The sequence below is a fragment of the Chiloscyllium punctatum genome, chromosome 41 (genome assembly GCF_047496795.1).
Source record: "Chiloscyllium punctatum isolate Juve2018m chromosome 41, sChiPun1.3, whole genome shotgun sequence".
NCBI classification, from domain to species: Eukaryota; Metazoa; Chordata; class Chondrichthyes; order Orectolobiformes; family Hemiscylliidae; genus Chiloscyllium; species Chiloscyllium punctatum.
Genome location: NC_092779.1, coordinates 48,861,891 through 49,433,514, shown reverse-complemented (window position 1 = coordinate 49,433,514; position 571,624 = coordinate 48,861,891). Strand labels below are relative to the sequence as shown.

The 571,624-nt window shown below is 40.2% G+C and overlaps 5 protein-coding genes across 12 annotated transcripts; 4 read left to right on the top strand and 1 right to left on the bottom strand.

The window, feature by feature from the left end:
• The first annotated feature begins 10,869 nt into the window (after positions 1-10,869).
• Positions 10,870-52,215, top strand: LOC140465060 (probable thiopurine S-methyltransferase). The gene is made up of 9 exons (XM_072560903.1): positions 10,870-10,992; positions 25,922-26,060; positions 28,717-28,809; positions 31,336-31,468; positions 32,543-32,595; positions 39,919-39,993; positions 41,289-41,374; positions 42,100-42,144; positions 50,432-52,215. Exons 2-9 carry the CDS (start codon positions 25,924-25,926, stop codon positions 50,548-50,550), a joined length of 741 nt encoding a protein of 246 aa, XP_072417004.1. The 5' UTR covers positions 10,870-10,992; positions 25,922-25,923; the 3' UTR covers positions 50,551-52,215.
• Positions 52,216-53,529: 1,314 nt separating this feature from the next.
• On the top strand, positions 53,530-55,414 carry LOC140465057 (E3 ubiquitin-protein ligase NHLRC1-like). Its single transcript, XM_072560897.1, has one exon. The coding sequence runs from the start codon at positions 53,797-53,799 to the stop codon at positions 55,108-55,110; it is 1,314 nt and encodes a 437-aa protein (XP_072416998.1). The 5' UTR covers positions 53,530-53,796; the 3' UTR covers positions 55,111-55,414.
• A 48,820-nt stretch (positions 55,415-104,234) lies between these two features.
• On the top strand, positions 104,235-423,311 carry kif13a (kinesin family member 13A). 7 transcript variants are annotated; one of them, XM_072560887.1, is made up of 40 exons: positions 104,235-104,635; positions 104,814-104,910; positions 195,772-195,784; positions 200,510-200,570; positions 258,670-258,762; positions 261,839-262,019; positions 284,325-284,412; positions 287,293-287,427; positions 287,559-287,671; positions 289,455-289,566; positions 299,423-299,635; positions 301,338-301,448; positions 303,897-304,031; positions 307,708-307,838; positions 317,239-317,325; positions 319,629-319,804; positions 321,700-321,910; positions 330,600-330,762; positions 334,506-334,652; positions 335,349-335,498; positions 335,849-336,007; positions 337,498-337,671; positions 337,813-337,964; positions 339,219-339,351; positions 339,814-339,960; positions 352,526-352,558; positions 357,221-357,320; positions 357,505-357,631; positions 360,934-360,989; positions 368,001-368,125; positions 380,358-380,534; positions 381,805-381,897; positions 385,503-385,655; positions 391,175-391,252; positions 401,957-402,007; positions 404,402-404,513; positions 405,645-405,790; positions 407,659-407,778; positions 413,057-414,233; positions 421,805-423,311. In XM_072560887.1, the coding sequence occupies exons 1-40, from the start codon at positions 104,581-104,583 to the stop codon at positions 422,086-422,088; spliced, it is 6,069 nt and encodes a 2,022-aa protein (XP_072416988.1). In that variant the 5' UTR covers positions 104,235-104,580; the 3' UTR covers positions 422,089-423,311. The 7 variants fall into 7 exon arrangements, with proteins under 7 accessions (XP_072416988.1, XP_072416987.1, XP_072416990.1 ...); XM_072560886.1 differs by having other exon boundaries at positions 321,700-321,931; XM_072560889.1 differs by lacking the exon at positions 352,526-352,558.
• Positions 423,312-448,803: 25,492 nt separating this feature from the next.
• On the top strand, positions 448,804-525,601 carry nup153 (nucleoporin 153). The gene is made up of 22 exons (XM_072560885.1): positions 448,804-449,116; positions 460,825-461,029; positions 463,371-463,625; positions 466,253-466,389; positions 466,487-466,618; positions 468,562-468,678; positions 469,895-469,939; positions 470,690-470,743; positions 473,318-473,464; positions 480,075-480,127; positions 480,230-480,347; positions 483,402-483,539; positions 484,153-484,245; positions 484,476-484,554; positions 484,642-484,770; positions 488,487-489,113; positions 496,833-497,021; positions 502,133-502,924; positions 515,981-516,349; positions 517,608-517,886; positions 519,495-519,657; positions 524,505-525,601. The coding sequence occupies exons 1-22, from the start codon at positions 449,030-449,032 to the stop codon at positions 524,596-524,598; spliced, it is 4,302 nt and encodes a 1,433-aa protein (XP_072416986.1). The 5' UTR covers positions 448,804-449,029; the 3' UTR covers positions 524,599-525,601.
• An 8,045-nt stretch (positions 525,602-533,646) lies between these two features.
• Positions 533,647-558,396, bottom strand: fam8a1b (family with sequence similarity 8 member A1b). Of its 2 annotated transcripts, none has more exons than XM_072560882.1 (5): positions 557,780-558,396; positions 544,667-544,787; positions 541,078-541,201; positions 538,915-539,054; positions 533,647-536,111 (listed from the first exon to the last, which is right to left on the bottom strand). In XM_072560882.1, the coding sequence occupies exons 1-5, from the start codon at positions 558,219-558,221 to the stop codon at positions 535,931-535,933; spliced, it is 1,008 nt and encodes a 335-aa protein (XP_072416983.1). In that variant the 5' UTR covers positions 558,222-558,396; the 3' UTR covers positions 533,647-535,930. The 2 variants fall into 2 exon arrangements, with proteins under 2 accessions (XP_072416983.1, XP_072416984.1); XM_072560883.1 differs by having other exon boundaries at positions 533,647-536,203; positions 557,780-558,387.
• Between the last annotated feature and the right edge of the window lie 13,228 nt (positions 558,397-571,624).

Sequence of the window (571,624 nt, the reverse complement as noted above, 5' to 3'; positions counted from 1 at the left end):
AGTCTTTGGGTGGATATCCACTGATTGCTAAGTTGTTTTTAGTAATAATGTGTAAGATGGAGCAGAAATCAGACGTGATACAACAGTGTGGAGCAGGATAAGGTAGTCAATGTTTGTTAAGATAGAGCAATAAAATTCTTCTACCTCATAGTGGTAAACCTTCCAAAACTCTTGATATGACTCAGACTTTGCCAAAAACAATGTAAGATTTAATTATATGTATGTAACTCAGATTCATCATGATTTGCATTGCATAATAATTTGCTGGAATATTAACAAAATTCTACTAAACTGCCCTAAAATTAACAAAAAAAATTGCTGTCATCACTGAGCCTGTCACTAGATTGCCATTTTCCTGGATTATGCCATTTTCCATCAGAAACAAAGATGTGCGGCAATCTCAATAGTTGCAATAAATCTGCCTCCTGGTCATGCTTCAATCTGAGTAAGGGTATTTTTTTTTATGTAGGGTTAAGTGATTAATTAGCAAGATAAGCCATTAGCTAGTTATCTGTAAAGTTTCTGACTCATCATTAACATATGTCATGAACAGTTCAAAATTCATGTGATAGTGCAAAATAAACATGGAACTAAATTTACAGCATTGACTATATAACTGTTCCAGCAAATTTGGAATCCTTATATGTAACATCAATCATTCTAAAGAGTTGATAAAATTAATGCAACTTGTCGCTAGTGTGGTCACTGCTACTCTCTCAACTTTGTATCCCAGTATTATCAGATTACAGAATATTTCTACCTCAGCAATTGCAGTTGCACTATTGTGAAAGAAAAAGATAGTTCCATTATGCATTTGAAATGTTAACAGGGAATATGAACAAATGTTATGTTCTTACAAAAGCAGGGGCTGGATTTTTTGCTTCACCGCTGATGAGTTTGAAGAGCGAAAGTGTGGAAGAATAAATTCCAGCTGGTGAACTTCCTGCCACCTATTCATATGCCACAATCCTCTGAAATTTTATGGAAGCAGGGGAAGTATTTAGTACCTGGCCTGTGGGGCTATTGATGATACAAATATGTTAGCAAGGAGCTGAGCGATCACTTTCCTAGCCTGGGGTACACCTGATCAAGTCCTGGGGATTTATCTACCTTTATGCGTTTTAAGACAGCAGCACCTTCTCTGTAATATGGACGTTTCAAAATATCGCTACTTATTTCCACAAGTTTGTTATATTCCAATTCTTCACAGTAAACACTGATGCAAAATACTCATTTAATATCATCCTCCTCTCCTGTGGTTCCACACCAAGGTGGCCTTGTTGATCTTGAAAGGTTCCTGTTCTCTTTCTTGTTATTCTTTTGACCTCCTGATTTCACTCTTAATGTCTACTTCTATGCCTTTATACTCTTCTAGCGATTCACACTATACCTGCTGTCTATATCTGACATATGCTTCCTCCTTTTTCTTGACCAAAACCTAAATTTCTCTAGTCATCCAGCATTCCTTACACCTACCAACCTTGCTCTTCACCCTAACAGGAGCATACTGTCTCTGGACTGTTGTCTCATTTTTGAAGGCTTCCCATTTTCTAGCTGTCCCTTTACCTGCGGATTTCCACCTCCAATCAACCTTTGAAACTTCTTGCCTAATACCATCAAAATTGGCCTTCCTCCATTTTAAAACTTTAATTTTTAGATCTGGCCTATCCTTTTCCATGAATATTTTAAAACTAATAGAATTATGGTCACATTTCCTGTGGCCCACTGGTCCACAGTGCTCCCACACTGACACCTCAGTCACCTGCCTTGCCTTATTTCCCAAGAGTAGGTCAAGTTTTGCTCCTTCTCTGGTAGATACGTCCATATACAGAAGCAAAAAATGTTTTTACCCACAATTAAATTCCTCTCCATCCAAGCCCTTAACATTATGGCAATTCTAGTCTATGCTTGAAAAGTTAAAATCTCCTACCATTACCACCCTATTACCCTTACTGAGATCTCCTTACAAATTTGTTTCTCAATTTCCTGCTGACTACTGGGGGATCTATAGTAGAATCGCAATAAAGTGATCATCCCTTATTTATTTCTCAGTTCCACCCAAATAACTTCACCGGATATACTGCCTGGAATGTCCTTCCTAAGTACCCAGTAATGATATCCCGAATCAAAAACGCTACTCCTCCTCTTCTCACCATCCCCCCCCCCCCCCCCCCCCCCAAACAGTGTCATTCCTTATAGCATCTATACTTTGGAACATTAAGCTGCCAGTCCTGTCCATCCCTGAGCCACATCTCTGTAATAGCTATAATATCATCATTCATGTTCCCAATCATGCTTTGAATTCATCTACCTGAAATGTTAAGCTTCTTGCATTTAATTTACTAGTTCTGTACCTCATTCTCTGCTTTGTTCCTGTTGACTATTTCCCAATGGTCCTTTTTCTCCTTTTCCCAACTGCATCTGCCTCAGACTGATCCCTCTTCTCACCCACACCCCTGACTAATTTAAATCTTCCTGTGTGGCTCTCGCAATTCTCCCCAGCAGTATATTAGTCCCTTTCCAATACAAGTGTAACCTATCCTTCTTTTACAGTTCACTTCAATCCCAGAAGAGCTTCTAATGATCTAAACATGTGTATCCTTCTCCCCTGCACCAGTTCCTCAGCCATGCATTCATCTACTCTATCCTCCTATTCCTACTTTCACGAGCACGTGGCACTGGAAGGAATCTAGGTATTACTACCCTCAAGGACCTACTTTTTAATGTCCTGTCTAATTTTCTACATTCTCTCCTCCGAACCTCATCCTTTTCTCTTTCTATTGATCACAATTTTGAAGATACTCAATGAACACAACAATAACAAATTGTTGTGAAAACAATAAATGTTGGAGATCACAGCGGGTCAGGCAGTATCCATGGAGAGAGAGCAAGCTAAGGTTTTGAGTGGACCCTGACCCACTGTGATGTCCAGCATTTTTATTTTCGGTACAGGTTTTGCAGTACTTTGTTCATACATAGTCAATTGAGGGACAGGATTCCAAAGAATCACAGCCATCTGAAGAAAGAAATTAAGTATGTATGTTTAAATTATATAATCATGAGAAAACAAATGTTAATTCCAAAATCATACCTAACTGTGTACAATCACATTTTTGCTATTTTCTGAATCGTTTCCTGTTAGAACATGTTCAGATGTTATACATAAGTGTAAGTGAATGTTGTATAAGTATGTTTTATCAAAAATGTAAAAATGATCATTTGTAATTTGATAGAAAAATAACATTTTCTATTTGAGTAGGATAATAAGAAATATATTTTTCAAAGAAGTATGGTTTGTGTGTGCTTAGCAGATCTTGCATTTTTTTAAAACTATAAATGTATCAGTAAGGACAGCTTTAAAACGAACCTTTTAGTGCAAGATGCATGCAATTAAGACAATTCTTTCTGTTACTGATGTTTGTAATCAAAAATTGCTACAATAGTGCATTCAGAATATTAAAACAATAATTGTTACAATTATTACCTGTTCCTCGAACAAAAGGCATTATCTACAAACATGGCGTAATTATACAACTGATAAGGTTTATATCAGGCACAATAAGCTTTTGATTAGATATCCCTTTGAAACAATGAAATGCAACACAGTGATTAATCTTTTATCCCCACACTAAAAACATGGGTTTACTTCCTCAGCTAATGATAAAATTTCTATTTTTTGCTTGTCTTCTTTACATAATTTAGTAAATTCTAGTGTAAACAATTAATTCTTTAATGTTATGATCAACAGAGAAATCATAACTTGCACAGGTTATACCCAGTGAACAAATTAAACTAATCGCAAAATAAAATTTTGTTTTAGGACTGATACTGCAACAAACTAAAATCAAAATTGACTAAACATTTCTAAACTATTAGTCTAAGCTGCAAAAATTGTAACTAATTAATATCTTTAAAATTACAATCCACAGAACATACATCTACATTATAGTATACTTTGTACAGAATTGCGGTCTTTATAAGAAACAAGCCACAGTCATTCCAAGCTTCCAATGTGTTTGCTTCTCCTAATTTTGGATAAATTGTAACATCGAATGACAATCAAAAGGCATTTCAGTTTTCAAAAACAATCCCAAATTGACTACAAGTAGTAAGGCCCACTCCAGCATTTTCCTCTCCCAGCCTTGAAAGGCAAATTGCCCAGAGATTTTTAAAAGTTCTGTGGATACTGTGTTCAGCAATTAACCATTTTCCTTTATAAACACTGCCTCATAACCTGAAGAGTATTCAGTACTTTCTCCTCAGTAGTTCCTAATACAAGCCATTCCCCACTTCCAACACCCCCCCATAAAGGAAAAGTAAGCAAGCTAATAGGAAACAGGATGAAAATAAGAGCTCCACAAAAAAAAGACTTTCTCCAACTATATTTCCATTTTTCCTTTTGAATTTTTTTGGTTTGCAGAGATTTTTTGTAATTCTCATTAACTCCTTTATTAGGTGATGTGGGAACAAGGTAACATTATCTTCTTTGAGCTGGCTGAGTTTCATTCTTTTGATAAAAAAAGGTAATCAAATATCAAAGACCGTATGTATTTAAATCTTTTAATGTTTAATTTATAAGTAAGTTTTTAAAACCTAATTCTAGTATTTGGCACATGGCAACGTATTAGAAATGAGTCAAACATCTGCAGCCCCTTTAAAAGGTTAATTGCAAACAATTAGCGCTGTCCAGCAGTATTTGATTTGTTCTGCCAGTTTCGAGTTTCTTTCCCCTTGATGCTTGTGTTTAAAGTGTGTGCCAATAAACACATAAAGCTGCTGACTTCCAAAGATCAAACTGTGCAATGAGAGAATACACGCAAATTAATTATACAGCACCAGATTAAAAATCATATTGCAATTATGGGTGGCACAGTGGTTAGCACTGCTGCCTCACAGCGCCAGAGATTCAGGTTCAATTCCTGCCTCAGGCGACTGACTGGAGTTAGCACATTCTCCCCGTGTCTGCGTGGGTTTCCTCCAGGTGCTCTGGTTTCCTCCCACAGTCCAAAAATGTCTGGGTTAGGTGAATTGGCCGTGCTAAATTGCCTGTTGTGCTAGGTGAAGGGGTAAATGTAGGGGAATGGGTCTGGGTGGGTCAGTGTGGACTTGTTGGGCCAAAGGGCCTGTTTCTACACTCTAAGTAATCTAATCTAAAAAAATTTTTTTATTTGCATATACTTTTTTCCAAGCCATTGAACCTTATTGTATAACGAGATATACTGTAGTTTGAAACTCATCACCATAGGAGCACCATAATTATATGAAAGACCGCATTGCACCTCACAGTGGGATTTAACTCACTTATTGTAAACCCCATAGGCATACCTTTTGCAACAGACATTGAAAAGTCTGTAATGAGTCTTGAAATAGAATATTGCACGTTCAAAGTAACTTTAATAAATTTCCCAAATTTTGCCAGCCATCTGGAGGTATAATCTGATTACTACACAAACAACTTTAAATTGAATAAAGAACTTCAGTTTTCAATCAAAGGCACAGCTCCAGTAAGAAATTTCGTCCGGCCTATGCAAATATTTACATGCCAGAGTGAAAAACATACATTTAGAAAGTGCTCCAGGCTACTTTTGTGTTGTGATGAAATATTTGGAAGACTTATGGGGTATTTGGACTTGCACAGATACAGAATTAGAAAAAGTCATTAATATTCTCAATAATCATTAGTGTTCTGTTAAACTTAAAGCTAGCATACACAAGAGAAGTATTCTGGATTAGTGACGCTGGAAGAGCACAGCAGTTCAGACAGCATCCAAGTAGCTTCGAAATCGATGTTTTGGGCAAAAGCCCTTCATCAGGAATAAAGCAGAAGTATTACCTTCCTGGATACCACAATATTTAAATTAGCACAAGAAACAAAAGATTCCTTCAAAATAATTGCATACTTCTATACATAATAAGGACTGTTTTTCAAGGATACATCCCACTGACTGGTGAGGCCACAGGTAATGCGTTTTCCTCACACTTGTATTACAATCTTACTGCATTCATGAAAAATTCAGCAAATGGAATTCAAATATTAATTGCTAAAGGAATAGAGTATAAAAGTCAGGAAGTATTGTTGCAAGCTGAAAGACATTAGTGAGGCGACACTTGGAGTAGTGTAAACAGTTCCGGTCCTCTTACTTGAAGAATGTGGATGCATTGGAAGCAGCTTAGAGAAAGTTCACAAAACTGATTCTAGAAATGAGAGGTTTGTCTTATGAATAGAGATTGAGTAGTTTAGACCAATACTTGTTATTTCGAGGAATGAGAGGAGATATAATTGAGGTATGTATATAAGATACTAAAGGGTGTTGATAAGTATAGTTGGTTCTGATATAACACAATAGTTCCGTTCTCGTGTGATCTCATGTTATAAGAAAATCACACAATAGCAACGCCTTTTAAACTAATGGGATCAGAAACACATTATAGCTAATACAGGTAAAGAAAGTTTGCATTTTACAAATAACGGTCTAAAATTTTCAATCACATTAAACCCAATTTACTTTGAAGAAACACTCGTTACAACAGAACCGACCAAACATAGGTTGATTCCTCGTGGGGCACTCTACATTGAGAGGCCACAGTTTTAGGGTATAAGATAGCAGATTTAAAATAGGTGAAAAATTATTCCTCTCAATAGATTGTAAATCCATGGAATTCACTACCACAGAATGTGGAGGATACTGGGACATTGAGAAAATTTAAGGAGGGCAGGGATTTTTCATTACTAACAGGTTGAAGGGTTGTGGAGAAGTGGACAAGAAAGTGGAGTTGAGGCCAAGAGTTGAGCCATGATCATGCTGAATAGCGGAACAGACTTGAGCTAAATTTTCTACTTTTGCTCCTCGTTCTTATGCTCATAAGAGAGGATACAAAAATAAAAATTCCTCAGGCATAGAAATTTTTTTTCCAGAGGTAGACAACCCATCATTGTAAAATGGGTAAATACCAAGAGCGCTGTTCCATTGTTAATTACAATAACGGATGATCCAACAAATAAATAATAATGATTTTTAGGAATTAAAACAGGATGTCAATTCACCAAGACAATTTAAGAGAATTTATGCTTTAAAAGGTTTAGTTGTCAGGCGCATTCTTCACTTCCCAATCTACTAGCCCCCATTGCTGAACAGCTCCACTTTTCAATTCCTGCAGTTTCACTCTCCCTCAATGACCCCTGCAGGATTTCCTTCAGTGACTCCCACAGTTGCTTGCTTCTGAAATGATCGCCATTGTTTCTCTCTCCCTGGCTGCCTGCTGCAGTCGCTTTCACTCCCTCAGAGGCGCTATTTTCCCCAAAATCTCCCCACCTCTTGGTGACTCTTGCAGTTTTCCTCTCTTTCTTCCCCTCTCATTCCATTCTCTTCCCTCCCTTGCTGAATTTAGGTTCTTGGTGATAAGTTCTTGCACTCCAGCCAGAGGGGGTGTTTTACAAGTGCAGTGTGAATCTCTATTACATTGTTCATGTATTTTAGTTTTTAGTAATTAATGTCTTACAGTAAAAAAAAGTGACAAAAGGGTCTCATGCATCTTGGAGCCTAGTGTATTTAAAATTTTGGAGCCACATTGCTTTAAGACATAATACCTGGAAAGGTTAGAATAAAAACAACAGTTGGGTTTGCTGAGCTGACATGTAGGATTAAAAGCTTTCACTGAATTCTGAAAGGCTGTAAACCCATTTGCTTCATCAGATCAAAGTCAAAATTGCAATTGAGGGATACTTAGCCACAAGATCATATAAGGATAGCTCAGGGCAGTCCATGCTGTCATGGAGTTGAATATATTTGTATTCACTAAGAGAGAAGTTAGATGCAGTTCAGAGCTCAGAGTTATAGTTTGAAGATCAGAGTGCTGAAGCAGAAAAGTGGTTTCAGGAATCACAAGTGCTGTTGTTAGCACAGTAGGCAATCAGGGCATGAAAAGCCCATGGGCGCTATTGATAGCTCAGTGCAGCTCAGAGTAGAGTGCAGGGAGTCCACAAGTAAACTTTTCTTGATACAGCTAGGAAAGATTGGCGTTCAGAGAAATTCAGCTCACTGTTAGATAAAAGTTGAAATTGTGCCACTAATAAGCAGCATCAGGAATGCTGGGAATTTATTCTCAGGAGGATAGATAGAAAAACAGCAAGATGCAAGGAGTTAGAAGAACATAGAACAGTACAGCACAGAACAGGCCCTTCAGCTCACGATGTTGTGCTGACCACTGATCCTCATGTATGCACTCTCAAATTTATGTGACCATATGCATGTCCAGTAGTCTCTTAAATGTCCCCAATGACCTCGCTTCCACAACTGCTGCTGGCAACACATTCCATGCTCTCACAACCCTCTGTGTAAAGAACCTGCCTCTGACATCCCCTCTATACTTTCCTCCAACCAGCTTAAAACTATGACCCACATTGTTGAAGCAATGTGAGTTAGAGAGATTTTGAGTGGACTCTAAACAAAATCTTCAAAAGTAGATCTTTTGAATCCTTGAAAGGAAATAGATTTTTAATGCAGTTTGTTTATCTACAATATCACTCATGTCTGAGTAGAATCTGTCTTGTCTGTATTAACTATTTAAAGTGCAGTTTGTGGAGTGTTTGACCACCATATATCTGTTAAATCAGATTTACCTTGTTACTTCTAAGTGTTAGAGTACAGCTTAGATATATATACGTCATAGTTTGTTCTTGCTTTTCTAATCTTGTATAGTAAAGATTCATTTATTTGTTCAAGACAGTAGACTATTGTGATTGTATTCTCTCAGTATCTGGGATATCAACGTCTACTTTAAACAAAAAGGTTACTTGTGCCTGATTTGACTGTAATTTCTGGCATGAAAACAAATGCACTAACTTTAGTAACATAGGGAATTAAAACTGGACACAAACAGCAATGAGGAAATGACTAGACATTTTGCTTTAGTGATGTTAGCTGAGAGAAAAATATTAGGTCAGATTTTCCAAGTTTGGCAATCACAGTCAGATGGCCTCTCAGTGCTTCTTTTTCTCTCTAAAGAAATAGTTGCACACTTCTGACAGATGATTCCAGTCATGAGGAACATACTTTAAATCCAACTGTGTCCTTGTACTGCAGGATAGTCAACAGACGGCAAGCCACACTCACATTTTCATGACAGTCATAATTTGGAGATGCTGGTGTTGGACTGGGGTGTAAAGTAAAAAATCGTACAACACCATGTTATAGTCCAACACTCTGAAAGCGGGTGCTTCCAAATAAACCTATCGGACTAGAACCTGGTGTTGTGCGATTTTTAACTTTCATGACAGTAGTAGCTCTATCTTATGTTTTAAATGCCCAGCAGCACCGGCAGCCACTTTGGCAGCTCCTGTGAAATGTGTAAGTGTGAAGTTAGAAATCCAGATGGGAAGGGTGTCATGTGGGTTAGCTGGAGGGTTGAGAAGTGGCAGATGGAGTTTAATTTAGATAAATGCGAGGTGCTGCATTTTCGAAAAGCAAATCTTAGCAGGACTTATACACTTAATGATAAGGTCCTACGGAGTGTTGCTGAACAAAGAGACCTTGGAGTGCAGGTTCATTGCTCCTTGAAAGTGGAGTCGCAGGTAGATAGGATAGTGAAGAAGGCGTTTGGTATGCTTTCCTTTATTGGTCAGAGTATTGAGTACAGGAGTTGGGAGGTCATGTTGCGGCTGGACAGGACATTGGTTAGGCCACTGTTGGAATATTGCATGCAATTCTGGTCTCCTTCCTATCGGAAAGATGTTGTGAAACTTGAAAGGATTCAGAAAAGATTTACAAGGATGTTGCCAGGGTTGGTGAATTTGAGCTATAGGGAAAGGCTGAACAGGCTGGGGCTGTTTTCCCTGGAGCATCGGAGGTTGAGGTTTATAGAGATTTACAAAATTATGAGGGGCATTTGTAGGATAAATAGACAAAGTCTTTTCTCTGGGATCGGGGAGCCCAGAACTAGAGGGCATAGGTTTAGGGTGAGAGGGGAAAGATATAAAAGAGACCTAAGGGGCAACTTTTTTTCACGCAGAGGGTGGTACATGTATGGAATGAGCTGCCAGAGGATGTGGTGGAGGCTGGTACAATTGCAACATTTAAGAGGCATTTGGATGGATATATGAATAGGAAGGGTTTGGAGGGATATGGGCTGGGTGCTGGCAGGTGGGACTAGATTGAGTTGGGATGTCTGGTCGGCATGGACAGGTTGGACCGAAGGGTCTGTTTCCATGCTGTACATCTCTATGACTCTAACTATTAACCTGAGCCCCAATTTACCCAACTAACCCCCAAATACACCTTCCCCGACTCCTTACACTTCCACAAACTCCGATCCCTCCCAGACCTGATAAGACCCCCGTTCTCAACAAAGTAACCCTTCTCTCCTACCCCAGACTCAATAATGCCTCCCTCCTAGAACCCAGTAAGTCCCCTCTCCTGGACCCTGCAGCCCTGTCCTGAGGTCCTGACACCAGTTCTCCAGCTTGCACCTTCTCCCTCGGCGGAATGTCGGCGGATGATTTGGTGTATGCGAAGGTTGATTCGGAGGTGCCTGCGTTGGACTGGGGTATACAAAGTTAAAAATTACACAACACCAGGTTATAGACCAACAGGTTCAACTGGAAGCACTAGCTGTTGGCAACCACATGGTGAAGGGGCGACGCTTCGAAAGCTAGTGTGACCATCGACAGAAGACTATTCATGTCCTTTCCCAACGTAGACTCTGAATAACCAGCAGCAGCATCCCTGCCTCCTGCGAGCGGACCTCTGCTCACAAAAAAAAAGCAGGGTCGATTTCTGGGGTTTTCATTGGACAGTTAAGTTTGCAACATCTTGATGGGACTGGACTCCTCCAATCTAGAGGGTGCTCACGGCACTTCGAAAGTATCGGTTATCGGAAGCCGGAAATGTGAGACGTGGTGTGTTTTACTACTGATGTTGTTGAGTTCAAATTACATAAATCTTTGGACTTGGCAGAATTAAATAGCACGTAACTGACAGCCTTCCAGGAGACCAGGTAGTTAATTCTTTCTAAAATATCGGTGTTGGAGAAAATATATGGACAGCCGTTTGTTGTATTTAGAAAGGAATATTTTATTAATAATTTAAATTAGTAATTTTAGAAAAAACTAATGTTGCCACTTGCTGACAGGTTGCAAGCTTCCACTTTGCACTGGACTGGGCAGCGAGTGACCGGTGCCTGCCTAAGTTTTGAACGTTCGCGACTGGACTTATCATTTCTGGTCCAACGACGCGTATTCGGGTGTCTGGTTAACTTTCCTGTTATCCACTGATTTGGCGATCTAGCTTTTTATTTTGTTCTTCGGGGAAATGCAGCCCTTGAGCCATCGTCGTCCTCGCGTAGAAATTGGTGTAACATTGGTTTTAAACGGTACGATCGCTTCGCCTCACTCGCTTGGCGACGTTCCGTTCAATTGACTAGCTCGTTTTCCACAGAAGGCAAAGTGAATCGCCCATTGCGACAGGGTTGAGGCACAAGAAAGTATTGAAAATAGAAACATCAATGCTCCGCCACGTTATAGGCTGTTGACCTTCTTTTTCAAGGAATGGGGGCAATCACAGTCTCATGTTGGGTTGCGCTAAACTAGTTGGAGAGAGGTTGGGACTTTTTTCTCTCGACTGTTCCAAGGGAACGGTTAAGAATTAAAACCCTACACCGCTGTTTTGAAGGGGCTGTCCAATTAAGTCCACAAATAACTGTGTAAATATTTTTTTCCTAAACTGGAAAAATAATGGAAAATAAGGAGATGGCATATCATTTGAACTGGTACTTTGCATCGGTCTTCACTATAAAGGGTATAAATAAAGTCCCACAAATAGCTGTAAATTTTTTTTAAAATGGAAGAGGAAGGAGTTCAGGAAAGTCGCTCTCACCACAGTGGTATTGAATAAATTGTTGGGGCTGCAGCTGCCAAGCCCTGAGTTCTGTTAGACTTTACCCCAGGATCTTAAAGGCGCTGGCTATTCAGATACTGTTGTACTGTTTTTTTTAATTTTCCAAAATTCCCTAGATTCTGGTACGGTTCAGTTTGGTTGGATGATACAAAACGTAATTCCTTTATTTGAAGAGGGAAGGAGACAGCTGGTAGGAAACAACGGGCCAGTTAGCTTAACGTAGGAAAGATGTGAGAAATTATTATTAAAGATATTGTGGCAAAGCACTTAAAGTTCAAGATAATCAAACAGAATCAACATGGTTTTGTGAACGCGAAATTATATTCAACCAATCTATTGGAGTTCTTTTGGAGTACGATGTGCTGCAGACAAATGTGAACTGGTGTACTGTACTTAGGTTTCCAGAGGCATTTGATCTAGTGCCACATCAAAGGGTATGACAGAAAATAAAAGCTCATGGTATAGGGGGTAGCATATTGGCATGGATAGAAGAATCACTAGATAACAGGAAGCAGAGTAGATATCAATTGGTAATTTTCTGGTCAGCATGATGTACTCAGTGGTGTGCCACAGGGAATATGTAAATGACTTGAATAAAGGCACAAAGATACTAAGTTTCCTGATGATACAAACATTAAATTAGTAAGTTTGATAACAACTTGAGACTACTGTTATGAAGATGTGCGTGTACCTTTTTTAGGAGAGTTAAAAGCAGCAGAACTACCGGACACAGCACCAAGTGTTCTCAATAAGGCAACAATGTAACACTGAGTCAAACAACTCAATTAGATTGTTGTCTGGAGACACAAACCAATTCAAATTCGGCCAATCAGTTTAAATTATACCCTGAAAAAATACCAATTTCCAATCAAGTTTGAATTGAGTATATTGACGATCTTAAAAGCCAGTGAGACAATCTGATGCCCTGGGGTATAAGACCAGGGGGAAGTTGAATAGTTAAGAGGAGAACTGCCAAGTTCCAGCATGTAACAGACTGCTTGAAAAAAACTCTTAGAACAATACAGCACAGAACAGGCCCTTCGGCCCACGATGTTGTGCCAAACGTTTGTCCTAGCTTAAGCACCTATCCATGTACCTATCCAATTGCCGCTTAAAGGTCACCAATGATTCTGACTCTGCCACTCCCATAGGCAGTGCATTCCATGCCCCCACCACTCTCTGGGTAAAGAACCTACCCCTGACATCCCCCCTATACCTTCTACCTTTCACCTTAAATTTATGTCCCCTTGTAACACTCTGTACCCGGGGAAAAAGTCTCTGACTGTCTACTCTATCTATTCCCCTGATCATCTTATAAACCTCTATCAAGTCACCCCTCATCCTTCGCCGTTCCAATGAGAAAAGGCCTAGCACTCTCAACCTGTCCTCGTGCGACCTATTCTCCATTCCAGGCAACATCCTGGTAAATGTCCTCTGCACCCTCTCCAAAGCTTCCACATCTTTCCTAAAGTGAGGTGACCAGAACTGCACACAGTACTCCAAATGTGGCCTTACCAAGTTCCTGTACAGCTGCAACATCACCTCACGACTCTTGAATTCAATCCCTCTGCTAATGAATGCTAATACACCATAGGCCTTCTTACAAGCTCTATCTACCTGAGTGGCAACTTTCAAATCTTAATTGGGAGTTTTATTGAACTCTTATTTATAGAAGGGAAGGTAAAAGATAGGTTAGCGGAAGGAGTTGTATATAGTGGTTAGTTAATTATTCTGTTATAAAGTTGCTAATTTTTACTTAGTTCTTGGCCTATGTAAAGAATATTTACAGATTACTGCACAGGATACATCTTTTGTGTTGCTGGTTTTAAATTAAGCAGAAGGGTTTACCCAGTGTTGTAACAGTTTGGGGTTTGGGTCTGTGATTTGAACTGGGATAGATAGATAGATAGATTTGGGGGTATGAAAAATCCCAGTTGATTTAAACACTTGCAGGTTAGTGTCCTAGATCTTTAAATGAAATGCAAGTGAAACAGTTGTTTAATTTTGGTGGCGTGGGGTTGATTAAATTAAAAGTGAGAGAAATGGCTCTTAAAATTGCAAAAGAGGTTCTGGGATTTGAACTTGATTCTCAATTTGCCAAGAAAGTTTAGAAGGAAAGGAAGAGGCCATACTTTTAGAATTAGCAAATAACCAAGGACAAAAATAAACCTGAAATTGTAAAGGGATTACTCAAACACTTGGATGTGTCAGAGAAACAGATAAGTGCAGTAGAGGAAGTAAAACTTAAATTACAATTGAGGAAAATGGAGTTAGAAGAAAGTAAAAGAGAGAGAAGGTTCTTGGCTGAGCAAAGAGAGAAGAAAGGGAGAAAGAGCGAGCGAGAATTTGAACTTGGAAAGTTGCAAGTTAGTCAGCAAAATCAAGTTAACAGGATGGGGATTTAAAGAGAAGGTAGTAATATATACAAATATGTCAAAACTCTGCCACATTTTGATGAGCTTTGTAGCTTTCCTTTGAAAAATTGGCTAGGCAAATGGAGTGGTCTGAGGATGTATGGGCAATGCTAGTTTAGACTAAATTGGTAAGCAGAGCTAGTGAAGTATTTGCCGCATTGTCAGCTGAGGTGTCGAGAGATTATGAAGAGGTTAAGGAGCTATTTTAAATGCTTCTGAATTGGTATCAGAAGCATATAAACACAAAGAAGGAACCAGGTCAGACTTGTTGAGTTCGAAAGAATTAAACATAGTCACTTTGATTGATGGGTGCAGGCCTTAGAGATAGACAATGACCTAATGAGACTCTGAGATTATTCTGCTAGAGGAGTTTAAAAACCCAGTTTCAGAGATAAGAATTTACATGGAAGAACAGAAGGTTCCGGAAGTGAGAAGGGCTACAGAATTAGCAGATGAGTTCATGCTGGTGCATGAGAAAGAACAATACTGGCCAAGGGACTCAACTATAATCACAGGGACGCCAAGACAGCAGACTTCCTAGCAGCACTAGAATGCACACTCAGGAACAATGGACTGACAGAAGAGACACAACAAACAGTGAGACAAAGTATCGTACCGCTGATAACAAGAAAAAAACAAACACATAACCTCAACACCAAGGAGAGGGAAGCACTAAAATCACTAAGAAACGATAAGAACATCATTATACTACCAGCAGACAAAGGCAGAATGACGGTCATCCTGGACAAAGCAGAGTACATGCAAAAAGCACAACAACTACTTGCAGATACCAACACCTACCAAAAGAGGGAGTTTGACCCCACCCCACAGCTCACCAACAGGATAAACAACACACTGAGGAATCTACAAAAAAACGGACAGATAACCAGGTCTAACCTACAAAGAATGAAACCTGAAAGCAACAACACCCCCAGATTCTATGGACTACCCAAAGTGCACAAACCAGACATCCCACTCAGACCCATAGTATCACTACCAGGGACACCATCACACAAACTGGCCAAAGAACTACAGCAGAAACTGAAACACCTGATCAGCGGATCCAGACAATCTATACAATCGACACAGGAATTCTTGGACATCATCAGAAATATACACATAGACAAGGAAGAAACTATGGTCTCATTCGATGTTGCGGCACTGTTCACCTCCATCGACAAAACAATAGCCAACCTGCTGGACAGACATAACAGACAACAGGACTTTGAACCTATCAACAAAGACGGCATACTTAAACTACTGGACTTGTGCCTCACAACACACTTCACATTCAATAACCAATTATACGAACAAATCAACGGAACACCCATGGGCTCACCGATCTCTGGACTCATAGCAGAAGCAGTAATGCAAAGGTTAGAACAAACAGTCTTACCACAACTTCAACCCAAACTCTGGGTCATATACGTAGATGACACCTTTTGTCATAATTAAAAACACAGAAATAGAGAACGCACACCAGATCATCAACGCCACACTCACAGGAATCCGATTCACTAGAGAGGAAGAAAAGGCCAACCAACTCCCATTCCTAGACGTGATGGTACAGAGAACACCGAACGGAGAATTCACCACAAAGGTTTACAGGAAAGCCACACACACAAACCAAGTCCTAAACTATGAAATCAACCACCCCAACACACACAAACAAAGTTGCATCAGGACACTATTCAAAAGGGCCACAACACACTGCAGCACACCAGAACTACAAAAAGAGGAAGAGGAACACCTATACAAAGTATTCGCCAAAAACGGATACCCTCGCAATTTCATCAACAGATGCCTAAGGGAGAGACAACGGAACGAGGACATGCCGCAACCCAAAGGACTAGCCACACTACCGTACATCAGGAACATTTCTGAACTGACAGCGAGACTACTGCGACCACTCGGACTCATAACAGCACACAAACCAACAGCCACGCTCAGACAACAACTCACCAGAACAAAGGACCCGATACCCAACGTGAGCAAAACCAATGTAGTGTACAAAATCCCATGCAAGGACTGCACAAAACACTACATCGGACAAACAGGAAGACAGCTAACGATCTGCATCCATGAACACCAACGAGCCACAAAACAACACGACCAGCTCTCCTTAGTAGCCACACACACCGACGACAAGCAACATGAATTTGACTGGGACAACACTACCATTATAGGGCAAGCCAAACAGAGAACAGCCAGGGAATTCCTAGAGGCATGGCACTCATCCACAGACTCTATCAACAAACACATCGACCTGGACCCAATATACCGGCCACTACAGCGGACAGCTCGAACTGACAACCGGAAGCGACAGAGACAGGCCACTATAAATGCCAGAGGAAACAGCACAGAAGCGCTTCACAGGAGGCTCCAAAGCACTGAGGATGTCACCTAGACAGGGGACGAAACGTTTGCAAGACAAATTCCCAGCTCGGCGAACAGAACCACAACAACAAGCTTCCGGCCAGAATTTCAACCTGTGAGGGATAGAAGTTGGGAGAAGGGGAGCTCCTACACTACTAAACCAAGAGTAGAGAGCACTGGTAAGAATTTACAACAGGATAAAAACAAGGCCAAGAGAGTGGAAAGGAGGTGAAAGGCATGAGGTGTTTCTACTGTGGTAAAGTGGGACGTGTAAAGACACAGCGCTGGTCGTTAAAGAAAGGCACTACGGGAAAGAATGTGGTAAAAGAAGCTAAGCCAGTGCCATTAGTGAAGGTAGTAAAGGAGACCCCAAAAAGAGCTCAGGAGCTGCAGGAGAGCCCAGGCAGGGGCTGAGTATGGAGTTAGTACCTGATCTCTACAAAGAATTGTCCTCAGTGGGTAAAGTTTACTCAGAAAGAACAGAGGGAGAAGGACAAGAAGTTATAATTTTTGAGAGATACAGCATCTGACAAGTCACTGATAGTAAGGGATGAGCGAATATGCACTCTTTCTGATCTGTTACCCGAGTGTGGTTATTTGTGGGATAGATGGACAGAAATTTAGCGTTCCCCTATGGTTGCCTGAGGCAGGTTGCCAACTTTAGGACTGGGGAAGTAACAGTGGGAGTGGTTAAGAGTGTCAGTTCCAGGAATTCAGTTTCTTGGGAATGATTTGACAGCATCCCAGGTGGGAGTGACATCTCCTGTTGTGGAGAAGACCAAGCAACTGAGGAGTTAAAACAGAAATACCCTGGTATTTTCCCGGACTGTGTGGTAACCAGATCCCACTCTCATAGGTCACAGCATGAAGTGAAAAGTAAAGAGAAAGATGAAGGTGTTGAGATTCAGTTAGCAGATACCCTGTTTGATGCAATGGTGCAGGAAAAACATGAACTGGTAATGGATCAGACAGAAGCGTTTGGTCCTGAAAGGCTAAGAGACTTGCAACAGCAAGACAAGGCGATTAAACGAGATATATGTGGATGCATACTCTGAGAAAGAGGCAGAGAATATTCCAGAGTGTTATTATCTGAAAGATAGAATACTCAGATGGGAATGGAGACCACGACAGGTTAGTGCAGAGGAGAATGGATTGAAGTGCACCAGATTGTGTTGCCAGTAGCATACACAGGAAGTGTTATGGATAGCATGTGAACTACCTGTAGGAGGTCACCGAGGGTTACAAAAGACTCAGGCTGAAGTATAGAAACATTTTTGTTGAGCTGGAATACACAATGATGTGGTTAATGTTTGCCGTAAGTGACGTACATGCCAAATGGTAGGTAAGCCACAGATGGTAATAAGATCTGCATCTTTGTTGCCAATTCCCACATTTGAAGAACCTTTTCATATTATTGGGTAGGTCCCCTCCGAGAACTAAAGGTGGGAACTAGTGCTTGTTAACCATAATGGATGTGTCTTCCAGATTTCCACAAGCAATTCCATTACAGAGCATCAAGGCAAAAAGGGTAGTAGAGGAGTCAATAGCTTTCTTAACACGGTTCAGTTGGACCAAGGGTCAAATTTTACTGCTAGGCTGTTTGAGGTTATGGATAGCTTAGGTATGCAGCACTTTAAGTCGAGTGTGCATCATCCTGAATCCAGGGAGCTTTAGAAAGGGGGCATCAGACCTTGAAGACCATGTTGAAAACATACTGTCAGGGTTACCCGAATGATTGAGATAAAGGTATCCCATTCATATTGTTTGGCATTAAAGATGCCTCAAACAAATCTACTTAGTTCACTCCCTTTTTGAGTTAATATTTGATCATGAAGTGAGAGGTCCTTTGAAATTAATTAAAGAAAAGTTGATAGGACTAAAGTCTGAGATCTCACAAGTAGATCATCTATCGGAGGTGACTGAGAGATTAAACCAAGTAGGTAAACTAGCTAAGCAGTACCCAAAGAGGGCACAGTGTAGAATGAAGCAGGTGACAGATTAAAAACGCTAAGACTTGGACATTTTTCCCAATAACGTGTTAGTACTGTTTCCAGTGAAAGGGGATCATTTCAAAGCAGGTTTCGTGATCCCTATCAAATTGAGGAAAAAGTTGAGTCAGATGAACTATCTAGTAAAGATGTCAGATGGGGGAGAAAAAATAGGGTAATGGGGATGTCATGTGAACCTGTTGAAACCGTATTACACTAGAGAAAAAGAACTGGAGAAACAGGTGTTTGTTATTGCCCCACAGAGTAAGGAATCAAATCCCAGATGATATTTTGAGGTGCTTCAAAATAGATTTAAAAATGAAGTCGTCCTCTAGGAGTAGGATACACTAGTAAGATATCTGTCTCAGGAGCATAGTACAGAGTTGAAAGATTTGTTACTATAGTATAAGGACATATGCAAGAATCAGATGGGGAGGACTAATGCTATTGTACATGAAGTAGACATAGGGAATACTGCTCCGATTAAAACAACACCCCTTTCGGCTTAATCCTCTCAAAGCCAAACAGGTCCAGATGGAGGTGGAGGCCATGCTCGACAAGAACGCCATCAAACCAAGCCAGAGCGAGTGGAGTTCGCAATAGTCTTAGTTCCCAAACCGGACAATTCTGCATGGATTATCGGAAGGTCAATGCTGTTACAAAATCTGACTCTTATTCAATTCCTAGATTGGAAGACTCTATCGAGAAAGTTGGACAAACCAGTTACGTCACCAAGTTGGACTTAATGCGTGGTCACTGGCTGGTACCGTTTATCAGAGATGGCAAAAACAAATTCTGGTTTATAACCCCAAATAGGCTATATCAGTTTAAGGTGATGCCCTTTGAGTGAAGAATGCACCCGCCACATTCCAGAGACTCGTGAACGGAGTTGTGGCTGGGTTAACAAACTGTGCAGTCTATTTGGACGATGTAGTGATCTTTAAGTCCTGGAAAGATCACGTGGTACAGTTGGCAGAACTCTTTGAACGACAACTAGAAGCAAAACTGGTGATAAAACTGAATTCGTGAAAGCAGAGGTGACGTCCTTGGGACATAACATCAGTCGTGGAAGGTTGACCCCACAGAATGCAAAGACGAAGACTATCGAAGAATTTCCATGATCAGCCTCGAAGTGCTTTGATTCTTGGGACTTAACAGATTCTATCGGACGTTTGTTCCAAACCTCAGCAGTATAGTGGCACAGTTAACCCCGATTTGCTGAAGAAGAACACAAAGTTTCCTTGAACAGAACCATGCCAGGAGGCATTCGACCATTTAAAATTGATATTAATCACCAAGCCAGTTTTAGCTCCACCAAGTCTTTCAAAACCTTTTAAAGTTGCCATTAATACTCGTGACATTGGAGTTGGGATTGTACTCCTACAGGAAAATGAGGATGGGATTGAACTGCCGATTGGTTACTTTTTGAGGAATATCAACATCTACCAGAGGAACTACTTCACAATCAAAAATGAACTATTAAATTTGGTACTGGCCTTACAACATTGTACAACAGGCACATTAAAATGTATCCGAGAGGGTTGTGTACCCTGATCAGAATCCACTTGCATTCTTAGAATGTTTTTTAAGGATAAGACTCCAACGAAATAGTCTGTCTCATTCTTATGTTACAGACTTCTAATTTAAAAATCATAAGTGTTGCTGGTTGGAAAAATGTAATCACAGCTGTGTTATCGTAGATTTAACTGTGTTTAGATGAGATTTGTCTTTATTTAATGTCTTGTGTGTGTGTGTACATATAGGAAGAAGTAAAGTTGAACTTATCTGTTGAAAGTTATCTGAAAGTTATGGGACAAAAGGCCATCCTTTCATTATAATGGTTCATTTTTTCTTAAGGGGGGGGTGGAAATGTTATGAAGATGTGGGTGTACCTTTTTTAAGAGTTAAAAGCAGCAGAACTACCAGACACAGTACCAAATCTTCTCAATAAGACAATAATGTAACATTGGGTCAAACAACTCTAGTTTATTGCCTGGAGACAAAAACTAATTCAAATTCAGCCAATAAATTTAAATTTATACCCTGAAAAAAAATACCAACTTCCAACCAAGTTTGAATTGAGTATATTGACAATCTTAAAAGCCAGTGACACATGATCCGATGCTCTGAGGTATAAGACGAGGGAGGTGGAAATTGAACAGTTAAGAGGAGAGCTGCCAGGTCCTAGCATGTAACAGTGTGCTTGGGGGGGAAAAAAACTCTTAAAATTCCCTTTTCAATGAGTAATCTGTGACACAAAAATTCTGAACAAGAAGAAAAGAAGATACAGGAAGATCCAAAGACACGAACCTACAGCTGCTTGGTTTTGAGATAAGAAGTGTTGTTTTGTAAATCTTAATCGGGAGTTTTATTGAATTAATATTATAGAAGAGAAGGTAAAAGATAGGTTAGAGAAAGAAATTGTTCATAGTGGTTAGTTAATTATTCTCTGTTATACTTTAAGAAATAAAGTTGTTAATTTTTACTTAGTTCTTGGCCACTTGAATTTTTACAGATAACTGCATAAGATAAATCTTTTCTCTGTTGCTAGTTTTTAAATTAGGGCTCTATTATGGGAAAATGCAAAACTAAATCTTGATTACAAATTTCTGAGATGCAGAGGAATCTGGATGTGCAACTGCATGAACTACAAAACACTAGCATATATGTACTGCAAGTAATTAAGGAAGCTAATATATTACTGTTCAGAAGAATTGAATGCAAAAGTAGGAATGGTATACTTCATTTCTACAGGGTATTGGTGAGACACGAACATTCAAATTAAGAGCAGACTGGACTTGTTTACATTGGAGATTAAATTCGGCCCTACAAATCTGTTCCATTGTTCAATAACATCATGGTTGATCTGATCGTTTTTTTTTATTTCACTTTCTAATTACCAACCTTGGCTCCCATTGGCAAATGGGAATCTATCTACCTCTGCCTTTAAAAATATTCAGTGAACTGCCCCCACCTCTGACACAGAGTTCTAAAGTCACACAGTTTTCTTAGAGAAAGAAATTCCCTTAAAGGGGCGATGCCTAATTTTTAAACAGTGCCTTTGATTCTACTACATGAAGAAAGACCTTTTCCACAGCCTGCCTTGTCAAAACCATCCAGGATCTTGCATAACTCAGTTGAGTCATCCCTCACTCTTCTAAACTCCAGCGGAAACGAACCCCATCTGTCCAACCTTTCTTCATAAGGCAACCCATTCATTCCAAATATAAAACTCCCCCCCCCCCCCCCAACCCCCCAATCCTCCTCCAATGTATCTGCAATCTTCCTTAAATAAGGAGACCATAACTGTACATAGCACAAAAGATGTGGTCACACCAGTGTCCTATATAACTCAAGCATTGCATCCCAATTTTTATATTTAATTCTTATAATATAATTTTCCATAGCTTTCTTAATTACCTACTGTACCAGCATACTAACCTGGAACCCAGATCTAGAGTGCTGTGTGCAGTATTGCCTCTTTATTTAAGGAAGCAGTTTAAAAAAGATTAGGCTAATCCCTATATTGGGCAGGTTGTCCTATGAAAAAAGAATGAGATGCCCACTTTAGCAGAAAGAGTAGAAGAGTAGAATATTATTTCATTGGAGGCGGCACAGAGGGATCTTGGTGGCCCTGTTGATGAAACACACAAAGCCAGCATTCAGACATCACAAATGATCAGGAAGGCAACCAGATGGTTGGCCTTTTTAATGCAGGGGATGTAATATAAAACTAGAGACATATTACAGCAACTGCACAGGGCATTTTTCAGGCCACATTTGGTTTACAATGTGCAGTTGAATGAAAGCAAAATACTGCAGTTGCTAGAAATCTGAAACAGTGTGTCTGGCAGCTTCTGTGGAGAGACAAACAGTTAATGTTTTGAATCTGGTATCAGGGTTCAGGCATACACGTACTTCTATATCTTAAATTCTTATGTTAATCAAAACTGGACTGGGTTTACATATGCCCTGGAATACTTTACAGACCTATGAACATCCTGAAATAGAATTGGAAGGAAGCAAACTTCTGTATTTGTAAGAAGGCATTTCTTGAATTATAATAATAAACATCAAAGTGGTTGAGGTTGCTGTTCTATAAAAGCAAAATACTGCAGATGCTGGCAACCTTTAAAAACAGAAGATTCTGGAAGTACTCTGTAGGTCTTGTGATGTCTGAGGAGAGAATCAGAGTTTCATATCTGTGACCATTTTGATCAGAACAGAAACTGATGTTCTGTGCTTTATATGGTTATTGCAAAACTTTCTCTCTGTTTATATTGTACACCTCCAGTTGTAAAAATGACATCCCATTGGTATTGGTGATTTTTCTTTTGTACTTGACTTTCTACATTTCAGTGCTGTCTATCCATAGATACCTAAATCTCTTGGAGTTTCCATAGATCTTAAGTTTCCCATATTAAAAAAAAATCCGGTCTATCCTGTTTTGATCTAAAAATGGTTGGCTTTTACTTAATTGCATTGAAATTCATCTTCTATAGTTTTGCCCACTCAATCTATAAGTGTGCCTTTGAACTTTTAAGCTCCTAATTAAATTAGATGTATACTATGTCAACAAATTTTCTGTCATCAGCACACTTGGATAAATTATCTTTGATTGTACTAAGTAAGGCATCAATAAATGTGATGAAAAGTTAAAGCCCCAACACACTGTTGTGAGGTGCCTCTTAACCAGGTCCATAATTTGCTTACAATTCCATAAATTTATTAACCTTAACTCATCTAATGAAAGTCCATATATGCTACATTCAAGAGGACATTCCCTGTGTACTGTTTATATTGCTCAGAAAATGAAATTAAGCTAATTAGTCATAAAACCTACATTTATATATAGTTTTCATGACTTTTGGGCACACATTTAGGATGATTGTCCAAAGAAGTAATGGAGACATGAAGAGAAAAGTCTCACCCAATGAACATTTAACATCAGGAATGTGCTTCCTGAGAATCTGATGGACGCAGCTTCAATTAAAGGAGAAAATCAGATTACTATCTGAAAAGGAAGAATGTGCTGGGGAACTGCACAAGGTACATTGTTCATCTTGGCAGGATAAGATGGACCAAATAGCTACATGCTATAATAATTCTGTGATCCTATGAAATCCTGGAGGAGAGCCTGACTGCATATGTTTTGTGTTAGAGGTAGTAATGCTGTGGTAGAATCTGTGATTGACACATTAAATGTTTATGTTTGTCCCAATCACTAGTAGAGTGGTGCTGGAAAAGCACAGCAGTTCAGGCAACATCCAAGGAGCAGGAAAAATCGACGTTTCGGGCAAAAGCCCTTCATCAGGATTATTCCTGATGAAGGGCTCCTGCCCGAAACGTCGATTTTCCTGGTTGGATGCTGACTGAACTGCTGTGCTTTTCCAGCACCACTCTAATCTAGAATCTGGTTTCTAGCATCTGCAGTCCTTCTTTTTACCAATCGCTAGTAGAATTTGTCATCCTGCTTATACAAAGATCAAGAGCTGAAAACAGGTCACTCATCCCAAAAAGACCACATTAATAGTTTTCCTCCATATAATTTGTAGTTCTGTTTTTTTTAATTTGTTTACAGGATGTGGGAACCACAGGCTTAGCCAGCATGTGTTGTCCATCCCCAATTTCCGTTGGTGAGTTGCCTTCTTAAATTGCAATAGTTCATGGGGTTCCAGAAATGTGACCCACTGAAAGTGAAGGAATGGTGATATGTTTACAAGCCAGGATAGTGAGTGGCTTGGAGAAACACCCAAAGATGGCAGTGTCCCCATGTATCTGCTGCCATGGTTTTTCAAGATGGTAGAGGTCATGAGTTTGAAAAGTGCTGTTGAAGGAGTTGTGGTAAATAGTTCAGGTGCATCTTTTAAAAGTTATACACAGCTGCTACTGGTGTCAGGAGCACCAGACAGAATGTTGGACAAGCTTCTGCATGGTCAACTGTCAAGGTTTGCTATCTTGAAGAACAATCCTCTTCACCTATAAAGTGATCATCTGAGAAGATAGAGGCGGCAACCAACAAAACTCCTTTGTGGCAAAGTTGTTGATAATTGACCCATCCAACTGTACCTGTGATTAGTCACAATTCTCCCATTCACCAATCTCATACCTAATCATCCATTTGTTACTAATCATTGCAGCCATCTCCTTGACCACAATGCTAAATAAAAAGCCACCATCAGTTTCTGAATGAAATTAATAAATTGACCTGTCCATGACTGCATGCAAATGTAATCATCCTTTTGCATTCCCTTGATGTTTGTTTTTAATGTTGCCTTTGCCTGCTGTTGGTGCTGTTCTGCAGCAATGTGCTCGGGGCTGCAGCATAATTGGTGGAATGCTGCTAACTTTCAATGAGGTAGACCTGAGATGGGCTCACAGGCTGACCTTGATAGCTCTGGCACCAGCGGGTTGGGTGCCAGCCTAGTAGCATGCATTTTCCCTGGAAGGTGTTGAGTTTCTTGAATGCTGTTGGAGTTGCACTCATTCGCATGGATCCGAGGACTGTCTTGATATCTTCATATTCACATAAACACTGCTTATGGACTTTCTTTTAAAGAAAAGCATGATATGGGGATAATTTCCACTGGATCTTTGACAATACGTTCCAAGTAGTGTATTCTGCATTTTCTGTGCTGGCGGAGTCTCCGATAAGATCCGAACCAGGTCATTTAGGAGAGAAATTATGAAACACCATTTAATTCAAGTACGGTAGTTGTAGGATTGTGAAACTCCCATGAAAAGCTGTATATTGCAAGCTCAATTAATAATCTTAGTTTTAAATCTTGAGTCAATAGATTTTTGCTGGATAAATTGAGTGCAGAAGCTACACTGTTAACAAGTTAGAACTGGCCTTGGATGAAGCACAGACTATGTCTGGAAACCACAAGAGTTAGTTTTATAGTTCACAGGTGATAAAACTAGGTCTCCTTGCATACCAATGAAAATAAACAATCAATCTGATTACTGATTCCTCATATCAATTTCTGTTATCAGACAACAGATACCATAGTACTGTACATTACTGCATTGTGTTTGTGTGTTGTATATTTGCTCTTCAATCCATTATCTTGATTACATATTTTCTCCCGTAGGAGTTCGAGTTTAAATTTAGATGTTTGAAATTCTGAACAAATTTCCCCCCAAAAATTACATGTTGAGAATTACATTTGGCTTGAAGCAGTTAAAGCTGTCTTTTTTTTTGATATTTTGCTTTTTGTGTGAACATCTAATGTCCACTTTTTCAACCTAGCCATGTCTACAGAAGCAGATGCTGTTGGACAGACATTCAACATTTTGGAAAGAAAGAAGCCATCTGACCTGACTCTGGAACACTGGATTGCAAGTTGGGAGAAGCAACAAATTGGATTTCACCTTAATGAAGTCCATGAGTAAGTGCTATATTCATATTTTATTCCAAGCCTTAAACAATCTTGTGGTTCAGTTACCTTGTGGTATTATATTGTCGATCAAGTCTCCTTGCGTAATGAAAGACCATTGGAGCAGTCCTTTCCTGTCACGTTACCAAATAAACCCTTTCCTAATCAAATCGTTCACCATCAGCTCCAAACATATAAAAGCAGAGTATAACAATAAAGTTGTAACACAAATCTTTGCAATACAATACAAATAATTTACAAAGTTTTCAAAACTATGCTAATCAGACAAAGTGGTTGTTTGCTGGAGATTATTTTCAGCAGCCCATTGTCCATTTCTCATGTTTAAAACATGCAGTTGACCAATGAAAATTTGGCACAGGCGGTACCCCTCCCCAATAGTGTCCTGCCAGCCTGTATCACACCAGTGCCAACTAATTTATCACTGACCCACAATCAGCAAGCTATTGTTTGATGTCTGCAGATCACACACAGTAATCAAACAAGACCCATGTTTGGAAATTGTTTGGGCTGTCTGCAGCCAACATGAAACTTCAACAAAGCAGTGTGGATCACTGATTTGTCATCAGCACGGCCACTCTGGGTATATGGGCTCTAGATATTTTTATCCCTAAACCACAGTCAGAGCACTGAGCACATACTCGCCACCTCACCCCAACCACTTCCCCAATACAATTTAAAGATCTCACTTTTAAGTTACTTACTGATTGTCTACTTGCTGAGTTTGGAGAAATATTTAATGGCATGTACATTTAAAGTTGAAGACTATAGGGAGTGCTATGGCATGCAATGAAGAACTTGGTCCTGATTGCAAAGATTCTATAGAAAATACCTGCTCCTAGACACTGTAGTCATTTGTATCCCCTTTTTGAGGAACTTGGGCACAAGCAACACAGACAGACAGGGATTTGGGATGCTTTAACAACACTGCTGCTTGGATTGTTCTGGAGGAACCCTGGAACACCAGGCAGAATGTGGGAGAAGGTTATTCATGGTCTGCTGTTTTAAAAAAAAATTGCCCTAATGAAGGAACAGTCTTTGCCACCATAGTGTACAGTCATCATCTGAGAAGATTTGAGGAGGCAACCAATACATCTCCTTTTGTGGCAAGGTTGTTGTTAATTGACTCATCCATCTGTATGAGTGATTACAGCCACAATTGCTGGTCACTATAACAGTCTCATACCTCATCTGTTAGTACATTATTTGTTACAAACCATTGCAGCATTCTCTTGACCACAATACTAAAATAAAAGAAATTCTGAATGAAATTAATAAATTCAACTACCCATGATTGCATAAAAAAAGTCAAGAAATCATCTTGTGTATTTCCTTAATGTTTGTTTTGTTGCCTTCGCTTGCTGTGATGCTTCTAAGCAGCGCTCTGCCAGGGCTGCAGCATAATTGGTGAAAAATTGCTAGCTTTCAATGGGGAAGAACTCAGATGGCCTTATAAGATAACCTTGATTGGTTCTGGCACTAGAAGGTGCCAGCATAGCATGACAAGCCACAATTTGAGGTGGCCAGCTCATAGCAAACTGTAAGGGCATTGGGCAGAGTGATGCTGTTGAGAAAGTGATTTGCTGTCAGTCTTACAAAGGCCCATAGTGCTACACTGAGCCACTGCCACTCTCCTGAGACATCACCTCAACAAATCTAGTAATGTTTTGAAAGACAGAATGCTGGAATGCCTTGATGACCTGCACATCTATCTGAACACTTTAGACAGCAGTGGACTGAACTAGTGAGACAGCAAATAGACCCAGTGCTGCATCATGGATGGGCGGGTGTTCTTATGAAATTGGCAAGGGGCTCCATACTCAAATGAAAGCTGCGTGATATATCAGAACCTTCAGCACTCCTGACACTGAGCACAGGTTTCTGACAGGCACGCCAATGCATCAAGCATTTCAGTATGTAACCACTAACCTTCTATTAACCACTTCATCAAAGTCCTCTTCTGGAACCTGTATCTGATCTTGCCCTCTAGCAAGTGAACTGCTGTAAACATAAGAAGCAGGAGTTGGAGTGGGCATTTCATGCCCTCCAGACTGCTCCACCATTCATAGCTGATCTCATCTCCATCTCAATTCCATTCTTCTGCCCACTTCCCATAACCGTTCAACCAGTTACTAATTAAATATCTGTCTATCTTCTCTTTAAATTTATTCAATGTACTAGCATCTACTATACTCTGATAGTTAATTCTGTGCTTCACTTGTTTTCTGTCCTGACTACGTATTGCTTGCTCTTCATGTCTCATCACATGCAGATTCTGCTTCTAAGCTTCCCCATAAAGTATGCACGATACTAGTGTCTGAGGTTCTGGCTGCAAATGTGAAAGTGAGTGGTGTTTCCTTCACTTCACTTGCTGTTGCATCTCTCTCTTCCACACTGCCTGGCCAGGTGGCTGTCTTTGAATGTTTTAATCGAGAAATGCAGAAGGACAAGGTTGCAATAAAGGTGTGAGACTAAAATTTAAGACTAAGATTTAAAACTTAGATTTAAAACTATTAGGCTAAAAAGAAATATGAGTAAAGTAGAAAACCTTTAAATTATATTGACGACTGCTAAGCTAGTTGTAACCTCCACATTTAATTGTTTTTAACTGTCAGATAATGCTTGTCTTTTAACTGCTCTTAATCTGCAGAATGTTGAAAAGACACCTGGATGTTATGCTAAATGGGAGAAAGCAAATCCGTATCTTTTTTCCACTTTGTGGAAAGGCAGTGGACATGAAGTGGTAAGCAAATGCCTGGCACATGTTAAACATTTGAATGATTCAGAATGGAGGGTGCACTTTTTTTATTCCGCTAACATTTCATTATTCCAACATTCTTCACAGGGTTTTGGAACGGCAATCCAGCTATTAGAACCCTTTCTCAAAGGTTTAACTTGCCAGCACCATTTATGGTTTTGACTGAAATTTGTAATTTGCTACATACTGATATAAAATAAATATTGTTTTTTAAAATTGGAGCATAGGAACAGGAGTAGGTCTTCAGCCCCTTATCCTATTCTGCTGGTCAATGAGATCAGAGGCCATACTCCACACACCTCTTTTTAGCCTACATTCCTTTATACCTTTGCTTAACAAAAAAAGAAAACTAACTTAGATTTAAAACTAATAACTGATCCAGCATCCACTGCCATTTATTGAAGGGAGTTCTAGACATCTGCCACCCTTTGTGTATAGACGTGCTTCTGAACAGTCTGGCCCTAATGCTCAAACAATGCCTCCAAATTCTGGAATCCCCAACCAGTAGAAATAATTTATTTTTGTCTACCCTGTCTTTTCCTGTTAAAGGTTCAATCAGATCACCTCTTAACCTTCTAAGTCCTGCAGAAAATAGGCCTAACTTGTATAGTCTCTCCTCATATCTGGACTTCAGAGGTGAAGTTATCATTCTTGTAAACTTATGTTGTACTCACTCCAAGGTCAAAATATTGTTCCTAAAGTGTGGTCTCCAGATCTGCTAATAGTGCTAAGTGGAGTCTAACCAGGGTTTTATATAACTGCAGCATTACTTCTATATCCTTGTACTCCAGTCTTTTGGTTACAAAGGTCACCATTTCATCAGCTTTCTTGATTTATTTGTTGAACTTCGCCTGGTTTTTGAGCATTTTCAATTTGCAGTAATGCTCATGATACATTAAAGTGACTCTTTTCATTTTGTAAATGCTTAATTCTAAGATTTAACTATAAATTGGTGGTGTTTGGTCATAATTCATTAACCTGATTGAAATACTCATTTTTTTAAAAACCGTTTTATTGCAGCATAAATGTTCTACTTGAGTCTCAATTGCTAGTTGCTAATATTTAGCGCGCATTCTGCATTCAAAGATGATTGCAGGAGGGCATACCAGGAACAGGAGTAGTCCCAGCAGCTGAAATGAGTTGTCAATCTGGTGAAGCTACAACATGGGACCTGCACGCCAAGCAGGGTAAACAGCATGCAATAATACAGAACTGAGCCATCCCACAACCAACAGATCAGAACGAAGTTCTGAGGTTATGCCACATCCAGTCACAAATGGTGCTGGACAATTGTCCAATCAGCAGGATATGGAGGCTCCATAAATATTGTCATCCTCAATGACAGTAGAGACAAGCCCATCAGTATAAAAGATCAAACTGTAACAATTGCATCCATCTTCAGCCAGAATTGCCGAGTGCTTAATCCATCTTGGCCTCCTTCAGAGGTCCTCTAGTAACATTGCAACAGGAACTCGCCAAAGGTTCTCGGACAACACTGTCCAAACCTCGACCATTTCCACCTAGGAGGACACAGACTGCAGATACGTGAGAGCTTTGCCACCAGTAAGTTCTTCTCCAAGCAACTCGCAATCCTGATTTTGAAACGGTCACTGTCCTTTCACTATACCTTAATGAAAAGTCTTGAACTCCCTTCTTAACAGCACTGTGGGTATATGTCTGTGGATTGCGGTGGTTCAAGAAGGCAGGTCACTACCTTGGATTACAAGGTAATTAGAGATGGCAATATGTACTGGTCCAGCAATGAATCCCCACATCGTGGGGGGGGGGGGGGGTCAGCTTGCTCATTTTAGCTGGCTCATTTTAGCTGGCTGGCTTGTTTTGCGATAGTCATGCCAACAATTGGGTTTAATCCCCTCAACAGCTGAGATTACCACGAAGGACTTCTCCTGTTTCAACATCTATCTTGGTTTGAGGTATGGTGACCCTCCGGTTAAATCATCAGATGCCTCTCTGTAATGAGAGAGTCATCCTATGGTCCTGTAGGACTATAGTACTTTGCCCTTTATTCATACCTTTTGAACTTTTGAGAACTCTTGAACTTTACTGAATAGGCACAAAGTTTGAAAGCTTTTAGATTGGATTTCCATCTTGACTGCTTGAGTAGTAATCTGACTGAGTAAACTATCTGTCCTTCAATTTTTTTTTGTGAACCCGTACTGATTTCAATATATGTTCTTGACCAGGGCAGTGCTGTGAACTCTGTTCACTCGGTTTAGGTTTGGCGATTTATTTGATATTACGATACACTTCAAGCAGCCAGGACTGATTCTTTTACTGTGAAACATTTAATTCAATTAAAAATAAAGGCTGCATTAGTTATTTTATAGTTGCATTGACGAGGCATAAAGATACAACTGAGAAACTAGTTGAGTTTTGTTTCAAATTTTGTATTTATATGTATACTTTGAAACGTGAATGACTGACTGAGTTCTAAGATTCTCTTGCCTATGAATGATAACAGAGCCTCTTCACTTCATCTCTTGACTGTAGGCTTGCTGATCAGGGGCACACTATTGTTGGTGTAGAAATATCTGAAATTGCAATAAAGCAATTTTTCACCGAACAGAATCTGTCCTACATTCAAGAACCTGTTCCAGGGATACCAGATGCAGAAATCTATAAGGTAATGATAACTGTTCATCAACAATTTATGTTCCTGTGGTTTTACACTGAAAATTACTAATACAGTATGGCTAGAAATTTACTTGATACATTATTGTGGGCAAGTAATTTTCCCTATGGGTTAATTATAAATAAGGCTATTACAAAACAATGTTTCCTGAATTAATGGGGACCTCTGCCAATTCAAAGAACCATAAGTAATTGGCCTCCCAGTTTCTTAAGAGCTCATGAGAATTAGCCCATGACAGTGGAAGATCTGAAGCTTTCCACTGCCTTTGGCATAATGTCTGACTGGGAGCACTGCACTTCTTTTCCTCCTCACCCTCCTCCTCCTCACCCTCCTCCTCCTCCTCACCATCCCTTCCCCTGCATGTGACCTGCCACCCATACCACCACCACCCCATTCTCCTGCCCCGGACTCACTCCCACATTTCCCCCATTTCCCCCATGTCACCCTTCCCTTGCACCAGACCTGCTACCATCACTCTTTCCCCCATTGTAGACCTTATTCCCACCGATCCACACTCAAGGTCCTAACACTTACCCTAAACTCTGTACCACTTAACTGGCCCCTTGCATTCTGACAACGTATGTCTTACCAACTTGGCATCCTAACTACCTGGTACCCTACCCACCAACTTACTTCCTACTCGTATGGCACCCTATCCCACCTGCTTATCCTATTTGCCTGGCACCCTACCCTTCCAGTATCCTAAGCTTACACTTACCTTCTGTACTTACAGTTTGATTGTAGCTGTCAAAGTGGCAATCTGTGATTCTGGGTCTCCAAATGTCAGAATATGGCAGCCACCTCCTGTGAAAAGGGAGGCATGGTCTGCGCTATACGAGTACTGTCAAAATGGATATACAGTTATACATTTCTGAAAGAGCCCTGATTGGAATCTCCTGTCAGAAATATGGAGCTTCCCTTTAGTAAACAAGAAGGGGCAGAGACACAAACCAGCCAGCCCTTCTCTCTAAGAAAAGCCAGAGCAGGGGCAAGAATCAGCAGAAGTGGGGCAATTTTAAAAAGTCTAATTTTGATACTTAATTGCTTTACACTGTTTAATTTCAGACTCCTGAAGGGCACATTACTCTGTTTCGGGGTAATATTTTTGATTTCTCAAGGTAAGAACAAATGTTCCCATCGCCATTTAAACATATTCTTTATTCTCAATTTTCTCTGTAGGAGTTCATGGATTATTTCTGTATTTAGGGTCACTTGCTAAGCCTTCTCCCTTTTCACTTGTCACCTTTTGCACAATACCTTAATCCCTTCCCCCAAATCCAGTCAGCTCCATAACCTTCTAATTTCTGTTTGACCAAATGTCAAGATAAAGTCGCTGTAGTGCTGCTTTCTCATAAGACAGATGACTAGTAATGGCTTAACCAGAGGGTGATCATGTCTGATCATGAATCCATGCTGTTGGCATTACTGTACACTGCATTGTAAACCAGGCAAATGAACTAAGTGATTTCCCCCACCAACTTCTACTGTGCACCTAATCCCTTAGCATTCTAGTTTTCACGTACTCACCTCCTGAGCCTTTAAGCACTTTTCCAACCCAAATCTTGACTAAACAACTTGCTTTTCTTGCCATAGCATTTGCTGTCAGTACTAATGGTGTCCTTTACACATGTGTCCCTCTGTTCTTAACAGGTGTAGTTATCGTCCTGTCCTTAAAAAGTCCATACCTAAACCTTAAGCCTGTAAAACTCTTGTCTTATCTCTAAATTATCTTTCATCTCTCAGAACTCTGAAGGCATCTTCACACCAGTTCCATATTCATCTTTCAAATTTTGCCCTCTTCAAATGTCTTCTGTGCAGCTTCCACCCTACTTACTGTATTTGGACGACACTGATCAAGCCGACCGTTTGTTTATAACTACAGCCATGGCATTTTTTTTTGTCCTTCTCAGTTTTTCCACTCTATTAAACAGCCAACCATGCCATTTTTGTCCACCATCCTTTATTGGTGTGCCAGCTACATTGCTCTGCGTATTGATGCCCATCTACATTTTTGATTTCTATTTCTTGTAGTCTTAACATAAATTGCCAGCCAGGGTTCGTCACCCTCCTTCCTGTCCTTGAAACTCCGGGAGTATCCCCTCTCTTTCTTGCAATTTCTTCAATGACGTTAAGCGTTGGCTTGGGATCAGAATCCAAATATACGCTGTTAAACTTCCAGCCTTTGATTATTGTCTTTTGCAAAAATACTTCTGAATCAATAGAGTTAATGAAATACACATTTCAATGTAAATAAATATATTATAAAATAAAACCTGCATGTAGTGAAATGATGTTTATTAGCAAAATCTGAAAAGGAAATTGAAAGAAGAAATTATTTGCATTTTTAAGTACTCAGAATAACATGCAACAGGAGGTGGTGATAGTCTAGTGGTATTATCATTAGATTGTTAATTGTTTGAATCCAGCCATGGCAGAAGATGGAATTTAAATTCAGTGAAAAAATATCTGGAATTCAGAATCTACTGATCACCATGAAACCATAGTCTCAATTGTCAGGAATGCCCATATGGTTCACTGATGTCCTTCTGGGAAGGGATTCTGCCATCCTCACCTGGTCTGGCCTACTTGAGACTCCAGGGCCACAGCAATGTGTTTGACTCTCAACTGCCCTCCAAAATAGCTAGCAAGCCATTCAGTTGTATAAATTGCTATGAAATCTCAATTAAGAAATGAAACCAGACATACGACCCGGCATTGACCTAGGTACCTGAAAAGACAAGGGCAGAAAAAGCCTTGTCAGCCGTGCAAAGTTCTCATTATTAACATCGGGGTCAGATGCCAGAATTGGGCGAGCTATCTATCAGACACATTATAGGATTCTGGGAGTATGACTATCTGACAATATCCCAGAAGCCACCATCACCAACCCTCTATGTCCAGTCCCACCAGCAGGACTGACCTATCCGAGGTAGTGACACAGTGGTATGCTGTTGGGACGGAGATGCTCTGGGAGTCCTCGACATTGACACTGGACCCCATGAAATATCATGGCTTCACGTCAAACATGAGCAAGAAAAAATCTTGCTGATTACCACAGACGATCCTCCCTTGGTGACGAATCATTACTCCTCTGTGGTTGAACAACATCAGTAACTGGGTGCAAAATGTCCTCTGGGTAGGGGACTCCACTATCCACTGCAAAGAGTGGCTCAGCATCTGTACTACTGATTGAGCCAGTCTGGTCCTAAAGACTGTACCTACAGCTAGTGGTGAGGGAATCATCAAGGGAAAAACATGGTGGCTCTGGGGGTGGCATGGTGGCTCAGTAGTTAGCACTGCTGCCTCATAGCACCAGGGACCTGGGTTCAATTCCTGCCTTGGGCGATTGTACAAACTCCACAGAGACATTCTCCCCAAGTCTGTGTGGGTTTCCTCCAGGTGCTCCAGTTTCCTCCCACAATCCAAAGATGTGCACGTTCAGTGAATTGGCCATCCTAAAAATTGCTCATAGTTTTCAGGGATAGTGCATTAGTCAGAAGAAATGTATAGGGTAGGGGAATGGGTCAGGGTGGGTTACTCTTTGGAAGGTCAATGTGGACTTGATGGGCCAAATGGCCTGTTTCCACACTGTAAGGATTCTATGATACAGGTACTTCTCCTGTAATGCCCTAGTTGCTTTCCAGCAAAACCTCCCTTAATAGAAAATCACTTAATAGAAATAATGGGGTCTATGGGAAAAGTGGGGTTAGGGGCAAACCAGAATAAAATATCATTCATGATCACTCAAAAATCACAAAAAAGTCTAATTCAATGTATAGCACAGCCTGAATGAAGGTTGAAATCATTTATTAACGAAACAAAAGTAAATTTATCACCATACATTCAGAAAATGTAAGGAAGCTGCTCTCTGTACAGTACCTCGATCAGAAAGCTGTTCTGGCCGCAGCTGACAGCAGCACATGTGCAGAATGCGCAAAGACTTTGTGGCTGTCAGTGCATGCATGGACTGGCATGGACATTGGCGCATGCACGCAGCGACATGGAGATTTGGGTATGCATGTTGGCACATGCACAGAATGAAGCGTGCAAACCAATAGTGCTGAAATCGTGCTATTGCCAATGGAGGCAAGCATTCTCAAAAATACCATTTCCTAATTCTTCAGTAACATAATAGCTAAATCACACTGCCAAAATGTGCATTATCCCAGAATTCCCTGTACTAGGCCTCATCCTGCTCAAACTGCCATCTGCAGATGCATCTCTTCATGACACAGCATCAGCAAGAGTGACAACAACGTAGTCCTTGTGAAGACAAAGTTCTGCTTTCACATTAAAAATACCCTCCATTGTGCTATGTGAAACTATCACAATGCTAATTTGAACAAATCTAGCAGCTCAACACTGGGCACCCGGGAGGTTCTGTGGGTTATCAATAGCAGCAGATTTGTGCTCCAGCAGCCTGCATATCCCCCATTCAATCATTACCATAAAGTCAGGGAATCAACCCGGTTTCAATGGAGAGTACAGGAAGGCACACCAGGAGCAGCACCAGGCATACTTTAAAATGAGATGCTGATCTGGTGAAGATACCAAACAGGGCTGCTGACATGCCAACCGGCATTAGTAGCAAGTGATCGAGCTAAGCGATGCCACAGTCAATTGATCAGATCTAAGATATCACTCCTGCCACATCCAGTTGTCAATGGTAGTAGACAATTAAAGCACTCACTGAAGGGGCGGCTGCACAAAAATCCCCATCCTCAATGATGGATGAGCCCAATACATCAATGCAAAAGATAAGGCTGAAGCATTCACAGCAATCTACTGCCAGAAGTGCCAATCCATCTCGGTGGCCTCCAGTGGTTCCTAGCATTACAATTACCATTCTTCAGTCAAGTCAATTCACTCCATGTGAAACAGTTGGAGGCATTGTAAAGTGCAAAGGCAATGGGCCCTGACAACATTCTGGCAATAGTATTAAATACTTGTGCTCCAGACCGTTGTGGTTGCCTTAGCCAAGCTGTTCCAGTATAGGGCATTTGCCCAGGTATGTCCTGCACCTAAAAAGTGGGACAAATCCAACCTGGCAATCACTGTCCTATTAGTCTACCCTTGATCATCAGTAAAGTGACAGAAGTTGTCATCAACAGTGCTATCAAGCAGCATCTGCTCAGCAATAATCTACTCATTAATAGACAGTTTGGGTTCCTTCAGGCCTACATTACAGCCTTGGTTCAAGCATGAACAAAAGACTGAATTCCAGAAATAATGTGAGAGTGACAGCCCATCGCATCAAGAAAGCATTTGAGTGAGGCATCAAAGAGCCTTAGCAAAACTGGAATCAATGGGAATCCGGGAACAAATTCTGCTTTGGTTCAGGTCATAACTGGCACATAGGAAGATGATAGCAGTAGTTGTTGATCAGTCCTCTCCCTTCCAGGACATCTCTGCAGAAGTTCCCAATGATAGTGTTCTAGGTGCTATCATCTTCAGCTGCTTCTTCAATGACTTTCCTCCATCATAAGGTCAGAAGGTTGGGTATGTTCACAGATGATTGCATAATGTTCAACACCATTTGCAACTCCTCGGATACTGAAGCAGTCCCTGTTTGAATGCAACAAGATCCAGATGATTTCCAGGCTGATAGGTGGCAAATAACATTCATGCCACATGTGTGCCAGGCAAAAACTATCTCCGATAAAACAATCTAACCACTGCCGCTTGACATTGGATGGTGTTACTATCACTGAATTCCCCACCATCATCGTCCTTGGGGTTACTAGTGACCAGAAACTCAATTCGTCTCACCACAATGAAGTGGCTACAGGTGCATCTCTGTGGTGAGTAGGTTACCTCAGGAATCCACAAAGCCTGTCCTCCTCCTACAAAGCATTGGTCAGAAGTGTGATGGAATGCTCCCCAACTCAGAACTCAATAAGCTTTCATCCAGGACAAAGCAGTCTGCTTGATTGGCACCACATCCAAAAGCATCCACTCCCTCCACTGTCATTGCTCAGTAGCAGCAGTATGCACTATCTGTAAGATGTACTGCAGAAATTCACCATGGAAGGTTTCGTCCCACAGTCCAAAGATGTGCAGGCCAGGTGAATTGGCCATGCTAAATTGCCCATAGTGTTAGGTAAGGGGTAAATGTAGATGTAGGGGTATGGGTGGGTTACGCTTCGGCGGGGCGGTGTGGACTTGTTGGGCCGAAGGGCCTGTTTCCACACTGTAAGTAATCTAATCTAATCTAATCCTTTGACACCAATTTCCAAACTGATGACTGCTTCCATCTAGATGGACAACGGAGCAGATAAATGGGAACACCACCCCCTGCAAGTTTCCCTCCAAGCCACTCACTATCCTGACTTGGAAATATATTGCCATTCCTTGACTGTCACTGGGTCAAAAGCCTGAATTCCCTCTTTTATGGTATTGTGGGCCAACCCCACAGCGTATGGACTGCAGCGGTTCAAGAAGACAACTCACTACCACCCCCCTCAAGGGCAACTAGGGAGGGGCAATAAATAGTCAGCAATGCCCATGTTGTACAAATGAGTTTTTTTAAAAATGTTTCATTGAATTAACTGACAATTTATGTAAAATTGAGACATCAACGTAGAACAGTACAGCACAGGAACAGGCCCTTCAGCCCACAATGTTGTGCCAAACATGACGCCAAATGAAACTAATCCCTTCCGACTGCCTTTGGTCTATATCTCTCCATTCTTGCGTATTCATTTGCTTATCTAAAAGTCCTGTTAAATGTCCTTATCGTATCTGCTCCATCACCACCCCCTGGCAGTGTATTCCGAACTCCTACCACTCTGTGTTTTTAAAAAAAACTTGCCCCTCCTATCTCCTTTGAACTTTTCTCCATCCCACCTTAAATGCTTGCTCCCTAGTATTAGACATTTTCAACTCTTGGGCGATAAAAAGATTCTGACTGTCAAACCTATCTGTGCATCTCGTAAGTTTATAGATTTCTATCAAGTTTCCCATCGGCCTCTGCTGCTCAAGGGAAAAAACAAAATTTTCTAGCCTCTCCTTTATAGCTCATACCCTCTAATCCAGACTGGTAAATCTCTTCTGCACCCTCTCCAAAACCTCCACATCCTTCCTGTAATGTTGCAACCAGAATTGAATGCAAGACTCTAGGTGTGGCCTAGCCAAAGTCTTATAAAGCTGCAACATGACATCCTCAATTCCCTGACCAATAAAGGCAAGCATGCCATATGCCGCTTTTACCACCCTATCTACTTGCATAGCCACTTTCAGGGAGCTATGGACTTGAACCCCAAGCTCCTTCTGTATATCAATGCTTTTCAGAGTCCTACTATTAACTCTGTGCTTTTCCTTGACATGAGCAGCACCTCCTACTTATCTGCCATTTCTCTGCCCTGCAACTGATCCATATCCCACTGTATCCTTTGACAACCTTCTACATTATTCACAGCTCCACCAATCTTTGTATCGTCTGCAAACTTACTATCCCATCCATCTACATTCTCACCTAAGTCATATATATCACAAACAGAAGTCCCAGTGCAGGTACCTATGGAACACCACTAGTCACAGACCTCTAACCTGACAAACACCCTTCCACCACTACCTTCTGTCTTCTATAGGCAAGCCAGTTCTGAATCCGCATGGCCCAATCACCATGGATCCCATGCATCTTCATCTTCTGGATGAGCCTACCATGAGCGACCTAGTCAAAAGCCTTACTAAAATCCATATAAACAACATCCACTGCTCTACCCTCCTTGATCACCTTCATCACCACCTCAAAACATTTAATCAAGTTAGTAAGACATGACCTGCCCTTTACAAAGCCACGCTGACTCTCCCTAATTAGGCCATGCTTTTCCAAATATGCGTAAATCTAATCCCTAGGAATTCTCAAAGAGCTTCCCAACCACCGATGTGAGACTCGCAGGTCTATAGTTTCCTGGATTATCCCTATCTCCCTTGTTGAACAGAGGAGCAACATTAGCTACTCGCCAGTGCTCCAGTCCCCCTCCATTGGCTACTGAGGATATAAAGATCATGGTCTGAGCCCCAGCAATCTCCTATCTTGTCACTCTTCATATTCTGGGGTTGATACCATTGGGCCCTGGGGACTTCTGCACCCCATTGCTGTTAAAGAGATCCAATACCACTTATTTCTTGATCCCAAAATGCCCTCGCATGTTAGTGTGTTCCACAGAAATCTCACTATCCTCCATCTCCTTCTCCTTCTCCTGGGGTGAATACCAATGCAAAGCCCTCCTTAGGAACTCCTCCACATCCTCTGCCTTCCAGCACAAGTTCCTTTCTCTATACTTATGTGGTCCTACCTTCCTTTGAATTATCTTGTTTTTAATATATTTATAGATATGTATCTATATGTTTATGATTATATGATAGCTGAAATGGCTAATTAATATCTGACATCAAGGTGGCTTGTAATTATTCCATTCTGTTTTTCCCATGAGTAGTTCAGTTGCTGGGCAGTTTGATGGGATCTGGGACCGAGGTTCCCTCCAACCTCTCAACACCTCTGACAGACAGCGGTGAGCACATCACTTTCTGATTTCACAGACACAAATTAACTTCTGGTATATATCTCCAATCATGTAGGATATGATGCTCAGTGTGGAGTATTTTCATGCTTATCTTTTTTATTTTGAAAATCAAAATCTGGATAGAATAGCAAATTCGTTGTTGTACTTCTCCTTTTCGGAGTATGCTTTATTTTGTACTTTTGAAATGGAAGAGCAGCATTTGATATCCTCAAATTTCACTACTGTTTATGAGGTCCATTCTGTCCGTCTATAAGCGGCCTTTGTACCCAAGAAATTGGAAGTGATTACCTGGAGAGTTTTTCATTGCAATCGTTAGTTGTTACGCTGTCCATAGAATTCAGCAACACCACATTGTGTTTGTGCGATATCTTTAATGTAGTAAAATGTCAAAAACGTTTCAGACTAATGTTATCAAATAAAAATTGGCACAAACCATGTAAGGGGATAATAGTACAAGTAACCAAAAGGTTAATTGAAACAGTAGATTGTAAGTATACTTTAGAAGAGAAGAGAAATTAGGAGAGATACTGGGCAGTTTAGGGTGAGAATTCCAGAGTTTTGGAACAAGCTAAAGGTACAATTGGCACTTGTGGGAGTAACCAAAATCAAGGTTGTGTAAGTAGCTAGAATTTGAGGATTACAGAATTCGTGGCTGATTATTGCTGTTAAGTACCATACATCTGGAACCAACATTAACACTATTTTATATATTTGCAGAGCTACAGATTATACTCGTCCAACTTTCACCTTAAGGCTACCATTGCCTCCTAACATGGGGTATATAATTTAATAATAGGGACTGCAGGGAGAAGTGAGGTCACAGCATAACTTGGAAACAAGCCCCAACAACCAATTTCATATTAATAGTTGCAGTGAAACCTCTGAAATAAATTGAAACAAAGATTGTTAAAAACCTAACAAGCATCTAAAAATCTAAAAAAGTTAAAGTATATTGTTGAAAAGAAAAATACTGTTTTTAATTTTAATTTGATTTTTTAAAAATTGGTTTTCTATTGCAAGTGCATACAATCAGGATGTATCATCAGCAGATAGTTCATAATTAGTCAAAATCAAAGTTTCAAATTTGCTTAACTTTGGGATTAATTTTTATACAGGAAAAGTATTTGTGTTACAGAGGGTGCCACAACATAAGAGAAAGTGATCGCAGAAGCAAAAAAGCCAAGAAACTCAGTCAAAATTAATTTTATAAAAGAATCTTGAGTAATATCACAGAATTTTAATGTGTTTAAAGATTATTTTAAGTCTTTCTTGTCCTCTTTCAGTTATAGCAAACTAATGATAACCCTAATGGCCAAAGGGTGTCGATATCTTCTGGACACTTACGTCTGTACGAAAACTGATTTTGATGGTAATGATAACTGTGTTTTCTATTATATCCCAAATGTATTTCGATAAACTACAATGATTGAAATGTTGGAACCAAGCAGCAGGCTAGGTGCATCTGTGGAGAGAGAAACAGTTACTATTTTAGATATAAATATACATATATAATGTTTATTGTTTTGAGTGTAATTAGCATGCAGTGCACAACTGAAGATGGTGTAAACAAGAACACACAAATGGCAAATTGCATGACAGTTCAGTGGGAAGGAGGTGTTGCTTTTTGCCTGCAGTGACTCGAAGTTTGAAACAGAAACTAAAAGTTTTCATTCCCTGTTTTGGTGCTGAGTCCACGTTAGCATGCAAATAAACATAATCTCATAGTATATAAAACAGCATAAAGAATAAAGACTTGAGGTTAGGAAGAGCAGGATGTGCCCAGATTGTGGCATTTAGGAACTTGCAGACTGTCCAAAGCGAACACAGCTACAGTCAATCTCTTCCATTTTAAAATTGTCCAACTGAAAGTCGTTGAACTAGAGTTCAAGCTGGAGTTAAGGTCCTTATGATTTTACTAAGGAAGTGAACACTTCTTTTAGAGAAAGAAAATAGTTCAAAGCCTGTGGGATGAAGAATGATTTGTGTGAGGAATATAGATTCTTCATCAATGTATAAGTCATTAATCTAGACTTGTATTTATTTTAAAACTGGTGAAGCATTTGGAACCTGTTCTTGTGTTTTACCTTTTTATAGGCTTACCACCCAAGATCTCAGAAAGTGAAACTCGGGATTTGTTTGGTGAGTTGGCTTTACTTATCTTTTTATATTTTAGTGTGTGTTCATCTTCAAATTTTCAAGAGTCTCATTTAAAACTCCACTACTTCATATTGCTGTTTCAGCAATAAAGGAAATTACTTTTCTTATTTGTCATTTTTGTTTATTTTCTTTGTAAAATGGTGTTTTTTTTTAATCCTTTTCATGATAGATAACCATGATGTTATTTACAATTTTTGACTGCCCTTTCTAATGACTTGTCCCCTCTGACCAACGCCCTAACTGCAATCAATGGAGAAGACAATTTCTGTTTAGTCCACTCAACAACTGATGCAGATGGACTCTCACTCAGCATCTGCTGCTGCTGATAGTCTACCTGATATTGGAAAGTTCCAAAAGGATTGTAAGTGTGGAGCATGTTCTTACTAATGTTCCATACTAAAAAGCAGCACTTAAAATGCTGACTATGAATCAATCTAGAAGTGACATGAACTGGCTGATGGACACCCAATGTCATTTGGAATTTGAGAAGCTAGTCTTTCTCGCAATTGTGCAAATGAAAAGTTGATGATTTCAGTGATAAAATGATCATTGAAAACTAATGATTCCAACACACACTCAGAATTAGCTTGTAGTAATGTAACAAAACAAATCTGATATGAGTTAATGGTGTCCATAAATTTTACAAACTTGTATCTTCTACTGTCTTGCCACTGAAACAGAACACTACCTGCAACCCCCTCCACCCCGCCCCCCAACCCCACCCCAGCAAAGGTTGATAGCCACAAAGGTTCTGGATCAAATAAGCTCTGAATAATGTTTACTGGTTTCTTGTGTCCCAGAATAGCAGAAATTCCTGCTGCTTATCTTTCCAGCTGGTTTTCAGTTGCAGTCAGAATTAGAATATACCAGTGGTTTGAAAACTAGGGAGTCTGATAGTTTACCATTTCTTTGGCATTTGCTCCTTGCCAATACTGTTCCGATCCCAATAGTTCCAAAATAAAGGTGGCCCTTTATATCTGTAACTCAGGACAATCTGTGATGTGAATAAGGATGGTAGAGGGTAGAAAGTGTTTTTTATTGGCCAATGTCTGAGTAACAAGGAAAGGGAGTCTTCTCATTGTTTCATGTCTCTTTACCAAAATACTTTTAATTCACTAAATATCTAAGTCCGGCAATTGGGACTGAATTTGAAAATCAAGAATATTGAAGTGTTTAATATCGTACCATTTGCCCTTTGTAAACTTGTTTATTGCACTGAAAATAGTGAGCTGCCTTACTGCTAAAAGGAAATTCTTAAGACCTGAAAAGACAGCTTTTGGAGACATTATCAGCAAAACAAAAAAAAAATTACTGAGCGTCATCCCAGTGTTGTATACTGGGAATAACTGCCACAGTACACTGGGTAAACTTCCAGGAATTAGACTCTGGACACCAGCTGTCTTTTCTGACACTGATTTCCTGAAACCATTGTTCTCATGATATCATGTTGTAAATGAGACTGATCTATAAGACCATAAGACACAGGAGCGGAAGTAAGGCCATTCGGCCCATCGAGTCCACTCCACCATTCAATCATGGTTGATGGGCATTTCAACTCCACTTACCCGCATTCTCCCCGTAGCCCTTAATTCCTCGTGACATCAAGAATTTATCAATTTCTGCCTTGAAGACATTTAGCGTCCCGGCCTCCACTGCACTCTGCAGCAATGAATTCCACAGGCCCACCACTCTCTGGCTGAAGAAATGTCTCCGCATTTCTGTTCTGAATTTACCCCCTCTAATTCTAAAGCTGTGTCCACGGGTCCTAGTCTCCTCACCTAACGGAAACAATTTCCTAGCGTCCACCCTCTCCAAGCCATGTATTATCTTGTAAGTTTCTATTAGATCTCCCCTTAATCTTCTAAACTCCAATGAATACAATCCCAGGATCCTCAGCCGTTCCTCATATGTTAGACCTAACATTCCAGGGATCATCCATGTGAATCTCCGCTGGACACGTTCCAGTGCCAGTATGTCCTTCCTGAGGTGTGGGGACCAAAACTGGACACAGTACTCCAAATGGGGCCTAACCAGGGCTTTATATATCTTTAATTGTCACAGTTCCTTCAAATGATCTGTGACTTTGAATTTGTGTTTTACTGTTCCCTTTGTTTTTTTGCAGAGAGCTGTTGAAATTTCATATCATATTTTAAGCTTGATTCTAAGGGACCACTGGGGTTGTGGAAATGAAATTTTCTCCAGCCGGTGAAATCCCATTGCTGACATTTTGCAGCAAAGCAGAAAGTATCTATGAGAATGTGAAACACAATATAAATGAATCACCCTGAGAATTAGTTTAATAATTTATTTGTTTACTGGGGCAGTCATAAAGGCCAGCAACTAAAAGAGCAACATCTATGTTTTGTCAATTTCCCTGGATAGTTTAACACTGGCTCTGAGATCTTTTCACACTCACTGCAGTTCTTGTGAGTGCCACTTGGTGGGAGTAGAAATCCAGGTCTGATCATTGACATGAAGCAACATTTTGGATCATGTTAAACCTATTTTGATAGATGTTTTGAAGTGCATATCCATTTAGGAACTTCTGCTCTGGCAATGTTGATAACTCACTTGTTGGTCCAGCTCTTTAACAGCACGTTAAGGAATTCTCTTGGTACATATGGTTTTGATCCTTACATCTGAGTTCCAGATAACCATGTGTGACAGTATCTTAACATCTTTTGTCAGTTAGGCAAGACCAATAGCAAGAAGCTTTAAGCAGATAAGCTTCATTATTTTAATCAGTTACATTCCAGTTATGTTTTACATGGACCTAAACATCTTGAAGCCCTAGTTGTGGGCATCTGCACTTCGTCTATCAAAACTTGGTTAAGCAGGTGTGTCCATTGAAAAATTACATCACTGAGGTCATTCAGCCCATCATGTCTGTGCTAGCTGAATAAACTAGCCAAACATGAATAACGATTTGTGCACTTTGTGTCTTTCACTGTGTCTCATACCTGCACACACACACCATGGGTGCTGGGACAAATATAAGCACTACCGCAGTTAGGTGGTAGTGTGGGGGGGTTTTAAAAAAAATAAATAAACAGGAGATTGCTCTCCCCTAAAGAAAAAAATAAACTAGCCAACCATTCTAATCCCTCCCACCTAGTCTGTAGCCTTGTAGGTTCCAGTGCTTCAGGCGCAGACCCAGGATCCTTTTCAATGAGTTGATGATTTTCTCCCTCAGTCACCAAACTGGGCAGAAAATGTCAGACACTGACCACCCTTTAAGTGAAAATGTTTTTCTTCATGGCCCTTTTAATCCTTCCACCAGTCACCTTAAATCTGTGTCCCTGGACAATTAACCTCTGGACTAGGGGAAAATTATCTCCACTGCTCGCTGTATCTGACACCGCCCCCCCCCCCCCCCCCCCCATTATTTTGTATACCTTATTGAAGTAGGAGAAAGTGAGGACTGCAGATGCTGGAGACCAGAGTTGAAAAATGTGGTGCTGGAAAAACACAGCAGGCCAGGCAGCATCCGAGGAGCAGGAGAATCGACGTTTCGGGCATAAGTCCCTCTTCAGGAATGAGGCTGGTGTGCCAAGCGGGCTGAGATAAAAGGAAGGGGGAGGGATGCTGGGAATACAATAGGTGGAAGGACATGAGGGTGAGGGTGATAGGCCGGAGAGGGGGTGGGAGCGGAGAGGTTGGGAAGAAGATTGCAGGTCAAGAGGTGCTGAATCCGAGGGTTGGGACTGAGATAAGATGGGGGAGGGGAAATGAGAAAGCTGAGAAATCTACATTCATCCTGTGTGGTTGGAGGTTTCCTAGGCAGAAGATGAGGCGCTCTTCCTCCAGGTGTCATGGACCAACCAACCCAACGCACCAACCAACCCAACCGCCCGGTGGCTGAACACTTTATCTCCCCCTCCCACTCCGCCAAGGACATGCAGGTCCTTGGCCTCCTCCATCGCCAGACCCTGGTCTCACAACGCCTGGAGGAAGAGTGCCTCATCTTCCACCTACAAACCCTCCAACCACACAGGATGAAACTAGATTTCTCCAGCTTCCTCATTTCCCCTTCCCACCTTATCTCAGTCCCAACTCCCGGATTCGGCACCACCCGCTTGACCTGCAATCTTCTTCCTGACCTCTTTTCCCCCCGCCCCACCCCCTCTCTGGCCAATCACCCTCACCCTCTTCCACCTATTGTATTCCCAGCGCCCTCCCCCCTACCTTTTTATCTCAGCCCACTTGGCACACCAGCCTCATTCCTGAAGAAGGGCTTATGCCCGAAACGTCGATTCTCCTGCTCCTCGGATGCTGCCTGGCCTGCTGTGTTTTTCCAGCACCACACTTTTCACCTCTACACCTTATTTAAGTCAATCTTCAGCCAACTCCAAGGGAAACAGCATGAGACTGTCATGTGTTACTTAATCCATTGCTTTGTTTGTCCTCCCCAAATGCATAATCTCACACACCTCTGGACTGAGTTTTGTCCCCCATTTTTTTGCCACTCAACCAAACCACTGATAACTTCTCTGTCAGGAGAAAACATGCACTGAATAATGAGCCGAACCAAGCCAACCAGAAAGTTTGAATTTAAAGTAACTTCGTTTATAGTTTCTGCAGAACAGTAATGATGCCAGGTACTCAGCTGACCAAAAGAAACATACCGAGCAATCACATGCAGCATTTTTTTAGAATGTGTAGAAGCCAAATGTGCAACAATTATTCTCCCCTTCATCCACCTTGCACTTTTGATTCTCTGACCTCAACTGTGGTTCTTTCTGGTGTCCTATGATTTTGTTTTCTTCAATAATTGCTTGGCAGTTAAAAAAAAACTGCAAAAGGGATGAGCAAGTTGGCTACAGCACCATGTACAGTAAACCATTCAAGTGGAGTAAGTAATAGGAATGCATAATTACTATTCTCCACAGTTTTGAGCATGTATCCCAAAGGCTATGTTCCCTCCCTTCTGCTAGGGTTAAGGAGATTTCTTCAGAGAGGAGCTTGGTGGAAGGAGAAGGATCCAGTGCTCATTGACCACTTATGTGCAAAGGCATTGCTAGATGTAAAAGCACAATTCTGTTAAACAGTTTTGAACATCTAGGATCTGAAATGAAAAGCAGAACCTCCAAGGATTCTGTGGATTACTGCCAGAGCTATGGGCAAGCTGGCATAGGATAAGTAAAGTCAGAGTTAATGTGTGGCTGAAAGATTTGGTGTGAGAGGATGGGGTTCACTTAATGGCCAATGCCATCAGGACACGGATAGAAAGAGTGGGTGAGATGGGCTTCACATGAACAATGCTGGAACCAGTGTCCTTGCAAATTGAATACTTAAAACTATAGAGAGGGCTTTAAACTAAATAGGTTCGGTCAGTTCTGGAGAAAGGATAATGTAAACCTTCAAAACAAAAGGATATGGCAGTATTAGAGGGCAGCTATTTAGATAATGGGACAGAGTGTACAAACTTTTTTTTATGCAGCAAGTAAGGTCCAAGATGATTAAAATGGTAAAAGAGCAAAAAAGAATGGCTTCCATGTCATATGCAGAACAAAACAAAAACAAAGTAATAGCACAAATAGAAATGTATGGGTATAGCTAAATGGAGATATGATTACAAGGAGAACGAAGTTGGGAACCAAATATTCAGCCTCTGTGACTTTTCGCAAGGGTAGACTAAAGGAAAGTTCGGTGGGGTAGCTTCATTAGTATGGGATGGAATAAATACGATAGGAAGAACTGATCTTGTATTGGAAGATGTACTATACATACATATGTTTGGATGGAGGTAGGAAATAACAATGGGAATAAAACGTTTCTACAGGCCTCGTAACAGTAGCTATATTGTAGGACAGACAATAAATGTTGAGATAATGAGGCCATGATCTCTTGGGGAAACAGGGTCCATTACATGGTAGAATTTAGCTTTCAGTTTGATAGTGAGAAATGTGGGTCAGAAACAAATATGCTAAACTTTTTTTTTAAATGTAATTACAATGGAAAGAAGCCTTAGTTGCCTAGAGGTGGACTGGGAAGAGAATTTAGCAGAAAAGATGGTTGATTAGCAGTGGCAGACATTCAAGAAAATAGTTCATGGCTCACAACAAAGATGTATTCTGGTGAGGGCATGGTTAACCAAGGAAGGTACAGATAGTATCAAATTAAAAGTATAAAACATAGAATATGTCAAATCTGCTGGTAAATCAGAGGAGTAGGAAAGCAACAAAAGGTGACCAAAAATATAATGGAAAGGGAAATAAATGATCATGATAAATTTGCGAATGATATAAAAATGGACAGTAAGGGCTACTGTAGACACTTTAACAAAGAAACACCAGATCCAAGGGAATTTAAGCCCATAGGAAAATGATGCTGGTGAAATAATTGAGAACCAGGAAACAGCAGTGGAGTTGAATAATTACTTTACATCAGTTTTCACGGTAGAGGACATTAATAGCACTCCAAAAATATGAAATAACCAAGGTGCCCAAAGGGAAGGCATATGAAATAAGCACGATGGCTGTCACAAGACGAAAATGTAGTAGAGAAACCAATGGGTCTAAAGGCTGGTACATGCCCTGAACCTGATTGATTTCATCCGAGGATATCAAAGCAAATAGCTACGTGGATAGTGGATGCACTGTTACAATTTTCCAACAATTTATAGATTCTGGAAATGGCCCAGATTATTAGAAAACTGCCAATGTTACACATTTCTTCAAACAGGGATGGAGTCAAAAAAAAATGTAATGTAGCCCAGTCAGCTTAATATTGGTCATTGCGATAATGTTAATTACAAAGGATGTTAAAACAGAGTATTTAAAATGCATAGGGGCGGCACGGTGGCTCAGTGGTTCTCACAGCACCAGGGTCCCTGGTTTGATTCCAGGCTAGGGTGACTGTCTGTGTGGAGTTTGCACGTTCTCTACATGTCTGCGTGAGTTTCTTCCAGGTGCTCTGGTTTCCTCTCACAGTCCAAAGATGTGCAGGTCAGGTGAATTGGCCATGCTAAATTGCCCATAGTGTGAGATGCATTAGTCAGAGGGAAATGGGTCTGGGTGGGTTACTCTTCAGAGGGTTGGTGTGGACTGGTTGGGCTGAAGGGCCTATTTCCACACTGTAGGGAATCTAGTCTAATAGTCGAGCAGAGTCAACATGGTTTCATGAAGGGGAAATTATATCTGTTAAATTTATTAGAATTGTTTTGAAGAGGTAACAAACAAAACAGATAACAAACAAAATCAAAGACTCCTCCCACCCCAGTTATATTCTCTTACATCTTCTTCCATCAGGCAGAAGATACAAAGATTTGAAAACACATACCGACAAACTCATGAACAGTTTCTTCCCCACTATTATCAGATTTATGCATGGATCTCTCCTATATGAGAGTTGATCTTTCTCCACATCTTCACTGTAGCATTAACACTATATTCTGCATTCTATTCAATTAGCCTGATGTACTTAAGTAAGGATTTATTTGTCTGGATAGCACACAATGAAACTTTCACATTATATGTGAAAAAAATAAATCAAATCAAAAGATTTGAAGGGGAACCAGTGGATGTAATGTATTTGGATTTCAAAAGGTATTAGATAACACATATACAACTACTTAATGGTGTTGTAGGTGGTATCATAACATGAATAGAGGACTGGTTAACTAACAGTTGGGATAAAGGAGGCGTTTTTCATGTTGACAACCTATACATAGTGGAGTGCCACAGAAATCATGCTAGGTCCACAATTAATTATTTGAATGACTATTATCACCAAGTCTGTAGATGAAATAAAAAAAGGAGGAAATGCAAGTGGTGCAGATGACACAAAAATAGGTAGGCAAAAAGTGGCGAGTTTATCTCAGAGTCAACAGAGAGATGCGAATAGGTAACTGAGTGTGGAAAAATCTGACAGAATATGATATGGAAAAATGTGACGCTATGCACTTTGGCAAGAAGACTTTAGTATTGTTTAAATGGAGAAAGGCTATAGAAAGCTGCAGCACAGAAGGATTTGAGGGTTAGTGGCACACCTCCAAACACAAGGTATTTTCAAGTTGCTCTTCTAAACAGAACCTGTCTGCCTCATATCTGCTGATCATCTAATGCTTTGTGAAAGCATAACCAATAATGAGAATATCCTTAATAGAACTTTAAAAAGGAAGCTACTGTGTGTTGGTGAGTATTTGGTTTGCAGTTTCAGTCACAGTTCTGTTCAAATAGACAGTTATCTAATGTGAATCTTCATAAGCAGTTAGGAATACCCATCAGTATTAAAACTTGTAATCACTGGTATCATCTTTCTTTTATAGGCCATGCCTGCAACATTCATTTGCTGGACTCAACTGACAAATTGACTGGGAAGCAAAAGTTGTTCGGTCTAGAAGGCTTCATTGAGGAAGTTCATCTCATTACATTGAAGTCAGATTGAATATTTATGTAATAACATTGTATTTTTGCTAATTTGAATTCTTCCAATGTTCAAAATAGCTACAGTTTCATGAGTTTCTTCATAGAATGAGGTAATTCACTCTGTGGCACTGTTATTGGTAAGCTCCTCAACCGTATGATTTTTAAATCAAAGGAATTCCTGCACTTGATTTTTTTCTTTCTAGTGGGAGAACCCTGATTTTCATTTTTGCTAAAGCAGGGATTGTCCTTAAATATTCTGTAAACACATTTCATAAATTTAAAAAGCATCTTAAATTTCTCTTGATAACTTAAGGATGTGTTTCACTGCAGCTGACTGATTGATTAATTAACCAGAGCTAGACTGATCTTCACCTATATTTCATAATTCAAAGCCAAGCCTTTGTACACATACTTAACTATCATTTCCATATCCTAGAAATAATAGCAATTTCCAATATCGTGAAGGATTTCTCTGTGACACGCACATCTATGTCAAATGATGTATACGAGGGGTAACTGAACTTGAAACATTAACTCTGCTTAGTTGCTAGACATGATAGGTTTCTCCAGCACTTCCTGTTTTTGTTTCAGATCTCCAGTGTCCATAGTTCTTCATTTTATTTAAATGATAGCATATGCCTGTCAACTTTTTCAAAATGATGTTGTCCGTTTCTCTCCGTTGAATGACATAAAAACTGTTCGGAGATGCATCACAATCATTCATGGTTACATATGCCATGCAGCCACCAAAATATTTTTTTAAACACAGAAAATAATTCCTTGCCAGTGTTTTGATGAGTACATTAAAATATTTCAGCCTCTGCAACAATTTCAGAAACGTCAAACCATTTTGTAGACAGCCTTGTAATATACATCAAACAAATGGTGCAATTTTAGTTTTTTTTTATTTAATATCTAAATTGGATGTTTTTTTAAAAGTCAGCAATTACTTATCTGTTAAACAACTTTTTGTGCAAAGTAATTTTAATCAAAAGAACAAAATAATCATGCATTTTACCATGACAAATTTTGAACTACAATAAATGTATAGATAAGAAAAGTGGAGTCATTAGGTGTCAAAACATTTGTTTGACAGTTGACAGAAGACCTGTAAGCCAGAAGCTAGTCAGAGTTTGCACCCATGACAGGGAGAAAATGTTTAAATATTACAGTGCAAAAATCACCATGTTGAGTTTTCAGAGAGTGCAGCATGCAGACACTTCCCTGGTGGGAATTTCAATGGACTGCACTTCCTGGATTCTAATCTTGGAGTCTGAGGTTCTCGTGTGGTATACCACTTAAATGCAAAATGTGGTCTCTCTATGCCGATGTTGACTCATTTGTGCCAAGCACTCTTCTAATTCTTATGGTGGAGTTAGCAGTGAAGTTTTTTTTAAACACAAGGATTTTGTCTTTGTTAAATATAACACTGAACAGTGTTTGGTAACAAACCATTTCGTTTAGAGTAGACTTGTGAATGTGGCCAATGTTAGAAATTAAATGTGTAAACTTTAGCACCTAACATTTTTAGAATTTTATATTAATACTTGATAATTTCACCTGAAGCAAAGGAGCGATTTATTCCCGAGGAAATCTTAACAGATTTTAATACATTTTTTCAAAAGCTTCATTTTAAAAATGTTGTCATAATCAGTATTATAAATATAAACTTTTTTCACTTTCAGGATTGTTCAGGTGAATCATTATTTTGGCACAAATTAATGAAGCAAGCAATTCCATGGAACATTTCCTCTCTCTGGACAGAAATTCAAGCTGTTCCCTGTGGCACATTTGACTGGTGGGGAGCATTTAATCAATGGGGAGGGTGGCAGGTATAGACACCACCCCAATTAGGTCTATTAGAGGTAGGCCAGCACATCCATTAAATATCACCTTTTCTCTCTGAATCAAAATCTCACAGTACCAGAAATCTCTTACATCCAACTATTTCCAATAATTCCTGATGAAGGGCTTATGCCTAAAACATAGATTCTCTTGCTTCTCGGATGCTGCCTGACCTGCTATGCTTTTCCAGCATCTCTCACATGCTATTTCCAACAAGAACAGCAGACTTATTACTGGTGTCCTGATCAATATTTACCATTCAATCAGTGTCAAATAAACAGCCTAGCTCAAGTCTTCCATAGTCTGGAATAGCAACAGCCCACCTATACAACATTACAAATCAGGACTCCACAGAGATCCCAACACAATGACCCTGCAGGAATTGCCCAGGAAGTTTCAACTTGTAATGGGCAACTCCCCAGCACCTTGGAACCCGAAAACTTAAATCCTCAGAGTTTGATATTTTTGAGGTTCCAACTTACTTGGATAGTTATCTTGACAGAAAGATCCTAACTTAACACCTTTCTCCCTCCCCGCCCCACCCCAATCAATTCATCCTTGACCCACCACAACCTATATCCTCCACAATCTGCACCTTTCCCCTCCAAACCTATTAACCCTCAAACTCTATCTAACCAGAACCTGTACCAATCTCACCATCCAACTACTCCCTTGACTAATGCATGACTCTGACTACACTCAACTCTTCCCTGCCATCCTCTGATACACTCCAAAACCCATTACCTAACCCACCTGCCTTCCACCACAACCATCACCTTATTGCACTACCACCCTTCCCGCTGACCACCTTGGCCATTTACATTCCTACATATTCAGACAAATGTTCTGGGATGTGGAATTGTTGCTTAATAGAACACCGTAACTATTGCCTTAGAAAGGGTTATAGCTTCTGCACACATTTTCAACACTGCTCCCACTGAGGTTTCCTGTGCTTAATGAGTTTGGGAGTATCCAATTTGTCTGGTCAGTGTCGCAAAACAGGAATTCAGACACTGGCCAGAAGATGTGGGCCATCATCTAGTCATTGTATTGTTGCTTGTGAAGTGTGCAGTTTGGTAGCTGCAGCTCCTGTCTTACTAGAATGTCATTTCTTAAAGTACTTGTTCTAGGCCACTGGTTATAATGTGCTTTGGAACAAACTATGGTAAGGTGACAGCACAGAAAACGGCTACCTGGACCTTTGACTCCGCTCACTTTTTGAAGGAGTCATTCACCCGCACCACTGCCCTGCACCTTTTCATTTTTAGATGAAATCTAAATGAGAGGGAGGTCAGTTTTCACACAGGGAGCTGGAGACTGATTCAGAAGGGAATGTTAATGTCATCTGAGAAGGGCAATGCCTGGGGAAGGTGTCCAACAAGGCAGGCTGCAGCTAATTCCGGGCTAAGCCAGTGACCAGATGGCGCTGGCCCCTCGCCCCCGTTGTGGGGGGAGGTCGAGTCTCCTCCACCCGGGAGGTGGACCGGAGGCTGTGCCGGGGAGAGGAGCCCAGCCTCCCCCACCCCCACCCCGGGAGAAGGGGGCGATGAGTAGCGCCGGCTCCGAGAGGCAGCAGCCCCGAGGCCTGATCAGGGACATCGAGCTGCATGTGCTCGAGTGTAAGGTGTGCTTCGAGAGGTTCGGCAGCAACCCGGGCCGCCGGCCTTGCGGCCTTCCGTGCGGCCACGCCGTGTGCTGGCCGTGCGCCTGGGCCTTGTCCCGCACCGGGACCGGGACCGGGACCGCGCCCGGGGGGCAGCTCGAGTGCCCGTTCTGCCGCTGGAGCGGGCCCGTGTCCCGGGCCGCTGACTGCCTCCCCCTGCTGCAGCTGGCCGAGCTGGTGTCCGCGGCGGCGGCGGGGGCCGAGCCCCTCAGGCCCCGGGAGGGCCCGGCGGAGCTCAGCTCCGTCTTCGGGGGCTGGGGTGAGCTGCTCAACCCCCGGGGCCTGGCGGTCTGCTCTCACTCCGGGGCCCTGGCTGTGGTCCAGGACGGAGAGCAGTGGCTGCGGCTCCTGGAGCGGGGCGGGGGCCCGCTGCCGGGTGCAGGCCCCGGCCTCAGTGCGGACCAGCCGCCCGTCTACCCGCTGGACGTGGCGGTGGCCGGTGGCGGGCGGCTCCTGGCGGTGACGGACGCCGGGGACAGGTCGGTGAAGGTGTTCGCCCGCGGGCCGGGCGGCCGCCTCCAGCTGCTGTTGACTGAAGGCGGGTTCGGCCTCCCCTGGGGCCTGGACAGCGGCTCGGACCCCGAGCGCTTGGCGCTGACCGACTGGGCCCAGGGCTCGCTGCTGCTGCTCGAGCTGCAGCCGCCCGGCGGGAGAGTGTCCCTCCGCCGGGAGAGGGTCTGTCACGGGCTCTGCCACCCCCGGGAGGTGGCGGTCAGCCGGCAGGACGGCTGTATCCACGTCGTGGAGCATCCCGGGCCCAGGGGTGGGGGCCGGCGCCTCAAGACCTTCAACAGCCGGGGGCAGCTGCTCCGTCAGGTGGACGGCCTGGGCCGGAGCCCCGGTGCCGGCCTCGGCATCTCCGGTATCGCCGTGGACGCTCAAGGGAACGTGCTGCTCGCCGACGGGGACAGCGGCACCGTGCTGCGGATGGGCGGCCCGGACAAGCGGCAAGGCCGGAGCCTCATCGAGCGGGGCCTAGTCCGGCCTGTGGCCTTGGCCTGGGCTGATGGTCACACCCTGATGGTGCTGGACGCTGGAGATCACACCTTGAAAGTGTACACGGTCCATTAAAGACACCGCAATAAACATCTCCTCACTATCACTGCAAAACCTCCCAAACACAAAGCACTTTGCAACCACGAGAAACACTGGGAATGAAATTCAACTTGGAACTTTTATTAGGGACTGACCCAGGAGCTGCTATTGGAAATACTATGATTCTGCATACTTTATAAAAAGAACAAACTTTGCTGGAATTCTAGCAACAAAAGTGAATTAAATTATGTCGTTTTAAATATTATTATATTATAACTTATGCCCTTCAAAGATTATTATAAATTATGTCGTTTAAAGAGAAGACTGACAACTGTTAAGTGTAAGCTAATTTTTTTCCTGATTAAACATGAAATATCCTTTACTCTGTTTGAATTTTTCTCGTTTTCAACTACTTAAAATATTTCTGTGTTTTTTTTTCTCATTTCTCAAAAGAACCAGACTTTGGTGGTGTTATTGTATCAATTAACACAAAACAACCTCATCACATCCTAAAGTCCTTCAAAGACAATCAGACTACTTTGGAACCACAGTGACTGTTATAGAGGCAAACATTGCAGTCCATTTGTCCAGATGAAAATTCCAAAAATAACACTGAATAAACAGCATACAGTTTTCTTCTTATGTTATTTGAAAAATATATTTAGTATTGAGTACAGGAGTTGAGAGGTCATGTTGTGGCTGTGCAGGACATTGGTTGAGCAACTGTTGGAATATTGTGTGAAATTCTGGTCTCTTTCCTATCGGAAAGATGTTGTGAAACTTGAAAGGGTTCAGAAAAGATTTACAAGGATGTTGCCAGAGTTGGAGGATTTGAGCTACAGGGAGAGGCTGAACAGGCTGGGGCTGTATTCCCTGGAGCTTCGGAGGCTGACGGGTGACCTTACAGAGGTTTACAAAATTATAAAGGGCATGGATAGGGTAAATAGACAAAGTCTTTTCCCTGGGGTCGGGGAGTCCAGAACTAGAGGGGAAAGATATAAAAGAGACTTACAGGGCAACTTTTTCACACAGAGAATGGTACGTGTATGGAATGAGCTGCCAGAGGAAGTGATGGAGGCTGGTACAATTGCAATATTTAAGAGGCATTTGGATGGGTATATGAATAGGAAGGGTTTGGAGGGATATGGGCCAGGTGCTGGCAGGTGGGACTAGATTGGGTTGGGATATCTGGTCGGCATGGACGGGTTGGACCGAAGGGTCTGTTTCCATGCTGTACATCTCTGGCAGAAAATTGACAGCTTACCAGCTTTGAATAATTCCACAGAAACGCGTACATTGTCAGGAACATGGGGCATATGTTCAATGTCTCATAATTCAGCAGTACAACTCTCACATTGAAGTCTACATAATGTATTCAGGTTCACAATGGAGACTTCAAACCACAACCATCTGGCTTCAAGACAAGAAGACTACCAACTGAACCAAGCTGGCATGAGTGCAGTTAGCCTTTAATTGATTAAAAGTATTGCCCATTCTTTATCGTCAGTGGCAACAGACTATTCCACTGAGGAATATCACAGCTAAGGTCCGCTACATTTGACCATTCCATCTCCTGCAATACCACTGCTTGTCGTTCAGCTGAGTGAGACTTGCTTTATCTGGATCTATACTTAATTATCTAACCACATGCAATGATTTCTCATCTATTACCAGACCATTACCTCAGATGATCTACAATTGCTTAGGTCAGAAGCTCTGCGATATCCTCCTGCACATTTCAGCCTCTCTAACTTAGAGTCATAGAGATGTATAGCATGGAAACAGACTCTTTGGTCCAATTCGTCCACGCCGACCAAACATTCCAACCCAATCTAGTCTCACCTGCCAGCACCCGGCCCATATCCATCTAAACCCTTCCTATTCATATACCCATCGAGATGCCTTTTAAATGTTGCAATTGTACTAGCCTCCATCACTTCGTCTGGCAGCTCATTCCATACATGCACCACCCCTGAGTGAAAAGGTTGCCCTTTAGGTCTCATATCTTTCCCCCTCACCCTAAACCTATGTCCTCTAGTTCTGGACTCCCCCACCCTAGGGAAGAGACTTTTTATATTTATCCTATCCATGCCCCTCATGATTTTATAAACCTCTGTAAGGTCACCCCTCAGCCTCCGAAACTTCAGGGAAAACAGCCCCAGCCGATTCAACCTCTCCCTTGCTTTCCTCCCTTAGGGTACTTCTAGAGACCTATACTTTTGGTCGTCTATGTATTGGGTCAGATTTTCTGAGGAATGGCAATCACACTTAGATTATCACTCCACTCCTTTTTTACATTAAGAAGGTACTCTGCATTTCTGACAGGAGATTCTGATTTGCACTCTATCACAAATGTGTAGTGTACTTTAAATCGAACAAGTCATTTGTAGTGCATGATAGGAAAAATCAAACTGCACCTCCTTATTCACAGCAATAGTTGCCATACTGTGTGACTTAAAGCTGCTGGAGAAAGTGAGGACTGCAGATGCTAGCGATCAGAGTCGAGAGTGTGGCGCTGGAAAAGCACATAAGGTCAGGCAGCATCCGAGGCGCAGGAGAATTGACATTTTTGGGCATAAGCCCTTCATCATTATGCTCGAAATGTCAATCCTCCTGCTCCTCAGATGCTGCCTGATCTGCTGTGCTTTTTCAGTGCCAGACTTTCAACTTAAAGCTACAGCATTCAGGCAGCACTTTGATAGCTCCCGTGAAAGGGTATGTACGTAAGGCAAGTGTGAGAGTAGAGTGCCACGTGGGTAAGGTTCTGGTGGGAGAGATGAGGTTTTGGTCCCCTGGGGGCATGTGATTAGTTGTTAAATAGTTGTTAAAGATCTGTGGGTGCTGGAAATCTGAAGCCAAAAAAACATTGTTGGAGGAACACAGCAGGTCTGGCAGCACCTGTAAAGTGAAGAACAGTTATTGTTTGAGTCCAATGACTCTTCATCAGACCTCAACAGTGTTAACTTGGATTGGTTGGCTGGATGACGAAGAGTGATGCCACTAGCATGGGTTCAAACCCATACTGGCTGAGATTACTGTGAAGAACTCTCCTTACAGCCTCTCCTTTCAATGAGGTGTGGTGACCCTTAGATTAAATCACCACCAGCTATCTCTCTCTAATGAGAGAGCAGCCCTATGGTCCAGTAGGACTATGGCAAGTTTACTTTTTATTTTGAAGCTTCTGACACCTTAAGAAATGTATCTACTATTTCTGAAAGGACTCAGGCAGAACTCAGTTCTATGAACTTTTACAACAGATTTGCAAGATATAATGGACACAAAAACTACCCTTACAGGGTTAATGTTAAAAAGTGAGAGCACCGAATGAAAAGAGAGTAAAATGTAGAAAACAAACAAAGACAGAAAGGGAATCACAGAGATAATAATGGAGGAGAAAAGTTTTTAAAAGAAAGATATATTTTATGGATAATTACGAGTTTTTAGGTTATTCCCTTTTTCAATATTTCATAGTTTAGGTCTTATGATTATTCATCCAAGAGTGTTCATTTTATATGGAACACTTCTTTAAATCACATTATTCCATTCCACCTCAGGACAACATAAGCAGAACAGAACCTTACACTATCACATAGATCAATTAGACTGGGAAAGTGGGAGTGCATTGAAACCTAGCTGAAATTAAGCACATAGGTGCAGCAGGCAGGACAAGAAAGCAAATGGTACGTTGAGCTTCACAGTGAGAGGATTTGTGCATAGTGTCTTCCTGCAACTGATGAGGACCTTAGTAAGACCACACCTGAAGTATTGTGTGCAATTTTGGTCTTCTGATCTGAGGAAAAATGTTCTATTGAGGGAGTGCAATGAAGATTTACCAGATTCCTGGAAAGGCAGGGTAGATGTATAAGAGAGACTGTATTGGTTTGGATTATATCCCCCAGAGTTTAGAAGAATGAGGGGGATCTCAGAGATATCTATAAAATTCTAACAGAACTAGACAGGGTAAATGCAGAAAGGATGTTCTGGATGACTGGGTAGACCAGAACTAGGGGTCACAGTGTAAGGATACAGGGTAGGCCATTTAGAACTGAGATGAAGAAGAATTTCTTCACCCAAACAGTAGTGAGCTTGTGGAATTCTTTAGCACAGAAAATGGTTGAGGCCAAAACATTAGATGTTTTCAAGAAGGAGATAAATAATGGTTCTTGGGGCTATAGGGATCAAAGAGTAAGGGGACGAAGCATGAACAGGGTATTGAGTTGATTAGCCAAGATCATATTGAGTGATCGACCAGACTTGAAGGGCCAAATGGCCTACTCCTGTTACAATTTTCTATTGCTTTATACTTGTATAGTAATATCCGATCAGCAATGATTTGCTTGAATCAGGTAGGGCAGGTTCAACGTGTTGTATGACCTTCTGCTCCAATTCCTTACGCAGGTCATTATATACATTTTAAATTATCAAATCCCAAATGATTTTTAACTAGCAATTCACCAGGAATGAGTGTATCACTAAGATTTCTTCTAATGCCTCTCAAAGTCAGACACCACCTTGACTTGGAACTGTATTGCAGTTCCTTCACTGTAGCTTCATGTGTCTAATTTCTGGAACTTCCTCACTAACAGCACTGTGAGTGAACATATACCCCATGCATTCACATGCATTTACATATGCATTATTCAAGAAGGCAGCTCACAAGCACTTTCTGAACGGCTATTAGGGATTGACATTAAATGCCGACCCAGCCAAGGATATCCACATCACATAGATGAATTTTTATATATATAAAATTGCTTTAGTTCAGTTAAATTACTTTTTTTTTGAGAATTCTTCAATTAAACCAAATCACTTCAATTTTCTGCAGCATCTTTATTGTTGTGCCAGAATTAAATGGAGCAAATAATGACTAAGTATTTCTGTTTACTTCTTCAGTATTGAGTTTAATTGCAGATGATTAAGATAAACAAAATTATACTCGTGGTATGTTTAGGAGTATCCATTTTATAAGGCTCAGAGGGACCTATAATGACCCAAGAACAACATTTGTTGCACACTCTTCAAGAAAAGGAAAATATAAAAAATGCCATTTTCCTGTTGCCTTTTGTGTCCTTTCTGTAACCACTCAGAATTCTAACTAACAAAGGCTACTCAACCGTATCATTTAGTGTTAAATGCATTATTAAAACAAAATGTTCAGAGTACAGGTTCATTCTATGATGAGTGCCCTTACAGATTTCATTCAGCACAACTGGATGATTGCAACAACTCAATTTGGATTCAGAGATGAGGGACTTTCCTTAAATTGTAAAAATAACTATGCTGAAAGGCTAAGGTCCATTGTACAGCAACCGTTCAATGAAAAAAAGAGAAAATAATCAAGAAGTTAATATTACCATCGAATCATAGATGTTTACATTAGTATACAATAAAAACCTACAGCTAGAATTCTAAAGGTCTTCTGTAAAAGGTGGACAATTGGAAGAGCAGCGAAAGATTGAAAGAGGTTACCAGTTTCACAGTTTAGTGGTGAGACAGCTGACTGATCAACACAAGATTGTATATTGAATTTGAACACAGGAAGGAGAAAGATCATATGAGACAGTTAATTTCTAGCCAAGAAAAAAATTAAAGAATTGTAAAGAGAAACTATTCATAGTGGTATCAACAAAATGAACACAGGAATGGATATGAGAAGGAAAGCGTTTGAGGCCGGCAGTTAAAGATGTACTCAATCTCAGATTACAAGTTTATTGTATCTAGTCTATAAATGCAAGGGAAATGCTAGAAGAAGTTGCTCAGCATCTCTATGACTCCAATTTAGACATTATGACTCTGATTTTAACTGAATACAGAGATGTACGGCACAGAAACAGATCCTTCAGTCCAACTCATCCATGCCGATCAGATATCCTAACCTAATAGATAGGTAGATTACTTACAGTGTGGAAACAGACCCTTCGGCCCAACAAGTCCTTACACTGACCCTCCAAAGAGCAACCCACCCAGACCCATTCCCCTACATTTAACCCTGCACCTAACGGTGCAATTTAGCATGGCCAATTCACCTAACCTTTTTTTGGACTATGGGAGGAAACTGGAGCACCCGGAGGAAACACACAGGGAGAATGTGCAGACAGTTGCCTGAGGCAGGAATTGAACCCGGGTCTCTGACACTGTAAGGCAGCAGTGGTAACCACTGTGCAACCATGCCGCCCATGAATCTAGTCCCACTTGCCAGATATCCAGCCCTCCAAACCCTTCCTCATCATATACCCATCCAGATGCATTTTAAATGTTGCAATTGTACTAACCTCCACCACTTCCTCTGGCAGCTCATTCTATACATGCACCACACTCTCACCCTAAACCTATGCCCTCTCATTCTGGACTCCCTAACCCCAAGGAAAAGACCTAGTCTATTTATCCTATCCATGTCCCTCATAATTTTATAAACCTCTATAAGGTCACCCCTCAGCCTCCAATGCTCCAGGGAAAACAGCCCCAGCCTGTTCAACCTCTCCCTACAGCTCAAATCCTCCAACCCTGGCAACATCCTTGTAAATCTTTTCTGAATTCTTTCAAGCTTCACAACATCCTTCCAATAGAAAGGAGACCAGAATTGCATGCAATATTCCAACAGTGGCCTAACCAATGTCCTGTACAGCTGCAATATGACTTCCCAATTCTGTACTCAATACTCTGACCAATAAAGGAAAGCATACCAAAAGCTTTCTTCACTATCCTATCTACCTACGACTCTACTTTCAAGGAGCTATGAACCTGCACTGCAAGGTCTCTTTGTTCAGCAATACTCCCTAGGACCTTACCATTCAGTGTATAAGTCCTGCTAAGATTTGCTTTTCCAAAATGCAGCACCTCACACTTATCTAAATTAAACTCCATCTGTCACTCCTCAGCCCATTGGCCCATCTGGTCAAGACCCCATTGTAATCTGAGGTAACCTTCTTCGCTGTCCACTACACCTCCAGTTTTGGTGTCTTCTGCAAACTTACTAACTATATTTCTAATGCTCACGTCCAAATCATTTATATAATTGATGAAAAGTAGTGCACCCAGCACCGATGCTTGTGGCACTCCACTGGTCACAGACCTCCAGTTTGAAAAACAACCCTCCATTTAGCCCGTCTCTAGCTTCAAGCCAGTTCTATATCCAAATGGCTAGTTCTCCCTGTATTCCATGAGATCTAACCTTGCAAACCAGCCTCCCATGAGGAATCTTGTCGTACACCTTACTGAAGTCCATTTGATCACATCTACTGCTCTGCCCTCATCAATCCTCTTTGTTAGTTCTTTAGAAAACTCGATCAAGGTCATGAGACATGATTGCCCACGCACAAAGCCATGTTGACTATCCCTAATCAGTCCTTGCCTTTCCACATATATGTACAACCTGTCCCTTAGGATACCCTGTAACAACTTGCCCACCAGGGCATCAGGCTCGCCAGTCTATAGTCCCTGGCGAATCCTTACCACCTTTCTTAAATAGTGGCACCATGTTAGCCAATCTTCTGGTACTTCACCTATGACTATCGATGATACAAATATCTCAGCAAGGGGCCCAGCGATCACTTCCCTCGCTTTCCACAGAGTTTTAGGATACACCTAATCAGGTCCTGGGGATTTATCCACTTTTATGCATTTCAAGACATCCAACACTCTGTAATATGGACGTTTTTCAAGATGTCACCATCTATTTTCGCACATTCTATATCTTCCATGTCCTTCTCCACAGTAAACACTGATGCAAAATACTTGTTTCATATCTCCTCCATCTCCTGAGGCTCCACACAAAAGACTGTCTTGCTGATCTTTGAGGGGTCCTATTCTCCCCCTAGTTACCCTTTTGTCCTTAATGTATTTGTAAAAACCCTTTGGATTCTCCTTAACCCTATTTGCCAAAGCTATGTCATGTCCTCTTTTTGCCCCCTGATTTCCCTCTTAAGTATACTCCTACTGCCTTTATACTCTTCTAAGGATTCACTCGATCTTTCCTGTCTATGTCTGACATATGCTTCCTTTTTCTTAACCAAACACTCAATTTCCCTCATCATCCAGCATTCCCTACACCTACCAGCCTTTCCTTTCACCCGAACAGGATTATACTGTCTCTGGACTCTCGTTATCTCATTTCTGAAGGCTGTCTCATTTTCCAGCTGTCCCTTTACCCTTGAAAAATCTACCCCCAATCAGCTTTTGAAAGTTCTTGCCTAATACCATCAAAATTAGCCTTTCTCTAATTTAGAACTTCAACTTTTAGATCTGGTCTATCCTTTTCCATCACTACTTTAAATCTAATAGAATTACGGTTGCTAGCCCCAAAATGCTCCCCCACTGACATTTCATTCACCTGTCCTGCCTTATTTCCCAAGAGTAGGTCATGTTTTGCACCTTCTCTAGTAGATACATCCACATACTGAATCAGAAACTTTTCTTGTACACACTTAACAAATTCCTCTTAACACTATGGCAGTCCCTGTCTATGTTTGGAAAGTTAAAATTCCCTACCATCACCACCTTATTATTCTTACAGATAACTGAGATCTCCTTACAAATCTGTTTCTCAATTTCCTTCTGACTATTGGGGGCCTATAATATAATCCCAATAAGGTGATCATCCCTTTCTTATTTCTCAGTTCCACCCAAATAACTTCCCTGGATGCATTTCCGTGAATATCCTCTCTCATTACAGCTGTAATTCTATCCCTTATCAAAAATGCCACTCCCCTCCTCTCTTGCTTCCCTTTCTATCCTTCCTGTAGCATTGTATCCTGGAACATTAAGCTACCAGTCCTGTCCATCCCTGAGCCAAGTTTCTGTAATTGCTATGATATCCCAGTTCCATGTTCCTAACCATGCCCTGAGTTCATCTGCCTTCCCTGTTCGGCCTCTTGCATTGAAATAAATGCAGTTTAATTTATCAGTCCGACCTTGTTCTCTGCTTTGTCCCTGCCTGCTCTGACTGTTTGACTCACTTATTTTCTCAACTGTATCAGTCTCGGATTAACTCTTTCCTCACTATTTCCCTGGGTTCCACATTCCCTATCCTACTGGTTTAAATCCTCCCAAGCAGCTCTAGCAAATCTCCCTGCCAGTATATTAGTCCCCTTCCAATTCAGGTGCAATCTATCCTTGTACAGGTCATTTCTACCCCAGAAGAGATTCCAATGATCCAACGATGTGAATCCTTCTCCCATACACCAGCTCCTCAGCCATGCATTCACCTGCTCTATCCTCCCGTTTCTACCCTCACTAGCTTGTAGCACCAGGGATAATCAGATTTTACTACTCTCAAGGACCTCCGTTTTATATTCCTGCCTAACTCTCAATATTCTCCCTTCAGAATTGGCAGCACGGTGGCTTAGTGGTTAGCACTGCTGCCTCACAGCGCTAGGGACCCAGGTTCAATTTCCACCTCGGGCAACTGTCTGTGTAGAGTTTGCACATTCTCCCCGTGTCTGTATGGGTTTCCTCGGGTGCTCAGGTTTCCTCCCACAGTCCAAATATGCAGGTCAGGTGAATTGGCCTTGCTAAATTGCCCATAGTGTTCGGTGCACTCGTCAGGGCTAAATATAGGGGATGGGTCTGGGTGGGTTGCTGTTTGGAGGGTTGATGTGGACTCGTTCGGCCGAAGGGCCTATTGCCACACTGTAGGGAATCTAATCTAATCTTTTCCCTTCCTATGTCATTGGTTCCAGTGTGTACAATGACTTCCTGTTTGCCCTCTCCCCTTTGAGAACATTTTGCACCCTCTCTGACACATCCTTGATCCTGGCACCGAGGAGGCAACACATCATTCTGATCTTTTGCTGCTGGCCACAGACATGTCTGTCTGTGCCTTGGACTAGAGAGTCCCCTAACACAATCGACTCTTGAAACCTGACGTACCCCTTATTGCAGTAGAGCCAGTTTAGATACCAGAAACTTGGCTGTTCATGCTACATTACTCTGAGAATCCATCACTCCCTATATTTTCCAAAACAGCGTACATGTTTAAAATGGGGATAACCACAGAAGACTCCTACCTCTCTTACTTTTCCTGGAGTTAACCCACCAATGTTACTGTCTCTGTGACTTGTCTCCCTTCCTATAACTGCCATCCATCACACCCACTTGCCGCTGTAAATTCCTCATAGCCTGTAACTGTCACTCTGACCAATCCATTCAATATGTTAGGAGTTGCAACCAATGACATTTATTGCAGATATAATCCTCAGTAACACGTAAACTCTCCATAAACTCCCACATCTGACAAGAAAAGCATATCACTCTATTCAAGGCCATTTTTGCTTCTTTCAATCTCCAGACCCAGAAAATAGCACTGTCTTATTCCTCTACAAAACAATTCTCCAGGCTAACTTAATACTTATATTTTTAAGTTTAATCAAGAGACATATCTCAAATAAAACATATATTCAAGAAAGAATCCACTCTACTCACTATTGTAGATTTACAGCAAGGCTATATTTTAAAATATTTACTTATCTATTTCTGTGCTGTGACCTCTCCCAAACAGGTTCCTCCATGATCAGTTGTGAATTTTACTGTTTGTTAATTTTTCTCGATCCACTCTGATACCCAGCGATAAACGAATTCAACAGCAAAGGCAGTAACTGCACAGGTTCACTGATTTGTCAGTTAGCAGTGTGGGTTTAGTTGATAAATAGTTGCAAGAAAAGACCAAATGCCTTGGTAGGAGGTGGTTTGTTTAAAATGGCACTAAACATAAGTGTTTAGAGTTATCCAAGGCAAACGCAAATAGCACACTATTATATTGAAGAACAGAATTAAAAGGTGTGACATTGCTAATAAAAAAGAACTGCAGATGCTGGTGAAAGAATCATACAGCACAGAAGCAGACCCATCAGTCCAACTTGCCCATACTGACCAGAAATCCCAGTCTGACCTAGTCTCATTTGTCAGCATTTGGCCTATGTCCATTTAAACTCTTCCTAATCATATACCCATGTATATGCCTTTTAAATGTTATAATTGTACTCATCTCCACCAATTCCTCTGGCAGTTTGTTCCATATATGCAACACCCTCTGCATGAAACAATTACCCCTCAGGTCCTTTTTAAACCTATGCCCTCTGGTTTTGGACTCCCCTACCCTAGGAAAAAAGCCTTGGCTATTCACCCTATCCATGCCCCTCATGATTTTATAAACTTCTATGAGTTCACCCCTCAGCCTCCGACACGCCAGGGAAAGAAGCCTCAGCCTATTCAGTCTCTCCTCAAACCTCAAACCCTCCAGTCCCAACAAAATTCTTGTAAATCTTTTCTACATCCTTTCAAGTTTAACAACATCCTTCCAATAGCAGGAGGACCAGAACTGTATGCAGTGTTGTAAAAGTGGCCTCACCAATGTCCATTACAGCTGCGACATGAGGTCACAACTCCTATACTCAAGTGTTCTGACCAATGAAGGCAAGCATGTCAAACACCTTCTTCACCACCCAGTCCACTTTCAACTCCACGGTTAAGGATCTATGCACCAGTACCCCGAGGTTTCTTTGTTCAAATGAAAAGAGAAAGTCATCATAACCAAGTCCTATTTTATTCTCAATCAAAAACATAAATTGCTGGCAAAATTCAGCAGATTTGGCATCAGAGCTGAAGAGTCAGCAAATTCATAACATTAACTCTGCTTCTCACAAAAATCAGCAGGTCTGGCAGCACCTGTGAGGAGAAGCAGAGTTAATGTTATGAATTTGCTGACTCTTCAGCTCTGATGCCAAATCTGCTGAATTTTGCCAGCAATTTATGTTTTTGATTGAGAATAAAATAGGACTTGATTATGATGACTTTTAATTTGAGTGGTATTTTCATTCAAGAAGAAATACTATTTTGTTGAGATTTGCTGAAAGACTGTTGATGTTCAACTGAATATACTTCTGACTGAATTCAGATTTCCCTACAAATAAACCTGGAAAATACTGTTTCTAATAATATTTTGCCTCAGTTGACCATGCACTAAAGAAACTGATATCGGGACAAGCAGCAGTAGACTAGGTTTACTAGTTGCCAACATTGAACTGACATTCCAACACATATTCTCTTCATCATGAAAATTACCTACAATACTTCTCCACCTCTATAATTCTGATTGCCTCCATCTCTTCTTTAACTCATTTCATGCTGAATCCTTCATCCATACTTTTGTTATCTCCAAACTAATCTTTTCCTTGTTGGTGTCAAACCTTTCACTCTCTGTATGCAGATGATTATCCAAATTCAGCTGTCTGTATTCTAATTTGCATCAAGTCCAGTTCATCCATCACCATTGTGCTCCTAATCAAGCAGCACCTCAACTTATACAATTCTCATCCTTAAGTTCAGATCCCTTCCCTCCCTATCAAACTCCTCTAGTTCTGCAACCTTCCAAGAAATCTACATTTCTAGAACTCTTGCTTCTTAGGCAATCTCCAGTTCAATTTATTCTCCATTGATCATAGAATATTCAATCAATTAGGCCAAAAAATTGCAGTTTCCTCTAAGTCTCTCTACACTACTCTGTTGTCCTTTAATATGCTTCTGAAAACATATTTGTTTGACAAAGTTTTTGGTTACTTGTCCGAACATTTGTTTCTTTAGCCCAGGCTCAGTTTTTGTCTGATTTCACTCCATTCAGGCCCTTTACTACATTAAACCATGATATGAGTGGAAACACTTTTAAAATAATAAGTCCAAAGGTTCGACATTTCTTCCTGACTTGATTATATAAAATCACGCATGGCATATTACAAAATGGAAAAGGCACTACTTGCTCTTACTATAGAATTGAAGTAATTTATTTTGCAAAGGATCTCAAGAATTGAATGATTCAATGAGGAAAATGTTTTCTTTTGGTCCCAGATATGGTATTGAATCCAGTTCAGATAGTTAAGCTTATCTACTTAGTATTAAATTAGATGAACTTCAAATAAGTGCAAATCCATAGTACAAGACTGCTCACAGTTCGTCAATAAATTAGAAGCTTATTGAGTGAAAATATTCCTTAGTTCATCTGCTTCATCAACATACAAAATAATGTACCCATTATGATGTTGCCTGAGAGGGAAATGTAATGGGCAGAACAGTTTTCCAGAGGCCAATAGGATGTAGGAATTCTGAGAATGGTGCTTTCAAAGTTCAGTCACATTACTGAACAGGGTAACAATTTCAACCTGTATTTGGTTGGCATTGTATCTTGTAATGAGTGACAAAATCTGTATTTCATTCAACAGAACTAGTAATTTTGATTTTAATAAAGACAAAAACATTGAACAAGTAATGTTCATAATACAAATATGAAATTAATTTTAAAGTATTAGTGAGAGGATGCAAGGTCAAGGGTCTGGTTGAGTTAATCTTGTTTATGTCAGGAGTAAACAATGAGAGAAAATATGTAAATTTCACAACACATTAAAGTCATTAAATTAAGGGTGGACCCCAATGTTCCAAACCTTCAGCAAATATTTATCCTTGCTTTGAGATCCAGATATATTTTTCAAGGAACAAACTGCAAAATCTATCCAATAATATCTTTCATTGTAATTCTTGATGCTGATTGAAAATCTGCATTTGCTTGTGCAACAACAATAATGATGTGTGCGTGTGTTTTGGGGGTCACTACAATATAACTATATGTTCAAGCTCTCTCTTTGCCAATACCGTTTTGAAAATTTATCTGACCATGTGTTTAATGACATCATCACTTACATGCAGAAACGAGAAGGATGGATGAGAAAACCACCATGTACAAATTCCCCTCCAAGCCATAACCCAACCTGACTCGGAACTGTATTAACAATCTTTCATGGTTGCAAGGGTCAAGATGATAGAACTCATTTCCTAACTGCACTGCATGTGTCCTCCAACAGATGGATTTCAGGTCTGCTAGTCACTACCTTCTTAAGGGCAATTCAGGATGGGCAACAAGTTCTAGCTTTGCCAGTGATGCTAACATTCTAGGAAGAAATAAAGAAAAACATCATTTTAAGTTAAAAATATCAAACAAATTTATTGTTTAAAAATACAAGAAACCACCTAAATAACAGTTATACAAGTATAAAGTCAAAGTTGGATGCATTCTATTTAAGCTGAAAATGTGTTGCTGGAAAAGCGCAGCAGGTCAGGCAGCATCCAAGAAGCAGGAGAATCGACGTTTCGGGCATCAGCCCTTCTTCAGGAACGGGCTGATGCCCGAAACGTCGATTTTCCTGCTTCTTGGATGCTGCCTGACCTGTTGCGCTTTTCCAGCAACACATTTTCAGCTCTGATCTCCAGCATCTGCAGTCCTCACTTTCTCCTCTTGCATTCTATTTAACTCTTAATTAGTTAAAATAATATAAAGGTCTCAAATCAAAGAGTTAAGCTGAACTTTTATACATATTCCTTGCAATGTGTTGTAGTTTCACTTCAAAGAATGTCAAAGAACGGTTGCTTCTCTGAGATTTTAAAGTTTCTCCTCTCATGGCTTTTGCCAAATTCATTTTATTTAAACAACTTGAATTTATATGGTACCATGAAGAAACTAACCTCCCAAGGTACCTCACATGATGTTATCAAACAAAATTTGACATCAAGCTGCATAAGGAGATATTGGAAATTGTGACCAAAGCTCAATGAAAGTTGCAGGTTTGAAGGAATTACTGGAGAGAAGATAGAGACCTGAAAGCATTTAGGGAGGAAGTTCCAGAGCTCAGCTCTAGGCAACAGAAAGTGTGGCTACCAAATTATAGCGGGATGACAAGAGCCTAGAACTGGAGGAGTATAACAATCTCAGAGATTTTCAGTACCGGAAGATATTTCAGAGCTAGGAATGAGAAGATCATGGAGAGATTTGCAAACAAGTGTGAGAATTTTAATTCCAAGACCTCCAATGCAGACCAGTCAGCACAAATGAGTGGGAAGTGGCACTTCATGCAAGTTAGAATGTGGTCAGCAAAGTTTGGACTATTGAAAGATTTATGAATGTTTAAAGGTGAAATGTTGGATAGAAGATCACTGAAATAGTTGCGACTGGAGATAACAAAAGTACAAATCAACGTTTCATCAGCAGATGAACTGAACTGGGATGGAGACAGGTGAGGATACAGAAGTGGAAATAAATAATCTTGGTACTGGAACAAATATGCAGCTAGAAGCCTACCTCTGTTTAAGATAAATGACCTGTTTCAGCCTCAAGACAGTGGTCAGAGAGAGAAAGTGAACTGATCACTAGGAAGTGGAAAAGGATGGGAAAGGAACAGGTGGTAGATATGCTCTCTCAACAATATTAAGGATAAATTCTAACATAAAGATGCATAAAATACACTCAATCCACATGTATGCAGTTGGAACAGGATAACTTATGTTCCTTACTTTGCTCATTGCTTTGTGGTTAGCTTTCTCAACCTGTTTATAAACATAAATACGTTACTACAAGAGCAGGTCAGAGGATATGCAGGAGCTGCTCGGACTTTGATTAGGCTCTGTGCACTGGTCACTGCACTGTGGTAAGGATGTGATTACACTGAGGGAGTGAAGAGGTGATGTTGTCTAGGATGGAATATTTCAACTCCGAAGAGAGGCTGGATAAGCTTGGTTGCTTTCTTTGGAGCACAGAAGGTGGTGAGGAGACCTGACAGAGGTCTATAAGATCAGGAGTTGCATGGACAGAGTGAAAAGCAGCTGTTCCCCTTAGTTGAAGGGGCATTAAAAAGGGGACATAATTTTAAGATGACAGGCTAAAGGTTTAGAAAGGATTTGAGCTGTGGTGGGGGTCTGGAATGCACTGTCTGGGAGGATAGTTGAGGCAGGTAACATTACAACCTTTATAAAGTACTTTGATGAGCATTGGAAATGTCATGACATTCAAGACTATGGGCCAAGTGGGACCTGTGTAGATTTAGTATAGCTTTGGCAGACAGACTGGATGGGCTGAGGGCCTATTCTGTATTGGATGATTCTGACACAACTTAATGCGAAGGTACAATGCTCTTATGTGGATTCACGATCAAGAAGAGTAAAAGTGCCTCTGAACTCTATAAATCTGTCACGCAAGAGCTCAAGAGATTCTCTTTCTTGCAGCAAATGTCTGATTGTAAAGAGAGGGAGAATCAGTGGGTATCATCCTGTTTCTCCCAATAATTCTGCTTTTGTGCTACGCTCTATTAAGAAACAGTTACTGAGTCCCACATACTTATTAATTGCAAAGTCATCTTCCTACATTGCTGAAATTGAAAGTGAAGAAAGCAAAATAAACCACAACTCACTGGCCTGATGCCAGCATGATTCCTTTATGTAGTTAGGAAAGTAAATAAATATACTTCACCTTGTCAGTACGTACATGACACAAACCAAATGTTAGTATCCTGTCCTCCAGAGTTTATAGTTAGGGATCTTGATTTGCAATTTTTACATTCTACTGACTTCTGCATCCTTTTCAAAAATATCAGTCAGTTTTATTTCAGATGGGTTTGTCCCTTTTGTATTTCTGTCAAATGTCTTGGGATCTTTTACTTTACAGGGGCTTACGGAAATGCAAGTTGTTGTTTTTGTTCTATATGCACTTCTCACTTCATCAGGCTGAGTTGAGATTGGATATTTACTGTGCAAACAATTAGGTTAAATAGCTGCACCATTGTTAAAATCTTAGATCATCTCATTCAAGTGAATAGCACTTCAAAAATCCCCATTTCTCACCACATCTGTGTTTAGTAGCTCACCTCTTCTAGTCCATACTCTATCTCATCCTCTCTCTGGAAATTTTAGCCTTGATTTACAGATAGCACTTGCCTCTGAATCAGAAGATCATGTATTCCAGCCTCACTCTAGTAATTTTTTTAACCTATTCACACATGTTCACGGATGTGAATAATGCAGGCGAGTCAGCACTTTTTGCCCATCCCTAACTGTCTTGGAGAAGGTGTTGGGGCCTTCTTGAACTGTCGCACTCCATGGGATGTTGACTCATCTACAAATGCTGTTAGGGAGGGGGTTCTAGAACATTGACCCAATGACACTGAAGGAACACTGATATAGTTCCAAGTCAGGATGCTGTGCAACTTGAAGGAGAATTTGCAGTAGAAGGTTGGGATCTAGATTTCACTTCCTGAGAGAATGGTGGTGGTAAATTCATAGATGGCCTTCAAAAGGGTATTGAATAATCACCCGAGGGGAAGAAGTTTACTGGGCTATAGGATAGATCTGAAGAGTGGGACTAGTTGAATTCCTCTTGCAAAGACCTAATTTGAACAGTATTGGCTCAATGGTCACCTCTTTATAAATTTCCTATGATTTTGATACTGTTAAACAGAACATAATCTGTAGTTTATCATCATTACAAGCAGTTTGCAAGCCCTTTGTCAATTTGTTGTTTGAAGTTCTCTATCCAATTATTATCAAAGACCTAAAAATCCAGTTTAAAATGATAATAAAATCTTATATGGTTTTATGTCTAATACATTTTACATTGTTTGTGGGAAAGACATTATTACATAGCAGAAAATTAATGGGTTGATGAGAGAGAACCTTTCAGCTCCTGCTAAATTCTTCTTTACAGCCAGTTAGCTGTGGCATTTAGTGAGCCTGCAATTTTCATAATGAAGAAAACTACTTTATCATTTTGTTCTCTTATTGCTGAAATTCAAGTAAAATGCTGCATTGCTCACACGGCTCAAAGTCTTTAAATAAGAATGCTATTCAATATGCAATACACATTCAATACACCCAGAAGGTAATCTTTCGCATTAAAGTTTTGGCAGAAACTCATTTTCAATAATTTCTGATCTGTCATTCAGTTCAGTAGATATGACCTTCAGTTATCTTTTACACAATGTTTTTCTTTAATCCCACATACACAATTAGTTACTTCAGGCACAATTCTTTTATTTCCCACTATAGTCTGTGATAACTGGAAATCACTCCATTGTGTTTTCTCTGTAAGAAGCCTTTGGCGCTCAGTTGATTACTGCTGATAATGGTAATGTTTGAATTATTTTCTTGCTGGTTATGCATCACTGTCTGTACATTAATCTACAATTGTTGGCGCATCTAAATGGTTTCACATTATTGGATGTTACATAAACCTGTTCTCACCTCACTTCCTTTCTCTAGTACCATGTTAAAGTACTCATTCTTCTCTGTGTGTCATAACAGGGAATGTCAGCAGGTTATTTGATTAAAGCATTCAACATAAATGATCATAACTGTTTTTCCCAATGCCCACACATGCACCTCCAATAGAGTCATAGAGATGTACAGCATGGAAACAGACCCTTTGGTCCAACCCATCCATGCTGACCAGATATCCCAACCCAATCTAGTCCCACCTGCCAGCATCTGTCCCACATCCCTCTAAACCCTTCCTATTCATAAACCCATCCAGATGTCTTTTAAATGTTGCAATTGTACCAGCCTCCACCACTTTCTCTGGCAGCTCATTCCATATACATACCACCCTCTGAGTGAAAAAGTTGCCTCTTAGGTCTCTTTTATATCTTTCCCCTCTCACCATAAACCTATGCCCTCTAGTTCTGGACTCCCCGACCCCAGGGAAAAGATTTGTCTATTTACCCTATCCATGCCCCTCATGATTTTATAAACTTCTATAAGGTCACCCCCCAGCCTCTAATGCTCCAGGGAAAACAGCCCCAGCCTATTCAGCCTCTCCCTATAGCTCAAATCTTCCAACCCTGGTAACATCCTTGTAAATCTTTTCTGACCCTTTCAAGTTTCACAACATCTTTCCGATAGGAAGGAGACCAGAATTGCATGCAATATTCCAACAGCAGCCTAACCAATGTCCTGTACAGCTGTAATATGACCTCCCAACTCCTGTACTCAATGCTCTGACCACTAAAGGAAAGCACACCAAACACCTTCTTCACTATCCTATCTACCTGCGACTCCATTTTCAAGGAGTATGAAGCTGCACTCCAAGGTCTCTTTGTTCAGCAACACTCCCTAGTAATGTGAATGCAAAAATGAATCAAAGTTATGTCCCAGGTGGACTCAGGCTACGTGATAAAAAAAATCTCATAAAATGTGATGCACTGATTGACCAGTTATAGAGTCCTACAGCATGAAGACAGGCCCTTTGGCCCAAACTGCTGCATGCTGACCAAAATGTCCAACCACTCTAACCACATTTCCCTGCACTTGTCCCATAACCTTCTAAACCTTTTCTAAGCGATGTATTTATCCAAATGCCTTTTAAATGTTATTCATGTACCTGCCTCAACCACGTCTGCTGACAACTCATTCCATATGCATACCACCCTGAGTGTAAAAACGTTACCCCTCAGGTTCCCTTTTATTCTTTCCCCTCTAACATTAAGTTGATGCCCTCTTATCCTCAGTTCCCCAACCTTAGGAAAAAGACTGAGTACATTCACTCTATCCATGCCTCTCATGACCTTATACACTTCTATAAGAACCACCCTCCCCCAAGTCTCCTACGCTCTAAAGAAAAATGTCCTAGCTTGTCCAACCTCCCCCTATAACTCAGGCCATTGAGTCCTGGGAACATCCTTGTAAATTTTTCTGCACTTTTTTCCAGTTTAATAACACCCTTCCTATAGTAAGGTGACCAAAACTGAACACAATACTCCAAATGCAGCCTCACCAAGGTCCTGTACAACTGCAACATAACCTCCCAAATTCTATACTCAGTGCCCTGACCGATGAAGGTCAGTGTGCCAAAAGCCTTCTCCACTGTCCCATCTGTCTGTGACTCCACTCTCAGAGAACAGTGCATCTGAACTCCAAAGTCCCTCTGTTCCATTACACTCCTTAAGGCCCTACCATTCACCATAAAACTTCTATCTTGATTTGACTTTCCAAAATGCAAAAACTCACACTTATCTATATTCAACTCCATTTGCCATTTCTCGGCCTACTTCCCCAGCTGATCAAGGTCCTGCTGCAATTTCTGATAACCTTCCTCACTGTCCGTGATACCTCCTATTTTAGTGTCACCTGCAAACTTACTAATCATCATTTGGACATTCTCATCCAAATCATTGATATAGAAAACAAACAGCAATGGGCCCAGCACTGACCCCTGAGGCACTCTACTAGTCACAGGCCTCCAGTCCAACAAGCATCCTTCTACTGTTACCCTGTTTCCTACCATCAAGCCAATTGTGTATCCAATTTGCACCAGTTGTATAATACCCATTTTGAATAACTTTACCGTAATGTAATTATGTTAATTATCTATTTAAAAATATTCTTCTTAAGAATCAACTTTCTCTTTTTTAAAATTTCAATCTCTCCCATGAACAATTTTTCAGCCCAAAGGTAAGTAATGACTTGGTCCCAATCATACACCAATTACAGTCAGTAACTGGCCACTTACAAATGGACATTATTATAAATGCCCAAAGTCATGATTAGACCATGGGAATGCATATTGGGGTTCTGGGCATCCCAGATTGGAATGGATATACTGACCTTGAAAAGAATTCAGTGCAGAGTTGCCAAACTATTACTTCAAAAGTTAAATTATGGCAAGAGGTTCCATAACTAGGTTTATATTTCCTGGAATTTGGAAGTTTAAGGGGTGATTTCATTAAGGTTCAGGATTGTGAAAAGAATTGATAGCATCAGGGCAGCGAAACATTTTACACTGATGGGACAGTTTAGGTCAAGGGGATGGGAACAACATTTAGAGAAGATTAGATTGAAAATAACTGTTTCACTCTCCACAAATATTGCCAGAATTGCTGATTTTCTCCAGTGATTTCTGTTTTGAATTAGGGTACTTCCCCCTGTCTGGACCTAGATTCTCCCAAAAATGGAAAAGGTTTCCCTGTTTTTGTTCCATATCTCTTGCATTCTCAGAACTTTTACTTTACCTTAAGTCAAAACCAAACCATTCGGGAGGGACGTTTGGAAACATTTCTTCACACAAGAAATTGTAGAAGTGTGGAATTCTTTTAAAGAAAATGTAGCAGATAATTAATTCAATTCATAATATTAAATTTGAAGTCAATAGATTTTTGCTGAAAATGCGTTGCTGGAAAAGCGCAGCAGGTCAGGCAGCATCCAAGGAGCAGGAGAATCGACATTTCGGGCATGAACCCTTACTCAGAAATAGATTTTTGACAATCAGGAATGTTAAAGGATATCAGGAATTCATGCTGGCCATTCTCTGGTACACTCTCATCTCTACTTCCCTCGGTCCAAAGGACACAGACTTGAAAGGATATGGAGGAGAACTGGTTTTGCAATTCAGCTCTAGTTCTGGCTTCATCACTTAAGCAAGTCTAGCTTTTGTCTGGCCACACCCACATTGTTTTACAAGCACCATATCATCACCCGAGGAGCTTGTCAACAGAGATAGCTTGCATTTCATCAGTATTCAAATTATACGTAACCCTTGACTTAGATTTTGGAGATACCCTGAGATCTGCCATGAGTCTTACATACTAGAACATTCTCAGGTCCTTACATCCTTCCAAGGTTCAGAGCCTATACAGGGGTGACTGATGATTTCTTTACAAAACTCTCAAACTTATGCAGAACAGAGATTTAATGCTATTCAAGCTTTTGATGGACTGTAGCGGAACAGACTATAGAGCACAGGTTTTGATGGCCACGCCCCTCCAGTAGGGCCTTGCAGTGTATAGCCCAACATTTTGACATGCTGCTCCCTTCACAATTGAAACCAACAAAGGGGTGGATATCCTCAACTGAGAGGAAATAAGGAATTGACAGCAATCGTCTGAGGATGAAGATGATAATAGGGGTTGGGACATTGACCGGGTGAGACACCTAAGAGGGCATGATAGAGCAGTGCAGCACAAGAAGCCAGGGAGAACCTCATTTAAAGTCACCTCTTGGCTGAATGAGCTGGTTTTGGACATGGTTCAGCTGTTAACATTCTGTTGCTTATATGGCAAACAGCCCATGCTAAGTGAGCTGAATTAGAAAAAGATGCGTTTTTTCCTGTTTACTGTTAGGAAAAAGCAGCAGTCAAACATCAAATGGTGATAAAGTTGGCAGCTTTTCAATTCGGGTGCTCGTTTGACATCCAAGTACCGTGCAGCAAAGTCTCTCATGATAAAAAGCAGGTTGAGAAAATTCCTGAGCAAACTCCTTTTGACTCTTGCATCATCAATTAGCTTCCAACATTTCAGAATGCACGTGGGCTGCTATATTGTCCTTAAATGGTTCAGCATCCTATAGGGCAGCACTGAACATGCCAGAGACAGCATTGTGAGCAGCTTTTCTCAGCAGGTCAATGTGCTGAGCGACAATGGAAATGTAAGCTGACTATTAAACATATCCTAACCTTGTATGACAGGGATATAAAGGAAATTTGACTGGAGAGATGTGGGAAATCAGTGCTTCTGTCATCTCACTCATAGGTAAAAACAATGACTGCAGATGCTGAAAATCAAATACTGGATTAGTGGTGCTGGAAGAGCACAGCAGTTCAGGGCTTTTGCCCGAAACGTTGATTTCGCTGCTCGTTGGATGCTGCCTGAACTGCTGTGCTCTTCCAGCACCACTAATCCAACATCTCACTCATAGGTTGGGTCTAACAGTGAAGGTTACTTCAGAGTACAGCAGGGTCTTGATCAGATGGGCCGATGAGCTGAAGATTGGCAGGCAGAGTTTAATTTAGATAAATGTGAGGTGCTGCATTTTGGAAAGGCAAATTACAGCAGGACTTATACACGTAATGGTCAAGTCCTAGGGAGTGTTGCTGAACAAAGGGACCTTGGAGTGCAGCTTCATAGCTCCTTGAAAGGGGAGTCGCAAGTAGATAGGATAGTGAAGAACGTATTTGGTATGCTTTCCTTTATTAGCCAATGCATTGAGTATAGGAGTTGGGAGGTCATGTTGCGGCTGCACAGCACATTGGTTAAGCCACTTTTGGAATACTATGTACATTTCTGGTCCCCTTACAATAGGGAGTATGTTGTGAAACTTGAAACAGTTCAGAAAAGATTTACAAGGATGTTGCGAGGGTTGGAGGATTTGAGCTATAGGGAGAGAGACTGACCAGGCTGGGGTTGCTTTCTCTGGAGCATCGGAGGCTGAGGGGTGACCCTATAGAGGTTTATAAATCATGAGGGATATGGATAAGGTGAATAGCCAAGGCCTTAATCCAAAACTAGCAACCACAGGTTTAAGGTGAGAGGGTAAAAATTTAAAAGGGATCTAAGGGGCAACAGTTTCACACAGAGGGTGCTGTTTGTATGGAATGAGCTGTCAGAGGAAGTGGTGGAGGCTGGTAAAATTACAATATTTTAAAGGCATCTGGATGAGTATATGAATAGGAAGGGTTTAGAGGGATATGGACCAAATGCTGGGAAATGGTTCTAGATTAATTTAGGATTTCTGGTTGGTATGGACAAGTTAGATCTGTTTCCATGCTGTACAGCTCTATGACTCTAATGATGTGTGCTGGACCCTAACAAAATCCTTGCACATTGCGTTTACCCTGAGTATATTCCACACTAAAGTGCAATGCTTCGATTGCAGTCATTACTATCTTGGTTCTGTGACGTCTGCGGCTATCTCCAGTCAACGAGGTTCTCACACGTAAGAGATGAGCAATTCTTAGCCATTGCTAATTGAGTAGAAGGGGCACTTTCAGTGAGATCAAGGTCCCTCATTCTCCCTCGTTTACCACTGATGTTAGGTCGTAGTGATGGAATTCAGATCTGTGCGCATATCTAGGAGACACTCATCTGCTTGACATGGTTCTCCACAGCAGTAGGCAACCTGTCCATGAAAATAGACAGATTCACAGTTGCTAGACCCAAAACAGTACTAATGACGTGGGAGAGACCTTTCCGTCCCTATAAAGTTTACCAATTGCCTCTGATAAATCATTTTGCTATTCCCATACCAATCTGTGCATTTTCATAAAACCTTTGATGGCTGAGAAAATGGGATCATCTTTTTCCTGGGGCTGACTGAAGGGAGGCAATGGGCTAGTCGTATTATCACTGGACTATTAACCCAAAGACCAAGATAATGTTCTGGGGATCCAGGTTCAAATTCTACCTTGGCAGATGGTGGAATGCGAATTTGACAAAAATCTGGAATCAAGAATCTAATGATAACAATAATTGTTGGGAAAAAAGTTAGCTGCTTTCCTCGTCTGCAGCTAACTCCAGGATTTTCACATCACAAGGGGTGAGGAGCCTAAAGTCCACCACACCCTGACAGCCTTGGTCCAGTTGTGGGCCAGTTTTCCCTCTAATGAGACAAAGGGCAGGATTGAGTATGATGGAAGTCAGTGGAAGAATAGTTAATCATGAGGTAGGAACAAGAGGCATGGTGAGGTGTCCCCTGTGAGTGAGTGGGAAGCACAGAGGTCAAGAAGCATTTGTAGTTTGGGAGGATAAGGTGGATGTGAGGCATTGAGTGGACATGGTGCATGCAATACAGCTTTTGTGAGAGGTATATGCAGTTGTAAAATTAGAATGAGCGGTACCCAATGAGTGTGAGGTAGCAGAGAGAAGATGGTAGCACTTACTCTTGCAGAGTGCTAACAATCACTGATCTATCTCCTGCACTACTTTGTGTTTCTTTTCACCTGCAACACTGCGCCGATTCTGGTGATTATCTCTGTCCAAAACCAACAGTGCCGCCTTTGGCAGTCAGCAGGATAAAGTAGTGCATTCCTCTCTGCCATCCCTTCCATCAGCACATCCGATTTCCTGTTGTGAAGTGGATTGCCAGCTTCCCCTTCTGTGTCACGTCTTCAGTTATAATTCTTGAGTAACATAGTTCCTGGCTTGCAGCGTCTGAAGTGGTGCACAACTCAGCTTTAGATATGGTGCTAATAGCTTGAATGCTGTAAGGTTCTGCCAGAGGCAATCACTTCTCTGTCTCCTGCTGTTGATTCCATGAGAGGGCTCTGTAGTGCCCAGATGCATAATTCATGAGGTGAATAATGTAAAATTACATGAGGAAATTGCTCCAAACCATGGTGGGCTTTTTAGTTGCATCATAAGGTTTAGAACTTGTCTATACACACAGTGGGGGTCAGGATTTAACACTCTACACTCGACAGAAGAATCATATTGGTCAAAACATCTCATTTTTTAAAAATGCTGGCATTCTTTATGAGTCTTTTCTAAAATGGGTGATAATAATAATAAAAATAATAGAAGCATGCAGTATCCAACTCTATTTCAAACAAAAACATAATTTTTAATGTAATAGTCCATTCTCCTAGTTGCAGTACAGGCAGCACTAATCGAATTTAAGTCAGAGAGAAGAAAGTAATCTCATTAACACTACCTGTTTTCTTGCCACTGTTTAAAGCCATGATATAAATGCTGTTTATTGGTCAAATCATTTTTTTTCAATTAACAGTGGATGTAAAGTCACTGAAACAATTATCTTACATCTAGGAGACTAAAAACATCACTTGAAAGCAATAGAAAATAAAAGTATGAAACTGCCCGATATATAACAGCCATTAATTAGTGTATAATCTAATTATACCACTTCTGACTGTTGTTTTGGAAGTCCAAATCAGTGTTTTCACTTGTTGTTTCTGCTCTCTTAACTGTCTATTTGTGCAATACTGCTGTGTGCAAACTTGGTGCTCTATTTCTGGATAATTACAATCACGAGTACATATCAAAATTAATGAACTGATTATAGGAAACTGTATTTCATAGGTTTGAAAGATTCTATATTAATGTAATGCCTTTCTGTCTGATCTGTTTTGTTTACCATCGCACTATGCTCTATCATTGCCTACTTCACCAAAGTGGTAGCCAAATCAAAATGTAAAAATATTATTTTATCTTATTGTGGTATGTTGTTAAATGTTTAAAAACTTCCTTAAAACAGGAAAGCAAAGGATGTTTTATGTCGATAAAATAAGACAAAGAACTGTGGATGAATACAAAATAAAAACAGAAATTGTTGGAGGAACTCAGCAGGTCTGGCAGCAATGTGTTACACAGAAACTTCCATGATTTTAGTGTATTTTAAAACAGTTTACAGTCAACTAAACATTCTTGATGTGCCATCACTGCTGTAATGTAGAAAATGTGACAAACAATTTGTGCACACAACTATCCACAAATGTATTCTGGTAATGTTGAATGAAGGATAATAATTATCCACACCACGAGCAGAACTCCCCTGTTCTTGAAAATACTGGCATGGGAGCTTTTACATCCCCTTAGAGAGGGCTCATTTCAGATCTACATTTTAGACAAACCATTGCTCATAGAAACTGGATATGACAAGCAATTATGTGTGTATATATTATGGGGTGATTTAATCTAGTGTGTTGGAATGCAATCTGATATCTCATGATTAAAGCAATGTTAGGAAACATGTCTCACTTTCTCTTTGCACTTAATGATGTTGTATCTATCCCTTAATGCATTATTGTTGCAATATGTTAAAGTACAATTTTGCAAAGCTTTCAGCACAATTTTCAAACAGGTGTGTGGATCAGGGAATCAGATACAGAATCCATTAATTAAAGCAACTGCCAAAAAAAGCTGACAGCACCATGGTAATGCAAGTTGCAATTGTCTCCATTCATTGCTGTGAAAACTTTGCAGGCTCCAATAAAATTTTAAACTGCAGTTAATTAATTTTGTAGTCCTTTGAAGTCAATGGCAGCTGTGAAATCCATGGTATGTAAGTATGTGGGCGTGGCAATAGATATTGAAAGGACAGAGATGGCCAACTTGGAAGATGAATAGCAGAACACAGAAAGAGAGCTGGAATGAGAGGATAGTAATCAAAAAGGGACAGCAGAGTGGAGGGAAGGGATGGGGGGGTTGAAGAATCTGCGAATGGGATGAGTGCAGAGATGTGAGGAGGATAAAGAGCAGGAATGGGTTCAGCCAGAAAACAGGGAAATTGAGGGGTGAAGAAGTTGATCAGGAGGGAGGAAAATGAGGAGGGTTTAAACAGTGGAATGGACATTGATGGAAGAAGTTGAAGGTAAAAATTAATGGATTGAGCAGAGTGAGGACTTGTTTTGACTTGGAATTTTCCATGACAGTGGTTCCCCTTTTGTGTTGGGCTTCTGGTGTTTAATGAATATCAAGGGTTTTCAGAATTGTGACATTATAGCTTTCTGTTCAGGATAATTCTTAATTTGTGCATGTCATGCTGTCTTTTCCTGCATGGCCTGTCTGAATTTTTTGTGAATCAGAGATTGCATTTCTGCACATTCATGCAGGCCATTCACTGCTACTTGACACAAGGATCTATCCCCACCCCCAAAATGCTGAAAGACTTTGATACAGAGTGCAGCATTGTGTACAAGAACGATGTGAATGCAGTTAATGACAATCTGGATTCTAAGAAAGCTTGCAGTGTTTATAACTGTGTTGCCCTCTCAAGTTGCTGTCCTTGGTTACTGCTGATAGTGGTGTGCTGATTGGAGCCAGTACCTCTGGGACCTCTTTGATAGATCTGTGTGCCACAAATTGGCTGACATTGCAAGACTGGATAGAAGTTGGTGGATAAAAATGAGATTCATACTTACTTTGACAACACAACACGCGCACAGCAGATCAAAAGGCTCGATTGGTGCTTAAAACTTCAGCCTCTAAGTGATTTGTCCATTGCATTGCAACTGACTGCTAAATTGTTCAAAGAGGCATTCAGTGTGGAGCTGGATTGATGTTATTGATTTGTCTAAGCAGCTAATATCATCAGACTTTTCACTGACCTCCCCCACATCCACAGCACTGTCCAAACAGGAAACTAAAAGCACTAAAATAAAACCAAGTCGACTAATTAACCATTTAATAGCACTCCACATTTAAAACATTGGGCTGGTTATTCCCAGACCCTGAACAACATGGACTATGGTGAGAAGTTTGAGAGAATTGTGTGAGAAGTTGAGCTAGGCCTTCCTTGGTGTCTGGATCAACAATTCACAGTTTCCAGCTAAGCTTCAGAAGTAAAGACAAGATTCTTGCACGTGAGCACCCAAATGCCTACTATCCATCTGCTGGATTGAAATAAGAGGCGGCAAGAACTCCCAGCATGAAATTCAGAGCTGGTACCCAGTGGCTCCAACTTACCACTTGCTCTCCAGATCTCCATCTTGGAGATCTGGCATCAATGTCTCCGGGCATGCTCCACTAGAAGTGGCCACAACCAGCCAACATTTACTAAATGTCTACAATATCATGACACACCTCTGATGTACTTGCAATATGCTTCTGCACTTTACTGCTGCACTTTGAAGTACACTGGCAACTTTCACTGCAATGCTGCTGCAAAAATGCCATCAGATACAAATCTCCAGCTCATGCATGGAATCAGGCTGCATCTCAGGGCTGCTTGCTCGCTTCCTTAGCACTCAGTCACTTGGTGTCTACCTGGATGTTCACAGCATCCTTTGCCTAACTTTTAGGGCTTTGCCTGTTCAGATAGAACTAACAGACTGACAGTCTGTCTTGACTTGCCTTTTTGCACAAATGCAAAGCCAGGAAAGCTTGAGAAGCTTGTCAGCAGTCAACAGTCAAGGGGGTGAACATGTTACTGTATTGCACAGTGCTATGTTAATCTCACACCTGTACCATGTTTCAGCAGCATGTGTGGCAATACTATGTCTCAAAGTCTAGGAGGAATAGTCCTCAGTGAGGTAAACAGACACACCTTTCAGTCAGGGAGTCGCAGTGTGAGGCGCACCATTCAAGTCCAGAAACCCAGATACCTACGATCATAGGAACATTGAAAATATGAAGAATAAGTCATACTGCCATTGAGGCAAAAGTGAGGACTGCAGATGCTGGAGATCAGAGTCAAGATTAGTGTGGTGCTGGAAAAGCACAGCAGGTCAGGCAGCATCCGAGGAGCAGGAAAATTGACATTTCGGGCAAACGCCCTTCATTGGAAATTGACTGTCCTGCTTTTCTCTCTCTCTCTCTGTCTAGACAGTCAGTCAATGTGACATTTTATAAATTCCTATTTTGGAAATAAAACTAGTCTGGATTGGATATAGACTCTAACCTCACACCTGTAATGCATTGTCTAAGCTAAGATGTCACCTCTTTTAATACACTGATAAAACCTTAAGTTACCTTGGGGCTGTGACTTGAAAGAAATTCTGGGATTTACATATTAATCAATTGAAACCTGCATTTCCATTCTGAGTGATTAAAGACTTAACAGCCATCTAGGTTTGCCTAATACATTGCATCAGTTGTATGATATTTTGATCTTTTACTTATAAATTCTGTGTCCTACATACTTGCCCCACTAGCTACCTGATGCAGTGCTCTGAAAGATTATATTTTCAAATAAACCTGTTGGACTATAACCTGGTGTTGTATGATTTTTTTAATCAATAAGGGCACTGAGCGATACTGGAACAAGTCAGTCACTGATGCTAGCTGATGGTATTCTTCAAGAGAGGTTAACAAGTTCTCCCAGAGGGGCAGCACGGTAGCTCAGTGGTCAGCACCGCTACCTCACAGCACCAGGGACCCAGGTTCAATTCAACTGTCTGTGTGGAGTTTGCACATTCTCCCTGTGTCTGTGTGGGTTTCTTCCCACAGTCTAAATTGCCCATAATGTTAGGTTATTATTCAGGGGTAAATATAAGATAGGGGAATGGGTCTGGGTGGGTTACTCTTCAGAGGGTGGACTTGTTGGGCTAAATGGCCTGTTTCCATACTGTGGGGAATCTAATCTAAAAAAAGAGGAGAAAATATCAATTGGAGTAAACATAGAGATTACAAACTAGTCCCATTATGTCAAGTTGGACAAATTGGTGACTTGTGAATGGACAATTTGTAGGTGAATAGTGAAACAATTCCTCCAGTAGAAATTGACTTTATTTTGGGAAATGACCTGGTAGATTAACGATTATTGCTTTCAACAAGGTTGGTAAAAGAACCATTGGAAGTTAAAAAAAATGTGGAATATTACAAGAGGAACTCTTGAATTTTTTTCTTGACTATGTTGTGACTAGACCTCAAGCCAATCCAATTAAATTGGAAGAAAATCAATCTATGAAGCAGTCACTCTGAGCTTCATGCCAAGCATCTTACTGAAACCTTGGATAAGTGTGACAGCTTGTTTCACAATCAAATCTTCACATTTTTCTATGAGGTCTCTGGAGCCATTCCTAAGCAGAGACAGAGAGCCCCTCCTCAATGGCCCATCTCCCCCAGTCCCTCACAGCATATCTGAGAAGGAACAGTTACAAGCCTTAAAGGATGTACCATCAAGGCCTTCCTCCCGACCTCCACTCATATACATTCATTTACCTCAGCAGCTAATCAATCTGGACTAGGCTTAAAGTTGCATTCTGGTGAGCACTGCACTAACAGGGCCTGCATCCAGAAGAGGTCTCTGATACTCAGAGAACTGCTCGGAGAAAGTGAGGACTGCAGATGCTGGAGAGTCAGAATCAAAACGTGTGGCGCTGGAAAAGAACAGCACGTCAGGCAGCATCTGAGGATTTGAATAGAATTCAAATGTACTCTAACAAAAAACAGAAAGCTTCCACAGGTACATAAAAGGGAAACCTTGGCTAGGATGAATGTGAGACCATTAAAATCAGAGTCAGGAGAATTTATAATGGAAAATAGAGAAATATTGGAAAAGCTAAATGATTACTTTGTGCCTGTTTTCGATGAGGAAGATATAAAATTATAGAACCAAATGACTAGAGGGAATGAGGAGTTTATGGAGATTAGTTTTTAAGATTTTCCTACAGTATGGAAACAGGCCTTTTGGTCCAACAAGTCTACAGCGATCCTCCGAAGAGTAACCATCCAGACCCATTTCACCACTCTATAATTACCCCTGACTAACGCACCTAACACTATGGGCAATTTAGCATGGCCAATTACTATTAATAAGAAGGTTGTACTGGAGAAATTAATGGGCTGATAAATCCCCAGCTCTCATAGTCTATGCCCCAAACTGTTGAAATATTTGGCTACAGAGATAGTTAATGCATTAGTAATCATCATCCAAACTTTCATAGATATTAGAATGATTCCTGCAGATTGGAAGCTTGCAAATGTCACTTCAATATTTAGAAAGGAGAAACAGAGAGAAAACTGAGAATTAACGACCTGTTAGCCTTGTATCAGGGGTAAGGAAATTGCTAGAATGATAAATGGACACTTGATTGAAATGATCTGATTGGGTATATTCAGCATGGATTTGTGAATGATGTTTGACCAACTTGTTCAAACGTTAGGTGGACACGACAAACAAAATTGATAAAGGGATCCTGGGAGGTTGAGGATGACCTTATAGAGGTTTATAAAATCAGGAAGGTTGTAGATTAGGTCAATAGCAAATTTTTCCTATGGTGGGGAATTCAAAACTCAAGGGCACAGGTTTATAGTGAGAGGAGAAAGATTTTAAACGATCCTGAAAAGCAACATTTTTGTACAGTGGATGGTTCATATGTAGAATTAACTGCCAGAGGAAGTGGTAGATGTCAGTACAGTTATAACATTTAAAACCACTTAGAAATGTACATGAATTGGTAGGAGGTTAGAAGGATATGGGCCAAATGCAGACAAACTGGACTAGTTTAGTTTAAGAAACTTGGCCAGCATAGACAAGTTGAACCGATAGGCCTGTTTCCGTGCTGTATGACTTTATGACTCTAAGATGGATGTAATATATTTGGATTATCAGAATACTTTTGACAAGGTTCCCCAGAACATGGTAAACAAAATTAAAGTGTGTGGAATAGGAGGTAATGCACTGGCATGGATTAATGATTGGCTAATAGACAGAAGACAGAGAGTAGGGGTAAATATGTTATTCTTATACTGGCAGATTGTAACTAGTGGGGTAACACAGTTATCAATGATTTGGATGTGGAGGCCAAATGCAATATTTCCCAATTTGCAGATGATACAAAGCTAAGTAGGAATGTGCATTGTAAAAATGATGCAAAACATCTTCAGGAGTATGAGGGCAGGCTTAGTTGGCTGAATGACTGATTTGCAATTGACAATAACTGACAGCATGGGTTCAATCCCCACAGTGGTTGATGTTACCATGAAGGACTCTCCCTCTCGACCTCTCCCCTTGTCTGAGGCATGGTGACCCTCAGGTTAAACCACCCCCAGCCATGTCTCTCTGATCAGAGCAGCCCTATAGTCCACTAAGAGTATGGTAACTAGCTTTAGTGATTGAGTAAAAATATGGTGGATGGAAAATGTGACATTATCCACTTTGGTTGAAAGAACAGATGTGCAGAATATTTATAAAATGGCAAGATGCTGTAAAGTATAGGTGTGCAAAGGAGTTTGGGTCGATAAGTCACCCAAAGCTAATGTGCAGGTGAAACAAGCTATTAGGAAGATGAATGGAATGTTGCTCTACATCACAGGAGGATTTGATTAAAGGAGGAGTGAAGTCTTGCCACAATTATATGAGGAACTTGGTTAGACCCCAACTGGATACTTCTGTGCAGTTTTGGTCTCTTTATCTCAGGAAAGATTTTATTAGCATAGAGGGAGTGCAACAAAAGTTCACCAGACTTGTTCATGATTTGGCAGGACAGACCTAAGAAGAGATATTTGACTAACGGGCCTGTACCCTCTAGAGTTTCAAAGCTTGAGAGGTCATCTCTTTGAAAACTACTAAATATATAAAAGGAGAGACAGGGCAGATGTAGGTAAGATGATTCCCACAGTTGGGGAGTCTAGAACCAGGGGTACAATTTAAAATACAATGAGAAGTTCTTTTTATGCAGAGGGCAGTGAATCTTTGGCATTCTCTACCCCAGAGGCCAGTGGACATCTAGTATATTTGAAGTAGAGATTGATAAAGTTTTGATTCAATGGTGTAAAGGATTATGCAAATAGTGTGGGTAAAAGGCATTGAAGTGTTTGATGAGCCACGATCACATTAATGGCAGAACAGGCTAAATGTGTTGAATAGGCGAAAGTGCTGGAGATAGAGTCAAGATTAGAGTGGTGCTGGAAAAGCACAGCAGGTCATGCAGTATCTGGGGAGTGGGAAAATGGATGTTTCGGGCAGGAGCCCTTCATCAGGAATGAGGCTGGAAGGCTCAGGGGTGGAGAGTGCTCTACGTCCATGCTGCTGGTACTATATTTAAACCCAGCATCTGAGATGCTACAAGCCAGGAACTGGCCATCACACTCTGCTGTTCCATCATTGAAACTCAGCAAATAGTTCAGAAAGGGTAGCTGGTATCCTGATCTCCAACATGGACTTGGATTTACTTGTGAACAAGATGGTCAAAAGAATTCTTCCTCATTTTCCCTTTGCTTCAGAAGGGTAAGGATGACCATTGTCTCACACTTGTAGAGCCACCGCTGCTCATTCTAGCTTCACCACTGCACATGCCTCAAACCAAGGCCTATGGACTATAACTACATCACAGTGTGACTTCATAGTTGTGAACAGTGGTTTCAATAACTTCATGAACACAAGCGGTCCTGAGCTCAGTCAATTTGGTACTATCCTAAAAGTGTCACAGTGTCCTTTCTACTATTTTCTGTGTTGCTTTACAATTTGGCATTCAGAACTGTACAATTTTTTGAAAGAAGGCAAATCTGTCTGTAAAAAATGGACTTAGAATCCCAGGGAGTAGCTCATAGAAATTACATGACTGTCCTTGTTGATGGACTACAGCCAAAAGAACACAGACTGAGCTGTTGTATCTGCATCAGCCATTTAGTTTGTGATAAACACTCTGTGAGCCACCATTTTATTACAGTTCTAAGAACTGTATTAAGAGAGAGAAGGGAGAGTTCTCAACAGGGAGACAGAAAAGGACAATTCAGCTAAATGAATGTTGTACTGAACTAGGCTTCCCATGGATACAGCCTGCAGTGCCATGAAAGCAAATTAAAGGAATCTTTACTCCCTCCCATAACCTGTTCTACTCAGTCTAGCTGTGGGATAAATCTTCAGCTATTTAACTACAGAGGGCGCCACAGCAGTTGAATTCATTTCAGAAAGAGTATCTTCAATTAAACCAGAGGCTTGATACCAGATGAATCTCACTTCAAACTTTTTAGATCTCTTAAACAAGATTATTGTTAATTTATCACTCAACCATTGTGCAAGTTCCTAGGCAAAAGTGATACAGTTGTCAGCTAAAATGCATTATAAAAAGTAAGCCCAAATATGGTTTAAAGGTTTTCCAATGGTTAACTGTAAATTGCAATACTTGATAACCTAAAGGAGGTTAAAACAAGCTGTACGAATTTTCAGTTCACTGACAACTATGCAAACAGACATAGTGTGTTCCTGGCAGTATAATGTGCAACTTTACAGTCTATTAAGGCCATTAAGCAGTCCTTGGTTGAAAGTCATATAGCTAGGTCTGAAGTATCCATTTTAAAATGAAGGCGTATTTTTGTTCAGATTTGACAGATGTAGAATCATATCCATCATTTGTTTAGCGTTGAGGAAAAATATTTGCGATAAAGGCCTAGATTTTCAGTTGGTTGGATTGTCTCAGGCCCTGTTAAATATGACAGGTGAGACGTGATTCTGGCTTTATGATCAGGAGTGCAATTTTTAAGCTGCAGGTTAATTTGGGTCACAAGATTGCAGCTTGCATTCCTGACCTGGCTAGCTCCATTGTGGAAATAAGTATGGTCTACTCCTTTGCAATTTTCATGTAATCAGGCCAGGCCTTTACAGTCTCCATGCTCAGATATTTTTTTCAATCATGCCTTTACGATGAAGTCTAAAGCTTTCCACATAACAGCTTGACTTGTACACTGTTCACCACGAGGTATAAAAACTTTTTTTGACGGGGTTATTAATTTCAATTTCCAACTCATATTCAGAAACTTCTGTTCAAAACAGCTTCAACCAATGCCATAGCTTCCCAAGCATTTTTATGGCTGCTCAATCAATCTCTCCAGTATACTCACTGAACAAAATAAAGCAAACAACTGTGGATGCTAGAAATCAGAAACAAAAACAGAAATTGCTGGAAAACATCAGCAGATCTGGCGGTTAAAGTTAACTCTGATTTCTCTCCACAGATGCTGCCAGACCTGCTGACGTTTTTCAGCAATTTCTGTTTTTGTTTTTGATTTCTAGCATCTGTGGAGAGAAGAATTAACTTTAACTACCAGGCCTGCTTAATTTTTCCAACTATTTCTGTTTTTGTTTCCAGTATACTCACTTTCAATTGTAACATGAAATTAGGCTCTACAGTTTCTTTTATTTGAGATAGATTTGTACAGGCCAACCCTAGCTCAGCTGACGTCTGACTGACAACTTATGAATGGTGGACAGCTTCCCACACCTGTGACCTGGGGTTTGTTGTCCTTGCTCATACCTGGTCTGTAGAAACTGTGGGAACCTGAAATGATGCTTGCTCCTACAAGAGGCTGAGTTAATTTCACTTAGATAGCACCTATCCAGCATTCGTTTATTTCTGACAATGAAATGACCTGCTTCTACTATCTGCCATAGCACTGTGGTACAGGTTGTAGTGTGCTCTAAATTGACTGCAGCTTCTCATGATACCCACTGCTGCCTTTTTCTCGTCATCCATTTCTTTCACAGTTTTATGGTGAGCAATAATCTGTGTTGTCACAGCCTTTAAACTGCGTTTGCACATTGTGTGTGTATTGAATTGAGCTCTGGATTTATTGGCTATTTTCTGAGCTGACTCAGCTTGAAGTTGCATTGCTGAACAGAGCAATGTGAGCTTCACTATGGGTAATGTCATTTGTATGTTTCAAGAAAGCTTTGATCCACCTCTCAATGGGCCTCTCTCACTTAAGAAGTTTCATGTCTCAACTGAGGACCAAGTAATTCAAACATTCCCAAATCTAGCACTTCACTTTGATGCTATCAAATTACAGTTCTGAAGACAGGTCACCAGATGTTAACTCTGTTTTCTTTCTACAGATGCTGCCAGACCTGTTGAGGTTTTTCAGTAATTTCGGTTTTTCTATCAAATTACGGTTGCCTGGCTTGAGATACCTCTGGCATGTTTCTGGTACGTACTTCTCCTCAAAGGGACTTGAAGAAGAAAACTCACATTCTCTGTTTGCTTATCACCCAGTTGTCTCCCTTATCAGTGGGGAAATGCAAATCCCAATGCAATACCAGTCAATTGTTTTCCATGCTGTTTTGTAATTTTGCCATCAACTACATTGATCCATCTTTGATTAGATTAGATTACTTACAGTGTGGAAACAGGTCCTTTGGACCAACAAGTCCACACCAACCCACCGAAGCACAACCCACCCAGACCCATTTATCCCTTCACCTAACACTACGGGCAATTTAGCGTGGCAAATTCACGTAACCTGCACATTTTTGGCTCTGGGAGGAAACCAGAGCACCCGGAGGAAACCCACGCAGACACAGGGAGAATGTGCAAACTCCACACAGTCAGTCGCCTGAGGCGGGAATTGAACCCGGGTCTCTGGCGCTGTGAGGCAGCAGTGCTAACCACTGTGCCACCTACAGAAAAGCACTCCTGTATCAGATGACTTATCAGAATTTGAATTCGGAACGACTGCTCCAGTGACTGCTTCACTGAGAGTATGATATAATCATCCTCATCATACTGTCAGTCAGTGCTAACATGTTTTCGTTCCACAAAAACATAATAGGCCATTGAGACAGAGTATTGTTCATCAGCAGCCAAGTCTTTATAAAGAACCAAACCTTCTCCCATGGTCTTACCCAACCCCCCCACACCAAGCCATATCATCATATGGGCTGCTACCACAATCATCCCATCAGCTACTATTGTCCCCAAATAGCCGCTACTCATTCCCCGAGTTGACCTCTACTCATTTCATTGTATGTCCAAATGATGTTCTCTCTCTCTCTGGGCTTCATCTCCACTGATCGCTTACTCCTCTTCCCCCCGTCCCCCCACCCCATGTTCAGCAATCTTTTTCTAGCTACAATCAGTTCTGAAGAAGGGTCACTGGAGCCAAAATGTTAACTCTGATTTCTCTTTACAGATGCAGCCAAACCTGCTACGTTTTCCCAGCAATTTCTGTCTTTATTTCTGATTCCCAGCTTCCACAATTCTCTGATTTTTTTTGTTTAGTCTTTATAAAGGCCTGTTTGAGTGTGGTAACTACCTCTTGTGTGATATGACAGACTAACACTACTGGTGTTCCCAATTGATATGGGCACACAGAGACTCAACTACAGTGACCAGTTGCTTCTTTTACTCTTACAGTCATAGAAATGTACAGTTTGGAAACAGACCCTTTGGTCCAATCCATCCATGCTGACCAGATATCCCAACCCAATTTAGACCCACCTGCCAGCACCTAGCCCACATCCCTCTAAACCCTTCCTATTCATAGACCAATCCAGATGCCTTTTAAATGTTGCAATTGTACCAGCCTCCACCACTTTCTCTGGCAGCTCTTTCCATATACGTATCACCCTAAGTGTGAAAAAAGTTGCCCCTTAGGTCTCTTTTATATCTTTCCCCTCTCACCCTAAACCTATGCCCTCTCCTTCTGGAGTCACCCCAGCCCAGGGAAAAGACTTTGTCTATTTATCCTATCCATGCCCCTCATGATTTTATAAACTTCTGTAAGGTCACCCCTCAGTCTCCGACGCTCCAGGGAAAACAGCCCTAGCCTATTTAAACTCTCCTTATAGCTCAAATCCTCCAACCCTGGCAACATCCTTGTAAATCTTTTCTGAACCCTTTCAAGTTTCATAACATCTTTCCGACAGGAAGGAGACCAGAATTGCATGCAATATTCCAACAGTGGTCTAACCAAAGTCCTGTACAGCCGCGACATGACCTCCCAACTCCTGTACTCAATACTCTGACCACTAAAGGAAAGCATACTATACACCACCTTCACTATCCTATCTACCTACGACTCCATTTTCAAGGAGCTATGAACCTGCACTCCAAGGTCTCTTTGTTCAGCAATACTCCCGAGGACCTTACCATTACGTGTATAAGTCCTGCTAAGATTTGCTTTCCCAAAATGCAGCACCTCACGTTTGTCTAACTTAAACTCCATGTGCCACTTCTGTACTGAGGGGGGATATTCCCAGAAATACATTCAGGGAAGTTATTTGGGTGGAACGGAGAAATAAGAAAGGAATGATCACCTTATTAGGAATGTATTGTAGACCCCCTAATAGTCAGAGGGAAATCGAGAAACAAATTTGTAAGTTCTCAGTTATCCGTAAGTATAATAGGGTGGTTATGGTAGGGGATTTTAACTTTCCAAACATAGACTGGGACTGCCATAGTGTTCAGGGTTTAGATGGAGAGGAATTTGTTAAGTGTATACAAGAACATTTTCTGATTCAGTATGTGGATGTACCTACTGGAGAAGATGCAAAACTTGACCTACTCTTGGGAAATAAGGCAGAGCAGGTGACTGAGGTGTCAGTGGGGGATGACTTTGGGGCCAGTGTCCATAATTCTATTAGATTTAAAATAGTGATGGAAAAGGATAGACCAAATCTAAAAGTTGAAGTTCTAAATTGGAGGAAGACTAATTTTGATAGTATTAGGCAAGAACTTTCAAAAGCTGACTGGGGCAGATGTTTGCAGTAAAGGGACGGCTGGAAAATGGGAAACCTTCAGAAATGAGATAACCAGAGTCCAGTATTTACAGGGGGTCCACGGTTACAGGGAGAAGGCAAGAGAATGGGGTTGAGAAATATATCAGCCATGCTTGAATTGCGGAGTGAACCTGATGGGCTGAATGGTCTAATTTTGGTTACTTGTTTTACTCTTAATGAATTCAGCAACATCATTTCCAAATGTTTGACATGAGAGTTAAGTCTCACAGATATCTTGGGTCTGGCAGCTTTGACTTTAATTGTCTCACCTGATTCCATGGAGCAGCTGCTTCAATATCCTTTAAGGGCTTTGTGCTTTGCGCTGCCAACTGAGTAATTACCTGGCCTTATGGACTCAGACTTACTCTAATTCCGAGTTCTGAAATCATCACTACAACCCTGTGTTTCTTTCATTATCTTCCCTCAAAAAAATCTTGAAAAATATTATAGAGTTTCCCTCCAACATCCAGCCAAACTGGTTGTGCGTATATATATATGGGTTCTCATATTAATCAAACAATGTTACAAAATAAAATACAACATTCCAATGCTTATATTGTACCAAAATACAAGTTTAAAGGGATCCTTCTGTAAGAATGATGAGATCACACAATGAGCATGGTGGCCTAATTTGGTATGCACACTTCCTTAAGAATTTGGAAGATATGAAAATTATTTCAAGATCTTCAATACAAAGTTTTTAGGTTTTGGATCATTTCATTGGAGCATTTAGTTTGGCCTCTTTGCATGCTGAATCTCTTCTCCCTTTCAAAGCAGATTGAAGAAATGCAAGGAAATATATAAGTTGAAGTAAAGGGTGGTTTTACTATAAAAAGAGCAAACTGGTAGCCATAAGTCGAAAATATTTGCCGCTACCATCTAAATAAAGAACTAATGTTTTTCTACCTATTTGTCTCTGAACAGTTTGTTACTTAGTGCTGTGAACGTTTACATAGTTGAAGTGTTGCAAAAGAAATAAATTTTTGCTTTAGTGAGGAGTTAAGTAAATATGAACTTGGCCCTGAGACAGGTAGGAAAGTAAAGTAGTAATGACTAAGCAGATCGGAAAAGCAGTGTGGCCTCTATATTATTTTAGATTTATGCTGTGTGTTTGTTTTTCATGTGGTCAATAATAGGAGTGAATTTGCAATTTATTTTGACAAGTATTATGTAGGTAATAGGTACAAAAAGCTCGAGCTAAAGGTCATCAACCTGAAATGTTAACGATCTCTCCACAGAAGCTGCTGGACATTACTGAGCATTTCCAGTATTTTCTGTTTTTATTTAAAATTTCCAATATTGGCAGCATTTGCTTTTAATACGATATGAGTGTTTGAAAGTAAAAGTTGCCACAGTGCTAGAGTTCTCCCTGTAACCCTGGACCCCCTGTAAATTATACAGAGACAACTGGTGAGCTTAAACTGAAGGTCACAATACCATGTTTCACGAACTAGTAACTGCTTAAATTTGAACAGATATTTATGTTTGTTTTCCATGGATTTGAAGCCAGTTATTGCCAAATACATTCTGGAAATTAATGGAGTTTTTCCAAGTAAGTTGAGGTTTCTGTAGATTTGCAATAGTTGGAGCCATATCTGTGCAAGTGAGTCCACAACTTCACCCAGGTCCTTTTGGTTGTTTACATGAGGTCAAAGCAAAACCCACTTGAAATGCTTTTTTCTAAAACAAAACTAAGCAGCTTCTTAACATAACTTTCATTTGCTGTTAGCTAATAGGCCAATGTTTGATCATGTCAGTTCAAAAATGTTGACATATTTTGAAGATTTTCCCATTTAATAAAGTTCTATATTGTTATTGCAGTGGAGCGGAGATCTTTCTCATATTCTTGTTTTCCTGAAAGTGGTCACAGCTCCAAAATTCTTGCATTTCAATGATAATAAAGATCAGATCTATTTCCAGTAGCAAAAATAAATATAAAGAAAGAAGGAATAGAAGTAATGAAATAAAAACAAAACAGAGTATGTTCGTTGAGCACTGGAAAACGTTTCCTTGACTGGTGAAACTATAATGAACAGTAGATTTTGAAAATAATACTATAATTTAATTTGTTCAACTTGCTTCCCTTTAAATGACTTGTGTTTCAAAGAAAGGGACAACTTGTTAGATTTATTTAGTTGAGTACTTATGGACCCATGAAAATAATCAACTTTCAAAGAGTTACTGTGACTAGTGGACACCAGAGATTTCAGTACCTACTCAACGTAGGTGATAATATTTAATTTACTAAGTTTGCTTCATTACTTCTGCCACTGAAAATTGGTGCAGGTAATGTTTTTCCTCCTCCTTGAACTATTTTCTGTGATGCCCAAGATGGCAGAATACAGGGAATTATGTCAGAGGGTACACATCAGACTCCAGGTGGCAGGAAAAGATTAAGTCAGCAGTGGGAAGGTAACAAAACGAAAACCATGATTAGTAGCAGGAAGCACTGATATATTTAATTATCCATTTAGATTCAATTTAATTGCAATTCAATATGATTTAATCCAATTGCCTCAATTTAATCAAAGTTATATGTGTCTCTCATGCTTTTAGCAGCATGCCCAATGGAATCTGGTGACATATCTGGATTCAATGATTCACTGTGAGAGTATTTCTCGGGTTTATGAGAGGATTTGTAGGGGGTTAAGGCACAGGATTGATCTTGAAGATGCTTATTGTGTGTAAAACTTATTGAGCTGACATTCTGACAGGCAAAGCCTTAAGTAGAAATATGAGAACCAAGAAGTACTGGATCCAAACTTTAAAGGGGCAGTGCATAATTGTGCAATGGGGCCATCCTTTAAAGTAATATCATGGATATCAGTTCCTAAGGGCATGACATTTAGGAGGCTATCTGCAAGGAAAGGAAGAGGAAATGGCAGCATTAGAATCATCCACCCTGTCCTTCTTCATCTTAGAGCACTGCAGCAGTTCTGCTGGCCGGGCAATGACATCTCAGACCTTAGGCGTAAGTGAGGACTGCAGATACTGGAGATTAGAGTTGAGAGTGTGGTGCCGGAAAAGCACAGCAGGACAGGCAGCATCCAAGGAGCAGGAGAGTCAATGTTTCAGGCAAAAGCCCTTCGTCAGGATCTCAGACCTCAGTTGAACCCATGGATGCTATTGAATGGCTAGGCATCTTCTCCCTGACTCTTGGGAGATCTTTAGTGCTGCAGCATTAGAAATTCAGATGCTAGAGATTTCAAGTGCAGAGCTTTCTTAAAAAGGCTGCAAGATTATCTCCAACTTGAAGGCTGGTTGCTCTATAAACATGGGACTATCTCCTGGATGGTCATAAAGTCAGGTAGGCTTCACTATGTCAGTGTTACTCACTGCCACGTGATCTGGCATTCACAGGTTTGCTGCCATATAATTGGATTCAGTCAATCACCTTGAAGTTATGCTGGATCACCAATGACTTCTGGGCCTGGAGGCAGTGCAACAATGATAGGATTAAATCCAGCTCTTTGTCTGTAAACAATCTATTTCAAAACCTAATTAATGGGCTTCAGTGAAACTTGGTGCTTTAATACAGTATGACCAAAGGAAGAACTGTTAAGACTTCGGTGAAGATCCGAAATCTGGAAATTTTTTCAAGGATCCAACAGCATTGGGGGAGTGGGATGAATTAATTTTTTTAAAAAAAGAAACATTATGGCTTGTGTTATTTAGAATTTTCAGGATGTTGCGAGCTCTCTCAGTTGCTAGTTTTCAGAACACGTTGTTGGATGTGGATTGGCCTGGAGCCTCCACTGCATGATGACAACTCTTAATAAGAAAAGTTTTCTCTTCAGGTACATAGTTATAGAGTATCAACCTGACAAGATAAAATCTCCAGAAAGAGTTGTGTAATTGGAATAATGTTGAATTCACACAATGTGGCAAAAGTATAAGCTCTACTGGGAGTCCTCTTTCCTTGTTATTTATGACATTTAAGTTTCCTGTTGGTAATACCTCTTAAAAAGGAGACATTTCCATTTGGTTTTCAATATGTTTCACTCATTCAAGGATGTAGGTAACTGTTGCTCATCCCTAATTATCCTTAAGAAACTGGCAGAGAGCTGCCTGCATGAATAACTATGGTTTGTGCAGCATTGGTATACCAACAGTGCTGTTAGATGGACAGTTCTAAGTTTTTGGACCAATGACAATGAAGAAACATCTACATATTTCCAAGTCAGGATGGTATGTAACTTGGATAGAATTCCACAGGGGGTGATGTTGAAAGTGCACCTCCTGGTCCTTATTCTTTGGGTGAAAGGAGTCACAATTTTGGAAGTACTCTTGAAGGAGAATTGGTGAGTTGTCACAGAGCCATTGTGCACTGGTGAATGTAACAGTGAATGGATTGGATGGCGGTCACACTGGCTGCTTTTTTGTTTTGGACAGTGTCAAATCTCTTGCATTTGGCCATGTTTCAAAGTCTGAGGGAAGTCATCAGTCAAGCCAAAGGACACTGATATCAGTTAAGGGGTACTGGCATTGTAATTCAAGAACAGCCTCTCGTATTAGTCCAGGGCTTGGCCATGGTCAGTATTGGTTGTCTGGCCACTTAAAACTCAAAGGGACATTTATCAGGGGGCCCTGATGCTGGTATGAAGCTGGGGAACTTGACTGTGAGTACTAAAGTCAGCATGCTGGGATGCAGAGGAGGTAACAATTGTGATGGTGCAGTAGGCAACTTATTAGCTAAGGGGACAGACAATACAACATGGAAAGGGATAAATGTGGAGGGGTGGGGGTTAGTCATTAATGATCAGCAGCAGCCCGAGTTTGATGGGGTATCTGTGGATTACTATACCTCACATGTTGACTTGAAATGCCTGGGTCTGGTGGAAGAAAAGTAGGGAGGTGAAGATTTAAATCAGACAGGTTGAGTGGGAATGTAGGGAAGTTCAAAGATAATGGGGTTGACAGGAACATAACAGTGAATGGATGGGATGGCAGTACGGGTTGCCAAATAGTGAATGTGCACATTTTGGGTGTTCACCAGGGTAACAGGCTGATCCTCACTGCATGAGGAGGAACTGCTGTTTCTTTCCATCATACTGTAAATAATAAGTGCACAAAGGAAATAAAATTGGCTGCAACACCACACAATGTGGTCATCTATGTGTTGCGTTCTGTGAGGGAACAGCCTTCATTTTCAACCAATGTGGGCCCTTCAAACAGCAATAGCGTTACACAGACAACTCATACAGTACAGATGAAAGACACAGGCTAGCACTTCATGCTATGTGAACCTTAGGTGTCAGCAACTGTGTGGATTATAAATCCTGACCCAAAGCACAAAGATCACATCTTGCAGACTCAGGAATCAGTCTCAGTAATGGCTGTGATGCAAAAGCAACATTTTGTGGTCTATAAACATTCACCCTCAATAGCTAAGTACCAAGTATCTCCCAAGTTCCCATACTTTCATGTCGTGTAGCAGCTGCACACTATACGTTGAACCATAAAACATATAGTGCTAAGGACGTCTAGGCCCAATAGCTTCAATCTTGTAATTGCAGCTGGACATATATTCACTTACAAAGCTGATCGTAAAAAGTGAATATTTATCTATAAATGTGATAGCGTTTTTACAATTAAGTGGCTCTTGTGCTATTGATGTGTCCTCCGAAAGCTCCCTTTTCCCTTCCCCTCCTCTACACCTTGGTGTAGTTCCAGGGTCCACAGCTAAGATGGAGTAATCCTTCCCTACAGTGGAGCCTGTTAGCCATCGATTTTGGTCAGGTAGCCCCATGGGTACTTGTGGATTGAGGCCCTAGGTATGCTGCGTGTGTCCTGCTCAGGAGCTCGTTCACTTTCCTCAATTTAAAATTCCCACAAGTCTGTAGGTGGAAACAGGATGGCAATGGAAGGTCTGGCCACTTGTGGGGTGTCCTGAAGAGACACTTCTGGGGTGCTTATGTCTGGCTCCTCCTCCTTCTGTGCCTTCTAGCTTTGCCCTGCCTCCTTGACAGGAAGGGATAGATGGAGTGAGGTTGAAGTCCCTAAATTCCTGTTGCCTTATTATTGGTGTTGAGGACCACTGAGTGGGGCAATGGAGCATGGATCTGTGTGGATCTCCTGCAGAGTCTGGGACTGCTGGACCAGGCTTTCTTTCGCAGCCACCAACCTATACATGGAGGCAGCCAGATGTTCAAAAGCCAGAGACAGCAAGGTGGCAATACTGTTGGTGTCGTGCTGAAACCTTTGTTCCAGTTGGTCCTCCGTCCCAGATAAACCATCCTAGTTTCCAGTGTCTGGTTGTGCATTTGATTTTAAGTTGTTAAGGGAACCTGTCCTTGCAGGGCTTGAACAGATAGTCTTCCAAGTGCCATTGATCTGAGGCATTGTTTCCTGACTGCTGACACTATGCATATCCCAATGATACTTGCAGGAGTCAAAAGAGAGAATGGGTTGCGAAGAAAGGGGAGATGTTTGGGCAGGTTAAAAATACAATCATAATGAAAATAATGTAGCACAACAATAGATAAGTCTTACTTGGTTTCTGGGACATGGAAGCCTCAGAATCTCCACAGCAGTAGTCCTGGTCTTCAACTGAAAGGGCAAGTATCCTCTCTCCGAAGGTGGTGAAGAGTCGAATGTCATACAGCTCATCTCCTGTCTTGGCCTTCTCTGCCCTATTATGGATTAATTTCTCCTGGAAAAAGATAAAGCAAGGGACTGAATGAAATGAAAGTGGCTGGCACAGTTGTTGGTGTTGGTGTAGAAGGGAAAAAGAAGGTGAGATGTCTGAAACAGAGAGTAGACAGTGCAGATGCCACGCAAGTTTAGTAATCTGAGGGTGTTGGTTTGGGTCAGAGTGAGTGAGTGAAGAAAGGTGTTGCCTGCAATAGTGAGAGAGATAGACTATGATCCTTCATTAGAGGTAGCAGAGAGAAGATAGTTAACGGACAGGAGAACATCTTCATTCGTCTTCCTACACTGCTGGGCATTTTTCCGGATCATGGAAGGCCACACTGATCTGAGTGATAACTTCAGAACAGACAGACAAGGCCACTTGATGTTGTAGACTCCTCTACTGCCCTGGGAGAGGAAACCACCCTTCCCTGCACTTCCCATTCACCAGGACCTCCAGGTTCCTGTCCACAAAGTATAGCACCACTTTCCATTTATCTGACATGTCCAGGGCAAGTGAATGGAAATATGCAGGCAGGTCCTGACTACCGGGAGTTAATGCATGCACAATTGCCTTTTAGATATGGTGCTGATGTCAATAATCCCAGGAAGTAATGACAGTGGCATGTACTTCTGCCTCATGTGAGTGGGAGAACTTGACAAGTGGGATGACATAGGGACGTGGTTATTAGTTAATGAGGTGAAGCGGGACAATAGTCCAAGAAAAACCACTAGGCCTCATGGAGAGAAACTCTCCATGAAACTCACCGAAAATTACACTTAGTCAATTTCCAGTAAGATTCAACCCAGTGTTTCTTCAGCGCTAAATCCATGTAGTTCAGCCTCCCTCTTTCCAGATGTTTTCCCATATCTATTTCTTTTTCCAATAGTCCCTAATGGGCCATATTCTTCCCCTGGTTATTCTTTTCTCCTTGGTGTACTTACAGAATATTTTGGAATTCTCCCTAATCTTACCTGCTAATGTTTCTTAATGTACCCTCTTTGCTTTGCTAATTGCTTTCTTAAGCTTCCTCTCTGTACTCTGTGCTCCACATGTGACATGGTACATTATAAAAGAAAAGAGCAGAAAAGTGGTTCTGGCAAGGTTTTGGGTAATGATGGAAAAACAGTCATTTTAGAGCATTGAATTGCTAAGGTGCATTATTTGAGGTTAACTGGCACTGACCATACATTTGTAGAAATGCAACAAGTAATAAAGTGAAATGAGCGATCCAGGTAATGCACACATCTTGGATAAACATGAGCAGAATATTGCAGATGAAAGGCTGGCTGATATGGAAAAATCAGTACTAATGCTCATGATAAGGCTATTGATCTCCACAGGCTGAAACTGAAAGTCAGCACTAAAGCTACTTATATACCAGAGCAGACTAGTGATTGGAGGGATGCCACCATTCTAGGGATGGCAGGAAAAGCCACCAGCAAATACAAACATTAGCTAAATATGCAGGATGAGGGAGACAAGGTGCGGTCTGGAGATTGGCAAAAGGAGATTAAGATGTGAAAGTCCAGAAAATGTAGTGGACCTGAATGTGAAAGCATTACTAAGAAAAGATCATGGACTGCAAAAAGGATTTCTGACCAAAGGAAGGTGAGATATTGTAGTTGTTCGACAGAATGAGATAGGAGGCTAAGTAGTGGATGTAAATTGACATGTGCAAAGATGGTACAGGCTAGAAATGCCATGAGAAATACAAGTTCTTATGACTGACAAGTTTTAGTGTCGACTAACAAATTGGAAAAGTTGATAAAGGTCATTGAGTGAAAGAGTTGGAAGGCTTGAAAGAAGTTGGTGTATGCACTGAGGTGCTAGGAAGGAGACAGCCAACTTTATCACACAGATGGATGTGTATCATAGCAGTGCTTCTTGACAGTAATAAAGAAAAGATTGAAGACAGTCAAGTGGCTCTGAGGTTTGAAAAGAGAGTTGGTGATCAAAATATTAGAGTCGACTCCCCCACAGAAGTAAATATGAAGATTTTGTTAGCTCTCCTAACATGAAATTCTTTGAAATGTAAACTGATTGATAACATTTTCACGAGAGGAAAAAATTCAAAAGGAATTCTCTTTGGTGCCAGCAATGAAGGCTGTCAATTTGAAGAAACTGTGGAATTGGGTTGCATGCTTCATCGATGATATTTCTCAGTTAGGGCCATCCTGCTGAAAGTGTATTCAGTTTAAAGTAGACTTAGCACTATTTTACTTGTTTCACTTAAAAAAAGAGCAAACATCTTTATGATGCATGTTGATGATTTTTGGTGGAGCAGTTTTGCAGAATTCAAGTAATGTGTGATAGATAACATTAAAAAAAGTATTTGTCTGTAGGGAGCAGATTTCAAGCCTTTAGATATATAGGATTAAATATCAAGCAGATTAGGTCAAGAATGACCTGAGATCAACAATCATACTTAGAACATATCACTTTCGATTAGATTCCCTACAGTATGGAAACAGGCCATTTGGCCCAACAAGTTCCACACTGACCCTCTGAAGAGTAACCCACCCAAATGCATTCCTCTTCCCTATATTTACCCCTGACTAATGCACCTAACACTATGGGCAATTTAGCACAGCCAATTAACCTGACCTGCACATCTTTAGATTGTGGGAGGAAACCCACGCAGACACGTGGAGAATGTGCAAACTCCAAACTGGCAGTCACCCGAGGGTGGAATCGAACTCGGGTCCCTGGCGCTGTGAGGCAGCAGTGCTAACCACAAAGCCACCGCGCGACCCTTCAGACCAATAAATAGAATCAGGTCATCGTAGAGAGGATCTTACATCCAACATAGAAATAAACATGTTAAGGAGTTTGATTGGGCACTTAAACTGGTTCTGTACTCAAATTCTATACAAGGGGCAATCTGAATGTTATCTGGACAATTCTTCTCCTTGGGACAGATGAGCTATCCAATGAGTATTTACTGGAATGAAGCAAGTAACAAACTTAGGAACAGTGGAGAACCGACAGACCTCTGAGCACAGAGACAGTCCAAGTCAACCACATTCTACCATTCTTGCAAGTCTGAAGAGTACAGATTCAAGGAAGATAGTGAAATGTCCAGATTATTTATGGATAATGGTAAACACAATGTATAAATAAATCCATAACAACAATAACATGAGGGTAAAAGACTTGTATGGAGATGTTATATAAACAGGCTAATATTTGGTTGAGTGCAGTGGAGGAATGTAATTAGGACATGGGCGGACTAAAGGAGTTGATAGGAGACACACCTACCAATGTGAAATGTGGGTCATACTCGTGAACTCGTGCATAGCTCTTGTAATGCAAAAGCCCTCTGTTTACTCAACAGGACTCTTCCAATTGGACCAAAGAAGTGACAGTCGGCATGTGCACAATACCACTTCGGACTACACACATAAAACAAGGTTACGCGTCACGGTCAATGGTAAAACAAATTAAGTTTCTGTGATGATGGTAGAAGAGCTAGAAATTTTAGGGGCATAAAGAGGTGCACCCTAAGTACAATTCCTTTGAAGTACACGCGCGACAAACTCGTTCTCATCTCATCATATTGCTTGTGGAAACTGAAAATTGAGATTCCTAACAATAACTGAAAAAAAACTCAAGACTGGAAGGCGGGAAGAGATGATCCCAGGACCGGACCTGGAGCAGATGATGAATACAGCAAACATTCGGATGTGGAGTCTTCTTTGGTTCTGAATGAAACACCCCCACCCTTCCCTCTATTCTCCTCTATACTTAACATGCCTTGCATCAATTTCTAGAACGGTTCTATTGAAATTAAAATTACCCGCAGTGCTATGCAAAAGACCAGTGTTTATACGGATAGTATAATCACATTTGAAAATAAATGCGAAAAAAAAACCTTGTCTTGCCAGTGGGCTGTGGCAGCAATCTTTGGGTCAGGGTTGGGTTTTCTATCAACCCTCATTGTGTTGGACCTGAGGCCATTCGGGCATTTCCGTGCGGACCTGTTGCCTGTGTATTTTTTTCTCTCTCAGCAAACGAGTGCCTGATCCTCGGGTGTTTCCGTGCAACAGCCTGAAGGTCGGCGGATCGGAGCCGAGCTGAGCTCAACTCAAGTGGTTGAGCGAGTGGAGGTTTCGGGAATCTCCGCGGGGCCCTGACTTGACTGATTGAACGTACGCTCGTAACATGGCGGCGGTGGAGGTGCTGCTGAAGGGAGAGGAGGAGTGGAACATCTTTGGCTAAAATAAAAGAGAGAGAGAGAGAGAAAGGGAAAGAAACGCGAATTCCGCTGTTCTAATTTCTGCCGAGTAATGGACCCGTGGCTTTCTGCAACACGTGCGCACGAAGAACGTAAGAAAGATTTGCAACAGCAGGAGCAACCAAAGGAATAAGTTTATAGGACCGCCGGGGAGGGAAAGAGGAATAAAAGTCTGAAAATGTCGGATTCTAAGGTGAAAGTTGCAGTCAGGGTCCGGCCAATGAACCGGCGAGGTAAGGAGGAATTAAAATCAAGTTCAAGAAGCGGCGCGGTTCCCGGGAATGTTTTAAGAAATGGCCCGCACTCTTGTGCTTTTTTGTTGTTGTTGAAGTAACATTGTTAACAGTTGGGGAGATGGATAGACGGGAGTTGTGAGCTGTTTGGTAACATTGTGACTGATGTTCTACACAGAGCTGGAGCTCAATACCAAGTGCGTGGTGGAGATGGAAGAAAATCAGACTGTCCTTCATCCACCGCCTTGTCCCAACACGTCCAAGGCAGACAACAGGTAATAGCCACGGCTTTGCCAGATCAGTCTATTCCCACCGCAACCTTCCTCCTTATTCTCCCCCCCCCCCCCCCCCAGTGCCCAGTGAAAACAAAAACCTCAGTGCAAATAGTTTATTTCCCCCGATTTCTCTTTCATTATGCCGCCATGAGAATTAACGCCTTGAGCATGGTTTAAAATTGGAAACTGTGCACAACAAAAATCTGCTGTTCGCATTAAAAGAAAAGGGAGGGAGGAGGGGAGAGTGTCTCTGACGATCAGACTACAAACGGCGCCAGTAGCGACTTCTACTTGGTACGGTGCTGAGATTAGAGTCCGAGTCGGACAATCGGAATTTTATAAACAAGTTTAAATTAAAATTTGTTCAAAAGGCAGTCGTAACAAATATATATTAACTTGTTTCGATGGTTTCCCATCTTCTTGTTAAAAGAAGGAAAGATAATGTTGGCACGCACCCAATTTCTATGGTCTGTTGCGTTGGAATTTATTTTGGAAGAGAAATGGAAGATTGGGGGCGGGGAGAAGAGACTTTAGTGAGACGCTGCAAAGATTTCACGAGATGTGGCATTGCTGTTAAACAAACAATTGTAGAGAATGAATGGTGACTAGGACCGAAGCCTCATTTAAGTTTTAAAGTGGACATTAGATTATAGCAAATATAAAAAATATAAATATGCGGTTCGGGTTGTGCTTTGACTATTGAAAGACAATAGTATTCAATTTTTGGAAACTCAGGTGACAGTACAGACTGCCGTGCTGCTGGATCCGCTCTGTAGCCTCTCCCTATACGAAATTCCCGGTTTACCCACTCCTGTGTCAGATTTGCTGTAAACTGTTGGAGTAGCGTTTCCCCTTTTAGTCGCAGCTTTGGCTGGTCTGTTTTCAGAATCGGTATTTCTTTTTTTGGAGGGTAAAGATTAGTTATTGATTTATGTAAACCACCAAATTGAGTCACTTTTTTTCAATTGGCCTGTACGGGGAAGATGCGGAACTAACCTCCAACCAACCGCAGCGCAACCTTTCCTCCGATCAAACGAATCCCAGTCACTGAGATATAACTGTTTGAAAAGCAGGTGTGGTTTTCTGCTTCCAGTTTACTGATCGCTTTTCGCGGCGATTTCGTGCTACCCTGATTTACTTGATTTCTTTGTACATGATTGAGTGTTCGGGCGTTATTTGGCTGCTAAATGAACACTCAGTCGGAATGGTTTTAATCCGAGTTATTACATAGTTTCCATCGAAAGGGCTCTCGCATTGCAGGCGTGTTTGCAACATGTAGAATGCATTTGACTCTTGCAATCTGAGCATCTGTACTTGGAGTTATTTACAATATACGGGAGATCACACATTGCGTGGCTTTAATTAAGGGTTTGGATCGAGAATCTTGAGTACCAACCCGACTGTGAAAGTCTAATGTTTGTTTGTGTCTAACCCGCGTCACTCGCTGCTTTAACTATTTGCAGTACTCGCTATATTTCCATGGTTTTTAAATTTCAAATTCACATTGATGGAAAATTATCACCATTTTATATCTAATCATCTTTTAACACACTGCGGAATCCATGTGTAGCATTTAAATTTCAGCTGCTAATTGGAATTGAGTTGATGTAGTCAAAGAAATTGCTTTTTGTATTCAATTTGCAGCATTGTAGGTCAAACAATTCCTGCTTTCTTCCCTTTCCTCCCCCCCCCCCCCCCCAATGGTTGGACCAAATGGCACTGATGTGGTAAGTTGTGTCCAGTTTACGTTTTTGAGGTAGTACACAATCGATAGAAATGAAATTGAATTCCAAAGACGCTTTGAATAGCAGACAATGTCATGGCTCAGTAGTAGATGGCCACCCACAGAATCGTGGAGTAGTTTATGTGCCTACTCTAGCTTATTGTTTTTGATTCTTGAATTTCTTTGCAGTAAGCTCACAGGCAGTAGAAGCAACAGCAACTCAATCCATTTGGTATCTTAATGCTTTTGCTGTGGCAGTCATTTCTTTTGAGTATAACACAATTTTTGGATCTCTTGTATTGATTAATGGATTATTAATCATGCACTCTGGAACAAGGGATGTTTTCCTAATATCAGTTCCATGTTGACTTTTTCATTAATGCTCACTTGCATTCTTTCATTGTGTTTTGGGCTTTGCTTCTGTCTCTTCTCCCATCTCCCTAACTCCCTGAACTACTAAACTTGTGTTATTTTCTTTTACGTAGTGCTCTAAATTTCCAGCGTTTTCTGTTTTTATTGGTTCAGGGTGAGATTTATTACAAGCTTTTACATTTGTTATAGATAGTTATGTAATTTAGTTGGCTCACCCTTTGCTGTCTTTAGAGTCTGGACTGCATAATTTGAATTTCTGTAATCTCTTTCCATAGCTTATCCCATTACATTTGGATCCTGCTTGGTTGCATTTACACTGTTTCTAATACAAATGTTCAAAGGGGAACATTGATCTGCACAGAATGCAATAAAGTGTGTAAATCTCAGTCATTGCTTTCTGTGTTTTAAATTATTTTACCATTTTGCCCATTGTCTGGACATTGCAAATATGTCTGCTATTAGCTCCTGTACCTTTTATATAAGTCTCTTTTTAAATTAGATTTAATTATACCCTGTTTCCACCTTTTATATATCCTGTAGGCACTTTGTGTATTGCATTTTTTTGGTGTTAAATCTAATCATGTCTGCCTAATATGTATGTGAATTCTAGTACTTCTGCAAGTTATTAAGTGGATTTTGTATTTCTGTCATTTTGTCATCTCCAAATTCAACTAATTCATAGTTTTGGCATTTGGATCACTTATGTTCATTAGAAGTTCTAGCGATTCAAGCACTGTTACTTGTGTGATATTTAGTATTAGCACTAATGCAAAGATTTGGTTATGTTTTTGAAGCCAATGATTTAAAGTTTGACCCTGTATTTTTCGTGGGCTTTAGTTGTTTGCTTGATCTTTTGCAAGATCTCAGTATCATGCAAATGTTTGATCTCCCATCAACATGTATTATCTTTGTACTTGCCACTTAAAATGGCCACTTATTCCAACTGTATGGAATAAAAATAGTCATCTTTTCCCTGGCCCTCCTTTTTATAATATGCTCACTTCACAAAGATGAGCACATACCTTGCTACCAATTTACTAGCCACAAACATTGTCAGTAGAAGTTACTGAGTTTATCTTTGTGGGATTCAGAAGTGCTTGTAACAAGTTTGAGTAAGGCAGTTATTAATCTGTATCCCAGGAGGCTCAGTTCAAGTCCCACCTGTTCCAGGGGTGTATGATAACTCTTCTGATCAGGTTGACTGGGGGCGAAGACAAGGATATCCAGGCATGTATAATGCTTATCCTTATGGAACATTAAAAGTAGCAGCATTAATCAGAGATGCTATCCACTTTGCTTAGTCCAGTGAGTGAATGAAACATTTTTTTGATAGGTTATTCACTAGTCATTAAAACACTAAGAAAATATTGTGGCAAGGAAGGCCAATTACCAGTTTAGGACTTGGAACTCTGCCAATCTTCTAAATGTTGTGCTGTGAAATAACTTGTTTGCAAGAGAAAATATTGGAGCACACCTTAGCACAATTTAAAAAAAAATAATTTTTGTGTCCATGGAACATCCTTTCTTCACACCATGTAAATTCCACAGCTCAGTATCCAACTCCACTTGTTATGACTTCACAGGAGGTTATGATGAGTGCATTGTATAGTAGATTGCTACATTTGAAGACCTTGAGATTTCTGTCACACTTTGGCCAGCGACTGGGCACTAAGAAATGTGAGGACATGTTAACATAGTCCGAACTTGAATGTCGAATGGAACCTATGTATATTTTTCTCAGTGTTTCACCAAACATGTCAAGTTCCATGCATGTACGCTAAACCCATTCCTTTCTCACCAGCATCTCTCCTGACCATGACGTGACTTCTGATTTGTCACACTTTGTCCGATGTCCATTATCATTGAGCGGAAATCCTATTTGTAAATATTGGGAAGATCAAAGCCATTGTATTTGGACCACAGTAATGATACCATATCAATGAATAACTTCATTTCAATCTTAGCTAAGGGTAAGTCTGAACCAGACTGTTGGTAAACTTCGTATCCTGTTTGACCATGAGATAAACTGCCAGACTCTGATTCTTGGTATCTCGGAGACTTCCTGTATCTCCCATAGGAATATATTTAGCTTAATTGTTTATTTCATGTTCTCGCTGAAGCTCCTTTTACACCTTTTGATACCTCTAGATTTGACTAGTCATATCTTCTTTTGACTGATCTTTTATCTTGACCATCCTTAAACTTGAACTCACGTAAAATCCTGTAAATCTACTTGAATACTCATCCAAATCTCTGGACTTTGTCAGGGCCCTACAGCTGTTGGCCTCATAACAACCTTGCTCTAAATGTGGCCAAAAGACTGGCTTCCAGAGGTGAGAATGCACTGATTGTCCTTGACAGCAAAACAACATTTGGCCAAGGATGGCATCAAGGATTCTCAGCAAAAACTTGAAGTTGGTGGAAAATAGGGGAACAAACTCTAATGGTTGGAGTCATAAATAATACTATCTACAGAGATAGGTAGTTGGGTTTCTTGTGTCCGACCATCTTCAGCAACCTTAATGAATTGTCTTTACATACACCTGTAAGGTGTGAAGTTGGGATGTTCACTGCGCAGTACTCATGACAATTTACGACGTGTGTGCTAAGTAGTCTCCGCAGAGCACAGTTTTCTTCCATTGAGAGTTTTCTAGAGTTTTTTCATGTAGTGTAAGGACTACAAATGTTTTATTTGAAATGTTAACAGGAAAATGGAAGTTTGCACTTGTGTTGCAGAGAAAAATGACTTTTGCAACTTGAAGCAAAAGTAGAACTGTAATGTTCGCTCATTGGTTGCATGCGTTCGTAAATTTTGGAGTAGCTGAATTTAATAATTTTGAGACTAGCTGACACTAGGTGCTTTCTGGTTGGAAAAAATCCTGCTGATCAACAGCCTTTGGATTGATTATGAGCAATAGTTCATCGCAGAGTTGAGTGAAAGGAGCACTGGCACTCAGGTCTGCAAAAGCATGCAACCAAGACATGACTCTGACTCTTGCTTTGTGAGAATAGAAGAAAACTGGCACTAAAAGACTCTAAATAGAAGAACATTGATTCTAAGCACAATCCAACTGACCAGCAACCAAACTGAGGATCAATGTTGTTTTCAAAAACGTCAACAGCAAAAACCAATAGAACTGTGAACTGTCAACTGTCACTTTTGTTTTATCTGTTTGTGGTTCGGATTCTTGACCTACAGGCTTTTGTACTTTTTGCCCATATTTTCCATCCACAATATCTCTGCAAAGCTATCTTTCTTGTACAACCTATTTGTGGATGAACATGTACTTGTTTTGGGTATAAAGGGGGCACAGTTTGAGTTTACATGTTTGTAATTAATTCTGTTTTGCCACATGCTAAAGGACGGGTTTGTTATAATTTTTTTGTTTATTTAAGAAAACTGATGTGAGTTTCTTTTTTCTTAGTGGTCACAGTCAGGCAAATTTAATTATCTTTATGATTATAAAATTTATTCTTTCACACTTGTGATGAGCTTGATTTGCTTTGACTCTTCCTACTGCGATCATAACAGCAGGCTACTATTTTGCTTTTCAGTGGCTCCTTGTTTTCTCACTATCTCATTTGTTATATATTGCAGTCATGTTATGGGATGTTTAGACTCAGGTGGCACCAGAAGAAGTTATTAACATCCTAAATTTAGTGGAAGATGAATAATTATTCAGCCACCACACTCGTAGAAAGCATAGATTTCTTTAGATACCTGGTATTTAAATTGGCACAAAACTATATGCATATGTAAGCAACAAAAATTTCTTTCAAACCAACTGACGCACTTCTACATGCAAAGGGTAAACATCCTCTCCTGATTGGTAAGTTTGTAACTAAGGCATGTTCACAAAGGTGGAGTATTTCACATGGGTAGTTGGTGCCCTTTTTTTTTTGCATCTCCAGTGTAAATTGAACTGTTACATTGTTCATTTCAATAGCACCCTCCATTACTTTTCCCATGTAGTAGCTGTTGACCATATGACATCGCTGAGCAGGTTATGCCCTACTTCAAGAAACAGAAAATCGATAGCTAAGAAGTGGGCCACTTAACTTACTGTTCCTTCGCCAGCTGTTTGAAAGATCTTTCTTCTAGACACACTGCTTTTACTCTGTAGCTCTGCAAATTTATTTTGTATGCCCTTGAAATTTAAAAAATTACTTTTGAGTATGCTTCCAGCTTTCTTCAGGCTGTGATTTCCCAATCACGATGAGGCAATCTAATAGAAGTTCATAAAATGATGAGAGAGATGGATAGAGATAATGGTAGCTTTCTTCTCCCTAGGATGGGGGATTTCAAGATTAGGGGGCACATTTTTAAGATGAGAGGTGAGCGATTTTTAAAAAAAGACACGGGGGCAAATTTTTTAGAGGGTGGTTCACATGTGGAATGAACTTCCTGAGAAAGTGCTGGATGCAGGTACAATTACAACATTTAAAAGATATTTGGGTAGATGCATGATTGTAAAAGGTTTGGAGGGATATGGGCCAGGAGCAAGCAGATAGAACTCGTTTAGTTTGGGGTTCTGTTTGGCATGGACTGGTTGGACCGAAAGGTCTCTTTCCATGCTATATGACTCTGACTCCATGACTATGCCTCACTCCATCTTCAAAGAAAAACCCTTTACAGGCTGATAGATGTTTCTTTTTACAGATTGTCTTCAACTGTGTCCTTTGGATACCAAGTCTCTTAGCAATAGAAATACATTGCTCAAGGTAGTACTAGTCTGAGAATGCCCAATCTTGTCTTGGAACCTTATCAGACTTTGGTATGGTTAGTACTTGGTTGGGAGACTATTTGGGAACTCCAGGTGCAGTAGCTTCAAAAGGGGGAGATGGTGGTTTAGGACCAATGTCAATGGGCTGGTACGCTAGAAGCTATGAATGATGTTGTTTTAATGGGAATGTGTTCAAATATCATCCGGACAACTGGTGAAATTTAGTGTCGGTGTTGTGGTGCCATTGTTGTCATTTTATCCCTCCCAAACATACAGTGAAGAGTTTTTCTGGGACATCAAGCATAACTGAGCCTCCTGCTTAAGGGGCCCTCAACACCTAATGCGTTCCTCTTCAGATGCTGCAGAGATGTCTTTTTGTGTTGAGCATCAATGACTAATTCCACCTGTCCAGTGCACAGCTGTTATGATGAACAGTTTCTGTTTATGGCTTGGATGATCTTTCAGAAATTGCTGCCTTTTGTCTGGACTTGATCAGAGTTGCAACATGGTTGCCTTGCCCTGGAGTTGTGCCTGCATAAAAGTGGTTGCTTTCAGTGTGGTTTTAAACAGCTGTTGAAGGACAGGGCTTGAGATGTAGAGGTGATCTGACTTTGGATTTGTTGAATGGCAAATGAGTGAGTGAGATGATGCTAGAATAACTAGCCAAGAGGTTTGTCTGTCTGTGTTCAATTTATAGCCAGGCCCACCTGCAGCCTTGTGACTATGGTACACAGCCCTAAGAACACAGTAAGAGACAATTCAAGTGTACAGTGGACTTCTGCCAAAACTGTGTGCTGTCCATATGGAATTTGGCATTGGCCCTGCTGAACAAATCCTCTGTTGGGATTTGGCGTCCCACAATTTGAGCCATTTTGAGAAAATTCCATTCCTGCAGTTTAAAACATGATGAAATTTCCTGTATGGGCTATTGCTGCACACTGTCCACTTCCTTGCCCTTGTCCTCTCTCTGAATATGCTTTTGGCTTGATGTTCTACTTTCTAGCAGCAGAGATCCTCAGTAGGATGTTCGGTGTAAGGGAGTCCTTCCTCTTTCCATTGGGGATTTGAGGTGAAGGTTGTTGCATGTAACAATCCCAAGCGACCATAGTTTAGGTGGATTGCCAAGTCTTGTGTACTTTTCTTTTGCGAAAGGAAATGTTATTTAATTTTAAAATTGCAGCCCCTATTTACTTAAAGGGGCTACTTTAAAAAGTTTTGGTTGCTCTTCAGCCCCTTGGTCCTCGTCTATGGGCACTCCATATGTAAGGGGTGTGGCAGATCTCAGGACCTCCTTGGGCCTGTCCCTGTACCTCACTAAAGTGATCAGTATTTTCAGGCAGTGGATTATGGAGGGGACTGTGGCACTCGTTTGCCTGTTCTCTTTCCCAGATGGTACCATCTATCTTTGGGAATCTACAAGAGGGAGTATGTTGAAGACACTGTCACAGTGCATGATGTTTGTGATCAGTGGGCACCACAGGAGTTGGGGTATATCATCATCCTAAGCAATGACATTTGTTTTCATGTTGTCATCCTTTTCCTGCCTCAGTCGAAGTAAAATGCTCGGGCACAGTATAATTTTATCCCCTTCATCTTTATTCCGGGCCCTGGAGGGAGAGAGAGTGATCACCCATGTGCACAGGGACAGGAGTTCTCAGTCGTCTTTCTGGAGCAGCAGTTTCTTAATGAGTTATGTAGTCATTTTTCAGGGAGGAGCATCCAGAAAAGACAACATATTGATTGGGTGACCATTACAATCAGCGAGTGTCAACAGTAAAGATTTAAGCCTTCTGCTGTTACACAATGAATGTTCTTAACCTTAACTGGCTTCACGTAATGAATACTTATCACCTTGTTAAACTGACCTTATGTACTGAATGTCTCCAATATTGTTAAGTGGCTCGGCATAATGAATGCTTTCCACCTTGTTACCTATTACCCTTGTCTCAGCACCCCATTATTAACTGTAAGTTCTTAACTGATCTGAGCCATACTCAGCTGAACCTCTTGAATTGAATTTATCATCACGTATACCAAGGCACAGTGAAAAGTTTTGTCTTGCGAGCAATGCAGGCAGATAACATAGTTAAGTAGCATATATAAGTAAGTAATAGGTAAACAGCAGCAAAAACAAAAACACAGGTACAGGCAAATGTTAAAAATTTGAGTCCATTCAGTATTCCAATAACTGTAGGGTACAAGCTGTTTCAAAACCAGCTGATGCATGTGTTCAGGTTTCTGTACCTTCTTCCCGATGGTTGAGGTTGTAGAAAAACATTGCCAGGTTGGGATGGATCTTTGAGAATGCTGGTGGCCTTTCATTGACAGCTGGAGTGGTAGATGGGAGATTGGCCTTTGTGATTGTCTGGGCTGAGTTCACCACTCTGTTTAACAGTCTCCAATCTTGAATGGTACAGTTGCCATACCAGGTAGTGATACATTCAAACAGAATGCTCTCAATGGTGCACCTATAAAAGTTGGCAAGGATATTCGCCATTGTGCCAAATTTCCTCAGCTGCCTGAGGAAGAGGAGACGTTGTTGGGCCTTTTGTAACCAGTGCATCCACATGGAGAGTTGAAGAAAGCTTGTTGTGAATGACCACTCCCAGGAGCTTGACATTCTCCACTTGTTCAACCTCTGTGCTGTTAGTTTGCAGGGGGACGTGAGTAACATCCCGCCGGAAGTCAATAATGAGTTCCTTGGTTTTGCTGGCATTGAGAGCTAGGTTGTTCTCAGTGGGCCATTTTTTCAGGTCTTCCACCTCCAGTTGGTAATCTGTTTCATCTCCATCTGAGATTTGACTGACTATTATGGTGTCATCAGCGAGCTTGTAAATGGCATTAGTCTGGTATTTGATGATGCAGTCATGGGTGTACAGTAAGTACAGTAGGGGGCTGAGTATGCCCCCCTGGGGACAGCTCCAGTGTTGAGTGTTAGTGAGGATGAAATATTGTCACTAATCTTCACTGATTGTGGCCTGTGGGTCAGGAAACTGAGGATCCAGTTGCAGAGAGTATGGCTTAGTCCGAGATCACTAAGTTTAGTAATCAGTCTCAAGGGGAAAATAGTGTTGAAGGCTGGACTGTAGTCAATGAGTAGGATTCTTACGTAGCTGTTCTTGGTGTCAAGATGTTCTAGGGTGGAGTAAAGGGGATGTGGTATGGCATTTGATGTGGATCTGTTGGTCCGATAGGCAAATTGGAGTGGGTTAAGAGTAGTGGGGAGCCTGGAGTTGATTAATGCCATGACCAGCATTTCAAAGCACTTTATGGCCACTGGGCGGTAGTCATTGTGACATGCTGCATGAACTGTCTTAGGCGCAGGGATGACGTTGGCCCTGTTGACTCAGGCAGAGACAGTGGCCTGCTGCAAGAAGAGGTTGAAGATCTCTTGTTTCACAAAACTCAACTTAGCTCTTTTCCCTACTTGCTTGTACCCAGTACACGTTCTCAGTTTGATAAGTACTTGTCATTGTTTAGTAAGCTTGTGCAGATGTTTTGATCATTTGTTACTGTGGCCCACCAGAGTTTGAAATGTGTGTTCATCTCGCAGAAAGGAGGCTCATTTATTGATTTAATTTGAGTAAAATATCTTTCTTGAAAGCACCACAATTTTGGACAATAATTTCTATTATTTCACCTTCTAAGTGAAGTACATGAAATATATAATTCCAAAACCAATAATCTTAATACTGAGTATTTTAGGAACATAGGGCTCAGGACCAGGAATTGACCCTTTAGGCATGGTCCATCACTTAATAACATTGTGGCTGATCTGATTGTGTTTTCAACTCTGGTTTCCTGTCTGTTCCCTCTTCCCTTAAAATAATAGCTAACTCCGCCTTGAATAAATGAAATGATCCTACCTGCATTGCTTTCTGAAGAAGAGGTCCACTGAATAAAAATTATCACCACCTTAAGCGAGACTTTTTTTATTCTTAAACTGTGTCGTCTGCTTTTATATTCACCCGACAATAAATCCACATGTCATTTGCATTCTTTTTCGCTTGCTGTACCTGCATCCTAATGTTTGTAATGTATTAGAATATTGCTTTTCTATTATCTACCAAAATAGTCAACTTTCCATTTTTACACACAACCCTCAATCTACCAAATGTTTGCCCACTCATTTCACCTACTTATATCCACTTGGTGACTCGACTCCTCTCGGCAACTTAATTTCCTACCTATCATAGTGTCATTGGAAAATTTAGCTGCCATACTTTTAGTCCCTCGATCCAAGTCATTGATGTAGAACTTAGATAGTTGATGTCCCACACTTATTGCAATGGTACTGTTCAAGTTTATTGCTTGCCAAGCAGCTAACTATTCCTTTGTCTAAGTAAATGTGTTACCCCATGTCATGTGTTCTTATCTTGTAGAATAACGTTTTGAGGCAACTTATCAAATGCATTTGGAAAATCAAGTGCACTATGCCTAACTTTTTTTTTGCTTTTATATACTTGCTTGTTACTTCCTCTAAATCTCAAATACATTGGTTAAACTTAGTTTCCCATCCAGAAACATTGTTGATCATGACTGATCCCATTATGATTTTGCGTATCCTGCCCAGAGCTTCCTTACTAAATGGTTCCAGCAGTTTCTCCATGACAGCTGTTAGGCTGAAATTTTCCTGTTTTCTGCTTCCATTTTGAGTAAAGGTGTTACATTTGCTGTTCTCTGATCTGCCAGGTCCCTCCCAGAATCAAAGGAATTTTGGAACATTCCTTCCTGCTCTGAGGTACTTGCATTGTCTGTTCAGATGGTGGTTTTCAAAAGGTTTTGAAGTGAAGAACTCTTTTCAGATAGCGGTGATCAAACACCCCTCCCATGCAAAATGTTCTTAATGCCAATAGTAAAGAAGTCCTGCGTGTAAGGAGTATTTTAATAATGGTTTTAAGAAAACAGTTAGTTATTTACCCACATTTGTGAAGTGGGTGTGTCTGTTTCTCATGGTAGAGTCCCTCATTGTGCATTTTCCTTTTGTGTAGTGGCTATACCTTCTGGCTTCTATTTAATGTTATTTAGCTGACCACCTAATATTGATCTGTTTTATACAAGAATTTCATTTTTTTTGAATAGAACTATTACTGTTGAGTATTTCAAACATTGAATATAAAAAAATCACTGACTCAGCCCCTATCATCTGATGTGCTTAGCTGCTTCTAAGTGTCAGAAACTACTGTGCAATACCCTGTTTACATTCCCGGAGATTTGAGCAAAAATCTAATTGAATAAATATGGGGTCAAGATTGTTAACTCTAAGCTGGTTAATTGAAGAGGGGGAAGAGAGATTGAGCAGCTGATCAGAAAATTACTAAAAAGTTTTTCACCTACTCAGTAGTGCCGTTCAGCACTTCAGTAGAGTGGATCCCTCAACACGTGAATCGGTTGGTATGAATGGCTTGAATGGAAGCTAATTCGATTACAAATGGGATTTTGAAGTACAGTAAGGAAATCTATCGCATGTTTCTTTTGAGCTTCTCTGTCGAAAGATGTTGGGCCTTGTGATTTAAAAAAAAATTGGATTTACTCAAAAAAAAAAATCAAGTGTTAACTGCGAGTAGAGTTTTGTTTGAGAACAATATTCATTTTAGAAAACTGGATAGTTGACAATACTGGTGATGAAGGGCTTTTGCCCGAAACGTCGATTTTGCTGCTCGTTGGATGCTGCCTGAACTGCTGTGCTCTTCCAGCACCACTAATCCAATACTGGTGAGCTCATACTTAATGAAAAATTCCACAAAATCTGTTCAAAAGATACTCAAGGAGTTAATGTATTTCCATTCAGTACAAACTTTGCATCAACTCTCTCGTGGAATTTTATATCAGCTGCCTGTACCTGTTGTGTTCTGTTATATTTGAATTTCACCTTTATGTTACCCAGTTTCATGGAGGGAAGATTATTTTTAGTATTTACCAACAAGGAAGAACATTAATATAGACTGCATAGGAATAGCACTATTTTGGACTTGGAAATTTTTGTACTTCATCAAATTTTAACCTCCCTTTCAAAATCATTTTGGGGATGGGAAGTAGCATCAAAAGCAGAGGACTTAAAGCAGGGTATTTCCTGATCATCTTTAACTATTGTTTGAGGTGCAGCTTTGGACATGTAACTATTGTGGTATTGTTTGGTTAATATAAGCCATTGGCATTTTTCCATTGGTGTTTGTTTAATTTGTTTCATAGATGAGCAACACTAGAGCAGATTTTTGTTGTTTCTTTGCCCTTGTGTTTGTGAAGCTAGCTTTTTATACTCATGGATGAGTCACAATTATAAAAATATTCCCTACATGTCAGGCTAAGTGAGCCTGAGTGTATATTTGGATTGGCAATAAATGGATGTCAATTGCCTGCAGTAGATCATTTTAAAAATGACTGTGAAAACTAAGTTTATGTAAATTAAAACTACAATATTCCTAATTTGAAATATAACATTTTCTTGGCAATTAAATATGAGCTATTAGTTGCATGTTGTATTAAGTGGAGAAAATGCCACTTAGAAAAAAATGGAGTCTTGCTATTGTACTTTGTGACAACATAATTGTATGTGACATTGTAAAAGTATTTGTTTATTTATTTAGTTTAATCATTTTATTCCTCTGTTTATTAACACACCCAAAATTTTCTGATAATGAATATTGTTTTATTCAAAAAAAAGTTTTTGTATTTTTTTGATTTTGTTCACTTGACCCCCATGGTGTTTGCATTTCTTGCACTGGTTGTTTCCTGTGACTGTATGTTTCAGTATATTTCCACCAATCAATTGAAGTAAATTACAAAATCAAGTTGTTTTATCCCTTTTGTGTATTAATATACCAGTGAGTGGTCATGCTGTACATGGATTTGTGAAAATTAACATAACCTGTCACACAGTGTTTATGTTGAACTGGATTTCATCAAAATGAGAGAAACTTTGGACATTCTGAAGGAAAATATTATGAGCTTTGCTCACCAGTTCCCACAACAGCTGCATTAGTTTTGACCATATCACTATTTCCATAACTTCAAAAAAAAACCCAGAGACAGTTTGCATAACCTATCACTTATTGTATATTATGGATTTTTACATTAGTCGGGCACCTAGAAAGCATGTAGAGAGAGAATTGTTGTTTGTCCTATTTATGGTATAGACTGTATGGTTTATTTTGTTTTATTTCATCTATGTTTAAGTTTGAAATAGTACCATGCAAGTTTTTCTGTGTCTGAAATCTATTTAGTTAATAAATTTATTATATTCACTTGTGGAGTGTGGGTGTCGCTGGTTGGGCCAGCCTTTGTTGCCTTTGAGAAGGTAGTGGTGAGTAGTTGTCTTGAATTGCTGTAGAGCGTGGTATAGAAAGACTAACTTTGCCATTTAGGGAGGGCTTTGCAGGACTTTGATTCAACAATAACAAAGTCATTGATGTATTTTCAAGTTAGGTTGGTGAGTAGCTTGGAGGGGAATTTGCAGGTGTTGGTGTTCCTATCCGCTGCAGTTCTCCTTCTCAATTGTAATGGTTGTGGGTTTGTAAAGTGCTGTCTAAGGATCTTTCACTTTCTGCAGTGCATCTTATAGGTGCTACATTCTGGTGCTGCCATGCGTCTGTGGTGGAGGGAGGGATGTTTGTGAATGTGTCAATCAAGAGGTCTGCTTTGTCCTGGATGGTATCCAGATGCTTAAGAGTTGTTGAAGCTGCACCCATCAGGCAATTGGGAAGTATTCCATCATACTCCTGACTTGTGCCTTGCAAATAGTGGAGGACAAGCTTTGGGAGTCAGGAGGTGAGTGACTTTGTACAATATGTGAAGTTGCTCCTGAGAAAAGGGAGAAGCCAGTTAAATTTATTCACAGTAGATTATCTATGAGTGAGGAATTAAGTGATAGTCTTCAACCATTAAGGTTTGAAGCTGAAAACATTTAAACATAGCTTCTTCCCAGAGAGATCCTACAGCTATCACATTTTCCAGACTGGGAATTCCAGCCCAATTTAAATGCACCAAGGTGTTAAAGGAAGGGATTTTCTGGTGAGTACTGTTTAAGAGGTGCCCTTGAGTAGCATACCAAGGTGATGTTGTTTGGAAAGGTGTGTTTTTGGAACTCATGAGAATATTTGACCAGTTATTTCAAAATCTTTTACATTTGCGTTTGATGTAGTCTAGTTTATTCTCTTTTTATCTTCATTCCTTCTGCTTTAATAAAATTGTGGTTTAATGTTAAAACAAAATCTGCGACATTGCATGCTTGAGTTTGTGAGAGATCTCACGCTAAAATCAAAATAAAAAGAAAATGATCTACCAAGCCTGATTTCAGACTGATTTACTTCTCAAATAATAACTCCTTGTATTCTGGGTGTTCACTGTGTCAATTTTGCAACTACTTTACTTTGAGTAATCCGTTGTAGTTGCAGTGGAGGAGATGACCATTCAAATAGTTTTAAGATTTTTCTGGCATGAGCTTTGAAAGCATGCAGTTGGTTTTGGTATTGATCTTTATATGCTCAATGTTTGAAACTGTGTTAATACCTAATCTCGACGTAAATGTTCTTTACGAATACAACATTGACAATGGAAGAAAGAGTTTTTATTATTGTTTCATAATTTGGTTGAAATTGTAACATGTTTCATTTTGTTCTCCTGATCAACCCACCCTGATTCTTCACGCTCTGACCATTACATTTCAAGTTAGAGTAGGGATCATCCTGAAATGATCCAATACGTTTCAATACCAGTCACTTTTCTCCCATCACTTTAGTTTCCTTCAATCAGATTGCTGCTCTGCTGATAGATTGGATGGCTATCACTAAGTTTGATCATAGTTCATTGCCCCTCTTTATTGCCTTTGAAAAAGTATGGGACTTCAAATTCTGAATGTCAAATTTTCTTCCAGCTCTCACTGACAAAATTTAAGGCATCTTATGTATTTTTGCCAGCACCAATTCCATCAGTGTTTCTGTTAGCCTGCTCAGGCATTTGCACAGTCTTTCTTGAAGTGACCTGAGTATCTAATATCTGGTCAGTCACTGAGACTACTCCTATGCATGTGGTAGTTAGAGACTCTTTAAGATTTTTTTCATCGATCAAAATAGTTTGTATTGATTACTTTGCCCTTCAGTTGCCAGATTGGTCTGTATTCACTTTTTAAACTATAAATTTACACTAGTTCTTTTCATCCCTGCAACAGTTAAGAATCTTGATCATTCTGGATTATCCCATTACTTGTAAGTTTCAAGTTCAATGAAATCTGTAATTTTATGAATGATCCAAACCAGATAATTTATTTAATGAAAGCTAACAATCACATCTGCAACATTTCAAGCTACTCAACCTTCCATTTTAATAAAGTGTCCTGCAAAGTATGTTTAGATTCATGGCTAGGTCGTCATCGTCGTCGTCGTCGTCGTCATCATCATCAAAAAAATAACCTGCAGATAGTGTTTTTGAGTAGTGAAGACCCATAATTATTTTCAGAATTGAAGAGAGCTTATTAAAGGAAGGAATGTTGGGGAAATGTCACTAACCCATGACTTTGCTCGTGTTTCAGACTGTCCAGACCCCCTCGAGGGAAAATTTGAAATGTTTGTCAAGCTGCTTTCACTTGTGTTTGCAAACCCCATAGGTTGAGATGCTGAGTAGTAAAATGATAAATAGAAGTCATAAGTTCTGATTCAGGATGCAGGAGCAAATTACTGCAGATGTTGGAATCTGTACTGAAAACAAAAAATGCTGGAATTCGCAGTGGATCAGGCAATACCTGACTCTGATGAAGAGTCCTTTAGACTCAGCACCAACTTGCTGTCTCACCACAGATGCTGTCTGACCCACTGCGATTTCCAGTGTTTTGTTTTCAGTGAAGTTCTGATTCAGCCTTGTTCCAAGGATATTAATGAGTTTATAGGATAGGCCAGTAGAGATGCAGTGGGGAACATTTAAGGGGATAGTCCAGAAAGTGTAAAATAGATAAACCTCAACAAGTTTAAAAACATTTCGAAGAGTGGGACCCTCCCTTTTGTGATCAAATTTTAAAAAAAGACAAATAATTGTGCAAAGGTGAGTTTTAATTCAGAAGTTTGGCTAGAATATAAAAAGGAAATAATTACTATAAGATTAATAAAGACGGAAAAATTAGAGTAAGAAATAAAGTTAACCAAAATTAATAAACAGAGGAAAAGTTTCTTCAAATATTTTTAAAGAAAAGTGAACAAAGTAAGTGCTGGTCTTATAGAAAATGAGTCTAAGGAGTTAGTTATGGAGGTTAAAGTGATAGGAGGATGAATTGAACAGATATTATGTTGGTCTCACTAAACAGGAATCCAGTATCAAACTGGAAATAGCTCTAAATCAGGAATTGAAAGCAAGGGAGGAATTCAAAATCTCAGTTACCAGAGGAGAAAGTACCGAGTACATTTGTGCAACTGAGAGTTGCTAAGTTCCTAGTCCTGATGGATTTCATCTTAGGGACTTAAAAGAAGTACCTCGTGAGAGAGTTGATTAATTGATTTTAATTTCCACAACTGACTAGATTCAGGCAAAGTGCCTTTTATATTAGAAAATTACATACCTAATATACCTTTTCATTCGAAAATGGAGAGTGTCAGAAAACCGGAAAACATGGGCCAGTTAGCAGAACATCTGTCATAGGGGAAATATTGGAAGTTTTTATTAAAGACATTACAACATGGCACTCTGGGAAGTTCAGGATAATCGCGCAGAGGCAATATGGTTTTGTCAAAGGGAAATTGTGTTTAAATTATTGGAGTTCATTGAACAAGTAATTTATGCTGTGGATAAAGGTGACCAGTAGACGTATTGTACTTGATAAGGTGCCACATCAAACTTAATTGTGGAAAATAAAAGCTCATGATTTAGGGGGTAACATATTGGCACGGGCAAAAATTTTAGCCAGTTAACAGGAAGCAGGGAGTAGGAATACGTGGGTCTTTTTCAGGCTGGCAGAATGTCATGAGTGGTGTGCCACAGGGGTTGGTGCAGGGTCTTTTTTTTTCAATGTATATAAATGATCTGGATGAAGGGACCGAAGGCATGGTAGCTACATTTGCAAATGACCCAAATATGGGGAGGAAAATGAGTTGAGAACAAGACAGAAGCTACAAAGGGTTATAGATTATGTGAGTTGACAAAAGATCTGGCAAATCGATTACAATGTAGGAAAATATGAAATTGTTCATTTTTTGGCACAAAGAATTAAAAAAAATATCTAAATGGTAATAACTCTGAAGCATAGAGATTTGCATGTCCTAGAGCAAGAATTGCAGAAGGTTAGTATGCAGGTACAACCAGCAATCACAAAACTAATAATATTATGGCTTGCTGCGTGAGGAATTGAATGCAAGAATAGGAAGGTTCTGCTTCAATTATACATTGATTGCTTCAGAAATACTGTGTACATCATATGTATAGAAAGATGTAAATGTGTTGAAAGCATCTCTCAGTTGGTTTGCTTGACTAATACCCGGAATGAGTGGACTAGTTTAAGAGGAATGCTCAGACAATCTAGCACTGACACGCTGGAGTTTAGAAGTGTAAAAGGTGACTTAATTGAAACATCTGGGCCTGAGGGGTCTTGACTAGGTGTATGCCGAAAGGATGTCTTCTCTTGTGGGAGAATCTTCAGTTACAGATTATAGTATTAACAATGATTTGGAGACTCCGGTGTTGGACAGGGGTGTACAAAATTAAAAATCACACATCAGGTTACAGTCGAACAGGTTTATTTGGAATCACTAGCTTTCGGAGCACTGCTCCTTCATTCTCCACAACCAGCTGATGAAGAAGCAGCACTCTGAAAGTTAGTGCTTCCAAGTAAACCTGTTGGATTATAACCTGGTGTTGTGAGATTTTTAGCCTTAACAATAGAGTTGCTCATTACACAGATGAAGAAATGTTGAGGTTTGAGTCTTTAAGAAGCAGTGGATGCTGAATCCTTAATGATTCTTGATTACAAAGGGGGGTGAAGTTTACTGGAGGTTTGCGGAAATGTCGAGTTAAGATTAAAACCAAATCTGCCATGGTCGTATTAAATGGTAAGAGCACGTTTGAAGGACTGAGTGACGTACCCTTGCTTTTTTTTTTGTACGACCATTCATACTCTTGCTTGTAAGAGCCGCCTTTACATTAACAATGGATGCTACCTCAATCCTCTTTTAAACAGTCCATCATAGTACTGTTTCCCCGTGTCTCTGCTACTATCTCCATTCTTTTCTGTAACATCTGGAAGAGCTTGTCACCTAGGCTATTCACCTAATTGTGCTACTGAGGTTTTGGGGAGCAGTCATTATCAACTTTAAAATAGGCCGCCAGATGTTTGTGCCTGCACAAATGTTTCATCCTTCCTTTATCGCTGTTTTGGTCATGTGGGAATTCTTGCTCATTTATATTGTCTTTCTGTCTCCTGGTAGGCAAAACTCTGCCTGGAGTGCATGAATTTCAATACTATATCCTGTCATGTATGCTGGTGTTTCTAAATCTATAGCTCAATCTTAGCCAGAGGGGAATAACATTTTTTTTCACACTAGAATCTCTTAAAACGAAGTGCATTTGCAGTGTGGAAACACCTTGCTACGATCATCTCTCAAATTCAGTACAGTTACGAGGTTTCCCTCAATTTTTTTTAAAGTAATGGATGATCATTTTGAGAAACATTGGCACCACTGAGAGGAAATTAAATTTCCTAAACATAAATTGCTTTAGTTACAGCATGGAGAGAAGCCAAGTCCTGAACACAAAACAGCTAGGAAGTTTAGTTGACTATTTGGATGCCTGTTGGGACTGACCAAATTATTTTTAAACCTCCTGTTTGTTCTTCAAAATAAATTGCAGCTAGACGACATTATGTCGATGTGACTGCCGATTTTTAACTGTTGTTTTTTTTTGTTAATTTGTATTGACAGCTGCATTTATTTATTTATCCATCCATCCATATTTCTCACTAAATAATAATTCACCTCTTCTCACTTTTGTGTTATGACATTTGGCAAGAAAGTAATACATGGTAATGTTTAAGTTAACAAGGAGTAGAATAGAAACAGATTTGGTTTTCATAATTGAGGGATTTAGAATAAAAGAACAAAGCTTTGATTAAATGGAAGAATTAGGATAAAAAGGGAAGGTAATAATTTCTTCTATATCAAGGATTAGGAGACCACAAAGTGTACTTCCAGAGTACCTGATTGAAGCTATATCACAAATTTAAGAATAGGATAATTAGGTAGATAGTTGAAGGAAAGAGGAATAAAAAATGTGATGGAGACAAAGCAATCATATCGATTATAGAATTGATGAATAGCACCAAGATGATCATTTCTGTGGATCATTGAAATCATCACTGACTAAATTGTGTACTGAGTTTCTTTTGTATATGCCCTATAAGATTGTTTACTTTCCACCGTGCCTTGTTAGCTGAAAATAATTCTCTCCTTTTGTTTGTCTGACGTCCAGTACTAGAAATTTTATCCCATTTGAATACTGGGAGAACTAAAGGTATTGATTTTGTTCTGTACCTGCCGAGCACTGTTCACTCGCTACTGACTCTGTTCCTTCCCCTAGCACTGTCTGAAGTTGAACATAGTAGTTCATCCTGATACCACTTCTGGCCACCATGAAAGCCATTTATTTCCACTTCTGTTAAATTGCCTGAGCCAGCCCCTGTTTTAGCTCTGTTGCTGAAGCCCTCAGTCATACCTCTTCCATCTCCAGACTTGGCAATTTCAATGCACTGTTGGTCATCCACCCATTTTCCACCTTCCAACAATTCAGATTCATCCAAAATTTGTTGAGCATGTTTTAAGTCCTACTCATGTATCACTTGCTTTCTGACTTCCAGTGACCACTGGTCGAGTATTTCCTGGATTTTAAAATTCTCGTTTTTGTTGTCTAATATCCCCACATCACCACATCTCTCCCTATCTCTGTGTAACCTTCCACAACCATTAGGATATCATGATGCATTTGTACAGGATATTGGTGAGGCCACTTTTTGGAGTACTGTGTACAGTTCGGGTTGCCCTGCTATTAGCAAAGTTATTAAATTGGGCAGGATTCAGAAAAGGTTAACCAGAATGTTGCCCAAACTGAAGGTTTTGAGTTATAAGGATATGCTGGATAGGCTGGGACTTCTTTCATTGGAGTGTCAGAGGTTGAACGGTAATCTTTTATCGAGGTTTATAAAATGATGAGGGGGCACAGATAAGTTGAGTAGCAGAGGTCTTTTCCCTGGCGTAGGGGAGTTCAAACCAAGAGAGCATATTTTTAAAGTGAAAGAAGAAAGCTTTAAAAAGGACCCGAGGGGCAACTATTTTTCTCTCAGTGGTTTGTCTGTGGAATGAACTGTCAGAGGAAGTGGATTGAATTGAATGATTTATTGTCACTTGTATTTAGCAAATAAATAGTGAAAAGTGTAATATGTCGCCATGTTCCAGCATTTTGAATTACAGAAGATTTTAAGATGTAACTAAAAACAGATTTCTTTCTCTATTCTTGGCTCTGTGGAATCCTGGTGCATGCCAGGAGTTTTGCTCCGGGACTATTGGCCTGCTACCGGAAGCACCACACAATGCCTACGACATAGCCACTCCTGTTGATCCACCAGGTGTACCAATTCGGACCGACTGTATTGTTGCAGCTGAAACGCAATGTCCCAATTCCAGTGCCGATGGAAAGGCTGCCCTGCCATCACCACCATCTTGAAGGCTGGTGCGAACGCCTTATGTCTGGTGCTGATAGCCCACTGGCGTCAAAGTTGTCATGCTCTGGTGCCATCTCTTGCTGCTGGGCCCACATTCACTCCTATTGCAAGCCCTCTGAGAGCTTGCTGTCCTCTCAGTGAGCTCTTTATTCCCAAGGAGCTGACTCCTGTCACAGCTGCACCTGCTCGGGAGGCCGGGCTGGCTCTCACCTTGCCGAATATGCCAAAAAGCCCTTTTAAAGAGGGGGGAAGAAAGGAAAAGTAAGTAGCAAAAGTAGGAGTGAAAAGGAAAAATTACCAGTCAATGCTGATGGAAGCGGACAAGCCCAAGGGTCATGATCTTGGATGCAGCGTTGCTACTGTGCCATCTTGATAAGCGTCCACCGTGTGCAAATAATTGCAACATTTTAAGAGACATTCGGACATATAATGAATAGGAAAGGGGGCCAAATACAGGGAGGTGGGACCAGTTTAATTTGGGAATCTTGGTCAGCATGGATGAGTTGGGCGGGTTTGTTTCGCTGTATAATTTTGAATCTGTAACCTCGTTGTGACTTGGATGATGTGCTAAAGTTCAATAACTAAAGTGTGACAGAAAAACTATAATGAATAGATGGTGTATGTACTTTATGCAGGACTTCAGGAACAAAGTTCTGTGATCCATTGGGTATGGAATGGGAGGTGAGGATGTAAATATGATGTTTCATTTACCATTTACCTGTTCCCACCAAATGGGGAAGTACCAGGTGCCTCTTGAGGTCCTTAAGAGGCCAGTTAGTGACCTCTTTGTGCCATTGCTTGGACTTCAGTCTAAAGTGTCACCTGGCAGACTGGTGGTCAGGCAAAGGAAGTGTCTGTTTTCAGCTCCACCTGCCCATTGCAGGCCTGTCTCCTATAATGATACTAGCTTATCTTTATCCTCCCTTTCCTTGCTTTAGCCTACCAGCCATTTGTTGTGTGGTACCTCTAGAGGCTGGACATCCTCTGTAATGGGGGCAGAAGCCTGGTCTCCACCCAATTAAAGGTGACCACCTGCTTGTAGAGTGAGTTGATGAAACAAAGGCAGGCTGACCGCATCCATTATACTGATGATGATGGCCCTAGGATAAAGGTCTGCTCCATGTTTCTGTATGCAATTTATTTTGATTAAAAACCACAAGATGCGAATGCTGTAAATCAGAAACAAAAACAGAAGTTGCTGGAAAAGCTCAGCAGGTATGGCAGTTTGTGAAGGGAAATCTGTTAATGTTTCTGGCCTTGAGGCAGCTCAGACCTGCTGAGCTTTTCCAGCAACTTGTTTTTGTTTGTTTTACTTTTAACTTGCCTGCACTTGAGAATGCTGGGAGCATATAAATTCTATCTGTGCATGAAACAGCATTCAGGTGTATGAGTTGCACAGATCTCAAAATGCAGATACACATTTTGCAGTAGCCATCAATAGAACACTTCTACAACAACAGCTATTGTCCTATTACTATTAAAGCCAGTTTTAAATTGCACTTGGTATCCCAGCCTCCCACTGTGCTGGGTTCTAGCAAGGTTAGATTTGTCAATGTGCTTTCATGGGATTTGGTGGTTGCTGTCTAGTTGTTGTTAAAAGTCAACCACGTTTGAATTGATCTGCAGTTGCATATTGGCCAAACCAGATGAGGAGAGCAGATTTCTTTCCCTCTGGCCTTGGTGATTTTACATCAAGCAGCAGTGGCCCATGTGGTCGTTATCAGGCTAGCTGTTTTCATTCCAGATTTTTAATTGAATACAAATTTCATAATCTGCCATGGGATGTGAAACCATGTTTCCAGAACATTAGTCAGGGGTTCTGGGTCACAAATTCAGAGAAATTGCCAACATATTGCCATTTCTGCTGCAGAATCAGTGGTTGAGAAGCATCTTTGAACCATAAACCTACAGCAAGAGAAAGGTCACATGGCCCATCATGTCTGTATCAGTTGAAAAACAAACCATCCAGTCGAATCCTACTTGGAGCAGTTCCATCGTAACCTGCACATTAAGGCCTTGAGCTACATATTTAGATACCAGTGCCATTTTCAGATGGTGACTTCGAGACCCTTACCACCACCAGGTGACAAAACTATTCCTCAGCTCCTCTGATCTTTTCTACCAATCATTTTGAGATGTTATTAGAAGTAGAAGTTTTTAAACTGGAAATGTACTATATTTTGTTGAGAAGTTCTCAAGTAGGTTTAGGGCTCAATTACATCCATCACAAAGTGAAGATGGAAACTTGTTTTTCATCATTTGTATTGAAATTAAGGGAATCTTGTTGAGCTGTCACTACAAGCTAATGTCAAAATGGCTATTTACCATTTGATACATCTAAATGTAAGTAACATTTATCAAATGCATTTGGCATTCTGCAATTTCGTATTTTACTTTGTCATTCTCACTTGAAAACTGGCATAGACATCTTATTTAAAAACTAATTGCTTTCAGTTTCTGTCACAATTACGAAGTAAATCAACAGGTTAGGTGTTAGAATACAACCAGTTGGATTGTTCACCTTTTTATTTGTGATTTTATAATTAGTAGTTTTGTTATTTACAGAATATATTTGCTGTTGACAGATCCCTGTCTGTCATACAATCTGTTTAGCCTGTTGCAATGAGAGATACTGAAGGTTTCAAAAACTAGCTTCCCTATGTACTCTAATTCCACTTATGGATTTCATGCAAAGGCTTCTATTTCCTATACAAAGGCCAAGAGTAGGGCTGATTAGAGATCAAAAAGTTGGCTTTTATTTGTGGAGCTGAAGGTGTGGGTCTGGCTCTTAATGAATACTTCACAAAAGCTGTGGTTGATGCATAGTTTATAGTTAAGAATGAAAAATGTGAAATACTGGATAGTATTGATGGTAGGAGTGAATGTAATCCTGCTGCTAAGGAAACAGTGTATCTGACCATAGCATTCCAATCCTTTCTGACTATTGGCATGAGCTGGAGGGCAAGAAAACTGCTAACCCCGTACCGTTGTTTAAATAAGTGAGATAAGGATGAACAAAATAATTTATAGACCAGTCAGTCTAACCCTGTTGGTGGAAAAATGTTTGAAAAAAAATTCTAAGGGACTGCAAATTATTGTTTAGAAAGATAAGATTATTCATGGATAGAATAAATTTGTTGAGAAGATTATTTGTGACTAACTTGCATTTATTTTAAAGTGGAAAGAAGGGTCAATGAAGATAGCAGTGTGTTTGACATGGCTTAGGTGAATTTTAGCAAGGCTTTGCCTGACAAACTTGGCCAGGTAAGAGCCCATCAGATGGAAGGGCAAGCTGGATCCAAAATTGGCTCAGTTGCTGGAACCCATGGGCAATATCAATGGTCTGGTGGACAGAAAAGTGGCAAGTTTTATTTTTCAATCCAGAGAAGTCTGAGGCAAGTAACTTGGAGTAAACTAAGCAAGAAAATAGACAAGAGTAAACATGTGGTCACTGGGAAATGTAGAGGTATTGTGGAGTGTATGTGCGCCAATCACTGAAGGTAACACAATAGTTTGATAGGCTAGGTGATGTATGCAGTTTACAATTCTACAGATTTACACAGGTGTTTCCACTATTGGAGAATCTTAGCTAGGAGGTAAGATTGGGTATACTGTAGTCTTTGGAACACAGGAAGCAGAGGGGAGATTTAATTGAGATTTAAAATTGTGGGGAATGATAAGCTCATTACAAACAACCTATTCTCATCAGTGAGCTCAGGAATTAAGAGGCAAGGACAGAAAGAGTAAGGCAGTTGAGAATTTTCTTTTACCCAAGGATTTGGGGTGGGGTGGAACTAATTCCTGAAAGGATGAAAGATGCAGAAACTCTCAGCATTTGAAAGGAAAATTCATGAATTGGCATTTGAAGTGTCCTTGTCTACAGGGCTACAGACCAAGAGCTAGAATGTGGGGTTAGGCTAGTGGTACTACTTTAAGTTGGCACAGACGCGTAATTTTAGTTTGTGAGCTGACTGAGAACTGTCTTGAAAAATACTTGGCTCTGAACAATTTAATTGTGTATGAAGGAACAATGACACTATCAAACAAACACAACTACCCGATGAAGAAGCAGTGTTTCAAAAGCTAGTGCTTCCAAATAAACCTGTTGGACTATAACCTGCTTTTGTGTGATTTTTTTTTTAAGTTTGTCCATCCCAGTTCAACACCAGCACCTCCAAATAAAAACAAACTTTTAGGTTATTTGCTTGCATGATGTAGGTGGTGTGAAAACACACTGGACTAGTCAGAAGGTAGACTGGAGAGCCAACTTGCAATACATTTGGACGTAGGGCAGAGAAAGAATAAAGAGTAGGTTAATGGTTTTGAGAAATGTTATTAATGAAAAGATTAGTGTATAATATGGTCTAATGCAAATATGTTTCTGCTTTCCAACAATTCCCTGATTAAATTAAACATTTCATGTAGGATGGAGTTTGCTACATTTAAGATAACAAAGTGCTCAAATGGGTGGAAGTAATTTTCCCAGAGCATTTACAAAATGTAAAGAGACAGTTTGCCCAATTATGTCCATGTGTGAATTCAGTTTGATTGATTCATGAAGTATTTGTAGACTTTCAAACTGTGTGAAATGGCACCAATGTTTCTTCTGCAGCTTTTTATTTCCTCTCAACTAGGAAACAAAATGTTTCAAGCAGTGATTCTATTGATCATTGTTTTACTTGCCATAAATGTGCATTTATGCCTTTTGTGATTTTCTTCTTTATCCTGTTTTTAGAAATAGTTTGATGCAGTCACACAATAGGAGGCACACAAGAGTCGGCCTTGTATGAGTTAGCCTTTTCTTTCTCCCTCCTTCCTTCTCTCAAAAACTTTTGCGAATAGATATTTTTGGACATATATCAACACTCCCATTCTAAAATGAGTCGACTATTTTAATCTAACAATCATAGCTATGTAATTGAACACTCATCTCTGAAAAACAATCCGATTTAAGCTATAAATGGTTATTTACTGCATTCAGCAACATTTTGGACTAAGTTGAGCAAGCACCAAATGTTGAAACATTCTGTTTGTAAAAAGGAACACTTCAGTTTCACATATTTCCATAACAATGTAAAAAATGAGGGGGAGAAACTGATTCATGTCTTTGAATTGAATCATATGTTTAGAGCAAAAAATCTGAACTACATTGACAAGAAAACAAAATCCATGAGAGAGCTTGTCAGTAGTTAAACACTGTAAATCATCATTTTTTTGAAACTTTAGATAAAGTCCTGCTGACTATTATTTTGTCAAAAGATAACAAAAATAAAGCAGCTGCATTAAAAATCCGCAATATTTATTCCTGTACTGTTTACAGAATCCATCCAGGAAATTCGACAGCAAAGTTGTGGGCACTTGAGGTCTCCTAACATACAGCAATGATCCACTTCGTTGTCTTTGACATCTAAAACTACTGTATTTTTCCCATCGCCATAACATTGCCTGCTTTTTGCCCAGTCCCAGCCCTTCTGCAGAAGTCTTCAGCCATGTCTTATAACCTTTTGACTGTGAGTTTTCTAGTACACACTTTTGGCTTGTCTATAGTCTACCCTCAGTAAAGTTAAGGTCTACTTATCTCAGCAAATTCCATCCAGAAACATTGTTTATTGCTTTGTCAAGTTTCATGGTAACAAAAGGTGAAAGGAGGGTGACCAGACACACTAATTTAGTCAGATTTATCAAGGTTCTAACATTCATATCTGTAGACCGTGCTGTAGCTTTGTAGGGAACTGTGGCCACCAGAGAGCCAGTTGCAGAGCTATGTTTTCTATTGTAAGGCAAACAAAAATGAAAGTTTGGATTACTATCGTACTTTCATGACCTAAAGTCATTCCGTGAGAGTTGATGTTGCACATGTGGATATTGTTGCAATGTAAGAAACAAATTACCTGTGTGATAATTTGGTCTGTTTTTGAGACTTTGGTTGAAGAATAAATATTGTCTAAAACACTGAGACATCACTGCAGTTTAAAGCCCACCCGTTAGGGAAGATTCAGATTTGTATGTGATCCAGAACCGCTTTGGAATGTTGGCTCAGAATATGTGCTCGATTCCCTGTACTGGAATTACACATCTTAGCTTTCTGAATGTTGAGTTTAAAGTGTGGAACCACAGTTAACAATGTTGTTTCATTATCTTGCAGGCAAGTTACTATGTTGACCTGTTATTGCATTGCTATTTCCTGCAGCACCAGCCTTTTCTTCAGCCATTCCATTAGAGATGGGTGCTGGGCTGCAATGTTATTTGACTGCAGACATCTTCTGTACCTTGAATTTCCATTCCTATTAATTGTATTTGTCATTTCTTAATCCTGGCGTGTTCAACTTTTGCAAAGATTGCCCATGGGCTGACAGGTCATCTGAACTTTTCAAAGGATTTCAGAATTTTTTACCCTTCTGACACTTTCCATCCCATAAATTTGGTTTCCATATTATTTTCTGTTTCTACTACGAGACTGTTGGTTGCATGTGTAAAAGGAGCTGACTTTGGAAAATCACATTCTTATTGTACACTATCGATTTTCTTTTAATAAAAAAATTTGGGTGCTAATCATTTGGATGCCAACTACATCCATACTGGAAAAGATCTGTCATTCAGCTTTCATCGAATTAAACTCAATGGCTCCCAGATAATTTTCCTGACATAAAAGACTGCTCATCTAATGTGGTGGCTGAAATCCACCGACGGTAACTGGTGGGAAATCGTTGAAGTTGAAAGAAATTTTTTTTTTTCACTTTTCGACTGTTGGTGCTCAGAAATAGATTGAACTATGACAGCAAGCCCAGAGGATTTTTTTTTCTCTTTTGTCTTCTAGGTGCAATAAGGTGGAATTTGTTGCATACCACATCAAAAAGGGTTTTCAGTCAACATGCAGGAAGCATGTGACATACTTGACAATGATAGGCAAAGAAGCAGCAACTGCAAGAAAGCAGAGATGAGTCTGCTCAAAATTAATTGCCATCTTATTCATTGTTTGTCGAATGAAGAGTATGCAGGAGTCTTTAGAACCTTTGCCACCTGTACTTGAAAAGTAGCAGTTTCTCATTTGAGATTCTGTTTCCTCAGGAAAGCAATGGAAAAATTGAAAGAAGGTTGATTGAACACAGATGCTATCCAGTTGTTTCATCCTTTGCCCAAGCTAAAAATTGAGCTTTTAGATGAGGGAACAAATGTGAAAACTGCACAGTTTAAAAGGGCAACAGCATGCAAACTTTTGGTTATTATTTCTTAGGCTTGTGATCAATGTACCCACTTTTTAAAAAAAGTCCGGTCCAATCCCAGACTCTTCAGATAGGATCTTTCTGTCTCAGTAATCTAATGACTGTCAGAAAGAGATTATTGAAGTTGTTTGATTTTCTTGTGATTGCAATGATGTGTATTTTTGGCAAGTCTTTTATTTAGATGTTAAGCTTCAGTGTGAAGACATTTGATAAGCTTGCTAAAAATACCTAAAGCTACATGGACCCATTAAGAAATCAATAGCCTTTAACTTCTATTCGCTATGGCACAATATTTATGTTCAGACAATGGAAAATTTGTCGAAGTACAGATTTGGACCATAAATCTGAGAAATCAAGATCCGTGCTTGAGTATCCAAAAGATGTGCAAGTGACATCAATTATCCTATTAAGTCTTGTAAATTAAAACTAAATTGCTGTTTCAGCATGTGATGGGTGGTAGCTCTTTAAATTAGAGTCATAGCCATTGAGATCTACAACATAGAAAAATGCCCTTCGGCCCTCCTGAGTCTGCGCTGGTCAAAAACCAGCAACTAGCTATTCTAATCCCATTTTTCAGTAATAGTCCAGAGCCTCCTCTGCTTTGCTGTCACAACTGCACATCTAAATATTCAGTTCTTGAATGTTTCTTCAAGTTTCTGTTTCTGCCACCCTTGCAGGCAGCGAGTTCCAAATTCCCACCACACTCTGGGTGAAAATATCCCCTCTGAACCTCCCTGTCCCTTACCCTAAATCTACACGCCCAGTCTTTGATACCTTCACCCAATCAAATCATTAGCAGCAAAATGTCTCTTTATCTCCTCCTCTATAATAAACTTTAGCATATTACCTACTACTGATGTGAAACTCATGATTCTGCAGTTCTGTGTTTTCACACTGGTTTGCTCCCTTCTTAGGCTGGGGTGACATATACTGCAGGAGTAATTGCAGGCGGCATGGTGGCTCAGTGGTTAGCATTCCTGCCTCAGTGCCAGGGACCTGGATTCAATTCCGGCCTCTGACTGTGTAGAGTTTGCACATTCTCCTCGTGGTCTGTGTGGGTTTCCTCTGGTTTAGTCCCACAGTCCAAAAATGTGCAAATTCGGTGAATTGACCATTCTTAATTGCCCATTGTGTTCAGGGATGTGTAGTTTAGGTGCATTAGTCAGGGGAAGTGTAAAGTAATAGAGTAGGGCAATGGTTCTGGATGGGTTACTCTTCGAAGGGTCAGTATGGACTTAGTGGGCCAAATGGTCTGTTTTTCCAAACTGTTAGGATTCAATGATTCTAATTCTAGACTCCATACACTTGTGAAAGATAATCATATTCTACTGGATTCATTTCGCTATCACCAGAAGTCAGTCAGTTGAAATTTTGCTTATTGTTTTGTGCTGCTTACTTCTGTATAGTTGTACTTGGAGAAATTGCACATTATTCAGGCAGAATTATGTAGTCTCTGCGCTTTATGGACAGATGTCTACCCTATCCAAGTCAGCAGCAAGTATGTGGATGGAAAATCTCAGGTATTTTTATCCTTCTTCAAAAAACAGTTTTCAGATGAGGTGGCAATGAACAATACTGATCAATTCTAACAGTGCTGACTTTGGAGCAGTGGTTCCCAGTGTTAATATTGGTGGTTTGGTGTAATTCTCATTGGAATAACTTCTGTTTTTAATTACTTATTTGAAAGTGGTAAATTTTTATTTGGGTTAGACAGGATGACTCCAAGTGATTACACAGTTGATGATGGATGATCATTCTAAAATAACTATTTTGTTCATGGCAGATTGCTATCTAATAGCTGAACAAGGTAGGTTTATTGTACTTGTACATTTGAAGTAGTGATTGACTAAATAATGTGGTCCATTAATTGAATCTACATGAGTAGATCTGTCGATGGAGAAAATGATTCTTAGTACTTGGCACAAATCACCTGTAAACTAATGCTCTAACAAATGATGGGTGTACCTAATTTGTTGGTGTGTGGCTTCACGGTGTTCTTGACTTGGATAGCCTTTTGAAGAGGGATGCACAGCATTACTCCCTTTGCAGGGCAACCAGAACTCTCCATTCCTTTGATTCTGGCCTGTCGTGCATTACTTTTCTCCCTCTGTCACAACATTTGGCAGCTATTTTGGTTCTTTACTAAAAGTCCTTGCCTCATGTCTTTCAAAAACCAGATCCTTTGCCGGATTTTTGGTCACCTCTTTCGGGTTGATGTTCCCTTTTCATTCTTTCAACTCCGCAAAATGCCCAGAGACTATTTACTGCCTTTAAATTGTCTCACAAATGCAAGTTGTTTTGGATTGGAGTAAAACAGTCTGTTTGTTTGGCTGGTATTATTTGTAATAAACAGGAGACATCTATGAAATTGTTTATGTGAAAATTGTTTTTTTTTCTGTTACCATTTGAATTTTTGATTGTTACATTAAATTAATTTCTCAGTTTTGTTTTGTGGTGCGTTCATATTTTAGTGCAAAGCACGAAAAAAACCTTTAATTTCCAAAGTGCTGTTCACATCGTCTGGATGTTCTAACATGCTTTACATCTCTTTTTTTTTGTGTGTGTGAGGGTCAATCATCTGCAGGGAGATGTAGCAGCCAATTTGTGCACTAAACCTCAAACAAGAATGAAGTAAATAATTGGTCTTTGTTGAATGAAAAATGTTGACTAAGACAATGGAAGAATTCTGTCCTTTGAATAATATCAGTGGATATTTTGACAGATGTCTGTGGTTTAACATCCCATCTAAAATGGCACTTTTGTCAGTGCTGCATAGCACACCCTTAGTGTACTGAAGGAAAAATGAGGGTTAGGTGCTGAAATCTTGAGTGGGGCTTGAATTCATTACCATCTGACTTAATGACTGTAGGATTATGGTCTGCCCCTCATAAGGAATAAGTAGTGTCAATATTCTGTTCAACGATTTTACTAAATGGCAACACCTTCATGAGTATGTAAAATCTTTAATGAGTTAAATCTTTAATGTCTGAATTTCTTAGGATACAATATATACATCATATCTCTGATCATCAAAATGTTTTTCAGTCAATGCGTCCTAATTTTAATTGGGATTTGAAAAGATTTTGAAATTGTATTTTGGGATCAGTGGGGGAAAAATGCAAAGCATATGTACAAAATGTACTTTAAAATATGGAAACACTTTTTCCATTTTCCCCAGAGTTGGATCCTTTTCATTGTCTTGAGCTATTTCTAGTCTGTGGACAAATTTCTTTTTATCTTATTGGTGTGGCACTGGGGTGAAACACCTTGCGTTAGCTGTGGTTGGACTTCTTTGTGTTTCTGGATTTCTTCCCTGTGGTGCTAATCTTTTTGTAGGCTGAATACAGTGCGATTTTCAAGGTAATGACCCATTGTCTTAATGTAGCTGTGTACTGTTGTAACAAACTAAAATCGAGCCAGTTCTGCACAACGTCTGGGCATTTAGGGACCTAAATCAAGAGCTATTTAAACAGATGGCAGGTTGTAAGATCTGCAAAAATGCAGGTCCCTTATGTAGCTCAGAACTCCAGAAATAGCTGCCTTTTATCTTCATTTGCTGTCAAAGGTACTTTGGTCAGTGTAAGATTGACTCGAGCTGTTTGCATGTAAATTTGTAACCTGCAGGGTGATTAACCTTAGTCTTTGCCTACTAAAGACAACAGTTACAGCTTATTAAATGCTAGGAGAAAATTGTAAATCATTTTTGATGAAAGGCTTTAGTTCCATTATTGCTTCAGCTTTGACCGACCCTGTTAAATGTGGTGTCTTTTTAATGGAGGAGGTGGAGACTGTTGAATAATGACTATGGATTGATTCTACTCTTGAGTGATTGTGTTGCTCATTTAAGTAAGAACAGCTGTGCTCATTCCATTTGCCAAATTTCATTCTTTTTAAGGCTGTTTTTAAAAAATATGTATGTCAGTTTTTTTATTCACATTTTGAGATAAGCTTTAAAAATACAGCAAAACTTAATGAGAAGTGAGCAATGCACTCCCTAAGAATTCAACTTTTATATATTGTATAAAGTAAAGTAGGGCAGAACGCATTGGTTAAAAGTATGTATTTTGGGTGGAAATTATATCCATAAATACAGCTGAATCTTTATCGGGCGACCTACTTTAACTCGTATGTAATACATGCCTTTATTCTCTTTTTCATAATTAACTGACTACCCCTAAAGCATGCATTCTGTCCAGTAAGTCATGGATTCTCCTATATGGATGTTGTGCTTCAATGTCATTCACTGTTTATTTTTAATGGTATGCCTTGTATTGGCTGTACTTATAAAATTTTAAGCAGCAGTCCTTTTATGATCGATTTGAAATAACATTTCATAATTTCTTGATTTACATGACTACCAAAATATGTCCAGATATGTCCAAAATATGTCGGGTCTTTGCTGAACCCGACTGAGATTGCTTATTGTCATTACTCGTACTTCCTCTGCATCTCTGTTACAATGAAATAATACACCATTCTTTGCCTGGAGGTTTTCTCGTGACACACCAGCTCAGACGCATCACTTTTTGTTTCCATCTCTGGTGGAATGACAGGTGCTTTGAGTTCTCTGTTCTGTCAGTGCATGGGCAAGTTACAGTTTGGAAAAATTTGGTCAGACCACAGCAGGATAAGAATATGGGACAAATTGTTACGCCAATCAATGCAATTTCCAAGTGGCAGACCGAAGAGAGCTGCAGGAGTGTTTCTGTTTTTTTTAAGGAATATTTCCCGGAAGGCAAAAATTCTTGCTAAACCATAGTTAGAGTCATAGAGATGTACAGCATGGAAACAGACCCTTCGGTCCAACCCGTCCATGCTGACCAGAAATCCCAACCCAATCTAGTCCCACCTGCCAGCACCCGGCCCATGTCCCTCCAAACCCTTCCTATTCATATACCCATCCAAATGCCTCTTAAATGTTGCAATTGTGCCAGCCTCCACTACATCCTCTGGCAGCTCATTCCATACACGTACCACCCTCTGCGTGAAAAAGTTGCCCCTTAGGTCTCTTTTTATATCTTCCCCCTCTCACCCTAAACCTATGCCCTCTAGTTCTGGACTCCCTGACCCCAGGAAAAAGACTTTGCCTATTTACCCTATCCATGTCCCTCATAATTTTGTAAACCTCTATAAGGTCACCCCTCAGCCTCCGATGCTCCAGGGAAAACAGCCCCAGCCTGTTTAACCTCTCCCTGTAGCTCAGATCCTCCAACCCTGGCAACATCCTTGTAAATCTTTTCTGAACCCTTTCAAGTTTCACTACATCTTTCCGATAGGAAGGAGACCAGAATTGCACGCAATATTCCAACAGTGGCCTAACCAATGACCTGTACAGCAGCAACATGACCACCCAACTCCTGTACTCAGTACTCTGACCAATAAAGGAAAGCGCACCAAACACCACCTTCACTATCCTATCTTCCTGCGACTCCACTTTCAAGGAGCTATGATCCTGCACTCCAAGGTCTCTTTGTTCAGCAACACTTCCTAGTACCTTACCATTAAGTGTACAAGTCCTGCTAAGATTTGCTTTCCCAAAATGCAGCACCTCGCATTTATGTGAATTAAACTCCATCTGGCACTTCCCAGCCCATTGGCCCATCTGGTCCAGATCCTGTTGTAATCGAAGGTAACCCTCTTCGCTGTCCACTACACCTCCAATTTTGGTGTCCTCTGCAAACCTACTAACTGTCCCTCTTCTGCTCGCATCCAAATCATTTATGTAAATGACAAAAAGTAGAGGGCCCAGCACCGATACTTGTGACACTCCACTGGTCACAGGCCTCCAGTCTGAAAAACAACCCTCCACCACCACCCTCTGTCTTCTACCTTTGAGCCAGGTCTGAATCCAAATGGCTAGTTCTCCCTGTATTCCAGGAGATATAACCTTGCTAATCAGTCCCCCATGGGGAACCTTGTGAATGCATTACTGAAGTCCATATAGATCACATCTACTGCTCTGCCCTCATCAATCATCTTTGTTACTTCTTCCAAAAACTCAATCAAGTTTGTGAGAAATGATTTCCCACGCACATAGCCATGTTGACTATCCCAAATCAGTCCTTGCCTTTCCAAATACATGTACATCCTGTCCGTCAGGATTCCCTCCACCAACTTGCCCACCACCAAGGTCAGGCTCACTGGTCTATAGTTCCCTGGCTTGTCTTTAACGCCCTTCTTAAACAGTGGCATCACGTTTGCCAACCTCCAGTCTTCCGGCACCTCACCTGTGACTATCGATGATACAAATATCTCAGCAAGAGGCCCAGCAATCACTTCTCTAGCTTCCCACAGTTCCCGGGTGCACCTAATCAGGTCCTGGGGCTTTATCCTCCTTTAACTGTTTCAATGCATCCAGCACTTCCTCCTCTGTAATCTGGGCATTTTGCAAGATGTCACCATCTATTTCCCTACAGTCTGTATCTTCCATATCCTTTTCCACAGTAAATACTGATGCAAAATGTTCATTTAGTATCTTCCCCATTTTTTTTTTGTGGCTCCACACAAAGGCCACCTTGCTGACCTTTGAAGGGCCCTATTCTCTCCCTAGTTACCCTTTTGTCCTTAATATATTTGTAAAAGCCCTTGACTACTTAGGGAAAAAAAACCAAGATGATCCATCCTTAAACTTTAAAGTAAAATGTAACTTTGCCAAGGTTGGCCAATAAACAAATTGTGACCATTTTAATCTCTTTGCCGAGACAGTGAGTCAGTAAGTACTGCAATCAGCTCCCTGTAACAAGCGCTACTTTTGTTTCTCTCAAACACTGTTTCAGACTCTGACCTCATCTAGAAATGGCCATGCTAAGCAGATGTTCATTAAATCATGGGAACTGTAGGGAGTGAGAGTTAAAGAGCGCTTGTACTCAAGGACACTAAGTGGCATACAATTACTTTGTATTTATATGATTGAAGATGTTATTTTCCAATGTGCCCTTGAGTACCATAATGTAATAAGAAGAGGTAACACAGTGCCTTAAAATATAGCAAACCATCTCCAATTCCAGATTTGTTTCTGCAATGTTGCTGGGACAACGAATTGCAGCTGTGCAGACTTCCCAATGTAGCTAACTAACGACAGGAATTCTGCTGGAAATTGAAAATTATGATGGGCAATTCCTGTGCATCTGGAACCCTCTCAAAGTGCTGCAAGGCCAAGGAATTGGGAGCTTCTGATTTGCACAAGCTTAAAAGTCATCCGGGGAATTTTACAGGATGAAAATTCCACTCTAACTTCTGGACAACTAGCATTTCTGACCTTGATTGTAATTTCAGCACTATTATTTTGCAGCCAATGAAGAAAATTACACCTTCAGTTTCTGCCTGCAATGTTAATTAATGTGGATATTCTATTTTGGTGGTGGCATTAATTAGATTTATTGGAGGTCATGTATATCAGATTATGGAGTTAGGTAACTAGACATGCTTGTGTCTTAATATATTAAAGGGAAACACTAGACAGACCCATTAAGTGAGCAGGCTAAGGCTAGTGAATTTCTTATTCATTTCAAATAAAGATGATTGTGGTTTTCAGAAGAATTGGTCCATTTCCCCTAATGGTTGCTTCATTCATAAGACAGTGAATAATAGGCTCTTGATGTCTCTGTTTTATTCACTAATGAGTTATGGACATGGTTGGCTGGGTCAGCATTTACTGCACATTCCTAGTTGCCCATGAGAAGGTGTTTTGTGAACTTCCATGTGGTATATGTAGATACAGAATACCATTAGGGAGAGAATTCCAGAATTTTGATGCAGTGATGTAAAGGAATGGCAATATATTTCCAAGTCGGGATGGTGAATGTCTTGGAGTGGAATTTGCAGGTACAGGTGTTGATATGTATCTGCTGACCTTGTCTTTCTAGATGGTAGTGGTCGTGGATTTGGAAGGTGATGTCTGATGATCTTTGATTTTGTATGGTACATACAGCTATTATTGAGCTTAAGTGACAGAAAGAATGGATATCTGTGGATGTGGTGCTGATCAAATGGACTACTTTATCCTGGATGGTCAAGATTAAAGTGGTTCTGCAAAGCACAGCAGGTCAGGCAGCATTTGAGGAGGAGGCTTGATGTTTTGGGCAGAAGCCCTTCATCAGGGATGAGGTTGGGAGCCTGAGGTGAAGAGATAAATAGGGTAGTGGGGCTGGGGGGAAGGTAGCTGAGAGTACAATAGGTGGATGGAGGTGGGGAGAAAGGTTCTATGTCGGAGTGCAGGGTGGAGCGGATAGGTGGGAATGAAGATTGGCAGGTCGGACAGGACATTAGGATGGTGCTGAGCTGGCAGGTTGGAACTTGGGTAAGGTGCGGGGAGGGGACATGAGGAAACTGGTGAAGTCCACATTGATGCCCTAGGGTTGAGGTGTTCCAAGGTGGAAGATGAGGCGTTCATCCTCCAGGCATCAGGCAGTGAAGGAGTAACAGTGGAGGAGGCCCAAGACCTGCATGTCCTCAGCAGAGTGGGAGGGGGAGTTGAAATGTTTGGTCACGGGACGGTGGGGTTGATTGGTGCGGGTGTGCCAGAGATGTTCCCTAAAGTGCTCTGCGAGAAGTGGATGGTGTTGAACTTCTTTAATGTTGATGCAGCTGCTCTCATCCAGGCAAGTGGGAAGTATTCTGTCTCACTTCTGATTTTGGGGTCCTTGTAGATAGTGGGCAGGCTTTGGGGAGCCAGGAGAAGAGTTACCTGCCACAGTATTCCTCTGACCTGCTCTTGTAGCCACTGTATTAATCTGGCTAGTCCAATTCAGTTTCTGGTCAGTGGTATCTTGGTAATGGCAGATTAAGTGATGGCAACACAATTGAATATCAAGATGTGGTTAGGTCTCTTATTGGAGATGGTCATTACCTAGTATTTGTGTGGTACGAATGTTACTTGCCACTTGTCAGCTCATTCTGTATATTGTCCAGATCATGCTGCATTTGGACATGGATCACGAATCGTGATGAACATTGTGCAATTGTTGGGAGCATCTCCATTTCTCCTATTATGAAGAGAAGCTCATTGATGAAGCAGCTGAAGATGGTTGGACCTCGGATGCTACTCTGAGGAACTCTGGGCTCTTGTGTCACAATGGCAGTGTCCCTAGTGATAGTGGGTTCAAGTCCCACCTGCTTCAGAGATGTGGAATAACATTCCTTAACAGGTTGATTAGAAAATATCTATGTGAAGAACTCCTGCAAGGAGGTTTCAGAGCTGAGATGACTGAACTCCCAAGAACCACAGTCATCTTCATTTGTGCCAGGTATGGCTCCAAGCTGCTGAGAGTTTCACCCCAATTCTCATTGAATCTAGTTTTCCTAAGACTCCTTGATGTCATACCTTGATCAGTTGTGGCCTTGATATCAAGGGCTGTCACTTCTGCCTCACCTCTGAAATTGACCTCTTTTTGAACACGTTTGAACCAAATCTGTATTGAGATCAGGAGCAGAGCAGTCCTAGCAGATGTCAAACTTCGTGTCAGTGGATAGGTTATTGTTGAGCAGGTGCTGATGGTCTTGGGTTATGATTGCTCTGAATTGGGTTGTTTCCAGTTGGAATAGTGTGTGTACTATCCTTGGGCCATGGAGGGAATAAAAGGAAACTAGTTCTTGTTTCTGATCCCTTTTTTGAGGTTGGCTCTGGTGTGACATGTGTAAACTTGTGGAAGTTTGAGGACAGGAGTGGGTTTGTCTTTGAGCCTATTCTTTCTCATATTCCCTAATCAATTTCGCTGGAAATACTGATAATCTGGTAGAATTATCTGCTTCTGCCTGAGAGATAATGTGGAAAGATTGGGCATGTTGAGGGAGAGTGATCGGGAATATGTATTCAGCCCTTCAGTTGGAAATTTCTGATCTCACCCCCAGCCCCCACCCTCCACCCCCCTCTTAATTTATGCTAGATGTGGTAAAATTTCTTGCTTTCCATAGATTAATGACGCATATAGATTAGTTTACAATGATAAAGATTTTGCTGCGAACTTAAAAAGCTAAAGATTTAAAAATTCAAAGTTTTAAATTTAAAATTTAAGTTACAGTACTAGCAAATCAAGTGGTTGCTGCTTTATTTAAAAGTTTACTTGACTTTAATAGTCACATCAGAGTGGATGGGTGGCGGTTGAGTTCAAGCCTCCCTTATGAGTATCGTTCATAAAGTGTAATTAGGTAACCATCAAGGGCAACATAGTGAAAATTTCCAATCCTTTCTTCTTCTCATCCTCCTCTTGACAGCCTGAGGACACAGTGATTGTTCATGCCTTCACTGTTACTATAATGGGTCTTGCAAACTCACCACAAGAAATGCATCCTAAAAACTTTGGCTTGCCATAAAGGCATATAAAAATGGTAATTTAGCAAAATAGCAAAAGAAATCTTTTTGCTCATTTGTCTATGCTTTTTAAAATAAATTTTATGAGTAGGTTATGTGAGTGATCTCATTTTTCAAGAGTTAAAAGTTGCAACAGTTTAAACTTGTTAATTTAATTTTCATGTTCTTGTCACTTTGATATGCCCATGATGGTGGGCAAATAACTTGCACTCATCATTTGCCATTTGCTTTTGGTTGGGTTTGACATGCAGGGGAAATACTTGTCCTCGCTCAATGTGTGGTCTATCAGGAGGCTGAAATTAGGTCTATCATTTATGCCTATAATTACAGTTTATGGTTAAGTGTCTTAGCATGGTGAATGTCCCTGTAATGCCAAAAATCAGTTTGAAGGATGCTTGCTTTTCCAGTCAAATGATTATATGCTGCATTTTTAAAATTACTAGTGGTGATAATTTAAAGAAAAACTGAAATTAAAATGGCAAAATGCTGATGAGTAAATATGATGTGTTAAATCTTAATTCATGTGTCTATTGTTGAAGTACTGAATTGTAATTGAATTGATGAGTCAATGTTTATAAGTTCTTTGTAGTTAGCAAATCTTGAGTAACTTTTGTAATTAAATGGGGTGTGCCATTGGCTGTATTCAGTTTGTACTTGCAGCAATATATTATTTAGAGGTTGTTTTTTGAAACTTAAAACTATCTTTTTAACTGTGTGAATTCTGGTTCCTTTGCCCAAGAAACCAAACATCAATATTTTGTCTAACTTTGGAGCTCAAATAGGCCAAGCTCAACAGACTTCTCAAAGTTTCTGTAGTTTAAATTATCTCCCCAGAAGCAGTTTATTCTTTGTACAAATCTGAAGCCCACCAAATGTTTGAATATAATTTGTACATCTATTGCTCTGGGCATGAGGAATGAAACATTTGTGCAAATTGCTCCCTTTCTCACCTCCAGTCTTCTGTCTTTTGTCTCATCTTGAGGCTGTTCTTCTCTCAGAACTTATTCTCTTCTACTCCTCTCACCTATACTCTCTCTTCTGCTTTCAAAAATACCTTTTTGTAAACATAATTCTTTGTTTTACTGTTGCAATGTAGAGAGCAAGCTTCATCAAATTGTGTCCTGTTTGTCCATGCCTCAAAACTGTGCCATGTTTTCCTTGTTTCTTTTCAACTAAAAGGCTATCTCTTTTTAAAAACCAAAGCTGAAGCAAGAATTAATGATTTTATGTACTTTATATGTATTCCAATCAAATTTGGTGATCTGAACTTCTGGTTGTTAGTCTTTGACCAAGAGACCTCAGTGGTGGTAGGTAGTTGAAGGATGAAATTAAATTTTTGCCCATATCTGTTGAATATGCAGACATTAATAGTTCAGCTAATTTTGAATCTATTATGAATGACTATATAAATATGAAGCTTGTAAGGATATTCTATTTTTGGGAACTTGTTTTTAATTTGATCTTTGTTAACTTCTCCGTTTTACCCAATGTGACTTGTTTTGAATTCTGTTCAATGACAAGAGACATATCAGGCCAGGAGTTATAACTTAATGGTAAGATCCTAGGGAGATCCTTTGCTGAATAAAGAGACTTTGGAGTGCAGGTTAATCGTTCCTTCAACATGGTGTTGCAGGTAGATGGGATAGTGAGGAACGCGTTTGGTATGCTTTCCTTTATTCGTCAGAACATTGAGCAAAGCCATTGTGGCTGTGCTTACAGACGCTGGTTAGGCCACTTTTGGACTGTTGTGTGCAGTTTTGGTGTCTCTCCTATAGGAAGGATGTTGCCAGGGTTGGAGGTTATGAGTTATAGGTAGAGGCTTAATTGACTGGTCTGGTTTCCCTGGAGGGTTGTAGGCTGAGGGGTGACCTTTGGAGAGGTTTTATAAAATCTTGAGGGGCATGGATAGGGTAAATAGACAAGGGTAGGGAGTTCGAAAACTAGAGGGCATAGGTTTAAGGTGAGAGGGGCAAGACTTAAAAGGGACTTAAGGAGCAATTTTTTTTCAATGCAGAGGGTGGTGTGTATGTAGAATGAGCTGCCAGAGGAACTGGTGGAGGTTGGTACAATTACAACATTTTAAAAAGTCATCTGGATGGGTATATGAATAGGAAGGGCAAGTTGAACCGAAGGGACTGTTTCTGTGCTGGTATATTTCTATAACAAACTTGAATGAGTTTCTTATTGGGAAGTAATGTGTGATATTCCTACCTGTTTTTTTTAAAAAAAGACACTGCTGATGGGGGTAGACCATTATCTCCAGATGCCACAGGGAAATAGGGAATGTCAGCTTTTGTAAATAATTATACTATTTAATCCCAAAGTGGAATGGAGTTTGGGGTTTTGAGAATGGCGAATTAGCCTTTCCATATGGATATAAGGCTCAAACAATTCAGGCAGGCCATCATGGATATCAGCTTTGAGAGGGCAAGAGTTTGAAGCAACCATTGTGCTACTGGTAGACAGGTTTCGTAAGATACCCTTCAATATTTTGGAAAGGCCAGTCTGCAAGAGTCTGTATGAAAGAGCACAGAGATTGAGGCAGCCAGTCTTTGCATTCACTACGTGGAATGCAATTGGCAGCTGGGCTCAGAATGAAGAAACCAGTTTTGTGAGGATTTAAATGAGGCTGCAAGATTTGCCTAAATTGGTAGAGTAAGAAATCTCCGGGGTATTCTTAACTGTAGCTGTCAGTTTGGGCATGAGAATTTGTCTCACTGGTGAGGAACCCAGCCATTCTGAGCTCCGACTAGCTTTGAACTCCATTGATGCGAATGTAAGATTAATGTAAAGGACAGCGTGAAATATTACTGCAGACAAGGATTTTCAGTCAAGTTCCAAGTTAAATATGGGACGGTTATTGTAGTTGAAACTAAATATTGCTGACAGTGTTTAGCCAAAGTTGCTTTGAATTTCTGAAACTGTAACAGTCTTGAGACTTTAAATCTTGTGCGATTATTCAATCAGTGGAAGTTCAAATTTCTTGTTGAAAGTTATTGGTCTCTAAAAGAGTGGCATAAATGCTTTCTTTGTCACTGAAGATAAATATGTAATGGATATGCTTTAAACTTGTAAAGCTAACAGCCTGGCATGGTAATCTTGTAATGGTGCTGTTTTTTCCTGAGCCCAGGAGCTGTGAATTGATGTAAGATGGAATTTGTCTTAACTGTTTTTAATCTTATTTTTGCCTTCTGTTATTAATATGGGCACTGTGGTGACTTAGCACTTTTTTCACTTCTTTTGTTTAAAAAAAAGACAAGTGACAATAAATGACTATTCTATTAAAAAAATTCAATGGATTACCAGGCAATAAAACAGTAGGTAGAAATTATTTTTGATTAATTCTGATTTGCTGGCAAAGTTGGTTTCTGAGTTGCATGCACAATGATATGATGAAAGGAAGGCCAATGAACAGTTGCTGGCTGAGAGAGGAAGTACTGCATTAAACCATGCAGATCAGAAGGTCCTGGTTTGATTCTGGCGTTGATTTAACTAATGTTGGACAGGGATTTAACTAACATCAGTTGCTATAGAAGTTGACTTGACTGCAGTGCTTCAGTCAGATTCCCAGGATTGTGTTTGTTCATGCTACTGAATATGAAGGCTCACAAAAAGGAAAGCAACTACTGTCCATGGAACTGCAGGAGAACCTTTTTTGGCAGGAATATAAACGCTGGAGAGAATAAACTAATATATATGCAATAGAACAATCTGATTTATTGACAATTGAAAGAGATATCCTTTAGTTTAGAAGTATTTTGTGATGAGAAGGAAGAACAGTCTCTTCTTAAATGCAGGTAGTCCATGTTTAAAAGTCCTGTTTAGCAATGTTTCACTTTGTTTGGTAAGTTATTAAGACTGGCATTCTCATTTGAGCATTGAGATTTAAAAAAATAATGTTGCCCACAGCAGTATGTAATGCACATTACTTGACCTGACTTGACATCCTTTTCTACTCGCTGACTTAGAGTTACTCCTCCTTTCTTCCCCACCTTCAGGACTGCATTTGTGGTATCTCCAGTCAAACATAAGATTTGTAACAATACTTGGAATTGTGAACTAGTCAGGAGATAACAAATGGAGAAAAGTCTTTGCGTTGTTTTAATAAAGTTATTTATCATTGTACTGGAAAGAATAAGAATGTTTTGGAGATTGAGAAGGACTGGGGATGGTTTTAGATTAAATTTTAAAAATCAGACACCAGGTTATAGTCAAACAGGTTTATTTGGAAGTACAGATATTCAAAGCACTGCTGCTTCATCAAGTAATTTGTGGGACAGGATCATATGAAACTGAAATCTCGAAACGTTGATTTCGCTGCTCGTTGGATGCTGCCTGAACTGCTGTGCTCTTCCAGCACCACTAATCCAGTATTTGGTTTTCAGCATCTGCAGTCATTGTTTTTACCTCATATGAAACTGAACTTACTGTAAATTTATAGTAAATTCTGTGTCCTATAATCCTGCCCCACTAGCTACCAGGTGAAGGAGCAATGCTCTGAAAGCGTATACTTTCAAATAAACCTGTTCAGACTATAATCTGGTGTTATGTACAAAGTTAAAAATCATTCAACACCAGGTTATAGTCCAACAGGATAATTGGAAGCACTAGCTTTCGGAGCACCACACCATCAGGTGATTGTGTCGGCACTCCGAAAGCTAGTGCTTCCAATTAAACCTGTTGGACTATAACCTGGTGTTGTGTGATTTTTAACTTTGTACACCCCAGTCCAACACCGGCATCTCCAAATCATGGTGTTGTGTGATTGTTAACTTTTTGTCGAACCTGGTCCAACACTGGTATCTCCACATTTGGATTTAATGAGTGAACAAATAAGTCTCTGAAGGTTGTCTGCATTTTTAAACTTGGTTTATTGGTGCTCTTTTCTGCAACTGCTACTTTTTTGGGGTCTAACTTCATGGCAATTGGGATGATATGTGATTGTGACCTCAGTGCAAATCTTTTCAGTGGTGCTGTGGTGAAGCCATATACATGGAAGTGCTTTGTCCTGTAAAATTCGAACAAGAGACCTGACTAAGCAAGTAGAATTTCAGGAGGTGAGTATTTAAATGTTAGGAGAAAAGAGACATCCAATGATATTTGTATTTCATTTAGGCTAATTTCCTTTTTAGAATTTAGGAATTCACACTGAGAAGGCTTGTCTTATTAATCCTTTTTCTGATCTCCATCTGTTCTCCCCTCCAGCACAGATTGTTCCAATACATAAAGTACTGTCCTTGTTAGATTTTGTTGTACATTTGTGGAACTGTGCTAGCAGTTCATGTTTCTGGTAGCCTGCAGCATTAAGTCACTGATTATCTCTGTTGGGTCGAGGGACCTGTTCATTTTAACAGTGCTGGAGATGAACCCATCATGAATCGTTAACATAAAGAAACACCTGCCTAAGAATGTGATAAGTTTATTGCATGATAGCAATGAGTATGTTGCATTGACTAGTTGGGCAAAATTATCAGAAATATCTGGAGCTTGAGGGGGTTTGACTTATTCCATTGGAATTTGGTGCTGGACTCCATGATCAGCTGCCTAAGACTCTGCCAAACTCTGTCTCCAACGTTAATGCTTTCAGACCTTTAAAAACATGTTTGGATCCTAATATTCAGTGGGATGGTGATAAATGATACAAAAGAAATGTTATGAATGGTATTGAGTTTTGGTATTGTTAGCTATTTAGGTGATCGATGGTGTTGACTAATGAGTGGAATCAAGCTCCACCTGATCAAATTCTAAATAACTTTACATTGTTTCATAGATCCAGAATCATATCAGACTGGTTATTCTAAATATATTGCACAGTATCTGTTTTGAAGGCATTTCTTATTTTGGTCCATCACTTAGATGATGTTTTAAAAAGTTTTCCATGGATCTTAAACCTTTTTGACCTCAAATGTTTGGCAACCGTCAAACACACAAAATAGTTTGCCTAGTATTCGAGATGACTACTTCTGCTTGAAGCTGAATCTTAATACTGAGAGAATGTAAAATGCTTGGATTAGGCTGGTAGTTGTGGGGATAGATTTAGCAGGAAGGAAGTAGCTTGATAATCCAAAGCTCTACAGCAAGGTTTGAGATTGATGGCCATCCAGCTTATTTCTCAAACCACATCTTCAATTTGAGCAAGAACCTCCATTAAAATTTGTAGAATACGGAGAGGCCTGGATCGAGTGGAAATGGAGAAGATGTTTCCAGTCGGTGAGACCAGGACCCAAGGTGAATCTGTGGACCTCATTAGTCTTTGAGTGTATTTAAGAGCGATTATAGAGGTTCTTTATTACAAGGGGATTGTATGTTGTAGGGAGAAGGCAAGAGAATGTGATTGAGAAATAAATCAGCCATGATCGAATGGTAAAACAGCCTTGATAGGCCAAATGACCTAATTCTGCTCTTTATATCTTAAGATCGTATTGTCTTATGGTCAATGTTCTCTGGACTGTTGTATAGTAATGAATGCTCAATATTGTAATTGTAACTGCATTGTGCAGTATCTTGTACATTTAGATTTTCAGTACTCTTTTGAATCTTGTTATGGATGTCTGCTCATTGACTTGGATGAGATTTCCAGTCTTTAAATTCTATCTCTTGCTGATCCAATATGAAGCAGGATTCTCCAAAGCACAGTAATAATCAGAAGTGAATATAATAATGCAGTTGTCTATCTCATCAGAATTAATGGTTTTAAGAACACAGCCATGCTAGGAGCAGTCATAATGCAGAATGTATGGAACGGATGAGTTCTCTGAAAAGGGAATTAAGCATCAGTAATGCTTAGCTAGCTTTCTAGTTCAGCTCTTATTCAGCAAAGGAGTTTAATTTTTTTCAAAAAGCAATCTGTTTGGACTTAATAGGAACTTTAATTGTGGTGTTAACGATAATAGGAACTGTGTGCCAGTGAAACAGATATAATTGAAGACCAGAACTGTTGCAAGATTGTCACAAGTGTAGACTTTCAATCAATTGCCCAATGATTTAAAGAACATATTTAATTTTGAAAATGCATGATTATAGTTTTCTTTGGTGTATGACTCACTGTCCTAATCATGCTATCTTCCTGTGGTGCCATGCTTTGGGATGTTGGTGGTCATAGCTCTCCAAGTTTCATGCTTCTTGATTGCGGTCAAAAGCTTATCTAAAATTTTTGTTTAGTAACTGAGGTGAATAACTTCACCTGAAAACCAAAAACCCTGATGTTACCAAACATTACATAGGGCAAACTGAAAGAAAAGTAGCCATCAGGATACGCAAACATCAATTAGCTGCCAAGAGATGTGATCAACTATCACTTTTGTCCATACACACAGATAAAGGACACCAATTAAACTGAGACAAAGTTCCACCCTAGGACAAGCCAAACAGACACATGCATGGGAATTCCTGGGGGTCTGGCACTTAACCCAGAATGCCATTAACAAACATATAGAGTTAGACCCCGTGTAAAGCTAGCATTGAGATTTGTGGTGAGGACCACCCATGAAGAAGCAAAATGATACCAACCACCTCAGCAATGTAGGACGGAACACCAATGTTTCTCCGAAGGCGCACTGATGACATTACCCAGTATGGAGACGAAATGCCTGTTAACAAGCTTCTTAGCTCAGCAAGCAAGTCAACAACCTGAGCTGCAAACCTTCTTAAGAACTTCAACTAGTGGAATCATTTTTAAGCTTGAGAGAATCTTTGGCACTTTTAAAATGCCTTGTGGTTTGAAGTTTACTAGAGAATAGGAGATTTTCATAGGACTTTGTGTTTTAGCATTCACTGAGATAAAAATGTGTTAAAGTAACACTTCAATGATTGAAGAATTTACGATATTTCTAAAGTTACACAAATGGATGGAAACTGTCGTGTTCAAGAGGGAAATCTGTGTGGTGGTCTCACAGAAATAAATTGCCATTATTTGTGGGGACGAGTGAAACCAATTTAAAATTGGAATAAAAAATACCAAAGGTCTCTGAAGAGTGGGTCACTGGACCTGAAATGTTAATTCAGCTTTCTCTCCTCGGATGCTGCTGGACCTACTGAGTTTTCCCAGCAATTTTTTTTTTGGAAACTGAAATGGAACCTAGTTTGATAGCTTAATCTGAAAACTTTGAATGATGAGGTGCCAAAATGTTTTATCCAGAACCCAAATGACAGTTCTAAACTGCAGGCTGTACAGTCCTGTTTTAGTGGGAAGCAGTTTGGCAACCAAGTTGTACTTTATGGCTGAAGCTTTCTGGAAAATCTGAGTGTCTTGGTTCTGGATTTCAAATCTTTTAGGTGGTATCTCCTTATTGTAAGAATGGCTGACTGTAAACATTTAATTTAACTTGGAAAAGTATCTGCACTATTACTTAATATAACCTTTTTTTGGTGTTTGATATTGAGTGAAATGGAGGTTGATAATGCAAAAAAATTCTTGGATTGCCTTGTCTTTTGTACTAAACAGAAAATGATTAACAGCCCTTGACTTCCTGTTCATTGTGGGTCTGGTTGATGGTAACATTGAAGGTAAAATGAGCTGCTATTGGAGACTCTTTTGAAACTGCAGTGTGCTGACATGGCTTATTGATGTGGTTGGAATTTTCTGATCTGTTAAGCAAACCTCACAAAGTAGTTAGAGTAAACATAATACTTGTATCATATACCGGAATACCCTAAAGATCAATTTTAATGTTGTTATTACATTGGCAACTCTGAAATATTAGATGATTCCCTACAGTGTGGAAACAGGCCCTTCTGCCTAACCAGTCCACACTGACCCTCCGAAAAGTAATCCACCCAGACCCATTTCCATCTGACCTAACACTATGGGACAATTTAGCATGACCAATTCACCTGACCCGCACACCTTTGAACTGTGGGAGGAAACCGGAGCACCCGGAGGAAACCCGCGCAGACACTGGGAGAATGTGCAAACTCCACACAGTCAGTCGCCTGAGGCTGGAATTGAACCTGGGACTCTGGTGCTGTGAGGCAGCATGCTAACTACTGGGCCACTGTGCCGCTAGCATTGAGATTTGTGGTGAGGACAGAAGTTAGCGTGAGCTTGAGGATCTCTTTCTCCTCCTCACCTGACCTCTAAGTTCTTGATTTATACATGTAACTTAAATAATACCGATCTGGGGTGGGAATGGTGAGTTGGAAACTCTGGGCTCTAATGCTCCCAAGAATACTGTGAAGATTTTGCAGAGAAAACTAGTGGCTCAATAACAAATTATGAACAACAGCAAAATACGAAGCACATGCACGCCATGAGTGGGGAAAGCTTAAGAGCCTTGTGAACTGTGTGTATTTTAGCAATGAATGAATGACATGCTGATGTATATTGCTGATCACAAGAACAGGAGTAAACCACTTAGTTGTTATAGAGTCATAGACATATACAGCACAGATACAGACCTTTTTCGGTTCAATTTGTTCATGCTGACCAGATCTCCTCCTCCATAAATCTAGTCCAATTTGCCAATATTTGGCCCATATCACTCTAAGCCTTTGGCAGTCATGTATCCTTCCAGATTCTTTTAAATTATTGTAATTGTACCAGCCTCCACCACTTCCTCTGGCGGCTCATTCCATACATGCACCACGCTCTGCATGGAAAAAGTTGTTCCTTGGGTCCCTTTTTAAACCTTTTCCCCACTCCTCTTAAACCTATGTCTCCCCCCCCTCCCCCCAACTGCCTCTTTACCTTTTATCCATGCCCCTCATGATGTCATAAACCTCCTAAGTTCACCCCTCAGCCTCTGACGCTCCAGGGAAAATAATCCCATCATATTCAGCCTCTCCCTATAGCTCAAACCTTCCAACCCTGGCTACATCCTTGTGAACCTTTTCTGAACCCTTTCAAGTTTCACGACATCCTTCCGATAGGAAGGAGACCAGAATTGCATGCACTTCTCTAAAAGTGGCCAAACCAATGTCCTGTGCAGCTGTAACATGACCTCCCAACTCCTGTACTCAACACACTGGCCAATAAAGGCAAGGATAGTAAACACCTTCACTATCCTGTCTACCTGCAACTCCATTTTCAAGGAACTATGTATCTGCACTTCAAAGTCTCTTTGTTTAGCAACACCACCTAGGACCTTACCATTAAGTGTACAAGTCCTGCCCCGCTTTGCCTTTCCAAAATGCATCACCTCGCATTTATTTAAATTAAACTCCCATCTGCAGTTCATGTCGATCATGTCCACCACTTTACCCTCAGCAATCTTTGTCATTACTACTTCAAAAAACTCAATCAAGTTTGAGTGTAAGAAATCATGTCTCCCTAAGTCATGTTGACTATCCCTAATCAGTCCTTGCCTTTCCAAATGTGTGTCACTCAGGATTCCTTCCACCAACTTGCCTACCACTGCTGTCAGGCTCACTGGTCAATACTTCCCTGGCCTTTCATTGCTACCTTTTTCTCAAATAGTGGCATAACATTAGCCAACCTCCAGTTGGGAGCTCACCTGTGGCTATCGATAATGCAATTATCTCAGCAAGGGGCCCAGCCAACTCTTCTCTCGCTTCCCACAGAATTCTAGGTTACACCTGACCAGCTTCTGGGGATTTTAAGACATCCAGTACCACCACCTCTGTAATACGGATATTTTTCAAGGTGTCACTATTTATTTCCCCACGTTCTCTACCTTCCCTATCCTTCTCCGCAGTGAACACTGATGCAAAATACTTATTCAGCATCTTGCTCCTCTCCCACAATTCCACTTATAGGTGACCTTCTGATCGTTAAAAGGGCCTTGTTCTCCTCAGTTCTGGACAATTTCACCAATTGTTTCAATTACATTTGGCATGTACCTCAACTCTTTATTATTCTCTACTTGATATGCTTTCATAACTTCAATGCATTAATCTTGGTCCTGAACATTTTAACCGATGCCCAGGATCCACAGCCGTTTCGGAGAGCAGAGTTTCCGATTTCAGCTGCCTTTAAATTGTGAAGGATTATGTTTACTCATGAATGGTGTAGCTGTAATTTTATGCTAATACTCCTTGTTCTGATTTGTCCCAACAATAAAAAACAAAGTTTCTCTGCCTCAACTATCTGAACTCCCTTTTGTTTTTATTCGAAATTTCTTCTGTGGACCTTCTGGTTTAACTGACAAGAAACCTGACCCTATGCAGAAGGCATTCATTCTGCGTAAGATAAAAACTGAAGGCCACAGAAGAATTGATACAGGCATAGTTTCTGATTATGTATTTCTTTCCAGTAAGTTAATTCCACGAACCTCAGTTTAAAAAGATTAAATTGTAGGTGAGCATAGCAGAAAGTAGACAAGTCTTTGACAGGCTTAAATTAATGTAAGATGCTGTTGTAGATTAAGTAACACCTTAATACGGCAGTGATTTTCTAATATAGCTGTTTGATCAATTAGGACCAAATTGCTAGTTGGGGCATAGACTTGCAGGTGTGCCTAAAGTTCATTGATATATGCAGACTTTTGACTGTTGTGTGACTCACTTTTATTAATGAATAATTGGTCTGGTTATTGATTCAGTAGAATTCTGAAGTGTTGCAGACGTGTCTTGCTCGGATATCTGGAAAAAATGACGTTGAACGTTGATTTGTTCCGGTGCTCCATCACTTTCCCACTGATTCCAATGTGCAGTACTCTAGTCGAGCCCCACCTAGAACGCTGCACACCTAAGCAACTGCAGAAAACAGCAAGATCAATTCTTGATGTAAGAGCAATGAGAAATAAATAAGGTCTGGATTATTTTACTTTACAATAAACAACTCTTGATCTGGGACTTCTCTCAAGATGTAGAGAACAAATAAGGAGCAAATATTTTCAGATAAAGTGAAACAGTGATTAACATGTGGCAATGATGGTTCAAATTAAGATGTTGGATTTGTTGTTATCAAGTTTCACATACAATGATGCTGTTTTGGTCTGGGTTCCAGGAAACTGGAGTTAGTGAGCTATGTTTACAGTGTTAAATCAGGCTCCCCTCTCCTAGAGGCAGCTTCATAGTCTCATGAGCTTCTGAGTATATGACTGTTTAAATAAAGTAGCCTGATCTAATGATTTGATTTTCTTACCCATCAAAATATGATGTTGGTAAAAGTATTGCAATAGGATTCAAATTAACAAATCAAATGGGTGAATGGATACCTTAATCAAAATCAATCTTGTAGTAATGTTTGTTAGATTTGATTAGATTAGATTACTTAAAATGTGGAAACGGGCCCTTTGGCCCAACAAGTCTACACCGACTTGCCAAAGCGCACCCACCCAGACCCATTCCCCTATGTTTACCCCTGCACCTAACACTACGGGCAATTTAGCATGGCCAATACAACTAACTGCACATTTTTGGACTATGGGAGGAAACTGGAGCACCCGGAGAAAACGCACACAGACACTGGGAGAATGTGCAAACTCCACACAGTCAGTCGTCTGAGGTGGGAATCGAACCCGGGTCTCTGGCGCTGTGAGGCAGCAATGCTAACCAGTGTGCCACCGTGCCGCCCAGCAACATTGTAAAACAGGAAACTGAATGATTGGCTGGTGATTCAGTTTTGGAAATCTGAAGCTTGAAGTGAAATTCTTGCAATCAAAACAAAGGAAAGAAAGAAATGTTTTGTGAACGCAATATTTTTTTTTCCTTAAAAATTAAAGTGAAAATGTGCCAAAAGAACATACTTTTCATTTACCAGCACCTGTAGGACCAGAAGTAGTTGATCAAATATTCCAGATAATGAAGAGGTCCACATAATGTACGAACACACTCAGTCATAGAAATGTATTGCAGCAGATATACACATCACTGTTATACTTTATTTATAGTACAGATCACGTAAATAATAAAGTTGCTTTACTTTAGATAAAATTTAATGGCAACGAGACTTCTCACTTACCCCCTCAGCTGACTATTGGGACAGCGCAGTGTTTGAGCAAAATTAACTCCAAATTGAATCAACTGTTGATATTTCATGTGGCCATTTGATTGAACAGCAAGTATATTTACAGTGAGGTAAATTTAAAGCTTTAATAACTGGACAGAATTATATTGTAAACTTTGTGGTATTTGAGGTGTGTAATTTTTGCCAGTTTATTGAGAATGCCTGTACATAAATGCTGGTTAAAACAGAGTTTGTTGTATTTCAAGTTGATATGGAACTTTTTGGCAATCTCTTTGACCATGGCAAAATACAAAACTGCATAAAGTAATATATTTTAAGACCTAAGAACTAAAGGAGCAGGAGTAAGCCATTCAGCCCCTCATGCTGACCAGATTATTCAATAAGGTCATGGCTGATTGTGGCTTTTATCTTCAAAGTGGCGTTGTGTGTGGGGAAGGCATCTCGTGCAGTATTTCAGTCTGTTATTGATGATTTAAATGAGCAGATTGAGGATCCTTTCTCCCAGTATAAACTTTTTTCCAATGTTTTGATAGTAGATTCAATCACTGATCACCACCATGATTGATCATCTCTTGTTTCTGGCGTAGATCTACCCTGATGTCATTTCAGTTTCCTGTCAATGATCCATGTTGGAGGGGAAGAATTTTTTCTCTGTTTCTTCTTTTTGTTCCCATCTTAAGTCCCCAATTTAAAGACTTCGGCAACATGATTGACACTGTTGATCTGTTACTGGCATCCAAATTTGATTCCTTTATCCCACACAGGTATGCAATCCCTGTCAACAATATATTTTTTTCCTTCCACCTTTAGGTTCTCCTAGTTATTGGCTGTCATAACTGAAGTGTTCATTCTCCTTTTTATCCTAGCCAAATCCTCCCTGATTTTAGGGTATTTTTGTGTGTGAAATGGTTATAATTAAGAAGGATGGAATTGGCAACGAAAGAATGGAATTTGGAGCAGAAGCCAAAGATGCCTTCAGTCTATTCAACAACTAAATTTGGAAATGTCTGCTTACCCAATGCTGGATGGTGAATAAGCAGTTTTTTTTTGTAATTTAGGAACTCTGGAGCAGTTGAACATAGAGCATAGAACATTGAAAAGTATAACACAGAACAGGCCCTTTGGCCCACGATGTTGTGACAAGGGTTAATCCTAATGTAAAATAAAATAACTTAACCTATGCATCCCTCCATTCACTGCTATCCATGTGCATGTCCAGCAGTCACTTAAATGTCCCTAATGACTCTGCTTCCACCACCACAGCCAGCAACGCATTCCATGTATTCACAACTCTGCGTAAAGAACCTTCCTTTGACATCCCCTCTCTACCTTTCTCCTAATATCTTAAAGCTATGACTCCTTGTGCCAGTCAATCCTACCCTGGGGAAAGGTCTCTGGCCATTGACTCTATCCGTGCCCCTCATTATCTTTTGTATAGAACAATCAGGTCGGTCTCCCTCCCTCCCTCCCTCCCAAGAGAGAAAAGTCTGACTTAGTCAACCTCACTTCATAAGGCAAGCCCTCCAGTCCAATCAGCATCCTGGTAAACCTTCTTTGCACCCTCTCCAAAGGCTCTGTATTTTTCCTATAGTAAGGCGACCAGAACTGGACACAATTTTCCAAGTGTGGTCTCACCAGGGACTTGTACAGTTCTAGCAAAACCTCATGGCTCTGAAACTCGATCCCCTGTTAAAGAAAGCCAAAACACCATGTGCTTTCTTAGCAACCCTATCCACATAGGCGGCAACTTTGAGGGATCTATGCACTTGAACACCAAGGTCCCTCGGTTCCTCCACACTGCCAAGAATCTTGTCTTTATTCCTGTATTCAGCATTTGAATTTGACCTTCCAAAATGCATCACTTCACATTTGTCCAGGTTGAACTCCATTTGCCATTTCTCAGCCCAGCTCTGCAACCTGTCAATATTGTGATGCAGCCTGCATTAGTCCTCAATACTATCAATGGCACCCCCACCCTTTTCTGTCTTCTGCAAATTTACTAACCCCCAACACCCCCCCCCCACCCCCCCCCACCCCCACAACTACCCCATCCAAGTCATTTATAAAAATTACAAAGAGCAGAGGCACAAGAACAGAGCCCTGCGGGACCTGACTTCCAGGCAGAATACTTTCTATCCACAACCACTCTCTGCCTTCTGTCAACCAACAAATTCTGAATCCTGATAGCCAAGTCGCACTGTATCCCGTACTTCCAGACTTTATGAATGAGCCTAGCATGGGGAACCTAGTCAAATGCCTTGCAGAAGTCCATTGCCAATTCACCTGACTTGCGCATCTTTGGACTGTGGGAGGAAACCGGAGCACCCGGAGGAAACCCACGCAGACACAGAGAATGTGCAAACTCCACACAGACAGTTGCCCAAGGCTGGAATCGAACCTGGGTCCCTGGTACTGTGAGGCAGCCGTGCTAACCACTGAGCCACCGTGCCACTTTTGTGCATCCCTTGCTGAAAGTGAGTATGTAGGTGTAGTAGGTGGTGAAGAATCAAATGATATGTTGGCCTTCAAAGACTGAGTCTCCATCATGTGGAAGCAAACCCAGTGAGTGCACGTAGATCCTCCGAAGAGGATCTCACCCAGGCACACTCCCCAACTCACTCCCTCGAGCCCTGCATTTCTTTTGTTTAGTCCACCTAGCCTGCACATCCCTGGACACTACAGGGCAATTCAGCATGGCCAATCCACCTAACTTGCACGTCCTTGGACTCCGGGAGAAAACTGGAGCACCTGGCAGAAACCCACACAATATAGGAAAAACATGCAAAGTCCACATAGACAGTCGCCAGAAAGTGGAATCGAACCTGGGTCTCTGGCACTGAGGCAGCAGTCCTAACGACTGAGCCATTGTGCTGCCCTTCATAATGAAAAGATTTGAGTACAGGAGTAGGGATGTCTCACTCCAATTGTACAGGGCCTTGGTGAGATCGCGTTTTGACTATGGTTTAGATCTCCTCATCTGAGGAAGGATGTCCTAACAATGCAAGGAGTGCAGAGGGGTTTACCAGACTGATCTTTCAGCTGTTATGAAGAGGGATTGGTTAGGATTATATTCATTGGAGTTTAGAAGAATGAGGGGGTTCTCAGAAACATACAAAGTTCTAACAGGACTAGACAGAGGGTAAACACTAGAAGGAACCCGGAACCAAAGGTCACAGTTTAAGGATAGGCTATTTAAGACTGAGGTGAGGAGAAATTTCTTTGCCCAGGGATGGTGAACCAGTGGAATGCTCATCCCTAGAAATCAGTTGATCCCAAAATGTTGAAGGAGTTAGGGTAGATATAATATTGAGGGCAAAAAGGTTCGAAGAATATGGGAGAAAGCAAGAGCAGATTAACGAATAGGAAGATCAGCTGTGAGCACATTTGAATGGCGTCTTAGGCTCAAGAGGCCAGATGACCTACTTCGGCTCCGCTTTTCTACATTTCTTCATTTTTTTCCAAAACTACGGCACACGTGGAAAATTCTGAAGTGAGGTGTGCTCCAGCACTTTTTATTTTGGAAAATGGCTTTGAAGAGGTTCTGTGGTATTGACTTTATCCAGACACTTGAACGTCTTACCTATCAGAAGTTTGGTACCTTTCCAAAGCTGATTAAGTTTATCAGCCTCACACCCTGTACTATAAAACAGATTGTTTCCTATCCAGCGAAAACAGTCACCAGTCTCAACACATTGCCATCCTAAACTTAGAGTGGCATCTTCAATGTCCGAAGATTTCTGTGTCAAGGCAGTGATGGATACAGGTGTGTGTTTTATTTGAAAGCAGATCTTCTTTCTTCTGTGGACTATAAATATGTGCCCTGTAGGACTAATTTCAGGCGCCATGGGTGGAATTTTTAATCTGTCTGAAAGCATTGGTCCACGTTGGTTACAGGAGTAGTTCAGAGGTTGGGAATTCTCTGGAAAGCGACTTACTTCCTGGTTCCCCTAAGTCAGTCTATCATCTGAAAAGCACAAGTCTGGTGTTTGTTGGAAGCTGTCCACTTGCCTGGATCAATACAGCTCCCTTAACACCCGGGAATCTCCATGCAATCGAGGATGATGCTGCACACTTGACTGATTACCCCGTCCACCATCTTAAACATTTATTCCGTCCACCAATTATGCGCTGAAGTATCGGTGTGCACCATTAACAAAGTGCACTGAGGCAAATTCCTTCAACGATGCCTTTCGAACCTGTGACCGTTTTCAGCTAAAAGAACAAGGCCAGCAGTTATATGGGAGGACCACTACCTGCAAATTTCCCTCTAACCACACTCTCTTCTGACGTGGAACTTTGTTGTTGTTGTTGTTGTTCTATCACCTGTCACTGGTTCAAAATCTTGGGAGTCCCTTCATAACAGCTTGTGGAGGATTTCAAGTTATAGGGCAGCACAAATGTTTTAACTTGCTAAATTAATTTTAACTTGTACAGCAATGAATCATTAATCAAAGCTTTTTGCAGTATTAATAAAATCCACTGTTCACAATTCATAGTCGTAATTTAGATTTTTGAATTCAAAATTTAATTTGTAAATTTGCATCGCACTAAGAAGAAATAGTCACTCTATTATTGGTAAATGTTGATTGTTTTGCAAGTTTTAGTATTTTGTGATTGTGGAGGATTTCAAGTTATAGGGCAGCACGAATAAACTTGCAGAATGTTTTAACTTGCTAAATTAATTTTAACATAGAAGATTATACTTCATACTTCTCCCAGAAAAAAATGATTGTGTATTACGTGGAAAAGGAAAATCTGAAAGTACTATATATATCTTTTAAAAGTTGCAACTTGAGTCACTAAGGCTAAGGCAAATGCAAACAGTTATTTCTAGAAAAAGAAAATTTAAAATTAGGAAGTTCTGCTGAACTTTCACAGACTCTTATAGAAACCACATTTTGGAGTACTGTGTACAGTTTTAGTTGCCAAATCATAAGGATGTAAATTTAGTTACTAGCTAAGAAATATATGAATTGAGAATTTCCTTCACCCCTTTTTAGAGTTAATGCTTTTTTTTTTTACAGCGTTTGTTCAATAAATGCAGTGCTAAGAGGAGCATATAATTGCACATGGTCTGCAATTACTCTGAACCAATACTACCCTCAATAATACAAAGTGTAAAATCAGTCCTTCTGCATCATCTGTTTCCAAAAAAAACTCTGCAAGTATATTATTCTGTAAGAAAATTTAAAATCCAGCCTATGATTTGAGATGCCTTTTTTAAATGTTAGTGCTGATTAATGTTTTATTTTAATTTTGACATTTTTGTCATTGAATTTCTCTGGATCCTGCGGTATGTTCAGCCCTGATATGTTGATAAAGTCTGGATGTAGATCTGACTCAGCCTCTGCAAATCTCACTGTGAAATTATCATTTAATTCTTAAGTTGCAAGTCTTTTTTGGTGGACTGTTATTGATCCAGAGGTTCTGATCAACTGATTCAGCTTAATTTATATAGAATCACACAGCACGGAAGAGGCCCAATGGCCCACTATGTTTACACCGACCTATCTACAGCAGCCTACTTCCCAGCACTTGGCTGAGACCTTGAATATTATTACATTTCAAGATTTCATCCATGCTCTTTTCACATCTGTCTTGGATATGGTACTCTTAACCTTAAAGTAGAGGCCATCCAGCCTTCCCTTACTCCCGTGAAACATCACATTCCTTGGTTCCTTTACAAAAGTATGTCCCTACAGTGCTAATACTTTGTTACCTCTCTCTACCAAGTGAATTTAAACTCTTCCCAACAGCACTAGTAAACCCACCTGCAAGGATGGGTTCATGGGTTCATTCTGGTTCATGTGCAGGCTCTCCTGATTGTCATGCTTTATCCAGAAAATCAAACACGAGAAGTGGTCCACATCAGGATCGACTGCCCTGAATTGTGGTGGAGGCAGGTTTGATTTGAGGCATTCAAGACGGTTTTGAGTGGTTATTTGAATATGAACAATGTGTAGATGACAAGGAAGTTGCATCCTTCTCAGTTCTGTGATTGCAAGTATCTGTTACCTTTGCAATTTGTAATTCAAACAGTATTAACCAGACCCAGAGTGATCCTGACTTCATTATTTTCAATCTGACAGACTCCTTAAAATGATATCCGTTATCTTCAACCTTCAGCTGCTTTAATTGCCCAATTTTTTTTATCCTACTTGAGCACAGCTTTGAATCTGGCTATTAGCTTTAACAAGAAGCTTTTCAAATTCCTTTTGAAAGTCTGAGTTCCCACAGTAGTACTTATTTGAGTTGTTCTAATCTCAAAATCAAAGTGGTGAGGATTTTCACTGATGTGAGCCCTTGTTGACTACTGTTCTTGTACAGATATTCTTCCAGTTGATTCCTCATACAAAATTTCATTATTGTGCACCATTTGACCTTTAAACATTGATAAAGCTTCCTAGAAAACCCAAGCCAGTTCATGTTGGATATTAAAACAGCTGAAACTTTAAAAAAATCCTGATTTTAAGCATTATGTCAGATTGAGAAGAATTAAGTACTGGATCACTAGGTTCCTGTTAGGGCCACTGTTGTTATAAGTTAGACCAGTGACAGGTGCACTCAATCTCAAAATTGTTATGGTGCAAAAGGAGGGCATTCAGCTCATTGTGTCTGCATCAGCCGAGTATTTTTACTTTATGCCGACAGGATGTTCTGCTGTAATTCAAGTTTTGTTAACGCAAATTATCTGTAACATGATTGACAAATTGGGGACACTCATTTTAAATGAGAATGTATATAGGGTATAAGCATGTAGGGAAAGAGTTGAGTTTTGTGAAACAAGAGGTTCAGCTGAGCATGACTCAGATCAGATAAGAACTAATAGTTAACGATGGGGTGCAAGAGGCAAGGGTAATGGGTTAACAAAGTAGAAAAGTATTTATTATATAGAGCCATTTAATAAGATGAGATAGCATTCCGTATATGAGAGCAGTTTAACAAGGTGAAAAGCGTGAGGTGAAGCCAGTTATTCATTGCGTAATAGCAGATGGCTTAATCTTTACTATTGACACTCGCTGATTGTAATGGTCACCCAATCAATTCATCTGTCTTATCTAGATGCTCCTTCCTGTAAAGTGACTCAATAATTTATTGGGAAACTTGTTTGAGAGAAGACTGTGAACTCATGTCTCTGTGTACATGGGTGATTGTTCTCTCTCCCTCCCTCCAGGGCCTGGAATAAAGATGAAGGAGGTAAAACTACAAGGTCTCTGAGCATTTTGTTTCGACTGGAGGGGGGAGGTGATGGGGGTGGGGGGAATGCAACGAGAGTATTGGCGTAGTCGGCAGGATCCAAATGAGTAGTTACAATCGGACGATATCGGTGGCTGCCTGGGAAACTGTCTCGAGATGGACGGGCCCATAAGGTAAGATTTTAAACCTTGGTCCCTCTCGATATTCCTGTGTGCTGGAGGTGGTCCCCTCACTCGATCGCTTTGTATTCCTCGAATGGTAATTAGTTCAGTCGAGAGACATAATTTTGCAAGCAAACAGAAGTTGAGTCCTCTATGAGGTACTGGGGTTAGAGTCTCCTGGGTGGGTGTAATTGAGGTTTAAGTTCATTGTGCTGAGCTTTGAGTTCTGTGTTTAAGGGAGCTTTGAGCTCCGTGTTAAGTGAGCTTTGGGCTTTCTTTAAGTGGAATTTGAGTTCTGTGTTTAATTGGGTTTGGAGCCCCCGTGAGGAGCAAAGGGAGAAAGGGGTTCAAGTCTTCAAGTGGTGGAATTTGAGGCTCTGAGTCTCAATTCAGGGGGAAGAGAGTGGCTTGGATTGCGGCACTATGTGGCCTGCGGCAAGGGCTTTCTCCTTTTATAAGGTGTAATTTCAGAGAGGATACAAAAAAAATGCTGAAATTAAGGCTGTACTAATACTTGGGTTGAAAAGGGAAAGTTTCAATGTAAATTGTGCCATGTTGTGAGTGTTTGATGTTTAAAATTTTTGGTTTGTTAAAATACTGGTTCGGAAAATCCTTTGAAGTAATTGTTTTGCCTTATTTGAATCAGGATCTCAATTTAGTATGTTTTGTAGGCTGTATAATGTTTTAACATTGAAATCGTACAACATTATGTCCTTTTTAAAATGATCAAACTTGTAACCTTAAAACAAATTGAGTGCTTGAGCCCCTGATTTGTTTCAAATTCTATATTGCCTGTTTAAAAAAAACTGTTGGGTTAGTGGTCATGCTTTATCAAGATGAGGGTATTGTATTATAATGTCTTTGCTGTCTTTTTTAATTGAGTGTTCACAAAAAGAAGAGTGTATTTTAATTTTGGTGTTTTGTTAAGATTTTAGAGAATATTGGAAATTGAGGCTCAGCTGCTTAAATTCTGTTAATTATTGTTAAGACTTCTTTGGCCCCCTTTATATTGCAAGTACAATATGCAATATGAAGTATAAAGAATGTTCATCGCTACCAAAGTTGCCACTGTCATTCCAACTTTTATTTGGGAAGTTTCATTTGGAGAACAAATTTTAAAATATTCAACATTTGTTTCCCATGAATATTTGAAATTTAAATCCGTACTGAAGCTGTCTCTTCAATTGTTAAAGCACAGGAAACATTTTGTTGTTTTCTTGCTGTTCTAGATTTTGGAAATGCATTTCCTGACAGCTTTCACGTTAGCCAAGTATCAATTTGTTAAAGGAAAACCAGGTTTTGAATGGAGGTACCAAAAGGTTTAATTTTAGGACCATTGATTGTTATCTATGATTGACTGAATTGTTTAGGCAGTACAATTTAGAGGTTTATGGATTGTATAAAAGTTGATAATATCATAAATGGTGAACAGAGTAATAGACTTCAACAATTCAAAGAATGTTGAAATAGGCAGACACTATTTAGTTAAATGTGTGACTGTCTTCATACTGATAACCACCTTGGCAAGGAAGGAATGAGAGGGGAAATGCAAAGATACTTTCAGCAGATAATATCTTCTCTAGAGTTTTTCCATTCATAGGTGATGTACGCCTTCGGATCATCACCCACCCCTCTACAACCTGATCCAATGGATTCCATCACCTCCCCAGTCATGAGCATGAAAAGTGAAGAAATTAACAACAGTGAAGAGGAGGTTGGTACGCTTTTGTTAGTGGCCTTCCTACGGACATTAAACTACGTGAGCATTACCTTGTCTTTCGATCATTTAAGTGATAGGGGAGGATTCACTGATCAAGGTAACATCAAAACAACCAGTTGGTTTTGTTACATTTTAACAGCAGAGTGGGAACAGAAACAGTGAAGAATGCTGCACTCAACTAGCCTGCAGCTGCTTCACTGCATGTTCAGATACACTGGTGTCCTCCATCTGAAGCATCTCTACAAGGACTGAAGTCTCATCAGTTTTGTGAAGCATTTAACTGCCCTTATCCAAGAAATCAGATTTCTCCATGGAGTGATGCACAAGGACAGACCTGAATTTTGTTTTCACGTTCGAGTTTACTGAAGGAGAATTTGGAGAGCTGGTTCATTTCCACTCGACTTGGAGGGGATGGAGTGGTCACTAAGGACTGTGGATTTAAGAACTTTACTGGTGAACTTTTTTTCCACTTTGGAGAATTCTTCACACTCAAATTACTAGGCTATTACAGTAATTATTGTTGTTATAATCATTGCATGCTGTGTGTCAATAACTTAAATACTGGCTGAGAGAGTCTTTTGAAAGCTGGTAGTGCCATCTCTGTGGTTATCATGATAAAAGGAGGGAATGAGAATGTGTATAGGGTATAAGCATGTAGGGAAAGAGTTGAGTTTTGTGAAACGATGTTCAGCAGAGCATGACTCAGATCAGATAAGAACTAATAGTTAACAATGGGCTGTAAGAGGCAAGGGTAATGGGTTAACAAGTTGAAAAAGCAGTCATTATGTAGAGCCATTAAACAAGATGAGGCATCATTCAGTATGTGAGGTCAGTTTAACAAGGTGAAAAGTATTCATGATGTGAAGCCAGTTATTCATTGTATAACAGCAGACAGCTTTATCTTTACTATTGACACTCACTGATTGTAATGGTCACCCAGTCAATATGTATGTTGCCTTATCTGGGTGCTCCTTCCTGTAAAATAATTATATAATTCATTGAGCAACTCCTGTTCGAGAGAAGACCATGAACTCCTGTCTCTGTGCACATGGGTGATCAGTTCTCCCTCTTCCTCTCCCCCTCGGGCCTGGAATAAAGATGAAGCAGATAAAGCTATACTGTGTCTCCGAGCATTTTACTTAGACTGAAGAGGAAACGGGATGACATAAAGAGTGTTATGTGATTTTCTTATAGCACAGGATTGCATGAGAACAGAGCTTCTGGGTTATAGCAGAATTGACTCTATCTCCCTGTCTTTTCCCTGTCATCTTGCACTTTGTTTTTATTCAAATAATTGTTTAATGTCCTCGAGGATAGTTCGATTGAACATGCTTCACCACACGTCACAGTAGGCAGTATTTTTCTTAAGTTCTCTTCTTTATCAGTAACTGTTTTTCATAAAGTAGTTGAGAAGTCCAGAATCTCAACTGACGTGGCATTTGTTTTTCTTTCTTTGAAAGGCACATAAACTATGCGGCAAAAATGGTAGGAATTTTATTTATAGACTGCAAATGTCTACAATCAAGACAGTAAATACAGATTATAGGGAAAAAACTTCCTCATTTATTTCCAGGTATTCTCTGTTGAAAACAAGTAAACAATACTGTCTTGCTGTAGTAATAAAGAGAAAGGTTGTGTGATTTTTGTTTTTAAAACATTGTTTTAGAGCTGAAGGGATAATACCAAAAAAAAATGCTTTAAGATAAAAGAAAAGCTTTTCATAAATATTGAAACTAAGGCAGAGTATTTAATTTCTCTGCTTAAAATATTTTTCCTGAAACTTACTTTAAAATTGGGGCTGTGTGATACTTAACTCAAAACTGGCCTCCAAAGTTTTTTTTTGAGGCAGTAACTTCTATTTCCTGAGGCAAAGAAAAAGAGTTAATATTTTGACTTTTCAAAAAGCAGATGTGAAATTTCCTATTTTCCTTGAAGTTACTAGAGTGTAATTGGATCAGCTCTTTAGTCATGTGAACTGGTGGAAGATCTATTCATTTACACTTCTGAAATCAATCTTACTTTTAAATTGTCTTTCTTTCCAATAAGAGAGTTTGTATTTCTGTTGCTCTGTAGCAAACATATTGGCTAATGCAAACTTTGACTGTTGCCAGAGTCATTTGGTTGTACTAGACTCATTTTGGCACCATTACTTTCTAGTTGTTCTGCTGCTTTCAGGTCTTTTATTCTTTCCCAGCCCTTGCTAAATGTTGTTTTTGTGCAAATCCATGTCCTGCCACCTCCGATGTCCCACCTCCATGATTAGTAACTACTGTATCCCTCACCCATCTGCTTCAACTCTCTGGATGTGTGTCTGTCTGTCATCCTGGGTTTAAAATTGATACTGTTCCTCTGGCTTTGAGATTGGTATCTTCCAGGGAGAATGCATGTCTCTCCTTTTTGTTACCTTGGAAGCTATAGACTGAAGCTTCCAAACAAGAACCCAAAACAAGTATTGAGCAACCAAAAGATTTATGTGACTGTTGTTGAGATAATGCTGAGATCCAAACTCATCTATCCTCTAATGTTTAACATAGTTGAGTTTGTGAACCAGATTTTTTGATTGTAGGCCCATCTTGCTGTATGATGTTGTCGACTTTATTCACACAGTGAGAAGGTCTCTTTCTTTTTTTTATTTTCTGAAAGTTGTGGGAATGTATTTGTGACCACAGAATTCTAGCTGGTATGTAAGAGATGCAGCTTTATTAATTATAATACATTCTACTTTTATTTAAATTTACCATGATTTCCACCATGTTGCAATTATGTTCAACTGATGAAGTACCATTAGCGCTACTTCTTGATAACCGTTTTGATGAGTATGTTGCTTTTTGAAAAAAAATTCTTCAAACAAAGAGTTGCTTTTGCCATTAGTCATTTTATATCTGCTAAGAAATTGATAAACATTGTTATCGAGCACTTCAGTGACTGCATTAGGCTTCATGTGCACTGCATTGGTGAAACATGGTTTCATTTGGCTGAGCCATTGCAATTGCTATGTAATTGAATGTAATTCTGGATACAGTACAGCGCTCTTTCATTTGGATGTTATGTAATAACTTAGGTCACACCATCCAATTTGTCTCATTTTATTGGTTCTGTGAAGCTGAAATCACTTCACAATGGTTTATTTATATTCATCATTTGGAAACATTACTGATTCAGTATAGTAGTTATTCAATTCACATTGTTAACCTTCATTTGTTGTTTAATTACCTTCTGTTGTCATGATTATAGTCAGGTAGCAAATGCCTGTTTGGATCTAGTGAACAGGTGATGGTTACAGGTTAACTAAAAGGTAATTGTTGTGGGTGCATATGAATGGAACAAGTAATCAATGGGTTTTATAATGTGTGAGTTGGAATAAAATGAGTTGTCTCAGATAATTGTCAACAGCAGTGCTCCATAAGGCTGTGTACTCAGGCCCTTACTATGTTTCTTATGCACAACTTTGTGGCCAAATCCTGCTCCAACTCCATTTTCAAGTTTGATACCACGTATGGGGTCGGATCTTAAATAATGATTAGACAGAGTACAGAAAAGAGAGAGAGAGAGAGAGCTTAGAGGCATGGTGGTAAGGCAACAATCTCTCCCTCAGCGTCAGAAGAATGAAGGAGCTGGTAATTGACTTCAGGAAGCTAAAGTTGAGGACATGCCCCTATCTGCATCGGTGGTGCTGAGGTGGAGATGGTTGAGAGCTTCAAGTTCCGAGGAGTAAATATCACCAATCTGTCCTGATCCATGTACTTCCTGCTATGGTCAGGAAAGCGCACTAATGCCTCTATTTCCTCAGAAGGTTAAGGATATTTGTCATGTCCCAATGACACTGATCCATTTTAGTAGATGTACTGTAGAAACGTCCTATAAGGATGCATCACAGCTTGGTATGGCAACTGCTGTGTCCAAGACCACAAGAAATTGGAGTTGTGAATATGTAAACCAGCCTTTCATCCATTGACTCCATCTATACTTCCTGCTGTCTTGGGAAAACAACCAACACAATCAAATGGTTGTACTCTCTTGTTCACCTTCTGTTGGGCAGACAATTCAAAAGTTTGAAAATATGTACCAGCAGATTCAAGAACAGTTTCTTCCCAGCTGTTATCAGACTTATGAATAGACTTCTACATTAAAATCGATCTTTCTCTGCACCTTCTCTGAGCTGTAACATATACTTTGCACTCTGTTCTGTTACCCTGATGTAGTTAGGTACGGTATAATTTACCTTTAATAGCATGCAAAATAATACTTGCGCTGTATCTCGGTACACATAGCAATACTAAATCGAATCAAAAACCAGAAAATATGTTTGGACTCTACCAACCTAGTCTCTGGTTTAATGCCATTGCTGCCGTTCTGAAGATGTTGAGACTATGTTTTCGTGGGTAGTTTTTAAAAATCTATTGCTTGACCAGATGCTCAATTGATGCATTTACCTTGTCCAATTCCAACTCTGAAAGAAAAAGTTTTTACTTCAAGTATGTTAAAACATCCCTTTTTAGGTTGCTGCCTACCCTATTGTTTTGGAACTTCTATGGTTTTCTCAGACTTAATTTGTGTATTAAGCAAGACCAGTGATTACAAATTTGCAGATTTTGTGCAAAATATGTGAAACGGCATTTAAAGTTTTGGCTTGTAAAGTTTGACTGGAGTTTTTTGTAAGTTAACTTTTGGGGAAAAAATGTTATCCAATACAGAACTTGTATTGCTTGAATTTCGTGCATTCATTTGTAGAAAGTAAGTACAACACCAATTATGTTAATTCAACTTCAATACAATTTAAGGTAATTCAAGTATTAATGGCAGACAATAACTGTATTACCTTTGTATTACTACTGACTGAGTTGAACTATTCCTTTTGATCTACCTTAGTACCAGAAGTTTCACAACATATCCAAATAGATTTGTAATATTTTCAGATGCTCTGAATCTTCAACAAAGTTATTCTTTCTTCAAGAATAACTTTGTTGCCTCTGTAATGAGGGAGGAATTTCCATGTTCAACTTCATGGGCATACGTTTTTGTATTTAACTTAATATTGAAAGTTAATGAATCGTGTTTTTTTTTTGCATGGTGGAAGTGCCTCTTTGACTTTGTCCTTTTAAGTAGATAATTCTGTGTTCCGTGATTTGATTCTTGCCTTGTGAAGTCCAACATTTCCATTCCCATGATGATCTGATGATGGTGTAGTTCTCTCAGCTGCATACTACTTCAGAGTAGCATGATGGCCATTTGTGTATTTCTAGTTGTCAGAATTTTGTTGAAGGTTAGGATCCACAAACCTTTTCCAACAGTTGAATGAAAGGCTACTTAGTGCATTGTTTAGCAGAAAAGTTTGAAACCACCAAGGTGCTGCTTGTAAAATAAAAACATGTCCTGAGGATTAGTTATGGTTACATTGCCTGTTGAAGCAAATTCGTTTACAGTAATAGGAATATAAATGCATTTGCAGCCCAGTGTATGGTGTAGAATCATAATGCTGACTTATAAAATGTACGTTCAAACTCTGTCTCAACTGCTCAGGTTTGTCCTGGCATGTTATTTAAAGTGACTAAGAGCTCTTGTTGTGCAATGATAGTGTTCCAATATCTGAACTAGAAGGTCTGAGTATGTATCAACATCTCTGTCAAGATTGATTAGAAAATATCTAATTATAAATTATTATTTACTCATGTACGCATTATACCTCAGTTGATTAGTTCGTCACGAATGAGGTCTGGAAAGGGGATTGTCACAAGGTGGACCAGTGGATTGTTTTATGTTCCTCTTAATGGGCTGATATAAAATTTCATTGAATATTTTTGAAACTTGATTCAAGTGGTGCCAGCTATTTATAGGTCTGTACCATATAGATACACTCTGGCCTTCACTAAGCAGTGAGCCTTAAGTTCGTTCATAAGAGAACTTGAGTGAATAACACTCAACGTGTATGTAACAAGGCATTGATTGACTCAAGGAAATTCTTTTCTGATGAGATCATAACAGGAGTGACCTGGAAATCCACAATGTAATACTGATGTGTCTGATCATGACAGACAATTTCGATATAAACCATTCTTTCAAAACTATTTGTGAGCTTGGAAGTTTTTTTTTCTAATTAGTTGTCTGAAACTAATAAACACATGTTGAGTATGGGAAGGATAGGCTTCACAAGGTGAAAGTTGAAGGTGACTTAGCTGATTCACGCAGTTGTGATGTTTGGAACAGTTGATGAGGCAGTGGACTAAGTGGAATAGGGTGCCGGATTACATTGCAGAGCCTATTGATATTTGAAGGGAATATCATCGTCATCTCTTAGATATGCTAATAGAATGAAAGAAGTCAAGAGCAATGTTTCCAGATAAACTTGGAAAACAGGACAAATACAGGGACTTGAGATAATGTTTGGAACAAGATTTTGTAGTTTTTCCATGGTGTTGAAAGGTTGGAACCAGTTCTGAATCAGACTGGCTGAGGCTATTACTGGATTCATATGTGTAGGGCAGACAGTGTGATTTTTGTCTTTTCAAAAAAAACTGTTCTTGATCTCTATAAGCTTGCAATATAACCCATTGTATGAAATAAGATCAACAATAAAAATCTAATAATTCACTAAAACCTCAAATTTTGAAGAAAATATGTACTCTTCTGTTAACCTGTAACTATGGGTGCCAGAGCCAAGGTTTATTTTTAGCGGTTTATTTCTGTACTGGTGGAGTTTTGGAATGTTTCTCTACCGCTGCATGTATTGCTAAGTACAGGCTAACTTACATCCACAAACCTTGATTCATTTCTTTCTTCAGCCTATTTCCGCTTGATTCTTATTTGCTCACTGTCGCCCTCAGTTCAGTAGTATTTGAAATATTTAATTGTTAAGTCATTTGATTTTTTTTTGAATGAGGTTCTTATAATCATCAGGTTAATCCCTTTGGTACTCTATGTTCCAGACTAAAGCCTGGCAACCAGCACAATGTTTAAACATTGCTCAGCAATACAAGCTCTGTCCTTATTGCTCTTGGGATTTAGCCCAGTTACCAGTGCCCTTTTTTTGGCTCCAGTAGTACCATACTTAGTTACATGTCGTGCAAATGAATCAAAACACTTTTTGGATTACTGATCTGTCACAGATTTTGATGTTAGCAGTTTTGCTTGGTGCCTCTGGGTCACTGGCTGTTACGAAAGATGGTTTTTCTGGTGTTTGTGCACTGATGATTTTTGTCAATGCCTGAGCATTGATCATACAAACATAGGAGTAGGCATTTGATCCGTCGAGCTTGCTCTGCCATTCAATATGATCATGGCTGATCATCGAGCTCAATACCCATATACTTTGATCTCTAACCATGAGCTATATCTACCTCCTTGAAAGCAATGTGGGCGGCGTGGTTAGCACTGCTGCCTCACAGCGCCAGAGACCTGCCTCAGGCGACTGACTGTGTGGAATTTGCACATTCTCCCCGTGTCTGCGTGGGTTTCTTCCGGGTGCTCCAGTTTCCTCCCACAGTCCAAAAATGTGCAGGTTAGGTGAATTGGCTATACTAAATTGCCTGTAGTGTTAGGTGCAAGGGTAAATGTAGGGGAATGGGTCTGGGTGAGTGTGCTTTGGTGGGTCACTGTGGACTTGTTGGGCTGAAGGGCCTGTTTCCACACTGTAAGTAATCTAATCTTATCAAATTACACTTTGGTCTCAACAACGTTTGTTGTAGTGAATATTACACGTTTGCAAATGGCCTGAGACTGAACCAGAATATGACCATAAAAATGGATGAACTTTATTTAAGGACCATAGACAATAGCCTTGGTCATCCCAATATTTAGTTGGAGAAAGTTTATGCTTTTCCAGTATGGGATATGCAGCATGATAAATCATGAACAGTAGAGAGTTTAAGAGAAATGTTAGTGAGGTAGAGCAAAATGTCCTCAGATAATATGTAATCTGATTAACTGTGGAGTCCTGAAAGGTCATTATTTTGGTGCAGAAAGATAAATCATTGCAGGGATGTTGACCAGATGGGCCAATGGGCCAAGGAATGGCAGATGGAGTTTAATTAAAATAAATGTGAGGTGCTGCATTTTGGAAAGGAAATCAGGTAATGGTAAGGTCCTGGGAAGTGTTGCTGAACAAAGACCTTGGAATGCAGGTTCACAGTTCCTTGACAGTGGAGCCACAGGTAGATAAGATAGTGAAGAAGGCATTTGGTATGCTTGTGTTTATTGGTCAGTGCGTTGAGTGTAGAAGTTGGCAGGTCATGTTGCAGCTGTATAGGATAATGGTTTTAGGCCACTTTTGAAGTATTGTGTGCAATTCTGGTCTCCCTCCCATTAGAAGCATGTTGTAAAACTTGAAAGGATTCAGAAAAGATTTATAAGGATGTTAGTCAAAAAGTGTGGCGCTGGCAAAGCACAGCAGGTCAAGAGATAGAAGGAGCAGAGGAGACGACTTTCTGGACAAATGCCCTTCGACTCGGCTGCTCCTCCGCCTCCTGACCTCCTGCACTTTTTTCCAGCGCCACACATTTCAACTCTGATCTCCAGCATCTGCGGTCCTCACTTTCTCCTTTTACAAGGATATTGGAGGGTTTGAGCTAAGGGGAGAGGCTGAATAGGCTGGGGCTATTTTCCCTGGAGCATCAGAGGCTGAGGGGTGACCTTCTAGAGGTTTATAAAATCATGAGCCAAGGTCTTTTCTCCAGGGTGGGGGAACTCAAAACTAGAGAGCATAGGTATCAGGTGAGAGGGGAAAGATATAAAATGGAACTAAGGGGCAACTTTTTCCACGCAGAGGGTGGTGTGCATATGGAAGGAGCTGTCAGAGGAAGTAGTTGAGGCTGGTATGATTACAGCATTTAAAAGATATCTGGATGATGAATAAGAAGTGTTTAGAAGGTTCTCTGCCGAATGCTGGCAAATAGGTCTAGATTTGTATAGGATATCTTGTCTGTTTCCGTGCCAAAACTCTCTTCTGTCCAAGTTGTCCATGCTGACACTATCTCTTTGAGTTGGATTCTACTGCTCTACTTCTCTAACTAAAGTTAGGCTGAGCTCGCAGAGGCATGACCTTAATCACAGGTTGGGCAAGGAGATGGGTCCTGAATCCACCAAGCTGAAATGGCGATCAACCCCTGTGCTGTTAGCACCAATTATCACCACTTATACAATCAACTGACCCAGACGCTATCCTGTACTCTGAGTTGCTGTTAAACCTCCAAATATATTTTGTAGTTTGGAGATATGGATAGTGATAGTAGAGATTCCAATGTTCTTTCCATCACAAGTCTGCAAAGGAGCCTTATCTGGTGTTGGTGTCTCTATTGTGATTATCGTTGTATTTAAACTGAATGAGATGGAGTGGAAATCCGTGTTTGTAATAGCGTATAGTTCAAGTAGGGCACCAGAATTGTGATTAGTTGCTTTCACTTGGAAAGTGGAGGGAGAAGATATTAATGATGACGGAGTGGAGTTTGTTCTGTGGGTGAAACTTTGGTTTGCCCAGTGTTTAACTGGAGAAAATGTGGCCTGTCTAAAACTGAATGCTGGATGAGCAGACTGACAATACAGCAAGGCTGAAGACATGATGAAATTGTGCTGGAGGCCATCACTATACACATGGAGCCTGATACCACAACTTTAGATATTATTGAGGGGCATCATGCAGATGTTCAGTAGTGGGGTGTCAAGCATTGATCAATTGAAGGAACTCCAGAGCTAAAAAGGGAGGAAGTAAAGCCTCCTTCTTCTGGGTTTGGGTCCTGGGTCTTTTACTTGGTAGGTTATCATTATGAAAAATCAAATTCTCTTACGAGAATTGGATTATTTTATCTGCAGAGCCAAAAGATCAAGTATTTGAGGAAAGGATGCATATACAAATATCTTGTGATTCCTTTGCAATTTTCCACTTTGAGCCTATATTTCTTACGACTCTACTGTTTGAGCAGAGTGGCATGTCAATTGTGTAACATCAATGATCAGTAAGATATTTCCATTTTGCTGAAGGTTTTTCTCATTCAGGCCACTGAAAACTGTTTTGCTGGATTTGGTTTAACTGCTTAAGCAGTGGGCACCAATTGAGAGTGAGGTAAGTGAGAAAAGATGAGCTCTCAGTTTGTAATTGCCATCTGCAATCTTTCCATTGACGATATTTCAGCAAAGGGGGACAAGCTAGTTTTGCACAAAGAAGACAAAGATGCCAGAAAATTTGTATTTGGGGGTAAAGAATTGAGAAAGCAAATAAAAGAACCATTCAAAATGCGTCTGCAGCTTTGTGTTAATTGCAGTAATTTCATCAGATCATGAAAGGGTGAATTTTGATAGCCAAATGAACAATACTGAAATTCAAATGAATTTCCTGAGGGCAGCACAGTGGTTCAATGCTTAGCAGTGTTGCTTCTCGGTGCCAGGGTTCAATTAATTTCTAAGGCAACTGTTCTCTCCCATCGCCCAAAGATGGGTTGGTGGGTTGACAGTGTTAAATTGTTTATAGTGTCCAGGGATGTGTAGCTTAAGTGGATTAGCCATGGGAAATGTAGAGTTTTGGGTCGGGGTTAAGGGAGGTGGATCTGGGTGGGATGCTTTTTGTAGGGTCGGTGTACACTCAATGGCTTGTTTCCACACTCTTGTTGAACTTACACCATATTTGAATGGATGATCATGATTTGAGTTAAATTTTTATTTTTATTAAGTTTGTTTGTCTATGCTCTTGCTGCATGGGTTTATGAGTTATACCCCTTCAAGTTGTGCCAGTTACTATTGGATGTGGAACTTAACCTGTTGCTGTGATGTTTACTTTTATTTATTCATTTTTGTGGCAAGTGGGTGTTGCTGGCTGCCCAGCATTGATAGCCCATCCTTAGTTGCCCTTGAGAAGGTGGTGGTGAGCTGCTGCCTCGAACCGCTGCAGTCCACTTGCTGTGGGTTGACTCTCAATGCCATTAGGGAGGGAATTCCAGGATTTTGACCGAGCAACAGTGTTTCCAAGTCAAGATGATTGGCTTAGAGGGGAGCTTGCAGGTGATGGTGTTCCCATGTATTTGTTGCCCTTGCCCTTCCAGATGTAAGTGGTTGTGGCTTTGGAAGGTGGTGTTTTGAGGATCTTTGGTGAATTTCTGCAGTACATCTTGTAGATAGTACATACTACTGCAACTGAGTGTCTGTGGTGGAGGGAAGGAGCGTAGTCTCTATCAAGCAGGCTGCTTTGTCCTGGATGGTGTCAAGTCTCTTGAGTGTTGTTGGGGCTGCATTCATCCAGGCGAGTGGGGAGTATTCCATCATACTCCTGACTTGTGCCTTGCAGGTGGTGGACAGGCTTTGGGGTGTCAGGTAGTAAGTTTACGTGGGCGGCACGGTGGCACAGTGGTTAGCACTGCTGCCTCACAGCGCCAGACACCTGGGTTCAATTCCCGTCTCAGGCGACTGACTGTGTGGAGTTTGCACGTTCTCCCCGTGTCTGCGTGGGTTTCCTCCCACAGTCCAAAGATGTGCAGATCAGGTGAATTGGCCATGCTAAATTGCCCGTAGTGTTAGGTAAGGGGTAGATGTAGGGGGTATGGGTGGGTTGCACTTCGGCAGGGCGGTGTGGACTTGTTGGGCCGAAGGGCCTGTTTCGACACTGTAAGTAATCTAATCTAAAGTATTCCTAGCTTCTGACCTGCCCTTGTAGCTGTTGTATGTCATGAGTCCAGCTGAGTTTCTGGTCCATGATCCCCAGGATGTTGATAGTGGGGGATTCAGTGATTGTAACACTGTTGAATGCCAAGAAGCTGTGGTTAGAATTGTCTCTTATTAATGATGGTCATAGCCTGGCATTTGTGTAGCGTGAATATCACTTGCTAGCCCAAGCCTGGATATTGTCCAGATATTATTGCATTTGAACATGGACTGCTTCAGTATCTGAGGGGTCAAGAAAAGCGATGAACATTGTGCAGTCATGCCCACTTCTAACCTTGTGATGAAGGGAAGGTCACTTATGAAGCAGCTGAAGATGGTTAGGTTGAGGACACTACCCTGAGGAACTCCTGCAGAGATGTCCTGGAGTTGAGATGACTGACCCCCAACAACCACAATCATCTTCCTATGTGTCAGGTATGATTCCACCTTTTTAAGTGCCAAAAAGGGCAGTTTGAATAAGTCAAAGGGAACGATTGTTCAGCTACCTGACATACTGGGTGTGGGTTGAATGTAGTTTTAGACCAGGGAATGATTTAAGAGACACCAATTTTCCAGCCTATGAAAACAAAATACAAGAACTGTCATCAGAGAAAATGGAATCTTTTAAGTTGACCTTAGAGGACAGATGGAACTGTTTTTGTTTCCTGATTCATTTTGCACTTCAATTAAAGATTACTCTAGATGCTCAATCTAAGTTATAGTGTTGAAGTCTCTTGGGTAGGATTTGAATTGGGTGGAAGTGAGGACTGCAGATGCTGGAGATTAGAGTGGCGCTGGAAAAACACAGCAGGTCAGGCAGCATCTGAGGAGCAGGAAAATTGATGTTTCTGGCAAAAGCCCTTCATCAGGAACCAGTCCTGATGAAGGGCTTTTACCCGAAACATCGATTTTCCTGCTCCTCAGATGCTGCCTGACCTGGTGTGCTTTCCCATTACCACTCTAAGCTAGGATTTGTGCTCTGACTCTTGAGGCCAGAGTGCTATCAACCAGACCATGGTTTACGCCACATTGGAGATAAACCTGTCAAAGGACAAGTGAGATAAGAGGGATGACTGAATTTAAGAAGGATAGAATTATGCCTTTGGAGGAACTTCACATCTCCACCAATTCACTGGTGTCATTATCCAACAACATTTGACACAAAAGTCACTTGAGATATTAAACACATGCCGCAGAATGTGCTGCAAAGTAAGGAATTTTCTGCCTTTTGTTTTTTATCAACATGAACAAGTGATCTTTATCTTTATTAATGGACTATATGTGGTATTCTTGCAAAATAATATCAAATGAGTGAATGAACATCAGACAGAAATTCAAAGAGTTTGGAAGCAGTGAGGCTGGGAAAATTAGTAAGAAAGGATGGCGTGAGGGCAAGGCGAAAGTTAGCAATAGAATTTAATACATCAATGCATTGTGATTTAGACAAACTTAAAAGGATGGGATAAAATTTGAAACAAAATATCCTTCTGATTTTGAAATGTATCACTGGTCGGTAGTTCATAGTTCTGGAAGTGTTTTACTTTGAGAAATCATATCCTTTATTAAGTATGCAATGATAAAATTGTGTGTTTGTTTCAATTTTTGACCCAAGCAAGCCAGCAATTATGACTGGTAACATTTATGGAATAGATAGTTTTTAGAGTTGCTGGGTTGCAACATTCAGTTTGGCCCAGGGGTGTGGGATGGAGGAGGAGGAGCAGTAAAAGAGGGTGGGCGGTTTTCCATGCATCACTTAGGACAGTTCAGAGTTCATGGCAGAGGAGTTCAATGGTCACAATTAGTTGATGGAGATCGATAAGAATAGAAAGTGAACCATGTAAGGAAGTGTTGTTCTTAACTGTGCTGCTGGAGGTAGCTGGACCACATGTTGAGAAGACTCGGGGAATTCTGAAGGCAATTGAAGAACTGTTGAGGTCTAAGGATGTTTTCTGGGGGTTCAGGAAGCTCTGTGCCATTGATAATTAGTGCAATTCTGAGTAGGATTGAAGGAAATCCACAAGCAGGAATTCCTTCATGAATCTGAACCAAATTATAGCTGTGAAAAATTCAGGAGACTTGGAAAATCTAGCTGTCAGTAAAATATTGCAGTTGTGCATGTAAGCAAGTGCTCGTGTGCAATTTTGAGTCCAGCAGAATGTAGACCTGGGAAAGGACGATGATCACCCAGAATGGGAGGGGTTGTTAAGACAGTCCAACATAGACCAGCTCTTGAGAGAGAATTTCAAACTCAGATTGGCAAAAAAGAATTGCGATCCTTGTGAAATTTTCATGACTGTTATTAATGTCTGGGGGGGGCGGGGGGGGGGCAGTTGCTGAGAAATCCAAGATCTGTCCAGACTACTTTTGCTATTTTGTATGTGCTGAGGTTGGGGGTGGGGTGGGGGCGTGGTGGTGAAGAAGAGAGCTTGATCATAGGATATTATCTATGTTTATCACTAATTAATTCTGAGCACGAGAAATAAGTTGTGTTTGAACATTTGTTATCAATTTATTGTTGCTTGTCCACTGTTGTAAGTCTTTTGGGTTTCACTGTTTTGTTTACATGAAAACTAAAAGGCACTGGTCCCTAGCCAGATTATACCATAAATTTGATAGTCTGCTTAAAATGGTTAGCAGAAAATCTCTCAATCATCAGTGGTAATCTTTGCGTGTGTTTTGTTGTTGTATCTGCCGCTCTACCTCTTGGTTTCATTTATATACAAATCTGAAATTTTGCCTTGGTGTGGAGATATTCAGGATTACACTTTCTTACATCTACCAGTGAATCCATTTAAATGATCTTCACTGTGTTGTCCTGCTGTAATACTTCAGGTAGCTGGTGGCAATGAGCTTCCATTTGCCTGCCACTTCAACACACCACCTTGTTCCCTGGCTAACATCTCTGTCTCAGGCTTGCTGCAATGCTTCAGCTGAAAGAATAACACTTGATTTTCCACTTGAGAACCCTGATGCCTTCCGGACTAAATTTCAAATTCAACAATTTTAGGGCTTGAAAACCTTTCCCCTATTCCCATACACAAAGCCTTGTTGTTACACCAGCTGCTACCAAACACAACCCATTGTCAGCCACTAATTGCTCCCAATAGCAGCTATTCATTCCTCCAGACTGACCTTTTAACCACTCCTTTTTCTATCCGGCTGTTTTTTCTTTCGCTCTCGTTCTCTATATCAGCTCTATCTCTGCTTTTCATTTACTCTCCCCACCCCATCTTCTGTCTATGGATCCAAAATGTTAATTGTGATTCCTCTCCACGGATGCTTCCAGAACTGCTGAGATTTTCCAGCAATTTCTGTTTTTGTTCTAGCGACAGTGTGTTGACTGAGCGTGCGTTCGCAGTGTTCAGGTGGCAAGCAAATGGAAGCTCATGGCCACTAGCTATCTGAAGTATTAGAGCAGGATAATGCATTGAAGATCATTTAAATGGATTCTCTGGTAGATGTATGAGAATGTAATCTTGAACGTCTCTACACAAAGGCAGAGGGAGTTGGCAGGGATGGCTGTCGGAAAAGATTGAATGTGCAGGTCATTGGAAAAAGGTGGGAATGTGGCATTAAGGAAATCATTTCTGTAACAATCCAATGCAGACAAAATAGGCTGAATATTCTCCTAAATTGTGTCAATTCTGGGGGTTATGAGCATTGAGAACTATTTGTAGTTTCTCTTGTATTCTCACTCACTCACCGCCCCCTCCCCCACCCCCAATATTGACACTTGAATGTGGTAAACTCCACGCTTTCTCACCCTTCTGTTAAGCTGTTGACTTGATTCTTAATCAAACCTACTGTGTGGAAGTTTTAGGTTTCAAACCTCCTTGCAGCAGTTATCTGAATAATTTTGTCACCCCTTTGTTGAAAGAACTTGGCAAATTAGAATTGTTTTTTTTATTGCAGTTCACGATTACTGAGATGTATTGAATTGTCCGAGTAGTCTATCTGTTTATCTGAAGTGAAATGCTGGAAAAGTTACTCTAGGAAATTGCTGTTTGTGTACTAGGGTTAATTTGCTAGAAGGCCAACTTTAATTGATATTTTAATGAGGAACGCTGAATCTCGCCTCCAAATAAACCTGTTGGACTACTCTGCATCAGAAGATGGGGTGCATGGGGTCATGGAATATTAATAGATTCTTGTTGGCTAAGGGAATCCAAAGTTATAGAGAGTAGATGGGAATGTGGAATTCGGAACAGAAACAGATCAGTCATGATCGTCTTGAAAGGTAAAGGTAGGGTTGAAGGGCTGGATATTCTACTTCTAATCATGTGTAAGTTCACAACAGCATTGAGAACACAAACAAAATACTTGAAATAATATGCATTAATGCCTCTTGCAAATTATAATGCTGAAATTGTGCTTTTCCCATGAGTGCTTTTCATAATTTCATGAAGTTGTGTGTTGTCTTCCAAAAGTGTATAAAATTTGTGAACGTACATTAAAAAAATATTTAGTTTTGAAAGTTACAATACAATTAAGTTCAACTTGTCTCCCTGCAATGTGTTCTATACTTAAGTGCTTCAAGACTGTGTATCTTATCAGTCATTACAATCTGAAGGAAAACATTTCAAATTGGAAATTTTAAAGTGCATCAAATTCAACATTTCTCAGTACAGTATAGCATGTTTACCGAGATGCCTCTGTTTCGATACTCTTGATATTTGCCATGTGCATTCCTTATCGGGCATTAACTTGAGTTCTACGCTGTTTCCACCTCTCTGTGTACCATGGCTGCAAAGTCTTAGCTAGGCACCTTGCTCCATTGTGCTTGTGGCAGCAGCCCTAAGCATTAATGCATCCATCAGTACGTAGTCTTGGAGTTTGATATATGCCAATCTGCAACATTTGGTCATGAACATCTCTTTTCATTGGAAGATAAACAAGTTTTATACAGACTAAGCAATATCTTTCATCAAGTTGATGGGCCTCCAACCTCAACAAAAGCTGTGCATCTCTCTCAAGACTTCCTTTCCAAAAGTACATTGTGCAATAGTGTCTTGCCCCAACATAGCTGTCTCAAGGCAACATGTGGAAGGATCTGACTTTTTCATCACCAGCCACACGACATTCAGATGCTTGTTTGAAAAATCTGGTCATGACTCCTTCTGCTGAATGACTTTGATAGTCTGGTCAGCGAGTTGTCCTGCAGGATATGTCATTGCCTTGCCCACCAGACCGCGAGGATGTTTGATGCAGACTGCAGTCTGAAGAACGCGTGGCCAAATGTATTTTTCTGGATAAGCATTTCCACATTGGCTGAAGTTTACAGAATCCCTTCTCCAAGCATTCTGCAGCAATGTGGCAAACACGTCCTTCACAACACCAGGGGTAGGTAAAAGGCCAATCCATGGTGACACTTGGTGTTTGCAGAGCTTAATGCAGCAGCATACAACGGTGGCCATCAGGATCAAGATAATGTTGCGTGTGGTTGTTCCTATGAAAATGGCATATTTTCAACCACTAGATGCCTTGTGTATCGTTAGAATGCAGAAATGAGAAATGAACCTGATCTATGTCACATAACACTGAGAGCACCTCATACCAGTTGCTCCTGCATGCCTAACTTTTATTTTATCACAGTTACTTGCACCTTGCAGTTTTTTTGCACATGCCCCACCCCTGGAAACTGTGAAGGAGATAGTCATGTGACCTAGTTTCCAAAGATAGCATTATCCCAATGACCCATTTGAACTGATCACAGATACTCAATAGTTTGCGCACTGACATTGGATTTGCGCAGCAGGCAGTGATGTCATTCACATGCTACACTGCATGCCTCCACTACCTAGAATTATCTATGCCTGTATGTTTCCTGAAGGAAGTGACAAAATGTTGGATGCATACATACAGGACAGGCCTGGTTAACTCCAGATTTAGTTTTGAAAACTTGGATTTCCAGCCATTGATAGAATTGGCTCCACTGACGTTTATGTTTGTATAGGATGGTTGGATTCTGTTGCACATTTCCTCCCTGAAACTTATTTTGGAGAACAATTCATCATGTAGGCGGAGTTCGCCTAGAATGAGGGATTTCAAGACAATGGGACATATTTTTAAGGTGACAGGAGAGAGATTTTTAAAAAAGGCATAGGGGGCAAATTTTTTTACGCAGGTGGTTAGTGTGTAGAATGAACCTCCTGTTCTGAGGAAGTAGTGGATGCGAGCACAGTTAGAACACTTAGAAGACACTTGGATAAGTACATGACTGGGTAAAAACAATGACTGCAGATGCTGAAAATCAAATACTGGATTAGTGGTGCTGGAAGAGCACAGCAGTTCAGGCAGCATCCAACGAGCAGCGAAATCGACGTTTCGGGGAAAAGCCCTTCATCAGGAATAAAGGCAGCGAGCCCGCAGCATGGAGAGATAAGCTAGAGGAGGGTGGGGGTGGGGAGAGAGTAGCATAGAGTACAATGGGTGAGTGGGGGAGGAGATGAAGGTGATAGGTCAAAGAGAAGAGGGTGGAGTGGATAGGTGGAAAAGAAGATAGGCAGGTCGGACAAGTCAAGGAGACAGTAAGTGAGCTGGAAGTTTGAAACTAGGGTTTCACAACATGGTTGAAGAGCTTCAGAGCAGAGGAAATGACCTGGGAGTTGCAGTGGGAGAGGGACTCCCTGAGATTCTTGTAGAGAGAGGAGGAAAACTTCTTCAAGGCAGGCATCCTTGCAAGAGGATTCGCAGTAGGGTTAAAATCAACAAGGTAAAAACAATGACTGCAGATGCTGAAAATCAAATACTGGATTAGTGGTGCTGGAAGAGCACAGCAGTTCAGGCAGCATCCAACGAGCAGCGAAATCAACGTTTCGGGCAAAAGCCCTTCATCAGTCCAATGAGCAGCAAAATCAACGTTTCGGGCAAAAGCCCTTAATCAAGTACATGACTGGAAAGGTTTGGAGGAATATGGGCCAGGAACAGGCAGGTGGTATCAAATTAGTTTGGGGTTATATCCACCATGGACTGGTTGGATTAAAGGGTTTGTTTCTGTGCTGAATGACTGTTAGTGTATGATATTCTATCAAAGATGTTCAGTATGTATTTGTCATCAGTACCTCCCTCTACTCATTGTCCTTCATTCACCTCTTTCTGAGGTAAAAGTGCTTGGAGGTGTACATTATTCTCATAGGCGACATCAGTATAAGAGAGACCACATCCGTGCAATGCAATATGTTATTGAAATTAACCCCAATGTTAGACCTTTGAAAGGTAACTTCTTGTATAATCAATTAAACTAACGAAGATAGACCAAAAAAAAACTGATCACACTTGTGGTAAATTTCTGTATTTGCAGAGACAGAAAGTAGATTTTACTTTTAAACTATTGTGGAGTTAAAAATAAATTCAGTGTTAATTTAACTCATGGCTGCATGTGGAAAGCCCATTCAAAGCTTTTGTAAGATACCCGTAGTTGCCCAGTTGTAGAATTTGGGCCCGAGTTCAATGGGGCTGACTACCTATTCCAGAAACTTGAGCATGAAAGCTGAGCTGATGTTACTTTGCAAAGGCTAAGGGAGCACTGAATTGTCAGACGTCGTGTTTTTTTAAGGTGACATGGCTGATCTCTAAACCAACAGCTTTAAAATAGAGTATCTTAATCCTATCGCATTGCTGTTGCATTTCCTGCATTACAACTGTAATTACACACAAAAGGTGAATACTGAACTTGATTGTGAAAGGTACTATATAGATGTAAATTTTTCTTTCCAAGAATGTGATCAGAAATTTGAGTATAGAATTGTTTTATTTTGCTTTCCCACTTTCTTTGTACAGCTGTAGGATTGCTCTGATCTTCCATTGCAAAGGAAAGAATTGCTTCAAATTTTCTGCATCTGCTTTCAATTTGACATAGTACTTTAATCACAAGAAACTTGAAAATAATATTGTTTCTATATGACTTTCACACCTGGTATTGACAAGGAGTCCAATAAGTTGTCTTTATTGTAAATCCAATGACTTTGTCAGTATCAGTAGTCCTTCAGACCGTGAGCTTACAAAGCATTTATAGCAATTATTCATGACCTGTGAAATACTATCCAAGCATTAGAGTTCAGCATGGGACTTGGTTTATTTTTACTGAAAACCATCAACTAATGTTTTCAGTGCAATTCAATTTCAAAAAGTGACTTGAGCTAGAATTGGTTGGAAAGAAGAGCTTGAATGTTTATATAAAGGGCCATCACCTTCTGACTCTTCTATAAATGCCTTGCCTTTGTGATCAATCTGTTTCCCTCTCCAGTTAATGTCTGGAGCTAAAGCAGACTGCCTGACCCCATTTGTTGCAGAATCTCTCATCTGTGTTTGTCACCTGAAGACTTTACTGTACCAATGGTGTCTTTTTGGCAGCTTTCCAATCCAGCATTCTATCCAAACTTATGATCACCCAAAACATGTGTTGTCTGTATCTTGTGATAACTCATGTTTCCTCAATCTACAGCTTGTTGATGTAGATTTATATTGGCTCCTGGTCTCTTAAAAATCATGTCAAATTTAAAGTTCTCATCCGCCTTTTCTATACTTATTCATGGAGTCCTTTTTTTTTCTATGTACAACGCCCCTTGCTTATTGGCTGACCAATCCTCGGCTACTTGCCTTCCCTACAACTCCTGCCTTCAGCTGTCTAGCCCTCCTTCTCTGGAATTCTCATCCTAAACTCCTTCAAAGTCATTTTCTCACTTTGTATCCACCTTAGAGCATAGCTCTTTGACCAAGCACTTGGTTATCCTTCACAATATCTCCTTGTATGCCTCACCTGCTTACATAGTTTATTTTGCGTGAAATTTCAATGACTTGCCCCATGGTCTGATAAGGAGCTTTTGCAGTCTCATGGTAAGCATGTTGAAATCTTCCACCAATGGAGAAGCTGCAGCATTATCATGTTTGCTTCTGAGGTGGTTGTTACTTGTTGTGTTTGAGAGGATGTCTTAGTCCTTAGGGTCCTCTTAATAAGAAATCTATTTGGTATGTCTCAGTTGCTCCAAATATTGCACCATTAGACTTAAGGGCTGTGAGAAGGTCACTGATATGCTTCACCAGTGATCCTAAAAGGCTTTCTGAATTTGACACTAAGTCATGGTAGATTGGTCAAGTCTGTCAGAATCTACGTGTCTTTGATGTCATGATGTACTCTCAGGAGTCTGCACGTTTACGGCAATAGCTGAGATAATATGATGCTTTTAAGTATAGGTAACCGGTGTGCTGGTGTCAATAAAAGTTACGTTGATCATTGTCCTGGTGGTCAACTGGACATGTACTGAATTGAAAAGAGGACTTGCTAGCCGTGGCAAAGAGTAGTATTCTGTAAACTAGTGGAACAAGTGCTACCAAACTGAGGGTTTGACGAACCGTTGCTCATTTGGATCTATATAGTTTGAAGTACACAGTAATGGTTCTCATGCTGATACCTGGCTGCAAAACTATCAGGACTGGGATCTTAAGTTAAAAGGTTCACAGGAATGTTGGGAAAATGGTAGACGAAGAGGTTAAACCTTGATGATCAACAATGAAATTACTACAGTGGTAGACAGTGTAGTGAGATATAAGCAGATTCTGTGGATAACATGGACAAATAGAAATGGTTTTAAAACTTATAGGCTCTAGGTAGCTTCTATGATGTGTTTGCTAAAGTACAGAAATAAGCGTGCAGAAAAAGCAGAGCAGAATTTATTGGCAAACTTTAACACGTAAATTGAGATGCAGAAGGTCAAACATGCCAAGGATGTCATGAATTTTTTCTGTTTGGGAGACCGGTTGATAGCAAAATGTCCTAGAGCCAACAAAAGTGCACCACATTAGATTTTATCACTAGTCAGAGGTGAGATCTAGTGAACAGCTTAACAGTGTGTATATTGTGTATAGCTAGTGTGTATAGCACTTATAAGAAGTTCAATGTAGTCTGGTGGAAGGGGGCAATGCAAAATAATTCCTTGTGTTCTACCTTTTAGAAAGGTTTAACTGAAGTGGGATGAGACGGACACTGTCCTAATTAAGCTGGGAGAATTTGCTAATGGGTAAAATGCCAGAACATCCAAGGGATATGTTCAAAAACAAATTTTGTATGTTAAATATAGAGTTAATTCTCTTGAGACAGGAATTTTCCTTGCCAAAAATGTCATGGCCGATTTGTGTTTTACATCTTAATGTCAAGCTGCTGTCAGAGACAGGGATATAGGCAGTAGTTAGGAAATAGAGTTTGGCAGGGCAACCATTGATAATTGGCTTCAGTCTTCCCAATATTGACTTTGAGTTAGCGAGTTTTGAGAAGATTTGTCGTTCAGGTTGAGGTTCTGGATGTAGGTTTGCTCGCTGAGCTGGAAGGTTGATTTTCAGACGTTTCATCAACATCTTCAACAACAACCCGTCATTCCTAAATGTCACAGTAGAGCGAACTTCAAACCAGCGTCTCCAGCAAAACAACACATACGGATTAAATATTGTGCGACAGAAGCGATCATCCCAACATTCACAAACGAAGCAGCATTAGAACATTATTTCAATGAGCCACCATACACTGCAGCACAGAGGAATTACACGGAGCAGAGGAAAATCACCTATACAGTGTATTCAAAAAGAATGGGTACCCAATGAACACAGTCCACTGATTTGTCAGCAACAAACCCAAACAAGTAGACAAAACACAACCAGAAACCCTCGCCACTCTCCCCTTCATCAAAGCCATTTTGGAAATGACTGCCAGATTACTCCATCCTCTTGGCATCATGATAGCCCACAAACCTGTCAACACACTAAGGCCCTATATAGACAACAAGCAAAACTAATGTCATTTACAAAATACCTTGCAAGAACTGTAACAAACACTACATTGGACAAACAGGCAGAAAACTAGCCACTATGATGCATGAACACCAACGAGCCACAAAAAGACATGACCCATTCTCACTAGTATCTTCTCATACAGATGAGGAAGGACACCACTTCACCTGGGACAATACATCCATCCTAGGACAATCCAAACAGAGATGCGTGAGAATTCCTAAAAGCATGGCATTCCAATCAGAATTCTATCAACAAACACAATGACTTGGATCCCATTTACCACCCCCTGAGAAAAAGAACAGGAACTGACATTACCTTAGGAAATGATGTCACCACAAGAAATGACATCACCAACCCAAGGAAACCCAAACATATAGAAAGTAGGCTATACCACCAGTGCTTCATCCGGAGGCTCACTAAAGATGTTACCTTGTATGGTGACTAAACGTCTGAAAACGAATTTACTTTGAGTAAATGTTTGCTCCTCCAGTACTGCATGTTGGATGTGCAGTCTGATAACATAGCCAAATGTAGCAGCATAGAGGAGTCAAAAGAGGAGTTGGTGAGGTATTGTCAGCATAAAAAGAATAATAACGTTAAACTTTTTATTGCCATTGAAGAGGGGGGGGGGGGGGGGGGTGCAGTCTAGAGATAACTAACTGTAAGAAGGAAGAGAAGCCAATCCAAGAGAAGCCTTGGATTGTCCTAGGATGGATGAATTGTCCCAGGCGAAGTGGTGTCCTTTTCTCATCTGTATGTAAAGATACTAGTGAGAGTGGGTCATGTCTTTTTGTGACTCGTTGGTGTTCATGCATCATAGTGGCTAGTTTTCTGCCTGTTTGTCCAATGTAGTGTTTGTTACAGTTCTTCCAAGGTATTTTGTAAATGACATTAGTGATTCTTTGGATACTGTTGGATAGATAATGGTAAAACTAGGCAAGTCTGGTCTCATCCAGCTAGATAACAATGGAAAGATGTTGATCGAACGAAGGTATGATCAACTGTATCCAATACATCCATCCTGTATTCAAGGCTGCAAACAGATGAATGAAAGTCTAACTTGGTTGCAACCGTGTAAGATGGAATTTGTGACTTTTAACAAGGGTGGCACGGTGGTTAGCACTGCTTCCTCACAGCACCACAGACCCGGGTTCGCTTCCCACCTCAGGCAGTTGTCTGTGTGGAGTTTGCACATTCTCCCGTGTCTGCGTCGGTTTCCTCCCACAATACAAAAATGTGCAGGTTAGGTGAATTGCCCGTGCAAAATTGCCTGTAGTGTTAGGTGAAGGGGTAAATGTAGGGGAATGGGTCTGGGTGGGTTGCTGTTCGGCGGGTCGGTGTGGACTTGTTGGGCCGAAAGGCCTGTTTCCACACTAAGTAATCTAATCTAATCTAATATTTTTCAGTACTGTGGAAAGTGCAGAAATGATTGGTGTTCTCAATTTTGCGAAAGATGCTAACAAATCTTACTTGGTACAGAAGGAGATCAGATGGTTCATTTTACCTTTGCCCATCATTTCAAAAAGCTACCCAGTCAGTAGTGTTCCCCTTCTCTCTCTCTCTCTTTCCCCCCCCCCCCCCCCCCCCCCATAGCCCTGCAAAGTTTTTATTTATTTATTTATCTACTCCTTTTTTGACAGTTAATATTTAGTCTGTTTGCATCACCTTTTCAGGCAATAGATTCCATATCATAACTCACTATCTTTTTTAAAAAAAAATTAAAATCCTCTGCATGTTTGTGATTATTTTGCCAGTTAGCTTTCATTTCCCTGCAGCAAGAAGCCATTTCTTATTGATTGAAATATCCAAATCTGTATTTTGAACAACTCTCCCTTGTAATGATCTCCATTCTATGGGTCATTAGTCTCATTTTCTGTAGACTCCCTATGTACTTGAAGTCCAGCATCCTGAGTACCATTCCAATAAATCTCCCCCGCTTCCACTGAAAGTCCTGACATCCTTCCTAAAATGTGGTGCCCTAAATTGGTCACAGTGCTTTGCTGTGGCCTAACCAGTGGTTTATGTTGTTTCAGGATAACTGCCTTGGTTTCCTACTCTGTACGTGTATATAAGTATGGATGTTGTATGCTTTTTAAACACTCTCTCTCTTAACTTAAGTGAGTACTGAGAAGTGCTACAACAAATTACAGGAGGACCTTCATTAAGTCACAGATGGTTATATAATTGGCAGATGAATTTCAATGCTAATGTGAAGTAAAGCATTTTGATTTTTGAAGGAAATGGAGGTCATATACTAGCTGGAATATAACAATCTGAATAAGACACGGGAACAAAGTGATCTGAGCACAAGTACAAAAATACCCCCTAAACTTTATGGTGGAAAAAAGACAAAACCAAGCACACTTAAATATTTATTGTGAAATAGATTAGAAAAGTGAACTTATAATAAGCCTGCGTTGTACTTTGGTTAGACCGCACTTAAAATACTGCCCACCTTTGTGGTTTATATACTGTAGAAAAGATATAGAGACAGTGGAGAGATGCAAAGAAATATAATTAGAAGGATGGCATCAGCACTACAGGATCCAATGAAAGCATTAACAAACAGATTTTTCTTTCTGTTCCCCAGAGAAGGCTAGATGTTCTCTTGATAAGTCTTTAAAATTAATACAGTTTTTTGCTACATTATTCATAGCCTTTCCATTTGTGAAAAGAGCAACACCAGCAGCCTTCAGTATAAGAAAGTAACCAAGTAAACAAATGGAGGAATTTATTCCTAGACTTGTAGACTTTTACAGTAAAGAGGAGTTTGTTTCAGTCTGTCGTGTGTGTGTTGGTCAGTTCTTGGCTCACAGCCCTTGGAGGCTATGGCGAAGCAAATGAAAATTGAAATATTGCTTCAGTATTTCCAGAGTTTCTTTTGAGCCGAGAGTCCCAGACTCTCACCACTTGAGTGAAAAAGGTTACCTCAACCTGCCGCTTAGAAGAAATTCCTAACCCAGAGTGTAGTATAAACTTGCAACTCATTATCGCAAGATATATATTGATGTGAATTGTGTACATGTATTCATGGAAAGCTCAACAGCATAAAAGGGAAAATGGAGTAGGGTGTTATCCTAACAGTTAAATGAAGAAGGTTGAGAGGAACCCAAGTGTTGACATGGACTGGTTGGGCAAATTGGCATTATTGTTCTGCTCCAAAATGTTATACATTCAGCTCTTGGTCTCCCTGTTCCTACAACCCCATTAAAATTGTTCCATTTTTAGAACATAGTGGAAGGAAATGATTTCCGCTTGATGAATATAATGCAATTTTCCATCACTGTTTAGTAAACATTAGCTGATAACAAGTTTAATATTAAAACAAAAAGTTCCAAGGCATTTCAGAGGAGCAGAAGGTAAAACTAACACAAAGCAAAGGAGGGAAATGAGCAATTTGTTTTGAGGTATCTTTAAAAGGTGGGAGAAATGCTCCTGAAGGAATTTGATAAGAACAGAATAACTAAGAGCAGGAGTAGGCTATCTGGTCCTTTTGAGACTGCTCCGCGATTCAATTAGATCATGGCTGATCTTTTCATGGCCTCCGCTTCACTTACCCGTCCTTTCACCATAACCCTTAATTATGCAGATGGCTATTGAGTTAGCTTATCTGGGAAGAGTGGCAGAGTGGGAATATACAAAAAGAAGAGAAATGAAAAGTTTGCAGGGGATGTGACTGAAGCTACGATGATATTTAAAAAAAAAAGTCCATGACGGACCTTAGAATGAGAATTTTTATGCTATTGGAAATCGTTGATGGTATTAATGGGCAAATATGATTTGAAAAGATAAGGATGGAAGAAATTTAGAGTATTGAAAGCAGTGATTAGGAGAACTTTGGCGAAATTGAGTTGTTAGGTCGCAGGTATAGGTGACACTGGAGATAAACCATGCTATACAAATCAAGTGTGTACAACCTTTTCATAGTGGGGCGAGAATTTAAACTTGGATGGGTGATGAAGTTGCACGCAGTCCTATTTAACCTTAAGTTGTGACCTAATAGTGATGAAGTCAATGGCATGTTTATGCAGTTTGTGAAAGAAATGGCTTTCATCTCCTCACGTTTGAACTGAAGGAGTTTACAGGGCATCCACCATTGCATATGAGTATCCAGTCTGGTCGAGTGAACACCAAGGGTGAGACTACAGACTTGTATGTTGTCCGTGCACAAATGGAAGTTGACTCCATATCTACAGACCATTTTACCAAGGAACTACAGTGTAAATGGCTAATAGGGGACAGAAACGCATTCTTCAGAGTAGTGGCATTTGAATGAGAAGCTATTCTTCAAATTTATTTTGACTATGATCAGATTTGACTTTTGACTTTTCACCTTCAGGTTGTGTAAAAGGATTTCACAGCCACTGAATTACTGTTGTGACACAGGAAATTTCATTTGGTCTTCAAGTCTATTCCTCTCGCTTATGAGATTGTGATGACCGATCTCAACTACACCTCCCTATATTTCCATGATTCTGTTGCTTTCTGATGGTCAACAAACATTGACCTTGTCAGCATCCTCAACTTTCCATCAAAGATAAACTTTAAAAAAAGCATAATTGGTGATCAGTTGTCATTCTCCTAATGTCCAGGGGCCAATGGCCTTGTCTCCTCCTGCTCTCTTCTTCAGTCAGTCATTTCGACTTAAGATGTGGATTCCACATTCAGGAGTGAAATGTGAGTAAATAAGCTGTTTTAACAATGTTAATTCAGAGTTTAATTTTTGTTAGGAAAGTTCTTCTGCTTTTCAAATTGCAGGATTTAAAAAAAAAATTCACCTGGGAGTGCAAGAGAGGCCTTGATTTAAGATCATGTTTGAAAAATGTCACTTCGGTGACACTTGGGTTACTATGTGTTCAAGTTTCAGTAGTGAGCTCTGAAACCCTGCTGATTTAGCATTGATGTTATTCTCCATTGTTGGTCACCGTGCAATCAAACACCACTCTGATATGTATACTTGACTGCGAAGCATTTGATTAGTCTTGATTTACGATGCCATTGGTAAACAATATATCAAGCCTGTAATATGCATTCACTTTGATATCTCACTGTAATGTGATAAATACCTTTTTATGCACCAGTGCTGCCGCGCCCCCCCCACACAATCACCATCACCACCAGCCCCACCCCATGCCATTTCTGCATGAAAGTGTAGTTTGAAGGACCAGTACATTCTGGAACACATCCAAAATGAATATATCAATGAACATATCGACTTACATAAAAGGTTTAATCACAATTCAAGCATGCTCCATCAATATGGAGTACCTTAAAATAAAAGCAAGGCATTTGATTGAAGCACCATGTAAAATGGTTAATTCTTTACAGTTCTAAGTAATTACACCATTGGCTAATTGCTGGCAGTTTCATTAGGAATTTATAATAATAAAAGACTGTTCAAGAAAACTATTAAATAAGATGCAGTAAATTTAAAATTAGCAAGAATTGTTTTTTTGATCTCTGAGCAGTTGTATAACAGAAAACCCTTTTGCAAGTCCTCCCCTATGGTAAGCTTTTTGTTTGAGAAGTGTTCTGATGAAAGGTCCCGATCTGAAACATCAACTTGCCCGCTCCTGTGATGCTGCTTGACCTGCTGTACTTTTTCCAGCACAACACTTTATTGACTGACATTGCAGCATCTGCAGTCCTCATTATCTCCAAGTTTGAGAGATGTTGCACTGGTTGTGAGGGGAGAAATTGAGCAGATTTATTAATGATTGATTGTTTCCACATTTTCCAAACTTCAAAGTGTTTTTTGGAACAAATTGTTACCTGTTTTGTCACTGGCTAAGTGGTCAGACTTGCTTGTTGTTGAATTAGTCTTCAGTGAAATTTGCCTCTGTGGTTTTATGATAGTTATTTCATTAACATTTTCTGAACTTGTAAATTTTGAAGAATGTGCAAGAGTGCTAAGTAATTTCCAACCAGTAACTTGAAATATGCTCTTGAACATGCAGTCATGTGTCAAGAAGCATCTTTTGCCCTGATGTCTGAATGTTCCTTTGAGCAATGAGGTAAAAACAATGACTGCAGATGCTGGAAACCAGATTCTGGATTAGTGGTGCTGGAAGAGCACAGCAGTTCAGGCAGCATCCAAGGAGCTTCGAAATCGACGTTTCGGGCGTTCCTGATGAAGGGCTTTTGCCCGAAACGTCGATTTCGAAGCTCCTTGGATGCTGTCTGAACTGCTGTGCTCTTCCAGCACCACTAATCCAGGACCTTTTGAGCAATGAGACCATTTTGCTCCACATAGTCAAACAATGTGAATGCCTGGGTCATTTGGAAATTGGCTCCTTGATATGATTGGATAATTTTTCCCTCTTATAGTATATGTATGTCCACCATTCACATTTATGTATGTATATAATGTATATTATATCTATAATATATGTATATCAATGAGTACAGGAGGGATGATTTCTTCTAGTTGAACCAATTTGCCGTATGATGTTGCCCAAACTCTGGCACTACAAGCAGAAAGTTTACGCCTTGAAATTTTGTTAATGGCTGTTTAAAGCTGGTTTTATTAAAGTAACTGTCCATAAAATGTAATTTGGAATTTTACTAACCACAAACGTTTAGCAGGATGGTACGGATTACATAAGTATGTATTTAATGTATGTTGAGGATTAATCATTGCGTGTCTGATTATTGGGATCACGATTAAGTGAAGTGCAATGGAAGGTAATAAGTGCACAGAGAACTCTTTAGTAAAACGCTACCAAATACAATTATATCATTGTTAATCAAATTACTGTTGACAGATATGTTCTAAGGCATATTGGTTATAATCTTTGTAAGTGATTTAATCTGTGGATAGTGTTTCATAGAAGAATTTAATCTCATGAGCAACAGCTAAGTGTTCATTCTTGATTTTTGCCAAGTAGTCGTTAGTGTGGATGTATCCACCAGGTTGGAGTTAGCTGAATTCTTCAGATATTTATAGGCAGCAGAAGCTTTACCCTTTGTAGTTTAATTCAACAAGATCTTTAGATGTAATTTGGACCTGATTTGTCATTTATTTAGCATTCCTGCATTATCCTGTAAATGCAGCAGTTTTGTTCATGTAGACAATTGCCTTGAAAATGACTATCTGCTGGAATCTTAATTGGAGAAAGGTGGTTTTTGCTTATGTTTGACCTTAGACATCTTAAATAAAGTTTTTTGTTTATTGCTATCTTTTGCGGGTTGTATAAATATAAAGCAATTTCAAAAATAAGGTCATGTGAAGCTGAAATCCTAACCATAGTGTCAAGTCCAGCACGATTGTTAAAATGATTTTCTAAGCTCGTACTGAAAATGAATGTTGCTGGATATTAAAACTCAATAGGGGATCTGATGTCTGTCAAATACTCAGAAAATTGATCTTGTTTTCTTCTTTTCTTTTCCCAAATTATACCTACCATGTGACTGGTGATGGATTTGTCATCCTTCGCATCAATAACTTTTACTTTGTGGATTGATCTTGCGTTTTCAGGAAAGGACCTAAGGTATGTATGGCAACTTCTGTGGGTGACTATATTTACAGAACGCAAAGTTGTACAGCAGTAGTAGAACAATTGCTGTGTTGTATTTTAAATTTCGTACATAACTAGTGTAGTTCTAGTTCTGAGTCTCGTGAGTTGTTAAGCAAGATAATATATATTTCTGAACTATTTAACAAAATGTCTCCTGATTCTATGTGAAAATGCTCATCTACAGTGATATTTCTTCAAATCAATATATTATTACCAATGAAAGTAAAGCAATCTGAGGGAAAATGAGACAAAGCAAATTGAGACTTCAGTTTGCTTAGCAAAATGGTTGGTGTCAGCTTGGATTTTTTAAAAAATTGGCTGAAGGACAAAACATTGATCATATAAATGATTATTTATCAAACTCAACAAGATAGTGATATTCCCCAGGGTTAGCTGAATTTTGTTTTGACAGTATAAATTGGTATTAGAATATGGAGCAAAATTTTAAAAATTGCCTGTACTACCAATCTTGGAAATGTGGCAAAAAAAAGAATGATCATGTCAACCTACAACAGTATATAGACCAGCTCTCGGAATGGCCAGACAAAAGGCAAATATGATACTCCATCTGGCAGATGAAATACAATGTTAATAAATGTTAAGTCATCCATTTTGGTAGTAAAAAGGACTATTGTTTGAATGGTAAAAAATTGCAGCATGTGGCTGTGCTGAGGCACCTGGGTTTCCTTGTGCATGAATCACAGAAGGTTGGTCTGCAGGTGCAACAGGCAATTAAGAAGGCAAATGGAATTTTGCCCTTCAGTGCTAAAGGGATTGAGTTTAAAAGCAGAGTGGTTATGTTGCAGCTGTATAGGGTGCAGGTGAGGCCATACCTGGAGTACTGTGTGCAGTTTTTGTCTCTTGAGAAAGGATATACTGGCAGTTGAGGGGGTGCAGAGGAGGTTCACAAGGTTGATTCTGGAATTGAGGGGATGACTTTTGAGGAGGCACTGAGTAGGCTGGGATTATATTCATTGAAATTTAGAAAAATGAGGTGGGGGGAGGATCTTTTAGAAACACACAAAATTATGAAGGAATAGATGAAGATACAAGTAGAGAGGATGTTTCCACTGGTGGATGAAATGAGGACAAGAGAGCACAATCTCAAAATTTGGGGGAACGACTTTAGGACAGAATTGAGAAGGAACTTCTTCTCCCAGAGGGTTGTGAATCTGTAGAATTCTATGCTCAATGAAGTAGTTGAGGCTTCCTCATTGTTTTTAAAGCTAAGAGAGATAACCTTTAATTCCTTTAAAGTTTAAAATATTATGTTGATAGAGCAGTAAGTAGAGCTGAGGTCACAAAAAGATCAGCCATGATCTTATTAAATGGCAGAGTGAACTCAGAGTCAGATGGCCTACTCCTGCTCCTAGTTTTTTTGATAGATTTTGGTGAAAGGGCTGGAGGCATAATGTAAGCTTAATGACTCAGTTCTAAAATGGGTCTAAGGACATAAGGACTGAGGGATCTTTTGAAGGTGGCAAGATGGTATGCTTATCTACAGATTCAATATGAGGCATTGAGTACAAAAAATGGAAATTATACTCCACGTTTATAGAATGTTGATGAGGCAGCAAGTAGTGTAACACCTCTACTTCTTTTTGTGACAATTTAGAGAGGACATGAGCACCCTGGATAATGTATTTACTGGAATTGTTCTGGGATAACCTTTTAGCTACTGGATTAGAATTGAGCAATTGAGGCTGTTCTCTTTGGAGCATAGGAAGTGCGAGTGTAATTTGATAACAGTACAAAATTATGAAATATTTAAATGACATACTCAAAGAAAATTGATTTGAATCATTTTATCATCGTGTATTCAGTATAAAATACAGTGAAAGCTGTGTATTGTTACCATGCATAGGCATCATTCACATGAACTTAAAATTTAAAAAAAGAAATAACTTGGTAGTCCAGCTTTTCCTTCTTTGCTGCTACAATCCTTCTCTGGGCTTTACCAGCCCACGCCATGCCACTGTCACAGTCCTGCTCCAGACAACACTAACCCATGCAATGTTGCTGCCAGACTCCTGTTCTGGGCTGCATCAACCCATTCCATGTGCCACCAGAGTCCCATTCCATGCGGGAGTGAAAGTCCCACTCCAGGTTTCACAGGCTGGCCAACTTGGTGTAGCCATGCTGCTTCTGAAGATGCTGCTGCCGCTCCAGAACGGAGTTGAAGTTGCCTTCCTACTGGTTTCCATTAGTTCCCATTAGCTGATAGTACAAGAAATAGGGAACATGTTTACCGTTTTGAGAAAGTGGGGGTGTGAGGAAGAACTTTTATTTACATAGCGAGCAAACACACTGTCTATGGATATGGAATGGGAGATGATTTAAAAAGGCAATTTAATGATATTTCTGGTTTGAGGTAGAATAAGCTAATGGGACTGACTGGATAGGTCTGCAGAGAACCTCTGTTGGGACTGTGGTGCTAAATGATTTAGGGGGAGAGCATTGATTGAAATGACCACTCTTAATTTTAGCTGGGTTGTTAGTTTCCAGCATACTTGAAATTTGATTTTGATTTTGCCTTCATTTACGTTATTGTGTGTATCCATCCTTTTATTTTGCCTCTCTTCTCCACTTTTTTTTTTCCGTGTTTATGTTGAAAGGCCTGTGTGTATGTGCTAATATTTCTCTTTCTCCTGTCTCCTCCCTCACTTTCTTTCTTCCCCCCCCCCCCCCCCCCCCCTTTCTATTGCTCATTCTTTCCCTCACTTAAGCTGATTGTATCACTGCATTCATTCAGCCAAGCTCAAACTCTGGTCATTACAGAAAAACAGAATTTAGAGATTCATTACATTGGGTTGAGATTGTCATAAACAAGGTTCCTGTCTCCACAATGGGTAAGGGTGGGAATTTTCAATGCCGAGTGTTGCAATTAATATTGTGAAGCTGCATATCTTGCAGATAATTTACAGACATAAAATAATAAATACTTCATTGGTGGAGAAACCACACAGCTATATTGTTAAGCTAGGAATCTTAAAACAGTTATTATAGTTCTTTCTAACTCATTTCTCTTGGCAGTGATTCAAAATTAATGTTGAAAATTTTATGCTTCCTCAATCTGTGTCCGTGGTAGCCTCTAACATGTCATGGAGTGATTCCACTTTTAAATTTGTATTTGAGACATTGCATGGATATAGTCATACAGCACCCTTTGGTTCAGCCAGTCTCTGCCGAGCATAATCCCAAATGAAAGTAGTCCCACTTGCCTGCTCCTGGCTCATGTCCCTCCAAATCTTTCCTATTTATGCACCTATCCAATTATCTTTTAAATGTTGTAATTGTACCCTGAGGAAGTTCATTCCACATGCGAGCCACCCTCTGTGTAAAACAATTTGTCCTTCATGTCTTTTTAAAATCTCTCTCCTCCCATCTTAAAAATGTGCCCCTTTGTCTTGAAATCCCCCATCCTAGGGAAAAGGCAATACCATTTACTTTATCTACACTTCTCAATTTTTAATAAACGTCTCTCAACCTCCTACGTTCCAGTGAAAAAAAACTCCCATCCTATCCAGCCTTTCTATATAACTCAAATCTTCCATACCTGACAACATCCTGGTAAGTCTCTCCTAAACCCTCCCCTCCAGCTTGATTATACCTTTCCTATAACTGGGCGACCAGAACTGGGCACAGTCTTCCAGAAAAGGCCTCAGTAATGTCTTGTGCAATCTCAAATGACTTCCTAACTCCTACACTCAAAGGCCTGGCAACGAAGGCAAGTGTGCCAACCATCTTTTTAACCATTCTGTCTATATGTGACGCAAACGTCAAAGAAGTATGTACCTACACCTCTAAGTCCCTCTTTTCTACAACACTCCCCAAGGCCTTACGATTAAATATATAAACTCTATCCTTGTTTGTACCAAAATGCAATACCTTACATTTATCCAGATGTCATTCATTTCTTCAAGTTGGATATTCAAGATCTCTTGGTTCTGTTTAATGGACAAGCAAGACACATGACTAAAATGATGACTGACTTTGTTCCTTGCAATGCAAGCATCAAGTATTATTGAATTATTTTAGTTAATTGTCTTGTATGGACCATTTCTTGCGCAGGTAGTCGAACATTTCTGTCTCAAATAGTCCTTGTGTGAAGTCATTTAAGACATTTTGGGGTGATGAAGCAAAATGCAAAGTATTAGAAATTTAAAATAGTCAATAGACTCTGGTATCTAAGGAATTCATCTGGTTCTGTCATAATTTGGTCATGTGGATTTTTTCTACCCTCCTCCAACCTGAAAGAACCCAAGTGTATTTTAAGTTATTGTTACGTTGACATCCATCAAATATTGATGATTGCTGCTGGGGATGTTTGGAGTTGGGTCAATTGTTGCCATTTAGTGGGCTACAAAGATTTAACCAAGTCCAATTTATACTCTGCAATTCTTCATACAATGACTGGTAATTTATTGCCCACAATGTACTTGTGCTTTTGCTGAAAAGGATGTTTTAATAGAGCAAATGATGCATTGCTTTTTTTCAAACAAACTTAGTGTAAAATTGTTTTGGAAACATTACAACACAAGATTTTTTATGCAAAACATTTTTCTTTCATTCTGCTTTTTGTGGTTGGATTAGGTTATCCTTTGCAGTGAAAGGAGAAGTTAAATAGAAATCCTTCCATATTCAGTTGCATGTTCTGTAATTATTAATCAGGATAATAATTAACTTTCTTTTAAATAGGTGTTTGCTTTTGATCATTGCTTCTGGTCCATGGATGAAACTAACAAAGCGAAGTATGCAGGTGAGCCTTTTTTAACCAACTGTGAAATTGTGTAATACCGTTAATTGCATGTGTATTTAGTATGTGTGCACGCCTGGAGTACTTGTGATAAGCCTGTCAAATAATTGTTCTCATTTTTGGATTTTGTTTACATTTCACTTTGTGAACGTTTCCTAGGAAATGTTCAGAAACTGCGAAAGCAGTACCTGCAACTGTAAATTAAATTGGCTTTTAATTAGAGCTGTCTTTAAATTTCCCAGAGCTATTTTGCACATGTGGATGGATTTGAATGTATTTTGAATGTATTTTGAATGTATCACAGCGCCAGAGACCCGGGTTCAATTCCCGCCTCAGGCGACTGACTGTGTGGAGTTTGCAAGTTCTCCCCGTGTCTGCGTGGGTTTCCTCCGGGTGCTCCGGTTTCCTCCCACAGTCCAAAGATGTGCAGGTCAGGTGAATTGGCCATGCTAAATTGCCCATAGTGTTAGGTAAGGGGTAAATGTAGGGGTATGGGTGGGTTGCGCTTCGGCGGGTCGGTGTGGACTTGGGCCGAAGGGCCTGTTTCCACACTGTAAGTAAGCTAATCTAATCTAAATTTCCCAGAACTATTTTGCACATGTGGATGGATTTGAATGTATTTTATGTAGTCATTCTCATGGAATCACATCTCTCACATATTGTCCCAGACACCAGTATCACCAGATAAGACCGGTTGCATCAGTAGGACAAATCCAGAATCAGCCATCCTCACCTGGTCAGGTCTAAATGTGACCTCCAGACAGACAGCAATGTGGTTGACTCTCACCTGCCCTCTGAAATGGCCTCGCGAGCCACTCAGTTTTGCCAATGGCTGCAAGTCTCTCAAAAGAAATGAAACTAGACAGACCGTCTGACATTGACCTAGACACTGGAATAAACAGCAACAGAAATAGCCCTGTTGACCATGCAAAGTCCTCTTTCCTAATATCTGGAAGGTAGTGCCAACATTGGAAGAGCTGTCTCACAGACTAGTCAAGGAAGAGCCTGATGTAGTCATACTCATGGAATCACATCTCCACACATTATTGTCCTAGACATCGCTATCACCATCCCTGGATAAGTCCAGTTCCATCAGCAGGACAAATCCAGTGGAGGTGGAGGCATGGTGGTGTACAGTTGGGAAGAATTGCTCTGGGGGTCCTCCACATTGTGTGTGGACCCCATGACACCTTGTGGCCTAAAGTTAAACAGGGGCAAGGAAACCACCTCCTGATTACCATGGACCATCCTCCGTCGGCTGTTTGAATCAGTACCACTTGGACAACACTTAGAGGAAACACTGAGGGTGGCAAGGACACATTGCGTACTCTGGGTGGGGGATTTCAACATCCACCACTGAGTGTTTTGGCAGCAACATTGCTGATTGAGCTGATCGGATTCTAAAGGTCATAGTGGTTAGACTGAGTCAGTAGCAGGTGTTGAGGGAACCAACAAAATAGAAAAGCATACTTGCCTCCTCTGAATTAATCTGCCAACTGCAGATGCATCTGCCTATGGCAGTATCGGTAAGAGTGACCACCACATGGTCCTTGTGGAGATGAAGTCCCACCTTGACATGTACAATAACCTCCATCGTGTTGTGTGGTGCTATCACCGTGCGAAATGGGACAGACTTCAGACAGGTTGAACAGCTGAAGACTGGGCAGCTGAGAGGTGCTGTGGGCCATCAACAGCAGTACTGTACTCCAGTACAATGTGCAACCTCATTGCCTAACATATTCCCCATTTAACCATTACTATAAAGCCAGGAAATCAACCTTGGTTCAGTGGAGAGATCAGGAGGGCATGACAGGAGCAGCACCAGGTAGTCCTATAAATGAGGTGTTAAACTAGTGAAGCTACCAAACAGGTCTATTTGTATGTCAAACAGCAAAAGCAGCAAGTGATTGCCAGAGCCAAGTGATTCCACGATCACCTGATCAAATCTAAGGTCTGCAGTCCTGCCGCATCCAGTGGACAATTAAACAGTTCACTGAAGGAGGAGGCTCCACAAGTACCTCCATCCTCAATGATGGAAGAGCCCAGCACATCAGTGCAAAAGATAAGGCTAAAGCATTTGCAGCAGTCCTCAGTCAGAAGCGCTGAGTGGATGATCCATCTTGGCCTCCTCCATGATTCCCAGCATCACAGATACCTGACTTTGGTCAATTCGCTTCCCTCCATGTCATATCAAGAAATGGCTGAAAGCACTGGTTCCTGCAAAGGCTATGGGCCCTGACAAGATTCTGGCAATACTGATGTGCTCTAGGATCTGCTGCTGTCCTCGCCAAACTGTTTCAGTACAGTTCTAACGCTGGTATCAACCTGACAAAGTGGAAATTTTTCCAGGTGTGTGCTCGACATAAACAGCAGGACCAATCCAACCCAGCCAATTACTGCCCCAATAGGCTCCTTTCAGTTCTCAGTCAAGTGAGAAGATTCCATCAACGGTGCTTTCAAACAACACCTGTTCTGTGATGTTCAGTTTGGGTTCTGCGAGGGCCACTCCACTCTTTGCCTCATTCAGCCTTGGTTCAAATATAGGCAAAAGACCTACCTTCCAGAGGGAAGGTGAGTGACCGTGCTTGATATCAAAACCACATTTGACCAAATATGGTATCACTGAGCCTGAACAAACTCTCTCTGCTGGTTGGAGTCATACCTGGCACATAGGAAGATGGTTATGGTCGTTGGAGGTTAGTTACCTCAGCTCCAGGACATGTCTCCCAGACTTTCTTGGGGTAGTGTCTTTGGCCTAAATATCCGCTGCTTCATCAAAGACCTCCCCTCCATGATAAGATCAGAAACCTGGAGTCCTCACAGTGTGGAAACAGGTCCTTTGGCCCAAGAAGTCCACACTGACCCTCCGAAGAGTAATCCATCCAGACCCATTCCCCAACCCTATTACTCTACACTTACTCCTGACTAGTGCACCTAACCTACACATCCCTGACCACCATGGGCAATTTAGCATGGCCAATTCACCTAACCTGCACATCTTTGGACCAGTGGGAATGTTTGTCGATGTTTGCACAATGTTCATTTGCGACTCCTGAGATACTGAAGCAGTCCATCTTGAAATACAAGAAGATCTGGACAATATCCAGGTGTGGGCTGGTAAGTGGCAAGTGACATTCATGCCTCACAGATGCCAGGCAAGAATCATCTACAATATGATATAACCTTGCCACTACCTATGACACTTAATGGTATTACCATCACTAAATTCCCCACTACCTAAATCCTGGGGTTTACCATTGACCATAAACTCAACTCCACTCACCACATAAACACAGTTGCTACAAGAGCAAGTCAGAGGCTAGAAACACTGCAGAGAGTAACTTGCCTCCTGACTCCCCAAAGCCTGCCCACCACATACAAGGCACAAGTCAGGAGTGTGATGGAATACTCTCTTGCCTGGATGGGTACAGCTCCAACGGCACTCAAGCTTGACAGCATTCAGGACAAAGCGGCCCACTTGATTGTCAGGTAATGTTTTCGCCCTATTGCTTAGTCTGTCTGTAAACAATATATCCTAAAAGCTAATGGGCAGATTTCAACAAAACCTAGTATATAAATAGGGTACGGCCCAAGGATGGTGGTGATAGATTATTAAAGTACAGTTTGCAAAAGATTGGTTAACATTGACTTTAATTTCAAATGCCTGGGTTGCTTCTTTGAAAATGTTGAGGGTTGTCTCAATCGCTGTTTTTGAATATGTTACAACTGTGGTCACATATGATACCTTTCAGAGTTAATTGTTAGATGTGGAATGGCTGGGAGCCTTCTCGATGAGGTGGAAATTCTTGATAAAAAGATTTTCGTTTCCAACTTTCACCTTCATGGCATTAACCAGGAAGGGAAAAGCCTTGGTAACAGATGTGTAATTTGTGATAATCTTGAGTTAACACGTCATCTTGACTTTTAATTTTGTTTTTATTTTAGGTTTCTAGAGTCCATGTTATTTTGCTTTTGTACTATTGTTTTATAATGGATGGAATAAAGACACAGTCGGATGGGTTTGGAGTTGTTATTGCAATGCTTAGGATGCAACAAAATTGAGCAGCAGAATTGAGTAACACATATAGTTTCCTGAGAGAGACTAGTAACCAGACAAACGAGAGCCTGTAAGAGGAGAAATAATAATTAAGCTTTCTAGCCCTTCCCCTCAGGTTTTTATGACTTGTCCATGAGCACACATGGCATAGCTGTACAGTTAGCCAGACGGCCACCCACTCTGAAGTTGAGTTGATTGTTAAGCAGACCAGTAGAAAATGATTTTCTTCGCAGCCACTTCAAATAGTTTTGCTATCTTATATGCATTCTTCTTGTGCAGGACTCTGATGTATCCATCTATGTCAGCAATTAAAGATAAAGTATTGTAGAATACCAGTGATACACTTTGTATGGCCTTTTATAGGCTTTTTACATAAAACTAATGCCGTTGTGATCTGTGTCTTGGTTACAAGAAACTCATCTTTGGAAATACAACCATTGCTAAAACTAGTCCATGAAAGGAGTCAGCCCACTAATACACAAAAGATAACTTGGTGTTAATGGGGAAAAGCTGTTTTATACTGTTAAAGTTGTGTGGGATTATTTCATATTTGTTTGCCCTGTTATTGCTTTGGGCATAACTAGAAAGGAATACAGTAGAATCCTTTTTAGTGCTGCATGTACTTAAAGTTGTTTTTGTTAGTTGAGAAGCATTGTTCCGAGAGTATTTTTTTGGGAAATGTGAAAAGGCTTCCGCTTACGATGCAAACCAGCATTTGGGATCTGGGTTGTTTGATCTTTTGAGTTAAGGGATATTGATAGTATCCAGTGTGTCACTGTCTCAGTTTGGTTTTAAAACAGGATCACACCAAAAAAGGGTAGGAATGTGCAACTGCAGCCTGATCAGTAAGCCTATATTTAAAATGGTGACTCTGCTTGTAGTTCCACTCAACTTATAAAACTTTAGCATTTTATATAGTTCTTAACTTCATTTTTATTTATTAATAATTGGCTCTGATGTACAATTAAACAATGCCATTCTTAATCCTTTGCTCTCATATTCAGTTGTCAGCTGTGTGGCACTAGCAGTTTGGTGCTAGCCAGGAGTACCAAGTTGTCAGTGTGACCAGCTGGAGATGACTAATTGCTCCTTCTTGAAAGTTCCAGCACTTCCGAACTGAACATTTTTAGTCAGTGTGGCGCTGGAAAAGCGCAACACGGAGGTAGCATCTGAGGAGCAGGAGAATCGATGTTTTAGCCAGAAAGGTGAAGGGATTATGTCCGAAACATCGATTTTTCTGCTCCTTGGATACTGCCTGATCTGCTGTGCTTTTCCAGCACCACACTTTTCGACTCTGATCTTCAGCATCTGCAGTCTTCACTTTTTTTCCCTGAGCATTTTAATGCCTATTAAAGCTATGTTTGGGGCACTAAACATCTTAAAACTGCCCTGCTATCTTGGTGAGGAATTGAGCATTTAACGTAAGAGTTCAAGTGGTTAATACTTTCCTTCTCTAGAACTACTGAATTGTTCTTGCATGCTTTAACAGTCATAATTATAACGTTGCTGAATTAATTTGCCTCTAGCTTCCTAGAAATCATGTGATCTTGGGATTGTGGATCACTGCTTATAAAGGATTGATACCAGCTAGGTAAAACATGTTTTGTATTGGTTTTATTACATTGGGTGAGAAGAGATGCTGCTAGTGTCATCAGTGTGGGTTAAATTGAGCCACATTTCCAGAGGTGTTTTCAGTAATCCGTCACAGTGCTTTTATATGGTTGCTGTTTTGATATGTAATCTTTTGCATTGTTGTCCATTTTTACTGATCTGAGCATCTGCATCAAAATCTTTTTGTCTTTATCTGATTGTTTGAAGGAAAATGAGAGAAGCTTCATATCACCTCAGTTCTCCTCCCATTCTTTGCGTTGGGTGAGTCCGAGTTCCAGGCACACTCTGGTATTGATCAACCAAGTATATTGATCAACCAAGCCCAGTCTCACATTTTCACAGCACAGTATCAGTGTGACTTTTAAAACATTTCTGTATAATTGTATTACAACAAGGAAGATGCAAAGAACTGTGAAGTTTGAATGTTACATTTTGATGCTGGTGTAATGCTTACTGAGTGGCAAATATTCCTTTCGTTTGCTTGATCAGTTTGTGTTGCTCATGTATGTTGAGAGCAGCATTTTTTAAATCTGATGCTTGCTTTCCAGTGCTAGTAAGTGCATGTCTAATGCAGGAAAAAAGTTTCAGGTCTATACTATTGAATTGAATCAAACACACAACAAGAAGTGATTGCAGAGTTTTGAGCAACTGTAGCAGCAAGCACTTTGATGCCTTCTGGTACTTCTGTTTTCTTGAATCAGAGTCACACAGCATGGAAATAAATCCTTTGGTCCATGTCAAACACATTTTCCCAAACTAAGCTAGTCCCACTTGCTTGCATTCAGCCCATATCTGTCGATACTTTTTCCTATTGCATCTACCTCTTCCACTAACAGTTCATTCTACATACAAACCACTGTGTGAAAAAGATCCTCAGGTCCCTTTTTAAACCTTTCTCCTCTCCCCTTAAAATTATGCCACTAAGTTTTAAGACCCCCACCCTAGGGAAAAGATCTTTACTATTCACTGGTTCTATGCCTGTCACGATTTTATAAACCTCTGTCAGGTTGCCCCTTAATCTCCTACACTTCAGCCTCTCCATGTACCTCAAATCCTCCAGTCCTGGCAACATCCTGGTGAAAACTTTCTGAACCCTATCCAATTTAATAATATCCTTCCTAGAGCAGGGCTACCAGAATTGTACAATGCACTCCAAAAGTGGCCTCACCAATGTCCCGTACAACCTCTTCATGACGTGCCAACTCTTATGCTCTGCTATACTGCTGTATCTGAGTAATGAAAGCAAGAGTGCTAAACACCTTAACCACCCTGTCTACCTGTGATGCAACTTACAAAGAACTATGTCCCTAAACCCCTTGGTCCCTGTTTGACAACAGTACCCAAGGCCTCTATATTAATAACTGTTTTAGACTGATCCTTGTTAGTTTACTAAAATGATTATCCCACATTTATCCAGAATAAACTCCAACTGCCCCTCTTGATGATGTTTCCTTTGCACTCTTAGATAACCTTCTTCACTGTGGACGATACCACCAATTTTGGTGTCACCTGCAAACTTACTAATCATGCCTCTTAAATTCTTATCCAAATTATTTAAGGAGATGACAAAAAAGTGGACCCAGCACCAATCCCTGTGAACACTGCTAGTCACAGGCCTCGAATCTGAAAAACAACCCTCTACCACTACCCTCTTTCTCCTAACATCAAGCTAATTTTGTGTCCAGTTGGCAAGCTCATCCTGAATCCCATGTGACCTAACTTTATTAATTAGTCCACCATGCAGAACCTTGTCGAAGGCTTTTGTTAAGTCTATTTTGACTACACATAACACTCCATTGTTTTTGGTTAGATCCTAAAAAACCTCAATAAAGTTTGAGACAGTGTGAAATATTTGTTCAGTGTCTTTCCCATCTTCGGTGGGTCCACACACAGACTACCTTTTCAGGCAGCATCCAAGGAGCAGTGAAATCGACGTTTTGGGCAAAAGCCCTTCATCAGGAGGCTTTTGCCCGAAATGTCGATTTCGCTGCTCCTTGGATGCTGCCTGAACTGCTGTGCTCTTCCAGCACCACTAATCCAGAATCTGGTTTCCAGCATCTGCAGTCATTTGTTTTTACCACACAGACTACCTTGTTGATCTTTTAAGAGGCCCTATTCTCTTCCCTAGTTACTCTTTTGCCCTTGATGTACTTGTCGAATCTCTTTGGATTACTCTTAAATTTATCTGCCAACGCTATCTCTCATCTCTCTCTCTTTTGCCATCCTGATTTCCCTCCTACATATACCCCTGCACCCTACTATTCTTGGAAAGATTCACTTCAGGTTAGATTGGGTTAGATTCCCTACAGTGTGGAAACAGGCCATTTGGCCCAACAAGTCCACACTGACCCTCCGAAGAGTAACCCACCCAGACCCATTTCCCTCTGACTAATGCCCCTAACACTATGGGCAATTTAGTAGGGCCAGTTCACCTGACCTGCACATTTTTGGACTGTGGGAGGAAACCAGAGCATCTGGAAGAAACCCACACAGACACTGGGAGAATGTGCAAACCCCACACAGACAGTCACCCAGGCTGCAGTCGAACCTGGGTCCCTGGTGCACCATGCCGCCCCAACTTGATCACAGTTATAGATTCATAGAGTTATACAGCACGGAAACAAACCCTTTGGTCCAACCCATCCATGCTGACTCGATATCCCAACCCAATCTAGTTCCACCTGCCAGCACCCGGCCCATATCCCTTCAAACCCTTCCTATTATATACCCATCCAAATGCCTCTTAAATCTTGCAATTGTACCTGCTTCCACCACTTCCTCTGGCAGCTCATTCCATTTACGTACCACCTTCTGTGTGAAAAAGTTGTTCCTTAGGTCTCTTTTATATCTTTTCCCCCCTCACCCTAAACCTCTAGTCCCTCTAGTTCTGGATTCCCCAACCCCAGGAAAAAGACTTTGCCTATTTACCCTATCCATGCCCCTCATAATTTTGTAAGCCCCTATAAGGTCACCCCTCAGCTTCCAATGCTCCAGGGAAAACAGCCCCAGCCTGTTCAGCCTCTCTCTATAACTCAAATCCTCCAACCCTGGCAACATCCTTGTAAATCTTTTCTGAACCCTTTCAACTTTCACAACATCTTTCCGATAGGAAGGAGACCAGGATTTCACACAATATTTCAACAGCGGCCTAACCAATGACCTCCCAACTCCTATACTCAATACCAGTAAATGAAAGCATACCAAATGCCTCCTTAGTTGTCTGTATCTGATATGACTTCTCCTTATCTTGATCAGAGCCTCAATATCCCTAGTCAACCATTATTCCCCCCCTCTTACCAGCCTAACCCATCATACTAACAGGAATATGCAGGCCCTGAATTAATCATCTCACTTTTGAAAGCCTCCCATTTGCCAGTCATCCCTTTATCTGTAAACAGTCTACTTCAATCGACTTTTCAGCGTTCCTATCTAATTCTGTCAAAATTGGTCTTGATCTAATTTAGAACTTTAACTGTTATATAATACCTATCCTTTTCCATAGCTGTTTTAAAACTAATAGAATTATGATCAATCATCCCAAAGTGCTCCACCACTATCCCTTGAGTCACTTGCCCTGCCTTATTTCCCAAAAGCAGCTCAAGGTCTGCTTTTTTTCTTGGAGATACATCTACATAATGATTAAAGAAAATTTTCTTGAACACAGCTGCAAGATCCACACCGCTGTTCTTCCACCATTTCTCTTCCCTTTGACTTTGTAACTGCAACTTGAATACCTTCACAACTTGCTGTATTTGTACTTGAACTAACTAGTGACCTGGAAATTTCAGTCTTTATCTAAGTCAAATATAACCAATTTGTTCAGATATTATTTTTCCCTCTATCGTATTTAGATTAGATTACTTACAGTGTGGAAACATGCCCTTCAGCCCAACAAGTCCACACTGACCCTCCAAAGAGCAACCCCTATATTTACCCCTTCACCTAACACTACAGGCAGTTTAGCATGGCCAATTCACCTAACCTGAATTCACCATTCACCATTCCTGAAGAAGGGCTTATGCCCGAAATGTCGATTCTCCTCCTCGGATGCTGCCTGGTCTGCTGTGTTTTTCCAGCACGACATTTTTCACCTCTGGTCTCCAGCATCTGCAGTCCTCACTTTCTCCCAGTTCACCTAACCTGCACATCTTTGGACTGTGGGAGGAAACCGGAGCACCCAGAGGAAACCCAGGCAGACACTGGAAGAATGTGCAAACTCCACACAGACAGTTGGCTGAGGCGGGAATTGAACCCAGGTCTCTGGCGCTGTGAGGCAGCAGTGCTAACCACTGTGCCACCCAATAGAGAGGAAATTTTAAAGATTGTTTAGAAATGTTTTGCTACAGCATTAAACTCTTATGCTATAATACCCAACAGGATAATTCAAAATATCTCTAGGGTCCTGATTTATTTAAATTGTGGACCAGGTCAGATTAGGAATTCTGCACTTTCTTATTCTCAAAGCATACCCATAACCTGCAAGCATAAGTTAGGAGTGTGATGGAATGCACCCCACTTGCCTGGCGTGAACTCCCAACAACGTTGTGACATCTCAACGTTTAACATCATTCAAAACAAAGCAACCTGCCTGATCGTCACCCCATGCACCTCCTTAAATAATCACCAAAGTTAAAAATTGCACAACGCCAGGTTATAGTCCAGCAGGTTTATTTGGAAGCACTAGCTTTTGGATCACTGCTCCTTTATCAACCAACTGTATAAGTTGCATTGCAGCTGCTTGCCCAGGGTCCTGATGCACTACTTCCCTAAGCCTACAGCTGCTAACATTTGGAAGGACAGGCAGCAGGTGCATTGCCAGAAGCTCCCCTCAAGTTACACTTGGAACTGTATCGCCATTCCTTAATGGTCTTCATTTTGCCATTTATGCCTGCTTTTGAGTAACCTGTTGTAGCCTAATTTTGTCCCATTACTCCCCTCTCTTACGCTTTGTGCACTTGACTTTATCATCATGTAATGTCTGTAATATTTAAGCCTTCACTGATCTTCCCTTTGTTTGGTCTTTTGTCCAGCCCTATTTCCCCCTCTTTCCCTGCTTAAATTTTTTTTTCCCTACTACTTTTCTCCATTCAAATGGAAGCTGGTTGACCCAAAATGTATTTTGTTCACTGTGGGATGTGGGTGTTGCTGGCTGTACCAGTATTTATTCCCCATCCTTAGTTTCCCTTCAGAATGTGGTAAGCTGCTGCCTTGAACAACTGAAGTCTGTTGTGGGTGTGCCATTAGGGAGGGTTAATTCTGTTTCTCTCCACAGATGCTGTTCACTTGTCAATATCTGTCTTTAACCTTTGTAAGTAAATATTAGTGGTCATGATCATAACTATTCTATTATCAGTTGGTAGTGTGACATGGCCTTTTATTTGTAGATATTTCACGCATATAGATTTGGTTCTGATGTTGCAAGTGGCTCTTGGGTGGCATTAGCTTGGTGAAATTTAGGGTACAGTTTTGTCTGCGTATATAGAATTTCTGGAAGTATCTGGTTAAGATCACTATGAAGATCCCAATATATTGTTTTCTAAATGCAATGAATCCTTGCCAGACCAGTAGAAAGGAAGATCATTGTTTTTAGCTGCTTTGGCGATTTAAATGTCACATGAAAAGCTGAACTTTTCATATCATTCTAGCAGTGCCCTGGGAAGTGAAGTCATTCTCCATGTTGCAAATGGAATCCATGACTCATGGCAGAAATGTTTAAATATTTAAATTTTCACTGCAGTATCTATTACATATTTAAACTGATACATTGAGAGATTAAACAGACTAGATATCCGAAATTAAAAAAATGAATAAACAGCATAGAAGGACAGTCAGTAACTGAAGTCGATGAAGCTGTTACAGGTGGATGCCTTGTATCTGAAGCCATTAATACGTGTAAAAGTGATTTTCTATGATTTGGTCATGGTACTTCGGGAAATTTGATTTATTCCTATATCATATCATTGTGCCTTTTGCTGCTCTTGTATGTGCACCTAATTATCTGAAATTGTCATTAGTAATTTTATTTCCTTCCATTTCTTTTGCTTCATCGATCCTCTATTCCTTCATTTTTCCCATTTTTTTTTCTCATTCCTTCCTTTTTTGTTTTGTTTTCAATTTTGTTACCCTGCTCTGTCGCACGTTAAACATGCTGACTGCTACTTCAGTGCATTTCCATGAGGGCCAGTTGCCCTCCATTAGCTCACATGGAAATGGTGCTTCCTTGTAGCGATGAGTTTTAACACGTTGGTTAACCATGATATCATAGTGATCCTGATCTTGCAGAACATTAACCTGCTTCATTGCTTTTGCTGTTGTCTGATAGCAATCAGGAGTGGAGGCCTTGTCTTCTTTTTTAAGTTCCCTATTTCATCTTTTCTGGTATTCAGACCAAATCCTTCATACTGGTGCTGTCACAGAATTGTTACAGTGCAGGAGGAGGCTCTTTGGCTCATTGTGTCTGTATTGGCTTTCTGAGCATTTAACTTGGTGCCTTTTCCCCATAAGCCCAGGCATTATTTCTGTTCAAACAATTATCCAATGTCGTCTTCAATGTCTCAATTGAACCTTTCTCCATCACCCTTCCAGAATGCCTGAAGTGTTCACAGTGAGAGAAAGTTTTCTTTTCTCACATTTACTTCCTTTGAAAATATTTGAAAAAATGTGCCTTGTAGTTTTTGGTTTGTTTACAAGTGGCAACACTTTCTCTCTATCCAAACCTGCTCATGATTTTTGAAAACTGATATCAAATCTCATATTGTCTTTCTCTTCAAGGAAAACAGTCTCAACTACTCTAATATTTCCACGAAATTGAAATCTCTCATCCCTGGAATCTTTATTGTAAATCTCTTCATAGAATTATAGAATCATACAATATAGAAGAGGCCCTTTGGTCTGCTGAGTCTGTTTCACCAAAAATACATTACAACACACATCAATCCACTTTCCTGCACTTGGCCTACAGCTTTGAATGTTATGACATTTCAAGTGCTCGTCCCAAGTACTTTTCAAAGGTTGTGAGCTTCCTGCCTCAACTACCCTCCCAGGCAGCGCATCCTAGATTGCCACCATCCTTGAGGTGAAAAGGTTTTTCCTTCAATCCCCTGTACAGCACCTACTTTTCTCTTGAAAATTATGTCACTTTGTTATTGACCCTTTCAATAAGGGGAACAGCTGCTTTCCATTCACCCATTTACCCTCTCCTGCATGCTCTCCACTGCATTTACACTCTTCCTAAAGTGTAACACCCAGAACTGTGCACAGTACTGTCCCTGAGGTCTAACTAGTACCTTGCATAAGTTCAGCATAATCTCCTTGCTCTTTCACTTTATGTTCCTATTGATAGAACATAGTGGTCTGTGTTTTATTAACAGCTCTCTTTCACTGCCCATCCACCTTTTTAATGACTTATATACAACTGATGTCTCTGCTTCTGCTCTGCTTTTGAATAGTGCCTTTGTTTTGTTCTTTGTACCACCTCACTTCATCTGTCAGCTTTCTGTCCACTCTCCCCTCACTTCACAGTTTTGTCAAGTTTTGTGCGGATTTTGACATTGTTCCCTGCACGTGACAATCTTGATCATTTATATATATATTCGGAAAAGTAAGAGTCCCAACAGAACTGTTCTACAAATCTCCTTCCAGCCTGAAAAAGACCAATTAATCGTCAATATATTTCCTATCCCTCAACCAGTTTTGTATCCAGTTGTGTCTATTCCTTGTATTCCACGATCTATAATGCTCAAGTCTGTCATATGACACTGCATTGAATCTGTATTGTGGTGTTGTATCCTCGTCAACAACTTTCCCTTCATTACTTCTCTCAAAAAAAGCTCCATTGTTTTTATACAGCCATTGTTTTCCCTCAATAAATTCATACTGGCTCTGCTGAATGGGTCCACATTTTCCCAAGGAACTATCAAGTCTATCCCATGTAATTGTTTTTAGAAGCTTCCCCAACACCAAACTGATTGCTCCACAAATGCTAGGCTGATCTTTACTTCCTTGTTCAAAAAAGTTTGTAATGGTTCCGTAATTCTCCAGTCTCTGGCACTATCCTGCATTCTAGATAGATTGTCAGTGCCTCTGCAGTTTTCACTCTTGCACCCTGAAATATCTTTGAGTGCACCATGTTGCTACCAGTACTGACAACTTATCTAGTACGGGGTCAAGAGTATGGTGCTGGAAAAGTACAGGTCAGCAGCATCCAAGGAGCAGGAGAATTGACATTTCGGGCATAAGCCCGACATCATGAATCCTTGTATGATTGATTCTCCTGCTCTTTGGATGCTGCCTGACCTGCTGTGCTTTTCCAGCACCACACTCTTGACTCTGATCTCCAGCATCTGCAGTCCTCACTTTGGTGGTATCTGATAAGTTAGGACAATGTACCAATTTTAAACCGTTCTAATGACAGAGTTTCATCCTCTGTCGTCATTGCCTAAGAAGCAACCTGCTTTGAAGGGTAAAGGCAGATACAAAGTATTCATTGTGTAAATCCTCATTTTGGTTGCTATTAGGCTCCATGCCACCTTTTTAATACTATTTTACTGTTATGATGATACTGTGCCTTTTTAAGAGATGTTCTGCCCTGTTTCTCTTGATGAGGCATGTTGACACCATGGTGTGGATATGTCAGCTGCAGAAGCAGTGGGGAAATAGCTTTGAGCTCCCTGACTGTTTTGTTAAGTTAGACGAAAGAACCATGAGTGGGTGGAGTCAGACTCTTTCAGACATAGGGTTATAGCTGTGCTTTCACCTGGGGTTTCTGGAGTTGAAGCTGATAAATACAGCTTTCTTTCTGCTGCAGAAGAAAAACACTTGAGTTCTGTCTCTGTTGCTAGACTGTTTCTTTGTGTACCTTTCTCCTCGACTGGAGATCGCACATGAGAAATATCGGTTTTGCTGAATTTGCCTTTGCTAAGGACATGTTTATGGGATGCTCCCAAATGGATCATTGATGTCTTGTAGTTACACTTTCACTATTTCATTTGAATTATGTCAATTCCTTTTTGTTTGCAATTTAATCGTGTTGAATGAAGAAGGTGTGTTTTGTTTAAAACCTAGCTGTTGACCAATTGAATCACATTTGGAGCACAGCACTATACACTTGCCTTTGAATGAGTCAAAAGTTAGGGTCTCTGCTATCTGTGACATATTTTGAGGGGTTTGGTCTACGCCATAATGTTGTTGATGTGTTTACAGATGTGCTTTGGGATTTTCTTTTATGTTAACTGCCAATCTTTTTACATGATCTCAAAAGGAAAAGATGATGGAGTGGCATTGCTGGTTAAAGAGGAAATTAATACAATAATGAGAGAGAATATTAACTCTGACAGTGTGGACCCTATCTGGGTTCAGTTGGGAAATGCCAAGTGGCAAAAACATCAGTGGGTGTCATGTTTAGACCCGCCAAACTGCAGTGGTGATGTTGGGTTTGGCATTGAACAGGAAATTAGAGATGCATGTGATAAGGGAATATCAGTGATCATGGGTGATTTTAATCTGCGCATACATTGGGCAAATTAAATTAGCCACAGTGCTATAGAGGAGGAATTCCTGAAGTGTATACAGGATGGTTTTCTTGCTCAAAATGTGGAGGAACCAGCTAGAGAGCAGGCCATCTTAGACTAGGTACTGTGTAATGAGAAAGGAATCATTGCCAGTCTAGCTGTGCAAGACCCCATGGGGATGAGTGATCATAACATGATAGAATTTTTTATCCAGGTGGAGAGTGAGAGAGATTTGGAGACTAGGATGTTGAATCTTAATAAAAGGAACTATGAAAATATAAGGGGTGAGTTGGCCTTGATGGATTGGGGAGAGTTACCTAAAGGGGTGACAGTGGATAGGCTATGGCAAGCATTCAAGGAACACATGGGGGGAAACTGCAACAGCTGTTTATTCTTGTGCAGCACAAAAGCAAAATGGGTAAGAGGGCTAATCTGTGGATTACAAAGGAAATTAGTATCCGTTCCGAGGAAAATAACAGGTCTGACAAATTAGGAGCAGTTCAGAATTCATCAAAAAAGGATGAAGGGATTGATTAAGAAGGGGAAAATACAGTACCAAAGTCAGCTTGCAGAGAATATAAAGACTTTCAGTCAGAGTTTCTACAAGTACGTGTAGAGAAACAAAGTGAAGACAAATGTAGATCCCCTGCAATCAGGAATGAGGGAATGTATAAGAGGGAACAAAGAATTGGTTGTGTAACTGAATGTATACTTTGGTTCTGTCTTCACAAAAGAGGATACAAACCAAATGCCAGAAATATTGGGGAATGCAAGATTTAGTGAGAATGAAGAACTGAGGAAGACCAATATTAGTAGATAAATAGTGCTGGGAAAATTGAGAAGATTTGAAGGTGAATGAATCCTCAGGACCTGATGATCTACAGCCCAGAGTACTTGGCTTCAGAAATATTGGATGCATTGGAAGTCATCTTCCAGGAATCTATAGACTCCGGAAGAGTCCCAGATTGGAAGGTAGCTAATATTACTCGCACATTCAAAAAGAGAAAGTGTGAATTGCAGACTAATAAGTCTAACATTGGTAGTGCGGAAAATTCTAGAATCCATTATCAAGGACTTTATAGCGGAGCATTTAGAAAGCAGTTGCAGAATCAGACAGAATCAGCATGGATTTATGAAGGCGAAATCACACTTGACAAATCTGTTGGAATTCTATCAAGATATAACTAGTAGAGTCCAAAAGGGGGAGCCAGTCAAAGTCTTGCATAAGAGATTATTGTGCAAGATTAAAGTGCATGGGATTGGGGAAAATGTACTGACATGGAGAGAAACCTGGTTGGCAGAGAGAAAATGAAGCCTAGGAATTAATGGGTCATTTTCAAATTGGCAGGCGGTAACCAGTGGGGTGCCATCGGGATCGGTGTGAAGACCCCAGCTATTCGCAATATATTTTCATGATCTGGATGAGGGAACAAAATGTAAAATCTCAAAGTTAGTGGGAGAGTGAACTGTGACGAAGATGCAGAGATCCTTCAGCATGATCTGGACTGGATGGATGAGTCGGCAAATCAATGGCAGCTGCAGTATAATTTGGATAAGTGTGAGGTTATTCATTTTGGAAGCAAAAACAAGAAGGCAGATTGCTACCTAAATTGCTGTAAATTGGGAGAGGGGAATGTGCAGAGGGACCTGGGTGTCATTGTGCAGCAGTCACTGAAGGTAGGCATGTAGCGGCAGCAGGTGGTAAAGAGGGCAAATGGTATGTTGGCCTTCATTATGAGAGGTTTAGAGTACAAGAGCAGGGATATGTTGTTACAGTTATACAGTGCCTTGGTAAGGCCACACCTAGAATATTGTGGGCAGTTTTGGTCTCCTTTTCTGAGGAAGGATACTCTTGCTCTCTAGGGAGTGCAGTGAAGGTTTACCAAGTTAATTCCAGAGATTAGATTAGATTACATTACATTACAGTGTGGAAACAGGCCCTTCGGCCCAACAAATCCACACCGATTTGAGTGGGTTTACGCAGAAGCGTAACCCACCCATACCCCTACATTTACCCCTTATCTAACACTACAGGCAATTTAGCATGGCCAATTCACCTGACCTGCACATCTTTGGACTGTGGGAGGAAACCGGAGCACCTGGAGGAAACCCACGCAGACATGGGGAGAACGTGCAAACTCCACACAGTCAGTTGCCAGAGGCGGGAATTGAACCCGGGTCTCTGGCGCTGTGAGGCAACAGTGCTAACTGCTGTGCCACCGTGCCGCCCATAGATGGTGAGACCGTGCTGCCCAGAGATGGTGAGACTGAGGTATGAGGAGAGATTGATTTAGGTTGGGATTGTTTTTGCTGGAGTTCAGACAGATGAGGGAGGAATCCCACAGAACTTGCAACATTCTGACAGGGTAGATGCAAGGAGAATGTTCCTGATGATAGGTGTGATCAGAACCAGGAATCGCAGTCGGAGATTTGGGGTGGACCGTTTTCGAATGGAGATGAGTCATTTGTTCACCCAAAGAGTGGTGAGTCTGTGGAATTCATTCCCACAGGAAGCAGTTGATGCCAAAACATTGAATGTATTCAAAAGGGGGCTAGATAAGGCACTTTGAGCAAATGGGATCAAAGGTTATGGGCAGAAAGTAGGATTAGGCTATTGAGTTGGGCGATCAACCATGATTGTGATGAATGGCAGAGTGACTCGAAGTGCCAAATGGTCACCTCCTACTCCTATGTTTCTATGATCTGTCTTTGCACATGGAACTTGCTTTCTCATCTCTCTCTTCTGAACTACTGTATTCAGCTAGGTTCTTAGCTTTTTTTGGATGGAGGTTTGCTCCCTGAGCTTGGAGGTTCATTTCCAGACGTTTCGTTACCTTACTAGGTAACGTCTTCAGTGGGCCTCATGCAAAGCAATGCTGAAAATTCCTGCTTTCTATTTATATATTTGTGTTTCTTTCTATAAATAGAAAGCAGGAATTTTCAGCATTGCTTTGCATGATGCCCACTGAAGACGTTACCTCGTGAGGTAATGAAACGTCTGGAAATGAACCTCCAAGCTCAGTGAGCAAACTTACATCCAAAACCTCAACCTGAGCTACAAATCTTCTCAAAACTTGATGGTTCTCAGCTGTATGTGTTAATTGATAATGGCCATAAGCACTTTTTTTTCCCGCCTTTAACTTGATTTCTATTTCCTTTATCATCCAGGGAGCTCTGAACTTGTTTTTCCTACCTTGCTCTTTTGAAGAAATATACCTTGACTGTCTTTGAACCATCTCTTTAGCAACCCAATATTCAGATACTGTTTTTTCCATCAACTTTTGGTTCCAGTCTACTTGGCTGAGCTCTGTTACCCCCGTGAAGACTGCTTTCTGCTAGCTGATTACTCTTATGCCAGATTTACTGATATCATTTTCGACTGAATTTGGACAGGATATTAAGTATAGGAGTTGGGATGCCATGTTTCTGCTGTACAAGACATTGGTAAAGCCATTTTCAGAAATTTGATTGTCCTTCTGTAGGAAGGCCATTCTTATATGTAAGAGGGTGCAGAAAAGATTAACAAGGATGTTGCTAGGACTGGAGGGCTTGAGTTATAGGGAGAGGCTGAATAGGCTGGGGCTTTTTTCCCTAGAGTGTCACAGGCTGAGGGGTGACCTTATAGAGTATATAAAATAGAGTAGCTTGGATAAGGTGCATAGCCAAGGTCTTTACTTGCAGTGGAGGGAGTCCAGAATTAGAGGGCATAGGTTTAAGGGGAGTTGCGAAAGATTTAAAAGGGATTTAAAGGGCAACATTTTCACACAGGGTGGTGTGTATATGGAATGAGCTGCCAGAGGAAGGTGTGGAGATGAGTACAATTAAAATATTTAAAAGACATCTGAATGGAAATATAAATAGTAAGGGTTTAGAGGGATATGGGCCAAATGCTAGTAAATGGACTGATTTTTGGTTCTGTGTTCTTCTTGTATCTATCAGATAGAAAAGTTGGCGCATCATGTGAACATCTTTTCTTTTCTATTTGTTTAATAAGGTGATAACACTTGTTTAAAGATATCACATTTTACACATGAAATTACTTCACCAACCCTAGGAAACTCAAACATACAAATAGAAAGCAGCCTACACCACCAGTGCTTCATTCGGAAGCTCACTGAAGATGTTACCTAGAATGATGATGAAACATCTGAAAATGAACCTTTGAGCTCAACGAGCAAACCTACATTCAAATAGACAGTCTTCCATAGAAAGTGTTAAATTTAGCCTCGTCAACATTAAATCATATATAACTATTGGTCTTCCAACTCCTCAACACTAAGTGCAATCTAAAGACAATTTTGGATTTGTGAAACTGGTCCACAATTGATCATTGACGGTCAGTTTAGATGTTGATGCATCAAATGGATTTCAGCTTTTGAGGTGTTTAGAGTAGAATCATTGAATTATGTTGCAACCTTTTTAGTACAACCACATTACATGTCAAAGGTGGCCCAGACCAACCGTTTTAATCTGGAGTGGTTTATTGATTTATTATATATTTTATTAAAGATGCACAAGTTAAATTGCATTCTAGAATTAATTTTTCCCCTGGTAATGGCAAGAAAAGTAACAATTCTCTGGATTAATACACTTTTCTTGCAACTGCAACTTGGAATTGTGGCAAATTGCTCAGTTATGTCCTGTCCACAAAATGCAAGACAAATTCAAGCCAATTACCACACCAATACTATATTCTTCATTAACAGCAAAATGATGGGAAGTGTTTTTTCAGTAGTGGTATCAAGTGGCATATCATAGATTCATAGAATTCCTATAGTGTGGAAGCAGACTATTTGGCTCATTGAGTCCACACTGATCCTCCTGAAGAGCATCTTGTTGTATCTTTCATGCTTTTGACAGGTGGCAAGATGAGTTTCTCATTAGGCAGCAGTGATTTGCCAATTAAGGAGAATGATGACTTTTTAAATGCCGTGTTAATGGACCAACGTGCCTCATTAATATTCAGCGTCATATTATACCAAAAACCCCAAACAAGGTCGACATTGATAAATCTCGACATGGAAGTCAGAGTAGGTACCTGGCAACTTCAGCTCACTGCTTGTTCCAAACATTTTCCTTGTTGATCAACACCAAACCACATCTCGGCATATTCATGGGCATCAGCAACATGCACACCCCATCACCTGACATTGGCAATCTCTCACAACCGTCATGGCACCTTCGATCTATTTGAAGACCAAGACTTGTACAACAGGGAATGTCAGCAATTAGCAATGAAGGCCTGCAGCAGGAACGTCTGAATGCAGGGATATAGACCAGGTTGCATCATGGGGATGCTTGCTTGTTCTCTTGATGCTTGCTCATTTAAGTGTTTACTTGCATGCTTGTGACATTTATGCTTTGCTTTGCTTTGCTTTGCCTTGTGCCAATTAGTGCAGGCAAACAACTAGAGAGCTTCTCTTCATTGTATTATGTCAATGTGACATCTGCACCACATGTCAGCAGCCTACACAGCAAAAACACTGCATGTGTAGCAAGTAAGCAACTATGTCTCTCTATGTTTTAGGAAAGTAATCCATACTGAAGTCCATGGAGGCACCTGTCAGTTGGCAGGTCTTAGCACAGTAAGTCAACAGCGGTCATCCACAACAGTCCAGGCTGTAGTGAAGTGTTTGCAAAAAGGGGTCCCAGTCAGGGTGTCTTTGCATTTGTGACATATTTCCCTGGATTGCAATCAGTTCTGTGGCTCTATAGCTGCCAGTCAAGAGGATAGGGCTACCGAGCTTAGTCAGGCTTGGTGGGAGAAGGTGATGGTTATGGGTCGGAGTAGGTGGGTGGGTAGGGAGAGAGAGTGACAGTTATGAAGGGAAAACAGGATTTGCCAAGGGGAAATAGTGACGCATGGACAGGAAGAGGCTTATTTCCCTCCCCACCCCTTTTCCGCCTTCCGCAAAGACCGTTCCCTCCGTGACTACATGGTCAGGTCCACACCCCCCTACGACCCACCCTCCCATTCTGGCACTTTCCCCTGCCACCGCAGGAACTGTAAAACCTGTGCCCACACTTCCTCCCTCACCTCTATCCAAGGCCCTAAAGGAGCCTTCCACATCCATCAAAGTTTCACCTGCACATCCACAAATATCATTTATTGTATCCGTTGCTCCCGATGTGGTCTCCTCTACATTGGGGAGACTGGGCGCCTCCTAGCAGAGCACTTTAGGGAACATCTCCGAGACACCCGCACCAATCAACCAAACCGCCCCGTGGCCCAACATTTCAACTCCCCCTCCCACTCTGCCGAGGACATGGAGGTCGTGGGCCTCCTTCACCGCCGCTCCCTCACCACCAGACGCCTGGAGGAAGAACGCCTCATCTTCCGCCTCGGAACACTTCAACCCCAGGGCATCAATGTGGACTTCAACAGCTTCCTCATTTCCCCTTCCCCCACCTCATCCTAGTTTCAAACTTCCAGCTCAGTAACTGTCTCCTTGACTTGTCCAGACTTATCCGACCTGCCTATCTTCTTTTCCACCTATCCACTCCACCCTCTCCTCCTTGACCTATCACCTTCATCTCCTCCCCCACTCACCCATTGTACTCTATGCTACTCTCTCCCCACCCCCACCCTCCTCTTGCTTATCTCTCCAGGCTTCAGGCTCACTGCCTTTATTCCTGATGAAGGGCTTTTGCCCGAAACGTCGATTTCGCTGCCTGAACTGCTGTGCTCTTCCAGCACCACTATTCCAGTATTTGGTTTTCAGCATCTGCAGTCATTGTTTTTACCTTATGTGAGGGGGGAGCCTGTGGTTCATCATGGTTAAAAGCATGGTGCCCTCAATGTGGGCATGAAGCAGTATATGACCTCACTTGTTATGGTCACCTCATACTGGGGCTGGGAGATTTTGTGCAAGCTGGATGTGTGGATATCTGCGGAGGTCTGAGGCCTTGAAGTTTGTGGTTGGGGCTAACTTTGAAGAGGTTTTGGATAGGAGAGCCCACCAATATGTAGAAGTAGAGGCTGCAAGCCCACTGGCCAAAGAATGACCACTGACACCATCCACCATGTTGGAAATCAAAAGTGTATAATCTGGAAGAACATGTGACCATCACGAGAGTGGGTCAGATAAGCATCTCGACATGTTTCCTGAGGTGGCTGAACGACCAATTGACATGAGGGTGTTTAAAGGAAAATGTCATTATGTACAGTTGTACAATGCACAGGGCCTGCAAGATTCTTAATCACTAACCATCCTAATGCATTGGTCTCCTGTTTGTTGCCCACCTGTTTAGCCCAACACTGACCACCTCATTCACACCACCTAATTCATTCTACCAATTTTGGACATACGGGGAAATAATAATGTTGTTGAAAGAGGGCAATGGTTTCAGTAAGACTGATGCCCTTGAAGTGTCTAGTTTATCCTGCTTCCAGATCCTATAGCAGGTTTGCAACAGAGATATTGTTTCATGATACATCCTGTGTGGCCATGAAGTTTTGTCTAACGCTAGAGCATTTACATTCAGGGCTGCACATAGAGACAAACAATTAGATGTAAGGTCAGAAAAGTGTCAAATAATGTACATTGCATCACCAAAGAGTGCTTATGATTAACTAATAATTCCCTCCACAGTATCTTAGTTAGTGTTTGGCTCCACAGCTGAGATGAAGGATGTGTGCTCAGCAGTTGAGGCTATTGGCCCAGGAGATTTGCTGAGGTGAGGAGGGTCCTTTAGTAGGCTGGCAGGTCACTGATGTTTCAGCATCTTCACAGCTCTGTTTCCATCCATGAGAGCCAGGATTCTGTTGTAAGGAGTGAGGAGCCTAATTCCCAGCACCCCTTCACTCATATGGATGCTTTCTGCCCTGTTTTATGGGTTGTCTTCTGCTGTAATGAGAGAAAGGAAGGAATTTAGTGTGATGAAAGTGGATGGCATAGCTGTTAGTGGCACCCATCTGAGTACCGAAAACCACTAACCTTGCAAGACCCATGTGTTGCATTCCTTGGGACCCCTCAGCAGCTTTCACCTACCTGCACCAGGCAACAGGTAAGAGTAGTAGTAGTAGTGTAGTAGCTGTGGTGAGAGATGGGTGCAGTAGCAAAGTCTGAAAGAGAGGTTGGCATTCGGAATGGATGGCCCCTACCCTGGCGCAGTGAAGAAGGTAATTGATTTTCTTATTGTGCTGCTTGCCATGTCTTCAGACAATGGAGATGGCAGAGACTTGGGTGGCGACATTGAATCAGGCGACATTGAATCGGTCACCTGGGAAGAAGACGCCTGTCCTCTTTTTCTGCACTTTTGACCAGGACTTCTAGGGAGTCCCTGTCAGACAATTCTGATGCTGCCATCTCCTCCTTGGACACAGCATCCTTGCCCGAACAGGACAGCCTTGGAATGCCGGTGCTTGTCCAGGTGCACAGTGGCCTTTTAAAGTTGGCAGGTGCAAGGGATACCTATTTTGTAGTGGATATCCATCGAGTGGCATGTTTTCTCAAAACATCATGTGGTAAGATGGGGCTAGGATCAGATGTGAGAGGTGCCACAGGGTGAGGTTTGATAAACTAACGTGAGAAATCTATTAGACATCGTGGTGGGAATCGCTTCCAATAAAAACTAAACACAACTCGCACTTAGTCATCACAAACTGAGATTCAACCTACTGTCTCATTTTGGTTTCTGGTCCAAGTGGTCAGGTTTGCACAATGGATGTAAGCTTTTGTATGGTATTGTATCAATCCAATTTTATTATCACTTAGATTCTGGCAGACATAGAGCAATCAAGAATGGCAGTCCTCATTTTCGAACAAATTTAACACCTCTCTCTGACTGAAGCAATTGTTTTGGCTGCTTTGATCTCTACGTTTTAGAGATATATATGATACATTTACCTTGTTACTTCATGAGCAGCAGTGGAGACATTGGTTTTTTTTTGGTGTGGAGTACCAGTGTTGGACTGGGATGGACAAGGTCAGAAGTCACCAAATTTATAGTCCAGCAGGTTTATTTGAAATCACAAGCTTTCAAAACACTGCTCCTTTGTCGGGTGAAGTGAAGAGAAGCATACAGGCACAGAATTTATAAGCACAGAGATCAAAAGATCATGTGAATGTTGTGAGTGTCAGCAGGCTGAACAATAAGTCTCTGCAGGTGATCAGAAGTGTTAGATGGTATGAGTAAAGTGTCAACATCTGAATAGCAAGTGAATGGATGACCTATAATTTGATTAATTGAGGCATGGAGATAATTACAAAAAAATTAAAGTGGTGCTGGAGACAAACCAAATGGCTGGGATAATGTGATGGACATAAGAATCACTTGCCAAGCGTCTAACCAAAGTAATAAGTAATTCAAAACTACAAATGTTATTGTATACTTTTTTTGAAGAAATCCTTTACTGTGCTTTGGATGTTGCTGATGCAGATGAAACCACATTTATGATCCCATTCTGAATGCAAGTATTCACTCCAGCTGCTTCCTCTCATGATAGTGTTCCCTTTTTGAAAAAAAATGTGTACAATGAATCGCAGCCGAAATGACAGTAAAATGGAAAATCTGATGAAACAATTGGTTAAAAAAAAATTTTGGGTTGAGTTCAGTTTTAATAGGGATACTATTGAATTCTCTTTATTAATATCTTTGTATGCTAATATTTTCAGTTTAGCTGCCTTTCTATTAGCTGTGCCTTGTTTGTACCTAACTTTACCTGTTTCAGGAACTTCCTTCTGAAGTCCCCTTTGAGTTTAAAATAAACCTTTAATCACTGTCCACTTTAGGAATTTGTTTTGTCTTGCTGATGTCAGATTTCACTTGGCATTGATTCAGGAATAGTGGCAGCAGGAACATTTTGCAATGTACGTTTCTCCTAAGATAACTTGCTAAAGTGGAAGAAGCAGAAATGTAAGCTACATGGTACACAAGGGTACCATATTACAGAACGTGTTTTGTAAAAGATGTTAAAGAAAATTCAAACCTTTTGCTACTACGATTTCCACTTTAAAAAATGTTACGTGCTATGATTGTTTAAGAGGGGCTCTTCTAGACAATGTGCTTTGACTCAGTGGAGAAGAAAGTCGTTTGGAAAATGTGACCACTCGGATGATAAACGTCGACTTGCATTTGTAAAATCAAGTTAGCAGCAGAAATGGGAGCAGTAATTAGATGTTTATGCTGAAATTTTTAAGAAAAGTGACCAATTTCAGGGTAATGTGATTAGGTTTGGAGTGGAATGCGGGCTGATAATAAGAGAACAGAACGCTGCAACTTTGCTGGTTTGATTGTCATGACAGTGCAGGCATGCAAATTTCTGAAGTGGGAACTAAGACATGTTATCTTTTCAAACGTGAAGTGCATCTTATGTGAATGGTTTTGCTGTTATTTAGCACTAACTTAATTCTAACTTTGTCAGTACTGTGTCATTAATTGCCCTAAGTAAGTATTTCCTATGGATGATTGATTAACAAAGTGGATGAAACTATATATTTGTCTGTTAAAATATATGATTGTTCCACTCCTCCATGTCCCTTTAAAACGACATGGTTTATTGTGGCATAATCTGGTGAAGGTATTTTCTCTATCAAAAAATGAAGTAGTTGTTATGCATTCCTCTCAAAATCGCATTTTAAGAGGCTATGAGCATGAAATAGTAGACTTGAATGAACAGTGATTTCAATAGTGTGATTAACATGGATGGATAAATTTATACTAAGTTACTGTTTCTGTTGCACTTCCTTTTTAGGTCTAAATTCCTTGCATCCCAACTGTAGTTGTCAAATCAAAATGATGCAAGGCTGGTTTAGATTCGCCACTCTTGGTTAGCTATTTTTCCGTTGCCTATTCCACCTGAACCAGAAGGTAGTGATTTGTTTTCGGATAAAATTCTAGAGATGGTGATGTTTTGAAACCTCATTGCAGTGCCAGTTACTTATGTTGAAGCACTGATGCTAAGTCTCAGTAGCCCATCGAATCATGAATGTATTCCAGGTTGATGACTATCCTGGATTCTTTGTTGGTCTGTTTGCTGAGATGTTTGGTTTGTTGGCAGACATTTCGTCCTCTTGGTGTCATCATCAGTTCTGTGTTGCCTACTGTGCTACTGTACTGTTCTGCTTTAAATTGACGTGATTCTGTTTGAGCTGTTTCTGGTTGGTGCCAGTTCTGGTTTTCCATTGCAGCGATTTGTATATTGAGTCCAGGTCAACGTGTTTGTTGATGGAGTCCAAGGATGAGTACTATGCTTCCAGGAATTCCCTTGCTGATTGTTTCACCTGTCCTAGTATTGTGGCTGAGTTTGACTGGGACAACACAGCAAACTAGGACTGCTTATTCCTGATGAAGGGCTTTTGCCCTAAACGTCGATTTCGCTGCTCGTTGGATGCTGCCTGAAACTGCTGTGCTCTTCCAGCACTATTAATCCAGTGCAGGCTAAACAAAGACCAGCAATGGAATTCCTGGGGAGCATGGTACTCATCCTCTGAGTCCATCAGCAAACACGTTGACATAGACTTGTTTTACAAATCGCTGCAACAGAAAACCAGAACTGGCACCAACCAGAAACAGCTCAAGCAGGACCACATCAATTTAAAGCTGAACAGTACAGTAGCACTTCACAGGAGACAACACAGCATGAAAATGTCACCTAGACAAGGGATGAAACATCTGCCAACCAACCTACCAGTTCAGCCAACAGACCAACAACGAATTCAGCCAGCTCCCGAACTACAGATCTGGAGTGTGTTCCCGTTCATAGGCAGGATTCGTGTGTGTGTGTGTATTTTACTACCTGTCCCAAAACATGAGATCAGAGCTGATACAGAAGAATACACCTGCCATTCAGTGCAATCATGGCTGACCTTGGGCTTTACCTGCACACTCGCTCCTGCTGTCCATTTTCCTTCATTCCCTGAGACGCCAAAAAATCATCGTTTCAGCATTGACTGTTCCTCCAGTAAATCAATTCACAGTCCTCTGTAGTGGAGCATTCTAAATATTCATAAACCTTTTGGGAAGCAGTTTCTCTTCCAACTTTCTCTACTCCACACGATCTGCCCATTATTCTGAGATTGTGCCAGTTTAAATTCTGCAACCAGTGGAAACAGTCTCGCTGTGTGGACTACTTCAGAATCTGTAAAGTCATCTTTTGTACCGCTAATTTCCAGAGAATATAGGCTCAATTTACTCACTCCTCCTCCTAGCATAAGCATTCTTAGCCCAGGAATCAATATATTAAAACTTCACTGCACTGCTTCCAATGCAAATATATCCTTGAATATGGAGACCAAAACTATGTGCATATTCCTGTTGTGGCCACATCAAAGGCCCGTGTAAGTGTAGCAAGACTTGATTCCTATACACCAATCACCTCCTTAAGTCCATTCTACTTAATTTCCTAATTGCTTGTTGTATATGCATGTTAACGTTTGGGGTGCAACACAGTGTGGTTAGCTCTGCTGCCTCAGGTTTGATTCCAGCCTTGGGGGACTGAGAGGTTTGTGTGTTCACCCCATATCTGCATGGATTTCCTCCTCCAGACTAAAGATGGCAGGTTGGGTGGATGGTCATCTAAATTGCCCTGCAGTGTTCAGGGATGTATGGGTTAGGTGGAATAGCCTTGGTAAATGCAGGGTTATATGGATAGGATGGGGTGTAGGTCTGAGTATGATGTTGTTTGGAGGGTTATTGGTACAGACTCAATGGGTTGAATGGCCTGTGTGCATGGCAAGGATTCTATGATTATAAGGTTTTGTGTTCTGAGTACTTGCACAAAGGTCTCTTTGAACAGCAAGTTACATACCTTTCAAAAATATTCAGCTTTGTCTCGTAGAGCCGCAGCAAATAACTTCACAGTACCTCACATTACGATCCATCTGCTAAAATGCCCACTTCCCTAACCTGTCCCTATCTCTTTGTGGCCTCTCTGTGTCCTCCTTGTAGCTTATCTATCCAGTTGGCTTTGTGTCAATAGCAAATATAGACCCATCACTGTATATGAAGAGATAGAAAGTAAAATCTCTGAATTGCAGGGGCCCATTCACAAATTCATTTTAAACAGAGCTTCAAGCAAGTGGAGGAATCTTAAAATGCAACCTGTTTCCTCTTACATATGCTCTGTCAACAAAAAATACTAACAGAAGGACATGGAAAAATAAACATCATTTTTCACATATTTACAATTTGTCCAAATCCTACTATGGCTTTGTAAGATTTTGAGGGTTGGGTTTGGAATCTCTCTAATCTTTTTCCACTTTATGTAGGTCATTTGGTGAGAATAGTACAGCCTACCATGTCATCAATGCAGTGAATGAAGAATCTTTTCCATTTCATTATCTTGCACTGCAAAGTCCTGGAGCATTTCTGAGGCTTTGCAGCTTCAGCTAAGGAAATGGGTGGGCACTTACTGGATTCTTCAGGGTCGTTGGCCAACTCAGCAACACTTCCATGGTTTCACAAAGGTCTGTGTTGGCTTCTGTGATTTTACAATGTTCCATGGTTTAACTGTGCTCCATTTGGTTGATGTAGTCATATGATAAGCCTGCATGAGTTCAGCCAAGCGAGAGTTACCAGTTCAGAACTTCGAGTTAACATGGATATCATTTTATTGAATGTCTTTGACATCACTGGAGTTTTATGGTATTGGATGCAGTTCCTTGCAATTTCACAAAGTCATTAATTTAGCCTCCGCATGGATCCTTGCAGAACTTGATTTGTTTTAACCTGCCAACTTGAAAATGCTGGGTTTATGCCCATTTTTCACCTATAACCAATCCTGTAGCTATACTGAGAGCTTTTGCCAACTCCTTAGGCCCATACCCTGCCTGTGGACCCTTTTTGTGTAGCATCTAATTGGTTTTTTGGAAATGCTGGGATAATACATCCACCTGTTTGCTTTTACTTCCCCTATACATGTGAAATTGGATTTTTCTTTTTCAAAACCATGTTAACTTGTTATAACCACATTGTACTTTTCTAAGTACATTGTTAAAACTGCTTTGATAAGATTCTAACGTTTTCCCAGCAGCTGATGTTAGATTAACTGGTCTGTAATTCCCTCCTTCCTTGAAATGGTCATATATTGTCAATTTCCAACCTGATGAGATTGTTCCTGAGTCTAAGGAATTTTGAAAAATCATTACTAATCCATTACCAGTCTCTGTGGCTATCACTTTCAGAATCCGAGAATGTATGCCATCAGGTCTCAGGGATTTTCTTTTTTGGATTTATCCAATATTTTCTTCTGTGATTATAAATATCTTAATTATCTCTCTCTTGGCCCCAGCTTCCCCTATTTCACAGGGTATTGTATTCACAATAAAAGGCAGAAGGTATTTTTTCAACGTCTGAGCCATTTCCTCATTTCCCATGGTAAATTTTCCTCTCTCTGCTTATAAGAGGATGACACTGTTTACCTAGTCTTCTGAGGAACCTTTAGAACTTTACTATATTTCTGGCTAGTTTACTCTTTTATTTTCTTTTTGATCAATGTTTTGGGGACCCTTAGTATGCCAAAATGCCACAGATTAGAATTAGAATTAAACCCCTATAATGTGGAAACAGGCCTTCAGCCCAACACGTCCACACCGATCTCTGAAGAGTAACTCACCCAGACCCATTCCCCTACCCTGTATTTACCCCTGATTAATGCGTCTAGCCTACCCATCCCTCCCTGAACACCAGGGGCAATTTAGCATGGCCAGTTCACTGAACCTGCACATCTTTAGACTTGGTGCTGTTAATTGGATTGATTTTAAGATTCTTGTTTCTGATTGGAGTAGGCTGCTTTCAGATTGAACATGGAGTTGAATAATATTATGATCGCTATTTCCCAGTGAACATTTTACTATGACATTAATAATCATCCCAACCTTATTACATAACATTAGATCCAAGACGTTTAGTCAGCTCCATAGCACATTGCTACAGGCATTCACAAAAACATTGCAAAATTCATCTTCGAGTCATAGAGATGTACAGCATGGAAACAGACCCTTCGGTCCAACTTGTCCATGCCGACCAGATAACCCAACCCAATCTAGTCCCACCTGCCAGCACCCGGCCCATATCCCTCCAAACCCTTCCTATTCATATACCCATCCAAATGCCTTTTAAATGTTGCAATTGTACCAGCCCCCACCACTTCCTTTGGCAGCTCATTCCATACCTGTACCACCCTCTGCATGAAAACGTTGCCCCTTGGGCCTCTTTTATATCTTTCCCCTCTCACCCTAAACCTATGCTTTCTAGTTCTGGACTCCCCGACCCCAGGGAAAAGACTTTGCCTATTTACCCTATCCACTCCCTCATAATTTTGTCAGCCTCTATAAGGTCACCCCTCAGCCTCCGACACTTTAGGGGAAACAGCCCCAGCCTGTTCCGCCTCTCCCTTCAGCTCAAATCCTCCAACCCTGACAGCATCCTTGTAAATGTTTACTGAACCCTTTCAAGTTTCACAACATCTTTCTGATAACTCTTGATCACTTGTGGCAATGAAAGCCCCCCCCCCACTGTCATTACATTGTCTTTGTTACAGCCACTAATAAGATCTTGTTTAATTTAGTAGTATAACTACCTTTCAGGAACTTATGAATATACCAGCATTTTCCAATTCTAGTTAGTCTTAGACTCTTCTCTTTCTGATTCTGTGTCATGATTTTCTGAGACCAGCTATTTTCGCTCTAATCTCCTTATGTCATCCTTTGTTATTAGGGCTACCCCTTCTCCTATGCCATTCTGTCAGTCCTTTTTAAAAATGTGTACCCTGTAAGACCTGAATCACCTTGCACCATGCCACTGTTATGACCACTAAATCTCAAATCACTTCCCTGTATTCATGCCCCTGATTCTTCAAGGATGTTGAAAATGTTCAGTGCATTTAAAAAATTATGATTTCATTTTTAACTACTTCACCCTCCATTGACCTTATTTTCAAAGACAAAATTAACATTCAGCTCTGTCCATTCCATTACCATTCAGCTTGCCTTTACTCGTATCGCAACACTGTCCTATTCACTTTTTTTCTCTATGGATCGTCACCTGAATCCTCTGTTACCACCACCACCCCGTATGATTGAGCTGAATATTGGTCCTAGCCCAGCTTATGTGAGACCCATCCAAAGAAAATAGCTCTGTACTGAGTACTGATGCTGTGCCCCATGAATTGAATAACCTTCCCACATCACACTTACAGACATGCTTTTAATTCTTTAATCTTTTTAACTGTTAATGCCAATAAAAACTGTTTAGTTTTGATATTCTACATTTGAATTTAATGTCAAGCTCTCTTGGGTCCAATTGGGAATGATGTTTAATGATGTTAGGTCCCCTGTGTACCACAACAACTGGCTCCTCTCCCCTTCAACTCATGAGCTGCAAGGAGTGGATCTTTTCCCTGGCACTGCACAAGCTTTGTAGCCTTTGAAGCTCCTGGTCACAGCTGCAGAGAAGAGCACTTATCTGCCTGTCTATCCTGTCTCCTATTACTCTCACATTCTTTATCATTGCCTCAGTGGAATGGTTCCTGCACCATGATGCCATGGTCAGTTTGCTGCACTTTCCTGTATTCCTCATTCTCTACACTAGTAACAAGCATGCTGAAATTGGACAAATGCAGCCAGTGGTGGTGATCTTCACTCCATGTTGGTTTCCCAATCCTATCTGATTCACTGTCGCCCTCTTCTGTCCCTGACCATTGACCAAATGTTGTCCCCTAGTGAAGATGGCAGACTGCCACATTGAGCCAAGCAACCACCTAACTCTTCCCTGCTCTTCTGTTATGTCTGTGTATAGACTCCAATTCAGTAACTCCGTGCCAACTCGAGTTGCCTGTACAACTAAACTTTATAGTTGGCTGAGTGAGCAATGAATTCCACTGATTCCGACATGCTGTAGTCATGGCTCACCACCAACTCTGCCATGTCTGTCTAACCTTCTTATTTAATTAGTCAATCAGTTATTAATTTACATAATTGAAGTAATGGAAAGTTACACTCTCAATTTGAAGATAATGAAGGATGACTCGCTCGGTGCTGGAGGCAGTCGAAGGTAGAAATTGGAGTCTCTTTCTCTCAGCCAGAATTCCCACATGAATGAAATTCCCAATTTGCAGTTAGACATCACATTTGGGTGTGGTCTTCTCTTCATGTGTCCTCTAATCCTATGGTTTGCAAATCTTGTCTGTTTCTCTGGAGTAATGATGACTTAGTCACATGTTGTAACATTAGCTCAACTTTCTGGTCAATAATTAATTGCTTTAGAATTTATGCATGATATTGTCGTACTGCTAATGTTTTTGGCTCAACATATTAGGATTGTGAAAATCTGAACGACCCGATAATGGTGGCTGCTGAGGTTGCCTTTAGAAGATTGTGTTTTTTTTCCTCAAAAATGCTATACTCAGTTTGATTATGTAAGTGAGGTGATCCACATTATGAGGAAACCAGAGCTCCAGGCCATGGAGGAAGTGCAATCTGGATGTCAGCAATGTTAGATTATTTGTCTCTCCCACGATTTCAAATTAATGTTACATGACAATTATAATCCATTATGTTGACCTCAAAGAATTCCTTGCATAAATCAAAGAATATACATTATAATCAATTAGATAAGAAATAAAAGCACATAATACCCAATTTTTAACTTTTTAAAAACTTCATTTGGCCTTGTAAATAGGGATTTTAATTTTTTTTCATTTGATTTGTTCTTTAAAAGAGTGGTGTCAAAACTGTGTTCTAAAAGAAGATAAAATAATGTTTTAGTGGATCAGGTGTCTTTATGGGAACACTGGGTCAGAATTCCAATATTATAATGCAGGGATCTTTCCTTGTGGTAGTGGTTTAGCTAATGTATTAAAATACAATTGGTATTGTTTCGAAAAATGTTGAAAAGTTGTGGATTTCCACGTGTACATTATTTACTTCCAAAAGCTTAACTTGCTGTCATCAGCAAATCTCTCTGACACTTGATATGTGTTAAATATAGAACTGATGTCCGCAGTGGAGATATGTTGAGAGTACTAATTGTCAAGTGCAGAAAATGATGAGTAAAATCACTCCAGTGACATTCCTTTTGAATATAGGTACAACTGCAAACAAAAGCAGTTTAGTTTTCATCTGTTTTGAACAATGTGGTAAATCTTACCAATTCTCATTCTTCCTAATTACACTTGCAATTTAATTAACAAATAAAAAACCCATAATATTACAAAAATGGAATGCAATGTTTTGTACATTTTTAATCAACCTTTTCAAAGAGTGGAGTGTTGCTTTTCAGACTAGAGGCCTGTAACCAGTGGAGTGCCACAAGGATTGGTGCTGGGTTCACTACTTTCTGTCATTTATATAAATGATTTGGGTGTGAACACAGAAGGTATGGTTAGTAAGTCTGCAGAAGACCCTAAAATTAGAGGTATAGTGGACAGTGAAGAAGGTTACCTCCAGAGCATAAGGGCATCTTGATCAGATGGTTCAGTGGGCCAAGGAGTGGCTGATGGAGTTTAATTTAGATAAATATGAGGTGCTGCATTTTGGAAAGGCAAATCAGAGTAGGGCATATACACTTAGTGGGAGTGTTGCTGAACAAAGAGACCTTGGACTGCACATGGAGTTGCAGGTAGATAGGATAGCAAAGAAAGTGTTTGGTATGCTTTCCTTTATTTGTCAGCGTTGAGTATAGGAGTTGGGAGGTCATGTTGTGGCTGTACAGGATATTGGTTGGTCACTTTTGGAGTATTGCATGCAATTTTGGTCTCCCTCCTATAGGAAGGATGTTATGAAACTTGAAAGGGATCAGTGAAGATCTACCAAGGATGTTGCCAGGGTTGGAAGTTTGAGCTACAGGGAGAAGCTAAATAGGCCGAGGCTATTTTCCCTGCAGCCTCCGAAGTCTGAGGGGTGACCTTACTGATGTGAATAAAATCATGAGGAGTATGGATAGGATAAATAGGCCATGTCTTCTCCCTGTGGTGGGAGAGTCCAAAACTAGAGGGCATAGATTTAGGGTGAGCGGGAAAGCAGAGGGTGATACATATATGGAATGAAGTGCCAGAGGTAGAAGTGGAGGCTGGTCCAAAGGCATCTGGATGAGTTGGACCAAAGGATCTGTTTCTATGCTCTATATCTCTGACTCTGTTATGACACATCTCTGGAGTAGGTCGGACTTGAACCTTGACCTCCCATCTCAAAGGCAGGAACATTACTGCTGCCTTTATCTATGCTTTGCAATTATATGACAACATGTGAGTGGCCTACACGTCTTTTTGGAATTGCAATACTATATGACCCGGATGCCTCCGTGGTTAGCCTCGCGGCGCCAGGCACCTGGGTTCGATTCCAGCCTCTGGTAACTGTCCGTGTGGAGTTTGCACTTTCTCCCCGTGTCTGCGTGGGATTCCTCCAGTTTCCTCCCACAGTCCAAAGATGTGCAGTTAGGTGATTTGGCCATGCTAAATTACCCATAGTGTTAGGTGCATTAGTCAGGGTAAATGTAGGGGAATGGGTCTGGGTGGGTTGCCCTTCTAAGGGTTGGTGTGGACTTGTTGGGCCGAAGGGCCTGTTTCCACACTGTGGGGAATCTAATCTAAAATCTTAAAAAAAAAAATCATGATCGGGGCAAACTAGCAGGGCTAGTTCGATCCATTGGGAGTGGAGAGAGCATACCGGCATTTGTATTGAACCAAGTGATGCACGTGAGCAATGCGAAAGACTGAATCCTGGTTCTGTAAATGGATGCTAAGCAATGTAATAACCTAAATGGACACAAGTCAGGAATGTGTAGTATCCTAGGTGAGTGCAGCTAAAACTCTGAAAGCTCTATTACCCATGTAAGAGAAAGTAGCCTGTTTGATTGGCACTCCGCTTCCCCCTCCCAGGTTGCGCAGAAACCCGGCTTCAAAATGCATTGCTCTTCTTTCATTGTGGCTGGGTGAAAATCCTGAACTTGTTCCCCAAGAGAACTGTGCCCGCACCTACACTTGCTAATCCCTTCTTAATGGTAATATGGTTTGATAATAAATATTGACCTTGCCAACAGACTTGCTGTGAATCGAGTTACAGGCAGCAGCATTTTGGATGAGCTGACGTTTATGGAAGATGGGAAGCCAGCCAGGAGGACATAGGAATAGATGACTAATGCAAGCACAAAATACTCTGGACACTGCAAATCTGAAATAAATGCTGGAAATACTCTGTTGATGTCTCAGCATTTTGACAAGAGAAACAGATTGAACATTTAGGTTGAGGGCCTTTACTTAATTGTTAAAGGTTCTGATGAATAGTCTCAAAGCTGAAATTTCATCTGAAGTTTATTGAAAATTGGTAATTTTGGAATTTCATGGAGGTCCATGACCTTTGAGTCATCTCATGCTGGTCTCCACAGTTCGCCTTATTAGCTATGCACCACACCTTGATGACATCCCGCTCCCAATAATGTGCGTTCAGCAATGACTGACACACTCAAGGTGTCTCAAGATTCCTAGCTTTGGGCTATTTTTAAAGCCAGGCTGTGTACGAAGTCACAGCTGGCTAAGAGCTGGCCTTCACACTGTGTGTAGTGGGAGGGAAATGAAAAAGAAAATCTTCTGAGGGCAGATCAGAGCCATGGGTGACATTTCATTGCAAATTCACTCTCAAATATCTTGCTATTTTACATCACCACCTGCCTGATCAATTTTAATTATAACTGCAGCAAAAGGAATCACAGGCTACCCATTCTTAGTGACAATTCTTTTTAACATATCTGTATGAGAGAGTCATACTTTATGCCTGATGCCCAGTGCAGTGTAATATCTTCTCATTGTTAAAGATGGGGCCATCATATACTGCAAATCCTGCAAAATTTGGAAAGATTCACTCTTATTCAGCAGGAGGAAAAAAAAAGAAAAAACAAAGTAAAGCTGCATTTGACTCTGTGAACAGACATGAGCTGCTCTCCTTTTAAATTTACAGTAAATTTACAGTCAGAGTGATTATTATACCAAGCTCACTCTTATTGGAGCCAGGTGTAATAAACTCCAAACTAGTTTGTTGACCCTGATTCTGCAGCACCCGATTACACTGAAAGTAATGTTCCTCCTGCTCATGTCCTTACCTTCCTTAGACTGCTAGCCCTTCAGCTTCAATTACATCTCAGTTTGCAAGCTGCGTTTGTTCAGAGCGCAGTATGCAAGGACCTGGGTATAGTCAAGTACCCTCCATACCAATCCAAACTTTGGAAGTGTATTTTCAGCAGATTTATTGTCTGCTTTATTAGACTCTGCTTTAAGAATGGACTTTTATGCTCATCTTCAGTTAAGGAATGTATAAGTGGTTGCAAAGCGTAGTCCTTGTCTCCCAGAAACCATTCTTGTAGGACATTGACCTGTTGAAATGAAGCAGGAACATGAGAGTTCTCAATCGTACAGGCATTATGGCAGCACCCAGCACATGTCTGAGACTTGTGCTATTCATGATTACAGATGACCTGTACGTTAGAGAATTGCAATTCTGTTGTTGAAGTCAGCTGCATTTGATCTCTGCTCTGGAGAGGCCAGTATTGGACTGAGGTGAACAAAGCCAGAAGTCACATGACACCAGGTTATAGTCCAACAGGTTTACTTGAAATCGCAAGCTTTTAGAGTACTGCTTCTTTCTCAGGTGAAGGAGCCAGGCTGCAGTCCTGACGTAGCCACAGGAAACATATTGAAGTAGTGAGGTATGGTACAAATTGCATTGCTGACAGCCTTGTTGCATTTGTGGGTTGAAAGGTCCCATGTCCGTTTTCTAGTGGATCCTTGAAAGCAGATGGTTGTGTCTCCTGTAATACCTCTGCATCCTCCAGGGATCTTCAGTTGTGACTATTATATTCTGAGCCTGGGCTGTGCACCTTAGCCATGGCAACTGTGTGTTGACATCATCAATAACCCCCAACATTACACACTCACACTCAAACTCCAAATTTGCCCTTTACCATTATTGTCATCTCTAGACTCCAGAGTACTTCCTCCAAACATCACCATTGACTTTCCTAAATTCTCTACACCTGCAATGGCCCGATGACTTTACTTGTGCTTGCTCCCAGGAATGAATGTCACCCAACCCCCTGAGCAACCTAGACAGATTGCCCCAACTGACGAGTGACCATGCCCCTGACTGTACAGCTGCTCAACTTATTGTGAATCTCTGAGCTGTTTGAACTGAACCTGCAGGGCCCACTCTTCAAAATGCAGCAATATAGAACTCCTGACCCTGATCATCTCGTCTTGTTTTAATAACCACATTTAAGTCTATGGACTGAAATCAAAGGAAGCCCTGACCCTGATCACCACCTGCTGTTTAATAACGATCTCCAAACTCTGGACTGATATTGAAGGAAGCATTTGACTTTTTGTGCCAGGAACTGCTGATTGGTACCTGTTTCCCTTTACATGGCCATTGGACCGAGACATGGATTTTTTTTTGAACCACATGCAGTATTTTCCATGTAAGCAGCTGACACATGACGCTGGTATGATGTTGATGTAGCACAGTGCTGTACAGCAACATGTCTGCCCCTTTGAGGATCATCAGATCAACCATTCTGCCCATTTCTGCTCCTGCATCTTGCCATGGCAAACTGTAGCTCTCGAGGCAGTCACTGCACATTGAGTGTTGTCTGAGATGTTGGTGACTGCTGTCCAAGATGGAGGCATGGAGGAGCAAATGGTGGGCTGAAGTCACCATTTGTCCAATTTTGACTTTCATGTGTGATGTAAATGGGTTTCAATAAGTTATGATTATTTTTTGTAAGTTTGGGTTGCTAATTTTTTTAGTTAGCAACCATTAGAGTTTTCTTTGTCTGAAGTTGATGATTGATGTGCAAGTAGTTCTGTCAGGGTTTTGTTTTAAGAACAGTTTTTGAGAACCAGCTTCTGAGTTAAACAGATTTTGTGCATTACGAATCGAGTTGTGTTCATTGTTTTGCCACCCAATCTTGTAACTCATGGCAGCTATAATTGGGACAAAGGAATTTCATTGCTACAGTTTGCCATTAAAAATGTTTCTAATGAGTGAACTACTTTTGAAGTAGTTTATTGACCTGAGGTACACAGGCGACTTAGAATAGACATGTTGTTTCTGAGACCTGGTTTACTAACCTTTCTCTAACTTATGTCTCAAATTGCAGAGAAGCTGCCTAATACATATGAGTTGATTAAAATATATCTGAAAGGAGTTCAATCCATTATGAAAAGTAGAGCAGATAAAAATGTCAAATTTTGGAATTTTGTTGCAGGAGACCTGGTTTTAGTGTTGTTGCCTGTCACTGAGGAATCATTAAAAACTGAGGTTCACTGGACCGTACCAATTTAACAAGAAACTCAACAATGTGAATTATGCAGTGAATATTCCCAAAAGGAGAGAGTCATTCAGTGTGATTCTTATCTCGCTGTTCAAAACTTGTTTGCAAAATTGGGCGTTTTTTTTCTTGATGCAAGAATCTCATTTTTCCAAGCTTGCAATATTTTCCCAGTGACTCATTGTTGCCTTTTTCATTCAAGGGCTGAGATGATTCTGCTGCTTAACTCTTTCTGTCTCCATAACCATTTTGACTAAGCTTTTGTTTACTTGTCCTCTGATATAGATAACCAGCTATGACTGAGCCAAAGTTTTCCAAGGATGATAGTCTAATTTCAATACAGAATTAAGGAAGAGAGGCAGAAATCCAACAATCTTATGTAAGAGAAGTGCAAACCAAAAAATAAAGAGACCAAGGGGCGAGATATTTTCCCCATCTTGAAGCCTGTCTTCTGCTTCCAATCCCGTTGAGAAAACTATGAAAGGAAGTTCCATTCATAGCATCGCAGTGCAGGGAGTAAATATCTCCATGCAGAATGAGCAACTTAAGGCCATCTCTCCATGTGTTAATCAAATGCCCCCTTCTTCTTTAAACCTCAAATCAGACCAAGATAGGCCCAGTACTTAGCAAAACATCTGGTTAAAATGATCTTGCAGAGTAGTGAAATAAAACAAGAGCTTCAAAAGCTAGGGGAGCACACTTGGGGGTATGACCTGGAATGTAACATCCAGTTAGACTCCATGGTTGAGGCTATTGGCTTTATGTTTAGTGGTCACCCAGAACTTGATATCAACCATTGTGATAGCTTTAGTCTATTACTACAATATATATTTAAGGGAACCAACCTTGTACCTGAGAAATAAAGGGATAGTTGAGATTAAATTATGTGAGGTTAACAAAAGGGGGCTTCTAGAAATTAGGGTCCCCTTCAAAACCGAATTTTTTTAGTATTTAAGATTTAGTATTTTCTCTGTATCCTGAGTGTTACAGTTTTCTACAAATATAAACTGATTTTGAGTATATGAATCTTGAGAAGCAGTTATATCTCACATCAAATGTTAATTTGACACCTCACCTGTCTATTATCAATGTTGTGATTTGAAAAATATGTTTTTGTTCTTAAAAAGAATAGAAACTGACCTTCAAATAGATATGGGAAAAGGGGCCACAGTCAGCCTGGCATCGAATGGCTGCTTGTGGTCATTGGCTGACCTGGCTTTGATAGGTGGTTGACACATTGTGGATGGCCAGTCACCAAAATAAGGTATATCAACAGGGGACGGTGGGGAGAAAGGAGTGAAATAATCTGGTGGATCATAATCTTTGGAAAAGACCAGGAATAATAATAATAATAATAATAAATAATAATTCCTCCTCCCTCCCTTCTTCCTTCTTCCTTCCTCCTCCTCCTTCCTCTTCCTTCCTCCTTCCTCCTCCTCAGCCCAGGGGAAGATCAAAGACTGTGCGACGTTAGGGATAAAATTGCACTATTTCAAAATGGCTGCCGCCACCGCACCATTCTACAGGTCATCTTTGAGATTAGTGAAACATTCTCATGTGTCATAGCTGTATTATTTCTTTGTCTGATTAACTAATTTATCATTATCTAAATTGATCATTCTTAACAAACTCCAGCTGTCAGAAAATGTTAAATAATGAGCCCTCCCCAAAATCAGTATTGATTAGGTGGCTTGGTGTCAACTTTTGTTTCAGGGAACTCTTGTGAAGCCCTTCAGTGTTTGGCTGTAGTATTCTAAACCTCAGTTGTTGGTAATTTGATACTGATCAGTCTTTGAGACCAAATTCTTTTCAGGAGGGATGCTATTAGATGACAGTCTATTCCAATGTGTGCACATTTGGAGTTGAGACGAACAAATGAGTGGACATTTTCGATTTAAGGTTGTATTAATGTTCTGTTTTATGTAATGTTTTAAGTTCTTCATTGTATTGGGAAGCAAAATGTAACCAGAGGAAAATGTGCATAAGTGAAAGCATCCGTTTAGCAATAATTCTCTCAAAATGCTTTTTTTGTTTCTGTGTCAATCTGGTAAGTATGTAAGAGTTAGATTTTCACTATGAATGAAAGCATTTAGGAAGTCATTGGGAATCAGAATGCATATTTTTCTTTCTTTCATATGTGTTAATTTAGCAAGAAATCATTCAGATGGCAGAGAATGAGACTGAGGCAGATTTAGTCAACTCATTCTCTTTCTACGGGTTAGTGTTACCTGCTGGAGGATGTGAGGTGTTGACGACTGTCGTTCATTAACTGGCGGTTGAGTGAGTCCCCCCCCACGCACACGCACAGCGCACTCGAACCCGAACCTCAAGTGCCTTCCATCAGCATGGTCCTGCACAGTGGGGAGGTGAGGTGGTGCTGGTCACCTGTCTCCAATGACATCACTGTCCACCAATCAGAGCACTCACCTCCTTGATGGGCAGGCCTCAAGCCAATCAGAGATGCTGGCAAGAAACCTGCCCACCCAAATATTTCAGACATTGGAACTCCATGTACTGTATCAGAGAATGGAGCAAATTGGGGAAAGTTTGTGTTCATAAACTCAGACCCAGCAGGAAGATGGACAGTAGAAGATTAGGATTCAGTAAGTATTTAAGATTCTTCTTTACCCAGTATTAGTTGTGCAATCAAATTGACTGCTGCTAATAATATGGTATTTCGAACCGCGGCATGAATTCTAGCCCCTGAAGTAATACCTCTTGTATAATTTCAGCTTAAAAGTCTTCAAAATTTGATCTGTATATGAGTATATATCGTACCTCAAGAACTTCCATCTCATGGAAGAGTTTTCAGCCACATTGATGTCCAGTAACCTGCTCTGAAAACTCTGCTCAACTTTTTACAGCTATGGCAAATTCAACAGCAAATGAGACCATTCACAACATTATAAAATAAATAGCATACTATACAAGAAAATGTAAATTTCTCCTTTTTCCAAATGGTAATGGAGGAATGCTTTTAAAAAGAAAAATGCAGGAACCTGAGCATACATATTCACCAAAAAATAATAAGTTTTCTTCGGGCTATACCCTACTACAGTGACAAGTTTTGTAGAAATCTGTCCACTCATTTTTTAATATAATATATTTTTATTAAGAAAACATAAATTTTTAAATATTACAACAAATACCAATCAATGCAATTCAAAACAGTACAAAAATGGCACAAAACTAAACCCAAATAATAAAAAAAATTCCCCAACCCACCCTCCTATACGAATGTATAAACACATATGAGACGTAAAAAATTAAAAAAAAACCTAAACTAGCTATTTAACTAACTAAATAAACACCTAACAACAAACAAATAAATAGTAATAACTTAGCCCAGCCGAACAAAACACTCATACATTCACAGTTCCTCCTCCCTGGATATTGGACTCATGAAACACAATCGTTACGGTTATATAAAAGCCCTTGTTAATGTGGCAGATAAATCTGTGTCCAGGATTTCAAAAAGGGTTGCCATGTCTTGTAACAATTCTCAGTATTGTGGTGTACCATATTTGTGAGAAAATCCCGTGGAATATGTTCCATAACATTCTTCCACCAACCTGACAGGCCTGGGGGGGTTTTCTGATATCTAACTTAGCAAGATATTCTTCCTTGCACAGAATGTAAGAATATTGAAAAGTTTTGCCTTATGCGAGTCTGCAGGAAATATAATGGGTAGGCCCAAAAGGAGCAAAATAGGGTCCTTCTCCACCCATACACCTAAAATCCCCTCCATTGCGCCCACCACAGCACTTCAATATGTTTGAAGCCTGTCATAAGACCAAAGACAATGGGAAAGAGTACCTGGACAGACCTTGCACTTGGGGCACGCTGAAGATACCCCTGGTTTAAATTTTGACAAATGGTCTGGGGCTAAGTGGACCCTGTGGAGAATCTTCAACTGTAAAGCATGGGTCCTATTGCAAATTGATATCTTCCTTGCATTCTCCCAAATATCCTCCCATGCCTCTGAAGAAACTTCAACATCCAGCTCTCTTTCCCACATCTTGCAGAGTCGATCAGACTCATCTGAGGTGGCACCCCCCAATTGGTGATATCAAGTACTGACAGAGAGTGTACTCTTAGCCCTTTGTACCCTAATTTCTGTGTCAGATTTGTCGGGATCAGTCAAAAGTGTGGTCTTTTTTTTGAATAAAATCCCTAACTTGAAAAAAACGAAAGAGGTCTCTATTAGGTAACTCGTACTTCCGTACTAACTGATCAAAGGACATCATTGCATCTCCCTCAAATAAATCACCCATTCAAGATATACCCCTAGCTGCCCAACGTTTAAATCTTGAATCTATCATACCCGTTTGAAAACCCGGCATACCCACTAAAGGTGTAAACAAAGATGTTTTGCCAATATTACCTTCCCTCTGCCGAATTGCCCTCCATGCTTTAACGGTATTGATGACTATTGGGTTATGGCAATATTCCCTAACTGTCCTCACTTTGTCCAAAAACAGCAAACTGGTAAGGGGGCACCTTGCCTCGGAAGCTTCGATATCTAGCCATATTGAAAGAGGGTCCCCACAAACCCAATCACTTAACGTAGGTCAAAAGCGAGCTTAATTGGTAATTTTTAATGTACGGAAGGTCTACTCCACCCAATCTGTGAGGCAACTACAGTTTGGCTAATTTAATGAGGGGCCGTTTACGGTGCCAGATAAAGGAGCTGAACCAACCGTTCAGTCTCCTGAATGTTTGTTTATTGAAAATCAGGGGAAGCATCTGTGTAGGGTATAGCAAACGAGGGAGAATATTCATTTTAATAAGTGCTATCCGACCCAACCATGAGACTGCAAGTGCCTCCCATCTTTGGAGATCTTATTTAATTTTTTCAAATAATTGAGTAAAATTGGCTTTGAACAGCCAATCCAGAAGTGGGGTAATGAATATGCCCAAACACACAAAACCCCCTGTGACCACCTAAATGGGAATCTATAGTCACTCTCAAGAGCCAACTCTTTTGTAAGACCACCCATAGGCATAGCCTCTGATTTAGCAAAATTAATCTTATACCCTGAAAAAGTGCGAAACACGTGAATGCATTGTATCCGGCAAGGCACTGAAACTGCTGGATTTGTCAAGGAAATTAGAACAACATCTGCATACAGCGAGATCTTATGTAATTTTGACCCCACTTCTGGGGCTGATATATTGAGATCCCCACGAATGGCCTCTGCCAACGGTTCAATCACCTACGTAAAAAGTAATGGTGAAAGGAGACAACCCTGCCGGCTGCCCCAAGAAATATTAAAATTGCTTGATCGTACCCCGTTGGTAATGACCGCCACGAGAGGTACACTGTAGAGAACTTTTTCCCATCTTATGAAAACTTCACCCAGATCAAACCGGTCTCGAGTATAGACAAGTTACGGCCACTCAACTCGGTCAAATGCCTTCTCTGCATCTAAAGAAATCACTAATCCCTGTATTGACTGATGTTGGCATGCTTGAATTACGTTAAGCAGCCTCCTGCAACCCTTTATGAAGCCCGTCTGATCCTCTTTAATAATAGAAGATAACGCAGTCTCCAGCCTTAACGCAAGAGCCTTAGAGAGGATCTTAAAGTCCACATTTAAGAGCGAGATGGGCCTGTATGAAGCACAGTCTTCCGGATCCTTCCCTTTTTTAAGGATAAGTGAAATATTAGCCTCTGAGATGGTGGGAGACAAACATGACTGTATGAATCATTAAACATATTCAGCATCGGGCCTAACCGTATACTTATAAATTCCTTAGAATTCACTGGGAAGTCCATCAGGACCGGGCGCCTTTCCACTCTGAAGCTGCCTCACAGCTTCCTGCACTTTTTGCTCTGATAATGGGGCATTGAGAAAGGACCGTTATTCGGGAGTCACACCCGGGAGCTTCAGATCTCTAAAAAAGGATTCCATTTTGGCCTGACCCTCCTCACAATTCTCAGACTGATATAACTTAGAGTAGACTCTCTGGAATGCCACATTAATCTTTTTAGAATCACATGTTAGGTTTCCAGACCCTTCCCTAATCGCTGTAATGGTTCGTGGGGCACTTCTCTTTCTGGCAAGGTATGCTAAGTATTTGCCTGGCTTGTCACCATGCTGGAATAACCTTTGATTTGCAAAAGCCAGTTCCTTCTTTGCTGTCTGCGTGAGCACGGAATTTAGTGCAGACCGCAGTGCCGTAATCCTCTGTAGTTTGACCAATGAGGGTCTGTCAAAATAGGCCTTCTCGGCTGCCTTCAGCCCTGCTTCAAGGAGACATTGCTGCTCACCCTTCTGCCGCTTCCTACTTGTGGAATATGAAAGAACGAACCCTCTGGTATAAGCTTTGGCAGTTTCCCAGAGAACAGATGAGCTATCAACCGAGCCTATGTTGATGTCTAGGAATGCCCGAAATTCCCTAGAGAAATACTCCACAAACTTGCTGTCCATGAGAATAAAGGAGTCCATTCGCCAGTACCTTGAATCCACTGTAACATCCTTAATTTTAACCATGAGGTACACTGGAGCATGATCGGAGATGGCAATATTACCAATCATACAGGATGCTACCAGATCCAGGGTTACCGCAGGAGTCAGAAAAAAAATCAATCCTCGTGTGACATCTGTGCGGATTGGAGAAAAACGTGAAATCCCTACCTGTAGGGTGGAGACACCTCCAGACGTCCACCAATCCTAACTCCCCACACAAACCCAATAACTGTTTAGTTTGTGCAGAGGGTATCGAGGGACCTTTAGGCAACCTGTCTACTGTGGGGTTCATGAGGCAGTTAAAATCTCCCCCTATAATGATGTGCTGAGACTTGAGACTTATCAGTTGAGAAAAAGCATCTACCAAGAATTTAAGAGGATGAGCTGGGGGACGCTAAACATTTAAAATGCCATATTCTTCCCCATTTATCAAGGCTTTAAGAATTAGAAACCTCCCATATGTGTCTTTAACACATTCCAACAATTTAAATGAGAGATTTTTCCTAACCAATGTAGCCACTCCCCTACTTCTGGTATTAAATGATGAAAAATAAACTCGGTCAAAGCCATTCTGCTGTAATTTCAGATGCTCCTTGTCATCCAAATGTGTCTCCTGTAACAAAGCAATATCCACCTTCTCCTTTCTAAGACTCAAGAGTACCTTTTTACTCTTAATTGGTGAGTGACATCCCTTGATATTCCAGGTACACCATTTAATCAAATCATTAGCCATAATCTTCTGCAATTACATTTAAATTTCAGAGAGGAGGAACCCGAACCACAAATTGCTGAGCCTTAGTGTCGCGTGATCCACCAAATATAAAAACTACATAAACTAAAACCACGGCATTTAACAAAAATACAAAAGTATTAAAAATAAAAAACAACAAAAACCAGAAAACAAACCAACATATAAAGCGCCAATAGCGCTGAGTAGGGGAATTCACCCCCTGCCTGGAGGGGGCAACTAACCATCCCGAACTACCCATAAATAGGCATCTAACCATCTCAACCACCTTCACTTCTCCCAGCTAGAGCCCATCACAAGCACAAGCTAAAAAGAATAAACACCCCATAGAATATCAATATGAATATTAAAAAAAGGGGGAATAAATACCCCGCCCATCCTTTGGTATGTCCTAACTTAGAAATTTAAAAAATGTACATCTTAACCACCACCAGACATAGTTTGAACCAAATTATTATCAATAGAGGTTAAAAAAAAGGGGAAAAACAAAGCTCCAACCGGATTTCCTCCATTTCTTTTACAGAATGATAGACGCATACCCAAGGAACGATATTTGTACGTACTACAATTGTTTACTTAGGTTAGTTTGTCCACAAAGTCTCTTGCCTTCTCCGATGTCTCAAAGAGATGCATGATCCGAAGCACTGCCGGATATCTCGGAGTACTGAATCCCAAGCTCCTTCAATCTTCTCTTGACACCATCATATGATTTTTGTTTCTGGATCACTGCTGCTGAAAAGTCCTGAAAAAACATGGTCTTAGACCCCTCGTAAATTAGGACCTTTGGATCCTTCCCCTGGAGTCTGGAAGCCTCCATGACTCTCTCCTTATCCCGGTAATGATGGAACTGCACCAGCAAAGGACGAGGCTGTTGTCCAAGACACTACCTCCGTGCTGCGACCCGGTGAGCCCTCTCTATCTTTAATCCTCTCATGCCAGTCTCCAAGTCAAGGAATTTCGGAAGCCAATCTTCAAATTCCGCAGGCCGCTCACTCTCCTTACCCTCAGGCAGACCGATGATCTGAATGTTTTTTCTCCTGCCCCTGTTTTGAAGATCATCCACTTAGTCATGCAAATTACGAACCTGCGTCTTCAGGGCTTGGATCTCAACCTTGAATAAACTGGCATCAGTTTCCACCACTGTGACCCTGTGCTCCACCTCATCCGTCCTCTTCTCCAGGTTTCCCAGCCACTGCTCATGCTTCTGCAGCATGAGAGAGCCTAGAGCCAGCTTATCTTCAATTTATTTCCCCAACATCTCGCGAGATTTCGAGAGCTGGTTCACCAGGTCCTGGAGAGTAATTGGCTCGGAGGCTGTTGCAGGCTGAGCTGTAGGCCCGGCCTCAGATGCTCCTCCTCCCTTTTTAGGCATTTCTGGACAGCTGAAAATGCAGATCAGTCAATTTTTAAATGTTTCTTGGGGCTCCACAATCTTTCCAACACCCCAAGAAATCCTAATGACCTGGGTTGGGCGGGTTAAAGGACCGTCCCGCTCCTGCTGCGATGCGAAGCTCTGCAGTGTGATCTTCTCAGATTGCTGCCATCTTAGATCCCCGCCATCTTAGATCCCCTGTCCGCTCATTCTTTAGGAATATCATTTACAGCCAAAACAAAAGGATTGAAAAATGTTGCCTCCACCTATCTTCGTGGTGGAGGTAATAATTGATGAAAAAATCATGGAGTATTTTTAACGCATTGAGCAGTGATCTGAAATGCAATGTTTGAAAGGGAGATGGAAGGCCATTTGATTATAACTTTCAAAAGGAAATTGGATACTTGAGGCTAAACATGCAGGCCCCTGCAGATAAAGGAGGGGACTGAGTATACTTGAAAAGCTTGTTCAGAGAGCCAATATAATAGGCTGAATGACATCTTATGAGTTCCATACTGCATTGTGGAGAGCAAGAATTGGTTACTGCACTGTATACAATGGCTGGGCAATCTTACACTCTGTGTCTATAATGACATTTATTTGCAGAATGAATATTTTGTACAATACTAGGATTGTGCTTTCAAATTAACCAGCTGTGCTTCTGTTGCAGCACTGCTGGGGAAGTCTATTTTGGCAAAAAGGGCAAATAAATATTTTATATTTTTGTCTCAAGTTTGGGTCTTCCAACTTGAATTGCCATTTGTGAGCTCTGCGGGATTTCTGTCTTGGTGTTCTGCATGTAGTAGGAACAAGAGACCTTTCTGATGGGTAATATCCAAAGATACATCAGAGGAGGTTATTGGAACAAAGAAACCGGGAATTTCCATATTGTATCCACAGCTAGTTTTAGTATTGTATGTTTGATCAACAACAGGAACATGTCATACTAGATCTCTTTCTTGGAAATTTGGATACAGGTAGCTAATTTACAAATTGGGAAACAACTCCCCAAGCAATCATCATGTCATTAGGTTCTATGAGATAATAGAAAAAGTCATAGATCACTCAAAGATAGAATTAATTGACTTATAAGATACCAGGGTTGATAAAATAAAAATGAAACTGTACTTGATCAAGTGAAAGAAAACTGACACGACAGTTTACAAGCAATGGCAATTTGAAATCGAAGCTTATTTGCCTCAAGTTTAGACAACCTATAGCCAACTTTTAAGTACATTTAAGTCGTCATTGGGCAAGCATATGGACGTACATGGAATAGTGTAGGTTAGTTGGGCTTCAGATTGGTATGACCGGTCAGCACAACATCGAGGGCCGAAGGGCCTGTACTGTGCTGTAATGTTCTATACTGTCTTCGCTCATCGAATGATCATTGTGGTATGAATGTCTCTCATTCCACTGGTATTTTAAGTCTGATGTCAAATCAAAATGATATCCAGATGTGGAATGACAATGTTGTCAGCAATTGAAATAAGGAGGCAATTGAATTCAAGCATCTTCACCAGCAGTAAGCTAGGAAGTTACAAGCAAAAACAAATTTGCTGGAAAAGCTCAGCAAGTCTGGCAGCATCTGTGGAAAAAATTCAGAGTTAATATTTTGGGTCAAATGGCCCTCAACTGATGGGAGCTAAGAAAATGTCCGTCTATATGTAGTCAAAAGGGTGGGGTAGGGGGTAAGGGTTAAAAGATAGGTGGGGTTAGAGCCTGAAAAGAGAGAAGAACAGTCCTGTGTCCAAGTATATGTTTGCGATAATTCGCTGATTGTTTATGGATTGCAGTCTCAAAAGTGCAATCTCTGGAGGAGAATTGAGAATCAATTAGTACTGTAGTTTTTCTCACTCTGTGCAAGTATGGCTTTGAAAGTTGCAATCAGATGTAGTGGAGTAATGATAGTAAGGTCTGTAATTTTTAAATGCAAAATCTAGTCCACTCCCACTCACAGTAAAGATGAAGCACCATAGACAGTACCTTGCTTGAGCAGAGAAATTAAAATACAATTTATAATGAAATGGAAGTCAAATCTCACTAATATAACAGAACAAAGTTAAAATGAATATTAAAAAGATGATGAAGAATGGTGCTAAGAGGAGTTTTTAAGCTTAGAGGAAATAATAAAGAACTGGAAAGGATTTTGTGAACACATGAAATTAAAATTCAAGGAAAAGTAGTTTTACTTTCAGAGAAAGAGTCTATTCTGTAAGAGGAATTGTGAACATACGAAATGAATACTTTCCGTTGTTTTTCACATTCATGCAGCCTTTGGATTAAGGGACACAGAGGCTGAGCAATTAATTAGAATGACAGTGAAGCACAGGAAGTAGCCAAGAAAATAGTGGAAAAAGTACTGAGCCCTGAGGCGTGCATTTTAGAATGCTGATAGAAGTCCACAAGAAATTAGTTGCAGTCTTTAAAAACAACCTGAGGTGTGGAGGTTGTGCCAGAGAAGTAAAGTGTTTCCACTGTAGTACCTCTGTGGATTTTGTTTTCAGAAAATGGAAGACATTAAACACAACTGTAGACTTGGCTCTAGAATAGATAGAGTGTAAGCTTCTAGAGTCTGTAATAACCCTGAAAGATGGGCATATTTATGCAAGGCGCATTTGAAATTTGAGTTCTTTGAGGAAATGGTGGAAAACCATCTCCAACTGACAGTTGCTGAAAAGGCATTCTGATAAAACCAAGCTAAATGGTACTAAAAGAGAGCATGATCGGATGACTGTAAAGTTGATTTGCAAGACGAGTAAACTGGTTTCTTGGAGGGATTTTGACATAATCCAACACTGCAAAAATATCTGTTGATTATTTGTATTTAATGAGATGTGAATTTGAGTATGTGAAGGATAAAAAGAGACTTGACTGCAACATTCCCCAGATGTCGCCTGGCAGCAATCAACTGCCAATGTTTACAGATAGCAAAAGGTCAAAGTACAGAATAATTTGGGAGCAAATAAATTTAGAAAGCTAAAACCCTTTTCCCTAATGTTCAGCAAATTAACAGAAGTTGAAGGGTCTGATGACTGGGAACTGAGACACGTGACAATCTTATTTACCCAATGCCTGTAAAATATATAATAGTTAGTATAGCATTGGTACTGAGATGAACTCCTAAAACAGGTTTAAGTTATTCTCAAATGAAAACACTGACTGCATTGCTAGCATTCCCAGCATTCCCATTCTCTTAAGTTGTAATCCTCATAGCAGCTTTCAATGGGGCTAATCTTTTAAGTACCTTTGTTAGAAGCAATATTATGTTAATCTGTATTCATTAAGAAATAGATCATCATTGTTTATCTGTAATGTATTTATCTTTAACATTGCTGGACATTAGCCGTGTGTCAGCTCATCTGGTGTTGAAACCCTCAATCGGGCCGTCATTACTCCTTAGACTTCACAAATTCATCTGATCTACCACATTCTACCTGTCAAGTTGGGACCCATCCAAGCATCCATTGACTGTGCCTTAACTCCTATTCCTATCTTATACCTTTGTTTAATGACCTATATTGTCTTCCAGTTGAGCAATGTCTTGATTTCAAAATTCTTTAACCTTGTTTTCACAACTCTCCATGGTTTCACCCCTTCCTATTTCTCTAACCACCTCTAACTTCACAACCCCCTATGATATATGTACTCCTCTAATTCTGGTATTTTTTGCATTACAAATTCTAATTTGTCCAATCATGATTGTGCATTTCATTACCTAAGCCACAAGTTGTGGATTTCCCTCCATGCATGTCTGATTCTTATTTAAAAAAAAACTTGTTAAATTCTTCCACTTTTGCATCAAGCTTTTAGTCGCCTGACCTAACATTCATTTGAATTATAATGAATCTTAAAGTTTTATGTGTCTTATATCCTAATTGCTCAGTGGTGTACAATAAACTAACTACAGGCCACCAAGGCTAACTGGCTGGGGTGACAAATTTCAAAGTTTGCGGATCGCATGCAACTCAAATATTGTGAACTGTGGCAACAATAGTGTATCATTTTGAAAATACTCGAGCAAGTTGAAGAACTGGGCGGGCAAATGAAATTTAATGCAGAACAGACTGACGTGATTCATTTTGGGAGAGAATATGGAATGGAATTATGAAATGATGGTACAATTCTCATAGCATTCAAGACCAAGAGACTGGAGAGTTTAATCTGCATAAATTATTAAAGTGGCAGCTAAGATTGAACAAGTGTTTTAACAAAATCAATTTAATATATGCTTTATAAATAGGGATATGGAGCATAATAGCAGCAAATGTATGAAAACCTGTATAAAACTGGTTTGACCTCAACTGAGTACTGTGACCAAAATTTAGGAAGGATATAATAGCATTAGACAATGTGCAGAATAGATTCATAACAATTACTCTGGGGTTAAAGAACTTTGGGGAAGCAGTAGTGTCGTGGTTATGTCACTAAACTAATAATCCAGAACCACAAGTTAATGTTCTGGAGTCCTGAGTTCAAATCCCACCATGGCAGATGGTGGAATTAGAATTCAGTACAAACCTCTAATTAAAAGAAAACTAGTCGAATGGCACCCATGTTGATTGTTGTAAAAAAACCCATTTGGTGCAAATAATATTACTTCAGGTAAAGAAATCAACTGTCTTATTTAATTGGACTTGTATTTGTCTCCAGACTGATTAGCAATATTGTTGACCTAAAGCTGCACTTTAGGCAATTAACAATGGACAATAAATGCTACGCTAACCATTTATACCTGCATTCCATGAACAAGTGCTATGTAGAAAGATTGGAGTACCTGGGCTGTCTTGCTTAGAGAAGAGAAAGTTGAAAGGAAATTGGTTCGACATTCAATCATTAGATTTGCAGAATAGCTAAAAAGTAACTTCCTATTGGTGGAATGATCAAGAATCAAAACTCTTAAATTTAAGGTCAGTGGTGAAAGAAACTGTGATGCAAGGGAAATTATTTTTGTGGTGGCTGATTAGGATCTGAATGCATTGCTTGACAGAGTGGTGGAGGTTATTTGAATCGTAACATTCAAATAAGAATTGGATCATCTAAGAAGGCAAGTTTTGCAGTTCTAATTGGAAAATGCAAGGGAGCCAGGAGAGGCAAGCTGAGATAGTTGACTGCTTCTTCACTGAGAAAGTGAGGACTGCAGATGCTTGAGATCAGAGCTGAAAATGTGTTGCTGGAAAAGCGCAGCAGGTCAGGCAGCATCCAAGGAGCCGGAGAATTGACGTTTCGGGCATGAACCCTTCTTCAGGAATGAGGAAAGTGTGCCAAGCAGGTTTACTTCTCCACTGAAACCATTCTATTACTCATTGCCTACTTGCCACTTATTCTTGTTATCTGTGCATGATCAGTTTCATTGAATTCCTTTTATGTAGGTAGTTTATTTTAATGCTTTAGAGATATCTGTGTATGTGAATGAGCAATCAACTGTGCCAATAACTGGCTGCCATCCCTGCCTGAGCACTTCAGTTTTCATATTCTCAGCTATCTCTGGTGCTGCTGAATTTTGAGCACTAACCTTAATGAGTGCCATCTTAATGATGTGTCATTTCAGTCAGAAAAAGACATGCGTGCTTAATTATATGCTATTTATGTTTATTTTGACGCTTATGTAGAGTAGTACTTTCCTCTCATTTTTAAGTTTTTTTTCCTGAAGCACTGGGTGATTAACTAATAAAATGTTGTCATTCATCCTTCCTGTTGTGAACTAAAGGCAGAAGGGGATGGATTATGGAACCTGGTCCATAACAGCATCAAAATAAGGCTTTGATATTAGGTGCAGAAAACTTTTTTTTTCTGCAAGTTCATAGATTCCTAGAATCCCGACAAGGTGGAGACGGGCCATTTGGCCCAACAAGTTCACTCCAACCCTCCAAAGAGTAACCCACCCAGACCCGTTCCCCTACCCTATTACTCTACATTTATCCCAAACTAATGCATCTAATCCACACATCCCTGAACACTGCAGGCAATTTAGCATGGCCAGTTCACCTACCTACACATCTTTGGATTGTGGGAAGAAACTGGAGCACCTGGTAGAAACGCACATGGGGAGAATGTGCAAACTTCACACACAGTCGCCTGAGGCTGGAATGAAATCTGGGTTTCTGGTGCTGTGAGGCAACAGTGCTAACCACTGAGCCACCATGCTGTTCTCCAAATAGTTGGTCAAATTTTGACTAACATTTTGTTCCATTAGATTGAATCTCCCATTTTATCAAAGCTGCTGTTAACAGGCATTTGCAAGAAATCCAGCCCTTGCAAAAATAAATACAGAACCTTCAAGAGGCACAAGCATAAAGTTTGGTTGCCCTGTACTAATATAAAGCATCTTTTGAAGAATATGGAGTGTGGCTCTCATGAAGCAATTGTTGTTGAACAGCTAGGGACACATTTAAAGAGAGGCTTCAGTTTTAGCAAAGTAAATTTTTGGTTGCAACCCCCTACCCTAGTGTGGAACCTCGAAGAAATCTGCAATGTGCTGTGAATTGAAATAAACAAAGCACAACAGCGAATTTGAGCAGGACTGGTGAAGCTGAGCATCACCCTCTGAACACAGTTGTGGCTGGTTTATTAACTTACAACAAAACACAGCTGCAATAGCTAGAATGATGGATGTTCCAGTAGTGAAGATGACTAAACCACTAATGCAGGGCTTTGTGGGCTTAAGTTGCATGAAATATACATGAAAAATGGTACTTTGGGCTCTTAGACCTCTGGGGCATGTAATTCATGATTTTATTTTGTTCAGTATTTGCCTAAGTTGGTGTCACAAGGGTTAAAGCACTTTCCTTCAGCGTGTGCAACCTGCTTTTGGATCATGCGAATACTAGTTGGGCACTTGCAGTCTCTGGCTGTTGAGGGATCTCAATTGAAATTAAAGACATGTTATTGTGATTTATATTCAACTGCCAAGGGTCAACTACTCAACATCTTGTAAGTTGAAAAAAAGAGTATGTTTGACATTAAGATTTTATAATGACCAGTATAAAGACAAGTGCAGCTGTGCTTTTGGTGTATAATTGGAAACCGATTAAGATTGGGATTGAAGTGCATTTAGAATTTTTCCATGCTTTATCCCCCCTTTGAAAAGTGTTGACCTTTGTGTCATTCTGAGCAATATGTTAGAAATTTCCATTCTTATTGGCAACCAAAACCTTGTAAAAATTTCCTTTTTATTTAAGTTTGATCCTTACTGCTGACTGCTGCTATACTTTTCAATTAGAGTATATGGTAGGTGGAATGTAGCTGTACCTGACCCAGCCCTTAACTTCTCATAAGCATTTCCTGACCAGGATGCAAGAATGACTTGTATATTTACCAGCCTTGGAATGCAAAAGATAGATTTTACAAGTCTTGCTGCTGCCTGATTGTTTTATTTATAATTCTTTGAAAGACTGGGTTGCAAGGAGATCACAGCTGGAAATTAAATATTCAGGAATATGTGACTTTTCAAAAGGACAGAGAGGAAGGAGTTGGTGGGATGGCATTGTTGGCATGGATGTAATAAGTACAACAGCAAGAAATAATATTGGATCAGATGATGTAGCGTCCATATTCGTGGATGTAAGTAATAAAAAGGGAAAGAAGACGCTAATAGGTATTGTCTACAGGATGCTGAACAATACCTATATGATGGGATTGGGGGGGCGGGGGGGAGGGGGGGAAATGCAGAATATATTAGGAGATAATGAGGGCATGTACCAAAGGCAGTATGTTAATCATGGTGACTTTGAATATTCATATAGATTGGGGTAAATTGCCAGAAGAAGCCATAAGGAACAATTTAGTATGCATTTGGGTTATTTCATAGGACAAGATATTGTGAATCTAATCAAGGATCAGGCTCTTTTGGATATCTGATATGTATTGTGGCAGGTTTAATAAATAATGTCAAGGTAAACAAGCCCCTAAGAAATCATGACCATAGCATAGTAGAATTTAACATTGAATTTGAGATGCAAGAACTTGAATTGGGGCAAATTGTCCTCAACATAAATAAGGGTAATTACAAAGAAATGAGGGCAGAGCTGGATGAAGTGGACTTGGAAAGGAATTTAGCAGACTATTGATGAGCAACGGCTGACATTTAGGGAAAGAGTTTGTTGCTCACAGAAATCACAAATGCCAGTGAGGAAGAAGAATTCTGAGAAGGATAGGAAAACCATGATTAACCAGAGAAATTAAGGATTGCATCCGTTTGAAAGAAAAGCACAATGTGATAAAGTTTAGTGGAAAGCCAGAGAAATAGGAAAGTTTTTTTTAAAAAAAAAATAACCAAAGAAAAAGGAGAAAATCAACATTGAGGGTAATCTTGCAACTGTTAGCAAGATGGACAGGAAGAGTTTTATTAAATATATGAAAAGAAAAAGAGAAACCAAAGCAAACAGAGGCCCCTTGGAGAATGATGCTGGGGAAATAACTATATAGAACCAGGAAATGGCAGAGGAGCTGAATATTGTAAATACTTTTGTGTAATTCTTCACAGTAGAACATACTAATAGCATTCCAAAATTACTAAAGATGGCAAAAGGAAGAGTGAAAATAAAGACAGCACTTGTCCCTAGACTCCAGTCCCGAGTGCTCAGGAAACAAATGGGGCTGAAATTCGGGCCTAATGGGATGCATCTTAGAATATCAAAGAATGTAGTCATAGAGAAAACGGATGCTTTGACGAATCCATAGATTTTGGAAATGTTCCAAAAGATTGGAAAATTGTCAATGCAATATATTTATTTAAAAGGAATTTCAAAAAAAGAGTGAGTCTAGGCCAGTTAGCTCAACATCTGTTATTTGGAAAATGTTAGTCTATTATCAAGGATGTAATAGCTGCACTTATGATCATGGCTGCAAGCCAGCAAAGCTTCATTAAGAGGAAATCATTCCTGACAAATTTACTATCATCCTTTTTTAGGAGGTAACAATTTGAGTTGCTTGTGAGTTGCTTTTAAAGCTGCAATGTGATGCAACAAAACCTCTTCACAAAGTGAACTGAAGCTAAGTTGATCTTGCTCACACCACGGAAAGTTGGGCCAAGTTGAGTCTGAATGAGAAATTGAATTGCAGGAATCTATCCACCACCCCAATCCCTACCCCCATCTCCCCACTGTGTTCTGAATTCAGCAGTTAGCAGTTACTTGTCTGAGGGTTTATAGTTGAGCTGTTCTGGGGTAGAATTTCATTGAACTGCTTCACCGTGTGTGAATCAGGGCTAATTAGTAAACTGTGTGATTTCTAGCACCCTTGCACCCCACTTTTAGGGTCATTTACCTATTAAGTCCTAAGAAAGTGAATATTTTAAAAGGTGAGCTGATGTTTTCAGTATATTTCGCTAACTTCTGGTTAAACGCTTTCAAACTATACAGCCACTTCTGAAAATACTTTTTTTGTCAACTTTGAAAGAAGGAAACGTAAAGCCAGCTGAAGATTTTGCTGGGATCAGTGCAACATTTAAGGGAATCTATTTTACCATTATAATTAATGCAGAATCTTTTAGTTCGGTTCGGTAGGACTTCTTGCATCAGAAATAAAGATAAAATATTTTTGAGAGTTTTCCCACTCGTTGCTTTCCTCACCCAAACCCTTAATGTAAGTGAGTGCCTGGTGTCAGCCAGCCAGCCACCTTGGAGGATCAGGGGGAGAACAGATGACCAGCTTGACTGAAATAGTAGTTGTTGATTCAGTACTTGTTTCTATTTATAGGGGCAACATTGTAAAATATGTCATACGAATAAGGTATTGGTTGAATGGTGCCAATTGATTGCAAAGAGGATTTTCACAAAATGGTGGCATGTGCAATCATTCATCCAGTAGTGTGCTGGCACTAATTGGACATCTGCGCATAGCTGCTGCTTCAGAGGAAATCTGGTGCATGCAGTTCCTATATGGCAAATTTTATGAAAATCTTCTTCACTGCTTCCCCACCCCAATACTAACAAAGTATAAACTGGACAAATTCTGTACCAAGATGGAGTTAGTAGGCACTTGAGAGACATCACTAATTTGAAACCACACCAGCCTTCAAAACACGCCATTTCATTCTGTCATTTTCATATCTGAACACTTTTCCCAACCAACAGTGGTATCGAGCACCTCCATCATTAAGAACGTATTCCTGAAGTAAATCTCTTTTTCTCCCAAGAAACGCACTTTGACTATGAGATTGAAGCTGCCTTGTATTAAGTTTGCAGTGATATTGTAAATGCTGAGGACCAGTAGCTAGTTTTATTGCTTCTGGCCATGCGAGGTCTGACTGTATAGCTTCTTGGTTAAGTTACTGTGCTGTATGTCAGAGTTACAATTATATAGTACTGGAGGTAGGCCAATATTATTATTGTTATCTTGTACTTTTGCAACATGGTTTAAATGAAGTTTTTCTGATTGATTATCATTACAGCCAGTGACTGTGACACTGTCACTTCAGTATAAATCTCTGTCATGTTCTTGACCATTTTGTGTTCTAGACATTTAGAACTGGATTAAGACCACTTAAACTCATTCTGTATATAATCTTTCACAACTGATGAAGATAAAGGATACTTTCAACTCATTAGTTGGAATTGTAATCATCCAAACAGCCAATTCTGTCTAAAGTGACTAAAGGTTTTCCAGACGTTAATTTCTGGAACAGGGTTGCTTTAATAGTCAAGTTTTTTTGCTTTCCAACTTTGTGATACCTTTTGGAGGAAAGGCATCATCTGGAGAAAAACTAAATAATTGAAATCAGAAGTTAATTGATTTCATCATTAGTCTTCACTGAGTTAATAGGTCTCAACAGAGGCCTTTCGCTTGACCACCGTGGTGTTGGCTGAAGGAAGCTAACAGTCACCCTGTGCTCCCATTCCTGTGTAACTCCTCCTGTGACTTCAGTTCAGTGAAGAGTTGAATTATGGTACTCTCTACAGAGAAGACAGATTGCTAAAATGTCATGTCTATGATCATATCTTAAGAATGGTCAGTTAAATAAGAGAGGTTATGATTCCACAGATCATCTTGACACTAAGTGATGAAAAGGAGAGGTAGAATATGGAATAATATTCTTGTCTCAACTGGTTTTTTTGTTTTTTTTTGCTTTAGGTCAAGAAGTAGTTTTCAAATGCCTTGGCGAAGGGATACTTGAGAATGCATTTCAAGGATATAATGCTTGCATCTTTGCCTATGGGCAGACAGGTAAGATGTATGATATTTGAATTGGTAGATTTCAAGATAGGTGGGCTTGACGCAGTGTTGCATTAAATTTAATTGTTGAAATTGAATCATCATTGTCAAGATACTGATCAACCATTTAAAGTGCCGGGCTGTAAATCATATTGCAGAGGAACCTCAATTATCCGAATATCGGATTCTCCGAAGGAGATCTTGAGGTCCGAATAGAAACATTATATCAAAGACGTGTTTCCGACACTGGTCGCATCTTTTGTTTACAATGATTAAAAGTGAACTCGGCTTGCTGAAATGCTGCCGAGAACAGTCCTGGACATCAATGGGAGCCCAGGCACCATCTCCAAATGACTGACCACCTGCCCTCTCTCTCTCTCTCTCTCTCTCCCCCCAACACGTTCCATGGAATTCTACACTGGCATGTACCCTAAACCCCACTTCCTCAGACAACCTTTCCAACATTGTCCCGTAGAGGGCAAAGGAGGAACCTATCAAAAAGTTACTGTAAAAAGTGGCATGTGTGCGCGCATGTGCTATTTGGAGGCTCACTCCCCAAAAGGCAGCAGTCTTGTTGTTCATGTCCAGTCCAGCTGCCCCGGAGAGGGGGTTATTGTGCACGGTGGGGTGGGGGGGGTGGTGGGGCGGCGGGCGTGGTTTTAGACAGAGTTGTGGGGGCAGGCAGATGCATAGGGGGCAGGGTTGGGGGCAGGGGCTCACACGCAGTGTGCTGCTGCCTAGTCTCCTGAACAGGGAGCGGACTTAACAGAAAACTCTGAGCCCCAGAGGAAAGGCATTGAATCAGTTAACCAAATAATCAATTATCCGAATGAAATAGTGCCCACCAATCTCGTTCGGATAATCGAGGTTCCTCTGGTTTAGGTCGCAATTGCCGTAGAAGCTCAGAGCATGTGGAAGACTATTCAACTCACTTAGTCTGTGCCAACTCTTTGTGAGAACATTCCAGAACTAATAACCGTGCCACACTTTTTTTCTCATTGCCATGAATTTTGTTCGTTTCAGATATTTATTCAAAATTCTCTTAAATATAATAGATATTGTCTCAGAATCTGTGGCACTACATTCCCATCTGCATTAAAACATTTCTCCTAACATCTCTTTACTCTGTTAAAGTTTTAAATTGAATGCATCTTGTAATTGGCCCTCAATTGTAGGAAAATTTGCCTTGTTCAGGTGATTGAAACTTTTTCTAAATAAACTGTATGACTCTCTTCATGGCTGCCTCAGTGGAAATAATTAATTATCTCAGAATCCTCTAGTTCCAAATCTCTGACATTTTAATAAATCTGCACTGTATGTTGCCTGTAGTTTGTATGGTTGTTATAATGGGGACCTAAAACTGCAACAGAATTGTGTGCTGTATAAATTCGTTCAGAGTTAATTACTGTTACTCATTTATGCCACTTTTTTCAAAACTCAAATCATTTTTTAAACTTTATATTTAAAAAAACCTCAAACTTGAGAGAATTATTCAAATCTTTTATTGTTCACATTTATCCATACTATTCAGCCCCTTTCCATTGAGTATGCCCACCTATTCCTTATGTTTCTTCCTGAATATATTGCTTCACATTCTTGTGCATGATTTTGCATCTGCCACCTAATTGCTTATTCCAGCTATTCATCTCCAAGTCTTTTGCAGACTGCATTGCTATTTGTCAGACTTGTCCTTCTGTCTTGCATGAAAACAGGGGATTATTTTCTCTTATATTCTAGTAGATCTAGAACATGATCTGTTTACTTTGCTATCAGGTCAGCTACACCGATGTCATTTGACGATTACAGAAGTATACTTGAGATATTGAAACTTTGTGGTTTTCTCTGCAGACTGCAATAATTTGTACCCAATTATTTTTAAAGACTCCCCTGGCATTAAGAAGTAATTTTATACTTGTGCTGGATGAACCGAGGCATTGTCTTAGAATGTTGAACCTCTCCTTGTGACACTGTCCTCTGTTACTTAGTTTTGTCTTTGAGCTACCTCCAGAACCAATATTCATTCCTTGCATCTTAGTCTGCTTGGAACTGGAGTGTTGGGTTTGTGCTTTAAGAGCAGAGTATGCCAATGAGCCAAGGGATAGGATGATTCCACGTGACCGGTCACCATGAGGAGTCCAAGCAGTAGCATATTAGAATAAGGACATATGCAAAGTTAAAAATCAGACAACACCAGGTTATAGTTCCAACAGGTTTAATTGAAAGCACACTAGCTTTCGGAGTGCTGCTCCTTCATCAGGTGGAGAGGTTTGATAAACTTTGACCTTTCTGTCAGCATGGGTGGCAGTCACATGACATTATAGTGTACATAGAAGTTAAAAAGTTGCATATAAAAGAAAAAAAAACATTACTTTAGACTAAATAACCAAGGTTCAAATGAGGAAAAGAAAAAATTAGAACAGATGTCACAAAGTTCTTCAGACAGAATGACTACAACCACCTGAAAGCTAGTGTGCTTTCAATTAAACCTGTTGGACTATAACCTGATGTTGTGTGATTTTTAACTTTTGTACACCCCAGTCCAACACTGGCATCTCCAAATCATGGCGTATACAAAGCTTGTAGTCACACACAAAAATATCAGTCAGCCAGTGTAAAATTTTCAAGTAAGTTGAACCTATGTTATTTGCCAATCCAACACGAGAGTATTAGTTCTATGTTGATGAAAACATCACAAGAAACGAACTAGAGAGAGAATAGGACCCTGAAGAACCAAACTGTACATGTGGAACAGCAGGAGATGGGCAAGGTCCTCGATGAATATCTCCCTTCTGTGTTTACTGTGGAAGAAATACTCGAAAGAAAGCGAACCTATCAGGCAACTTTTTTTAACGCATATGGAATGAGCTGCCCAACAGAAGTGGTTGAGGCGGGTGCACTAACAACATTTAAAAGTTGTTTGGACAAATTCTTCTCAACCTTTCCTATCCATGTATATGAGCTAAATTCAGGGGAATGGGGTTAGCATAGATGGACATTTTGGTCAGCATGGACCAGTTTTAGCCAAAGAACCGGTCTCTGTGCTGTAGGACTGTATGACTCTAAACGTGCCTTTTTCTTGTGTACGTAGGTTCGGGAAAGTCTTTCTCGATGATGGGCAGTGTTGACGTACCAGGCCTTATACCTCGTCTTTGTGGTGCATTGTTTGGAAGAGTCTCCAAAGAGGAAAGTGAATCTCACACATTTAAAGTAGAAGTGTCATATATGGAGATCTATAATGAAAAGGTGCGGGATCTCCTGGATCCAAAAGGGTAAGTACTAACTGAAAATCTTGTCTCAGTTGATTTTAACTGTTACCTTTTTGAGAAATTAACAATCCCAATGACTGGATATTTAACCTTTTATCTTATATAGAAGGTTAAACAATCATTCAGTGCAGTAATGATGTTACTGAACTGTGAATAGTGATAAAGCACATTAAACTGAAATGCACTATAGCAACACTTCAATACTTTCTCTTTCTAATTTTCCCTTTTAAAAATTTCCTGTCATTAAATTTACCAGGAGGTTTTCCTGTGTTCTTTTGTTAAGGTGGTTAACTATTTGTGAAATGTAAATTCAACTCATTAATAAATCTGGAATTAAAAACTAGTGACAGTGTCAATGAAACTATTGTCAGTTGTTAAAATTTATCTAGGTCACAAATGGCTTTTGGGGATGGAAATCTGCTGTCCTTACCTGGTCTGGTTGATATGTAATTGTAGACCATTGACCTTAATTCCCTACAAAATGGCAAAGCAAGTTATTCATTTGTACAAAATTGCTACATGTTGAAAAGGAATAGAAGAAGTCAGGCCATCAGGTATCAACCTAAGCAGCAAAAATGACAACAGCACACCCAGACCTAATGAGCTTGTGAACATCCAGGGACCTTTGCAAAATTGGGAGAGTTGTCCCACAGGACAGTCGAGCATGAGCCTGACCGTCATACTCATGCAATCATACCTTACAGAAAATATCTCAGACAAATCCTGAAGAGTCATGTTGGACTCAATGTTACGGTGTATAGTCCTGGTCGGTCTGCTAATATCCCCCTCCCACTCCGTCAAGGACATGCAGGTCCTGGGCCGTCTCCACTGCCAAACCGTTCCCATCCAATGCCTGGAGGAAGAACGCCTCATATTCCGATTTGGGACTCTGCAACCACGTTGGATAAATGTGGATTTCAACAGCTTCCTTTTTTCCCCCCCTGTCTCTTCTCCACCCCCACCCCTCCCGCATTATCCCAGTCCCAAGCCACCAACTCAGCACTGCCCTCCAGACCTGTCCATCACTCCCCCCTCTGACCTATCACCTTTTCCCTCACCTTCATCCACCTAGAGCTTTCTCAGTTACCTTGCTCTCCAATCCCACCCCCACCCCTCTGTTCTATCTCCTAGCCCCCGACCCACAAACCTTTATTCCTGAAGGGCTTATATCTGAAATGTCGATTCTCCTGCTCCTCGGGTGCTGCGTGACTTGCTCTGCTTTTCCAGCAACACAGTGTTGACTCTGATCTCCAGCATCTGCAGTCCTCCCCTTCTCCTATTGGAAAGATATCATTACTTTGGAGAGGGTGCAGAAAAGATTTACCAGGCTGTTACTAGGACTAGAAGATTTGAATTATAAGGAGAGGCTGGATAAGCTGGGACTTTTTCACTGGAGCGTAGGAGTTTGAGGAGTGACCTTTATAGAGGTTTATAAAATCATGAGGGATGTATGTAAGATGAATGGCAGGTGTCTTTTCCTTCGGGTGGGCGAGTTCAAAACTAGGGGTGTTTAATTTTACGGTGAAAGGAGACAGATATAAAAAGGACCCGAGGGGCAACACTTTCACACATAAGGTGGTTTGTGTATGGAATGAACTGCCAGAGGAAGTGGTGGATGCAGGTAAGGTTAAAAGGGACTTGGACGGTACATGAATAGGAAGGATTTAGAGGGATATGAGTCAAACATAGACGGATGGAGCTTGTTAAGTTCAGGGAACTGGTCAGACCCAAGGGTCTGTTTATATGCTGTATGACTCTACAACTTAACACTGTCTTCCAGGTTTCGTCTCACCAATGCCCTGCACAGCTGCAGTAATACCTCCTTGCTCCTTTGTTGATTTCACCTTGCAATGGAAACCAGCACACCATTTTGTTTTCTAACTCCCTGCTGCATGTACATGCTTTCAGTGGCTACTGTGCAATGACACTCAGGTCCCTTTGTACCTAAACATTTCCTAATCTCGCATTCTTAAAGCAATAGTATGCCATTCTTTCTTTTTAAAACTGAACTGGATCATTTTACACCTCTACATGGCAGATGCGGTATAACATTGTTTTGCCAACACGCTCACCTTTTGAATGCCTTGAAACATGTTTACTTCCTTGTCATCAAACTCCATTCCTCCTTGTTTTATACTATCAGCAAATGTGGAAATATTATTTTTAATTATATTAAATAGATATATCAATGATTTCATGGAGGGAATTTAAAAATATATATGATCCTTGTGGGACCTGTTATGATCCCAACTGTTGTTGTGACAGAACAGGTCAGATTCCAGACCGAAATATGGCTTGATATATTCTATTGTTTATGATAGATATTTTTTAATGGCTTTGAAAAGGTGGACTTTTACTGAAACACAAATACACAATGCTATTAATTCAGTTTTGCCAATCAAGCAGAAGCTTATTACATGAAAATAAGTACAAACCAATCTATATAACTGAAGTTTAAAGATTTCGAAAACACACAGTAAAGTACAGCTTCATTAATCGAGAAACACTGCTTTATTGTACTCAAGCTGGAGAATTCCCTTCTCTGTCATCCTTATAGGACTTAGTTTCGTGATAGCTTCAGTTTCCAGTTGTGCGAATCTGATAACCCCCTTTCATGAGTCTTCATAAAACTGAGTTTATATGATTTTGTCTTTAGATAATCCCTTTTGGATTTTAACAACCACTTTTGGTCTGGAACTCAAACTAATTTGCTTACTCTGAGGTAATCTATTTCTATACTGTCTCCCTTCATTTTATACATCTATCTTCTTCAGCCATGACCTCTACAAATCTGAAAGCCTAAAAGGGTTCTTCAAGCTGTGTGTTTCCCCGAAATCAAAGAATAAATTCCATGCCAGAACCTTCTACCTGAAGCCAAATACACAACAGTTTGCATTGTTCACTTGTAAAATTCACCCAATGAAGTAAAAACCTAATTTCTCCAGGAAACTCTCCCTCGTACTACATTTTAACTGAAATTGCCGTGACTACAGAAATCCTCACACATTGATCATTAAAATCCCTTCATAGATACAGACCAAACCCATATGCCAGTAGTTCAAAATTCCCAAAATCCAAAATAAATGGTGGTAAAATGCCTATAAATCATACACTTTACATTATATGCTCTATTAGTCACCACCTTCCACTCCATAAAAGATCCATTTATCCTACTGCTTTCTGTTTACTAACTTATTTAAATCCATGCTCGTATATTAGCTCTAATCCCTTGTTCTTTTAATCTTCTACATTAATCTCTTAAGAAGGATTTCATGGAAAGCTTTCTGAAAATCAAATGCACCCGTACCTATTCTACTCTTATATCCTCAACAAACTCCAGTAGGTTCATCAATCATGATTTATCCAATAATCATGAAACGGTGGAATTTGCTTATTCCTGTTGATATTTTCCAAGTATTCTGCTATTGTGTCGTTCATAATAGGTTCTAGCAGTAATTAGATAGTCGAGACCTAGCAGTTTATAATTCACTGTTTCTTCCTCCTATCATGGGGTTATATTTGCCACCCTCCAATCTGTTCGAGCTGTTCCTCAAGTTGTAGAATTTTGGAAGATGACAATCAAAGTGCATCCATTATTTCCAAAATACTGTCTTTAGTACCCTGTAGTGTAGATCATCGGATGCTGAAGATTTACCAACTTTCAGTCCCATTTAATGTTTTGAAGAGTACTTTTTAATTCTGCTAATATTAATTCCCTTCAAACAAAGCACCCTTGGCTTCCCTAGCACTCTGCAAAGTTAGTTTTGTCTTCATCTGTGAAGACAGAACCAATGTAGTTGTTTAATTGCTTTGCTATTTCTCTTTTCCATTATCATTTCTCCTATTCTTCCAATATACATCTATATTGAATATATGAATTTGTATTGGTCTTTATTCATCTTTTCCTTCATGCATATTTATAAAAGCTCTTAAGTCTGCTTTCATGTACCTTGCAAATTTGTTGTCACTGTTTTTGCACCTATTAATCAATCTCTTGGTCTTCCTTGCTGAGTCCTAATTAATTTCCAAACCTCCAGCCTGCTACATTTTCAAGCAAAATCTTGAATCTAATTCTATCCTTGATTTCTTTTTGCTAACCATAGTTAGACCACTTTTTTAATGTAAAAATACAAGAGGAAAGGAGTTAACTAATATGATTGTTGCAATGCATGCATTGATTTAAATATTAGCCAATTATTATGCACTGTAATGCAGTTTAATTAAATTAGCCAAACTGTTGCTGTCAACTCTTGCCCCATACTTTTGTAACGTTCTTTGCTGAGATTTTGGACCCTAGGTTTGGGTTAGGTGCCTCCATTTCTCTCCCAGTGAAGAATCCTTTCATGATGTGGTCACTATTCCTAAAAGAACCTTGTGTGACAAGATTATTAATTAACCAATGCTCATTGCGCAATGACAAATCTAAGAGAGGCTGTTCCTTAATTGATTCCTCAATTTAATGGTCTCAAAATCCATCTAGTGCACACTCCAGGAGTTCACATGCCATTGCATTATTTATTGTTTGTGGTTTGTACATTCGATATGTAGATTAAAGTTACCCATGCTCACTTGCACCTTTGCTGTGTGCGTCTCTAATTTCTTGTTTAATGCACGGTGGTACAGTGGTTAGCACTGCTGCCTCACAGCACCAGAGACCCGGATTCAATTCCCACCTCAGGCAGTTGTCTGTGTGGAGTTTGCACATTCTCCCGTGTCTGCGTCGGTTTCCTCCGGATGCTCCGGTTTCCTCCCACAATACAAAAATGTGCAGGTTAGTGAATTGGCCATGCTAAATTGACTGTAGTGTTAGGTGAAGGGGTAAATGTAGGGGAATGGATCTGGGTGGGTTGCCCTTTGGTGAGTCGGTGTGGACTTGTTGGGCCGAAGGGCCTGTTTCCACACTGTAAGTAATCTAATCTAATCATTATTGTTTTTGGAGACCTCTTGACAGCATCCACAAATGTTGTCTGCTCCGTGTTGCTTTGTTCCACCCAGACTGAGTTTACTTCTAGATTTTCTGACTAAATATCCTTTTTCAGTGTTGCACTGGTTACATCCTTTACTAATAACACTAATCAACCTCCTTTTCCTTTTTCCTTGTCCTTCCTAAAAATTTAGTATTCTTGAATGTTCAGTTCCTAAGCCTGGTCACCCTGCAGCCATGTCTTGGTACATACTCCTATTGTACCTGTTTACAACTCTTTCTGTGGTTAATTTGTCCATCTTACTGCAAGCACAGTGCATTTGGGTACAATATCTTTAGATTTGTCCTTTTAAAAATATTTTTACACATCCTGTTTATATTATGGCCCTGTATGCTGCAGCCCTTGTTTTCTTTGTGCCCCACTTTTGCTTTCTATTTTTCATTTCTTATGTCTACCCACTTAGTTTCCATCCCCTTGCCAGTTTAGGGTATATTGCCTTAAACTTGAATATAGTGCACTGTTTTCAAGTGTGTACCTGATCTTAAAATAAATTGGTCTCATCTCATCTGTGATTTGAAGACCCAAGATGGATACTGTTATTAAGACCCTGGAGGTGTCTTGCCTCTTTCTTCTACTCAGTCTGTTCTAACAATACTTTTTAAATACAGACAACTAGTGTCATAGAGTCATAGAGATGTACAGTATGGAAACAGACCCTTCGGTCCAACCTGTCCATACTGACCAGATATCCCAACCCAATCTAGTCCCACCTATCAGCACCCGGCCCATATCCCTCCAAACCCTTCCTATTCACATACCCATCCAAATGCCTCTTAACTGTTGCAATTGTACCAGCCTCCGCCACTTCCTCTGGCAGCTCATTCCATACCTGTACCACCCTCTGCGTGAAAACGTTGACCCGAAGGTGTGTCTCATGTCTTTCCCCTCTCACCCTAAACCTATGCCCTCTAGTTCTGGATTTCCCCCACCCCAGGAAAAAGACTTTGCCTATTTACCCTATCCATGCCCCTCATAATTTTGTAAACCTCTATAAGGTCACCCCTCAGCCTCCAACGCTCCAGGGAAAACAGTCTCAGCCTGTTCCGCCTCTCCCTATAGCTCAAATCCTCTAACCCTGGCAACATCCTTGGAAATCTTTTCTGAACCCTTTCAAGTTTCACAACATCTTTCTGACAGGAAGGAAACCAGAATTGCATACAATGTCCCAACAATGGCCTAACCATGACCTACCAACTTCCTGTACTCCATGATCTGACCAATAAAGGAAAGCATACCAAACGCCGCCTTCACTATCCTATCTACCTGCGACTCCACTTTCAAGGAGCTATGAACCTGCGCTCCAAGGTCTCTTTGTTCAGGAACACTCCCTAGGACCTTACCATTCAGTGTATAAGTCCTGCTAAGATTTGCTTTCCCAAATTGCAGCACCTTGCATTTATCTGAATTAAACTCCCATCTGCCACTTCTCAGCCCATTGGCCCATCTGGTCAAGATCCCATTATAATCTGAGGTAACCTCCTTCGCTGTCCACCACACTTCCAATTTTGGTGTCATCTGCAAACTTACTAACCACACCTCTTATGCTCGCATACAAATCATTTATGTAAATGACAAAAAGTAGCGGATCCAGCACTGATGCTTGTGGCACTCCACTGGTCATAGGCCTCCAGTCTGAAAAACAACCCTCCACCACCACCCTCTGTCTTCTACCTTTTGAGCCAGTTCTGTATCCAAATGGCTACTTCTCCCAGTATTCCATGAAATCTAACCTTGCAAATCAGTCTGTAATATGTTGAAATGAATTTTAAAAATCCCTTTATTAATTATTCATCAAATATGTGGCATATTTAAAGTATGGCTTTTAATAAATGATTTGTTGTTGGCTTATGGCTGCTTTAGAATGAGTAATTAGTATTTCAAAATTGTGTTCTGTATTTTTTGGACTAGCAGAATACATGTATCCTAAATAACGTCTAAAGTTGGCCAAGATAAAACAAACTAAACATAAATATCTAAAGCTCATGTCTGCTTGCAATTGTCATAGAAGCATCTGTCACTGGCAGTACTACTGGGAGTCATCACCAGCTGGTTTTCACATTGGTGCTGTTCATTATATTGAACGACACTATGACCGTTCTAAATAGAATAGATTTCGATGTGATTGAATAACTCATCCATGAGGCACTTTGGGCCAACAGGGCAGCAGATTTGTATTCAACTTGATTTGTTAACCTCCTGGCCCCCTTACTTCACTGTTGCTATCAAGCTGGGTCATTAACCTTGGTTAAATGAAAATTTCAGGAGTGCACCTGGAAGCAGTGCCAGGCATGGACAAAGTTGCGTTAATTACCTACTAAAGCTTCAACACAGGACAAGTTGCCTGTCAAATTAGAAGCAAATGCTATGGACAGCAAAGCAATCCCTAGACGAACCGATCACACAGGTTCTGCAGTCGTGCCACATCGAGTTGTGAAAGATTATGAACAATTTAGCAATTAATCAGGGAAAAGGGCTTTACAAATATCACAATTTATTATTAAATAAAGGGGGAATCTCTCATTTCAGTGCAAAACATGACACTGAAGTGGTTGCAACCATCTTCAGCCCTAAGTGGAAAATGCCTAATCCATCTTGGGCTATTTCAGAAGCCCACAGCATCTCAAATACCAGTCTTTAGCCAATTTGGTTTTCTTTGTTTGAAGTCAAGAAATGCCTGCAAGCACTGGTTACTGCAAAGGCTTTGGACCCTTGCAGCATTCTGCTATTAGTACCAAAGACTCCAGAACTTACTGTGCTCTTGCTCGAGTTGTTCCAGTACAGTTACAGCACCAACAACTACCCACAGGCATCTAACCAGACCAATTACACACCAATCATTCTACACTCCAGAAAACTGCTGGAAGTATTACTAACAATGCTATGTTACAGTACGTCTGCAGCAATAACCTGCCCACTGACACTCTGTTCAGGTTTCACCTGGGCCATTCAGCTTCTGACTTATTACAGCTTTAGTCGAAACGTGGACAGGAGAGCTGACCTCCAGATGTGAAGTGGATTGCGTTGACAGCAAGGCATTCTCGCAAGACTGGAGTTGATAAGAATTTGATGGGCTTTGAAAATTTCCACTGGTTAGAGTCGTGGGTGACACAGAGAAAGATGGTTTTGGTTGTTGGAGGTCAATCATCTCGTTGCAGGATATTACTGCAGGGACTCTTAGTTACCATCCGTATCATCTTCAGTTGCTTCATCAATGGCCTGCCCTCCTCCATAATGTCAGAAGGGGGAGTGTTCACTGATCCGTGCACTATGTTCAGTGCCATTCACAGATCCTCAGATACTGAAATAATCTGTGTCTGTATGCAGCAGATTTAGTATGGTACTTAGTGGTGAGCAAGGTTTGTGTCATACGTCAGTCTATGACTATCTTCAAGAAGAGGTAATGTAACTGTGTGTCTCTACTTTGACATTCAAGGACATTACAATTGCTGAGTCATCCACTTTCAGCATATTGCTCCTTTTAAACCCATCACCAGTCACACTTCCAGTGAACTTTCCTAAACTGTTCTCACCTGGCTTAGTATGTGTGTTTTGTTGAGTGTGCAGTTTAACTATATTACATTCCAAGGTATTTCACAGAAACAGTACAAAATAGTATTTGTCATCTAACCATATAAGGGGATATTGTGGCAGATAAGCAAAGGCTTATTAACAGAAAAGGTTTTATGGAATGTTTTAAAGAAGATAGCGAGGTTTAAGGAGAAATTTCAGTGCTTTTGCAGCTGAAGTCCTGGCCAATAAACAGTGGAGCAATTAAAAAGTTACAATCGAGAGATCATAATGGAGGAATGCAGATATTGTGGCGTTAGAGGTCATGGTAGGGAGGAGTAGTGTGGTTGCGGAAGGATTTGAAAGGAATTAAAATATATAATCAAGGCATTGCTTAATCAGGAATCACTGAAGATCAGCAAACGCTGAAGTGATGAGTACGTACAGGTTTGAACTTGAGCAGCAGAGTTTGAGATGCCTTCAAGTTTTGAGAATGTAGAATATAGAAGAACAGCTGGTAGTACTTTGAAAGAGAAGTCTAAAGGTAGCAAAGACATGTATGATGGTTTGAGCAGCATATGAGCTGAGATGTGGCTACATTTAACAATGTTACAGAATATGCGATTTCAGCAAAGCATCAAGTACCACATCATGTTGCAAACTGTCTCATTCAACCACAAGCAGTCACAAGGAGAGGCATGAAGGTGGTGCTGAAAAATTGAGATTATGCCATCCCTTTTCTCAATATTCAGTGGAGGATTTCAGCTGATCCAGTACTGGACAACGGTGAAACAGTGTGACAATTTACTAACAATGGAGGGGTTCAAGGGGTAGTGGTGAGATAGGGCTAGTTGATGTTTGTGTATTTTCGAAATTGGTGTTTTTAAATGTTGCTGAGGGGCAGCAAGTAGAGAAGAAACATGGGCTATGGTCTGACAAGAATGGACCAGCAGAATGCAGTCCTACCAAATTGTATTGTTTACAAAACATTGGTGTGTGAGCATGTTCAGGGGCTAACCACTGTAGGAATCAACTGCAAAAATTAATTTTATGTTCCACTAAGCCAGTTTCACTCTGGGTTCTGACTTAGCCAGTATTAACATTAGCTGAGATGGTCACTACGTGTGTATTATTTTGCATGTGCACATCTGTTTCAAGTTAGGATGCTGACTTCCAGCGTTAACTATGCAACAAGCAGCACAGATGCAAATTCTGTAGCACCCAGCTAACCATCTGATAACTAAGCATTTAATTCGCAGTTCTGTCATACTCCAGTGATTTCTTTTCAAAGTAATACACCACTTCGCATGATAGTATAGGAGTTGGGAGGTCATATTGTGGATGGGCAGGACATTAGCTAGGCCACTTTTGGAAAACGTTATGCGATTCTGGACTCCCTGCTATTGGAAAGATGTGAAACTTGAAAGGGTTAAGAAAAAAATTTACAAGGAGATTGCCAGGGTTGGAGGATTTGAGCTTTAGGGAGAGTCTGAATAGACTGGGGCTATATTCCTGGGGCTTCGGAGGCTGTGAAGTGACCTTGATAGAGGACATGAATAAGGTAAATAGACAAGATATTTTCTCCGCGATGGGGTGTCGAGAACTAGAGGGCATAGGTTTAAGGTGGGGGGGGGGGGCGAGATTTAAAATGAATTTAAAGGGCAACTTTTTCACACAGACGGTGGTGCATGTATGGGATGAGCTGCCAGATGAAGTGGTGGAGGCTGGTACAATTGCAATATTTAGAAATAATCTAGATGGGCATATGAACAGGAAGGTTTTGGAGGGATATGGGCCAAATGCTGACAAATGGGGCTAGATTTATATAGGCTATGTGGTTGGCATGGATGAGTTGGACCGAAGGGTCTGTTTCTATGCTGTATATCTCTGACTCTGAGGAATAGACTGATAACTTAAAGGACAGAAACACCCAATTTGCATTCAAGATATGCAAATTTTTGTGTCTTTTTTTAAACAACGACATTGAAAGTATGTGTATAAATATGAGTGATGCTTGTTGCCTGGTATATCTCCAGCCTGACATGTAGGTCAATGTTTTGGGATAATCTGGAGCAGGGTTTTGAAGGTCTGGTTTCAGATTTTGTTGGATGCTGTGGTACCAGCTTTAGGACTTTGAGGTTTGAGTCTTGGCCTTAATGGTCAGCAGCAAGAACTGGATTTTGCCTGGTTCTGATCTGTTGTAATTCAACTTTAGAGGGATTTGAATTCTGGTTTTGGTGTGTCTCAGTTCAGACTATCTAATCAGATCTTGGGAAATATAGGTCCAGTTTTCAGCAGCCTGTGTTTAGATTTTTGAAGGTTGGATTTTGGGTGCTTGGTATCTGATAGATTGCATCAGATTTTGGAGGTTCTGTATCATTATTTTAGATGATTCATTGTCATGATTTGGTGACAGCTGGCCCAGGTTTGTGGTAACCATGTCTGGATTTTCTGTGTTGTGCATCCAAGTTTTTGGCAGCAGGGTTTTGAAGGTTCCAGGTGCTGTTGAGTCCAGATCTAGGCCATGGGGACTTTGAATCTGTGTTTTGTTAGCTAGGAATCTAGATTTCATTGGGTTTGGATATGGGTTTTAGCGTGGCTCACATTTTCGAGTTTGAAATTGTTGTTTCAAGTCGCAGTTTTGAAGATCAAATGGCAGCTGTTAGGTCTCCAAGTAAGGGTTTTAGGGATCTGCTTTTGAGACACCTGGTCCAAGATATTTTTGGACAGCAACCACTCCCTGCCTATCTTCAGTCAGTGTCCTCTCGAAGTGGTAGAAGCCAGCAGCAGTGAGACCTGTCAGAACAACTGATCCAGCTTCTCCAAGTATAGGTTCCCTCCTTCTGCCCTTGCTACTGCTCCAATTGTAGATTCTGTCTCTTAAGCAGATAGAGGAGGAGAAAACCTGTGATTAGAGGAGTTGGAACAGTGAAGAAGACAAAGATCAACAATGTGTTTCCTCAGACTTTCTCTCTCTCCCAATATGGGGCAACTGTTCTCTTAGTGTCGCTCCAAAATTGTTTATCCTGGACTTTCGGGTGAATTCATCTGCTGCACCCTCTGTATTTTGAGCACCCTTGATCTCATTCTAAAAAAAATTCTTGTGACAACGTGCTTCTGCATGGAACTGTGCTCTTCTGGAAATTTCTGCCTGGAATTTCTTGTCAGTATTTCTCAGCTTGAAGCCTGAGATAACCAGCAAATTTTATTTTTGTTGAAATCATCATAATCTGTACTGAAATGTCAGCTTGGTGGCTCTCCTCCTCAAGAGCTGCATTACTGACTTGAGTATATGCTGAATCCAGATGCATCCATATTGTGACCAACATGCATCCATTCGGTGGGATAAATTCTGAGGCCACTGACATCGGCAACATTCCTCTCTCAGTTGACATTGCTTCTGGGACCATGTGTTTAAAGATGGCTGCTGAATTTACCTACTGAGAAATAGGAAGTACATTTGAAGAACTAACTGTGTAGAGTTACTGTTTGAAATTTATTACTCAGGTGATCAACTCTTGTGATTGCAAGATTTGAATGTAGCTTGTCTCTGCAACTTTGCATCCTTCGCCACCCTGCTTTAAGACCATATGGACTTTGCATTGATTTTTGCATGATAAAGGAGCTCCTGACATCTGTAAACATGCCTTCCATCAGTTTTACTTTTTTTTTGTCGTCTTACTGTATATCAACTTTTTCCTCTGGTAAATGACTATATCTTATGGCAGTTTTTAAGGTTAGTTCATTCATCGGATGTTGATATTGCTGATGAGGCCTAGATATACTGGCTATCCCTAATAGCTGCAGAGAGGATGCTGGTGAAGCACTTCAGTGAACTGCTGCTGCCTGCCTGGTGAAGGTACCCCAAACAGTGTTGTTCCAATATTGTGATCCATTGACAATGTTGAAAAATTAACCATATATTTCTGTGTCTGAATGGTATGACTCTGAGGTATTGATGTACACAAACGCTTGCTGTCTGTACTTTTATGATGGCAGTCATCATGGGTTTGAATGGTGCTGCTAGAGATACCTTGGAAAGTTGCTGCAGTGCATCCTTGTAAGATGCACATTCTATCCAAGGTGCATGTTTGCTGGAGGGGCTGAATGTTAAACATGGTGCATGGGTGCCAATCTGTTTGTTTTGTCCAGATGACATTGAGCAGCTTGTGTGTTACTATATCTGTACTCATCCAGGCAAGTAGGAAATATTTCATTACACACTTGACTATGACTTTGTAGGTGATGTAAAGGCTTGCTGGTGCTGAGAAGTAAGGTCTCTGTTCTGCTCTTGTAGCTGCCATTTTCAGTCAGTAGTGACTACCTGAGGATGTTGATGGTAGGAACTGAAGTGCTGGTAATAACTTGTAATGTCTTGTGGAAATGGTGAGGATTTTCTTCAAGCTAGTCATTGTCGCACTGATGGTACTTTTCACTTATTAGCCCTGTGCCTGAGTGTTGTCCAGGTTTTATTGCATGTTGGAGATTACTTTAAAAGGGTTCAGAGAAGATTTACAGGTATGTTGCCAGGGTTGGAGGATTTGAGCCAAAGGGAGAGGCTGAATAGGCCGGTGCAGTTTTATCTGGAATGTCAAAGGCTGAGGGGTGACCTTATGAAAGTTTATAAAATCATGAGGGGCATGGATAGGATAAGTAGATAAGGCCTTTTCGCTGGGGTTGGGGAGTCCAGAACTCGAGGACATAGGCTTAAGGTGAAATGGGGAAGATTTAAAATGGATCTAAAAGGCAACTTTTTCACGCAGAGGGTGGTGCGTGTAAAAATGAGCTGCCAGAGGCAGTGGTGGAAACTGTACAATTACAAGATTTAGAAGGCTAAAAATCATGCAACACCAGGTTAAGGTCCAACAGGTTTATTTGGAAGCACTAGCTTTCAGAGCGTTGCTCCTGACTTGGTGTTGTGAGATTTTTAACTTTTGTACACCCCAGCCCAACACCAATATCTCCAGTCAAGATTTAGAAGGCATCTGGATGGGTATATGAATAGGAAGCATTTAGAGGGATATGGGGCAAGTGATGGCAAATGGGATGAGATTAGGTTGGGATATCTGGTCAGTATGGACCAGTTGAATTGAAGGGTCTGTTTCCATGCTGTACGTCTCTGACTCTGTAATTGCAAATAACATCAAAGTGACCCTTTTGAAGGTGAGAGCGTATTGTAGTCACTGAAGATTGTTGAGTCCCAACCAGTGGGAAACTTTCCCAGTGATTCCCTTTGACCTCAGTTTTTCTGGGGCACCTTGACACTTTGCCAAATGCTGCTTTGATATCAAGGAAATCACTTGCAGCTTCTTTATCCATGCATGATTTGAAGCAATAATGAGATTTGGACCCAAATGGTCCTGATTGAACCCCAACTCAACTTTAATACGCAGGTTGTTTGTGGGTGAATACTGCTAGATTGTACTGTTGATGGCATGTTTCATCAGTTGTTGATTGCTGCGAGAAAGCAGATAAATCAGACTAGTTTAGTCCTGCCTTTCATGGAAATGACATACCCGGTCAATTTTCCACTTTTCCAAGGGGAGAGTCTGTATTGTGATTGTGTTGGAACGGATTGGCTAGAGAGTAGTTCATTCTGGAGGTGAGTACGGTGTTCAAAATATGTATGGTAAATGGGTGAGTTGCCCCCAAAAGGCCTTAAGATACCCTGGATAATTTGATTGGGCAGAGGAGCATCAGTCAGAGGCAAGTTACTTTGGTTAATGGAAGATTTGAAAAAGGGCAGCCGCTCCTATTGCTGGCAGTTTCACCCTTGAGCTGTTGTCAATAGGCTCACTCGTGTCTCCATTAAGCAAAGCCTGTAAATCAGTGACGGTGGTGGATGAGTCTGTCAGGCTTAGCAGGAGGCCTGGCAATTTAAACCTGAGACTGAGGGTTGAGACTCCGTCTAACCAAAAACAACAGCCTACTTAAGATCTTCCAGCTTTGTTCCTACATGATGAAAATGCAATAGCAGTGACCTCCCCAGTCTGTGGAAAGCATGTTTCGGGCAATGGCTTTGTTTGTGTGCAAGTTTTTTTCCCCTAGAAAACTTTTCTAACTCCGTCTTGTTGGTTTATTTTGTTACAATTTTAAAAATATAGAATCTATGAAATGGTTACCGATGACGATGATGAATTCTCCTCTTTTTTTTTTCTGCTGGTGTCCAAATCCAAATACACAATACATTATATCAGATACAGAAGCTAATGTTGCTGCATAACTGTATCACTTAATACATGAGAATCAACAAGTATCTTCTGGGGAAAAAAAATCTCAAGTGCCTTCAAGAGGGAAAACTGTATTTTAGACCTTGCTCCAGGTTGAAGACAGGAATTTGTCTCGACTAGACTATATGGCAGTATTCCTATCATGGACATAGACATATTCATTTGAGTGGCAGGAGTACCGGGGAATTAACTCTAAGTATGCCACTTAACATCTTTGAAGGCATTTTTATGAGCTTTCCTCTCAGACATCACTTTGCAGGACTATTGACCAACAAACTATAATTACAGCTGTTGTTCTTTGTCACAAATATTGAGCGTCATTAATCTTATTGCCAACAGAGGCAATCGTCAAATATGATTAACTATTTTAGAATGAGAAATTAGATGATCTAAAATTGACACTTGCAATCCAATCTCTTGTGATGGATTGAATTTTGCAGATGGTATTTGTTCTTTGTGGCAAAAATGTTCTGATCTTCCAATTGTTTGAAAGTGGTGTTTTTGAAAACAAATGTGAATGTCATAACTTGGGTATATATTACCAAATTTTGTGAAGAATTCCTTCCAAACACGTGGGTAAACGTGAGATTTGAAATTATTTGCCATCAGCCGTTTGAAGCTTTATTTTAATCATATTTATGATAGGAATGTTCATATTTATAACATGAAATATATTAAAATTCAAAGCTAATTTGAAGCAGTAGGTTAGGTCTTGCCCACCTTTATTCAAAATGTAATATTGAAATATTAAAAGCTTTATTCCTGATGAAGGGCTTTTGCCCGAAACGTCGATTTCGAAGCTCCTTGGATGCTGCCTGAGCTGCTGTGCTCTTCCAGCACCACTAATCCAGAATCTGGTTTCCAGCATCTGCAGTCATTGTTTTTACCATATTGAAAGGAGGTCAGACCAAAAATTGATCAATCAAAACATAAAAGACCCAGATTGTTGTATGTTAAGTCAATTTTGTGATGCGTGATCTTGAAGTTTTATTTGCTTTCATTTAGTTTTAATGCAACTCCTTTGGCGCTAAAGGTAATATTGTGGAAATATACAAATCAGTCGAACTTTTTCTTTTCCGTCTGTGCAGTTAGCAATAAATACATTTTGCAGACTGTGTTGACTACGGCTCTCTAATGCGCACACCACCACTAGCCTATCCAATTCTCCTGTCCTACTTAGACAGTTTTGTGAGTTCAACAGCAGAACTGTATTTTTCCAGATGATGATGGATTCCACATACATTCGTAAGCTTGGAATTTGTTCCTTTATGCTCTTTAAGCTTGGGTACTGCTTGCCCAAGTGCCTTGAGTAGCCTGAAAAGTTTTTTTGTATTTTGTATTGGGTGATCTCTTTCTACCAAAGGCTTCTGTGAAATTCTATTCTTAATTTGTTTAAACTCAAATCCAGATGTATTCAATGACATTTACTACTTGCTCACTAGACTCTAGAGAGAGAGTGGGTATCCAGCAATAGCAGATTAGAAGGAATCAAAACAGAACCACACCCAGGTTGAAGAATTTTTTCAGTGCTGTAAATCTTTCACATGGTAATAAGATGCCGAATGATTAGATGTGTTGTGAGTGTACTTTTGTGACCGAAAAGTGAATCTCTCAAACAGCGGCAATACATTTTTACTTGCCTTTGCGAGGCAGTGTTTTGAGTTTGAAATGTCTGCTACAATGGAACTGTAACATTTACTTTAAAACCTACCAGTTCCTCTGCGTGTGGTCTGGAAAAATTTCTGAAATGTATTTGCGTTAGGTCATTTTCTCCAGCTGTTGAAGGTTTACAAAAGAAGAGATGAGAACTGGAGCCTAGAAACAAAACATTCTTTATTTTGTCAGATGAAGCTATTCCTTTATTTTTTGCAGCCCTCAGTTTCACAAACCTATACTCCTGATCTATCCAGTAGACTTACTGCTTTGCAGCGATGTTCTCGGTTAACTTTGCTGTTCAGCAACATAGAATCATAGAGACACATGTTTAAAGAGTTACATCATGTTAGTAATGTTTGTAGTGTCCTACTTGATGCCACCTCTATCCAAGTGGCATTGAAGTTGCATTCTCCTTATGAGGACCAGCCAGAGCTACAAAAGAACATACCAGTGCAAAAGCCCATTCTCCTGGGTGACAAGGAATATTCCTTGTTCTTTTATATTCCCAGCTCCCACAGCCACCTGTACTTTATTCACACATTGGCTTTTGAAACGTCAGGGTGAACAAAATATCCTGAGCAGTACCGCTTTCCCAGACACAGGCAGCCTTGCCAGACACTGGGTACATGATCTCAAAAGGCTTGAGGTGCCTTATATGTACAATCTAAATCACATACAGATATAAAACCATTTAGCACAGAAAGAGGCCATTCAGTCCATCAACTCCACTGTAGTTCTCAGTAGAATGGTCCAGTCAGAATTTTTCACAGTGGAATTTCAAATGTTTTCTAGAACAAAGTGCAGCTGTGCAGTCCATACCTTTTTGATTCGCAGTTAATTCACTCTTGTTTGATTCATTATTAAGTCTGGAGTTTGAGCTGTTTTCAGTGGAGGTTGAATTAGGTTAAGATGAAAATTCTATTAAAAGAATTCTAGACTCTCTTCTGCACAGACTGTCAAAACTTTGTTATTGCATTGGCCAGTATGAACAGTGATCCAAACCAAAATCGACTGACTAAAGCACTCAGACAAAGTTCAAGATTGACAGGACTAAAGGATAATTTGGCATAAAGTTACTCCAGATGTTTTAGATTTAGCGGCATGTTCCTTCAAATATTTGAATCTTGTTGCGAGTCTAGGTTTAGTTATTTGGCTGCTGTCTTCGTGACGTCTTGTGTTGTGATGTAGAAGTTGGATTTTCTTTTCATTTATGGGATGGAGGTGTCACTGACTAAACTAGTATTAATTACGCATCCCTAATTGCCCGGGTGACAGCTAAGAGTCAACCACGTTGGTGTGGTTCTGCAGTCACATGGGCCTGACGAAGTAAGAATGGCAGATTTCCTTCCCAGACAAGCATTAGTGAACCAGATGGGTTTTTGTGACAATTAACGATCAATAAACACATAGTTGCCATTAGGCTAGTTTTAATTCCAGGTTTTTGTTAAATTCAAATTTCAGAATCTGCTATGGTGGGATTTTAACCTCTGACCACAAAATATTGGTCGCTGACCACACTGTCGCTGACTCCTCTCAAGAGATTCAGCCTGCAAATAGGTTTCCTCTATGAGTGATTTGTTATGAAGGTGAATAAATGACCAGTTGAATGATCTGGGATGACATTAGGAAGTGTGGAAAGAGGAGGGGAAAAGCTGGAGCCAAGATTAAAGAGGCGACTGGCTCATACTTGATGATATCAGTAATATCAAGAGTCTGTATATACATACTATTGCTTCCGAAAAATGTCTGTCATACTGTTTTTTTTCTTGCTACCCTATATTTCTCCTGCAATATTTTTCCCTTTTTTCAGAATTTTTTTTCAATCTGCTTCCAACCCATTTCATACATTGAAAAATGTTTCTACTACCTTTGCCAGTCTGCGTCTCTTCATTTTAATACCTGCCCCATCTTCCCAGTTACCTCTGTGAACCCCTGTCTCTCCTTTTATCTCTAAACTATGGATGAAAGAGATTGGTTGCACTATACTTATCAGTGCCTAATTCCATCCAAATAGCTGTATCTCTCGTGTTCTGTTGTACTCCTTTATAGCCTTCCCCCCTTTCCCAATATTTTTCTTTGGGATCTCTCCTCCTTTTCCCTTCCTTCCTTTGCTTTGAGCCGGATTCTTGCTTCTGTGGTGGGGAGCATGAGTCTGAAAATTTCCCAACTCAGCAGATCGAATCCAGTAAGAAGTGCGCCCTATCAGATCTGATTTTTGCTTTCCAAGCTTAGGGTGGATGTGGAGTTGAACTTACTGCCCCTACAAGCAGATTGGAGATAGTCACAGGATGGCCTAGTACCAAAGAAGGCTGTTCAAGGTGCCCATCTTGGCTCTGTCGGACTTTATCCCAATTGTTTGGTTATTTTTAGACACTTTTCAGCCCTTAATTTCCTCAATTCTTCATCATCTCTTCCACATCCCCACCACCACCACATAACTCCTTGTACCATCTCTATGTCACTTGATGGTGCTCCCATGTCTGTTCACACTGTTCAGAGTCAGTGAATCCTATTTTAACAATGGCATGTTTGCATTTACTTTTTCTTTAAAAAACCTCTTCATTATTTTCTTGAATGAATTTCCTGTTGCTGTAGCCCTGCATTAATCAGCCAGACATTTTAAGTATTAGAGTCATAGAACTATAGAGCTGTACAGCGTGGAAAAACCCTTCGGTCCAACTCATCCATGCCGATCAGACATTCCAATCTAATCTAGTCCCATTTGCCAGCACTTGGCCCATATCCCTCTAAACCTTTTCTATTCATATATCCATCTAGATGCCTTTTAAATGCTGTAATTGTACCAGCCTCCACCACTTTGGCAGCTCATTCCAAAATCCACCATCCTCTGTGTGAAAAAGTTGCCCCCTAGGTCCCTTTTATATCTTTCCCTCTCACCCTAAACCTATGCCTCCTAGTTCTGGACTCCACCCCAGAGAAAAGACTTTGCCTATTCATCCTATCGATGCCCTTCAAGATTTTATAAACCTCAGCTTCTGAGGCTCCAGGGAAAGCAGCTCCAGCATATTCAGCCTCTCCCTATAGCTCAAATCCCCCAGTCCTGGCAACGTCCCTTGTAAATCTTTTCTGAAACTTTTCAAGTTTCACAACATCCTTCTGATGGGAAGGAGATCAGAATTGCATGCAATATTCCGAAAGTGGCCTAACCAATATCCTGTACAGCCACAACATTACCTCCCAACTCCTAAGTAACAGAATGGAGAAGCATTTGGCACCTCTTTATCTTCTGTAAATAAACCTTGAGTTTTGACAAAATGGATCGCAGAAGAAAATAGTGTATATTATCTTAAAATTGTCAGAGTTTCCATCTTAGTGTAGCTGTCCCAACAGAAATAAACCTTTTATTGGATCTCAACATTTTGCATGAGTTGGAATGGGGCCATCTAGGTAAGGAAGGCTTTTTGACCTTTGCTTTCAAAGGTTTCTGAAATCCAGGCTTTGGTTAATTATACCTGTGAGCTATCAGTCATGGAGAAACTGACCCGATTACATGAAAATTGTGGGCTCTAAGGGGTGCCAACCAACCCTGCTATGGAGCCATCCAGGTCTGGCTCACTATCCATATCATCCTCCCGTGCTCGTGAAGATTGACCAGAGTAGAGCCCCAGTTTATCGTTGTCATTACCAGGTTGACTGAACATGATGCTTACAGGCTGTCAGCTGAAATAAGACATTGTGATAGATAGAAATGTCTAAGTTACTTTCCAGATATCAGATTCAGTATGTTTTTTTCCAGATGAGCAAGGAGGCGAATTAATTTGAATGCTAACATTTGTGCCTTGTAATCTAGCCTGGTGCACGGGTTCATCCAAAATTGTTGCTTTATTGTGGAAATCTATATTTTTGCTGACGGAAGTTTGGCCTTCCGTATGCCTTCTCTATATCATTCAAAGAGGAAGTGTGCTTATTTTTTGCCAAATTACTTAATTTTGGCCTTGGTAATTACTGTGTGCATTGGGTGGCCTGAGGGCTCAATGCATGATGAAAATTGATGTGTTTGATCTACAAACTGGTGAAACTGTTCATTTTGAAGTAATCTTGAGGTGGTGATGAAAGCAGTTACATTGAAAGTTTCGCATCTAATGTAGTAATTTAAGTAGTGGTTTTTTTTTGAAGTATTTGCAATTAAATAGCATTTTTGTCGCCATATTATTATAGCATTGATATTATTCTTTAGTGAATGAAACTTTACTGTCAGTTGAGCAGCGGTGGCTGTTAGTATGTGGGTGGTTATACAATATTTTGAGAGAAAATAAATATTCCAGATAGAGGAATGCAGATATGCTGCCTCATTATAGTGCAGATGAGCACAAATACATATTGTTTGATTTGCTGTATCTACATCATCCAAAATAAACTGAGATAAGCTGCTTCAGCGTAGTTCCAACAAAATTCAAGAAGCTTGATGCTAACCAGGACAAAGTAGCTGACATCCACAAATATTCAATCCCTCACCACCAACATTCAGTAACAATAACATGTACCATGTAGAAGTTATGCACTGTAGAAGTTCACCAAAGGTCCTTATCTTCCAAACCTACATCCACAACCATCTAGAAGAACAAGGGTGGTAGGTATACAGAAACCACCATCACACAGGTTTCCCTCAAAGCCACACACAATTCTGACATGGAAATACATTGCGGTTCCTTCAGTACTGTTGGGTCAAAACCCTGGAACACTCTCTTTTAACAGCACTGTGGGTCAACTGCAGTAGTTCAAGAAAGTAGCTCATCTTGAGAGCAGCTTGTGAAGGGTAACTAAAGTTGGCCCAGCCAACAACATCCACATCCTATGAATGAATTAAAAGAAAAGCAAACAGTCCTAGAAAGTTCCTTCAGGGAATGACAAGCCTAATAGTCTTATTTAGCTTTATTTATGTAGAGACTTCAGGCAAGGGCAGATGTGATAACATGTGGAAATCAAGAAATTACGAATTGAGTTGCGCCCATCTGCCATTAGCTTTGCAAACAAAGCATCTTGCTCTCTGTCTTGCTGTTCAACTGCATTGGCCGACCTGACTTTCTGTACCTGCATTTGCAGGGTAGGTATCACGTTAACCTGTGAGAAAAGGGAGTCATTTTGTGTTCAAGTATTCCCTTTTTATTTTTTATTTTATTACCATTACTACTGGGTAAGCTTACTGTTGCTCAAAATTAAGTATTTACTGTAATTTCATTTCTTTACATTTTAATTGTTCCTTGAAGATGCCTTCGTTCTTGGTCCCACACTTCCTCAATTGTAGTTTCGCTCTCTTTCAATGTCACTTTCTGTACCTGAATTCACCATTCTAGCTTGCTCTTGTTCAGGTCTTACACATTATATTTCAGAACCCATCAATTTGTTTGGTCCAGGACACACAGTTGCTTGACCCATTTACTCAGTTCCCAAATGCCTTGTGGCGGATGCCTTTTCAATCATGCTCATCAATCTGGGTGCAGATTCTACACACTAATTTAGAGATAGGAAATGTTAAATGTCTACTGATACGGGGCATTGTATGATCTCTGTTTACTTTCCATTGAAACTGTTGTCTTTCACATAACATTTCACTGTTTCACCTTTGTTTAGTTTGTGATCTCTCACTAATGCTGTGTGCCACCCTTCTCAACTCATCCTTTTTATGTTTATACAGCCTTTCACTTTTAGGTTCTCTCCTTAAAGTGACTTCAAGTGGCTGTCAGCAATTGATGACGACTGAAATACACTAACCACTTTCTCCTCTTCTGCCCCTTCTCACTCCTGTACAATATGGGGTCCCGATTTTACTTGTCAAAACCTGTGGGCTGTTTTCATCTGGCATTACGTATAATAAGCATTCAAAGTCATCTTTTCATTTCTGAGCACTGCATTGTTCTCACTTAATGAGACTAATCATGTAAACTCTTTAAAATAATTCTCTTCCTTAGGAGTCGGCACACCTTGAAAGTTAGAGAGCATAAAGTATTGGGCCCCTATGTAGATGGCTTGTCGCAGCTGGCTGTTACTTGTTTTGAAGTAAGTATGTGTATTAATCATTACACCTTTTGGCCTGAATATGAAATGATTCATGATTAAGTTTGAACTACATCAGCATTTCATTTTGTAAGAAGCTACATGACTCGTGCTTTCTTTGTGGTTTGGATGTTCTCGGTTCAAGAATATAACACATCTGCTAGGATTAACTGTAATTAATTGGCTTTAAGCAAGTAACTAAATAATCTGTATAGTCAAGAGCACCTCAGTATTGAGATGCAAAAAGCTTCAGTAGTTACATAAAACTTTGTCAGGTTTGTTGTCCTGATGTCTAATGTTTACTTGAAGATCGTTACATTTTTAGCTTCTCTTGTCTGTTTTTAATGTATCATTTAATGCATGAATTTAAGCATAGATGGGTATGAGGAATTGCCCTTCAGTAAGAAAAATAAGATTTAAGATTGTTTGGAAAACAAGAACCTAAACAGGGTCACAGAATGAAGAAATCTGGATTACAAACTCTCAAATCACGTGAGGGTCAGTAAGATCATATAAAAGGAAAGCAAGCAGTGAGGCTTATTTCTAGAGACATAGATTTGAAAAGTAGAGAAGCTTCATGGAATTAATATGGAATCCTGGTTTTCCACACTTGGAATACTATGTATAGTCCTGTTTGTTATATAAAAAGATAATGAAGAGGGTGGAAAATGACATGTAGAAAGGTGATCTCAAAACTGCATGGCTATACCCATCAGGAAAATATGATAATCAGTAGTGAATCTGTTCTCATGAATGAGAAAACCTGGGGTTCTCTTAATAGAGGTCTTTAAAATGAGATCTTTTAGGCAGCATACACAGGGCACTTAATATCATTGATAGAAGATGTAAATGTCTGAAGAGGTGAATAATGTTCCAAAAATAAACTAGAGGGCATAGGTTTAGGGTGAGGAGGGGAACATTTAAAAGATCCTCAGGGGCAACTTTTTCAAGCAAAGGGTGGTGTGTGTATGGAATGAGCTGCCAGAGGAAGTGCTGGAGGCTGGTACAATTAAAACATTTAAAAGGCATCTTTATGACTCCATGAACAATACAGCACAGGAACAGGCCCTTTGGCACTCCAAGCCTCCTGGGACACATTTTGTCCTTCCATACTAAAAACTGTCTTCATGTAAGGGATCCATATCACTCTGTTCCCTTCTTATTTAAATATTTATCCAGGTGGCTTCTTGAAAGCTGCTATTATGTCTGCTTCCACCACCAACTCTGACAGCATCTTCCAGACACTCACCACCCTTTGTGTGAAAAACATGTCTCGCACTTCTCTCGCACCGACCCTCCGAAGAGTAACCCACCCTGACCCATTTCCCTCTGATAATGCAGCTAACACTATGGGCAATTTAGCATGTCCAATTCACCTGACCTGCACGTCTTTGGACGATGGGAGTAAACCGGAGCACCCGGAGGAAACCCACACAGACACGGGGAGAATGTGCAAACTCCACATAGACAGTCGCTAGATGCTGGAATTGAACCTGGGACCCTGGTGCTGTGAGGCAGCAGTGCTAACCACTGAGCCACTGTGCCGCCCCAACTTCCTCTAAATCTGGCGACCTGCACAATTCCACATTTCGTGATTTCATCCTTGATAGTCATGCATTTAGCTATCTCGGCCCTAAATTTAAGATTTTCGCACCAAAATGTCTTTGCCTGTCTACTACTCCCTTCCCTTTCAAGTCGCTCCTTTTGCGTGGACCTACCTTTTCATCACCTATCCTAAAACGACATAATGCGGCTAAGTATCAGATCTTGTCTGTGAATACGGCATGAAGCACCTTGGAAAATTAAATTCCATATAAGGCACAATATGATTGTAAGTTGTTGTTGCCTGAGAAAGAGACAGATATCACTACAGTGAGGAAAGCTAATGTACTGTACTAGGCTGAGTGGTTGCCACTAATTCTCCTTTTTAGGTACTTCACTAATAATAAGACAGATTCAAATTGCCACAGACAATTTTTGTAGATTTTTTTTAATCAACCTGTTTAGCGATGTTATTACACACCTCTGGAGCATGTGGACCATCAGTGCACCACTTGAGTCTTTTTAATCCTCTCTGAGGTATTATTAATCAACCTGTAAAGTATGTTGAGATATGTACACTCTTCTGGAGTAGATGGGACTTCTGGTCCTGAGGTAGGAGCTTATCACTGTACTACAAGAGATTTCCTGCAATCCTGTTTTATGCTGAGTTGAGAGGCCTATCTTATTATTTATTAGTAGTGCCGGATAGCCCACTGGTAGATCTGAACAAGAGGAGACATTTGGCTCACAGGACAAGAAGTGCTATTGCATCTAGCACTTAGTGCAAATTACATTGACTAGTCAGTTATAATTACTTAAGACTATCAAGAGGCAGATAAGTCATTTTTGATCCCTTTGGGATCACATGCAAGACTGACTGATTCTCCAGCCAAAGACCCTCTGGCATTATCAGATTCAGGTAGAGCTTTTTGTACCTACAACATCAACTCATTCAGAACCTTGAATCTTGCACAACAAATCAAAAATTGCAGTCATTTAGAAGTTAGTCCAGATTTCAAGTATAGGTTTACAGACATATGGATAAACATATGTTCTAAGCAAATTTAATGTTTGAGCTGCCATTAACTTTACAAATTTATAATTTAATCTAATGATTTCAGAGAAACTGATCATCCTGACAATCCACTCTGGCACTTTCACATTGTTACAACTTAGTTTTACTTTATTTGGATATTTTACTATTGTATTTCTCTCTGCATTTCCTTCCTGGGACAGAAAAATAAAGTGGCTTGGCAATTGAAATGATTTTTAAAGGCATATTTGAACTCTGCATGATGATGTGCTTCATTATTGTTTAATTTTATCTATGGTATGTTGCAGGATATTGAATCCTTAATGTCTGAAGGAAACAAATCACGAACAGTTGCTGCTACCAACATGAATGAAGAAAGCAGCCGTTCTCATGCTGTGTTCAGCATTATCTTGACTCAGACACTTAATGATCTCCAAAGTGGTGTAAGTCTGTGTCCCTTTGCTGTGACATAAGAATGGTGTAGTCTGGCATGATTGCTAGAATGATCCAAAATCATTTCCAGTTTGCATTTGTTACAGGTTTGATTATTAACTTATTATTTTCTTATTTCTAGACTTCTGGAGAGAAAGTAAGTAAGTTGAGCCTTGTAGATCTGGCTGGGAGTGAGAGAGTTTCTAAGACTGGAGCCGCTGGAGAGCGTTTAAAGGAGGGCAGTAACATTAACAAGTAAGAAGCTGAAAAAACAGTGTGACACAAGCTATCTTAGTAATTTTCTTATATCACAAAAATATAATTTCAGGCAAAGCGAGAGAGATGCATATTTTAAAGCTAATGCTTCACAATTTCAATTCTATTTACCTAATTTGGGTGGCAAGCTAACTGTGTCGGCAAGTTAAGGGTTTGACTCCAACTAAATTGACTTTTGGTTGCATTACTGCTGTAAGGCTGCTCTGTCAGTGATGTCTTATTTTACATGTGACATTAAATTGAGGCCCTGACTGCTGTTACTGGTGGATACAATTGATCACTTTTTAATGAACACTGGGACATTCTCCTTTTTGTTTCGTCTGACATTTCTCCTTTAATCAGTACACAAAAGCAGAATAATACCTATTGCACTCGTTACTGATTATCTGTGAATTTGCTACCTGCGGATCCATATACTCATGAAGTCATTATCTCATAGTCCTCTGCAATAGATAGGGTAGTTACACAGAAGTGGTATCTGTGATTTTTGTTATTCAGGGGAAGTTCCGTGCCCTATTCCCAATGGATAATATGAGGATCTCTGGTACTCATTTGCTGTTTGTATACTATTACCATATTCCACACAAAATAAAAGCCATTTATTAGTTTTGAACCATACTAGGATTTCTTGCATTTCTGTAGCTATATTTGATGGGGAGGTTCTTTTTTGCTTTGTCATGGGGACAGCAAATGAATTCAAATTAATACCTCAATCATGTTGGCAACTTTCAGCTTAATGAAAATGGTCCTCCAGCATGTTTTAATTTTGAGGTAGATATAGGTGCTATGTCCAGTTTTTCTATAGATCATAATAATTCATACAGATGATGGATAATTTTAATTTAAATTGGGATTATATTGATCTGAAGAACCTGTTCATATGTTTTCCTTCATGCAATCGCATAAGAGACTGTTATGTGCAATATATGAAACCAACAATATATGAAACCTTGCGGTAACCAAATTCTAACTGCATTGACAATTCAGCTCAGGTAACAGGGCAAAATTTTCATTTAGCACAGGTAAAAAAAAACAACCGCAGAACTCCCTGGATGACATAATTTCTCAAAGTAAAATTTCACGAGTCCTTTCCATTCACATAGTCTCATAATGCTCATCCTACCTGATCCATGTGAAGTCATTGGTTTTATTTAGTTTCTGATCCTACCTTTTCATAACTGCACACATTTCTGTAAATTGACTTTGAGGTAAGGTAATTGTGTTACTACAAGACCATGAGGTTTCTGGAAGAACAGATTTCTGGGTCAAGTTGAATGAGTGACCTCAATGAATTCTACTTTGGAAACAGTGGTGAAGGACATCAGTTAATTGTCATAAAGAGGCTAAGAAGGATTAGTACAGATTTCATCATGTACAAATTTGTTGGATGTCAAAATCCTTTGCCACAGGGTATAACTGAGGCAGTGACAATTGTTTCTTCTAATTGGATAATCAGGTTGCTAATCTGTACAACCGATTCTGCACAACATATTAACAAAGAGCATTAATGTTGCACTTAGTGATAAAACCTTTATTATAGTTTTGCTTTCCATACACACTTTTTTAAAAAATACATTGAAATAATAAATGTTCACTTAAGGGCTCTTCTTTGCCTAATATTAGGCATAAGTCTTTACAAGGTAGGTACAATTTGTCACTTATCACATAAAAATACACCATTTGTTTTACTCTCAATTTTTCTTTATATTTAAGGTAGCTATATCGCTCAGATATGTAAGTTTTTGTTCTGTTTTCTTTTTAGGTCACTTACAACATTAGGATTGGTTATTTCTGCCTTAGCGGACCAAGTGGGAGGCAAGGGCAAAAACAAGTTTGTGCCTTACAGAGATTCTGTGCTCACCTGGCTTCTCAAGGTATTGATAACCAGATCGAATTCTTTGGAAGAAAAGTATATATTGTAAAGAATATATTTGCATTTTGTGCACCAATATCATAAACCTTTCACTTCTGGGAAATGGACTTGCATCCAACTTCGTCTGATTGTATGACAATCATCTTGTTCTTTGTACAGCTTCAGATGAAATGAATTTGGAACCCAAATCCTCACAATCGTGGACTCACAGCTAAACAGCTGATCATTTAGCACTGATTAACAAAAGTTCAGTCTCATTTAGTGAGGACTTACGGATGGTGATTGTGGGAAATGGAGAGCATTTCCCTGGTACATTTGGGCTGTTGAGGTTAGTATTTGAAAGTCCAATTTTAGTTAAGAGTAAAGGGAGTTTTACTCTGCACCTGCAGTGCGGCATCAGATTCTTCTACTTTGTGGCAAAAGTCTTACAAAAGTCTCACTTTTGAAAACCTAAAAATTATCATAAAAATCTGAAGAACAAATACTGAACTCCAAGCAGCAGGAATGGTGCAACAAGCAATTGTTAATTGCCTATGTTCTTCTCCTGAATTGTGTTGTATTGCTCCTTTGCTTCCATCTTCAAGAATTTGATGGAGAGACTAGTAGTGGGATTGGGAGTTTTCTGAATCAAGACCATCAGAAACATAGTGCTATTTTTGAATGATCAGTCTCTACCTAGGATTAACAGTTCTTCCAGTTAAAAATGACTTGCTGTGTGTGAAACACTTTAAGACATATAAGATCTGCTGCTATGATCACTGCATGTCATTTCCATTTATGGATTTGTTGACATTGAAGCCTGGGGGGATAAAAAAACTGTTTGCATTGCTTTATGCACTTTTGAAGGGGCTTTACAGCAAATTTCCTGCATTTCAAAAATGGACAAAAATCAAGACAAGAGTTCATCTTTCTGATAAAGATCAAATTCTTCTTAAATAATACAGAGATTGAAGGTATTTACTTGAGTATTCCGATATGATCAATCCTAACTAGCATCAGCTAGAATCTGAACAATTTTAGAACATAGAACGTTACAGCGCAGGAGAGGCCCTTCGGCCCTCTGTTGCGTTGTCCTGTGGAACCAATCTGAAGCTCATCTAACCTACACGATTCCATTCTCGTCCGTATGCCTATCCAATGACCATTTAAATGCCCTTAAAGTTGGCGAGTCTACTACTGTTGCAGGCAGTGCACTCCACACCCCTACTACTGAGTTAATAAACTACCTCTGACATCTGTCATATAGCTATCATCCCTCAATTTAAAGCTATGTCCCCTTGTGCTAGCCATCTGAGGAAAAAGGCTCGCACTGTCCAACCTATTCTAACGCTCTGATTATCTTATGTCTCAGTTAAGTCATCTCTCAACCACCTTCTCTCTAACAAAAACAGCCTCCAATCCCTCAGCCTTTCCTGGTAAGACCTTCCCTCCATACCAGACAACATCCTACTAAATCTCTAAACCCTTTCCAAAGCTTTCACATCCTTCCTATAATGCGGTGACCAGAACTGTACGCAATACTCCAAATGCTTTCTGGCACTTTATCCACAACCAAAGTAAGGCTCACAGGTCTATAATTTCCAGGATTGTCTGTACTCTTCTTGAACAAGAGAAGTAGATTTGCTATCCTCCGGTCTTCTGGCACTATTCCTGTAGATAACGATGACATAAAGATCAAAGCCAAAGGCTTGGCATTCTTCCCCCTGACTTCCCAGGGAATCCTCCGATAAATCCCATTTGGCCCAGGGGACTTATTTATTTTTACACTTTCTAGAATTGCTGACGCCTCCTCCTTATGCACTTCAATCCCGTCTAGTCTAGTAGCCTGTATCTCCGTATTCTCCTCAATCATGTTGTCTTTTTCTAATGTGAAAACTAACGAAGTCTATTCGTTTAGCACTTCCCCGATCTCCTCTGATTCCACACACAACTTCCCACTACTATGCTTGACTGGCCCGAATCTTACCCTAGTCATTCTTTTATTCCTGATATAGCTATAGAAAACCTTGTGGTTTTTCTTGATTCTATCCACCAATGACTTTGTATGTCCCCTCCTGGCTCCTCTTCAGGTCTTTCCTGGCTAACTTGTAACTCTCATGATTTGGAGATGCCGGTGTTGGACTGGGGTGTACAAAGTTAAAAATCACACAACACCAGGTTATTGTCCAACAGGTTTAGTTGAAAGCACACTAACTTTCGGAGCGACGCTCCTTCATCAGCTGATAGTGGAGGGCTCAATCCTAACAGAATTTATAGCAAAAATTTACAGTGTGATGTAACTGAAATTATACATCGAAAAATTGATCATCTGTTAAGCCTTTCATCTGTTAGAATACAGTGATAGTTTCACTTCTTTCATGTGTAAATCACAAAACCTTTTATTTAAAAAGTTGCATTCTCTGGTTAGCTGTTAACAATGGTGATAGCTAGACAATATGTTGAAGGTGTTGGCCCCCTGTGTTCTCTGTCTATGCCATGATGTTTAGATTGTTTTTAATCTAAAAAGTGAGACAACGGAGTTTTACATAAATTCATGCAGTTTTTGAGCTCAGAGTTCTACATGAATGCATGCAGTTTTTTGAGCAAAGTACAATGTAACCCTGCAAGTACAAATTCACCCCACAAAATATATGTGTGCATGTGGGTCTTTGTCTGTGTGTGTCTGTCTGTCTGGGTTGGGGGTTGAGTGTGAGAACCCCCAACCCAGACAGACAAAGACCCACATGCGCACTTATATTTTGTGGGGTGAATTTGTACTTGCAGAGTTACATTGTACTTTGCTCCAAAACTGCATGCATTCATGTAGAACTCTGAGCTCAAAAACTGCATGAATTTATGTAAAGCTCTGTTATCTCACTTTTTAGATTAGAATCAATCTAAACATCATGGCATAGACAGAGAACACAGGGGGCCAACACCTTCAACATATTGTCTAGCTGTCACCATTGTTAATAGCTAACCCGAGGAATGCAACTTTTTTTAAAAAAAGTTTTGTGATTTTACACATAGAATACAGTGATAGTTTCACTTCTTTTAACAGATGAAAGGCTTAACAGGCAATTTTTCAATGTATAATTTCAGTTACATCACTGTAAATCTTTGCTATAAATTCTGTTAGGATTGAGCCCTCCACTATCAGCTGATGAAGGAGCGTTGCTCCGAAAGCTAGTGTGCTTCCAATTAAACCTGTTGGACTATAACCTGGTATTGTGTGATTTTTAACTTTGTAACTGTCAAGCACCCTAACTGTGCCATTACATCTCATCCTAACATAAGCTGCCTTCTTCCTCTTAACAAGAGATTCAACTTCCTTCGTAAACCATGGCTCTCGCATTCCACAACATCCTCCCTGCCTGACCGGTATGTACTTATCACAGACCCACAGTAGCTGTTCCTTGAATAAGCTCCACATTTCAACTGTGCCCATCCTCTGCAGTTTCCTTCCCCATCCTATACATCCTAAATCTTGCTTAATTGCATCATAATTGCCTTTTCCCCAGTTATAACACTTGCCCTGTGGTGTATATACCTATCCCTTTCCATCATCAAAGTAAACATAACCAAGTTGTGGTCACTATCACTAAAGTGCTCACCTACCTCCAAATCTAGCACCTGGCCGGGTTCATTACCCACTCCCAAATCTAATGTGGCTTCGCCTGTTGTTGGCCTGTCTACATACTGTGTTAGGAAACCCTCCTGCACACATTGGACAAAACCTGACCCATCTAAAGTACTCGAACTATAGTATTCCCAGTCAATATTTGGGAATTTGAAGTCCCCTGTAACAACTATCCTGTCACTCTCGCTCCTATCGAGGATCATCTTATCCTCTACATCTCTTGAACTATTTGAAGCCCTACAGAAAACTCCCAACAGGATGACCTCTCCTTTCCTGAGTCTAATCTCAACCCACATTGCCTCAGTAGACAAGTCCTCCAAAGTCCTTTCTGCAACCATAATACTGTCCTTGACTAATAGTGCCACACCAGCCCCTCTTTTAGCATATTCTCTGTTCTGACTGAAACATCTAAATTCTGGAACCTGCAATGACCATTCCGGTCCCTGCTCTCTCCATGTCTCTGAAATGGCCACAAAATCAAAATTCCAGCAAGTTTTCAAAAACTTTTGAACATAATGGCACTTGTTTAAAAAAAAAGTAAAACTGTTTCCAAACCTAAATGTCATCTCTAAATTAGCTGTCCATCAGCTTGCATTTTTAAAAAATTCGTGGAAAGAAACTCTACCAATGTGAACAAATTTACTATTTGTGAAAGTTGCCACTCATTAACAAATATTACAATTACGCATGCTTGTAGTGGGATTAGGAGTCGTTGTCTGTGAGAGGGATGAAGGTTCGTAATTGGGGAAAAAACAATCTGAGCTCCTCTTTGGAATTTACATTTCTTCTGTGGACATATTAGCTTTCTATGCTGGGATGGCAAGAAGCCACAGAGAAAACCACCTTTTATGAGAATTAAGGATAATCCAGTTGATAACTGCATCTCTAATCCTCATCCTTCAATTTTGCCTGATTGGATTGATTCTAAAGATATATAGTCACAGACATGTACAACACAGAAAAAAGATCCTTTGGCACAATGAGTCCATGTTATAACAAATGCCTAACTATTCTAATCCCATCTTCCAGCACTTGACCCATATCCTTAATATCACCAATGTACATTTAACTACTTCCTAAATGTTATGAGAGTTTCTGCTGCTACCACACTTAGTGACGGTGAATTCCAGATTCCCACCATCCTCTGGATAAAAAAAATGTTGCCTGACATCCCCTGTAAACCTCCTGACCATTACCTCAAATCTCTGCTGCCAACCACTGATCCCTCCACCAAGGGGAAAAAGTCTCTTCCTGCCAAGTCTTTTTACGTCTGTCAATTTTATTCATCTCAAGCATATTTCCCCAGTCCCCTCTGCTCCAAGGGAAACTGCCCAGTCTATCCAACCTCTCTCCATAAGTAAAAACTCTCCAGCCCAGGCAAGATCCCTGGTAAATCATCTCTGCACCCTCTCCAGTGGTATCTTACCCCTCCCATAATGTAGATTACAGAACTGCACACAATACTCTAAATGTGGCCTAACTAACATTTTACATCGTTCCAGCCGAACCCCTCTGCTCATAATCTCTGTGTCGCAGTTAATAAAGGGCAATACCCCACATGCCTCCTTAACCACTTTGTTACCCTGTACTGCTGCTTGAAGGGACTGGTGTGCATGCATACCAAGTCACTCCTGATTTTTGGTGCATCCCAGGGTCCTAGAGTTCCTTATGTATTCTCTTGCCTTGTTTGATCTTGTTTGTCCTGCCCAAGTCCATCGCCTCACACTTAACTGGTTTGAATTTCATTTGTCACCAATCAGTCCACCTATAGGCGGCACAGTGGCTCAGTGGTTAGCACTGCTGCCTCACAGCACCAGGGACCCAGGTTTGTTTCCAGCTTAGGGCAACTATCTGTGTGGAGTTTGCACATTCTCCCCGTGTATGCGTGGGTTTCCTCCGGGTGCTCTGGTTTCCTCCCACAGTCCAAAGATGTGCAGGTTAGGTGGATTGATCATGCTAAATTGCCTGTAGAGTTAGGTGCATTAGTTAGGGGGAATGGGTCTGGGTGGGTTACTGTTCAGAGGGTTGGTGTGGACTAGTTGGGCCGAGGGGCCTCTTTCCACACTGTAGGGAATCTAATCTATATCTTCCTCTACTCTAAGGCTATTCTCCTTATTTTTTGCCATCCCACCAACTTTCGTATAATCTGTAAAATTGCTGTGAACCCTCTTACGTTCAAGTCTGAATCATTTCTGTATACCACAAATAGCAAGGGCCCTCATGCTGATCCCTATGGAGCACCAATGGACATAGCTTCCAGTCAAAAAAAAATCTGTAGACCATCCCCCTCTGCTTGCTGCCACATATCCACTTTGGGGCCAATTGGCTAAATTTCCTCAGATGCTATGGTCTCTTAGCTTTGCAGTCAGTTTCCCATGTGGAACCTTCATCAAAAATTTGGTTGGACTTCAAGCAGACTACATTGCTCTCACCTACACATCTGAGCACATCTTCAAAAAATTCAATCAGGTTAGTCAGACACAACATCCCCTTAACAAGGACATGCTGTGACTATTCTTTGACTAAACCCTGCCCTTCCAAATGCAGAATAATTCTGTCCCTCTGAATTACTTAACAGTTTCTCCACCACTGAGGGTAGACTGACTAACCTGCAGTTTCCTGGTTTATTCCTTCCTCCCTTCTTGAATAACAATATCAAATTAGCTATCCACCAGTCTTCTGGCACCATTCCTGTGTCCAGAGAGGAATTGAAAATATTGCCAGCACCCCTGCTATTTCCTCCATTTCCTCACTCAACAGCCTGGGATGCAGTCCTTCCGTCCCTGGAGGTTTATCTATTTTTTAGCCTGCCAGACCACTCGGAGCCTCCTCTCCTGCTGTACTAATTTCCAGGCTTCTCCCTGATTTTAGAACATAGAAAAGTACAGCACAGTACAAGCCCTTCAGCTCACGATGTTGTGCCGGGAATTAATCCTCATCTAAAATAACATTGACCTACGCTCCCCTCAATTCACTCCTATCCATGTGCATGTCCAGCAGTCACTTAAATGTCTCTCATGACCCTGCTTCCACCACTACTGCTGGCAACACGTTCCATGCAATCACAACTCTTTGTAAAGAATTATCCTCTGACATCTCCTCTCTACCTTCCTCCTAACACCATAAAACTACGACCCCTCGTGCCAGTCAATCCTGCCTTGGGGAAAAATTTTCTGGCTATTGACTCTATCTATGCCCCTCATTATCTTGTACACCTCAATCAGGTCACCTCTCTTCCTCCTCTCCAGAGGTAAAAGTCTGAGCTCAGTCAACTTCTCCTTGTAAGTCGAGCCTTCCAGTCCAGCCAGCATCCTGGTAAACCTTCTCCGCACCTTCTCCAAAGCCTCCACATCTTTCCTATAATAGGGTGACCAGAACTGGATACAATATTCCAAGCATGGTCTCACCAGGGTTTTGTAAAGCTGCAGCAAAACCTCGCGGCTCTTAAACGTGATCCCTTTGTTAATGAAAGCTATATGCTTTCTGAACAACTCCATTCACTTGGGTGACAACTTTGAGGGATCTATGCACTTTAACACCAAGATCCCGCTGTTCTTCCTCACTGTCTGTTGTGCCCTTTCTGTGGAACAATTGCTCCCAATCTGTACTTCACAACTCATGTCTGATAGTGTCATAATTTCCTTTTCCCCAATTAAATATTATCTGTACTCACTTTGTCCCTCATGTCAGACTTCGTGTTCATTTATGACTTTACCTACATTCTCCACGCACAAATTAGCAATGTGGCCCTTGATAGGCCTTACTCTTTGCATGGCTATCCTTTTACCCTTGATGCACTTGTAAGTTAACTTAGGATTTTCCTTTATTTACCTTCCATTCTCCTTTAGTACCCCATTTTTGCTCTCCTGATTTCCTTTTTAAGGAACTCACTGCGCGTTCTGTACTTGTCTGGGGCACCAACTGTTTTGAGCCTTTGGTATCTACCTCATGCCTCCCTTTTTTCTTCTTCCATCCTTTATATTCCTCGATATCAAGAGTTCACTAGATTTGGTGATCCCACTCTTTATTGGAATATATTGGGTCATACATTTCCCTATTTCCTTCTTGAATCGGTCCCACTGCTCTGACACAAATTTACCTGAAAGTATCTGTTCCCAGGTATATTCTAATGCATAATACTGCTTTCTTGTACTGTATTCATTTACAGTTCGAACTGGATTACTCTCTGGCTCTGTTGTTATGATAAGCTTTTTGATTGAAGCAAATACTTATAATATGAAGCCTATTAATATAAATTAGAACTTTAAAAAGCATGTAATTGTTTCCAATGAAATTGCTTCTACTTTGAACATTACTTTTTCTGACAATTTGATTATATTTCTTTTGGTTTCTTGAGTATAACATTAAAAGTCTGTTTCCACATTTCCAGTAATTTCAAATCTATCTTGACAATGAAAAGGAGATTACTTGTCTTACTGCTAGACAATTCATTTTTTGCAAGAAGATCCTATCAGAATGATGTGAATCTAAGTATGGGTTTTGATTTTGTCAATCCCTGCTTCAAGTGCATTGTTCAGGAACAAATCTCCTGCTAAATTTGCTCTGGAATGTAATCCATAGCATGTTAACAATAATAAAATTAGCCTTGTTGGTATGACACTAATTATGTATAACCTTTGGGAGTGACCAAGCTACAGATAGGACACAACCTGTGTATGATCACATTGCTTTTGAGTGGTGCAGACACTCATGAAAAATTGCACCCAGCTCCATTGAATTTTGAGCTGCTTGAAGTCATCAGCTGGAACTATACAAGAGCCACATTTGGTTGATGCTGTTAATCTGAATTAACTGAAAATGCAAAACCGATCCGACAACATCTTTTGGAGAGTGAAACATTTTCAAGTCAGTGACCCTTTGTCAGGGTTCTGACCAGCTGAGGATTAACGGCATCTGCTGTTTGTGTCTCACTTTCCTCTTTCATGGCTCTTTCCCCTGAGATTTATATCTTCCTTTATCTTCATTTTTAACACTGACATTTTCTTGCCTGTTTCACCATGACCTTGTTTCCATTTTACTGGTTCACTGGTATGTCTCCTGGTATGTGTTCTCCTTGCTAAATCATTTGCTTCCTGTCTTTCTTTCTTTCTTTCTTTCATATTGTTGCTTTGATCCCACTTTATTGAGGGAGCTAGTGACATTAGCTTCCGACTGTTCGACAAAGTGGGTGGTGAAAATGAACCCATTGCATTCATGTTGTTGCCCCTTCCTGCATTGTCTTAGTCTTGCTTGGGATCTGGCCTGGATTAGCAAGGAATCTTTATGGTGAACTGTGAGCACAAACTTAACATTGAGATCCTGAAATTGCAGCATATAATCCACTGTTGCACCACAGGTTGTGCTATGGTTGTCTTTGCACCCTCTCCACCAAAAGCAAAGCTTTTGAGATTAGAAGCAAGCATCCATATTTCACCACAGACAACAAAATCCAGTCCCGTTTATCGATTGCAGGTTTTACAGATAAATTTTCTTGAGAACTGATAAGGGTTTCTTGGTCATTTCAAGTTAGACAGCAACTAGATTTAAACCAGAGACTGGACTCTTGAAAATGTAGTGCCAAATAGGCTGGGTGCTTGATGACTGTTACTTTAAGAAATAAACTTACCTTAACAGCTAAGCTAAATGAAAACACCAGTTTAAAGCGAGCTAAATTGTCATGAAGAGGGTAGGGTCTCATTTTGATTTTATAAATATATTAAAGAACAGTGAATTTTCCTGGTATCCTGGACAAATACTCTCCTTTTAGCTGCACCTCCAAAAAGAAGTCAGCTATTTATTAATTCATTTGTTGCTTTAGGAATCTTATTGCTCACAAATTGGCAGGTGCACTGGTCCACACAACAGCAACATAATTCCAAAAGTAGTTCTTTGGCTGCACTATCGATTAGTCGATCTTTAGAATGTGATGAAATGTTAAATAAATGCAGAATAGATAAATCAATTTAAAGGAACCGTGTTCGGAGTTATGATTAACAGTAAAATGTTGCAATATAACTGTTGAGTGACTATTCCATATTCTAGCTTTTGAAATATTGTACCTAATTTAAAGACATTTTGCTATTGTGTTCAATGTGATAATATATTGCAAAACATTTTAAAGCAAACAAATATCATTCATGCATTCATATTGAACATTTTACAAGCTATAGAAACTCCTCTGTCAACAGCAAAAGGTAGCTTGTGTTTTTGACATTGGATCTGTAAATTTCTGATCTAGGATAACTTGGGAGGAAATAGTAAAACGGCTATGATAGCAACAATTAGCCCTGCTGGAGACAACTACGAAGAAACACTTTCCACACTGAGATATGCTGATCGGGCCAAACGCATTGTAAACCATGCTGTGGTGAACGAAGACCCAAATGCCAAGATCATTCGAGAGCTGCGTGAGGAAGTAGAAAAATTGAAGGAGCAGCTAAGTCAGGCTGAGGTAAGGATATTAAGGTTAAATGTAACAGGACTGGAGAGAAACACTGTGTTCGTAAGGTTTGACTCTATAACACAAACTGTGAATTTAACGGAGGCTTCCTTTATTCAAACTGCAAACATGGTTAAGATATTTAATGTTTGAGGGAGCTGAGCAAGCAAAAATGTGGTCTTTAAACCTTTTAAGAAGCACTGATTAGGACACAACCACAGTGTTGTGCCAGTTCTGGTCACCATATTTCAGAAACCCACCTTATTTGATAATGAACGTGAAGGAAGAATGTCTCCTTACCTGATCTAACCTACATATGACTGCAGACACACAGTCATGTGGTAGATTTTTAACTGCCTTCTGAAATGACGTAACACACCATACAGTTCAAAAGCAGTTCGCAATAGGTAACAAATGCTGACCTTGTCAGAGACACTACATCCCATCTAAAAATAAAACAAAAAGGATATTAAGGACCTTGAGAAGGTACAGAGAATTACAAGAATATTTCCAGGGATTTGAAATTTTAGCTCCAAGGTTAGGTTGAAGAAACTGATACTGTTGCTCTGTAACAAAGAGGATTGAGAGGAGATTTGATAAACGTGTAAGACATTATGATAGGTTTAGGTCAGGTCAATGTTAAAAAGTTTTCCCATTTACTGTTTATGGGGAAGAAGTGGAAAGAACATTTGAAAGATTTTTTTTAGTCAGTGAGTGATACTTGCCTGGAAATGGCTGATATAAATTGTAGAATCAGAGATAATCAATGATTTAACAAGGAAATTGGGTGCCCAGTGTTGAGAAATAAACTTCTAAGACTGCAGGCTCGAATCAGGGGGTTGGCTAGTCTGCTTTACAGAAAGATGACATGGACTCGATAGGCTAAATAGTCTATGTCAGTGGTCTAATGACTTAATGGGTAGGATTTTATAGAGACAATGACGGCCTTTTCTGCAGTCTGGACCACCGACAGAACTCTCCTGTTGCCTCGGGGAAAGCCTATTGCAATTTGTCATTTGAGCATTAACAGGCCAGAAGTGGACCATTGTCTGGAGTCAAGGATCTTAGGCGTGGATATACAGCCCTTATCATGTTATGATTAAGAGATAGAGCTTGTCTGTGCTTGACAATATCACTGGGCAGGCAGTAACAACTGCAGGTGCTCCACTCACCTGAGGTCTTGAGTCTCATAGGTTCCCGGGCACAGGTAGGCAGTCGCAGGAAAGTATTTGAGGAAATGGGAGGGACAGGCATTGTGCAGGGCAGGATGCTGGTTCTCTGCAATACTTCCCAATTCCTAATGTTAGATCCCTCAGTCAGGTACTGAGTCCTGTTGAATGGACCACCCTTCTTGGCCCAGTGGGAAGTTTGAATGTTTGCTTGTCCTGCTCCCCATATGGTGAACCTCCTATTCATCCCTGGGGTAATATTAGTGGTAATGGAATGTTGGCCTTTCCACTCTTCCTTAATCAGGGTGGAGGTGGGAAGATGGTAGTGCCTATCTGCCTCCCTGTCCCCAATTAAATGCCACAACTGCCACCAGATTCACCACTGGGAAAGGCACAAGATTTGCCTCTCTGAAAATCAATTGAGTGCACTCAATTGCCTGCCAGTGAGTGAAGTGTTGCAAGCTATGATTAAGAGGTAATTTGGTTGTTTGGTTCAGTTGTAATTTGACTATGACAGTAATAGTCTTTTTGCTGTTCTCATTTAGGCAATGAAAGCTCCTGAGCTCAAAGAGAAATTAGAGGAATCTGAAAAGCTCATTAAAGATTTGACTATCACTTGGGAGGAGAAACTGAGAAAAACTGAAGAAATCGCACAGGTTTGTTAATAGGAGAAAATTAATTTGAGGTTTAGTTCTTGTTATTGTTTTATTGTAGGTACTGATTTTAGAATAAAAATGATTTCTGTCAATTTACCATTACTTGCATATTTTTAAACCAAAACCTTTAATCTTTGGCATTAAGTTGCTTCCTTTTTTCAATGTAATTAAAAGGAGGTGACAATCTCCTATAATTTAAGCCATTGTGAGGTGGTGTGTAGTAATGATTAAATGTTGCTCCATGTAATGGAGCATTATATATTGGATCTCTCCTCTGTGTGTGACTTACACCTAGAGTGACTTACATTTTTGCTATGTTATCAAATATATTGATAATTTTGCATTAGATTAATTAATGAATGTTTACACTTAGGGGAACTGAAGTTAGAGGTACAGAAACAAACAAAGGAACCTGGCTCAAGAAATTGTCAATTCAAGTGCAGCCGCTTTCTAAGCTGGTTTTTTTCTGTCATGATTGTTACTTTTTCGAGAAAGTAGGCTAGAGTATCTATCAGTTCTCCTATTCCAATGTGCAACCCAAGTGGGTGGATTCATATCTTGAATTATACTTGGAAATTTTATTTTTCCATGAGAAGTGCTGATGGAAATACATTATTTGATTCTGTGCACTTTTCACATTAGTTCATCTTTTCTTTACATTGCTTTCCAATCACTAAAAGTTGGTCTGGTTTTTGTGGGTGAAGTTGTAAACGTTCGCGGATATTCCTCTGAACTGACAGCAACATTTGGAATTGCTTGTAGGCAGTTAATCTGAAGATCCAGAAGTTGTCAGTGATTTTGTACTTCTCCATGGGGTACGCTGTTAAAGTTTCCTTGGGCTGGAAATAGAAATCACCTAATTGATCGAACATACCTTTAAATGCTAGCAGTTTCACTATTAAAATCCCTGCAATTGTGCAGTTTGTTGAATGCAGTGTAACTGGATTTTTTTTTAAGTTTGATGTTTCTGTATCAAACATAATTCCAATTATATATTCCAATCATTTATTTTGCTCTTTATAAGATTTGGTTTAAAAGTGAAGTGTAATCAGTGCATTATATTTCAATTTGCTCTCTGGGAATACATCAATGTGAGGCGCTGCTTATTCAACTTGATCATACAACTGTAGCTGTATACCTTATGATCCTTGTGATTTAGTGCCTGATTTGGTTTCCTGTAAGGAAAGGGGATTGCTAGATCTTCACCTGCAGCTTTCTTTTGAGGTCAGTGATGAATGCTACAACTTCAAGATGGTCTACAAAGTAAGGGAGATAATTGAAAACGGACTCGATAAATAACTGTTTAATCACAGATTTTGATCAAAAATAAAACAAACTAAGGTGGGGTTGAGGATCTGCATTTTTTTTCCCTTGGACAATGGGTGAGAAAATTGTGATGAATGAGTTTTTAAATTGCACTGGCAATTAATAGTTTAAGCTATTCAGAGTTCAAAACCAGGATTATCCTTTTGAGTTTGCTTGGAATTAGTCTTTTGATATTTTGCTTCCTTTAAAAGGCAATCTCATTTGATTTAAATTGTTTTTCTATCTCGTTACCCATTGATTTCTATAATATTTCATTGAAGCTGAATTGGACAAGATTTGATGACTGGCTACTGTGGTTGGACAGTGTCAGGATTTAATTTAATTTAAGGTTAACATGAAGAGCAATGGATTAAGTCAATACATGCATCATCTAGCAAACAAAATTGAATTTGGCAAGCATTTTCTAAATAACCTGTGTTTTGTTTTCTGTGCAATAAGATGTTCTTTGGAGTATATAGCTTTTTAAATTAGGAACTGTGATCCGGTTTACAAACACGATTTAATGCAATTCTTTGTATGCAAGTAAATTAAAACTAGTACTCTGAAGGATTTTAAGTTAGACCAAATCTGATTAGTAGAACCTGTGCAATGTTTTCTGCTGAAATCAAATTACTGTAATCTCATGGCTTTTGCAATTTAAGATTCAGGCTCAAGCTGACAATGATAAGTAGCATTTATGTCACACAAGTGCCAGACAATGGCCATCTCTAACGAGAGATTCTAGCTATCTCCAATTGGCATTTACTGACATGACCATTAATGAATTTCTGATCCTTGCCTCCCACATCCCAGTCCCACTCTCTCTCTTTCCCACTTACTGAATTGCTGTCTCACTCATTTCAGTTTCTGTCTCACGCTGTCGCTCTGTTTCAACACTACCCTGAATCAGCAGCACTGTGGGTGCTTCACCATCCAAAGGATTGCAGCAGTTCAACAAGGCAGCTCACCTTCACCTTGTTGAGCACAATTCAGCATCGTCTACAAATTCTGGCCGAGCCAGCAATACCCCATTCTGTAAAGAATAAATACGTCAAGATGTAGAAGTACATATGTTTGCTTCGAAGTGTTAGGGTGAACCCTTGTCACTTGAATTTCAGTTGTGTTTTATTGTCTTATCTGCAGGAACGACAAAAGCAACTTGAAAGTATGGGCATCTCCCTGGAGTCCTCTGGCATTAAAGTTGGGGATGACAAGTGCTTTTTAGTCAACCTGAATGCTGATCCTGCACTCAATGAACTGCTTGTCTATTACTTGAAAGTGAGTATTCATAACAAACTGCAGTTGAGGATTCTTGTAGCACAGTGATAGTGTCCCTACCCCTCAACCAGGAGACCAGAGTTCAAGTTCCACCTGTTCCAGAGGTGTGTCATAACATTTGGACAGATTGATTAGGAAAAGGACAAATCACTGTTGTGCTGTCAGTGAATACTGTCAAATATGTCATGATTTTGCTTGGAAACTTTCTTCTCCAAAGCCGCTGCGTAAAAGTAAGTTGCAATCTTAACTTGTCTGCAGCACAAAGAAGAATAGATTTTGCATGACTTTTTTTTAATCTGACTGTAGAAATAATCACACCAATTATTGTTTAACTCGACCAGCCTGGGTATCTGTTCATCTTTGTGTATAGAGTGGTACTCTGCATCTAACCTGATTTAAGATTGCGCAATACTGGGGTCGAGTTCATTGTGAAAAACTTAACAATCTTTGCTGATGATCATAACAAAGAGTTTGGACAGAGGACCTTTGACATAGATGAGCAATCTACACTGCACCTGTTAGAAACAGTTATGCTTATTATGAGAGAACTCAAGATTTATATTGCATTATGAAAACTAAAAAAGCTTGTCCATACATGTTCATATATACATGTTAAATACCAGTAAACAACAAAATATGTATGTAGAAAATAATGTAGAAAATTAATTAAGATTGATTAAAATTAATTTTGCTCAAAAAATGGACACCAATTTCTGTTCCTCTGAATTTCAGGGTTTAAATATTTAACCTCAGCCTAACCATGCATTTACGCTCTGCATGTATTGGGAAGGTAAAACTGGTAAGGTCAGGGCATAGGATTCCGTCAAAACAGCAATGAGTTTGTAGTTCGACTTGTGCAACCTGACAGCGTAGCTTTAATTTTGATTTTTTTTGTCTCTTTTTCACAATTCTTAAGTTTTCAGTCTGATTAGGTTATGCAAATTTACAGCATTAAAACATTTGGTGTGATGTTGCCTGAAGGTATTCATGCTGTACATGAACATCTTCCTTGTATGCTACTTTAAACCCTTTGAGCAAATCCATTGAGATTTTTCTCAGTGATGTATGTTGATAACTTTTCACTAAATGCATCTGTGCTGTTCACCTCAAATACTTAACGTGATAACAAGTTTGACACTAATTTTCCTGAATTCCCTACTAGATGACTAAAGATGGTCATTATCTTAGATTTGTGGATAATAATTAGGCATCTCCCCAAAACTGGTTTCCATGTCAGATCATCTTGCTATATTCAGTGGCAAATTCTTTTGGCTATGACTCAGAAGGTCATAGGTTCAAGTTCCACTCAAGACTTCAGTAGAAAATCTAAGCTGCTGCTTCACATTGGATCAGAAAGAGTGGTGCACATTCAAAAGTGCCATATTTTGATTCCCTAATAGTCTGCTGATTGCGATTCAGCCCATTTACCAGTATAGATTTGATGGGCTGAAAGGCTACTTCCTTTGTTCTAACTTTTTACGAAGTGGAATGGGTACGTTCCAGAGCTTAAGATCACACCAGAATTGATGAAGTGGACAGTGAAGGAGGTTATCACAGAGTACTATGGGACCTTGATCTGATGGACCAAGGAGTGGCCGGTGGAGTTCTATTTAGATAAATGTGAGGTCCTGCATTTTGGAAAGGCAAATCAGGCAGGACTCATACACTTAATGGTAAGGCCCTGGGGGAGTGTTACTGAACAAAAAGATCTTCAAGTGCAGGTTCATAGTTCTTGAAAGTGGAGTCGTAGGTAGATAGGATAGTTGAAGGTGTGTGGTATGCTTTCCTTTATTGGTCAATGTATTGAGTATAGGAGTTGGGAGGTCATGTTGCGGCTGTACAGAACATTGGTTAGGCACTTTTGGAATATTGTGTGCAATTCTGGTCTCCCTGCTTTAGGAAAAATGTTGTGAAAGCCAAATGGGTTTAAAAAAGATTTACAAGGATGTTACCAGGGTTGGGGGATGTGAGCTATAGGGAGAAGTTGAACAGGCTGGGGCTATTTTCCCTGGAGAATTGGAGGCTGAGGGGTGATTATAGAGATTTATAAAATCATGAGGGGCATGGATAGGATGAGTATCCAAGGTCTTTTCCCTGTGGTATGGGAGTCCAAAACCAGAGGGTATGAGCTTAAGGTGAGAAGGCAAAAATTGAAAAAGTACCTGGGGTGTTACTTTTTCACACAGAGGATGGTGCATGTATGGGACAAGCTGCCAAAGGAAGTAGTGGCAGCTAGTATAATTACAACATTTAAATGGAATCAGGATGGGTACATGAATAGGAAGTGATTAGAGCAGTATGGGCCAAATGCTGGCACATGGGACCAGATTCATTTAGAATATCTGGTTGCCATGGACGAGTTGGACTGAAGAGGTAAAAACAATGACTGCAGATGCTGGAAACCAGATTCTGGATTAGTGGTGCTGCAAGAGCACAGCAGTTCAGGCAGCATCCAAGGAGCAGCGAAATCGACGTTTCGGGCAAAAGCCCTTCATCAGGAATAAAGGCAGTGAGCCTGAAGCGTGGAGAGATGAGCTAGAGGAGGGTGGGGGTGGGGAGAAAGTAGCATAGAGTACAATGGGTGATTGGGGGAGGGGATGAAGGCGATAGGTCAGGGAGGAAAGGGTGGAGTGGATAGGTGGAAAAGGAGACAGGCAGGTAGGGCAAGTCCGGACAAGTCATGGGGACAGTGCTGAGCTGGAAGTTTGGAACTAGGGTGAGGTGGGGAAAGGGGAAATGAGGAAACTGGTTAGAACGCCTCACCTTCCGCCTCAGAACACTTCAACCCCAGGGCATCAATGTGGACTTCAACCACCCTAGTTCCAAACTTCCAGCTCAGCACTGTCCCCATGACTTGTCCGGACTTGTCCAACTGCCTATCTCCTCTTCCACCTATCCACCTGTCAAAGTCTAATAAATCTCTATTGTACTGTAATTACTGAATTATTATTTAATCATTGGAAAATTAACAGTCTGTGTTATAAAATAAGTATCAAAGGTATTTGTCCCTAAACCCTCCTTTGGTAAGCTCTTTCAGAAAAGACCACCCTCTCAATACTATCCTCTTATTCCAAATGTGGAATATAAAGCAGAATAAGGACTATATAACAGATTTGTTGTTGTGGTTATGCACAATTGTTGCTATTCCACATATTTGAGTGCGATCTTCGTGTAATTTGCCGTCCTACCTTGTGGTTAGTGAGATTTGATATGCTTATAATGTACAGTCACACTGTGCCAGGTTTCCACTACTTCTACTTCATGTCACCTCTACGAACAGGAACAGTGATCTATACTCTGTTCAGTCGCATCTTGATTGTAAAATCACATCTTCCTTTTTCCAAAAAGTACAGCAACATGATAAAAGCAAATGCTTCCTTATTGAGAGCTCAGTGGAAGTTATTGAAATGTACTGTTATTTTCAGTAGCTATTTTCTGCATTTGTGCACTTCATGTTTTACAATTGCCACTGACTCCGGCTTTAAATTATTTCTCAGCTGCACATTTAATCAGAAAAAAATGTTACGGTTAAATATTTGGCAAGCCATGTTACTGCTTACAGCAGGCATGGAAACATTGATTCAGGCTGAGTCACTCAAGTCACTTGTATGCATCCTGTGAATATTTATAGCCAAGTATAAGGTGCTGACCTTTAAACTTCTGATATTCTCAACAGCATCACACCAGGGTTGGTGCGGATGAATCTCAGGACATACAGCTGTGTGGAATTGGCATCCAGCCTGAGCACTGTGTCATTGACATTTCAGCAGATGGGGATGTTACTCTCTGTCCAAATGAAAATGCCAGGTAATATTTTCACTGTAGACTAGGTGAGAGTTTCAATGTAGAAACCCATTGCAGTCATCCTCTTGCCACGTGGTTCAGATTTAATCATTATACTTCTTGATCAAGGTTAAGTAGAACTCCCAGTATATAACCTGTGAAAGGGAAGCAGCATAGACTCTTTCTGTTAAGAAATTGGCAGACCTAATGTACATCCCATATAACTTCCATTTGACAACATTTTTAATTTGTTAATATTTTGCATGTGGTTATCTCATTGATGTTTAACTTTAGTTTGTGTACTTAGTAATGTCCATTCAGTTGAATGTGTCTGACCTCTGACTAAAAATCTCAGACGAACATAGGTCTTTCATCTTTTTAAGTTTTGATTTATTAAACACAGTGGCCATTCCGGTAGGATACTGTACCATCTGCCTCCAGCTGCTGTTGATTACTGCCCAGCAGAAATGGATGTAATTGAGCAAGCTTTCATATTTATCCCCGACCAGAGACTATCCTGCTGCAATCAGAAGCTATGGGTGCAAGACTGAGCTGCTTTTCAGTGGTGTGCACATGTTTATGCTCATTCTAGATTGGGGGTCAGTTTCTAGCTAAACTAATTAAAGTCATTCCAATTTAATTCGTGGCAGTAGATAGCAGAACATGAAGGTGGGACTCATCAATCAGTCAAGATGAGGTGGAGGTGAAAGGTGGATTGACGGAGACCAGGGTGTGAGCTGTGTTGTGATATCTACTGCATACAATGAATTGTAAATGGTTTTAGCATACTGAGTATTCTGGATGCTATTAGAATAAATGGTTTATGGAATAAAGTTTCAGTTTGAGTATTACACAATGTTCCATGAGCTTGCTCAGTAATTGATCTATCGCTTGCATTTCTGCTTCTGCTGCATTGATTTTGTTTGGGTCATATAATGAAATTTAAGAATTTCATCATTTCAAGAACAACACTGTGTTACTGTTTGAATAGTCTATCTTCTGATTTTTAAAAAAATGTACCCTGTATTGAGAATAATTGTTGCATATTATAACAAATGTGTGTTCATGAAATTCTTGTTTTGATTAATTATGTTCAAATTGCACTTTTTAAGTTTTCCCTTAACTGCTGCATATTCAGCCCTTTTTTTAAACTGGATTAATGAGGGTAGAAGCCAAAGTTGTCTTTGCAATCTAGATTTGTTCTTTCGAATATGCATCAGTTCTAATAAATTTTTTAAAATAGTAGGGAAATTTCTGCACAGGGTCACAGACTCAGTTGCACTATTGGGAGGTCAGAACAGGAGTTAGCTCCCTCAAATACAAGGGAGAGAGCATCAGAATATTCATCACTTTAAAGTTGTTGTTCGCCTTAAGGATAAACTGAAATGGTGCGCTGATTGGGGATGGGGAAAGATACAAGCAAAACTGTTTCTGCATATTTAGAATGTTTTAATATATTCTGTATATTGATTATTATTGTCTGTTTTTCATATTTAGTAATATTGAGATCTTTAATTTGGACCTTGAACCTTGTGGCATGTTATAAATTATCAGTGTGGTCAACCCCCCCCCCCCCCCCCCCCCCACACACACACACCCTTGCTCTCCCAGTTCCATGGTGACTGTGACCTTTATAAAACAAGGGATGAGCAACATGCTCTGTCAAACATCTAACCTGTCATCTAAGTATTTAATTTGTTATTTTCTTGAACAAAAGGTTTGGGTATCACACTGCATCGGACATATTTTGTACTGTAGATCTTCTGATGTGAAATCAGCTGAAAAATAGCCAGGCATTTCTTGTTATTCAGGTTTTTGAATTTATCTTGGTCCGATATTCCCATATTATATGAATTGAAATCTATATGATATTGAGAACATGCAAGTCAGCAAACTGGACATGATGTCCTTGTTATTTATCCTTTATTAACATCATAGTCTGGCTTCATTGATTTTGAAACGTTGTTCAGCTCTTCATGGATTGTTCGATGTCTTTCCTCCTCTCTTTCCTTCACACAATGTCATCTTTGATTCAATAATAATAACACTCATAACCTGTATACAATTCAGGAGTTATCTAAAGAGTTTGCCAGACTGTGTTCAAATTTTATTAAGTTAAAAATCACACAACACCAGCTTATAGTCCAACAGGTTTAATTGGAAGCACACGTGCTTTCGGAGCGACGCTCCTTCATCAGGTGATGGTCTGTAGAGTGTCTTAAGTCTGGGAGGGGGTACGTGTGGGAGTGTGTGCCCGTGTCTGGGGTGGGGGGGTTGTGAGTGTTTGTGAGAAAGAGAGTGAGTATATATGTGTGCATGAGTGTAGAGTGGTCAAAGTCTCTGAGAGGATGTGTGTGTGTGTGTACCGAACTTAGCTATCAGCCTCTACTCGGCCACTTTTCACTGCTGCGTGTCCCGAAGTACACCTTGGAGGATTCAGATCCAGGACATTCAACCTCTGACCTTTGAGTGACCACCCTCCAAGGTGGACTTTGGGACAGGCAGCAGAGATAAGTGGCCGAGCAGAGGCTGATAGCTAAATTCGGTACTCATAGGGAGGACCTCAACCGGGACCTTAGGTTCATGCCACATTACAGGTGACCACCATTACACTATACGCACACGCGCTCACTCACTCACTCATGGACAGACTTATACACACACACCCTTACAGAGACATACACTCCCACACAGGCATCCTCTCAGAGACTTAGACCACTCTACATTCGTGCATACACTCTCTCTCACAGACACTCTGAACCCCCCACCCCAGACACGCGCACACGCTCCCACACTCTCACATGCACCCCCTCACAGACTTAAGACACTCTACACTCACTACACACACACATATACACTTTCTCACACTCACAACCCCCAACCCAGACAGACACACACACACAAAGACCCACATGCAGACATATATTTTGTGGGGTGAATTTGTACTTGCAGAGTTACATTGTACTTTGCTCAAAAACTGCATGAATTCATGCAAAACTCTGTTATTTCACTTTTTAGATTAGAATCAATCTAAACATCATGGCATAGACAGAACACAGGGGGCTAACACCTTCAACATATTGTTTAGCTAACACCCATTGTTACAGCTAACCTGAGAATGCAACTTTTAAAAAAAGGTTTTGTGATTTACACATGAAAGAAGTGAAGCTATCACTGTATTCGAACAGATGAAAGACTCAACAGACAATCAAGGTATTTTTCATGTATAATTTCAGTTACATCATCGTGTAAAGGTTTGCTATAAATTCTGTGCCTTAGAATTGTGTTCTCCACTATCACCTGATGAAGGAGCAGCGCTCCGAAAACACGTATGCTTCCAATTAAACCTGTTGGACTATAAGATGGTGTTGTGTGATTTTTAACTTTGTACACCCCAGTCCAACACTGACATCTCCAAATCAAATTTTATTGCTTGCAATCTTATCTGATCATGTGTCCCCTCAGGTCATCTCCTTCCAAATCAGGTATATTTTTGGATACTGTTGGGGGAGATGGCTCACCAGGGGAAGGCAGAAACAGCCACGCTCATGGTGCCCGGCTGGCTCTGCTGTATAGAAGGCCAGGAAAAAGAGTGGAAGAGCTACAATCAGAGTGGATTCAATTGTAAGGGGAGTAGATAGATAGTTCTGTGGTTGAAAACGAGACTCCCGAATGGTATGTTGTCTCCCAGGTGCACGGGTCAGTGATGTTGCAGATTGGCAGAACATTGTTAAGGGGGAGGGTGAAAAGCCAGTTGTTGTGCATTTAGGTACCAATGATATAGGGAATAAATGGGATGAGGCCCTTCAAGCAGGACTTAAGGAGTTAGGAGCCAAGTTAAATAGTAGGACCTTAGACGCAGTAATCTCAGGATTGCTACCAGTGCCCGTGCTAGTCAGAGTAGAAATGAAATAATAGGCAGGATGACCATGTGGCTTGAGAGATGGTGCAGGAAGAAGGGGTCAGATTTTTGGGACATTGGGACCAGTTCTGGGGGAGGTGAGACTGTTACAAATTGGATGGTCTACACCTGGGCCGGACTGAAACCAATGTCCTTCAGTGTGCTTTTGCTAACAATGTTGGGGAGGGTTTAAACTAATGTGTAAGGGGGATGGGAACTAAATGAGGAGGTAGTAACTAAAGCCTGTAAGGAGCTAGATAATGAAGTCAGCGTGACTAAGGGGAATCAGGAGGCAGGGAGCAGATGATGAATACAAAGGGACGGGTGGTCTGAGGTACATTTGTTTTAATGCAAGAAGTGCAATAGATAAGGCAGATGAACTTAGGGCTTGGATTAGTACCTGGGAGTATGATAATAATGTTATTACTGAGACTTGGTTAAGGGATTTGATTGGTAACTAAATATCCCAGGATATTGATACTTCAGGTGGGATAGATAGGGAGGTAAAAGGGGTGGAGGAGTTGCATTACTGGTCAGAGAGGATATCACAGCTGTGCTGAAGGAGGGCAGTGAGGCAATACGGGCTGAGCTCAGAAAAGGAAAGGGTGTGGTAACAGTGCTGGGCCTGTACAACAGGCCTCCCAAAAGTGAGTGGGCAATAGAGGTACAAGTATGTAAACAGATTATCGAAAGATAAAGGAGCAACAGGGCGGTATTGATAGAAGATTTTAATTTTATCATAGAACATAGAAGAATACAGCGCAGTACAGGCCCTTTGGCCCTCGATGTTGCGCCGATCCAAGCCCACCTAACCTACACTAGCCCACCATCCTCCATATACCTATCCAATGCCCGTTTAAATGCCCATTAAGAGGGAGAGTCCACCACTGCTACTGGCAGGGCATTCTATGAACTCACGACTAGCTGAGTAAAGAATCTACCCCTAACATCTGTCCTATACCTACCACCCCTTAATTTAAAGCTATGCCCCCTCGTAATAGCTGACTCCATAGGTGGAAAAAGGTGCTCATGGTCAACCCTATCTAAACCCCTAATCATCTTGTACACCTCTATCAAGTCACCCCTAAACCTTCTTTTCTCCAATGAAAACAGCCCCAAGTGCCTCAGCCTTTCCTCATACGATCTTCCTACCATACCAGGCAACATCCTGGTAAACCTCTTCTGCACCCGTTCCAGTGCCTCCACATCCTTCCTATAGTATGGCGACCAAAACTGCACACAATACTCCAGATGCCGCCGCACCAGAGTCTTATACAACTGCAACATGACCTCAGGACTCCGGAACTCAATTCCTCTACCAATAAAAGCCAGTACGCCAGATGCCGCCTTCACTGCACTATTTACCTGGGTGGCAACTTTCAGAGATCTGTGTACATGGACACCAAGATCTCTCTGCTCATCCACACTACCAAGTATCCGACCATTAGCCCAGTACCCCATCTTTTTGTTACTCTTACCAAAGTGAATCACCTCACACTTAGCTATATTGAACTTCATTTGCCACCTTTCAGCCCAGCTCTGCAGCTTATCTATATTCCGCTGTAACCTGACACATCCTTCCTCACCGTCAACAACTCCACCGACTTTCGTATCATCCGCAAACTTGCTCACCCAACCTTCTAGCCCCTCCTCCAGGTCATTTATAAAACTGACAAACAGCAATGGTCCCAAAACAGATCCTTGCGGAACACCGCTGGTAACTGCACTCCAAGATGAACCTTTACCATCAACTACTACCCTCTGTCTTCTTCCAGCCAGCCAATTCCTAATCCAAACCTCCAACTCGCCCTCAATGCTATACCTCCGTATTTTTTGCAGTAGCCTACCATGGGGAACCTTATCAAAGGCCTTACTAAAATCCATATACACCACATCTACCGCTTTCCCCTCGTCCACCTCCTTAGTCACTTTCTTGAAGAGTTCAGTAAGGTTTGTGAGGCGCGATCTGCCCTTCACAAAACCATGCTGACTATTCCTTAATCACATTATTCCTATCCAGATGTTCATAAATCCTATCCCTTACAATTCTCTCTAAGACTTTGCCCACAACAGAAGTGAGGCTCACCGGCGTATAGTTACTAGGGTTATCCCTACTCCCCTTGAACAAGGGAACCACATTTGCTATCCTCCAGTCTTCTGGCACTATTCCTGTAGACAACGAGGACATAAAAATCAAGGCCAATGGCTCTGCAATCTCCTCCCTTGCTTCCCAGACAATCCTAGGATAAATGCCATCAGGCCCAGGGGACTTATCTATTTTCACCCTTTCCAGAATTTCCAACACCTCTTCCCTACATACCTCAAAACCGTCCATTCTAATTAAGTGTGACTCAGTATTCACATCGGCAACAATGTCCTGTTCCTGAGTGAATACTGATGAACAGTATTCATTCAGTATCTCCCCAATCTCTTCAGCCTCCACACGCAACTTCCCACTACTATCCTTGACGGAACCTATTCCTACCCTAGTCATTCTTTTCTCAACATTGAGTGAGATTCACTTAGTGCTAAAGGTCTAGATGGAGCAGAATTTCTAAGGAGCATTCAGGAGGGTTTTCTAGAGTAGTATGTAAATAGTCCAACTTGGGAAGGGGCCATACTGGACCTGGTGTTGGGGAATGAGCCCGGCCAGGTGGTTGAAGTTTCAGTAATGGATTACTTTGGGAATAGCAATCATAATTGCATAAGTTTTCGAATACTCATAGACAAAGACGAGAGTAGTCCTGAAGGAAGTATGCTAAATTAGGGGAAGGCTAACAGTACCAAAATTCTGTAGGAGCTGGGGAATGTAGACTGGGAGCAGGTGTTTGAAGGTAAATCCACATTTCATCTGTGGGAGGTTTTTTAAAGAAAGGTTGATTAGAGTGCAGGAGAGACATGTTCCTGTGAAAATGAGTGTTAGAAGTGGCAAGATTAGGGAACCATGGATGACAGGTGAAATTGAGAGACTGGCTAGGAGGAAAAAGGAAAGATACATAAGATCTAGGTGACTGAAGACAGATGAAGGTTTGGAAGAATATCTGCAATGTAGGACCAATCTGAAACGAGGAATAAAGAGGGTTAACAGGGTTAGGCAGAATCCCAAAGCCTTTTATTCATATGTAAGGAGCAAAAGGGTAACTAGAGAAAGGGTTGGCCCACTCGAGGACAAAGGAGGAAAGTTATGAGTGGAGTCAGAGAAAATGGGTGAGATTCTTAACGAGTACTTTGCGTAGGTATTCACTGAGGAGAGGACATGACAGATGTTGAGGTTAGGGATAGATGTTTGATTACACTCGGCCAAGTCAGCATAAGAAGAGACATTAAGCTGGACAAGTCTCCAGGTCCAGATGGGATCTACCCCAGGTTACTAAGGGAAGCAAGAGAGGAAATAGCTGGGGCCTTAACAGATATCTTTGCAGATACCTTGAATGTGGGTGAGGACTGGAGAATTATTAATGTTGTCCCAGATACTCCAGGTAATTATAGATTGGTGAGCCTGACATCTGTGGTAGGGAAGCCATTGGAGAAGATACTGAGAGATAGGATTTATTCCCATTTGGTATAAAATGGGCTTATCAGTGATCCGCAACATGGTTTTGTGCAGGGAAGGTCGTGTCTTATCAACTTAATTGAATTCTTTGAGAAAGTGACAAAGTTGATTGATGAAGGAAGGACTGTTGATGTCATAAACCATGGACCTCAGTAAGGCATTTGATAAGGTTCCCAATGGTAGGCTGATGGAGAAAGTCAAGGTCACACCGTAGTAGCTAGATGGATAAAGAACTGGCTGGGCAACAGGAGACAGAGTAGTAGTGGAAGGGAGTTTCTCAAAATGAGAACTGTGACCAGTGGTGTTCCAAAGGGATCTGTGCTGGGACTACTGTTTTTTGTGATATACATAAATGATCTGGAGGAAGGTACAGGTGATCTGATTAGCAAGTTTGCAGATGACACTAAGATTGATGGAATGGCAGATGGTGAAGAGAATTGTCAGAGAATACAGCAGAATATATATAGATTGGAGAGTTGGGTGGAGAAATGGCAGATGGAGTTCAATCCGGACAAATGTGGGAGATCCAATTCAAGAGCACACTATACAGTAAATGGAAAAATCCTGGAAAAAAAATTTATTTACAGATACATCTGGGTGTTCAGATCTGATGTACCCTGAATGTGGCAACGCAGTTCAATAGTGGTCAAGAAGGCATACAGCATGCTTTCCTTCAGCGGACAGGGTATTGAGTACTGGATTAGTGGTGCTGGAAGAGCACAGCAGTTCAGGCAGCATCCAACGAGCAGCGAAATCAACGTTTCGGGCAAAAGCCCTTCATCAGGAATAAAGGCAGTGAGCCCGAAGCATGGAGAGATAAGCTAGAGGAGTGTGGGGGTGGGGAGAGAGTAGCATAGAGTCACAACATGGTTGAAGAGCTTCAGAGCAGAGGAAATGACCTGGGAGTTGCAGTGGGAGAGGGACTCCCTGAGATTCTTGTAGAGAGAGGAGGAAAACTTCTTCAAGGCAGGCATCCTTGCAAGAGGATTCGCAGTAGGGTTAAAATCAACAAGGTAAAAACAATGACTGCAGATGCTGAAAATCAAATACTGGATTAGTGGTGCTGGAAGAGCACAGCAGTTCAGGCAGCATCCAACGAGCAGCGAAATCAACGTTTCGGGCAAAAGCCCTTCATCAGGAATAAAGGCAGTGAGCCTGAAGCATGGAGAGATAAGCTAGAGGAGGGTATTGAGTACGACTGTTGGCAGGCCATGTTACAGTTGTATATGACTTTGGTTTGGCCACATTTGGAATACTGCGTCCAGTTCTGGTTGCCACATCACCAGAAGGATGTGGATGCTTTGGAAAGGATTCAGAGGAGGTTTAACAGGATGTTGCCTGGTATGGAGGGCGCTAGCTATGAGGAGAGGTTGAGTAGATTAGGGTTATTTTCATTAGAAAGGCTGAGGGAGTACCTGATTGAGGTCGACAAAATCATGAGAGGTATAGACAGAGTGCATAGCACGAAGCTTTTTCCCCAAGAGTGGGGGACTCTATTACTAGGGTGTCACGAGTTCAAAGGGAAAAGTTTGAGAGATATGTGTGGAAAGCTCTTTACACAGAGGGTGGTGGGTACTCGGGACGCATTACCAGCAGAGGTGGTAGAGGCAGACACAATACTGTCATTTAAGGTGTAAATAAACCGATACGTGAATCGGCAAGGAGCAGAGGGATACAGATCCTTAGAAAATAGTGACAGGCTTAGGTAGAGGATCTGGGTCAGCTCAGGCTTGGAGGGACAAAGGGCCTGTTCTTGTGCTGTAATTTTCTTTGTTCTTTGATATTCAACTGTTCTGGAAATGCCAAAATGCCTCGAAATAGAAGCATCATAAAATTTATTAAAATATCTTGTTTATATCCATCCCTTCATTACATCGGGATGTACTTTGCATATCATAAGGCAATCAGATAGTGAATGTTATGAGACTGAACCCTGATTTTCAAATAAGAAATATTTCATCTTTTTTCAGAACCTGCTTAAATGGTGCTGTATTGCATGCTCCAAACTCTCTCTGGCATGGCGACAGAATTCTCTGGGGAAATAACCACTTCTTTAGGTATGTCCTTGTGTACTTGTGTATGATTTTTGAAATATTTAGTTTATTTATCGTTCTTTCTGAGCAAATTATAGAATTCATTTTGCTACTTCCTTTCTCCTCTCCCACCTATTCACTCACCCTGTTTTCCATTGTTGCTGTTCTGCCATAGTGTCACCTTTTTCTTGTGAATCACTCCTTTAGATCACTCCTCAAATCTTTTAACCTTAAGGAGAAACAGCCCAAGTTTATACAACTTAACATAAAAACTTAATTCTTTAATCAAGCTTGCAAGTCAGCAGAATACCTGCTCCAGGTCCTGTTATTCTTCCTAATCTGTTTTTGTACTCAAAATTGGACAAGATTCGACAAATGGGGTGCAACTAAGGCACTGTGCATTTAAAACATAACTACTACGTCTTTACGATGAGATAAAAGGTGATATTCCATTAGCCTTTATGTAACTCTGTACTGAATTTTGGTGATTTGTTTACCTTGAACTCAAATACTTGTATTCCATCACATCATTTAGTCTCTTGTTATTAATGTTACGATTTTGTTTTCAATCCATTCAATACGGAAGACCTTACTGACCTTCACTTCAAACTTCCATCTGCCACAGTTTATTCACTCCTCTAATCGGCATATGTCCTTCTGTATTTTGATGTTTTTATATTCACGAACTTCCTAACTTCATGTTGTGAGCAGGGTTTGATGTACAACTGTCTTCATTTGATTAATTGATATAGTAAAAAGCTCAGCACCAAGAGTAGAACCTTGGAGAACATAATTTGCCATGTTGCCTTTCTTTTCCCTCCATTGTATGGACAGAATTTCATCTGGACTCATCAAGAGGGCTAGGCGGCGAGGGGTGGGGCACTGTAAAATTCGGAGAAAGGTTGATGGGTATTTACTGAAATCCTATTTCCTCCAATCCAGTCAGGAGTGGGAAAGATGGATGATGGCCCTTGCTGAAGGCTAAATGATGCCCAAATGCCGCCAATTAATTAGCAAAATGGGCCTCAACCAGTCACTGGTATACTCCTGCAGGCAGGATTGGTGCTTCTCTGGTGGCCACGATTTAATGTAGTTGGTCACATTGCAGTCGTGCACGGGTAAGCACCCTGCCAGTCAGGCACTGTCTGGGCCATGAAGCACCCTGTCCTCATGGCAAAAGCTGCCTATTGGGAAAGACTCCCTGCTCTTAGTAATATGACCAGGTGAGATGGGGTGAATTGGTTCCCCCTTGGATGGTGCCAACAAATATTTTTCTCATTTTCTTTACTGTTTGTCTGCTTTCTGCTAAGCAACTACAGAAATACACTTCATATGTGTGTTGTATAGTCTGGCTCCATTGTCTTTCTAACCTATATATTGCAGGCAGCCCCTTAATTTCTGATGCGTGTAACTTCTGTCACAAATGTAAATTAAACAGAAGCTGCTAGTTCCTTGACGCTTGACTCAGTTGACTGATACCATTCATTAAAATGGTACTTTTCGTTCAGGTGATTTTGTTTATTCCACTTTGGTTTCCTGAACTTGCCTCAATCTGTGGTCAAATGATTGTTGCAATCTTTTAGATCAATGCTTCCTCCTTTTGTAAAACCATTTTAATCCATAAAGACTTTGGTAATAAACTCAATTAATAACCAAATTTACATCCACGCATTCCCTTTCAAGATGTCGGCATCAACCATACCCACAGAGACTCTTCTTCCTCCTCTTCCTCCTCCTCTCCCCCCCTCCACCCTGCCATTCACCTTGTCAGAGAGCCATAGAAACATACAGCACGGAAACTGACCCTTCAGTTCAACTAATCTGTGCTGACTAGATATCCTAAATTGCCCATGACCTTCTCAAAAGATTCAATAGTTAATGAGACATGATCTACCCTGTCTGCCTGCTACAGTCTTTCGATATGAAATAAGTTTGAACATTCTCAGTTTGTTTTATTTTGGGCGTAAAGTCTCATTATTGAACTGATCATAATTCAGCAGTCAGAAGCTATGAAAATGTCTGCTTTTGGAAAAATGGTGCAGGACTGGTTGGTGTTAAGAGACTTTGTGAAAGCAGTGCTCAAGGAGGTAACTTCTGTGCAGACCTGGGAGTGCTTGATCTTAATGTTGGATTGTTTCATAATTTGGTTGCCATTATCCTGACTTTGGGAAGTGAACCTTTACCAAAATCAAAAGATCAAATGTTCCTGCAGAATTTAAATATGCGTTTCCATGTTAACTAAATATTGTAAGTGTCACTGCATAAAGGCAATGTTGTGGTATTGAAGTTAGAGTTTTGTTTAAACAACTTTTTTTTTAAATAAATAGAATTAACCTACCAATGAGGAAGAGGAGAGACAAATTAAAAGAATATGAGAGTGAGGCAAATCGAGAATATGGTGCAGAGCAAGATGTGGAGACAGCAAGTGAAGCTTCATCCGAACCAGATTATAATTATGAATTCGCACAGATGGAAGTCATGATGAAAGCTCTCAGCACAAATGGTGAGCAACAGACTCTTGGCAAACTTGAGAGTTGTGATAATGTCATCACTTTCCTTTATTTCTTCTTTGCACTTGTTGCAAGCTTGAAGCATTCATCACTAGTGCCTTCCTTTGAACAATATCTTCAAGACTTCATGTGAGAAAAGTACTGATTTCTATGCCTCTGGTATTACATCCAGACACTCTCTTTTCTGCCAGTATTTTACCCAAGTTTCCTCAGGTATTGTCTCAAACAGCTGTGTAAGCAGCTGAGGTATCACAGGATTTCGCATCTAGTTTTTAGCATTTTTCATATTTGGATTTTGTTCATAATATTAAAATGTGATTCAATTTAGATGTATACCATAATCCCATTCAACAACTTGGGTAAAATTCTCATGCTACCACAATGAAAAGAATGAAAGTTTACCATCTGTTCTGTAGGATGGCACCTTAATATGCAGAGCTCCTTCATTACTGCATTGGATTAGTCCAGATTCCCCTGTAGTGGGGCTTTATTCTCAAACTCTGGCTCAGGCAAGAGGTCTGACCATGGATGACTCATTGAATTAAGTATTTCAAAATTCACACTCTCTTCTGAAAGCTAGAGAAGAATGTGCTGTTGTTTTTATTGTGTATCTGACTAGTGAGTTTGGAAATTGTATCATCCTTGTATGTGTCACCTTTGATTTTGAAGCTGTACAATCAAGGGAATTTTTGATTCCTTTAAAACATCTGGGATTTTTCCTCTGAACATTTAAAAATAACTTAAGTATTTGCGTCAATTATAGAGATCATTTCTAATTTTCCTGAAAATCAAATCTTTTATCTGGAAGCATTCCCAAATAGAGGAATTTAAGTTACAAAAGCCATTTTTAAGTAGACAAAAGGAGGAGAGTCAAGAATGTGTTGCTGGAAAAGCGCAGCAGGTCAGGCAGCATCTGAGGAACATGAGAATCGACGTTTCGGGCAAAAGCCCTTCATCAGTACCTTGTAGAGAGAGGAGGAGAACGTCTTCAAGGTAGACAACCTTGCAAGAGGCTTCGCAGTAGGGTTGAAATCAACTAGAAGAAAGTGAGGATTGTAGATTAGTGTCGAGAGCATGGTGCTGGAAAAGCACAGCAGGTTGGGCAGCATCAGAGGGGCAGGAGGAGAACAAGGCTAAAGGGAGAAGGTAACAAGCACCAATGCAGAGAAAGAAGAGATACACAAAGAAATAGATGATTCCTAGCAGGTGAAGCAATCAAAGCACTCTACAAAAAGGCAAAAAGAACAATTGAATTCCAGAAACTTCCTGTGAAATAATGCATGACCAAGATCAAAGGGATCGAATCCACAAAACCTCAGGCATACATAAAAACTAAGAATTTGTAGCTGGGGTCCAGGTTGAGAACCAAAGTTTATGAATGATCAGCTGAAAAGAAACTCTGGTAATCTACACCATGAAGATTAATGCAACATGAATGAGCGAGGCTTTGTAGATGTGTGACGTTTTAGTGTTAACTGTATACACCTGTCTGGGAATGAGATTGCACATTGGGTTACCGTTATACATCGTGTTGTGGGTGCTCGTGGCTGCCTGTGATTTCTTTCTGCTGTGTTGACAATTTAGCATAAAATTTAATGTTTTCAATTTGAAGCGTCAGTTGCTTGTTTAATTTATGCTGATTCTGATTTGGGTTGAAATGCAAGTTGCAAGAAGTGAAATCCTGATGATAATTTCTTCATTTGTGATTGTACTTGGGTAAATTTAGTTATAATGATTTATGGTTTCCCAGCAGGAATTTTAACAACGGTGTGGGGGGTGATTTTGTATTACTATGAATTTGCATATTAAAATGCTACAATGCAGTGTGCTTAGGTTGTTCGATTTATTGCAAACTGGCCGTAAGTAAGGTGTCTGTCTGATTTTATAGATCCTGTTCAGAATGTTGTGCAGATTCTCGAGAAGCAGTATCTTGAGGAGAAGAAGAATGCACTTGAAGAGCAGCGGCTAATGTATGAGCGTGAGCTGGAGCTCCTTCGTCAACAGCTGTCACCAGACAGGCTACACCGGCATGGCATCGAGAGATTGTCATTCACCTCTCAAACTGCACAACAAAAAGTGAAACTTTGGTCTGAAGAGAGGTACGGCTGTTTCAGTGAGAGGTGGGAATTTACATCTTATTAATAGGTGCATGTATGATTATTTGGGGTGAGAAAATCAAATGGTCTTCGTTGTGCAGCCCTTTAAGTGCACGTTAATGGATTGAAAGCAATAATATTTCCTTATAGCTGTTAGACTTTTCGTTGATTTATTAACTAATATTGACCTTCTATTAAACCCAGTTTTTCAGAAATATGATCTCAACTAATGATTAATGCACAAGCTTTACCGTCAACAAGAGAACTCTTGAAACAATTACAATTTGCCTTTTCCAGGATGCAGCCTTGCAATGTTGGGGAATACAGCACTACATATATTAATTGTTTTCGTGGACTTCATTAGGTTCAATCAGCTAAATTTGGAATTGCTGAGGCTTTAATATTACATTGCCTTGTCACAGGGCAAAACTGACATGTTTGTATAAAAACATTCCATTGTAGTTTTTCATGGCCTCCTCGCTCCATTCTCTAATTATTTTCTTGGGTGTGACTCCATTTCCAAACAGAAAATTGGGAAAAACACTTAACCAACAGATGATATGCGCTGTGTTAGTTGACTGTGTTGAGCTTTAGGTGAAAGTGAGGACTGCAGATGCTGGAGATCAGAGTCGAGAGTGTGGTGCTAGAAAAGCACAGCAGGTCAGGCAGCATCCGAGGAGCAGGAAAATCGACGTTTCTGGCAAAAGTCCTTCATCAGTCCTTCTTGATGCTGGGAGCCTCCAGGGTGGAGAGATAAATGGGAGAGGGGTGGGGCTGGAGGGGGAAGGTAGCTGAGAGTGCAATAGGTGAATGGAGGTGGGGGTAAAGGTGATAGGTCAGAGGGGAGGATGGAGTGGATAAGTGGGAAGGAAGATTGACAGGCGGGACAGGCCATGAGGATATTGCTGAGCTGGAAGATTGGAACTGGGGTAAGGTGGGGGAGGGGGAATGAGGAAACTGATGAAATTCACATTGATACCCTGGGGTTGGAGGGTCCTGAGGCAGAAGGTGAGGCGTTCTTCCTCAAGGCGTCAGGTGGTAAGGGAGTGACGATGGAGGTCCAGGACCTGCACTTGCTTGGCAGAGTGGGGGGGGGTGTTGAAATGTCTAGCCACGGGGCAGTGGGGTTGATTGGTGCAGGTGTCCCAGCAATGTTCTCTGAAGCACTCTCCGGGTAGGCATCGTGTCTCCCCAATGAGGAAGAGACCACATCGCAAGCGATGGATACAGTAAATGATGTGTGGAAGTACAGTTGAAACTTTGGATGTGGAAGTCTCCTTTGGGGCCTTGGATGGAAGTGAGGGGGTAGGTGTGGGCGCATGACAGTGACAGGGGAAAGTGCCGGGAGGGGACGGTGGGTTGTTGGGGGGGGGGTGTGGACCCGATGAGGTAGTTGCAGAAGAAACTATCTTTACGGAAAGTGGCAGGGGTGGGGAGGGAAATATATCTCTGGGATCCATTTGTAGGTGGCAGAAATAGCGGAGGATGATGCGATATATATGGAGTTTGGTGGGGTGGAAGGTGAGGACTGGGGAGGGGAGGGGTTCTATCCTTGTTGCGGTTGGGAGGACGGGGCTCGAGGGTGGAGGTGCGGCACGTGGATGAGATGCGCTGGAGGGCATCATCAACCACATGGGAGGGGAAATTGTGGCCTTTAAAGAAGGAGGCCATCTGGTGCCTTGTGTGGTGGAACTGGTCCTCCTGGGAGCAGATGCGGTGGAGGAATTGGGAATAAGGGATAGCATTTTTGCAGGAGGTAGGGTGAGAGGAGGTGTAATCCAAGTAGCGGTGGGTTTGTAGAAAATGTCAGTGTTGAGTTGGCCACTGTTGATGGAGAGCCCCAGAAAGGGGAGAGGGGTGTCAGAGATGGTCGGTGTGAATTTAACGTCGGGGTGGGAATGTGTTGGTGAAGTTGGTGAACTGCTCAACCACCTCTTGGAGCACGATGTGGTGCCAATGCAGTCATCAATGTAGTGGAGGAAAAGGTAGGGAGTGGTGCCAGTGTAACTGCGGAAGATGGACTGTTCCATGGAACCAAAATAGAGGCAGGCTTAGCTGGGGCCCATGCAGGCGCCCATGGCTACCCCTTTTTGTCTGGAGGAAGTGGGAGGATTCGAAGGAGAAACTGTTGAGGGTAAGGACCGGTTCAGCCAAACGAATAAGAATGTAAGTGGAAGGGTGCTGGTGGGGATGTCGGGAGAGGAAGAATCGGAGGGCTTGGAGGCCCTGGTCATGGCGAATGGAGGTACATAAGGCCTGGATGTCCATGGTGAAGATGAGGCATTGGGGGCTTGGGAATTGGAAGTCTTGGATGTAGTGGAGGGCATGGGTGGTGTCCCGAATGTATGTGGGGAATTCCTGGACCGGGGATGGGAGAGTATCAAGGTATGTGGAGATGAATTTGGTGGGACAGGAGCAGGCTGAGACAATTAGGTTGGCCAGGGTTCTCAGGTTTGTGGATTGTTGGGTAGGAGGTAGAACTGTGCAGTGCGGGGTTCCTGAACTGTGAGGTTGGAAGCTGTGGGTGGGAGGTCCCCTGAGCTGATGAGGTTGTGTATGGTCTGGGAGATGATGGTTTGGCGATGAGAGGTGAGGTTGTGGTCAAGCGAGCGGTAGAAAAAGGTGTCTTTGAGTTGGCGCCTGGCTTCAGTGGTGTAGAGGTCAGTGTGCCAAACTACCACTACACCAGTTGAGCATTGCCTGGTGTGACTTAGGACAATTGCACTGCCACGGCGCAGTCTGCTGCATTTGCTATAAACAGCGATGATGGGTTGAGAAGTTGCAAACTTCACTGGCTTCTGTTTTTCTGTGCCGTATTTTTGGCCAAATGAGTTTTTCATTCCTGATCTCCAACAAGCTTGCAAAACAATCAACCTCCAGATATCAGGGTTGTCAACTTTTGTGGTTGAGACAACTGCTGTCTTCCAGGTGTCAGTGTTGATGCCCACCACCTTCATGTCTTGCATGTCGGTCACATAGTCAATGTGTTTATCAGTCTGTCCATTTGCTGATGAAGGCGTTCCATACAATGCAATAATAGTGTGGTTGTGGTTCTGTTCGCAGAGCTGGGAATTTGTGTTGCAGACATTTCGTCCCCTGTCTAGTGACATCCTCAGTGCTTGGGAGCCTCCTGTGAAGCGCTTCTGTGTTGTTTCCTCCGGCATTTATAGTGGCCTGTCTCTGCTGCTTCCGGTTGTCAGTTCCAGCTGTCTGCTGCAGTGGCTGGTATATTGGGTCCAGGTCGATGTGTTTGTTGATTTGAATCTGTGAATGAGTGCCATCTCTGTAGGAATTCCCTGGCTGTTCTCTGTTTGGCTTGTCCTATAATAGTAGTGTTGTCCCAGTCGAATTCATGTTGCTTGTCATCTGTGTGTGTGGCTACTAAGGATAGCTGGTTGTGTCATTTCGTGGCTAGTTGGTGTTCATGGATGCGGATTGTTAGCTGTCTTCCTGTTTGTCCTATGTAGTGTTTTGTGCAGTCCTTGCATGGGATTTTGCTCATGCTGGGTATCGGGTCCTTCGTTCTGGTGAGTTGTTGTCTGAGAATGGCTATTGGTTTGTGTGCTGTTGAGTCCTAGTGGTCACAGTAGTCTGGCTGTCAGTTCAGAAATGCTCCTGATGTATGGTAGTGTGGTTAGTCTTTTGGGTTGCGGCATGTCCTCGTTCCGTTGCCTTTCCCTTAGGCATCTGTTGATGAAATTGTGAAGGTATCCGTTTTTGGCGAATACATTGTATAGGTGTTCCTCTTCCTCTTTTTGCAGTTCTGGTGTACTGGAGTGTGTTGTGGCCCTTTTGAATAGTGTCTTGATGCAACTTCTTTTGTGAGTGTTGGGGTGGTTGCTTTCGTAGTTTAGGACTTGGTCTGTGTGTGTGGCTTTCCTGTATATCTTTGTGGTGAATTCTCCGTTCGGTGTTCTCTGTACCATCACGTCTAGGAATGGGAGTTGGTTGTCTTTTTCTTCCTCTCTAGTGAATCGGATTCCTGTGAGTGTGGCGTTGATGATCCGGTGTGTGTTCTCTATTTCTGTGTTTTTAATGATTACAAAGGTGTCATCCACATATCTGACCCAGAGTTTGGGTTGAATTTGCGGTAAGACTGTTTGTTCTAATCTTTGCATTACCGCTTCTCCTATGAACGAGGACATGCCGCAACCCAAAGGACTAGCCACATTACCATACATCAAGAGCATTTCTGAACTGACAGCCAGACTACTGCGACCATTAGGACTCATAACAGCACACAAACCAACAGCCACGCTCAGACAACTCACCAGAACCAGAACCCAGCATGAGCAAAACCAATGTAGTGTACAAAATCCCATGCAAGGACTGCACAAAACACTACATAGGACAAACAGGAAGACAGCTAACGATTCGCATCCATGAACACCAACTAGCCATGAAATGACACGACCAGCTATCCTTAGTAGCCACACGCAGATAACAAGCAACATGAATTTGACTGGGACAACACTACTATTATAGGACAAGCCAAACAGAGAACAGCCAGGGAATTCCTAGAGGCATGGCACTCATCCACAGATTCAATCAATAAGCACATAAGGACCCAATATAGCGACCACTGCAACGGACAGCTGGAACTGACAACCGGAAGCAGCAGATTCAAACCACTACAAATGCCGGAGGAAAGATCACAGAAACGCTTCACAGGAACTCCCAAACACTGAGGATGTCACCTAGACAGGGGACAAAACGTCTGCAACACAAATTCCCAGCTTGGCGAACAGAACCACAACAATGAGCACCCGAGCTACAAATCTTCTCGCATACTGTGGTATTGTTAGTGTGGAATAACTCTCTGGTGAAGTCTTGACGCTTGTCAGCAATGTACATAGACACACTCTGAAAATGACTTGAATGCGTTTGGTAGCAACAAAAAGAAGAATACGCTAAAGACCATTCGGTGCTCAAATGTAACCTTATTAATCACCAAAAATTCGGGTGTTGTACTGTAAAACTTCCCTTGTTCACATCGAGGATACCTTCCATTGTGTTGTATGGCTCCCCTCATGCTAAATGGAACTGATTTTCACTGACTACGGTTTTGCTGATGCTCCTTGATGCCGTATATGAGATTCTGAGGCCATCAGCAGCCGTTGAATTGTGTTTATCAACCATCTGTGATCTTATTTACAGCATATCCCAGTTCTACCAACATCATGAAGCTGTGCGATGAATCCTGGTTCATTGATGAATGAAGGAGGGCACAACACAAATCGTACTAGGCATACCTAAACATGAGGTGTCAACTTAGCTACAACATAGGACAATTACCTGCCTTCAGCAGAAGCACCATGCAAAAAGCAAGGTGAAACAATCCAGTAACTAACCCATCTGATCTAAGTTCTGCAGTCATACCATATCAAGTGGTGAACAAAAAAATAATAGGATTATACCACAAATATCCCATTGTCAATGATTGGGGAGCTCAGCACATTAGTGCAAATGGCAGGGCTGAACTATTTACATCTATCTTCAGCTAGACATGCGGAGTGGGTGATCTGTCTCTGCTTCCTCCTGAGGTCCTCAAGGTCACTGCCAATCATCATTCATTTTGATTCACTTCATGTGGCATGAAGAAACAGCTGGAGGAGCTATTAGCATTCACAGCATTCCGCCAATAGTAGAGAGTAGTAATGAAGACTTTACTCTAGATATAGCTGTGTCCATATCCAAGCTGTTCCGGGACAGCTACAATACTGGCATGTACCTGATAATGTGGAAGGGTGCTCGGCTATGTCCTGTCCAAAAGAAGTAGGACAATGAAATCTGGCCTTGTGGAATACTCTTTACCATCAGCAAACGTTTAGAAGAGTCATCAATTGTGATATTTGCAAAGGAATAACCTGTTTGTTGACACTGCATTCCTTGCCTCATTACATTCTTAATCTAAACACAGACAACAGAGTGGAACTCCAGAGCCATGGGTAGGAATAGCCGCCTTTGACAATGAGGTAATATTCGACCTAGTATGGCATCATGGAGCCATAGAAGAACTGGAGTCAGTGAAAATCAAGGGAAGGTTTTCACTGTTTTAAGTTCTTACCTTGCACAAAAACCAGTAACTGTGCTTGTTCAAGGTCATTAGTCCCAGCCACAAGACATCACTAAGCTCAATCAATTACTTTTCCTCCATCATGAGGTCAGAAACAGGGATGCGGAATAATCAGCGAACAATATTAAGCAAGATTTGTGATGACTCCAATTCTTAAGCAATCTGTGCCTGTATGCAGCAAAGTTAAAAATCACACAACACCACGTTATAGTTTAACAGGTTTATTTAGAAGTGCAAGCTTCCTGACCAGGTGTCTGACAAAGAAGCAGAGCTCCCCAAGCTAGTGCTTCCAAATAAACCTGTTGGACTATAACCTGGTGTTGTGTGATTTTTAATTTTGTTCACCCCAGTCTAATACCAGCACCTCCACATTATATGCAGCAAGACCCAGACAAAATCTAGGCTTGAACTGTTGTGGCAAGAAATATACGTGCCACGGAAGTGCCAGGCAATGACCATCTCCAACTATAGCGAATCGAATCATTGCACCTGGACTTCCATAATATTACCATCGATGGATCTCCCTACTATTAATATCCTGGGGAATTTCTATTAAACCGAAACTGAATGGGACCAACCATACAAAAACTGGCTTTAAGATTGTCAGGGGCTAGTAATTATTCTGGGGCTATCTCCTGTCTGCCAGTAATAGTTCACAATCTACAACGTACAAGTTGGAAATGTGATGGAAGATGCTTCACTTTCCTGGGTGAGTGCAACTCTAACATCATTCAGGATAAATCAACATATGTGGTTGACACCCTATACGCTACCCGAAATGTTCACTCCTTTCACCACTGATGTTTTGTGACAGCAATATGTACCATCTGCACATGCAGTACAACTCACCAAGCTTCCATCACCAGCACCTCTGAAACTTGTGACTGTTGCCACCTTGAAGAATAAGGGCAACAGACATGTGGGAACACCATCACCTGCAAATTCCCCTCAGCCATTCTTCATTCTGACTTGGAACTGTATTGTTATTTCCATCACTGTCACTGGGTTAAAGCCCTGGATCTCCCTTCCTAACAGTACAGTGAGTGTTCCTTCACACCCAAGGATTGTAGTGTTATAATAATGCAACTCACCAGCATGTTCTGCAGGGTAAATAGGGATTTACAGTAATTCCTGGCTTAGCTATCAATGCCCAGATCCCACAACAGATAAACAGAAAAAATGCATCAGCAACAAAAATGTTTGTGCAGATTCTGCAGATGTGCTGGTTTCTCTCGTACTTGATGTGATCACATGGTCTCGCAACAGTACACAGAGCTTTGTCCGTGATGTGTGAGTCAATAACTTTGCACAGCTCCTCCACTGTGAGTTATGCCAAGTAGGCTTTCTGTATGTCTCGAGATGCTTCAGCGACACTGTTCTGCACAGAATACAACTCTGTGTATTATTCCACTCATCTTTCCATCTGTTTATTTCAGTCAGTGATCACATCTTTTGCCTTTGTTTTTATGGAACCAATTTCTTTGATGGATCTGTTACCTTTTTGACCCCTTCCAATCCATTCTAGCCTTCCTAAACATCTGTATGTTTTATAAAGCATCAACCACTGGTCATTGACACATGAGTTAGTATGCTAGACCTTAGTTCATATGCTCTGCATTCACAGTCTTTTCACTGGGATCACTCTTGGAATTTATGAAAACCAAGCCCATGGATTCAGTGACATGTTCTATCATGATGGCGATAACCTTGAACCAGTCACTATTTTTCCATTATTCCTTCCCATGTTTTGAGAGTGCAAGGTTATCAATTGTGTCTCAAGTTGTGTTTCATTTTGTTAACTTTGTGGGACTGCCAGAGTGCATCTGTTCAATTGAATTGAGGAGCTCTTGGTTTTATGCAGTGAAGCAGCATAATTAGAAAATAGAAGGTTAACCTATTGTCCAATATTCCCTTCCTGTATAAGAAAAACACTTCGATGTATTATTCAATTGAATTTTGATATGTAAAGCATTTTTTAAAAGGGAATTATCCCAGAATGAATAACTCTGGAGTCACAGAGATGTACAGCACAGAAAAAAAAACCCTCAGTCCAACTCGTCCATGCCAACCAGATATCCTCACCTAATCTACTCCCATTTGCCAGCACATGGCCTATATCCCTCCAAACCCTTTCTATTCATATACTCATCTAGATGCCTTTTAAATGTTACAATTGTACCAGCCTCCTCCACTTCCTCTGGCAGCTCATTCCATACATGCACCACCCTCTGTGTGAAAAAGTTGCCCCTTAGGTCCCTTTTATATCTTTCCCTTCTCACCCTAAATCTATGCCCTCTAGTTCTGGACTTCCCCTCACCCCAGGGAAAAGACTTGTCTATTTATCCTATCCATGCCCTTCATGATTTTATAAATTTCTGAGGTCACCCCTCAGCCTTTGATGCTCCAGGGAAAACAACCCCAAAGAGACATTTTTACTTAACGAGCTTTTCAATGTGAAAATATTATGCAGTGGATAGTCTCTGATAGAATGCATCTTCTGCATAATTCTAAAAGTTACAAATTTGTGAATAAAAAGTTAGCCACAGACATTTCCATCATCGATAATCTGTAAATGTTTGTGCTTCATTTTTTTTTCTGTTTTTCTTCCTGTTGCAGAGATCAGCTGTTCCGCCACAGTCTGTCGAAGTTGAGAGAGCAAATAGTGAAAGCTAATGCTCTCGTGAGAGAAGCAAACTTTCTGGCAGAAGAGATGAATAAGCAGACAGATTATCAAGTTACTTTGCAAATTCCAGCAGCAAACCTCAGTGCTAACAAAAAGGTAGTCAAATTCATACATATAATCTACTCTTCATATACTCCAAATGAGCTACATGCTGCTCAGTTGTAAAGCTATCATGTGATTCCAGAAGCCCTGTTGGCACCACCCCAGGGAAGCTAGGACAACTCATTAGTAGCAACAACAACAATCTGTCTTGGTAACTTTCCTTTAATGTGGCAAAATGACCTAAAGTATTTCACAGGACTGATGGAAAGCAATTGAACATGAACAGCATGCAGATACAAGGACACATGCACAAAACTTTGTCAATAAGATAAGTTTTAAGGAGGAAAAGTAAAGAGTGCTGGGAAAGTTTAGTGAGTTATTCCCAGTTAACGTGGCCTTGACAGCTGAAGGCAGTGCTGTTAGTGGTGGAATTAAAAGACCATACATTTCTTGGAAGTTGTAGAACTGCTGAATGAGATTAGAGATTGGGAAGAAGGCATCATGAAGGGTTTTGAGTAGAAGGATGAGAGTTGTAAAATCTAGATTTTGTTCAACTGAGAGTGATAGGGTGCAAGTCAGTGTATGGGTATTAATTATCTAGCAATCGAATGTTTAATTGTGTTTAAGTAGTGTACATTTAACTGGAGATTCACATGTGCTTCTAAATATAGAAACTAATTTGAATGCTGGCTGTTGGAATAGGACATCCATCTCTTAATATGTCTTACTAAATGGAGACTTAAAACTGCAAATATTTAGATTCCACGCTTATCCTCACCATTGTCTTGAGTGAGTTTAATTTACAGAGTTGAGCATGGGAGAATGATTAGACGTAAAGGAACGGTCATGCCTAGAGGTAAAAGAGCAATAATGAGAGTTTCAGTAGCTGCTGAGCTGAAGCACGGGTGGATTCAGCTAATGTTACAGATAGGGAAATAGGTAGACTTAAACTGACACAGATATATAATCAAAAGCTCACTTTAAAGTCAAAAGTGCCACCAAGATGGTAAGCGTTGGTTCGTGTTCCAGAGAAAATCTCAGGAAAGCTAAACAGTGGAAAGCAACGTATATGAAAATATCAGGAATTATCCCTCCTGCTCCTTATATGAAACCCACCTCTTTCAAACTTTCACACTTGGAATCACTGTTGACGTAAGTTGCACTACAGGGGTTTGTGATACTGTCCTGTGTGATCTTTGGTAAGTATTGTTACTACCTGAAAATGTGTTGCTGGAAAAGCGCAGCAGGTCAGGCAGCATCCAAGGAGCAGGAGAATCGACGTTTCGGGCATGAGCCCTTCAGAAGGCTCACGCCCGAAACGTCGATTCTCCTGCTCCTTGGATGCTGCCTGACCTGCTGCACTTTTCCAGCAACACATTTTCAGCTCTGATCTCCAGCATCTGCAGTCCTCACTTTCTCCTCTAAGTATTGTTACTAGCCAAGATAATGTGGCTTTTGGGTGATTGGAATAAGCTAATAAAATCTTAGTATAGGAATGCATCCCTGCAACTTTGTGAGAAGATCAGTTGTTACAGAAATGTATGTATTCTCCTGCTTTTTAGCAGAACAGTCATCTTTGACCATTTATGGATTTTACCTTTTAATATAGGTGTAAAATCTTTGGTCTCAAATACTTCAGCCATTAATTTGTTTCTAAATCCTGAATTTGTACTTCACGTAGAAATTATATCACGAAAGTCCTTTTTAGTATATGGAGTCATAGAGATGTACAACATGAAAACAGACTCTTCAGTCCAACCCGTCCATGCCAACCAGATATCCCAACCCAATCTAATCTCAACCCAATCTAGTCCCACCTGCCAGCACCCGCCTCATATCCCTCCAAACCCTTCCTATTCATATACCCATCCAATGCCTCTTAAATATTGCAATTGTACCAGCCTCCACCACTTCCTCTGGCAGCTTATTCCATACACATACCACCCTCTGCGTGAAAAATTTGCCCCTTCAGTCTCTTTTATATCTTTTCCCTTTCACCCTAAACCTATACCCTCTAGTTCTGGACTCCCTGACCCCAGGAAAAAGACTTTGCCTATTTACCCTATATATAATCCTCATAATTTGGTAAACCTCGATAAGGTCACCCCTCAGCCTCCGACGCTCCAGGGAAAACAGCCCCAGCCTATTCAGCCTCTCCCTATAAGCTCAAATCCTCCAACCCTGGCAACATCCTTGTAAATCTTTTCTGAACCCTTTCAAGTTTCACAACATCTTTCCGATAGAAAGGAGACCAGAATTGCACGCAATATTCCAACAGTGGCCTAACCGATGTCCTGTCCAGCTGCAACATGACCTCCCAACTCCTGTACTCAATACTCTGACCAATAAAGGAAAGCATACCAAACGCCGCCTTCACTACCCTATCTGCCTACGACTCCACTTTCAAGGACCTGCACTCCAAGTTGTTTCTTAGTTGACGTTATGGTCTCTGTTTCAGCAGCCCCTCTGGAGGTAAATCACTCCATATTCCAATAACACTATATAAAAATAATATTCTTCTAACTTTTCTACTTTGTCCTTTCACTGGTATTCCTGAAGTTTGCACTAGTTCGCTATTGATTTTCTAACTGATCAATCCTTCCATTCATTATTTATCTCCTCAAAGTGTTAACAATTTTTAAAATTTCTTGCCACCACCAGAACCACCCCCCAACCTTCATAGTTTCAGCTTATTCAGCACAAGGTTCAAATTTCTGAGCTTTGTATCAGACTGGTCAACATTGGTTGTAATCCCTCATTTTTCCTGGGTTTGCAGACAAAGTCGCAGGTGTTTCCTTGCTAACACATACATTATATTAATTTTATTTATGTTCGAGCTTTCTGCATGTTGAAGATGCAATTTGTACTTCTGGCTTTCTATGCTATTCTGAAAAGTGAATAATTCAGTTGTGGAGAAGAAGAATTTGTAAACTGGCCGCCTGGCCAATAGTGGGCGAAAGTGAGGACTGCAGATGCTGGAGATTAGAGTCAAGATTAGAATGGTGCTGGAAAAGCACAGCAGGTCAGGCAGCATCCCAGGAGCAGGAAGATCGATGTTTTGGGCAGGAGCCCTTCAGGAATTCATAATGAAGGGCTCCTGCCTGAAACGTTGATTCTTCTGCTCCTCACATGCTGCCTGCCCTGTGCTTTTCCTGGCCAATAATGCCTTTTTTTCTCTTCAGGATATTCTGAGGATAGGTAGAGTGCTCTATAAATGCAAGCTTGATTTATTTTTCTTGTTTGCTGCTCACATCAGTTTGCCCTCAGTTCCAGAGTTTTTTTTCTGTCAGCAAATTGCAAATGGTTTTATTTGAATTTTATCTTCGTATTTTCATTATGGCCTCTGTCATTTGCATATATGACAACATGTGGCTTCTTGGAAATCATTTAATAATATTTGCATATATTGCTGATGTGCTTTACATCTACAGTGCACTTATCTCAGTCAGTGTTTCCCTTCTTACAGCCTTTTTGGCCAGTTAACTTGCTAATGCAAAACTGGAGGGAGCTGAAGACAATTCTATTTCTTATTGAACTTTGTTGATGAGTTCGAACACCAAAGCTTGACATTCACATATAAATGCTGATGGACCAACTGGCTCTTTCCAAAGACTTCTGTCTTTGTTTATGACTTGTAGTATTCAATGTATTTGTTTTGGCCCCACCCTGCCCCATTCCCATTATCCAATTGTTAGATCAGTCATGAGATATACAGTTTATACTGATAATCTGCGGTTTATTATTCCTACTATTTTAAACATTGTAAGCAGTTTTGAATTTGATGTTTTTCAAAATAGAGGGGAGCAATTGTGAGTGAGCCTGCTATTCAAGTGCGACGCAAGGGAAAAGGGACCCAAGTCTGGCCCATTGAGAAGCTGGAAAACAAACTAATTGATATGAGAGACCTCTATCAGGATTGGAAAGAGAAAGACATGGTAGAATATGTGAGTACAAGAAATGTTTTGATACAGAACTACTTTTGAGGAAATATTCCATAAATTCAGTTTAATTTCTTACTGGCATCAACAACAAACTGCCTAAACATAGAACATCATGACCAAGAAGAGTTTGGGAATAAAATGTGATTTGTAATTTTTATTTTTCCACATGACTAAGGTTTTCGCCTTAGTAAGCTGAAGGAGTGGACATGAAATAAAAAAGCAAGCTAGCAGTTAACAGTTTGGACACTCGCTTTACATTGTTGCTTTAATGTGTTGTAAAGTGGTAGTCAATTAAATTGTAGATTTGTCCATGAACTGATTCTAATTCACCAGATGTCCATACTTCGGAACTCCCAGAAGGCAAACTGACATCCATCAAAACTATTTTGAGTCTGAAGGTTGTGTGTTCAAGTCACAGTCTAGATTGGATTGTGGGCTAGCACTAATTTATTCTGCTCAATCAGCTAACTTAGCCAAACTCAAAACCTTGCTTTTTGGTGTGGAGTTTGCCTGCTCACTGGATAAACTCATTCACTCGTGAGTAGCCAGTATTGGTGGCAGTTAAGTTGTGGATTTAGGAGGAAAATACAGAAGATACACAGTTATCATTACATGATGCTGGAAGATACTGCCTGAAATTTCTATGTTACCCTTGCTTTTTAAAGTAAAATATAATCATGTCATTTTATCTTATTTCAGTACAATAAGATACTTAGTAAACATGGAGATCCTTTCTACGAGGCACAGGAGAACCATAACTTGATTGGTGTGGCCAATGTCTTCTTGGAGTGCCTTTTCCATGATGTGAAACTTCAGTATGCTGTTCCTATTATCAGCCAGCAGGGGGAGGTGAGAGTTGACAGAAAGAAAGTATATGAGTCCCTTGACATATCTGAAACTGTTAAATCAGCTGAAGAAGGGCTCATGCCCGAAACGTTGATTCTCCTGCTCCTTGGATGCTGCCTGACCTGCTGCGCTTTTCCAGCAACACATTTTCAACCCTGAAACTGTTAAATGTTTGGTATTTTAGAACTTTAGGCAAAAGATTAAAGTGACCCCTACATTGCTGTATTTTTTTATATATCATGTCGGCTGCAGTATATCAAATTACCAAACAGCACATTTACCAAATGGCCTGATAAAATCTGAAGGAGATCTGTGACATTGTTAAAGGTTTCTGACTTCTTTCTTCAATCTAGGTTGCTGGCCGTCTCCATGTGGAAGTGATGCGGGTTAGTGGTGTGGTTCCAGAGCGTCCAGATGGTGGAGACGATTCTTCAGAGAACTCGAGTGGAAGTTATGAAGTCATGGATAATAATGGTGAGGTTGTGCACATGGCAAAGAAACTGACCTGCAGGGTAAGTAAGAATAAAGCTGTTGATCATTGAGTAACTTTAGAAAGATTAAGTCACAAACCAAAAACATCTGGTGGTCTTGTTAGGAGCATAATTCATCACTTGACAATTCTTTTTCTAAGGGCATTAAATATAAAGTTATAATAAAGATTTCTTTTAAAAAATACATTTTCAACCTTAACACGCAATTAAGAAATAAGTATAGAAATGACACCACTCACAATTTTCTTAAATAAAATTACTTTTTAAGGATTTAAGTTTCTGTTTGGTTAAAGAGAATAATATGTTCCTTGATGTTTAGACCCCTTCTCTTCCTCTTCCTACATGGTTACATTTAGTTAAAATTAGAATGACCTGAATTAAATGCGATTTGAGAGATTTTATACGGGCAGTTGCACAAATGCAGAAGATGGCCAGTGTACCTATCAATATTATTAAGTTACTAGCTCATAGCTGTGTGCATGCTTTTTATTTCTCTTAACACATTGGGAGTGCAAGATCATGTCTCAGCTAACTATGAGGCCTACCAGTAAAGAAGTCTGATGTGAGATTTGTTCTTTCTGAAAAACAAATCCAGAATTTTCAAATGCTTATGAGAAATTCCCAATTTGGAAACAAATGCTGCTTATAATTCTATAATTGAGGCATTCAAGAGGGCATTAGATTGTCATTTGAATAGGAGCATTGCGCAAGGGTATAAGGAAAAGACAGGAGAATGGCACCATGTCATAATGTTTATATGATCACTTGTGCAGATATGATGGGCCACATTGCTGTCTTCTATATGGTAACCCTTCTGTGATTCTGTAAACAATGCCATTGGAGATTTGTTATTTATGTTGATAAATGGTGGCTATTTCTTCAGGCTACATAATAAAGTATGAACATGTGCGTCACTTCAAAGTATGCATATAAATACTAGGAAGTGCTAGCAAAATGTTATATTTACGAGGGGAAAATATAATCCCTGTTGTATAAACGAACACATGATAAACTTGCTTCTTGAAAGGTTTAACAAAAATTCTGCACTGAAACTGAAACGGCGTGCCCTGGTGGCTCGTGGTTAGCAGTCCTGCCTCACAGCACCAAGGATGCAAGTTTGATCCCACCCTTGGGTGACTGTGGAGTTTGCACATTCTCCTTGCGTCTGCATGGGTTTCCTCTGGGAACGCCGGTTTCCTCTGGGAACGCCAGTTTCCTCCCACAGTCCAAGGATATGCAAGTTAGGTGGATTGACCATGCTAAATTGTCCATAGTGTCCACAGGCATGCAGAGTAGGTTGACTAACCATGGAAAAGGCAGGATTATAGGAATAGGATAGGAGAATGAGTTTAAGTGGGATGCTGTTTGGCAGGTTGGTGTGAACTCGATGGGCCAAATGGCTTGCTTCTAAGCTGTAGGGTTTCTGTGATTCCCTTGGAATTGTGCCTATTCAGGGTATAATAGTTCCTGTTACATGAGCAGCTTCTAAAGCTCCTACTTTATCTCAACAGGTAAAGATAATAGAAGCAACAGGACTTCCCCTCAATCTCTCAAATTTTGTATTCTGTCAGTACATCTTTTGGGATCACTCTGACCAAACAGTTGCACCTCCAATGGTCAATCCAGATATGCCATCTATCAAAAACAAGCCCGTTGAGTACACTGTGACATTTGACCACAGTAAGGTGAGCAAGTTCCCAGCTAAATGTCTTCACTTTGTGCTGAATATAACCTCAAGAAACAATAATAGTTTTATAACTTAATTCCCTCAAAGAACTATCTAAAAAACAATGTTCTTTTGTGCAAATGTCGGTGCATCATTTCAGGATTTTATTGTGCACGTTACGGAGGAGTTTCTGGAGTTTATTTCTGATGGTGCTCTTGCAATTGAAGTCTGGGGCCATCGATGTGCAGGGAATGGTCGGACTACCTGGGCAGTTGATGCACTACAAGCAAAAACACGCACACTCTGTGACAGGTACAGAGAGCATCCTTTTGACATGAGAGCAACATAGTTTAAAATTCTTGAACTCTTACATCATCCTGTTTAGTTATTTGGTTCTGTTAATTTTATGTAGTGATGCTGATACCCAGATAACCCAATATCAATTCAAAGTATTTTACTCATAGTATGCCAGGTATTGTTGGGTGAATCTATTATTTTACATCTGGAATGTTATTTATGTCTCCGGTAAATCCTTATAGATGATGTAGGTTTTCAGTTGTGACCAGTAAAGAAATCCCTGAATTTCTCTCTGGTAATTTTGCTTTCCACCTCGTTTTTTTTCCTGTTATCCAGTATTTCTTTCTTGGGTGTGTGTTGTCACCCACCCAACTTCTCCACAACTCATTAAATGACTGGAGCATCTGATGCTACCATTCAAAACATTTACAGTACTGCTGTTGGTTAGCAATATTTACTGAAGCAGACTTGTTGAACCTCACCCAGTTAGTGTACACTGTGTTTCTGTTCTCTCAAATCTGGAATGTATGTAAAGTAGCTCTCTCTTTAATCTCATTTTTGATATTTTATCTTTATCAACTATAACCAAAGTCACACAAAGGGAATATTGTTTTTTTTGTATAAGGATCTGTGTAAGGAAAGGGCAGTGGTCAGCTCTGCAGCAAGCTGAGCTAAGCAGTTTTAGTTCAGCCTTGAAATGGTGAGAAGTTCAACAGGGAGCTGTGTGGAAACTCGCTCTAACTCTCTCTCACTCTCTGGCTTTCTCTTGTTCTCGCTCTCGCTCTCGCTCTCGCTCTCTTGCTCGCGCTCCCTCACCCTCTCTCTCTCTCTCTCTCTCTCTCTGTCCTTCAACGTCAACCTGTAAGCATGTGTTCCATTTATGCTAGTGTTGAAGGGAGTTTGCTTATTGGGACGTTGCGTATATTCGGAACAGCATCATTAAGTCTAGTTGGATAGACCCAGTTCTGTAGGGGTTCTCATTCTGTTCTTTGTATTTCATTCTGTAATTTTCACTGTACACTTACTGAAACACGTTGCAAACTTCTGGTCTGGGGCTGTCTGCTTAAGAATGGTTTGAGTGATATGGCCAGTCCATAACAACAGCAATATCAGGAACATTTTCTTTTTATTCAGTCATTGGACGTGGGCCTTGCTAACTGGGCGTTTATTGTCCATTCCTAGTAGTTGTTCTTGAGAAGGTGATGGTGAGCTGCTTTCTTGAACCCCTGGCATCCATTTATCACTGTGTTTGACTTTTTGCTGATACAGATGGAGTGAAGTCACACGCAGGATTGAGATGTGGATCTCTGTGCAAGAATTGAATGAAATGGGAGAGTACACATCAGTGGAATTGACTCAAGCCAAGGATGTCAATACTGGGGGTGTTTTCCAGATTCGACAGGTACCTGAAAATATTGGCAATCGGGGGAAAGGTTATGTTATATCCAACTTGTGTAGACTGTGAAAGATAACATTGTACCTCCACAAAGGAAAGAATGTCAAATGTGCTGAGCTCAAGCTAATGATAGCGATCCCTTTATCTTCTGTTTTTACATCATTTAATTATTGTGTTCAAGCAAGTATTAAAATTTTGCATGATTGTCATCCAGTTTTCTGTGGTATTTAAACTTGTGAAACAAGTTTAGGTTGTTCCCCAATTTAAAGGTGCCAAATGAATGATATGTGTTTATACTTTGAATTTTCCATGCTTAATTTATTGCTTTTCATTTAAATGTCTGTGGAATAGTACAGTGGAGCATCATTTAGTATGTTTGCAAATTTAGCGATGGATATGTTGTGTACTTTCTCTCATGTATTCCTTAGTTAAATTTGAGTCTAACATGTTTGGTGTGTTTATGTTCAGGGTCAATCTCGTAGGATTGAAGTTACTGTTAAACCTGTTCAGCACTCTGGGACACTGCCACTTATGGTGGAAGCAATTTTGTCTGTTTCTGTAGGATGTATTACAGCCAGGTCCATTAAATTACAGAGACCTTTGGATAGTTACCAGGTAAGGGACATGCTTAGACCTTTTTGAAGGACAATTACAGAACTCCAGTCACATTGCTGAGAACATATTACAATTCTGAAGCAGATCCAAGACTTTTGAGCATTTTCATAAAATTTGTATTGGTCCAATAAATCTTGAGGGGCAAGTGAATACACTCAGCAATTTGTCTCAACTTTTATCAAACTTTTGAGGGATTTGAGGAATAAGGTTGAAATTAAGAAAATCATTGTTAGAAAGCTAATTATTTGTCTACTGAAGTATTTTTTCATTCCATACAACTTTTGTGTGTTTAGTAGTGTACTGAATTCTGCTGCTTTTTGTGTCAGTGGATATGCGACTGTTTCATACTAAATATTTACTCAATCGCAGGATGCTGACAAAATATCAGTAGGAACAGAGATGGTAGATCTAATCATTGGGTGAAAATTGATGGGCAGGATGTACTGGATAAATTGGCTATACTTAGAGAAGGTAAATCACCTGGTCCCAGAAGATGTGCATCCCTGGTTGAGAAAGATCATTGGCGGTGGAGTTTGTAGAAGGTTTTGGCATAACCTTCTAATCTTTCCTAGGTACTGGGGAGGTGCTGGAAGATTGGAATGTGATGCACTTATTGCAAAACTGTCACTGCATTCATAGTTCATGACTGATTGTCCCTGCTGATTACACTTGCAGGAAGTGCACCCATCTCCAGCTCCTCCAAAACTGTGTTAGGGAACTGGAGCGGGAGCTGGAGTTGGATGAACTTGGGATCATTCGGGAGGCAGAGGGGGTCATAGTTCGGAGCTTTAGGGAAGTAGTAACTCCAAAGATTGTAGACAGATGGGTGACAGTGAGGGGGACTGGAGGAAGCAGCCAGTGCAGGGACCCCCTGCGGCCGTTCCCCTCAAGAACAAGTATACCGTTTTGGATACTTGGGGGGGATTTTTATGTCCTCGTGTGCAGGAATAGTGCCAGAAGACTGGAGGATAGCAAATGTGGTTCTCTTGTTCAAGAAGGGGAGTAGGGATAACCCTAGTAACTATACGCCGGTGAGCCTCACTTCTGTTGTGGGCAAAGTCTTAGAGAGAATTGTAAGGGATAGGATTTATGAACATCTGGATAGGAATAATGTGATTAAGGAATAGTCAGCATGGTTTTGTGAAGGGCAGATCGTGCCTCACAAACCTTACTGAATTCTTTGAGAAGGTGACTAAGGAGGTGGACGAGGGGAAAGCGGTAGATGTGGTGTATATGGATTTTAGTAAGGCGTTTGATAAGGTTCCCCATGGTAGGCTACTGCAAAAAATTCGGAGGTATGGCATTGAGGGCGAGTTGGAGGTTTGGATTAGGAATTGGCTGGCTGGAAGAAGACAGAGGGTAGTAGTTGATGGTAAAGGTTCATCTTGGAGTGCAGTTACCAGCGGTGTTCCGCAAGGATCTGTTTTGGGACCATTGCTGTTTGTCATTTTTATAAATGACCTGGAGGAGGGGCTAGAAGGTTGGGTGAGCAAGTTTGCAGATGATACGAAAGTCGCTGGAGTTGTTGACAGTGAGGAAGGATGTGTCAGGTTACAGTGGGATATAGATAAGCTGCAGAGCTGGGCTGAAAGGTGGCAAATGAAGTTCAATGTGGGCAAGTGTGAGGTGATTCACTTTGGTATGAGTAACAAAAAAATGGGGTACTGGGCTAATGGTCGAATACTTGGTAGTGTGGATGAGCAGAGAGATCTTGGTGTCCATGTACACAGATCTCTGAAAGTTGCCACCCAAGTAAATAGTGCAGTGAAGAAGGCATATGGCGTACTGGCTTTTATTGGTAGAGGAATTGAGTTCCGGAGTCCTGAGGTCATGTTGCAGTTGTATAAGACTCTGGTGCGGCCGCATCTGGAGTATTGTGTGCAGTTTTGGTCGCCATACTATAGGAAGGATGTGGAGGCACTGGGACGGGTGCAGAAGAGGTTTACCAGGATGTTGCCTGGTATGGTAGGAAGATCGTATGAGGAAAGGCTGAGGCACTTGGGGCTGTTTTCATTGGAGAAAAGAAGGTTTAGGGGTGACTTGATAGAGGCGTACAAGATGATTAGGGGTTTAGATAGGGTTGGCCATGAGAACCTTTTTCCATGTGGAGGTTGGTATAGGACAGATGTTAGGGGTAGATTCTTTACTCAGCAAGTCGTGAGTTCATGGAATGTCCTGCCAGTAGCAGTGATGGACTCTCCCTCTTTATGGGCATTTAAACAGGCATTGGATAGGCATATGGAGGATAATGCTGGATTAGTGGTGCTGGAAGAGCACAGCAGTTCAGGCAGCATCCAACGAGCAGCGAAATCGACGTTTCAGGGTAGTAGTTGATGGTAAAGGTTCATCTTGGAGTGCAGTTACCAGCTCGTTGGATGCTGCCTGAACTGCTGTGCTCTTCCAGCACCACTAATCCAGTATTTGGTTTTCAGCATCTGCCGTCATTGTTTTTACCTTATATGGAGGATAATGGGCTAGTGTAGGTTAGGTGGGCTTGGATCGGCGCAACATCGAGGGCCAAAGGGCCTGTACTGCGCTGTATTTTCTATGTTCTATGCTTGGTCAATTTAGTGTCAGTGGTGGGTTTGGTTTTAGACACGAGAATTATGGATTGATTTTTTTTTAAATTAAGTTTGAGAAGATTGGTGAAGGGAATGGAAAAGATGTTGCCTATATTGATTTTATGAAAACATTTAACGTGCCACATAAAAAGTTGATTGATTGTCTTATTCCACAAGGCACAATTTTTTCAATGTCAGATAAATTGAATAAAGAAGGGAAAACAGTAAGTACTGAGTTTTTTCAGACTGGGGGCAAGAAGATAGGCTATTTCCTAAGGGTTAGTTGAGGGACTTTTTTTTTTCCTTTAAATATTAAAAAATGACAACTGTGAAATTGCAAAATTTGCTGATTGTATCAAACTTGAAGGTGTGCCCAACAGTGAGGATTAGACTAATCAACTACAAGAGGTCATAGATAAGCTAGCAGAAGGGGCAGATTGAATGTAATATGCATAAGTGATGCATTTTGGCAGAAGAATGGGATAAGGCAGTGTTTTCAATGGTGTACAGGGAGGAAGGAACCTGATTATTAATGTGAAAAGTTCTTTGAACGTGACAAATGTTGTGAGCTTTATAGATTTTGGGCCACATAAATACAGCTAATGTATAACATAGCTATTCTGAATCTTTATAAAGCTCAAGATAGAATGTAATGAGTTTACTGTGGAGGGGTGCAAAGGTCACTGAAAGTCTGCACGGAAGATTTATCAGGATGGTTCCATGAATGAAGAAGGATTTTAGCTGAAAGGTTAAGTTGCAGAAAATGTTTTATTGTTAAAATATAGTAGCACTGATCTCTACCCTTCTCTTCTGGATTATCTCCATGTCCATAAATCACAATCCTTTTGGGAAAAATCCAGGTGTGAGTTTTTTTTTCCCAATTATCTTTGAGGATAGGAGAAGGTATCTTCTAATCAGATTGTTCAGTGATGTTATTACACACCCCTGAAGCAGGTGGGATTCGAACTCTTGGTTCAGAGGTATGGACGTAACCAGTGCATCACAGGAGCCCCTTAATATCCCAGCTCTTTTGCAAAAAAGCACTCTTGCACAAAATGGTTTTATTTTTCCATTACCAAATCACCCCTGGTATTTTTAATCTACAGTTAGTTCTCCTGTAATGCAATAGTTGCATTCTTAACGCGATATCATCTTATAGAAAATTGCACAATGGAACTGATAGGGTATATCGGAAAAGTTAAGGGTTAGGAACTCCAGTTTAGTGAACCTGTCCATTTATGGTGAGTTACAGAAATGCCAACTTCGTACAAGGGAAATTTCCCAATAATTGTTTTATTCCACTTATAGGGTGAAGTTTATCCAGAACCTGACTCTGCCATTAAACTTTGAAACTTCTGGAAGGTTTTCTTTTTGGCATGAGTAAAATCTCTTTCTTTGAGGGGGTGGCTAAAGGGCTGGGAAGCTCTGAGTATTTGGAGGTTTTGATGGGTCTCAGGTTTTTCTCTCTCTCTCTTTCTCTCTCTCTCTTTCTTTCTTCCAGCCCCTTTGCCCCCACACCCCAAACTCTGTGCATGATGATCCCAGCAAAATATTCAAATGTTTGCCTACCCACCTTAGTTGCAGATCGAAGCAAAAGAAATACACACACAGACGGCAATCTTTTGCAATACCTGGGCCAGTGGAATAAATCCCAGCTGGCTGCTAATACATGGGATGGATTCACCTAACAGCAAATTGGAGATGGTTTTATATATGAAAAAAACTGCAAATCCCGTTACTGCTAAATTGTGCTCACGCAATGGGCATTTTCGGAAAACTACCTGTATTAACCCTCACCAGTACAGTAAATCACCGCTGTTTTCCAGTTGATTAATATACATGCAAAGCATGGTAATGGTAATGCAGACCATCAAAAGTGATGGAGAGGTTTGGTGAGAAAGGAGAAGAGGGCGAAATCTCAGGTTTTTTTTGTATCCAGAAGTGTTACCCCACACAGCTGTTTGGTTACTTTTTTCCCTTCACCAAGTCACTGAGGTAGAAATCCCAGCTCTTTTAAACTTCACCTATTTTTCAAATCAACCCATTGAGCGATGTTATTACCCACACCTTCTGGTGCAGGTGGAACTTGAACTCAGGTACCTGGTCCAGGAGTCGAGATACTATTCCTGTGCAGCAAGAGCCCCAAATTCCAGCTCTTAAATACACAACCAGGAGCATCATATGCTCTCAATTATCTCTGAAGCTATTCTGTTTGCCCATAAATGGGACCTGAGTTTCTAATATTGTCAGTAATAACTTTGAACCTGCTACCTATTAGAGTGGTGGAAACAAAAATGACAATTTCAAAAGAAAATTGGATGAACAGAGAGAAAAGTTAAACTTGCAGATTGGATTATGCTACCGAGGGGTGCCATAAACTGGCAGAATGGCCTCATTCTATATTGACTCTGTTTACTATCCAAGTCATGTAACTCACCTGAAACCGACAGGTTTGCTAAACTGGAGTTCCTAACCCTTAATTTTTCCATATATCCCATCAGTTCCATTGTGTGATTTTCTACAATACGATAACGCATAAGAATGCAACTATTGCGTTTAAATTAGATTCCCTACAGTATGGAAACAGGCCCTTCAGTCCAACAAGTCCACACCGACCCTCTGAAGAGTAACCCACCCAGTCCCATTTCCCTCTGACAAATGCACCTAACACTCTGGGCAATTTAGCATGGCCAATTCACCTGACTTGCACATCTTTGGACAGTGGGAGGAAACCGGAGCACCCGGGCGAAACCCACACAGACACGGGGAGAATGTGCAAATTCCACACAGACAGTCGCCCGAGGCCAGAATCGAACCTGGGACCCTGTAGTTGTGAGGCAGCAGTGCTAACCACTGAGCCACCGTACTACCCCAAACTAACTATAGATTTAAAACTACCACAGGTAATTTGGTAATAGAAAAATAAAACCATTTTGTACAAAAGAGCTGGGATATTTAAAACCTTATTGGTTTTAAAATAGTCCAACCTAGTCCATCTATTATGTATGTCCCTCAACTTTTGAATTTTCTTTTTAGCCGTCAGTCTCTTCTCATGTTCTGTCTTTGGCCTTCCAATTTACTTTCTGAATCCCATCTAAATCTTTTTGTTCCATCTCATTCTCATTATATTATCAATCTGGTATCAGTCATACACACCTTTTTTGTACTTTGCTATCCGCTTTGTCATTTTTAGAGCTATAGTTTTGCTTTCCTGACTTTCAGCCCTATGGGAATGTACTTAATTGTACTAGAACAACCTGTTTAAAGGCAATCCATTTGTTCTGGTATAGCTTGTCTGCAAATCTTCAATTCCCATTTACAAAGACCAACTGAAACCTGTCCTCCTCCAATTCCCCATCTTTTCCCATAGACAAATGATCGCAATTCGCGAAATGATCTTTCACATGGTCCAATTCACCCATTTGAAGTAACATTCATGCTACATAAATGCCAGTTAATGACTATCTCCAATAAGAGACAATATAATCAATACCCCATAAGATTGAATCCCCAATGAAGTAACCATTGACCAGGAACCGAACGAGACCAGCGACAAAAATATAATGAGCAAATCAGAGGGTAGGAGTACTGCAGCAAGTAATTCACCTCATAACTCACCAAAGCCTGTCCACTGTCAACAAGGCTGTAGTGAGGAGTGTGATGGAGTAATTGCTGCTTGCCAAATGAGTGCAGCTTCATTGACACAATCCAGGATAATGTATATTGGTACAACGTGCATGAACACCCACTCCCTCCACCACTAATGTTCAATAGCAGCAGTGTGTACTACCTACAAGATGCACAAACACTGCACAAATTCACCAAAGCTCTTTGTTCAGCACCGTTCAAACCCACAATCGCTGCCAACTCAAAGTATGAGGTCAGCAGATCCATGACAACACAACCATCCACAAGTTCCCCTCTAAACCATTCACCATCACACATGCAAATATGTTCCCATTACTTTAGTATCACTGGTCAAAATCCTGCAATTCCCTCCCGATTGAAACTCATTGTAGGTTGACCCTACAGCACATGGATTACAGTGGTTCAAGAAGGCAGCTAACCGTCACCTTCTCAAAGACAACTGGGGACAGGCAATAAATGCTGGTCCAGCCAGTAATACCTATGTCCCATGAGTGAATAAGGGCTAAAATTTGATCCAGGAAGTCCCGTTCCTTATTGAACTGGAAACATACTGACTGGGAAATTCTCCTGAGCATGCTTTGGGGGAAACATTTTTTTCCACTCTCTGCCTTTTATATCGTTAACATCAAATTGTATTTAAATTAAGTTTTTCTGTTGTTACTACTCCCTCGCTTTTACACCTATATATTTACTGTTCTATATTGTTCCCATTATTTGGTGAATTTTAGATTCGATCTACTAATGTAATTGTATCTCTGCTGTTTCCCAATTTCAAGAGTTTATCGCACTGCAGAAGTTAAATATGTTCTTTAATTAATATTTAACCTCTCCTCCTTTGTTTCCCTCCATAACTTTATTGAACACCTTTTCTATCCAAGAATGCTTAGTGCTCAGTCTTACCTTTTTTTTTGATGTGGGTCTCTTGTTACAACCACATGATCATATACCCACATTGTTTGCAGCTCACTAACATATGTAGTCCACTTTATTAATCTAATTTCAACCGTACTACATTTCCCCTCATTCTGACGCAACCTTAGTGTTTTTAACTCCACTGCTTTCTGCGTTTCTTAATTTGCCCGATCCAGTGTGCACCATATTTCTCATTTCTGTTGCTACATCTTGAATTCCATTCCCCGACCAAGTTAATTTACAACATCTCCAACAGCTCTCAGAACTAGACCACTGGTAGTTCTGTTGAAGTGCAAACCATCTGATCTTTTAAGGTTCTACCTGTCCCAGTGTATCGGAAACTTGAAGTCCCTATTCATGCACATCACTCCACCTCCCATGTGCTCTTTCCCCCAGTTTCTATATTCATGTGTGTGTGGCAGCCGGAGTAATCCAGAAGATTTTTACGTTTTGAGGTCCTGCTTGCTTATTGCTTTCCTAACTCCTTAAAATTAGTCTGCGAACCTCGTCACTCTTTTTATTATTGTTATTTGATGTTCGTATTGATCTGCATAATGACCATAGACAATTCATCATTGCCCCTGAAAGTACAGTAGAAGCCCCCTGTAATCCCGGATTCGATTTCTCTGGTTTCAGTTATTAGCGGTTTACCCTGGCCTGAAAATATTACATGGAACATACCAGAAATAATTTGAGGGGGCTGTTGGGGAGGTACGTTTCCCATGTAAATGATAGGGTTTGCTACTATCCACAATTTCCAGCATCAGTGGTAGACCTTCTATTAGGTTAGATTCCCTACAGTGTGGAAACAGGCCCTTCGGCCCAACCAGTCCATACCGACCCTCCGAAGAGCAATCCACCCAGACCCATTTCCCTCTGACTAATGCACCTAATACTATGGGCAATTTAGAATGGCCAGTTCACCAATATTGTGCAGCCTCTCAGTGATGTCTCTGACACTGGGGAAGCAACATGCCAGCCTGGATTCTGAACTGCTGCAACAGCACCTGGCTTCTCCTAACAACAGAATCCTCAATCACTATTGCTTTCCCATCTTCCTTTTAGTTCTCTGTACAGCTGAGCAGCCATGATACATAAAATTGTCTAGGTTATACTGCCCAGAGTAACCATCTCCCTGATCAATATTCAGAATCGAATGTAAATTGGAGAACAAGTTGCAGTTGTGCCTCCTGCATTTATCTTCCTGTTCTCCTTGATGGTCTGGTGTTCAACTTAATTCCTTTATCCCTTGAACATTGAATTTGCAGGATGGCTGCATCACTGCAGATACACCACACTGAAACCAACTGCTGCTCAAGATCCAAAATCTGGAGATTGAGCTGCTCCAGCTGGCAAGAATTCTCGCAAGTGAGAAGCATCCTGAGTTTTCCCACATGGGCCATGATGTGCCCTCCCGTGCCTCAAACATCAAAACAAACTGAGCCCATTTAATAAAATGAGTGTACAAAGAGGTCTCAATTTGTTGTCATGATTTGGAGGTGCCAGTGTTGGATTGGGGTGTACAAAATTAAAAATCACACAACACCAGGTTATCGTCCAACAGGTTTAATTAGAATCACTAACGTTTGGAGCACTGCTCCTTCAGGTGGTTGTGGAGTACACAATTGTAAGACACAGAATTTATAGCAAAAGTTTACAGTGTGATGTAACTTAAATTATACATTGAAAAAGACCTTGATTGTTTGTTAAGTCTCTCATCTGTTGGAATGACCATGATAGTTTCACTTCTTTCATGTGTAAATCACAAAACTTTTTTCAAAAGTTACATTCTCCGGTTAACTGTAACAACTGGTGTCAGCGCAGATAAGATATTGAGATGGTGACAGTGTTAGCCCCTGTGTTCCCTCTCTGTACCATTATGTTTAGACTGATTCTAATCTAAAAAGTGAGGTAACAGAATCTTACATGGATTCATAGTTTTTCAGCAAAAGTACAATGTAACTCTGCAAGTACAAATTCACCCCACAAACATATATATGCATATGTATGTGTCTGGGGTGGGGGTTTGTGAGTGTCTGTGAGAGTATGTGTGTCTGTGTGAGTGTAAAGTGATCTAAGTCTGTGAGAGGGTGGGTGTGTGTATAAAGTGGTCCCTTTATACCCTTTAGACCCCAGAACACACGACACACACGCTCTCGCTCTCTGACACTCACAACCCCCTGCCCCAGACACACGCATTTGTGGAGTGAATTTGTACTTGCAGAGTCTCTTCTGCTCAAAAACAGCATGAATCCATGTAAGACTCTGTTAACTCACTTTTTAGATTAGAATCAGTCTAAACATAATGGTACAGAGAGGGAACACAGGGGCTAACACTGTCACCATCTCAATATCTTGTCTGCGCTGACACCAGTTGTTACAGTTAACCTGAGAATGTAACTTTTGAAAAAAGTTTTGTGATTTACACATGAAAGAAGTGAAACTATCATGGTCATTCCAACAGATGAGAGACTTAACAAACAATCAAGGTCTTTTTCAATGTATAATTTCAGTTACATCCCACTGTAAACTTTTGCTATAACTCTGTGTCTTAGAATTGTGTACTTCACAACCACTTGAAGAAGGAGCGGCGCTCCAAAAGCTAGTGCTCCCGATTAAACCTGTTGGACAATAACCTGGTGTTGTGATTTTTAACTCTATTTATTGTGATTGTGCTGCTATTCTGAACAACACACTGGAGTTTTATAGCTAAATAGTTTAATGTGGTTTTGTTTGATCAATTGCTGTGGGGTCACTGGCAAAACTAAATTACATTTGAGTAATGAGCAAATGGCTTTAAAAATTATGTTTGGCTGTGTTTGAGTCATTGTATAATCTGCAGCTAGACCAGAGGTAGCCTGAAAAAGGATAATGTGGATTGTTGCATGATATAATTGAACTTTGCAAAATAGGAATCCATACATCATAAAGCAGGATTGGCTATCTAATTTAACTGGACTAGAAATAATAGGGAGAATGGTATGATGTAGCTCAATGGTGTTTCAGACACAAAATCCATGGGAAATAGCTATAGCAAGCCAATTTGCAAAGTCTGCCTGTGGTCAATGGAGAGAAAATGCTGCCTGAGGAGCCTAAATTATGATTAATGATGGTTCACTGCATAAAATGTTATGGTTGTGTTCACTATTGCTAGGGATGACCCAAGTGTCACTGCATCATATTACTGGCTGAGTTTGAAAAATGAAGATTGCTGCATGTTACTCTGGGGCCATGTTTGATGAATGAGGTGGGAATTCCTATATGTTGTATCTAGCCTGTGTTTGACTTCAGGGTCAACATAATTTTTTTTGAGAGCTGATCTCGAGATCATCTTAAGGGCTACAGTTTTTGTTTCTGGGCTCATTTTTCATTGTCACTAACTCCTTTATTAGATGGCAATATTATCTACGAACATTACCTTGTATTTTCATTTTTTTGGGGGGGAGCTTCAAATAAATAAATGAGCTCAAGTGCTGACGATTATGTATACGTTGAAATCTTCTACCTTAGAATTGATAAATTAACTTTAAAAATTCTTATCTATTAGAAATAAATAATGACTAATTATGCATTTACCAAACTATAAAGTTCACTGCATACCTTAAGTAAAAATGATGCAACATTAGTATTGATTGTGGGCGGCACGGTGGCACAGTGGTTAGCACTGCTGCCTCACAGCGCCTGAGACCCGGGTTCAATTCCCGCCTCAGGCGACTGACTGTGTGGAGTTTGCACGTTCTCCCCGTGTCTGCGTGGGTTTCCTCCGGGTGCTCTGGGTTCCTCCCACAGTCCAAAGATGTGCAGGTCAGGTGAATTGCCCGTAGTGTTAGGTAAGGGGTAAATGTAGGGGTATGGGTGTGTTGCGCTTCGGCAGGTCGGTGTGGACTTGTTGGGCCGAAGGGCCTGTTTCCACACTGTAATGTAATCAAATCTAATCAGAATTATCGTTTCTGTAACTAGGAAGTATGTAATTTGTAAATAGCCTCCTTTTGTAAAAAGAATTTGAATGTAAGATGCTGCCATTGAGGTAAACAATTTGTAGATTATCTGTTTCTTTTCATGTATAGTGGCCCAGAATAAATATTTAAAGTGCCAGCTAGCAGATTGGCTCCTTTTTGGAGAAAGTTCTCTTGAATGCCCTAACATGTTGAACGTAATAGTGTTTATAAATCTCAACAGACTAGTGTAGTGATTGGTAAAGTTACATGATATATAAAGACAATCATGTCGTTACAGTCATTAGAAGTTTAATTGATAATTGCAGTTTCTCATGCTACTCCCTATTTCTCTTCCTTGGCCTAAGGCTGGTACCCAGTCATGGTGCCGATGGACAGTCTCTTCACCGAATAGTGGCTTTGGTCTCAAATATGGTGACCTTGGTAACAACTGGCATAGCTCCTCATCCAACCACCAGCTCCTTCAATCTGTATCTGGAGGAGCAGCTAGAGTGGGAGGGAGGGAACCTATTTCTGGTGGAGCTGAGGCAGCCAGCATGGGAGAGACAGATCTTCTGATTGGGAGAGCAGATCCTCATTGATTTTGTCTCTGCCACCAGTGGAGTGATTTCTTTCATTGATTGTCCCCACAATTGAAAGTTTGGAGCTTTTTAGAAGTATTTATGGTAAAATTGATCCACCATCCTCCTGTATTTCCCTGTTGGATTGAATAAAGGGGACTTCTACATGATGCATTTTGCCTACATGAGATCAATGGTGATTGTTATGTGACATTTCTGCTCTCTGTTAAATCAGTGTGGCTTCTTATGTGCTGTATATGAGGAGTGTTTGAACAATGGGGTTTGCTGTATTGATATAGCAGGACTGTGTTTGAACAACAGGGTTTGCAACTTGGTATACCTCGGCTGTTTTTTGAACATTGAGGATTGCTCCATGGCATATGTGGGCTATTTTTGAAAAATGGGACTTACTGAATGATGGAACTGATAGAGAATTTTTGCTAATTGTACAGAAATGAACGTGTCCAGTTAGCAAGCAATAGAATGGAGGGATTGGACCTTTATTTTTATTAAATAATTGGTGATGGTTTCTCAGCTATTGCTTTGTTTGTATTCATATTGTGGAATTTAGGAATTTTCAAACCCTCATTTGAAAGAAAGTAATGGCTCTTTTCAGCACATCTATTTTGGTTTCAGTATTGTGATATGTTCTACTTTACAACAGAGTAGTATGAAGTCTAATAGCTTTTAAAGTGTTTACATCAATTTATTTGCATCTCATTCATATCCTGTTTCGGTTATTGCTAGCATAAATTTCTTGCATACATGTGTGAACTTCATCTTTATTCCTTTTGGCGTCCGTAACTTCAAAGGTAAAGCACAAAACCATGTACGTTTATTGTGAACAATGTAAACCTTGTGATAAAGTGACGTTTTTCTGAAATGTTTGCATCACAGTGTCTTTACTAAGTTTATTTTCTCCTGCCAGAAAGAGGAGGAGGAGGATATGGATAGTTATCAGGTATCGTTGCTATCATAAGTTATATATGGCATGAAGCACAACATTGGCCAGCATCAGCAACTGACTCGCAAATTATGTAATGGAGATGGAAAGTTTAGGTTTTAACAAGCCATAGTGTATTTTTGTGTATGCTTTTTCTAAACCATTCTGTTTTAACAATATGCAACTGTAATTATCTAAGATAAGTAGATGTCACATACACTACTTTACAGTGCTATCTCTTAATCATGCTTGAATTAACATTATTACTGTTGTTTGAAGCTATATCAATTCAAATATTTTCTTGATGTGTACAGGCATTAGCATCAGAAAGTTTAACTCATGGTGGGTTCGATGCATATAACATTTTGAGGAGGGTTAATAATAGCAATTAAATATTGGGTTGAACCAACTGTACCAGAGTAATCTTTGTCTGAATACATGCAGAAAAATGGAATGATCAGATCTGACTTCCATTTTCCACCTCCATGCCAAATAGAAGTATAGGAAATTTAGGCTGTGCTTTCTTGCCTTAGATTTGGCTGTAAATGGCAGCTTGTCACCTTATCAATTTTAGAAAATTACTTCAAATTTTAACAACATTTTATATTCTTTTTCTCCCAGAGACCAATGCAGTCAGGTGTTGGAATTCAATCATATTCTTCTTTCAGGTGTCTTTAGCATGGTGTAAATCATCTATTCATCAAATTGTTAGGGCATCTGCAAACATCTCATCCTCCAACATTTACTTCCCTCACAACTAAAGTAGAAAGTAAACCTTCTCTCATCAGATTATTATTCCCTTACACTGTTCGGCTATGTGGAACCACTGCCTGCATAAATTAATCTCTAATTCAGTATTTTGGAAAATGGATCTGGCTCTTAAATAAATTAATCTATTCACATGTTCAAAATCTGAACTGATTTTAGAAAGTTTAATGTATCAAATATACAATTGTTTGCTGCGTTATTGCATACTTTAAATAACTGGGAAGAAAATGTTGAATCCTCCTTTTCAATTATGACTTGGTAGATGGTTTTTGTCAAAGGATTTTTATTGAAAAATTAATCAGTGTCACATATTATTTTCTATAGTCCCACAATTACTAAGGTGTAGAAAGTGACGGTTGCCAACGATCAATGACCGCTCAGATTTTTAGTTGTACTGATCCTTACACGTCACACTCAGAAATAAGTTATGTAGATATATCAAGGATTAGAATTTGTTTCTTAAATTATGCAATGGACCCATTGATGCACATACCTGAACAGCATAGATCACTGTTAATTAATCGCAATGCATATTCAATCTTTGTATTTAGTTTCTGCCCTATATATAAACCCTGGTATCAGATTTTTTAAACAAGCTTTTGTTTTATGTCCAAGAAATGTTGAACTTTGTTGAAATTGACCTTAGTTTTTTAAATGTGTTATTTTTGCAATTATGCAATTAATTATGGCAGAAGAAAGATTATTGGTTTTTTTTCCCCCCAATAAAACGAGAATCTGTAACCAGGGATCCTTGGGCAGTGACTAATGGTTGGGAGAGGGACTGCAGGGCTTTTTGCCTCCTTAACAAATCAGAATATTGAACAAATCAAAATGTTTTCCTAACCGTTGTTCTGTCTGAGATCAACTTTCATGTAGGCAAGAGTATAGGCCAAGTTATGTGGTTAGCAACAAAGGCACTCACCATTGACCTGGTAGAAAGTTGAGCCCCAAGTTCGAGTAATCTGTTTTACTTTGTGGATTTCACCACTCCCGATGTTGGCTTTGCACCAGTTTCAAACTAAAGGAATCTGTAAACTTCACGCAACAATATGGCATCAAATTTGCTTCCAACTTCTGTAGGGTAATTAGTGATTGACATTAAATGCTAGTTTTGTCAGCATTCCGTAAATGAATAAAAATGGCAGGGAAGCAGCTCATGACATTAAACAACTTTTGCAGGCAACAAACCGGAAAGTAATACTGAATTTTGAAAATAAACTTGCAGGGAACAAAATAAATACTAAGGTGTCCACTTCAGAAGAATAAATATTATTTTGAAAATGTCAGCCTTGTTAAACTACAAAATTTTTATTATAATGGAACTTTCTTTGCTTTGCAGTAGTTCAGAATGAGTTATCTTGGACCTGAAGTAGTTGATCTTTAAAAGTCTGTTTAGACCTTAATAATAAGGTGTGGGTTTTTAAGATCTTTAGTTTAAATGATGATAACACTGCAATTAATGGAGAAGTTCTAGTCTGTGAATGAATGTTTTCTGTAGGTTCTCCAAAAGTGCATTGTGAGCAGGAATGGGAAAAGGCCGACACCAACTGTGGGCTCCTGCATTTAACCAAACGAGCATGGGAGGTCGAGGTTGCTGACAGTTTTGTACTCGTAATTTTGGTCATTACAACTTCAAATGTTGTAATATGGAATGTAAGGCTTTGAAAAGTGGCTCAATAACCCACACAGTCAATGTATCCAAAGCTGGGGGCGTTACACTGCAATCTAATTGCAATGGTTAAATTTGGAATTCAGGGGAAGGAATTCGGGCAGTAGCTAGATTTGAATGGAACCCAAAAGTATAAGCATTGTTGATTTTTTTGTTCAAAAGTCTTTTTGAAGAAACCTACCTTGATACCCTACAACTTGTTGGTCATTAGCATGAGGTATTTTGCAGCTGGTTAATATGTAGTTCAGATGCCTTTTGTAACAAGACCAATGAACTAGTGCTTCGACAAAAATACTCCAGTTTACAAGTTTTAGTTCATAGTTTCCTCTGAACACTATTGATTTTTCATTTTCTTAATTCCTTTTCTCTGTCATGTAGTGGCATAAGTGATGACCCATAATCACTATCCCATAATGAACATTTAACTTGTATCGTAAATCAGAAATTAAGTATTAAATTTGCATATAGACACGAGAAAAATCTGGAACTTTACAGAAATCAAGTCTGAAAACAAGTAGGGCACTCATCTCTGAGACTCAGTTGCTGTGTTTAGTGTAAAAATGCATTTCCAGCAAGTTAGCCATTGTTTTGAGACTTGCAAACAAAAAGTCAAAGTAAGTGTGGCCATAAAACCTTTGATCGTGCTATTTACTAAAATTGTGTTGTGAGCAATTGAGAATGCTGCTACTAGGTAGCTATAGTTACAGTTTAATTTAGAGTTGTATGATCTCTTTTTGTGTTTAAATGAAGCAATCAGTTGAAAAGCTAATTTTTTAAAAATTCAGGAAGGAAAATGATATGCTCCATCTCCATTTCACCTATACTAAAGCAGGGTTCGAAATACTACTTTGAGGGAAAAATAATGAGTGGAAAAGAATATACTTTTATAAGCTGCAACACAAAATTTCAATTAAAGATGAAAATTAATACAATTGGTGGCTCTTCTGCTTTTAACTAATCAAAGAAGAACGTCACCTTTCCAAATAACGGCTTCTCCGTGCTTGACATGTTCCCATAATGAACATTGAATTTGTATCCGTAAAACATGTTTTCATACTTGTGCATTTTATTAAATTGAATTCGTTTGATCACAAGAATGGGCATAGGTATAAATTTTACTTCTGTTCATATTTGTAAGATACTGTGATCTGTTTTCTTTAGAACATTGCTTAAAAATGCAAGACACAGTTTCTGTGAATGGTGTTTAAGTATTTCGATTCCTGCAATTACTAACATTTTGAGGAGCTTCCGGTCTGCTTCTTGCCACATTAAATTGAATATTAAACTGCTGATTTACTTTCAATTCCATGCTTATAGCATGAATGCATGTAACCACTGCATGGGGTATTTGAAAACAAACTTGTCATATGAAAGGCCTCATCTGTTTGTTAATCATCATAAAGATTTGCATACCTCAATTGAAACTTTCTGGTGTCAAATGTACAGGTGCGCTAAAGCCCAAACAACAGCAAATATTTTCTTGTATGAAGTGCAACTGTACAGTTTTACAATGGTTATGGTTCTATTCGTTTGAAAATTTGACTTGAAAGATTTCTATCAAATTTATATTTGATCTTGTACAGGAGAATTTTCTCTAATCCCTTATTGACAAATGCATGGCATGATGAGAAGCTGAACCACACAAGATGGGAGTTGCCCCAGTTCAGTACCCAATCTGCCATGACACTGTTATATTTGGACGAGGGGTTATTGATTTAAGGGGCAAAGGAACAGAAATTGGACAGTTCCACCCCAACATTAATTAACCTCTACTAAAGAGTGCATTTTTGAATTATCGAGAAGACATGTTTTGGATGAAGCTCAAAAAAAATTCTCCCTAAGTGCAGCAAGAGTTAAAACATTTAACATGTGAGGAAACGACCACAGGTTAATATGTAGACATGTATTGACTCCATTCAAATTACATTAAAAGGAGCACAAATGTAACACAGGGTACATTATTGAATATTTGTTCAGCTCAGTACAAGGGGGATTCACTTCCCTCTCTTTCTCTCTCTCCCCCTCTCTCTCTCTTCTCCTCCCCTCTTTCCCCCCCCCCCCCCCCCCTTGCGCTCTCTCTCAAGAAATGATTTGACTGGACAGCAAATGGGGAAGTTGCAATTTTCAAGCTTTCTGTAGCTTCTTGTGGAACTGTTCAGGAGCACTCCAAAATGCATTTTTAGAGTGTGAAAACATACACCAGTAAGCAATACTGAAATATCTTTGTCCTTTTAATTGCTCAGGAGGAAGATTTGAATGAAGTACGAGAAAGATGGTCTGATGCATTAATGAAGCGTCGGGAGTACTTAGATGAGCAAATTCAGAAAGTAATCAATAAGCCAGGTGTGTACTTCAGTCAGTGTAAATAATATGAACAACATGTAGATGCTGTGGCTGTTGGAAACCATAGCAATATTTCAAGGCCACGAAACAATGGTAAAAATAAGTTACTAGCGAATACTGCAGACTTTGCTGGAACTGCATTTATTTGTGTTTGGCTAATGCCATCTTGTACTCTTCCATGTAGAAAAAACAGAAGATGATATGGAAAGGGAAGCCAGGCTCGTGGAGCAGTGGGTGGGCCTCACTGAGGAGAGAAATGCTGTGCTTGTTCCAGCTCCAGGCAGTGGGATTCCAGGAGCCCCTGCAGACTGGTTAGTAAAATTCCTGCCACAAAACTTGTGTGACACCTTTGCTTTAAAGTTGTTGAGTGTTCAAGGTGGAATGTTCCCTTTGCACCCTTTTTCTGTCCGACGGAGAATTGCTTAGCTGCTGAAAGCATTTGCATGTTAAAATGTTTTAACTGCTACCAAACTTTTGTCTCTCTTCCCTGCATGCATTTTTCCCATTAAAGTATCGACTCTACCCACTATTCGTTCTGCGTGAGCTGCTCCTTAAGTGATCTATAACACTGATACTTAGCCACTGGTTGTTTTGAGTATACAGTGTACAAGGATGTCCTGCATCATGTGCTTCATAATTTAAAACTCTTCCTTAGCTTTCGGTGTGGAGGAGAACCTTGCTGTCTCTGAAGTCCTCTCCCAGTGACTTGGCTGAGACACGAAATCCAGCAGGTGGATAATTACTGCAAGCCCATATTTTGCCACTTCTAAAAAAAAAATTCAATGGTCTATTCTCTCATCTAATTATTGACATTAGTGGTATAGTGATGGGACAGTGTGAACTTCTGTTTGGAATTCTCCCATAATGACTGGATTAGTAAACGAAGCAGGGATTGCAGGTATGTGAAAACTGATCATAAGGTCACTTCTTAAAAAAAAAATGCAAGAGCAGACCATGCAACCCCTTAAGCTCATTCTGGTGTTCAATAAGATCGAGGCTGATCTGATTGTAGCATTAATTCCACTTCATTGCCTGCCTCAAATAATTCTTGACTCTGTTGTTAATCAAACACTGTTTGCATCTCAGCCTTGAATAGATTCTATACCCAAGCTTTCACTGTTTTCTGGTGAACAGAATTCTAAGCTCTAGGGGCCCTCTGAGAGAAAAAAATTGTTCTTTATCTCCATCGTGTATAGGAGATGTCTTATTTTTGAACTATATGCAAATCATTGAGTCACTTCCACAAAACATCCTCCAAATAACATCCTGTCAAGGTTCTGTTTCCTGAGATCTCTTCAACTCTAACAAGTGAAGGCCAAACCTGTTCAATCTTCCTAAAAAAACAAATCCTTGAGTCCGTCTTCTCTGAACTACTTTGAATCCAGTTATGTTCCTCGTTTAAGTCAGAACTGTTCATGGTATCCCAAATGTGGTCTCTCTAAGGGTCTATACAGCTGATATCAATATGTCTCTTCTTTTACACACACTCCATGTACAATAAAGGTTAACATTCATTTTGCCTTTCTAGTCACTTGTCTTTCTGCACATTAACTTTTTGCCATTCATGTGTAAGAATACTCCAGACCCTATGTACCACAGCTTTCTAAAGGCTCCCTCCATTAAAATAACCACTTTTATTCTTGAAAATGAGTAAGAAGTCTCAATTTCCTACTTCATACTCTGCTCTTTTGCCCGTTGTCTCAATCTATCTATATCTCTTTATGGACTCCTCGTATCGTCTTCAGAACTTGGATTTCCTACCTACATTCATCATCAAATTTAGCTACTAAACGCTTGGTCCCTTCATCCAAGTCAGTAATAACATTTGCAAATAACTGAATCCTCAGCTATCACTTGTCATTTTGAATCCAACCCTATAATAGTTCATTCCAGTTTGCTTTGCTGAAAATGATTCTTTATGCTAATATATCACCTCCCAGCACCATAAGCACTTCCCTTGTGAAAGTAACCACTTTTATGTGGTACCTAATTGAATGCTTTTGGAAAGCCAAAGGCATTTAATAAGGTACCACATAAAAGTGGTTATTTTTACAAGGGAACTGCTTATGGTCCTGGGAGGTGAGAATTAGCATAGGTACAGAATTGGCCACTAACAAGAAAAGTGCATCATGCAGCATTCTTGTTATTTCCTCAAAGAACTTCTAAGTGTGTTCAATTTTTTTCCACAAACCATGCACTTCCCTGACTGCATTACGATTTTGTAAATATAAATTTTCTTTTATTTAAGCTTAAGACACCAATCTAAGACCCAGGTTTAGTCTCCTTGGTGATGGATTCAAGCATTTATCCAATTTCACATGTGAGGCTAACTGGCCTTAGCTTGCTGTTTGTGTTTCCTCCATTCTTGATTAGAAGGTTTGAATGGTGGGTTTCAAATCGGTTGGATCTTTTCTAGAAACTGAGGGATTTTGGAAGATTACCACCAACATCTTTGCAACCACTTGCTTGTAAGCCCATATGATGCAAGGATCAGCTGGGGGACACTTGTCATCTTTAATTTTTCCAGTACTTTTTCCCTATTGATGAGGGGTGTTTTGGGATGCCTTCTGCTTTTTCTACATGAGACAATACAAAATACTTTCCCAATGTATTTCCACCACTTCCTTTTTGCCCCCATCATTTGCTCCCTATGGAACCAATGCTGACTTAGCTACTCTTTTTTTTATCTTAATATCCCTATAGAAATACACAATCTGTTTTATATTTGTAGATAGGTCTCTTTCATAGCCTAATTTATCATATCTTATTTTTTGAATCATTTTCTGCTGGTTTCTGAAATTTCTTAATTTTCTGGCCACCTGCTAATCTGTGCAGCGTTGACCTAATTTTTTTCAATTTCTCACTTTTTAGTTAACTTGCTTATTTAATTACATAATGCATCCTTCTTGTCGTCTTTCTCTTCCAAAGGAATATATGTTTGAGTCACGATCATCTCCTGAAATGTCTGACAATATTTCACAAGCATTTACAGTACAGGAAGAGGACATTCAACCCACAGTGCCTGCGTGGGTTCTACCCAACCCATTTAACCTATTTTAGCCAATTCTGTCTTCACATCTTTGCATCATCCTTTATTTAAGCGTAAGACGCCAGTCAGAGATCCATGCTTTGGACCCTCAAACTGAATGTGAATTCATCGTATTATGATTACTGTTGGGAAGTGACTTACTCCCTGATTGTACCAGTGAAATGAAGAGCACTTTTCAAGGTGATTGTGCATCTGTTACCTGTTTAGGAATAATGCCCTGTGAGGACCCAGTGAGACAACAGACAGTAATCTGTTCAAACTGTCTATTTTTCTTTTACTTCAACCTAATCCCACAAGGATGTGGTATGGAACACTTTTCAACAATTATGTGGTTTATATTTTGAAAAGAAAACTTATTTTTAGGACGCCTAGATTTTTGAAATTTATTTTAGAAATTGTTTTTTTTTCTTAATGTAAGTATTTGAATACAACTGCTCATTGACCAAGTTTAATAATTTTAATCTTGAAGTTTTTCTTTTTGAACTTTAACTTTTGTTTCAGATAAAATGGTTGGATCTTAATCTGTATATCATTCTTTTGGGTCTAAATATGTGTTTGTTTCAGGGTATCACCACCAGGAATGGAAACGCATATCCCTGTACTTTTCCTCGACTTAAATGGTGAGTTAATGTAAATAATTCATAAATAAATATCGAAGATTGAATATAAAACAAAACTATTGAAAATGGATTTAAAAAAAAAACAGTTGAGTACGGCAAAGACGGGTTATCCTGCTATGAGGAGTACGGAGTTCCATTTTGGGTACACCCATCAAGCAGAGTGGTGTATGGAGATGCTAAATAGGTATCCAGCATTTTTCCACAAATGGTAGAGAAGGTACATGCCACTGGCCACTCCTGGCCACTCCTGCCAGCTTCTCCTAGTCATAGAAACATCTAAACTAGGAACTGAAGTAGGCCAGTTGCTCCTTCAAGCCTGTTCTGTGATTCAGTATGATCATGCTGATCATCAACTTAGTACTGTGTTCCTGATTTCTTCTCATCTCAACCCTAAATGGCCTAACCTCTATCTTTAGACTGTGGCCCTAGATTTGGACTCCCTGTTTATCGAGAACATCCTTCCTTCATTTACTTACCTAGTCCTGTTAGGATTTTTTCAGTTTCTGTGAGAACCCTCTTAATTCTTCTGAACTCTGATGCATATAGTCCTGACTGATCCACTCTGACTTCATTTTGTTTATACGGAATCCCAGTAGTGTGGAAACAGGCCCTTTGGCCCAACAAGTTCACACTGACCCTCCAAAGAGCATCCCACGCAGAACCAACACTCTATACTTTGCCTGTAATCCTACATTTCCCATGGCTAATGCACCTCCCCAGTATATCCTTGAACCCTATGAGCAATTTAACATGGGCAATCCACCTAACTTGCACATCTTTGAACTGTGGGAGGAAACCAAAGCACCTGGCAGAAACCCATGCTGACACAAGAGAACATGCAAACTCCACATGGACAGTTGCCCGAGGGTAGATTCAAACCTGGGTCCAAGCACTGTGAGGCAGCAATGTTAACCACTGAATTACTGTGTCATATGTCAATCTTGCCAACCCAGGAATCAATCTAATAAACATTTGTTGCATTCCCTCCAAAGCCAGAATATCCTTGCTCAGAAAAGGAGACCAAGACTGCACATGCTATTCCAGGTGTGCTGTCATCAGGCCCTGTATAATTGCAGTAAGACATCCCTGCTTGCTATGAAGGCCACCATACCATTTGCCTTCTTCACCACCTGTTGCACCGACATGCTTACTTTCAGTGACTGTTGTCCCAAGGGCACATAGATCTTGCTACACCTCACCCTTTCCCAATCTATGACCATTCAGATAATTACTTGCCTTTTTTTTTGCTACCAATTACATGCTTCATCTGCCGAGCATTTTCCCCCTCACTCAAATTGTCATTTTACAGGTAGCATGGGTGGAAGCTGAGGACTAGATTGCCTGCTTGTGCTGCCACCCATAACAATAGGCAAGTGAAGAGAAAGTATCAGTTGTTGTGATCACTTTGGTAGAATGTCCATGATGAGGGACAATTTAAACTAAAGGGCATAATTGTAAAGGGGTCGCAGGAGCAGTGGAACCCGAGTGTAAATGTCATTGAAGATGGTAGGACAGTTCAAAAGAATGAGTAGTGAAGCAGACAGTAAGACTTGACCATATGGATTCAAAGTGGTTTTCCCATGGAAGGCATAGGGTAGTGGTGGAAGGGTGTTTTTCTGGCTGGAGGTCCGTAATTAATGGCGTTCTGCAGGGATATCTGAGAACGTGTTTGTGATATATGTAAATGAGTGTGTTAATAAGCTTGGAAATAATAAAAAGTTAGGTGGAATTGTGGGTAGTGTAGAAGGTTGACAAAAGATACAGCAGGATATAGATTGGTTTAGAAAAGGGTGGCGAAATGGCAGATGGAGCTTAATACAGGAAAGTGTGACATGCTGCACTTTGGGCAATCAAACGTTAAGGAAAGACATGCAGGAAAAATATACAAAATAATGTCAGGACTCTGAACAGCATTGATTTACACACAGATCGTGGGGTTCAAGTCCATTGTTCCCAGAAAATTACTAGTAGATAGTACGGAAAAGAAGGCATATGACAAACTTGCTTTTATTGGTCAGGGAATTGAGTAAAAGAGTCAGGATGTCATGTTGCAGCTTTATAAGACTTTGGTTAGGCCACACTTGGAGTCTTGCATTCAATTCTGGTTGCCTCATTACAGGAAGCATGTGGAGGCTTTAGAAAGGGTGCAGAAAAGGTTTACCAGGATATTGTCTGGATTAGAAGGTACGAGTTATAAGGTGAGGCTAGTAAAATTTGGGTTGGTTTCTCCAGAATGGCGGAGGCTGCGTGGAGACTTGATAGGTCTGTAAAGTTATGACATGCGTAGGTAGGATTTATGGCCAGAACTTTTTTCCCCCAAGAGTTGAAATGTCTAACACTAGGGGGCATGTATTTAAGGTGAGAAGGTAAAAGTTCAAAGGAGATTTGAGGGACAAGTTTTTTTTTAAACACACAACGCTATGAGTCTGGAACGCACTGCCAGGGTGGCGGTGGAGACAGATACGTTAATGACAAATTAAGGGAGTTTTAGGTAAGCACATAAATATGTAAGGAATGGGAGGATATGGGCAGGCAGAAGGGATTAGTTCAATGTGGTGTCATGTTTGGTGCAACATAATGGGCCAACATTCCTGTGCTGTATGTTCTATGTTCTATTCTTGGCCTTATTAATAATGGCATAAACTACAAAGGGCAAAATGATCCTTTTGAACTTGTATTGGTCACTAGTTTGGCTTCAACTGGATTATTGCAACCAGTTCTGGCTTCAGCACATTATGAAACAGTTGAAGGCCTTGGAGGATGTGTAGAAATAAATCACAAGAATGGTTCCAAGATGAGGACCTTCAGTTGTGGAGATAGGTTGGAGAAATTAAGAATCTTCTTTTACCTAGGAGAAAAGAGTGAGTAGATAGTTCCCAGTCATTTAAATCCTAAAAGGTTCTGAACAATTTAGAGTGGAGAAATGATAGGGGTGGCACGGTGGCTCAGTGGTTTGCACTGCTGGCTCACAGCACCAGGGACCCGAGTTCGATTCCTGTCTTGGTTGACTGTGTGGTGTTTGCACATTTTCCCCGTGTCTGTGTGGGTTCCCTCCAGGTGTTCCGGTTTCTTCCCACAATCCAAAGATGTGTAGGTCAGGTGAATTGGCCATGCTAAATTGCCCATAGTGTGAGGTGCATTAGTCAGAGGGAAATGGGTCTGGGTGGGTTACTCTTCGAAGGGTCGCTGTGGACTTTCTGGGCCGAAGGGCCTGTTTCCACGCTGTAGGAATCTAATAATAGATGGAATAAGCTCCTTCTGCATTCTAATAATTCTGTGATTCATCTTGCAAACAAAACTACGTTAAGAAAATCTAATTCTTGATTTTGCATTGATTGTAATGTGCAGATTATTTCTTGTGAAAAGAACACATTAAATCTTGGTATGTGTTAGGTTTCTTTTTTTAGCCTGGACATAGTTCTTCATTACAAATCGGTTGTTTGCCTGTTTTCTGTCAGCCTCACCCAAGCAGAAGACTTGCTATTTTTTAACCTTAATAAGGTTGTTGGATCTTTGGAACCTCTTCTGGGGTAGAAGTCACCTGTATGAGGAGGACAATTGCACTACTGATGAGGTGATTTGCTGGAGCTGCTCAAGAGGATTTAAATTGGGGGAACCCAGGGAGATAGTGAGAAAGTAGTAAGTGGGAAATTGAGAAGCAAACTTTTAAGGAGATCTAAATGTACAGGACATTGGTTCAGCCACTCTTGGGATACTGTGTTCAGTTTTGGTCTCACTGCTGTAGGAAAGATGTTGTGAAACTTGGAAGAGTTCAGAAAAGATTTACAAGGATTTTGCCAGGGTTCAAGGGTTTCAGCTGTAGGGAGAGGTTGAACAGGCTGGGGCTGTTTTCACTGGAGTGTTGGAGGCTGAGGTGTGACCTTCTTGACATTTTTAAAATCGTGGGGGGCAGACATAGGGTGAATAGCTAAGGTCTTTTCCCAGGATGGGGGAGTCCAGAACAAGAGGGCATATGTTTTGGGTGAGAGGGGAAAATTGTAATGGGACCTAAGGGGCAATTTTTCATACAGAGGGTGGCATGTGTATGGAATGAGCTACCAGAAGAAGTAGTGGAGGCTCTTGCAATTACAACATTTAATAGGATCTGGATGGGTAGATGAATAGGATGGGTTTAGAGGGATATGGACTAAATTCTGACAAATGCGATTAGATTAGGTTAGGGTGTGTAGTTGGCATTGAGTTGAACCGAAGGGTTTGTTTCCATGCTGTACAGTTCTATGACTGAGGTAAATGGTCCAAAGTATGTCACAAGAGCTTTACCATTTTAAAAAAAAAATTGTCAACAATTAACAAAATTCAGAGTACAACGGGATCTTGATCGGATGGGCCAATGGGCTGAGGAATGGCAGATGGAGTTTAATTTAGATAAATGCAAGGTGCTGCATTTTGGAAAGGCAAATCAGAGCAGGACTTATATACTTAATGGTCAGGTCCTGGGGCGTGTTGCTGAACAAAGAGACCTTGGAGTGCAGTTTCATAGTTCCTTGAAAGTGGAGTCGCAGGTAGATAGGATAGCGAAGGCGGCATTTGGTATGCTTTCCTTTATTGGTCAGAGTATTGACTTTAGGAGTTGGGAGGTCATGTTGCGGCTGTACAGGACATTGGTTAGGTCACATTTGTAACGTTGTGTGTAATTGTAGTCTCCCTGTTATTGGAAGGATATTGTGAAACTTGAAAGGGTTCAGAAAAGATTTACAGGAATGTTGCCAGGGTTGGACGATTTGAGCTACAGGGAGAGGCTGTATAGGCTGGGGCTGTTTCTCCTGGAGCCTCAGAGGCTGAGGGGTGACCTTATAGAGGTTTATATCATCATGAGAGGCATAGATAGGGTAAATTGACAAGGTCTTTTTCCTGGGATGGAAAAGTCCAGGACTAGAGGGCATAGGTTTAGGGTGGAGGGGAAAAATTTTAAAGGGATCTCTAGGAAAGTGAGCTGGAATGAGCAGCCAGAGGAAGTGTTAGAGGTTGGTACAATTGCAGCATTTAAAAGGCATCTGGATGGGTATATGACGAGGAAGGGTTTTGATGGATATGTGCCGAGCGCTGGCAAATGGGACTAGATTAGGTTAGCATATCTGTTAGGCATGGACAAGTTGGACTGAACGGTCTACTTCCGTACATCTCTATGACTGAGTGGTCAGGACCTATAACCTAAAGATGCAGTACATTTTAAGGTGAACCTTAAAGAAGAATTAGTACAAGGACAGCTCAGTTGCCAATGGAAGGGCAGTTAAAATTCACATTGTGTATTTCCAGAAGAACACAGTCAGCTTGAAGCTTGTAAGTCTGAACAGTATTACAGGGATGGGAGGGGGCTAGCCTCAGAAGGGATTTGGAAAATGAGGAATTTAATATTGAGGTGATGTTGAAGAGGGCAGTTAGCAAACACAGACATGATGGGTGACTGAGACTAAGTGCAACTTGAGCTACAGGAAGCAGTGTGTCCAGATTCAGAACATTGGAGGCAGATGCTTGGTTCTGGTTCTTAAGTTTATAGAAAAGTGGATTGTCAGGCAAGAGGAAGTTGTGGTTTCTGTGAGGAAATAGTTCTTTAATATTGCACATTGACTTACAGTTCCTAGAGGATAAACTTACATTATGCTATTAATTCTGTTGATTTCTGCATGATCCAGAATAGCGATTTTGTATGTAGCTGTGGTAGAGCTGAAAGATTCTCTTCCCTTTCATTGGTAATGAAATGTTCCACAAATGTCACAACAGTTTACATTGTTCATATTAAAAGTATCCAGCTTCAGTGTTTTGATTCTGGAATAGTTCTCATAGGCTTGCATTCTCAACCTTTTAGATTCACTTTTCTTTATATAGTCACTTCCTCTTCAGCCTATCAAAGACTATTTTTAAATTGTATAATGTGGAAGTACAACTTATCATTCTGTGACAGTGGATTCTTATACAATACTTAGAATAACAGATGTAATTGAATAATTGTAAAATTTAAGCTGTAACAAATTTAATATAAATTAAATGAACATTTAATTTAGATACCGCCATAAAATATCCCTGTTAAGGTACTTTAAAGTTATGTGTCATTGAATTTCTTATTAAGAAAGAGGGAGTTGCGCCATAGGTAAAGACAATTCAACCATATCCAATCTGAAATCCAGTATATAAGATTTCTAGTTTTGCTCATCAGTTCCTCATGTACTCTGCTCAGAGAATGTAGTTTCTGAGATGACTTTTCTAAATATCATTAGACTTCCTTCACAGAAGGGAATCTCCATATAAGAATTAAAATGTCAGATTGTAAATTTTGAATTTTTGGGCATCTGAACCATTGAAATAATATTTTTAGTCTTCTGTCTAGCTGTTTCGCCCTAATGAAATGAGACAAGTCGATGAACTTTAGTCAATCAAATCCATTACTTTGGTAAAGCCATTGAGGAGAAACGTATTTTCCTCACTTCTGACCTAGAATTCACACCCCAAAAGAAACAATGAATAATCAATTTGATCTGTGATGCTTTTCTCCTTTTATTGGGAAACATTCCTGCAGAAACCTGTAAATGTCATTTTCTCGTGTTGTAACAAAACAAAAGTGGAAATGCTGATGCCATTTGACAAATATTTGATTTGAATACCTTATGAGAGAGTATTTAATACCACATTGGCCATTTGAAATGAGTTGTTTGAGCAATGCCCATGAGGTATCGGGGAAAGTTCTCTGACCTTTTGAATTAGTTCTAAGTGGCAGTCAAATAATTTGATAAGTATTGCTCTTGAAACTTGTAGCTTCAAAATAAAGTTTGTAAATGTGGACTTGTCTGAATTATTGTTCAGTTATGTTCTTAAGTAGTGATGCTGATCAAATGCTTATTCTACAAGTTTAGCTCTCTTGCAGGGAATAAAACCAATGAGCACTATTACATTGTTTAACTGGTGATTGCAAGAAATTTAAAAACAAGTTTAAAGTAGAGAATTTTGCATCTTTGACAGAGATCTTTTGATTGCGTTTTTTTATTATTCCTTTAGCTGATGATCTCCGTGCAAATGAACAGCTCACTGGTCCACATGCACCTGGTGTGAACTCCATCTTACCGAAGGAACATGGCAGTCAATTCTTCTATTTGCCCATCATCAAGCACAGTGAGGAAGAGGTACTACAGCCTGTCAATTTAATTTGCATTTCATGCCAGTTCCAAATGCCAGCATCTCCCCGCCCCACCACCCTGATATTTATTAATTATTTATAATTGATGTTGATTAAGCACAATGAAGTTTATTATTGCCATTCCTGTCTGTGTCAACCATTATTATTGTTAAATAGTCAAAGCCATTCCTTCATATTATTACCACTTTGTTACATTGTCCATACCACATTAGCATTCACTTAGTCAAAATTTAAATGATTAAATTGCATTAGTTTTGCATTGCCCCAGCTAATAAAATAATGAATGACCAATTTTTATTATTCATTCATGGGAAATGAGTGTCATTGGCTAGATCAGTATTTATTACTCCACCTTAATTTCCCCTGAGATGGTAGTGGCCAACAGCCTCTTGAAGCACAGCAGTCTATCTGTTCTACTGAGGTCGGAAATCTTTTGGCAATTATCATCACCATGTATAACCTTTTAGATCTCATCTGATTAAAAATTGTCTCAATTCTTTTAAAGGCTGTGAAAAATACATTTGTGTAAAATGTCATTGCTAGATACATTTCTCCTATCTACTAGTCAAATGGAGTATCTCCCCTGTTGTGAGTCGAGTTGAATTTATTGTCACGCGTGCCGTGGCACAGTGAAAAACTTTGTCTTGCGAGCAATACAGGCAGATCACATAATTAAATAGTGTAGATAAACAGCAAAATCAAAAAAAAACACAGGTACAGATGAATGCTAAGAGTTTGAGTCCATTCAGCATTTAACAATAGTAGGTTAGAAACTGTTTCGAAACCGGCTGGTGTATGTGTTCAGGCTTCAGTACCTTCTCCCCGGTGGTAGAGGTTGTAGAAAAGCATTGCCAGGGTGGGATGGATCTTTGAGAATGCTGGTGGCCTTTCCTTGACAGCGGGCCTGGTAGGTGGATTCTATAGATGGGAGGTTGGCCTTTGTGATTGTTCGGCCGAGTTCATCACTCTGTGTTACCATCTCCGATCTTGAATGGTACAGTTGCAATACCAGGTAGTGATATATCCAGATACAATGCTCTTGGTGGCACGCCTATAAAAGTTGGCAAGGGTATTTGCTGTCATGTCAGATTTTCTCAGCTGCCTGAGGAAGAAGAGATGTTGTTGGACCTTTGTAACCAGTGCATCCAAATGAAGAGGCCAAGAAAGCTTGTTGACGACCACTGTTAGGAGCTTGACATTTTCCACTCATTCCACCTCTGTGCTGTTGATGTGTAGTGGGGCATGAGTAACATCCCACTGAAAGTCAATAATGAGCTCCTTGGTTTTGCCAGCATTGAGAGCTGGGTTGTTCTCAGTGCACCATTTTTCCAGGTCTTCCACTACCATCCGTAGTCTGTTTCATTGCCATCTGAGATTCAGCCGGCTATGCTGGTGTCACCAACGAACATGTAAATACGATGAAATATAAGACTTTCAATGTTACTTTAATTAAAGATGAATGTAAACATTCATATACATATAATGGAACTCCTAAATCCAAAGTAGAGAGATGACAGTCGAGTGACATGTTTGGGATTAAGTGTTTAGTAGTCAGCATTTGCTGATGCAGTCTATGGGATTGGTCACAGCATGCAATCTCTTGAATATAAAATCTGATGGATTGATGCAGCTGTAGAACATTACACTCCATTAACGTTTTTAGTTTTGCCTACAAAAGTGTCCTGTGAATTTAACATACGTAGCTCTAAGGAGCACATATGTATCATATGCAAACCCAACTGATGACCTTAAATTAGTTTCCATTGTAATTCTTAGCACAGTGCAGGTTATTAATAAATTATTTCTAATCCTAGAATAAAATCTTCTGGACATACTGTTCTGATGCTTGAAAGCATGGGCTAACTGACACTATTGGCAAGCTGCCCACTGCAAATGTTCATGAGATATGTGATATGTTTTTCAGTGCTGGCATAATGCCAGATATGTAGGCCACATGTCTTAATGACTGGTGGACCAAATCAAACAACCTGCCCCATTAAATGTTACGTCCTTTTAGCAATATAATTTCTGTACTACCACACACAACGTATTCTTAAAATTTACAAGCACTAATTAACATTAGCTTTGAATCCAGAACTCAACTGCATTTAATCCTAAACACAGCCATTCGGTCACAACACAAAAATAAGAGATTTTTTAAAAAAAGAAGTCAAAAGTTAATCCCCTCTCTGTTGACCAAGGGTCTGAAAACAAATGGATAGAATCTGATGATGACCTAGAGTCCATCAGGTTTCTTATCAATGCAATTAAATTTCTGGTAGCCTTAGACAGATGAAAAACTTTTTTTTCAGAATGCAATCAAACCGATCTAAGTGTTTGGAAAGTGACCACAATTCAGCTTTTCAGGATTTATAATGTAGAAATATTGGTAGTTAGAAATGTCAGGATTCCAAGAACTTCTGTTGAGAGATGGAGAGAGACTTGCAGCTCCTAATGTTTCTTTCTTACCACCTATGTCTGTGAAAGAGTTGCTAGGCAACCATCAGTGCCTCCTACTTCTCTTCCGACTCAGGCTTTCCAACAATCAAAGGCAATAAACTCCATCCCTTGTCTCCTAAAATTTGCTTGTCTTGACTCCAAAATGATTTGACTTTCTGTAAGCAGCAAGCCGACCACAGCACACGATAAATCCTGAAAGTGTCCAAACAAATCCATGTCTTCCAGTTTTTCACATTGTCCTTAAATTTAAGTAGGTATTCTCTAGGATATTCCAGCGTGCAGGCTTACTTTCCAGGGGATGTTCTTTGTAAACTGAGGCCCAATTTATTTCACTGCTAGCAAAAGACATTTTAGCAAAGCTTTACATCATGCACTCATTAGGACAATTTGCAAGAATACAAACAAAGGAGGAAAACGAACGCAAAACCAATATGAGAAGAGAGTTCTGATTGGTTGATAAGTACACTCTGTTGGAAGCATTGCAATGGAGAATGCAGCAGTTAATAATCATTGACTGTTATCTGCCAGGCTTTGTTTAGATTTCAAAACAGGCACATTGATTCTGATTGGTCAGGCTGTCACCCTGAGAAATTAATGAATGCATGGCTATCACTCTTTTGTAGAGTTGGAATAGAGTTTACTTATGTTACCCCACTATTTAAAAAAGGAGGCAGAGAGAAAAAGCAGGGTATTATAGGCTAGTCAGCCTAACATTGGTATGAGAGAAAAATGCTAGTATCCGTTATATAAGATTTAACAGCATTTAGAAAACAGCAACAGGATTGGACAGAATCACAAAGGATTTACATAAGGGCAATGAAGCTTGACAAACCTACTGAAATTTCAAGGATACAACTAGTAGAGTTGACAATGGGGAAGCCTGGGGCTGTGGTTTATTTGGAGGTTCAGAAGACTTTTAATAAGCTCTCACATAAGGCATTAGATGTAAAATTAAAGTGCATAGCATTTGGAGTAATGTACTGCCATGGTTAGAAAACTGGTTGGCAGACTGGAAGCAGTGTAGGATTAGATGGGTCCCTTTGAGTGGCAGCTGTGCTTTTGATTCAAGAACTAAATGTGATATCTCCAAGTTTGTAAATGTTATAAAGCTGAAGGGGACAGTGAACCGTGAGGAGGATGCAGAGATATGTTGGGGTGATTTGGACAAGATGGCTAATTGAACAGCTATCTGGCAGATGAAGCATAATGCAAATTAATGAGGTTATGCACTTTGGTAGCAACATTTGGAAGGTGGATTTTTATGTGAATGGTGATAGATTGGGAAAGGGAGAGGTGCGTTTGAACCTGCAAGACTTTATAAACCTGTTGCTGAAAGTAAGTATGCAGTGACAAAGAAACGTGTTGTGTTGGTCTTCATTGTGAGCGGATTAGAGTACAAGAGCTGATAGCACTTACTGAAATTGTACAGGGCCTTGGTGAGACAACGACTACAGTTGTGTGTCCAGTTTTGGCCTCATCTGAGGAAGGATATCTCGCTGAGGAGGGCGTGCAACAAAGATTTACCACACTGATTCCGGGGGTGATATGACTGATGTACAAAGAGAACCTGGATTGGTTAGGACTATATTCACTGGAGTTCAAAGAAATGAGGAGGCAATCCCAAAGGAACCAATAAAATTCTAACAGGACTAGACAGGACAAATGCAGGAAGGACGTTCCCGATGACTTTGGAGTTCAGAATCAGGGGTCACAGTCTAGAGATATTCCGACTGCATGAATTGTTCAGTTTATAAGTTGATTCCATGAATCAGAATTCATTGGTAGTTGGTTTCGAACCTACTGTACTGTACTCTGATCCAGAAGGCTGGGTTCAAGTCCTGATTGGTGGTGTGTCATAACATGTTGCACCAGATTTATTTTAAAAGGTAATTATTTATTCTACTGCAGGGCAGATGCCTATGGATCCCTTGAGTGATATATTGATGATCAGTTAGCAATATCAAATTAACACATGACACTGCATTATGAAGTGTCCTAGACCTGACCATCTTCAGTTGCTTCATCAATAACCTTTCTTTCATTATAAGGTCAAGCATGTGGATGTTCTTTGATGTTTGTACCATTGGCAACTCCTCAGATATCAAAGAAATCAACTTCCAAATGTAACAAGGTCTGGACGATCTCCAGACCTGAGGTGAAAAGGGGTAATTAACATTTTCACAACAAAAACGCCAGCCAATGACCATCGCCAATAAGCAAAAATTTAATCTTTACTGCTTGATATTTAATGATAACATTATCAACATCCTGGGGGACGACCCGAAACTTGACTAGCCACTTAAATAAAATGACTACAAGAGCAAAGTGGAGCCTAGGAATTCTGCAGCAATTAGCTCACCATCTGATTCCCCAAAGTTTGTTCACTAGCTATGAGGGACAAATCAGGAGTATGATGGAAAACTCCTCAATTGCCAGAACAAGTGTAGCTCCGTCAACACTGGAGAAACTTGACACCAACCTAGACAAAGCAGCCTGCCTGATTGGTACTACATCACAAACATAAACTCCCTCCACCATTGATACTTAATAACAGCAGTATGTACCATTTGCAAGATACACTGCAGAAATTCACTAAAGACCTTGGAGTGCACCATCCAAACCCGGGACTACTTCTGTCTGGAAGAGTAAGAACAGCAGATACACGAGAACATTACAATCTGCAAGTTCCCCTCCAAGTTGCTGTATTGCCATTCTTTCAACAGCAGTTCAAGAAGGCAGTTCACCACTACCTTTTCATGGGCAATTCAAGGTGGGTAATAAATACTGGCCTGGCCAGTGACACTCCATCCCATAAGTGCATTTAAAAGAAAAGGTGGTAATGTGCATTACCTTTCCACCACACCCATGCAGATGAGGAAAACCATTCACTCTTTTCATATGTCCCTATAAGCATTGAAGATGTTTGACCCTAAATTAGCAATGGAAAGCCAGAGATCTGCTACTTCATGTGAGTTCAAACAGTGCAAGCAGCCTGCTGTCAGAAAAGAGCAGGCTCTTTTTAACTTCATCTGACCACAAGATGCACTGGTAAGACTATGTGCAAAAGCTTATGTTCTTGATGGTGTTTACCAGGACTCTGGTAAGTCAGTTGAAAACCTACCATCTAACTTCGTAGAAACTTCCGCTGCAGGTTTTATCTTATTGCCACCAACTCCTCTGCAATCTGTAATGCTGGCAGCTATTTGTTCATTTATGTGTCACAGTTATTTGTGGTCATGGACATCTCGGTCATCTCCATCTACTTGTCATAATCCATGGCTCTAACAGCATGATGTAATTTCAGAGTGGGCAAATTTAAATTTGTTCAAGTAGGTGTTCAACATTGTGACAGGCTCCTGAGCTCATTTTGAACATGTGCTCTTCTAATGAAATAGAAATCTGCAAGGTTTACTTTACAGTTGTAGGCATCAGACATGAATTAAAACCATCAGCAAAGCTATTTACTTGGAAATAGCAGAAGTTGTATCAAAAGTTGCAGGACTTTCTTTGGTCTCACAGAAAAGATAAGCAGGACTGAGGCTTCTGTTCTGTTCAGTTATTGAAGTTAGTCAATTTTTAAATTTTGTTTTCTCAGGATAATTTGTTTTCACGTATACAAATAAGGAATAAAAGTAAGCCACTCAATCCTTCAATTGTGCTGCCCCATTCAATAAAATCATGACAGATCTAACTTTAACCTCAATTTTGCATTCATGCATATCCTTGATAATCTTCCATCCCCTTGGTAATCAAGAATCTATATCTCTCCCTTAATATTTAAAGATTCTACATCAAGCGAAGGAATTCCAAGTAAGCTGAAATCTTGAGGGAAATTCTTTTTCCGCCAACCGACAAAACCAACAGCATGTGCTTTTACCTTTTGCAGTAGCCTTTGATATGTGACCTTATCAAATGCCTTTTGGAAATTGAAGTATAATACATCTAGTAGTTCCCCTTTTATCGATAGCACAAGTTACTTCCTCAAAGAATTCCACTAAAATAATTGCCTTTATCCAATGCCCCATTCTCATGTCTTTCATAATAATTTGTAACATTTTTCCTATGGCAGATGTTAAGCCACTGGCCTGTAGCTTCCTGCTTTTTGCCACCTTTCTTCTTGGAATAAAGAGGTTATATTAGCTATTTTCTCATTTTTCTTTTGAGTCTGAGTTTTGGAAAATTAAAACCAGTGCATCAACTATCTCACTTCTTTTTTTTTTAAAAAGACCTGAGGATTAAATCCATCAAGACTTGGGGGATTTGTCAGTTCCAGCAATTTATTCAGTACTTTTTTCTCTGGTAATTGTAATTTTCTTGAATTCCTCCCTCCCTTTCAATTCCTGATTTGCAGCTATTTCTAGAGTGGTACTTGTTTCCTCAAATGAAGATACAAGATATCTGTTCAATTCATCTGCCATCTTATTATCCTTCATTATTGATTCCTAGACACATTTTCTCTAGGACTTGAACTTTTTTTAAATGTCTGAAGGAACTTTTCTTATCTCTTATGTTTTTGGGCTTTTCTTTGTATTCTAATTTTCCCTCCTTACTAATCTTATAGTAGTTGTTTGCTGGTTTTTCTATTCTCTCTAGTCTTCTGACCTGCCATGCATTTCTGCACAGTTATAGGTCTTGAGTTTGATATTATCTTTGACTTGTTTAAAAATTGACCACCATCTGTTGCTTAATTTTTATTTTGTTTTTTGGAATGTATGATGTATAATCATATGGTTTATTCTCCAAATTGCTTTCAACATTACAGAACCACTCTTGCTTGCCTTTCAAATTTCAGTTCATTTTGGTGTCCAACACTGACCAACCATCCCCCAAGCTCACGTTAACTCTGCTTACCTTTCTCTCTCAAATCAATTTTTAAAAATTCATTCATGGGATTGGACATTGCTAGCTAGGCCATCATTTATCACCCTTCCCTAATTGCCCAGATGGCAATTAAGAGTCAACCACATTGTTGTGTGCCTAGAGTCACACGTAGGCCAGACCAGGTAAGGACAGCAGTTTCCTTCCCTAAAGGACATTAGTTCACACTGTCAGGAGAAGAAGGGCTTATGCCCGAATCGTCGATTCTCCTGCTCCTTTGATGCTGCCTGACCTGCTGCACTTTTCCAGCAACACATTTTTCAGCTCTGATCTCCAGCATCTGCAGTCCTCACTTTCTCCTGGGTAGTCCAGGGCCAGGTGTCACAGTGTAGTGGTACAGGTTAGGCCATTTAGGACTGAGACGAGGAGAAATTTCTTAACCTTTCTTAACTCCACAGAAAGGAGTTGAGGCTATGTCATTGAATGTTTTCATGAAGGAATTGGAAGTAGTTTAATGAGCTAAATTGGTCAAAAGGTATTGAGAGAAAGCAAGAACAATGTGCTTTGTTGGATGGCCAGTTATGACAGTATTGAATGACAGAGCAGGCATGAATGATCAAATGGCATACTGCTTCTTGTTTTCTATGTTTTTCTGTCTATCTGCCTGTGATTGCTGACTGTTCTCTTGGGAATTATATTGCATATGTTTGAGTTTGCCAATGTGTTGCCTATACCCAAACCCATACTATTAAATATATGAGAACAATGCTGGTGTCGATACTGGCTCTGAGAACACCATTGTCTACACACTCATCCAAAAACATTACTTAATGAGCACTGTCAATTTTCTTTACATAGCCAGCTTCATATCCATGCTGTCACATCATATTTAAAATTGCATACCTCCTTCTTAACCACAAGTTTCCTGTGTGGCATGTTATCGGATGCCATTTGAAATTTCTTATAGACAACATCCACTACAATCTTTAACAGTGGTATTTCCTCAAAGATCCAGCAGGTTTATTTGAAAGTTCAAGCTTTCAGAGCACTGCTCCTTCATCTGGTAGCTAGTGGGGCAAGATATGTAGCACACATAATTTATAAGTAAAAGATCAAAGTGTCAAATAACTGATGCAGTGTATGAGACAAACCTAGATGGCTGTCAAGTCTTGAATCACTTAGAGTGCTGATGCAGGTTTTGATTGATTAATAATGTAAACCCTAGAATTTCTTTCAAGTCACAGCCCTGAGATACCTTATGGTTTCATCCGTGTATTAAAAGAGGTGACATCTCAGCTCAGGCAGTGCACTAAAGGTGTGAGGTTTAGAGTCTGTCTGTATCCCAACCTGGAGTCAGATTGGTTTTATTTCCAAAGTAGGAATTTACAAAATGTCACATTGACTGACTTGTCTACAAATTGAGAGTGTGGTGCTGGAAAAGCACAGCTGGTCAGGCAGCATCCAAGGAGCAGGAGAATTGACATCTTGAGCATAAGCCATTGATCAGACTTCGCTTTCTCCCGCTTACAGATTGTGCTTTTTGAACAAAATAGAATGCATCTGCAAACGCAAACTCACCCTATAGACTCATATGCATGCGTGTGTGGGGGAGGGGGTGTGTTAGAAAAAAAAGAGAGACAGTGTGTGCAAGTTTGTAGTGTGGTGGGGTCACCTGTAGTGTGACATGAAAATAAGATCTCGGTTGAGGCCGTCATCATGGGTACTGACTCTGCGTTGTTGCTTATCCCAAAGTTTGGGAGGATATTCACCCGATGATCCGAGGCCAAATGTCCTTGACCACAGAAGTGCTCCCCCACTCGGAGGAAACATCTCTGTCTGGCAATTGTTGCGCAGTGCCCATTCATCAGTTGTCGTAGTGTCTTATGGTTTTGCCAATATACTTTGCCTCAGGGCATCCTTGTCTGCAGTGTATGAGATAGAAAATGTTGGGTGAGTCACAAGAGTACTTGCCTTGCATATGGTGGGGAAACGAAGAGGAAGGTGGTGAGTGTGTCTGAGCTCAAAGGCAAACAGAGTGTTAATGGTAGTAGAGGAATGGTGTAGATGTAGATTGGTATTAATGAAAGGTATCATTATTAGAAAATAGCTCAGCTCTGGGGAGGGCAATCTGATGGAAACAAGACACTTGGGTTTGGTGTGTTTGGGATTGGGGGAGTTGATGTTGGAGGGAGAGAGAAAGAGGACAGTGTTCTTGCTCTGAAGTGAAGCTGTAAAATGCCTAAGCAGCAAATGAGGTGGTATTCCTTGTTATAAGTGTTGTTGCTTGCACTGGGCTTTGCTGAAGCCGCGCAATAGACCTTGAACAGAAATAATAGGATGGGACCAAGATTATGAAGTGAAATAGCAAGCAACTAGAAGGCCGGGTCATTCCTACAAACAGAGCTGAGGTGTTTCACAAAGCCCACCACCTAGTCTTTGTTTGGTCTCACCACATAAAGGAGACTATGTTGTGAGCAGTGAGTGCAATAGATTAGATTGAAAGAATAAATTTCTGCTTCATCTAGGACTGTTTGGCCCTTGGGCAGTGAGGAAGGAGAATGTAAAAGAGCAAGTGTTAACACTTCCTCAATTGCATGGTGTCGTGAGAAAATGTTCACAAGAAGGTGATGTGAACCAGGATATTGCAGAGGAAACGGTCTTTGCAGTATGCTGGTTGGGGGATGGGACGATACATTTGGTGACAGCATAGACAGTCATTGAAGAAGGAGATGTGGCTTAAAAGCAAATTTTGGTAAACAGCTTATCAAAAACTGGACAGGAAGTGAAAACTACTAATGATGAACAAGCTGGAAGGTTCAAATGGAAATTTTGTCAGAGATAAAAGCTGAACTTCAAGCTCAGCACACCTGGAAAAGTGGCAATTGAGCACTCACATAAAAGCAAGACCTGGGGATGCTGGAAGACAAATAAACAGAAAAAGCTGGAGAATCTCAGTCGGTTTGGGAGCAAGAGAAACCGTTAACATTTTGAGTCTAATGTGACTCATCTTTGAGACTTGGAGGAAATATTATGGTCAAAGAGGTTTTATATTGAGAGATTTAGAAAGGCAGTCTGGCTTATGGAGGAATTTAGAGTGTGGTGCTGGAAAAACACAGCAGGTCACGCAGCATCGAGGAGCAGGTGAGTTGACATTTCGGGCATAAGCCCTTCATCAGGATTCCTCACTTCCATGTGCAGTCCTCCCTTTCTCCTTATGGAGGAATTTGTAAAGTTCTAACTGTCTATAAAGCCACTAATTATGAAGGTTGAAAATGTGTATTGCCTAAGAACTCAGAATTGTTACGGACTGAGATTTTGAAGAGCTGTAGGTCTGAGGAGTTTACAGTCAGGGAAGATGTTGAACCATGCAGGGATTTGAAGACAACAGTTAGAGCTGTAAAATCAAGGACCAGGAGTCAATCTCTGATTAGTTTTTTTTGGAAGAGATTGGCTATTTCTTAATGTGGTACAGACCCTATTTATGTTTATTTTGTCTCGTGTTGGTTTCGGTCTCTGATTTCTTCCTCCCTTCGTTTTGATAGATTCATTAAGTATTATTCACTCTTCGTTATAAATTGTTAGATTTTTCAAGAGTAAAATTAGTTTCATTCCAGACGTTGATTGTATTTCTCACCAATTATGAGTACCTTTGAATACGTAACATCAGACTGAAAGATGTGCAAAAATACAGCAAGCCATGTGATCTGACCAGCTGACTGACCTCTAGCATTTATTGCATATAGAAACAAGAACTCATTTAAAATACCACACGTAGCGGGTCGTTTACCAAGGGGTTTGTCTGCAGATTATTTGTTTGATGTTGCCACAGAGTGCCTGAAATGGAAGTTGTTCTTTTTCCAAATGCTGTTGGCTTTTTTGTATTAGCCAATGATACAATTTTGTTTTTGTTTTAATAGCCCCTTTTATTGAAAGGCAAACTTCAAGGGATGGCAGGGTGTAATTTTGTAATTAAATAGAAAGCAGTTTCCTTTGACAGAGTATTCTGGGAAATTGTGGGTACAAGTTATTTGTCACTTTCCAAAATGAATATCCTGTGACTGCCAATAGGAGGGTCAGATTTCATCTGCAAGCCCTTTGATCTTTATGAAATTTAAGAACTTTATGCAGTACTAAAGCTTAGAAATCTAATGATCTGAAGATCCTAGCTTTTTAATACCTAATGCAATGAATCCTAGTTTAGTTGCAAAATTTCTTTGTTATACTGTAGAATGAACGTTTCAGTGGTTGAAATGATCGACATGACCCCATTTGATAGTGCATCAAAATGAAAAATTGAACGGGAAAGGTTACAAAGTGAAGGGAGGAAACAATATTTTGAGTCTGAAGAATGCTAGATCATTTAGCAAGGTATCTACTGTTTATGATGTATTTACTCTCATGGGTTACCAGATATTTTTAAATTTAATTTCTTCCCTCATGTCTCCACAATCTGCACAAAACTGCTAGAATATTATTATCCTGCCAGCCAGTATCTTCAATGCAAATTATTGTAGATCAGCATTTAGGCCAGGTTTGAGTGCTTATCGGGAAGTGGATAAGCCAGGCAAAGTCAATAGTAGTGCAATATTGCTAATGCAGGTTATTTTTGGCATTGAGGTGGATGAATTGCAGAACTTTCATTGGACTCCTGGGATACTTGTAAACATTAATGTTGGTGAAATAACTACATCTGGTGTGTAATTCCCAGACAAGTTCCCTTGGGAAAACAATGAAGCAAATCTAATACTTTCCAATGGATCCTTTTCTTGGAAAATATACTGTTTACTTGACATGATACTTTGATTGTAAGAAAACAGTACAAAACAATATTGTAACAAATGAATTCAAAGCACGTGATAACATTAAATTGCAGATGTATCTATACACTTAACAACCAAGAATCTGTTAAAAGCTGATCATAGTTCTGTTTGCATTTTTAGGTCTCAGCTATTGCCTCTTGGGACTCGTCAGTCCACGATTCCATATACCTGAATAAAGTTACCCCACAGAATGAGCGGATCTATTTGATCATAAAGACTACAGTGCAGCTCAGCCATCCAGCTTCTGTGGAGTTGGTGTTGCGCAAGCGTATAGCTGTCAATATTTACAATAAACAGGTAGGAAGGTGTGATATATTCTTTAAAAATATATTTCCATGTGAATGCAACATCAATTACCATAACTTCTCCTCCTACTAATGAATTACAAGTAACTCAGCTAGTGCCCCATTGTCTTGACATACAAGGAGAACAGAATAACCAGTGTTCCACCTGATATATCAGATTTTTCTTTCCCTGTAAATTATCATTACCTGTCACATAGCAATGTAGATACTTCTGACTCTCCCTCAGTAAATAGGTACAACCGTTATTGTGGGAACAGTATGCATTAACATCTGTCCAGTCTGGAAGAAGAGTAGCATACCAGCTGGCATATATTTTGTCGCTTAGGTTACAACGGTTTTATTGCACCAAAATATTTGCCTCAAGTTCTATTGTCAATGCAGCTTGAATCCCAAGTCAGAGTCTGCTTGATTGGCAATACAAGTTACAAGAATAAGACTTCCTAGACGATTTATTTTTGCCTGTTGAGCTCTTCACGGTCTTAGTTTTAGGTTTTGCGTTGACATTACGTTGCAGTGAAACCCAGGTTATATAAATTGTTTAATGTATTTGTTGTTGGGATGTTGGTATTGCTAGCAAGCAACCTTATTTCCACTGAGAAGAATGATGGGTCTAGTCCTTGCATATTGCAGCTCTTGGCCTTTGGGAAGGAATTCCAGGGTATTGATGCAGTGACTATAAAAGAAATGCCAAAATTTTAGTGCCTGCCTTGGAACTGATGTTCCCAGCATAATACAGATCTTGTTTTTCTCTGTAGTAGACTTTCCGGTGGATAAAGATACTGTTCAATTATCTTTAGTGAGCTGCTGCAGTGTAAGATCTCTTTTGAATGTGCGTAGTGCAGCCACAGATTACACATTTATAGATGAGTGCTTATTATTTCACATTCCAACGCACTCCTTATTTGAGCTTGTGGTTCATGCAAGAGTTTAGGGAGACAAGTGATCAGCCACTCATTATATATTATCCAATTTGTATTTGGCCATTACAGTTGTTTATGCAAGATCTGTGTTTTTCTTAATTATTTCTAAACAAATTTGTCGAAATTTTTTAAGTGTTGATAGTTTTAATATCAAAAGTCGTTGAGGATGTATGAGATCTACCAAAGTGAAGCCAGCAATGGGAGGGGATAAATTGAGTTAACAAATGAAGTGATTTTTGTTTTACATATTTTTACATTCCAGTTTTGTTTCTCGAAAGATACCTGCTTTTTGGTGAATGAAATTATTAATTCAAAATACTTCTTTGGCAACTTACTTTACAGAGTTTCACACAGAGTCTGAAACGAAGAATGTCTTACAAACACATACTTCATTCCTGTGGTGTTACCTATGAAATAGTATCCAACATACCCAAGGTAAATGTATGTTCAATTCTCTGGCAAAGCTGGGATTATGAGCTAATGAACAAAAATGTTTTCTTATTGAGTACAGCTGCAGTAATTTCCCTATTGAATAAATAATACAAAAATTGTGAAAAAAATGTAATTTTATAAATCCTGTCCTTGAATCCCACCACACAGAAGACATGTCCTTAGTCCATTTGCCTTGATAACCATGTTAAAATAAGCTTAGGTAGGTTGAGGCAGTTCATGTAAATCCCAAGTGTGAAATTGACTATAGTTCAGCAAAGATCAATACTGAAGTGGCACTGTCCATTGAAAAAGTAGGCATGTGAAATGTGTTTGCAAGGAAGATGTAGTCTGCAACCAAGTCAAATGCAACATCCCCTGGAAGTGTGAAATAAAACAAAATGCTGGAGAGACTTAACAGTCTGACTGCATCACTGGAGAGAAACTGAGTTCATATTTCAAGTCTTGTACAGAACTTGAGAAGTATTTTGCTTTTACTCACATAGATGTTGTAAGCACCTATGGTGAAGTGGAGGTCATTTACCCTGAATGTTGTCCTTCATGACCTTAGAGTTCCCCCAGAGTTACATAGAAGGAGAACAGAATAACCAGTGTTCCACCTGATATTCCAGATTTCTCTTTCCCTGTAAATTATCATTACCTGTCACATAGCAATGTAGACACTTCTAACTCTCCCTCAGTAAATAGGTACAACCGTTATTGTGGGAACAGCATGCATTAATATTTGTCCAGTTTGGGAGAAGTTACACTCTAAAGTTACACTTTAGTTACACTCTAAGTAATTTTATTGGTAGAAGCTCAGAAAAGCTTAATCCAAAGTATTTCTGCAAATAGAAACTTGGTATATACTAATGCTGGATGATCAATGGAACCTTGGTGAGCTCGTTATGTTTTTAGCTCGCATCCTACAATCTGGCCTTGCACATCAGTATAAAACCTTTATGCTTCAGTGCATTAAAATACACTGCCGTTGGCAGTATTTAATTACAGTATTAGCTAGCATATATAATATTTCAAAAGACTGGAATACTTTTTTCATAAATAATCTTTATTCATGAAATCTGTGTAAGTACATTATATAACAGGTTATTTGTATGTGACATCACTAAATGAATTCAGTTTCTTTCATAACAGCATGTGGCACTCTGGAGTGTGGTGAGGCACATCACTTACAGGTTATATTTACAATGTACATTTCATGTCATACCTTACCACTAACATTTCTATCTGCAGCCATGTTTCACTGTGTCGCTGCAGTCTTTGGTTTCGGAAAGCCAAGTTGGAAGGTTTTCAAATTGTTGTTCATCACTAAATGCATTGTTTAATACTGTGTGTAAATTATAAATCGAAGGTAAACTAAATGCAAAATTGTTCTCCAATTGAAAATGCTGTGGTTTAATAATCAAACTGAGGTGGTTGACAGCTGATATATTGAACTGAGAACCCATTTTACTTTCTTACTGAAAAAGAGGTATAAAAGCTTATCTCTAGAACCTCTGTTCTACACTGTTTTAGGCATGGCTATTCCATTGATTCAGTTCAAATGTCATCTGATTGTAACTGGTTTTAATGTCTTGTTTTATTAGTAAAGGTTCTATTAAAAACAGATATCCAGATCCATGTGTCTGTGAATGCTTCGGGCTTGCCTGTAGTGTCACTTCTTATTGAATTGGTTATCCCTATTGATATATATAAATAATGGATTGAATATGGTAATTGAATATGACTGACTGTTGAAGCTTGGTACCTCTATTTGAGTCATCAGTGGAAAAGGAATTTACAAGAAAGTTATACTTTTCAAAATTATTGAGTAATTATCCAGGTGAGAAACGCCAAAATAGTTTCTATCTTAAACAAAAATCTTCAGTTCTGTGGCTGCCCTCTAGTGATGACTGTTTGAAGAAAGAAAGATGCTTTTATGTCACATTTTTCATAATCTCAGGATGTCCAAAGTGCTTTAAAGCTAATAGAATGTTTTTGCTGTGTGGTCACTGGTATGATTTGAAAATGTCAATTTGGGTTGTGTAAGCTTCCATTAAAAAAGAACAATATGATAATGTGCAAACAATCTGCTTGTTTTACTGATATTTATTAATGGATAAATGCTGTCCAGGCCACTGAGGCCAAGTTCTCTCTAATGTACTTTTTAATGATATCATGGGAGCTTCTAGATTTGTTTTTGACAGCCAACAGGGCCTTCCTTTAATGTCTCAGACTGTCAGTGCAGTGCGCCTTCAGTATTGTATTGGAGTGTCAGCTTAAATTTCAGTTCTAAATCTCTGGTGTGGAGCTTGAACCCATAATCTTCTGATGTGGGGGCAACAGCCACAGATGACACTTAGAAACATGCAGGAATTGTTTTCTTTATTATTCATTCATGAGACATGGGTATTACTGACTCGGCCATCATCGATTGCCTGTGCCTCATTGCACTTGAGAAGGTGGTGAGCTGCTTTCTTGAACCGCTGCAGTCCTTGTGCAGTAAGTAGGCAGACAATGCTGTTAGGAAGGGAATTTTCAGAATTTTGACCCAGTGATAAATGGTGATATATTTCCAAAGCTGATTTAACTTTGCGATTTGGTTTTGAACCAATTCTCTGTAAAGATGTGAAAAATAATGGAATTGCTAATGCCTTAGAGTCACAGATGTACAGCACGGAAACAGCCCCTTTGGTCCAACCCGTCCATGCCGACCAGATATCCCAACCCAATCTAGTCCCACCTGCCAGCACCCGGCCCATATCCCTCCAAACCTTTCCTATTCATATACCCATTCAAATGCCTCTTAAATGTTGCAATTGTACCAGCCTCCACCACTTCCTCTGGCAGCTCATTCCATACACGTACCACCCTCTGTGTGAAGAAGTTGCCCCTTAGGTCTCTTTTATATCTTTCCCCTCTCACCCTAAACCTATGCCCTCCAGTTCTCGACTCCCCGACCCCAGGGAAAAGACTTTGCTTATTTATCCTATCCATGCCCCTCATAATTTTGTAAATCTCTATAAGGTCCCCCCTCAGCCTCCGAAGCTCCAGGGAAAACAGCCCCAGCCTGTTCAGTCTCTCCCTATAGTTGAAATCCTCCAACCCTGGCAACATCCTTGTAAATCTTTTCTGAACCCTTTCAAGTTTCACAACATATTTAACCTCCTATTATATTTTTCAGATACGATGTCTAAGTTTTTCTTGAATAGGCTTCAAGTGATTTGCAGATATTTTTTAATCAACCTTTTTGACATCTTATGTTTCATGTCTTGGGAAGGTTGGCCTTGAGACAACATCTTCTGGCTCAGAGGTAGGGGCATCACTACTGTGCCAGAAGGCCCCTCTTCAAGTGGCTTGCACCTTGCTCTAGGTCTATTCATTAATTTTGTATAGAACCCAAGCCTCAATAACTCAAAGATTTTGCCTCTGTTTAAATTTTGGATGGAATTGACACACCTAACCGACAATCTTTTGATGTAAAGAATTATTTTATGCTAAAATTGACAGTCCTTGTTATGGAAGTATAAAGGCTGACTCTCTGTCTCAAAGAACATATTCCCACTTTATGCTGAGTTTTCAGATGATATTGACAAATTCCCTTTCTTCAGGCTTCTGAAGAAGCAGAGGATCGAGAAACTTTGGCACTTATGGCAGCAAAGAGTGAAAATGATGGTTCAGGTGATGGAGAAACATACATTGAAAAGTACACAAGAGGAGTGCTAGAGGTGGAAAACATCCTTAGTCTCGAACGACTCAGACAGGTGAATGTGTTTATATATTTTTTTAACAAGTGTAAAATTAGCATGAATTTGAAACAAAATTCCCAAGTGCTAAAGATATGTACAGAAATGGCTGGCAAAACACAGCAGGTCTGGTAGCCTCTGTGGGGAGAAAGCAGAGTTAACGTTTAGAGTCTGGTGATTCTTCAGAGTTTATCTTAGAGTTGACTCGATGCCATATCTCTTCTAGGTATGCCTACCTTGAATAGGTTTTCCTCCTTGAAAGAATTTCCATTCTAACCTCATTGTTCACCATCATTACTTGCGTTTTCTCTCCTAATATTTGACAAAGTCTTTGCTAAAACTCGCTTCCACAGCCATCTCTCATGCCTCAGTGACTTCCTCCAGCTCAGAACTGCCCCACGTGGATTCCAACTGAAGTTTCATCCTTCGTGTTTCAAATCCACCCGGGATGACTCTATGATGTACAACGCTCCTCAGACAGCTGTTCTCACCACCTCCTGGGATCCATACTCTGTGCTATGTCTCAATATTTGTGCACTCTTGATCTTTATCTCTATCAGCCCCCGCACCCCACACTGTCTCAGACCTGTGTTCCAACACCCATTCCACTTAATTCTCCAGTTTGCTCGATGTTCTGTCAAGAAATGTTTTCACTTCCGTTGAAGCTCTAAGAAACGCAAGCTTCAAAAGGCGTACCCATACTCCTCTGGAAGCTTTCTTCTCTCCCTTCCACCCTTTCTTCTGACCCTACTTTTTGAGAATTTACTATCCCGTTTGACCTTCTGCTCTGTGATGGTGAACATTCTGTGCTCAACAAGGGCTGAGTTTTATCCATCTTACCCACACTCATTGAATTATGGATACAACATGACATTGAACTTCTCAATGTGTCATTGCTACCTCCATTCTCCTTTCATCTGGGGAGTCCTCTGCCCATTCCACAAATGCCTTCACCTGCTCCAATGCTCTCCCTCCACCTGGATCCCTCCCTCTGGTCTTTTAGCACCACTTAACTCGTTCATTGATACCTGTTGATGTGGCATTGGTTGTTTTAATGCCTTGTCCATTCAAACCTGTCCACCTCTGAACTGACTACATTCCTTGCTTTCATATCCAATCCTGTCTTTTTGTCATCAAACCTGGCGACAAAAATTGGTGCTGTTGATGTTGTCTGGTGCACTGACTCTACATTCTGGAGATTTACTTTTAAAATAGGTATTTATATACTTCCTTTTATCTCCCGGACCAAGACTCCACCATCAAACATCAGGCCATTGTGTCCAAAACTGTCACCAACGTCTGTTTGTTTGATCTCATCCCCACAGTCAGGAGAAAGTGAGGACTGCAGATGCTGGCGATCAGAGTTAAGAAGTGTGGCGCTGGAAAAGCACAGCTGGTCAGGCAGCATCCGAGGAGCAGGAGAGTCAGCTTTTTCAGCATTTGAAGAGCTTATTCCTGAAAGCTAGATTTTCCTGCTCCTCAGATGCTGCCTAATCTGCTGTGCTTTTCCAGCGCCATTTTTTTCGACCACCCCACAGCATCCAAACTCAGTCCCCAAACCCCGTACATTTCTCTTCTACCTTCCAGGAAAAAAAATGTTCTGAAGATTTACTGAAATCGAAACATCGAAACAGCTTTCTCTGACAATTGCTGCCAGACCTGCAGAGTTTTGCCAGTGATTCCACTTTTGTTCCAGATTTCCAGCATCCACAGTTGTTTGTTTAAATTCACTTAAGAATATGTGTACTATCTAGACTTGAGTTACTCTGGAATATTCAAAATAACTTAAATATAAATACCTATTTTAAAAGTAATTCACTTATTGTTAGTTAAGAGAGAAAAATGGAAAAACAAAAAACATAGTGATTTCATCATAAAGGATATTTTCACACACATTGTAAGGAGGTCGGCCAGTGTATGCAATATAAAACATGTTGAACATTTGTTTCATTAGGTTGGTAGGATGAATGATCAGAGTGTTTGTTGTGGTTAGAGTATTGGTCTATTATTTCCCTGTTTAAGATCACAAGTCCTAATAACTCAATGATCCAATCATAACCTAAACCTAGAACTAAGGGCGATTTGCAACTGTGACTCTTTGGTAAAAAACTGTTTTGTGATTTTTGTGACAATATAGGATATAACGACAATATAGAATGTAACAACAATATAAGTAGTCTTCATTTGCTTGCCACCTCCTGAAAGAATTCTAACAGATTTATCAGGCATGACCTCCCCTTGATGAAGCCATGCAAGCTCAACCCTGTTTCACCACACACTTCCAAGTACTCCACAATCTCATCCTTGATAATTCATTCTAAAATCTTACCAATGACAGGTCAGGCTGACATAAGTTTCCATCTTCTGCCTCTTTCCCATCTTAAACAGGAGTATTACATCAGCCATTTTCCAGTCGTCTGGGACCCACTCTGACTCCAGTGATTCCTGAAAAATCACCACCGTCTCCACAATCTCTTCACCTATTTCCTTCAGAACTTTGTGGTGTAGTCCATTTGATCTGGGTGATTTATCCATCTTCAGACCTTTCAACTTCTTCAGCACCTTCTCCTTAGTATTGGCCACTACACTCCCCTCTTTCCCCTGACTCTCATGAAGTTCTGGTATGGTACTTGTGCCTTCCACCATGAAAACCGATGCAAAGTATTTGCTAAGTTCCTCAGCTGTGTTTGTTCCCACGTTTCATTTTCCTATGGTCCATATCCACTCTTTCCTCTCTTTTACCTTCTTGTATGTTACTAGCTAGATTAGTTTTTGAGTTATGTTCTGGTTTTTAAAGACTTCCCAATCCTTTGGCTTCCCACAAATCGTTACTACATATGCTTTCCCCGACTCCCTTGTCAGCCATGGTTGTCTTGTCCTCTCTTTAGTATGGGGCAGCACGGTGGCTCAGTGATTAGCATCAGGGATCTGGGTTTGATTCTAACCTCTGGCAACTGCCTGTGTGTAGTTGCACATTCTTCCCACGTCTGTATGCGTTTCCTCTCTCAGTCCAAAGATGTGCAGGTTAGGTGGATTAGCCGTGCTAAATTGCCCATAGTATCCAGGGATGTGTAGGCTCGGTGGGTTGGCCATGAGAAATGTGGGGGTATAGGGTACGGAGATGGCTCTGGTTGGGATGCTCTTTGGAGTGTCACTGTGCACCTGATGGGCCAAATGGCCTGCTTCCACACTGTAAGGATTCTGTGATTCTATGTTGTCTCTTCCTCAGGATGATTTCTGCTGTGCCTATTGAATTAGCCTAAAAACCCCTGCCATCTTCTCTGCTTTACTCCCCTTCCAATCAAATCTGGCCAGTTCCTCCTTCATGTCTTTGTAGTTGCCTTTCCTGAATTGTAATACCTCTGAATTGTATCTGATTCAGCTTCTCCCCCTCAAACTGCAGGGTGATTTCTATCATATTATGGTCAATGTCCTCTGGCTGGGGGGAGGGGTGGGGTGGGGTATGCTATCCTTCACCTTAAGGTCTCTAATCAAGTCTGTATCATTACACATCACCAAATCCAGAACTGCCTGATCTCTATTGGGCTTTACTGCAAGCTGCTTCAAAAAAAAATCCTGTAGACATTCCACAAATTCCTTTTCTTGGCATCCACAACAACCTGATTTTCCAAGTCACACAGCATGGAAACCGACCCCTTTTTCCAATTCGTCTATGTTGGACATAATCCCAAACTAAACGAGCCCCATGTGCCTGCTCCTAGCCCAGAACCCTCTTAACCTTTCCTACTCATCTGTCTATCCAAATGTCTTTTAAACATTTGTAATTGTACTCACATCCTACCACTTCCTCAGGAAGTTCATTCCACTCATGAACCAACCTCTGGGGAAAAAAAGATTTGACCCTTCCCTCATGTCTGTCAATCTTGCCGCTCATGTTAAAAATCTGGCTGCTCATCTTGAAATCCCCCATCCTAGGGAAAAGGCAACTACCATTAACTCTATCTATACCTCTCATTATTTTATAAACTTCTATCAGGTCGCCTCTCAATCTCCTATGCTCCAGTGAAAAAAGTCCCAGCCTATCCAGCCTTTCTTTCTAACTCAAGCCTTCCATACCTAGCAACATCCTGGTAAACCTCTTCTGAGCCCTTTCCAGCTTAATAATAGCCTTCCTATAACAGGGAGACCAGAATTGGACACAGTACTCCAGAAGAGGCCTCACCAATATCCTGCACACCTTGATGTGACTTCCCAACTCCTATACGCAAAGGACTGAGCAATGAAGGCAAGCGTGTCAATCGCCTTTTTAATCACCCTGTCTATATTGATGCAAACTTCAAACAATTATGTACCTGCACCCCAGGTGTCTCTTATCGACAATACTACCCATGGCCCAACCATTAATTTTATATGCCCTACCCTTGTACCTTACATTTATCCCAATTGCAGTCCAAATACCATTTTTTAGACTTTTGGCCAATTTGATCAAGATCCCTTTATGATCTTAGAAAACCTTCTTCACTGTCTACTATGCACCGTTTTGGTATCATTTGCAAACTTACTAGCCATGCCTTCTATACACTCGTCTAAATCATTTATATAAATAACAAACAAAAAAGGACCCAGAACTGATCCCCTGTGGAACACGGCTGGTCACAGGGCTTAGATATTTAGTTCCAAGCCCTGATTCTCTTGCAGCTACATCAATGATACCTCCCAACATTGTACCCACCAATTTCAATCTACACTCCAAACTCATTTAATTTGTTTTATATACTGTGTGCTTTTAAGTATAGCACCCTCAGTTCTGCGTTGATTGCCCGCCCTTCTCAAAGTTATTCCCTTATCTGCTGTGCCTGAAATTAGATTCCAAACATTCTCCACAGCATTGGGAGAATGCATACTCACATGTTTGACCTTTAGGTCATTATGAAAAATGGCTTCACCAGTCGTAGTATCCCAACAGTGTGGAAGCACAGTATTTGGCCCATGCAAGTTCACACTGAAGAACATCCAACCCAGACCCACCCTATTCCTGTAATCCTGAATTTCCCATGGCTAATCCACCTAGCCAGCAGATCCTTGTACACTATGAGCAAGTTAGTATGGTTAATCCACCTCAATTGCATATCTCTGGACTGTGGGAGGAAACTGAAGCAGAAACAGAGAGAATCTACAAACTCCATACAGACAGTCGTCCGAGGGTGAAATTGAACCTGGGTCCTTGTGCTGTGAGGCAGCAGTACGAACCACTGAGCCACCATGCTGCGTCAAGGTCCCAATTATTAAGCTTCCCATAATGGTGTACACTCTTGTCTTTTATAGAACACTGTGCAAACACTGCTGAACACAATCAGATTCAGAACTCTGCTCCCTAATTTGTTAAATTTAGAAACATCAACAAGATTAATCCAGAGGAGCTTCACACACTTACAGGAAGTCTATTTGCGTTCTTGCAATGGGTTTTTCGTTGCTTTGTCGTTTATTAATTACATTCAAACCAAACAGTTCATCGGCATATCAGACGAGTTTGTCATTTGAAATCTATTGATTTGTGATTTGTCTTCCTGTTTTAGGCAGTCACATTAAAAGAAGCACTGTCATCAAAAGGGAGGCACATGAAGAGGAGTGTAAGCACACCGAATGTTCACCATGTACGTATCTCAAAAAATGGCATCATTCAGCTGCATTCTGATTTTACATTGTGTTTTCAAAAAATGGCGCTTGCATGGCTGATCATGTGATTAATAAATCTGCATGTCAAAATCTATAAAGTTATGATAGACCAAGAAAAGCTGTAATTATTTTGTCGATTGGTAAGTAGGTTTCCTGTTGAAATAGCTTTAAGTTATTGCTTTTGTATAAGAGTCCATAAAAATGGGTCATTGTGAAGTAATCTTCCAAACATTATGAAGTCAACGCCCAGTTTATAGCAGGGCCCCAGCTATTTAAGGATTGGTATATGGAGCACTTGGTATGAAAGCTTCTTTAGAAAGAGCTATTGAAGAGATGTTAAAGTAACTGTATGCCGAAAGACATCAGAGGATTAGGGAGAGTACTGATTTTTTTTTGAACTGTTAAACAGTCTTTCTATCTTAAATATTTCTCTCCATTTTATTTCTGTTATTAGAAAGATCATTTGAGCATTAATTTGTGGTGCACAATATTTAAATGTCAAATCTTAACTGTTTCCTTGGACTGGTATCTCATTTATTTGAAAAGCTTTCTATCTGGCACAGGATCCAACTAGGTATTGAGCAATTGTTCATTTGTTACTTTTGTAAAGAATTGATCATTTGCGCACAAATTTGGAATAGAGGTAATTATCTCAACGCAGCTGCATTCTGAAGTCTTGTACTTCAGTAAGTCTTTGCTGGTTTTCTGATGGAGTCTTAGATTATTGAAACCTGCTTTGATCTATTTTGAGCAGTGGTTGTGTATTGTATGGGGGAGCTGTGAAGATTGCAACTTTTAATTGAGAAAGCATTTCATAATACTGTGCTGTCCTGGCCATCTTTGGGAACCCTGTTCTGAGTGGTCACAGAATTCACATTTCCGGATCTGAGAAAAAATATTTCTGATCACTGATGTGTTCGCTCTGTATCCCAAGATGCATGACATCCTTCTGTGTTATGGCCTAAATCTTCCAGTTAGTGGCAATGCCCAATCATTGCCTGCAACGTTTTTCTGACCTGATGCTAAGACTAATTTCTTCAGATGACAGCTGAAGGAGATATGGGAAGTACAGAGTCTATAGTCCAGTCCAACGAACATTGGAGACCTGGACCAAGGAGAGAACATACTCCCTTTTTATGTTCTTAAAGGTCTTGCATCTTTTAATGAATGTATGGGTGAGTATTGACACTTGATGACTGAGTGAACAGCTAAGTTTATGAATAGGTGATTAGGCACTGGAGATGTGGTTGGGTTGAGACTAGCTGGGGAGATAGTGATATCAGGGTCCCAGTTGTGGTGTGGTCACTTGATGAGTTGGGGGTTTCAAATGATTTGGTTGGTTGATTAGAGGATTGGTTGTAATTCTCAGTTGAATTACATAGCTATTTGAATAGCTGTTATGAAACTGTGTTTCATTTACCTGGTAAATATCCAGCTAAGTCATAATCTGTCCCAAATCTCTGCTGTGGGCTCAGGATCGGAGACATTTGGGTCCCACATAGCAGCGAATCAGCCCCATCAAAAATGTAAATTTCCAGGCAATTTCCACATTGGTCAAGTGGCAGCACTTCCATACGATCCTGATGTTCATCTCCCAACTTAAATTTTGGCTCCAGCAAACCAGAGTCAGAAATATTTGCTGAATAAATCATGCTAATGTAGACAGCTCCAGTTCAAGTTCGGTGACATATTTTGGACAAGTAGCAGCTGTAGATAAACAAAGGTAATGCTTCAGGTTGGTGACTTTACATCAGAAACAAAATACTTTTTAGACTAGTTGAGCATCTTGCGCGTTCAGAGCAAAGAACATGTATAATGTTTAAGTAAAGAGTTTTTTTTAAAGATCATGGAACACAGGTATAATTTGTTCCTGTTTTAAAATTATGCATTTTCCCCTTTTTATTTCATTGCAAATCATATTTCCATGTTTATAATGGATACTGCTCATGTTAGTTTCATCCTCCTGCTTAAAGATGGAAATGTAGGAAGCATGCACAGATGCATCAATCTTAGTATATATAAATGGTGAATTCATCGCAGGCATGGTTTGTGTTTGTAAATTACCAGCTGCTACTTACTGGTAAACATGGCTGCATGCATATTTTGGAGTGTTCAGAGCTATTTAATACTTAGCACTTTTTTAAAAAGAATTTACTTTTTTTTAAAGAAAGTAAGTTATTTCGGCTGTCCGGCACCTTCTGGTCTCTTTCTCTTAGGGAAAGCAATACATATTGTGTTTTTGAAGTCAGGGGAAGTTGCACTGTTTCCTCAAGAAAATCATTGAAAGCTTGTTGGAAATCAGTTTGAAGCCCATATCCGTCATGTGCCTCAGTTTGGGCAAATGAGTAGGACTTTTAAAAATGTCATTATGTTTCACCTCTGCTGAGGAACAGAGATTGAATTTTTTTTTTAAATCTGCCTTTTTGGATCAGAAAACAAAGGATTACTTTAAAAAAGGACAACTGAACAGTTGTAACTCAAAGGAATAAGCTTGTTGAAGATTACAAAAAAAGAGTTTATGTCAGGTTAATAGAATGATTACATGTATTGGCTGAATATTTGTGCATGTGCATTCGTGCCTACAAACAACTGCTTTTTAAACCAGATGAAAACTTTAGAACTGAGTAAGTTCTAGATCTGTGTTGCTAAAGATTTATATGCCCTAACGATTATTATCTCTAGGTTGTTCCTGAAGCCATGTTCAAAATGACTGAAGTAATTGTCTGAGGAAAAATGACTTCTATTTCATGGGACAGGAAAGATTTGTAATGTAAAGGAAGAGATTAAAGCAAAAGTCAAAAAATTTGATTTAGCAAGACATGCAAAAACAAACTGGTAGATATAAAGGAATTTAAACTAGGAGAAATAACTAAGAAATGAGCATGTAAAAATATAGAGCTGAAGGGCAGCTTAACCCTTTGGTCCAAACAAATGTTCCTCATGCAAAAACACATTCACCTTGAAGATTGTAACAAGGTAGCCATTACTGACACATGGCTGCTAGTCAGTCAGAACTGAAAACTAAAACATACCACATGATAACTGAAATATAGGATTGAGAGAGGTAAATTGTATAGGCAGGAGAAAAGTCTCTGTTATTAAGGATAAAACTCCTTCAAGATTAAGAGAGGGTTTTCAACAAGAGGTGCATGATCAGTGGAGACTTTATGGGTAGAATTAAGAAATAGAAAAGGATTAAGATTGTAGTTGGAATTTAGTAAAGGCCTCCTGTCAGCAGCTCCAAAATGTCAGGTTGCTTAAATGTTCTGGATAAACATGTAAGAAAGGCTGATTGCTTTTAATGAGCAGCTCCAATTCTCTCTCAAATTGGGTTAAGCAAACAAATGCAAGTCAAAAAGAGTGAATTTCTTCTGCAGTAGTTTTCTGTATCCAACAAGACATGTCTTATTAGATTTTATAACAAGCAATGGATTGTAATTAGTTGGCCGTCCAATAACATATTGATGAATCAATTTATCTAATGGAGATCATGACTTGAACCATATGGTGTTAATGGGAGAAATGTGCTACAGTTACTCGGATTTAGGTAAGATTGACTTTATTGTGATAGCCCGCATTAAAGTAGGCAAATTTGTTATTGAGTAAAATGACAGAAGATCAGTGGCAATTGTTGAGAAATCATTTCAATTGGTACCAAACCAGTTCATACCTTTTGAGGAGTAAGAGTTTTACTTGCCACGAATAACAAAAACAAGGAAAGATACGAAATAAAGCTAAAAGAAAAAAAATGACAGTTGCAAAAATAGCCAGAGATCTTGATGAATTGGAAAGTGCAAAGAACAGTAAAGTGGTTTGAGAAAATAGATGGTGAAGGCAGCAGAAAGGAAGAATGGAAAGAGACTCTCAAAGAATGTCAAAATCAATACCATAAAATTTTACAATTTTATTCCAAGAAAGTTGTGGTCAAGAGTGGTGAGCGCTCCTTGACAACTGATATTGTCAATGAAGAAATGGAAATCATGAGCATACTGAATAATTCCATTATTTATTTTGCATTGCTAGTTACAGTAGGCTAAGAGTTTAGCATATCTAAAATCCTAAGGAAATCAATATTGAATTGAGGGTGAGATTCTCCAAAATTAATATGAACACAACAAAAGTAATGAAGGAAATGCTCTATGGAGGGACAAAACCCTTGGGCCAAACAGTTTCTGTCCAATAAATTTAAAGGTAATGGGTAAGATCATTACAGTTGTCCAGCAGTAATCTTCAAATGTTCTCTTGATTTGAGAATGCTTCCCTTAGATGGAAAATAACATACTACTGTCCTTTTTAAATTATGAGGGTGAAGCCAGCTAACTATCCACCATCTTGCCCAAGATTTTAAGAACACTCATATTTATGAGTATAATGACCAAAATCTTGGAAATTTTTCAACAAAAATCTCTTGGCCATCCAACTAATTTAATATTGTTCATAACTCCATGTCTATGTAAATATAGCAGTATAAAATTTCACACAATTTTAACTAAAAGACAGAAGTTATGAACAGATTTGCGATTCTGTGTATTGAATAGATTAAGAAAGGATAGCAGGGCAAAGTAAAATCTTAATTGACTTTTAATGAAACCAATTGTAGTGTTTTGCTAAGTGTTTGCAATTGCATAATTCAGCAAAAACTGTTAACATAGCAGGAAACCCAAAAGGAAATCAAGTTAGACAGCCAAGGTAATACAATGAATGCTGTTGCTCATGTCTGTCCCTTAGAAAAAGAAGCTTGCTGAACCGATGAAGGCAAGCAGTCATTTAACTGAAGTCCACTGGAGGCCACCAGTACTGAATCATCAATCCTTTTCTCCTGCCCATACCTGCCTTGTGCCCAGCTGTCAATCTGAATCATTACCATTGGTTCTGCATCATTCCAAGGCTACATCCCAGCAGTTAGTGAAGGTACCTGAGTTCAGCGGAAGTCCAGACTGTAGAGTTGACGTAGAAGACTGGATCACGTATATGCAGGAGCTACTGGTCATTAGTAAAATGCCTACCACTCTCCAGTTTGATCTTGTGGTGCAACACCTGAAGGGAAGAGCAAAATTATTTGTCCTTAATTTGCCACTCAAGGACCAGTCTCCTGCAAGAGCTTTTGAGAAACTCCGAGCAGAGTATGGGAGCTGCCAACTCTCACCAGAACCTGCAAATAGTTTCTTTCAAAACTTTCAGCAATCAAATGAAGCCAAACCCAGTTATGCTGTGGGGGCAGTGTTCAGGACTTTTAAAGCTAGGGCGAGTAAACGGAGTTCTTCTACACACAAGGATTTTAAAATGCGGCCAGAATTTATGAATGTTGTACTTGACCAAGATACTCATCAGAGGCCTCCATCCGTGAATCCAAAGTCAGTAACATTCAAGGGACGGCAAACTAAGATGAAACAAGTCCCGTGTGAAAATGAGATGTCCTCCAGACAGTCCAGAAAGTCGGTCAAAGTTCATGACCAGTCTAAACCTGCCTCTGTGCAAAGCCGTAATGAAAGCCTTGGAGATCCTTCACAACTAGTTGGCATGCAGACAAACTCCACACCAGATTCTGCACTGCTTGAGTTGACGACATTAGTGAAGCAACTTGCTTTGCACCAGCAGGATCAAATGGAGAGACTGCAAAGAATGGAGCAATTACATTTTCGGATGAGCCCCGGAGGCAATTCAACGCCATCTACCGTAGCTAAAGCTTCTAGCAGTGACATGAATTTCAAAGAAAGAGTGGACAGCAAAAGTACAGGATTGCTGAAGACTGAAGGGGTCTGTATATGTCACTTTTGTGGACAGGAAGGACATACTGTTAAAGCGTGCAAGTCAAAAAGACAACCTTTTCTAACAGAAAAGCCAGAAGCACTCTTTTCCAGCTTCTACCATTTAGAAAAATAAGACTTAGAATCTAGGGGGAAGTGATGTGTAGCATTTTTTAAGAAGAAAATTACCAAATACAAAGGAAATGTGGAAAGTCTTTACAGAAAATATTTCAAAACTAAGAGCTAACCTGCCTTACTACCCTCATAAATTTCAATTTTTAGCCAGCACTGGCAATGAGGGACATATTTCAGCTGTTAGTGTAACTTACAAAGATAGGGTAGGCTCTGCATTTTAATGATAGCTTGCGAACAGTTTGTAGAGACAGCAGAAACAAACACACCCCTCAGTAATATAGGAAGTCTAGGTGTCACGTTACCTCATGTCCTGATAAACTAATTTTTTAATTACATAGGTATCTTTATGTGACTCGGTATAGAAAAGGAGGAATAGTTTTCCTAAATTTATAGATTTATACAGTGGTGAAAAGGCTCTTCAGCCCAAAATGTCTGCACCAACATAACTACCACCAAAGGTGCACTAATTCCAATTTCATGCACTTGACCCATATCCTTGAATGTTTTAAAACTTGAAGTGCTCATCAAACATTTTTTTTAAAAGGTTGTGAGATCTCTTTCCTCCATTACCACCTCAAACAGTGCATTCCAGATTCCCACCACCTGCAAAGTGAAAAAGTCTTTCCCCAAATTTCCTCTGAAGCTCCTGCCTTTTCCCTTAAACTACCCAGTGTCCTACCCTTTTGTGATTGACCCCCTCAATCAAGGGGAACAGCCGCTTTCACTTCACCTTGTCCATACCCCTCATGATCTTATACACTTCAATCATGTCAACACCACCACCCCCCCCCCCCCCCCCCCCCCCCGCCCGCCCGCCCACCCCAAACCAGTCTTCTCTCCTGGAAAGATAACACTCCAAGCCAATCTAGTCTCTCTTTATAGGACTATTTCTCCACCTTAGGTAGCATCCTAGTTCCTTGCTCTTGTACTCTACGCCATGACTGATGAAAGCAAATGTCCCATATGCTGCTTTAACTATCCTAATCATGTGCTATGCCAACTTCAGGAGATCTGTGAATAATTAACCCAATATCCCTCTGTTCCTCTAAACTACCCTGTGTCCTACCATTCATTAAATATATCCTGATCATGTTTCTTCTTTCACTTATTGGAGTGAAATACCACCTGCCACTGGTCTGTCTATCTGACCAACCCATCTATGTCTTCCTGGAGCCTACAACTTTCTTCACTATTAAACACGCTACCAGTTTTGATGTTGACTGCAAACTTGCTCAAAATTCCCCCCACATTTTCATCTATGTAATTTTTGTGTGTAATAAACAAACAAGTGTCCCTGTATTGAACCTTGTGGTACACCACTGATACCAGCCTTCAGTCACTTGAACTACCCCTATCCTTTGTGTCCTATTACTATGCTAGTTTCTGATCCATCATGCCAAGTTTCCCTCAATCCCATGTGCTTTAATCTTCTCAAATCAGTCTTCTACATGGGACCTGGTCAAAAGCTTTACTAAAAGTTATATAAACTGCATCAACTGGAATTCCCTCATCCACATACTTAATCACATTTTCAAAATATTCTAACAAATTTATTAGGCATTGATGTCCCTCTGACAAAGCCTTGCTGAATATCTCTAATTAACCCACGTCTTTCCAAAGTGCATATTAATTTGATCCTTCAGACTTTTCTTCAGTAGCTTCCCTACCACTGACCTCGCATGTCTGTAAATTCCTGGTTAGTCTCTGCAACCCCTTTTTAAAAAAGTGGAACCACATTCTCTATCCTCCGGTGATTTCTCCATTTTTTAGCCCATCATAGATTCCAATACCTCCCAGTTTCCAGTGTCAAACTGCATAAGTTCCTCACATCCTTTTTCCTGAATTCCGTACCTACATTTTCCTTTCTCAGCGTGAAGACTGAAGAGAAGTATTCATTTAACACCCTTCCAATATCTTGCGGCTTCACACACAGGTTGCCCCTTTGGTTCTGAATGGGCTGTACTCTTTTCCTGGTTTACCTCTTCCCTTTAATGTATTTATGCAATATCTTGTGATTCTTCCTAATCATGTTTGCAAGTCATTTCTCTTGTCACTTTCTTGCTCTTGGATTGCTTTCTTAAGTTCTCTCCTGTTCTTACTGTGTTCCTCCTGGGCCACAGCTGAATTGCTCCCTTTGAACTTGCTAAAAGCCCTACTCCTCTTCTCTTTCCAGTCCTGGATTGTCCTAGACATCCAGGATTCTCTGAATCTTTTCCTTTTTACATTTCCCTCTAAAAGGTACGTGTTGGATTTATACTCTGAGTTCCTTTTTGAATGCCCTCCATTGCGCTGCTGTAGACTTAATTGGAAGGAGCTGTTATCAGCCAAATATGGTCAGATTCCGCTTTATTTTAATAAAATCTGCGTTGCCCCAATCCAAAGCCATCTCTTGCAGGCCATCATTTTCCTTGTCAGAACAAATTTGAACCATACCGTGTTGTGATCGCTATGACTAAAACGTTCCCGTATGTTTACCCAGTGCCTTGACTTATATCAAAAGGAGAATAATAATTTCCTTCCGTCAGAAAAATGCTACTTGAAAAAATGGGCAGTAAGTTTTAAATCTATGATTAAGAACAACGAGCGATGTGCAATATATGTTGCCCTTGCCAGTGACACCTACATCTTTTGGATAATTAGTACATACATTTTTAGTGAGTTTTTTTTTGAGAAGTTTTGTAGCTCAGGTTGAGATTTTGGATGTAGGTTTGCTCACTGAATTCAGGTCTGAAAATGAACCTTCCAGCTCAGCGAGCAAACCTACATCCAGAACATACATTTTTATCTTCACTTTAAATAAACTCAGGTTGGAGATCAACAGTAAGTAACTAAATAAATACAGTAGTTCGAATCAGTAGTTTAGGCACACTCACTTGACAATGAAAGGAAGCCCTTTCTATGTTTCAAGCTCTGAGCAATTTAATCAAGAAGTTGAGTAAATCCAACAAGTTGAAGTTGAGCCCTGTGGCCCAACCTTTCAACCTCCCCTCCCACTCTGCCGAGGACATGGAGGTCCTGGGCCTCCTTCACCGTCGCTCCCTCACCACCAGACGCCTGGAGGAAGAACGCCTCATCTTCCACCTCGGAACACTTCAACCCCAGGGCATCAATGTGGACTTCAACAGTTTCCTCATTTCCCCTTGCCCCACCTCACCCTAGTTCCAAACTTCCAGCTCAGCACTGTCCCCATGACTTGTCCTACCTGCCTATCTTCTTTTCCACCTATCCACTCCACCCTCCGCCCTGACCTATCACCTCCATCCCTTCCCCCACTCACCTATTGTACTCCATGCTACTTTCTCCCCACCCCCACCCTCCTCTAGCTTATCTCTCCACGCTTCAGGCTCTCTGCCTTTATTCCTGATGAAGGGCTTTTGCCCGAAATGTCGATTTTGCTACTTCTCAGATGCTGCCTGAACTGCTGTGCTCTTCCAGCACCACTAATCCAAAATCTGGTTTCCAGCATCTGCAGTCATTGTTTTTACCTAGCCTTAAGTGTTTCCATGTCACTAATCTACATTCATATCCATTATGACACAAGGATGATAAAGATTCCTTGCAAGTTTACCAGATGAATCCTTATCAGAATAAGTGAAGGTCAGAATGTGTTTATACAGGAAGGCCAATTGAAATTATCCATATTGTCACCATAACAACTTCATTTAACAGCAGAATGTTTCAAAGTCACCTATCACCTGTTAGGGAAAAGCTCTCCCTCCTCTCCAACCAATTCATCCCCCACACAAAATATCTTCAATGACCAAGATTCAGCTGAACACTTTCAGACCTTGATGAAAGCTCTTACTGAGGGATCTGAAGAAATTGAAATCAGTCAGCTGTGGGAGTAAGGCACGACTGGTTTTGCAAACCATGGTCTGGAGTTGTTGTGAAAGGTATGAAAGATAATACCTGACATCAGCATGCATGCATGTGCACTTCAGAAGGCTGAAGTTAGCAGCAGACAGCTGGACAATTGAATTTTTCTAACAGTTTGAGCTAACGCCTTTTAAATTCTTACCTAAATATGGCTTTCTTGACTTGGTGGCTGACAGTATTTGCAGTAGGCCTGTTCGTATTTCGGCCACTGGACTTCACAATGATTTGGGTATCATTGAACAAGTGTAGGCAATATAAACTGTGATCTTTTAGAAAATATCTAAGAAGTGAGGGACAAGACAGTAGTGGAAATAGGTGTCCTGTTCCTATATTATATAGTTGTCTCCTACTGTTTGCTGCAATACTGCATGCCTGCAATTCTATTTCATTTCCCACTTTCTGTCTGAATTCGTGTTGTTAAAGGAAACAGCATGTTCTCTTGTTTTCTTACAGAAATTAATATTGTATTAATTTGGTGTTTTTAAGTGTTCAATTAAGGTCTTTAACAGTGAAATGCAGATATGAGTGATGTGCTGATGCAAGATGTCCCATATTAGACATTTCTGAATGTTTTCATTTTGTGCTTATTTGAAGACTTCCTGTATAAAAGATGCAAAATGGTTTTAATGCACTCATTGTTATACTGCTTAAATATTGCAAGAATCATAGTGTGCCTACTGCTTCTGGGTGCTATTTTGCTGAGGAAAAAAAGAATTTTATTAGAAATCACATCTTTCACAGCATATATAATAGTAAATATCAAGACGTATGAAATATAATATGCCTGAAGTTTGCAACCATGCTTTAAATGTGCTGCTTGAGTTTCACAATCTTAGATCAAAGCAGGAACAGAAGACATTGTGGGGCAAGGAGTAATTTTTCAAAAATCTATCATTTATGTTTTGTTATATCTGATTTCTACAGGTTTCCAGTAATCGATCAGAACTTTCTGGATATGAAGAGGATGAGTACAGGGTATGCTACAAGGAGTTCTCAAACTAAAATAATACATTTATGTGAGAGCTGTAGGGAAATCACAACAAAGAGCCTGAAATCTGTGATATAACAGGTGGATAGCCTCAGAATAACTTGTAACAATATCAGAGAATCTGATTTTCTGTTCCATTTTTTAATGAATGGAAAAATGAATGTGGTCGCCCTATTATTTCCCAACCCTTAAATTGTGGCATAAGGTCTGGAATTTAGTGCTGAGATTAGTAAGCAATCTAATTTTGAGCTAGAGCACTCAACCTGAACTAAAACAGTTTTCAACAGCTGCCTGTCACATATCTGCTGAAGGCAAGCAAGGACTATTTCATGGACAAACTATGGAGGCCAGATAAATTCAGAAAGGTACATGCTTATACCTTTCCATAGGTGAAGTGACTTAAAGTTAAAGTTGCAACAACCCATCTCTCGTCATGGAGCCAGCCAGAATTAAGAACTTTGCCAGTCTTTTGGTTCAGGAGTCATTAGCGTCCTAGTATTGGAGCAGTGAACAAAGTTGAACACAAGCCAAGTCATTGAGTGTACTTAAAACAGAGATATTAGGTTCTTGATTAGTAAGGGAGTCAAGGATTATGAGGAGAAGACAGGTTTTTCAACACCATTCTCCTATCAGACATGATCAAATGGTCGAACAGACTCAATTGGCTAAATGGCCTAATTCTGCTATACCTTATTGTCTAATGGGTCAGCAGTATTAAGGCTGCAACTGGAAATAGATGATACATCCTCCAAAATCAAGACCACCGAAGTTAAGGAGCACAGCCTGCAAAGGAACACAGAGTTACAGGTATCAGAGGAGAAGGACAAATAATAAGAAAGAGACACTGCTCTGAATGTAGGAGCTTTTGGGAAAAGCGAAGAAAATGTAGAGGTATCTGATAACTGTTGTACATTGCCGCTGCAATTCTTTCAGCAGATAGTCACAGATGTGTATACTCTTGTCAGTGCAGATTTCTGTGGCATTTCGCAGGTTGCTGTGCACCAATACGTCACCCAGATGACAAATACATCCAATTCATAACTGATGAGGTTTTGCAGGCTGAGGTGAGTGGGACCGTTCCTGAATTGGTCAGGTGGTGCCCTCCAGTACCCTCCTGCAAGGATCTCTGATATTGTTGTGATCTGCTACAATGTCTGCAACAGAGTCGCCCAGAGAGGCTTGATCTTGGAACAGTGGAGCCCTGAGTATTGTAGTTTATGCAGGGAGGAGCAGGAGACTAGAGTTGCTTTTTGGACAAATAACAGCCTCCGTGATAGCTGCCTCCATTCCTGTCTAATTAAAGGTGATGGGGCAGAAAACTGTCTCTGTCAGATAAGGGCACTCACCCACTAAAATCTGAACTTAAGTCATTTTGGATTTCTGACACACATGATCAAACTCCCCTGTTTCACCTCTGTAATAAAAATCTATCCCATTAACTCAGTTCCTCTGGCCTGCTGAGTATTTTTAGCATTTTCTATATTGTTTCAGATCGTCAGCATCAGCGGTGTTTTTTTTCTTTTGCAGTTGTATTATTGTATTTTAAATAAAAGGACAGTAAAGTTAAAATTGATATAGACGAAGTCCTTCATAACAGTGCATGATACCAGAACAGATATGGCTGAAGTGCATTCCAGAGTACTTAAGGATGTGGTCCTAGAAGTAGTATATGTATTGGGGATCATCTTTCAAGATTCTATAGACTTTTGGAACAGTTCCTATGAATTGGAGGTAACTAATATAAGCCCCTGTATATTTTAAAAAAAAAGAGGTTGAGAGCAAAAAACAGAATTATAGACTAGTTCACCTAACATCAGTAGTTCTGAAAATGCAAGAGTTAATTATAAAAGATTCAACAGTCAAACACTCGGAAAGCAGTGACACAATCAAAAAGTCAGCATGAGTTTATGCAAAAGGAAATGATACTTTACAAATTGACTGGAATTTCTCGAGGAAGTAGTTCATAGAGTTGATATGGGAGAGCCAGCTGAAGTGGTTTCATAAAGCTTTTGATAAGGCCTCAAGTGAGAGATTAATACGTAAAATTTAAAGCACTTGGCACTGGTCGTAGTATACTGACATGAATAGAAAACTGGTTGGCAGGCAGGAAATAGAGTGGCAGCCAGTGACTAGTGGATACTACAGGATTAATGTTTGGATCCCAGCTATTCATAATATATATTAATAATTTAGGGAACTAAAGGCAATTCTCTGCCACAAAGTTGTTGAGGTCAAAATATTAATTGTGTTCATTAAAGGAGCATCTTTGATTTTAATAGTGGTGCATCTTTTTCTAGCCATTCTACACAACTAAACATAATTGATTAATTGTTTCTGTAAATGCAATAAACCATTTATTTTTTTCTTGGTGATACTGCTAGGGTCGTTCAGAAAGTCATCATGATATTTCTGACTGCTTGTTCAATACTCAAGAACATTCCTGGTACAACACCCTACCTAAAGACTCTCCACGCAGGATGAAAGACCCAGGAGGTATATATAGTTTTTAACAAAATAAAGTCAAGTAATTATACATTTCATAAGACAAATGTATGCCCTATTTAATAGAATAGGTCATGGTCAAGTTTTAATATATAGATATGTTACAAATATATATTAATTTTGTTTTAAATTTCCACCATGTCAGGCTTCCTGGAATACCTCAGATCTGTGCTTCAAATATTTCATTTTTGTCACTCTATTCCCTAATCCCCTCACTTCCCTTCCTCTCATTCATTCCTCTTTTGCCAAAAAAAAATTAAAAGAAACTCTGAATATCAATAGAGGTGAAGCTGTCTGACCTGGTAGAAGTGATGGAGGTGAAGGGTGGAAAAACTTGATGACCTGTTGCAGTCATATATTTATACACCAACAGGGTGATTATGTTTAAATCTTAAAAATAGTTCATGTTTTCTCAAAAGAAAATTACTAATTATAATTGCAGTTGACAGGAGTATGAAATCTCAATAAGTGCAGAAGAAGAATGTTCAGACATTTGTGAATGCATTGGCTTTATTTGGCTTAGTGCCATTTTCCAGCCTTTTCCTGAATATCTTCTCTATGAAACGATCATCCAATGCCATGTCAAATGCCTCAATTGAACCTGGCTCCACCACTTTTCCAGATGGCATGTTTCAAATATGAATTAATTGCTGTGTCAAAAAGTATTTTCTCAGAGCACATGTGTAGTTCTTTCTCAGCTTATATCCACGCCCTTGGAGTCTTTAACCTTTTAGACATGAGAACAGTTTCTCCCAATTTACTCTGTCTCACCCCCTTGTGATTTTGAAAACTTCCAAGTTCTCCAGTCTGTCGTCTTTGTTCAAGTTTCTTATGGCTGGAATCATTCTCATAAACCTTTTCTACACTCTGTCCAATACTTTTGCATCCTTCCTAAAGTAGGATGCCTAGAACTGTACACCGTGTTTTAACTGAGGTCTGTTTAATGTCTTATACAGATTTAACATAACCACCTTGCTCTTGTATTCTACATCCCTATTGATAAAACCAAAGATGCTGTATGCTTTGAGTATGCACTCGATCTGTGCTGCCATATTTAGTGATTTATGTCCGTATATACCCAATTCCATGGTGTTTTGTTCCTTTTGTTTCTTTCACTCATAGGTGCTCCACCAGACAGTCCTCATTCATTGAGTCCACTAAAAGCATTCTCTCCTCAGCCACCTAAGTTCCTGAAATCACTTATGCCTGTAAGAGAGGAACGAAAAGGCAAGCAACCTCTGGAAACCAAACCTCTCCTCGCGCATGAGGTAATAGTTAAAGCTATAAGCAAAATTGCACATCCTTTTAATATAGTGGCACTCAATTGTTGGAATTCCTAAATAGAGCTTAATACAATAAGGAATGTGGTTGATTGAGCTTAAGCCTTAATATGCGAGCCCCTGAAATTAGGAACAATTTGCTGGGTGTTGGTCATTCTACAATAAACTTGCTATAATGAGTACATTATTTTAGTTAATAAATATTAATCCGTTTCCATGAAATTTGCAAAAGATGACTCCTTCTAAGTCATTTTGTTTTGTTTCATTTTCTCCTGCTACGTTTTTGTTGAATGCTTTATTTCAGTAGAATGACTATACTTGTAGCTTTGATCACCACAGCATGTATATGAATGTGTTAGCTTGGAAACTAGAACTTCAGCCTGTAGGAATTGGGAAACTTATCATTTGATAAAGAAGCTTCTAACAATTGAATCATCAGATATCCACTTTTGTTACTACTATCATTAATACTTTTTCCAAGGTACATTCTTAGTAAGAAGTAAAGTGTCTGGGAGCAATGGAAAAAATGTCTGTTCAGAATCCAAACCAGAATGTTTAAAAAAAAGCCTTGATAAATTCCACATTCCTCTTTATTACCAAAACAAAATCACACATTCTTATGATTTACCTCCATTCACTCATTTAAATGGTTGGGACAAATGAGTGTTGCGTTGAACAATATAAAAGCTCAAAGGGTAGTTAGATCCTCTCAAACTGGTCTTGTGTCTTCAAATGTGTTGCTGTTTTTTGCTCAATGTTATGCACCTCTCAGATTCTCAACATTAAAACAGCTTTCCTGGTGCATGATGGCACTGTGCATTTCTTCAATCGTATTGGATTGCCAATGCATCTAGCTTACTGCTAGCTGCGTTTAGAGTCTGTAAGTAAAATTGTAGCGCATGCATAACAAATTTCATTACATCTGGTCAGTGGAAGTGTTTCTGGGAGAATCTGCCATACAGTTCAAATTGATACCAAACCACAAAATGAAGAGTAAGAAGTGCTGTGATTAAAGACAGTTAAGCTTCTCTGATTATTTTGCTGTTTTTCTGATTTTTAAACTTAATACCATGCAAACACAGCATCCTTGCCAATTAGGAGGAACCATATGGACCTCCACAGATGTTGTTTATTTGTCAATATAGCAAAAATCACGATCAAGTGAAGGGATTATCCCATCATAAGACATGACAACTAGTTTAAGATAAATAACACCTTCAGAAGCCCAAGTTTTACTGCTAATTGAGATATAACTCTTTGTAATAACAGTGCTTTGTGACTTTGTTCCAGTAAATGATTATTGTTGAATAAAATATAGTTTTACATTGAACATAGATGCTGTCATGATGTGATAAGAATATAGATGACTGAATTAAGTAATCTGTTTTGGAACTAATTAGGTTAAGTCTGAACATTTATTCACTTTCAATTGGGAGCTGTGTTTGCAGCAATAATACATTAAGTAGCATGTTCCTAGAGCTTTAATTGGTTAATGTGAATAAAGTAATTGTGCCTTTAAGCAGCATGGAGAATGAAAATATATTGTATTTATATTGTATGCAGAGTACCACACCAAACCTATTACAGATGGCTGATAATTGATGACTCTTGCGTTTGGTTCATTTTTATTGCTTAGAGGCCATTAGTTAAATAATTTTAACTCAACCATTCACATGTGATGAAGGTGCATTTTTTTGTGCATGAATTGAATGTTTGTAAACCACCACAGCTTCTGTACAGCTTTGATGTTAAAGCTATAGTCTTGTTGTGTGATTGACTAACTGCATGTTTGTAGTCTTGATTAATGTGTCATTAGCAGTGTGACATTTTTCCATTGTGTGTCTCGACCATTACAGAGCATGTCTCCCCCTCACGATAAAAGCATGCTGGTACATAGCAGTAGCAGTGTTGTGTCCACAGGAACCAGTGTCATCCCCATATCAGTTGAAAATGGTAACGGGAATGAGGACACATTTGTAAGTTTTCCTTTTATTAAAGTCCTAATACTTGGTGGTGGGATTAGGGTCCTTTTACTTGGATTATGGCTGAAGCATTTATGAATGCAGCTGTAATGTTCTCTCTGCTCTGCAGGCAAGCTGTTTGTTTTCTTCTAATATGTACTTATAAAAATATTGCAATAAATGAATTGCAAAACTGTTGAGCATATAAATTATTTGAAACACATGGGTATCCTGCATTTTGTAAACATGATTTCACTTCTCTCGTTTCTTTCTTGTCTCATTTTGTGTCTGAACATAATTAGGGTCTAAATACCCTATTTTGAGTAATCTTTTATTTTTAACTTTAGATGCATCACTTATAAATGGAGAAAATGAGAATATTATAATTGTTAATATGTTTGAAATTAGCTGCTAATAGAGAAATGCAATTAAATGCGATTGAAAAGTTACTATTCTAAAATATTAATTAAAAAATATCCTTTTCAGAACAGAGAAGGTCACTATAAAAAAATAGAGAATAATAAGGAAAATATGGTAGTTTCATGCTTAATATTAGACTTAAATTTCACTTCATAAACCATACTGGACTATAGGCCCTAGCTGGATTAGTGGTGCTGGAAGAGCACAGCAGTTCAGGCAGCATCCAACGAGCAGCGAAATTTCGCTGCTCGTTGGATGCTGCCTGAACTTCTGTACTCTTTCAGCATCTGCAGTCATTGTTTTTATCTTAAAGGCCCTAGCTGTACAATGCACCTCCCCTTTCAGCTCCGAAACGAATGTTTCCTTACTTTTATGGTGGTGAGGGGGCATGTTAGCTTTGGTCGTTTTCCTGAGCACGGTTTTTTCTTGAAGGCTTTCAGGAAGCATTGGTGTCGTGGGCAGTATTGTACAAGAAATGCCTAGTTTCTAAAACCTACTTGGAAGTACTTGTGTAAATAGTTGACTCAGTTTGCCTGTTGTGTTATGCTGCAGACTAAATTATACTCTATTATCTATATGATCTATTGTCACCACAAAACAATGCATGAGAGAAACCATTTTGTCAATCTTAATAGTGCATCCAAAAATATTGAGTTTCCTAACTATACTAAACAGTTGTTTCTTTAATAACTCGGGCTGTCACCGCCAGTATTGAATGTAGAAGTCCATGGCACACATTGTTTACTCTTGAAAAAAAAAATTATATATCAGTTCATAATTTGTCTTTCATTAGTTTGAACCTATGACCCCTATGCTATGCTCCAACAATTTAATTTAAAGAATTATTACACCTACCTTTTCTGTTAGTGATATGCCTGTATAATATTGAACCTTATCTTTGTGTTGAAATGTTCAATTATCATGTCTTTCTTCATAACTTAGGGTTCATAAACTGAGGATTAGCTGAGTAGCTCTACTCTGCACTTTGTGTGTGATACCCTTCTGTCTCAAACAGGTTTTTTTTTCAAGATGCAATTCTAATCAGTGCTATAAAGTTGATCAATTCCTTTTCTGTCTGCAGTTATCTTTTCAGCTATGTGGATCAGCATTCTGTTGTATCTGTGATTGCTGACATACAATTTTCATGTGATCTATAAGAAGTCTACCAAGGGCAGCATGGTGGCTCAGTGGTTAGCACTGCTGCCTCACAGCGCCAAGGACCCGGGTTCAATTCCAGCCTCAGACGACTGTTTGTCTCTGTGGAATTTGCACATTCTCCCTGTGTCTGCCTGGGTACTCTGGTTTCCTCTCACAATCCAAACGTGCTTGTTAGGCGAAATGACCATGCTAAATTGCCCATGGTTTTCAGAGATGGACAGGTTAGGTGCATTTAGTTAGGGGGTAAATGTTGAGTAATAGGGTAGGGAAATGGATTTGGGTGGGTCAGTATGGACTTGCTGGTCTGAAGAACCTGTTTCCACACTGCAGGGATTCTAAGGCTACCATTGCTGCATATGATTGAGCAGTGAAAGGTTTATTTCATTGGTTCATCTCATTACAATTTGTCATTATGACCAATGAATGGTTGGTTGAAATATGATATTTGCTGTGGATGTAGGTTTGCTCACTGAGCTGGCGGGTTCATTTTCAGACATTTCGTCACCATACTAGGTAACATCTTCAGTAGGCCTTCATCTGGAGGCTACATCCAGAACCTCAACCTGAGCTACAAATCTTCTCAAAATTCACTAATGATATTTGCCATTTTGATATTATGTTTCATTGCAAATTGCACGTTCTCCATACAAATACATTGCAGTGTTCGGTATTCTGTATACAGTGCTTTTTCAGAAGATTTACTGTCATTTCTGCATGTATGCCCCAGGAAACAAACTTTTACTGTTCTAGTATTAGCAGATGTAATTGTGTATTTTAACTTAAGTTTCAGCAATCTGACGTTATTTCATTTGTTTATAGGTACTGCTGATTTGCAACAGTGACAATTAATCAGTTACCTTTCCAGTGTAGTTTATTTCCTGGAGGTACACTGTCCTAGTACTTTCCCTCTCATTCAACAATTTCTCTTTTTGAATTAAGTCTTCTGAATAATGGAAATCTGTTTTAGATTTTGAAAATACAAAATGCCTAATCAAAGACTGATCTTACTTTTGAAATAAAACATAACCAACCGACTAAAAATCTTCCAACATGATTCATTGATTTGTGCTATTTCAGCTGAGACAAAGTCAGACAATTCAGATGAAATAATAATGGGATAAATAATGCTTCCCTCAATAAGCCATTGTAGGCCAAAAAGGAAGAGTATTCCAGTCATGTGGGTTGTGGACTAAGCATCACAAAATCTCAGATTTGGTTGACTCTTGTTTTACAGAATGCAACTCAAATTTTTAATTTTGCCTGGATTTGTTTAGTGCCACCCTGCATTGGTTTGAATCGCTTCAGCGTTTAGTATCATAGAAAAAACATTTGATCCATTCTTGATGCTTCCATGTACTATTTTTGTAAAAGGTAAATAATTGTGTTAGTATTTCCCCAGCATTTTTAGTGCTTTTGAAAATAGCTTAGCTCATGCTGAGCACTTTCTCAAGATGGACATCTTTAAGTACCATGAGGCTTGAGTGGAAATATCTGTTTTTTCAGTCCTCTTGAGAGTAGAATAGTAAGATCGCCTCAACAAGTTCCTATTCCAGCACTATATGAATATATTCTGTCTTTCTTGGGCACACAAGTATGTTGTGTTTTCCAGTAATTATGACTTTTTCTTGTCTTTATCACTATACTTTGAAATCTTTTGTGGTCTACCCTAATTAATGTATATTGTTTTTGATGTGAAAAATAACTAGCTCTTTTTTGTCTACTGTTTCAGGAGAGTTCATGGGCAAATTGTCATCTTTTAGTATGCAATGAATAATTAAATGTGGAGAGCTATTGACATTTTGTAAGATTTTTCTCAGCTTTCTAAGCCTGATACCTGAATAACTCTCGGAACATTTAGGTTTTAATTATCATTTTACAAGAAGTCTACATTTTTTAAACAAAGCTTCACCTTTGAAATTAATTTATTCATCACTTTACATTTTAATGTTGTGATTATGGTGGAATGATTCATCAAGATTTTAAGTGGGAATGGTACAGCACTCTTATGCGAATCATTGGAAAAAATTGATCTCAAGATTTTTTTTCTGATTGACCATTTTAAGATTAATTGTTTTAGATTAGATTAGATTAGATTACTTACAGTGTGGAAACAGGCCCTTCGGCCCAACAAGTCCACACCGCCCCACCGAAGCGCAACCCACCCATACCCCTACATCTACCCCTTACCTACACTACGGGCAAATTTAGGATGGTCAATTCACCTGACCTGCACATCTTTGGACTGTGGGAGGAAACCGGAGCACCCGGAGGAAACCCACGCAGACACGGGGAGAACGTGCAAACTCCACACAGTCAGTCGCGTGAGGCGGGAACTGAACCCGGGTCTCTGGCGCTGTGAGGCAGCAGTGCTAACCACTGTGCCACCGAGCTGTCTCCAAAAATTGTTTTAGTGCATTTGAGTTACATACCTATACAGTTAAAACAGTGTCATATGTTGGTCAAGGGCCATTGCTTCTACCCTTCATTTTCAATTGTAAAGTTCATGTCCGTTCATAAATTATGGGTTAGAAGCACATGATTGTGAATATGCTGCACTTCAGAACTTCAAATTTTTATTGTGCAATGTCTTTCCACTTTGAGGATTTGCTAGTTGAAGAGACTAGGCATGGGAATGAGTTTCTACGTTACCTGCTTGACCTATGTTTGACATGATGAATAGGTTTACGACTACAGTTTGTACCATTTAAGGTTTGCCTTTATTTTATGGTATTCTTTTGTCTTACTGAACACTGAGTGCATACTAAGGGACCCCAATTTTGTTTGGAGATCTTTTTCAAGTGAAAAGTTTAAGTCAGACCCGAGTTCCTGATATGATATAAAATTATTTATATTTAAGTATAGTTAAGTACTTTTTAAAATTAAAAATGGACAGTTCTCTGAAAGTAAAGAGCCTTTTTTGCATAAAAATGAAAATCAGAATTCATTTTGGCAGTATAATTAAGAGTTTTCATTATGCCTATTCTCAACTTATCATTAATTTTCCAAATAATGGGAAAGTAGTCATGTCATGATATTAAATCTTGATGAATTATTTGCCTTACACATTTTGTTAAGGTGGCGAAGCATATTTCAGAAACTCACCAGAAATTGTTGGTGAAATTGATGCAATGAAAGTGGACAACTTCTGCAAAATTGTGGAATAAGCAGTACTAGATTCTGCTTGAACAAAGCTGTACACAAGTTGCAATATACTGTATGATTGGCAATATCGAATGAAGGGCTCATAAAATTGAATAAAATAGGCGTTTGCAAACTTTGGTTCTGTTCGGCAACCTAATATTAATTACAGATTTTCAACTGTATTTTAATTACCTTTAACCAGAACATTCACTTATAAAAATTGCAGAATACATTTTTGCAGTGTTCCTACTTTCAACTCGTGTACATGTTTTTCAATTCCCCATGAATTGAACATTTACCAGTCAGATCTACATATTTTGGCCATACTGTGCAGAACATTCAGCAGACAGAATTTTGCTAAATTTTAATTGAACAATAGCATGACTTGTTCAAAGAAATTAAATGAGAGCATTTGGGGGAAAAGGGCTTTTAATTGGACAAAATCTGCAATTCTTAAAAATTAGCCAGAAAATCCAGTGTGGCGTCTGAACCAGTATGCTTCTTCACCTAATGTGATACTCATTTTCTCAATATGAGTTAAAATGTGATCATTACGCAAATATTCTTACTGCAGGATTCGGAAGAGGAGGACTATGAAGTGGAGAATCTCAACAAGAAAATCAACAGCTCTCAAGGCTTTCATGGTTTCCAACCTTACATTCCAGAAGATTTTGCAGACTTTGATGTGTATAATGCAAGCCTTGAGAACAGAGATTTATTTTCATCTAAGCCAGAACTCCTAAGCTCTCGCTTCCTTGAAAATGAGGTTTCTCGCAGTCCAACTACGAGCAGTATGACAAGTGGTTACGTCTCCCACAGTGCCTCTAATGCAACACTTTCTGATGTGGTATTTACTGGTACTGAGAACACAGACCAGCTTAGTAACCAGACACGACACTCTGACCTTCGGGATACTGTGGCACAAGTTTGTCTGTCTAATGTAAAACTATCCTCTGAAAAGGAAGATGGAATTGAGGAACAAAACACCGATTTAAAAGACGTACAGAAAAATGTGTCATTCCCAACAAACAGTGCCTTAGTGAATGAAACCTCAGTATTGCAACAGTTTATTGAGTCTAAATCCATACTTGTTTATAGAACACTTCCAGATATGTATTCATCAAATTCGTTGCCCTGTACATTAAAACCACAAGGTAGCATGTCCGAAGATGGGGGAGATGATGATTCTTTCAATTCAACACTGAATGTAGATATTATCAGCAGTCAAGATTTCACAGATTTTCAGGGTGCTGAGGAAGAAAGAAAGGATCTTGAGCTACCTGATGAACTCATGATGTGCAGTACAGGTTCCTCTGATAACTCGAATAGACTTTCTGTAGATAGTCTAGAGCTTGATGAAAAATGGCAACATTCTGCAGTTAAATGTGTAAATGATGTTTCAGAACTTCCTGAGGATTCTTGTAGTATGACACATGATCAATCACAGACTACTGTACTTGATAATAGATTAGCAAATACCTCTGAGAACACACTATATTGTGAGGAAGTTGACCCTGAGGAAGCCTTTGATAATGCCCCCAACTCAGATAACTCTGTTTCAAGGAACCTTTCCGATTTAGCAGATATTCAGGATAGTGCAACTGCAGAACAGGGTGAACCTCTACCAAGTTGGATCACATTGGGAGAACGTGTATCGGTTGGAAATGACAAGAATGGAACCATTCGATATGTTGGCACAGTGGATTTCTCTACTGGAACTTGGGTTGGAGTAGAACTTGATTTTCCAGCTGGTGAGTCATCAAGCATTCATCTTCATTTGTTTTATCCCACATTAGACGTCTTGCATTATCAGGATCTAGGTCACCCATGGCTTACTTGAATTATGGAACAATATCAAGGGGCTAAATGACCTGCTTTTTTTGTGATTTCAAGCAATCCATTTAATTTGAGGAATTCATTGGATTTGTGTTTGAGATACTAATATAATTTATAAAACAACAGAAAAGTAATATTTATGACTAACTGAAGAGGGATGTAATGGACTTACAGGAGATTGATGGAATGGGCTTTTTATGTTGGTTGAATTTTTAATGTGGATAAATTAGTTCATAGATCTTTGGCAGAAGAATAAGGACAAAAAATCTGTACCGAGTGATCAAACATTAAAAAGAATGTAAAAGCATGGAGATTTAATTCCTATTTGTCTCCCTCAAAAGAAAGGAGAATAAGTTAAAACTGTGCATTTTAAAATAAAATATATGGAATCCTTGATTTTGTTAATGGGGGCATGGGTCTGAACAGTAAGGTATCACATGAAACATAATCAAAACATTGTTTGGAGTCTAGTTAAAACATTGTGTTCTGTTTTGGGCACTGTCTTCACGAAGGATGTTAGGGGTTGTAGAGAGGATATGTAAATGATTCACCAAGACTGAGGATGAGAAACTTCTGTTTTCAAGATAAATTTACTCTTTTTGGTCTGTTTTTAAAAATAAATTTTGGTTATGATTGAGATATTTTGAGAAACTATTTCCAGTGATCTGAGTTATTTAACTGTACAGTACAAATGTAAAATCTTTACCAAAGGAAAGAAGGAGGGTGTTTGAAGATCTTTCTTCACATACAGAATGTTACTAGGACATGGAGTGTCTCACCAGAAATATTGTTGGATACATGATCGAAAAAGATACTGATAAATATTTTTTAAAAGAACATAGCAGAATCAAAGTCACAGAGATGTACAGCAAGGAAACAAACCCTTCGGTCCAACTCGTCCATGCCGACCAGATATACCAACCCAATCTAGTCCCACCTGCCAGCACCCGGCCCATATCCCTCCAAACCCTTTCTATTCATATATCCATCCAAATGCTTTTTAAATGTTGCACTCCACCACTTCCTCTGGCAGCTCATTCCATACACATACCACCCTCTGAGTGAAAAAGTTGCCTCTTCGATCTCTTTTATATCTTTCCCCTCTCAGCCTAAACCTATGCCATCTAGTTCTGGACTCCCCCACCCCAGGGAAAAGACTTTGTCTATTTATCCTATCCATGTCCCTCAAAATTTATAAACCTCTGTAAGGTCACCCCTCAGCCTCCAATGCTCCAGGCAAAACAGCCATAGCCTATTCCGCCTCTCCCTATAGCTCAAATCCTCCAACCCTGGCAACATCCTTGTAAATCTTTTCTGAACCCTTTCACGTTTCTCAACATCTTTCCGATAGGAAGGAGACCAGAATTGCACGCAATATTTCAACAGTGGCCGAACCAATGTCCTGTACAGCCACAACATGACCTCCCAACTCCTGTACTCCATACCCTGACCAATAAAGGAAAGCATACCAAACGCCGCCTTCACTATCCTATCTATCTGCGAATCCACTTTCAAGGAGCTGTGAACCTGCACTCCAAGGTCTCTTTTTGTTCAGCAACACTCCCTAGGACCTTACCATTAAGTGTATAAGTCCTGCTAAGATTTGCTTTCCCAAAATGCAGCACCTCGCATTTATCTGAATTAAACTCCATCTGCCACTTCTCAGCCCATTGGCCCATCTGATAAAGATCCCATTGTAATCTGAGGTAACCTTCTTCACTAGGAGAAAGTGAGGACTGCAGATGCTGGAGATCAGAGCTGAAAATGTGAAGAAGGGCTCATGCCCAAAATGTCGATTCTCCTGCTCCTTGGCTGCTGCCTGACCTGCTGCGCTTTTCCAGCAACACATTTTCAGCTCTAACTTTCTTCGCTGTCCACTACACCTCCAATTTTGATGTCATCAGCAAACTTACTTACTACACCTCTTATGCTCACATCCAGATCATTTATATAAATGATGAAAAGTAGCACTGATCCTTGAGGCACTCCACTAGTCACAGGCCTCCAGTCTGAAAAACAACCCTCCACCACTACCCTCTGTCTTCTACCTTTTGAGCCTGTTTTGTATCCAAATAGTGATTTCTCCCTGTGTTCCATGAGATCTAACCTTGCTCACCAGTCTTCCATGGGGAACCTTGTTGAATACCTTACTGAAGTCCGTATCGATCATATCTATCACTCTGCCATCATAAATCCTCTTTGTTACTTCTTCAAAAAACTCTATCAAGTTTGTGAGACATGATTTTTCCACGCACAAAGCCATGTTGACTATCCCTAATCAGTCCTTGCCTTTCCAAATACATGTACATCCTGTCCCTCAGGAACCCTCCAACCTCTTGCCCACCACCAAGGTCAGGCTCACTGGTCTATAGTTCCCTGGCTTGTCCTTACCACCTTTCTTAAATAGTGACACTATGTTAGCCAACCTCCAGTCTTCCGGCACCTCACCTGTGACTATCGATGATACAAATATCTCAGCAAGGGGCCCAGCAATCACTTCCCTAGTTTTCCACAGAGTTCTAGAGTACACCTGATCAGGTCCTGGGGATTTATCCACTTTCTGCATTTCAAGACATTCAGCACTTCGTCCTCTGTAACATGAACATTTTTTCAAGATGTCACCATCTATTTCCCCATATCTTCCATGTCCTTTTCCACAGTAAATACTGATGAAAAATACTCATTTAGAATCTGCCCCATTTCCTGTGGCTCCACACAAAGGCCACCTGGCTGATCTTTGAGGGGCCCTATTCTTTCCCTAGTTACCCTTTAGTCCTTGATGTATTTGTAAAAATCCTTTGGATTCTCCTTAATTCTATTTGCCAAAGCTATCTCATGTCCCCTTTTTGCCCTCCTGATTTCCCTCTTTAAGTATACTTCTACTGCCATTATTACTCTTCTAAGGATTCACTCAATCTCTCCTGTCTATACCTGACATATGCTTTCTTAATCAAACCCTCAGTTTCTTGGGTCATCCAGCATTCCCTATGCCCACAGGCTTTCCTTTCACCCTAACAGGAATACACTTTCTCTGGACTCTCGTTATCTCATTTCTGAAGGCTTCCCATTTTCCAGCCGTCCTTTTACCAGTGAATATCTGTGCCCAATCAGCTTTTGAAAGTTCTTGCCTAATACCGTCAAAATTGGCCTTGCTCCAATTTAGAACTTCAACTTTTAGATTTGGTCTATCCTTTTCCATCACTTTTTTAAAACCAATAGAATTATGGTCACTGGCCCCAAAGTGTTCCCCCACTGACACCTCAGTCACCTGCTCTGTCTTATTTCCCAAGTGTAGATCAAGTTTTGCATCTTCTCGAGTAGGTACATCCACATACTGAATCAGAAAATTTTCTTGTACACACTTAACAAATTCGTCTCCATCTAAACCCTTAACACAGTGCAGTCCCAATCTATTTTTGGAAAGTTAAAATCCCCTACCATAACGACCCTATTATTCTTACAGATAGCTGAGAACTCCTTACAAGTTTGTTCCTCAATTTCCCTCTGACTATTAGGGGATCTATAATAAAATCCCAGTAAGGTGATCGTCCCTTTCTTATTTCTCAGTTCCACCCAAATAACTTCCCTGGATGTATTTCTGGGAATATCCTCCCTAAGTACACCTGTAATGCTTTCCCTTATCAAAAATGCCACTCCCCCTCCTCTCTCGCCTCCCTTTCTATCCTTTCTGTAACATTTGCATCCTGGAACATTAAGTTGCCAGTCCTGTCCATCCCTGAGCCATGTTTCTGTAATTGCTATGAAATCCCTGTCCCATGTTCCTAACCATGCCCTGAGTTTGTCTGCCTTCCCTGTTAGGCCTCTTGCATTGACAAAAATGCAGTTTTATTTATCAGTCCTACCTTGTCTGCTTTGTCCCTGCCTGCCCTGACTGTTCGATTTGCCCTTGTTCTCAACTGTGCCAGTCTCAGATTATAATCTCTCCTGACTATCTCCCTGGGTACCCCCCCCGCCACTTTACTAGTTTAAATCCTCCCAAGCAGTTCTAGCAAATCTCCCTGCCAGTATATTAGTCCCCTTCCAATTCAGGTGCAATCCGTCATTCTTGTACAGGTCACTTCTGCCCCAAAAGATCTTCCAATGATCAAAAAATGTGAATCCTTCTCCCGTACACCAGTTCCTCAGCCATGCATTCATCTGCTCTATCCTCCTATTCTTGCCCTCACTAGCTCGTAGCACCGGGAGTAATCTAGATATTACTACTCTCAAGGACCTCCTTTTTAAATTCCTGCCTAACTCTCTCTAATCTCCCTTCAGAATCTCAACCTTTTCCTTTTCTATGTCATTGGTTCTAATGTGAATAGATCTTTCAGACAGCTGCCATTTTTTGTGTTGTAAAATGTCTCAGACTGACCAACTAAATAATAGTCTCCAAGTATATTTTCATGTAATAGTCTTCAATATTTATCTCCAGCCCCATTCCTGTCTCTTTTACTGTTTCACCTGCATAGTGATGTGTGTGTAGACACTTGACTTCTCCCACTTCTGCCACTATTATTGGAGCAATATGGGAATGATCCAGATTCACTTTCCAGTTGCGGAGAGTCACTGAACCTTTGCTTACCTACTGCAACATTGGGATTTAAAATCAGGAAGTAACCGCTGTATTATGTAGATACATAATGCATTTAAATACTTGGTGCAGGTTTGAGGACACTGGCTGCCCTTACTTGCAACGAACCTAAGATACAAAGGCCAGCTGTAGTATGCCTGACACCTGTCCAAACCCGACATTGATTTCTGTACCTTTCATGTATATGCCCCTCTGTTCTACAATATTGAAATTGCTATGGAGATCTAGAGGAATTTGCAGTAATCGGTGCAAAATATGAAAACACCAGCAGAAGTAGGCCATTTAGTACCTCAAGCCTGCTCAGCCATTCAATAGGATTTTGGCTAATCTATTTATGTTTTGAATTCTGGGTTTCCACTCACTCCCAATTAGCCTTTGATTTCCTTGACTTAACAAAAATCTTATCACTCCAACAAACAAAATTCAATGACCACACATCCCCTGCCTTCTGAAAGTCTCTCAACCTTTTCAAGAGAAAAACATTCCACTTATCTCTGACCTAAAAGGGAGTCAGCCTCCTAATTTTAGAACCATGTCCCGTATTTCTGGATTCTTCCACCAGGAGGAAAGTAATTTCCATATCAGCCTTATCAAGCCCCTTCTTTGCATTTCAATCAAGTGACCCTTCACTCGTCTAAACTCTATGGAAAACAAGCCCAGTCTGTCTAACCATTCGCTCATTCCAGGTATCAATCCAGTAATTCTCCTCTGAGCTTCTTGCAATGTATTTACATTCTTCCTTAAATAAGGAGAACAAATATGCACTGAACTCAAGGCATAGTCTCACCGGTGACCTGTATACTTGAACCAACATCCCTACTCTGATGTTCTTTGCAGGGTCAGTATGGACTCGAAAGGTTAAGACCTGCTTCCACACTGTAGGGATTCTATAATAAATTGTTTCAACATCGTTTCTTTTTCACAAAACTGTGCTTACTTTCCTGATTACTCATAACCCAGTTATAACCTCCTTAATAACTCTCACCTTTCCCGTGATAGACTTAAAGGTAATGAGCCAATAGTTTCATGGGTCCTGTCTGTCTTGCTTGAATAGAAGGATTACATTTGCTATTTATCAGTCTGATGGTACTTCTAAAATCTAATCAACTTTGGAAAATTAACACTAATGCGTCTATTACCTTTATTAGTAATTTATTTTAAGGCCTTCAGGATGAAGTCCACAAGGACTGGGACCTGTCAACTCCCAGCTGTCAGTTTTGTTGAATGATCTCTCCCTGGTGATTGTAATTTCATAAAGTTCATCTCTTCCTTCTACTTGCTGAATTGCAGTAATTATCTCTATAGGGAAGGCAAAAGGAAAAAAAATTTGTTCATTTCATCAGCCATTTTCTTGTAATCTCTAACTCCTCATTCTTGCTTTCTGGAAACCAACTTTATTTACTTTTTCCAACTTTTTCCAATTTAGATACCTGTGGAGATTTTTGCCAGTATTTACATTTATGTCCAGCTTCCTCGCGTACTCTTAATTTCTTTTGCTTGAATAACTATTTAGTAATTGGTCAGTATGTAAAGAACAGCAGATAATCATCTGATCTACCATTCATCTTCATGCAAATTTTATGCTTTTTCTCAAGTTTGATGCTTTGCTTAATTTTTCTACTTAACCACCGATCTGAGAGCCTCTCATTTGAATTTTTTTAAAAGTAGGAATATATTAATTGTGAGAATTCTTAAATATCACCTGAAATGCATGCTGTTGTTTCTCTGCTGATCTGTTTTGTAGTCAAATATTCTGGGGACGTCAGCTACCTCAGCTTTCCTGCCCACATAGTTGTCCTTATACAAGTTTTAAAATAAGAGTCTTGGATGCAAACTACTCCCTTTCAAATTGGATGTAAGATGTGAATATCTTGTAGATGCTCTTGCCATCATGGTCTTTTTATTCTGAGGTCATTAGTCAACCCTGTCTCATTACAGAGGACCAGTCTAGTATAGCCTGCTTCCCGCTCCGTTCCAGAGCACGTTGCTCTTGGATTGCTTTGGAGAAAGTATGTTATGAACTGTTCATCCAGGTTACTGTTGCCACCCTGACCTTTCCAGTTTCAGTATAAATTAAAATTCCCCAAGGTTATGGTTATCCTGTTATCACAAGAACCCAATATTTCTTCTTGCATACTTTGTTCTATATTATGGCTACTGTAAAGGAGCCTGTAGACCACTTCCACTAGAGACTTCTTCTCATACTATTCCTCCTCATCTCTCAAACCAATTTTATATCCTGATATTGTGAACCAAGGTTATCTTCAATTAACAGTGTTATGTCTCCACTTTTACATAGCTTCCTATTCTTCTTGAATCATAAACTGCACAGTGTTGTTTAGGACTGACAGTAAGAGAATATGTAGACATCATGGTAGTATCCAAATAAAACAACTGTCCATTTAGTCCAGCTCCCTGGTCTTTCCTGCCAATCCATACAAGATCTTCCTTACAAGTAGTGAACAGTGCTGTCCAGATCATAATTAGCTGTGATTTTTATTGTCCACATATCACATGAGGCTGTTTTGTCAATTACCTTATAACCTTTTTTTTGTCATTGGAAACAGACTTACATTTGTCCAACCAAAAACATCCGTGCATATGAACACATCTGTTGAATCTTTCTTTAACCTTCATCGCTCCAGTGATAACAGCTCTGAATTGAAATTAACTGAGCTACATTGTATGTTCACTTGTATATGATACCACTAGCCTTAAACTATTTATTTGAAACAGCCTACTCTTTCCTATTTGAACATACCACATTTTTTATCATCTTAATGTAATGAAAAGCTGTCCACACTATCTTGTACATTTGATGTTGCCATAGAACATGCAGACAGTGAGGCTTTATTTAAATCTCATGTTCTTGTATTTTCAACTGTCATGCAGGCAAACATCAGGGTACTATTGAAGGAAAAGAATATTTTCACTGCAGTCCCCGTTGTGGTATATTTGTACGCCCAAACCGGCTCATCCAGGTCTCCAACACGATAAAGCAGCATAGCAGCACATTTCAAACTCAGACATCCTCAAGTCATGAAAGACAGAAAGTTGTCAGCCTTGGTAGATCACAGGTGACCTCATCGACTAAGCCTGATGGAACAATGCTACACCAATCGGGAGATACAGCACCCTCCAAGAAACAAAACAACAGGAAATCGTGGGTTAACTGAACTACAACGTTTGCACTTATGACACATCACTGTATAGACCTCTTAATGGAGTATTTTATAGATTGTACAGTGTTTTTTTGTTTATATCTCTGACTCTATGACATAAAGGATAGAATGAAATCTTTAATATTTTTCCTTTTTTGAAAGAAAAGTATATTATATGTCAGTAACAAAAGATAGAGACTAAACTATGGCTTTGCTGAATAAAACTAAGATTTCAGTTAAGAGAGCACCAGCTTCTGTATTACAAATTAACATTTGAGATGTATTTTAATCAGGAAATAGATATTTTATTAATAAGAAAAATGGGATGAAAATCATGAAGATCTCTAAACCTGTTTTTAATTACCAAAGATTTATTAGATTCAGGAGCCTTTTAGATTTTTTTGCCCTTTGTAAAACTGTATTCTAACATTTTAGGCACCTTTTGATGTTTTTATTAACTCGTTATGTTTTCTTTACTCTATATTAAGCTGCCTTATTTCTGCATCAATTAAGCACATGAAGCAAAACTGACTGTTCAATCCAGTTTTTGTCTTCCAAAGCTTGCTACTGTGCTGACTTGGCTTCACATGGGTGCACATTCAACTGTCATGTTGGACCCTTTGCCTGAAGCTTTGTATGTTACAAGTTGAAACACTAATACCCTGATTTGCCTGTTAGGCAGTTTAGTGCTTAAACAGTGTTATTGCAGGAATGCAGGGAACAGACTGGAGATTTGTTTTAAAGGTTTACGAAAGTAAGTATGCATGCACTTGCTGAAAAAAGCAAAGTAATGGTACATTTTTGCAACAATGTTGTGTGTATAATGAAAGATCACAATGGAGGATTTGGTTTAAATAATTTATACACAATGTTATATATACTAAAGGGGTTTCTGCATCCCATTGCAGTAAAAGAAGGGTGTAATCTGATGGACTAAAGACAGTTTCAGAAAGCCATCCAATGTACATAAAGAGTTGTGCAAAATTGTAAGGGTACTTAAGAGTCAGTCTGTTTGAAAAGAAATATGATGCATGGATGACTGTTAATTTTGATCTGAAAAAAACTTGGGGCTTGCTCAAGAGCTGCTGTTCTGAATTAGTCTTGTGTATATATATTTACCTCTCAGAGTTTTTGTATTACTATGTACAGAGTTGTAATATATATTTGATTTCAGCAATACTGTATTTAATTGTTACAGGGTTTGTGTTTTAGAATACATACTGTACTTCAACCTGGAACTGTTGATCAATTGTGTGAAGTTTGTTTGTATGTTAGTGTCTTGAAGGTAGAAATCTCACCAAATTTCTACCTTTTTAAATACCTGATGATCCACCAAAATGGTTCCATGTAGATAGTTCAGGTTTACAGTATTATAAGTGCAAATCCAGTTAAAGGGCTATCTTACGTCACTGTCAATTGGCTTCTGTTTCATATTAATCAAAGGTGAGCAGTATAATTGCAGTTAGAACCACAACTTGGATTGAGATTGACACTTTGGGAGAAAATGTCTCCAACTCGACAAGTGCAACATTATCTTTTCTACTGATATGATTCATTATTGTGATGGTAATATTTTAATATTAGGAAAGAACTAACTTAACCATGGATACAATTCTACAAGGTTGCTATCCAATATGAGATGTTTTAAGCCAAATTGAAGTTCTACAAAACCACCTGTAAAATGGCTATGCATTTTTGCAGTAAACTATACAAGAACATGTACTTCTCTGTGGGGATCAAATGTCTTCTACTTTACCATCAAGAACTAAACAATTAACTAATTATCCAGTGAGATTTCATTATAGCGACGATGTTGTGCCCCCCCCCCCCCCCCCATCTTCATTGCTAAATATATAGAGGAGTATCTACAAGAAATGGGGCACATTACTCAAATGTGCTGCAATTTTCTGTGCAAACTTCTTTCAAAATTCATACATTATTGAGACAAAAGAAAATAGCCCATGCCATTTTGATTGTATTCCCAAGTGAATAACTAAAAAGAGCTAGATAATAGGAAGCATCTGCAAGTATGTGAGCACCATTCTGCCATAAGCTAATTAACTGCAAATTGAAATATGTCAAACAAATTTGTGAAAAGAAGCTCCGAGTAGCATGCACACTGTGGGCCAAATGGCCAACTTCAATACCATCATGATTCAATGATCATAGCCAAACTGCAACCTTTTTCAATGCAAGATATTTAGCTCCATACTGGAAAGCATTTCAAAAAAGACAGAGGCACAGCATTCAAAATAACAACCTTTTTATTAAGGAGATGTAAGGCAGCAAGGTTAGACTTGAAATTATCATCCTATTGTTGATTGGACTCCAAATGACAATCCATCATATTTAGGTAAATGTAACATCAGCCGCCTGTAATTATCTCACCTTCTTGATTCCTTCGACTTTCTAACCTTAATGTGAAAACATTTCACCTACAACAGAATAATACTGTATGTTGCTACTGATCAAAAAATGGAATTTCCCTATGTCGGACTTCCCCAGTACATTAGACTAGCCCTCTGGATTACTAGTCCAAGGGCATTGCCATTATATTTGCTCCAAGATTGGTCTCATGGGCAATCTCCTAAATACAAACCAATCTATTTGTTCACCATGTAAACGTGATGATTAAATTAGGATGCATTAATGCCATCCTGCAGAATAATGGCTACCCTAATATGATGATATCTCACTGTATATCATGCAAACTCATGAAATCCCCTAAAATAGTCCACTCCTAGTCCCAAAACGTGACCAGTGTTTGTAAGTTTTTTCAAACGTTTGGGCAACTAGTGAAGAAAGCTGTTTACTGCTGCTAGTGTGAATTTCAGTGTCAATGTGTGGAGTTTGTCCAAAAGACTGGTGGATTATATCTAACAAGACGTCCCTCTGACTGTTTACATCATTAGCATCTTTTAAAAACAAATAATTCATGGAATTTGAGCATCTAGTATATGTTACACATCACTAATTGTCTCTTTATCTGAGTGGCTTGGTCAGGCATTTTTAGAAGGCAATTGGAGGTCAACCACATTGCTATGGGTCGAGAATCATATAAAGTAATGGACAGGTAAGAACAACAGCTTTCCATCAGTAAAGGGCATATGTGAACCAGATGAGTTATTAGACAACTGTTACATGATCTCCATTAGGATAGCTTCTAATTGCAGTCTTTTATGGAATTCAAAATTGACCATTTGCCATGGTGATATTCAAAGTCCTGTTCCCCAGAGCATTAGCCTGAGGTTCTGAATTACTAGACAGTGACATTACCACTACACAACTGCCTCCCTAACACACACAGCCTTGAAAAAAATCATAATATCCAAGGTTAGATGCGTTTCTGAAATTGGACAATTGCTGAATAATCCTGAATATGTGTGCAATTGTGCTAACAATTATGTGCTCTGCCTGTTTAAACGCAACAGAATAGATGACCATTAATCTCTGGTTCATTTCTCAGGGCAATGTCCTGACTAATTAGAGTCAAACTGTCTCATTTGCAATTTAAACAAAATCTAACTGTTAAACTGACATTCAGCGTGTATGGGTGTGTTCTCCATGACTTTGCCTCTCATAATCAGGACTCATGAAGTATGAATGTTGGTTGCCCCTTGAATTTGGTATTCTTGCAAAATGTTCTGATGAATGCAAGATGAAAAATTTTGATAAAATGCCTGTTTTCAATAAAAATCAAGGGGACTACTTTAAATTGGATGGGGCAGATTGTATGACAAAGGTTTCGTTTTGAAAAGTAAAGGGAATGGTAAAGGGTCAAAGAAGGAAACAAAATGGCAGAAATTTCCCAGGTCTTCAGTGACTTGAGCAATGGTGAGAAATTTTCGGGGTATGTGGCAAGAATGTAAAAAAGAAATACTCAATATTGAGAAATAAAAGTCTTGTTTCCCCTTTAAGGCTTAAACAGCTAGATGAGAATTTAATAAATGGCAAGGTTTCTATTTGATTGCTTTAACAGCTCATCATTAAATAATCATGCTTCATTTCTAAACAGGTTGTGATTCTCTGAGCTACCGATGTGAAACTAGACAGCACCAATTCCTGACCGGAAAGTCTGAGCAGTTACCTGTGGGATGCAGCTCACCAGTGTGTTCTCTGGGTCTCCATGTTGGCTATCGTTCCCCAGCATCTGGTGCATGGGCAGTGAGCACCTCCACAGAAGTCATCATTAGCAAATCATCAGCCTCATAACAGCACCATCTTGGCTGATCTTGGACAACCTTTGAAACAGCACTCTGGAGCTCGCCAACACTTTACATTGCAATGCTCCTACCAGGTTAGCTTGTTTTCTTAGCAGTCACTTGGATGTGCATAGCACCTCTGCCTTGCTTTTATATTGCAGGCATAAATGTAGGCATCTTGTCATTGAAAAATCAAAGGGAGAAGACATTGCTGTACAACACTGTGGTACGTCTCTATTGCACCTACAGCATATGCCAACACCTTCCAATGGTAGCAACATTGCATGTGTTGCAGTCATATAGCCGGATATAAAACTCTAAGGGGAGCAGTTCTTGACAGGCTCAAGGGAGACTTTGGTCAATCAGGAAGCCTGCCACAGTCAGTCAAGGGCATCATTTGCTTGGCCATGTTCAATCAGGCTCTTGGTGCAATTAGGGTTTAGGGTTCTCTGCCCCACCAATTGCAGAAGTTGTGCCAAACTCTATCCTGTAATTCAAGGCTGACCGATATGGGAAGTACAGGTAAGTTGGGGAATTGTACAGTCGTTATTCAGGGATCTGAGTCATCCTGAGGGCAGTTTCTCCTGAGAGTTTGAGTAATAAAAAGAATGGGGACTGTCTAGCTGTGTAAGTGAATGTGGGAAACCTGTATGCAGTTTGGAGCCATTACACAAGGTTACCAAGGAAATTGGGCAGCAACTCCAAGTAAAATGGTGCGATCTTATGTAGTGGAAACGTATTGCAGTTAAAGGGAGTTTTTCCAAGTTCCCACAACCCTGACAATTGGGCGGCACGGTGACACAGTATTTAGCACTGCTGCCTCAGCGCCAGAGACCCAGCCTCAGGTGACTGTCTGTGTGGAGTTTGCACATTCTCCTTGTGTCTGCGTGGGTTTCCTCCGGGTGCTCTGGTTTCCTCCCACAGTCCAAAAATATGCAGGTTAGGTGAATTGGCCATGCTAAGTTGCCTGAAGTGTTATGTGAAGGGGTAAATGTAGGGGAATGGGTTTGGGTGGGTTGTGCTTCGGCATGTTGTTGTGGACCTGTTGGGCCGAAGGGCCTGTTTCCACACTCTAAGTAATCTAATCTAATCAAATCAAACAGTTGAATTGAGTGAGATGAAAATGGCTGGCCCACCTGGTAGTGGTTGTGCAGGAGCAGAAAGGCAGTGAGATGTCCCGAGTGCATGAGCAGGAACGGCCAAGAGCTGGAGGACTTTGTGGTTTGGGAGGTTGAGGTGGGTGTGAGCTATTGAATGAACATGTTGCATGCAGTAGTGTCAGTACGCACCATTTGCCTTGGTGGAAGGAATATGCAATTGTTGAGTTACAGTGAGGGAGAGTAGTGGAGAGAAAATTGTGTCACATACCCTTGCAGAAATAAGTTATTTACCTTTGTGTTGCTAGGTGTTTCTTCTCATTGGGTACACTGCACTGACTTTGGTAGCTATCTTGAATAGGCTGACACCGTCTAGTTCTGAGACCTCCTTTTAGTCAACCAGAGGAAAGAGGTCAGCCTTCTACATACTACTCTACCCAATAGAAGCTCCACGTCCCTGTTCATGAACTGGGATGCCAGCTTCCCTTTCTCAGTCAATTAATAATAGTCTAGTAGAAGCCTTTGCCAATTTCTGGCTTGCAGCATTTAACTGCTGTACTGCTGGGGTTTAAATATGGAGTATATGGCATCAGTAGTAGTTTCACCTCTGCAACAATAAAATTCAATGAGAAGTACATGTGGAGCCTGGATGCATTTTTATGATTCCTGATGAAGGGCTTATGCCCTAAATGTCGAGTTTCCTGCTCAGATGCTGCCTGACCTGTGTTTTTGCAGCATCACACTCTCAACTCTGGTACTCCAGCATCTGCAGTCCTCACTTTCTCTCTGCATGTTTATGAGCTGGAGAATGAAAGATTGCATGAAAAAAATCACCTGGGCTCATAAAGAAAAACTCCATGAAACCCAACATTGGCACAACCAAAATATGGATAGATTCAGTTCAAGATCTGTACAAATGAGGTGTGAACAGCAGGATAACTTATCTATGTAGATTGAGGAAGAATTGAGAACAAAAATGAGCCAAATGAAAAAAATACTTTTAAAAAAGACAAAATGGGAGAAGAATGTCGTAACCTAAAATTGCTGAACTCCATGTGGGTCTAGAAGGCTATCCCAGTAGAAAGTTGAGATGTTATTCCCCAAGCTTAGTTTGAGTTATATTGGAACCCAACAATAGGCTAAGACTCCAATGTTAGACTGGGAGCAAAATAAAGGACAGAAACGTCAGGTAACAAAATGATAGGGATTGTGTTTGCAGTCTGAATGGAGGTGTTCTGCAAGAGGATCTCCCATTCTGCATTGGTCTTCCCAGTGTAGAGGAGACCACATAGTGGTCACACCAGTGAATGCTATGTACTAAATTGAAGGTAAGTTGTTGTTTCACTTGCAAGAATTGTTTGGGCATTTGATGGAGAGAGGGAAGGGCAGGTGTTAATCTCCAGCACTTGCATGAAAAAATACCATGTGAAAGGGAGACGATGACTGAGGATTTGCCAAGGATATCATGGTGGGAATGGTGTTTTTGAAATGTTGAAAGAGATAGGGAAGACATGTTAAATGGTGGTAGAAATGACAGCGGTTATGCTTCTGAATATGGAGGGCCATGGGTAGAATGTGAAGACATTGAGAATTTACTCATGGTCTCAGACAACACAGGTGCATTAAAAATAATGGAAATGTTGAATGTTGTGTCATTGATTTCAACTATTTTACACCTCATCCAAACTTATTTTATTTCTTTACTTGACCCTTTACTATTCCCTTTGGCTTTTCAAAACTAAACATTTTGTCATATACTCTGTCTAGTCTTCTGCCCTATCATAGACCTTCCATTTTGTTGTTGTTCCCACTCCAGCTCCGACTCCTTTCACTTGCTGAAAGCCTAATACATAACTAACTTTTCTCAGTTCTGAAGAAAAGTCACAGATCTGAAATGTTAATTCTATTTCTCTCCCCACCAATGCTGCCGGACCCCCTGATTTATTTGAATGTTTTTCTCTTTCTAATTCAAATTTCCAGCAACTGCAGTACTTGGTATTTGTAGGAATATAACAAGATCCATATTGAGTCAATGTCCATTGCACACTAGAATCACACTTAAATGCATTATTTTATCGTACACATGCACCAATCTTATTTTTTAAAATTATTGACCAACAGCATAATTATTGACCAACAGTTACTTGGATTTGCCAACCAGAAACGATTGCCTTAAAATACTTGCCAAGCAAGCAGCTAAACAAACTGATTGCAAATCAAAGCCCAGTGTACCCATCAGCAACACTGCCACAAATTGCAAGTTATAATTCAAATGTTTAATGAATGTAATGGTACTGTTGGGTTAAAATCTAGATTACATTGGATATGAAGTACTTTGTAAAATCTATCAAAGATAAGAATGATCCTAGGACAGTAGTTAGATGTGCTGCCTTTGAAATATTTTAGCTAGAACATCTTTTTTTTTCACATACTATAATAAAAGCTTAATTTTCATCAAATCTTTTGGCATGTTAAAGTGGTGGATGTTGTCTACCCTGACCATTCAAGTTTCCTATTGACCATGAAAACTACTTTGAATTAAGCAACATATATAACAGTATGATTTAATTGAATTTATTATTGAAAGAATTGAATCAATTGTAATGTAACTGAAGAAGGGGCTAAATCAATCTCCTTGGGAGGTGATGGAAAAATTTCTAGCTGTTCTAAAAAAAACGAAAGACAAAAGTTGAATGTGTTATCCTGGGACGCAAGATTTATGCAAACAAATGCCTCTGACTGTAAAATGGACTCTTATAATGGAGATGACTTTTTAAAAAATGTTTTGTTTTTATACAGTATGTCAAATAGATTTTAATAAAATAATTACAGTCTCCTTACTGTAAGATTATCAGATTGAAGGTTTGCTAGTTTGTTTTGATTTAGGAGCCTTGGTTGAAGGGCTCCTGGCAGTCTGGACTTTGCAAACTCCATTCCCATGATGAATACTAAAATCTAATGGAGGAGAAAGTGAGGACTGCAGATGCTGGAGATCAAAGGTGAAAATGTGTTGCTGGAAAAGCGCAGCAGGTCAGGCAGCATCCAAGGAACAGGAGAATCAACGTTTCGGGCATAAGCCCTTCAGGAGCCCTCCTGAAGAAGGGCTTATGCCCGAAACATTGATTCTCCTGTTCCTTGGATGCTGCCTGACCTGCTGCGCTTTTCCAGCTACTAAAATCTAATGACAACCACAAATCCACTTTTCTCATAATCTTGAAATATAATCAGGCTGGGTGTGTGCCAACTTCGGCTTCTCAACTGGAAATGAGTGACACTAACTTTAAACTAATTGGGAAGAAGAAAAGCTTGAGGCTGATAAATGGTAATTTAGACCTCAAAGTGAATGCTGTGGCCAGAAAATGTTTTGGGTTTCCGTGATGACTATTTTGGCAGAGGTTTTAAATGTTGTCAACCAAGAAAGTTAACAAAAGTGATTTTCCAGCTTCTAACATATGAAAATGAAAAGCTACATAAATCTTTTGGTTAAGCAGTTGGGATTCGTAACACTTATGTTGGAAGAGAAAACACAAGAATATGAAAGCCTGGTTGAAGAATTTCCACACTTGACAGAAATGTTCTTGATGTATGGTAACGTGGCTAGGCCTTTGGGTTGTGGCATGTCCTCATTCCGTTGTCTTTCCCTTAGGCATCTGTTGATGAAATTGCGGGGTATCCGTTTTTGGCGAAACGTTATAGAGGTGTTCTTCTTCCTCTTTTTGCAGTTCTGGTGTGCTGCAGTGTGTTGTGGCTCTTTTTGAACAGTGTCTTGATGCAACTTCTTTTGTGTGTGGTGGGGTGGTTGCTTTCGTATTTCAGGACTTGGTCTGTGTGTGTGGCTTTCCTGTATACCTTTGTGGTGAATTCTCCGTTCGGTGTTCTCTGTACCATCACGTCTAGGAATGGGAGTTCGTTGTCCTTTTCTTTCTCTCTAGTGAATCGGATTCCTGAGAGTGTGGTATTGATGATCCGGTGTGTGTTTTTTTTACCATACATCAAGAACATTTCTGAACTGACAACCAGACTATTGCGACCACTAGGACTCAAAACACCACACAAACCAACAGCCACTCTCAGACGACAACTCACCAGGGCAAAGGACCTGATACCCAGCATGAGCAAAACCAACGTAGTGTACTAAATCCCATGCAAGGACTGCACAAAACACTACATAGGACAAACAGGAAGACAGCTAACGATCCATATCCATGAACACCAACTAGCCACGAAATGACACGACTAGCTATCCTTAGTAGCCACACACGCAGATGACAAGCAACATGAGTTTGACTGGGACAACACTACTATTATAGGGCAAGCCAAACAGAGAACAGCCAGGGAATTCCTAGAGGCATGGCACTCATCCACAGATTCTATCAACAAACACATCGACCTGGACCCAATATACCGGCCACTGCAGCGGACAGCTGGAACTGACAACTGGAAGTGGCAGAGACAAACCGCTATGAATGCCGGAGGAAACAACACAGAAGCGTTTCACAGGAGGCTCCCAAGCACTGAGGATGTCACCTAGACAGGGGACGAAACGTCTGCAACACAAATTCCTAGCTTCGCGAATAGAACCACAACAATGAGTTACCACAATGCTGAAATTCAGGAAGAATTTCTGATAAAATCCACTTGTGCCAATACTTCAAATTTTGACAAGTACTGAACAATAAGATTGCCTTTGTTTCTGTTTATTTAAAGTCAACTTGACTATATGACAAAGTATGGCTCAAATAAGCCAATTGTCCTTTGACAAATTAATTTTTAACCAAACTTATAACCATATTAACCTTTTGTACATTATGAAACAATTTGTTCAAGTTTTCACAGATTTCTGATCCATCTAAATGAGATTTTTGTAATTGATCAAATGCTTTGTTCAAATGTTGTAAACCTTTCCGGATTTGGTTGAACACAACAAAGTCACCGATGTATACAACATAGTTGCATCATCCTTCAATTATGGTCATTGTTGAAAAGTTGTTTGTGCATTTTTCATTCCAAGTGTAATAACTTCACATTGATAAAATCTGTCCAATGTTACAATAGCTAATATTCTTTGGTTCTAACAGTGAATGGAATTTACCAAATCCTTTTAAAATGAAGTTTTCTAACAATTCATGTTTATCTAATCCTCTCAACACAACCTCAAATCATGGAATTGGATATGAATGCCCCTTGTCACTGATTTTTGTGATAATTGATACATAACCTTTATACCTAGTTTCAGGTCCATCATGATAGGTGAGCGTCAGCTACTATGACCTAGTTCAATGATATCATTGACCAACATGAGCTTGATCTTTTCTCGCTTGAGCTATCTTCTCTGAGTTGAGTCCATAGGGATGGACTTTTATGGGTAATCCATAGCCAACTTCATTTTCCCTGTCTATTTACACAAATGGACTAGCTTTTGTAAGTCACTTTTATATGTTTCCTGGGAGATAAAATAATACTCCACCTAAGAATTTAAATACCGCTCTATTCTGTGATTACCACAGCATTCACTTTAAATTTCTGAGTCATTCTTGGATTGCTCTGATATTTTATTTCACTCTTTATTGCTTTCAAAACTGTAAATATATTTCTGCCCATCCGCTGGTCACATCAAAGTTTTAACATTAATATGACACATTTACTGATTTTGTTCCTTCTGTCTGTAGTACTCACTACATAATTCACCCAGTGAGTTTCTTTTTGATTTGAGAAGGCCAATTAACCCTTGTTTTGTTTTTATAGTTCCTCAGGAACAGTTAACAAAATACAAACATCTTGTCTGCAGCGACCAAAATTGGAGTTTTGCTCTTTTTTCATCTGCTCAAGCTTTCATTTTTTTGTTGAGCAGTTTTCACATGTGTTTTGGCCAACGTACATGCTTTGGTTTGATTCTCAGAATCTTGAAACATAGATTTAACCTCTGAGCATTGGTTTATAAAATTTTCTTTAACATAAGGGGTCTTCTCATCTAATGTCCATCTAATCCACCAATCCTGGCAACATTCTTGTAAATCTTTTCTAAACCCTTTCAAGTTTCATAACATCCTCCCTATAGCAGGGAGACCAGAATTACATGCAGTATTCCAAAAGTGGCCTTACCAATGTTCTGTACAACTGCAATATGATCTCCCAATTCCTACACTCAATGCACTGACCAATAAGGCAAGCATACCAAATGGCATTTTCACTACAATGTCTACATTTACTCCACTTTCAAGGAACTATGAACTATTTCCTCTCCCTTTTCTTGCCTCTTGATTATTTAGTACTTTTTGAATGATATTACTGTCTTCTAAGGTGAAAACTGATGGAAAGTATTTGTTCGACTCTGCTGCCTTTTCCTGGATCCACATTTTTTTATCCCCTGCCTCATTCTCTAAAGCATGCATCGAAGCTGTGGCTTTAAGGGGGATATTTTGTCCTGTGCTTTTAGGGGAGAGGTTTTAAGGCAGAGGTGTCAATTTGGCTTGAAAGACCATAATGTAAACAGCTGGTGAGATCCTTGGTGTTTTTTTAAAAAAGTTGGAACAACAAAAGCGGCATGAATGGGTGGGGCCAATCTCCCACAGTACCAGGATTTTGGGGTTTAAGTAGCTGGGGTCTTGAAGCTGGTTGCAGGAGTTGTTTTTCCTCCCTTTGTTACAGCAAAAAGCTGGGCCTTCTATTCCTGTTACTAGAACTACATGAGATAATCAATTTTACAGCATTTACCAAATGCCATGGATGTGTTTATGGGATGTGACTGTATATTAAACTACTGTTTAGTAGTTAAATAATCGATTATCCTGTGATGTTTTCCAATAGAGTTAAATGATTCCAGTTTCTTCTTTCTTTTGTTGTGTTTTAACTATACTGTATGAATCAAGTGTCTTTGTTCAAGCCTGGTAATTTGACCAATCGAATTGTATCTAGAACACAATGCCTGGCACTTCCCTTTAAAATAAGAAAAGTTTAGGCTATGTTCTGAATATATTTTGACAAGATTTGGTCTGGTCCATTTATAAGGGTCTATGTTTACTTTGATCACTCTTTTTATCTTATGTACATTTAAAGAAGCTCTTGCTGACCATCTTAATATCAATTGCATGTTTACCCTCAAAAGTTACTTGCTCCAATTTTTAAAAATCTTTCATTTGGCTTTTTAAAATTTCCTAATCCTACTTACCACTAATCTATATTCTGTCGTCTTCCTTTTCAATTTGATACTCTCTCTAACTTCCCTGGTTAACCATGGTTGGTTTATCCCTTTCCTAGAATCATAAAACATCGGAGAAGTGAGACCATTCAGCCCAACAAGTCTGCTGCACCATTCAATCATGGCTGATAAGTTTCTCATCCCCATTCTCCCACTTTCTCCCTGTAACCTTTGATTCCCTTGACAATCAAGACTTGACCAGTGTGTCTCAATCATATTATTGTTTTGTCTCATTGAGCAGAAGAATAAGGAACTACTACTCCTATTGAAATAAAAATATTCTGACTACAACAGTATGATTTTTTTAAAAATTGATTCATAGGATGTGGATGTCACCGTCTCGGTCAGCAGTTATTGCCCATCCTAATTGCCCAGAGCGCAGTTGGAAGTCAATCCACATTGCTATGGGTCTGAAGTCACATGTATGCCAGAGTAGGTAAGGATGATATTTCCTTTCCAGAAGAGGGTTAGTAATGAGATGAGTTTTTCTGACTATCAACAATGCTTTCATCATCGTCATTAGACTCTTAATTCCAGATCTTTATTGAATTCAAATTCCATCAGCTGTCATTAAGGGATTTGACCCCAGGTGCCCAGAATATTAACTGTGTATCTGTTGACTGATAATAGCATTATGTCATTTGGCTCCCACAAATATCAATAATCAAAGATTGTCTGTCCCAAGTCATCTCTTCCTTCCTACTGGGTTCCAAGGGTTCAAGCTCCTTTTGATTCTAAATGTTGAATAATCACATTGTGTCCTATCTTGTCAAGGTGTCTTGCCTTTTATTTCTAGTTTCAATCTATTAGCTAACTCCCTGAGTCAAAGAGTTCAAATAATGCTGTTAAATTCTCCTTCCCCGAGAAGTTTCAGCATCCACCAAAGCCATTTTGAAAGTCCAACCATGTAATGGACTTCAGAACAACTCTCCCGTTTTAATGGAAAATACCTCCATACACTCTGAACCTTTTAAGGAAAAGAGATCCCTCTGAAGATCATACTCTTTCTATCCTGAATGAGCTCCCACTTTGCTACAATCCCAGCTGATGGTAATATCAGATAACTGATTGAAACGGGAGTTGATAGACCAAATCTGTTATGAAGACAATTTTTAAAAATTTTAATAAATAGCACAGTGAAAGAATCTACCTTTTTCCCCAGCAGTTTCTTTACAAATATACAAGCCTAGTGATGTATCACTTCTGTCTTGACAGTACAATTTCTTGTTCAACTTATGAATAAGCATTTCCTTTTTGGCAATTTTCTGCATGTTCATCAGCTGTCATTCTTTGCATCTCTTCCACAGACACACAGACAAGTGGACTCATGGAATTCTGAGAAAAGCTTAGGTTTTTATTTCAGTCCTGTCTGTTTCCACTGCCAGAATTAAACTTCTCTTCTTTATAGAAAGGTCATACGTTGGATGTGGGTGTTACTGGCTGGATTTATGTCCAAACCTTGAGAACATGGTGGTGAGCTGCCATTCTTCCTTTCCGCTGGTATAGATCTTTTCTTCTGAATCAAAACTGCTTGCAGACGTCATTACAAAAGCACAACTTTATAAATATTTGAGGAATTATCTGATGAAACTGTTCCTTTAACAAGGTTTATGCCATCCTTGGCTTGTTCTTCAGAGATGAGAGTATATTGCTGGAAATGCACAGCAGTTGAGAGTGTAGTGCTGGAAAAACATAGCAGGTCAGGCAGCATCCGAGGAGCAGGAGAATTGACGTTTCAGGCATAAGCTGATGAAGGGTTTATGCCCGAAACATCGATTCTCCTGCTCCTCGGATGCTTCTGACCTGCTGTGTTTTTACAGCACTACACTCTCTACTCTGACCTCCAGCATCTGCAGTCCTCACTTTCTTCTTTCTTCAGAGAGGTCATAAATGACACACACTCCTTAAGTTCTGGATGTGAAGGGTTTTAGGGCCAATTTGATAATTCCTCACAGAGACTGCCTTAGGCAGAAGGCTTTCAAGTTTAAAAAAACCACTTGTACAATGAAAGAGAGTGGCCAGTTCTCCGAGCCCAGCTTTTCTCTGGTTTGGTTTGGTTTTTAGCAGTAGTGTGGGAAATAAAAAGCTGATGGACCCAAAGAAGCAGGTCCAGGCTGGTATTCTAGGTCTGACGTCTATCCTGTAAGAACCTGTCTTTGATTTTATCTTTTGTGCCAAGGTGTTATGGGGATTGTTGCAAGTATTTGGAACAGCAGCATTAAGTTGGGATAGTCTGTTGAGTTTGCAGATAGAATAAGTTATTTGGTATTCTGTTCTCTTTTGTTTGTGTTTCATTCAGTCATCTTGTAAATAAATTCTGTTTTGCTTAAAACTAAGTGGTTTGACCAGCTGGTTCTCTCCTGGAATATCTACACCTGCTGAAAACAACTTGCAAATTTAGGATCTGGGTTACTTTCTTGAAATGTTTTGTGCGGTCTGGCCTTGTCTATTACAGATTGAAGGCTCTGTGGGATTTGTTCTATAATTCCAATTCGGGTTGCTGGACTCAAAGGCAGCGAGTGGTAGGTGTCAACGTCTTTTGTTCTGGGTATTGAATTCGGTTGGTTTAAACAGTGCGTGGGATGGCAATGGTTCTTACAGTCACCAGGAGATTTCTTCTGATGGAAGAAGCAACATTGGGAGTTTTACAAAAGGTGGTTAAGGCCAAGCTGCTGGATTAAGCAGACAACCTGGAGTTGGAGCTGCCTCCTTCCACAATGTAAGGAGATATAATTACAGCAATAGCTCAGCATTTAAATTTGCTGGAAACGCCATCAGAATCTTTAAAGATGTCTAAAATTTAATTGAAAGTGAAGCAGCTTGAGTTAGAGGCAAAAGACAAGGAATTATGTTTAAAAGCAGAGGAAAGGAAAAAAGAGAATTTGAACTTCAGAAATTGGCACTTGAAGAGGAGTTCAAAAATTCCCTTTCTGAAGTAGGGAGATCTCTAAGAAGAGCAGAGTTAAAATGGCATGATTAGCAGCTGGAATGGTTGATGATTATATGTTAGTCCATAAAGCAGAGTTTGACTTCCAGAATCAATTTCAATCTGTGACGAATAGAAATTGGGGAAAAGAGAAATCTTCACGTGGAAAGGGAAAGGTAGATCTCTGTGAAGATCATAAGGATAACTTACCACAGGGTAAAAAGGAAACCCTTGAAGGGGCAGAGAAGTTAAAGTTTTCACTGCAATAAAGTAGGCCACGTGAAATCAGTTTTGGTGGGTTAGGAAAAGCACTGGTAAGCCTGATGTAGGAAAAGAGGATAAGCCAGTGAATTTTATTAAAGTAGTAACAGAAAGCAGTGTAGGCTAGAAAGCTGCACCAGAATGTACAAGCTGGTCGGAGGTTGGTTAAGGAGGAAGTGCCAGATCTTAAAGCTGCAAAGGTAAAGTTTATTCACATAGGCCAGGAGCAGCAGGTAAAGAGGTTACAATATTAAGAGACACATGATCCTCTCAATATTTGGTGCTGAAAGATTAAGAAATAAGTCCTTTTAGAGGACTATTGCCAGAAAAGGTACTAGTAATGGGAATTCTCAGTGAGACAAAACATTCAATTATATAAAATGAGGTTAGAGTGTTCAGTGAGGAGTGGAGAATTTGTGGTCTGAGTACTGGACAGACTCTCAGCTCCAGGAATACAATTTATCCTTGCTAAGGATTCACTGGTAGGAGTGCTACCTACTATGGTTGAAAAGCCAGTGGAAACTTAGGCAACTGAACTTGCAGGACACACATCCTGGGATTTTTCTTGACTGTGTGGTAATGAGGTCACAAAGTCACCAGTTGAAACAGGAGAGATCAAAGACTAGAGATAAGAAAGTTGAAGTGGAAGTAGCAGAGACTCTGTTTGATCTGATGGTTGAGACAAGTCAGGAGCAGATAGATGACAAAGCAGACATCTTTAGTTCAGAGAAATTAACTGAGTTACAGCAGAAAGATGAGAAACAAAACCAAGTGTATCAAAAAGCATACACAAATGAAGAATCCAAATGTATCCCTGAACCTTATTATCTTAAAAATATCTTAATGAGGAAATGGAGGCCATCACATAGTCAGGCAGATGAGAAATGGGTAAAGCTTCATCAAATCATACTGCCAGTGAGTTATAGAAAGGTGGTGTTGCGAGTAGTGCATGAGGTAGCGCTTGAGGATCATTTAGGAGTGAGGAAAACACAAACTAAAATACAAAAACATTTTTACTGGCCTGGACTGCAGAAGGATGTAGTTAGATTTTGCCAAACATGTCATGCACGTCAGGTAATTGGAAAACCACACTTAATAAAACCTGCACTTTTAATACCTATTCGTGCATTTGACCAACCATTTCCAAGAGTCTTAATTGATTTGTGTAGGTCCTACTTCAAACAAAAACTGGGAATCATTATTTCTTAACAATAATGGATGTGTCGATTAGATTTCCAGAGGCCGTACCATTATGCAATATCACAGCTAAAAGGATTGTGGAGGAATATTCAAATTTTTCACCAGATACAGACTACTGACATAGATGCAGATCAAGGGTCAAACCTCACATCAAAGTTATTCAAGGAAGTTATGAATAGCTTAGGGATAAAACCAATTAAATCTGCTGCGTACCAGTCAGAATCGCAGGAAGCGCTAGAAAGGTTAAAGACCATGTTGAGGGCTTATACTCAAAAGACTATCCAGATATTGGGGATAAGGGAATTCCATTTGTGTTTTTTACGATCAGAGATGTACAAAATGAATCAACCAAATTCAGTCCATTTGAATTAGTTTTTGGGCATGAAGTAAGAGGACTGTTAAAATTGATTGAGAAATGGGTAAGTCAGAATTCAGAGACCACATATTTGGGCTATGTGTCAAATTTTGGGGAACAATTAAATAGAGCTGGGGAGCTGACCACATATCATTTAAAAGCATCCCCGCATTCAATGAAACAGGAAGCAGACAAGAAATTTAAAAATGTACAATTTTGCTATCAGGGATAAGCTATCAGTGTTACTTCCAGTGAAAGGTGAACCTTTAAAAGCAAAGTTTAGTGGACCTTATCAAGTGGATAGGAAATTGAGTGAGGTGAACTACTTGATAGGGACTCCAGACAGCAAGAAATCTCATGGAATGTGTCATGTGAATATGCTGAAAATATTTTGACAGGGAAAGAAAGCAAGAGGACAATTTGTTATTGATTACAACACAGAGGGAGGGACCAAGTTCAGAAGATTCTGAATTGGACAATGAGGAAGTTGTCAAAAGTTGGGATAAATTATTGAGTTACCTTCCAGAGGAAAATCAAACTGACCTGAAAGAATTATTATTATCACATGGAGAGGGAAGTGAAAATAAGCTGGGACGTTCTAATCCATTTGTACACGATGAAGATATGGGAAGTGTTGTTCCAATTAAACAACATCCTTATAGACTTAACCTGTTGACACTGGTTCAAAAGAAGATTGAACGAATGCTCTGAGATGACCTAATCAATAATGAGTTACACTGACGAGAGCTCACCCATAGCAATGGTGCCAAATCCAGAGGGTACCCAATGGTTATGTGTGGACAAGCGCAAAGTCAATGCAGTTACAAAGACTGAGGGATATCCAATTCCGTGTTTGGAAGACTGTGTTGAGAAGGTGGGACAAGTAGCTTAGAATTCTTAGTTGGACTTGCTCAGAGGATACTATCAGGTACCTTTGTCAGAAAGAGCAAAAGCAATCTTGGCTTTTGTAACACTGAATGGACCATATCAGTTTAAGGAGGTAAAAACAATAACTGCAGATGCTGGAAAGCAAATACTGGATTAGTGGTGCTGGAAGAGCACAGCAGTTCAGGCAGCATCCAACAAGCAGCGAAATCAACGTTTCGGGCAAAAGCCCTTCAGTTTAAAGTCATGCCATTTGGCATGAAAAACATACCAGCCACATTTCAGAGACTAACTGATAAGACCATTGCCAGATTACCCAACTGTGTCATATATATTGATGACCTGGTGCTTTTTAGTCATACATGGAACGAACATTTACAACATTTATCAGATTTGTTCGACCGACTTCAGAAGGCAGGCTTGGTAATAAACCTGGCTAAAAGTGAATTTGTCAACGTCCAAGTCACCTTCCTGGACCATGTTATTAGACACAGACAAATGGCCCCACAGGATGCAAAAACAAAGGAAATTATGGGGGGGGGGGGGTTCCCATACCTCGACAAAAACAGCACTGTTACAGTTCCTGGAATTGAGTAGATTTGAAAGAAAATTTGTACCAAATGTTATCAGTGTGGCTGTTCCACTCATTGAATTGCTAAAGAAAGGCAAAAGGTTTCATTGGACAGTGGACTGTCAGAAGGCATTTGATAGTCTGAAAGCTGTTACTCACTATCCTGGCATTAGCCACTCCTAATTATGTAAAGCTATTCAAAGTGCTATTGATTAAAATGATGTGGGTGTCGGTGCTGGGCTCTTGCAAGAAGACGATGAGAAGATAGAACGACCTATCAGGTATTTCTTCAGGACGTCAAACATTCATCAGCAGAAATATTCAATGGCTAAGGAGACTTTGAGCTTGGTGTTGGTATTACAACATTTCAGTGTTAATGTTACCAGTAACGTGTCTGAGATACACTGATCATAACACATTGGAATGCCAGACTGTTTAGATGGAGCTTGTTACAGCCATTCGATTTGAAACTTGTGCATGCGGCAGGATGAGAAAACATGATTGCTGATGCATTGTCAAATGTGAAGGAGAAATGGAGGTGTTCAGTGGCAGGAGTACAACAGACTGAAACCGAAGGTAGTGCATGTTTATAGTCAATGTAATGTACAGTATATGTGTACTGTTTTTAGGGGTTTTTAAATAAAGCCATCTTTGGATATTGATGGTTAATTTTTTTTTAAGGGGGAGGTGTGACGAAGTTGCTCGTTTAACGAGGTTATGCTGTCTTGGTTTTTTTCCAAGAGAGATTGTAAATGATACAGACTCTGAAAAGTCTGGATGTGAAGGGTTTTAGGGCCAATTTGTTAATAGCTAAGAGAGAGTCCCTCAGGTAGAAGGCTTTCAAGTTAAAAAAAACACTTGTACAATGAAAGGGAAGCAGCCAGTTCTCTCAGCTCAACTTTTCTTTGGTTGTCTCTATCTGACTTCTATCCTGGAAGAACATGTTTGATATTACCTTTTGTGCTAAGGAGTGGTTATGGGGATTGTTGCAAGCATTTGGAACAGCATCATTAGGTTGGGATAGTGTTTTGGGTTTATGAATAGGATAAGTTATTGGGTATTCTGTTCTCTTGTTTTTTGTTTCATTCAGTAATCTTGTAAATAAATACTGTTTTGTTTAAAACTAAGTGGTGTAATGGGCTAAAATCTACTTTACACCTGCTTAAATCAACTAGCAAACTAGCGAAGGGTGTGGGCTACGTTCTTGAAATGTTTTGAGGGGGCTGGCCTGGTCCATAACATATCTCACCAGGTAGCTTATCTTGTCATTTAGCTAAAGTCATGTTCTTTCTTGGAAAATGTTGCATTGAACACACTGTCCAAACTGACTTTCTAATATTGGTGGAAGAAAATCAACTCACATAACTCAAATGAAAAACCAATTTTTTGTTTGAATCCAAGTTCTCAAATAGTATCTTGTAACCATTTATCACAAATTCTGTTCACTAAAGGCAAATGCAATTAAGATAAACTTAATTATCTTCTTCTGAGGCAATCAAAATTTGGGGTTTTGGGTACAAGATACTCCAATAAATCTAGTAAAGAATGCAGGAGAAACTTCTTAAGGAGAAAGTAATTATAATGTTGAACTCATTTTTGTGAGCAATGGGGACAACAAATAGAATTTAAATTCTACTAGCTGCCTTGATGGGATTTGAAACCATGGATCCCAAAGCCTAGGTTTTTGCCTTCCAAATACATTGACATCACCACTCATTATTATTTCTTGCTTAATTAGGCAGAGTAGTGTACTCAAACTAGTCACTTTCCTGCTTCTAACAGAATTATGTCTAGGATGGGACAATCCCACCAGCCACCAATTGTGACCCTTAGATGGCAAATTTGGACAACTTAAGTCCCTCAGCCTATATAGCCACTGGGATCAACCCGGCGTAAGTGATGGTCAACATGTTGACTCATGTGGAAAGTGCATCAGATAGGTGGATGGATGAACCCATAAAGGCAATTAGTGCCCACTGAGAGACTGGTGGTAGGGAATTTGCTTAGGTTCAAGCCATGCTCCCATGTGATTTATTTACTCCTTAGTCCTCTGTAATTTTGCATTGTCTTCTTGCAACAACCACAGTCTCCTCCATAGTGCTGCCAAATATAGTAACTGCGATCCAGCTCTTTTCCATATGATCTTAATTCCAGGTAAAGGCCTACCAGTGGCCTTACCAATACCTGATTAGCATTCAATTTGGTGGGCCTTCCCTGGAAGAGGCAGCACAGACCTCTCACCAGTTCACTGAATAGCTGACAGATCGTGATGTCCAACAGGATTCCACCTGGGTTTCTACTAGGTTCTTTACCAGGAGGCTTGAATGTCCCTATCATTGCTGTGTCTGGATAACATCAGAATGGGCAAGTACAAAATGGGCCAGAAATGGACAGAGATTCCGGAAGAGGAAGGGAAATGGTTCTTAAAAATATGCAATTCTGACATTTACACACTGCAGGATGCAAAAGAGAAGCAAGCAGTTAAGAAATTTGAACTGCAAATGCATTGATCAGTGTTAGGATAGCAACTTTTGGAGTCTGTGTGGGGAGAATCTAGTTGCTGTTCACAAAGGTGCTCAAATCCTCCTTTGTGAGTTTTTTTTTATAGCAGTAATTGTTTCAATCTTATTCACTGGCCCAAACTAAAGCACTGTCAGCAAGACAGGTTCAGAAACAAATTTCAATTACACAGACACAATGGATGATGAGCCACAGTATGATGTACTGTGACATCATAATAATTTTACATACATCAATATGCCATTTTGAGTTAACATAATTTCAATCTTTGGTTTAAAAAAATAACAAAAAACTATAAATTTCAAATTTAAAACAACACAGACAATTGATGTATAACAATTGCTGTTTGTGGAAGATAGTTTCAATCCCAACCTATTTCTGCATAGAACTGACGCCTAATTTCACTTCTGGAAGATCTGGCTGTAATTTTAAAGTTGACATACCCAAATCTTAGTCTTACCTGGCTGAATAAATAGTTTCAATCTACCCTACTCATTCTCCTTAATATTTTAGACTTTGAACAAATTACCCTTTTCTGCTTAATTTCATTTCATAATTTCATCACTGGATTATCAATTTTAATATAGTTAAATGCTTAACTTCACTATATACCTTGCAACATCAATTTATCTTAAGATGGGCAGTATGGAGGCTCAGTGGTTAGCACTGCTGCCTCACAGTGCCAGAGACCCAGATTCGATTCCACCCTCTGGCGACTGTCTTTGTGGGGTTTGCACATTCTCCTTGCATCTGCTTGGATTTCCTCCGGGTGCTTCAGTTTCCTCCCACAGTGCAAAGATGTGCAGGTTAGGTGGGTTGGCCATGCTAAATTGCCCATAGTGCCCAAGGATATACACGCTAGGTGGGTTACCTACAGGAAATGAAGGGTTACAGGGATTGAGTAAGGGAATGGATCGAGGTGGGATGCTCTTCGGAGTGTTCTGTATATTCAATGGGCCAAATGGCCTGCTTCCACACTATAGGGATTCTATGATGTGCCCAGAACTCCTCACAGTTAAGGTCATTCTGCGTGTTTTGTCAGCGCAAATTGGTTATTATGCAATTGACAAATTATGGACATTGTTTGGATTTTGCAAAATTTCCACTGAACAGGTATAGCGAGCTTCTCCAGTGCTATTTTTTGTAGCGGTTTTCCATAATGCGATTTTCAATAGCTTGAGGTCACAGAGGAACACTACTGCCTCTTTATAACAGAATGACTTGTATTCCATCTGTGATCTGACAAGAGTTTTTTTTTTATTGAGGAACTTGAGTTCTTCTATCCCTATCTGCTATTTTAATCGTATAAATATTAATGTGAGCAGTCCATGATTCTGATTATTTTCTGTCCCTGTCCAATATTTTAGATCCATGTAAATAGATCACACATCTCTTTGAACTTTCACTGCTTGAAGCTTTTCATCATGGGTAATATTCTATCCTTTTTAAGTTAATTGTAAATGATAATCACATTTGCACCCATTTAAATCTATTTTCCATAATTATGTCTATTCTCAATAGATTCATATCTAAACTGCATGTATGCTTACTTTTGTGTCATTGGCAAACTTGGATTTGTGGCTTTGTCCTTTAATAGTGGTGCTTTTAGTCCCCACACAGATCTTTGTGGAATATTACAAGTAACATCGTGCCAACTTGATTTTTTTCTTTTGCTTCAAGCCTACTCTGTCTCTTCCCACTCTGCCAGTTTCCTAACCAGAATTGTTTACATTTCCATGAGTTTCAATTTAGCTAAATAGGGAGTTATTAAACATCTTTTGGAGGTCCATACAATAACATCCGTAGATATTCCTATGTCCATTGTTTCAGTTAATTCTGTAAAATACAAAATCATTCATTTGTTCTTGAATAAGCAGCCGCCTTTTGGCCCATCAAGTATGTGCCCACTCACTGCAAGAGCAACTCATCTTGTCCCATTCCTTATTCATTTCACCGTAGCTTTCCTCTTCAAATGTATATCCAAGTCCCTTGTAAAAGCCATGCCTTTGTTACTCTCTAAGGCAATGCATTCCTGCTCTTAATCAATTACTGCTTATTTTTTTTTCCAAAGGTTGCTGTTGGGTTTGTTTGCCTCTCAGAATAAATCAGTGTTCTGTTATAGAATGATTGAAAACAAGAGGAGACCATTTCTCCCAATATCCTCTGTCTGGATTCTTTCTGATTTTGAACACTATCAAATCTTCTCTCAAACTTCTCAAATCTGTCAAAGTAATTTAAGTCTCTCATTATCTCTGGTAATTCTTTTTACTATATTCTTTATAAAGACTTAAGGTCTTTCTGAAAGTATGGTGCTTAGATTTGTCACAATATTCAAGTTCAAGGCTAAAGTCGTTGTATAAAGATCAAATTGAATCAGGTTCGTCAGGTGCGATTGACCTTTTTTATCTATTCATTTGTGGGTTGTGGCTTTTGTTGGCTAGACCAGCATTTATCTGCCTGATTGCCCTTGAGGAGTCACTGAAGCTGTCTTCTTGAACTGTGGCAGTCCTTGGGGTATGGGTACATCCATTGTTAGTGAGTTCCAGGATTTTGATTCCTTGGTGAAGGACCTACAATTCCAAGTCAAGATGGTATTTGGCTAGGAGGGGAACTTGCAATTTGAATACTATTTCCCACTTAATAGCTCAATCCTGAATATTGTCCAGGTCTTCCTGCATATGGATACTGACTGCTTTAGTAGCTGAAAAGTGATGATTGGTGAACAATGTGCAATCATCGTCAAACGTTCCCAATGTTCATCTTTTGGTAGGTCTGTGCAATCTTACTTGGATCAACTGAAACGATTCAAGGTGTTCAATCATTGTATAGGTGAATTTAGAGTCTAGTAATTCCATAACAACAAATATTATTCCTTGTATATAATTAAGGATTAGACAGACAGACAGACAGATATACACACACACACACACACACACAGGATGGTGGGCATCAGCCATGAAAACGTTACACAAAGGAGAGCCAGTAGAAGTGATTATTTGGAATTCCAGAAGACTTTTGACAAGGTACTACACAGGACGCTGCTAAATAAGAACCCATGCTGTTATGGACGAGGATTAGATGACTGGTAGATAGCAAAGAGTGGGAATAAAGAGATCCTTTCCAGGATGGAGGCTAGTGACTAGTGAAGTTTCACTCGGGTTGGTGTTGGGACCACAACTATTCACATTATATATTAATGATCTGGACAAAAGAATGTGAGTATTGTTGGTAAATTTGTAGATGATTATAGAGATGGGTGAAGAGGCAGGTAATGTTGAGGGAAGCTGCAGGACTTGGATGGGAGAGTGGACAGAGAAGTGGCAGATGGAATACAATGTGCGAAAGTGTGAAGTTTTGCACTTTGACGGGGAGAATAGATGTGTAGAGTATTTCTTTTTAGAAATGGGGAAAGGCTTTGGAAATTTGAAGCACAAAGGTACTTAAGAGAATCCTGAACTATGATTCCTAAGGTTAACATGCATGTTCAGTTCAGAATGTAAACACAATGTTAGCATTCATTCCAATAGGGACAGAAGACAAGTGCAGGAATACACTGCTCAGGCCATATATTTTTGAATTTTGGAATTTTGAGCAATTTTGAACTCTGTATATGCTTGCATTGGAGTGGAGATTTACAAGGATGATCCTGGAAATGAAGTGCTTGTCATCTGAGGAATGAATGAGGAATCAGATGGAATTTTGAAGGATGAGGAAAAATCTCATTTTCACATAATTCTAAGAGGGTTGGTTACAACATACGTGGAAATCTTTCACTAGGAGAGACTAGGATCAGAGTGTATAGTCCCAGTGAAGGAATGACCCTCCACCCACCAGGAGGAGGAATCTGTGGAATGCATTGCAGCAGAAGGCTGTGGAGGATAAGTCAGCGACTGTCTTTAAGACAGGGAGTGAGCAATAGGAACTTGATTAGTTAGGCGTTCAAGAACTACCGGAAGGAGGTAGGAGAATGGCAGCACTGACTGATATAATGCCTAATTTTGCTTTATATCTTTTTGTTTTATGAGCCATGATCCTATCAACTCTGTTAGCCTACTGTGGCAGATGGTGGAATCTGAACTAAATTTTAAAAAACCTGAACGAAGAGTCTAATGGTGACCATGAAACCATTGTTGATTATCAGGAAAAGGCATCTGGTTCCCTAATGTCCATCGGGAATGAAATTTGCTGTCTGGGCCTGGCTTACATGTGATTCCAGATGCATAGCACTGTGCTTGATTTAACAATTAGGGTAGAAAAGTGTGGTGCTGGAAAAGCACAGCAGACCAGGCAGCATCCCAGAAGCAGGAGAGTTGACGTTTTGGACATAAGCTTACTGAAGAGCTTATGCCTGAAACGTCAACTCTGCTGCTGCCAGACCTGCTGTGCTTTTCCAGCACCACATTTTTTAGTCTGTGACTCTCCAGTATCTGCGGTTCTCCCTTAGTCTCTTAACAATTGGGTACAGGCAATAAATGCTGGCCTAGCCAGCGAGGTCCATATTCATGTGAATGATTAGGAAAAAGAAAGGCAAAGCATGATTAACGGAACTTGCGGCCTACTGCTGTTCCTGTTTCTTATGGTTATAAAGAGAACATAGAAGTGAAAATTGAGATTGGAACTTTCACCAGAGTCAAATGAATTCCTCCCCACCCCATCTCATGCAACCCGACCTTTTTTTTCGTTCGCTTGATTTTTAGCATCGGGAATAGGTTTTCCTGATAAAGGTCTTTTGCCCGAAACGTCGATTTTACTGCTCCTCCGATGCTGCCTGACTTGCTACGCTTTTCCAGCAGTACTCTAATAGGCATTTGGTATGATCAAGCAGAGATTTAAAAAAAAAGATTGTGCCACTACACCCAAATAAATATCACAAGTCAACTCAGTAAAAGGTTAAATTTTACATTACTTGTCACGACTTCAAACCTAACACGTAAACCCTGACGCCTGTCCTGAAGTGGAGACACAGTTGTGATGTAAAATGACTCATAATATTTCGGCCGAAACTATCCTAAGGTTCAACAGTAGATTCTGCAATACTGGATAAAACTGCATGGAACACTTGTCAGTCTTTAGTAACATTTTGGAGTTCACGAATGCCGTTCACACAACTTCACGTTTTCAACAACATAATCTTGGTTTCCTTTGAGTGAGGGCTGGGGTCAGGCATCCCCCCCTCCCCTCGACCATTGTTGAGCTGGAGTCAGATGATGTCCGTTGAAAGGTTCACTGATTCGCTGGAGCTCACGTCAATCACAGTCGTGAGGCAAGGGATGGACAATGTAGATTTCGCAGACCTTTAGTCCCCACCCACCTCCGGCCTAAAAAAAAAATTGGTCCTGGGGTCGCGCAGGGGAGTGGAAAGGACTTGCGCTGATCTTCTTTCTGCTCCCTTGATCCTCTGCGGGTCTTTGTTGGGCGGAGCCAATGGCAGCGACCGGCGGCGGGATGACGCACGCGGCGCACGCTAGCTCTTGCGCGCACATCGAGCGTTGAGGGGAAAAACCCTTCCCCTGGAGGGAAGGCACTTGCGTGCGTGCGAGTGAGTGAGCGAGCGCGTGCCCGCACGCGGGTGGCTGGCTGCTTGTGCAAAGTGCGTGGTTGCGGGAGACGAAGGCAGGAGAGCGTGTGACGTTAGAGCGTGGATTCCCCCTTCCCCGTCCCTTGCCCCTCCCCCTCCCCCAGATACGGCTGCTAGGAGATAGAGAGCGGCGCGAGCGACTGGCAGGCAGACAGATTCAGACATGGCGGCGGCGACGACGGGAGGAGGAGGAGGTAAAATCCGAAACAAGAGACACCACATCATTAGCAAGCCTTACGCCAAGAACCAGGTATTTTATTTTTCTGTCGTCACTGTAAAGAAAGGATTGACAATCCGGACCGCCGGGTTTACCAAGCCGCTGCGGCGGCGGCGGCGGCTTCCTTGAGCCCCGCTTTTTCGGCAGAGGCGGTGTGCGCGAGCCGCGGCCTAGTGGCTGGCTTGAGCGGCCTGAGTGATTGAGGGCAGAGTCAGGACCAAGCTCGGGCCCAACCTATTCAAAAAGAAAAGAATCAGGCCTGAGCGGGGTGGAAGGTACTGATAACGAAGCGGTAAATCCCAACGGATCTCCCCTCTGGGTTTTATTTCATTGTGTTTACTTATTGCAAACGCTGTTGGGACGCTTCCCGTCGGCTCGTTGTTCGCTTCCGGTTGCATTCTCATGGCCGGCTGATAAGAGCGAATTTCTCACCCTTTTCCCGCCGACTCCCTCTCCCCTATCCCTTTACACGGTCCTGTTTGTACCCTTTCAATGTCCCGGTCCTGTTCTCAGCCTCTCGGGGTAGGCTTTCAGCTTGCTCCGGTTTGTCCGTCCTTTTCGCATGCCGCCATGGGGGTTTTGGCGCGGAGTTGATTTGTTCCTTTTAAAGTGGGTGTTCCAAGATGTTTCCGAATGCTAATATTTCTGTTGTGGAAGTTTGACGTGCAAGTGCGATTTGTGCCAGTACTTTCGTATATTAAAGTTTAATCAGTTTCCTCTTCTAAGATCAGCGTGAGGTTGGGGGTGGCTCAGCTGCGATTTTGACATGAGGACTTGACACACTGCCAATATCTGGAGTACTCCACTGTTGTCACGGATTTCTTTATAAATTTATATTTTGCCACAGTCGGCCGGACATTTTTCTTTCTGACCTTTGGCTTGTATATTGTCTGAGGGATTTGTATTTGAACAAACTGGTTTTAAGTTTGTTACATTTAGCTAGAACAGTATGAGAGGTTGTCAGTATCATGACCAACCAAATAGCATTTTGGTTGCTAGATCTGTCGTTTTGTGCTCAGAAATTAGTTATTCAAAACCTATCCTATTATGTTAGAGGTATTCAAAACTAATATCCACAAAACTTTTACGCTTGTTTCCGACTACTCAGTTGGGATATTGCTTTAGTGTGATTGGCTGTTGTGAACGATGGCCTTGCATTCAAGAAGGAAGTAGTACATAATTGGGACTCTGTAGGCTTATATATTACCACTTCAGTTAGATGCTCGTTCTTTAAGACTCAGATGTTACAATGATAAAAAAGTGAATTTTTTAAAATACATGGCACAAGCACTGACATCTTGAAGCACTTTGCAGTTACTAAAGTTTAGTCCTTGTAACGTAGAAAACCTAGCAGCCAATTTGTGCACAGAGAACATCCACAAACAAGTGTGTTAGGCTGAATAATATCTTTCTGATTTTCTTCTTTGAGCTAATACCATGAGATCCTTTAAGTCTCTCAAGTACAGCACCTTAATGATGCAACACTCTCTGGGTACTTTGCTGGCTTGCCAGTGTTGATTTTATGCTCAAAGTTTTGAATGATTCTTGAATTTGAAACCTTGTGGCTTTGTTGAGTGCCACCAACTGAGTTTCAATCAATCAACTCTTCAAATCACCAACTGTATCAATATTTTTGATATTCTGGAGAGAATTTTGCTTGTCAAAATGTGTATATTCCTGTGCATCCTGCATCTATGAAGTGTGCATCTATGAAGTGTGCAGCTATTTGCTAGTTTGAGGATTATGGTTATGCTTGCTGCATACACTCTTCTTGTAGTTCAACCCCACCCTTTACCCTTCAAATGTTCTCACCCCACCCCATTTGATCATTTGATCTTTCGCTCTTCAGTCATGTTTCCATCCATCCATTTGATTTCATGTACACTAACGTATTGACAGCAGCACAGATTTTTAGTATAGACATAGACTTGTGCTTTTGAACATGTACTTACAAGGTACCAAACTCTGATTTGTATTTGTTTGATGCCTTAAACCTAGTAAAAGATCTTATGCTTCACGAAAGCAATAACTAATAAAATTTAATGTTGCCACATCAGAAAATGATGCAAATATTAAAAGTTTGATTAAAAAACAGAGTTTTAAAGCTCCTCTTGGAGGAGGGAGAGGTAGAAAACTTTATGGAAGGAATTCAGTTTATGTCCCTGACTGCTGGAGGTGTGTCATTTATCGGCTGAAGGAGATCAGGAATTCGAAATGCACCAGGGTTCCAAGTTCTAAGTGAATGGGATTACTCTTCATTCGACCTTTCCTAACGTGATTGTAACCAGATTATCTCCAATGATGACCTCTCTTCCTACACAGTTATGCCATTGTTCAGAAGATCCATGGATGCCTCCTTTGACTTAGCAGCATGTTGCCTTCCAGTGACATCATCCTCAATCTTAGGTCAGCTTCCAGTTAAAACATTGATCAGGCTGAAGCCATTGCATTTGGGTCTCCAATTTAATCTTGTTAAGCCAGATTTATCTCGACCATGGCATTCTCTTCAAATCTGAACTGAGATTTTGACTTCAAAGCTTTAAATAGCACTCACGTTAACCTGTAAGATGTTCTTGTAACATTCTCTATATTTTTGTAGAAGCATGCTGAGAATTTAAGAGTCTTATTCACTCTTTTTGCAGGAAAAGAGGCATATGGATCATGTGCATGCAGCAGGGATTGGTTTAGAATGGCAACATGGTTGGTATAGACATGGTGGGCTGAAGGATCTGGTGCTGTGCTGCACTATTCTGTCTGTAATATTGCTTGCATCTATGTAGACCTTCCTGCTGCTGGTACTCAGCAATGTCTTTATTGCTTTGATTCACGTATGTCCAGGCTTGCTTTTGTCCTCTTCTTGCCTGTAAAGATCACCTCATTCAAAACTGCCTTTTATGTTCTATCTGTGCTATTTGCCCCTCTTACTAATCATTCCTGTCCTTGCTGACTTTGTCTCCTAATCCTCCAGGCCTTTAAATAAAAGAAATCACTTTGATCTCTTTTATATTTTCTTTCTTTGTCTCTGAAATCTCACCCAGCCCACAGCTTTTCACACTTAAATTTTCCATCCTCTGACCTTTGGTTCAAAATGTCTTCAGCTCTCTGTCCGTCAAGCTGTGTCAACCCTAACCTGAAACATTAGAAATATTTCAAAAGTATGAAGTAATTGGGGAGGTGGAGAAGGAATTGATGACCACTAGAAAGAAAGTACTAAGGAATCTAATGAGACTAAAGACTTATCAGTTGCATCTTAGGGTATTAAAGGAAGTAGCTATAGCAATAGTGGATGCAGTGGTTGTAATCTTCCAAGAATCCACAAATTCGGAAAGTTGGCAGAGGATTGGAAAACTACCAATGTAACATTATTCAAAGTGGAAGGGTGACTCAAATCAGTCAATTATATCCTGGTAAACTTAATGTCTATTATTGGGGAAAATGTTATAACAGATATAATAGAGCATTTAGAGATGCATTACATAATCAAGCAGAGCCAGCGTGGGTTTGTTCAGCGAATATGCCTGATTAAACATTAAATTCTTTTGAAGATGTAACAAGCAGGGTAGATAATGATAGAGTTTGATTTCCAAATGGCCTTTGATAAGGTACAGTACATGAGGCTTCTCCAGGTGAGCCCATTATATTGGAAGTAGTTTATCAGTATACAGCATTGGCTAACTGCTAGAAACCATAGAGTTGAGTTAAGTGATACATTTTCAGGATAGCAACCTGTAATTAGTGGAGTGCCTCAAGGATCATTGCAGGAGTCACAATTATTCACAAAATACCATGATAATTTGGCTGAGAGAAATGAATGTACTATCACCAAATTTGCAGCTGATACAAATGGGTGGGAAAGCAACTGGTGAGGATAAGACCAAGAGAACAAATTAGTGAGTGGGCAAAAAATTGTCAGGTGTCAATAAAATGAGGTTATACACTTTGGGCAGAAGTATTGAGTAGCTGAACATTATTTAAATGAACAAAAACTGCAGTGCAGAAGCGTTCAGAGGTTCTTGTGTATAAGTCATGAAAAGCCAGCATACGATTCGAATAATCCTGAAGACAAATTGGAGGTTCACTTATTTTAAATGGAGTAGAGTACTAAAATAGGGAAGTCCTTCTCATCCCATACAAGCCCACTGTTGGAACACTCTGCAATTGTAGTCCCCTGATCTCAGGAATGATATTGTGATATTGGAGGCAGTCAAGAGAGGGTTCATTAGGCTGATTCTGGGTTATGAGGGGTTTTGTTAAGAGGAGAGATTGAGTAGGATAAGCCTGTGCTCACTGGAATTTAGAAGAACAAGAGGCAACGTTATTGAAGCATACAAGATTTTGAGGGGGCTTGATGTAGTAGATACGGAGAGGTTGTTTTCCCCCTTATTGGAGTGTTGAGGACAAGATGGTGTAATCTGAATAAGAAGTTATTCACTTAAGACAGATGAGGATTTTTTTTTCCCCTTGAGGGTAGTGAGTCAAAGTTGTACTGCAGAGGCCTGTGTAGCTGTGTTGTTAAGCATGATCAAGGCTGAAATGGAAGATTATTGATGAATAAGGGAATGTGGGGTCATGATTAAAGTCAGGGCAGTGGAGTTGAGGATAATCAGATCAGCCATGATGTCATTCAATGGAACAGCAGGCCTGAAAGGCAAACTGCCTACTTTGCTCCTACGTCCTGTAGTCTCAACAACCAAAATCTTTATTTTTGAGATGTTTCTGAAAAACTCTATTTAGCTTATGATTCTTAAAGTTGTGAAGTGCTTTTTGCTGTAAACGGAAGAAGGTCAGGTTACTGATATTTTTGTTTGAATTGGTGATATGTTTAAGAAAGCAAAGTTGCTTCATTTCCCCTGACACTTTCTGGTTTCACTGTTGTAACATAGTTATTTTAATGCCTTACCTGGAAATCTATTGCCTGTATTAATCATTTTGTGAATTTTCCTGTATATGTTATTGATTTTTACAAGTTTGAACCTGTACCAACTGCCTAACCTAAAGGGGATTTTTTTTTAACATAATGTACTTTGACTGGTTTTTCCATTTTATTTGTGATGACAGCAGACTCCCCCAAAATACTGGTCGCATTAAGATGAAGCCTCCCAGCACCCCCCTTTCTCTTTCCCCCCCCCCCCCCCCCCCCCCCAGCAAAAAAGGTGTTCGCCCCTCCACATACCCCCATTCTGTCCCATTGCATTCAGGTATTTTGTGAAATCATAAATGCAAACTTGTCTTGTAACTCTGACCCAGTGTATTATAGCTGCTACAAAACTGGCCTCATTCAAATAGTTGTACTTATGACATTTGGCAACATATTTTAATGTGTAAAAGTGTTATGGATAATTGCAGTGGAAAGTCTGATTTGATTTTGAAACTAATAGTCCTTTTTTAGAAGTACTATATTCACTCAATGCCTCATTATTAAATATGAAGACCATTATACTTTGAGTTGTATATTTTAATATTTCAAACTTTGTAAAACTGACATCAAACTTATTAGTTATATCCATTATATTATTTGAAGTTATGACTTAGCAATTTGAAGGTAACCATTAAAGCATGGTTATGTATAGAAGTCACTTGCATGATGTAGCAAGATATAACTCCCCTTAATACCCTAACAGCAATGATACTTTGGACAAACGTTTTCCTAGAATTGTTTTATAAAAACATGTTCTAAATTGCTTTAGACCATAAGACATAGGAACGGAAGTAAGGCCATTCGGCCCATCGAGTCCACTCCGCCATTCAATCATGCCTGATGGGCATTTCAACTCCACTTACCCGCATTCTCCCCGTAGCCCTTAATTCCTTGTGACATCAAGAATTTATCAATTTCTGCCTTGAAGACATTTAACATCCCAGCCTCCACTGCACTCTGCAGCAATGAATTCCACAGGCCCACCACTCTCTGGTTGAAGAAATGTCTCTGCGTTTCTGTTCTGAATTTACCCCCTCCAATTCTAAGGTTGTGTCCATGGGTCCTAGTCTCCTCGCCTAACTGAAACAATTTCCTAACGTCCACCCTCTCCAAGCCATGTATTATCTGGTAAGTTTCTATTAGATCTCCCCTTAATCTTCTAAACTCCATTGAATACAATCTCAGGATCCTCAGCCGTTCCTCATATGTTAGACCTACCATTCCAGGGATCATCCGTGTGAACCTCCGCTGGACTCGCTCCAGTGCCAGTATGTCCTTCCTGAGGTGTGGGGACCAAAACTGGACACAGTACTCCAAATGGGGCCTAACCAGAGCTTTATAAAGTCTCAGTAGCACAACAGTGCTTTTATATTCCAACCCTCTTGAGATAATTGACAACATTGCATTCGCTTTCTTAACCATGGACTCAACCTGCATGTTTACCTTCAGAGAATCCTCAACTACCACTCTCAGATCCCTCTGTACTTTGGCTTTACGAATTTTCTCACCATTTAGAAAGTAGTCCATGCTTGTATTCTTTTTTCCAAAGTGCAAGACCTCGCATTTGCTCACATTGAATTCCATCAGCCATTTCCTGGACCATTCTTCCAAACGTCTAGATCCTTCTTCAGCCTCCCCACTTCCTCAGTACTACCTGCCTGTCCACCTAACTTTGTATCATCGGCAAACTTCGCTAGAATGCCGTCAGTCCCTTCATCTAGATCATTAATATATAATGTGAACAGCTGCCGCCCCAACACTGAACCCTGCAGGACACCGCTCGTCACCGTCTGCCATTCCGAAAAAGAACATTTTATCCCAACTCTCTGCCTTCTGTCAGACAGCCAATCCTCAATTCGTACCAGCAGCTTACCTCAAACACCATGGGCCCTCACCTTGCTCAGCAGCCTCCCGTGTGGCACCTTATCAAAGGCCTTTTGGAAGTCCAGGTAGACCTCAACCATTGGCTTTCCCCGGTCTACCTACTTGTCACCTCTTCAAAGAACTCCAACAGATTTGTCAGGCACGACCTCCCCTTACTAAATCCAAGTTGATTTGTTCTAATCCAACCCTGCTCTTCCAAGAATTTAGAAACCTCATCCTTAATGATGGATTCTAGAATTTTACCAACAGCCGAGGTTAGGCTAATTGGCCTATAATTTTCCATCTTTTGTCTTGATCCTTTCTTGAACAAGGGGGTTGCAACAGCGATCTTCCAATCATCCGGGACTTTCCGTGACTCCAGTGACTCTTGAAAGATCTCAACCAATGCCTCCGCTATTTCCTCAGCCACCTCCCTCAGAACTCTAGGATGTAGCCCATCGGGGCCAGGAGATTTATCAATTTTAAGACCTTTTAGCTTTTCTAGCACTTTCTCTTTTGTAATGGCAACCATACTCAACTCAGCCCCCTGACCCCCTTTAATTGTTGGGATATTACTCATGCCTTCCACTGTGAAGTCTGATACAAAGTACTTATTAAGTTCTCCTGCTATTTCCTTATTTCCCATCAGTAAGCTTCCAGCATCAGTTTGAAGTGCCCCAATGTCTACTTTTGCCTGTCATTTGTTTCTTATGTATTGAAAAAAGCTTTTACTATCATTTCTAATATTACTGGCTAGCCTACCTTCATATTTGATCCTCTCCTTCCTTATTTCTCTCTTTGTTATCCTCTGTTTGTTTTTGTAGCCTTCACAATCTTCTGATTTCCCAGTGCTCTTGGCCACTTTATAGGATCTTTCTTTATCCTTGATAGATTTCCTGACTTCCTTTGTCAGTCATGGCTGTCTCATCCCTCCCCGGATAATCTTTCTCTTCTTGGGGATGAACCTCTGTACGGTGTCCTCAATTTTACCCACAAACTCCTGCCATTTTTGCTCTACTGTCTTCGCTGCTAGGCTCTGCTTCCAGTCTATTTTCGTCAGTTCCTCTCTCATGCCCTCATAATTACCTTTATTTAACCTTTGGCCCTTTGATGCTTGTGATTTTTTTAACATTAATAAAGAACAGCACAGCATCACTCAAAGTTACTCAAGGTTATTATGGTATTATTTTTAATGAGAGTAGAATGGCTGTATCTCCTGTTTAAAGCATCTTGGGGTATCAATTCGGTGAGGTGAGTTCTAGCCTAAAATGAGTTGCACTTGGATTTGTGTACTTGAATTAACCCTGTGTCTTCTATCTTTGATTATGGACTTTTAAATGAGACATTAGTTTAAGTATCTCATAGTAAACATGATAATAACATTCAAACTCATGGCCATCAAGGTGCAGTGTGTATATCTATACAATATTCCTGTGCTGTACTATCAAATATTGTTAGAAGAATAGCATGTACAGAGCAGCAGTTAAGACTGGGGAGAAATACAGTGGTATACACTGTTAATTTTAGGAACATTGTTCATTTTTAACCTGTATCTAATTGTAAAGGATGTAGTTTCAAAGTTCATAGAAGTTGTATAACTCAAATACAGTAGACAGTGAGAAGGTAATTGACGCATTACGGGACCCAGTTTTGCACCATGTGAAGTGGGATGGAAGTATCGAAGGAGGGACTGTGGCCCATCTTGTGGAATTGTAAGCCAAGGTCTGTCTAATCCTCTGTACTTCCTAGCACCCTACCATTTGACCTTTGTTTTGTTAGTCCTCCCTAAATGTGTCTCCTCACAGTTTTCAGGATTAAATTCCATTTGCAGCATAAGCCCATCTGACCAGCCTGTTTATGTCATTCTGTCTAAGGCTTTGCTTCTTGCTGTTTACCACACCACTAATTTTCATGTTATCTGCGAACCTATTGAACATATGTTCATGTCTAAGTTCTGAATGTATGCAACCAATAGCAAAGGACCCTGTACTGAACCCTGTAATGTGCCATTGGGCACATGCTTCTCGTCTCTCAAACATTGATCAGCGTCCTTTGCTGCTTGCTGCTAAACTAATTTTGGATTCAATTTGCCTGGATTCCATGGGTTCTTACATGCTCTTACCTTGTCAGAGGCCTTACTGAAGTTTATGTCGACTATTATCAATTACACTACCCTCACCTGCAGATCAAGTCACCATATTGAAAAATTGGGTCATACTTTTTAGATGTAATCTCCTGACAATCCTGATTTTTCTTGATTGATCTTTGTCTCTAAGTGGAGGTTAAATCGGTCCCTCATTTTCCCAATTGTTTCTCTACCACTGGATTCACTGTCCAGTTGTTTCCTGATTCATCCTTATCACCTTTATCTGAGCCCCTGTCAGAGCAATGTCCTCCCTTATCTCCAGTGGAGGGAAATTTATCGACTTTTGGACTACAAATGCTTCATTCCTTTTGATACTGATTTGTTCGCATGTGTTGCAGTCCTCTTCCCTGATTTCCATACCTACATTGTCCCTCTTTATAGTGATACAAAGTACTAATTTAAACCCTCAGCGATACCCCAGCTCCTTGCACTCTTCGCCACTTATTCTCTCTTAACGGGCTCTACTCATTCCCTAGTTATTCTTTTGCCCCTGTTATACTTATAAAATGCTTTTGGATTTTCCATTATGTAACCCACCAATGTTTTGTCATGCCCCCCTTTGCTCTCTGAATTTCGTTTAATTAGCTTTGTACGCTCCTGTATGACTTCTATTTTGGCGCCTTGGTAACTGCCAAAAAAAAAGTGTTTACCGCCTTATTTCTTTTAAATTCCTTGACATCCAGGATTCTGTGGAGTTGTTGATCCTACTCTACTCTTTTTTTACAGAAACATGTTGGAGTTGCAATCTCTTTTAATGACTCCCACTGTTGTCAATGGATTTTCCAGTGAGTTGCTGCTGTCAGCCCATTTCTGTATAGATCCTGCCCTTTCACATTAACGTTGTCTGTCCACCAGTTCAGAACCATAATTTGTGGTTCAGCTTTGTCCTTATCTATCATAACCTTAACTCTTAAGAGTCATGATCACTATCACTGAAATGCTCCGCCATTGACATTTACTATTTGACTGGCTTTGTTTCCTGTAAATAAGGTTTAGCACTACCTACTCTCATAAGACTTCCTATGTGTTATCATAAAAGGCTCTCCTGGACTAAATTTCAGAATTTCTCCTTTCTCTCAGCCCAGTTTGACCCAGTTAATGTTGGGCAAGTTGAAATTCATTTATACTGTATATTTATCCTGTGATTTTTACACTTATGATTATTTGCCAATGCATTTGTCTTTCTATCCCTGAGTGATTGGAGATCTATATTATACCCCCACAAACTGATTCCACCTTTCTTTGTTTTTGTTGTACCCATATGATCTCATTTGAGGAACTTTCTAAGACATCATTGCTCTTTACTGCAGCCACTGACTTCTTGATCAATATTACAACATTACCTCTGACCCATTTCCCATTAAATTGCAAGTTCTGTCCCTGTCTCTGTGATAGTAAGGATATCAAATCACTGTCGATTTAATTAACATCTTAACTTATCTCTTACTCACTTGGAAAACTTGCAACAAAGTAAATGCTATCCAACCTTGTCTTGTTCCTTTGTGCTTGAACCTTCTTATATCTATATTCAGGCTGCCTTCTAGATTGAATGGTGGTTCTTCCACACTTGACTGCTCATTATCCTCTACTATGTTAACACTTGGTATTTCACCTCATGCAAAATCAGTTTAAACCTCCAACAACTGCATGTACAATAGTTTGGAATATAGTGTTTCAATTTAGGTACAACTGCTCTGGCTGTATAGGTCCTACTGTTCCAGAAATGGACCCAGTGCTTTTTAGTAGGAAGAGTGAAGAGAGGCAATATAAACTAAATATGGTAGTCTAATTTTAAGAGGTGAAACAGAAAAATGTAGTTGCTTTGAAGGAAAAAGACTACAGAATTCTTAGGTTTAGGAACTAATGTGAAGTTTGAAAGCCATGACATCATAAACTTTTGTAAATCTCTGGTTTGGCTCTGGTGAGCATACTCTGTCCAGTTTTGAACATTGTACTTGAGGAATGTGATGGCCTGAGAGAGAATGCAGTGAACATTTGCTAGAATGGTATCAAAGATGGAGAATCTATTGGGAGACACGAGAGAAAGGCAAGAGAATGTCTAAAATTGATGTTTGAACAATCATGTGTTTATTCTGAGTTAATAATGAGAAATTGTTTCTGATAGCAGAAGGATCGTTTATTGGAGTACACAGATTTAACAATTCGAAGAATCAGAGATGCAAATATTCTTAGTGTTTACATGATTTTAACTGCATTGTCTGAAAGTGTGTTAGAGATAAATTCAACACTGATCTTCAATGGGGAATTGAGTTAATGGTTGAAGGGGGAAAGTATCAATGCTATGAAGCAAGGGCAAGGCAGAATGTGATGCAGGAATTGGCTGAATGGCCTCCTTTTGTCCCTAATGGACCTACTCGTTCCATGGTTATTCTTTAGTTCCTACTGTATGTATAAATTACGTTCGGATTTTCCTCAATGTTACCCACCAGGGATTGACTGCGTGGCCTTCTCTTCTTAATTTTAATCTTTTTGAGAAGCATATTGTAAAATTAAAGTAGAAATATCAAGGTAAGCTTTAAAACATCAGGTTTTACTAACCTATTGCATATGTTAAGCTGTGATATATTATGCATAAATTCATAACTTAGCTCATTTGCCCTCACTTTTTCAAGTTGATGTAGTCTTTATATTCTTTGTTGATTGTGACTGGTATTTCACTAATCACCTTTTTGGATATCTGACAAGTGGTTCAACCTGGGGCAGAGCATACTTTTAATTCAGTCTGACTTTTAAACTGAGACAGGGAAACTGGTTGTTATATCTGGCATAATTTATGACAAACTTTGCTTGCAGGGAATCATTGGAAGAGTTACAAGTACAGTTAAAAATATTGTACCTGGGTGGCTACAGAAGTACTTTGGGAAAACATCTAAGTCAGAACCAGTTGAAGCAAGAGGGTCAATAAACAACCATGAAAATGATCCAATCATTGTAAATGAAACCCCATCGTTTGATAATGGAAAGCACCAACCAGCACCAACAACCAGCAGGACAGCAGGTATTTGCACAAGTATAAATTTATACTCTCCATTTAAATAGATGCTTGACTGTAAAGAAATGTTGGGTTTACATGTATTTAATTAGCATAATTTAAACAATAAAATATTAAGCATGTGATAATTTGATTTCCAGTATGAAATATTATGAAGGAACCAATTTGTTCAATTATGATAACTACCCTTCATAACCCTGAGGAGACACCCTTTCTTCCACCTTATTTAAGAAAGTTTAGATGAAGTAATGGTTTCGGTTTAGACCTTTGCTTGGTTGAAAACTTAAATACACTTTCTTCACGTTGTACAAGAATCAAATGTTTCATAACTACCAGCTTGAATTTTGATGTTGCCATGCAGGGCCATGGATGTGGTCCATCAAACCTCCTGAACTGTATTAAACCACAGCGAGTTGCAGGACTTACTGGTTTAACCCCAATATAGTACTATGCCAAATGAACCAACAACCTGATAGATGCCCTTTCCTTGTTCTCCAAATGAATAAGTAAGGAATCACCTTTAAAATGTGAGTGGTGTGTTTGATTTTTCACTGCTGCAAGTTTAACCCATTTTGCTGATCTGGTCTCCTCCAACAATAGAAAGTAGTTGTAGAGAAATAATTCAATCATTTAAATCTTGCTGTTTGTGCTTGTTTGATTTAAATATAGTTTTCCTAAATTACAGTTATACGTTTTGATGTATGTTGGCAGTGTTATCTGCTTCAACCAAAATCTCTAGTAATGCATTCCACAACTTGACAATGTGTGCAAAAACACTGTTTCTCAACAGCACTGATTTTATATTGAAAGGCCTCCTGTTCTTTGCCTTCATTGCAAGGGAATCGGAATACAGAGGTGAAGATGCCTGCTGTAAATGTGTAGAGGGTTTTGTGACCATATCTGTAGTATTGTGCAATTTTGGTCTTTTATTTAAATATAAAGTTGGATATGCTTGCCATGGAGGGAGTGTAGTGGAGGTTCACCAAACCAGTCAGGATTATTTTAAGCATAGAGATTGAGCAAACTAGCATTATTATGAATATCTGAACAAGGAGCAGGAGTAGAACATTTTGCACATGATACTCCTGTGGTCTTAATGAGTTTTGTTAGGTTCAACATTGCATCTCTCTTGTATGCTGCTTCAAATAATATCCTGGATTCCATTGGTCTTTTATGGCCTCTTCCACTGGAGGTGCTGCTTTTAATGGTTCGTGAACCTAAAATCCACCACTCCCCTCAAAAATTTCTGCTCATCCACAAAACTTGTCTTTTGCGAATTCAACTTTGTTTTTGCCAAACTTCTGACTGCCTTTTTCTTTTGGGCATGATCTTAAACCTTCTGCAACTTCATTTTGGTCCGTAATTATTTAAAATAATTCCTGTTGGTAAATTTGGCTGCTGCCCCTGCAGTGTTATAGCCAAATTATTGATGTATACAGTGAACAGAATACAATGGGATACGATCTACATCCAATCACTCAAATCACTGTCAACATTCTCTTAGTCTCTTTTAATTTTCCACCCTTTTACTCTCACTAATTCGATTCCTTTTTAATCTTACCTAATTACTTTCTGAAAGAACCTATTTGACAAAATAATATTCCAAAAATACCACTTGGTCTGAAATTCCTTATCCATTATATAATCACATCCTCAAAGAAATCAGGTTTGTCCGTCAGTCTATCAAAATCCATGTTGACATGATGACAATTCGATGCATGCCTAAATGTTAAATTGAAACTTTATTTAATAACTTCTCAGATTTCTGCTTATTTTCTAATAAATTCATTATCCTTGCCTTAGGTTGAAATAAATCTTTTTGCTGGTGTTAAAAATCTGCAATACCTTGCTATTTCTTAATTTTTTTTTATTCTTCTCATGTTTCCTCTTTATCCCTTTCACAAACTCTTCTCATTTAGTTGTGTTATTCTATGTGTGCCTTTTTAAATTTGTCTTATTGCTATCTTTATTGCATTCTGAAATTTGACACAGCCTTCCATGGTATATATTTATTTTTACAGTTTGTAGCATTTTGAAAAAAGATATTTTGTTACCTCATGTGTCTTTGTATCCCACCTCGGTTGATTCATCTTTTGTCTTTGTGTCCATCTACACCAAATCTTCCCTTTTTTACCAATCCTTTTCTGTATTTCCTAAAATGCATACTAACCTGATTTTTTTTTTACTTTGCACAACTGCTCACTTTACAGCCAAGTTTCGTTAGTGTTATAATGGTAACTCATGATCTGTAAGAGGGGAATAACAGCATCATGTTAGAATTGTACATGTGCTGGCTCAATTTTTAAAAAAGAATTAACATCTTCCATTTTACTTTTCACTTTCACAGTAAGCACAACATCAAGCAAATCTGCTTTAAATTTCTCGGAAATGCTTCTCCTGCGACCAGCTCTCAGTCGAGCACACATTAATTGTGCTGCACTAGATACTCCAGCGCATGATTGCCAACCATCCACATCCTCCTCTTTTCCTGTTGGCAGTTCAGGGTTCTCACTGGTAAAGGAAATCAAAGATTCTGGCTCGCTACATGAAGATGATAACATCTCCACAACAAGTGGTTTCTCTTCCCGAGCTTCTGATAAGGGTAAAGAATTCTCCTTTGCAAGAATTTTAAGGTGTAACAAACATTTGTACTTTCAAACAGCTTATTTCATAAAGTTTACTATAGTTACGGTAACCTTTACATATTCTCTCCATTATATGATTGTTGAATAGCCTTAAAGTTTGTGTTTTAGGATGGAAGAAGCATCTTTTACATGTGCATACTTAACTTTAGGTTCGACTGATGCTTAAATATTGCGCGGGTCTTGATTTGTTCCATTATAGGAAGGGCATTTAATTCAAGGAAATGGTGCAATTAACAAAACTTATGAAAGGTACAGCAGAAATGATGAATTTCACTGGGCTAGGGTAAGAAAATATCTAAATGTGATTTAGAACAATTGGCAAGGTTTTGACAAAGGAAAAATCATGTTCAATCAATTTATTACCTTTTTTTTTAAAATGAGTGACCTGCACTATGGATAAAGGTGTTTGTGTGGACATACTACATTTAGATTTCCAGAAGCATTGATAAGATGCCACATCAGTGGTTACAGAAAATAAAAGTTCAGTGTGTCGTGGATAACATATTGGCATGGATAGAAGATTGGCAGACAAGAGTGTTCATAAATGGTCTTTGGTAGAAAATGGCCTCATGTTTTACAATTTAGATCAATGCCTTCACTCCCTTCATTTAAGTCATTGTTGCTGAATTTGCATACAGTACCAAGATGGCTAGGGAAGTTTGTTGTGAAACAGACATAGGACGTTGCACAGATGTAGATAAATTGCAGTGAGTGGGCAAATGTCAAACAGATGAGGTACAACACAGAGAAATGTGAAGTTTACTTAAGCAGGGAGAATCAAAAAGCACAATATTACTTAAATGAAAAATGAATGTAGAATTCTGAGCCACAGGTGTTTAGTGCGAGAGGCACAAAATTTAGAATGCAGGATTCAGGAAGCTATATGGGGTACTATCCATTTATAGAGCGAGGATATTTGAGACCTTATCTTGATTACTGTGAACTTTTAGTCTCCTTGTTTATGGAAGGCTGAAAATGCATTGGAGGCTTGTCTTATGAGAATAAATTGGATAGAATAGGTTTGTTTTTATTTGGAAGAGTGAGGGGTGATTGAAGTTTATAACATCTTGAATGGTCTTGACAAGGTGATCATGTGAAGAGTGCTTCCTGTTATGGGTCAGACCAAGAAGCATTCTTTTTAAAAAATTTTGGGTGAGAGATGAGAATGTTTTTGAGGGTTGATCAATTTTGGCGCTTTTTTTGCATAAAGAAGATGAAATAAGCAAGGCTATTTAATATTTTAACATGTGTAGGTACATTCTTGGGCAAGGGATCCGATGCAATTGCGAATATATGGGAATGTGAAATTTAAAATAAACCATTCAGGAATTATCTTACTGAATGCTGGAGTAGGTTCAAGGTGTTGAATAATCTTTTTGTACAACTTATCCCAGGTTCGATTCCGGCCTTGGGCAACTGTCTGTGCGGAGTCTGCACCTTCTCCCTGTGTTTGTGTGGGTTTCCTCTAGCTGCTCCGGTTACCTCCCACAGTCCAAAGATGTGCAGGTCGGGTGAATTGGCCATACTAAATTGCCCATAGTGTTAGGTCAGAGGGAAATGGGTCTGGGTGGGTTTCTCTTCCGAGGGTTGGTATGGACTTGTTGGGCTGAAGGGCCTGTTTCCATACTGTAGGTAATCTAATCTAATCATCTCCTGTAGAGAGCCGGTAAAGGTCAGAAAGGGGATGATGGATGAATTACAGTTTTAGAACATAGAACAGTACAGCACAGAACAAGCCCTTCAGCCCACGATGTTGTGCCGACCACTGATCCTCATGTATGCACCCTTAAATTTCTGTGATCATATGCATGTCCAGTAGTCTCTTAAATGTCCCGAATGACCTTGCTTCCACTATAATAGTAGTATTGTCCCAGTTGAACTCATGTTGCTTGTCATGTCATGACAAGCCAAACAGAGAACCGCCAGGGAATTCCCAGAGGCATGGCACTCATCCACAGATTCAATCAATAAGCACATTGACCTGAACCCAATATACCGGCCATAGCAGCGGACAGCTAGAACTGACAGCCGGAAGCGGCATACACAAATCACTATAAATGCCGGAGGAAAGATCACAGAAGCGCTTCACAGGAGGCTCCCAAACACTGAGGATGTCACTAGACAGGGGACGAAACGTCTGCAACACAAATTCCCAGCTCGGCGAACAGAACCACAACAACTAGCACCCAAGCTACAAATCTTCTCCCAAACTTTGAATGGTGAAAGGTGCTATGATGATTCGTTTTCTATGGTTTTTTTTTTCTTTCTCTGTTTTTCTGGAAAGAAAATTGTACCAACTCAATACTGGAATTTAATTCACCGCCCTAATATGGCCAAACCAATTACTCCAGTCTGCAGGGTTTCATGGCCTCAAAAATGCACAACATGTGCATTGTTGTTCCGAACATTTTCAGAGTGGATTTGCCTACTGTCTCATGTATTTTTGCATTGTTCCATCTAGAAATATGGCTCAGTAATAAAACTGACTGCCTTTATACTTGCATTCAAAGCGCACCATCTCTTTAATGATTGGAAGCTTGTTTGTAAATTAAGGTTTTATTTTTATTTGTTGTAAATGTTGCAGATGTGATAACATCAAGGAATGCATTACCACATTTGTGGTCCCCAGATGGGGAGCGGTCTCATTCCGTTCCCCAGCAACCTGCTGTGAGCTTGAAAAAGCCATCTTTTAATTTGTCTGCATTTGGAAGTTCACCTCCAGTAAGTACAATTACGAAAAATTGATGTTGTTTGTAATCATTAAATAGTCACCATATAATGTAAACTTGTGAAATTCAAAATACTCTTGCTTTTCCAGTCTTTTATTAGTACTTCTTTACTAAATTCAAGCCAGCTTGGGGATTCTCCTTTCTATCCTGGCAAGACTACTTATGGTGGGGCAGCAGCAGCAGTAGGAAGAACTTCTCAAACTCGAAGTACACCGTATCAGGTAAAGCGAACTGCTGAATCAATGGTGCTTTTCTCTTCGTGTTTCTTTATCTGCATGTTTTTGTTCTTTGACATGAAAATCAGTGATTGAAAAGGATTATTTGAAGTTGGGGCTGAAGGGGTTGGCTTATGAGGAGAACTTGTCCCTGTATTTGCTGGCACTTAATAGTGGTGAGCTGATTGGAATTGTGAATTTCAGGGCAGTTTAACAGGTAGGTACTGAGGGTGTGATTATCCTTGGATATTTTAGAGCCATGGTGGACAACGTGATTTTAAAATAGGAAGTCTCCTGTTTAAGTTTGAGGTGCAAAAGTTGTGATCCCATTCAAATCATCTATGATCTTTGTTGAACGGATTAACAGTCTCAAGGTACCTTTTATTTTGAGATCCCACTTTTTAAAATCGCTGCTGTAATTCAAAATATAACCCCGACTTGCGTCAAACAGACAGATCTACTTGTCTAAGAATTTATAATATTTGCATCTTCTGTTATATGTTCATTTTCTTAAGTAATGATAAATTTCTCTAAAGTAGACCGCTTCAGTACAAAACTCCAGGGTCTGATGGTTCCTTGACTTCCATGCTGGTTTAAAACACAGTTTATAATTTTAAAACGTTGTGTTGATGAGATAATCTTAGAATTATTTTTGTACTACTGCCATGGAGCTTTGAAAAGAATGCACTGACCCATTTTTAGATATTTTGTAATCCAACTGTTCAGAGATGGTATCTCACCTCTGGAGCAGGTGTCACTTGAATCGAGTGTAAATGCCACTGTATCGTGAGTCAGTGTAATGCATTTATTTATTTTTACTTTTTGTTTCCAGAAGTGTTATTACACAGTACAGTACTGAACACTTTTTCCCACCAACAAATCACCTGTTTTTTTAGTCTATTAACCAACACCAGCAGTAAATCATTTCTGTTTTCCAATTAATTTATTTACATGCAAAGGTCATTCAGGGCAAAGCAGACCAAGGGTGAAGGGTAGTGACCCATTTATATATTAGAAAACTCACATTAAAACCCATCCCCTGTTTGACCTTATGGGTTACTTAATGTTGATTTATGTTTGGCTCGCAAAAAAGATTTTCGCTTGTGTGGTGGTGTAAAAGATGAAATAAGTTCAACTGAATTGACATCTTCTTGATTTTGTATTAGGTGCAAAATTGCCTTAGAGTGTTGCATAAAGTAGTACCAAGCTAACTTTCAAACACAAGCAGTATGCCAGAGCACCTTCAAATTTCACATTGTACAAAGTTTGGCCACTTCTATGATTGCAACAGCCATAGCTCTTCATTACCTGGAAATTTTTTTGGAACATCCTGAAGTGTTGGAAGGTGCTATTTAAGTGTACATCGGTTTGTTTATATGTTTAAGTATAAATGTTTGGAGCTGTATTTGAGTTCATTGGACAGCATCATGTATTTAATGTAACTCTGTACAGTTTATTTGCACAGTTCTAAAAGTAGATATTGGCATCAAAAGTAGAAGCATGTGTCCACAGGAGCACTACGTTATTTGTTCTAATGTGATTTGCACATGGAGGAAAAATGCACATGCCCAGTCAATCTGGAATGCAATTTTGACTGTATTAAATTTCTTGAGAAGGATTCTGTGGTGTCCAGTGCACCTGTTTTCTGCCAGTCAACACACCACCGCCATGGTTCAAATGCATGTGCCTTGTTTCTGTACAGAACATGCAATATTGAGATGGTTCTCGCATTCACACAACAGATGGAAAGGGAAGGAAACACAACTTATTAATGTCTTTTAATAACAATATGTACTGCAAATCCCCCTGCAACCCTGAGTCCCCCCGAAGGTTTGAACAAGTGTCAAGTGTTTGTACCTCTCATTAGTTTTAAATATAGGACAATTAAGATGAGAGTTTTCAGGCGTGGTTCTACATATTTTCACAACATTTATGAATCTAACCACCAGGTGCCAATAAGGAGACAGATGAAAGCAAAGCCAGCAAGTTCACCATCTTATGGAGTGACAAGTGCCACTGCCAGACGTATCCTTCAATCTTTAGAAAAGATGTCAAGTCCTTTAGCTGTAAGTTTTCATATTACTGAATGGGTTCCACCAAGTGATTTGAACTTCATAAGTCCATTGTCCTGTAAAATATCCGAATTATTTTGGATGCAGTTATGTAATTCTAATATCAAAAAACCTGCACTGCAAATAGATTAATTGTCATTGGCTGAGTTTCCAGGTTTGTCTAAGTGTAAGTCTAATCCTTCTTATATATTCAAGATGCTGTGGATACTGGAAATCTGAAATCAAAATCGAAAGTACTGGAGCACCTGTGGAGTGTGAAACACAGTTAATGTTTCAAGTCCAATATGACTACTTTATATTACTTCGCATTTTTTTGTTAATGTGCTGGTGTTCCCAGCATACAAACAATTCCTAAACTGTTTCCCATCTTGCAAGAATGCCCAAACAAAATCTCCAGCAAAACAATTCTGCATCACAATTTATGTTTCTCTTGGTTCAGTCATTTCATTGTGCTAAAGAATTAATAGAATCCGTTATTTAAATCTTACATGTTTACATCTAAAATTGGTCATAGAAATAAATCACTTTTTGAAGGATTTATCTCCGTGTGTACTTCAATTCCATGCGGATGCACTAGTCAGAAGTTTAATACTTTGGCATTTGCAATTTATGTATGGTATTTTTTATTATATTTAAATAAAATGTTTTGTAAAGTTTGTGCCATTTAGGTACAGGCAATATTTGCTAACCTAGCCACTGATGCCCACATCTTGTGCATTTTTTAAAATCCTTTTTTTAACAGACAAAATATGACATGACACATTAAGCATAATGCTGACCCCCTTTTACGAGTAGGGAATTATGATGAAAGCAAGGCACTTCGCAAGGAACGAAGTTAAAGGGAACCACAATAAGATGTCAGAGAGTGCTACTTGAAGTTGTGATAAGTCTTGGGGGGCTTTTGGTGTGAAGAGACTTGAAAGAGACAATGATGTTAGATGAGGTGCATTGGCTATGCTAAATTGCCTTGTGGTGTTCAAGGATGTGCAACATGGGTGGGTTAGTCAATGTAAATGTGGGGCTGGGGAAATCTGGGAGGAGGAGCTTGGTCTGGGTGAGATTCTCTTCAGGGGGTCGGTGCAGTCTCGATCAGCCGATTGGTCTCTTTCCACTGTGTGGAGGTTCTATGATCCTAACAAGGGGAATAAAACCAAATACTTAAATTATTGAAGGGAAAGCCGTTTTTAAATGTTATTTTCTATGCTTTCAGGATGCTAAAAGAATTCCTTCAACAGTGACAGCTCCATTGTCCATAGTAAGTCTCTGGCAGTTTTCTATGAGAATTGGATTTTCTTGGCTTTCACAGCATTGTCTTGAGATTTACTTTTCATTTCCAGGTTTACTTTGCATTAAGTTGCCCTAAGCTTGCTTTATAAATGTTGTCAATTTATTCTTTGAGAGATTCTAAATCTTAACATAATTGGCATATATTCTGTTCTGTTCGAGCTAACCTTCCCTGCAGTTTTAAGATATTAACAATGAACATCAATTAATTTATTGTAAGGCATGTTTTGATATTCTAAGAATCTCAAAAAATGCTGTTAGTATAGGACTTCTGTCATTGGATACCTGGAAAATTAAGAATTTCTGTAAGCTTGCAGCCTCTTTCAGCTCTTTAAACATAGAGGTCGTTCTCCTATAACGCTTTCTCCTATTTGGCTTTAATGTGATTCGTGAAACACAAACTTTTAAAGTGTGTGTTGGCAATAATGTGATTATTTTGCCAACATTTTGAACGATTTTTGTGTAGCGTGGGATCGCTCAGGAAAGCAACTACCATGTAACAGCAGAGCTACCTGTATTTGAGCACCAGAACTACTTACTTGATTGCCACTCGTGGGATATTCAATATAATTTTGCTAACAGCACTCAAGCTCAGTGTGTTGATTAAAATTGTTTATAAGAGGGGGCAGAATAATTTAAAACTGCCTCTCCCTCTACTCTTTATCTGAATTAATATTTTATTCTTCCATAGCTCTGATCATGCTTATGCGTTTTGTTTCAGTCCTTGGAGAAAAGTACCATTGATGCAACTGGTTGGCAGTCAAAAGTGAGAAAGGTAGAATGTTGTGCAACCTTTATTATAAATGTGTACATTGTCTTTGAAGGTCTGACTTGGAAAATGTAACTTGAAAGGGGATCTTTTCTACTGCTTTTTCTTTTTTAAAAAAAAGTGAGCTGTATTTTCATGTTGAATCCATATAAGTTTGATACATTATCTGGCAACACTTTATTCATTTTGTCTTTGAACTAGGGGATGGAGATTTCTTTAGAGTCATAGAGGGGGGATCCAAGATGGTGGCGACCCAGCAAGTCTGAGTCTATAGTGCTCCTCCCAAGACTTGGGTGAAGTGGGTCACCCACCCCCACCACACTCTCACCAAATCATTTATAATAGCTGTTTAATTAGTTGCTTAGTATTAAATTTAAACAATCTAATATTTAGTGAAAATGACCAAATGGAAGGGAGCCCGCAGCTCTCAGCAAGCAGGAACCCCTCCCCCACCCTCTCCAGCTGTAGGTGAGGCGTCCACACCCGCCCCGGGGGACTTACCTACAGTGACAAGCCTTGTGGAAATGATCTCCAAACTGGATGCAAAGATCGACGCTTTTATCGAAGAATCCCGAAATCGATGGGACTCACTCTCTGCCGCGCTGCAGATAGAGTCATAGAGATGTACAGTTCAAAAACAGGCCCCTCAGTTCAACTTATCCATGCCAACCAGATAGGGTTTCCTGATGAAGGGCTTTTGCCCGAAACGTCGATTTTCCTGCTTCTCGGATGCTGCCTGACCTGCTGTGCTTTTTCAGCACCACTCTAATCGAGATTCTGGTTTCCAGCATCTGCAGTCCTCACTTTTGCCATGCCAACCAGATATCCTAACCTAATCTAGTCCCATTTACCAGCGCTTGGCCCATATCCCTCTAAACCCTTTCCTATTCATATACCCATCCAAATGCCTTTTAAACATTCTAATTGTACCAGCCTGCACCACTTCCTCTGGCAGCTTATTCCAGACATGCACCATTCTCTGTCTGAAAACGTTGCCCCTTAGACCTCTTCTACATTTTTCATCCTAAACCTATGACCTCTAGTTCTGGACTCCCCACCCCAGGGAAAACACCACTTTTAAACCTCCTATAATGTTACTCCTCAGCCTCAGACGCTCCAGTCCTTACCTATCCAAATACACACACATCCTGTCCCTCAGGATTCCCTCCAACCTCCTCAGGAAAGAGACCAGAGTTATGCACAATTTTCCAGAAGTGGCCCAACAACTGCAACATGACATCCCAACTCCTGTACTCAGTGCTCTGACCAATAAAGGAAAGCATACCAAATGCGGCCTTCACTATCCTGTCTACCAGCAACTTCACTTTCAAAGATATATGAATTTGCACCCCAAGGTTTCTTTGTTCAGCAACACTCCCCAGGACCTTGCCATTAAGTGTATAAGTCCTGCCCTGATTCACCTTTCCAAAATGCTTCACCTCGCATCTGTTTAAATTAAACTCCATCTGCTGTTACTTGGCCCATTGGCACATCTGATCAGGATCCCGTTGTACTCGAGGTAACCTTCGCTGTCCACTACTCTTCCGGTTTTTGGTGTCATCTGCAAACTTGCTAACTATACCTCCTATGTTCACATCCAAATCATTTACATAAATGATGAAACGCAGTGGACCCAGCACTGATCATTGTGGCGCACTGCTGGTCACTGGCCTCCAGTCTGAATAGCAATGCTGCACTACCACCTCAGCTGCTTGTAGCAAATGAGCATCTAGTCCAAATTTGTTAGAGCAATGTAAACAGAGAAGTGTTATCCTGTGTTTTGTCACCCAGTCTTGGAGAGGTAGTCAAAAAAAGAATTGAGATGTGTTGAATAATCCCCTCCCCTGCACCTTTAGGATATGCTGTTAGTAGTTGGATTTTTTTTAGTTATGAGCAAAGGTTCCTGGTTTTCTGATCGCCACTAAATATATTGTTGAAAGTTCCTGCAGTGTTTGTTCTTTTAAAAAAATGTTGATGTCCTGCCAATATGCTGAGCAGTATATTGGAGGCAATGGCCTTGAGGTATTATTGCTAGATTATTAATCCAGAAATTTAGCTAATCTTCTGGGGATCCAGGGTTCAAATCCCACTATGGTAGAATCTGAATTCAGTAAAGAATTTGCTATTATTAGTATGATGATGACCATGAACCTGTAGCCTGTTGAACTCATCTGTTCACTAACGACCTTTAGGAAAGTTCTTACCCGATTTGGTTTATGTGATTCCAGACCCACAGCAATTTGGTTGACTCTTAACTACCCTTTGGACATGAGTGGGCAATAAATGGCATAGCCAGAGATACCCTCATCCTGTGAGTGAATAAAAGAAAGTTGACCTTTAGTAGCAGAAACACAATAAAGTCAAAGCAGCTGATATATTTAGCTGCTGCTGGGTGATGATAGTTTTGTTGTTTATTCATTATGCTATACACGCACTTTAGTGCTATGAAATGTTCAGTGCTGTTATTGTATGGAAAAAAAGGTTTTACAGCAATTCTAACTAAAATACCCCACAATTACAACTAGAAACCAAATTACAATCGTTACTTAAATTATAAAATTATATTTGTTTATTTTTCAGCTGGAAGCACAGGGTCCTCCGGTACAGAAACTTCAAACACCTGTGACTGTTTCAGGAGTAACTAATAGATCCGTATTTTTCAAACCATCTCTGACACCTGGAGGGCAGAGTAACAGACATATTGACAGGACAGAAAATCAAAACAATGTAAGAAATAAGTATTTTTAGAAGTATATGCATTTTGTATTTCCTTAATACCTTTATTAATTGAATTTTATTAAATTCTCAATTTTTTTGTCATCTGAAATAACTCCTTTCACCATAACCTTTTATCTGTTCCCTGACCTGCTTGTCAATATAAGCATATCCATAATATCGATGTCAACCAAGTTCTTTCGGAGCAAGTCACTGTCGCAAAAGAATTTTGATCTGAATTTCCCACTTTATTTCTTGGTGACAATCTTGTATTCACGACTGCTGGTCTTGTTGTCGCCCACAAGTGGAATTGTTTGGACTCTGTGCTAGCAAAGCTTGTCATAATTGGAAAGGGATCTATTGGGTCATTCAGCCATCTCATCTTAAGAAACAAAGGGCCCAAACTGTTCATTTTTTTTTCTGGCAGGTATAAGCTTCTGGTTCCATAAATCTTTTTTGCACCCTCTCCAATGCCTTTATATCATTTGTATAATATGTTGACTGCAACTGCGCACCGTGCTCCACATGTGGACTAACCAAGACTTGATAGAAGTTTAGCATAACTTTTCTGCTTTTCAGTTCTGTTCTTGGCCCTTCTGCTTTCTCTCCTCACCTCTGTGTTTCAGCTAGCTGTACACACTTTGTCCATGCTTCTACTGTCTGTTGTGTTACATTATCCAAGGTTTTATTTGAATATCGCGATAAGTTCCACCTGTATTACCCTCGCCTGTTCAGAAAATCTAACGAAGTTGCTCAAGCAAGCTTTTTCCTTTTGAAATGTATGTTGAAATATGTTCAATTTCTAGATTTTTAAAAAAAACTTTTCTCCTTTAGTTTGGATTCTGTTATTTCTTCTGCTTCCTGATAAGTTGACTGGTCTCCAATTGCTTGTACATCAGCATTCTTAATTATGACTTTTTATGGTATCAGTGAATATAACATTACCCACCAGTCCTCTTCCACTACTTTTTTTCTGAAAAGTTGTTAATCAAATGCAGAAATTCTTTTGTATCATTTTCTTACATTCTTTTAAAATGTGAAAATGCCATGTTTGTGGGCTAAGGGGTTATTGTGAGGTTAAAAAGGAAAACTGTTGGCCTTGATTTTGTGATCATTCATAAAGCGAAGGGATGTCTTGCGCTGTCTGAGAAAGCTACCCAGAAACATCCAGTGCTCTGTCAGTCATAGTTTCTCTATTCCCAGTGGTGTTATAAATAAGGAAATGAATTGGCCAGCTCCTCTCACCATGCTAGAAAAATGATGAAATTTAGTATCATTCACGTTTATTAAATAAATATATTTGCATTAAGATCAGTGCTGAAACAAGCTATCTTAAAATAATGAAGTGAGATTTTTAATCATTATGGAGAAATTTGTTATTCCACATTTATAAGATTAACTTTTTGGCCCAAGTAGTTAATTTAAACAATGCTAACCGTTCACTATGAAGACCCTATCCATACCTCTGAGCAAGTTGGAACTACTTTGAGGTTTTTTGCAGACAGACTAATAACTGAGATGAGAAAGATTTCAACAAATTGTATTAGAGGTTGCAGTGTGCAAATCTCTGCATCACACCCAGTGGAAGAGTATAGACACTTTGACAGCAACATTCTCTGTGCACTTCCAAAGTTACTGTCGAATTCAGTGACCAGAAGTGGAGCTTTTCCCGTTCTTGTAATGTGAGCATTGCAGGTAAGGCCAACATTGTTGTGAATCTGTAATTGGCCTTGAGAAAATGGTGGTGAGTCACTTTCACAATAGATGCAGACCAGATGGTGCAGGTGTTCCCAGAATGCTTACAGGGACAGAGTTCCTGGTGTTCATTGCTATGTATTGGTGATGGATGGAGTAAATATTTAAAGTGGTGGATGAGGGAGCAGTCACATCAGTTGCTTTGTTGTGAATGTTGTTGAGAGTTTGAGGGCTGTATTCATGTAGGCATGTGGAGAGTAATCCATCACATTCGTGACTTGTAACTTGTAGATGGTGGACAGCATTGGGAAGTCAGCTAAGTCTGTTATTGCAAAACATGTGGCCCTTGTCACTGCAGTATTTATATGGCTGGTTAATGGTAAACCCCACCCTCCCTCCCAACTCTGTTGATGGTGTAAACCTTGGCAAAGGTAACGGCTTTTCAATGTTATGATGGGATAATTCAATTATCGGTTGGAAATTGTCTTGCCTGGCACTCAGCTGGCATAAATTTTTCTTGTGAATCATTAACCCAAGCTTGGATGCTATTCAGATCTTGCATGCAAGCATTTTCTTGAGCATCCAGAGAGTTGTGAATGGTACTGAGCAATTGTGATCACCACAGAACATCCTGACTTCTGACATTGTTTTGGAAGGACATTCATTGAAGAAACTGAGAATCATTTGAGATCAGGGCACAGCCTGTAGTGGGGCTTTTTTTAAAAAAAAAACCATGATAACCTCTGTGCCCTCATTTGTTTTTCTCGTTGTTTAATAACTATCCTCTTTATTCAAAATGTTCTCATTTTTCAGCGTCCACTTGATCCATGTCCCTGGTACATACTGATGAAAATTAATATTTACAGAACTTTGCTACTGTTGTCTGTGCTTTTAAATTGTCCTTGTCTCTTTTGTACCCTGTTTCTATTCCTGACTTTCCATTAGGTACCTGTAGATTATCTTAGTAACTTTTTGTTTCTTTTTTCATAATTTATTTTCACAGTTCCACTTTACTTTCCTATTTGTGTTTTGCTGCTATTTTGTATCTCCAAATATAATTTTGGCAAATTATGATTTGAAATCAACTATTTGGAATTGAAAGCTCTTGCTGTTAATGTTAGTGATGTTCCCTTGTCCCATTTTTTTTCTTTACAGTTAATTTCTAGTTAAACAAAATAATATATTCAAAAGAACAAAGAAAATTATAGCACAGGGACAGGCCCTTCGGCCCTCCAAGCCTGTGCCGATTCAGATCCTCTGTCTAAACCTGCGGCCTATTTTCTAAAGATCTGTATTCCTTTGCTTCCTGTCCATCTGTCTAGATACATCTTAAATTACGCTATTGTTCCTGCCTCTAGCACCTCCACTGGCAACGCATTCCAGGCCCCAACCGCTCTTTGCGTAAAGAACATTCCATGCATATCTCCCCGAACCTTTCCCCTTTCACTTTGAACTCATAACCCCTAGTAATTGCATTCTGCACTCTTTGGGGGGTGGGGTGGGGGGGAAAGGGGGGGGGAGGGTGAAGAGAGAGAAGGGGGGAAGCTTTTTGCTATCCACCCTCTCTGTCCTTCATGATTTTGTAGACCTCAATCAGGTCCCCCCTCAACCTCCATCTTTCTAATGAAAATATTTCTAAACTGTTCAACCTCTCTTCATAGCTAGTGCCCTTCACACCAGGCAACATCCTGGTGAACCTCCTGTGCACCCTCTCCACAGCATCTACATCTTTTTGGTTTTGTGGTGACCAGAACTGCAAGCAGTATTCCAAATGCGGCCGAACCTAAGTCCGATACAACTGTAACATGACCTGCCGACTCTTGTACTGAATACCCCCCCACTCCCCCCAATGAAGGGAACAATTGACCTAAACACCAAGATCTCTCTGTACATCAATTTTCCCCAGGACTTTTCAATTTACTGTATAATTCACCTTAAATTGGATTTTCCAAAATGCATCACTTCACGTTTGCCTGGATTGAACTCCATCTGCCATTTCTCTGCCCATCTCTCCAATCTATCTATATTCCTTTGCTCCCTGTTTAGTTAAGGTGATGTTTAGGAATCTTGTCATGTTTGAACTGTTGAAATCTTAAGTGGGTTGCCGACATGAGCAAAGAAATGTGTCTTTGAAGTCTACCGACTGACACTATTGACATTCAGATTTATTTTAATTTGCATGTATGCAGTTTGGGTTTCACACATTTTTGGTTAATGTAATTGATGTGTTTGTTTGGATAAAAAATGCTCAGGTTTAATTGCAATTTTGAACATAAACTCTTAAGTAAATTTGTTGAATGTGTTTTATTTTTTTTAAGGATCTTCTCTTCCAACTGAGTCTTATAGCACACAGCTCCTGAAGCCTTCTGCATTGTTGCTTACTATTTGTTGCCAACTTTGAATAATCTGCAAATTTAGAAATTAAACTCCAAGTCATTTATGTTCAAACAGCTTGTGGTTGTGTAGTGCTGGTGGTGGATATCTTTAATCCGGAATGCTCAAGAAGTCAAAAGGGGATTACAGTAACATTGAGGCCTTAATGGATTTTGAATACAATCGCTGAATAATAAACTTCTGGATGATAGGATAATGAAATTGACAGATCCAGTTTAATGCTGATAAATGTGAAGCTATAGAAGGAGTCAAACAAAAAGTTGAGAGCAAGTTGGCACGTGAGTTTGGAAGGCAGTTAAACATTCAAGGAATTTGGAAGGGGAAGGGAGATTAAGACAGTGAACAGTACCTGGTTGGGGGTGGGGGGGTTTGCGGAGGGAGAGTGAGAAGGGGAGCCATTAATACTTTCAACATAAGAGCTATAAAAATTCGGTAGTCAGCAGTTTTGTAGAAATAATATCAAGAGAATAACAGTGAGTCTGTTTGATAAGATGGATTTGTAAATGTAATGATGAGAACTCGTCTAACCTTCAAATTCTGGATTGAGAGGAATCCTTAGAAGTTTAACATTGTGGGCTATAATTAGAGGAAAGCAACAGTGGCAAATAACTGGTTAATCTGTTTTTTTTTATTTTAAGAGATCTGGGAAATAGTCTCCCTTGTTCTAAGAAATGGGGGCATATGATGTAAAAAGACACTGGAGAAGGAGGGAAGCTGACTGTTGTTTGCCTTACTGGATTTTTGCAGTGACAGAGAGCAAGACCTGGTTATGTTTTTCAGTGACTTTGCCTAATACCGTATAGCAATCAAAGGTATACATCTCTCCCTTAGACTTATGGGAGTGGGATCGCTGGTACAGCAAGAAAAGCAATTTGGGTGGGAAAGAATAATAGTTTTAATTGGGGCAAGGGCATCAAAGGTTCTGAAGAAGATGTGATTCTTTTGAAAATTATTTATTCATGGGATATGGGTTTTGCTGGTTAGACCAGTATTTATTGCCCATTACTAAATGCCCTTGAGGATGTGGTGGTGAACTGTGGTCTTGAACCATTGCAGTCCATTTGATATAGGTACATACTCTCAATGCTGTTAGGATGTTTGAGAACTTTGACCCAGAAATAGCAATAGTGAGTGGCTTCAAGTGGTGGTGTTCCCATGTGTCTTCTGCCCTTAGAAAGTTATAGTATAGTAGAGTCCCTTCAGCCCAGTGAGTCTGTATTGCCAAAAATACATTCTTGCCTAGTCCCACTTTCCCACACTATTATATCTGTTTGAAATCTATCCCATTTAGCACAATGGGAAGTATCCTCACTGAAGGTGGGACTTGTCTCTGCAAAGACAGTGTGGTGATTGCTCCTCCTGATAATGTCATGGACAAATCCATCTGTGGTACACAAATTGGTGAGGCTGAAATTAAGTACCTTTCCAGCCAGCTGTAGATCATTCTAGTAGCTATGTCCTTTAGAACTTGACCAGCTTAGTGAGTGGTGGTGTTGCTGAGGCTATCTTGGTGATGGACATTGAGAAATTTAGTTAATCAACAGCTTCTGGGAATCTTGTGATGAATTAAAAATCAGAGGATGAATATTTGGAAGGTAAGTGACTTGGACTCTTCCCCCATCCCCTAAAGGATTGATGTAGAAAGGGTGGTATGGGGAGGTAGGGGAATGTGGCTAGGCTGTGATGAAAGGAAATGGTCAGAGATTATGGTATCAAAAGAGTTAGAATTCTCTGCGTGAAGACGTGATAGTAAGGTGGTCGTCTGTGGTTGTAGGACAGATTGTATGAATGAAGTGATTTAGATACAAAACGAGTGCAGTAAACTAGATTCAGAACACGAGGAGTTGAGATGGAAGTTGAAATCGCTAAGAATGAGAAGTTACTCAATACAACGGCAGAGGGAAAACAAACAAAACCTAGTAATGACTTCCTAGACCCCAACTTGCAATCAGGAAAGAGCCACCCACCACTCTGTCACCTAACTAAGCCAATTGTATACCCAAGTTGTTATAATAAAAACAGAAATTGCTGTAAAAACCCAACGGGTCTGGAACGGAAATGAGTTAGGGTCATTGGACCTGAAATATTAAATCTGCTTTGTCTCCACAGATGCTGCCAGACCTGAGCTTTCCAGCAATTTTTGTTTTTGTTTAAGTTTTTCTTCGTTTAAATAATTTTTCTAATCAACCTGTTCCGAGATGTTATTACACACCTCTGGAGCAGATGGAACACAAATCCGTGCCTCCTACTCCAGGGGTAAGAATGCTACCACTGTGCCACAAGAGGGCCCCAAAAGACCAGTCAAGTGAAGTAGTGAGAAGAGGGGAAGAGAAAACAAGGATATCTGTCACTGACTTTCTAAGCAAATATCAACAATAACCCAATACCATATGGCTTAAAGTACACCTTTAAAAGAGTAACAGTTTTTTTTAAGTTGACCGATTTTGAATGTGACTTGACTTGAAATAAAATAAATTGAGATCTTACGCATATCAAAAACTTATTGTGAAAGTATTTCTCCTTGTATTTCTAGAGTGTGAAAGAGAAATCACCTATCCCTGAAATCAGTCTTCAAGCAACAAAAAGGTAGGGTATTCTTCATGCGGTTAGCATTGAATTACTTTCAGATAGAAGTTTTAAAATGTATCATTTGTTTTTCTTTAATGCACTCATTTATTTTTGTTGCAGTGATAGTTGTTCGTATCAAATCATTAGTTCTCATGCAACCAATGGTCTTGCATCCGGAGGAGCTGGAGGAAAAATGAAGAGAGATAAAGGACATTACTCCTCGAGAGGTGCACAGGAGGTTAGATCAAATTGTCTCCTAATTTTTACAATTGCTGATCACTTGCTAGATTTACAAGCACCAACGGAGATACTGTTGAGTAACTTTCTTTACAAGCTGAAAGTTCAACAGTGTATTTCTTGCATGTTTTCGTTATCAAGTATTTTATTGCATAAGCAATATCTATTTGTCTTATTACTCCATGTGATGGATTTTGCCACTTAAAAGCTGTACTTACCGTTCATAAACATTATTTTTGCACTCACTGTGTTCTATTGCAGTTTCTTTGGCAGCAACCTTCCAACTTGTGAGACAATGGTTTGCACTGTAGTGGCCAGCACTCTGTTAAGCATTAGTATGGCTCAGAAGCCCCAAGGCCCATTCTGTCTTGTTAGTGTATGCTGCATTTGCTGCAAAGGCATACTGCGAGCTGAGAATTTACACAATTTGCTGACCTCCTACTTATCCTGAATCACCTTAGCCAATTGAGCTATTGTGATTCTACTCTCCTTTCCAATGTCTTCCAGTGTCATGTTGTCATCTTAATTTCTCATCTTTAGGTATCCTTAAACAAAGATATGGCAGCCTTGGAGGTAGTTGTCAGTGCATCCTAAGGGCCTTTGTTATACAGTTATCATCCATTTGATAAATGAGGCCAGACAATCACCGGCATCTTTAGCTTAGCATTCCGTGTACTGATGGAAGTTGCATGTTCCAGGACCTCTGAGCTGCAGATCTTGAGCTGCCAAGAGATGTTGAAGATATGTCTGAGACAGTAAAGATGGAAAATATTCGATCTTATCTCTTGCCTAACATAAATTTTATAGATTTCTCTGGGGGGGAGTGTGCTGAGGACCCATGGTTGGTTTAGTTGTAGTTTGATGTTTTGAGTCAGGCTGTTATTGTTTTATACTCTTATTCAGCTTGGGCAGAGCAACGGCAGCTTTTCTAATGCAAATGTCCCTTTCAGTATCAAGGGAAAGACAACTGGTGATTGTGGAGCCAAGATATATAAAAATATTGTCCATTTCAGCATTACTTTATCAAAACTGATAGATTGTGGTATTGCAGTTTCCTGGACAGTGACATTGTCGTCTTCATGGTATTCAAGCCAAACCTTCAGAGAGTCTGACCATTTGCCACAAAAGGTGTTCGTTGGTAAGGACTCCCCAAAGCCATCTACAAGGTCAAATTCAGAGTATGATGAAGGGCTATCCACTTAGCTGGATGAGTGCAGCTCCAACAAAACTCCTAGAAGCTTGACACCATGCATGACACAAGATCCCACTTCAGTGGCAGTTGAAAGGCTCAAGAAGGGGATTTTGTGATAAATTGAGGTTTCAGTTTGATGATGTGTAGTTTACCTTTGTCACAGTCATGTCAGATGTCATTTCCAACATTGAAAGACAGCTGAACACTAGCCTAAAACAGTGTGGTGCTGAAAAAACACAGCAGATTAGGCAGTATCTGAGGAGCAGGTTCGGGTATAAACCCTTCATCAGGAATGAGGCTCGTGGGCCAGCATGCTGAGAGATAAATGGGAGGTGGGTGGGGCTAGGGGGAAGGTAGTTGAGACTGCAGTAGGTAGATGAAGGTGAGGGAGAAGGTGATAGGTCGGAGAGGAGGTTGGAGTGCATAGATGGGAAAAGTGATGGGCAGGTCAGGAAGGCAGTGCCAAGTTGGAGGCTTGGGACTGGGATAATGTGAGGGTAAGGGAAAGGAGGATACTGTTGAAATCCATACTGATCCCATGTGGTTGCAAGGTGGAATATGAGGTGCTCTTCCTCCAGGCATCGAGTGGTAACGGTTTGGCGATGGAGGAGGCCCAGGACCTGCATGTCCTTGGCGGAGTGGGAGGGGGAGTTGAATTGTTCAACCACAGGGTGGTGAGGTTGGTTGGTGCGGGTGTCCCAGAGATGTTCTTTCAAGTGATCTGCCAGGAGGCTTTTTGCCTTCCTGATGTAGAGGAGACTACATCGGGTGAAACGGATATAATAGATGGCATTGGTGGAGGTACAGGTAAATTTCTGTCGTATGTGGGAGGATCCTTTGGGGCCTAGGATGGAGGTGAGGGGAGTGGTGTGGGTGCAGGTTTTGCACTTCCTGTGGTGGCAGGAAAAGATGCCAGGAGTGGGGTGTGGGCTGGTAGGGGCATAAACCTGACAAAGGAGTCGTGGAGGGAAATATATCTCTGGTGGTGGGGTCTGTTTGCAGGTGGTGGAAGTGGCAGAGATTGGTGGGGTGGAAGGTGAGGACCAGGGGGATTCTGCTCTTGTTGCATTAGGAGGGGTGGGTTCAAGGGTGGTGGTACAGGAAGTGGAGTTGCTGCGCTGCAGGGCATCGTCGACCACATGGGAAAAGAAATTGCGATCTTGGAATAAGGAGGCCATATGGGATTTTCTAAGGTGGAATTGGTCATCCTGGGAACAGGTGTGGCGGAGGTATTGGGAATTAGGTATGGAATCTTTACAGGAGGTAGGGTGGGAGGAGGTGCAGTGGGAGTCAGTGGGCTTGTAGTAGGTGTCCGTGGTTATTCAGTAGCTGAAGATGGAGAGGTCCAGGAAGGGGGGAGGGAGGTGTCTGAGATGGTCCAGGTGAATTTCAGCCCCCTAGCCCTAGCCCCAGCCCCTTCCCATTTAGCTCTCCAATCCTGGCCCACAAGCCTCATTCCTGATGAAGGGCTTATGCCTGAAACGTTGATTCTCCTGCTCCTCTGCTGTTGTCTGATCTGCTGTACTTTTTCCAGCATCTCACAGTCAACTCTGATCTCCAGCATCTGCAGTCATCACTTTTTCTCCTAGCCTGAAACAGTCAAAATGATAGACTTGTAATAAAATCATACAAATTGGCAGGCTTGCATCCTTGAAATTGAATTAGCCTGTAAATTTTAAACCTTGATTCATTCTTTGTCAATTTATGAGGCACATTCAGTACATTGTACATGGCATTACAAATAAGCTTGAGTTGCATTTTTATGTGCCATTTTTGTGGGAATGATACAGTCTGTTTGTTCATTGTCAAATACTGTTTGTTTGTGTATGAGTAATGAAGATGTAAATATTGTGCTGTTTACAGGTAAAGGCCCTAGCCCCTGAATTGCCTGAAGTATCTTTACCAATTAAAAACACAACATTGCCAACCTTCAACTTTGGCTCTCCTTCCACAGCTCCTTCACCTGTAATATCTACTGTAACACAACTTTTTCCTGACAAGGTATAGTCTTTTTGCATGTTTTATTCTTGTTTTTGTATAGTATATATCCATTTCTGAAGATTGCATCCAGCTCATGCCAGTGCATCTGTGTCCTGGGAATTCCTGGTAATAGCTTCGTCATGCAATTGCATAATAAAGTATACCCTTTGCAATAAAGTTATAAATGTTCATTGTAGGTTTAAACATGGGAGTATGATCTTGTCTTACAATTTATAGAAAAGGTGTAAGTTTGTACCTTTTTGAAGTTGAGATTCAGTTTCTTTTAATAGAAAGACTTTTGGCTTTACTTACTGGCTGTATCATTTGCCACTTTCCCTCCCCCTCGCAATTCTCAGGAAAGTGAACCTAAAAATTAAGATTTAATTCATTTTAACAGACTTCCAAGTACACCTGTTAAACCTGTGTGCAAATAAACATGTTGTCTAAACATCCATCCTTGGGGTGGTAAGAGAAGTTTTGTGGCCTTTGACAGCAGTTTTGCAAACATAGAATCAGATCTATTGTCTGTTTGCTTCAGCCAGGGTAAGGAATAGTTAAGTAATGCTGGTGGAAAATAAGCACCTCTGTAATCCATGTATGCATGTTATAATAATCCCTCTTTATTCATGTGCAGGTAGTGGTATCCAATCCAAATCACGCTGCCTTTACCTTTTCTATACCAAATATAAAAGCAACTGAGGCAAATCTGCAACCTATTTCAGTGTCTGTAAGTATATTTTAAGCCCTAATTTTTAAGTTTTCATGTTTGAAAATCTTTTCAAACCATGTAATATGCATCTTCCGAATTAATATGTACAAGTTGAGTAGTTGATTTGAAACCATTCCATTCAATCTCCAAGCTATTGAATGTGAAGTGGCAGCAGTATATAATCCTGTCTCCACTTGTAACAGAATTGATTCATTTTTTTTCACACTTTTTTTTCTACCAACACACAGACTGGATTTACCTTCAGTGAACCGATTGACAAATCTGCGCCACTTGTCTTTGTATCTGCCAGACCTTCCATTAATGCAGGTATGCACACTTTTACTCTGTAAATTAAAATCAGCCAATGACTGCTTGACTCTTGACAACACCTTTTTTTTTTTGCAATATTTATAGCGAAATGCACCACATCGCCTTCTGTTTCTACACCAACAAACGAGAGAAAACGTGAAGATTGTGATGGGTTATTGAAACCTGCTAAAACTCTGAAGCAGGGCAGTGTCTTAGATGTTTTAAAAGGGCCTGGTGAGTAATTGTTACTAAGTAGATAAAAAGGAGCATGTTTCCATACTCTGCAAAGTAGAATCCATTTTATGGGGTTCACTTAGTAAGGTCAAGCTACGTATGACATTTTATATGGTCTGATGTCTGCTTTTATGGTCATCAAATTTGCAGCTCATTCATTGAGTTCCTATAATTAATAATTTCATAACTTTAGATGAGAAGGATCAATGGTAAGGAAAAAATGTTGTGAAAACTTGTTTTCTTCCCAAACATTTTATTGCATTGTTTTATTTGAAGCCAGAATTTTAAGTATGGTTGAGTACAAGTGAAAGGTTTTTGCAGTCAGCAGCTTTTCCGATCAGAAGTCCTTTCTCTTTCATGTGTGCTGTTACAAGCTTACCTGTCAGCAGCAAATGTGGGAGATAACCTGTCTGTGACTGGCTAAAAATATAAAGGAGGATAATAAAAGCTTTTTTAGGTATGTGAAAGGCAAAAAAATGGTTAAGACTAAAATTGGGCCCTTGAAGACAGAAACAGGGTAATATATTACAGGGAGCAAAGAAATGGCAGAAGAGTTGAATTGGTACTTCAAATCTGTGTTCACTGGGGAAGACACGAGCAATCTCCCTGAGGTAACAGTGGCTGAAGGACCTGAACTAAAGGGAATTTATATTTGCCAGGAATTGGTGTTGGAGAGACTGTTAGGTCTGAAGGTTGATACATCCCCGGGGCCTGATGGTCTACATCCCAGGGTACTTAAGGAGGTGGCTCGAGAAATCGTGGATGCGTTGGTGATTATTTTCCAGAGCCCGATAGATTCAGGATCAGTTCCTGCAGGTTAGAAGGTGGCTAATGTTGTACCACTTTTTAAGAAGGGTGGGAGAGAGAGAGAAAGCCGGAAATTATAGACCAGTTAGTCTGACCTCAGTGGTGGGAAAGATGCTGGAGTCTATTATAAAGGATGAAATTATGACACATCTGGATAGTAGTAACAGGATAGGTCAGAGTCAGCATGGATTTAGGAATGGGAAATCCTGTTTGACTAATCTGGAATTTTTTGAGGATGTAACTCTGAAGATGGACGAGGGAGATCCAGTGGATGTAGTGTACCTGAACTTTCAGAAAGCTTTTGGTAAAGTCCCACTTCGGAGGTTAGTGAGCAAAGTTAGGGCGCATGGTATTGGGGGCAAAGTACTGACTTGGATTGAAAGTTGGTTGGCTGACAGGAAACAGAGTAGTGATAAAACGGCTCCATTTCAGAATGGCAGGTAGTGGCCAGTCGGGTACCGCAGGGATCAGTGCTGGGACCGCAGCTCTTTACGATATCTATTAATGATATAGAAGATGGTATTAGTAATAACAGTAGCAAATTTGCTGATGATACAAAGCTGGGTGGCAGGGTGAAATGTGAAGACGATGTTAGGAGATTACAGGGTGACCTGGACAGGTTAGGTGAGTGGACAGATGCAGTTTAATGTGGATAACTGTATGGTTATCCACTTTGGTGGCAAGAACAGGAAGGCAGATTACTACCTAAATGTAGTCAAGTTAGGTAAAGGGGCAGTACAAAGAGATCTGGGTGTTCTTGTACACCAGTCAATGAAGACAAGCATGCAGGTACAGCAGGTAGTGAAGAAGGCTAATAGCATGCTGGCCTTCATAACAAGAGGGATTGAGTATAGAAGCAAAGAGGTTCTTCTGCAGCTGTACAGGGTCCTGGTGAGACCACACCTGGAGTATTGTGTGCGGTTCTGGTCTCCAAATTTGAGGAAAGATTTTCTGGCTATTGAGTGAGTGGAGCGTAGGTTCACAAACTCAATTCCTGGAATGGCGGGACTACCTTACGCTGAAAGACTAGAGCGACTGGGCTTGTATACCCTTGAGTTTAGAAGGCTGAAAGGTGTCTGACTGAGACATTTAAGATTATTAAAGGATTGGACACTCTGGAGGCAGGAAACATGTTTCCGCTGATGGGTGAGCGCCGAACCAGAGGCACAGCTTAAAAATACGGGGTAGACCAGTTGGAACAAAGATAAGGAGAAACGTCTTCTCCCAGAGAGTGGAGGCTGTGTGGAATGCTCTGTCCCAGAGGGCAGTGGAGGCCCAGTCTCTGGATTCATTTAAGAAAGAGTTGGATAGAACTCTCAAGGATATTGGAATCAAGAGTTATGGAGATAAGGCAGGAACAGGATACTGATTAAGGATGATCAGCCATGATCATATTGAATGGTGGTGTAGGCTCGAAAGGCAGAATGGCCTACTCCTGTACCTATTTTCTATTGGAGGAGTCATAAGATGTCTGAGGTATGGAGTCTGCAGACTGAGGCCTGGGAAAAGAAGGCTTTTGGGGAGACTCTGACTTGGAAAGAGAGAAAGGAGTTGAGAATTGCACCACGGGGGTAAGGTGATGAGCCAAATGTCAGAGGTGAACTACAAGTTGGGCCATGAGTGTAGATTGAGAGGTGAGTGATGGGTTGTTTGGTCGCTCCTGCTAATTCTCTTGCATTTCACTTTTTAAACAGGAATTGGCTTTTTACAAAAATGCGCTTAATTCTCTCCAGGAAAGAAAATGGCTACTTTCATTTTATTGTCTGTGGGTAGGGTAATGTAGCTGGTGGAAATGTTTAGAGCACAAAGTCCAATGGATTATTTTCTTGAAGTTAAAGGAGACAGCGTGTGATGGAACAGAAGGAGGGTTGAGAGATCAAAGGAGCAGGGTTATGGGTTTGGGTGGGGGAGGGGGGTGGAGAGAAGGAGGCAAGGAATGAGAGTGTTGGGGGAAACTGATGCAGACAGGAGCGGGAAACCCCAACTTGCTTCTGCTTCCCAATTTCTTGAGTTCCAATGAGGCCAGTTTTGTGTGTGTATAATTTAAGGCCACCCAAGGTCAGTGTGAATTAACCTAACTCCTTAGCTCAGTTTATTCACAAACACCTTCCCTGGTAATTATAAATTGACTCAGATTTTCTTTTTCTTTAGTTTAACCAAAGTAAAGAAATTGATTTCATTTCTGTTAAATACTCATTTAAATGATCAATTTATTGCTCTAGAATTGTTTTTGAAGAAATCTGTGTTTACTGAAATTTCCCATTTTCCCCCTCCCGAAAGAATATAAAACTCAGAAATGTTTCAAAGTTACCCCACCCTCCACCCCCAATCAATGTGAGCATGTTGGCCACTCCGACTTGGAGGGTAGCTCATGAGCTGTGAGATTAAGCTCTATTACCACTTGGGAGCTGGATTCTACAGTTTTCAGAAATGCATCACACCAAAGTACAATGTTGTACAGTATCTTGTATTGACCTATAGTGAGAAGGTTGAAGAGGCTAAAGATGGTTTCCCAAATATTGTTGTAGTTGTGAATTATTTTCTTTTGGCCACATAAGAAACATTGATTCCTATTCTTAAGGTGCAAGTGGGTTTTATATTTCATGTACATTTCTAATTGGATTATGTGTGAACTTGATTATTTCAACTTCCCTGACCTGCTGCAGAAGCAGTGATGACTGCAGAATTCATCTCGGTTTGGGAAGCCTTGTAATGATTTCGCAATATTTCATTGCTTAATCAAGCCTATCTGGGCAGCTGTTGAAGTGTCCGAGTCTTAACGGAGCTTCAATGTATTAGCCAGGATTGACACAGTATTGTCTGTTCCTGTTACATGAACACTAGTCAGAATATTGAGTGTGTGTGCATAAACTACTTAAATTTGTCTTTTTGTTTTAACCTGTCCCAAGAGTTCACTTCGTCGTCTTCATCCACACAATGTATAACCAAGTCCTTGGACAGTACACCAGCTACTGTGAAACCTTTGCCATCAACTACTGGAAGAAATAGTTCCTCCACAGAGAGCTCGAACACCTTAGGATTTGGAGATAAGTTCAAACCTGCTGAAGGTTCCTGGAAATGTGGCTCCTGCCTTTTACAAAACAAAATCACAGACAGTAAATGTGTTGCTTGTCAGACTGCTAAATCTGTACATCCCACACAGACTGATAATGAGTCAGCCAACAAAGACAAACCTGCATTTAAAGAGACTCCAGTGAGTTTTGGAGACAAATTCAAACCTGCATTGGGTACATGGAGCTGTGATACCTGCTTGGTTCAAAACAAATCAGAAGCTGTAAAGTGTGTAGCTTGTGATTCACCAAAAGCTGGAACTGCAGTAAAATCTGCACTGACTTTGCCTGCAGTGAGTGAAAGTACAAGGAACAGAGAGTTGAACCCTTCAAGCAGTACCTCTGTCGGTTTGGGATTGGCAGATCAGTTTAAGAAACCTGAAGGTTTTTGGAAGTGTACTGTATGCCTCTTACAAAATAAGGCTGACGACAGCAAGTGTGTGGCTTGTCAGTCTGCTAAGCCAGGTAAGTGTCTTTTCTTCCACAATATGGTCAGTGCTGCCAAGCCATTGTTCATTTGCTATAATATGTCATAATTAATGGGTTTTGCTGCATTTGGAGGTAGGTCTTGTCTTTGGAATCCTCTTGTCTGGGCTGTTGATTATGGAACTTCATGATTTTGCATAGTTATCAATGAATGGCATTATGCATTCTGGTTAAGTGATGTGTGAATTGCACCTATTCAATTAAGTGATGAATATTCCAGTGCACTCCTGACTTGATCATATGTCAGGGTTTAATTGAGGAAATGTGCTACTTTGTTGTACAGTAGCTTGTGTAACTGTGCAGTTGATGTCATAATGCATTTATACTTTTGGTTATAGTGAACCCCTGCCCAGATATTGATGCTGGCAGACTCTGCTTTGTTGATTGGGAAGTACTTCCACCTTCTATTAGAAATAAAAATAGAGATTGCTGGTAAAACTCAGCAGGTATATTAGCATCTGTGGAGAGAAATCAGAGTTAACATTTCTGGTCCAGTGACCCTTCCTCAGAACCTTTTCTTGGAGTTGGTTATTGCCGAGTGTGAATTTGACCAACTACTCTTGAACCTTTATCTGGATGTTGTTCATGTCCTGTTATTTGAAGAGATGTGGCCACAATAAAATAGTCAATGAACAAACTCATTCCTGACTTTATGGTGGAGAGACATAGAGCCATAGAGATTGAAACAGACTCTTCAGTCCAACCTGTCCATGCCGACCAGGTATCCCAACCTAATCTAGTCCCACCTGCCAGCACCTGGCCCCCATCCCCCCCAAACCCTTCCTACTCGACACGTTTGGAATATGCGGCAGGATCCTGAAACTGGAATAATTCGTCTCAAAACTCAACTACATTTCCTTTGCAATAAAAACAAAACAAAAATTAGGAATACTTGGCCAAACAACACCTGGAGAGAGAGAAAGAAACAGAATTAAAAGCCTTTGATCAGAACTAGTGAAAGCTTAAAATGTAATAAGTTTTAAGCCACTGAAGGTTGCCTGGCGAGGATAGGGAAAAGACGAAAGTGAAGATCTTTGATAGCATGGAAGAAAAAAGATTTAAACATCAAAAGGATTGGTCGTGCAGAATTAGTCTGTTAGGAAAATTCTACAACAAACCTTTTAGACAATAGGTGCAGGAGTAGGCCCTTCTGCCCTTCGAGTCTGCACCACTATTCATTATGATCATGGCTGATCATCCTCAATCAGTATCCTGTTCCTGCCTTATTTCCATAACCCTTGATTCCACTATCCTTGAGAGCTCTGTCCAACTGTTTCTTAAATGAATCCAGAGACTGGGCCTCCACTGCCTTCTGGGGCAGAGCATTCAACCCAGCCACCACACTCGCGGTGAAGAGGTTTCTCCTCATCACTGTCCTAAATGGCCGACCCCGTATTTTTAAGCTGTGTCCACTGGTTCAGGACTCACCCATCAGCGGAAACATGTTTCCTGCCTCTAGAGTGTCCGATCCTTTAATAATCTTAAATGTCTCAATCAGATCCCCTCTCAGCCTTCTAAACCCAAGGGTATACAAGCCCAGTTGCTCCAATCTTTCAACATAAGATAGTCCCGCCTTTCCAGGAATTGACTTTGTGAACCTACGCTCCACTCACTCAATAGCCAGAATGTCTTTCCTCAAATTTGGAGACCAGAACCGCACACAATACTCCAGGTGTGGTCTCACCAGGACCCTGTACAGCTGCAGAAGAACCTCTTTGCTTCCATACTCAATCCCTCTTGTTATGAAGGCCAGCATGCTATTAGCCTTCTTCACTACCTGCTGTACCTGCATGCTTGTCTTCATTGACTGGTGTACAAGAACATCCAGATCTCTTTGTACTGCCCCTTTACCTAACTTGACTACATTTAGGTAGCGATCTGCCTTCCTGTTCTTGCCACCAAAGTGGATAACCATACATTTATCCACATTAAACTGCATATGCCATGCATCTGTCCACTCACCTAACCTGTCCAGGTCACCCTGTAATCTCCTAACATTGTCTTCACATTTCACCCTGCCACCCAGCTTTGTATCATCAGCAAATTTGCTAATGTTACTATTAATACTATCTTCTATATCATTAATTTATATTGCAAAAAGCTGCAGTCCCAGCACTGATCCCTGCGGTACCCTACTGGTCACCGCCTGCCATTCTGAAAGGGAGCTGTTTATCACTACTCTTTGTTTCCTGTCAGCCAACCAACTTTCAATCCAAGTCAGTACTTTGCCCCAGTACCATGCACCCTAACTTTGCTCACTAACCTCCTATGTGGGACTTTATCAAAGGCTTTCTGTAAGTTCAGGTACACTACATCCACTGGATCTCCCTCGTCCATCTTCAGAGTTACATCCTCAAAAAATTCCAGATTAGTCGAACAGGATTTCCCATTCATAAATCCATGCTGACTCTGACCTATCCTGTTACTACTATCCAGATGTGTCGTAATTTCATCCTTTATAATAGACTCCAGCATCTTTCCCACCACTGAGGTCAGACTAACTGGTCTATAATTTCCGACTTTCTCTCTCTCTCCCACCCTTCTTAAAAAGTGGTACAACATTAGCCACCTTCTAACCTGCAGGAACTGATCCTGAATCTATCGGGCTCTGGAAAATAATCACCAACGCATCCACGATTTCTCGAGCCACCTCCTTCAGTACCCTGGGATGTAGGCCATCAGGCCCTGGGGACTTATCAGCTTTCAGACCGAACAGTCTCTCCAACACCAATTCCTGACAAATATAAATTCCCTTTAGTTCAGGTCCTTCAGCCACTGTTACCTCAGGGAGATTGCTCGTGTCTTCCCCAGTGAACACAGATTTGAAGTATCAATTCAATTTTTCTGCTATTTCTTTGTTCCCTGCAATATATTCCCCTGTTTCTGTCTTCAAGGGCCCAATTTTAGTCTTAACCATTTTTTTGCCTGTCACATACCTAAAAAAGCTTTTACTATCCTCCTTTATATTTTTGGCCAGTTTACCTTCGTTACCTCATTTTTCTTCTCTGCGTATTTCCTTCTTAGTAATCCTCTGTTCTTTAAAAGCTTCCCAGTCCTCCGTTTTCCCACTCATCTTTGCTATGTTATACTTTTTCTCTTTTGACCTTATATGTTTCTTAACTTCCCTCGTCAGCCAAGGCCACCCCTGCCTCTTCATAGGATCTTTCTTCCTTTTTGGAATGAACTGATATCCTTTTGATATCCTTGATCTCATTGATGGCATTCACTGAATGATATGGAGAGTGGTTACATTTGTGCAGTACCAATTCGTAAATCCACAAATGGATTGCAGCTCTGATTTAAAATCTGGAGATAAGCAATTCCGGCAGAAGTAACTGCATATTCTCTGATGGGTTAATGCTAGTGTCAGCTACTGATTAGAAATGAGTTGTGTTATATTCATAGTTAATTAGTCTTTATCCATCACTCCTTTGGTTTTGCACATTGGTCGTCAAGACTAAATGTCATCCTTTGTGTAAGATGGAATTTAAGCTAGAGAATAATTGGATGTGCAGAAATAAATCAGTACACCTGAAATATTAACTCCTTTCTTAAGAGAGCAAGTGTGTTTGTTAGCTGGGCTCCAAGCTTCTTGTTGCCTGCCATTTTAATTCTCTGCCTTCTGCCAATTCTAACATTCCTGTGCATAACCTGCTGCAAGATTTCAACGAAACTCTAGGCAGGCTTGAGAAACACTGGACTGAATATTGATTTCAACAACTTCAAAAGAAAAGGAAGCAATATTGTTTTTGGGTTATTTTCCCTCAGCCTTATTTCTTTATCCCTTCACTTTTCATTCTGATGGCTGCTATAACATGTATTGAAGCGCAATCTGTCTTTCTTTGCATCACCCATCACCATACTCTTTGACATGAAATGTTTGGGTTGATTTCTCGTGTCTGCCCTATCACAGACTTGCCTTTTGTTCTTGCATGGTTCTGAAGAAGGATCACTGGACTCGAAACATTAACTCTGTTCTCTTCACAGATGCTGCCAAACCTGATGAGTTTCTCCAACAATTTCTATTTTTGTTTGTTTCAGATTTCCAGCATATAAAGCTCTTTGTTTTGTTTTAGTGTTGTTTAGTTTTCTTTTGAAGCCTGTTTTGAATATTCTGTCTTGCAAGGTTGACCTTTTGTATCCAAACGGATTGCAGAGCGTTTATATAGATTAAAAATAACAAGCAGTTTTTAAAATTAACTTCTGTTCAGCTGATTTACATGAAACAGATCCTTCAGTCCAACTCATCCATGCCACCAGGTATCCTGAATGAACTAGTCCGATATTTGCCCGAGTTTGGTCCATATTCCTCTCAAACTTTCCTATCCATTTGCCTGTCCGAATCTTTTAAACGTTGTAATTGTACCCACCTCTACCACTACTTCTGGCAGCTCATTCCATATACACCACTCTGGGGAAAAGAGTGCTCCTCATTTCCCTTTTAAAGCTTTCCCCTCTCACCTTAAACCTATGCCCTTTAGTTTTGAATTCCCATGCCTGGGGAAAAAGATCTTGACTATTCACCTTATTTATGCCCTTCTGATTTTATAACTGCAATAAGGTCACCCCCTCAGGCTCCTAAACTCCAGAGAAAATTCCCAACCTATCCAGCTTCTCTATAATTCAAACCTGGCATTGTCTTGTAATTTTTTTTTTCTTCATCCTTCCTTTCTGGTTCAACAACAGCATTCGTATTGCTAGGCAACCTGAATTGTATGTAATATTCTAAAAATGTCTTTACCAAATCTTATATGGCTGTAACATGACGTCCCAACTCCTGAACTCATCAATACAACAGAAATTGCTGGAAATACTCAGGTATGGCAGCATCTTTGGAGAGAAATCAGAGTTAATGGTTTGGGTCCAGTGACCCATTTTGAAGGAGGGTCACGAGACCCAAAACGTTAATTCTGATTTCTCACCACAGGTGCTGCCAGACCAGCTGAGATTTTCCCGGCAGTTTTTGTTTCTAATTTCCAGCATCCTCAGTTTAGATTTTTAAAAATATCCTGTACTCAATACTATGATTGATTGAAGGTAAGCATACCAGCCTTTCTTTGCCACTCTCTCTACCTGCAGCGCCATTTTCAAGGGGCAGTGTACCTCCACCGCTATGTCTTTCTGGTGGACAACATTCCCCAGGGCCCTAGCATTAACTCTAAGTCCTGAAATAGTTTGTCGTACCAATGCAATACCTTGCGTTTTCTCAATTAAACTCCATCTGCCATTCCTTGGTTCATTGGCGCAGCTAATCAAAATTTCATAGTCTTAGATAACTTTCTGCACTGTCCAGTCTACATCCAATTTGATGTCTTCCACAAGCTTACTAACCATGCCTCCTATATTTTCATCCAAATCCTTTCCATACATGCAGAACAGCAGTGGACCCAGTGCTGAGCCCTACGACACTGCTGTTCACAAGCCTCCTGTCCAACTAACAGCCCTTTACCACTACTCCGACCATCAAGCCAATTTTGTATCCAATTGGCAAGTTCTCCCTGCATTCCAGTGATCTAACCTTACTATTCAGTTGACCATGCAGAACCTTGTTGAAGATTTTTCTAAAGCCCATGTAGACAGCACCAATTGCATGTAAAATCCTGTCTCTTAGAATCCCCTCCACCAATTTAGCCACCATTGACATTAGACTCATTGGTCTGTAATTCTCTGGCTTTTTCTTGCCGCCCTTCTTAAGCAATGGCACAATATTAACCACCCTTCCACTCAAATCTGTTGATGATGCAATCTTGTGTTTGTGTGTTGGGTCTACTTGTTGCCATTCAACCACTTGGGCATTTTTTTAATGGCGAAAATACTCACTGTTCTTGTAGTATCTTTGGAAAGGAATAGAGTGTTAACATCTCAGGTTGATCCTCCTTTTCTCTCCACAGATTCTGACTGACCTGAGTATTTGCAGCATTATCTATTGGTTTTAAATTTAAGGAAGCACGTAGCAGTGGATTTGCTTGGTGGAGTTAATGAAATAGAGGGCCAGGATTACCAACAACCTTCAAAAATTATCCATGGATTGTTGAACAGTTTTTTTTTGGTATATCTGATTGAAACAAGTAATGGCATCATTATCCCTCTCTTTGCTCTGGCACTGCACTATGTTACGGTCATTTTGATCACCTCACCCATGAGTTGGACAACTCTTGACCCTTGTTTCATTTTCAAAACTTTAGTGAATACTAATTATGGTTCAGCCATTTCAAGAAGTATGCAAATTGGCACAACACTAGAATATCTGGTGAGACAGCTTTTGGTAATCAAGATTGTTAACATGTTTCCTGATTATTTAAAAAGAAACATCGAAGAATGGGACTATATGGCAAAGTAAATATTTAATTTGATGAATTTTTTTTTTACATTTGACCAACAAATATACAGGAGAAGACTGTGCCTGGATTCAATGTTGCCAAAAAAGATCGCCTAGTTTTTCATGTTGGGAATTTTGCAGGAGTTTATAAATTTTAAGGCCTTAATGGTGTACCTGTCTGAGACGCCACAGCATCCGTACAGTCTTTCTTGAACTTCATTAAGTCCTTGTTATAAGATTTGAGCATTTCCACAATGTCAGCCTCATCCACTTCTTCAAAGCTGATAGTCTCTGCAAGGTCATAATTTCATGTTGAACTCTGGGGACGATGTCATGAAATTCTGCTGGTGCACTGAGATATTTGGGCCCTGATCTCCTCCACACATTGTTTAATGTGCCTTCACTTTATGAAGCAATGAATTTGCCAATGCCCTTGATGTTGTAACCATCCCAAATTGCCTGCCTGATGGCACTAATGAATCGGAAGAAGGTACATTTGAGGTAGCAGGCCATAAATATTGCTGTTGATCTCTGATCCGTGTTGGATCAGTGAAGTCATTTGAAATATCAGCTGAAACACCTTTGTAAGTAAATAGGATTAATGTAGTTTGGTCATTGTTGGTGGGCTGAAGAGCCTGTTTCTATACTGTATGACTATATTGATTCCTTAAACTGACTACTTCAAGATCTGTGCAGTACTTTCTGCTGCAGAAAACTATGTGCATCACCATCACTGCAAAAGAACCAACACTAATCTTCAAAGTGAATTTAAATTCACGTAGAGTCACACCACCTGCAATCCTCAATGTTCCCTTGAACTGAACTTGCAAGGCCCAATGCATGCAAACTTAGAAGTACTTTAAACTGGTGATTGTGATTTTTAAAGGTGAAAGGGGACTTAAATAGCTTTAAAATGAAAGAAAACCAAGCAGGGTGACTTTAAATACTAAGTACTTATGTATGGGATATTGCTGAGATGCTAGCAATGAAACAAAGAAATGTAAGCCACAATAAAAATTGTTAATTCCTTCTTGGCATTCTTTCTGTGAATGTGAATAATGCTCACACTTAGACCAGTTGAGTCTTGTTAGACCGACTCTGCTCTGAAATAATATTAATGTAGGGAAGGGATCACTCTCCGACACACCTACAGTCTTTTCCCTAAAAGATGCTGGTTTTTATTTTGAAAAATCTGACCTTGAGGATCATTTTCAATGATGCTATATATTTGTTTTGCACTGAATTCAACAGCATTAACTGCAAACATTACAGTGTATATAAGTGCTAACTTAGAGGTCTCCTACACTTGTCCACCACAATTAACTTTTGGCATTGATGTATACAAGTTATGTTTATCATTTTATGAATTTTGCTCTTAGGTGTTGTACCTGTTGTTGCCAACGATCCTGTTTCAGCACCGACAGATGGAATTCAGGGATTTGGTGACAAATTCAAGAAGCCTGCAGGATCCTGGCGTTGTGAAACCTGTTTCATTCAGAATTCATCGAATGTAACAAAATGTATTGCTTGTACAACTGAGAAAACAGGCAGCAAGACTGACCCTAAAGGTATAAAATAATTAGTAAACTGAACCAGGGATGCTATCTGATATGTATGTGTCTGGCACATGTCTAAAAGTTTACAGGTCATGTCATTGTGGGTGCTGTTAGATAACAGTGTATTTTCTAAAGAGAATTGCATGGAACAGACAGTAGAAACTATTCAACCCACTCAACCCATTTTAGAAATTATACTGCACACAAGCGTATTCCTAACTATCTATGTAATCCTGCATTCCCTTGTCTCATTTCTACATTTGCATTCCAGGAAGAAGTGACACTTGTAGGTATAGCTGTGCCTCATTTAGTTGAGTTGATGGATGATAGAAGCTTTATTGTAGGATTTTCACCATGTTCTTGTATGTGCGGTAATGCTAATGGATATTGTGCACTCTGGTTTATTGTACTAGTTGTAAAACTGAATAAGTTTAATCAATTGTTAAATATTGTACTTAGAATAAAAATGAATGTGCATTTTAATTTCTTACGAGGCAGAGGATTAAGTTAGCATTTTGCTGATCTAGGCGTGGCTCCGGGGTGCACTGGGCCCTTCAAGGACTTGAATTTTTAAAAATTGCTTGTGGATTGCGAGTGCTGTCCACCAGGTCAATTATTATTATTATCCATTGTTGCTTTCTTTTCTAGGCCCTAATACACTAATGAGAGTTCACAATAATCTGAAACTGCCCTTTGGGCATCAGTTGTTATAATCCAATCTTTTAAAGATTTGAATCAAAGAACTAAAATTTGATGGCATACCTTCATTGCATTATTGAACTAATGCCTTTGAATTCTAAATCAACTTTCTAATTATTCTTGTGAACTAAGAATGGAGACACTAATAGAATTGAAGACAATGCTAAAAAGCTGATGTTGCTCTGCAGAGTTTTACGCTGAGAAAATATGTAGTAAAATAGATTGAAAGGAATGATAAGGTTTACAAACTCTCAATAGACTGAAATCTTGGAACATCGAACATTCTGAAAGAGAAGAGGGACCAGCAGGAGGTCATTGTACACATTGGAACCAACGACGTAGGAAGGGAAAAGGTTGAGATTCTGAAGGGAGATTGCAGAGAGTTAGGCAGAAATTTTAAAAAGAGGTCCTCGAGAGTAGTAATATCTGGATTACTCCCAGTGCTATGAGCTAGTGAGGGCTGAAATACGAGGAGAGAGCAGATGAATGCATGGCTGAGGAGTTGGTGTGTAGGAGAAGAATTCACATTGGAAGCTGTTTTGGGGTAGAAATGACATGTACAAGAAGGACGGATTGCAGCTAAATTGGAAGGGGACTAATATACTGGCAGGGAGATTTGCTAGAGCTGCTCGGGAAGATTTAAGGTAGGGTGGAGTGGATGTGGGGCCCAGGGAAATGGTGAGGAAAGAGATCGATCTGAGACGGGTACAGTTGAGAACAGAAGCGAATCAAACAGTCAGGGCAGGCAGGGACAAGGTAGGACTAATAAATTAAGCTGCATTTATTTCAATGCAAGGGGCCTAACAGGGAAGGCAGATGAACTCAGGGTATGGTGGGGAGCATGGGACTGGGATATCATAGCAATTACAGAAACATGGCTCAGGCATGGACAGGACTGGCAGCTTAATGCTCCAGGAAGGACAGAGAGCGGAGGAGTGGTGTTTTTGATCAGGGATAGCATCACAGCTGTGCTGAGGGAGGATATTCCCGGAAATATATCCAGGGAAGTTATTTGGGTGGAACGGAGAAATAAGAACGGGTTGATCACCTTATTAGGATTGTATTATAGACCCCCTAATAGTCAGAGGGAATTTGAAAAACAAATTTGTAAAGCGATCTCAGTTATCTGTAAGAATAATAGAATGGTTATGGTAGGGGATTTTAACTTTCCAAACATAAACTGGGACTGCCATAGTGTTAAGGGTTTAGATGGAGAGGAATTTGTTAAGTGAGTACAAGAAAATTTTCTGATTCAGTATGTGGATGTACCTACTGGAGAAGATGCACCTACTCTTTGGAAATAAGGCAAGGCAGGTGACTGATGTGTCAGTAGGGGAGCACTTTGGGGCCAGCAACCATAATTCTATTTGTTTTAAAATAGTGATGGAAAAGGATAGACCTGATCTAAAAGTTCTAAATTGGAGGAAGACCAATTTTGACGGTATTAGGCAAGAACTTTCAAAAGCTGACTGGGGACAGATGTTTGCAGGTAAAGGGACGGCTGGAAAATGGGAAGCCTTTAGAAATGAGATAATGAGGGTCCAGAGAGAGTGTATTCCTCGGAGGGTGAAAGGAAAGGCTGGTAGGTATAGGGAGTGCTGGATGACTAGAGAAGTTGAGGGTTTGGTTAAGAAAAGAAGGAAGCATATGTAATGTATAGACAGGATAGATCGAATGAATCCTTGGAAGAGTATTAACGCAGTAGGAGTATACTTGAGAGAAATCGGGGTGGGGGGGGGTGCAAAAAGGGGACATGAGATAGCTTTGGCAAATAGAGTTAAGGAGAATCCAGAGGGTTTTTACAAAAACATTAAGGATAGTCTGAGGCGGAGGGGTGACCTTATAGAGGTTTACAAAGTTATGAGGAGCATGGATAGTATAAATAGACAAAGTCTTTTCCCTGGGATCGGGGAGTCCAGAACTTGGGGGCATAGGTTTAGGGTGAGAGGGGAAAGATATTAAAGAGACCAAGGGGCAACGTTTTTCACACAGAGGCTGGTACATGTATGGAATGAGCTGCCAGAGGATGTGGTGGAGGCTGGTATAATTGCAACTTTGAAGAGGCATTTGGATGGGTATATGAATAGGAAGGGTTTGGAGGGGCATGGGCTGGGTGCTGGCAGGTGGGACTAGATTGGGTTGGGATATCTGGTCGGCGTGGACAGATTAAACCGAAGGGTCTGTTTCCATGCTGTACATCTCTATGACTCTATGACAAAAGGGTAACAAGGGAGACAATAGGGCCCCTCAAAGATCAGCAAGGCGGCCTTTGTGTGGAGTGATAGGAGAGACTCTAAATGAGTATTTTGCATCAGTATTTACTGTAGAGAAGGACATGGAAGATATAGAATGTAGGGAAATAGATGGTGACATCTTGAAAAATGTCCATATTGTAGAGGAGGAAGTGCTGGATGTCTTGAAATGCATAAAAGTGGATAAATCCCCAGGACCTGATCGGGTGTACCCTCGAACTCTATGGGAAGCTCAGGAAGGGATTGCGGGGCCTCTTACTGAGATATTTTTATCATCGATAGTCACAGGTGAAGTGCTAGAAGACTGGAGGTTGGCTAATGTGGTGCCACTGTTTAAGGACAAGCCAAGGAACTATAGACCACTGGTAAGGACAAGCCAAGGAACTATAGACCAGTGAGCCTGACATCGGTGGTAGGTAAGATGTTGGAGGGAATCCTGAGGGACAGGATGTACATGTATTTGGAAAGGCAAGGACTGATTAGGGATAGTCAACATGGCTTTGTGCGTGGGAAATCACGTCTCGCAAACTTGATTGAGTTTTTCGAAGAAGTAACAAAGAGGGCATAGCGGTAAATGGACTTCAGTAAGGCATTTGGCAAGGTTCCCCATGGGAGACTGGTGAGCAAGGTTAGATCTCAAGGAGTACAGGGAGAATTTGCCATTTGGATACAAAACTGGCTCAAAGGTAGAAGACAGAGGGTGGTGGTGGTGGAGAGTTGTTTTTCAGACTGAAAGCCTGTGACCAGTGGAGTGCCACAAGGATCTGTGCTGGGTCCACTACTTTTCATTATTTATATAAATGATTTGGATGTGAGCATAAGAAGTATAGTTAGTAAGTTTGCAAGTGGACAGTGAAGAAGGTTACCTCACATTACAACAGCATCTTGATCTGATGAGCCAATGGGCTGAAAAGTGGCAGATGAAGTTTAATTTAGATAAATGTGAGGTGCTGCATTTTGGGAAAGCAAATCTTAATGGTAAGGTCCTAGTGAGTGTAGTTGAGCAAAGAGACCTTGGAATGCAGGTTCATAGCTCCTTGAAAGTGGAATCGCAGGTAGATAGGATTGTGAAGAAGGCGTTTGATATGCTTTCCTTTATTGGTCAGAGTATTGAGTACAGGAGTTGGGAGGTCATGTTGCGGCTGTACAGGACATTGGTTACGCCACTGTTGGAATATTGCATGCAATTCTGGTCTCCTTCCTGTCAGAAAGATGTTGTGAAACTTGAAAGGGTTCAGAAAAGATTTACAAGGATGTTGCCAGGGTTGGAGGATTTGAGCTATCGGGAGAGGTTGAATAGGCTGGAGCGTCGGAGGCTGAGGCGTGACCTTAGAGGTTTATAAAATCATGAGGAGCATGAATAGGATAAATAGAGTAGGTCTTTTCCCTGGGGTGGGGGAATCCAGAACTAGAGGGCATAGATTTAGGGTGAGGGGGAAAAATATAAAAGAGACCTAAGAGGCAACTTTTTCACTCAGAAGGTGGTGCGTGTATGGAATGAGCTGCCAGAGGAAGGCATTTGGATGGGCATGAGTAGGAAGGGTTTGGAGGGATATGGGCTGAATGCTGGCAGGGGACTAGATTGGGTTGGGATATCTGGTTGGCATGGATGAGTTGGACCGAAGGGTCTCTTTCCGTGCTGTACATCTCTATGACTTTATGACCTTTTTTACATCAATTTTGGTGTCCCTACAGCACCTAAGCTGTAGCAGTTCAAAAAGGATGCTCGCCACTTTGAGGATAATTGGGGATGCATAATAAATACTGGCCTAGCCAGTGACACTCCTATCCTCTGAATGAATTATTAAAATTCTGAAATGTATAAATTACATACCTCAAGCTTGTGTATATTTTCAGATGATTACTGACTTTTTTCCTGCCATGGCCAGTTTATTATTGTAATAAAAAATGCTCATTTTACTGTAATGGAGGAATGCTACTATAAATCAGTTTAGATTACATTTAGCTGACTAGTATCTGCATAATATTTACTCAAAACAAAAGGGCATTGATTTATTGTATATACTTTATGATCCTTTTTTTATAATAAATATTTAGAAGTTAGTGACTTCATTTCTCTTAGTATAGAACTTGTGTATCTTCTACTGAAAGATCATTACAGTATCAGGCAGTGTGAATTTAATTTAATTATCATGTTCTTTTTTTCTTAAGGGCTCAGCTCATCTGCATTATCGACTGTTGCTTCACCATTCAGCATTGGAATCCAGCCCTCAACAGTAGACTCTTTGCAAAGTAAAGATGGCGCTGCTGGTTTTAAATTTGGGAATCAGGGTAATTTTAAATTTGGCACTTCAGATTCTGCTTCCTCAACTCATGCCTTTGGAGGACATAAATTTGATGTTACAGGGGGTTTCAAATTTGGAATTACTTCGACCCAAAAAAATTCAGAGGAAAACAAAAAGGATAATTCTAAAGCCCCTAGTGGTGGATTTAAATTTGAGGTAGCTGCCTTTGGTAACAATTCAACTTCAATTAAGTTCGGTGCGTCAGATACAAGTCAACAAGTCAAGAAAAGTGACATGGCACTTGGAGGTTTTAAATTTGGCACAGAGGAGAAGAAAGAAACCTCGGTAGTGCAGTTACAGCTGGACAAAACAGAAGAAAGAAAAGATGGTGCAACTGTGAGTGCAGTTCTGCCTGAAAAAGCAGTGGATCAGGAGTCTGTGGCAGCGAAAACTTTTGTATTTGGAAAACCAGATGAGAAACAGAACTCTTTGAGCTCTACACCAATCGCATTTGATAAAAGGAAAGATGTTGAATCGCAACCACAGTCTGAACTTAAAAAGTCAGAGCAAACCAAAGAATCAGCATCTTTGTCTGACACTTCAAAAGCAGAATCTAAGACTGGGTTTACTTTCAACTTGGTTAAACCCGTTGAGAAACCAGAGGCAACCGAAACTGCACAACAAGGATTTGTATTTGGGGCTACTGTAAATGCTTCAGGTAAGGAATGATAAAGAAGAAAAGGAAGGTTTGCATTTGTAAACATCTCCTGAAGTGCTTTATGCATTGAGGTATATTTGAAATGTATGTTAAAAATTGGGGAATGTGGAAGCTATCAGGCACGTACTGCAAGAAGTGACAATGACCAACTAATCAAAGATTGGATAAATATTGGATAGGCCAAGGAGCAGAGCTTCTTTACTCCTGGAAATGGTGCTGTGGAATCTGTAATGCCCACCTGAGCATTGGTTAAGTGTCTGTTTTGCAAGCAACACATCCCATGTTACAGCATTCCCTTAGTATTAGTGTGCTGTAGTCTCAGCATAGAATAAGTGCTCAAGACTCTGAAGTGGATCCTAAACCCACTATCTTCTGAATTGAACAGGAGTGCTACCATTGAACTAGCATGCATTTTTTTTTTATTGTGCCTTCAGTAGAGGTGCGAATCATTGTTATTACCTTCATCATGATTTCAGAAACAGAAAACAGGAACACAGGTGCGCTGTCTTTGGCTTTTGGAGCCTGCTCTGCCATTCAGTGAGATTATGGCTGATAATCCAACTCCGTATCCTGTTCCAACTTTTGTCCCATGCTGTTTGATGCTTTTAACCTCCAGAGCTTTGAGGCGGCATGGTGGCTCAGTGGTTAGCACTGCTGTCTCACAGTGCCAGCGATCCGGGTTCAATTTCAGCCTCTGGTGACTGTGCAAATGCCACACAGCCATTCTCCCTGGGTCTGTGTGGGTTTTCGCTGGGCGCTCTGGTTTCTTGCCACAGTCCAGAGATGTGCATATTAGATGGATTGGCCATGCTAAATTGCCCATAGTGTTCAGAAACATGTGGGTTAGGCTTGGGAAATGATAGGTTATTGGGATAGGGTAGAGATGCTCTTTGGAGAGTTGGTGTGGACTTCTTGGACCGAGTGGCCTGTTTCCACATTTTAGGGATTCTATGATGAAACCAGCCCTATCTTCTTGAAAACATTCAATGTTTTGGCCTTGACTGCTTTCTGAGGCAGAAAATTCCAAAGTATTGCCACTCTTCAAAGAAATTTCTGCTCATCTCAGTCCTGAATGGCATATCCCATATCCTTAACACTGTGGCCCTTGGCTCTCGACTCCCTGGTCATTGAGGACATCTATCCTGCATTTACCATGTCTAAAACTATTAGGATTTTATAGATTCCAATGAAATTTCCCCCTCGTTTTGCGGACCTCCAGTGAATATACTCCTACTGGATCCAATCTCCCTTCAGACAAGACCTGCAATCCCAGGAGCCAGTCTGGTAAACCTTCCTTGAACTCCCTCCAAACGCAACATCCTTCCTCGGGCAAGGACTGCCAATTGTTGTAGTCGGTACCCATCCGATGAAGGGGGGCATGCCGTATGCTTTTTGACCACTCTATCGATTTGCTTTGCCACTTTCAGGGTACAGTGGACCTTAACACCCAGATTTCTCTGTACATCAATTTTCCCCAGGGCTTTCCCATTTACTGTATACAGAGGAACCTCGATTTATCCAAACGAGATGGGCGGGCAGTATTTTCCTCGGATAATTGATAAATTCAGTTAACTGATTCAATGTCTTTCCTCTGGGGCTTGAAGTTTTCTGGACAGTCTGCTCCCTGTAAAATCAGGGGATAAGGCAGCATCATCACCCCAACCCGGTCTAACACCGCACACGCCCCTAACCCTGTCCAACACCAACCTCATCTGCCCCAATCCCGTCCAGCACTGCCCACCACCGCCCCCCACCCTGCCCCCTTAACCCCCAATCTTGGCAGCTGGACTGGGCACCGACAGTAAGACTACCACTGCCTTTAGGTAAGTCTCCACATAGTGCGCACACGCACACGCACACACACCCCACACGCAACTTTTTGACAAGTTCCACCTCAGCCCTGTACAGGACAATGTTAGAGAGAATATCTGACGAAGGGAGGGTTTAGGGTTCCCTCCTGTGTAGAACTCCAGTGAATGTGTGTGGAGAGAGAGAGAGAGAGAGAGAGGGGGTGGGAGATCAGTCATTTGGAGACGGTGCCCAGGCTCCCATCAGTGTCCAGATTTGTTCTCGGCAGCATTTCAGTGAGCCAAGATAGTTTTTAATCTTTGTAAACAAAAGACACGATCAGGGCTGAAACAGCTGTTTGATGTAATGTTTCTATCGGGACATCGAGATCTCCTTCGGATAATCCGATATGTGGATAACCTACTTGCAATTTAGCATGGCCAATTCACCTAACCTGCACATCCTTGGATTGTGGGAAGAAACCTCCCGTCCCACCACAGATATGGAAAGAATGTGCAAACTCGGTGGAGCATTGGAGGCGGAGGGGTGACCTTAGAGAGGATTACAAAATCATGAGGGGCATGGAGAGGGTAAATAGACAAGATCTTTTCCTTGGATGGGGGAGTCCAGAACTAGAGGTCATGCGTTTAAGGTGAGGGGGGAAAGGTTTAAAAGGGGCAACATTTTCATGTAAAGGGTGGTGCGTGTATGGAATGAACTGCCAGAGGAAGTGTAGATGCTGGTACAGTTACAGCATTTAAAAGGCACGTGGATGGGTATATGAGTAGAATGGGTTTAGAGTTTAAGGCTGGGTGCTGACAAATGGGACTACATTAGCTTGGGATATCTGGTTGGCATGAACGAATTGGACTGAAGGGTCTGTTTCCATGCTGTACATCTCCTATAACTCCATAAGGAGACCAAAACTGTGCACAAAATTCCAGGTGTTGTCTCACCAAGGCTGCATTCAATTGCCATAAGACTCCACTTGTAGTCACATCCTCTTGCTGTGAAGTTCAACACAACATTTACTATCTTCACTGTCTGCATCTTTTCTTTAATTACTCCTGGGATGTGGTCATTGTTGGCTAGCCAGCATTTATTGCCCAACCCCAGTTGTAGTGGTGAGCTGCTTTCTTGAACCCTTGCAGTCCATATCCCGTAGGTCAACCCACAGTGCCCTTTTGGGAAGGATTCCAGGATTTTGACCCAGTGACAGGGAAAGAATGTACTAAATTCCAAGTCCGGATGATGATTGGCATGGAGTGAAATTTGCAGGCAGTGATATTCCGATATGTCTGCTGCTCTTGGCTTTCTAAATGGAAATGGTCATGGATTTGAATTTCTGCAATGCACCTTGTAGATAGTTGGTATTGTTGCTACTGAATGTCGATGGTAGAGGGAGTGGATGCTTGTGGGTGTGGTGCCAATGAAGTTGGCTGCTTTGTCCTGGATATGGTGTAAAGCAGCTTGAGTTTTATTGGAGATGCACCCATCCAGGCAAGTAGGAAGTATTCCATCACACTCCTAACCTGTGCCTTGTAGGTAATGGGCAGACTTTAGGAGTAGATGAGTTACTTACTGCAGTATTCTTAGCCTCTGACATACTCTTGTAGCCACTGTTTGTGGCAAGTCCATGATTAATGTCCTACCTTTTTTTACATTCCTTTATTATTATTTCCTAACTTATTCTGTATCCAGCAAGCTACCCCAACACGCTTTTCTTCCTGTCTGTCCTTTTTAAAGGTCGCACATCTCTACTTAGTTCCCAGCTTTGATTGTTTTGTTACCATGTTTCCGTAATGGTTGTAAGATCGTACTAAGTAACCTCTGTTTGTGTCTTTTAATTGATTAATTTTGCAGATACTACGTGCATTTAAGTGAGGAGTAATTAATTTTGCCTTTTTACAATTTTCAGCCTCTTTAATCCTATTTGATGCTGTTTTTCTATGTTTGAACATACTGTCCCTTCCTGTCCCATTCTGGGTATTATTTATCCATATTGCTGCCCTGCAATTCTGCCAGATGTTTTGATTTGTAAGGCTATATGACCTCTCCATGAAATTAATTCAAAGCCCTCTTTTCACCAGACAGTTCAATGAAGCCATCTGACCTCACTTGTGAATGTCAGGGTGCAGGTGCAAAAGGCAAAATAGACAAGGCAGAGCACAATGGAATGTTGCAAGTCTGTATTCCATGCATGAGGGTTAGGCAATAAATATCAGAACTGCTCACATTCTCTTAGGAGACCCTTTCTGCCTGAGGGTTCACCAGATAATTTTGAAACATTGAAGTCTTGGCCATCAATCATCAAAGAAGCTGCAGATAACTATCTTTGGCAAAGGAAGAAATAGAACACAGATTGGTTTGAAATCCACCTTCTAAGAATGCCTTATTGAAACAAAGAGCACAGCTCACCTAACTTGCAAGTTGTCTCCTAATTTTAAAACGTGTAAATAATCTTTAGGTTGCTCAGGCAGTTGTGCAGAAGCCAGCAAAATACCATGCCAGCAACTTTTGGATCTATGCAAAAAAAAAAGACAAACTGCCAGAGACACTGGTAACCTTCATGCCATGCATGTTGCTATCAAAAGAACTCTCGGCTCCACTATTGTCATAGATGTTGCTTTGAAATCCACAGGTGGGACAGAACAAGATCAAGCAAGTGACCTACTGGATAGATCTGAATAATACTTGTGAGATGGATATCATCATGTCCGAGTTTATTGACCTTGTACAGCTAAATGTTCTGCATGAACCTGTTAAGAATCTTCATTTCTTGACTTCAAAGGCTACTGCCTCTCTGAGCAGCAAGGAAAACACCTGGAAATGATGAATTAGCTAGTTTCATATTGCAGTAAAGATATGGTTTATGCTAAAATTTGTTTTACATCCACTGGCAGGAAACATGAATTTTAACTTTTGAAGAAGACTTTTAAAAACACAAGAAATGAATATGGTTAAGGTGACCAGCTAATTGGTCTTTCTGTAAATTCTGCATTCCTATCCTCATTGGAATGAAGACATCAAGTTTGCAACATTCACCAAGGTTGTTGATTTCCTGGGGAGTATGAATGCTCTGACATCTGCCTTGTTCATAAAGACATCTTTTTGAAAATGCTTCTTTCATGGAGTATGGTTATCACTGACTGTGTGTCGGCATTTATTGTCAACCCTAATTACCTTTAGGACTCAGTTAGTAATGGTGTTATTGAGCCACTTGTGTTGATTCGCTTTGGAGTGCTACACCCAGGATAATTTGCTGCCATCCACAATTTCTAAGTAGTGTTCAACATGGTGTATTGATTCTTTAGCTTTAGTGATCTGGACGTGGTATTCATCAGTAGGTTTTGTTGCCCATATTTGGCCTGATGTCAAGGCATTTGAAGGAGTTTTGGAGACAATGTTGAGTACTCCCAACAACTCTTTACAGGTTGCATATCCTAGTGCTGCCACTTGCACGTCTGTCCTGCCAGTGCAAGATAACTAATGCACATGTTGATGGTGGCTAGGATATTGTAAGGTCCATGAGTATGACTTTGTCAGGCTACTGTGGGGTCATCCAATTTTGGTAGAAGCCCCCAGATCCTAGTAACAGGGATGGGTGTGTTCGGTGAAAGGAAGATGCTGGGTGGTCAGTCTAATATATCTATCCTTGCCTGAACTTTTAAAATCATTGGTAATAGAAACAGGAGTAGACCATATTGCCCATTCAATACAATCATGATTGATTTTCTATCTACACTTGTTTTCAAATGCTCTCTATATCTTTTTATTCACTGAGATGCCACAAATCTATCTTAGCCTTAATTGTATTCAACAATGGAGCATCCACAACTCTGAAGAAAGAGAATTCCGAAGAATCAAACTCTATGAATGGAAGATTTCTCCTTGTCTCAGTCCTAAGTGATCAACTTCTTGCCATTTGATGATAACCCTGCCTTAGTTTTCTTCATTTCTCTCTCAGATTTTATCTTGTTGTTGCTTTGGCCTACTTAAGCTATTCTAACTTGCATATTCCAAAATTAGACATAATGATACAGCGAGCTTGTAGTAAATTATTTATAGTCAAAGCCATAAATGTTTGTTTTTCACGGGAAAGTGGGACTGCACAATGTTATCCTCTAACAACATTGGCCTGTTAAGAAAATAGAATTTAACTTTGAGTTAGAGGTACCATAAATCTGATTGAGGGTACGAAAAATTGTAAATGTCCTCACAGCTCTGCATAACTGTTCTACTTTAGAGAGAGAACTCTGGAATACATTTGAGTTCTTAAGCCAACTACTGGTACCAATGTAATAGTCCAGTTAAGTACTGATTCTCAATTTTTTGTGAGGATAAAGAAGTCAGTGATCCACTTTGTCAAGTATCAAGTGAATCTTCTGAAGTCTCACTGACATCGTTCATCTCACCACCTTTAAACTGCCATATGTTCTCAAATGAAATGACTACAGAACAACATTATCCTAAAAAGACAGGTGGGGGGGGGGGGGGGGGGGAGTATTTTGTTTGAATAACTGATAATGTTTTTTGGGAACTTGAGATCTTGGTCATGTTATCCAGAATTCAGATAATTGATCAGAAACCATGATCTGTATATAGTTTAATGTCTAAGCTTGCACTTTGTTGTGTGCTCAAGATAATTTACAACCTGCTTCCCTGCAACTGAATCCATGATTCACTGAGTTGCTACCTATGGAAGAGAAAAGTAGCTGAACAAATATTAACTTCATTGTAGTCGAAGGATACTTTTGTTAACTAGCTATTATAGTAACAAATGTAATACTTCAGGTTGGAAGCTTTATTCCACAAATTTTGTATAAGCATTTTGAATGTGAAAAATATCACCAGATTTTAATGACTGCTTTTGATTTCACTCATGGCTATCTTTGGGGTATTTTGCATTTTTCTTTTTAAGTATGGCTAAACTAAACAAACTGGCAAAATGTCGAGGAGCAAATTATTGCAGATGCTGGAATCTACTACAAACGACAAAATGCTGGAAATCATAGTGGGTCAAGCATGATCCATGGAGAGAGAACAAGCCAGCTTTTTGAATCTAGATGATTTTATCAGAGCTGATGAAGTGTTGAAGGAGCAACATTTATGCAGTTGAGGGGATTTGGAGTGCTTTGTGAGAAAGTGTTGATAAAGCCGATTAAGTGATCGGAATGTGAGAATGGCAGAACGATGGTGTGTCCAACTGCCAAACTGTAAAGAATAGACAGTTCTACTGGAGTGGGGAGTGGGGAGAGGGGTGGCAGAACATAGTAACGGAGAATGTAACCAGTATTGAACACAAAATTAAGTCTAGAAGATTGTAAAGTGCCTAGTCTGAAGATATGTTGTTCCTTCAGTTGTGCTGTGATTTGCTGGAATTTTGCATCATGCTGAGGACAGACCAGTGGGCATGTGAGCAGGCAGCTGTGTTAAATGACTGGCTATGGGAAGGTTGAGGGGGATCACACTGGAGGTGATTTACAAAGTGGTCATGCAGTCTATGTTTGGTTTCTCCACAACATAGATTAGGCCACATTGAGTGCAGTGAATACAATAGATCAGATGGGAGGAGGTACACGTGAAAAGCTGTTTCACCTAGAAAGACTGTTAGGCCCTTGGATCGTGAGCAGGGAGAAGGTGAAGAGGCAGGTGTTGCATCTTCTGCGGTTATATGGGGGGGCACGGGTATTGGTGATTGAGGAATGGACTAGGATATCCTGGAGGGAACGGTCTGGTTTGATTCCTAATTACCTCTGCTAATGGAGGTGGGCAGAGATAATAATTTTGAGCCTGCTTGTTTGGCTATAAACAATCATTCAAAATGAATGGTTGCATCTTATCAACATTTTAAGATGAATGCAGAACCAATTAGTTTCTTTTGCCAACGATACATCTCTCGGTCAGATCCTGAAAGTTTTATTGAAGTATGTGCTAACCTTGGGCAAGAGGGTGAATTAAATTCATTTAGAATATTATGGATTGTCTTAGCTACTGTGATGAAAAGGGTGGAAAGATGTCAAATTGTGCACAGAATTTCTAGTTGGATATAACTTGGCTATAAAGCCTTAGTGGGATGGAAACACTTAATGACATTTTGTAGTTAGAGCATCAACCAAACAGGGCAAAGTGTAGAGGGGTAGCTCTGTAATTGCGTATTCTTCAGTTAGTACAGCATTGCTGAGGATTGCACTTTATGAATGTTTATACTGAGTTGTAGAGTCATAGAGAAGTACAGCACAGAAACAGACCCTTCCATCCAACTCATCTATGCTGACTAGATATTCTAACCTAATTTAGTGCCATTTGCCAGCACTTAGTCTGTGTCCCTCTAAACCCTTCCTATTCATATATCCATCTAGATGCCTTTTAAATGTTGCAATTGTACCAGCTTCCATGACTTCCTCTGGTAGCTCATTCCATACATGTTGCTCCTTAGGTCCCTTTTATATCTTTCCTCTTTCACCCTAAATCTATGCCCTCTAGTTATGGACTCCCCCACCCCAGGGAAAAGACTTTATCTATTTATCTTATCCATGTCCCTCATGACTTTATTAACCTCTATAAGGTCACCCCTCAGTCTCTGACGTGCCTGGGAAAACACTCCCAGCCTGTTCAGCCTCTCCCTATAGCTCAACTCGTCCAACCCTGGCAACATCCTTGTAAATCTTTTCTGAACCCTTTCAAGTTTCACAACATCCTTCCAATAGAAAGGAGACCAGAATTGCATGTAATATTCCAACAGTGGCCTAACCAATGTTCTGTATAGCCAGAACATGACCTCCCAACTCCTATAATCGATGCTCTGACCAATAAAGGAAAGCATACGAAATGCAGCCTTCACTATCCTAACTACCTGCACCTCTACGTTCATGAAACTATGAACCTGCTCTCTAAGGTTTCTAGGACCTTACCTTTTAAGTATATAAGTCTCTTGTTCTGATTTGCTTTTCCAAAATGCAGCACCTCGCATTTATCTAAATTAAATTCCATCTGCCACTTCTCAGTCCATTGGCCCATCTGATCAAGACCCTGTTGTAATCTGAGGTAACCTTCTTAACTGTCCTCTACACCACCAATTTTGGTGTCATCGGCAAACTTACTAACTATACCTATGTTTACATCCACATCATTTATATAAATGATGAAAAGTATGGACGCAGCATCGATCCTTGTGGCACTCCACTGGTCACAGCCCTCCAGTCTGAAAGCAACCCTCCACCACACCCTCTGTCTTCTATCTTTAAGCCAGTTCTGTATCTAAATAGCTCGTTCTCCCTGTATTCATGAGATCTAGCCTTGCTAACCAGTATACCATGGGGAACCACGTCAAACGCTTTACTCAAGTCCATATAGATTCCATCCGCTGCTCTGCCCTCATTAATCCTCTTTGTTACTTCTTCAAAAAACTCTATTAAGTTCGTAAGACATGATTTCCCCCACACAAAGCCATGCTGACTATTCCCAATCAGTCCATGCCTTTCTGAATATATGTAAATCCTATCTATCAGCATTCCTTCCAACAACTTGCCCACCACTAATGTCAGGCTCGCTGGTCTATTGTTCCTTGGCTTGTCCTTACTACCTTTCTTAAATAGTGGCATCACATTAGCCAACCTCCAGTCTTCTGGCACCTCCCCTATGACTATCAACGATGCAAATATCTCCGCAAGGGGCCCATCAATCACTTTCCTAGCTTCCCACAGAGTTCTTGAGTACACCTGATCAGGTCCTGCACTTTTATGCATTTCAAAACATCTAGCACTCTGTAATATGGACATTTTTCAAGATGTCACCATCTATTTCCCTACATTCTATATCTTCCATGTCCTTCTCCACAGTAAACACTGATGCAGAATACTCATTTAGTATCTTCCTCCATCTTCTGTGGCTCCACACATAGGCTGCCTTGCTGATCTTTGAGGGGCCTATTTGCTCCCTAGTTACCCTTTTGTCCTCGGTGTATTTGTAAAAACCCTTTGGATTCTCCTTAACCCTATTCGCCAAAGCTATCTCAAATCCCCTTTTTGCCCTCCTGATTTCCCTCTTAAGTATACTTCTACTGCCTTTACACTCTTCTAAAGATTAACTTGGTCTTTCCTGTCTCTATCTGACATATGCTTCCTTCTTTTTCTTAACCAAAGCCTCAATTTCTCTAATCATCCAAAATTCCCTACATCTACCAGCCTTTCCTTTCCCCCTAATAGGAATATATTGTCTCTGGACTCCTGTTAGCTCAATTTTGAACAATTCCCATTTTCCAGCCATCCTTTTACCTGCGAACATCTGTCCCCATCGGCTTTTGAAAGTTCTTGCCTAATACCATCAAAATTAGCCTTCCTCCAATTTAGAACTTCAACTTCTAGATCCGGTCTATCATTTTCCATCATTATTTTAAAATTAATAGTATTATGGTCATTGGCCCCAAAGTGCTCCCTGATTGATACCTCAGTCACCTGCCCTGCCTTATTTCCCAATAGTGGGTCAAGGTTTGCAACGTCTCTAGGTGCATCCACATACTGAATCAGAAAATTTTCTTGTACACACTTGACAAATTCCTCTCCATCTAAACCCTTAACACTATGGCAGTCCCAGTTTATGTTTGGAAAGTTAAATTCCCCTACCATAACCACCCTATTATTCTTATAGATAAATGAAGTCTCCTTACAAATTTGTTTCTCCATTTCCTGCTATTAGAGAATCTATAATATAATCCCAATAAGGTGACTATTCCTTTCTTATTTCTCGGTTCCACCCAGATAACTTTTCTGGATGTATTCCCAGGAATATCCTCCCTCAGTACAGCAGTAATGCTATCCCTTATCAAAAATGTCACTCCCCTCCTCTCTGATCCCCCTTTTTATCCTTTCTGTAGTATTTATATCCTGGAACATTTATATCCTGTCAGTCCTGTCCATCCCTGAGTCATGTTTCTGTAATCAGATTCTCAGAATAATTAGCCATGGCACCCTGCCATTGACAACTGTCCATTATAGAATATTTACAAGTGAAACTTCCCTCTGGGTATTTTTCATATACTTTCCAAACACAATTAAGTATTTACTAGCCTGATCTAATCACGTGATTAGTATCACATCAGCCTTTAATTTTTAAAATAAATATATGACTAATGTATAGTTTGTTTTGTAATTGATATTCAAGAAAGAGTGTCTAATCCATAGTGTTGTGCACCCTTAAACTGGGCTGGGGCCTGTATGTTGGTCATTTGTGGTTTGGAACGATATGTTAAGCAGTTTTAAGTTTGTTAGGTAATGGCTAATATTCAGAGAATATTTGCTTAGTTTTCCAAAAGCATAAATTCCTTTAAGGCAAGAATACCAACAGGATAATCGGAGGAGTGAAAGATGGCACTAAATCAAAAGAAGAGTTTTGTAAAATTGGCTAAGTAAGTTATAAGACTGAGGATTGATTGAATTTTAGAATTCAGCAAAGGAGCGCATAGAAATTGATAGAATAGAATAGGAATGAAAAATGGAAAGGAACATACGCATTTAAAATTGTTATATAGGCATGTAAAAAGAAAGATTAGCGGTGACAAATGTGTCCGTACCTGGTGGGATAGAATTTATAGCAGGAAGTTGAGAAATGGTGAAGAAGCTAAATAAGTACTGTATTTGCCTTTACAAAGGAATACACAAGTCCTCTTGAAATAATTAAGGCCCAAGCGTCTAGAGGAACTGGTAAAGTAGTACTGCATAGGCTAATGGGATAAAAAAGTTGATTAATCCCTGGGACCTGATCACCACCACCTGAATGTTGAAAAGAAATTACAATAGAAATGATGGATGCACCAATGATCATTCAAAATTGAGTTAATTCTGCAATAGTGCTTGCAGATTGGAAACATACAATCATAACCACACTGTTTAATAAAGGATGTAAGAAAACTGGGAACTTCAGACCTGTTAGTTTGATGCTAATAGTAGGGTACATAATGTTAACTAACATAAAGGCTGAGATTACTGGATGTTTAGAAAATAGCTGTCTGGGCACTCAACGTAAATTTAATGAAGGGGAAATGAATAACAAACCTGAGGGTTTTTAGGGCATTACTGGTTGAGTTGATTGGATGGAGTCAGTGAATGTGGTATATCTAGATTTTGAGAAGGCTTTTTGATAATATCCCATGTGAGGATATTGATCAAAATTAAAGCACATGGGATTGGGTTGATATACTTGCTTGAACTGAGGATTGGTTAATGGGCACTAAGTAGAGATCACGAATAAATGGGTCTTTCTCAGGTTGGCAGGCTGTGACTGGTGCGTACCATAAGGATTAATATATGGGTTCCAACTGTTCACAATTTGTCAGTGAAAGAGATGTGGGTGCCATTTGTCATAATTCCAAGTTTGCAGATTGCACAAACATTGGTGGGAATGTGGTTTGTAAGGAAAATGCAAAGAGGCTTCAAGGTAATATTTGCAGGCTGAGTTAGGAAAGACTTTGGCTGATGGAGTATAATATGAATAGGAGAAATGTTATCTTTTTCTTAGGTTAAGCAAAGGTGAAAAGTATTTCTTAAATGGTGACAGATTAGAAAATGGTGTCCTTTTTCAGAAGTCACTGAAAATAGCATGCAGTTAGAGCAAGCAATTCAGAATACAAACTGTATGTTAGCTTTTATTTCAAGAGGAATTTGAGTATAGAGATGAAGTTCTGCATTGGTGAGTGTGCACATGGAGTACTGTGTGCAGTTCTGATACCCTTGTTTCAAGAAGGATATATTTACCATAAGGGGAGTGCAGTGGAGGTTCACTAGTCCATTTCCTGAGATGGTGAGATTGTCTGTTGAAGAGTCTGGGTCTGCATTCTCTGACCTTTAGAAAGTTTAGAACAGAGTGGTGGATACTTCATTTGACAGTCTTGGAGAAAAAGGGGCAGCTATTAGGACTGAAATGAGGGATTTCCTCACGGTGGTGAATGGTGATGCAGGCTGGTTGGACTGAATGACTGACCATTTATCCTGCATTTTAGTTGCATTTGCAGCTGCAGAGCCTGCGAAGATACTTTAGTCTAAGGTGACCATGTATTTCTGTTTAAACAATCAGTATACTTGGATGCATGTATAATAACAAAGCATTCTTTTGTGTGTGGATTTTTTTTGTTCACTGTGTGTATTTGTTCTATTAACCTCTAACTGCATGATGTATACTGTTTGAATAGTATAAGCAGCTTAGTGACAATTGTGGAGAAATATTCAGAAAGTTTGAATTGATCTTAATTTTACCACTTTCTCTGTGTTCTAGAACAAGGAATTACAAAACCAGCTTTCAGCTTATTTGGCAACAGTTCTTCCATGTCTGCTGCAGCAAATGCTGGGGGTTCCACAACCACCTCCATATTTGGTAATTCTGCATCTGCGACAAACCCACCATTTTTATTTGGACAAGCGAGCACCACTGTGGGAAGTGCAAATCTTGGAAATTGTTCTGAATCAACTGTTGCTGCAACCAAGCAATTTTTATTTGGCTCACAGGATATTAAACCAGCTGTCAGTAATTCAAGTTCAGGGGCTTCTGCTGTCGCATTTCCATTTAGCTCGACACCCAGTAGTAACACTGCTACAACATCTGTGTTTAAGTTTGGTGCTTCAACCACAACATCTAGTTCAACAGGTAAGTCTTACCATATCCCCTCAGTTTTGAGATGTGTACAAATGCAATGTGGTCAGCGTGGTGTTTTTTTTTTGTATTTTAAATGGAAGTCCTTGAATATTAGATCTATCTGTCACTCCTCGGCGCATTTGCCCATCTGGTCAAGATCCTGTTGTACTCTGAGGTAACCTTTGCTGTCCACTACAGGACTAATTTTGGTGTCTTCTGCAAACTTACCAACGATACCTCCATGTTCATATCCAAATCATTTGTATAAATGACGAAAAGCAGTGAACCCAACACCAATCCTTCTGGCACTATACGGGTCACAAGCCTCCAGTCTGAAAAACAACCCTCTGTCTTCTATCTTTTTAAGCCAGTTCTGTATCCAAATGGCTAGGTCTCTCTGTAATCCATGTGTTTGAACTTTGCTAACCAGTCTACTGTGAGGACCCTTATTGAACGCCTTACTGAGGTCCATACAGATCATTTCCATCACTCTGTCATCATCAATCCACTTCAAAACTTCAAAAAACTCAAATCAAGTTAGTTAGACGTGATTTCCCATGCACAAAGCCATGTTGACTTTCCCTAATCAGTCACAGTCTTAGAGATGTACAGCATGGATACAGATCCTTCAGTCTAACTTGTCCGTGCTGATCAGATATCCCAACCTAATCTAGTCCCATTTGCCAGCACATGGCTGATATCCCTCTGAACCCTTTCTATTCCTATACCCATTCAGATGCCTTCTAAATGTTGTAATTGTACCAACTTCCACCACTTCCTCTGGAAGCTCATTCCATACACACACCACACTCTGCATGAAAAAGTTGCCCCTTAGGTCCCTTTTAAATTTTTCCCTCTCATCCTAAACCTGTGCCATCTAGTCTGGACTCCCCCACCCCAGGAAAAAGGCTTTGTCTATTTACCCTATCCATTGCCCCTCATGATTTTATAAACCTTTTTAAGGTTTAGCCTCAGCCTCAGTCCTTGCCCAAATACATATAAATCCTGTCCCTCAGGATTCCTTCCAACAACTCGTCCACCACCGATATGAGGCTCTGTGGTCTATAGTTCCCTGGCTTTTCCTTACCACCTTTCTTAAATAGTGGCACCACATTTGCCACCCTCTAGTCTTCTGGCACCTCTCAGTTTAATACAGATATTTTAAAAAGTTATTTGAGCTAATATAGAAAAGTAGTTGTAAAAATGTAAATTATGATCAAACTGGTAACTAAGATATTTTAATGGTATTGTTTACCATTTGATCTTTCAGGTGGTTCCTCAAATTCTATCTTTGGGTTTGGATCAAGTTCTACAGCTGCAGCAAATCCTCCAGCTTTTGGTACCACACAGACCCCTGTCCCTCTGTTTGGACAAAGCAGCAGTCAACCACCTGCTGCCTTTGCTTCAGCTGATGCATCTACCTTTGCGTTCTCAACCAGTTGCCAGCAAACTGCCTTTGGTTCACAGTCTACCAGTGGTCAACCATCTCTTTTTGGAGGACAGTTACCCAATCAACCGCCCACATTTGGTTCAACTTCATCTACCTCGAGTAAGTAAATTCATATTTTAGTAAGTTGAACTGTTTTAAATTTGGCATATCTAATTTTTAAATTTATTCTTTCATGCAATGTTGGCATTACTGACAGTGTTTTTTTGCTAGCCCCCTGATGTGCCTTGAACTGAGTGGCTTATTTAGTCATTTCAGAGAGCAGTTATGGGGCTGGTGTTGCATAGAGTGTAGACTAAATAGAACAGTTATCCTGAGCTTGGTGAAATACATTAGGTAATGTGACAGAAGTAGCTTTCATATTTAAAATCTAATACTGTACCTTCTCTAGTTATAAAGCTTCATTGTATGTGTCCAAGAAGAAAAGTTTTAAGCAATTTCCTCTGCACAACATATAAGTTGTTTGTTGTAATAGGGCAATTGCGGCAAAAGTGAAAAGTCTTTGAATTATGAAAATTAATAGATTGCAATTTTATTTCTTTCTCTCCATCTTAATAAGAACTGTGTTGACAAGTGTCTGTACACTGGTTATCTACCTAGTCTGATAGAGTATGGTGTCAGGCCAGATAGTTTTAAAAGCAAAGAAAGTTGAGAATTGATTACACATTACAAATTGTAATACAATTTCCAGCCATTTAGCTTTCCTCTCTACTGAAGACCTGTTAGGATCTGGTATGATTATTGTTTTCTAGCAGTGGTAAACATTTTAAGAAATAAAATTGCAATCTATTAATAGGTCCTTCTTGAGCATGGAGTGGTAAATTTGAAAATAATTGGGAGTTGTCTGACCTATAGGATACATCCAAATTCACTGCAGCCTCATGAGACCTTTGAATGCCAATCCAAAATCTCTGTCAAAACAAAACTGGATTTTAAAGATAAACTTCCAAGTAGAAGATGGAAATGAAAAGGAAAAGGGTTCCAGCAAGTAAGGGCAAGATAACTGAAAGTACAGCTGATGAAGATAGGGCAAAATGAGAGCGTTGCGAAAGTGCTCCAGATTATTGGATTGTATTTTTATAACTATTGCATTGAGAACAACATTAAGTGGATTTGAAAATGAGGGTGGCAGTATTACATTAAATCACCAAAGGGCCAGGGCTGCTTTATATGAGCCAGACCAGAAGTCGTGAATGTTGGACTTAGACTACCAAAAGCATATTGTTAGTAATTTAGGTGCAGTGAAGCTTGCTGAGGGTAAAAGACCAGACAAAAGAATAGTTGGGAGGTTAGGAAAACAAGAGAACTGTTAGAAAAATGTAATCTATGATTGGGATGATGCTAATAGAGGGGCCATGTGAGATAGTATAGTTGTAGGAGTGGTGATATGTCCATGTGTATCAAAGGACTCTTCAGAGGGATACAAAAATATTGGGTATTCCATACGTATGGAGGAACGATGCAAATTAACATGCTGAACTGTAGTAAGATCTTTCGTGAAGACCAGGATAAAGTATAAAAGTGATCTGTTTTTATTGTAGATTACAAAAAAAAGGCTTTCTAAGTTAGATTGCTGATTTGTAAATTATAATGCTTTTCTGACAAGCAGACACCTGTCATTCCCAAGAACATTGCCTATAATTGAAAATCTTTTATTCTATAGTGACATTTGTTTGGAGATGATTTCTAACTTAATCTGTACTCTTGTAGGTAACACTTTCCAGTTTGGAAACAGTGGTCATAGTTTTAATTTCAATGCCACTAATTCATCAAATGACGTTTTTAAATTTGGATCTGCTTCTACGGGAGCAACACAGCAGCCTGGATCCAGTGGTGGCTTCCAGTTCAACCCAGCCCTTGGGTTCGCTGTTGGGTAAGAACCTTCATGTGCATTGCAAGGTTTTCTAAAATAACTGAATGCTTCTCCCTGCTATACTTGATTAGCTAAGAACAGCTGTTAAAAGATTGGAAAGAAAATTTTGTGGAAAGGAAAGAACCATTGAATTGGTAAATTCAGGTGTCTTAGATGCCCTTCAGGAAAAAGAATTAATTTCATCCAAGCTTAAATTTAAAGCTCTAGATTGCACTTCAAAACAGTTGTTCTGTATGCCAATAAATACAGCTGATATATGGCTTGAATTTATTTTTAACATGAAGAATATTCCATGATATATGTTGGGCAAAGGTTGTGGAATATGGCAGTAAGATGGAGGCGTTTCTGTGATCATCAGAAGCATCCTTTGAGTGACTCCATGGAAGTGTTGTCATGAAAGATATTATTAGATTAGTTTAGTGTGGAAACAGGCCCTTTGGCCAAACAAGTCCACACCGACCCTCCGAAGAGGAGCCCACCCAGACCCATTCCCCTACACCCCTTCACCTCACATTACGGGCAATTTAGCATGGCCAGTTCACCTAAGCTGCACATTGTTGGACTGTGGGAGGAAACCGGAGCACCCGGAGGAAACCCACGATGACGCTGGGAGAATGTGCAAACTCCACACAGATAGTTGCCTGAGGCAGGAATTGAACCCAGGTCTCTGGCGCTGTGAGGCAGTAGTGCTAACCACTGTGCCGCCCATATTAGGCAGTGGTTAGCAATTTACATTGGCGTGATGGTTATGAACTAAGTGACTGTGTTTTCATCAAAACAACATGGGACAAATGAGCTTGTGGTGCAGATCAAAATTGGCAGGTATGAAGTGGTGGACATCGTGGCTACAGGGGGATCAGCATTTGGAGCTGAATATTCAAGGATATGTATTATATCAAAAAGATAGGCAGATGGAGTGGGCCTGCCTTATTAGTAAGAAATGAAATTAAATCATTGGTAAGAAATGAAGTAGGGCCAGATGGTATAGAATCTGTGTGGGTAGAATTGAGGAACTGCAAAGGTCGGGAAAAACATTAGTTGGAGTTCTGTACAGGCCTCTAAACAGTAGTCATGAACTGGAGCACAAGATGCACCAAGAGATAGCAAAAATGAATAGGATAGGCAAAGTTACAGTGATCATGGGGGATTTCAATATGCAGGTGAACTGGAAAAATCAGGTTGGTAGTGGATTGCAAGAAAAGGAATTTGTAGAGAGTCTATGACATGGCTTTTTGGAGCAGCTTGCGGTGGAGCCCACTAGGGAACAGGCAGTACTGAATTTAGTGTTGCGCAATGAGGCATACTTGATAAGGGAGCTTAAGGTGAAGGAATCCTTAGGAGGCAATGATCATAATTTGATTAAATTTACTCTGCAATTTGAGAGGGAGAGGTGAGAATCAGAGGTAAGTGTTACAGCTGAATAAAGGCATGACAGAAGAGCTGGGTCAAGTTGACTGGTTAAGGAGCCGAGCAGGAAAGACAGTGGAACAGCATTGGCAGGAGTTTGTGTGTGATTCAGGAGATCCAGCAGAGATTAATCTCAAGGTAAAAGAAGCATGGTACGGGGAGGATGAAGCAACCATGGCTGACGAGGGAAGTCGGGGATAGCTTAAATGAAAAAGAGAAAGCATACAATGTGGCAAAGGCCAGTGAGAAAGTAGATGATTGGAAAGCTTACAAAGACCAATAGAGAGCAACAAAAAAAGAACTAAGGAGGAAGAAGATTAAATATGAGGGTAAGCGAGCCAGTAATATAAAAGAAGACTGTAAGAGTTTCTTTAGCTATATAAAGGGTAGAAGAGGCCAAAATAGACATTGGACTGCTGGAAAATGATGCTGGAGAGATACAAGTGGGGAATAAGGATATGGCTGAGGAACTGAATAATTATTTGGCCTTAGTCTTCATAGTGAAAGACGAGTAATATCCCAAAACTTAGAGAGTGGGAATGCAGAGCCTAGGTATGGTGGCTATCGCCAAGGTGAAGGTTCCAGAAAAATTGGCCTAAAGGTCAATAAATGAGATGGACTAACCCCAGAGTTCTAAGGAAGATAGCAGAGGCATTAGTGGTGATCTTTAAGGAATCGCTAGAGACAGGAAGGGTTCCAGAGGATTGGAAAATTGCTAACGTGACACCCTTGTTTAAAAAGGGAGCAAAGCAAAAGATAGAAAATTACATACTGATTAGTCTAACCTCTGTTGTGGGTAAGATCCTGGAATTCATTCAAGGGGAGGTCATGCCTGACATATCTGCTAGAATTCTTTGAGGAAGTAATGAGCAGATTGGACCAAGAAGAGCCAGTGGATGTTATCTACCTGAACTTTAAAAAGGCTTTTGACAAGGTACCACATAGGAAACTACTGAGTAAGATAAGGGCCTATGGTGTTAAAGGCAAGGTGTGAGCATGGATAGAAGCCTGGATGTTTGGTAGAAAGCAGAGAGTGGGGATAAAAGGGTCTTCTCAGGATGGCAACTGATGACAAGGCTCAGTGTTGGGACCACAAATTTTTGTGTATACGTTAACAATATAGATGAAGGAACTGAGGGCATTCTGGCTAAGTTTGCAGACAATTCAAAGATAAGTAGAGGGACAAGGAGCATTGAGGAGACCATGAGGCTGCAGAAGGATTTAGACAGGTTAGAAGAGTGGGCAAAGAAGTGGTAGATGGAGTACAATGTGGGAAAGTGAGAGCTCATGCACTTTGGTAGGAAGAATAGAGGCATGGACTGTTGTTTAAATGGTGAGAAAATTCAGAAGTCTGATGTGCAAAGAGACTAAGGAGTTCTAGTCCAGGATTCTCTCAAGATAAGCTTGCAGGTTGAATTGGTAATTAGGAAGGTAAATGCAATAATGGCATTTATTTTGAGGCAACTTGAGTATAAAAGCAGGAATGTACTTCTGAGACTCTACAAGGCTCTGGTCAGACCACATTTGGTATATTGTGCACAATTTTGGGTCCCATATCTCAGGAACGATGTACTGGCTCTGGAGTATGTTCAGTTCAGAGAAGGTTCATGAGAATGCCCCAGGAATGAAAAGCTCAACATGTGAGGAACGTTTGAGGACTCTGGCTCCTCAAACCTTGAGTTTAGAGGGACGAGGGTGCATCTAATTGAAACTTACAGAATGCTGAATGGCCTGGACAGAGTAGATAAAGTGAGGACTGCTGATGCTGGAGATTAGTCAAAAAGTGTCCCGCTGGCAGGGACAGCATCTGAGGGATAGGAGAGTTGATGTTTCTTGCATAAGTCCTTCAACAGGGATGTAGGGGGTGTTGTGCCAAGGGGGCTGAAAGATAAATTGCAGTGGGGGGTGGGGAGAGAAGGTAGCTAGGAAGGCGATAGACGGATGCAGGTGGTGGGGGTGGACAGGTGGGAGAAGTTCAAGACGTTGGTGCTCAGTTGGAGGTTGGAGCTGGGATAAGGTGGTGGGAGGGGAGATGAAGGAACTGGTGAAATCAATTATGCTCTATGGTTGGTGGGACCCTAGGTGAAAAATGAGGCTTTTTGCTCCAGGTGTCAGATGGCTAGGATTTGGTGGTGGAAGAGGCCCAGGGCTTCCATGTTCTTAGCAGAGTGAGAGGGTGAGTTGAAGTAGTCGGCCACAGGGCGGTGGGGTTGTTTGGTGTGTCCTGAGATGTTCTCTGAAATGTTCCGCACATTGGCATCTCCTCTACGTTGGGGGGAACAGGGCAACAACTTGCGAAACATGCCAGTCCTGGGCCACCTCCATCGTCAAATCCTCGCCACCCAATGCCTAGAGGAAGAATGCTGCATCTTCTGACTTGATACCCTCCAACCACATGGCAGGAGCATTGATTCCACCAGTTTCCTTATCTCCCTTCCCTCCACCTTGTCCCAGATTCAACTCTTGAACTCAGCACTGCCCTCTGAACTTCTCCACCTGTCCATCTTGCTTCCCACTGAACCGTGCCACCCTCACTCTGATCTATCATCACCACCACTGTCCACCTATCGCCTTCCTACCTACCTTTTTCCCTCCCAGCCCCACTCCCCTGATATTTATCTCTTGGCCCCCTTGCCCCCCCCCCCACAACTGAAGGGCTTATGTGTTCCTGCTGGTCAGATGCTGCTGGACTTACTGTGCTTTTCCAGCGCCCCAGTTTTTTTGCCTCTGGCTAGAGTGGATGTTGGGGAAATTTTTCCATTGGTCAGAAACCAGGACCCGATGGCACCGCCTTAGACCTTTTAGAACTGAGAAGAGGAGAAACATCTTCAGCCAGAGACTGGTGAATCTATGGAATTCATTGCCACAGAAGATTGTGGAGACCAGATCATTGAGTGTATTAAGACTGAGATAGGTTCTTGATTGTCAAGGGTTACGGGGAGAAAGCAGGAGAATGGGGTTGAGAAATGCATCAGCCATGATTGAATGTGGATTAGTGGTGCTGGAAAAGCACAGCAGTTCAGGCGGCATCTGAGGAGCAGTAAAATCGACGTTTCGGGCAAAAGCCCTGCCGCAACGTCGATTTTCCTGCTCTTCGGATGCTGCCTGAACTGTTGTGCTTTTCCAGCATCACTAATCCAGAATCTGGTTTCCCGCATCTGCAGTCATTGTTTTTACCGCCATGATTGAATGGCCTAACTTCAGCTCCTACATCTTATGGATATAGTATTGTTTTAAGGTGGGTAATGGACTATTTTAACGAGTCCACTGTTTCATTGCTCTTGTTTGTATAAAGAATAACTGAAGAAACATCATTTAAATGTGTGACATGGTTAAACTCTGAAATTGAATTAAAAACAAAGATGTTCTTTATACAAGTTGAACTTGTGTTTAATTTGTTTTTATATAATTTAAGTATCTTTTGTTTTTCTTTTGAGCAGGGTTGGCGGCACCAATCCTTTTTCTACGACATCTAGTGGCCGTTCAACTGTTACTGGTCGGAAGATAAAGACTGCAGTTAGGCGCAAGAAGTAGTTGTCACAACTGTTTAAAAACAGCTAATTATTGAAAATGTATTTTCTATAAAGAGCTGGTGCCCTGCATTAATAATTGAATTGTACCTCCTTCTGGGCTTTATCAGATCTACCTAGGACCATTTGAACCTGCATATAATTGGTCGCTGCTTTTAGTTGCCTGGTGATGGGTGGACTGTAGATTTTTTTGTGAGATCCCAGCAGTGTCATTAGTTAAAGACTTGGCATGGTCTGGCTACAAACAACCTGCAAAGTGAATGGCTTTGTATATTGATACCTCTTCATCTGCACCACTAGATATTGTTCATAACCCACTCAATTGTACTGAAAGGTTTGTATAGACTGAAGAGCATCAGTGAGAATAGGGCTGATAATTCTGCAAAGGTTTCATCACAGTATGTGTGAAGTATGTGAATGTGTAGATGTTAAATGGATGGCCTGTTGTGCACCGATGTTTTCTGACTGCAGAATGATTGAAGAATCATACTTCGAGGACTTTAAATGAATTGTTTTCATTTCATAGAACATGTGCTTTTTAAAAATTCTGTTTATGCTTTTTTGACTTATTTCATTTTATTACAAACTATTATGTACATATCTTATGATTTTCAGTCAATTACCATTCTTGGACAAAATCACAAATCTGTGAACTTGAATTATTTTTTGTTATAGCGGTATGTTTTTGGTTCAGTATTGTCTATTAGAAGATTTTATTATGTAAATCTCATTATTCAAAGTTGCCTAATCCATTTAACATCCTTTGTGATTTAAAAAAAAATTGGGAACTCTTTAAAGTTTGCATATTGGCTTTTGTGATCCACTTTTGTTTGGACCAAAACAGTGTTGTACAAAGTATTAACTATATATTTTTATATTTGTTTAAATGGACTATGGTGACTTTGGATAATAAGGAGAACAATTTAATATTAAAGCCATGTTTATTACTGTATGATTAACAAAACCATGGGATAAACGCCATCAATAAAAAAAGAAATATTAAATCATTTGATTTTGTTTAGCGTCTACCTGTATGACTATTTATTGTATTCTTTCAGATCTTCTGAAATGTGTAAATTTACAGCAGTAAAACAAGCCTGACCCTAACAGCATACCCATTTCCCTTTATTTTCTCATGTACCTTATCTAGTTGCCTGTAAAGACATTACACCCCAACCCTATCACCATAACTGTTTTATGTGGCAAGTTCCATTATTATCCAATTTCTGGGTAAAGCCATTGCTCCTGAACTTTCTCCTAGATTTGTTTATGACTGTCTGTCTTATAGTTATGAATGCTTTCAATTTCCCACAAGAACACCCTATTCAAACACATTCAGAATTTTAAAAACCTTCAAGACACTTCTCTCTCCTAAATCTAGCCTGTTTAGTCTTTCCTAATACATATAATCTCCAAGTCTGGTGTGATAGCCATAATTTTTTCTGCACTTTATTTAAATTGTGATTTAGAGAGATATTTTCTTTTTAACACTTTTGAACCACAATAATATGCCAAGATGCTTCATGGCTGAACAAATTATTTAGAATGTAATAACAATTTTGTAAAGAAATAATGCAGCTAATTTGCAGGGTCACAAAATAAGTCACTAGATAAACAGTTGGGCATGTATTTGTCAGGATACTGAAATAGTACTATCACAGGCTCTTGCATATCTTACAAAGAAAAAAAATAGATAATTCAACATTTGACAATTTGCAGATATGCCATGCAATTGCGTCGATTGATAAAAGATCTGTGTTCTTATTTTTAACTACTTTGTGAAGGGGTGAATCAGTTTCCTTGGTCTAATGTATCTCGATACTTTCTGCTGAAGGTTGTGGAGAATGGATTTAAGATGAAGTAGAGTATCCATTAAAGCCAGAATGACAATAATCTATTTAACACAAAAGGTATTGGGGGTGGGGTGAGGACAGGGGGTCATATACAACATTTGGTCTTGTTTTGTCTGTCTATATTTCCATATCCATATTCTGACTTAGAATTCCAGCACTAAATCTAGCTACAACATTTAACGAGAATAAATCTTGTTGGATTAACAACGTGGTTGTGAGTATCTCTTAGAAAGAAACCTAGAATTTGTATTTGAAATGGGTCATTGAACATAACTTTTGAGCCAATCAGTAGCATAAATCTGGACATTATGCCTAGAGATAAAGTGAGAAAGATTTAAATGCTTCAGTTTTTTTCTCCTACTTAATTTCATCACTTAACTGCTCCTTTTAGTTTTTTGGACCTTGCTGATGCAACCTCTTAGAACTAAGAACTTAGCCCAAGCTGACAAAAAGCAATGGAAAATATCTCCCTCGCAGTATATAAACACTTTCTCAAATGCAATATTTGAGAAGATTTGTAAGTGAGCTGGTAGATTTCTCAGACATTTTGTCACCATGTTAGGTAATATCAGTGAGCCTCTGAAGGGCTGGTGTTACGTCCTGCTTTCTATTTGTGTCTTGGTCTGTTGTGATGGGTGCTATCACTTCCAGTTCTTTTTCTGAGACGTTGGTAAATGGGGTCCAAATTAGTTTGAATGCCAGCCATTGAGGAATTCCCGAGTGTCTTTTTTTAGCCTGTCCTAGAATGGACATATTGTCCCAGTCAAACTGGTGTCCCTCTTTGTGTGCAAGGGTACTATTGATAGTTAGTCATATCTTTTGTGGCTCATTTTCTGCCCGTCTGTCTGATGTAATGTTTGTCGCAGTCCTTGCAGGGTATTTTGTCTATGACGTTCGTTCTGCTGGTTATTGATACAGGGTCCTTTAGATTCATCAGCAGCTGTTTGTGTGTAGGCAGGTTTGTAGGCTACCATGATGCTAAGGGACCGGAGTAGTCTGGTTGTCATCTCAGATGTCCTTAATGTATGGTAGTGTGGCAAGAGTGTCTGGGTTGGTTGTTATCTTGTTTAGGTTTGTTGTTTAAGAATTGGCAGACTGTACTTAAATACGTTGTGTAGGTCTTTTCCTTTGGCTTCTCGTAGTTCCTGGATGCTGCAGTGTGTTGTGGTTTGTTTAAATAATATCCTGATGCAGCTTCATTTGTGGGTGTTGGGATGAGATGACAGCCAAACTATTCTTGCCCCTTAACACCATGGTAACCTACAAACCGACCAACACACAAACAGCTATTGATAAATTTGTAGGACCCTGTACCAACAACCAGCAGAATGAATGCCAAAAAACAAAATATCCTGCGAGGACTGCAACAAACATTACATTGGGCAGATGAGCAGGAAACTAGCCACAAGGCTACATGAGCACCAACTAGCCACCAAAAGACATGACCAACTATCACTACTACCCTTACACACAGAGGGACGCCAGTTCAACTGGGACAATACATCCATCCAAGGACAGGCTAAACAAAGACACTCAGAAATTCCTTGATGCCTGGCATTCAAACCAGAACTCCATCAACCATAAAGTCGATTTGGACCGTATTTACCAACCTCTCAGAAAAGGGACTGGAAGTGATAGCACCCAGCACAACAGATGAAAACACAAATAGAAAGCAGGATAGAACACCAGCATTTCAGAGGCTCACTGATGTTACCTAATAATGGTGATGAAATGTCTGAGAAATCTACCAGCTCAGTGAGCCATCTTGCAACCAGAACTTCTCATTTATTCCTGCTGTTTGAAAATCCCAGTTTTTATGTTGAGTATTAGTAAATCCAGAAATAGTTTTCTCAACAAATTAATTGCAGGGGGCCTTAACATTTTCCACCTGGACTGTCAGATTGAAAATCTAGGAGAAAGGTGAGGACTGCAGATAGAGTAGTGTGGAAAAGCACAGCATATCAGGCAGCATCCAAGGAGCAGGTGAGTCGACATTTCGGGTAAAAGCCCTTCATCAGGAATAAAAGTCTAGATGCCTGTGAATCAAACAGGCAACTGATGTTAGAAAACTCAAACTTTAGGATCTGTTAGCAGTTAAACTTGTTGAATCTGAAAGTGAACCTGAAATTCTAAGTCAATCTGGCACACAACTTCAATAAAGAAATTAGCAAATCATAGCATAGTAGTCTATTTGCTTCCATCAACGCTGCACAGACCTTTTCAAAAGGGTTAGTCCCACTCCCTGGCACTATCTCAAATACTTATCCAACTTATTTTAAACTAATATTCACTCTGCTGCCACCACACTATTAGTGTTCTTAATAAAGCTCCATTGCTGCTTGTTCTTTTGCCTCATGGACTTGGCCCTTTTATGTTTGCAGCCTTCTACATATCTGTATTCCTGCAGTCTGGGGATCCTGGCTTGAGTTTTAATTAAAATAGCTGTTAAAATTGACACTGAAATCCTTTCAATTTCTATCTATGGAGACCAGAAATGGACAGACCAATCTAGGTTTGAGATTAAGTTTCTAACCTGCTATCACTCTTAGGGGAAAATTTTAACCTTCAAGGATAACTATGTTTGGAAGACTTTTTTAGTGAGTCAAAGTAACTGAGTTTCAACTACTTTTAAAAAGACATTGCTAACTTGTTCAATCTCATAAAATACTGTAGAGAAATTTGAAGTCCAAGTTGCCCTCAAGATTGATATATGAAGTTTGAACAAAACTAAATACATCTCTGGTTAAGTTCTACAGGAGTGGAAACTATAGTACCTTTTTTTCAAATCAGGAGATTGAACTTAAAAAAAACTTGCCATGTTAAAACTCCGAAATAATGACATAGCTTTTAAGTTTTAAATTTGATAAGTATAGTTAAAGAAGAGGCAAGTTATCTCCGTTCCATAAACTCCAGTAGAAGAAACCTCCTCTTATACTACAGTTAGATTTTGATATAAGTTGCTGCATCCTATCAAGTCACTATTAGTCCCATAAGGAAATATTAATTTTCCACAAATTTTGCAAAAGCACTTCAGAAGCATCTTTCCCTCCAAGTGGCTGGATCTCCAGGAAACAAACTGAAGAGCAATCTGTCTGGTGAGACAGCTTCTGGTGCACAAACAGCAGTACCCACAGTACATGACCATCTAAGTTTTTTAATTATGTTACTAACCCTTATTTGTAATGGTGCTTTGAGGGAACTTTTCAATCAGTTTACTCAAATTCTTTATGCCATAATTCCCAAATTGCTCACTTCACATTCTTTTCATTGTAATAAATGTGCCCAATGATTATTAGTGTTCCAGTCAGTTAAAAGTTTCCATATCTACTGTCAAAATCACACTAACTTTTCAGAGTAGTTTTAAGGCTAGAGTACAATCCTCCATCTCACTAATCAAACATGGATACAGAACTGGTGGAGGAAGGTTGTTTTTCAGACCGGAGGCCTGTGACCAATGGAGTGCCACAAGGATCTGTGCTGGGTCCACTACTTTTCATCATTTATATAAATGATTTGGATGTGAGCATAAGAGGTATAGGTAGTAAGTTTGCTGATGACACCAAAATTGGAGGTGTAGTGGACAGCAAAGAAGGTTACCTCAGATTAAAACAGAATCTTGATCAGATAGGCCAAAGAAGTGACAGATGGAGTTTAATTTAGACAAATGTGAGGTGCTGCATTTTGGGAAAGCAAATCTTACCCTTAAAGTGTATAAGTCCTGGTAAGGTCCTAGGGAGTGTAGTTGAGCAAAGAGACCTTGACATGCAGGTTCATAGCTCCTTGAAAGTCAAGTTGCAGATAGATAGGATAGTGAAGGAGGTCTTTGGTATGCTTTCCTTTATTGGTCAGAGTATTGAGTACAGGACATTGGTTAAGTTACTGTTGGAATATTGCATGCAATTCTGCTGTCCTTCCTCTCAGAAAGATGTTGTGAAACTTGAAAGAGTAAATCTTTTGTGAACAAGAATGTTGCCAGGGTTGGAGGATTTGAGCTATAGGGAGAGGTTGAATAGGCTAGAACTGTTTTCCCTGGAGCATCAGAGGCTGAGGGGTGACCTCAGAAGTTTATAAAATCATGAGGGGCATGATTAGTATAAATAGACAAGGTCTTTTCCCTTGGTTGAGGGACTCCAGAACAAGAGGGCATAGGTTTAGGGTGAGAGGGGAAAGCTCTAAAAAATACACCTTTTTTCACAGAGGGTGGTACATGTATGGAATGAGCTGCCAGAGAAAGTGGTGGTAGCTAGGTACAATTGCAACATTTAAAAGGCATCTGGATAATTAGAGGAATAGGGGCTGGAAGGTGGGATTAGAAGGTCTGTTTCCTTGCTGTACATCTCTATGATTCTAAATGCTGCTTGCACTCTAATTTTGATGCAAGTTAATATGAATTGCGAACCATCTTGCTTTCCAGCAGCCCAGAGAAGCAGCCAACAGGGGGGAAAGCAGTCCCAAAGCAGCAGCCAGTGCAGGGAAGCAGTCCTGGAACTTACCTTGGAGTAGTTGAGAGCCGGTACAGAGCGGACTATAGGCTTGGAGCAGAGTGGGGACAGTTGTTAGCCTGCTGTCTGATGTGGGTGGTCAGATCACATAGGAAAACCTCTGCACTGAGCTGTTTATTTGTAATTTTTTTTAAAATCTGGCTGTAATGTCAATTGTTTAACTATAGCTTATTTCTAAGTTAGTCTTTAAGCATTCTAAAATAATGCAAGTACTTTTATTTCTCTTTTGTATCTGAGACTTGTACCTAAGCTGGTGCCATAAGATGCAACATTTCAAAAGTTTTTAAAATACTCTACACTTCTCTACTGGAGTATACGTGACAATAAAGGATATTCCATTCTATTCAAAATAACATTAACAGAAGTAGACTGTTTAGCCTCTCCAACGTCCTACGCCATTCAATATGCACATGGCTGACTGATAACCAAAGTTATTGCAGGGTGTGGGGAAAAGCAGGTATGCAGAGTTAGGGTAAGAAAAATGTATCAGGCTTAACACTGACAAATGATTAGACGTGAACTGCTGTTAACTGATGACAGTTTGAAACTTTAACCATACCATAAGTCTTTCCTAATTTCATTCCTCAAAGGGTCAAACTCAATTGTTTTAGCCAAAAACTCTTGTCTAAGCCTTTCCAATCAATGGAAATACCCTAATAATAAACTTCAATTGAACTATCCTCTGAACTGTAAATTCCAGGTAATGCAAGATGCTTTTATATAATTACTCTGATAATTTAACCCTTGGGAGTTTAGGTAGCACTGTAGCAATACTTCAAAGACTAATATGTTCTTCACAAGGTATAACTACTCACTCAATCTCCACAAAATAATTTATGGGTGGGTTACGCTTCGGCGGGGCGGTGTGGACTTGTTGGGCCGAAGGGCCTGTTTCCACACTGTAAGTAATCTAATCTAATCTAATTCAGCACTTAACAATATTCGATTCTACCATTAAAAATGGGCCAGCATAAAAGACAAATTTTATTTTATGTCTTTGGCAAACTGAGAATAGTTTCACAAATGTTGGATGGTAAATTAAGATTGATAAACTAAGTGCAATACTTAAATTACTGTTACATTTAAGTGAATTGCATATGTAGTTCCAGATTGCACTTTTATAAACAACCACTTTGAAATTGCAGCCTCAAAACTTTTAATGACATTTGTAAACATTTTTGCTATTTTGATAGCAGGATTAAGCTGTTCACTTTGTGCTCTACTGAAATGAAGAAATCTCACATTAATAAACAGTGAAGTGCCATCAACATTATGTTGGCTGTGTTCATATAGAATTGTACACCAAGGGTCAACATACAGCTCATTGTCCCTATTGTGCCAGGATGAAAAAATTATCCACATAAACATTAGTTTTTTTTTTAAGAGACCCAATCAGCAATCATAATCAATGATTTCATTGTGTGCCAACTAGGTTAAAGTCAACAAAGAACGGGTACAAATTGAATTTACTATCCTTCTCTTTCAAATATGTCAGTGGTTTCTCTATGGTATTTCAGATGGACTTAATTGAACCTGAACTCTTGCTTTAGATCTAGTCTTTTTAGTCCACTTTTGGAATACTGCATTCAATTCTGGGCTCCCTGCTAGAGGAAAGGTGTTGTTAAAATTTAAAGAGTGGAGAAAACATTTACAAGGATGTTGCTGGGGTGGAGGGTTTGAACTATAGGGAGAGACTGAATAGGCTGGGGCTATTTTCCCAGGAATCTCAAAGGTTGAGAAGTGAACCTATAGAAATTTATAGCATCATGAGGGACATGGATAGGGTGAATAGCCAAGGATTTTCTTTTTCTCCCTGGGCAAGGGAGTCCAAAACTAGAGGGCATAGGCTTAAGTTGAGAGGGGAAAGACATAAAAAGGACCTAGCGGACCTTTTTCACACAGAGGGTCATGCATGTATGGAGTGAGCTGCCAGAGGTACAATTACATTTAACAGGCATTTGAATGGAGACATGCACAGGAGGGGTTTAAAGGGACTGTTGTGTCGATTTTTTAAAAAAAAATAAAGTCAACCTCAAATTTTCCTGCAACACTGACTACATTGTGGCAATACATTAGTAACAGATGGAGAATTATCCTCCTGCAGAGTCAATGTTTTCTGGCTCAGTTATGAAAAACATCGAACAAAATCAACTTTCACCATCAAAATTAGTTTTGCTTGAAGTCATTTGACACGCGTCAGAACATTTCCCAAAAGTATGCAGTCCTACTGTAAAACCAGCAACTGGCTGAATCGGACAGGTTGATTTGTGTTAATTAGTTAGGAACTGTGCTATACATTGCTCCCTCCAGAAAAGGAGGTGAGAAAGGCAGTTTCATTACCATTACAGTGGACAGAGCTACAGTAAATCAATGTTATGGGACTACTGGTTCTCACAGAAATATTCCACTTTCTCAGCATAGAACTTCACTGCTTACATCTTATAAGTTCACAGGCTGTTTAATCACAACGGTCACCAGACTTAACGTGACTGAAATGGCAGCTAAAATAAAACTGCCACTTCTATCAAACAAGAAAACTAAACCATAAATTTACGTCCTCTAAGATTGGATTCCTTTGCAAAAACAATTTTAAGTTTGCATCACAGAAAAAAATCAAATAGTTTGGTATAATATTATGGAAATTATGCATGAGATTGAAAGTGAAAAAATATTTAAATCCAGGGTGATAAGAGGATCTGCAATAACCATGAGTTTAATATTGTAATGTATACAAATTATTTCTGCAAAAGGTCGACCATCACACCTTTCAAGATAACAGTTGAGTTCCCAGACACAGCCCACATTGCTGTCAGTATTTGACAATATTTCCAAATTCAGTCAACATTTCTCAGTTGAAGTATGGTCAAGAATGCTGGGTAGATTAGGTCTCTGACCCTGCATCCATCAGAGGACCTATATTGTGTTGGCCACAGCCAATGCTATACTCAGCTTCAACAATACATTGTCTTAGCATTGTTAAAAATAAGGCAAGATAATGCAAGATAAGGGGTACATTTAAAAAGACATGGCCATTTAATAGCAAATAGCTGCATAAAATGGTGTTTTTAAATCAACCTGTTCAGATATGTCATACAGATCTCAGGACTAGAGAAGACTTGAACCTGGGCTTTTTGACCCAGAGGTGGACACACTACTACTATGCCACAAGAGCTCCAGCTATTTACTGCATGTGACGATAAAATAGCTGTTAACTTTTAAAACGTGTATATTTTTGACATGTTTCAACCTTGCAAAAAAATTTCTTCAGATAAGAGTGGCTGGTACAAAAATTGTCAAATCCATAAAACTAAACCTGCTACTTGACTGGAAAAGTGGAGGCAGGGCTGAATGAAGATTTTGTGATCCTACTCAATATGGCACAGCAGCCTTCACTTAGGCTAGTATGACAGTCTGTAGTAAAGACAGCTTGCCACTTGTGCCACTGGCAGGGCCAGCTTTACAGTTCATATTGACTGCAGCTATAAATACAAATGATACAGTTCTGACTGTAGCCACAGGGAGCATCATTCCACACTGGTCATTATCACAAAAGGGCAGCTCAATTTTTAGTCGCAGATCAGAGCTGTGGGCAAAGTAAAGTGCCTGAACTGCGATGCTTCAATTGCTTCCTCTCTTCTACCAAAAATATTAAGTAGGATTCTCATTGATCAACAATTAAGTAGCCCTGAAAAAAAAAGACGTTGCATGGATCATTTGACATATATCATCTCAACTAGAAAAATAAACAAAGTCACCAGACAAAAAGTTCATTAAATATCTCCAAATACCTCAATGATATATTATTTAAATGTATATCCATAAACAAGACATGTTAGTTAACACTTTTATATGAGTGAACAGGAAATATCATTAATGCTGGGAAAAGTACAGTTTGCCTTGCCACAGCATTTAGGGCCTAACAGAATAAATTGGCATTTGGCAAGCATGAATGATAATTTGGTCAGACCATTAAATGGGAAAATATCTGACAGTGGACCTCCAGATACTCTCAAATTCCTACTACGTTAAACCGAATGGAAGTCTACCCATGAGTTATACCAAGTATCATGGGTACGCAAAAAAAGTTCAGTATGAATTTGTAATTGATGACAGCATGAGACGACATGCTGTCTTGTGTAAAACAGCACATGACCGGTAGTAAAGAGTTTTCTGAGGAAGTCATGTTACATTGAGGTGGTAGGTTCAGGGGCCAGGATAATCAGTCATGAAAGCAACTCAGTGTGGATGCAAAGAATAATAATGTTTTTAAAAACAAAACAAATCACAAGTATGCAAGAACATCCATTTAAAAATATAATTTGCACATAAGAGTCATAACATGTTACTCGAAGTATATTTTTCAAAAATCCTACATAATCTTTGGGAATCAAACTGAATAGAATTAATTCTAATACTGAGCATATGGATTTACTATTGCAGAACAGGTATCAACGTTATAAACAATTGAAACCTTTAATGTGCTAAAAATAAGGTAGGTTTGAAAGTATGCTCTTTTCAAATCTGCTTTTCCTCTGAATATTTAGTGGAAGGTTTCATGATTTAAAACTTCTTCACTAATCCAATTTGTCCAGTTATATTTCCGGAGGGAAGTTGACAGCTATTAACAACGCCTTGGTTATTGTTTCAAGTTGATCAGCTGCAAGTCGTTTTCTTCCCGAGCAGAAGTTTCCAAAGCAGCAGCCACACACAAAATAGAAATGTCACGACGAGGAGACTGAAGTAAAACAGCAATTGTAAATTTTAAAGTTGAGATTTCTCAAATGTAGCCATGCAATTTTTGTGGAAGATTAAGACGTTAATTTCAAAAGTTATGCATATTTCTGATGTGGAACCTGCGAGTCAGTCAAGATCCACATTTTAAAGACTACACTTAAGCACTGGAGGAGATTCATTCCCAAGACCAAAATCAATTCCTGTAAATCCTCGTAGGTACTTTACTGTATATGTATTCATTTCCAAATTAGTTCTCAAAAAATCCATTACTTTGGAGTGAAGACAGCGAAGGGTCTTTTCTTCTCCTTCTGAATAATGCAGAACTTAACAAATGGGACGAGCAGAGTAAAAAAATTATAGTCACTTGCAGAGTCTTTACCTTCCTCCACTTCTCTTTACCACAATGGTCCCAGCTACTATATCGTAGGCTGTACGATTATGTTGAAAAAAAAGCAATGTAACGAACGCGGGGAAAAAGAATGCAATTGAAAAATTCTTGATCAATGCTCGTATTGAAGACCTGTTACAAATAACAAAACATCTGACAATAAATATGCATTACCTTTAGAAAGGAGATTTGCCCCTTTCCACAGTTTTGTTACAATTTTAAGTGGTTTATCTGTTCCATTATTCTTGAATTTCATCAAGATTACAAAAGGATCTTGATCAAATGGGTTAATGCGTTGAAAAATGGCAGATGGAATTCAATCTAAATTTTGGTATAACAAACAAGGATAGAGCATATACAATTAATGGTAGGGCCTTGGGTAGTGTTGCAGAACAGAGGGACCTAGGGGTGCACGAACATAATTCTTTTAATTTTTAGTCACCTATAGACAGGGTGGTTAAAAAGATGTTTGGCATGCTTGCCTTTATTTATAGCTCTATTCCTGATGAAGGGTTTTTGCCCGAAATGTCTATTTTCCTGCTCCTCGGATGCTGCCTGACCTGCTGTGCTTTTCCAGCACCACTCTGATCTAAACTCTGGTTCCCAGCATCTGCAGTCCTCATTTTTGCCTATGCTTGCCTTTATTACTCAGTCCTTTGAATATAGGAGTTGGGAAGTAATGTTGAGATTGCACAGGACATTGATGAGGCCTCTTTCTGGAAAACTGTATCCAGTTCTGATGGCCAGTTATAGGAAGAATATTATTAAGGGTTTGGAAGAGGTTTACCAGGATGTTGCCAAATATGGAAGGCTTGAGTTATAAAGAAAGGCTGGAAGATTTTTCATTGGAGCATTGGAGGCTGAGAGGTGACCTAATAGAAGTTTATAAAATAATGAGAGGTATAGACAAAAGTTAATAAAAGTTGTCTTTTTGCTAGGATGGAGAATTTCAAGACAACGGGGCACATTTTTAATGTGAGGACAGATTTAAAAAAGACATGAGGGGCAAATTGTTTACAAAGAGAGAATGACCTTTCTTAGGAAGTGGTGGATGTGGGTACAATTACAATTTTTAAAAGACATTTGGATAACTACATGAATAGGAAAGGTTTGGAGGGATATAGGTCAGGAGCAGAAGGTGGGACTAGTTTAGTTTGGGATTATGTTCGGCATGGACTGGTTGGACCAAGGGATCTGTTTCTATGCTGTATGACTATCACTGCACCAATTTATTACACACTGCATAGAACTTACAAAACAAGTACAGGTTATTCAGCATTTTGGTTTATTCTGACATTCTTCTGTTCCACAGAAGCCTAGCTCCAACCTACTTTATCTCACTATCGGCATAACACTCTAGTCTATTCTCCTCCGCATGGTTAACAAGCCTCAACTCAAAAGGCATCTTTGCAATTTGCCTCAATCACTTCCTGGGTAGTAAATTCCATGTTTTACTCACATCGGATGGAGTTTCTTGTGAATACCCTTGTGGATTTATTAATGATCATATACCAATGATCTAGTTTTGGGCTCAAAAAAAAATGAAGCACTTTATATAAATTCCAACATATAAAAATAATTGGAATTTTTTTTAAAATAGTTGACAGCATCAATCATAGTTGTGCATTCGCAACTTAAACACATCGAGAGCACAAACTAGGAATTTATCGGCTAACAGTGTACCTGATGAGATTTTCCCTTATTAGTTTTACTGGATATGCCTTCTCTGATGACACTGTCTTCCACCATCAAATTTCTAATGTGAAGCACAAGACATGAACTTCTATAATTCTCAGTTCATTCGATATTGACTGAGTGAATCCAATTGAACAAACTTAATCCAAACTGTAACGCATTATGAGAAGAATGTTTAGTCTTTTTCTAGGTCACTGAGTTATGGAATACTGAGCTTCGATAACATGCAGCCTAAAATTTAATCTGTATAAATCTCACCACTAACGTTCAAAATTCAAACAAAAAGAGGACACCAAATACAATGAGGAACTTGCATGAGATCAAATTAGAGCATGTTAAAATTCAGTCGACTATTGGTTAAAATAAAATCACAGAACTGTATTCTGTATACAGTAACATACTACAGGTATGTAGCCCACGAGTCAAAACCTAAATTTCTGAGGAAGGCTCAGCTTAACACATATTTTTGCATTTTAAAAACATGTGGCACACAGTCAAGCTAATTGGTTATTGCATAAAATTAAAAACTTCAAACACACCAAGACAGCGAAAGAATGAATGAATTTTGCTTACCATCCTTTGTTGGTCTTGCCAGACTTGCCCAGAATTAAGCAACCCAGAAATAGATGTGTGTCTCAACACACCTGCACCCCCTTTGAGACTACTACAAACTTACCTAATTGACCCCATCAACATATAGCTGACAGGAATCAGAAGTTATGTCCTCATTCTAGCTAACTGACTCTCAGAAACCATTCACAGAGCTACATACATTCCTATTCTTAAACATTGCCCATGGCCTTATTCATTGTCAGGTACAAGTACCTTTTTAATCTATCACAAAGTTAGCTCTTTTAAATTATCACATGCACAGATCACCAACCCCTTCCAAATAAATTAAAACAGTTGCAAATGTAAAACACACAAGAGGAATTAAATTATCTGTTATTAATTGCCTTGAGTGGAGGCATATACAAGTTCTGTGCTAATCCAATGGTGTAACTAAAATAATGTTATTTAAAAAAGAATACAGATGCAAGACTACAGCTGAATTAAAGGTAAGCCCCATACCTTTGCAAAACAATACATTTGCTCACATACATACGCATTAGAAACTGTTGTTTCTTAGGGATCACAATGTCACTTACGATGATATGCTGACATTCTGTGCTGGAATCACCAATACCCGGTTAGGAGCAACAAGCACAGAGCTGTCACATGACACAACTCGCAACCCAAGCAGAAACTTGCCAGGTGTGGCACCTCCAACTCCCCAGAGGCAGACAATCTGGAAATCAAGATGACAAAATTAAATCAGAATCACACATATTTCAAGGAGGAAACATTTGGTCCACAATGTCCATTCTGAGTTCCTGTACCGTAATCCATTTCCCACATCCCTGCAAATTTATTTCCTTTTTTCAGTTCTTTCATGGGATGTGGGTGTTAGGCTAATATTTGTTACCCATCCCCAGATACACTGAGAATATAATAACGATCCACCAACTTGAACTGTTTCAGTCCATGTTAGGTAGATACACACAAAGTGCTGTTAGGAAGAGATTTCCAGGATTTTGACCTGGCGGACAGTGAAGGAACAGTAATATACTTTTGCATCAGAGTAATACGTGGCCTGGATTGAGTACTGCTGTCAAAGATTTTGCCATGTATCTGCTCCTGTTGTCCTTGTAAATGGTAGAGGTCAAGATTTGGAAGGTGCTATCGAAGGAAGCTTACGACAGTGCTGCAGTGCACTTTCTAGGTGGTACACATTGTTGTCACTGTCAGTGGTGGAGGCAGCAAATGTTGAAGATGGTGGGTAGGATGTCAAGCAAACAGGCTGCTTTGTACTTAATGGTATTAAGTTTGAGTGCTGTTGGAATCGCACTCATCTAGACAACTGGACGGTATTTCATCAAACGCCTGATTTGAGTCTTGTAGATGGTAGATATGCTTTGAGGAGTTAGAAATGAATTCCTTGCCGCAGAATTCTCAGCCTCTGACTTGCTCGTGTAGCCACAGGTATTAAATGGCTGGACAAATTTCCAATTAGATGGTAACCTTCGAGATGTTGACATTAGAATGGTTATGCATTGAACGTTAAGAGGATGTTAGGGCTGCCCATAACTAATGGTGACAGTAACATTTTTCAAGTTGCTGAATGTGCAATCATTCTTGCAAGAACATAGATGATAACGTAACATTTGACAACAATAGCAGCACTGTATATAGCAGCTAATATCTCAAGGTTGCAGAATTAGTTGTTTCTCTTGAAGTATTTGGTAATATAGTTAAAGAAAATCACTAAAAGCATACAGGAAAAAATGCCCCCCCCCCCCCCCCCCCCCCCCATCATTGCATCTTTTGTATTCCCTGTAATGAGCAATTAGAAAGTTCCTGTTCTAGGTAAGTGCCAGTTAGGGCGGAGCAGTTGGCAAATGTAACTATTGTGGAAAGACAGATAAGGTGTAGACAAACATTGGGGAGGGGAGGGGAGGGGAGGAAAAAGGAAGAAAGAAAAAAGGAGGGAAGGGAAGGTCATTACCTTGGGGGGGGGGGGGGGGTGGAGAGGGAGGAAGGAAGGAAGGGGAGTGGGGAGGGAGGGAAGGAAGGAAGGAAAAGAGGGGGGGGGGGGGGGGGGGGAAAGAGAGGAGAGGGTTGGCGCGAAGAAGGTGTGAACAATAGATCTATCAAACTCAGTCATTAGCAAGCCAAGAGCCAATTACTGGTGGACAACTCAACTCTGCTGGGGAGTGTGGGGTGTGCACTGCAAGTTAAAATGTTTTATGTTTTGTGTACCTTCATGCCTTTTTGCAGTAAGTTATGCAGTAACTTAGCTGTAAATTGTAAATAAAAGTCACCTGCATCCACCCCACGACTCAGATTCTCATTGAGAATATATGAGATCAAACATAGGAGATGAGGAGATTCTCTTTTGTTGGAGATAGTCTTTGTCTGGCACTTGTGTGGGTCACGAGTATTATCCCTTTGCCTATCCATACAATTCTACTTCCTGAATCTCCTGTGGCAAGATTTTTTTTTAAAAACACTGTCCTTGCATCATTCCCCTTCAGTTATTCTGTTATATTGTCTCCTCTGCCATTCTGTTGGCCTTTATGAAATGTCATGATCCCCAACCTTGATGACCTTCCAACCATATTTCTCTAATACCAATTGGATGAAAACCATAAGATCTTTGCACTACTACCTTAGCAATCAGACAACGTCAATCAATTTTACTTCACATGGCTCATTAACATCAGTCATCATTCTCAAATATCAGAATTTCAAGATTCTAATGAACTCTTTACCTCATAAAAACAGACCAAGAGTCTGTACATCAGTGCTACAGCCATCATTTTCTGAAGATCTTCTAGAGAAGTGTCTTCATCAATTTCTTCAATTATGTAATTTAGAGCAAATTTGGAAAGATCCCTGCATATCAAAACACAGCAAGATGCATGACCATAAAAGTATGCTTTCACAAATGTTGATCAATAGAAGCAGAGTACATCAGTTTTTCGAATTGCTGGGTAAAAACATTGCTCAGACAAGGATTCCCATTTCCAATAGTGCTGAAAATCTAATCCACATATTTTCAAGCTCCATAAAACATTCTCTGTAATATTTTGCCTAATGTTTTCAATGAAAATTAAAACCAGAAGTAAAATCTATGATAATCTGCTGACAATTATCTGTATATCAGAATTATGCTGCAGTTTGTGGTAATTTATAAGAATTTACATTGAGCTGCTAATCACTGTTTTGCAGTGGACAACATATACAAAGGGTTATGGGAGAACATATACAAAAGCAAAGTACTGCAACTGCCAGAATTCTGATAAAAACAAAATACTGAAAATACACATCGGGTCAGACAGAATTAGCCTCCTAGGTTGTGACCCTTTCACTATCCACAGATGCTGCTAAACCTGCTGAGTTATTTCCAGCCATCTTCTGTTTTCATAATATAATATTATAGGTGTTAACAACTAAGATTAGATTACATTACAGCGTAGAAACAGGCCCTACGGGCCAACAAGTCCACACCGACCCGCCGAAGCGCAACCCACCCATACCCCTTACCTAACTCTATGGGCAATTTAGCATGGCCAATTCACCTGACCTGCACATCTTTGGACTGTGGGAGGAAACCAGAGCACCAGGAGGAAACCCTCGCAGACACAGGCAAACTCCACACAGTCCCTGAGGTGGGAATTGAACCTGGGTCTCTGGCGTTGTGAGGCAGCAGTGCTAACCACGGTGCCGCCCACTATGCCACCATGCCACCCAAGTGATATTTTCAGGGCAACCTTATATTTCAGTATTCAGATTTAGCAAAATGTTCCCAATGGCATTGATTCTGCTTAAAACTAAGTTGTTTTATTTAAATCTTGTTAATTTAAATAATTGAGCAGAAAATAGCTAAGTTGTATCTAAAATGCTTTATTCAAATAAATAGATCATTCAATTTCTTGAGCAAAAAAACGCAACTGCAGAATATTATCTCTACAGTTTGGAAGCAGCCATTCGGCCTATCAAGTCCACACCAACCCTCCGAACAGCATCCCACCCAGAAACACCCCATCCCTGTAACCTGACATTTCCCATAGCTAATCCACCTAGCCTGCACATCGCTGAACACTTATGGACAACTTAGCATGGCCAAACAACCTAACCTGCACATCTTTAGTCTTTGGGTGGAAACTGGAGCACACAGAGGAAACCCACACAGACACAATGAGAATGTGCAAGCTTCACATAGACAGTTGCCAGAAAATCGAACTGAGTCCAGGTCCCTGGCGCTGAGAGGCGGCAGTGCTAACTACCTTTCTTCCAGGTGCTCCGGTTTCCTCCCACAATCCAAACATGCGCAGGTTAGGTGAATTGGCCTTGCTAAATTGCCCTTGCTAAATTGCCCATAGTATTCAAGGATGTGTAGCTTAGGTGCATTAGTCAGGGGTAAATGTAGTATAATAGGGTTGGGGATTGTGTCTGGGTGGGTTACTCGGAGGGTCGGTGTGGACTTGTTGGGCTAAATGGCCTGTTTCCACACTGTAGGGTTGTATTAAGCATATTTTGCATTATGTGGCAATTATATTTCTGACTGCTGTAAGTTTGGTGTGCAACAAAATCCCATTGGACAATACGATGGATCAGAAGTCTCAATATTTTTGATCAATTCATTGCCCATAGTAATAAAAAAAAATCTGCCACAATGAACTTTTAAAACAACTCTGACACATGGTAACTCCTGACACATGGGGGGTAACCAGTAACAAATTTACAGATAGCAAGATCTCACAATAGACAATCAGATGAGTCACCATATACAATGTACACCTAACTCTAGGCTCACATTTCAATATGAAGAGGTGATGTTCATGGCCATTTACACCTTATGTATACAATGCCCTTGAATGAGTTCTCAGGAGCACACTGTTTGAGCACCCACATCACCCTCAACAATGAACAGTTGTCTCCAACAAACAACAGTAAGCTATATGAAGAGTTTGAGGTAAAATCAACCCAATAATGACTGACATTACAATTTAACTCTCAGATCATTTAAACCATGAATTGGACATCATTGGACCTGTTGCTCTACTTAACAGATTTAAACATGGCAGCTGAGTGAAGCTGCAAAGCCAGCCTGGAACAGAATTCAGGAGATCTCCTCTTCTCTCAAATAGAATCAGTGGCACATTGCTCCAAGCATGCACTGGTGGATAAATTAAACAAAACTGAACTAAACTAAATCTTCTTTTGGAGCTGGATATGAGCGAAAAAATAATGCTGGAGTCTTAGTAGTAATAAATGGGGCTTCATGGCATCAGTATTGATCAATTTTACTCTTTTTATTTGTGGACTCAGTTTGTTAAAGGAGATCTTTAAAATTATTTCATTCTTGAATGAACCGATTTGACCAAGCCCTAAAAACTTTCTTGCAGATTTCTGGAGAATTTGGATCCCCAGTTGAAAAATCTTGTTACATTATTATATTATAAATAACTGAGTTAAAATATCCTGCTACAGTGTTGCATAGAGTCCTAAAGATTGTAACATATTTTATCCGGTAGTGTCCTATAGATGATTAAATACTATGTCAACAGCAGAACTATATATTATCACGTAAAGTATCTCACAATCCTGTATACACTTCTGTTCAGCTTTTAATATTGATTTGCCATGACAAAAAATTATTATTGCTGGTAGCTTAACTATTGCTACCAGTATGTGCTATTGTGAGATGTTTCTGCTTACATATTTTTCTTGGTCACTGGTTTAAACAAGTGACATGAATTCAATAGTGTTGTAACCCATCCCAGTTCATTTGCATAGTTTATGAACTTACGGTCCCTCGATCAAATTGCAGTTCTGTTACAGAAACCAAATGCACAATTCATCAACTCTGACTTCTCCCCTCTCCACCCTCAAATTTAGAATACACACAAGAATAAAGCACATTTGAAAAAGATGAGGACAAAGTGTCTCCAATATTCCCCCACACAGTTTTCCTTAGACATGTGTTACACCAACTAAAAGGGGTTGCTAAAAATAATTGCTAAAATTAGCAATGAACTACAGAACACTTGGACAGAGCAATACTGGACTTTATGCGCTTCCAACACCGATTGAAGTAATTTGTTTCCTTATCTGTAATCAGAACTGAGACCAGAACATCACCTTATGGTGGCCAATATGTCAGAGATTTGCAGTTAACTCCAATATAAACAACATCATCAACAAGTGACAATTTTACGTGGTTTATCTCATTGTTAACTTTCATTTATTAATGACAACTCAATCAATAAAATATTATTCCCAATATGATTGGCTGTGTTATTTATATATGAATGCCAAGCAGTGAATGGTTTCAGTTAAATTGGTGTTACTTACTTGATCCCACAGATGTGCATCACTGTTAGCACCACAATAGCTTTTAGCAGAAACAGGATCAGAAAATCTACCATCTCTGCAAGAAACCGATGCATCAGAGATGGAATAGTGTATTCACGTCCTTTAAAAATATGACAAAGTGATTCTGATTATTTTGAAAATATATTTGCACGATAGTCAAACATGACATTTAAAGTTCGATGAAGACATGCTAACGATACTGATCAAGACAAATGATACCGATCAATGATAAACTCCATGAAGATTTTAAGAGTAGCATTTTTAAGCAGGGCAAAATTATTATTGCAAAGTATAATTGGGATGTGTGATGCTATCATAAAATAAGTGGATAAGAAAACCTCAAAATACATATAAAGTACCAAGATTACTACTTCAAATAAGCTCTGAAACTAAGTACCAGAGAGAAGGAAGTAAAACATTTAAAGAAAGGAGAACTTCATTACTCCAAGAAGTGATGATTATAATTACAGCCAGAAGCTTGTTCTATTGCAGTTGTCCATTCCGGATCGGGGGTGTTGGAGCACAGAATGTTTTGGCGTGCAATTTCCCAGTTTTTTTAAAATGGAGACGGTTCTGGGCATCATAACCCTTAGCATTTTGTGGCCGTTCTTTTCTGCTGTTCCTCTTGCCTGCTGATAATTGACGGTGGTTTGTATTTTAAACTTGGTGGCAGTACCTGATTAAACAGTCCCTGGGTCCTAAGGCATTCATGTAATCGAATTCTAGAGCGGACTATACAGTAAGTGAAAAAGCCCTGGGGAAAACTGACGTGCAGAGAATTCTGGATGTTCAGGTCTATTGTACCCTGAAGGTGGCAACACAGTGGTCAAGGCGGCATATGTCAAGCTTTCCTTCATCAGACAAGAGTATTGAGTACAAGAGTTGGTAGGTCATGTTACAGTTGTATAGGACTTTGATTTGGCCACATTTGGAATACTACCTACAGTTCTGGTCACCATGTTACCAGAAGGATATGGATGCTTTTGGAGAGAGTGCAGAGGAGTTTCACCAGGATGTTGCCTGGAATGAAGGTTGAGTAAATTAGGATTATTTTCATTAGAAAGACAGAGGTTAAGGGGAAAACCTGATTGAGGTCTTCAAAATCATGAGAGGTACAGACAGGGTGCATAGCAAGAAGCTTTTTCCCTCAGTGTGGGGGGAACTCAATTACTAAGGGTCACAAGTACAAGGTGAGAGCGGAAAAGTTTAAGGGAGATATGCATGGAAATTTCCTTTTGCAGAGGGTGGTGGGTACCCGGAACACGTTGCCAGATACATGAATGAGCAGAGAGTAGAGGGATACAGATCCTTGGAAGATAGGCAACAGGTTAAAATAGAGGATCTGGATCGGGGCAGGCTTGGAGGGCTGAAGGGCCTGCTTGTGTGCTTTAATTTTCTGTGTTCGTTGAAAGTAAGCCAATTGCCTTTTTAAAAAAAATGTATTCAACAAAATAAACAAGTATGCTGTAAAAGGGTCTTGTGATAGAGTAGTGTCTTTACTTCTGGACCAGAAGGTCCAGAATCAAGTTTAACTTTCGCAGAGCTGTATCATAACATATCCAAACAGGGTGATTTAAAATATATATGTGAACTCTGATGACCTCTGAAGGCACAGAATTCTTTGGAAGAGGAGGGCTGGTCCCTAGATTTCATGTTATTTATTAAATGCTCCCACAACCCTGTTTCAGTGAGTGATTAGTTTCCATCCTGCAATGATTACAATGGGGAAATGTTGGGAGACACACTGCCTGAATGGAATCTGTAGGTATTGAGATGCTTGCTGACTTCCGTTATTGGATGCTTTAATTTGTTGCTGAACATTCAGTTATAGTTGCTTCAACTTTTTTTTTCCTTGCACAAATAGAGATTGGTGTTTAGATTTAACAACTCTTATGACACTGGTGCAACTACAAATGTTCTGGTTGTGTTTTGTTGGTAGTGTACAGCTTGGACTCTTCATGTACTGGTCTAACTTGTCAAGTCCACTACTATATTAATACACACATTAATTGATCATACATTCAAAACACAGGGTTTTCTCATAGCATTCAACTGTAATCAACTATCTCAAGCAATTATTGCTCATCTGAGTAAAGAACATTTTAATTCTCAGGCCATGTAAAGTCAGAATTATCGCTTAGACCTAGTTGCCCATAAGGTGGTGATAGTGGTCAGCCTTTTTCTTGAACTGTTGCAGTTTGAGGTAAAGATGCTAGTCATAAAGTCGCTCACCATGTTCTCATCCTAAAGACCTTACCGACTTTGGAAACTGTTGCTGCTCTGGGTAACAAAGTGATGGAAAATCTCCACATTCAGGAACCCACTGAGATTCTCATTATGATCGATGAGACTGGTTTTGAGATCGGCTTACTTGACACCATTGTCAAAATCCTCATCTGCATTAGTATACCATTTGTCTGTCCAATTTCACAGTAAAAACAGACATTACTAATCTTTCAGTTATAGATAACTGCTTCTAGAAGCTGCAAGCATTCACATCTATGAATTCATTGGTAAAGGAAGAAAACAGTAGGGACATGCACACGTAGACAGAAATAGGCATTGTGCAAAAGACTGTAACCTATTCAAATGATCTCTGATATTCCTGATTTCTTGTGGCTTTCCACATGACAAACTGGATGATATGCTGTGAACAACTGGCACTTTAGACTATGTAATACATATTATTGTAAAACCACAACAATGTTTGTCTCTCAATATTAACTTCCCAATAGATGTAACTGAAAATGAGTGCAAGAAATCCATACAATGGGCCATGTAGCTCATCAGGCCTGACCCACCATTAAATGTGACTATGGCTCATCTTTGACCTCAACTCAATTTTTCCCAATCCCTCAATTCCTTAAAACACCAAAAATCCATCTTTCTGAGCGTGAAATATATTCAATGTGGAAATCCACAACCCTGTAACCCTCCAAGTGAAGAAAATTCTCCTAATTGTAGTTCTGAATGATCACTCCTTACTCTTAGGTTCTGCCTTCATTCTACATTCCCAAGCCAGGGGAAAACAAATTCTCCATATATAATCTGTCAAGCGTTTAAGAATCTTACATGTTTCAATTACATCACCTCATATTCTTCAAACCCCCAGAGAAAACTGACCCAACTGATCCGGAGAATGTGTACAGGGTATGAGCATGTTAGGTAAGAGTTAAGTTTTGAGTTTTGTGAAACAAGAGGTTCAACTGAGCATGACTCAGATCAGATAAGAACTTGCAGTTAACAACTAGGTGCTGGAGGCAAGGGTAATGGGTATACAAGGTTGAAAAGCATTCATTAAGTAGAGCCATTTAACAATATTGGAAGCATTCAGTATGTAAGGTCATTTTAACTAGGTGAAAAGTATTCATGATGTGAAGTCAATTAATTCATTGTGTACCAGCAGATGGCTTAATCTTTACTGTTGACACTCGCGGATTGTAACAGTCACCCAATCACCCAATGTTTCCTTATCTGGATGGTCCTTCCTGTAAAATGACTATAATATTCATTGAGAATCTGCTGTTCCAGAGAAAAGACTGAGAACTCATGTCCCTGTGCACATGGGTGATTGTTCTCTTTCCCTCCAGGGCCTAGAACAAAGATGAAAGTAGTAAAACTGTACTGATTCTCTGAGCGTTTTACTTCGACTAAAGAGGGAACGGGATGACAATCCAGCCTCTCATCCCAGAATCTAATTCAGTGAAGCTCTATGGTAGCACTTGCAAGGCAAGCCAAATCTTGTTTATATACAGAGACAAAACTGCATACAGTATTCTAGACGTAGTCTCAAAGTCCTATACAATCGTAATGATTTATTTTCCTGCATTCTAATCTCCTAGCAACAAAAACCAATCTCCATCAGTCATCCTGATTTCTTGCCGTACTTATAGACTTAGTGTCTATATTATAAGGTTTATACCTATTAAAACATACCCTTCACCTATTTTTAAAAACAAATAGAATAACCTCAAATTTGCCTGTACTATATTCCACCTGCAATGTTGTTACTCACTTACCTAACTTGTCTATATTTCTTTACATCTTCCTCACAACTTGCATTTACTGTTATCAAATGTCATTATTATAGATTGTAAATAGTAGAGGGCCCAGTACTGACCACTGTGGAACTCAGTTACAGAAATTTGCTGGGTTACAAATGGGTTCCATTCCGAAGTAGGCGGATTTGTACACAAATTTGAAACAATATACAGTTCAATATAAAATAGCCTAGCTTAAGTATGAGAAAATGCTCACGTTAGATCCTTAAAATTAATACAGGATCTCTTTCATAAGTATGAGCATTCTTAAGTCAATTGTTTGTCAACTGGGAACCACCTAAAGTTAAAATCTCTTTATTCTTGATCTTTCTGTCTATTAACTAATCAATTTATGCTAGTATATTATCCAAACCCACAACGCCTCCTCCAGTCTGTTAATCTTTTATGTAGCACCTCATCAAATGCCATTTGAAAATGTAAGAACCTATTTGTTCACTTTCATGTATCCTACAATAGTCATAGACATAGTCAGTACAACTCACCCATGCTGATCAGATATCCTAAATTAATCTAGTCCCATTTGACAGCACTTGGCCCATATCCTTCTAAACCTTTCCTATTCATGCACACATCCAGGTCCATTTTAAATCTTTCCCTTCTCACTCTAAACCTATGCCCTCTAGTTCTAGACTCTCCCTTCCCCCCGCCTCACCCCATACCGTCCAGGGAAAAGACCTTGTCTATTTATCCTATCCATACCCCTCATGATTTTTAAACCTCTATAAGGTCACCCCTCAGCCTCTGATGCTGTAGGGAAAACTGTTCCAGCCTATTCAGCCTCTCCCTATAGCTCAAATCCTCCAACCCTAGCAATATCCTTGTAAATCTTTTCTGAACCCTTTCAAGTTTCATTACATCCTTCCAATAGGAGGGAGACCAGAATTGCTCACAATATGCCAAACATGTCAGACCAAACTAACACCTCTTCTGCGCTAACCATTCTGTAGTTCTATGAGCACTTCGAGTCATAGAATGTTAGAGATGTACAGCATGGAAAAAGGGTCTTTGGTCCAGCTCTTCTATGCCAGCCAGATATCCTAACCTCATTTAGTGCCATTTGCCTGCGCTTGGTCCATATCCCTCTAAACCCTTCCTATTCATAAAGCCATCCAGATGCCTTTTAAATCTTGTAATGATACCAGCCTCCATCACTTTCTCTGGCAGCTTATTCAATACACGCACCACCTGCTGCGTGAAAATGTTGCCCCTTATGTCCCTTTTAAATTTTTCACCCTAAACCTATCCCCTCGAACTTTGGATTCCCCCACTGCAGGGAAAAGACCTTGTCTATATATTCAATCCATGCCCATCATGATTTTATAAACCTCTATAAGGTCATCTCCAACACTCCAATCCTTGTCTATCCAGTTACATGCAAATCCTGTCCCTCAGGATTCCCTCCAACAACTTGCCCACCACCGATGTCAGGCTCACAGGTCTACAGAAAACTGACTTTTCCTTACCACCTTTCTTAAATAGTGACACTATGTTAGCCAACCTCCAGTCTTCCAGCACCTCACCTGTGACTATCGATGATCCAAATATCTCAGCAAGTGACCCAGCAATCACTTCCCTAGCTTCCCAAAGAATTCTAGGGTATACCTGATCAGGTCCTGGGGATTTATCTACCTTTATGCATTTCAAGACATCCAGCATCTCCCCCTCTGTAATATGGAAATTTTTCAAGATGTCACCACCTATTTGCCCACATTCTGTACCTTACATATCCTTCTCCACTGTAAACACTGATATAAAATACTTGTTTAGTATCTTCCACACAGGCTGCCTTGCTGATCTTTGAGGTGCCCGATTTTCTCCCTAGTTATCCTTTTGAACTCAATGTATTTATAAATTCCCTTTGGATTCTCTTTAACCCTATTTGCCAAAGCTATCTCATGTCCCCTTTTTGCCCTCCTGATTCCCCTCTTAAAGTATACTCCTACTGCCTTTATACTCTTATAAGGATTCATTCGAACTCTGCTGTCTATACCTGATATATGTTACCTTCTTTTTCTTGACCAAAACCACAATTTCTTTAGTCATCCAGTATTTCCTGCACCTACCAGCCATTCCTTTCACCCTAACATGAACATGCTGTCTCTGGACCCTCGTTGTCTCATTTTTGAAGGCTTCCCATTTTCCTGCCATCCCTTTACCTGAAAACATCTGCTCCCAATCAACTTTTCAAAGTTTTTAACCTAACACTGTCAAAATTGGCCTTCTTCCAATTTAGAACTTCAACTTTTAGGTCCTGTCTATCTTTTTTCATCTCTATTTAAAACTAATAGAATTATGGTCACTGGTCCCAAAGTGCTCCCTCATTGACACCTCAGTCTCTTGCCCTGCCTTATTTCCCAAGAGGAGGTCAGGTCTTGCACGTTCTCTAGTAGGTACATCCACATACTGAATCAGACAATTTTCTTGTACCACACTTAAATTCCTCTCCATCTAAATCCTTAACACTATGGCAGTCCCAGTCTAAGTTAAAATTTCTTAACATCACCACCCTATTATTCTTGCAGATAATTGAGATCTCCTTACAAATTTGTTTCTCAATTTCCTGCTGACTATTACAGAGGTCTATAGTACAATGCCAATAAGACAATCACTTCTTTCTTATTTGTCAGTTCCACCCAAATAATTTACCAAGATGTATTCCTAGATATATCCTCCCTCAGTATTGCTGTAATATTATCCCTTATCAAAAAAAAAACACACCCCTCTTCTTCCCCACCATTCCCCCCCCCCCCCCCCCAACCTTTCTAACATTCCTATAGTATTTGTATCCTGAAACAATGATTTGCCAGTCCTGTCCATCCCAGAGCTACATCTCTGTTAAAGTACAAATTTCGGCCGGCCCAGGGAATCCCTTGTGGGCTCAACCTGTAAGCCTCTCTTGTTTCGTCCCAGAGATCGTACTGTTTGGATGCCTGGAATTAAAAAAAACCTCTTACAGACAGTTTAGTTTAATTTTAGTCATCCCTTTTATTTACCAATAGGATCACTGTTACAACATAACACTGATACCTATAAGCTAAACTAACTGGGCTCCTGGAGAGCAGGATATCAGCTCTTCAAGAGCCCTCGCAGACTACTCTGCTTTACTCTCACAAAGAGGCTTCCTTTATACAAAAAGTTTATAAAAACACTGCCTGTTCTTAATTCGACAGATAACAGTGGTTAATTGACAGGTCTGTGTGTGCTTGACTGATTACTCCTACAGGACCTAAGCCATTCATCAGGTGGGAAAAACAAATCTGGTTGAGTTAGGCATCTGCTGGCAAGATAAGCTCCAATGATAAAGAGGTACCATTATGAGCTAATTGAAGAATTCAGAAGGTAACCTTACACAGCTCACATATCAGATACACCTGTTTTATAAAATGGCTTCTTATCAAGAAGGGTAAAATTTTGACCATAAAATGGCTTCCTGACAGATTGTGTCAGATTCTCTTCAATAGTAGTTTTAGAATAATTTTTAAGCTGGGAGCAAACTCCTGCTTTTTATCTTACACACAATCATTCTGTACCTGAAGCTGAAATGTTACGGTAAACTGATTTATTAGTCTTGAATTAAACATGCTTTCTTTTCAGGATTGTGATTCAAATTCAAATAATACATAAGATCTGACTAGTTAGAATTGACAGTGGGGTAGTTATGGTGTGCAAGAACAGCAGATAAATTAAAGCTTCATCAATATTACCTTTTACAGTTTGCATTTCATAACCAGTAAGGGCTATTCAAAATCATCATAAAGTCTCAAAAATACAATTAAGTTCAATCCATAGCAAGTAAGCACAAAATTTAATTTTCTACTGGCTTCAGCAGTCCCAGTACTAAAATGGTCTGTCTTCCCCTCTCTCTCATGTCCTTCTGAATTCTCAAGTTTTCCTTCTGTGTCTGCCTAGCTTGCAAGGGGTAATATGAATCCATTATAATTGATACGACCTGACCGTCAATTACAAGGCTTTTGATAGTAGAGTTACGTTTCGAGGTCAGAATCAAACACTGTCATTAATTTCACAAGGGAACAGCCGTGATTGTTGTTACTCAGTGTCCTGTTTACACAGATTCACTGATGTTAAGGCAAACATTCTTAATTGCCTTAAAGCATCCTGTTATCACTTGACGAGAACAGATTTTTTTTTATCTTCTGCATAACTTGGGTTCCCCCTTTTTCGTGGCCGGACCCTCCCTGCGTGTCCATTTTCTAGGGTGCAGCAAATGTGTTCAATAATTCAACATTACATTTTAGTTTAAATGTTTAAGTACAAGCTTTAAGGCTATAGACTTTCTCATCTCTGTAACTATTAGGATATCCAAGTCCCATGTTCTTAATCATGCCCCGAATTCATTTGCCTTCCCTGTTAGGCCTCTTGCATTGAAATAAATTGTTTAATTTACCTCGTTCGTTGCTTTGTTCCTGATTGTTTGTCTTGCTCCCTTTCCCAGCTGTACCAGGCTCAGAATGATCTCCTTTCTCATCATCTTGCTGGGTCCCACCCCTCAACCCTACCAGTTTAAAACCTCCTTGAGTAAATCACCCTGCCAATATATTAGTCCCCTTCCAATTCAGGTACAGTCTGTCCATCGTATACAGGTCACTTCTACCCCAGAAGAGATTCCAATGATCCAAAAATGTGAACCCTTCTCCTCTCACGCATTCATCTGCTCTATCCTTCTATTCCTACCCTGACTAGCTCATAGCACCAGAGTAATCCAGATATTACTACCCTTGAATACCTCCTTGTTAAATTCCTGCCCAACTTCCTAATTTCTCCTTCAGAATCTCATCATTTTCCCTTCCCATGTTGTTGGTTCCAATGTGTACAATGACCTCCTACTGGTCCCTCTCCCCTTTGTGAATATTCTGTACTCTCTCCAAGATATCCTTGATCCTGGCACCAGGCAGGCAATACAAAATTCCGATTTCCTGCTGTCGGCTGGAGAAATGTCTGTCTGTGCCTCTGACTAGACAGTCTCCTAACACAATTGATCCCTTGGAACCTGACATGCCCCTCATTGCATTAGATCCAGTCTCGGTACCAGAAACTTGGCTGTTCATGCAAGTTCCCCTGAGAGTCCATCACCTCCTACATCTTCCAAAACAGCATATTTGTTTGAGAATAGTGCAGGAGTCACCTGTGGATATCCTTATCTTCCTCCCTTTCCTACCATTACTGGCCATAACCCTTCTAACCAACTATATCTGCAGTTTTTCTCCCTTCCTTTAACTGCCATCCATCACATCCCCAGCTCTTGTAAATTCCTTACTGCCTCTAACTGCCATTACAACTGATCTGCGTGATCGGATAGGTCCAACACCTAAAATACCTCAAAAGCAGCAGCTCTTACAACCACAATTTTTTTCCCATTCTGCATCCTGGATTACCTAGAGGCACCTAATTAGATCCTCACAAAACATTAAAATTAATTATTAAACATTTTTTCCTTTACAAAAATCTCTCTACTTTGTTTGACCATACTAAGATTTCTGTTTAAGTGCATAAATAAGACTTCCCTATTAATATTCCAGCACATTCCCAATAACAGATGTCAGATCAAATGGGCTGCATTATGTTCCTATTTCTCTCTCCTTACTTTCTTGAATAGAGGTGTTACATTTTCTAACTTCCAATCCACTGAGACTAATCTAGAATCAAGGGAAGTTTGGAAAATGATTTCTAGCCTTCCCACCATCTCTTGTACTCCTAAGATGCAGACCATTCCATCCTGAAAATTTATTAGATTTGGCCCCCTTAAGTTTTTCCAATTCTTCTTCTCTGCTGATATCAATTTCCATTCTTCATAGCCTCCAGGTTATCCTATAATTCTGCTTTGTAACTTGTCTTCTACTGTGAAGGGAGATACATATTTGTTCAATGCCCTTGTTCTTTATTCATCCCTCATGATAATTACTTTTACCTTTGCCTCCAAGGGAGCAACATTAAACCAGAGGAGGTTTACAGAAGTGATCCAAGGGATGAAGGGCTCGTCATATGAGGAGCAGTTGAGAACTCTGAGTCGGTACTTGAACTTTAGAAGGATGAGGGGGATCTTATTAAAACCTACAGAACACCAAGAGGCCTGGATAAAGTGGCCATGGAAAATGTTTCCACTAGTAGGAGATACTAGGAACGGAGGGCACAGCCTCAAAATGAAAGGATGCCTCTTTAGAACTGAAATGAGGAATTTCTTCAGCCAGATAGTGGTTAATCTGTGGAACTCACTGCCACACAGGGCTATGGAGGCCAAGTTACCGAGTGTATTTAAGATAGAGATAGGTTCTTGATTGGTAAAGACATCAGAGGTTAATCGGGAGAAAGCAGGGGAACAGGGTTGGAAAAAATATCAGATATGATCAAATAGCAAAGCAGATCCGATAGGCCGAATGGTCTAAATCTACTCCCATCACTGGCTCAAAATTGCCAAATTCAGTGCCAGATACATAGCTACTTTTGTCCAGGTGTTATTTCTTCATTTGTAAAATGTGGAACATGGTGGCTAGGTCAGCATTATTGCCCCTTGAGAAAGTAGTGATGAACTGCCATCTTAAATCATTGCAGCCCATGTGGTGAGCGTGCATTCTGTTTTGTTAGGAAGTGAGGTCCAGGATTTTGATCCATAGACAGTGATGGAAGAGTGATATGGTTCCAGGTCAGGATGGTGTGTGGCTTTGATAGGTGAGAGTTTTGTACTCAATTTCGGGCTGTGGTCAGTGAAATGCAAGTGAAAAACTGATCAGGGAGTTGTGGGATCATAATATATTCTGAAAACATAGCTGAAGTAGTCTGTATTAATTAGTTTTACTGCATATGGATGGCTTTGCTCTATATTCACTAAGTTGTCTAGTTTTAAAGTTATTTTGATTCAACTTTGCTTTAATAGAGCCAATATTTATTGTGGAGAACAAGAGAATGGCAGAAAAACTAAAGTTACTTCACACCTGTCTTCAAAGAAGACACAGAACATCTCTGGAAATACAAGGCAACCAAAGGACTTATGAAACTGAGGAACTAAAAGAAATGAACAGTAAAAGAAATGATACTCATCATGAACTGAACTGAAGTTTAATTAATATACTTGACCAGATGAGCTTCATCTAAGAATGTTGATGGCGGTTAGAAAAAAAGTGAATGCTTTGGTGGTTATCTTTCAAAAGTTAATAGATTCTGAAAAGGTTTCTGCTGACTGGAAAATCGTAAATGTAATATAAAGGATGTGATGATAACTGAATACTTAGAAAAGAATGGCAAAATTGGGCAGAGTCAGCAAAAATCAAAGAACAAACTCATGTTTGAAGGACATAAGACAAAAAGCAGAGAGTAAGAAATAACAGATCATTCTCAAGATTGCACGGTGTAGAGTTTCACAAGGTAATTTGAGAAGATACAAGGAAGAGAAGTGGGTGGGTTAGATCATGGCATGTGATATACAATGTGAATAAGTGTGAAGGTATTCACTTTAGTAGAAAAAACAGAAACTGAGCATTTGGCAAGTTGAGGCCCTGATTCATGAGTCACAAAGTTAACATGCAGGTGCAGTAAGCAATCTAGAAGGGAAAAAAAAGGAAGTTGGTCTTCATCACTAGGGAATTTAAATACAAGATTGTTTTACTACAGTTGTACCAAGTCTATATACAGCTTTGATTCTAATCTAAGGGAGTGCAAATAAATTCACCAGGTTGAGAGAGAGAGAGAGAGAGAGAGAGAGAGAGAGAGAGAGAGAGAGAGAGAGAGAGAGAGAGAGAGAGAAGAAAAAAAAAAGAGGAAAAAAAAGAGAAAAAAAAAGAACGAAATATATATCTGGGATGCCAGCATTGTTTTTTGTTTTATGACAGGAGTTTGAGGAGACTGGACCTGTGTTGCCCAGAGTTTTGAAGAATGAGATGTGACCTCATTGAAACCAACAAATTCTTACAAGGAACAACAAGGTGGATAGGGAAGTTTCCCCTGGCTGGTGAGTCTAAAACCAGGTGCATAATCTCAGGATAAGGCGTAGGCCATTTAAGACTGAGATGAAGGTGCTTTATTCATTTAGAACATGGTGAATTCTTGGAATTCTCTACCCTCAGAAGTCTGTGGAATCTCTGCCATAGAGCAGGTTCAAGATGGAGATCGACAGATTTCTAGAAAGTACATTAAGAATAGGGAGTGTGGGGGATAATGTGGCATTAAAGTAACATATATTAGGAACAGATTCGTGGCTGAAGACAAGCAACAGGTCTAGGTGAGGGCACAATCAGGTAGCTGGTTTTATGGAGTAGTGCAACAGGCTGGAGGGCCCAGTCCTGCTTTCATGTTCTTATTCATTGACAACCAGTGATACTTAAGATTTCACTGTCCTCAATGCTACAATAGTTTGCTTGATTCTTTTAAATCCGAATTACTAGGTATAATTTATTTCCTTCATACTGCAGACATGTACAGATGTCCATAAGCATCAGCAGTTTTTTTTGTCTCTAACCATATACGTTGATAAAAATCACAACACCAGGTTATAGTCCAATAGGTTTAATTGGAAGCACACGAGCTTTCGGAGCGACTATCACCTGATGAAGGAGCGTCGCTCTGAAAGCTAGTGTGCTTCCAATTAAACCTGTTGGACTATAACCTGGTGTTGTGTGATTTTTAAACTTTGTACACCCCAGTCCAACACCGCCATCTCCAAGTCATATATGTTGAGGTCGTTTCTGTGAACAAGATTCAAGGATAGTTTAGGGTTGCAATGCATGGGACCCACTAGCCATTTAGCATAATCAAAAAGTGCAGTTACGATCAGATAAACGTCTGCAGTCTACTGATAAGCATTTAACAGTCAAGTGATTTCATGGAAAAACAACTGCGTGCAAAATAGCATTGCGTGTCACTTCAACAGCTAATTGCAGTCACTCTCTCATCTTGGTTAGGTGCTGTTTCCGAAGCTCGTCCCGGCAATGCAGAGTCAAGACGTTTGTAATTACAACATTCAGTTCCTCTTCTACTGCAAATCTCCCACATAACGGCTGACACATCTTCCGTGGTGCCTTACCTCTCGGGTGCACATTCGCTGCCTGTTGCTGCGCATTAGTGGCTGGCAGCCTGACGCCGCTCGCCGAAGCAGTTGCCACCTCCCGCTGCTGCGGTTGTTCACCCGGGGTTGGCGACACAGTGGGAACGCCGAGGTAGGGAGGGTAGAGGGGGAAGGGATTGTTAACTCCGGGAGTAGGAGCAGCGGCTGCCTCCCCCTCGCTCTGCCTGGCCCCGCCGCTGACGAAGGGGTAATAGGGAGGGAGAGGGGCCATCATCATGACCCAGCTCTGCCATTGCACGTAGCTGTAGTACTGCCACAGCCACTCCTGCACTTTCCTGCAATATTCCCCAGCGCCGACCGTAGTCCCGGGGGCTTTCTGGCTTTTCCCAGCCGGGTTGTTGGTGATGGAGCAGGATCCGCCCCTCTCCCTATGTCTGTCTGGGCCGCTGCACTCCGCCATTGTCACTGAAAGCCGTGAAGAACCTCTCACTGCGGCCACACCACAGGGGGAGCAAGACGCGGGGGTGGACAGGCTAGTTCCACGGTGTACTGTTTTAAATAACCGAGCAAAATCAGGCCGCAGCCATTTTTTTAATCAAGAAGATTGGCATATATAATACCATTCAGGCATCGTGGGATCTCCATACTTGAGGAAAACTGAAACAAAATGGTACAAGTGAGCAGATCACCCCTGCGAGCCCAGAATGGACGAGATTGGTAGAGGATTCAACTGGCGGTTGGGCGGAGCGCGAGCTCCTGCTGTCAATCAACAGCAGCTGCCCCGAGGAGGTGGGCGGGCGCCAGGAGTCAGACCCACTCAACATGTTTGTTTATTTTATTTTAATATTCCGACCTCACAACAGCCAAATTAACATTTCTCTGTATAGATCTGGTGAGATATTTTGTAGAGCTAATGAAATAGTAAGAACGACATTTCAGGAGCAAAAATGAGGTAGGTGCATGATGTGAAAAAATAGTCAGCTTTATTGATTGAGAATGAGGTGGATCAACACATTACTTATAATACTAAGCTTATGTAAAAGGGTTACTGACATCACGAGATAAGCTCTATTCTTATGGCCATAATGGGAGGAACTAAATGGTGCTTCAGTGTATCAGTCTTTTGTTAAGTTGACATATAACCGAAAATTAATTAACAATAATATGTACTTTCGCTTAGGTGTCGCCTGAGGTCTTACAAAGGACTCACACTAGTGTAACTTAGATGTAATAGTCATTAAGTACTACATAATAAACTTGCTTTGTTTATCAAGATTGCCTAGGAGAAGGTGAGGACTGCAGGTGCTGGAGATCAGAGCTGAAAAATGTGTTGCTGGATGATGCTGCCTGACCTGCTGCACTTATCAAGATTGACCCTCACTTCAGCATCCTTCCCCACTGGTGTCAGCCCAAATTACTGATATCAAATCAGAAAGATTGGCAGTGAATCTCCTCAAGTCTTCTCAGATGGTTCCAGTGAACATCACTATAATGTCTACTGTATTGAAAAATATAACAAGATTATAAATATTTCACTTATGAGGTTTGACCACTCAAAGTGGGGGATATTAGGCCTGCCAGCCACGATAAAATAGTCTGTGCCGTCTGAAGGAATGTACAGCAATGTAGGGAGAAATGATCTTTTACATTCTGCAGGCTTAAGTGCCATCATCTCCTTTCCAATACCTTGTACTTATTACAGTACCCATCTTTCACCAAGGTTCATGCTCTACAAATTCCTGTTGCCTGCAACATCTTCCCTCGCACTCTCTCACTCACCACAACCCTGACAGCAGTAACTGTGCATGCCCTTGGTTGCTTGTATGGGACACCTCTCTACTGCCATCAAAAGTAACAGTTGTGCCACCCAGTTTCACCTCCCTTACTACCTGACTCTCTCTACTTTCCTGTTGGAATGAAAGTCACAGAATGCAGAACGGCTCAAGCTGGGTGGTGGGCTATCCAACATTCAACTCATCACTCCTTAAGAAGAGATCATCCTGACTCTAGCTACTCTGCATTTATAATCAGAGGCTGCCTTTGACTTTTAATGTGCTGGAACCTCCAGAGCAAAAGCTATCCTTGACTGAAGCCTGCTGAAAACCATAACAGCTACTACTGTTGTGTCTGCGCCAAATAACAAAGCAAGTCAGTAACAATATGAGCTTGGTGTCTTTGGCTGAGGGAGCAAAACTCATAAAGGCAAGGTAATGCAAGGGAGGGATGCTGTGGACTCAAAGTGCGTATATCCTCTAACAGGGGGTGAAGCGCGTGGAGATGCAGCCTGAGTTGGGTGCATATCCTTGAGTGCAAAGGTCCTTGCTACAGCATTACAATAATAGTTGCCAGTTCAGTCCAAGGTGCAGCATTGAAGTGCAGAAGTATACTGTAAGTAGACTGGACATGTGCGTTGAGGCGGCACAGTGGATAACACTGCTGCCTCACAGCACCAGAGACCCGGGTTCAATTCCCACCTCAGGTGACTCTCTGTGTGGAGTTTGCACATTTTCCCCGTGTCTGCGTGGGTTTCCTCCGGGTACTCCGGTTTCCTCCCACAACTCAAAGATGTGCAGGATGGGTGAATTGGCCATGCTAAATTGCCCGTAGTGTTAGGTGAAGGGGTAAATGTAGGGTGATGGGTCTGGGTGGGTTGCGCTTCGGCAGGTCAGTGTGGACTTGTTGGGCTGGGGGGCCTGTTTCCACACTGTAGGTAATCTAATCTAGATGCCAGTATGCCAGGAAATGGTGTGAATGTGGCTTAAATCATAGAGTATGTCTGAGATATTGGTGCTCAGTATCCAACATGGAGATCAACCAGCGAGGCAAATTTGCTAGTTACCTGTCTAGTTTTAGTTGAGTTTCATTTGAGGTTTAGCTTGTTTGGTGAGTTGATAAGATAGGATGCTATAATATTAAAGAGACTAGTTGGGCTGTCAACAAGTCATTTAACAAGTAGTAATTCTCCTCAATTGCCCATTCATCACTCCTAGCAAGCAACACGCATGCAGCTTGTGAAAAACTTTAAAAAAGATGCAGCGAGATGCTCATAACATCAAGATTGGCTTTGGCTGACTTGTCTGATTCTGCCACAGATCCCATCATAGCTCATGTAGGAACAAATTACCACAGATGCTGGAATCAACAAATGCTGGAGATCACAGCCGGTCAGACAGCATCCATGGAGAGACAGCAAGCTAACATTTCGAGTCTAGAACCGTGATCTCCACCATTTGTTGTTTCCACCATAGCTCATGTGGCTTAGACTCCTATAAAATTTATTAATTACTAGTTTTGAGAAAGTGTTCAGTGTCTAACTTGTATTCTCACACAACTTTTTGTAAGAGTCTTTATCTGACACAACTTTCTGTGCAAATAATTTTTATTGAGTTCAACTGTATCTGGACATTCAATGCTTTAAGCTAAGTCATAGAGTTAGGAAAAACTGCTTTTGTTCTGGGTAGGGATGATTGAATGCTTGATTAATTTATTCTCTTCACTCGAAATTCTGAAGGAAAACATAAGATTTTTATAGGGCTCCAGTCCTATTTTTTAACTTTGCAATGTGAATGGAGTTGACTTTCAGTTTTGTAACAGATCTATGATTCATTGTTTGGTATGTTTGTGATATTAGCTACTGCTCTACCTGAAACACTGTTGACCTTTTATTTCAACAATCCTTGCTAAAAAGCAGATCTCCCTATGTTTATAAGTATTTTCTTTTGCTAAATGTAATCAATATACCTCAAACTGTTCTGTGAAGGGGCAAAATTACCATTTTATGTTTTCCTTTCGATGGTACAAGATTATAAGCTATTAACAATTTATAATAATTAAATACCTTTATAAATAAAAATAATCACTTAAAATATACACAATCAGTATTTAGTTTATATCATAATAAGTGAACATTAACTTTTGAAAAACAATTCCAACTACAAAGAGACATCATGTTTTAACATTTTTACTGTTACAGACTAAAAGCACAATTGACTAATCAAAACCAAAAGAACTGTGGATACTGTAAATCAGAATCAAAACCAGAAGTTGCTGGAAAAACTCAGATGGTCCAGCAGCATCTGTAAAGAGATATCAGAGTTAACATTTTGGGTTGGATTACTCTTCCTCAGAACTGATGGTGGTCAGGAAAATGTTGGTTTATACACAGATAGGGTGGGTGGGTGGAGAGGATAAGGAGTAAACGATAGGTGAGGATAGAGACCAAAGAGAGAGAAGAATGATTGGACAGATAAGGGAGGTAGATAATGATCCAGCTAGGAGAGTGAATAGCTGTTAATGGAGATTGTTAGTGGCTAATAATAGGTAGTGTGGAATGGCTGACTATCTGACAACAAGCCTGGTGTATGGGGTTCGAAGTTAGGATATGGGAGAGCTCAGGCCCTTAAAATTATTGAAATCCATATTGAGTCCAGACAGCTGCAGGGTCCCCAAGCAGAAAATGAGGTGTTGTTCTTCTAGTTTGCACTGAGCTTCACTGGAGCACCGCAGCAAGCCTGAGACAGAGATGTTGGCCCAGGAATAGGATGGTGTGTTAAAGTGGCAGGCAACTGGAAGCTCAAGATCATTTTGCATTAGGTGTTCTGCAAAGCAGTCACCCAATCTACGTTTCATTTCCTCAATGTAGAGGAGACCACATTGTGAGCAGCGAATGCAGGAGACTAGATTGCGTGAAATTCAGGTAAAGTGCTGCTTCTCCTGGGAGATATGGGGCCTTGGATACTGAGGAGAGAGGAGGTAAATAGGCAGGTGTTACACCTTTGGCAGTTGTAGGGGAAGGGGCTGTGGAGGGGTGTTAGGAGTGAAGGAACAGTGGACCAGTGTGTCCCATAAGGAATGGTCTCTGTGGGAGGTGGATAAGGGAGGGGAGGGAAATATCTGTCTAGTGGTGGGATCTTGCTGGAGGTGGCGGAAATGGCAGCTGATGATTTTCTGGATGTGGATTCTGGTGGGATGGTTAGTAAGGAAAGAGGAACCCTATCACTGGTGCGGAGGGAATATAGGGAGTGAGGATGTAAGTGCGGGAGACGGGTTGGACCCAATTTAGACCCCTGTCAACAAAGGTGCTGGGGAATCTTCAGTTGAGGAAGAAGTTGGATATTTTGGAGGCTCCCTTGTTGAAGCTGACCTCATCAGAATATATGCAACAGAGACAGAGGAACTGCGAGAATAGAATGGAACATTTATGGGAAGCAGGGTGCAAGGATGTATAGTCCAGGTAGCTATGGGAGTCGATGGGTTTATAGTGGATATTAGAAATGAAACAGACGTCAACAAAGGGAAAAGATGAGTTAGAGATGGACCAGGTGAAAGTGAGGGTGGGGTGGAAATTGGAAGCGAAATTGATGAACTTTTCTAATTCTGAATGAGAGAGGGAAGCAGCACTGATGATTTCATTGATATAGCGGAGAAAGCATTGTGGGTGGGGGCCGGAATAGAGCTGGAACAAGGAATCTTTCATGTGCCCATGAAGAGACAGGTATAGCTGGGGCCAATGCAAGTACCCATGGCTACCCCTCTGACCTGAAGAAAATGAGGAAAGTTAAAAGAGAAGTTGTTCAAGGTGAGGATGGGTTCGGCCAAACTGAGGGTAGTGCTGGGTTTGGACCTTTGCTTCAGAAAGAAGGCCTACTCTGGCCCCCACCACAACTTTTTCTCTAATATATTGATTGTATCGTATGCCAACCTTCTTCCTCAACCAAAGATTCCCCAGCACCATTGTTGACAGGGCTGTCAATCGAGTCCAACCCGTCTCCCACAGCGTCCTCACCAATATGTAGATGCTTCCCCCAACCCCCCACCACCACCCCCCCACCCCCTGCCCCCTCAGAAGGGGCAAAACCCGACCTCATATTGGGAAACAAGGTAAGGCAAGGCTGAGATGTTAGTGGGCGAGCACTTTGGCACTGGCAACTATAATTTTATTAGTTTTTAAATAGTTATGGAAAAGGATAGGTCTGGTCCACAAATGGCAAAGACAGTTTTGATGGTACTAGACAGGAACTTCCACAACATGATTGAGGGAAGCTGCTCACAGGTAAAGGGATGTTTGGCAAGGGGGAGGCTTTCATTAGTGAGATAATCAGTGTGAAAGGACGAGGCTGGTGGGAGTAGGGAACACTGGATGACTATAGCTATTGAGGTTTTGGTCAAGAAAGGGAAAGAGACCTAAGTCCAACATAGAAAGTTTGGATCAAGTAAAACCCTTGAGGAGCATAGGGGTTGGAGGAGTGCACTTCAGAGGGAAATTAGGAAGGCAAAAATCGGACATGAGAGAGTTTTGGCAGATAATATAAAGGAGAATGCAAAGAGATTCTACAAGCATTATTAAGGGCAAAAGAGTAACTAGGGAGAGAATAGGACCCCTTAAAGATCAACAAGGCCATCTATGTGTAGAACCACAGGAAAAGAGTGAGATCCTAAATGAATATTTCTGCATCAATACTTATTGTGGAGAAAGACATGGAAGTGAAGGAACTTGGGGAAAGAAACACTGTCTTGAACATTATAGAAGAGATGCTGGAGGTCTTAAAAAACCATAAAGGTATATAAATTCACAGGACCTGATCAAGTGTATCCCAGAACAATGTAGGGAGCTAGGAAAGAAATTGCAGCATCCCTAACAGAGATATTTTTATCATCAGCTTCCACAGGTGAGATGCTGGAAGACTGGAGGGTGGTTAATGTTATTTAAGAAATGCTGCAAGCCAGTGAGTTTGATGTCAGTGATGGATAAATTGTTGGAGGGGATTCCGAGAGGTAGGATCAACATGCATTTGCAAAGACAAGGACTGATAGGGATAGTCAGCATGGCTAATTGTATGGGAAATCATGTCTCACAAACTTGATTTTTTGAAGAGGTGACCAAGAAGATAAGGTGAAGGCAAAGTGGTAACAGCGTCCACATGGACTTTAGCAAGGCCTTCAACTAGATTACTTTAGATTAGATTAGATTAGAATACTTACAGTGTGGAAACAGGCCCTTCAGCCCAACATGTCCACATCGACCCGCCGAAACACAACCCACCCAGACCCATTCCCCTACATTTACCCCTTCACCTAACACTACGGGCAATTTAGCATGGCCAATTCACCTCACCTAACTGGAGGAAACCCACGCAGACACAGGGAGAATGTGCAAACTCCACACAGGTGGGAATTGAACCCGGGTCTCTGGTGCTGTGAGGCAGCAGTGCTAACCACTGTGCCACCTGGATCACGTAATCCAGGGAAAGGCAGCTAATCAGATACAAAATTGACATGACAGTAAGTGAAAGAGGGTTGTTTTTCCTGATGAAAGGCTTTTGTCCGAAACGCCGACTTTCCTGCTCCTCGGATGCTGCCTGACTTGCTGTGCTTTTCCAGCACCACACTCTCGACTGGTAAACAAGCCCATTATCCCACAAGCCATCATAAATGTAGTCTAAATGTTCATCTAAATACCATTCTTATTGTTTCATGAATGAATAAAAATTCTGAACAATGTTAGACAAAATTCTACGTGTACTCAATTATATAAATTATGAAAAATACAGATGAAAACATTTATACTTTCTAATTGTACATTGCTACACATCATTAATTCACAGGTCCTTCATGTTTTGCATCCTTTCCTCCACCACCCATTTTGAAGAATTAATGGCATTAGAGTCAGTTTAAATCAAGTCTACATCACCAGAACTCAGGAATGTATGCAGCAAACATCTACTATGCTCTCATGTCTGTGCAGAAAATTGTAAATTTAGAGATTTTGTATCCTATTGTTAATCTCATACGGAATCTTCAACTCGTCAACATTTTATTGTTACGACTGAGGCTGGAAGAATGCACTGTTGGTTTAGTCCCACTCACTACTCTCTGAGTTGCTACATAAAATAAAAAGTAGTCTTCCCAATTACCTAAATATCAGTTGAATAGCTTATCTAAATCAGGTTTTAAATAAAATGATCAATCAAGCTGATTTCTTTAGTAAATCAAATTATTGGTTTATTATCAAAACAAAATGTAACCAATGAAGATGCAATAACCGGTTAACATACACAGGTTGATGACAAGGAAATGTAATGTTTATTGCTCTGAATAAACCATGACATGTGCAGGTACACACAGACACATCTGGAAAAATCAGAAGAAAAATTCTCCCCAAATGTTCCCTTTTAAAATAAACATTTCTGACCATTAGGTTTCATCTTGAAGACATAAAGGATAAAGCATATGTTTCGAAATCTGTCATTTTAGTCTTCTGACATGTGGTCAAGTCGCTAATCATACAGGATTGTCTTTGGAGTCCTGGCAGACACCACTTGCTCAGGAAATACAATGTTGAGAAGTCCCTGTAATCACACTTCCAGAAGAACAAAAATGTTTCATCCTTAACTCAATAGGAAGATTCTTTTCAGAAATAGGAGGGGTCAGCTAGGCAGCCACTTCTCTCAGTCTTTTTTTATTATTCTTAATTCATGGTATATGGGAATCAGTCTGGGTCAGCATTTAATGCCAATCCTAATTGCCTTGATAAAAAATCAGTAATGAGTTGCCATTATAAACCTGCGTGGAATGTAAGGATACTCAGTATTGTTATAAAGATTTTGTTGTTAGAATCCTGTTAGGACTTTGACCCAGCAACAATAAAGGAATGACTATATAGTTCCAAGCCAGGATGGTATGTGGCTTGGAGGAAATCTCCAAGTTCGTGGCATTTCCATGCTTCTGCAGCCCTTATGCACTAGTTGGTAAAGGTTGTGGGATTGGAAGGTGCGATTCAAGGAGGCTTGGTGAGTTACTGTAGTGTATCTTCAGATGATACACACTGATGCTACTGCAGTGAAGGGAGTGAATGATAAATATTATAGTTGAAGTGCCAGGGGAGCTAATTTGCTCTGAACAGCATTAGTATCTTGACTATTGTTAGAGCTGTATCCATCTAGGCAACAGGAGAGTATTCCATCACACTCCCGACTTGTGTCTTATAGATGGTGGACAGGCTTTAGGGAGATAGGTGTTAGTTGCTGCAAAATTCCTAACCTCTGACCTGCTGTTGCGGCTACGGTATTTATATGGCTGGTCTAGTTCAGTTTCTAGTCAATGGGAACCTCCAAGCTATTGATAGTGGGGGATTCAGCGATGGGAATGCTACTGAGCATCAAGGGACAATGAAGAATTTTCTCCATTCTCAGCGAAGGATAGACCAGATCTAAAAGTTGAAGTTCTAAATTGGAGAAAGGCCAATTTTGATCAGATTAGGCAAGAACTTTCGAAAGCCAATTGGGGGCAGATGTTAGCAGGTAAAGGGACAGCTGGAAATGGGAAGCCTTCAGAGAATCCAGAGAAAGTATATTCCTGTTAGGGTGAAAGGAAAGGCTGGTAAGTATAGGGAATGCTGGATGACTAAAGCAATTGAGGGTTTGTTTAAGAAAAAGAAGGAAGCATGTGTAAGGTATAGACAGGATAGATCGAGTGAATCCTTAGAAGAGTATAAAGGAAGTAGGAGTATACTTAAGAGGGAAATCAGGATGGCAAAAAGGGGACATGAGATAGCTTTGGCAAACAGAATTAAGGAGAATCCAAAGAGTTTTTACAAATATATTAAGGACAAAAGGGTAACTAGGGAGAGAATAGGGCCCCTCAAAGATCAGCAAGGCGGCCTTTGTGTGGAGCCGCAGAAAATGGGGGAGATACTAAATGAGAGTTTTGCATCAGTATGTGGAAAAGGATATGGAAGATATAGACTGTAGGGAAATAGATGGTGACATTTTGCGAAATGTCCATATTACAGAGGAGGAAGTGTTGGATGTCTTGAAACGGGTAAAGGTGGATAAATCCCCAAGACCTGATCAAATGTACCCTAGACCTCTGTGGGAAGCTAGAGAAGTGATTGCTGGGCCTCTTGCTGAGATACTGTATCATCGATAGTCACAGGTGAGGTGCCGGAAGACTGGAGGTTGGCTAACGTGGTACCACTGTTTAAGAAGGGTGGTAAGGACAAGCCAGGGAACTATAGACCTGATCTATAGTCACAGGTAGACCTGATGTCAGTGGTGGACAAGTTGTTGGAGGGAATCCTGAGGAACAGGATGCACATGTATTTGGAAAGGCAAGGACTGATTAGGGATAGTCAACATGGCTTTGTGCGTGGAAAATGATGTCTCACAAACTTGATTGAGTTTTCTGAGGAAGTAACAAAGAGGAATGATGAGGGCAGAGTGGTAGATGTGATCTATTTGGACTTCAGTAAGGCGTTCGACAAGGTTCCCCATGGGAGACTGGTTAGCAAGATTAGGTCTCAAGGAATACAGGGAGAACTAGCCATTTGGATACAGAACTGGCTCAAAGGTGGTGGTGGAGGAATGTTTTTCAGACTGGAGGCCTGTGACCAGTGGAGTGCCACAAGGATCAGTGCTGGGTCCTCTACTTATTGTCATTTACATAAGTGATTTGGATGCAAGCATAAGAGGTACAGTTAGTAAGTTTGCAGATGACACCAAAATTGGAGGTGTAGTGGACAGCAAAGAGGGTTACCTCAGATTACAACAGGACCTTGACCAGATGGGCCAATGGGCTGAGAAGTGGCAGATGGAGTTTAATTCAGATAAATGCGAGGTGCTGCATTTTGGGAAAGCAAATCTTAGCAGGACTTATACACTTAATGGTAAGGTCCTAGGGAGTGTTGTTGAACAAAGAGACCTTAAAATGCAGGTTCATAGCTCCTTGGAAGTGGAGTTGCATGTAAATAGGATAGTGAAGAAGTCGTTTGGTATGCTTTCCTTTATTGAGTATTGAGTACAGGAGTTGGGAGGTCATGTTGCGGCTGTACAGGACATTGTTTAGGCCACTGTTGGAATATTGCATGCAATTCTGGTCTCCTTCCTATCGGAAAGATGTTGTGAAACTTGAAAGGGTTCAGAAAAGATTTACAAGGATGTTGCCAGGGTTGGAGGATTTGAGTTATAGGGAGAGGCTGAACAGGCTAGGGCTGTTTTCCCTGGAGCGTCGGAGGCTGAGGGGTGACCTTATAGAGGTTTACAAAATTATGAGGGGGCATGGATAGGGTAAATAGGCAAAGTCTTATCCCTGGGGTCAGGGAGTCCAGAACTAGAGGGCATAGGTTTAGGCTGAGAGGGGAAAGATATAAAAGAGACCTAAGGGGCAACCTTTTCACACAGAGGTTGGTACATGTATGGAATGAGCTGCCAGAGGAAGTGGTGGAGGCTGGAACAATTGCAACATTTAAGAGGCATTTGGATGGGTATATGAATAGGAAGGGTTTGGAGGGATATTGGCCAGGTGCTGGCAGGTGGGACTAGATTGGGTTGGGATATCTGGTCGGCGTGGACGGGTTAGACCGAAGGGTCTGTTTCCATGCTGTACATCTCTATGACTCTATGACTTTTTTTTAAAGGGCTCCTTGATGCCATTCTTTGTCATATGCTGCCTTGGTGCCAAGCACGATCATTCTCGCCTCACCTCTCAAGTTCCACACTTCCATGCATTTGGATCAATGCCATAATTAAGTCAGGATGTGAGTGGCTTGTCAGAACCCAAACTGAGCATCAGCGAGCAGCTTGTTTCCTTTGCAAATGCTGCTTGATAGCATCATCTATGATTCTTAAATCACTTTGCTGATAATCACAAGACTATTGGGTAGTAATTGACCATGCTGGACTTGTCTACTCTTTCAGTCACTGATGATCAAAAAAGACTGATAGAATAAATCCAGCCTAGTCAATTACTACCCTGTTTTTATGTGCAGGATATTCTTGAGAAATGTTGCATGTTGTTGGGTAAGTGTTAGAATTGCAGCTGCATGAGAGTTTAGCTAGGGGTAAATCTAGTTCTTGAACACGAGTCTTCAGTACTGTTACAAAATGCTGTTAAAACCTATAGCCTTTGCAATATCCAGTGCCTTTAGCTTTTTCTTGATATCAAATGAAGTGATTTGAATCTTTTGAAGACAGCAGGTATCTGTGATGCTGAGTCCTCAGGAAGAGGCCAAAATGGATCATTACTTGGTATTTCTGGCTGAAGAAGGTTGAAAATGCTTTAGCTTTGTATTTTTTTCCACTAACAAGGTCCCCATCATTAAGGGCAGGGATATTTGTGGATGTTGCACTTCCTGTTAGTTGCTTAATTATCTACCACAATTCATGATTCAAAGTGGCAGGACTGCAGAGCTTTAGGTCTGAATAGTTACTGTAGGTTTGTGTTGCGTGCTGCCTTTCTGTTTGGCATGCTAGTCCTGTGTTGTAGTTTCATCTAGTTGATATCTCATTTTAAGTGCACTTGGCACTCCTATTACAAATCCTTTTAACCGCAAAATGTTCATATGCATTTAGCGCTGTTTTTACACTAGCTTGGTAAATTTATTTTCTTAAATTCCTATTTTACAAACTAGATGTTGTCTTACATTCTGCTGAACCACAGTTGACCTGCTGGCTTAATGGTACTGGGGAACAAGCGAGGCCATGAATCACAAATTGTGGTTGAATACAATTCTGTCACTGCTGATAGGACACAGTGCCTCACTGATGTTCAGTTTTGAATTGCTATTGCTACAAGATTGTTCCAATTGACAGTGGTAGTGCTAGTTACCCCAGTAATTCTCGATAATAATGCAGGCTCCATCCAATCACAGCAGGGTCTACAGTCGTTCGACAATTAACACCAGTTGCAAAAAGCATGGTGCTGGAAAGGCACAGCTGGTCAGGCAGCATCCGTGGAGCAGGAGAGTCGAAATTTCAAGCATGAGCTCATCAGAAATGTGGGGGGAGGTCCAAGGGGGCCCAAGTCAGTCTCCTCTGCCCTGAAGCTCTTCAGCCACGTCCTGATGCAGCACTGCCCTCTTGACCTGTCCTATCTGTCCTTCATCTTTCCCACTCATCCGCTCCACCCTCCACTCTGACCTATCACCATCACCTACCACCTTGATCTATCTATCGCATTCCCAGCTATCTTATCCCCAGCCCCACTTCCCTCCCATTTATCTCTCAGTCCCCTTCAGTCTCCCCTACATTCCTGATGAAGAACTTATGCTCGAAACATCAACTCTCCTGCTCCTCGGATGCTGCCTGACCAGCTGTGCTTTTCCAGCGCCACACCTTTTGACTCTGATCTCCAGCATTTGCAGTCCTCACTTACTCCTAGTTAACACCAGTTGTATGATTTCTAGCAAGCCTTGTTCAAAGAGTTTCTAATGTCTACAATGTAAAGAAATACTCCAGGTATTTCCACAAAACAGGAAATAAATTATCACAATCCTTTAACTTAAGACCTTCAAGAAATATTAAACATGATGCATCTTCATAGCATATTTTAAGTGCCAGTAATACTGTTACCTTTTCACAACCATTTCCTGTCAGATGCCTGCAATTCTAGACCATTTGAACTAACAGGGCTCTAATCATTATATAGTAAACAAAGCTAATATAATACCTACTTCCATTGCAAGCTATGTAAGTACCATAATTGATGCCCTTAAAAGCAAAACAATTGTACCATTGATGGTTTTAAGACCCCCTGATGAATTTAGTCAAGAGCGCAGTGATCAGCAGGGGATTCAACTTGTCATTGTCATGTAATGAACTATGCAATTGAGTTCATGGCACAGGTTCACGAACTCCAAAAATAAGTGGGCTGTTATGAATGCTAATGATGTTATGCAACAGAGGAGCTACGTTGTTTCCAGCAAATCATGCTCTCATGTTTCTGTGTGACAACATTGATTACACTTCTGAAGTATTTCAGTAGCTGGAAACTGTTTTGTGAAATCCTGAGATCAAGCTTGTTGAGGTTAAGAACCACAGGAAGCAATGCACTATTGGGATTTTTAGGAAAAACTCAAATTACAATATT

Excerpts from the sequence above, each read along its gene's own strand:
- LOC140465060 (XM_072560903.1), top strand. The coding sequence starts at position 25,924 with ATGTCTACAGAAGCAGATGCTGTTGGACAGACATTCAACATTTTGGAA. Across the intron at positions 41,375-42,099 it reads TACGAAAACTGATTTTGATG|GCTTACCACCCAAGATCTCA; the intron begins GTAATGATAACT and ends ACCTTTTTATAG. Across the intron at positions 42,145-50,431 it reads TGAAACTCGGGATTTGTTTG|GCCATGCCTGCAACATTCAT; the intron begins GTGAGTTGGCTT and ends TTTCTTTTATAG.
- LOC140465057 (XM_072560897.1), top strand. The coding sequence starts at position 53,797 with ATGGCGCTGGCCCCTCGCCCCCGTTGTGGGGGGAGGTCGAGTCTCCTC.
- kif13a (XM_072560886.1), top strand. The coding sequence starts at position 104,581 with ATGTCGGATTCTAAGGTGAAAGTTGCAGTCAGGGTCCGGCCAATGAAC. Across the intron at positions 368,126-380,357 it reads TCAAGCACAGTGAGGAAGAG|GTCTCAGCTATTGCCTCTTG; the intron begins GTACTACAGCCT and ends TTGCATTTTTAG. Across the intron at positions 380,535-381,804 it reads TCAATATTTACAATAAACAG|AGTTTCACACAGAGTCTGAA; the intron begins GTAGGAAGGTGT and ends CTTACTTTACAG.
- nup153 (XM_072560885.1), top strand. The coding sequence starts at position 449,030 with ATGGCGGCGGCGACGACGGGAGGAGGAGGAGGTAAAATCCGAAACAAG. Across the intron at positions 466,619-468,561 it reads CTCGAAGTACACCGTATCAG|GTGCCAATAAGGAGACAGAT; the intron begins GTAAAGCGAACT and ends TCTAACCACCAG. Across the intron at positions 480,128-480,229 it reads AGTCTTCAAGCAACAAAAAG|TGATAGTTGTTCGTATCAAA; the intron begins GTAGGGTATTCT and ends TTTTTGTTGCAG.
- fam8a1b (XM_072560882.1), bottom strand. The coding sequence starts at position 558,221 with ATGGCGGAGTGCAGCGGCCCAGACAGACATAGGGAGAGGGGCGGATCC. Across the intron at positions 541,202-544,666 it reads ATGCACATCTGTGGGATCAA|GGATCTTTCCAAATTTGCTC; the intron begins GTAAGTAACACC and ends TTTGATATGCAG. Across the intron at positions 539,055-541,077 it reads TCTTGGTCTGTTTTTATGAG|ATTGTCTGCCTCTGGGGAGT; the intron begins GTAAAGAGTTCA and ends CTTGATTTCCAG.